Here is a 527,314-nt window from a genome sequence, read left to right on the forward strand (position 1 = left end):
TGCAACTCTACCAAAGGAACAAAGGTCTGGAAAAAAAGTCGAAACATTAGGAAGCTTAAAACTGTAATGTCCACTCGCATAAATAACTTTGATTAGAAGACATTGATGGTTGGTAAAACCCTTTTACTAAAAGGCAGTACAGTTGGTGACTCCAGCAGTTAAGAAATACATTGCAGTCCCCACAAGAGTGCATGGAACAGTAAGGTAAGCACCACTTGGAGCTAGTGTGAGTGGGGAAGTGAGAAAGGATCAGGATGAAGTTTGTGGTCCTACATGTCGGATTGTCTGCTGGCATTCATCAGACTTCCTCCAAGCCCTACTTGCCTTTCGGAATGAGAGCGGTTTCAGCAGAGTTCCCGAGTTTCCTTTGGACTGGTCAGCTTTTGGTCAACAGGTAAGTGAGGTCCACATACAAATTATTTGTGCATCGTTTTAATTGTGTGAAGGGGTGTTATGCACAGGTGAATTCACTCATCTCTGTGGTTCAAAATAGCAGCACAGTCATGCAAATTGCCTTGTTGCTTGCTCTCATTCTCATTCACATTATCATTGATAGGAGTATTCAGGATGGTATGAAACAAACCAGCCAATTAGAAGATAAGGGGGCAGCACAATTAATCAGCAGGGAACAATCATAGGAAGTTCTATGTAGGGATTTCAGGTCTGCCACAATAATCCTTTGGTGACTAGGTTAAATCATGGCGAAACCATCTGTAGGTTGTGCAGATAAAAAAGCAATAGAAGATGGCGGCTCGATTGACAGCTCTACCAATTATGGAGAAGACAAACCTTCAACAAAATTGTGCAGCAAGACAATGCTTCAGTAAGACACTGCAAATGGGGCTAAAGAAGCTACTGTGGATAAGGTAAAATACTAATGTAGCGAGGGTGCATGTAAGGCTCTAGTAATTTACTGACTGAACTAAAAGCTGAAATAATTTGCTGTTGATGGGGATAGAGGTTCTAAAACATATTGCACGATGCCTATCTTTGAACTCCAATAAAAAATTATGACAAAAAAAACAAAACATATTGCACGATGGCCGTGGCCCCAGTAACATACTTTGGGTACCAGTAAAACAATATTGAACTGGGGGCATGGCGATGCTCCAAAACACTTTGGGTGACCGGGAATAAAGAACTATGGAGGGCAATAAAGAATAATGTATTGTTGTTGGAAACAAACAAGATTAACTTAAGCGTGTGTGTCTAGTGTTATAATTAAAACTAGCATCAAGATGGGGAGGAAGGGCAGCACAAAGCAAAGCTTTTCTACAAAATACAGCAGAACAAGGGTGAAGAGGTAGCAGCAGCGGTTGCGCCTCTCCAGCTCATTGAGGCGCTCAATGAAGCACAGAGGGTACCGCAGGCAGGGGATGCAGCTGAAGGTGCGGCTAGTACGGAAACGCTGCTGGAAGTTGTACTCCAAGGCTCCCCAGAGCCCGGGTCTCCTCTGGGCCACAGCGAGCGAAGCCCGGACTGTCTGCAGGCGGGTACAGTCCTGCTCCAGCATCGTCTCCTGTAGCTTGAGAATTTCCCACTTCATCATTGGGGTCTTCTGGCGGCAAATGGGGCACTTTACGCGGCCTATATCTGCCTGGCCGCTCTGATCCATGATGGCCTTCACGCAGCTGTCGCACACCACATGCTGGCAGTTCAGCAGTGCCTGGCGACACCGGCCTGTGTCATACTGTTCAGTGCAGATGGGACACTCCTCCTGGTGCTCAGCATCCTCATCTTCCACAGAGAGGATGGAGGCCTCTGCCATTTGCTGGTCTGATGACACGTCCATGCACTCTGGCACAAAGGTACTGGTTGTAGGACAGGCTTCTTTGTGATGCAAAGGATACAAGTGTCCATCGGGGGGCCTTTGCTCTTCAGGATAAGGGCACTGGTCTCCAATGGGAACCCTTGCTTCCATAGATGGGTCTAGCACAGTTGGCAGTGTTCTTTGTTGGAGAGTTAAGCACGGCACAGAAAATGGTTCCGATTCAGCATATGCATGTAGTAGAGTTGCATTTGTCCCCAAGTTGGAAGATAAACCCAGTGCTGGAGATGATGCTTTTTCTCCCATGGGTGGACACATAACAGCTGGAGGCACCCTTTGTTCCAGAGGGGAGCGCATTATTCTAGAGGATGCTCTTTCTTCTAGACCGTGGTACTCCCTGGATACAGGTAGCACACAAGATGGTGAACTTTTCTCCATAGATTGAAACAGTGAACGATACATTGCACCTTGCTCCGGAGATAGAGACAGATTACCTGAGGGTTCTCCACTTTCCTGATGGGGACATGTTACACTAGAGAGTGTGCTTTCATCCACAACCTGGGACGATGCATCACGTGATCTCAGGTCAAGAAGGGGGCACAGTTCCACGGGGGGCTGCGTTGGATCCAGTGTAGCCTTGCTGCTGCTCTTCCTATCACTGAAACAAATATCAGCGATATCAGACCAGTTCATCAGCTCAACTCCGACCTTATGCCTCTCCTCCAATGGCAGGTGCCCGTCTCCAGGTTCTGAAGAGCAGTTCCCTGTTGATGACACACACTTCTCCCAACAAAGGTTCTGCGGCTTCATCCTGTTCATTGTTGCCCTCAACTACAAAACGGCTGCTATCTCCTGAGGAAAGGGAAAGAGTGGTAGCATCTCGGAGCCCTGCTCCAAATGGGGTTGTTCTACAACATTTGGCGGGTGCTTTCCTAGGACTTGTGTCTTGGAAATCTTGAACACCTGCAGCGATCTTCCAAGACGGTGGATCCATATCCGCTCCTTTTCCTGCAGAGCCACAGAGATCCACCACTTCCCCAGCTTGCTCCAGCATCTTCTTGCCTGGATCTGCCACTACTTTCTCCTTCGCCTCTGCAGCTCACAACAGCCCACATGTGGCTTAGGAACAGAGTGCACCGGTGCAGTTAGTGCACGACTCCCATCCACGTGCCAGCATCTGCACCCAGTCCAGACGAACACGGTCCTCCTTTGTTAATAGAACTTAATTTTAAAAAGCTGTCTCATTGAATGTCAGCAACCACGCGCACACACACACACAGAGCGAGCGGCTCCAATGTAAAGTCTCGTGGCACCAGTGCAAGCTCGATCACAATTTACAAATCTCTTTCCGGATCTTCGCGGCTCCACGTTAAGGGCGTTCGTTTTAGCACATGTGCCGCGATTACTGGGGTGTGCCAGTTCGGATTAAGACCAGGGAAGTATAACATTCCGAAATGCAAGCCAGGAGTACTTGCCTTCTGATGTCCAGCCCGGTGTCTCTCGTGACGTCTTTCTCTGACGGATACGTCGCCAGGGCTCCAGTGACGCTTACCTTTGGCTCTGCAGAGAAAAAAGACGCGTTTGGAGTCACCTGAGGCGCAGATCCCAAGATTCGGCCCCACACCAGCCGGCGCTGGTCTTCACTGGTTTATTTGTCAGTTCCGCTGCCCCGGATGCTCTGCTCTCACGGTTGTGCCTACTCACGCATTCATGACAGAAAGAAGTCGAGGCGCAGAGCAGAGACGCAACTGAAAAAGTCATTCAATGTGAAGAGGTCCGGCCGCTCTCGTCTTCCTGAACCGGCCCAGCCACCGAGTCCTGCCAAATCCGCCCTCTCCCAATCAGCGCACCTGGCTGGAGGGCGAGGCTGGGCTCGCGCAGGTGTTTCCCAGAGACCGGTTGGCTCCAGTTAATGCTAATAGGCTGCTGCACTGAATGCGCCCGTGCCCGGCTTATCTCAGCAGACCTGTTTGCAACACAAACAGCATTCCATGCAGTCATATTTACAATGAGCAGATATCCAGGTTTACCGCGTTCCCAGTCGTTAATTATCCCTTAACAAAGCCATGGATTCTGGGAGATGTAAGCTTTAGTCCATTGCGCCAAGAAGGCTAAAATAGTAGAGAACAACCATGTTTTGGGGAAAAAGGCCAGGTTGGGAACCTGGTGTCTCCTTGAAAGGAGGTGCGGGAGAGGGTGGATCTGCACTCATGTTCACAGCACATGCAAACTGAATTCTGTATTGCTGGTCATTGGCTAATAATGAAAAATTTAATAATAACAAAAATGCAGCCCTAAAACTACATCTATTCCCACACTTGCCTCAAAACCTTTATTCATCTCTGTCTCCAACCCAACCACCCCCCTCAATCCCTGCCACTATCTCACTCTCTGCAGCTACACAAACCTTTTTCTCTACACCCACCTCTATCTGAACACCTAGATCTATGCATACGTTTGTGTACAGCTGCACCTGTCTCTTCCAATACACCTACTGCTAGCCATACCTACCTATATTTGTATATTTACACCTGCAACAGCCTCCAATCCTACATGTAAAACTAGCTCTATACACCTACCTTAATCTTTACATCTATCCCTATCTAAACATCTACATCTACACACACTTTTATGGTAAGGCGTTATTGACATGTCTCTTCCAATGCACCTACCGCTATTTCTACACCTACCCCTATTTCTATATTTACGCCTGTAACTACCGCCATTCCTACATGTAAACCTATCTTCATACACCCACCTCTATCACACCCCTATCTCTTCACCTACCTCTACACATACCTTTATCTCTACATCTACCTCTATTTGAACACCTACATCTACACACTTTTATGTGTTCAGCTATATCTATACACCTCTTCCTATACAGCCTCTACCTCCATTGCTACCTCTATTTCTATATTTACACCTGTAACTGCCTCCATTCCTACATGTAAACCTACCTCTATGAATACTTCAATGCTATGATCACATCAAACATCTACCCTACCATATGGAAAAAGACAGTAATTAAGCCTTTACTCAAAAAAGCACATTAGATCCTTCCAAGGTCACGAGATACAGACCGATATCATGTATTCCTTATCCATCGAAGATAATTGAAAAAATTATGAATATCCAATTATCTGAATACATAGATACTAACAACTGCCTAGACACTTCCCAATTCGGATCCAGGAAGGGGGCATTAACAAAAGCTTCAGATGAGATAAGAATGATCCTCGATAAAGGAGGTGCCGCAGTGCTCATATTACTTGATCTTTCAGCGGAATTTGACACAGTTGATCATTCTATTCTGATCGACCGTGTCGGAAAAGCCGGAGTCTCTTCAAGTGCTGTCTCACTCCTTGCCTCCTTCTTGACAGATCGAGAGCAATCGGTTTCCATGGGCGCATTCTCCTCTGACTCCTTCTCACTACCTTGTGGAGTCCCCCAGGGATCCTCGCTGAGTCCAACACTTTTTAACATTTATGTGGCGGACTTAGCGAGGGTCATTAAAGCTTATCGTCTAGCAGTAACATCGTACGCGGACGATACACAGCTTGTCCTGGCCATTAACAACAATGGAATGGAAGTTGCTGATAATTTCCAAAAAGGAATGCTTGCCATATGTAATTGGATGAATTCAAACTATCTGAAACTTAATTCGGAGAAAACCGAAGGGATGGTGTTTGGAAAACTCATTGCTGCATGGTCTCCCACCTGGTGGCCTCAAGATCTTGGCCCCCCACCTAACCCGGTCACCAAGGTTAGAAACTTGGGTGTAATTTTTGACAATAGACTTTCATACATTCATCAAGCCAACTCTATAGTTTCTGCCTCCTTTTTCACACTTAAAATGATTAAAAAACTTCAACCGTACCTTGCTTTAAACACCATAAATACTTTTATTTCAACTCTATTGATGTCTCGAGTCGACTACTGTAATGCTCTTTTGCTTAATGCTCAAGAACAAGTAGTCAATAAACTTCAGCTTGTCCAAAATGCAGCTGCAAGACCCGTTACTGGTACACCCAAATTTAAACCCACTTCAAACATCATTCGCAAACTGCATTGGTTACCGATCAGGCAGCGAATTAAATTCAAAGCCCTGCGTATTGCTTTGAAAAGCATTCATGGAAAATCTCCTTCTTTTCTTAAATATGCCCTCTGTCCCTATCAACCATCACGCACTCTCAGATCTGCTAATGCTAACCTTATGAAGCTAGCCAAAACCAATAAGGCCACTTGGGGAGACAGATCTTTTGCAGTGGCCACGGCTAAATTATGGAACACCTTGCCAGGTGATCTTAAGAACATCCCTACATTAATAGCATTTAGAAAGCAGTTGAAGACCTGGTTATTTAATTATTAGAGTACATCATTCTTGGGTATAACCTTCAATTTTTTCTGTCAAGCGCCAAGTCACCCTTGGGTAATCGTGCGCTCAACAAATTGCATAAAATAAAATAAATAAATATACCTCCACGTACCTCTACACCTATCTTTATCCCTATATCCACCTCTATCTGAAGACCTAGATCTACCAAAACCTTTATGCGTCATCTCCTTTTTTGGTATATTCTTTGTAAACAAGTAATCATCACACAACAAAACAAACAACAAGGCATTGACAAATAACAATCACTGCATGCAGTGTAAATATTAAGTATTGCCACCACTGGATGAGGAAAGGGCACTAGCAAAATCTCCAACACGGAGTCGTGTACGCATTCATGGAGACAATAATAAAAATAATAATACAGCCATTTGTAAAGCGCAAACAGCTACCTCCCAAAGGAGGTGTCCCGGCGAGTAACAACAAGTGACAGTGAAATAAATGGTCAAACACCAGCCATCCACCGGAATTAATCCAAGTTAAAAAAAAGCCAAGTCTTAACTGCCTTCCTGAATAGAAATTCTGATTCGATCTGCCGCAAAGCAGGCGGCAAAGAATTCCATAGCTTGGCCACTCTCACCGCAAAGGATCTGCCGCCCATCGCGCTTTCCTAACTCGTGGGATGTCAAGCAGATTCTGATTAAATGACCGCAATAGGCGAGTCTGTTTGTAGGCACATAATCGTTGTTTCAGATATCTGGGGCAGAGTCCATGGAATGACCGAAAACCTAAGGTTAAGGCCTTAAATTTAATTCTGTTGGTCACCGGTAGCCAGTGAAGGTCCTTAATATGCGGAGAGATATGTTGACGCATAGGTACGCATCTAATCAATCTCGCAGCTGCATTTTGGACCATTTGTAGTCTCTTAACCATGTAAGCAGGTAGGCCCAAATAGATGCCATTCGCATAGTCCAGTCTAGACGTCACCGTTGCATGAACTACGGTTCACCAACAGTTTTCTGGTAACAAATGTAAAAATGTCCTCATGTACCTCAATTTTCCAAAGCAGGAGGATGTTACTTGCTGGTTTTGAGAGGAAAAGGGCAGATCTGCCTCCAATTGTACGCCTAGACTTTTAACAGTGCCCGCTTGGGTAGGTGGTAACCCCATTTCTTGTGGCCACCAGACAATGTGCCACTAGACCGTGTCAATGTATCCTTGGGAAGAGGAAGCAAACAGTGAATGAGCAAGGCTGGTGGCTAACAAAAGTTAGTTTATTGTGTCCTGTCGGGTAAGTGATTTGGTAGAGGTATTCGGGCGTAATTAAGTTTGGCAGGGTTTCGTTAGCAGCGACGATGGAGTCTACACAAAGAGCGCGTGAAGAGGGAAGACGCTTGGAATGGTCCCCTATGTGAGGTTTGAGCCCAGTATAAATGTAGGAGTAAAGCAGGAGAGGTCACCATCTTATAAGGTTATTCAAGTCTGGACAGCCTACTCATTGATTGCCAAGAAAATGACCAGTTGGTGCCTACAGGGCCATGGTGTCATCCTTTTGGCACCTCCATAAAGCTAAGCCATATCACATTCCATACCCTGGCAATAGTGCATCTTCTGCAGAACCCTGGCCTGCTCTCAGTGCATGGCTTTACTCTCCGCGTGTGCCTAAATCAAGCTCAACATCTTACTTTACCACTACTTCTACACTCATCAGTACATCTATAGCAGCCTCTACACTTCCACTTTCCTCCCCATCTACCGTTATAATAAGGTCTATACCCACCTCTATTGCAACACCTACCTGTACATCAAAACCTACATCTGCTTCTACCACTTCTTATACACCTACCTCCACATCAACTCCTATACTTTCTTCTAGCTCTGCACCTAGCTCTGCACCTACTTCTACTGCTATACTTCACCACCACCTCTACACTGGACTGCATTCACAAGTGTATCTTTCTTTTTGATTATTGTTATTTTTTTAAATGTAGAAAATCCACATTGTTCACTGTTCTCTACTTTTTCATTATGACCCCTTCCCTTCAAAACATTATGTTTTTTCACATTTCTTAAATATGATTAGTTATTGTAGCATTCCCTTGTTATTGTTTCTTTTTTACACTGAAGGCTGTCTGTTTAGCTCATACATCTTTGCACTGTAGCATCTGTAGTTCTCCACTGGTCAAAAGGGGTGTAATACAAGCAGTAACAATGCAAACTGATTTGAGCTGAGAAGCCACGTAGCGTGAACATCTCACATATAACGAGCTGCAGCCTGAGTCCTCCGTTGAGATACAACACCAGACAATGACTTACACGTAAAATGGCAGAATGGAGGGATTGGCATAGGTGACTACATTTTTTCCCAATGAGAAGCCACCCCAAGGATTAGGTGTGCCACTTAGTGCGGTTGATGGGTCAGCGTTCTTTTTTTATACAACCACAACAATACACAGGAGTAACATTAAGCGCTAACCGGTATCATCGTTCTGCGAGATGAAGGGGTTCCACGTCTCTAGAGGAGGACTGCGTTGCCAGGTAGTACACACATGCAATGCAGTATTGAGTTAGCTATGCCCATACCATTGTTATGCCTGTTACAGTAGCTCCAGGACCTTTGAAAGCCCACCTAGGAACTCTTTTTTTTTTTTTTTCTTGACATGAACTTGTTGGGTCTCTTTGACTGGTCACCAAGGCAAGGTGTCTCATATCTAATGGATGAACTTACTGATGTGCATGGCTGCAAAGTGACACCACATCATGTAGGACACTTTCAGCCAGTCCTGGCTTTTTAGCTAATGCATGTTACACTTGGTGACTTGTACTTTCGCTTTTAACATTGCAAGTGAGGGCTACAAGCAATAGAAAGGCAAGTTTCTGAAAAGCCAGGAGTGGCTGAAGGTCTCATGCATGACAGGGGTCCACATGGCAGCTACAATACAGTGTTTGTAGTTTTCCATTATATATCCCTCCAATGAAGCAAGGGCCAGTTGACTGTGTCAGATGAAGTCACAGTGCCAGGGTTGCCAAGTGCAGGCATGTTAGGTTTTACATCTTCATCCAGTCCTGGTTTTTTAACCAAAATAACTTTGCGTTGTAGATGGAAAGAGCTGTTAGCTAAGACAACCAAATTGGCTGACAGTGCCAGACACATAACATTTACCTATTTGAAATATATGCCAATTTAGGATATACTGGTCGATAGTAAAATGGGAGGCTGCCCAAATGACGAGTGCCTCTATAAGGATGACGGGGCTTGGGTCAGGTTATTACTTTTACTCCAGATCACCATAGACTAATCAGGTTTCCAGACCTATGTGTGTCACTGAGAAATGATTTGTATCAGGTACCATCATTTGGTAGGAAAGTGTTTGTGTGAAAAGGGAAGCTACTACACAGTGCCCAGTGCATGTGCTCAGACCACTAAAACATGGAAACAGAATGGCAGGCCACAATCGACTCGCGTAACTGTTAAGTAAGGCCACAGTACAATGGTGCAGAATTAGCACCAGTGGCATAGCAGTTGGTTGTCACATGTAAGCGGGAGTGTAGATTTACCCTACCCACTAAAGTGACGTTAAAAGTATGTCTTCAGCATTGTCATTGCAGCTAGTTACTGCTTTCAACAAGGCTACAGCACCACATGCCAAAGGAAACCATTTCCGACGTGTATTAAAGCCTGTTTACTTTAGCTAAGTCACTTATAAATACTAGCAGGCTGCCAATAGGCTCTGTTACAGAGATCATCCACACACAGTTATATTAATAATCAAAAATCGTATTCAGTACTAAATCTATTGAAAATGTGTTTTTTATAAAAGCTGGTTTCTCCCTGCGGGAAAGCCTGGACATCATTTAAGTTAGTTCTGCTAGGTTCACATTACTCTCTAGTGGTAGTAATTCAGACCTTAATTCAGTGTGAAAACCTCTTCCTGGAAGAGGACTGTGTACCTCAGGCTGCTAGCAGGAAGGATGGGAGGAGTCATTCCTGGCTGTGTATCTTAAAATGTGAGAGAGGGGAGTGAGCAGGAACAACAGATGACCCTGACAAAGACCTTGCTACAACTTTATTGTACTAAGGCTATTCTGCTTGTCTTAAGGCCATTCTATCTATTCAAGCCTCCCTAGTCCCAGACAACCAGTCAACTAAGGGGAGCCTAGATGAAGAACCACCCACAGCTGGATTTCAGGAGCTGTTCCCTCATTTGAACAAGACCACCCTTTGCATGGAATAAAGGAGTCCCAGACACTGACACAGACGACCTGTCACCTTTGAAGGTCCTCCAGTGCAAGGCTATCTGGGATAGATTGTAGCAAGGAAGAAGTGTTGCAAACGAGGGCAGCCTGGGCTGTAGGCACACTTTTAGGATTAGATTAGTAGTTCTCGCCAATCAATAGGTAATGTGCATTGAAAAAATGTCTTTGCAACTCCTCAGAACACAATCGATTTTTTTTTTAAACCTTTATTGCAGCATTCATAAGATACAAGTATGGGCCTACAACCACGGGGGCCGGCCGCTAAAGAGAAGTAAAACCTGATTTATCAGAATTTAACACAGCTCCTCAGCCGACAACCCTGAGGTACGGCAGCGATTCAGAATGGATCTTGTACTAGAACGCATTGATACATTACAGGAGATAATAAAGGTTTCATTTTATATTATTTAAATGAGCAGATCAGGTGCCGAACAATAGGACACGGGGGACAGGCTAAAAAAACAGGATATGCAGATAAAAGAACCATTCATGGGACTCTGGCGTTAAGACATACGATTCAGAAAACACAATAGTGCAATATACCTTTCCATAGACGCCAGTACTCAGGGCCTGCCCACCCAAGGTTCGACCGAACGTAAATCAAGGGCACTAAATACCAGATCTCGATAAGTCAAAATAAAGCACAAACCATACTGATCCAAAGGAATAAAGGGAAGGGAGAAAAGAAAGGCCATAGAAAATAAGAAAGGCAAAATAAAAAAAAAACCTTCAACCCCCCACCCTGCACCCCTGACGATGGCTGTAGCCTTACCCCACTAGCAGCGTGCCTGTCGCCCACTAACTTAAACCCTAAAAGACGGGAAAAGAAGAAGAGTGGAGGAGGGCATATTCATACGATGTTTCCGACCCCTTGGTCCCCCCGCCCATCACAGATCCCCCCTGTAGCAAAGGACGGATATCGAGCTACTCCTACAAAGGACCACAGGGGGTACCGTGATATACCGCCCAGCCTCATTAATCAAACAGTTCCAAATCATCCCAATGTAATGAACTTAACCCTGACCCCTCCGAACCAGCACACGGACAATCCCCAGCGAGACTCATGAGCACACATACATGTCATAAGGGAGACGGAAGCCATCGAAAGTCAAGCCATTGCCACTTGTAGCTGATAACTCTACGAAAAGTTCAAGCACTGACAGTGTCCTTCCCCGCACTGGACCGCCTCGATGTTTCTCATCCCGGGATCGTAGAATATCCAAAGGTGGAAGAGACCACCACACGATGAGGGGAGAGTCTATGGCACAGGTCTCCGGGGGGGAAACGCCACACGATACGTCCAAAGTCAATGACGATGTAAGGTACAGTGACACACTCACGGCCTCAGGGACACAATCTTCCAGAGCGCCATCCGTTGGTTCTAATATTCGCTTCTCTACTCGTTCCCTCATGGGGTCCTCACACAAAGGCAAAATGGCCGCTGCTTGAACAGCTGTAGATTGCTGATTCAACCGTAGGGCAGGGTCCGGGACCTCGAGCAGAATCCCAGTTAGGCATGCATCCATTTTAGTCAAGGACACATTCATTTGCGAGTGAAACGCCCACAGTTCCGACAGTATCGATCTTAACGTTAGCCCTGATGTCGTTTGATCCATTTTATCAAGTTCGGTACCAGTCTCGATCAGCTCCCCGGGTGAAAACTGGCAGTTCCAGGAGGGGCGAACAGGATCACGAGAGGGCAGGCGTAAACGGTGACCAGCCCTTATCCACAGCCGCGGTGACTCGGCAGAACACCGTGGGCCGGGGTCCCGACTCACCGAGACCCCGCAAAAATCTATGCCGGGTCCGCGGGACGGGGATCCCCACCTTCAGTCAGCAAGCAGGTCACCTCTCTCTCGATGCTGGGATAGGAAAACAATTGCCGCCAAATTCGGGCATAGATGAAGTTTCCACTGCGATCGACCAGATCCTGCCAAGGTCCCCAGCCGATGTTGCTGCACTGCAGCCCGGCCTTGCAGATACTCGAGGCCCCGGCTTCACAGTCGGAACAGGCCACAATCTTCAACACGGTGTAAGTTCGTTAAATTAGCAGATAAAAACGTCAGGATTTTGCCATCGGAGTGAGGGACACTTCATACTAGCAGAGGCTGGGCGTAAGGTCAGGATATTATACAGGATCTTGCGGCGGAATATGGAGATCGGCGGAGCCGGGAACCTAAGCAGCCATCTTGTTTGCCGTCGTAGCTCCTCCCACAATCGAATTTTGAAGACACCAGAAGGAACACGAGTCTCTACTGCAGTCCGGTTGGGACAGGTCTGATGCTGGAACTACGTCTCTTTGTACTCTTGATTTGAAAGTTCTCCCATGGGTCACACCAGATAGCTTTCTCTTTGTCTATGGCCCGTGAAGGCTTAAGAAGATTTAGCCAAGCATTTGGAAATAGACTTGACTGTCGTTTACTGAAACCCAGCACAGAGATAGTGGCTGAGCCTAGCTCCCACAGCTTGCCTAGGACATAGATCCTAGAAGAGTCTCCCAGGTTTTTGGGAGATTTAGGAGGGAATAATAGGACATTACTAGCACCGGGAAAAAGGGTGGACCTGGTCATTTTTGGACTTCTGGGGGAGCTGGACAAGATGCAGAGCTTATCTATGATGGTGAACTTATCCAGCATTGTGGAGGCCTGCCTGCCTGCAGCATTCTGTATTGCCCAAGATGGAGAAGTGGGATGACTAGAAAGGTATGTAAGTCTGAAGGTAAAACTTGTGACCAGGACAAGGCAGCAAGTTTACCCAAGTGGCAGAATGACCTTAGTGGTTACAGTTTCCCATTTGTTCCTGCTCTGCCCTTCTAGTACTAAAACTGAAGACTTCTGTGGGATCCTAGATTCAAAGTATCCAACTATGGGGGTTTTTATTACTAGCTACAGCAACATACTTCACCCTACTGTAGGATTTGGGCTTCCAGAAAGAAGACTAAGGGCCTGATTTAGAGTTGGTGGATGGGTTACTTCATCACAAACGTCACATGCCGCTGGTCAATGGAGGACTTTAATTTAGTTCACCGATGCAGGTCCCAACTGGTTACATACGAAAATCACTTTTTGGCCTCCCACAATGGCAATCAGATATGGGATGATAGTAACAAAGTCGATCCCAGCAGATCTCTGATCCATGTCTTCCTCCAACCTATACCAGCTCAGGAACATAAACTTTAACCCTTTTGGTGCGTCCCACGGCCCCTGGCCGTCCGATGTCACGGTGGGCGTGTGCGGAGGACGGCCGGGGGGCGTCTGAACCATCGACCACCCTTTATTTCACCCGCACCGTGGCAGAATTCGAGCAGCGGTCAGCAGGTTAAACCAAATATCTCAGAATGGACAATCCAGTGCAGTAACCTGCTAAGTAGACTATGAACATAATGATTACAGTCAGCTTACTGAAAACCATAAATTATGTGCCTGTCTCTCACTTCCACATTCATAAAACTACTAAGTGATGTGTCCCATAATACAATATCAGTATCTTGATGGTCCTCACGCACTACATGGAAACACATAGGATCAAAACAAAGACAACATCCTCCCAACCGTACACCCTTCACAGTGTAGTATGCTATCCATTTAAGCAAGCACTTAAGCAACCCACAACGGGATAGTATGCGCTATATAACTGTTGCAATACAAAACCACACACAATCAATTCAGCCTTCCGTGTCATTGTGATCTCGGGGAAAAATGCTACTGCTCCCTTGGCCTACGGCCACTGTTTGCTGAATTAGTTTACTGTGTCTGTGTTGGTTCTCATCACTTCTGCTGCAAAAGTCACGCCCAAAAGTCAATTTTTTAAAAAAAGGTCCTTTCATTGTAAAATCTGACTGACAGTTGAATATGCTGTGTTTTGAGGTTTTTGAGTTATTTCTACAACATTTTACTCATATCAAAAAGATGAATTAGAGACAATATTTTGGGACGCCCCCTTCACCTTGCTCTCCCTGTCAAACGTTACACCATTTTGGCATTAATTGAGAATGTCAAAGGAATATATTGATTGAGCCTCGCCACAGTTGTAAGCTAAGAACTATGCCCTCATACCACAACAGTTGTTTTTTACTAGTCGTGTTTATTTGGCCACTAACAGTACATTCGAGGAGGTTGTGGGATTTTGCTTAGAACAGGGAAAATAAAAAGAAGCCCCAGTGGGTTTACTTAGTGATGGTAATAGAAGGGAACACCTCGTGGCTTGGGGAGAGACGACAAGTTTGTGTGGTATATGAGATAAAGCGTAATTTTCTCCATTACGCATTCATGTATGTTTTAGGCCAGTGTTTCCCAAACTGTGGTCCGCGGACCCCTAGGGGTCCGTGACACATTCCCAGGGGGTCCTCAGGCAGTAATTTTAAAATCACAACAAAGTTCCTTGCAGAATTAGCAGTTTCCAGTAACAATAAAAGTGTCAAGATAACATTGGTGATTAATGTACCTGCTGGAGAGAGTTGAGAGATTTTTCAAGTTGCAGTTTTGACTGATCTAATGTTGCACAGAGGGTTAATATACCTACTGCAAAGAACGTGTACCATGCATTTTAAAAAACAGGTTTCTTTATGTGCATAGGTTAGTGGGTTACTGCTTTTGTCACAGAGATTCTTTTGTTACTGTGCAGTTCATAAGCGACAATCGTAATGTAGCATAGTGACCTATAAAATGCAGGGCCGGACTGGGAACCAGAACCGGCCCTGGCAAAGTGCTCGGCCGGCCCCCCTCCCCCCTCCGTGAGGAGAGGGGAGGGGGGAGAGGTGCGACCGCGCTCTGTGACAGGGCCGGTTTTCGGCCGTTTTTGTTACAGGGCCGTTTTTGCAGCATAACGGCCCTGTAACAAAAACGGCCCCAGGGGCCCAAAACCGGCCCCCAACCATGCGGCCCACCGGGGAATTGCCCGGTGCCCTCAACGGCCAGTCCGGGCCTGATAAAATGTCATCAAAGAGCTGCTTGCAAACTGCATGGTATAAGCTAGAAACATATATTTTTTCCAAGTCTGTCATTATCCTGAGGCTGCTAAAAAGGTTTATTTGGGTGGAAATACATTTTTATTGTTAACCTCATAGGAGCGTCGAACGTTCAGCGCCCAGTGCTGAACTTTCGAAGAACGAATGCTGGCCCGTCGGCCAACGGTCGTGCGCAGCACTGACAATGTAGTGCTCGCGACGACCGTTGGCCGACGGCAGCACTTAAGGGGCTAAAGTCAATGCTAACCACTGTGTTATGGTCTATAACCTGAGTTTGTGCTTCTCCTGACCAAGCACTCTTTAAAAATGCCTACCAGTATGAATCACATGTGAATCCTACACCTTGTAGTCGCATTTGCCTTATGTAACATTTTCTATAAACTGATTTACACGTATAAATCATTGTCTCTATGGGGCAGATTTACAAGGAAAGTGACTCAGTGTGTGCCGCAAGCCATTTGGCTGCACTACACTGAGTCACTTTCAAAGCACAGGGATGCGACATATTTACAACAATATGTCGCATCTCTGTGCTTCCCCCTGCGCTGGCGCACAAACTGCTGCCATGCGCCTGCACAGGCATATTTGCACCATGGTGCAAGGATGCCTCCGTAATGGGGAGATTGTTTATATGCAGGAAGGGTTCCCTTCCTGAACATAAACAATAAGAAATGGCGTTTTTCAACTTCTAAGTGTGCTGCATTAGCACACATAGAATCTGCAAAACGGCATTGTTTTACTGATTGTTTATGTGCAGGAAGGGACACATTCCTGTACATAAAACATCACCAGAGGTGATATCCTCTTTCTATGAGTGCTGCAGAAGCAACACACATAGAAAGAGGAAAGAAACAAGGAGAAATTAATACATTTCTCTTCGTTGCGCCTCCCTACGCCTTCCCTGGGGAGGCATAGCATTCAGAGACATTTCGAGATATACGATTTCTAGTAAATCTGAAAATGTGTCTGGTTTCATGGCTGTTGCGTGGGAACAACCCTTTCACGCAAAGTGCTGTGTGCAAATGGGCCTTATTTACAAGACCAGGAAAAGTCACGCAGGGTGGCTTTTCCTGCCTTGGAAATATGGGGCACTAAAATACACCACCGGTACGTCACTTTTTGCGATGCACTCGTGGCGCCAGGGGCTTGTAAATCTGCTCCTATATGTGTGTGATGTCAAGTGCTTTGACATCCTTCAATGGTATGAGAGATGTTATAAAACAAATGAAATACATGTGACAGAGGGGCTATGGAGAGATGAGAGTCACTGTTGGTGGGTGATAATAAGGGAATCATTGAAGAACCCCAACAAAGATTGTCGTATCCTGGTGCATAGTAAGGCCATCATTTACTATTCTTTAAAAGCTGATACAATTCAATATATAATGATACATTTGTTGCTGAATGCACCATTGTTTCCTACATTTTCTTGGGGGGAGAGCCTCCCACAGCCCCCTTTGTAGTGTTCAGGCTTACTCACTGCACTTGGTGTGCACTGTATGGGGACTGGTCTGAAAACATTTGCCAGCGCTGCTTTGGGTTTCCAGTCCAGCCCTAGCAGGAGCCTCATACTGCGCAATAAAACCAATCATTTAAAAGTTAGTCACGGAGATGCAGCACTAACCTTCCTGTTATTGGCAAATTCTTCCAATGTAAAATACTAAATCCTTAGTAATTCGAGTATTTGTTTTGTGTGCACACGTGTGTTTATTGTTTTCGGATGACTGTTTTAATGTTTGAGATTTAAATCATACAAATTGCTTCGGGATCCCCAGCTTCCAGTGGTGACTCAATGGGGGACCTCAGGAGTCAAAAGTTTGGGAACCACTGTTCTAGGCTCTTGTATAGCTCGGAGTACAGCGTGTGCTGCAAAGAATCCTGTTTAACCTGCAGGTACCTCTAGAAAGAATCTGGACTGTGGAACTTTGATATCATTTGAGGGCAGCAACTCGGCTGCGTGGAGTGGAATCAACCCTCAAGTCTTTATCTGGTTTATGCTCAAGAGCACGGCGCTTGCAGCCAGCCCGTGGCCCGTGACATTGTGCTTACCTCAGCAGCCTACACTGCTGGCTCTGTATGTTGACAGGTGTCCAGTCGATGCCAGGGAATGTGTGATACGCTGTGTGACATTTATTTCCGTGACTGTATGGCTATATCTGTCACGAGGTGTGTCTGCCGTTGGCGATGCACTTTACCTGGTATATATGAGAAGCTGAAAGATAGGTTAGTAGGGCTGGGGTATGCACCACTGGTAATACTGTCATGTCTCATTCCCTTAGGGGTCTTCTTCCTAAACACCACCCATTGCCCCTTTTCTAATTGCCCCGTAGAGAGCTGATTTGTACAGTTCAGCTCTGAAGAGGAGAGGCATCGGCCTGAAAGGGCTCTTTCAGTGCCAGTGCGGGGCTGGCTGTTCTTCAGGGCTGCCTTTGGCATGGGTGACCAGGACCCTGGCCCAGGGCAGCAATCTTCAGAGGGGCAAAAAAAAAACCTGTCTACATAAGTGTCCTTCTCATCGTTTTTAATGTGCTGCAGTCTCTGTATTTAGCACTCAATTAGCCCCTACATTGCCCTCCCTTCTACCTCTTGCCCCATGCCGCCCCACATCAATACTCACTCTCCAACAAACAACTTAGAACCAGATTGACAGAGCTAACTTGTTGGTCATTCAGGGGAAGTGCAGTGAGTGTTCAGAGGCAAGGGGCTGCTGCCTCATTTTATACACCAGCAATAACGAGGAGGGGCACATTTCTTTTTACCCAGGGCACTATTGGCACCCTTTGTGACCTATGAACTCTGCCAAGATGAGGTTGCAGAGCTACAACAGATGAGGAAAGAGGTGGCCTTGAGAGGATGACTTTGACGTTCATTAGGAGTTTCATCCCCATGTGGCGTAGCCTCAGCATCAGTTGCCCTGCCCTCCTTGTCTACAATAATTGCAGAGCAGTTCAGGGCTGTGTAAATCATGTTTTTGTGTTGTGTTATTCAAACTATTGGCCATTGGGGTCAATCTGTAAGATCAAGGCCTGATTCATCTCTGTGCCCACAATTATACCATAACGGTGTTGATCTAATTTGAATATTGGAATTCCTGGGGGGGGGAGGAGGGGTAAGTCCTAAACTCCAAAGCTACTAGATTCTCAGCAGTTCTTTGATGACCAAACACGATCTCAATACAGTCTGTTGCAGATCCAGGCATGGAGAGTCTCTTAATATTGATCATGTCTTTCCTAATGACTGACCTGCACCCTCTAACGTGGCGAAGCCAATGAATGGCCTTGTTGCGTAGAGAATCAGTGTTCTCATAGTTACTGGTAGCCTCCAGCTTAGTAACCCCAGTCATGTAGACAGTGCCCCTGGGAAATGTTGTCACTCTGTTCCCAGAGAATAGTCTATCCCTATCTCCATAGTGGGTGGCGTGCCCCTGCAGCTCCCTACGTTGTAGTGTTAGATCTTTCTGTTTTGCTACTATTGAAAATAAATAAAATAAACTTAAACTACTATGGGGTTTCGGCCTGTGGTGTTGTTCCTATCTATGGATTTAGCAGGGGATGATTGTGCTGTGTGCATAGTGCGTAAATCCCCTACGATTTTGCCAACTGACAGTGGAACAGTTCGTGGTATGCGATTAGATGATGTCCTCTCAGCAATCTTGGGTAATGGAGTCAATCGTGGAGTGGGAGCTTTAACAAGGTTAGGAGCTAGCACTGGGTGTGGGGAGATTTCTTTTTGTGGAGCCTTACATTTTATTAAGTCCATCATCATTTCCTTAATTTGGGCTATATCCCTTTCCAGGCCTTTTACCTTAGCATTAAAACCTCACCTATTTCCCTTGACTCCCCTTCCAGGACCGCAAATCGATTGGTACAAATAATATCCACTTCCTTTTCTATGCAGCACAGGGGGCTGTCTGCATTCACATTTGGCATTTCTTTGATAGCATTAACATTTACCCCTTTATCTGCTTCGATGACATTTACCTCTATGGGGTTAGGGGAGTCGGTGTGAGTATTATCCAGTAAAGACTAGGATTTTACATTTTTAGTGAAAATAGCAGGGATAACTTTACTCTTCCTGAGCAATAAACTTTCCACCTCTGGATCAGCTTTATCCACATTACTTGAGGCCGTAGCGGTCACACAGTCTGCAACAATGTTTTCTATATTTGACATTACACAATTGACAGCAGCATGTGATACTTTCTTAGACTTCTTCCTTTTTTTCACTGTAGTAACAGCGACTCCCACCCCTCCATAGATTTTCTCTTCCCCATGCTGCTATGACGATGTTTTAATATAGGAGAGACTAATGATGCACTCACGAGGAAGGACCAGTAATGAGGTATACACCTATGAGTTGTTCACAGTACCTTAATGTGCCCTGATGTATGTTATTCCACATACTTAATGCCTTTCTTAAAGCTGGCTCCATGGAAGTAGTTGATTGATTTTTTTGTATCATTAAGGTTCACTAAGGTAATTCCTTCACAACCAACTAGTTATACCTACAACCACATAAACAATAAAAGATTACATTGATAAAACAACACTGAGCATGGACTATCATAAAGTATACCCTAACAAATTTGAAAATGAAAGTGTAATAGATGGGTGTCTGTTCCAATCCTCTGTGCTCACAAATATGCTGTGCTGTGGTGAAATGGGTAAGATATATTGAATGGAAGAGCTAGCCTGCGTCAGTTCTCATTACTTTATTTTTAGCTGTCCACTGCCCAGTGCATATGCTTTAAACCTTAAAACATTGGTTAATCCTATACAGCCACAGTGTATAGTGTAGAAACTGAAGCCATGGCACAGAAAGTTAAATGATACAAGTAGACGGCTGCACTTCTTGTACCATTCACTAGTGTGACAAGGAAAACACGGCTTCAGGCCCAGCATTGTAGCCTGACTGTTGTAGTTCACACCGGCAGTAGGACCTATTAAAATAACACTTTTTCAACAGCTAAAAAATACCCTTTTAAATATATGTAAGTTATCCCTATGTAGTCCTTGTAACCAACATGGTAGGGTGCATGGTATTTGAAAGTAGGGCATGAAGTAATTATTAACTATGGCAGGCCTAGCTGTGCTGTGGAGAAAATAAAACTACATATTCAAATACTAAAACTGTAGTTCAGGAATGGAACCAAATAGAAAAATAATCAAAGAATATTTTAAATAGTTATTGAAAATTTAATTTAACGGTGAAGTCGTATTTTTAAATAATATTAAGGAAACATAACTTTTTAAAAGTTATCTTTTCCCTGCCTGAAGTTCCTGGAGGTTAATTTGAATTAACTCTTCAGCTTCTCCCAGTCTGATCTTTACCTTGATAAGGTGTAAAGAAAGGGTGAAACTCCTCCTTGAAGCTACACAATAGGTCCCTGTGATTGACAGATTGATCTGAAAGGGCAGAGATGACTCCTGAACTCAATAGAATATGTATTGTAGGGGCTGGGGGCATTCTGTTGACATCACAGTATCAAATCCTGCCTGACCGGTCTGTTGAAGCACATGTAACACATAGCACACTTGAAAGGGAGAGAACAGGATGCCAGTACATTTCTTGCGTATCGCTTGTCTTGCTGCTGAAGGATCCTCTTTTTGCCCTATCAGACTTCTGTATCTGGATTTGTTGTGGGTACAGCACCTCCTTTAAAGTGGATTTTGATGTTAGTGGTGGGTGGACATTGGTGATTACCATAGTCCACTCCCCTACAAAACCCCAGCCTTCAGTGCCCAACTTTAGTGTGGCAGAAGACCGCCATCTTGGATGTGCCCTGGCAGCATTCACCTACCTCGAGTCCGTTAGAAGAGGTAATAATGTGTGATTATGTTGTGAAATGTTCTCTTTTTTCCTGGTTACTGGTTTTCTGGCTAGCTGTAATGCCATAGTATATATTTTGTGTCAACTGACAGGCAATTGACTCTGATGAACCTAGAACCTGACACTTTTACATTAGAGCTCCTTGTAGTATGGAGAGGTTCTGTGTTTTGCAAATGTTACTTCTTTTCAAACAAACCTGGTTGTAAATCCGAACCATAGACTTCCATCTCAGTGTGAAATCACTTCTTTCTTGAAGTACCTTTCTTAATTTTGTAAATGTGCGATATGTATACGAAATGCTTTGCTTTACGGATCTGTCGATTGCTCATGTTGTGCACAGTTAGTTTTTGTGATGTACCTTTTTTTGAAAATTCAAAAAAAGACAACAGTTAAAAAATTGCTAGTGGCCAGCTTGAATTAAGTTTTTTTAAAAATCTGCATCAGTGGCATTATATGCACCCACATAAGATAATGGAATATCTGTATGTTCTCCTAACTCCTCCAATTATAAGACACCTGGTTAGCCATAGCTAGGAATAATAAAACAAAAGGGCGCCAGTGATAGTATGTGACTGTATGGAAGTTTGGCAAATCTACTTTGTCTACTTTTGAATGTAAAGTACCCTTATAAATCAACAACTATTTTCTATCATTGTACATTCAAGTGCTCCCCTCTTTAAAAACCATTACCACAAGATGGTTAACACAGGTAAGGTGAAAGAAAAACACCAGAAGTGCTGTAAGGCGAAGTGTGTTTTGCTGCACTTTTTAATTTCAAATTCCACAAGACCGGATTGTTGGGAAATGCAGCAACATTAAGATATTTTTAAAAAGTTCAACATAGGAAGCTGTGTGAGGCTTCACTTGAGCTGATCTCTCAATCTGCCCATGCGCATGGTGTCAGTAGTTGTAGTTTGTAGCATAAAAGAAATTACTTTGTGTTTAAAACTAAAAAAGTACTTGAAATCACGAATGTCATACCAAAGTGCATTCCCATTCTCTTACAGGAATCAGTAGCACATATGGGGGCAACCAGTAAAAATATCAGATAGCTGTCTTCTGAAATCAATTAATCAAAAATCAGTACCCAAATAAATTAAGTTTAACAAAATAGTGCAGAAAATGTACTGTATTAGAACCAATACAGAGTGTAAATAAAAAAATGTGAAGAAAAGAACAAGGTGGAGGGAAAGACAGTGAAAGAGAAATGGGAGAAGAGACATGGCCAACTGTGGAAAAAAATCTTGATTAAAAAAGGAAAATTGCCTAACACTAAGTCCTAATTCTGTTTTCAGTGGCAGAAGGGACAGAGAAAGGGAGGGAAAAAGTGGGTGATAGAGGCTAGGGCAACTGATTCGGCACCAGTAAGACAACCGGAAAATACAGAGACTAGATAAAAACAGGTGATGCCACAAAAACAGACAACATGAGAGAATGGGCATGAAAGGGGGAGGAGTGATAGGATGGTTGGCAGAACATCTCCCCACTACGGAGGGAATTTAAGTCACTAGCGGCAATCAAGAAAAGCACCAGAGGGAACAACTGGGGGTTGACTGTAATTGAACACACCGGTTTCCAACCAACGATTCTCCAAAAACCAAAGCAAAATATATAAATCATACTTTTTTACTTAAGCACAAGCCAACTGACAGCCACTACTGCTAACAGCAAAGGATATATCCCAAATTCCCATAGCCCACATGGTATGATCGCTTAAGAGTAGTAATCTACATGTGAGAGTTGACCGAAGATTGACAGCAGAGAAAGGCAAGGACTGCAGTTTATGAAGTTTGTAATGCGACCCCACAAATGGTAGAAATGGGCTATGTAAACGCAAGTAACAGAGGATCAGGCTCATCAAAAAAAGCAAGAAAAGGGGCAACTGGGGTATTTCTGTATATTCTCACTAAACTCCCCGGTGCCCACTTACGTTACCAGGTGGGAAGTAGAAGACTGACTATAAAAAGTAAGGATACTCCTCCACGCCCAATGCTATGTTCAGCATTATTCATGAACCAAGCTGGAAACAATGAGGCAAATATATCCGCGCCTTTATCCCACTGTTTTTAAATCGGGACTGAATGTATTATACGGTTACAATTTTGCACCATATGGCTCGGTATCCAATGGGATGATGTAGTGACTGAATCACAATACACGTACAGCAAACCAAAGGCAGCCTATGCACAAAGAGATTCAGAAAAGGGGGTGGTGATGAACAGAGTGTCTGAATTAAGCAGACCACTCTTACCCAGTCCAAAGATCAGGGCTTGATCCATCACCGTTTTTTAGCTCACTGCACCATCCCAGCTCAGAACTTGGCTATATGCAAATTAGTCTGACCCTGGCCCAGTGCATCTTGGGAACAGGGCAGACCAAACTACTAAGCATATTCTTATACTGGGAAGGAAACAAGCTACCGGGGACCGGTTTCTGGCATTTCAGCCGTCTTCGGGCCGGCTTGCTTGAATCCCGATGGTGCAATGAGCTAGGGACTCACATCTGAGTATACCCTTCCACGCTTATGGTGGACAAAAATGATTCAGAAAAGGGGGTGGTGATGAACAGAGTGTCTGAATTAAGCAGACCACTCTTACCCAGTCCAAAGATCAGGGCTTGATCCATCACCGTTTTTTAGCTCACTGCACCATCCCAGCTCAGAACTTGGCTATATGCAAATTAGTCTGACCCTGGCCCAGTGCATCTTGGGAACAGGGCAGACCAAACTACTAAGCCAATTCTTATACTGGGAAGGAAACAAGCTACCGGGGACCGGTTTCTGGCATTTCAGCCGTCTTCGGCCCGGCTTGCTTGAATCCCGATGGTGCAATGAGCTAGGGACTCACATCTGAGTATACCCTTCCACGCTTATGGTGGACAAAAATTATTCAGAAAAGGGGGTGGTGATGAACAGAGTGTCTGAATTGAGCAGACCACTCTTACCCAGTCCAAAGATCAGGGCTTGATCCATCACTGTTTTTAGCTCACTGCACCATCCCAGCTCAGAACTTGGCTATATGCAAATTAGTCTGACCCTGGCCCAGTGCATCTTGGGAACAGGGCAGACCAAACTACTAAGCCAATTCTTATACTGGGAAGGAAACAAGCTACCGGGGACCGGTTTCTGGCATTTCAGCCGTCTTCGGCCCGGCTTGCTTGAATCCCGATGGTGCAATGAGCTAGGGACTCACATCTGAGTATACCCTTCCACGCTTATGGTGGACAAAAATGATTCAGAAAAGGGGGTGGTGATGAACAGAGTGTCTGAATTAAGCAGACCACTCTTACCCAGTCCAAAGATCAGGGCTTGATCCATCACCGTTTTTTAGCTCACTGCACCATCCCAGCTCAGAACTTGGCTATATGCAAATTAGTCTGACCCTGGCCCAGTGCATCTTGGGAACAGGGCAGACTAAACTACTGACACTCTGTTCATCACCACCCCTTCTGAATCGTTTTTGGCCACTATAGGTGTGGCAGGGTATACTCAGACATGAGTCCCTTTCTCACTGCACCATCAGGATTCAAGCAAGCCGGGCCGAAGACGGCTGAAATGCCAGAAACCGGTCCCCGGTAGCTTGTCTCCTTCCTGGTAAAGAATTGGCTGGGTAGTTTAGTCTGCCCTGTTCCCATGATGCACTGGGCCAGGGACAGACTGATTTGCATATAGCCAGGTTCTGAGCTGGGATGGTGCAGTGAGATAAATAACGGTGATGGATCAAGCCCAGATCTTTGGACTGGGTAAGAGTGGTCTACTTAATTCAGACACTCTGTTCATCACCACCCCCTTTTCTGAATCGTTTTTGGCCACTATAGGTGTGGCAGGGTATACTCAGACATGAGTCCCTTTCTCACTGCACCATCAGGATTCAAGCAAGCCGGGCCGAAGACGGCTGAAATGCCAGAAACCGGTCCCCGGTAGCTTGTCTCCTTTCTGGTAAAGAATTGGCTTGGTAGTTTAGTCTGCCCTGTTCCCATGATGCACTGGGCCAGGGACAGACTGATTTGCATATAGCCAGGTTCTGAGCTGGGATGGTGCAGTGAGATAAATAACGGTGATGGATCAAGCCCTGATCTTTGGACTGGGTAAGAGTGGTCTGCTTAATTCAGACACTCTGTTCATCACCACCCCCTTTTCTGAATCGTTTTTGGCCACTATAGGTGTGGCAGGGTTTTCTCAGACATGAGTCCCTTTCTCACTGCTCCATCAGGATTCAAGCAAGCCGGGCCGAAGACGGCTGAAATGCCAGAACCCGGTCCCCGGTAGCTTGTCTCCTTTCTGGTAAAGAATTGGCTTGGTAGTTTAGTCTGCCCTGTTCCCATGATGCACTGGGCCAGGGACAGACTGATTTGCATATAGCCAGGTTCTGAGCTGGGATGGTGCAGTGAGATAAATAACGGTGATGGATCAAGCCCTGATCTTTGGACTGGGTAAGAGTGGTCTGCTTAATTCAGCCACTCTGTTCATCACCACCCCCTTTTCTGAATCGTTTTTGGCCACTATAGGTGTGGCAGGGTATACTCAGACATGAGTCCCTTTCTCACTGCACCATCAGGATTCAAGCAAGCCGGGCCGAAGACGGCTGAAATGCCAGAAACCGGTCCCCGGTAGCTTGTCTCCTTTCTGGTAAAGAATTGGCTTGGTAGTTTAGTCTGCCCTGTTCCCATGATGCACTGGGCCAGGGACAGACTGATTTGCATATAGCCAGGTTCTGAGCTGGGATGGGGCAGTGAGATAAATAACGATGATGGATCAAGCCCTGATCTTTGGACTGGGTAAGAGTGGTCTGCTTAATTCAGACACTCTGTTCATCACCACCCCCTTTTCTGAATCGTTTTTGGCCACTATAGGTGTGGCAGGGTATACTCAGACATGAGTCCCTTTCTCACTGCACCATCAGGATTCAAGCAAGCCGGGCCGAAGACGGCTGAAATGCCAGAAACCGGTCCCCGGTAGCTCGTCTCCTTTCTGGTAAAGAATTGGCTTGGTAGTTTAGTCTGCCCTGTTCCCATGATGCACTGGGCCAGGGACAGACTGATTTGCATATAGCCAGGTTCTGAGCTGGGATGGTGCAGTGAGATAAATAACGGTGATGGATCAAGCCCTGATCTTTGGACTGGGTAAGAGTGGTCTGCTTAATTCAGACACTCTGTTCATCACCACCCCCTTTTCTGAATCGTTTTTGGCCACTATAGGTGTGGCAGGGTATACTCAGACATGAGTCCCTTTCTCACTGCACCATCAGGATTCAAGCAAGCCGGGCCGAAGACGGCTGAAATGCCAGAAACCGGTCCCCGGTAGCTTGTCTCCTTTCTGGTAAAGAATTGGCTTGGTAGTTTAGTCTGCCCTGTTCCCATGATGCACTGGGCCAGGGACAGACTGATTTGCATATAGCCAGGTTCTGAGCTGGGATGGTGCAGTGAGATAAATAACGGTGATGGATCAAGCCCTGATCTTTGGACTGGGTAAGAGTGGTCTGCTTAATTCAGACACTCTGTTCATCACCACCCCCTTTTCTGAATCGTTTTTGGCCACTATAGGTGTGGCAGGGTATACTCAGACATGAGCCCCTTTCTCACTGCACCATCAGGATTCAAGCAAGCCGGGCCGAAGACGGCTGAAATGCCAGAAACCGGTCCCCGGTAGCTCGTCTCCTTTCTGGTAAAGATTTGGCTTGGTAGTTTAGTCTGCCCTGTTCCCATGATGCACTGGGCCAGGGACAGACTGATTTGCATATAGCCAGGTTCTGAGCTGGGATGGTGCAGTGAGATAAATAACGGTGATGGATCAAGCCCTGATCTTTGGACTAGGTAAGAGTGGTCTGCTTAATTCAGACACTCTGTTCATCACCACCCCCTTTTCTGAATCGTTTTTGGCCACTATAGGTGTGGCAGGGTATACTCAGACATGAGTCCCTTTCTCACTGCACCATCAGGATTCAAGCAAGCCGGGCCGAAGACGGCTGAAATGCCAGAAACCGGTCCCCGGTAGCTTGTCTCCTTTATGGTAAAGAACTGGCTTGGTAGTTTAGTCTGCCCTGTTCCCATGATGCACTGGGCCAGGGACAGACTGATTTGCATATAGCCAGGTTCTGAGCTGGGATGGTGCAGTGAGATAAATAACGGTGATGGATCAAGCCCTGATCTTTGGACTGGGTAAGAGTGGTCTGCTTAATTCAGACACTCTGTTCATCACCACCCCCTTTTCTGAATCGTTTTTGGCCACTATAGGTGTGGCAGGGTATACTCAGACATGAGTCCCTTTCTCACTGCACCATCAGGATTCAAGCAAGCCGGGCCAAAGACGGCTGAAATGCCAGAAACCGGTTCCCGGTAGCTTGTCTCCTTTCTGGTAAAGAATTGGCTTGGTAGTTTAGTCTGCCCTGTTCCCATGATGCACTGGGCCAGGGACAGACTGATTTGCATATAGCCAGGTTCTGAGCTGGGATGGTGCAGTGAGATAAATAACGGTGATGGATCAAGCCCTGATCTTTGGACTGGGTAAGAGTGGTATGCTTAATTCAGACACTCTGTTCATCACCACCCCCTTTTCTGAATCGTTTTTGGCCACTATAGGTGTGGCAGGGTATACTCAGACATGAGTCCCTTTCTCACTGCACCATCAGGATTCAAGCAAGCCGGGCCGAAGACGGCTGAAATGCCAGAAACCGGTCTCCGGTAGCTTGTCTCCTTTCTGGTAAAGAACTAGCTTGGTAGTTTAGTCTGCCCTGTTCCCATGATGCACTGGGCCAGGGACAGACTGATTTGCATATAGCCAGGTTCTGAGCTGGGATGGTGCAGTGAGATAAATAACGGTGATGGATCAAGCCCTGATCTTTGGACTGGGTAAGAGTGGTCTGCTTAATTCAGACACTCTGTTCATCACCACCCCCTTTTCTGAATCGTTTTTGGCCACTATAGGTGTGGCAGGGTATACTCAGACAAGAGTCCCTTTCTCACTGCACCATCAGGATTCAAGCAAGCCGGGCCGAAGACGGCTGAAATGCCAGAAACCGGTCCCCGGTAGCTTGTCTCCTTTCTGGTAAAGAATTGGCTTGGTAGTTTAGTCTGCCCTGTTCCCATGATGCACTGGGCCAGGGACAGACTGATTTGCATATAGCCAGGTTCTGAGCTGGGATGGTGTAGTGAGATAAATAACGGTGATGGATCAAGCCCTGATCTTTGGACTGGGTAAGAGTGGTCTGCTTAATTCAGACACTCTGTTCATCACCACCCCCTTTTCTGAATCGTTTTTGGCCACTATAGGTGTGGCAGGGTATACTCAGACATGAGTCCCTTTCTCACTGCACCATCAGGATTCAAGCAAGCCGGGCCGAAGACGGCTGAAATGCCAGAAACCGGTCCCCGGTAGCTTGTCTCCTTTCTGGTAAAGATTTGGCTTGGTAGTTTAGTCTGCCCTGTTCCCATGATGCACTGGGCCAGGGACAGACTGATTTGCATATAGCCAGGTTCTGAGCTGGGATGGTGCAGTGAGATAAATAACGGTGATGGATCAAGCCCTGATCTTTGGACTGGGTAAGAGTGGTCTGCTTAATTCAGACACTCTGTTCATCACCACCCCCTTTTCTGAATCGTTTTTGGCCACTATAGGTGTGGCAGGGTATACTCAGACATGAGTCCCTTTCTCACTGCACCATCAGGATTCAAGCAAGCCGGGCCGAAGACGGCTGAAATGCCAGAAACCGGTCCCCGGTAGCTTGTCTCCTTTCTGGTAAAGAATTGGCTTGGTAGTTTAGTCTGCCCTGTTCCCATGATGCACTGGGCCAGGGACAGACTGATTTGCATATAGCCAGGTTCTGAGCTGGGATAGTGCAGTGAGATAAATAACGGTGATGGATCAAGCCCTGATCTTTGGACTGGGTAAGAGTGGTCTGCTTAATTCAGACACTCTGTTCATCACCACCCCCTTTTATGCACAAAGAGAGTCAGTTTGTGGCCATCTGTTACCTGGGTTGATGGGTCAAGAAAGCTAGAAGTTTGAAATCCTCTATAAAATAAGAAGGTGGGGAGGGGGGTGACCTCTGTTGCTTTGCAAACAGATGGGAGAGCTGTCTGCAACTTTGCGAAAGGGGACAGTTAGGAATCGCTGAAGTATAGGTGATGGCTAGCCTTGTATCAGGACTATTTGGCAAAGTGATGGGAGAAACTATTCTTAAGGAAGATTCTGTGAACCATAGTAGGAGCTTTGTAGAGGACTCTTGACATGATCGCTGTCCCAGGGGGTGTTATCAGCAGTTCTCTCCTGGACTGACCTGGTTTCTCAGGAGTTAAATATAAAGGTGGTTCTGTTGGGTAATGAGAAATTACTTGAAAAAAGTAATTTCTCATCACCCAACAGAACCACCTTTGTATTTAACCACGCCTACCCAGGTTCTGAGGGACACAGGGTCACCCCTTTTTATGTAAACCCCAGGTTTCTCATGAGGCCAGACCCAGCCTGCCCACCAATCGATAGTTTGCAGTGTTTTCATGGAAACCCTCCGTAAGTTACTTTAGTGTAACTGAACACAGAGCCTTTTATGAAAGGGAAATGTCATACGTTGTCTTGACTCCGAATACATTGAACAGATCATAGTGACATATCTAGTAATCTGAGGCTGAAACACCCTGTGGTTGCAGAGAGAGATATTTTGGGAAGCGATAGGTCATCGGACTTGGCATTCACTTACTAGGTAACAAAGTGTGGAGGCAACATTCCCATCAATACCTTGTGCCTTATAAACACGTTATAGCTGTATGGCTTAAAATTCCTTTGCAGGTGGGTTTCTTATGATTCCCCACAGTTTTAGCTCACGGCAGAAACACAAATGATGGTCAGTCATTAGAATACAGCCTACCACAAACAGGAACATGCATTATTTCTTTCCTCAAATAAAGACATCAGCCTCCAGAAGCGGCCCGTGTTTGGGACGAGGGGCGGGCTAGTGGGGTTGATGTTGGCATAGAGGTCAAGAAGGGAGGGAGGAGAATAAAAAAGAATAATGGAAAAAATAAAACTTCAGCTGGCCGCGTCTCGCTTCTCTGCTTCAGGCTCAGGCTCCCAAAATGCCCTGCAGCCAATCCTGAAGCTGCCCCAGGACAGACTGTGAGTTTGTGCCTCCTCTCTCCAGCCCCAGCAATGCAGCAGGGGTTGTAGATAGGTTCACTGCGCATGATGGTTTGGCCGGCCTGAGACGACCGGCCAAACGATCATGCACAGTGAAGGGAGTGCACTATCACTCCCCTCAGTGCTATCATTCCCCCGTGTTTGGACAAGTGGCGGGAGGGGATGAGGTTGGCATAGGGGTCAAGAAGGAAGGGGGGGAATAAAAAATAATTAACAAAATAAATAAAACTTACCTTCAGCTGGCCGCATCCCTCTCCTCTGCTTCAGGCACAGGCTCCCAAGAATGACCTGCCGCCAATCCTGAAGTTGCTCTCACATGAGAGCAGCTTCAGTATTGTCCTGATTGTCCTCGATCAATGCTCCAGGACAGACTGGAAGTCTGTGCCTCCTCTCTCCAGCCCCAGCAATGCAGCAGGGGTTGTAGATAGGTTCCCTATGCATGATGGTTTGGCCGGCCAAACCATCATGCACAGTGAAGGGAGTGCACTACCACTCCCCTCAGTGCTATCATCCCACAGGCCCCGCCCCCAAGACTCATCAGCAAAGAAGAAATAAAACGAAAGTGGATTTTCTTCTTTTTTCCTGACATTTTTGGGGAGCGACGCTCCTCAGCCATAGCAGCTCTGGGGCGCACAGCGTTTAGGGCCAGATGTACGACCATTGACTTTTGCGACTCGCAAATTGCGACAAATTAGGACCTGCAATTTTTGAAAAGTCAATGTACAACAGTGTCTGAGACACTGTTTGCAATTTCCAATGGGGTCACAAATTGCATAACACACAGGATGATGGATGGAATGTTGCACAATGGCAAGACATTCACCCCCAGTCACAGATCTGGGTTTAATCCATCGTTATTTTGCTCAGCAAGCCACCCCAGTTCAGACATGGCCATATGTAAATCAGTCTTGACCCTGTGCCTCATGGGAACCGTCCAGACCGAACTGCCAAGCCATGTCTTCCCTGGACCAGAATCAAGCATCCTAGGACCGGTTTCTGGCTATCAGCCATCTTCAGCCAGGATAGCTTGAGAAATTGCATGCCTCATGAATATTAATGAAGCTGTTTCAATTTGCGCCCCCATTGGGAATGGCTGGCACTCCCAGGGATGGTGTCCTGCTGTGATCAGCAGACCTCCATGTCTGGGACTGCTTTTAAATAAGCAGTTTTTTTTTAAATGCAGCTGGTTATCTTAAAGGAAAACGGGATGCATTTAAAAAATAAACACGTGACTTTTCATAAAAAATTTTTAAGGACCTGCGTTCCCAATGGGGAAGGGGTCCTCTGGGGACCCCTTCCAGTTTGCGAGAGCTTTACCACCCTTCTGAGAAGGGTGGTAAACTGCGAGTGCTTTGTGACCACAATTGCCATCGTAAAACATTCTTACATAGCCTTTGGGGGTCACTATTAGGAAGGGAACACCCTTCCTAATAGCGAGTCGCTAAACACTATTTTGCGAGTCGCAAATTGCGAGTCGCAAAATAGGGTTAGTACGTGGCCCACAGGTTTTTTGCATGCGCAAACGGGTCTAAAACCCATTTTGCATGTAAAAATCCATCATACATCTGACCCATAGGGCCAAATGTATCAAAGGGTTTTACCCATTCTGTGTCTATAGGAAAATGTGTTCATACAAATGGCCTTTAGTCTTTTAATATGGCCACGTAAGGTTGTAAGATGTGCAGAACAGAGATCTTACTATGTCTCACTGAGATAAACAAGTGAGATATTGTCAATATTTTATGATGGGTCAGAAATTGGTATGGCCACTTAAAACACCAGAATATCTAATACTGTAAGCAAATATGTTTTACCATGTTAAAAAAAGTTACTTACTTTTGGTAACACCTTAGTCTGACATCTGGGGATAAATCTAAGGTAAGGAATCTGTGGCTAGAAGTCTCTATCAGATAAAGACGATCTGATACCACAGAAAAATCCATGGAAAAACGCAATGTTGACTGCTGATTAAGTGAAATGTTGCAAACATGGACTTGATATAGTTCGGTACATCGATGAGTAAATGGCCTCTTTACTGTTATGTTCCGTCATGTCTGAATTATCTGGTGGGGGTGGAAAATGCATGCATGTGTTTTCCTTGAAGGAGAATCCACCACTCAACCTTCGGGTGAATGGTGATGAGTTTTTGAATATCGGAACAACCATTTTAGATTTTATTTAGAAAGTGTCTCTAATATACTGCATGATCTATACAATTGACTGAATACAATATTTTCATATAAAACAGTCTGTCTATTGTTTTTCAACTGATGGGTTATTGGAGTCTTATTGAGAATTAAGCAACAATAACACTACGTGTTCATATGAGACCAAAAAAGATTCAGAATCTATTCATACTGTAAAATTCCTTTTAAGAATACAGACCACAGTGAAACATGTTTAAACATTGAATGCGCTCAACCTAAAATATAAATAATTTATGTCGATAGGTGTGTAAGAAAGAGATACTTGCCCTATAAGGCAGCCGCATGGTACTCTATGCACTACACAGCTCCTCGACTAGTGTGTTGCCCATGACAATATAACCTTTCCAAGTAAATAGGTTCCACTAATACCAAAATGTATGAGATATCATTAATTTGATATTTTACGCACTACATGTCTGTTGTTAAATTAATGTTCTAAATTATTAGCTCTTCACTAACATGGACAAGGGTTCAGGATTTATGTGCCTGGACGGGCCTCTTTAGCTCCATCCACGAAAATGAGTTGAAATTAATTGCAGATCATCCTAATTTAGGTGTAGCAAATATATATTATACACCAGTACTCATGGTCTCCGTCAGTGTCGGTGTAGAGGGGCTGGGAATGTGAGGAGGATATATTTTCTGCCTGCATGCACTGTGCCTTATCCTGCTTGCACTGCCCTTATTCCAGAGAGCAGAGGAGGAACTCTAGAGGTACACTAGCCTTTAAACAGTTCTATGTTGCACAAAGTCATTAAAATAATGGCAAATATAGTTCACACTGCAGTACTGAGGGAACAAAGATCTAGCTCTAAAACTCACAACAAGTGGAAACAAACCTAGAGTAACTATTCCAAGTGGGAAGTGTTTCATAGTTATAAGTGGGCAATTCTTGGATGTCCAAAATTCAAGGTATAATTCTGATCATTTTTGAGAATGCTAGCTTGACATCTTTTTGGTGCACTGGAGTATCCGTACTTGTACAAAAATGCAGACACGCTTTAACTTCCTTTACAGACAATGTGGGAGCGCACTCCAGAGGAAATGTCAGCTGCTCATATTAGTACAAGTGAGGCACTAAACACCAACACGGTTCTTACCTGCCTAACTCCACACGCAGTGCATAGGTTCTGCCCTGACAGGTGCTCGCTGTATTTTATCACTCGGGGAATGTTTGTTTGGAGAGATGCGATTTCTCAAATTCTGCATGTCTTTCAGGATTGCTCTTTTATGAGGTTTATAGATATGTGTAATTGTATTTATGTTCTCTTCTATTTCAGTTAAACAAATCTTGAAAGCTGCATTCTGGGAGGATTTGAAGGATCTCTTGGTGACCTGACTTCTGTCCAAAAAGGGGGTGGTATCCTTGTACTGTCTAAGGGTGAGCCAATCTGGTCCTCTGGTATTAGGAAAAGTGGTGGATTGAGGTGCATTGGACTTTTAGACGAAACAAAAGCTAGAGGCTTGGATTGTTCTTTATGGTAGTGTGGGATCTACTGAAACCCTGGTTTGTCCTTCGAGAGTTGGGCGGGTGTAATATGTCATCTCTGGTTACTGATGACTGTTTTGGGATGACTGAGTTAAAGGGGTCACCAATGAAGAGATAACGTTTATGCGGATGATGATGGACAATAAAATGCTCCAAATAATTCAACTGCAACCTGTTCAGGGAAAGGGTTCCGATGCTCATGCCACCTGCAAACTGATTGTCCATTAAAAGTTTTCGTTTAATATAAAGTGTTAAAGCACAAAACGAGAAAAAGTATAACTCTTACTTGGCACTAAAAAAAAGACACTAAAAATAGTTGCACTAATGTTTACTGATTTTTGGCACCTGTAAAGTAGGTCTCCAGGTCTCCCATCTCTTCAATCCACCGTTGAGCGGGCCCTTGTACACCGGTGCTGACAATACTCTAAACCATTGGAATACAATAACAAAGTGTTTTTGTGATTATCCTCTTTGATTATGTTCATTTTCAGGGGTAGAGTGGTTGCACTTGAGGATAGGATTAAGGATTACAACTTCTATGCCCTTAAAAATGGAGTATGGGGTTCTTTTTTCTGAATCCCTGGGGGGTGGCAATCCTGGCCGTGACATGTTTCACAGCTGGGCTCCAGCACTAGGGGGAACTGTAGGTGTTGTTCCAATATTCCGTTACCTAGCTCCCCAGTCTACGGATAATTGTGACTTTTTACACTGGATGATTTGGGTAATTGTAGATGAGGCCCATGTTATCAGTGTCAGCTCTTTTTCCTGCTTGCCTCGTCTTCAGAAGAATAGTAAGGACTCTATTTTTTGTGTTCTGATGTGTTCCTGGTCTGGAATGGAGCAAAGTTAGGATGTTGCCTCTATTTAAGATGTCTTGGAGATCTTTCGATTTTTATTCAGGCTAAAAGTAAAGTTGTGTACTTTGGATCTTTGGTGTTTGGGCTGTTGAGTGGTTAAGCGTGGTTGTTTCTTTGACAATACCACCAGGTATTTTGTCCCATTGTGCTAGCAGGTTTTAAGTAGCGAGTGCTGGTGGGCTTGGTGGTGCAAATTTCTGGGTACCAGGTGGACAGGGTTGCGGGGCTACGTGTTGCTCTTCTCCTGGACTACCTGCCATAAGAATGGGGGCCTGCCATACTAAGAGGTCTGCTTGTGACACCTCTTGACATACATCAAAGCATAGAACAGGATGAGTTGGGTGCGCCTCTTCTCTTGCTGCCTCTGGCCACCTTGTGCAGGTGCTGCAGACTGTTATATTAGTTTACCACTCACCCATGGGTTCTGAGCATTTGTTTTTATCCTGTGCCTCCAGAAGTTCCTGTGGGAGGGTTAAAGTGATTTGAGGGTGCCTCTGAGGTGCCAGATGTAGCTGTCTGTCTGTTAAACCCTAGGGCAGGATTGCAGATTTTTTTTAGGGGTAAATATGGAGAAAGGTTTGTATTATATCGTAAGGTTTACATTTATATCCTTCTTGCACATCTGCTGCGTCTGTCCTCTTCTTTCCTCTTGATAAGCGCCGGGACGCCCCTTCGCTGGGGCAGCTGCGCGCTATATAAAAAAGTATAACATAACATAACATATGTAAATCAGCCTAGGTCCTCCTAGCTGCTCAGTCAGAGTGAGAGATGGTGACGGAATGTTGGTGTGCCTGTGATGAATGGAATGCCTGGGTGCTTGTGTGGATGAGTGGTGACAGTTGGACATGGGCTGAGCAGCTAGGCAGGCTGCTCCTGGTGGGGATGGTGTAGGAGCTGGTACATGGCTGATCCTGGATTAATACCTGAACTAAAGACTTAATAAAGAAGACTTAGAAACTTACAACATGGCTACCAGTGCCTTCATGTACAGACCACAACATACTTTTGGCGACGAGGATGGGATCTGGACCCAAGCGTACATATGGATTGAACAGAAACCCAGAGACTACAAAGAAACCATTGTAACCAGCGCAACTACAAAGAAAAAAGAAAGAAAAATACAAGTAGCAGAATGGAGTAAAAGGCAAACCAGCCCCACCAGTGTCCCGTCATCGGACGGCCCTCCCACCAGCTTGAACTTGCTCCATGGACTTGACCAAAGTTATGGTCTGTATGTTAGGGTATGAATGGACTGTACTTCTTCCTACCACTTCCTTTTGTCCACCGTATGGATGTATCTACAGCTTAAAGGTATCGTGGCTATACAAAGGCGAGTTAAAAGACTAACTCTGTGAATATATTCACTTGTACTACACAGAAGCGGTGTGGTTATGCCAAGCTCGATGTCTTAGTTCCGCATGGCAAGCTCTAATTGCATGTGACTTCTGAGCAATACCACTTGAACTTATGAAATCAGCAAGCGCAATGTCAGAGGTGGCCCTATGTTATCTGTGCTTTGGAAGTTGTCTGTCAGAGAAGTTATGTACTTCACTACAGGTCTGTTACTCAAATAGTCCTGTGAAGTCTCAGTGTTGGGACAGATGTGATCGTTTTGCGGTATGAGCAAGGTTTCCCATTTCTACACTTGGGCATAAGAAGAGAGATGTTGTGTTACGCTCAAGAAGAGAAGTGTTATTTTACGCATAAGAAGAGAGGTCTTTTGTTACATCTCTGTGTGTTCCTCTGTGGTGGCATATTTGGACACTTGTAAATGGATCTGGAGTTATCAAGAACAGTTTTACAGTCTGCACGTGAGCCTTTTTGAGGTCAGCTGGGAGATTTACCTACACGGTGTGTTGTTTGCCAGGCTTAGTCTGCAGTTTCAATCAAGTGCAAAACATTGTTAATGAGGCCTCCTCGCACAGATGACCGTTTAACTGCCTTCCATTTTTTTGAAAACCGGCACGAGCCATGTAACTCGCATGCCTACCTTCTACCTGCTGATGGGTTGCGTGCGATCTCTCCTGCGAAGTGCCATGCGTCATCTTCATTCTGACGTGCAGGGCTGCTTCGGATCAGGCGCTGCTTATTGACAGAAAGGATCCGGTGGTTTTGTGTTAGGAATTAATACTATTTTTCAGTTTAGTTTGTAGTGATGCCACAGTTTTTATGCTGTTTTATGGTTGGGACGTCATAGTCTTCTGGTGGGTGGACATCACAGGTTATCTCTTGCATGAGGGTGGGTCTGGTCTTGGTGTGTGGTTCCCATCTTCTTGTGTTGTGTTGGTAAGTCGCCTTGCGCTGCACATCTTATATGTTTGTATGTGTGTAAGTCGCCCTGTGCCTCACATGCTGTCCTGTGTAGTCGCCCTGCGCTTCAGATGTTGTTGTGTGTAAGTCGCCCTCCGCCTCATGTGTTGTCCTGTGTAAGTCGTCCCGCGCTTCAGGTGTTGTGGTGTGTAAGTCGCCCTGTGCGTCCCATGTTGTACTGTGTAAGTCGGCCCGCCCTTCAGATGTTGTTGTGTGTAAGTCGCCCTGCGCCTCACTGTCTGTACCGTCTATGTGGTCCATATTTTGGTACACGTGTATTTGTAGTGTTGGTTCACCCTTCTTGTCTGTTTTTGGCCTAGTTTTTTTGTCGTGGGGTGTGTGCACCCTTCACTACATTATTTGTGTTTTTGGGAAAGGATGGGGTTATTGCTAGTTTGAAATGTAATATTGCTTGACAGTATTTTTTCTTTCAGTTTAGCCACTTGCAATCCCTTTGGCCATTGGTTTAGTTTCAAGAGCTTGTTTCTGCTTTTGAACTTCTTATCCTTTGCCTCTTATTGAGGGGTCTATTGTCCCTGCTAATGGGCATATTGTCTCTGGAGGGAGGGCGGATATTACTTGTCTTAAAGTGATCTTTTTTGATAAAGAGACCGAGTCAGTTACACCGGCTGCTTCCTCCCCGACGCTGTGAACTGTCTTTGCTTTAATCAATTTTAAGGTACTGTCCTTTGTGGGTCTGCTTGACTCCGGGCCCGATGCTGCGCACTTCGCAGTCGACCGTACTTTTTGGATTTCCACCGGTCACGACATCGTTATAACTCCATGTGGAGTTATTTGACGCTACAAGCTTAATTTGAATGAATAACCCATTTTTGAAGATAACCTGATAACTGTACTGTGGATTTTTGTCATTTGGTCTTGTTTTGGTATAGATAAAGATTATTTATTTTTCTAAAGTGGTGTGGTGTCCATTTGTAGTGTTTTCACTGTATTACTGTATGTGTTCACAAATCCTTTACACACTTCCTCTGAGATAAGCCTGTCTGTTCGTGCCAAGCTACCAAGGGGGTGAGCAGGGGTTATTTTAGGAGTGTATCCCCCTTACCCTAACTAGAAGCAAGGGCCCCTATTTGTACAAAGGTACCTACTTCTGCCAACTAGAGACCCACATTTCTAACACCTGCTATAAAAGCGACATAGGCTTTGAGTTCAGTGCCAGTATTACCTGAGTCATACAAGAGGGAAGTTTGCTTAGTTTGTCCATAATGGGAGAGCAGCTGAAATTTTTTTAAAACCTGCATCAGCCTGAGCTCTTGTTACTAGACTGTTCAAAGCCTCCAGTTTTGCATCAATGCCAGACACAAATACAGCTAAAATATTCAGGAGGTCAACTTGGTGCTCTACTTTCAAAGAGTGACAAGTGGGAGCACGTAACAACTTCTTGTATAGCGTGAAGTAGGGCCACCCAGCAGCCACTTTGATCCGTGGCTTGCATGTTAAGTAACCAGCTCACTGCCTACTGACCCACCCTCATCTGTGTCTGAAACGGAGGTTGAGGTAGCACATCGCCCGAGCTCAAGCCCAGCATCTGCTTAGAATAAAGCACAACAGCCGTTCATCCTGAAGCTTCACAGGAAATGCACAACCTCAAATCCCCCCAATCAGGCAGCGACTTTGGCCAACAATCAGGCTATTATTGAGGCTGTCAGAGTATTCCAAGGACACTTTGCTTATCCAGCTCATCTCTCTTCCATGAGAGGGCTACACGAGTGCCTTCAGGATGTAAAAAGCGTAAGTCCTACAGCGCCAAGTGCTAGCTGGCGTCAACCCATCAAGATCGAAATACCAATGACACCGTGCAAGGCGGCACTTCTATATAATTTGTCGGAAAAGCACCTTCTAGTAAGGACCCTCAAAATGTTTCAAAGAACACTGGCATTCACTGTTGCATTATCCCAGATAACCTGCTCTGGATTTCATGAGGGCAGATCAAAGTTAAGGCAAAGTAGTCAAGCAAGACAATGATAAAATCACAGTACAAGAACAAAAGCGACAAGCAGGGAACCAGTAATGGAAAGAAAAAACAATCAAAGTATTCCTCCAAAAAAACTCAAGCTGGACACAGGCACAACGTACTGAATAAGGGAGCTGTGTATCTAGTGGATGGGGAAGGGGTGGTGTTGCAGGCTATGTGATCTTCCTTCGGTCCAGTTAATTAAACAAAATGGACAATTTCCAGAAGTTTGGATACGCATTGATAGACCTCAAGAGTATCAAATGAATGAGACACCAAAATGATGACTGTCTGAGGAACACTCCATCTTATATAATTCTCACAGCATCCAAGAACAATTATGTGCACAATTTCAGCTGGAGGCAGTATTGCATTCGGTCATTATATTGTTGAAAAATGAGATTGAAGTCCAAAACAAAATGACAAGACCCAACTCGAGAATACTGTCCAGTCCAATACCCCACCTAACGAAGCATAGCAAGACTGGTTCACACTGGAGTTTTATGTTCGTTAAAAGACCCGCTATAGATTCATCAGATGCAGATGCTTCTGGCTCCCTTCTGCTTCTCTTCCTCTGCTTAGGAACAAACTCTTTGAGTCCTGCGCCAGTTTTAAACATGACTCAAGTGACTAGCCTCTTTATATATATGAAGTCATCCGATTTGATCCAAGATTGTGATTTTTACATTTCCCTTTAAGAGATTTGGAAAACTTTTCAGATTAATATCTATCAGCAAAGACATCTTCCAAGTTTGCCTCGTGATTGAGCAGATACTTGCTCACTTCTGCTAAACATCTCTTGCCATATGCCACACTTTCACTCTCCCCCGACCAATGTTTGTTCGAACCACATACGTCCTACTGGTTACCATTAATAGCATGCCTATGATTTATGTAGCCCTTGAGGTATAGTGTTCCTATTTCCAATCTTTGATCACACCCTATGTCTTTCACTGCTTGTTACCATTAACCATGCAGGAGTTAGGGCTATGATTTATAGGCTAAGAGGTGCAGCAAGCCATCTCCCATCTCTGGTGACAGCCTGGTCCTACCGTTTAAGAATAATGACACATGACTATGATTCATGTTGACACTGAGGGATAGGAGGCCCTGTCCCACATCTTAGCTATGGTCTCTGTGTCTCACAGGATCCCAATAATGACACATGACTGTGATTCATGTAAGCCCTGAGGTACAGAAAGCCCTCTTCCATCTCTGATGACACTCTGTGTCCCACCACTTAAGAATGATGACATATGCCTTTATATTGGAACTGAGGGATAGGATGCCTCGTCCCCCATCTCAGATCATGGCCACAGTGTCCCACCAGTTCCCATTATTGACACATGGCTAGGAATCAGGCAGGCCTGAGGTTCAGTGTGCTCTGCTCCCCATCTTTGGTCATGGACTGCGTGTCCCACTGGATAGATTTAATGACGCATGGCGGTGAATCATGAATGCCCTGAGGAATGGCATGCCGCGTTCCTCATCTTTAGCATGTCCTTGGTGCCCACTGGTTCACATTGACGAGGCCTGATTCCAGTAGGCTCTGAGGTACTGCAGACACATTATTGTTCTCCCAAGTGTTAGGACCAGGTTTCAGTCTGGAACCGCCGCGACTGCTCGAGCGCTGTCAGGTACTGGTCAGCTTCTGACGCGGACATCCCACCTTCAGACTCAAATACGGACTTCAGCGCATCGGCCACGGCTGCTGGCATTAGTTCGGCGTTTCTGGAAAGAAGTAGAAAAAAACAAATCTAAAACAAGGCCTGACTTATTTACAAGACTTTGTGTGCCATCTCACGAATACATCCTGTCAACAGAGATTTGAAGTCAGTAAGGCGAGAGTGCTGTTTATAAATATTTCTTTCTTTCCACAGCCCTCAACTCTGTCTAGAACATTTAAGAAGCAGTAAGAGGGAGATGGCGTAAGCATGGTGAGGGTGCTTCAATGCATATTACATGCAGTGCACATTGCAGAGTTATGATGCAGTAGCAGCAACCGTCAAGAAAGTCCCTTCGATAAGCAAACTGCTTCCCGATACGTAACTACTAGGAGACGTTGGTTCTCTAGCTGAGCACAGTGTATGCTTCCTTTGCCTTCAGTTAATAGTGCTCGCAGAGAAGAGCGTGTCCCAATTATCAAAAACAGACAATGAAAGGGCCCTTCACGCCCTAGGGTTGGTGGAGCAACAGATGGCTACAACTCCCAGCGAAAGTAAGTATGAACTGTGAAAGTACCTAGTATAAAACTGCAAGAGGCAGCCTACGTTGGGATCCTAGCTCTGCCCTGGGAGTTACCACACGCATCGGTGCCCACGGAACACACCAGGGTTATCTCTGATCACGCACACTAACCTATGAAGAAAGGTTTCAGAGAACACAAGAACAGACAGTATCTTTACAGTGGGTAGTATCTTTGAGAAAGACTGTAGAAATCTCAGGGTTTGCACAGCTACCTAAAACTTATACACCCTGACACATCCTACTGTCAGCATTATAGATCACTGGGAATTCTATCTCAAACCTATCCCAAAGCCGAAAACGATAACATGGAAAACAGCCAATCGCCTGAATTCAAACAATTAAAAACACAGCATATCCATGTATAACCTGATCCACAGCACCCACTCATCCCCATCCTAGAAATGAGGCTGCCTCCCTGGCAGCATACCTGCTGACATTCTGGGACTGGGACTAAAAAGAGGTAGGAATTTTTAGGTGTCTGAAAGCACTAATTGGCATACTGAAGACAAAATCATGGATGACAGTACTCACACACAGGGGGAGACTCAAGAATAACTAGGGACCTGGGGGAGTTAAATGAGAGACTGAACAGTGGTCTCTAATAAAAGAAAAAGTCGAATATTAATTGCCACAAAGTGTTAATTTTAACAAAGACATGTTAAAAATAAACGACAGGGTGAATGGCAGTGAAAAACTTGTTCAGTGCTCTCTTGAAGCGTGATACATGTGTGAATAAAGTGACCAGTGTGCATATCATATAATCAAGACAAGCATGGCCTGTATAGTTAAAATAAGAAATATTTCAGCGCCATGGCACAAGTGATACGCACACTGATCACTATTCACATGTTTTAAGAGAGCGCTGAGCCCTTTTTTCCACTAGCGCTCACTTTGTAGCTTATTTTTTATTAAAACTATCTTTTCACTGCAATTATTATTGTACATTTTTATATCAGGGCCCACTATTCACCACCATAAATGACTACACAAGACCGACAAGAGTTGTGTCACTTTCACTTATGGGAAGGGCTGCAATTGTGAACTTGGGCATCAGAGGCACACATGAGGGCTCCCAGAGATTCTGCAGTTTCAAATCTGGACAGAACGGGTAAACTGTCTGTGGCCAACACTAAGGCATCACTAGTGTCACCCCAAAGGTTTTCACCAAACAACAGCCAAAACTATTAACTTTCCAAGCTACTTTTTTTTTATGCACCTATTCTGAACGATAAAAATGACGTTTTTGTTAGCCAAAGGATGTTTCCTCTGTTGTAAATTGGATTCATATTCAATGAAATGGCTGTAGCCAAACTCAATAACATTCTGTAAGCAGTCTCTTGTAAAGTAGAAAACACACCACAATACAATTGGAAAGGTTCCACTGGTGTGATTTGAGGCTTGCCGGAATCAAAATGATATTCTTCTTTAAGCAATAACGAAATGGTGCAAAGACATGTAAAAATGTCTCGAGACATAATACAAAAAAACACCGAAAAGCCAGCCTTTCACCCTCCACTCTCTCATAAGATCCTCAAAGAATAATATAAGGAGGCACACCAAATTCAGACAAATTCCCTTTGCAACATATATCCCCTGAAACTTGCAGGCTGCAGCAACCAAATTCAAATGAATACAAAACCATCCACATTGTCAGTAAACCGATCAGACAGCTGCTCATGCATGTTAGCATCAGAGAACGCCCGATATCATGAGCCTCTCATCAGACTTAAAAAATGTCCCCTTCAAACCAAGCATGCTCTCTGATCAGCTAAAGGGGCCAGGGTCATCTCATCACTAAAAAGCTCTCACTGGCCCCTCTAAATCTCTCCAACTCCTGTCTCATCTCTAACACGTTATTGTTTCTCAGAAATGTGCAGTCATCTGGCAACAAGAATATCACCTGGACCATAACTACCTCAAAGGCAAGTGAAACACAGACTTCTACCCAGACAGGGGGACAAACACAGCACCCTCGACAATGCTGCATCTGACAACTATACTGATCCTCCTCCAAACTCATGAGATTAGTGCCACTTTTTGAAAACTAGAACATACATGCAAATAAATAAATGTTTTCCGTGTCTGTGGCTCATGAACATTTAATTCTGCAATCATCATTTGGTTTCATATCACCAAGAAACATCACGGTGAAAAAAATCTGACGGAACAAACTATATGTCACCCAAGTAAAATGCAAGTTGAAGCCATTTTTTCCATTTGGTGAGCTATCAATCGTCAGTTGGTCTATGGCGCCATCATGTGGTAGACACTTACAGTGCGGTGAAATTTGCCTACAGTGAGTTCCAATACCAAAGTTTGTTTTTTTTGCACGATCACTTCTGCGACCAAATTTTAATGCGTGTCAATTTAACACGCTCACAGTCTGGTTCTTGCTTTATCGACTATTGTCTTTTGCAAAGCACTCGAGCTGTCCTACTCTTGCTGATTATAACCAGCTGAATGGTCGGTGACAGGACTATCTTCAAGAATGTCTTTTATTTAGTCGAGTTGTTGAATGAATTTACAAGGCGTTTTGAATAGCAATAACCGTTGCATTTAAAGCACTGTACTTTTGTCCTGGTTTTGTGCTACACTGATTAGTGCGCGTCTCCCTTGAAACTGGGGCTCCCTTCGGCGCCCTTTTGAAGACCTGACTTCGCGAGACTTGTTTCGACTCGAGTCTAAACGGAGACCTTCAGCCTCGATTTATAGGAATACGCGTAGACTGTGTACTTGCTACTAAAGTTAACTTGTCTAAACGGCACTAAAGCGAGAATTACCACTTGCTGAGTGGAATAAATGTTCATGCTTTTCTTTAACATGTGTAGGGAAAACAGTTATGCACGTGATGTAAAAGCCACATTTGCAGTGCAGTGTAGAGTTAGCATTCTAGTGCCCAGATCGGCGTGATGACGTAGCACGCCAATCTGCCATTTTAGGTTAAGCGCGCGTAGATTCATTTCGGGTGCCGGAGCCGGAGAAGCCACAGGCTCGGCGCTCTCTGTTGTGATAGTTACAATAAAAGCTTTATAAGTGACGGAGCTGTCCTGTCATCAATAGAGGGGAAGATAACATTACAATGGCGACGAGGACCGGAAAAAAAATAAAAAATAAAAAAAACGAGGCCACACAAGAACCCATAACCGAACCCTTGTGCAGGTGACACGGACCGGGCAGAGTCAACCATCCACAGCGCACGCTGAAAAGGACAACTGGCGACGTCCAGGACAACAGAGAGCGCGGCAGGGCCGTGGGTGGACCCCCAGTGCTGCAGAGTGCAAGGATTCAGAATTACTGAGCTGCTGCTGCCATTCGAATTCTTGCTGTTTTACATTGTTGGAGTCGTGCTCCTTTTTAAAATTTGTTTATTGTAATTTGGAAATTTTCGAATCCTTGTCATAGTATTATTTTGTGACCCCACACTCACCCAATTGATCGCATTGCTCGCACCATAATAATTACTTGAAGCACATCTCACCATTTCGGTGATTCCCTCGCCGCCTCACGCCCGTCCGCCATCTTGGGTGTGGGCTAGAGACGCTGACACAACGTTTGGGGGTTAGCGGTCTAGTCTTTGCGAGTGCCCTTAGGCAAAGACTATTTAGGAGACCACTCGGCTACCGCGCCGATTAGATTCAGAATTACTGAGCTGCTGCTGCCATTCGAATTCTTGCTGTTTTACATTGTTGGAGTCGTGCTCCTTTTTAAAATTTGTTTATTGTAATTTGGAAATTTTAGAATCCTTGTCATAGTATTATTTTGTGACCCCCACACTCACCCAATTGATCGCATTGCTCGCACCATAATAATTACTTGAAGCACATCTCACCATTTCGGTGATTCCCTCGCCGCCTCACGCCCGTCCGTCATCTTGGATGTGGGCTAGAGATGCTGACACGACGTTTTGGGGGTTAGCGGTCTAGTCTTTGCGAGTACCCGCAGCCACATACTACTTAAATCTACTAGTATGCAAGCGGCAGCGATCACGCGCAGCGGCGCGCCGGAGGAGCGCCAGAGGAAAGCCCGTCTGTGCCCGTCCGGGCCATGACGGGCCTAGGGGCCACTAACTCTGCTCGACCACGTACCTATTCGCCGGACAGCCTTCGGGCCCTAAAGACAGGCTCCACTGGGCTAGATGAGGTAACGCTGGCGGCCAAAATATACAGGCTGAGGCCCTGGTGCAGACAGAGGGCGCATGCCCCCAGATTAACCCTACAATCATTTCCCGTCAGTCTCATGGCCTAACAATAGCGACACTCAATACGCGCTCATCGCATAAGCATCATTTAGAGGTCTTTTCCTTACTAGCTGATGGTGAAATAGATATCCTAGCCCTCTCAGAGACATGGCTCGGTACGGCATCAATGCCGGACATTCTGGCCGCTCTACCTCCTGAGTATGACGCGCTGTGGCATAACCGCCCCAATGACTTTAGAGGGGGGGTATTGCCATTTTGTTTAAAAAAAGTCTTACAGTAACACAGATCATAGCACAAAAATGTGCCTGCGCGGAGCTGCTGGGGATAAAAATCTCACTTAAATCCTCATGCATTGCGATGCTGGCAGTATATCGCCCGCCGCAGAGCTCACCGGATTTTAATGATATCTTTCTAGAGCTTCTGACGTGTTTGGCCTCCAGATACAAGTCCCTTTTGGTGGTAGGTGATTTCAACTACCACTGGGACAAGGTACCTAGAGAGCCTACTGAGACAGAGTTTGAAGCCAATCTTTCGGCGCTCAACCTGCAACAGCTAGTAGTGGGTCCTACCCATGTGAAGGGCCACACACTGGACCTTGTCTGTTCCTCGCTGCCTAAGACAGAAATAATTGAGGTCAGTCCTCGCATTTGGTGGGACCACTTCATGATTAAGTGCTGGGTTCCGAGTGACCCCGTACTGGCTGTCCCAAATCAGTTGTGGAGGAAAGTTCGGCCCTGGAAGAAGATTGAGGCTAACTCTCTAATCGCGGCCCTGCTCTCCTCCGCCCCCCCTAAAACGAGTGGCATAAACTTGGATCAGGATGCTACTGTGTTAAAGACCTGGATGATCGCCGCTCTAGATAAACTAGCCCCTGAGCGGATGGAGAGGACTAGATCTAAAGGGAAGGGAGCACCATGGTTTGATGCTTCACTGAAAGAGAAGAAGCGAGCCCTCTGCAAGGCAGGGAGTAGGTGGAGACTCAATTACTGTCAAGCAGAGGCTGAAACCTTTAAAACTCTACTCTCAAAATATAAGGCGGACATCTTGGAGAGAAAGTCAGCTTTCTATGAGGGAAGAATTAGAGAGGCGACTAACATACAACGAGAGACCTTTGTGATACTAAGGGAACTCACGCAGCTGGGTGGAAAAATCGCTGTGAGCGACCAACCAGACTGTGACACTTTCCAAAGTTACTTTCTCCAGAAAGTACAGGATATTATTACTGATATCAATGCACGTCCAGTCACAACTATGCTGTCCAGTCCGGTGGTTCAGGCGCCGTCAAGGACTATGAACAGTTTCCCATCCATCGACGACAAGCGCTTAGTAGAGCTTGTTGGACACATTAAATCTGGCTCTAACACTGATCCTTGCCCCCCGAGAATCTTTAAGATGTCCTTGCCAGGCATCCAGCCCCAGGTGCTGAGCCTACTGAACAACTCACTGGAAGCAGGTTATCTCCCAACCCAGTTGAAGGAAGCTAGGGTCTCCCCACTTTTAAAGAAAGCAGGAACTTACACAAAGGCTCAAAAAAACTATAGGCCTATCTCGCAGCTGCCATTCTTGGGTAAGATTCTAGAAAAACACGTCCTGGGCACATTAGCCGGTCATCTGGAGGAACACCATCTACTTCATGCCAGGCAGGCTGGCTTTCGGCCCCAACACAGCACAGAACTAGTTATGGCCTCGGTCGCCGACGAGCTGAGAGTCAGAGCAGACAATAAACAGCCATGCGCCCTGATTCTCTTAGACTTGTCGGCGGCTTTTGATACGGTCAGCCATACCATCCTGCTGGAGCGTATCGCGAAGCTGGGGATCACAGGCCATGCGCTTAAGTGGCTGGAATCCTTCCTGTCAGGACGAACTCAGAGGGTGCAGCTGGGAGACCAGTTGTCTGGGATTAGTGACGTGACATGGGGTGTGCCCCAGGGGTCGGCACTATCCCCGTTGCTCTTTAACATTTATTTACAACCGCTGGTGGAGGAGCTTATGCGTAGGAACTGCGAAATCTTTAATTACGCAGACGATACCCAGCTATTGGTTCAGCTGGAAAACACTAAGGACGCTCAGGAATCAGTGAGAAACATGCTCAGTTTCACGGTCAACTGGATGACCAACAATCTGTTGAAAGTGAATGCTGAGAAAACGGAGGTGCTGGTGATCACCAATCGAGGGAATCCCTGGTGTGACCTGTACTGGCCCCCAGACCTAGGAACAACCCCTACCCCTGGGATGGTGGTAAAAAGTCTGGGACTAAAGATCGATGCAGACCTCTCACTGGCCCCTCAAGTCTCAGCTGTGGTTGGCTCTTGCACGGGTGTGCTGAGGCAACTACGAAAGCTGGTCCCCATCTTATCAACCTCCACCCTGCAATCGATCGTATCTGCCACAGTTATCACAAGACTAGACTATGGCAATGCCTTATATCTCGGCCTGTCGCAGAAGCTGTTGAGGAAGCTGCAGGTGGTACAGAACGACGCAGCAAGGCTGATTTATTCCGTGCCCAGAAATTCGCACGCAACCCCTCTGCTCCAGAAGCTGCACTGGCTACCTGTGAAATACAGAGTTCAGTTTAAGTGTCTCTGTGTGGCCCATAAAGCACTCTTTGGGAAAGCCCCAGAGTACATTATGCAACGTCTGAAGAGATATGTTCCTGGTAGATCCCTGCGCTCAGGTAAAACTTCCAATCTGATCCAACCCAGATTTAAACTAAAAACCAGAGGGGGCAGGGCCCTGTCCGTGATTCTCCCGCAACTGTGGAATGAGCTTCCGGCCACTCTGAAGGAAGAATCACAGCTACTACCCTTCAGGAAAAAACTGAAAACTCACCTATTCAGAAAGGCAATGATTCCGGCTTAATTGGGGGACAGCTGAGGGCTCGGGGTAACAGTTATGCTATGTTCTTCTGTTAAGCGCTTAGAGACCGGCGGTGATAGGCGCTATACAAATAATCTATAACATAACATAACATAACAATACAGACAAAGACACTAGGTACGAGCGCCTTGTACACAGGCAACCCCATGCACGCAGGGTGAAGGGGGCAGAACCTAAGGGGCCACAACAGTGGGGCGGCTGGAGCATATGGCGGCACGGCCAGTAGTGGACCGCAGAGCAGTGACGCAGGACCACCGCGTCCAGCCACAGACCGGCTGGGCATAGCACTGGCGACTTCAGGGGGCAGCAGCGGCGGTGAGGCCCAAAGCACTCCACTGAGCCCGAAAAGAGAAGGGGCGGATAACGCTCCAGGGAGCCCCAAGGGACAAGGCGAGACGATACCGGCAGAGAAGCGCGAAATCATGTGCGCACAAGCGTCCTCCACGACGGCACCCATACCGGTCCTACCAAAACCAGGCGAACCCCTAATGAAGTGGGAGGACTGGAGGGACTACATCTCCAACTATATTGAGGTGCTAGAGGATGAGAACGAAGAACCATTCACTAGCAAGAGGAGAAGGAGGATACTGCTTCACAACTTAGGCCCGGAGGGGTTGAGGGTGTTAAAGAATCTGGTACCTAAACAGAGACAGGATACGGACGATGACGTATATACCGATGCGATAGAAGAACTAAATGAACATTACAGACCGGCCGTCTGCGTCTCAATTGACCGATACAACTTCCAACAACGCAAGCAGGAAGTAGGGGAATCGATTGAGGAATATGTAGCGGCACTCAGAAAAGTAGCGCCCACGTGCAGGTATGCGAATTTCCACAACGAGTTTATAAAGGATCAGGTAGTGATGCACACGACGAGTAAAGCGGCACAGGAAAAGTTGTGGGCGAATGGAGACTCCTCTCTGAAGGAGGTAATGGCTATTGTACAAAAAGCAGAATTGGCGAGGCGATGCGCAGAGGCCGCAAGAAAGGAAACACTGGCCAGACCCATAGTAAATAGAATTGAAGAGGAGGCACCTAGGAGAGATAACAGGATCAAGGGAACACCACAGAAGGGCCCGAACAAATGGCAAGGTAACCCAGGACCACCTGGAAACTAAGCGAAGGGCACCAGGAACCCATGTGATCGGTGTGGCAGCACATCTCACAAAGCGCATGACAGGAAGTGCCCGGCATTTCGCGCCAAATGTCTGTTCTGCGGGATCGTGGGGCACTATGAGAAGGTGCGTCGGAGGAAGACGGCGAAGAGTGTAGTGAAATTCGTGGACCGCGGTCGAGAGGACCGAGAGGACAGCGATCACGAAGAGGACGACATGGTCCTGTGCATCTACGGCCAGGTGATGTGTGTGGACACCAAGAGATCAAGCAAACCTGTGCTGGACATGCACATTGGCGGAGTACCAATCAGCATAGTGGCGGATTCGGGATCACCCTACAAAATAGTGCAACGAGCAGTATGGGATGAAAAATTTAGGCCGCACCTGGGGCTAGAGCTGGAGCGGTTGGACATACGACCAGTATCGTACAATGGTGACCGAATACCCATGGCGGGTTTCAGACCACTAAAATTTGAATTCAAAGGACGATGTGCATACTGCAAACTGTATGTATCGGAGAAAGGACCGTCGGTGCTGGGGTGGATGGACCTGGGTGACCTTGGCATCAAGTTGGACCCGGGAGGTGCCGTGCAAGTCTTACTAACGGAACCGGAGCAATGGCCGAACTTGAAGAAATGGAAGAAAGACTACCCCAGAGTGTTCGGCGGGAGAGTAGGGAAACTGGAGAGGTTCGCACATAAAATCATCCTGAAAGCAGAAGCCAAGCCGGTAGCACACAGAGTAAGGAATGTGCCTTTGGCAGTGAAAGAAGCAGTGCAAGTAGAACTCCAGGAGTTGGAGAAGAAGGGCATAATCGAGCCTTTCACGTGCGCAGAGTGGCTAGCGCCATTGGTGGTGGTGATGAAACAGAGTGGCAAGGTCAGGCTCTGTGTGGACCTGCGCGAACTAAACAAGAACATTGTGTTGGAGAAGTTCCCGCTGCCACTCATTGAAGAGATGTTGGCAAAGACCAGAGGAATCAAGTGGTACTCCACCATCGACTTAACCTCTGCCTACCACCAAATAGCACTGCATCCAGAGAGCAGGAAACTTATTATTTATTTTATTTGCGTGTTTATAAAGCGCTATGAATAAACTCCCAAAGGAGTATCTCCGCGCTGTTGACACCTAGCATTAGAAACTGAGAAGAAAGCTACAGGGAATATGATTTATATCAGGAAAATTGATATGAGCCAGCAGATAGATGTTAAAATGAACTAAACAAAAAAGTTTTCAGAGATTTTCTGAATTTAAGGTGATTCCTACATTGCTTTAAAGAAAGCGGGAGGGAATTCCAGAAACTGGGACCTACCACAGACAGAGCCCTACCTCCTTGCCTAGATTTGGTTATTTTAGGAATGTTTAGCAGGAGCTGTTCACTAGACCTAAGGGTACGGGTGGGAGCATATGGAACAAATTTAGTAGCCAGATACTCTGGTCCCAATTCATTAAGGCCTTTATGGATAATACAGCAGGTCTTAAACTTCACTCGTTGCCGTATTGGTTCATCACACCCTTACCTGGTTCATCACACCCTTTGGGTGTTACCAGTTCTGTAGGATGCCGTTTGGATTGGCGTCAGCGGCTGCAGTATTTCAAAAATTGATGCACCAACTCTTCAAGAACATGGAAGGCATCCAGTACTTCCAGGACGACATCCTGGTTATGGGCAAGGACAGAATGGATCATGATGCCAAGCTATCTAAGGTACTGAGAGTATTGGAAGAGAGAGGATTAACAGCGGAATGGGAGAAATGCCGGCTAGGAATGGAGAAGGTGACCTATCTTGGACACGAGATTGGGGTACAAGGGATCACCCCGAAGACAGAAAACGTGAGGACCATTTGTGAGGCACCACCACTGGCCAACAAGGAAGAGGTCAGGTCGTTCCTGGGTATGGCCGAATATTATAGCAAATTTGTCCCCCACTTCGCAACAAAGGCCCACCACATGAGACAGTTAACAAGGGAGAAAACGATGTTCAGATGGACGGAGGAAACCCAAGAAGAGTTTGAGAGCATCAAGAGAAACGTGTTGCAGGCGATACCGTTACAGGGATATGATCCGCAAGGGAGAACAATCCTCACTACTGACGCCAGCGACAAAGGACTGGGCGCAGTCCTGATGCAAGACAGGGGGCAAGGAGTGGTAGAGACCCTGAGCTTCGCATCCCGAGTGCTGAGTGAGACAGAAAAGAAATTCAGCGTCATAGAAAAAGAGATGCTAGCCGTGGTGTGGGCTATGACCAGATACAGACAATTTCTATGGGGAACAAGGTTCCAATTGAAAACAGACCACAAGCCCCTGGTAAAGGTACTCACGTCCAGTGGCCATGCCAGCGCCACTCCCAGGATCGCAAAGATGACCTTGAAGCTTCTAGAATATAGATATGATGTCGAATACATCCCTGGCAACAGGAACAAAGTGGCAGACTATTTGAGCTGGGCAGCTTCGATGGAAATGGGAGAAGAGGATCAGGAGGCCATTGAAGAAATGGTAGCGCTGATGGAGGACCAGGAAAGGGTCATCAGCAGCCAAGAATGGGAGGAGGCCTACAGGGAAGACCAGGATTTAAAGGAGGTAATGGAATGCATATTGAAGGGATGGCCGGAGAAGAGACATCTGAGTGGACACCTACGGAAGTACTATGAGGTGAGAGAGAGGAACTCTCCGTGGACGACAAATGGGTGTTCATATACAGAGGAGACAAGGTGATACCGCCGAGAAAAATCATTCCCAGACTACTCACGCTGCTACATGAAGGACATTTGGGAATAGGAAAGACGAAACTGAGGTCTAAGGAAGGGTACTGGTGGCCGGGCATGGACATACAAGCAGAAAAACATGTCAGGGAGAGTACCCAATGCCAGCAAGACCCTAAAACCACTGAGGCCAGCCTTGGGGAAGTTCGATACCCCCGTGAACCCATGGAAAGAACTGTCGATTGACATTCTAGGTCCTATTCGCGATGGACAAGGGACACAGAAATATGTATGTGTACTCATCGACAGGTACTTCAAATGGTCAGATTTGAGGGTGGAGGAGGAAATGAACACAGAAACAGTACTAAAATTCCTAACTGACACTTTCCTGAGGGAAGGGATCCCCAAGCTTATACTAAGTGACAATGGACCACAGTTCACCTCAGATAAGTGGACCAAATTCATGGAAAGGAACGGCATAGTCGCTAAGCACACATCCATATACCACCCAGCGGGAAACGGGCTGGTGGAACGGTTCAATCGTGTACTGATGGGATCCATACAGGCAGCAATAATGAGAGACAAGGACTGGGAGAGAGAGATATGGCAAATGATCTGGGCGTACCGCATCACTCCGACGAGCACGGGGTATAGCCCATTCCAGATATTGAGGGGCCGAGATCCATTAACGAAGGACAACAGGGCGTGGAAGGAGAAAACGGTAACCAGTAAATGGTCGCCAGCCGTGGTCCGGGCGACATTGGAAAAGGCTCAAGCAGTGTACACGAAACACTATAACTCTAGAAGGAATTTGAGAGACACTGTATTGGAAGAAGGAGAATGGGTGAGAGTTAAGTTGGCGGTGCTGCAAAGGAAGGGGGACAGCAAGTACAGCAAACCTCTCCAAGTCAAGGAGGTGTACGACAGAGCTGCCCTGCTTAGCGATGGGAATGTCTGGTCTCAGGACTGTATGGCAAGATGCAACAAAATACTACAATGGGACATGGGCGAACAAGATCTGGAAGAGATGGAGAGAAGCGGGGTGGAGCACGAACAGACCATGGAGGAAGAAGGGACTGAGAGAAGGGACATAAGGGGCGAGCAAGGGGCAGTGAGACCGCCCGGCGGAGAGACGCCTTGGCAAGGACACAGGACCCAGGAGAGCCCGAAAGCAGGAAGCAGCCGAGAAGAGGGGGGAGATACCCCGGGGAGATCCAGTGAGAGAGAAGTGACCTCCACTCCGGTAAGGTGCACCAGAGGGGGCAGAGCAGTGATGAGGCCAGCCAGATTTCGGGACTATGACATGAGTGATGGACAATAACTCCACAGTGTATTGAATGTATATAAAAGGGGAAGATATGCAGAGTTAGCATTCTAGTGTCCGGATCGGCGTGATGACGTAGCACGCCGATCCGCCATTTTATGTTAAGCTCGCGTAGATTAATTTCGGGTGCCGGAGCCGGAGAAGCCACAGGCTCGGCGCTCTCTGTTGTGATAGTTACAATAAAAGCTTTATAAGTGACGGAGCTATCCTGTCATCAATAGAGGGGAAGATAACATTACATGCAGCACTTGGATTACACGAGTCCAGTCCAGGGCCACTGCATTTTATCAGAAATATGAATTTGCCACATCCACAACATACTCCACCATCTTTTACATAATTTGCGTCTTTAAATTCCTGAGTACTGTATTGAGGCTAGGGAAGGGCGTTTTATCTCGAGAAGGGCACAAACCAGTGTATTAATGCAATTCAAGCGTGGAGAAAATGACTGCACTGCTGTCTTGAGAATGTTTTGTTTCCGGGACAGGGTACTTCCCAACACTAGCCCGTGGACTTGCTTTATAGTAAACCTGCCCTCCGCTTGTGCTTCCCATGTACCAACACTGAGCACAGGTACTTACCCTGCGATGTAAATGTGGGCATGTTTATTGCTAATTAGATCCCAAAGAAGTGGCCCATTTTCTCCAATCCGATGCTGAACATACACTTTATCTTCCTGGAACAAAGGAAATAAAAAGACAGAATAAAATGGCACCAGTTGCTTTATTTGAGATTTTTATAATAGCACCAATTTTCAAACTTTGTTTCGATTGAAAGATTAAACTTTTTACATGTCACACAAGACACTGTTTTTATAAATGAGCTAGAAACTTGACATTATGGGAACTGTTGAACTGACTCGAACTAACACCTTTTAGTAAAGAGACCTATAGTTTACATGGCTATACACTCTGCATTTTGTGCAAATGTAGCAGGAAGAAAAAAAATCCCAAGTTAGTTAACAATGAACGCGATCAAACAGGTTTTTATGTATTTTTGGTGTTGGTAATAGTGGTCAAGATTTGTGGTTTTGACCTATTTCCTAAAAAAGCAAAATATGGCAAGTGCGAGGGTTCTTTCAAAAAAGTTCGCGAAAAAGCACATGTTCTGTCAATATGAATTTTAAAAAACTTTATATATTCTAATTATGCCTAGTGACGCCAAGACATACCTCACTAGATGAAGAACATTCCAGGCACTCCCTGGTCTTCAGAAATACACTCAGAATCAGAGGATTTGCAACAAAAGCATCCAGAAACAAGTTTTGTCCAATGAACATTAGGCCATTCCCTAGGACAAATGGCCCCTGCCCTTCTAGGAGGAGAATTGATTGCATCTAGTTTTGAAATGAGTGCCATATGCATCTATGTATGCACACCCAGCATCAAAGATAGGGTAAAACAGGTATTGAAGTATTTCTGACTCATGTAGACTGAAAAGGCCTGTTCAGGCGGGCCCTCTATGTTGCTGACACTTTCAACAGGAAGAACCTTGGGTGCTTCCTGTCTTCTGAGGCATTGGTCAAGCTCTAGACCTTCAGATGGGGCAAGCAGAAAGTGCATCTCAGACAGAGTTAGGCGCATGTGTCCACCAGCTCAGAAATAGGCATAATGAACTTGGAAAGGCTTAGACTGATCATCCCACAGTTGTTCCCTGTCTTCCGCCATATTTAACTGCAGAGAACAAATTTAAAGCTTATTATATGATCACCACCCTGTCCACAAAGTCGGTTGTATCAGTCACGATGTCACTGGTCAAGAAGTAGTCCACTACCTGACTAATGGGCATAGCTAACCCCAGAAGAGGGAAGGCTTTTACCAGGCTGTATTTAATGACAGCCCCAAAAATCTGAACCCTTTTGGATGGTACCAAGGTAGTTTAATTGAGAACTTCTCAAATCCCTTTTCTTTACATGGAAATAATAGGAATCACTTCCCAGCCAACCTTCCAGGATGGGAAATGGCCCTATGTCTCATAGAACACATGCCCGCTCTAATTGCTGCAGATGCACTTGGGATGCAAACTGTGGCAAAGCTGGTCTGGATGGGAGGATGCCGTGGGAGCTGCAGAGAATAGTTTGACCTCACCACTGAAAGGACTCATGGATTGGTGCTTATCTGGGCCAGGTGGTGGTAGAGTAGAGAAGGTTTTCTCCTTAGTTAAGTGTTATAGGCCTACACACCCTCAGCAAACTCATTGGAACTTCTTGACCTTGGTGGAAGCCGCAGGAGTGAGCTTATTCTTCCTCCTTAAATGTCTGATCTTGAGTTGCTGGATGTCTGAAAAAACAAAGATTCAGCCAGACACTTGAAACAAAGGAACCCCTCACCTTAAAAGATTGAAAGGTTTTTGCTAGCTGGATGATGAAAGGTGGTTTTGGCAGTCATGTCTTGGCGAGCATACTTTGATTTAACTGAGACCGTAGCTTTCTTGTACAGATACAGCACCTCATTCATCAAAGGATTGGTCAGGTTTGTCCTATTGCATGGGTTTATCCCGGCTTAAGGTACAAGGGATTTAACCACAATTGTCAAGGTATGGACAAACCAGAGTTCATGGTCTTTCAACATTTAACAATGAGGTTCTGAATTGAAACCTTTTGTGCTACGACTTCTTTGCCTATTTTCTGCATCCACTTGCATTCTTCCCAAGCATGGTCTTTGTTAAATTAGCATGAGCATCTGTCAAATTCCTGCCACAAGTGGAGCCATAGTTCGCCATAATGGAGTTGGTATTTGCCTGTGTAAGGGAGAGACATAATGACTGGAAGATTATTTTTCTGCATGCCTCATGACACTTGGCATCCTTTTCTATGTGAGAGGACACTTAGCTCTTCAGGCAAGTGGCAATCCCATCACCACAATAATAAACTACTAGATTAGTGTGAACATTTGAGGAACCCAAATGACCACAGGAATAACTTATCTTTCTTGGCTGGTCGAGAGCGATGGCCCTGATTATGGACTGTAGAACAGAATAAGGGTTTACGGTTGCATACTGCTCATTAAACCCAGATCTTTTTGGTTTTTGCCAGTGCTTGTTTGATTTTCTGCTCGTGAAGAAGACAGTAATCTTTCATCTACTACAGGCGGGAAAACCACATCTTCAAGAGTAGGTGTGACTTGTGGATCCTCTTCGTTCTATGTCAGAACTCCAATGCAGTGGTCTGTAAGATTTGGTTACTACCATGTGAGTGCGTGTCAGACAATTACCACAAGCTTCTACTCAGACTACAATATTTCAGGATATGCAACAATACCCTAAAATGGGTTGCCTCCTACCTCAAAGATAAACTAAATGGTTTTCCTGCCACTTTACAAAGCAGCCACTCACATTCTGCACTGCAGCATCCCACAGGAATCCATCATCTATCTATTGAATAACTACCCAACTCTCTTGCTGGACCTCATTAAATCCTTCAAATTGACAAACTACAACTATGCAAACGACACACACACATCAACCTATCGAGCTTTGGCAAAGCCAATAGATTTCGCCTATGCAAATTCTATTGACTTTTTCAATGTTTTATTTACTTGTTGCAACCCATAAGCAACTAGACTGGCTCCACATCTCAAGCCAGCATCACCTTCAAGACTAGTGGACTCAAAGTCAAGGCCATCAGAAACGGCACCACTCCTGACTGAGAAAACATACATTTCAGGCAGATAGCGTCATCCCAGATATCAGGATTAATTAAGAAAGAAAGAAATAAGAGAAAAACAGAACAAAGGACCTCTCCATCTATTCTGATTCAGAGTTCGGCGGACAGGTTACTCCGTCACAAACGTAACAGATTTCCCGTCTACCGTTATCTAAGTGCCATTGGATATAATGCACTTGTAATATCCCGGATGGGATATCCGTCATGTTTGTGACAGAGTAATCCATCCACCAAATTCAAAATCAGGCCTTAGTCTACAAATAACAGGAATCACCACCCATAAATATTCAGCCTCATCGTAAACTATTCTATATCAACATCCAGGGCTGATGTCCACTTTCAAAAGCTCTACTACTCTCTACCTAGATTTGGGTTATCACATACATACATTTTATCACTGAAGCTATACTAACCTGGTCCCTGGAGAAGGCTGTGAAAAGTGCCAAAAATTGCCTTTCAATCAAATCTTGCCATTCTGATTGGCAGTAGAAGTCTTTTGTCTTCTGTCGACATCCGAAAAAGAGAACATTGTCTGGCAGGGAAATGAACAAACAGCTTGTTAAAATTAGACTAAAGACCTCAAGTTTGATACTAAATGAATACATTAAACTCATTTCCCCGTAGGATTCATTCAACAGAATTCAAAAGATAGGCAGACCAGAAAACTCCTCAGAATTGAAGCATAGTTTCAATTAGGCTTAGAAAAATAAAAAGACCCCATTTTCATTCAAAATAACACATAGCAACATGGAGCTCTGCCATACCAAATAAATATGTAAAGAAACGGATACATTTGAAATTGTTGAAAGTCCACATAGGCTTTTCTGAATATCAAAATATGATGCATTTTTAGATAAGTTGTGATATACTGCAGTTGTGAGTGCTGTAAATAGCAAGAGATAGCAATAGCAACCAATTCAATGTCACTCAAGTTATCAGTTTCAGAAGGATGAAGAACTGGTTTCATACAGATTTTTGAACAGCGTGATTTAGCCGTGAAAAATTTATCTTGATAGTCTAATGTCTCAAAATTGTGGACTGGAGGGATGAACACCAATTGGACTCGCCTACGCATCTGACCTGAGAGTAAATATGTAGTTTGTAACAGATCTGCTACAGGGAATTGTAGGACTGCTACACTGATCTGAATGCTCCTGCTACTACAAAGGACGAACACAACCAAAGGAAGTGTCAGAAGAAGCCCATGTGTGCCAGGGAGGGGTGGTAGTTATACATGCTCTCTCATCTGACATTCAGGAGATGGCGAGAAGAGCTCATGCAAGGTTCTCTCTGTTATAGTCTAGGTCTCTTCCTTCTTCACCCGCTGATGCGTTCTTGCAATATAGTCAGAAGCTTAGGGGGGCCAAAGGAAGACTTCATAAAGTGCATACAGTTTTAGAGCCTTGCTTTCATTGTATGACGTAACTTGAGGACTCTCCTTTCAACACAGATTCTTAACAAAAAAGCCAGTGTGCACTGTATATATATGTTTCACTGCCTGAATTGTTATCATTGGATGTGAACAGTTGTAGTAATAAAAGGTGAAGATAAACAATACATTGGACATATCAGGACAATGCACAACTCTGTCTGAAAGTCTCCTCTGCTTCAAATATCCAACATCTCAAACACTGCCTGCACCTAATCAAGACCTGGATATTGAGCACCTACTGGAAGCTCAACTTAACAAGACAGAATTCCAGTTATTTGTCAAGTACAAGTAAGAAATATTACAAACTTGGCTCGATTACATGAACCTTGATAGATTTGAATCCCAACTTTCACCAAAAGCAAGATCACTTAGATTGTTTCTGGACACCAATATCACCTTCAAAGAACACATTGCCAAAATAAGAGAGACACCCTTGTACCAGCTAACTTTTCTAATGGAAGTGAAACAATTTCTTCCAGAACGTGCCCTCAAGCTGTTCAAGCACTCGTACTCTTGCATCTTAATGGTGGTTATGCCCGGCTTTATGGCCTCCCAGACTCCACATTGGCCGCACTTAATTGGCATCCCACACACTGAAGTAAGTCTCAACCAGGGCCTGAAGAAAGACGATTGCATGACCTCCATCCTGATGGAACTCCACTGGCTCTCCTTGCCCTGCCGCACCACATTCATATTGCTACTACATAAGTTATAAAACTATCACAACCAACGTCCCCCCCTTATCCTGAAAACAAACTCATCGTCTTTGGTGGCTCTCGTCACACCTGCAGCCGGGATAACATCAGGCTGGAGACTAGGAAGTGTGGAAAGAACATTCTTAAGATGTTGACCTGCACCAGTCGTCTACATCTTCATCTCACTGCACCACAAATCGGGCCAATTTGAATGCACAACATTATCTACCTAGATAAGGTCATTTTCTACAATGATTTTCATTTTCTGCTACCTATATAGCTAATTAAAACCCGACCATCCACACAGAAGTCCTTCATCCGGTCCATATAAAAACGCACTGCTTTTTTTAGATCCAGCCTTTGCAGTTTCTCCTCATCTTTTGTAGGGTGAGGCAGGGGAAAGAGGATGACATGGTAATAAAGCGACCCAGATGTAAAGGGGTTACCATTCTGGGGAGGAAAGCAGCTGTGGTTCTCAGCACTAACTTGTCGGTATAAAAAAGATGAAGTGTGACTTCATGCTTGGTGCTTGCAGCTCACTGACAAGAACGGCCACTAGGAAAGCCGTTTTAATGTTAAAAAAAAAAACTTGTAGAAAAGTGGTGGAGGAGCTTAAACAGATGGGATGGTCAACAAGTCAACGCCGTCTCGTCATCCTGTTTCAACACTCTGCGCATGCTCCGAAAGATCTTTCAATGGATCCCCACCGAAACCAGGAAGACGGTCACCCAGGCACTCGTCACCAGCCGACTGGACTACGGGAACACCCTCTACGCAGGAACCACAGCCAAACTACTGAAAAGACTCCAGCGCATTCAGAACATCTCCGCACGACTCGTCCTGGACATCACCCCGCCACAATCACATCTCCGCCCACCTGAGAGACCTGCACTGGCTCCCCGTCAGCAAGAGGATCACGTTCAGACTCCTTACCCACGCACACAAGGCTCTCCACGACCTGGGCCCCAAGGATCTCAACAACCGCCTCACTTTCTACACGCCCACCCGCCAGCTGCGATCGACAGCCTCGCCCTCGCCACCGTACCAAGCATACGCAGAGCCACCACCGGAGGAAGATCCTTCTCCTTCCTGGCGGCCAAGACATGGAGCTCCCTCCCCATCCACCTACGGCTGACCCAGGACCATCTCTCCTTCAGGAAGCAACTCAAGACCTGGCTTTTCGAGCAGTAACGGACCCCTCCCCCCCAGCGCCTTGAGACCCTAGCGGGCGAGTAGCGCACTATTGTCTGATTGATTGGTTGATTGATGGTTGGTCGGGGAGGCAAAGGAAAGCCGACAAAGTGGCCAGATTGATAAGTTACTTACCTCCGCTAATGCCTTATCTGGTAGAGAGTCTACTTAACCGCAGATTCCTTATCCTAGAAATTGTTCCATGATCAGTACCTCTTGTGTGCCAGTAGGTGGCATCGACTGGCTCCGCGTGGTGTAATCAGTGCCGGGTGTGCGCGGGGCCTATATAGGCGCCACTCCAGTGTGCGGACATCAGAAATGTTTGGCAACTTTCCACCCCAGGAGCGCAGAGCCACAAAGAATACTGACCTCTGGTGTGCAAAACTCGGGTCCTGAAAGGGGGAAGTCCTGCCCCTTTTCAATGAGCAGTGAGGATGGGTGGGTCGGTAAGGAACCGGAGGCTAGACAGAGTCTCTACCAGATAAAGCGTTACTGAAGATAAGTAACTTGTCCATCTGATTGAGACTTTTAGCAGCAGATTCCTTACATTGGAATAGATACCTTAGCAATACTTCCCCGGAGCTGGGTCGGCAAAACAATTCCCTACCAAAAAGTCCTGGCAGTCCAGGCAGTTGTGTTTTGTGAACATGTGCAAGGAAGTCCATATTGCTTCCTGCTAGATGTCCAGGACAGGGACTCCACATGCTAACGCAGTGGTTGCAGCCTTGGATCTAGTGGAATGAGCACCCAAACCCTGAGGGAGTTGCTTCTTAGCCATTGCATGGCAGATTTTAATGCAGAGCACGATTAAGCAGGAGATGGTCCTACTTCTGCACAGCCTTTCCCTTTTTTGATTTAACATACCCCATGAAGAGTTGGTTGTCCCCCAGAACTCTTTTATGCAGTCACGGTAGAACGGCAACGCTTTATTTGGGCCCCCAACGGTGAAGTTGCTTCTCTTTCTTAGAGGGATGTGGCGGACCTTAGAAAGTAGGCACAGTGATGGATTGGCCTACATGAAAGTGACAACTTTCAGTAGAAAGGAAGCTTTAGTTCTTAGAGGCAGCTTGTCTGGGTAATGTTAAGGTATAGAGGCTTGGATGACAAAGCTTGAAGGTCACTGACCCTCCGAATAGAAGTTAATGCCACCAGAAAGGCAGTCTTGATAGTAAGGAGCCTGAGAGGACAGTTGTACAAGGGCTTAAAGAGAGCACACATTAGGAATGTCAGGGCGAGATTAAGGTTCCACTCAGGCATTATAAAAGGAGAAGGTGGAATCATGTTGTAAAACTTTCAAGAACCTATGTAAAATAGGGGATTTGAAGAGGGATGGCTGGCCAGCCAACCTTAGAAAGGCTGAAATAGCAGATAGATAACCCTTTAAGGTGCCCAGAGCAGAGCCCTGCTGGGCAAGGGAAAGGATAAAGAGAAGAACCTGAGAAAGAGGAGCAGAAAAATGGTCAACCTGCTTTTCTGCATACCATAGCATAAACTTGACCAAATGGCAGGAGTATACAGTTTAGGTAGGTCGAAGGCTATCAACTGTTGCTGCTCAATCTGCACACAGGAATGCAGTGTTGACAGGTTCGTGTGGAGAACCCTTCCCTTCTGCTGCAACAGAGATCCTCTCGGAGAGGCAGCCTGATCAGAGGACAGATGGCCATGCTCAACAGCTCGGGATTCCAAACTCCCCAAGCACAGTCTGAAGCCACAATGATGACTTAAGCCTGGTCACTCCTGATGTTCTTGAGAACTCTGGGCAGGAGTGGTAGGGGCAGAAAGCCATACAGGAGGTCTGAGCTCCACTCAAGGCAAAAGGCGTCTCAGAGCTAGAGCTGCCTTGGAAACGCCAGGCACAGAATTGCTGACATTGTGCGTTCTCGGGTTGGGCAACCAGATCTAAACAAGGCTCGCCCCACTGCTGCACAAGACCTTACACCACCTCTGGAAGAAGATGCCATTTGTGATCCGCTAGGCCACTTCAGCTGAGAGCCTGCTAGGGGTTGAACCACCAGGGAAATGCCCTGCTGTTCCAGCCATATCCAGACACGGAGTACCTCCTCAAAAAGGGTCCATGACGCCACCCCGCCCTGCTTGTTACAGGATCACATGGCAGTGGTGTTGTCCGTGAACTCCTGCACTAGCCATTTCTTGATGGAGGGTAAAAGGCTTTTAATGCCAGCCAGATTGCACGGAGCTCCATAAGGTTGATGTTGAGTCTGGATTCTGCCGGAGAGCAGAGGTCTCTGATCTCCACCTCTCCCCTGTGGTTGCCACATCCCAGGAGTGATGCATCTGTCACTGCTGTCAAATCTGGTTGGGGAAGGGAGAGAGGTCTGCCACTGACCCAATTGCAGTTAATTAACCACCACTGCAGATGTTGTGCTGTTCCCTTTGACATCTGGACCACATCGGAGAGATTTCCTGATGCTGCACGCCCTGGAACTTCAGGTCCCACTGCAGAGCCTGCATATGCCAGCGGGCATGTGTCACATGCAGGAGGCCATGAGGCCCATCAGCCTCAGAGTCAGTCTCACTGAAATTTAGAATAGATGCTGAAACATCAGTATCATGGCTTGAATAACCTGGACGCACCGTTTGGGAGGATAGGCCCAAAATTGCACCATATCCAGAACAGCTGCGGTGAATGGAAGCATCTGAGAAGTTCGCTGAAGTCTAGAGGTGGAGAGGACAGCCTGGGGCGTTCCGCCTTCGACAGCCAGTCATCAAGATAGAGGAAGACGGGCACTGCTGACCTCTGCGGGTGAGCTGTAAACACTTCCATCACCTTGGTGAACACCTGGGGGTCGCTGGTGAAGCCAAAAGAAGCACAGCGAACAGAAAGTGCTTGTGGCTCGCCGTGAACCGCAAGTAATACCAGTCAGTAGGCAGGACGGGAATGTGGAAATATGCACCCTACATAGCCAAAGCTACCATCCAGTCTCCCGGGTCCAGGGCAAACAAGACTTGGGTGAGCGTGAGCATTTTGAGCTTCTACTTCTTGAGGAAGAAATTAAGAGAGCCCAGGTCTGGGTTAGGACAAAGGCCTCCATCCTTCTAGGGCACCGAAAAGTAGTGGGAATAGCAACCACGGCCTACCTATAACAACAGCACTCTATGTCCCCCTTGGCCAAGAGAGCAGTCACGTCCTGACGGAGCAGAGAAAGATGTTCCTCGGTCAGCCAGTCAAAAGCAGGTGGCATGGGTGGAAGGGTAGTTTTAAAGGGGCAGGAGCAGTCCCTCTGGACAATCTGTAAAACCCATTGGTCTAATGTGCTAGACCGTCAGTGGTGCAGGTGATGGTGGATCCTGCTGCACACTGGGTGCCCATGATGATAAAGGGCTTAGAGGCTGCGGCTCCCGCAAGGGTGGTGGGTGCCACGTCCTCGGGAGCGCAGAGGTTATGAAGCTTACATGCTGTAGTAGCTGGGTGGGTACAGACATGGCTGTATGCTCCTTCCGTGGCCACAAAAGGAGGGAAAGTCAAGTTGGGGTTCACAAGGGGCCATGCAACGGCCCAAGGACCTGCCCGTAGCTCTGTTATCCTTAAAGCGATACAGCGCTGAATCCGCCTTGTCTCCGAAAAGATGGGAACCATCAAAGGGCATGTCCATAATCAATGCGTGGACATCCCCAGAAAAGCCAGTCGTCTTGTTACGTCTTCAACTGGGCATGGCACTGTAAGGCCACTGTCGATTAAATCACTCTACCCAGTGAGTCAGTGGTGTCCAGTCCACAACATATGATGAACTTGGCTGCATCTCTCCCGCCAACAGCCTGGGACAGGACAACCCAGCCTCGTCTGGCTCTGTCGGCAGCGCTTGCGCAATCGTGTCCCACAGAGCGTGGGAGTATTGCCCCAAAAGGTACCTGGTGTTCACCGAACACAGTGCCAGGCTGGTGAAAGAAAACATCTTTTTCGCTATAGTGTCCAGCCTCTTGGATTGCATATCCAAGGTGCGGAAGGTAAAGCACCATGGGAGGTGGAGGCTTGGACCACCAAGCTCTCTGGGGTAGGGTGTTGCGCGAGGAATCTGGGGTCCCCTGGAATGGGATGGTGACGGTGGCCGATTGTCCTGTTCACAGGAGCAACAGGTCCTAATAAGGATGTTAGTAAGGGTTTCATTAAAGGGGAGAAGAGGTTCTGAGGGGGACACTTCCGGCTGAAGCACCTCAGTCAAGACGTTACTCTTGCCTGCCACAGAAGCAGGTTAAGGTTCAGGACATAGGCTGCCCTCCTCACTAGTATTGTGAAGACCACTCCCTCCTATGTAGCCACAGTAGGGGGAGGAAGCATGCCAGTACCTGGAGAAGTGTACAGGCCACTGGCTTCTGCCAAATCCTCACACCAGTCCACATTAGGGTCAACTGGCTCATATTCTTCAGGGCTCAGCGACCTTTTCCCAATGCTCCGCAAGTCCTAGCCCATAAGAAAAGGGATCAGGCTCCGGCCTGGAAGGCATGGCTCCAGTCAGCACCAGAGTCAGCGACGGGCGACATCCATCTGGCACTGTGTCAGAGTCAGGGATTAGAATGGAGATGGCGCCGCCACCGGCGTGGGTAGCATCAGCATCGGGACCAGCATTGGGGAAGGTAGAGGTGGCACGACAGGCGCCAGTCTGTATCCATCTGTGGATCCAAGGGGCACCACTGACACCACAGCCAGAGTTGAAGGCAGGGATCCAGCAGAGGCCCCTCCCAAACCTGCACGGACTGAAGGCGCACAAGCAGGAGCAGGCCATTGAAATATGAGCCACATGGCCTCATAAAACTCTTGAAGCTGAGCGGGGGTCGCATCAGCTCCCGGAAACTCGGGAAGTGCAGAGCTGACCCAGGCGCTGGCTCAATCGTAGAGCCATCCCTCGAATTCTGATACTGCTTCGACTCGTTGGCTGATGGATGAGGTGAAGTCGAAGACCTCTTCAAATTCTTGGTCTTCTTCTTCTGATGGGACTTACCAGAGTGGCACAAACACTTTGAGTGCGATAAAGATTTCAGGCTTCGTGACTGCTCTCGGGACTTTCCTTTTAACCAGGAACGAGAATGTTGGTACTGCACTGTTGGGTGAGTATATATACACAGATGATTAGGCTGGTACCCAGATCATTTGGGGCACTGCTGTTAATGGTAGGAATAAAAATGAGCTCAGCCTTCCTTCCCTGGTTAATGCATCAGCTGCTGGAGACTGTGTGCAGTCCTGGTGTGACAAGAACGTATTGCTCTTTCTTGGGAGGCAGGGTTTAGTACCTGGATAGCACAATTTCCTCGGCCCTCAGGATAAGTCAAGATCATGTGGCAGCTGCAATTAGTGCAGCCATTCTAAATTAAGTGTGGCTGAATCTGTCAAGGGGCATTCTGCACAATAACTTTCAGGGATATTTATTGCTTTTGCAGCTTATCAAGACCTTAAAATTCTACCACTGGCACACATTACATGTTAAATGGTTTGGAAGTACATAAGAAAAATCACTGGATTTCAGTTTCTCAGAAACAAATTAAACACTCCTGGATCAGCAGAGTAAACTACTGTTCACAGTCTCCAATTACTTGCCAATTTGACTTCATTTAAACTATGAGGATTTGCAGATGCATTGTTACCGCGCCTTGGAGTGAAGCCAGTTTTCTAACACTCTTACAAGTGGTTTGAGCTCCTCAGCTTAGTCTATTCAACTTGGGTTCACTGCTAAATATACATATAAATGACATTAGCAGGTACATTATCATGAATTAGCTAATCTTACTTTTCTTGTGCTGTGCTGTTCTTTCCTGTATTGCTGCTCTGAATGGGGCCACTCCAGTTCCAGGCCCCACCATTATCACTGGGGTGTTAGCATCTTCAGGGAATGTCATTCCTCCTTTCTTAACCCAGAGGGGCACTTTGACTTCACCTGTGTAGGAAATGGCATTCGTAAATATATGCATACTACAAGTAAGATCAGCAATAATAGCATCAAACGTCGAACCATCCAGTGGAAAAAAAACGTCTTCACCACCGCTGAACATCATGCATGCCAAACAGGTGGGTGAACAAAGAACACTCGGGTCTACAGGGTAAAACAATCTGCCTTCAGTCTAAATCGCAAACATGGAAATATTACTTACTATCATAAAGGTTCTCCAGTCTATGCGGTCATTTAATTTGTATCAGATTGGAATTTGCCAACCACTCTGACCTGTCTCTCGCTTTTAAATTCACATTGCCTCCACCAATGCTGCTCTCTGACGTGTTTGTGGATATTATGTATCACCAGCTGATAGAGGGAGAAATGTGTTAAGTGAAAAGTGCTTGCTTGGTGTGTCTGTCGGCACAAAGCAAGTATGACCATTAAGTGCATAAGCCTATGTATATAAATGCACCTTTTGCATGCACCTAACTTTGTGGAATCTGTTCAGTTACATCAAGTATGTTTGATAGTTCATAAAGCACTCTCATGTCATTGCTGTTGCTAAGAAAGAAGACTAAAATAGCAATGAAATCTAGCAGACTTAAAATAAACACACAAAAGTCTTAAGACTTTCTAAGAAAATGTGATGATTCTCATTGGGCTGCAAACTCGAGAAAGAGATACAGTACTTCTGAAAGTTCACCTAATTGCAACCTACAGGTCAGAGGCTGGAAGCCTATGGGGTAGACTCAGCCTTTCATCTGTATGATGTAAATTAAATGAGTAGTTTAAGTTACAACTGTGATTTCATGAGTTATGAAAATGCACTCCTGCCTCTTTCATCTACCAAGTCTATCATTTTTTTTAGCAATAATGATTAAATAAAATATACATTTCAAATTCGAATTCTGAATTATAAAGAAAAACAAGGTGCCACATTACCATTTTGTGGACACAGGGATGACAGCCAAGTGGAGCAGAGGCCAAGACGTGGCTTACTCAGGCGTGTCTTGTACTTGACAACTGCCAGGAGAATCTGGATTTTGTCTGGATGAACCTGAAATACCAAAATCCAAGTTATGATTCAAACACAACAAAATTAAAAAATACGCATAGAAATAATTGAAGCATTTGTCATTTTGACTATACAGTGAAAAACAAAATATGATTGTCATTTCCTTGATCAAACCAATATATTGTTTGTCAGGTAATTTGTTACTGTTAAAACTGAAGGCAACAGGCATCTTTAATTTTTATATATTGTTACAAAAAAGAGGGAGGCTCACAGAGTGAGAAACGAATTAAAATGTATTTGGTTTTCACTCTTTACAAAACAATTATTCAAACCATATCAGATATAGGTACATCTCATTTTCATCAGCTCTAGTACTGCAATTTAGCTGTGTTTTGCCAAACAATAAAAAAGATATAAAGCTGCTCTGGTGTCTTTCATCATCAATCTCCGGAAACCTGTTCATGGTCTGAGAAGCATATCAAGACCCACTTATGAGTACTTCGTTATATTTCGACACGTGCGTAAACCGCTGTTTATGCCCGGGTAACAATTACAATTTAAAAGTTGTAAACGCATCTGATAATTATCGGATGCATTAAATACCTCAAACTTCGATAAGTTTCGGCAGGTCAAACCCGCCAAAATTTAACAGAAGAAATGTGTATGGTGCGTACTGTACCATGCGGATTTTGATGCATTAAATACCAGAATATGCATGTTAGGGGTCTCAAGGCGCTTGGGGGGGGGGGGGGGGGGTGCTGCTACTGCTCGAACCTCCAGGTCTTGAGTTTCTTCCTGAAGGAGAGGTGGTCTTGGGTCAGGCGAAGGTCGGGAGGGAGGGTGTTCCAGGTCTTGGCGGCCAGGTAGGAGAAGGACCTTCCTCCTGTTGTCTCTCTTCGGATGCGGGGGACGGCGGCGAGGGCGTGGATGGTCGATCGGAGGTGGCGTTTGGAAGCGTAGAAGTTGAGGCGGTTGTTGAGGTAGCTCGGGCCTTGGTCGTGTAGGGCTTTGTGTGCGTGGGTGAGGAGACGGAAGGTGATTCTCTTGTTGACGGGGAGCCAGTGCAGGTCTCTCAGGTGTCCGGAGATGTGGCTGCTCCGGGGGATGTCGAGGATGAGTCTGGCTGAGGCGTTCTGGATCCGCTGGAGTCTCTTCTGGAGCTTGGCGGTGGTTCCGGCGTAGAGGGCGTTGCCGTAGTCCAGTCGGCTGGTGACGAGGGCCTGGGTGACAGTCTTCCTGGTCTCGGTGGGTATCCACCGGAAGATCTTCCGTAGCATGCGCAGGATGTTAAAACAGGACGCGGAGACGGTGTTGACTTGTCTGGTCATGGAGAGGGAGGAGTCCAGGGTGAAGCCCAGGTTGCGTGCGTGGTCTGTCGGTTTGGGTGCGGTGCCCAGGGCGGGGGGCCACCAGGAGTCGTCCCATGCTGAGGGCGAGGAGCCCAGGATGAGGACTTCCGTCTTGTCTGAGTTCAGTTTCAGGCGGCTGGTCGTCATCCACTCGGCTACGTCTTTCATCCCTTCGTGGAGATTGGTTCTGGCGGCGGCGGGGTCGTTGCTCAGGGAGAGGATCAGCTGGGTGTCGTCGGCGTAGGAGATGATGTTGAGGTTGTGTTGGCGTGCGATGGCCGCAAGGGGGCTCATGTAGACGTTGAAAAGGGTGGGGCTGAGCGAGGAGCCCTGAGGAACGCCGCAGATGACTTCCGTGGCTGCATATCTGAACGGAGGTAGGCGGACTCTCTGTGTCCTTCCAGCGAGGAAGGAGATGATCCACTCCAGTGCCTTCTCCTGGATTCCGGTGTTGCTGAGGCGCTGCACTAGGGTGCGGTGGCAGACAGTGTCGAACGCCGCGGAGAGGTCTAGGAGGATGAGGGCCGCTGTTTCACCGTTGTCCAGCAGGGCTCGGATGTCATCGGTGGCAGCGATGAGGGCGGTCTCGGTGCTGTGGTTGGCTCGGAAGCCAGACTGTGAGGGGTCGAGGGATCCATTCGTCTCGAGGAAGGCGGCCAGCTGCTTGTTGACGGTCTTCTCGATGACTTTGGCTGGGAACGGGAGGAGCGAGATGGGGCGGTAATTCTTGAGTTCGGTGGGGTCCGCTGTTGGTTTCTTTAGTAGAGCGCTGAGTTCGGCGTGCTTCCAGCTCTCAGGGAAGGTGGCGGTGCCGAAGGAGGAGTTGATGATGTCCCGCAGGTGGGGTGCAATTACAGCGTCGGCCTTGTTGAAGACGTGGTGGGGGCACGGGTCGGTCGGGGATCCGGAGTGGATAGAGTTCATCGTGCGGATGGTGTCTTCTGTGTTGATCTGGGTCCAGGCGCTGAGGGTGGTGGTGGGGGGCGTTGGTGCGGTCGTTGGGAGCGTTGTTTGTGGGCTGAAGCTGTTGTGTATGTCCGCGATCTTGTTGTGGAAGTAGGAGGCGAGGGAGTTGCAGAGGTCTTGCGACGGGGTGATGTCGTTGTTTCCGGCGTTGGGATTGGAGAGCTCTTTCACGATGTTGAAAAGTTCCTTGCAGTTGTGTGCGTTGTTGTCCAGCCGGTCCTTGAATGCTGTTTTCTTGGTGGCGCGGATCAGTTGATGGTGCTTCCGGGTGGCGAGCTTGAGGGTGGTCATGTTGTCCGGTGTTGGCTCCCTTCTCCAGGCTTTCTCGAGGGCTCGGCAGTTCTTCTTGGAGCTCTTGAGTTCGTCGGTGAACCATGGGGCCTTCTTGCTGCCGGGTCTGCTAGGCGGGGTCCTCAGTGGGGCGAGGTCGTCTGCGCAGTTGCTGATCCACTTTGTGAGGTTGTCGGCGGCCTGGCTGGGGTTCGCTGAGCTGGTGGGAGGGTGCTGGCTCAGGGAAGCGGCGAGCTGGTCTGCTGTGATCTTGTTCCAGTTTCTTCGAGCAACCTGTTGCTGTTGGTGGTGGATCGTGGATCTTCTGAAAGTGAAGTGGACGCAGCTGTGGTCCGTCCAGTGGAGTCCGGTGGCGTGGCTGAAGACGATGTCCTTGCTGGATGAGAAGGCAGCGTCGAGTGTGTGTCCGGCGAGGTGGGTGGGGGTGGTCACCAGCTGCTTGAGTCCGAGGTTGGCGAGGTTGTCAAGCAGGGTGGTGGTGTTGCGATCGTTGTTGTTCTCCAGGTGGAAGTTGATGTCCCGCCAGGAGGATGTAGTCAGCGGATGGAAGGGAGTGCGGGCTGATGAAGTCGGCGATGTCTTCGCTGAATTGTGTGCGTGGTCCCGGGGGTCGGTAGATGAGGGTGCCTCTGAGGGTGGTTCTGGGGTCCGTGTGGATCTGGAACTGGCCATCTGACTGTGACTGGCCTTTTCAATGAGCGCAAAGTGGTCCTGTTATTTGATAATCTGTGGGTCAAGTCATGACTTTCATCAGTGTTGCTAATGTAGTCCAGCCATTATATTATCATTGCTTTTCTGAAGGCCATTACATTTTATAAGGCAATATTCAAATGTTTGAGTCAATATTAGAGCTTTATGTGCCTAGTGCATATTGCTCTTTAATGTGTCAGTAACGTTTCTGGCATTTAAATAATTTAAAAGTGCAAATAATTTGCAGTGTGACCCAAAAGCTCAATCTTTGAAATCTAAGACCAGATTTGAATTTTTTTTAGAGATCCGAATTTCTTAATGCAATTTAACATTTCCCAAGTCCAGTTCATTATACTTAGAAAATGTGTCAATTTGTATACATATAAATACATTGCGCTACATCAGAGTTCCAGCCAAAACGTGTAGCACAACCCTCTGTAACTTTTTCAGGGCTGCATGGAAAATGATCGACAAAAGAAGAAAAATCACAATGTTAAAGTATCTCAATAAGAAACATAAAAATATTTGCAGTCACAATCCTCAATGTGAATTTTTATAGAAAAGAGTTTTTAAATTCTGGCAAAGCAAAATGGTAATAACCATAAGGCTGTTTTGTAAGGCAATAAAGGTTGTAAAACAGAGTATAAGGGACAAAAGATGACCAAGCCATGAATGCATATATGTTGCATTATTACTACTCCTAACCGTATTCATAAAAAACATACCTACCCGACTACAAAACGAGTGCTGGATGTAACACTGATGTAGCAAAAATACTTTAATTTATATGTATATTGAACTGAAACTGGGTAATGTCAAACTGTATGAATAAATTAAGATCTCATTAAGAACTGCAAATCCGGTCTTAAGTGTGAAAAATAGGGCTCTTGGGTGTCTCAACAAATTAATTAAAACAGATCAGCAGTTTACCATTGGACCAATGTGTGGTCCTGCACAACAGGTACCTTACACCCAGACTATATTCAGTTCCCACTTCAATAATATACTCAGCGGTATAGTAGGTAAACTCGGTAGATCCTACAGATACTTATTTTCTAATGTATTTTTAAGCAAGTGATTCTGAATGGACTACGAGGATTGAGAAGAAAAGTTATTTCCTTCTAACAATAGTCAATAGTTCTCTCCAGAAAGAGGTTGTGTATATCCTGAAACGGTCCTCGCTACCTCTCCTTTTGAGAATGAGATTCTTTATATTAGGTTCTTGCTCCAAAACAAAAGTTAGATGATGCCTATACTAGTATCTTCCAATGGACAGAAAGGTATGCTATGAGGTGGTATTTTTTTTCAAATACTCTGCGTCAAGACTTGTGCTTCTTTAGTGATGAGAGGATTTGTCCAATTGTGAATGTATCACGAAAGATGCACTGTGTGAGGAAGCACTAGACTAGGTTCAAGAGGGAAGTGAGCAGTGCTTAATTTGAGCTGGAGGCTGCCGATGGAAGCCCTTGGCACTCAATTTTGGGGACCAGAACTTATTTTTCCTCTTCAGCAGTGGCGGTTTTACCATATGGGTGATGGGGCGTTGGCCTACTAATAATTATTGGGGACAATTTAGCACACAAGTTTCTATCTATATTATTAAAATAATTTAAACTGCGCGATCGCACTGCGGTGCCACGTCATCAAATCACGTGGTGACAGCCTGCAATGCATTGACTGCCTCTGACTCACTGTCGGTTGCACCACTGCGCATGTGGTGTTTGATCGGCTGCCTTTCTTCAGCTACTGAAGCCTGTGGCATTTGAAAAGCAAGCACCGCTGAGTACAGTGTTTGCCTACTGCCACAGACCCCAGTGGTTGAAAAAGGAGCAACGTTTTTTTCATGCTCAATCCAATCCTGACGCTGCTCTCTTTAGAGAGCAGCTCTCCTCTGAAGAGAGCAGCGTCAGGATTGGCTAGGTACTGCTGCAGCATCATCATGTAGTACTAGTGCTGAGTTCTTGTGGTTGCCAGCAGTCTAGTGTTGCTCCGCGGGGTGGGAGCATCCAACGTGCCAATGCCCAATCACAGAAATGGCTTAGTGTTAAGCCATTCAGTGATTGGACATTCTGCAGTTGCTGGGCAAATCGGGCCGGCCCACGTCCAGTCACCCTTCAGCATCCCCCCATCTCTGCACAAGAGCACGTGTGGTGTGCAGTTGACTCGAGGACGAGGACACTGTGTAATCGTTCGTTGGAGATCAGACAACATCGAGAGTCTGGCTAGTAGTGAGTGACTGTGTGACCACTACACTGTGACGAGTCGACGCTTGGTAGCCTGGTAGGTGTGTCTACAATGTCTGTAGACTAAGTAAAGTTTAGACTATCTATCTGTAAGTATGCGGTTGCGGAATTAAAGTTTAGTTCTGCCTAATAATTTCTAGTGCTACATGAATCAGATTTATGCCTAATAAGATTTATAGCGCAGCGCTACATTTTCATTTTCATTGATGGACAAATAAGGACAACGGTGGCACAGTGCGATCGCTTGTAATTTCCCCGATAGCTAATTTCCATTATCGCACCTCGGGTAATCATTTATTTAATATCGTAACCAAGCCCCATTATTTATTAATTCTTTTCCATTTAATGCAAATGTAAATAGTTAATTCCCTAATTTGCACATGAAGTTGATAGTGGACTGGGGAAAACCGGACCGTAACTGGCATCTGGGGGGCGACCTGGCATCCCATGAACCCAGCATCATGGGGTTGCGCTTGCGCACCCCCCAAACTTGGGGAGCATTTTCTCCTTTCTAAGGGTCTTCATTCCAAAGGACACTTGAACAGCAGCTCTCTTGGGGGCCTCCACGGGCGTCAGAAGTCTGGGGGGGTGTGTTAGGGTGCAAGAGACATGGGGGACGAAAAAACCCCTCCTGCGCACTTCCACTGTTCGCAGGGCCATTGGAGCATTAAAGCGCTCCCTAAGGCTGCCCTGCTTTTGACCCGCTAACTTACCTTCAGTCAGGGTGGGGTTTAGAAGGTGGAACACATTCCTGAGTCAAGTGGAGGCCGTTTTTTTCAGGTTTGGGCCTGACAGGCTCCCCACTTAGCACGTATTGTTGGCCAGCCATTGTCACTGTCCAAGCGCCTGTTAGCACGGCCAGGAGCACGTGGACACGGCATAACCCCCTAACAAGCGCTTATGACTAATTGGAAAGAATGCCCGAGGCTGATGGTGTCAATGGACGTTGCTTTTTTTGATGTAAACATTCAACATTTGCATCTCTGGCGCCGGTTCTTTGTGATTCCGTTCACACTTCTGCCTCTGCAGTTGTAAAACAAGGGGAATGTACCCAAGCAGGTATTTGTGTGTGCACATGTGTGTGATCTTCTCTGGGTCTGCATGTGAGCTGCACATGAGCGTCTGTGTATGTGTTTGTGTGCACGAGTGTGTGTGTGTGTAGGTGTGACCTTTGGTCTGTGTGTGCGTGGCGGCATCATTGCATGTGTGCGTGTTTGTCTGTGTATGTGTGTGTTCCTGTCTGTGCGTGTTTGTGGTTGTGTCTGGGTGTTACTGTACTCATTAGTTTTTGTATGATTGTTGGTGGCTTGTGGGTCTGACAATAAACATCATTGTACATAAACGGAGGTGTCATGTGTACCCCCAAAGCACAGAATGCTGAATGCTGATGGCCCTGGTTGCACTGGGAGCGCCTACGAGCAAGAGTAGGTAGTGCTGTCAACCAGGCTTTCAGCTCTGAACTGAAGAGTAGTCATTCCCAGCACAGTGGGCCCTTGTAAATAGTTAATCCCAGCAGCTACCTATGTTATATGACACCACTTTATTAATGTAATAACTGCACTTTCACAATTGCTTTATTAACCTTCTTGCTTTCTCAAATTTGCTTGAAAATGCACCATTTGTCCACTCTTTCTTCAAATTTTTCTCGGGGGGAAATCCCCCCAAACCCTCCTTAGGGGGTTCGGCCTCGCTCGCTCGCTACGGTGCAGTATGATGATCATTTTACGCCTCACCACTTTCAAATGTCACCAGCCGCCACTGCTCTTCAGACATTGGCTGAAAGCAAAAGAGGGAAAAGACAGATGGAAAAGTAGGCGGAAGAGAAAGACAGAAAAACCATGACAAAGGGAGAAAGCATGGACCTACAAGACTGAGATAAAGGGCCACAGAATGTCTGGCAGTGAATTAAAGAGCCCTGAGGTGGTTTTAAGACTACATGGATTTGGTATTCGACACACTGACATTTAACAGCACCAGCCACAGGCTTCTGAGCAGAACTTTGGACACTGGTACTCTTTGGATGTATGGGCTTCTCTGGTGAGGATCATCACTACTATATACAAGAGGATTTCATCTTCATGGGTGGTGCAGACCCTTTTCCCTTACAGAGAAAGGGGTTGCAACCAAATTTGTCCGTACACCCCGCCCTGCGAATGTCCACAGCCACATTCACAGAATACAACTGTCCTTCACGGACCTCCGATCTGAAAATAGATACCATTCCCACTCAGGAGCCTGTATCCAATCAATAGTCAGCAGCAGCAAAAGCAGACGCAACCCACTGATACATCTCATTGCAACTCACTTCGAGATCTCATTTTACTTCTCCTTTTTCTAACCAATCACAATGTGCTGCAAGGGAAATATTGTCAATTGTAAGTAAGGCTCCCAGTTTTCCATTTTTACTGATTTTTACAGATAAATACAGACAGAAAGCAATGCGTTTCCTGTCTGTATTTATTTTTAAAAGCGGAAAAATAATGAAAATTGTATTCTTCTGAGAGACTGTCCATGCTGCGTTTCATGAATTACAGGCAAAAGCTGAGCAGATTGACAGCATAGGGAGTTAAAAAAAGAGGATGAGATTTCTTTAAATACAGGCATATGTTAACATATATTTGTAGTATAACTCTAAAATTTACCAGTGGGTGTGGTGTTTTGTTATATGTGACTTCACAATGTGCTAAAACGTGACAAGCATCCATGCATGAGTGCACGCTTAAGAGTAAAATAAGTGTGGAAATATACAACTTTTTTACACTATTTATTATCAAAACACAAAATAAATATGGATAAATACCAATAAGATGGCCCAATAATAAATATGGATAAACACGGAAGCAAATGTTTCAAAAAATCAATACCATAAAACTGGGAGCCCTAGTTGTAAGACATTTGCAACTCCAAAGGCATCATTATTACAATGTGTCTTTGAGTTCTTGAGGTCTACAGTTTTGTGGTTTGCAGCCTTTACAAAAGCAAAAACCTTTTAGTCCATCAAGCCCCATATTTTTTAGATATTACTTTAGAACCAAACAACCAAGGATCCCAGTGAGTTTGAAGTTATAAATAGGTTCTACATACAGAGCCTAGCTACCCAAACAAATGCATGAAGAAATTCCATGTGAAAATCATTTTTGTAAGCTACCAGCTACCATTATTGTAAGCTAACTGGTCTTGAGGGTCTTCGTGAAGGTGTTCAGGGAGAAGGGCTCATTTGATATCTGCCAGTAGGTCATTCCATGTCTTGGCTGCAACGTGGGAGAAGGATCTCCCATCTGCTCTGTTGATGCTCGGGGTTTCAGCCAGTGCGAGGTTGGAAGATCGTAGGTTTCTTTTAGGTACGTGGAAGTTGATTCTGTTGTTGAGGTATTTGGGTCCATTGTTGTGTAGGCACTTGTAGGCTTGAGTGAGGATTTTGAATGTGACTCTCTTCTCCAGAGGGAGCCAGTGCAGTCTACATAGGTGCTGGGTGATGTTTTTGTGCTGGGGGATGCCGAGGACGAGTCTGGCGGTGGTGTTCTGAATAGTCTGGAGTAGGGACTTGTTGATGCCGGCGTAGAGTGCATTTCCGTAGCCCAGTCTGTTGGTGATGAGTGAGTGGGTGACTGTTTTCCCTGACTCGTGGGGGATCCACTTGAAGGTCTTGAGGAGGATGCAGGTGATGTTGAAGCAGCTGGATGTGACTGCGCTGACCTGGTGGTTCATGGTGAGTCGAGTATGATGTCGATGTTCGTAGCGTGGTCTGAGGGGGTAGGTGGGTTTCCGAGAGCTGTCGGCCACCATGTGTTGTCCCATGCTGAAGGGGTGGTACCGAGGCCGAGGACTTCCGTTTTTTCAGCGTTGATCTTCAGGCAGCTGTTGGTCATCTAGACTACGACGTCTTGCATTCCTTCTTGGAAGGTAAGTTTGGCGGTGGTAGGTTCTTTAGTGAGGGAGAGGATGAGTTGGGTGCCGATAGCGTAAGATACAATGTTGAGGTTGTGTTCTCGGACGATGGCTGCGAGGGGAGCCATGTAGATGTTGAAGAGTCTCGGCCTCAGTGATGATCCCTGTGGGACTCCGCAGGTGATTGTCATTGGGTCGGAGAGGAAGGGTGGTAGTCTGATCCTTTGGCTTCTTCCGGTGAGGAATGATCACATCCAGTACAGGGCTGTTTCTTTTATGCCTGCGTCGTGTAGTCTGCTGACTAGTGTGCAGGGGGAGACGTGTTGAAGGCCGCTGATAGGTCAAGTAGGATGAGGGCTGCAGAATGGCCTTGGTCCAGGAGAGTGCGGATGTCGTCTGTGGCGGCAAGTAAGGCGGCCTCTGTGCTATGGTTGCTTCCTAGTCCGGATTGGGACTGGTCGAGGGCAACGTTCTCTTCGATGAAGCGTGTCAATTCCCTGTTGACTGTTTTCTCTGCGACTTTGGCTGCGAAGGAGAGGGGCGAGATGGGCCGATAGTTCGTGAGGTCGGCAGGGTCAGCTGTGGGCTTCTTGAGCAGGGGTCTGACTTCTGCGCACTTCCAGTCGTCTAGGAAGGTTCCTATTTTGAAGGTGGTATTGATGGTGCGTTGTAGTTCAGGTGCGATGGTGGCCGTGGCTCTGTGGTAGATGTGAGGGGGCAGGGGTCGGTGGGGGTTCCCGAGTGTATGTCTTTCATGGTCGAGGCGGTGTCTTAGCCATGATCGGTATCCAGTTGGAGATGGTGGGCCGGCTGGAGTCTCTTGGGGGTAGAGGGCCGTCTGTGGCGCCTGGCGGGTGGTCGAAAAAGTTATTGTAGTGTTTTTTTATTTTGAGGTGGAGGTAGGTTTCAAGCTTGTCGTAGAGGTCTTGGGATGGGGTGATGTCTGTGGCATGGCTGTGTGGGTTGGTGAATTCTTGAATGACGCTGAAAAGTTCCTTGGAGTTGGTGAGGATTTTGTTGTGGATGAAGTTCCTCTTGGTGGCTCTGATTTGGTCGTGGTAGTCCTTCATGGCGTCCTTGTAGGTGGTGTGGTTTTTGGGTGTCTTGGTGTTTCTCCAGTTCTTCTCCAGGCGTCTGCAGGTGTGCCTGGTTTCTTGGAGAGTGGTGGTGAACCAGGCGGCTTTCCTGGGGCGTTGTATGTTGAGGTTGTGCAGCTGAGCAAGCTTGTTTGCTCAGTCGGAGATCCAGGTGTGTAGTTCTCTGGCTGCTTTGTTTGCGTCGGGTGCCCAGGTGCGGTTGTGTCGGGTGAGGGTGGAGTCCAGTTGTTCGTTGGTAACCTTGCTCCAGTTCCTTCATGATGAGTGTGGGGCTGGTTTCGGTATCTTGGGTTTGCCGACTGCGAAGTGTTCGCAGTGGTGGTCGTCCATGGTGGTTGCGTTGTGTGGCTGAAATGGACGTTGTTTCCTGCCGCGAAGATGGGGTCGAGGGTGTGTCCTGCTCTGTGTGTTGGTGTGTTGACGAGTTGTTTCAGTCCGATGCTGGCGATGTAGTCACGAAGGATGGTGGAGTTGGGGTCACAGGGGTCGTCGCGGTGGAAGTCCAGGTCTACAATGAGTATGTAAAAACTCAAAACAGATGGCCCCTTTTATTGGCCATGGTGTCATTAGGTTTGTTAATCAATCATTAAGCTACAGGATAGTACCTGATGACATTAAAAAAAATCTGTCATCACCTCACTATTGAAAAAAAGTGTCATTAGACTCTGAGAATTCAAAAAGTTAGTAGCCCATAACTGGATTATCGTGGCTTTCTAAATGTTCGGAGATAGCTGTAGTATCCAAATTCTTGATAATTTCTTGCCAATTTTCGAATACTAATCAGTGACCAGTCGTTGCTACTGTCCACAGCAGGGAACCAGCAGATATGGGACAATGTCTGTCCTCAAATGCACTGATCTTAATCCGCATTCAATGCTGCTGATCCTGTGGGAGAGAGTGACCCTAAAATCTGACACCTCAAAATATACCTCAATAGAACGTCCATGGGTGGATGGATCAGAGATGGTGTTAAACCTCAATTAATTGAGGCAATGTGTCCTAAAATAAGGTGCAAAACAGTATATCAAAAATAATGTCAATTAATAAAGTATAGACTCAATAAGTAGTTTATTACACATATTCAAAGGGTACAATACAGAAATTGTACAGCGCACGTGCAAAACGTCTTTGCCATAAAGACTCTCAGTAATAAAGCAATACAGAATTATTGGAAAAAAAAGTAATATTTTAAGCCCCAAATCAGCAGCAAAATTAATAAGAAATCAGACTGCATCCTTAGTAGCACCCAAAAGATTCTGGCTCACCTCCTAACTTGAGCCTAACATAGAACGTGCAGATTCATCATGGTGTGAACAAAACAATATATTTACAGCAAAGCAAAACACAGAATTTAAAAGCGTCATACAGAGGTAAGACAGTAAGTACTAACTCAATACTGAATATTAGTTCAGCCCCCCTCTACGCCAATTTCATCCAGAGATGTCTGAATTAACTAGTTGAAAAACAACAGTGAACCATTGTGAATGAATGAAATACAGCAAGCAGGTGGAATAAACCTTGAGGAAAATTACATCACTGAGCCCATGCTAGAAATTCTTTATTTGGAAATAAATAAACATGACTTGCTAGACTACGTGCAGCAGAAATAAAAAACAGTGAATGTAACGCAATGAGACATCCATTTTGAACAAGATAGCGTTGCGGCTAGCTAAGGTCTACTTAGCAAAAGCCGAGAAAATGCACCTTAACAGGTGATATCAAAATTGTTTCAAAGGCAATATCATCATATAGGTGTACACATGTAAATTATATGTAGATCACTGTTCTACATGTTGTTAACAATGAACAATTCCATTAATGCAGGAAAACTCAACCACCATATCCATCCAGAAGAATTCACGGTTTCAATTTTGGCTTGCTTGGTTTAAAATGATCGCCACTACCCATATAGTTCACGAATCCTGTCTTCAAAATCCTTATCGCAAAGATCTTACTAGATCACTCAAATGTGACAGACACACAAAGTTATGTCCATGTCAATGAATTTCATGATGATTTTGGAGTGCCAAAGTCTGGACTAGGATAAATTCCCATTTAGATGAACAACAGTAGTAAGAAATTCGACTTGTGCCAAGACTGAAGTATTCTTGATGGGCATAATATCTACATAAAGAAGATTGAGACTCTTCTGCATCTCCTGAATTGTTGGACCTTCCATTAGATTTTTTCAAACAGGCAAAAACCATGGGGTTATACTGGATCCAGATTTAATGAGTGCCAACTTTGGCTCTGTGCTTCAATCAAATTATTTTCTGTTTGAAACAGCGTAAGTTATCAATCACTTTCAAGGACATGATTCACCTGCTGTAAGTGTTGTGGCACTTACAAACTATACGCCTGATTATCCAATACTCTTTTAGGAGGCATATCCCTATATCAAACTGCTCACTCTTACGGTGTGCAGAATGTTGCTGCTCATCTGGTTCTAGGTTCCAAGAATTTCAAGAGCATCTCGAGAGGATTAAAATTGTGACATCAGTTACCGGTCCATAAATGGATCATATTAAACACCATCTGTTTTTAACTTAAAAATATATGAAGTAACATGCCTCTTCCTACCTCAGGATGCACTGTCCTGTCCGATCAGTGAGATTATCAAAGATGGAGATCTTAATGGTCCTAAATACTCACTCACGTTGGAAGGGAATTGATATGTTACCGGCATGGAATGTCTTGTCATCCAAAGAAAAAAGGAAACCCACCCTTATGAGCTTTACAAAAGCAGTAAGCAGCCTCTTTAGTCCTTGGCTATTATGGCACCTAGAGACCGTTGAATGCGTAGAGCGTGCTATAAAATTGTACTAAATAAATAAAATCCATAAAGAAAATAAAGAAACATTTGTATTTCGGAGTAATTCCTTAGAAGATTAAAGACATCTGGGATCTGTACAGATTGCATCTACAATATGATCAGATTAGGCTCTTGTGATTAGTATACATTCTTTGCAACAGCAAAGCTGAAGAGACTGTTAGTGGCAAGGGTTTTCTTGGCATTGAAGGAAATAGGGGGAAGTCAGAGCTAATGGCATGTGGGAGAACAACATTGGTGCCTCTGATATCTATGTCAAGGATTTCAACACATGATTTCTCTGCATTAATGGTGTTACTAAAGGCTTCGGCATCAAGACCTATAAAAGATATTTCAATTTGTTTCCAATGGCATTAAGGGACTGATTTAGAGTATGGCGGCCGGGTACTCACAAGCAAACTTCCGCCCGATAACAAATGCCATTTTTATATAATGCACTTGTAATAAGGGGGACGGGATATCAGTCACGTTTGTAAGGAGCAACCCATCCACCAATTTCTAAATCAAGTCCAAAGACTGATTTTTTTGAAGCAGCTAATGTACAGAACATCCCATCTTGCAAATGCTTTTTCATGAGTACCTGTTTTGATGTAAGTAAAGTGTAATACACTGAATAAATAGGCAACCACATAAACAAATAAAATACTAATGCCTACTAATGCCTAGTACTAAATAGGAGATAGCACAAACATTTTTTCAAAAGGGAGAAAAATGTTTAAAGTGCAAATACTGGACGTCCAAAAAACTAACATTATACCACAATAGTTGGAAAAAGTTATTCCAAAAGGAAATCTGTGGGCCTCAAAAAAATGGAAGCGTCTTGAGATGATGGATAAAAAAAGTACGAAATCCACTTATGCCTAGGGTAGAAGATTAATAAACTTGGCATTTTCAAATTAATTATTCTGATCAGTGATCCTTGTTTGCAGAATACCCACTAAAGAAAATCAAAAAATGTCTATGGATAAAGAAAACAGTAAATGAATAACCTAACAGAATTTGACTCTGTACAAGAACTGTGTACAGGAACCCTGTCATTATTTCATTAAGAAGGAAAAAGTTTTACAGGCCTTTCCATTTCGTCTGGAAAAGGGACAGACTCAAAAAGGCCTACTACTGACTTAAATGTCAGACTGATGTAAACACATTGATTCATCAGCAGTAACAGTACCTTCCAGAACTCTTACCAGTAAAGAGGAAGCAATAGAAAATGAGCGTGGCCGGATCCGTGGAATCAGGTCCAATAGGTAATCTGGAGGAATGCAGCACGTGGTGTGAGGAAAATCGAGAAGGACCTAGGAAAAACAGAAATACAAATCAAAGAGAGATTATTTTTGTCACCTCGTCTGAATGTGTATACCCCATTTGTATTTATGTGATAGAGTTTTGCCATAAGTGGACGGCACAGGAAATTAAGCCAATGGGATTAAGCAGTGAGGTTATGCATGCGCATGACATCCTACCAAAATTTCCAGGCTCTGCTCATTCCTAACAATATACAACCTGGACTACGACTCAGGCATGTGTGAATGTATGCATGTGTTGGTATTCATAGAGCGCAAACCTAGCTTGAGAGCAACAAAGCACTGAACAGCAGGCAGGGGCAGACTGAGGCTACTGGACCAGGCTACTGGAGCTGGGGATGTTGGCCTCTCGGGCCCTACGCTCCATCCTATTATAGTTCTGCAAACTGGGCTAAGTACATCCTTCCCACACTTGCCACTAGGGTGAACAATAAAAGGCTTTTCAGGGAGGTCATGTGGTACCCCCCTTCTTTAGGCAATTACAATTTGGAACTGGAAGAAAGTGGGGTGGTTTGGATCCCACTTTTATATTTATTTACCAGACAAGGGATGAGGATCCACTGTCTTAGGTTTTAGAACCAGTGTGGGCAGTTCTCTTTCAAATGTCAGTTTCTAGCAGTAGGCCAGACACAGTATTTGTGCAAGGTGATGGCTCTCACAGGAGGTAGCAAAGAAGCTGGCTCAAAACAGGAGTACCCAAATGAAGGACACAATAACGTGTGAGATCTCGGCATCTGAATGACATAAGCCTTTCTCAAGCACTAATCGGGGACAGACTAAAGGCAGGCCTGCTAAGAAAACGTTCTCACTATGAACAAAATAAATGGCTATCCCACCCCTAATCGATGCCATCTACCAAATGGATGTGCTCCAGAAGACCTAATCAGCACCCTTTTGCTAACAAGGACCTTTTTTAATTTCTAAGGGTAGCCCTGTTTCCGTACTTCTCAATTCGGTGTCTGGATCAATCACCTATGTTCCCTGTAAGTTGTGCGCATGTGCACCATTCTTTCTCCAAGTGCCCAAAATCATTTTGGGAGCACGCAGGCCGATCTAAAACTATGAAAGAAACGTAAGTATTAAAACTAGTGTTCCTCATGCTGCGTTGCATTGCTCGGAAAAGCACTGAACTCAACATGACAAGGAGACAGAGACGGGCTTGTAATCAGAGTCACTCAGGGGGATTTGCGAGAGTTGAAAGCAGGGGGTTCTTTTCAGCGCCATCTGCTTCACACTTAGTCTCAGAAGTATGGGGCCAATAAGTGAACTGTGCAAGGACTGGAACAGCCAGCAAATGCTCCCTGCTCTGCAGTTTGTTTGTAGAAAAAACTCTTACTTTTCAGTTGATAAGAGCTGATGAGAACCATGATGACTAGCTAACTGGCTGCTTTATGGAAAAGTAAGAAATTCAATGTTGGAAACTTAACGTCACGGAAAAGAGTGGCTCTCAACTTTACTTACACCCAAACGGTAGGTGGTGAGGCCAGCAGGACACATGAACCCAGGCTGAGTCTTTTTCAGACATCCTGCTGCACTGCATAAATAGTGCAGCTACTGTGTTTAGGTTTCGCTGGGGGGCGGAGCCGTTAGGCTCCTCCTCCAGAGAAATCTATTGAGTACAGTAAGCACTCTGGAACACGCCCCCCGTCCCATTTGCTAGCTCCATAAATGGAGCCTAGCCATTGGACGAGGGGCCTGTCCATCAATGCCGGACCAGACACGGGGGCGTTCCCGAGATTCTTTGGCTTTGGCGACGTCACGCGACGCCGGGAACGCCCCCGAGTCTGGTCCGGCCGGGCCGTGCTTGCTGCTGTCCTGCCTTGTGTCCCTCCTCCCGCTGTCCCCACGTTTCCCGCCTCCCTCCCGACGTCCGTGTCCTTTCCCGCCCCCCTCGTCCTCTCCCGCCCGCCCCCCTCGTCCTCTCCCGCCCCCCCCGTGTCCTCACAAATAGTGGTATCCCGTCCCGCCCGGGGGTCAACCGGCAGCTGCTCGGCACCTTGGCCGAGGCACGAAGGGGCTGCGACCGCATTGGTGGCTTTTCGGAGGCTCGTCGGCAGAGGCGCGCTCTGATTGGCCGCTGCAGTGGGCCTGTCCCCGTGAGCTGCGCCGCCGTTGGTTGGAGCCTCGCCGCGTCATCAGGATCTGCCCCGGGAGCCGCGCTGTGAGTGGCTGACTCCGGGGGAACCCTCGACGTCAGCGGAGGCCAGTGGGAGCTGCGACGGGGGCCGTGCCTGCGAGGGTGAGTCTTCGGCCCAGAAGCTGGGGGAGATCGCCTTCCACCCCGCACCCGCTGAAGAGATAGGGCTAATTTTCTCACGTGGGCCATGTGACCATTTACCAACAGGTAGACCACTCGGGAAGGTGTGGCCTATCTGCCTTTTTAAATCGGCAGTTCACTATCGGCGTATCTCTTTGTGAGAAGACGGGGCTAGGCTAGAGCTAGCACAATCTGCATTCGTTTGTACTCGCCCCCGTAACACCCCTTGTGTCCTCTCCCGCCCCCTCCCGCCGTCCGCCACTGCTTTAAATCAGCCCCCGCCTGCCTGCCTAAGGAGAAGGGCCGCTGCGCTGCCCGCAGCGACCCGCTTCGGTGCCCACCCAGGCATTTGCCCGATAACATCAGCCCCCGCCTGCCTGCCTAAGGAGAAGGGCCGCTGCGCTGCCCGCAGCGACCCGGAAGTGGTTGGCCGGAAGTGCCCGCCCCCGCAGCCCGGGGGGAAGAAAGAAGAAGCCTGGCAGCCGGTTTGCAGGGCTCCCCTGCCGCGCCCACACACCATCCCTCTGGAGGCAGGCCCCGGGCAGGGTGTCATGGAGCGGCTTGCTCCTGAGAACGCCTGCTTCACTGTTTGCACCCCACCCCAGCCTCGCCCTCCGTTTGCACCTGTCGTGCCAACACTCCGCACCATGGCACCCGACAACAGTCCCGGCCTCCTGATGGAATGCCTCTTGGCGCAGGGTTGCGCCTGTCCCTGACGCCCAGCGTGTCCCTGGAGCCAGGGCGTCGGGAGCCTGTCAGCTGCCTGGCACCAACCAGTGGAGGCCGAGACAGGTAAGAGCCGATACCTCCAGCGCCGACAGAGCGGGCATCGCTCCGGATATATTCATATTTTAAATGGCGCCCACCGCAGGCTGAATGTTGATATGCTGCTCCCTTTATCGTGGGTGCTACTATCAAGCAAATAAGATCCGCTATTGGTTGAAACGTGACTGACAGATCTCTGCACCCTGCACTGTACCCACCAGGCTATCTCGCCTGCTTCACTGTTTGCACCCCACCCCAGCCTCGCCCTCCGTTTGCACCTGTCGTGCCAACACTCCGCACCATGGCACCCGACAACAGTCCCGGCCTCCTGATGGAATGCCTCTTGGCGCAGGGCTGCGCCTGTCCCTGACGCCCAGCGTGTCCCTGGAGCCAGGGCGTCGGGAGCCTGTCAGCTGCCTGGCACCAACCAGTGGAGGCCGAGACAGGTAAGAGCCGATACCTCCAGCGCCGACAGAGCGGGCATCGCTCCGGATATATTCATATTTTAAATGGCGCCCACCGCAGGCTGAATGTTGATATGCTGCTCCCTTTATCGTGGGTGCTACTATCAAGCAAATAAGATCCGCTATTGGTTGAAACGTGACTGACAGATCTCTGCACCCTGCACTGTACCCACCAGGCTATCTCTCTGCGTTGATTTTGGCCGAGAGATATGCTTGTTTCTGATTCATTAAGTCATGCAGTGTTGCTCATAAAATGCTTCTGGTGAGCGATATCTGGAAATGTCTGTCGAAGTTGCACCGTGACGCAGGTATTTTAAGTACTTTGGTCTCGGAGGAATGTTGGTTTGCCCTCAGGGGGCAATTTCGTAAAACCTCAAAGTACTAATGGCTCGGATCTCGAGCTCATATCGGTGCTATTAAGCATCGCATCCTTTCACCTGACAACAGAGAGGCCGGTTGGCTTTTTGTGTAAATAACGAAGCTGCATAATGGATCATGGCTAGAAAGTTGTGTTAATTTTGCCTTGAAAGATGGACACTGAAACACGACTTCGTCCACACCAGCGACGCACACCGAACCGGCCTTGAGGTGGAGTCAGACTCCGCGCTCTTTCAATCGTTGCCCTCTCTGCTGAGACTGCAGCAAGGGTGCCACTGTGGAACAGTTGCCATTGTTTTTTTTTTGTAAAAATAGGACACCGTTCTGTATTGTACTGTGGCATCTGTCCAGTGCTCGCCACACTCCTAAATCAGGCCAAGGGACTGTCTGAGACAGAAACTTGCTGTACATTGTACAGTGAGCATATGTTGGCAGGCGCACTACGTTCAACCCCCCCCCCCCCCATCGTGTGCGCCAGCCCCGGCTGACTCAGCTTCCCGGGCACACACACAGCTGCACTGCACCCGAGTACTTCACAGGTCTTTAAAAGACCATTTGCTTGTTCATTAGGCTGTGTTGTTTTTTCACCCCTTCTTAGAGCCCCTGTATCTCTTCTCTACCTACTGCTGGAAGAATTACACCCTCCCCCCGATTATTTTCTTACCCCCCGACCCCCCCCCCCCCAAATTTGGCTCTAGTTGCGCCTCTGGATGTTGGCAACGTGAGGTGAAAAGTGCAATGTTCTCCGCTAGTCAGCCGAGACACAAAGCAGACACCCAATTTTAGCAACTTCTTTTTAATCCCCGGTTCTTGTTGTGCGTCTAAAATTCTGGAAAAGCTGGAGGATTTCCAAAGCAATGCAAGCCTTTCACTGGCGCACGCTGGAGGCTGTGTTACAGGTGAAAAACCATGGCACCCTTCCGTGGTTGGCCGGAAGTGCCCGCCCCCGCAGCCCGGGGGGAAGAAAGAAGAAGCCTGGCAGCCGGTTTGCAGGGCTCCCGTGATGCGAGGGAGCCCTGCTGCATCTAGGAGAGCCCAGGAGGAGAGGAACCCCGCCCGCGGCCCCAAAACGACCGCCGGAGGAGTGCTGCAGGGAGCAAGGCTCCCGTGTGAGGAGGTTAGCCCCGCCCGCCAGAAGACAGCCGGTGAGTGCGGGTGCTTTCAAAGAGAGGGGGGGGGGGGCTGTACTTGTAAATGCTTGTTTATTCCTGCCCCCAAATCCACCCACTTGCCCTCCCCACATCCGCCGTTCAATAGCAGCCGCCACTATCAGTACCCTATACACATATCAGGCTACGAGTAAAGAATCATTATGTTCGTTTTGTATTTAGAGCATCCTTCAAAGACAGCGGACTTTAAAAATCTTGTGCAGTATCAGAACACATGTTGAATCAGTGCAGACAGGTAACTAGTCCCGCGTGGGAAGATGGGTTCCTTGACTTAAACGTATTCCTCTGTGATGCAACCACAGGAACATGCTCTTTAATTGGGTGAAATAATACAGAGTTTGAGCCCCTGCTGCACCCTGTGTGTTTGGGACTGACAGATGTATGGACCCATCAAGGGGAAGAAGAGATATTCACAATAAACCAGTCCACATTCTACCCTGTCCTGCTGACGTGCATAGCTAACCACGGCGACTGCCATTGATTGCGACACAGATGTGCACGTCTAAGTAAACTGTGATGTCTCACTGGCCCTTGGCATTGTCTGCTTTCTCAACACTAGAATGCACAGGTGTGCATGTAACAAAAGGTACATTTGACACGTGCTGGATGTATCCAGTGAGCGCATAGACTTATTTTGTTTCTTTCTGTTTATTGCGCATTTTCTAGTATTTTTCTTGCATTTGTTTTACGAAGCCTTGGAGTTGTCACTGGTGTACTGTGGACGATGTTAAATGATACCATTTTTGTTTCAATTTCACTGTTGGTTAAATTTCTTTTTGTGTAATTAATGTTTGTAAGCGAAGGAGGCAAAAGACCATGCAGAATATTGTACCTCTACCTTTAAAAAAAATGTTTCATGCTGCCTGGTGAAGAGATACAGTGGAAGATATGGAAGAATGTATTTGTGCACTATGCGCCTGTGTGTGGTACTGCTCTTTCTGTTGAACAGAAGAATTCCCTTCTTTTACATTGGCTAGGCCCAGAAGGGCAAGAGATCTTTTAATACTTGCCTACCCTGACAGCGGATCAAGCAGGGGAGTTGAATGATTTTGAGATATGTTTTAAAAAACATGATCTGCATTCTTTGCCCAAGACTTCAACGTTTCTCGAAAGATATTATTTTGGCGGGAGCATGCAGAGAAAAAGGGGAGAATGTTGAAGAGTAGATAACTGTTTTGAGAAAACTTGCTTCTATGTGTAATTTGGAGTGGAATTGAGATGAGCATTTGAGGGACCAATTTATGTTGGGATGCAGCATTGAAAAAGCAAAAGAGGTTTGCTGGCAGAAGGGCAATCCTTCTTTGTCAGAGGCTCTAACAATTGCTAAAACATGCAAATATAGTCGGAGGAACTTAAAAAGGGAGATGTTTGAAGTAGCAAAGATGAGGAGGTACATGTTGGGCAAACCTATAAGAAAGGGAAGGAAAGTGACTTACAACAGAGCAAAGGCTAATAAGCTTAAGGGTGATTAGAAATTCTAGGGAACATATAGATGCGGCGAGTATGGTCATGTGGCCATTAACAAAGATTGTATTGGGTGGAAGGCCAAGTGCAAAAAGTGTGGACAGAAGGGTCATGTATCGAAATGTTGTAGAAGTGGCAATATTAAAAAATAGGTCTAGGAAGCTCTGTACAATGCAGAGAGTGATGATGGCAAAGAGGACAACATTGTTTTACAAGGTATGGATGTTGAGGATGATGGTCCTTTCGAGTCAGTTTGCATAGATTGAGCAGTCATTTGCAGTCTCTGTGACACAGGAGCCAAGATTACCCTTATCCCGACTGAAGTATTTCTTAGGAGTTTGAAAGATCAGGTGGTGCTACACAAACCTGACATTTGCCAAATAGGTTATGGGGCTGTGAGAGCTGTGTGGGCTGTGTGGGCTGTGTGGGCTGTGTGGGCTGTGTGGGCTGTGTGGGCTGTGTGGGCTGTGAGAGCTGTGTGGGCTGTGAGAGCTGTGTGGGCTGTGAGAGCTGTGAGAGCTGTGTGGGCTGTGAGAGCTGTGTGGGCTGTGAGGGCTGTGAGAGCTGTGTGGGCTGTGAGAGCTGTGTGGGCTGTGAGAGCTGTGTGGGCTGTGAGAGCTGTGTGGGCTGTGAGAGCTGTGAGAGCTGTGTGGGCTGTGAGAGCTGTGAGGGCTGTGAGAGCTGTGAGGGCTGTGAGAGCTGTGAGAGCTGTGTGGGCTGTGAGGGCTGTGTGGGCTGTGTGGGCTGTGTGGGCTGTGAGGGCTGAGAGGGCTGTGAGGGCTGAGAGAGCTGTGTGGGCTGAGAGAGCTGTGTGGGCTGTGAGAGCTGTTGGCAATGTAAATAACAATGCCATTTATTTATAAGTAAAAAAAAAAAAAGAAATGTCATGAGCAATGCCAATAACTCTAACTTTTCCAAAGGCGAAACCATTGCATTGTAAATGCTTGTTTTATAGACTCCTATTACTGAAGAGGTGGGGAGCTTGGGCATCGCGAACCCTCCCCGCCCCTTTGCTTTTGCAGCTACAGTGGGGAAGGAAAGCCAACATTTCATAATTAGGGTAAGGAGGAACAAGCATTGAAAATGCAATAGGTCTCGCCTTTGGTTAAGGTAAAGCCATTTGCTTTGCTAATGGTATTGTATAGCAAAGCAAATGGCTTTAACTTATTAAAAGGCGAGAACTATTGCATTTTTAATGCTTGTTTATTTCGATGGGAGAGTACCAGCACTCTTCTGAAACAAGCAGGTACTCTGGTACAGGGTATCTGCACTTCTATTTTTCCATTTCAAGCACTTGGATCAGGGGTTCTAAGTCCCCCATGAATTAACCCTCTTACACTGTGTCCCCCTTTAATGTGGCGTGCAGCCCTCGTATGAATGAATATATCAATGCAGCTTCCATGCTTCCCTACTGAGGTTGCTAAACTAGACAGGATTCCTGGGGGTGCTGTGGGCTCGCCTTCCCAATCCCCTTCAACCTGACCCACTGTTGTAAATAAAATGGTGATAGATGACAGGATACTTCTAGTTGATTACATGTAGATTTATTCCAAGACACAGCCGAGTACACACCTCGCCAGCTGGCCAGACCTTCAACTGACACAGGTAGAACACTCTGATAAAAGTTAGAACACTCGCAGGTATTCTGGGAGACTGAGAAGGTGAAAACACTAAGGAAGGGCTAATGACTACTGTCAGCCATATTACAAGAAGAATCAATATACAACAAATCTTCCTCCTTTACAGAAAAGAAATTAAACAAACATAAAAAAATAAAGCTTAATGCATGGGAGACAACCACAGTAACATTAAAGACAGATAGGAGGCCTAAGACGACTTGAACTAAGTTTAGTTCATGAAGGCAAAAGAGCATTTTGGGGCAAAGAGTGTAAAAGTGAAGTGTGGGGCGTGGCCAAGATGGCGGTGTGATCGGACGCGCTTTCCTGGAGCTCCTGCCGACAGCGATCATTAGCACGGGCCCTCGGCCGGTATAGCGCCTGACGGTGCCCGGCGGTGGTGGCCCTGACCCAAGGGAGCATCCGGGGGGGGACAACTTTCGCCTCGGAATTGGAGGCGGCGAAAGGCAGCTGGGTGACCGCGGCCGAGCGGACGGGGCGGCCGCTGAAGTGGAGCGCGGCGAGGGGGCTGAGCCGAGAGGACGGTGAGGACCGGCCCTGTTAGAGCGGAACCCCCGAAGAGGCACCGGAGGGGACCTCCCACAAACAGACAACAGAGCGAGGGCCGGGGCTCCGGCTCGCAGGAGAAAGGACGGAGGCGGCGCTCCGGCGGCCCACCATTTTACGGAGCATCAGTGGCGGCGGCCTGCTGAAATACTGGCCTGTGCCGAGTGCTGAGCGGCCCACACACGGGTGAGACAGGCCCTCAGAGAGCTCGGCGGGGAACCGGACGGCCGGGCACAGCATCGGATAGGGTGGACTCCTGGCTGATCGACGGGGGAGACGAGTCGAACCGCCATTTTGTGTATTTGCCTGGTGCCTTGGCAGCAGTGATCAGTCTAAGAGGCGCATGGTGGAGGGCCCCGGCTGCTCCCGCGGAAGGGGCAGGCATGCATTGGGACTGTGAAGGAGCACCCCAGGCAGTAGACGGGGGTGCTGGTCTCGAGCCTCCCACCACATATCGCCCTACGCGGGACCTGGGCCCTGTGGAGTTGTGTTGGACAGGCAGAAGGGAGCCTGGAGAGACCTAAGACTGGAAGCCGGCCCTGCTATTGGGGTGTGGACCCACAGGTGGAGGAGGTAGCGGAGACGGCACGTGGCGCTGGCACCTGGTTCTGCCCAGGGACACTGGGGTTCGGACCCTGGAGCTCATCGCAGGTGCTTGGACAGTCCGGAGGAGAGTGGTCATTCGCCGAATCATCGGAGGAGCAGGTGGCGCCTGAAGTGCAGCAGGGAGCAGCAGTGGTGATTGCCAGGGTTAGTGAGACCCTCCGCTGGCGACAGGACGGATGGCTGCGGGTGTCGGGGGGGGGTCGCAGTGACGACTCCCGGAGAGACTGGAGGCCACGGAGAGGTCCGGCGGGTCGACGATGTCTGCTGCCAGAAACAGGAAGGAGAGAACGGTCAAGGACCATTTTGCGTCGACCCAGGTGAAACCCCCGGCCAAGGATATGGCGGCTGAATCCCCAAAGCCCGCGGTGGAGACATCGGAAGGCAAAGACTTGATTACGAAGGCCTTCCTGGAGTCCCTCTTCTCCGCCTTGCGCAAGGACATCCAATCCCTGAAGAAAGAATTTACGGATGAGATTAAGGAGGCCCGTAGAGACATGGACGGTAACGGGGAAAGAGTTGCGGACCTCCAAACTAAAAGCGACTCCAGGGACTTGGAGATAGAGGGGCTGCACCAAGAAGTAGGCCGCCTTCACGACCAGCACGTGGACCTCCAAGCTTATATGGAGGACCTTGAGAATCGTTCCCGGCGCCATAATGTACGCATTCGGGGAGTGATCATGGCGGAGGACACCAAGGATCTTTTGGGCTTCACCAACGGTATCTTTAATCACATTTTGGGACGCTCGCCGGAGGAAGAGATACGTATTGATCGTGTACACAGAGTGGGCCCGCCGCGCTCCCCTAAGGCGCCCCCGCCCGATATCCTGGCATGTGTACAAGACTTCTGCACTAAAGAGGAGAGTCTCCAAAAGGCCAGGCAGCTACACCCTCTTTCCTACCGGGGACAGGCACCAGTCTTGTATCAAGACCTGTCCGCCATCACCTTGCAGAAGCGACAGCTCTTCAAGCCGGTTACGGCCTTTCTACAGCAGCACAAAATTCCCTATAGCTGGGGTCACCCCTCCCAACTAATGTTAAAAAAAGACAACAAACTGTTCCAATTGAGATCCCTGACAGAGGCCTGCAGATTGTTGGGGATAGATCCGCAGGAGGAGACGGATGGAGAAGCGGACCCCACGCCGGACAGAGACGATGGAAGGCCCAGATGGCAGCTGCAGCGCAGAAGACGACGAGTCAACAAGACTTCGGCAGCGGCGATTGAGGAGGGGCACCGTGCAGCCGTGGCGGCGGTGTCCTCCACTCCGGAGGGGGCCCAGCCCAGCTGAGGGCAAACTCATGCCCTACATTGGTAGGGCGGGTTTGGTAGTAAAGGACCTGCTGTCAGCGGGAGACCGGGACTCGTGAGTGAGGTGCAGTCGATCTTCCCCGAGGTGACACTTTACCATTCAACCTGGGATGATGGACATTGACTTTGGGGGTACGGGGGGGGGATAGTTGTAATGGTTTTACTTCAATCTTGGGCGGGTAGTTTTGGCGGGATGGGGGGGTTTCGGATCCGAGTATGGCTGGGGGTGTGTGAGAGTACTAGGGTGTGCGTCGATGTGGAGCTGCTGGGGCAGAGAGGTTGCAGGTGGTCAGAACAACTGCGGGACAGGCGGAGGCCGGCGAGTGGGCCAATGGTCAGGGTGCTGGAGCGAGTGAGGGGAATGCTTCCTTATGCCTGCGACTGAATTGTGCGTCCTCACGCTGAATGTACGCAGGCTTAATAACCCCGTGAAACGCCGGGCGGTGTTGTCCCTGTTGGAGCATTCCAAAGCAGATATCTGTCTTCTCCAGGAGACGCACTTGCTTTCCAAAGATTGCCACAGGCTCAGGTCCCGTCACTTCCCAATACAATACTTTTCTTCGGCACCCACAAGGACGGCAGGAGTGGCGATTCTGGTGTCCCAGCGGTTTAAGGGGATGGTGTTATGCAAGGGAGCCGAGCTTAAGGGGCGCTTGTTGTCCTGCAGATTTTCACTAGGAACAGACACTTTCACGATTATTTCAGTATATGCTCCAAATGAGGGACAAAAGAGGTTTTTCCAGCAGGTGCTGAACGAGGCAGCCTCTGCACCTGACAGACACATTCTTGTGGGGGGGGGGGGCTTAACCTAGTATTCGATAACCTCCTTGATAGATCAGCGCAGCGGTCCACGCAGGCAGGCACCCTTTCAGAGGGGGGACGAAGAAGAATGGAAGAACTAGGACTGACTGACTTGTGGCGAAGCTTGCACCCGGGAGTCCGGGACTACACGTACTACTCTAACGCCCACAAGCCCAATGCGCGCCTTGACTATTTCATAGCATCCGCCTCGCTGCGAGCGGTAGCATCTAAAGTAGAGATAGGAGCAGCGGCGCTCTCTGATCGCGCACCCCTTTCTGTTGTGTTCACCTTCCCACCTCTTTGGCGCAGCGCGCGTAGTTGGAGGTTGCGCGACACATTACTACATAGAAAAGATGTGGTAACCAAAATTAAGGGAGCCATAACTGACTATTTACTACACAACCGGCCGTCGGACACCTCCCTTGCGACCCACTGTGCAGCTCTCAAGGCGGTCCTACGGGGAGAGTTCATAGCGATCACGGCGGCAGAATATGCGGACCGGGCGCGTAAGAGGGAGGAGCTCTCCTCCTGCACGAAGGAATTGGAACAGATACACCAGCGGACTGGGGCGCCGCGGGTATGGAGACAGCTGCGCCTAGTGCGTCAACAGTTGGCGGCATTAGACCAGGACCGAGCGGAATACGCAGCTTTGAGAGTACGACACGTGTATTATACAGGGGGTGACGGGTGCGGGACACTGTTGGGGCGCGCTCTTTGTGAGCAACAGCAGCGACACACAGTGCAGGAGATCCATACACAGGGAGGAGAGAAAGTGACCGAAGACGGGGCCATAGCAAAGGCCTTTAGCGACTTTTACACTACTTTATACGCAGGGGCGCACCTTGACCCCGCAGATAGCACGGCTTTTTTGGACTCGGTGTCCCTCCCATCCTTGACGGCAGAGCAGTCGGAACTACTGGAGAGGGCGATCCGTCCCGAAGAGGTTATATCGGCGATCTCACGCCTCAAGCTGGCCAAGGCGCCTGGTCCGGACGGCTTCTCTGTCGTCTTTTATAAGACTTTTTGTTCCCAGATTGCCCCAATATTGACCGCCCTTTTTAATTCCTTTTCCGATACCGGTGCTATCCCTAGGGATCTGATGAGTGCCACGATATCAGTTATCCCCAAACCAGGGAAGGACCGAACGCAATGTGGAGCCTACCAGCCCATATCACTCCTTAATGTAGATCTCAAACTTTATACTAGCATATTGGCGGCGCGGCTAGGTCCACTAATGCAAGGTTTGATCGACCCGGATCAAGCTGGCTTTATCCCAGAACAACAGACAGTTGATAACACGAAAAGGGCGCTCCATTTGGTTGAACGGGCCACTAGGTTGCCAGGCGAATTCATGATGCTGGCAATAGACGCAGAGAAGGCATTTGACCGTGTTCATTGGCCGTACCTGGAGCAGGTGCTTGCCAGGGCGGGGTTGGGTATTAAATTTCGCACATGGGTCTTGTAATGCTACACCTTCCCCACAGCATCGGTGCGAGTTAATGGCTGCTCGTCACCCACATTCCCCATTGAGCGTGGAACGCGGCAGTGGTGTCCGCTTTCCCCCCTCCTCTTCGCGCTGTACATGGAACCCCTTGCACAGGCTATGCGAACGGATCCAAAGGTGCGAGGGATTAAATTTGGGGCATACATTCACACGATTAGCTTATACGCCGACGATGTCCTTCTCTTCTTTGATTCCCCTGCAGCTTCATTACCGGCCGTCGTAGCGGTCTTGGAGGCGTTTGCAAAGGCTTCCGGCTTCAAAGTAAATATGGCAAAATCACTGGCCCTTGATCTCTCCTTGGAAGCGCAGACACGTGCCTCGTTGGAGGCTCAGTTCCCTTTCCGCTGGGCGGATGGCGCCGTCCCCTATTTGGGGATACAGCTGGCGGCCACGCTGCAGGATACGGTGCACATCAATTACGCCAATCTCAGTCGCACTATTCGCTCGGAATTGGGACGGTGGCGGCACCTCCCGCTTTCCTGGCTGGGTCGGGTGGCAGCGGTGAAGATGACGATCCTCCCGCAGATTCTGTACGTCTTCCGGGCTATCCAGCTTCGCCCCACTGAGGGCTGGATCCGCCGTACGCAATCGGAGCTGGCGCAGTTTGTATGGAACGGGAAACGGCCTAGGAATAATCTGCGGCTGGCGATGCTCCCCAGGAGAGGGGTGGGAGATTTACAGTTCTATTTTCAAGCGACCCAACTCCGGACCCTTGTAGAATGGAGTAAATGGGAATCGGAACAACACTGGCTTTTCCAGGATCAGGCGGTGGCGGGGCGTCCGTTGCAAGAGGTGCCCTTCCTTCGACGACACCATTGACCCCCGACCTGTGCGCCTCGTTTATCACAAGAGTCCCGCTTGAGGTTTGGGATCAAACCTGTACCCGACATGGCCTGACGACGGTTCCGTCGCCTCTCACCCCCATGTTAGAGAACCCTAATTTCAACCCTGGTAGAGACGTTCGAGCTTTCGCACGCTGGCGCCCGGCGGGTTGCAGATGCCTTTTTCACATGTATTCGGGCAACGGCGTGATACCCTTCGAGGATTTCCGGAAGACCTATGACTTACTGGAAATAGAACGCCTTCGGTATTTTCAGGTGCGGCATTGGTCGCTCCACCCCCTGATCAGTGGAGAAGCGAATCACAAGCATAGTAAATACGAATATTGGCTTCTTTCGCGCACTGCAGATAAACGTCTTATCTCAGACATCTCTCGATTACTCTTGGACAGGCATTCACACGTTTATAATGCTGGACGGGAGAGGTGGGAGAGGGAGCTAGGGCGGAACTTGAGTAATAAAGAATGGGACGACATTTACTACTGCGCCCGACATTCGACCTACCACATGGGGTTGATGGACACCTTTACCAAACTAGTGACCTACTGGTACTATACGCATGAGATGGACCACACCAGAGATGCTTCCTGCTGGCGGGGCTGTGGGGAGAGGGGCACTCTGGCACACCTTCTGTGGGACTGCAGGCACATCAGGGACTACTGGGGGGAGATACTGGACAAGGTGGACACTCACTTCGAGACGGAGATCCCACGATTTCCGGCCTATGTCCTGTTGGGGCTTCCCAATGCCCTTACCTTCCCTTTGAGAGCACGCAGGGGCCAATAGCGCTGGGTTTGGCCGTTCAGGCTTTACTGGCTCTGTGGCGCACTACGCAGATCCCCACTTTCCAGGGTTGGTTGGGGAGGCTCTGTTCTGTTCTTGGTATGGAGAAACTATCCCTGGTGAGAGCGGGGGAGGGGGCTAAATATGCGGAGCTGTGGCAGCCCTTCCTGTCCCTATTGGCCACTGAATTTCGAGAGGTAACTTGCCCAAGATATTTACGATTACTCTGCTTATCACACATGGATGACTGAATGGTTCAAGTGCGTATAGTGGTATGTTTGGTGCGAGATGTTAGATTCGGGACGAGGGAGGGGGTGGGTAGGTTGGGGAGGAGTTGTGGGGGGAGTGGGTTGAGGGTGGGATTGTTTCTGGTTGTGACTCTGTGGACATTGGGTCGGTCCCACCTGATAGGCCTGCGACCTTCAAGGACTGTTGGACGATGTGGAGGTACCCTATGGTGGTGTTTCGTTAATATTACCATGATAATTGGTAGCTTGACACTTGTTTTGTAGAACAAAACCTCTCTGTGTTGTGGAAGAGCCTTTCATTTTGCAATAAAAAGATTTAATACTAAAAGTGAAGGGTGAGGTGAGACGCAACACTTAAAACAACTAATAGGCATCACCACTACCTACTCCCCTTAGACTGACAAAACAGGAAGAGACAGTCCACTCTCTCAAATCTGTTTCCTTCCACCAACACTTTACGCTCTGAGTTGAAGATAGACAATTCAACGTACGCCTTTGTGCTTCACAAATACCACAGTCTTAGATAAAATTTGAGAATTCCATACATAGGTACTCTTCAAGATTACTAACTGCAGTATCACATGCGATGTAAAGAGATTCAAATTTTGGCTTGAAGCTTTCACTTCAAAAGATGAATACATAGTCCTAGATGTGACTAGCTTAGACGCAATCTGGACCATTGTCCATCCTCGGTGTTAATCCTGGAACCTTTGTCCCAAATTAAGGCCTTCCGACCTTTGCCTCCATCTTGGAACCTTTGTCCCAAATTAAGGCTTTCCGACCTTTGGCTCCGTTGTGGACTTACTGTCCAGACTCTGACCTGGGACATTTGTCCCCGTTGTGCACTTACTGTCCAGAATGACATGAAAAGCGGATACACATGCTGCCAAAATGAGGAAATCACAAGCATTAAACGGACACACGCTGCTTTGAAGAAAATAAGAACAAACCGACCGCAGCAACAACAAAAAACATAGCAAGAGGACCAACTTAACTGCTCAGGTGAGAAATCCCACCCTCCTTGCCAAAATGTTGTAAATAAAATGGTGATAGATGACAGGATACTTCTAGTTGATTACATGTAGATTTATTCCTAGACACAGCTGAGTACACACCTCGCCAGCTGACCAGACCTTCAACTGACACAGGTAGAACACTCTGGTACAAGTTACAACACTCACAGGTATTCTGGGAGACTGAGAAGTTGAAAACATTAAGGAAGGGCTAATGACTACTGTCAGCCATATTACAAGAAGAATCAATATACAACACCCACATCTTCACCTGTACAGTCAGCAAAGGAATGGGGGGGCCCTGGGGACGGCTGGGAGTAGTAGCGCTGCTGCAGCAGGAATGCGCGAGCTAATAACAGGAAGTTCAGCGACGATGGGGCCAAGTTTACTTCAGAGCACGTCGAGAGTGCGTGCAGATGTGCGAAGCGCCAGCGGCAGCACAGCCCCACTCCGGTGCCGCGCCAGGCGCAATCCGACAAGGCACTGTTTGCAGCGCCTAGAAACAGCCGAAACACATGTCTAGCGCCGCCAGACCCTCGACGCCGGGACGTGCCGGACAAGGGCGGCTGCTGGCATAGTAAGCTAGAACTGGTGGATCCCCGCAGCAGGTGAGGGCTATCTAATGGCGCAAGTGGCGGTGCGGGGCATTTCTAGGGGCTTGGAAGACTGCGCAGAGCCCGCTCCACAGCCTTGGCACCCCGAAGCTAAGGATGGTCGAGACTGACGAGGCTTCCAGGCAGGCGCGAGATTTGCACTTTTCAAGGGTGCAAGAGATTCCAAAAAGGGTCGATGCAAGTGTCCCTGACTGGGGCATTTAGGGACAGGGAGTGTTCGCATTCCGTCGTGGAGGGAAACAGGTGTATGTGTGATCAGGATGCTGCGCACTGCACAGTCTCTCTGTGCTGCACAAATCCCTGCGCCAAGCAGGTTGTGCTCTGTACAGTGTGATCACAGTACTGTCCGTACCACACGTTACCAGCACCCCACAATTTGTGGGAACTGCACGCGGTGTGATCCTTTGCATAGTGCGCAATGCTTGTGCGACCATTTGTAAAGGGTGCGCACTGCGTAGGACTGTGCGTGTGAATATTTGTATAAAGGCACGCTGCAATCCTGTATCAGTACACACTGCATAGGACTGTGCGGTGTGATCATTTGTCTAAAGGCACGCGGCGATCCTGTATCAGTACGCACTGCTGCCTTTTAAAGTATATGTGGCACATTTTCTGTACTGCTTAGTGAACTTCGATACAGTGCGCAGTTGCATGCTGATTGCGCGGCTCAAGTGTAGCCTGGGATTGAAAACAAATCACAGTAGCCCCACTTTGGAAGGGTCAGATGTCACGTGTATTTCCGAAAGGTGTGGAGTTTCAGACTAAGTGGGTCTCTGAGATGGGGGCAGGCTTCTGTGTGCCAGGAACAATGCTGCAAACAGGAGCGCGTGGGGTGTGGGCCAGAAATAACAAACAGAGGGTAGGGGCCATGGTGGGGCCCATAGAGATCAAAATACCCCAGCACCCGCCATTCCCATAGTGGGAAACGCACCCAGGCGTGGCGGGAAATGGAAATCCTTCTTTATTCCGGGAGCACTGACTGGGAATGGAGTCGCGAGGGGCGGAGTCAATTACAATTATCCTTTGTATTATCTGTTCTTCGAGCTCTGACCCCCACAAAAAATGGCTTCGTGTTAAAAACATTACAATAAAACCTTGTCTGGCTTACATAATTGGTTATAAACATATTACAGTTTAAGCTAGGGGTGGGGGTAAGTGAACAGCTGCAGAGACAGGCCTGTGGAGCCAACAAGTTTTGCACATAATGATAAACTAACTCTACAGGTTAATGCATTTGCTGGGGTGATTTGTGTGAATAATACAATCAGGCTTGAAACATAAACAAGGCTGTGCTAATACCATGTATGCAGGGAGCACGCTTTCCAAAGATCTCTGAATATTTTAAAACCAATGACCAGCTCGATTTATAAGTCCGACAGAGAGGGGGCGGTAGAGGCGCCCAGTCCTCTGGGGGTTAGGAATATAACATGGAAATAACCTTGTGCAGGCAACCTCTGCATAGTGCCTTGGGGTTATGCACCAAGTAAAATGACAGAACGGCACTCTATACCGAAAATGACAACAAGCGCTTGCCAGGCAGCCCAGCACCCGCGCTTTACTTATAACATTTTAAAAGTAAAGCGCGGGTGCCGCGATTATACTAAAATGAAAGAAATAGATGTTTTTTCTATTTCTTAACTTTTGGTATAATCACGGAACCCGCACTTTAGTAAAGTTCGGGTGCCGCGGTTATACGAAAAGTAAAGAAATAGAAAAAACATCTATTTCTTTCATTTTGGTATAATTGCGGCACCGCCACGATATAGACTTTCCTCTTTTTGCCATCCCACTTGGACGGGCTTGGCTGGACTACCTGCTGGCGTGAAAGGTTTATTACCTTCTTTATGGACCTGTTCGGACCCATAAAGAAGATAACAAACCTTTTACGCCATCAGGAAGTCAGGGGAGCCAGTCCAAGTGGGATGGCTCTAAAAGAGAAAAGTGTACATCACTGGAACCTCTTTTCCAATGGCTGGCCACCGTTTAGCATGAACGGTGGCACCAGCCAATGGAAAAGAGGGGCGGGGCTTAAAGCCCTCTAGTGAATCTCCCCAATATCTCTAAATCTCACCAGCGAGACTGCTCACGTGCGCAGTCTTACGCTAGAATTTGACCTAAAAAAGGATTGGGAGAAAAACTAAAGGTAGGGTGAAAGGCTGAAAGTAAGTAGGGGTAAAGGAAGAGTGATAGCAAGTAAGGATGCAAAAGAAGGTAGATAAATGTGTATGGATGAGTGGGTGGATACATGGCTTGGTGAATAGCTAAGTGAATTCACAGGGGAATGGATGGCAAGGTAACAAGAAATCTGGATGAATAGACCAAATGGATGAAAGGCTTCATTCATGGATGTGTAAGTCAAAGTATGGATGTATGGGTAGATGGATATATGTATGCATTCATGCATAGATGGATGATTGAGTGGATGGATCGAATTGCCAGTGGATTGATGGATTAGTGAAAGATTGAACAAAAGAATGAATGGATGACCGAATGGAATGGCGAAATGGTGGCTATAAGCGAATGTATGGATGGAATGACCAGATGGATGGAATGGTGAAATACCGAATGGCAGATGAAAGAATAAATTGATGGTAATGTAAAGTTGAAATAGTGGATATCAGCAGTTGGAGGGGTGGGCGAAAGGATAAATGGATACATGGTTGGATGGAAGAGACAAAGAAGCTCTTCCAGGGAGGGTGGGGATCACTAGCTTCACATGTTTGGTGCCATCAGAGCTTCGGTTCAAAGTGGTGGGTATTTTAATTTTCTGGCTACTCCTTGGTAGTATGTGCTTTGTACTGCGCCACAACCACCGACTGCAAGAAAGAGCTGGATGCCAGTCAACAACTCTTTTCTGTTTTTTCCTTGATTCTAATCTTTCTCTGACGTTTGACTATCAGAAATAGATGTCAACACTGGAGGAAGTCAATCTCCCACTTTGTGTTTACTTTTTGTCTTTATGTGCAACTAATGGGACCTGCCAGCTTAAGTACCCCGTCCCATGGGAAAAAAATTGTTTGGAGTCTTTATTCCTCTTTATTTGGTTTGTGATCGCAGCTATTGTTGAAGACTTTATTTTCAATGGAAAACTGTAGGAATTAATCTGAATGTCAGAACACTCAATTTTACGGCGAAATATGCACATCCATTATTCTTCTCAAACACACAAAGCAGGAGATTATTTAAAACATTTCACTGTCAATCACCACATTGTGAAGATGATTATCAGCCATTCTTGCTTTTTAAGCCAACAGCACTAGTCATCCTGCAACTTGTAGGTCAATATTATAATTGGAAAAATCAAATTGCAAGTTGCGTCATAAATAGAGCTGTTGGGTGAAAAATAAGGCCTGGTTAAGAAAACCATCAAATGTGCTCGTTAACCATGTTACCTTTTCCTTTCTATTTCCCTGCATCCTAAATCATTTTGGGAGAAACGTGTGCATGGAATTCATTATCTTAAAGCACATTGTCTTATTTAAACATGAACTAAGTGCATCAGCGGAGTTCAGCCACACATAATATTATGAACTACACTTCAATTAACATTTTGTGAACGCAATTAATACTTAAAAATGTGAGTCACTGCATTGTTTTTGTAGACTATAAATGCACATAACGTACTATAACATGGAGAAGACAAATAAAAATCTGCCTTCTGCTTTAAGGTTGTGCCTAAAGACAACCTTAGTGTTTTGCAAGTCTCATGTAATCAACAAAGTTCACGATTAAAAAACATTTAAATACATTCAATGCAGTGCTTTGTGTCAGCTATTCTCATCTATTAGTCTGCTCATCTGTCATTCACATTTTACTTTTGCCCACCACAGCATGTGGTCAGTCCACTTGAGCCACTAACTCTTACACTATAACAACCTTTTACCCAATTGCCTGTGTAGAGCCACCTAAAAAGAAGTGCACTTCATTGCAAGTGCTGGTGGGTCAATATTTGATCTAAAAAGAATCATATTTTCGTGTGATATGCATTAAAACTGAAAGGAATTCCATAACTATTCTAAACATGTGCGCCTACGAGGAAACATCCATACTTTTCCATTAAATTGCACAAGATGGTTATTTTGTTTCATGCAATTTTTTGTATTGTAAGCCACTAGCCATCATGTTTAGGAAGAGGCATGTTTTCTTTCTTTTTTGTCTTCAAGAAGGCGGTCATGGGGAATTACCAGTTGCTAGCCAGATTGAGGAGACCCTTTGTGGCACCACAGCCATAGCCAATATTTTGAGGCATATTTTGACCTCTTCTTGGAATGTCAAAAGGAGTTTAGGTACTGGCTTAGTGAGGTCGCATGGTGAGAGTGGTAGTAGACAACCAAAATGAGGTGAATATTCCAGAAAGCCCAAAAGCCAGAGGTCTTAGTTTAGATGGTAGTATGGTAGTATGGACCATACATAAACCTTTAACTGAATGTGCTGCAGGCTCAGAAGTCAGTAGAGCAACAATGCAACATGTTCAAAAATGTCAAGGTACAGAAAGCCCTCATGTTTAAGATTTAAAAATACGTTGATAGGTGCTTTAAGGTCGTTAAAAATATAATTTATGCAGTAATGCCTAAAAGCAACTTAGTCATTCTAAGGGGCAAAATGAGAAAAAACCTAACAAACGACAGAATTCAATGCAAAAGAGAGAGTGAGGAGACCAGAGTCAACAAAGACTACAAACGTCCTGACTGCCAGACAGATGTAAGATAGGTTTCCAAAGATTTGGGCCAGAGTTTGGCATCCTGCAAAGGGAATCTGCTCAAGTCTAAAGGATTTCACATATGTAGGGATTAAACGTTAACAGGTTAGTAGATATGTACCTAGGTACTGCAGTTGGGAGAGATTTACCTGATTGCTACCTGTTTATGGTCATGTAAAGATGTGATTAGAACAGAAAGTAGTTGCGTTGATCTACATGCCAGTGTGTGAGACTTTGAATGTTTAGAGAAATGTTGGCGATAATACAGTTCCAGAGTCTTTTGGCAAGATATGCATGGTGTCACAAGAAGTGTTAAAAGTGCTTGCTAGTGGGTGCCTTGGCATGCCAGAACCTAATCCGTTCTGGAGTTTAAGGGTATACATTAGGAGTGAGGCAGTCACATGTGATGCTCAGATGTTAAAGGGCTGGGTATAGTGTTCTAGTGTTTCCTGCACAGTAGTTTGCACATGTAGGCTCTCTGGGAAGAGTAGTCTGGGACATACTAGTGCAGTGTATCCTGCCACATATGAGAGCTGAGGAAAACCAGTTGAAGCATCTTGCTTGTTTTATATTTGCATATAAAGAATGTTTGATGTAACTAGTTGCACTACTAGTGACCTTTCCTCACTGGCCTGCAGAGTGTGCAGAGTGTGCAGCGGGGCGTTTCCGCGGTGAGGCGCGCCGCAATTTAATGTCCAAAACACCAGGTTGGCCTGCTCAGGTTGCCCTGCATGGAAACGCCAAACACAGATGGAAATTCTCCTTCATTTATTGTGGGCACAATGGTATTTAGTCCACACAGCTGTCGGGAACTTTGAGCACAAAGCCAGTGATCAAGGGCATGGAGCCCGAAACCGGTATGGCGCTTCTGTTGGAGGAGTATATACGCTGTACTTGCTGCCCACAATAAATGAAGGAGAATTTCCATCTGTGTTTGGCGTTTCCATGCAGGGCAACCTGAGCAGGGCAACCTGGTGTTTTGGACATTAAATTGCGGCGCGCCCTCGCCACGGAAACGCCCCGCCGCACACTCTGCAGGCTGCAGCGCCCAGGAAATACGGTCGCTATGAGGAGATGGAAAGCCGGTATTGTGGGAATGAACATTGGCAAGTACCTTGATGTTTCCCCTCCACAGTACCCACTATGGGGAAAACAGTTTTTTAGCACAAAGCCCCGTAAAGCACCCACTTTGGAAATGTTACGGACTACCTGTCCCAGAAAGCACTTTTGCATGAAGTCCCACAAGGGTGGGGCACAATGGTATTTAGTCCACACAGCTGTCAGAACTTTGAGCACACAGCCAGTGATCAAGGTCATGGAGCCCGAAACCGGTATGGCGCTTCTTCTGTTGGAGGAGTAAATACGCTGTACTTGCTGCCCACAATAAATGAAGGAGAATTTCCATCTGTGTTTGGCGTTTCCATGCAGGGCAACCTGGTGTTATAACGGCAAAAGCAAGTTTTAAGAGAGGAGTCCATACGGTGAGGAAGCGAGGAGAGTATATATATATATTTTTTTTTCCCCAAACACAACCGTTACACACGATCCTGATGCCAGATACCGACACTACAGTTGTGATCAAGGGTAGTTCCTACCCGAAACGCGTCATGCCAGAGAGAAACAGAAAGTGATAATAAACTGACCTTTTAAACTGGGAAAGCTGTGTGGTGGTCTTTGTGTCCTGCATGCCGAACTGGGAGAAGCAGGAAGGATGGATAGATAGATAGATAGATAGATAGATAGATAGATAGATAGATAGATAGATAGATAGATAGATAGATAGATAGATAGATAGATAGATAGATAGATATATATATATATATATATATATCCAAACACAACCGTTACACACGATCCTGATGCCAGATACCGACACTACAGTTCCAGTATTCCAGTAAGTTTTATTATTTGTTTACAGGGCTGTAACGCATTTCGGCAGGATTCCCTGCTTGTTCACACAGTGAGCCATAATACTGCAATTGTTTTTATATTCACAAAAAATGATCACATGTTATCAGACATAGACAACATACTTCAAAAGGCACAAACACCCAATTGGTATCGGTTACATCAGTTTGTAAACTTATCTCTTATTTACTTAATTTCAATACATACATTGATCTTTTTAGAACATTTCGATTTTTTCTATATGTGTTTTACTCTATTGTTTCTTTACTTGATATATTTCAATTTCATTATTTATTTTATATTTCCAATTTATTATTTTGTATTTATATTTTCATTTTTTCAAAATTCTAACAATGTGCACATGAATTGAGTGTCACTACAACCAAAACCACCTGAGCAAAAAAAGATTATCTTTTATGTTCCACGGTTTTAAGCCCCTTAAAGTATAGTCCTCTCATAGTCTCTCCTTCATATAGCTTTAGATTTGTATAGAGCCAGCCAATGAGGTTCTCATGTCTTCACTCCAACCTGGTTAGGAGTAGTCTCCAATGTAGTGTAGACAATATATCTTCAAAGATTAATGAACAGTTCAGCCTGTTCAATCTTGGCAATAAGGTGCGAGTGCAATTACCTCGTACCGTATATATAAAGTGCAAGTGCTCTGGCTGCCATCTAAAGTTGGAGAATCCACGTTATGAAAGTCAGCAGCCCTACATGCCAAGAACAGATGCATACTGGTAAGTAGCATATTCCGTTCGAGGCATGTGGGCTGCTGAATTCATATCTGTGCATAGAATGTATAGCAGTCTCCCCCTTAGCGGTGGTTGCCCATGTCAGCTGCAGCAGTCTGAAATAGAGTCTTGAGTACAGCTTGTCCTACAGCTGCTTGCTGTTTGGAGTGTACATCTACACAGTAGTGTTTGGTAAATGTATGTATGGTAGAACATGTGGCTGCTCTACATATTTCTTCTAGAGGAATGTTTCCTAGGAAAGCCATGGATGATCCTAACTTGCGTGTTGAATGCGCTCTTGGGGGAACTGTTAATGTGCGTTTAGCTTTCTGATAACAAATCTGTATGCACTTAACAATCCATCTGGCTACACCTGATTTGGAAATGGGGTTGCCTTTGTGCTGTGGTGAAAAGGCAACAAACAGTTGCTTAGTTTTCCTGAAATGTTTTGTCCTGTCTATATAGTACAGGAGAGCTCTCTTAACGTCTAGTGTATGTAGAGCTCTTTCCGCCACTGAATCTGGATTTGGGAAGAACACTGGCAGTTCTATTGTTTGATTGATGTGAAACTGGGATACCACCTTTGGCATAAATTTAGGGTTTGTACGTAGCACTACCCTATTTGCATGAATTTGGATGAATGGCTCCTGAATAGTTAGGGCTTGCAGCTCACTAACTCTTCTAAGTGATGTAATTGCCACTAAAAAAGCCACTTTCCACGTTAGGAATTGTATTTCACACGAGTGTAGGGGTTCAAAAGGTGGTCCCATCAGTCTGGTTAGAACCACGTTCAGGTTCCAGACAGGTGAAGACGGGTGTCTTGGAGGAATCACTCGTTTGAGTTCCTCAATGAAAGCTTTAATACCAGGTACTCTGAAGAGTGAAAGGTGCTACCTGTTCTGAAGATAAGCTGCCACCGCAGCTAAATGTATACGTATGGAACTGTAGGCTAGATTGCATCTGTGTAAATGTAACAGATAACATATGATGTTTTGAGTTGATGCATCTAGCGGATTTATGTCATTATTGTTACAATAGATGACAAATTGTTTCCACTTTGCCGCATAGCATGCTCGGGTCGTAGGTCTTCTTGCCTCTTTGATAATATTCATACAGTCAGGAGGCAAGTTTAGGTAACCAAACTCTATGACTTCAGGAGCCAGATCGCAAGGTTCAACTGTTGCGGATCTGGGTGCTGAATGTCTCCATGGCTCTGCGTTAAAAGACTGGGTGTTAATCGCAGCCTTTGATGAGGCACCACGGAAAGTTCTAGGAACGTGGTGTACCACGGTTGCCTCGCCCACGTTGGAGCAACTAGGATGAGTGTCATTGAGTGTTGTCGCAGTTTGCGTGCCACTAGTGGTATGAGCGGGGCTGGGGGAAAAGCGTACGCAAACCTGCCTGACCAGTTCATCCATATTGCATTGCCCTGAGACTGCGGATGTGGAAACCTGGCAGCGAAGCTTTGGCATTTTGCGTTTTCCCTTGTGGCGAACAGGTCTATCTCTGGGTGTCCCCACTGCTGGAAGTACGGTTGTAGCACCGAGGGATGTATCTCCCACTCGTGCATCTGGTGGCTGTGTCTACTGAGCAGATACGCCATCTGGTTGTCCCTGCCTGGGAGGTGTTCCGCCATGAGGAATATGTTTCTCTGAATGGCCCACTTCCACATACTTTGCGCTAGATGTGACAACTGTGGAGAGTGTGTCCCTCCCTGCTTCTGTATGTAGTACATGGCAGTCATGTTGTCCGTCCGGATCAACACGACTTTGTTGCACAAATGTACTTTGAACGATTGCCATAAAGATTGCCATCAGTTCCAGCAGGTTGATGTGCATCTTCTTTTGCTGTGTCGTCCATAGTCCCTGCACTGTGTAATGGAGGACATGCGCTCCCCATCCCAGTAGAGATGCGTCCGTCGTAAGCACTATTTGTGGTACAGGCTCTTGGAACGGTCGTCCCCTGCAAAGGTTTTGTGGGTTCCACCAATGCAGAGAGTTGTATGCGCGACCGGTCACCAACACTAGGTCTTTTAATTGTCCTTGAGCCTGGTTCCACTGCCGTGCTAAGCACTCCTGAAGTGGACGCATGTGTAGTCTCACGTGAGGGACTATGAAGATGCAGGAGGCCATCATGCCTATCAACTGCATAAAAACCCGTGCTGTGAACGAGTGTTGGGGTCCGAATTTCTGAATCAGTAATTGAATGCTGTTGATTCTTGCTGAGTTTGGCTGTGCGTTTGCTGCCAGAGTGTCTATTGTCGCTCCTAGGTACTGTTGTATGTGGGCGGGTTGAAGATGAGACTTCGGGTAGTTTCATGAGAATCCGAGGCTGTGTAGGACGTGAATAGTGCGGGACATGTGGCTGGCACATTGCTGGGCTGAATTTGCTTGGATAAGCCAGTCGTCCAGATAGGGGTAGACATGAATATGCTGTCTCCGTAGGTGCGCAGCTATTTTCGCTAGGCACTTGGTAAAAACCCTGGGGGCTGTTGTCACCCCGAAAGGCAGGACCTTGAACTGGTAGTGCTGATTCTGTATGGTAAACCTGAGATATTTCCTGTGTGCCGGATGTATCGGTATGTGGAAATATGCGTCTTTTAGGTCTAGTGTTGCGAGGAAATCTCCCTGACTGAGTAATGGTAGAACCTGCTGTAATGTGAGCATGTGAAAATGTTCGGACAAGATGTATTGGTTTAGGGGCCTGAGGTCCAGTATTGGCCTGAGAGACCCGTCTTTTGTGGGAATTAAGAAGTACAGCAAGTATACCCCTGTACCCTGTTGTTCTATAGGTACGAGTTCTATGGCCCCTTTTTGCAGCATGCTGATGACCTCTTCCTGCAATAAGTGTATGTGCTCTGCGGACATAGGACGGTGTCTTGGGGGTATGTTGGGTGGAGTGGAGGTTAGCTCTAGACAATAGTCGTATTGGATAAGTTGTCTCACCCACCTGTCTGTGGTAATGCTTTCCCAGACTGTCAGGAACTGCTGTAATCGTCCCCCGACCGGTGTTACATGGTCTGAGGGCTGCGACAAGACGTCACTTTATTTATTTTTATTTATAGTGTTTTATATAGCGCGTACAAGACCCGTAGGTATCAGAGCGCTGAACAGGAAAGAATAACAAATAGACATTATAGTAGCAATAATAATAATAACATATATATGAGGTAGAAGGCAATATAATGAATGGACGTGATTAGATATATAAGTTCTTAACGTCTGTGCAATTAGCATTGGTCTCAAACCAAGCTCGGTGAGGTAGAGTTATATTGTATTCCAGTGCATATTAAGATAGTGTGGATAAATAGATAGGTGAGGTAGAGGTTATATAGTTTTGTCAGTGAGATATAGTTATAGGATCATAAGTAAATGAGGTAGCAGTATGTGTCTAGCCTCGGCTTGTACATGGGCACAGACAGATGTCAGGTATTGATCTTCCAACATTCCTGAAGTGGACAATCCTCTGGTAGCATAACTGATCGTCTCAGTAGTCCGTAGGTATCTCTAAGTAGGGTATTTACTCATCAAGTGGCTCTTAAGTTCTCGTTTGAATGATAATGTACTTTGAATCTTCCTGATGCTTGGCGGGAGTGAGTTCCATATTCTGGGGGCAGCTCCAGAGAATGCTCTGTTGTAAGTTTTTTTCTTGTGGAAAAAGGCTGGTCGCAGCAGCAGCTCTTTTGCGCTTCTAGTTGTTCTGTTACCTCCTGATATCTTAAGTTTCTTGGCTAGGTATCTAGGCGTGTTGTAGTGAACCGCTTTATGTGTAATACAGGCCATCTTCATTTGAATTCTGGCTTCGTAGGGTAGCCAGTTTAGTGCTTTCAGGTGAGGAGATATATGATCAAATTTCTTCGTTCCCGTGATGAGTCTTGCCGCTGCGTTGAGGCAGGCTTTTAGTGGTGCTGTGGATGTTTTCGGTAGGCCAGCTAGTGTGGTACAGCCGTATTCGATCCTCGAGATAACTAGTGATTGGATAGCCAGTTTTAGATCGGACTCTGAGATAAAGGGTTTCAGTTTTCTTAAGTAATTTAAGTGGAAGCGGGCGCTCTTGGCCATTGAGTTAATATGGTTTTTCATATCAAGGTTTTCGTCTAAGGTGATTCCTAGTGATTTGGCTGAGTTAACTAGGGTCGGGGCGCAATTTAGCGCCGTCACCAATTTAGTCCATTCCTTAACATCCGGTTGGCTCCTTGTCGGTGAAATTAGCAGGAATTCTGTTTTCTGGGCATTTAGTTTCAGATGGTTCATTGTTAACCATTGCAGTGCTCTCTTTAGTGTCTTGTTCATTAGGTCAATGTCCTCGAGGGAGGCGATCTTTATGTATAATTGCGTGTCGTCAGCATACATGTGATAGGATATCTGTGATTGTTGAAGAATCTCGGTGAGAGGTTCTACATACAAGTTGAATAGATCTGGGGATAACGTTGAGCCTTGTGGGACCCCGATTTCATTGGGGCTTGGGGAAGAGATTGCTTGATTCACTAAGAATCGTTGAGTCCTATTTTGTAGGAAGGAGTTGAACCATTTCAACACGTTTCCGGACAATCCCATCCTGTTTTGTAGCCTAGTCATTAGCACTTCGTGGTTTACCGTGTCAAATGCTGATGACAGGTCTAGGAGGATTAGTAGGCATGTTTGATTTCAGTCTAAGGCTTGAAGTGCGTCATCGACAATATGCAGGATCGCAGTCTCAGTGCTGTGTCCTGTTCTGAATCCAGATTGGCAATCGTCTAGTAGTGAGAATTTAGCGATATGTTGACTCAGTTGGCCCTGTACGCATTTCTCAATGAGTTTGGCCAGTAGAGGGATGTTGGTCACTGGTCGATAGTTGTTAGGGTCTGTTGCATCAGCCGTCGGCTTTTTAATGATGGGCACTACCTGCCCTGTTTTTAGGCAGTCCGGGAGGGTTCCTTGTGCAAGTGAGGCATTTATTATCTCAGTCCAGATCGGAACTAGAGTGTGGCTGATTTTTCTTACACATTTTCCCGGTAGAGGATCTTGATAGTGGTTGTTCGGTCTGAGTTCCGCCAGCGTTTTGGCGATCTTTCTCTGGTCATATAATTCAAATGTATCCCATTTTGCCATATTTTTTGTTTGTAGGTCTTCTGTTGCGATATTGGCCTCATTTTTTGGTGGAGGAAGGGTCGAGAGGTTAGTTGCTGCATTTGAGAGTTCCACCTCTAGTAATTTGGATTTTTCCGTGAAAAATGAGGAGAATTCCTCGCAGCTTATGGAAGTTTTTGTATTCTCTTGAACCGTTTTGGCTAGTTTGTTTGACTGCTGTTTTAAAATCTCGAAGAGTTTTCGCGGTCTGTTTGTGGCTCTGTCCAATTCCGATCGGATAAATTCTTTTTTGGAGTTGATTATCTTTTTATTGTATTCATTTCTAGTTTTTCTGAGGGCTTTCAGCTCCGGGGAGGAGGGATGTTGTCTCCATTTCCTTTCGGCCATTCTCAGTTTGCGCCTGTCCTCGTTCAATGATTCATTAAACCACGGATTTTTTGGTTTCTCAGAGACTTTTTTCAGTTTTTGGGGCATGGTGTCATTGACGATATTATCGATCACGGTTGTATAGTGCTCCGTCAGCTCATTTACATTTTGCTTATTGTAGGGTGGTTTCAGATCTTTCTCACACCTTTCAACCAGTAGTTCTATATTAGCCTCTTTAGTGTCTCGGATCAGTTTCTTGAGCTTGTGTGGTTGCACGGTCCTACCCTTTTTCATTATCGGTATCGCGAATGTTATGACGTGATGGTCAGACCAGTCGCATGGGTCTATAGCGAGGATTGATGCCTTATCCTTTCTTGCAATAATCCAGTCTAAGGTCGCTCCTTGTGAGTGAGTGGGTTGGTTGCAAGCTTGTATAAGTTTTAGCTCACTGAGGAAGACTTTAAGCGAGTTGACCAGTTTGTCATTGTCGTCATCCCAGTGGAGGTTAAAGTCGCCTAGGAATATGTTGTTGGCATCCGAGTTAGAGTTAGTCGTTATGATCTCCATCAATTGTTCTGTGAACTTTGCATTCTCTCCTGGTGGATGATAGAATGCATGTAAGATGCAGCTTTGATTATTTGGTGTTCTTACATTGATCCCAAGGTATTCGCAGGAGTCTAAGGGGTCAGATTGGAATTGGCCGACCTCGATCTCTGAGCGGTGAATGCAAGCTATGCCACCTCCCACATTCCTTGGTCTGTCTAACCTGACGATGTTATATTGGGGTGGTATTAAGAGGTCCATGGTAGGAGATGATGATTCATTGAGCCATGTTTCCGTGAGGATGGCCAAGTCAATTTCCTTATTGATGATGAGGGCAGCTATGTCTGATGCATGTTTCGTTGCTGAACGACAGTTAAGTAGCAGACAATTCAGGGGTTTCTGAGATTTTTCGCATTTTCCATTATCATATTCGGATGCTGTTAACTGGATTTGTTGTAAATTTTGGTGAATTGCTTTCCTGTCCTTCTTTCTGGACGCTCTATTAGGGTCAATAGGTATTACTTTAATATTCTCCTCCCTACTCCGGGGAGGTTGTTCATAAGATCGGAGCAAAGCCAGAGCTTCTTCTTTTGATACAGGCTTGGTCCTGTTGGGTCTGTTGGGTCTGAGTATCAGATTCTGGATGTGTGAGACCTTGGTGTGAGTACTTATCGCCATCTCCCAGATTTTCCCAATTGTCTGTGTGATTTTCATCGAGTTTTGTGCCAGGTTATCTACGATTTTCTGGAGTTCCTTGAGTTGTTTCTGTGTTCGGGATGATTTCGTATGTGAGATAGTCCTGGCTGGATTGGTATTAGAGTTTGCTCTTCTTCGTGAATAATCTGTTCTGATTACCCCAAATCTTTTCTTAGTGTCCTTGGTTTGGTTGTGAGTTCTGATTCTATAAGAGGTTCTCTGAGAGGTGTCCTCCTTAATACTAATGTTATGGGATGTAAGTGGTGTTTTTGTGGATAGGGGTCTCTGGGGCTCAAGTCTCATCTTCGCGGGAGGATGGAGTGGGTCAATATCATCTACATTAGATCTTTCGATAACTTCGTGGAGGGACTCGCTTGGGGCTGGGGTACAATCTTCAAGCGTGACGGAGTTGTGCGTTAGCGGCAACGGCTCTTTCCTTGGGGCCTGGTTCTTCTCTTTATTTCGAGGGTTAGTGGACAGCGCTGTCCTTACTATCTCATTCTCTGGTATTACCTCCATGTTTTCGGTTGAATCTCCAGAGTTATCACTTTGGTTGTTCTGGCCTTCCGTTTGAATGGTGACTCTGGTATTAGGGTCATTATGTTCAAGAGTGACATCTGGTAATGTCAAGTTTTGTTGGTAGCTTGGTCCTTCTATGTATTTCTTTAAATTTTGGAAGGCTATCACAAATTTCTCAAGTTCTCTGTTGGTTGCTTGTATCAGCACTATTCCCGTTTTATAGATGGTAATGCATAGATCAGTATTACTTCTTTTAGTTAATGAAGCCGTTATTTTTGTGCCATATGGTATGTTTTTTATAGTTTTAGTGAACAGCATTTCTGTCAGGACGTTACGCCATTTAGCTGTTTTGTCAGTGTAGAATATGAGGTCGTTCATCATGGTGCCTTTGACTATATCAAAATATGGGTCAGAGAACAGCATGTCCGGATTTTTTCTCAAAGTATTGTGTTTGAATTTTTTGGCAGCATTTTTGGATAGAGTTGCAGGATAGTCTATGCTCTTTGCGTTGAGTCCATTCGGTCCTTGGAATCTTCCATCCATTTTCGCTTCACAATGAGGGTCTGCGGAGGCTTATTGACAGTTTTGCACTGAGTAGTTTCTAGCTAGTGTGCCCAGGGGAAACTAGAAATCAGATAACTCAGTACTATGGTTTCCAGATGTAAGGTATAGTTTCCCTTATGGTATAGTTTGTTCTTATCATTAATCCTTTGCAGGCATGTAGGGGGTGCAAGTGACTTCCAACCTACTGTTTTTTAGTGCATCCTCTGGTTATACTGGTCCTCATTAGTTGTGTTACTTTATTCTAATCAATTCTTTGAAGTTAATATTAGGGTGCAATTCATAATGTTTAATTAAATAATTAAGTTGATTGACTATCCCTAATTGTGGGAGCTAGTTGACTGGAGATAAGTAACCAGTATCAGATGGTAGCCAGGTCTATCCCTGACGATTTCCTGAGATGGGGGAGGATTTCCTCTATTTTCTCTTGAGGCTGTTTAGTCTCTTTTCCTTTCCTTGGTCCTTTCTTTCTTTCCACTCTTCTTCTGGGGATTGGTTAGTTCCTTTTAATTCCCTTGATCCTATTCTCTCTTAGTATTCCTTAATTTGATTGGTCCTTATATCAGTGTTCTGTACCCATTGGGAGGGTTTTGGTAAGTCTCCTTTCATTTGCTACTCTTGGTCTTTTCTCCGTTTTCATTACCATATGCTTTCTCTAGTTCCCAGCGTCAGTCCTATTTCTCTTTCAGTTCTAAGGGTAGTTGGTCCCTTTTCCTTGTCTGTTCGTGAGGGACAGGGCTGTCTTCTTTCCTTGGCTCACGCTGCCAGTCCTACTTCTATGTCAGTGCCTTGATGTTTATTATTGGCGAGATCCAACTGGTCGCGTGGCTTAGCTTAGTCCTGTGCGGCCGCCATCTTAGGGACAGGCGAGCCGCTTCTCGTTCTTCCTCAATTACGCTATCCCCGATTATCCTGTGCTTGTTCTTGGGGATCTGCAGTATTAGGGCGTTAGGACGTTATCTGCTGGTGGGGCCACGCTGGGGGTGCCGGCGATCCTACCTTTTCTGTCGATCCGCGCGGTCCCGTAGCTCCGCCTCCCTCGATGGTTCGTCTGAGTTTACAGGCACGGGAGTCACCACCGATTATACCTCGAAGTCCTCAGGCTCGCTTACATCCGAGGTAACGTTGGTTCTTCATGATTGCTCCGCAGTTGGTGTTCCGCATCGTGATGGGTCAGTCGTCCAGGGAGTCCGTGGAGGGGATTCAGCTTCGTCCCCTGTCCAGGTACCCGATTCTTATCAGCGTTCTTCCGTTATCTGTGTGCGTTTTGGCTAAGAATTAGCTCAGAATATTAAGCAGTCCTTCCGCTTGGTCCCAGGTCGTGCTTAGGGGTTGTTCGGGGATTTAGTCCATGCTTGGAGATCCCTAGCCCCGGAGCTCCTCATTAGGGCTCCTCTTAAGCGGCCATCTTTGGTTTGTTTAGTCACTGTTTAGTATTGGCGGAGGATCTGGTGTTGTTATTCCTTCGTCCTATGCCTTTGTTGCTGTTGCCACGGTATCCACCTCTATTGTTTTTATTATAGGTGGTCTGCGTGCTCCCTTTATTGTATGGAGTCTGCTGGGATCCCTGGCCTCGTGCAGCTCCTCTGTTGCTGGAGCGACGAAAGGAGCCTCCTCTGAATTGTTGTGACTGCAAGGCACCCATAGACTTGGCTGTCTCTGTGTCCTTTTTAATTTTCTCTAATATTGTGTCCACATCAGTACCAAATAAATAATCAGGGTTCACAGGCTGATTAATAATGTGGTTTGAATCTCAGGTTTGAACCCAGAGATGCGTAAACAAGCATGTCTCCTAAGCATGACACTTGTGATGATGGCCCTGGCTGCGGTGTCTGCTGCGTCTAGCGCACATTTAGTGGATGCGTTAGATATGAGTTTTCCCTCTTGTATCAGTGTTTCTGCTCCATCCTTGTAGACATCAGGCAAATGTTGTAGCAGTTGCTCTAGTGTGTCATAATGAGCCCTATCATATCTGGCTAATAGGGCTTGTGTATTAGAAATTCTCCATATATTAGCTGCTTGAGCAGCCACTCTTTTTCCAGAAGCTTCTAATATCTTAGACTCCTTGTCTGGAGGAGGAGCATCACCAGTGGTTTGTCAGTTGGCGAGCATTTGATTCCACCAAAGAGTCCAATGGCAGCTGTCCCTTAATATATGTAGGGTCCACAGGTGCCGGTCTGTATTTTCTTTCGATTCTGGGGTTAACAACCCTTGCTCTTGTGGTTTCCTTGAAAATGTCTTTCAACATTGGCAGTGTCTTGACTGATTTCTCTGAAGTGGAGAAAGTGTCAAATAGGAAGTCCTCTTCAATTGGGTCAGCATGCATTTCTACATCATGATTGTGTGCTGCCCTTTCTATTAATGCGTTAAACGCAGCGGTATCCTCTGTTGGCGAAGTCTTGACAGGATAAGAAGGAGTGTCAGGAATAGTCTGTGACTCCCCCGGGTCAACAGGGTCTGTCCAGGCTTGAGTGGCATAGTTTTTGTAGACAGACTGACCTTTTTCGGGCCGGCATCGTTATTGGTCCGACCGACTTTGTCTTTTTGCCAATATGTTTTTGGCCTTGCGTCGACTTAGGCGCCTGTTGCGTTGGAGGCGCGCTCTTCTGCCTCGACTCGACGTGCTCCTTCGAGCCGCTCTTGGACTTCGGCTCGAGGCCTTTGACGAACTGTGGCCTGTCGAGTCGTTGCTTCGGATCGAGAACCTTCTGAGACTCGAGTCCCTTATTTGTGTCGCTGGCCGTCGACGTCGACCTTGTCGGTTCGACGTGCTTGACTTTAGTCATGGACTTCAGCGTACCGATCTTCGGTTCGACACCCCTTATTTGTGACCCAGCAGGGTCGTCGACACTTTTCTTCTTCGTCGAATTCTTCAATCCGAAGACTGTCTCCAGCAGTTTCGGTTTCGTTTTCGACTCCATGCTTTCGGTTTCGATTTAAGTAGTGACTGGTACTGTTCGACCGATGGCTCGTGTGATATATTCTTAGCCGGGCAGAGACGCGGGGCTATAGAATGTTCGTCATGATCTTGGCTAAGGCCTTCTGGCGATGCCTCGACCTGGTACTCACTGTTGGGCCTGGTTCATCGCTCGAGTCGTCATCGACGGCTCCGATGGCTGATGCGTCGTCCCTTACCTCGACGACGTTTTCATCCTCGACGTTTTCTTCGTCGTCTTCATAATAGTTGGAGTCATGCTCCGAACCTGGATCCGACTGCTGTTCTGGATCCTCAGTCTCAACGACCTCATCATCTTCTTCATCGAAGATATTCACTGGGTCGGGTGCTGGCTTCGTCATCGTCTGCCTCGCTGCGCGTCGCAGTCTAAGCGTCTTCTTTGACCTGAATTGAGCACAAGCTAGACAGTTGGCCTCATTGTGCTCAGGAGATAGGCACTTATTACACACCGGGTGCACATCGATGTGTGGGTACTTAGAATTACAAAGGGGGCATCGTTTGAACGGGCTCCGTTCCATCGCCGATCGGGCCTCTAGTGTCGAAAAGGCCACGCGGCTCTCTTCAAAGTCCTGCTCGAAAAGAACTGGAACAAAGTACTCGGCACCGATCGAAATAACAATACCGACGACCCCGAAGGCCTTTTGGCCTTTAGAAAAGTTTCCAAACTTGAGTAAAGAAAAGTACATCCAAACCCAATGGCGGAAAAAAACAATCTGAGGATGGAGAGGATGCCCATGCGCACTGTAGTCCGGGGGAGGAGCCACCTATCTCGTGATACTTCGAATTCTCTTCCAGGACAACAATGTGCAATTATCCGGACCTAACACTAGGCGGCGATCTATGCACAGATATGAATTCAGCAGCCCACATGCCTCGAACTATCTATTCCCATTGGAAATATTTCTATCCAGGTCTTTAAATCCTCAAAATGCAAGTGCTACAATGCATTTCTTGTACATTAATAGTTTAGAAAAAAAGTGCACATGTGTCAACTTTAAAATTACTTTAAAGTATCATTAAAATATACGCAGCTGCATCCCTAAGCTTAATGCTTATTCTAGGATGGGCAGTTTTCTAGTCTCGAATATAATAATAAAGTGCAAATGCTTCCGTGCATATTGTTAGTATAAAGTGCAAGTGCAATACTGAGGAACGCGTCTGAAATTCAACACATTAAAATAACATTAAAATATACGCAGCTACTTCTCTAAGCATAATGCCTACTTTTGGATGGACACACTTCTAGTCTCGTATATAATAAAGTACAAGTGCTTCTGTGCAAATTGTTATTCTAAAGTGCAAATCCAATGCTGAAAAACACATTTGAAATGTAACATATAAGTGCAAATGCTGGAAAGAGAGATTCATTACAGCCTAGCAACAAAATATAGTCTGATCAGAGCATAACATTATCATCTTTTAAAGTAATTCAAATAGCTCAAATAACTTTACACCAGATTGTCTAATACTCTCCCTAATAGAGGAAAAGAGAACTTTGGGGCAGGTCCCTAAATTCGAGTTGTTCACATAAAAATTCACCTTAGTGAGAAAAAATCCCATAAAACATTAAAACGGTGTACTGACATAGCTAGCAAATGTCATACATAGATTACATTTTTCTGGTATTCCTTGGTCCTTGCGTGTTGATCTCATTCTAAGTGGACATACATATCCTCATCAGAGTTTAAACCTCTGGGTGTCTTACAGTTGAACATAGGTATGTATTGAGACCCTAGCTGCCTTTGTTTGCCTTCCCGATTTCCACGTCGTCTGCTTTTGGGGACAGAGTCTACTACAAAGTACTTCAACGTTTCCTGCATGGACCTCATTTATATGGTGGGCTACAGGGTATGACTTATCTCTGTTTTTCACTGCCCTTAAGTGCTGTAAGATCCTGACATGCACCATGTGGATTGTACCTCCCACATAGTACTTGGGACAAGTGCACTGAAGGACATATACCACATGGTCGCTCTTACAATTAAAAAACTTTAGAATTTTTTTAAGTTTGCTAATCAAAGTTAGTTGGATTTCCTTCTTATTAATTCCATGTTTGCACGCCTTGCACTTAAAACATCTAGTAAAACCTGGGTTTGCCTTGAGCCAACTCTCTGTTTCTATTACTTCTGGGCTGTTCTTCACCAATTGTTGCCTCATGGATTTAGCTCGTCTAAAGTAGATGAGGGGTTTACGTGTGACCAAGGTACTTAACATAGGGTCCCCTTTCACCAGATACCAATGCCTATTCATGCAGTCTCTTACCTTTGCATGGTAGGCATTGTATCTGGTTATCATCCTCACTTCCTGTGCTCTGTCTCCTATGGACGTCTTAACTCTTTTTTCTCTGAAGAGGATGTCTTCTCTAGGTATCCCATCCACTTTCCGTAGTGCTTGGTTCAGTACTTGCGGAGTATAGCCTCTCCCTTTAAATCTTGCTGTTAAATCACTTTATGCTTGCTTAAGAGAGCTGGCCACACTGCAGTTTCTCTTCATGCGGATATGTTCCGCAAATGGGATACTCGGTTTCAACTTTTGAGGGTGAAAGCTACTTGAGTGCAGAACGGAGTTCCCAGCAGTGGGTTTTCTAAAAGTGCATGTGTGCAATTTACCTTCTCGGACAAAAACTTCCAAATCTAGAAAGTGCACTTGTGTTTCACTGATGGTGCTTGTGAAGGTTAGGCGTAATTCATTGTTATTCAAAGCTGCAATAAAAACTCTCGCCCTTTCAGGTCACCTCATTTTCCAGGCCCTGTACTATGTAACCAGAAAATAAAATTATCTTTTTATAGCAATGTGACCGGCTATAATGTATTAATAAGGTGTTGCACTAACCACATAGATGAAGAGGAGAAGCAATATATTATCTCAAAATAAACATGTTTTCTGAAGCTTTTCTAAAAGAAACATGAACAAAAAAAACCTTTATTTTATATATAACCTGAAACTAAGTTGTGTTTTTATATAATACATTAAAATAAGAGAAGCAATGAGTTGGAACAGGACAATGATGTTTAAGCTGCAAAGCTAGATTCAATCTTGTAATCAGTGATGTCATTTGAGATGTCATCAGTGATGTCACTAACCATGTCATGAATGATCTAATATGTGACATCATCAGCAGTGCATTGCGGGTGTGCGAAATATAGTTAGTACAACTAACTATATAGGAGCAATTTCAATGGTTTTGTATGAGTGAAATGTCCAGTTAACTATAACACCCCTAAAACTGTTTTTGAGTGAATTTCAAAGGTTTTTTAAAAGCTAATTCCTAACTATGTAAGGCCTGAAACCTATGGTTTTTTCAGTGAATTTCAACGGTTTTTAAATGCTAATTCTTAACTATATAAGGCCTGAAACCTATGGTTTTTTCAGTGAATTTGCAAGGTTTTTTTAATGCTAATTCCTAACTATATAAGGCCTGAAACCTATGGTTTTTTAAAGTGAATTTGCAAGGTTTTTTAAATGCTAATTCCTAACTATATAAGGCCTGAAACCTATGGGTTTTCCAGTAAATTTCAAAGGTTTTTTATATGCTAATTCCTAACTATATAAGGCCTGAACACTATGGTTTTTTCAGTGAATTTGCAAGGTTTTTTAATGCTAATTCCTAAGTATATAAGGCCTGAAACCTATGGTTTTTTCAGTGAATTCTCAAGGTTTTTTAAATGCTAATTCTATTAGCGGATAACGTTTAAATATGTTAATATCCTTGTGGGACCACCTGAGCAGCCCTAGGGGGCCAGGTTGTTTCTACCCTGCCCCCTTTTTGCATTCTACACGTTTGTTTTTCTGCTTCTTTTGTGCCTCGGTCTACCTAGCACAAGATGAATGCCAACACTTCCTGGTTAGAAGTGTTGACAGCCAATGAGCATGCTGCTTTCCTGGGAAAGGTATGCTGATTGGCTGCCACTGTCTTTCAACACTCCAAACCAGGAAGTGTTGGCAGCCATCTTGTGCGTCGGTAGAACCAAGGCTCAAGAAAGCAGTGAAACAAAGGTGCAAAACACGCAAAGGGGGCAGGGTAGAAGCACCCTGACCCCCTAGGCCTGCTCAGGAGGTCCCACAGGGTACGCGTACATAGCATCGCACCCAGCGCGTACTCCGCGAACTTAAAAAAAAATATATATAGTTGTTTTGACCTTTGGTGTCCTCCTAGGCCCCCCTGATAAAACCTAGGGGGTCAGGGGGTCTCTAGCCTGCCCCCTTTTATAGTTTTCCCCTTTTGTTTTTCACCTCTTGTGTCTCGGTTCTACCGAGACACAAGATGGCGGACTTTCCGGACTGTTTGGAATGTTCACAGACACCCGAGAGCCAATCAGCTTTCCGCTCGCGCACTTCCGTGTTGCGCTGGGTGCGCTCCCCGGTACGCGTACCTGTAAGCGCTCGAAGCGCGCATATAGATATATATGTGTTTTTTAACCTAATTTTCGGAAAAACCACTGGAGCAATTTTCACTAAATATAGAAAAGGCACTTCTGCGTACCAGTCCCTACAATTTTGCAAAGTTTGGTGTAATTTCGTTCAGCGGTTTGGGCTGTAGCCTTGTCTATTCGTCCTATGGAAATTAACATGGGGAAAACACGTTTTGGGACCCCCCTTTTTTCTCGGCCCCCGCTTGACGAATCCCCCCAAAACTTCCAGGGAAGGAGCGGAGCGGAGCTGGCCTAAATTTTGGAAAATTACACGCAAATTCCTCAACCCGGCGCCAAATTTATTCCCAATAGAATGTTGCAGATTTCCTATGGTAGCTAGGTCCTAACTATATATACCTACTGGCTATCGCCAGTAGGTAATATGTATGTATGTATATATATACACATACATATATATAAATGCATATGCATATATATAAATATATCTATATATATATATATCTATATATATATATATATATATATCTATATATATCTATATATATATATATATATATATATATATATATATATATATATATATATATATATATATATTATGTGCATACGTGTGCGGGTAGAGAGTAGGGAGTAGTAGAGAGAGAGGTAGTGAGAGAGGTAGAGCGAGAGGTTGAGAGGTAAGAGTGAGAGAGTGAGTAGTAGAGAGTGCGTAGTAGAGAGTGAGTAGAGAGTAGTAGAGTGAGTAGTAGAGTGAGAAGTAGAGAGTAGTAGACAGTGGTAGAGAGTGAGTAGAAGAGAGTGAGTAGTAGTGAGTAGTAGAGAATGAGTAGAGAGTGAGTAGAGTAGTAGAGTGAGTACTAGAGAGTGAGTAGTAGGGAGTATTAGAGAGTGAGTAGTAGAGTGAGTAGAGAGTAGTAGAGCGTGAGTAGTAGAGAGTGGTAGAGTGAGAAGAGTGTAGTAGAGTGAAGTAGAAATACACACGGGGGCTCACAAGCACAGGACAGGGCCATACTCACAGGAGGGGCGTCACACGCACAGGAGGGGCGTCACACACACAAAAATGGTCGCATCTGCACAGGAGATGCTTATATGCACATGATGAGTCATATGGAGGAGGAGGAGCTCATGAGCACAGGAGGGGGACATGCCCCATCTCCTACTTCATCCCAGCAATAGGTGCCACATTGTGAATTCTGTGGAGGGTGCGTGTGGGGGGTCACACACAGGATGGAGTTAGAACACACAGAATGGGGGACATGTGTACACCTCCTACCTGATCCCACCAGTAGGTGTCAGATTGTGAACCCTGCAGGTTACAAGTTGGAATCCTCACAATGTTAACTCATTCTTTCATCCCTGCATTAAATACCATTACGTTAGGTAATAGTACCTCCTATTATTTCCAGCACTTTTAAATCACAAAACTCTAAAGAAAGTTATTATTACTCGTGTTACCCAAAAGGTGCATCGCTGCTTGAACTACTAACAATAACCAGCACTGGAGTCCTCTTTCACCTTCCACCACTGCTGCGGATTCACGTTACTTTCCTGCTTACCTAGTTTGTTGTCTCACCAGCTTAAAAGATGGGAACGCGTCTCTCTGCAGGCCTTGATCAGCGGTCTTCAGCTAGCCTCGCACTGGCCACCACTTGGGGAAGTTGCACTCAACCGGACTGGTCCTTTTATCCGCCAATTTCTACTCTGTTGCAAAGGCTTATTTACCTGTAGGGGTGGCCGTGCACTATCTTCCTTCCTGTGGTAGGAGTAGAAGCTTTCCGGGCACTTGGGGTGTGACGGCTTCTGGTCCCAGTTAGGTCCGAACCCCAGTGTGTGTTTTTAATTTGTCAATTAGTCTGCACCAGTATAGGGTTTGTAAGTGCTTCTTTAGGGTTTTCACCCTATTTTGTTCGTCTTTTTTGTTTCTTTTTCAAGCCCAGATGGATAATGCTCCAAGTTAGCCCCTTTTGAAGCACTTTTTAGAGTTAGGAGTTTGTCCAAGTGCTTACGGGACATATGCTCCGTTCAAAAAAATGTAAGAACTCATGACACCTTTTGTTTATATAAAGTAGTAAGTCAGTAAGTAAATTTATTATGCATGATTAATTAAAACCGTTGCATTCAGAAAATTAAAAGTACATTTAAAAGAAAATATTGAATTAAAACAATTTAAGATAGAATACTAGGTTAAAAATGCTTTGGTATTGTGTTTAAAAGACGTAAATATTGTTTACAACTGTATTAGCACTGCTGGTACAGACATGAAGGCCTGTGTAAGGTCAATTATGGAAACTTTCTTGGTTGACCGGTGTTGTGGTCCAGTTCTACATCTTTAAATCTCTGTAATGGGTCTTAACTGTTGACAACAGGTTTTTTCAATCTCAGTGCTGTTAGATCGAAGAATTTTGTGAGGTGGCAGTTTAGCTGCACTAAGGTAGGGTTAAAGCACAGCATCACTGCCTGCCTGCAGGACCTCACTCCATACTTGTTAAATATTGGTTTTAACAGTCCTTCCGAATTTCCTCTAGTTTCTTGCATATGCATATGATATGGATCAGAGACTCAGTGTCTTTCGCACACAGACGGCAGATCTGATCGCTCCCTCTACCTTCCCACGGTGGCAAAAGCGGACTGATCGGTCCGACTCCCAACCGAAGCCTTAGGAATGTTTCTTTGGTCACAAGCTTGGATCCGACCTTGAGGTAGGGCTGGGGATTAAGAGCTACATAATTGTTAAGCACGACCCAACCATGAGCACGCTTGGATACCGCTTCCTTATCCTCTATTACCGATATGAGTCTTGTAGTTTTTGCGACTAGTCTTTTGAAAACCAAGTGGGCCATTGGGTTGTTCCAGGCTTCTGTGAGACCAAGAGCCCTGAAGGATTACTGAAGGTAGTCATTAACTGACAGCTTTCCGGTACAGGTCAGCTCTTGCCAGAGCTGATAGTTCAGGGACCCTGTGTCGGCAGCTCTGATTTTGTGCCAGCTCTTTAAAAAGGCGCCCTGCCTTTCTACTTCCTGTTTTTGAAGACCGAATTCCAGTCTTATTAGGGCAGGTGAAACAAATTTGGGGAGTTGGAAAATCGCACGATAGGAGGTTGCAATTGTGCAATCTAGGATAGCAGCGTCTCTTCCTGTCGTGGATTCACTCCCATAGGTGACTGTTGGTTGAAGCTTCGCTCGCAGGACTTTTAAAAAAGGGTCGAGTGTTAAGTCCGGAAGCAGTTTCTTCAGGGGTTTTAATGCCAAGCAAGTCATTACTCCCTTCCTTTTTAAGGATTCTAGCTGTGGTTTAAAAGAATTATTTTTGTCTAAAAGCACTCCTAAGTATTTGTAGGTTGTTACCTGATCCAGACATTTGCCGTCCAGGTGCCAGCGAGGATTTGACTTCTTGCTGTGGTGTACGGCTATAACTTTTGATTTTTGGAAATGTATTTTTAAGGCGTTCCGGTGTGAAAAATTTTGGGTGGCATCTAGAAGGTGCTGGAGACCTATCGGGGTTCAACTGATCAGCACTAGGTCGTCAGCATAGAGTAGATTTGTCAGTATCGTGCCACCTAGCTTTGGGGCATGTGAGGAGCAAGCATCCAGTTCTGCCGGAAGGTCGGCCAGAAAGAGGCTAAAAAGCAGTGGAGCGAGAACGCATCCTTGCTTTAACCCCTTTGTGGTCATGATTTTGTATAAAGTAGTGGACTACAAAACACAATAACATGCTCTTTGGACTGCTTCTGAAGGCCTTACTGAGTAACACAGTATATAAAAATGCCAGTAATCGAAATCAGCAAGCTGTTTCCTTTGTTGGATTAAGCTCAGATGTTTGCTGCACTATCTTGCCCCATCTCAACTGGATTGCACTTTGTCTTCGCTATCTTTAAAATTCATCTAACTGCAGGGATGGTTATTTACTGCAGACGTTTTCTGTAAAAGTTTCATTCTCTTAAGATTTCTGCATAAGCTTAGACTTTAATTTTCATGGCAAATAAAGTCAACTCTGAGGTATTGAGAAAAAGTAGTTTCCTAATTTGTTTTAAAAATATTTGACATCGTAATACGTTTGCTGAGGTCGAGAAAGCATTTTGCCTTTTATTAGGTTGCCCAAAAGATGCTGCTTGCCTACTTAGGTTCAAAAACATCAAATTAACTGTTTAAGCTGACAAAGGGCAAATATCGATTTCAGCAAACGAGGCGATATTATCGGAGTGCCTGGCTTGTCTGGCAGCTGCTTCTGGCCAACACTTATAATGAAAAGAGTGCATACAATTAAAGCGTTTGAAGTGTGCAGTTCAGCTTTGGGAAGCGGAAAGACGTGCTCCATCGCTCTCCAGCGGCAGGAGCCGCTCTCCTGGCGCCCGGATGCTTTTGTATTCATAAATCAGCGCCTTCTGCAGGGCCAGGCTGGTCGCGGAGCAGCAGCACCACCAAGAGATTAGGCCTCTCAGCCAGCAACCCGAGTGAACAAGCATTTACAATGCAATAGGTCTCGCATTATTAAAGTTTGCGCTATTGGCATTGTAAATGGCAATGCCTTTTATTCACTTGTTTTTAAAACCTGCAATCGGTGCATAAACACGCACTTTGAACGTTTAGTCCTTGCTTACGATGAGCAAGGCTGGCAGTAAAAGAGACTGCCAGCCTTGCTTCTCATAAGCATGGACTATAAGTACAAAGTGCTTGTTCACGCACCGATGCAAATGAATAAAAGGCATTGACATTTACAATGTGGCAGTTTATTTAGCTTCAGGTGTCTTTTAAACTATGTTTAATTGCAGAATACATATGATCTGACAAGGGGCCACCGAGTTTCTGTTCAGCAACCATACTGAATGACAGCACAAACTGGTTAAATGTATAGACTGACCAAGTCCAGGGCAGGCCTTTAGCATGGGCGAGCTGGACCCAGGGCACACATTTTTTTTAGGGCTGCATAGAGCTTTGTGCATAAAGGTTATGCCAACAGCAGGGTCCTTCTCATCCTGCCCCAGCTTTGCCGGCCCGTTTCTGTCGGATATGCCAGTTTAAAGTAGTTTTTGTATTTCATTATCACACAGCGGGCAATGTTTTTCACATCCTTTAGCCCCCTTCCTTGCCCCCCTCCACCCTTCACCCTCTGACCTCAGCTGGCACAAACAAAGCCATCATCTGCGAGAGGCTGCTCATCCAGGGACTGTCCATGGAACACAAAAGGGACCCCCTGCTGCCTCATGTAATTCAGTTCAATCAGCAAGGGCGCCAAATTTCTCTCTGCCCACGCCCAGGGCGCTATCTTAGCAGAGACCATCTCTGAGCACAATACTCCGGGCAGGAGGCATCAACCCCGCTCTGGCTAGTTACAAGCGTGGTGAAGAGGACACAGGAGAGGCTCGTCACCCGAGATTACGCCAGAGCTGCCCTTGCTCTATACTATTGTTTCCTATATTACCTTCCTATGTCCACACACTACATCTACGTCAGTATCTGAAATTCAATCACCCCTACACAATGGTTGCCCTGAATAGGTCGTTAAAAAGTTATTGCACCAAATGCCATCTTAGACCGGTATAGTAACAGTAGTGTCAATGAACAGGCCCTTCCTTCCAGGAGTCATTAACATTGATAAAAAAAATTGTATCATTTGGTACACTAATCCCTAAACATCTAGGGTCCTTTGAAACTAAACCGGAGAACGCATCTGTAACCCACGCAACGGGGTGAATTCTTATAGTATCGACAAGGCTGTGCTGCTTCGGTACCAGAATGTCCCTCTGGGGTTCTGCAGACAGCAGGAGGACCGCTTCACCAGGAGAGACACAAAGTAAACTCATCAGCCTCCACGGGTGCACAGGCAGACTGCCGACACACTGGGCACTTCAGCCGGTAATTAATACCCGGGGACCCAGACAGCATTCACACAGGTTGCCACATCCAAGCATCGCAAGTCCAGGCAGCTGGGCGGCCCTGATGGCGCTGCGCGCTGGCAGACGGCTGTGCTGCCCTCTGCACGGACTGCCACCATGACACAGGGAAAGGCCGCAAAGCAAATCCTCCCTCCCAAAACCTTTCTCGCTGAATCAGGGTGAAAAAGATCACAAACCACTCCCCCTGCCAGCAGCCGGCCCCTTTCGTCCATTTGAAGCCCGGGCTGCTGGCTCCGAGGCCTGGCGGTGGAGGAGGAAGCGGGAGGGAGCGCAGGGGATTTCGGAGGGCCTCAGCCCGAGAAGCCCCACTCACCCGCAGCAGCACCACCGACGTGAAACGCCCCCCTACCTGAGCCAACACATCGCCGGGTCCACGGAGCACCCGCGGGGCGCCAAACAGGAGGCTCCCGGACGGCGGCAGGCTCCGACAGCCTCCATGGAGCCCGCCGTCCCAGACTGGCACGGACGCCCGCATCGGGGCACGGAGAAGGGCTAAAAATAGAGTAGTGAGCATGGGCCGCAGCACGAGGCACAGTTTAGCAGAAAACAGTTTCCACCACGCTTACCTTCTGGATCACGAAGCGGGCGCGCGACTGGAGCCAGCGCTGAGCTGCCTCAGTGCCGCTTCTGCCTCTTCACCTTTCTGACCTGCTGGGACCTGACTGCCAGCCGGCCCCTGCTGATTCCTGGTGAGTGGTGCTACTGTGGTGGCAGGAAGGGGACCAAAGGGGAGTGGGGAGGGAGGAGAAGGCTATCGCGAAACTGAAAGTGATCGCCTTTGTGAACAACAAATCCACCAGTGGTGCGTGCACGCCCATATGCTTTCAATTATCGCGCCCATGTCTGGGCACGATAATTGAAACCATATGGCAGGAAGTGCGCGTAATAGACACCAAAAGGCCAGGGGCAGAGCTATGCGCCCGCCTCTGGCCTATTGGTGTCTTATCTTACAAAACAGCCAGCAGTGAAAGGCCAATAGCAGGCCGCAAATTGAAAATCACATGCACGAGCGTGTGAAATTTAATGGTCCATTTACAAAATTCTACCAAAAGGACTCTCGCAGTGTATCGCTAGGCGCGAGACCTAAAAATTAGCCCAATCGATGGGGTTGTGGAGAGTACCGGATTTCTGCCCAGAAAAATCAGCAAATTGAATAGCAATGAGAGAGTGTGAATAAGTGTCCTGTCAAGTAGACCTGGCACTGATGGATGGGAAGGGTCTGCGCCTACTCTTTCAAGACTGCGCCGAAGGTGTGTTTTAACAGACCCCGAAAGAGAAAGTTGTGTAACAGAACAAGGCGGAGAGTCGGAGGGTGTCTACTGGCATGCCTGCACCCGAACAGTAAACAGAGGCTCCGGTTACCCTGGCAGGCTTTTTCGGAGGAGAGTTTATTGATGGTGCAGTGCTTTACCATAGCTGCCTAGTTTCCCAGGCCAAATGCCCCTTGGTTCGGCCCCCCACTCCCCAGGGGGAGGGGGATAGTGGCTGGACCGGGGGCCTCAATGGAGAGCTACACGGACGGACGAGGAACAGGAGGTCTGTGGGGTGAGGTGCGCGTTCTTTCATTTTAGCTAGTGACCCACCAGGAGATTGGGGTCGGGTTGTGGGTCACAATAAGTGGTGTTGAGGGAACGCAGGGGTTTGGGCCCCAGATGGTGGCAGTGACCAGTGGAGGGGTAGGGGCCGCGCAAGTGGGGCATCGCTGGGAGGGTTGCATCTCTGCTTTTTTGACCGAGTGTGGAGACGGGAGTCAGGATAGAGGATTCTAATTGGGGTTTGGACGGAGGAAGAGGCGCGCCAGGGGGAGCGGTGGGGGGAGGGTGGGGGACAGTGGTTTTAGCAGCTAAGGAAGAGGTGGCGAGGGACTGGTTCTAGGGTTAAATGGGGCAATGCCGTCCAAGGGAGAAATTAAAAAATTCTAGATGGGAGAACAGGGTGGGTGCTGGCTATGGTTCAGTGGGCGGTACCTCGAGTGGGTGCGGTGCGGGACCATTCTGACAATACACTGAGTACTTTGAGGTTACAAGCATAAGCAGAATACAGTCTGGATGTGGACATAGCTGCCGGGGTTTTTTTGGTTTGCTAGCTGTGACAGGTTCGGTGGGGTGGTGAGTGAGGTTTTGGGCTGCCGGGAGTGCCGCTGTCCGGGGGGGCAGTGAGGAGAAGCACTCATAGGTGTCGGAGGTTGCACCCATTTGGGCGGCGGGGGGCTCTGAGGGAGACAGGGAGCTGCTGCAGGTCACCGGAGATGGAGGGCTTCTGGCCTGGGGATTGTGGACGGGTTGTGGTTTTGGGAGTGTGCGGGGCATCATTGGACAGTCGTGTGCTTTCAACAGAAGGGTTGCCCCCCCGGTGAAGGATTGCTGGGGGAGCGGGTATTTGTTGGCGCCATGGGTCTGGCGAGGTCGCAGCACAACTGGGGTGGGAGGGAGAAGGGGCGTGCAAGCGGGAGCGGTGGGGGGGCACTGGCTTGGGCGCCTAGGGAAGAGGCAGCGTTTGGTTTGGTCACGGGGTGAGAGGAGGGAAGGGGCCATCCGAGGAAGGGAATTTCTCAGATGGGGAGAGCAGGGAGGGCCAGCAATGTCCTATGGGGCTGTCGGGCGAGTTGGGTCGGTGCGGGGTGGGCGGGGGCTGCTCCGTCAGGCACTGCAGGGGGCGCAGAATATGTGTGACTTATGGTGGTATGGGGAGAGGGGCAACAGGAGGAGTGGGTAAAGTTGGGCAAGGGTGGCATGCAGTTCCGCGATGGGGTGCTGCTGGGACTGAGTGTCGCTTTTCGGACCATGCATCGGAGAGCATGGAGGATTGCTAGCAAGGATGATTGCGCCCCCCCCTCCTGTGTTTGCTGGGGTTAAGTGGTGTGACGGGTATCAATGGAGACAAGGATACAAATATTTCCAAAACAGTTCTGTAGTTGCGAAGTAGAATTGTGGATTAGTTGTTTGCCAACTAATGTCTTTCGACTGTGTTGACGATCCAGGTCCTCACATCGGCGTCAGGAGCCTCAAGAGAGGACAGAGTCACAGGGGAGTTAAGAGTTGACAGTCTACTGCACGGTGACCGGGATAGGCCGTTTTATTATACCACATCTGCGGTCGGCATCGGGGTGTGTGGAAATCAGCATTTAAGATACAAGAGAACAGACATGAAATGACCCAAGCATTCTTATCAACAAGGGCTCGCTGTGACATATAGTTTTCTCTTTTACAGACGGCCCACTTGATGGGCTTGTCTGCCTTCCTTCTGCTGCAACATGTTTGTTATCTTTATGGGGCCATGTGTTTGGCCCATAAAGATAAAAAAAAACATTTGCAGCAGAAGGAAGGCAGAAAAGCCCATCCAAGTGGGCCGTCTGTAAAAGAGAAAAGTGTACGTCACGAACACCTCTTTCCCAATGGCCTGCCACCGTTTAACATGAACGGTGACGCCGGTCAATGGGAAAGAGGGGACGGGCTTAAAGCCCGCTAGTCAAACATCCTCAAACTCATTATATCTCGCCAGCGAGACTGCGCATACGCAGCCATCGCAGGCGAAACCTAAAAACACATGACCAGTGGTTGGATTCTGTCCTTTCATCTTGCAAAACACATTCCCATATTTTTGTGCAGCACTTATTACGGCTGACAGTGTTGCTGTTCACCTTCACAGTTTCCTTTAGTTAACCTGTATATGCCCAAATACATGACAGATTTTCTCTGCATCCATTGCACACTGCTATACCGACCGCAGTACAGCTGTCAAAGCTGCGCTGAGATTCACAGTGTTAGAAAACTGGATATTACATTTCTCTAGTAAAAAAGACAGCACACATTACAAAACCTGCAACTGGTAATCACAACACGGTCACTCGTCCAAGCCATTTATTAACTTGGCAACTACATGAAAAAGTGTGACTTAGGTCTTCAATGACTAAAGATGAGCATTGGTGACAACATCAAATCTCGTTCCATTTGTGTTTTTTGCATTTAAATGGATGTAATCACACTTAAAACTATTGCCGGATTTTGAGAGAGCATATGGGGTTGTTAGGAATTCCACTACATGGCATAGATGGTAAAAAGGAGGTACAAATCTACACCTACGTTTGTTAGTATTCAGAAACCTTTACTAGCTTGTTTGCACCCTGATTTGACTGATCAATGTAATGAATGAAGAGGAGAATTTCACAACTACAAATCTAAGCATGGTTTACGAAGGTTAATTGATAAGGGTGCTTGAAGAGCAGAGCAACCTCTACATCAATTGCATGTGGTTTCTGTGGGGTCTGAGAGTTCAAAAGGAATAGGGTGGGCATGAAAAGCCATTAAGAAAAGTTTCTATTATAATACGAATGCCAAAGATTCAATAGGTCCTATTTACTATTTTGTACTAACAATAACCAACTCTCTTCTACATTAGTTGTCTCTCCACCCCAAGTACATACTCATACTGAACAGCATCTGCCTCAGACAATCGAAAATAATGATCTTCCTTCTACGTCCAAATTCCGAGTATAATGATGCATTGGTCTATGGTCTGTAAACTTTTACTTTTTTACAACAAGTCCATCACATCTTTTTCTTTGTGCCTTGTCACCATTCCCATTTTTGCCCACTTTGGCGGGTGGAGTACCACACCACATGATAACAATTGGCTGGCTGTTCCTGGGCCATGTTTTACCAGGTGCACTGGACCCAATTTTAGTACTGTCTCGCAATTCCGCATGAGATTTTGACTGTAACAGCAGTCAAGCCACTAAAGCAAAATTTCATCCCCCAGTTCCTGCCAAGCCTTTTTCTGAGCCCCACAACAAAAAATATTCTTTCCTTTCTCTCCACCAACCTCTCAGACCCCAGCACTCCACCTCCAACCATATGGGATCCACTCCTCCCATTTATCACCTGCTCAAGCAGATGGCAAATGGGAACATTAATTAAACCTCTCGAATTGGGAATACAATGCAGAAGTCTGCACAGTAATTTCCTATCTGCACAGGTATTCTGCATTCTAAAAGGTTTAACTAGTCATAGGTGGAATCCTATGCGGGCATACAGGCTGATAATGATAATTTCGGATACTTGGAATCTCCTCATGGAATTGGACTAGATATGATCCTCTACCATGAATGTTATACGCTCCTCGATTAATCTCAGACTGTATGAAACTCACCTTCATTCCCTTTCTTTCATAGATCTAAGTGTCATTTTTTCGTAATTTTAAAGTAACTGATTTTAGACTGTACAAGCATTTTAATTTAGTACCATGCAACCATTTTAACTTTTATTTGCAGTATACCATTTTTTAGAATGTTTTAATGCAAACACTGATAAAAAGAAATAATATTAAAGAATTCCAAGTGTCCCTTAGACTGTCGTTATTGCCTTTAATGCTGTATCTGTAATTTCTGCACAACTGTATAAAAAGTGCACTAGTTGTACTTTTTTTTTCTTCAAATCTATTTATTCAGTTTCATAGGTAAAACAAATACCCATATCATTGTACACAATATTGCTCCGGGTCAGAGGAATGAAATCAGGTACAGCTCCATGTCACAATATGTGTAGTACAGTAACCAACCAACAAAATCAATAAGGTGCCCTAGTTGTACTTAATATGTATCGAATTTCAAAGTTAAACCAGTTGTGCAATTAGAAACACATTACAAGAAACTATTACAAATAATAATTACTTCTATAATGGAGAATAATTTGGCATCAAACACTAAAATAGCGATCTGTGTTGGAAACCGAGGAAGGGGACGATTTTTACATAAATCGATAGTTGGCTCTAGGAACTTGAGAAGGGGTTTTGTAGTGCAAATCCTTACAACACAAACATTCCCATGAGAAAATGTGACTGCAAATCAACTGTGACAGTCTGCAAGGATATTATACACTCATACCACATACAGCGTAATATGCAAACTCAATATATATCCCCAATGAAAGGTAACCACTGCTGCATACGACTGAGGAATGTTGTGAAATGGCATACATGTGTGGTTTGAGTACTTTAACATGCATCTCAAACCGGCTCCTATTCCTGGAAAAGTGTGTTGACAGTAGTTACATTCCCAGCATCGTTCTGCAACACCACCACGCACTTAAGATTTAGTATAATTTGGTACTACATTTTTTCCAATTTCTCCATTTGTTATTTATTGTAACTTAACTTCTTTTGTCTGCTTGTACTTACTGTTCATTAGTACATCAGCAGATACAATATCTATAGTTGATTGTCAGCTGCAACAGCTTTCCTAGCCCTATAACCTTACAGTTTTTATAAAAATGGTGTTACCTCTAGTGTAGTCCTGCGAGGTCGGTTACAGTAGCTGTAGAGTTCTTCCTGGCCTTGAGCTGAACTGAATTCCATCAACTTTTCCCTTTCCAACTCATTGGTGGAGAAGTAAGATAAAAGTTCGAAGAAGGAGCGGCGAGGTACACAGCCAATATCCAAATAACGTTCAACAAGGTACTGGATCGTACAAGGTTGAGGCAGGTAAATTGGAAGAGATGTGCCTAATAAAGAAACAAGTTAACCAGCAAATATATATTTAGGTATGCTGCCCTTCACTAAATTATGTTTAACAAGACAGGGTGACTACAGCAAATGCATATATCTATCCATAGCATTTTTGTTTCCCCATTTCTAGAGGAGCAATTGGCTAGTCTTTGAGGTTGTAAAACTGTACATAGAGATTATATTCATAAATGTGGTTTTCTGAGAGACAATTGAAAAAAACCTAAATGTAATCACTGCTTTGAAATTTGAGCGGTTTTTATATTTGCAAATGTACATGTTAAAACTAGTCGATCACTAGTACTCTGCAATTAGGTCCTCAATATACATATACTTAATATGTAGAATACTCAAGGTAAAAACACATGTTACGCTGGAGTATAAAGAATAACCACATATGTGCTGTTCTCAAAAGATCCCCACAAAAAGAAGACAATGGGCATGTTTCCTAGTAGGAATGGATCAGCCCTTGTCTTTGCTGCTGCTCTTGCATAGGAGTTTGAAGATGTGTAACCTACATATTCTTAATATGCTGTTGTGAGTGGGATCATTATGTAGCCCCCCCTAAACAATCTTTGCACATCTCTGGTTTCACTCCAATATGATGGTCTGAGCAGCAAGGTGTGTATCCAAATCAGGCAGACAGTGAGAAGTAGGACTCAAACTTTCCTAGTACCCACTACTCTGGACCTTTGACAACGTTAAGGTCCTCAATAACAAATAAAGACTTCAAGTCCAAAGTGGTATTTTGAGGTTTTCTTTATTATTTATTTATTTAAAACACTTGTATAGCGCATCTGTCACCTGGCAGGTATCCTGGCGCTGAGAGCTTACTCCTAAAATGGAAAGAGACGGGAGACTGTTTAGGGATTAGAGGTGAGGGGATTAGGGGAAGAGCCAAGTTTTAATCTTGCTTTCTGAATGGAAGGAGTTGCAGAATTTGGCGGATGTCGACCGGCAAACTGTTCCAAAGTTTAGCAGCGGCCACTCTGAAGGATCTTCCCCCGGTCCTTACCTTGTTAAATCTGGGTACCAACACAAGGCAGGCTGAGGTGGATCGGAGAGTTCTGGTGGGGGTGTACCAGGAAAACATTTTTTGTAGGGATCTGGGGCCCATTCCGTGTAGTGCTTTGAAGACAAGGCAGAGTGCTTTAAAAGCTATTCGCTGCTTCAAAGGGAGCCAATGTAGCTCGGCTAAGGATGCTGTGGCCGAGGATCTCCTGGTCCAACCGAGGGCCAGTTTGGCTGCGGCCGACTGGACTCTTTGGAGTCTGTCCAGTAGAACAGCTGGGGACTCGAGCAGAAGAGCATTACAATAGTCAAGGCGACTAAGGATAGTGCACCTGACTATTAGTGCTCGGGCCTGAGCAGGGAGTAGTGGCATGATTTTGCGTAAAGAACGCAGTAGGGCCGAGCAGGTGGAGACTGTTTTGGTTACCTGCGTTTCCATGCTGAGGTTGTTGTTTAGCATAACCCCCAGATTGCGGACACTAGTGACCGGCTGTGGTTTTTCTGGGTTTTCCGGGGGCCAGAATTCCGTAGGAAATAGGCGAGGAATCCGGCTCCCAGAACAGAACATGACCTCGGTCTTGGAGGAATTGAATTGCAAGGAATTCATGTGCAGCCAGCCGGCTGTGTCTCTTAAGCAGTCATGGAACGATTCCATGGGGATTGAGTCTTCCCCCTCCCAGGAGAGGACAAGCTGGGTGTCGTCCGCGTAGTTTATAGTTTTCAGTCTGTGGGAGTTAATTAGATTGACCAGGGGTTTTAGATAAACGTTAAAAAGGATCGGGCTGATGGACGAGCCCTGGGATACCCCGTAAGGTACTGGGGAAAAGGCGGATTGAAAAGGGGGGAGGGACACAGCCTGTTTCCTATCTCTCAGGTATGAGTGGAACCAGAGCAAGGCGGTGCCGTCGACCCCTGCCTCTCTGAGCCTCTTTAGCAGAATCAGGTTCAGGTTTTAATGTCTTTATTTCGATGATAAAATCATAAAAGACAATTTAGACAAAGTATTTAAAAACAGTTTCAAAGTCTCCACATTATACAAAATCATACTAGAAAGATAATGTCAATATGTTATCAAATATACAGTCAATCTAAAAACCACAATTAAAAAGTTATTAAACCGTTATTGAAACGAAACAAGACATTGGATGTAGCTGATCATAAAAGTTGATTAGACATATACAGGTAAACACTATGCACATTGCACTTTGTGATCAAGAGGCAGTTAAGTTCCTTCTAGCTCTGATTGCCCATGCCCAGCCTAAGTACTTAGCCAAGCATATCACGATAAAATCAGAGGTGTTTGTTTTTAGAGCCCAAATAGCGTCCGAGGATTTTTTACATATCATGCGTTTAAAAATGGGTTTTAACCATTTTAAACGGGGTTCTCTGTATTGAGGACAGGCGAACAAAAAGTGACCCTCAGTTTCCTTACATCCGGGGCAACGACTGCAAAGGTTGGTGGAGCTATTGCCCCAAGATGAGGTAAAGGAATTTAGGGGTAGTGAGCCCACCCGGAATTGGTGGTATAGTTTTTTATCCATTGGCCTGGAGATAAGGTCCCAGTATGCCTCCCGGGCCGGATCCAATTTAAAACTTAAAAAACGCCCCGTCAAGTTTTCAGAACTAGAGGCATGTGCCAAGGGAAGGCGAGTTGAGGCCCAGAATAAACCCTTAAATTCCTTTTTCGAGGGAAAGTTGTTCGTACCTGGCGAGACCCACAGATGGCTCAAGCCCATATCATGCAGGCTCCTTTTCACCGAGCGAAGCCATGGGATTCGCTCCGAACCCCCCATAGCCTTTACCTCGGTTAGCTCCTTTGCAAAGAGAGCCAAATCCTCCGAAGTCCATATGCGCCTCCAAGTGGACACTACTCTGTATCTTGCCATGTCCGATATTGGAAGGCAACCCATGTCGTGGCAAAGTGGGATCTGTGGGGTTGATTGGGGCAGCCCTACCAGATTACGAAGAAACCTACACTGGATCCTATACAAACTCGAGAGGTCCATAAAACCCCATAACTCTGCCCCATAAAGTGTTGCAGCATTAATTTTAACATCATAGATTTGTAGGGCGGGGACAACCCTTTTAGTGATTGATTTCTTTGGCTCACGCAAGAGACAACCAGTCAGTTGGGCAAGTTTTAGCTGTTGGGTCTCTATTTGTGGTTTCCAAGACAGTCGGCAATCCAGAGTGACCCCCAGGTACGTCATCGTATCAACTTGTTCCAGGTTAACCCTGTTAAGTTGTACACTACTACGTATTGGTTTTTTCCTGGAGAAAACCATAAACTTGGTTTTCCCCACATTTATCTGAAGGTCATTCTGTTTACAATATTCCTCAAAGTGATTTAAAGCCAACTGTAAGCCTCCCCTAGTCTTTGAAAGGAGGAGGGTGTCGTCCGCAAAGATCAACATTGGGAATTTAGTCCCCGCCAAGGACGGTGCGTCAGTATTAGTAGACCCGAAGAATTTCACTACCTGATCTATAAAGAGTAAGAAGAGGGTGGGGGCGAGAACGCACCCCTGACGGACTCCCCGTGAAACCGGAAATGAGTCAGTATATTGCCCTTGTAACCCCCATCTTACCCTGGCAAAGTTATCTTCGTGTAGTCTAATAATCATCTCCACCAATTCTCCCGGCATTCCTAGGTCCCTTAGTACATGCCATAATTTTCCCCTCGGCACCAAATCAAAAGCTGATTTCAAATCTATGAAAGCAGCAAAGATGGTGCCACCCCCCAGTATAACGACCTTCCAAAAGATCATGCAGAACCTCAGAACCTGGTCAATGGTACTTATACCAGATCTAAAGCCCGCCTGTAGCGGGGACAGTATTCCTTCTAGTTCAATCCACCCTTGGACCCTCGCCAGGATCATGCGGGCAAAAACTTTCTAAAAGCAGTCAATTAGGCTGATAGGGCGATAGTTCCCTGGGTTTGATCTATCACCCTTTTTGTGTATAGGGAGGATCTCTGCCCCCTTCCAAGTCTTGGGTATATGGGCACCTCTCGCTATAGTGTTAGATATGCTAGTTAAATAGGGTACCCAAAGGCCTAAGTTTAGCTTAAATAGGTCTGCTGGAATTTGATCTAACCCAGGGGCTTTCCCTCTCTTGGTTAGGCCTAATGCAAGCTCCGTTTCCGCTTCTGTAAAGGACATAGTCACGTTGCCAGGGGGTATTGCAGGTAGCAGATTAGATGCAGACGTAGGGTCAACAACTACTGTGCAAAATTGGGAGGAGTAATGATTTATCCAGACTTCCGGGGATACGTTGTTAGACGGGGTACGGAATTCACCGTCTTTTCCGCATTTAACAATGTCCCAGAATTTGGTCTGGTTGTTGGATTTGCTAGCGTCCAAAAGGTCTGCCCAAAAATCATCTTCCCATTCCCTCTTTGCCTCCCATTGAACTCTTTTATACATTTGTCTGGCCTCTTTTACTGCACTTAGGTCTCTGGTTTTAACTTTCTCTATTAGGTGACTATGGGCCTCTCTACATTCTCTATTATACCATTTTGCTCTTGGAGCATTCTGGTGCCCGTTGTTAGACTTACATGGTTTTGAGAGAATAGTTTTAAGCTCAGAGAAGCATTTGTCATGAATGCCCATGATCTTATCTAAATCACCCTGACCCCTCTCAACAACAGCAGACCTCACTTTGTTCAAAGCATTAGTCACCACATTTTCAATGTTGGCCTGTATCATTACATCATTTGATATGATTGACCATTTCAGTCTCCTCCGGTCATTTGATACGGTTACAACCCCTTGCCCCCTTGGATCTGGTTCCGCTAGTCTTTTCATGCCATACATTTTGAGTTTCAGGGACAATGGGTTATGGTCACTTTCCGGACGCATTACAATTTCCATATCAACAATTAGGCTCCAATATTCCATTTTTATGAAGATGTAGTCAATACGACTTTTCCTCGCACCATTGTCAAAAGTGGGATTGGCTCCAATGTCCGATTTGGTGCGTCCGTTTGCGGCCCTTAATCCCCAAGTGAGGCAAAAAGCAGTCCAATTCAGGGCAGCCTCCGTTGCTTTAACTGGTATTTTGTTGGAAAGTTCGGGGATTTTCCAGGTCGCATCTTCTTCAAACCCCCAATTGTCTTCCGGCAAGTACAGTGGTTCAATTGTGCAATTAATATCACCCGCTATTATAATAAATGAGCCTTTATTCCAGCCCGTTAGTAATGTATCTAGGGCACCTATCAGGTTGGGGCAACGGCCGCCAGGGAGGCCTCTAGAGTATATGTTAATAATAAGCATTTCCTGCCCCCCTGCTTCCCTCAGCCTTATAGCCAATATGTCGGGATTATCCACATACAGTTCGGAAACTGAAAAACACCAGGCCTGTTTTACCCAAATGGTCAGTCCCCCTGACGCCCGCCCTTTAGTACCTTTTATAGCTGGTTTGAAAAAATTTGAGAATCCAACCATGTAAGACAGAGATGTGGCCCATGTTTCTTGCAGGAGAACAACCTCATGTTTACCTATGAAGTCCAACCAATCCTCAGAAATCATGCGGGTCTTGACTCCGGCAACATTCCAAGATACCATATGTGAAATTAATGAATTTACCTCTACATGGTTATTGCTAACAATGGGAGGGGAATGGGAGCTCGGTAAGATGACATTTGTTAAACTGGTCACATCTATATTGGAAGTGGAAGCCTCTTCCTCACTTTGCCCCCTCAGCATACTAATGTTGTTATGGAAAAGGGACTGTTGCTCCTTTACTAATTCCGAGGTAGGGTTGAATGGGATGTGCGCTCCCTCCCCCTTCCCTATAGCTGTGTTCGATGACTGGGTCGGTGCACATAGTCAGTCAACCCATTCTAGGTCTGACAGTGCCTCGAAATGGTTGAAGAGAGGAGGGTAGTATTGGGGGTGATGGATTGTGGGCTCCCGGGGCATTCCCCCTTTGAGTTTCCAATGATTGAGGCCCATTTGATTAATTGGGTACGTGTGGGGGTAAAAGTAACCAAGGTGTAAGGTCTGTACATCACCCAAACGGGCAAATCTAGCTTTCCTTTGGATTCTTTCCACCACCCAGGGGTCTCTAAATGAAATTAAAATACAGTCACCTTCCAGATCTTTTTCGCCCTTACCTACCCATTCTACTCTCCTTACATAGAGGATTTCAGTGGGAGATGACGGGGGGAGAGGGCGATGTTTGTTTAGCCAGAAGATGACCTTATTCCGCAGATCCCCTTGTGATTCTTTAATACCCTCTCTTAGGGGGGCCACTCCGGTTAGAACGATGGTATATTGAGACGCTTCAGGAGGTAAGTTAACTCTGGGAGGGTGTCGTGAATTTCTGTTATCTGTCCTCGGATTCCTATCTTGGAGAGTGGTTTTCCTCTCCCTACCCATTATAGATGTCTGTGCTGGAGTGTTATTTGGTTGGTTTACTGCACCATTTGCTGGAGGTTTTTTCCCCTGCGTGTTGTTAGTTGCCACTGGGCGTTTAGCCTTTGGTGTTTCTTTAGTAGGGGCTCTACTTGCAGTAGTCAATGTGGCAGCTGTAGTTTTTGCTCCTATTAGTGGTTTTTTATTAATAATGGTAGAAGATGTCCCTGAAGGACTGGGCTATTTAGAACCCAGCGGTGCCAGGGCACAACACCTGAAACCTTCGTGGGTAACCTGCTCCGGCGTACGAATCACAGAGACACGGGACACTTCCTTGGGCGTCAAAGATTCAAGGTTTATTTACTGCAGGGAACACAGAAGTCACGACAAGCAACACACGTGCAACTTGGGGAGACTGCTTCAAATTGGTTCTGTGGATCGCTCCTTTTATACATAGTTTTCCCATAGATTTACATTGAACACAAAAGTTTATGACCCGGTTCCCACAATCATCCCCCAGAGGGGTCGTTTTGGTCGCTTTCATACACATAAGGTCCGGAACATAAGTGCGGAAACATTTGGCGTTTCCCAACTGTAAAAACCCATCTTCCCATCATTAGTGCATTCCAATCAGCAGTAAAACAGATCGAAGTAGGAACAAGAACAGGTGTAAGGGAAGACGGAGACAGTGGAGAGATCAGAAAGGGTGTAAAAGGGGAGGTATCAGGAAACACGAGATACAGGCATCAAAGGGACGTGCCTAATGAGATGCACGGCTGCAACAATAAGTCCGTGCGGTAAGATGAGCCTCGAGCGGCGCCATCTGCTTTACAGTAGCATCCCCCTCATCATAAAGACACTTACAAAGGACATGTGTCTTCCACAAATATCTTGGGAGTCCCAGGGTCGCGAAGCGGACATCGTCCGTTCGCTGGCTACTTGAGGGCAAGAGACAAAATGGATGCCGTATCTAAGATGGAACCCGTGGGCACAGATAGAAATACCCACGTAACAAACAAACGGCTTAGTTCAGTACAGCGAAACTGCGTACACCCAGTAAACTCGTCATTTGCGGTTCATAGATACCAGACTCGACCATATTCGTGCGAGTCGAAAACATCACTTACAATTGTCACGGAACCTCATCCCTACGGGGATAGTTGTGGTTGACCCCCCTTTTTGGTTAGCACCCCCTATGGGGTTAGGGCCCCTTGTCTTGAAACTAGTAGTCGTTAAGTTTTGCAAGAGGTCCATATTAATATTGACCGCTGCTTCCAGGACATCTATTTTAGCGGACATTATCCTGGTACTTTCTAAGACCGGAAGCAATAAGGTTTTAATCATTGCTTCCATTTTTGCCAACAGGACATCGTCACTACTAAAACATGTTGGGCAAGGATTAGAAGACCCTGAGTGGACCAATGAAGGACAGTACACTATTGGGGGTTCTTGTATGGTCTGGGAATGAGAGGGGCTATTAACATGATCTATTTTAGGTTGTTTTTGTACATTTTCTCCCTGTGGGCTTGAAGCAGGCTTTCTTTTCCGTGAAACCTGGTTGGTAACATGATTGGTAATTACTGGAGGCAAAACGGGCATACTGGGTAAGGTGGGAGCGTATAATTGTGGGGTTCTGGACAAGCTACTCTCAACGTCCTCCGTGTTTTGACTATCCGCTTCTAAACAGGTCAGGTTGTTATCAGATTTCAGTTCCATGTTATCATTGGACGTGGATGTTGGATCTCCGCCCCCATCTACATGAACTATCACTTCGGTCTCTGAAGTAGAGATACAATTAAATGCAGCATTAGTTAAAGGGCTTTTAACACGGGCCAGGGCACCAATAGATGAGCGTTTCCCAGTAACTAAGTCCAGGGACAATCTGTGCTCAACTAGTTCAATTTCTTTTTCTAGTATCCCTGTGGCTCGGGTGATAAAAGCATCGAGGGGGCCTGAGACAACACCCTTAGAGGTTTGAATATGCACTAGGCGCTGTTTGCCCGATCTTAGGGCCATAATTGGAAATTAATAATGGTGCCACAATATAACGCAAAATGTAGTATACAATGTAGCAAGATGATAAAATGTACGGAGAACCAAGGCTCTAAGCCCAACCCAACCTCGTCCGACCCCGGACGGCCACAGACGGTCCCGCCCTTGTCCCGGGCTTCTCCCGGCGCCCTCCCGCGCAGCGGGAATGTTGCCTTTACTTTATGGGAGATCTAAGGACCCCAAGGGGGCGGGGCCGGCAGGGAGAGGAGCCCAGCTGGTAACGGGCGCGCGGGGACTCCTGGTCCGTGGAGTCCTCCGCTCTACCCTCGCAGCCCTGCCGGTCGGAAGAAGCCCTTTGAAGTGTTGCAGCCGCTGTGTTTCCGCGAAGCAGGACCCGCGAAGCGGGTCCGGCGAGGAGGGGCGGTACACAGCGGTCGGAATCAGCGGTAGCAGTGGTAGCAGTTACAGGTTGCCCAGCATTGATCGAAGGAATCCACCTGAGGTAAGGCTCAGCTGCCTTTTGACTTTACCAGCGTTTGGGGGCGGGGCCGGCAGGGAGAGGAGCCCAGTTGGTAACGGGCGTGCGGGGACTCCTGGTCCGTGGAGTCCTCCGCTCTACCCTCGCAGCCCTGCCGGTCGGAAGAAGCCCTTTGAAGTGTTGCAGCCGCTGTGTTTCCGCGAAGCAGGACCCGCGAAGCGGGTCCGGCGAGGAGGGGCGGTACACAGCGGTCGGAATCAGCGGTAGCAGTGGTAGCAGTTACAGGTTGCCCAGCATTGATAGCAGAATCACATGGTTGACCGTATCGAATGCGGCAGACAGGTCCAGTAAGATCAAGGCCACTGCGTGGCCCCTGTCTGCACTATTCGGAAAGTCACAGTCCAGAAGTGACTTTAAACCAGCATCGAACCAGGCACTCTGCCATCAGCTTTAGTGCTAATTCTCAGCAATTCCCATCCCACCTCACTGCTAAAATGTATTTTATGTTTGAATATAAAAAGCTACTTAAAATTAACAAAATATTGAAAATACTGCGCATGAAAATGCAGCAACAACTTTCCAGAATTCCAGCATTAAGATAATAAAAATCACAGCTCTCTTTTCATTTCACTGAGAGATGTTTACTCAGGGTCTACCCTGGTCCAACACTGGACCAAATCACTTCAATGAACATCAGAAGGAGTTCTCACCTCCATGCACTAGGAATATATGTAGGCTTTCACTCTTCTGAACCATTTCGAAGCCTTTAATACCACTGGCTACCAAAACGTTATTTACACATCTTTGGAAGTTTGACACAGCGTCTAGACCATTTCAGAGCATCAGGTGAAATAAAAACACAGAAGATGAACTAAAGAAGCTGAATTTAGGAAATCCAAGTACTTCTGGATGCACAGGAAGGGTATGGATCTACCAACCTCCAATCATTCTTATTCCAGGTTAGGCCTTTATCTGAAAGCAAGACTGAAACATTCAGCCAAGAAGTAAGGCATTCCATAGCCTTGGACTATAGATCCAGAAAGATCTTCTTCTGTGCTTTAGTCTCTCAAAAGGGGTCATGTTTGATCAATTGCAAAGACTGCAGTGTTCCTAAATGGGGCCAGTGGTAAGCTATTATCCAAATGTATACCAAACCTTTGACTCAGTATGTTTTATGCACAATACAAAGAATGTTGAAATCGATCCTGCCAATTAGGGAAGAGGTGTGGCGTAGCGGCCAGGGCGACTGACGCCAGGCGCTGGGGATCACAGTTCGATCCCCGGCACCGGCGGCAGGTCAGCTCGCACCATGCGACTCTGGGCAATAGCTCGCTTAGTCTTCCCGACGTCCCCCAGCGCCGGGATGCCTACGGGTAGCTGTGCACTTTCCAAATACTGGATTTATTTATCCATAGATAGTGGGAAGTTTCAGGAGTTGCTTAGTACGGTTTTGCTGTACAGGTGCAGGCCAATTTCGGTCTGGATTTGCACTCTTTGCAATCTGGTGGTGAGTTTTCTTTGTTTTTTGGAAGGCAGATGTAAACTTCTTCATGTCTATGATGGATGAGGCTGGTGTGCAATGGTTCACATTGCACTGGTTAATTATACTCACTAGGAAAAACGAATCTCATTCTTTTTTCCCCCATCACTACCATTCTGCTGTTTGGTTCAGCCTTATTGACCGTATTTGACATACATGTGGCACCTCTTGCAATAATTCTTGAAGGCTAAACCCTCTATAATATATGAGATGACTGTTAATCAGAGCAAGTGGTGGCGTGCTGCCCTCACGCCCTTAAAAGGTGCAAATAAATCGGCTTTATCTCAATGCCTCTCCTTCTCTACTGTTCCAACGACTACATTACTTCCTCTTCTGAGAAATTCCATTGTTTAATGGTGGAACTTTGGGCTTATATTCAATGCAGCCCTCTATTTGGAGATATCACAAAATGCTGCCTTATTTTAACTCCATTACCCTTTGTTCATCAGACTGGGCTGGGGCACTACAATAATGAGAAATACTATGGAGTTTATAGTGCTCATATCTCTTCCACAAAAAGGTGCAGAGTGAACTCTGAGCACTTATTAAGCAAAGAAAAAAATAGATTTTTCTAACAGTTATTTAGGCCTCTAAGACGAGTTCTTCTGGCATTATCTGTTTACAACAATGCAGGCAAATAACATTCATTGATCATGGTTCCTTTTATTAAGTAATTTGGACTCCTTGAAAGTGGCCCCTACAACTCCATTATCAAAATATAAAAAGGCTGATGTATTAAAATTGTCATACTGTTAAATCTACCTTTTTTAGACTACCGTTAAGTAATTGCTATACATTCAGTGTCTGGTTTATATTGAGACCTAGACTTTCTTAACCCAGATAAATCTCGTTAGGGCCATAGCAGCCTTTAATAAGATTAATTATCAAATACTTATTTACAGAGTTTATAAAGTATTGCATGTTGTAAGGCTTTTGATAAAGTAAATGCTCGAGACAGCTGGTCTGGAAGGGAGAAAGAAGCTGACAGGGCTATGATATATCCCTTGCTGGTGGCCACCAGACAGCCCTGATGCGTCAGCAAGAGCACACAACAAAATATCTCAGATAGGCAAGCCCATGAATGATCCGCACACCAAACGGCAAATCTATTCCACCTTCCAGAGTGGACCCTTTTGTGGAGTAGAGATGAACAGAGAGAATCCCATCGACCACCTCCAGTGATAGCTAGAGGCAGCTCAGGTTCCCTTGCTGAAAAGCCAAGCACGAAAGTGGAGGCTCTGGAGGTTCGATACTGAAGCTTCCACCAACTCCCCTTTACGTGCACCCCCTCGAAGGGGAAATAAGACATCAACTCGGACCATAAACCCGGGTGTTCAGAGAGCTAGCCAGATGATTGGCAACTAGCCAAATCCCATGCCGACACCTAGAACCTACAGCAGACTAGAAACAAATCCTCTAAAGGGCATTACAACACAACTAGGTCAGTAATTGATAGATGGAATGGTGTGAAATATGTCTGATTACAGATTTGGAATGTAAATAAATTTTTAACCCCTTCGATGCTGATGACGAGCTCAGCTCGTCATCAGCCACGGGGGGCGTGTGCGGATGACGAGCTTTTTCTAAAAGCCGCGTAGGGGAAAAATAACCGCCGCAGCGATGCGGTTAAACCCATTCCCATCGCACCATGTATTTATATGCTACCTAAGATACATAAGCCTGCCCCTTTCCCAGCTAGGACCCTGAGGCGGAAGCCGGGGTGTCTAGTCTGCTACTGAAACGCTGTTGTTTTTAAATACTTGCTCATTTGCACATTAGAATTTCATTTTAAAACTCGATCTTTGTTGATTGTTAAAACGCACTAAACAGCGCCTGAAAGGGGAAGACCTCTGTCCCTTTCAGCGCCGCTGCATCACGTGACACGGGGCCACGCCCACCCTCGTAGCCACGCCCACTCCAGGAAGCTCAAAAGCGCTGTGCTTGCCAGAAGCCGGTGTTGACCAGCTAGGACCCTGAGGCGGAAGCCGGGGTGTCTAGTCTGCTACTGAAACGCTGTTGTTTTTAAATACTTGCTCATTTGCACATTAGAATTTCATTTTAAAACTCGATCTTTGTTGATTGTTAAAACGCACTAAACAGCGCCTGAAAGGGGAAGACCTCTGTCCCTTTCAGCGCCGCTGCATCACGTGACACGGGGCCACGCCCACCCTCGTAGCCACGCCCACTCCAGGAAGCTCAAAAGCGCTGTGCTTGCCAGAAGCCGGTGTTGACCAGCTAGGACCCTGAGGCGGAAGCCGGGGTGTCTAGTCTGCTACTGAAACGCTGTTGTTTTTAAATACCTGCTCATTTGCACATTAGAATTTCATTTTAAAACTCGATCTTTGTTGATTGTTAAAACGCACTAATCAGCGCCTGAAAGGGGAAGACCTCTGTCCCTTTCAGCGCCGCTGCATCACGTGACACGGGGCCACGCCCACCCTCGTAGCCACGCCCACTCCTCTCATCTCCTTTTACTATGCTCAGGACCCGACAGCGCAGCGGTCGAGCGCAGCGGGCACACCTTCAGCACGCCGAAGACACGCCAAAGACTAGCCCGTCTGTGCCCGTCCGTGTCAGGACGGGGCACGAGGGCGAGGCTCTCTCTCCAACTGCACCCTCCCGATTGGTAAGAACGTCCTCCGCTTTGAGAGCGCTGCGCCCTACCCCTAAACCGAACTGCTCTCTGTCCAACCTTCACATAGTCGGAACCCATGTGTGCTCCGAGTGTAAACTATCCACTGACGTCCGCAAACCCTACACTGACCCACCTAGGAGACGCAGGAAATGTAAAATCCCACGTAATAATGTTCAGCCAACATACGTATTTTACAGTACAAACTGCAGATCATTGCCCAAGCACAAGCATGAAATATTTAATCTCCTCACTGAAGAATGTCCTAGTGCCATCTTCCTAACCGAGACATGGTTACATGACAGCGCTGGCCCAGACGTTGCTATTGCCCTCCCTGACAATTACGCCATTGCCAGACTCGATAGGGAAAAACAGGTTGGGGGCGGGATAGCCATCATTTTTAACAGAGAATACAAATGTACTTTGGAACCTGTTCTAATTCCAGATTGTGAAGCGGGTCTTTTTAAAATTACCTTGAACCCCAATTTCACTATGTCAGGCCTTCTGATATATCGCCCACCAGGTAACCCCTCTCAATGGGTATCAAACTTCGCAAATCTTATTACCCCCTACTATATGTCATCTAGCAATTTCTCTCTGCTAGGTGACCTTAATCTACACCTGGAAGATCCCACCATCCCCTCATGCTATAATTTTCTGGAAGATCTAGCTGCACTGAATTTATCTATTATCAACTCCAGCCCCACTCATACAGCTGGCCATTTGTTGGACCCCATAATAACTAACGTCAGTGAACTCACGTACATCGCCACCGTACCTTCTGGCTGGTCCGACCATCACCTCATCAGCTTTAGCATCTCTTTTCCACCCTCCCCTAGAGCGAAACAAAATACTACTGCCACTAATCGAAGGAATTGGAAGTCAGTCGACATAGACGCCTTAAATGAGGCACTCAAACTAAACCCTCCTAGCCCAAACTCCAACATGGACCACGTAGCAATTGAGACACAAAATTGGCTAACAAATGCCGCTAATAGCTGTCTGCCTTCTACTCACACCAAAGGGAGTAGACATCGTCCCCCGGCTCCATGGTTTAACGACACCCTTAAAACCGAAAAGTCAAGATGTAAAGTATTAGAACGTAAATGGCGTAAAAAGTACGACCCTTATGCCAAAAAATGCTATCATGAAGCCAGAAACCACTATCACGCGGCATGTACAAAGGCAAGAGCGGCCTTCGTCTCAAAAGCAATCACCGAAGCAACTAACATGCCCAAAACTCTTTTTGCTAAAGTTAAGGAATTGGCGGGCGCACATACTACAGCCGCTGCACCCCCCTTAAGCGCTCAACAATGTCAGGCATTAGCTTGCTTCTTTACTGAGAAAATCGACAAAATTATCTCAGACATCAATACTAAAATATCTAATGCTGATCCTCCCCCTCCGTCTAACCCCAGCCTACCTCAACCCACTGCTGTTGACAAAAACCTGCTGGAAGCCTGGCCGAATCTCTCATTAGAGAATCTCAAAGGAATCCTAAAAACTGTCAAATCCGGTTCCCCTAGGGACCCCATCCCTATTAAAATTATAAAACAATTAGATGACCAGTCCCTGAATATCATTGCCAACCTCTTAAACTTGTCCCTCGACCTCGCCACTGTCCCAGCCTTATGGAAGCACGCCATGGTGACACCCCTCTTGAAAAAGCCTAATGCTAACCCAGAAATACTGGCCAACTATAGGCCTATATCTCTGCTTCCTGCTTTTTCTAAGTGCCTCGAGAGACACGTACATTCCACGCTAGCCACTTTTGCAGAAGAAAACCTCTTACTCCACCCTTCGCAATCTGGTTTCAGGGCTGGATTCTCGACGGAGACCGCCCTGTTAGGTGTCACTGAAAATATCCGACAACGTCTTGACCAAGGCCAAACGGTAGCACTTGTGCTGTTGGATCTAAGTGCGGCGTTCGATACCATCTCCCACGAAACGCTCCTTAGAGAACTACACACAAATGGCATAAGAGGAAAGGCTCTGGAATGGATCAAATCCTTTCTGGCAAACAGAACCTTTCAGATCGCATCAGAACAGGCCGAATCAGACACCTTACCCGCAGCTCATGGAGTGCCACAGGGGTCCATTCTGAGCCCTCTGTTTTTTAATATCTACCTCAGACCACTGGTAGAACTTGTTGAGAAGCTAGGGCTCACGCTCATGAACTACGCTGACGACACCCAAATCATTTTTTCCTTGTCTAATTCTTGTCCCCACTCCCCGTCACTACTCAAGGAAGGATTACTAAAAATACTGAACTGGATGACAGCAAACCAGTTAAAACTGAACGGGGACAAGACGGAAATTCTGATTTTGGGAAAAGACAAAGATCTCTGGAACCCCGCGCATTGGCCAGAACAGATGGGTATTCTTCCTACCCCGGTGTCCCATGCTCGAAATCTGGGTTTTGTACTCGACAACGCCTTATCCATGGATAAGCAGGCCAGCAAAGTTACTGGATTGTGTCTCACCATAACCAGATGGTTGAGGAAAATCCTATGGATGTTGCCTATGTCAACTCAAAAGACCGTAGTCAATGCCCTTATCACATCAAGGCTTGACTACGGCAACATCCTATACTTAGGCGCAAATAAATCTGTCATTGGACGACTACAAGTGGCGCAAAACGCTGCGGTCAGACTCCTGTGTAAGATTCCTAGGAACGCTGGAGTCTCGAACCATCGCCGAGACCTTCACTGGCTCAGGATTGAGAACAGAGTTCGCTTCAAGGCCTTGAACTACATGTTCAAAATAAAAACAGGAGGAGCCCCAAAATACCTCCAATCCCTTGCTTGCCTTTACACACCTAAGAGAAACATCCGGTCCCAGACAGCAGCATGGTTCTGTGTACCAAGGTTCAAACGTGTAAGATCAGGGGGCAGATCTTTTGCCTATCTTGGACCCTCCCTGTGGAACACGCTTCCTCCAAGCATTCGGAAGGAAGATAATTACCATAGCTTTAGAAAGCTTGTAAAGACCTGGCTGTACGAACAATAATCCCTCATAATTTCCCTCCGTTTCTGTCTTTTCGCTTCTAGCTGTGTCTAGGCGCCGGGAAACCCTTCTTGGGTAGCTGTTGCGCCCTATAAATTGACAAAATAAAATAAATAAATAAATAAATTTCCCACCACGCATACCTATTATTTCAGGCATAGGCTCCCCCATGGAACATATATCGAAATACACAGACTCGTTCCTCCAACCGACACAAAAGACCTCTTCAATAAACTTAGGTATATACAGTGTTATGAAGACTTTACTTTTGTCACTTTATATGTGTTTTTATAAACATGTATACCAAAGAGAAATAAGTTTGGAGGCTATTAAACATTTTCTATTTTTCAGGGATGCCAACAATATATGAACATTCTAGCATATTATTAGAAATGGTCAACTATGTGCTTGACAATAATGTCTTTATCCATAATGGGCGGTGCTGACAATAGGACCCCTGGATCCAAAATTTAAAACAAACCCAGGGTGCAAGTCACTACTACATGTATCGAGGTCACATCCCAGATCAATGATTCACGTCATGCTGATTGGGGAACATACTCTTCAGAAAACTTGCAGTGATGACCTAATCTTTAATAAGGAATACAAAATACTAGAGAAAGGATTTTAGCTAGGGGCTATATCAGGGCAGTCTTGGAATATGCTCAAAGGATGCAACCACTATATGTTCTTTACTACGGACTAAACCTAAGAGAATTGATAAGATTACATTTCCTTCTTTCATCACTCCTTACAGCTCAAAGAGTTCGACTTCCCCCATTCATCTCAGAGGCCACTGAAGTCATCTGTGGCGTACCACAAGGATCTTCACTCAGTCCCACCCTCTTCAACGTTTACATGAGCCCTCTCGCCTCCATCGCGCGTCAATACAACCTCAACATCATCTCGTACGCCGACGACACCCAGTTAATCCTTTCCCTCACCAAAGACCCCAACACCGCCAAAACCAATCTTCACGAAGGCATGAAAGAAGTAGCCGATTGGATGAAACATAGCCGCCTAAAACTCAACTCAGACAAACCGAGGTGCTCATCCTAGGATCTTCCCCCTCTGCCTGGGACGACTCATGGTGGCCCTCTGCACTGGGCACAACACCCACCCCCACAGACCATGCACGCAACCTTGGCTTCATCCTAGACTCCTCTCTCTCGATGTCCAGACAAGTCAACGCAGTTTCATCCTCCTGCTTCAACGTACTTCGCATTCTCAAAAAAATCTTCCGCTGGATCCCCCTCGAGACAAGAAAGACTGTCACCCACGCACTGATCACGAGTCGACTGGATTATGGAAACACCCTCTACGCCGGAATCACAGCAAAATTACAGAAAAAACTCCAACGCATCCAAAACGCATCAGCGAGACTCATATTAGACATCCCTCGCCAAAATAACATCACCGGCCACCTAAAAGACCTTCACTGGCTTCCCGTCAACAAAAGAATCACTTTCCGCCTTCTCACCCACGCACACAAATCCCTCTACAATCTAGGATCCGATTGCCTCAACACTCGACTGTCCTTCTACAAACCCACCCGCCAACTAAGATCATCCAATCAAGCCCTCGCCGCAGTCCCGCACATCCGAAAATCTACCATGGGTGGCAAATCATTCTCCTTCCTTGCTGCTAGGACCTGGAACTCACTCCCCACTCACCTCCGCCTTACTCAAAACCACATCTCCTTCAGAAAAGAACTCAAAACCTGGCTATTCGACAAATTATAAACCCCCTCCCCAAGCGCCTTGAGACCCTCTGGGTGAGTAGCGCGCTATATAAATGCTCGAACTTGAACTTGAACTAGCCTAGAATTCAGGTATACATTATTCTCAGTAAGCACTGGTACTAACTGGTTACACACAATACTCTCAAAAAGTATTAGAAAATCACACATTATGACGCCCATGAGGAGCAGAACCTTAAGGGACTTAGTCTCCCACAGTTATCTGTACATGCACGAAACAGAGCAAACTCAATCTTGGTTAGCAAAACTAGACAGGGTTCATTAAGTGTGGCCACTGCAATGTTTACCATTATGCTCAGGACAAAATGATATCATTTCAATACAATACTAGTAAAATGTACTACATTTTAAATCATACAAATTGATTAGGGGTCCCCGGTTTCCAGTGGTAACTCATTGGGGGTCCTCTGGAGTCAAACGTTTGGGGACCACTGTACTACATAGATGATTTCATGAATTGCAATATGAAATACGTTGTCTACATAATTATACACTCCTCTAACCTTATCTCTGTGGGTATTACCATCCGTCAGCTTTAAGAAAGAATATACAAAACAGTGCTATCATCAATATGGACTTGAACTATCCTTCATCCAAACACTTTTAAGCATGCCAGTTCCACAAGTGAAATTCCATGCCATTGACTGTGCGAGACCTCACCCAAAAGAAGGTAACTGTACCTTATGACTGAGCAAACTGGAGGCATCCGTATTACTAAATTGAGGGCTGTTGATAGCGGATTAACCATGACACAGAACTGCATTAATTTCTAACTGACTAAGGACTCCCTGTCAAAAAACACAGACTGTAATCATGATCTATATTTATTTTTCCTGTTTCATTACTCTGTAAGACGCATGATATTAGTGCATATTATATCTACTTTGTTAGGTTGAATCTTACACTATTTGTAGTGATAGTCTTAGTATTTGCATTTTATTCAATTAAATATTTTTTAATATACAGTGTCTTCATACCCCAGTTACTTCCATCTTTATTTTCACATGTGCCTAACATCACTGATCACTACAATTAAATCCAATTACTAACATACAATATTTTCTCATACCCTTTCCCTCTGGCTTTTCAAAGTGTAGGTTCCGTCACTACACAACCACACATCTACACACTCCACTCCTCTTACTATGGTCATGTCGGTTTCTATTTGTGTCTACCAATGCACAGGCTATGCACAACGTTTTGAATTCCAGCTCAGCTGACTCCTAATCTCATGGACAGTTGACCCGAAGCAGGTCTGAATTTATTACAGCTTGCTTCTTACTCATTAGGTCAGAGTAAACCTTGTTATTGGTTTTGGGAATGCAATTACCTCGCAAATCTTGTTTTTCAAGTTTTTAGGGATTTTAGGCCTATCAGGGCTTTGATTCCACCTTCTTCCCTATTACTAACGTGGAGAGTAGGTCAGAGAAGAAGTCCCATTACTTGGGCATTACTGTTTCAGATTGTCTATTCATTTTGCAGGATGGCATGCAGGGCCGGCTCCTCCACTAAGGTGGAGGAGCGTCGCCCCACTGCCTTGAAGCAGTAAAAAAAGGAAAAAATGTAATGATAATAACATAATGTTATTATCATTTTATTTTGTCCTCCTGCTGCAGCAGCTTTGCGTGATTCGGGCCGCCCAAAACAGTCATGCACACTTTCCCTGTTCTCCATGCAGGTTGCATTACAGTCTGCATGGAGAACATGGCCAGAACTCCAGTCTATGGCTGTGCGCCGAACAACGGCACTCAGACCACTCACAACAATGCATTGCAACGTTGTGATTGGTCAGGGGAGCCTGGGTGCTTACCAATCACAATCAGACCCTCCAGCATTTCGCGATTCACAAATTTTCTTTTTTTTTTTTAACTCAAAATTTGCTAGCTAGCGCAATGGCTGCGAAATGTACTAATCCAGCCGCAAAACAAGGGTCTACCGGCACACATAAAAAATGGTGGCTTCTTATTAGCTTTACTCAAACACATTACTACATGTCTCTGTACAGCTGTAAAATAGTTGCTTCCTCCAGCCATACTGCGACAAGCAGTGTCAACGCAACCAGACTCTGGCGTGCGTGTGGGACGCTTGTTCATCAATTAGCCGACAGGAAATGTTTTAGGCACGTCGCTTAAGTGGCCTATGAAATCTCAGGCCCCCTCTTATCCTCTGCTCCCTTTCTGAGGGGCATGAAAGCTCAGCCGCCCCTGCAGCGCCTTACTACTACTGCGCGCGATTTAAGTATATAACATATTTAAATCCAGACAATATTATTTACACAGTTGTCTTCAAAAGCTCCTCGTCACAAGCCACTATAATATGATGTCTGTGTATTGACAATACTTAAAGGGGAAGTCCGACATGTTGTTTTACATAAGTTAGTGCAACCTTGCCAGGACACTCTTTATTAATTTTTTATTAGCCCAGTTGAGAGAGGAAAAAGCAACACACTCAAAACACAAATATAATAAACCACGTATAGATACATTTCCACTTCTAGAGCTCGAAACAGCTCAAGTATGATCTTGAAAACATCATTACATAACACATGATGGTATTCCTAACTTTTATCTATCCTTTTCGATAACGCGACCACACCAAAGAAGCTTCCAAAGGCATGTGCTAAGACGGTCAATCAATCCTTGATACGTGATTGCTGCTTGACTGCCATAGTAAGTGGACGACTTTCAAAAAAAAGGTCACGACCAACGTGAGAGGCATAAAAGTCTTATTTTCTAGAACATAATGAGAAAGGAAAATGTCACGTACGTTTAACAATCGGTGGCAGCTTGTAGTGCTGTCAATCTGTACAGATGCACAGAATTGGAGGTCTGTGTAATAGCAAAATAATTAACAGATAAAGGCAGGTGGAATCAAACCTGAATTTACCAATTCTTTGATAATTATACTGGCCCCTATTTTCTCCATCCCTGAAGTAAACAGTACTCTGGGTATTAGAAGTGTGACAGCCACTGAAAACCGAGCTTATACCTGGCTTTGACTCAGTCCGCGGTCCTCCTGGACCCTCAAGCCCGAAACAAGCCAAACGTTCTTGTGGCTTCTGCCTGCCACTCAGGCTGTAATCATATGGGCAAGAATTCAATTACAGAGAAAGCAGTGTCCTTTCATGTAAAACCGATCTAGTGGCTGAATTGCACACTGTGAAACCAGAAATCTGGGCTTTCCCCTTTGAACAAATTGTGTGCTCCTAGGTATGTATTTTATTTCAATGGGCCTCCTTCAAATAAGTGCATTGTACAAAAACCTCCTGTGTTTTGTTTAATACACTATACAGACCCTCCAGCATTTTGCGATTTTCGCGACCAACGCGCTAGTCAACAGATTTTGTGGGTTTTTTTTGTGAATCGTGAAATCGCAAAACTGCTAGAGGGTTTGTATACAAATAATATTAAAGCAAATAGGCATGTGTGTCCCACTATGTTCCGGTAGGTCAGGCCGCCGGTTTTTAACATATGCTCTTGAGTACCGTCATATGTAGTAGTGGACTAGTTATCTCCATACACAAAATGAGGGGGATCTGTATGTCTAATTACACAACAATTTAAAAAGCAATTATAAATTAATCTTTTTAATATAATTATTTTATAGCGCTATTTCTAATGCGGGACGTTAGAGTGATTTGCATCACACCCACCTATTAAACATAGACAATAAATCATACATGTGTGACTCAAATGTCTATGACTTTACATATAAAAAAAGAGTTGCAAGGTGTAAGAGTCCCCTATCATTCATACTAGAAGGCTGTATTAGAAAGGTTGCAAGGTAAAAACTGTAAGTAACAAAAAGATCTCTGTGCCAAATGCCTGGGGAGGGGGGTAGCTCGCAGAGGAGTTGTCGTGGGAATAGCCTCATATTTAGGATGTAGACTGCACACACAGCACCTGTAATCACATTGAGGCAGGGGCTGTATTGTAAAAGGGCTTACACCCACCCCCATGCCACTGATCTGCGTAGAGCAATATTTAACATGCTTACATTAGCCATGGCAACGCACTCCCACCCACTACGATCCTATGACCTAGGGCGCCTGAGGAAGAGGTTTCATGCCTCATGGGTCCAGGAAGCAGCGGTGCCCAGCAGGAGTGATACATGGGTGCTAGAACATCCCAGGGAGAAATAGGACCCCCTCTCTAAAGGTTAGGATTGGAGCTGTGCTTCCAAAGAGCTGCAGACCCTTTAAACATGCCTATTTCAAAGTGGAATATCTGCTAAAACAGTTTTAGTTGATTTAAGGCTAAAATGAATGATTATGAAGAAAATAAAGTGCTGCAAAAATGAAGCTAAATTTCCAAATGTGTGCCGCTAAATTTGCTAATCCATGCCGCAATATCCTGGGGGGTGCTTCTTGGAGTCTGAGACGGAGGAGAGCAGGAGCAGAGATGCGGGACCCCGCCGGCAAGGTAAGTGTACTTGTTTTTTAATTTTACACTGTGCACCACGCCCCCACTACAGCCTCCACCCCCCCACCCCCACCACCCATGGTGGCCGCCACAGGTGGTGTGTAACATTTCACTACTGGATAGTAAATAATATTGTTACATTGAAATTTTATTACCTCCAAAACTGTATTTTTCACAGTAATCTAACATACTTATCCAGGATACACCTAGTACTTTCAACTACTGCTACTATTTATCACCCCCATTTCGTGGACATCAGCAGTTCCACTATTTAATGCTCTCTTTGGTTACTATTGCTGCTCTCACCAGGTGATTAACAAACATCTATGCAGTATCACATATTTTGAACATACTAGATTTTCTTACAAGAGCTTTTGATTCATTACTTTTGTACTCCAATTTTCAGACTCATGTGTTTATCTACCAACCGTGTTTTTGGAACTAGAAGCATTTGGTATGTTTGTCATGCCTATTGACTAATTCCGCTTGTTGCGCATAGCACCTTAACATATGTCATTTGCAGTTATTAACTTCTGGCACATAACTGGCTTTACAGCACTGGGCACCAATCACTCTCAGCAGTGCCCAGTCACAAATAACTAAGTTAGGCAATCTCACCTTCGCATCTGTGCTATAGTTAACATCACTATTGGAAAATCATTCTTAACTTTCATTATTAAGTTAAGTTTAAATAAGTTTTATTCGTTTCATTTAATAGACCTTAGTGCAATAGTGACAGGCACATAATACAAATTATAAATGATGTGTACTACATATACAGTAATTTGCTTTCAAAAGGAACACAGATAATTATACCAAATAGATTAAAATATAGATTAAAAAGGAGAAATAGCCAAATAACTATAATTTAAAGATTAAAAGTGATAATCAAGATATCTCATAAGACATGCATCAACAAGCATTCAAGCATATTTTAACTAGTGTAAATTTCATACTTATCTTAGGTCTACAAAAATGAGTACAATAAAACTATACACCAATCCCCCCACCCACAGTTACTTACCCCTAATCAAGTAAAGCAGTTATACATAAAGTGTCAAAATTTTCCACATGGACAAGTATATCACAGTAGTACCCATTATGACTCAATATATCAGTATTAAACTAGATTTCTCTTCTTTCACCCGCAAGGATTCAAGGGGTTATTCGACATATCTGTGTCTGCTTTCAGGGCAAACAAACTCTCCACCAAAGTTCCCATGCTTTCACTCTTTCAATTTTCCCTCATCCTCTTTTATCTGACAAAACAACACAGCACTCTTCAAACTTACCAATTTAACCATTTCTTTACTGCATCTAGCAATTAGAGGTCCATGCACTGATTTCCAGTGCACCATCAGGTTTGATTTTGGCAAATTGAGAATTAAGTCCTTAAATCTATAAGTAGTTTTCTTACTTTTACGGCAAGACTATTACCCTAGAAGGCAAACCAAGGGTGTACAAGAGCTATCCCGCAAGGTTATTCCATTAATATATTCTATTACTTTCTTCCAGAACACCGCTAACGAAGGGCAGGACCATAACATATGGATCATTTCTGCCCCCAGCTCCCCATATCTAGGGCATTTTGCAGCAGCAGTCACATAGAACTTGTTCATCCTGCCAGGTGTAAGATAAGCTCTATGCAAGATATAGCAATTAATTAATTTGAACCTACCATTTCTAGAAACGGCTGGTATATGCACTACAATCCTATCCCAGACTAAATAATTATTTTGGAACTTTAAGTCTCATTTTATTTTATTTTCAACACCACAAGAGGCGACAGAATATTTGCATGTATCGCATGATATAGATAGGAGATCGCTCTTACACCCCTGCTGTTGTACAGAGCTGTTGACACACCAGATGTGTGGCAGGTTCAGCATCTCCATTTCCCCAATAATTTCTTATTGTTGCAACCAATGCATGAGTACTAAAAATTGTCCTTTAGGTATATTAAATTCTTCAGTAAAATCTTCAAACCTAAGCAATCCACCATCCCAATATAGGTCCACAACACAGTTAACCTCAAACATAGTCCATCTTTTAATCCTGGGCCACTATGTTCATCCATTTGAATGGCATATCAGGCAAATAGGGTACCTGGACCTTGTTTTTGGTGCAGGCAACGTCGCCAGCACTGCTGTATCACTAGCAGCTCTTGAGAAATTGCAGGCAGTCTCCACCGATGAGTCAAGAAGACTTTCAACAAGTCCTGTAAATCAGACAGTGAGCCAATAATACCCTCCTCATGGGTCATTTGTAAACCCACTTATTTCAACATAAAAGTTGAGCCGCCCGATAATAAATCTTGCTGGCTATAATATATTTTTCCACCTAAATATTCTAGGTAGGTAGGGCTCTAATTGAGCCCATGTAAATTCAGGGGCTGCGCAGCATCTCAACAAAGTGGAAACAAGTGAGATTTTTGCCAATTATTTTGTAGACCAGATACTATACTGAAGCGGTTTAATAAGTCTATACAACCAGTCAAATCCATTCCAACATCTCGGAGAAAGAGCAGCATATCATCAGCATATAATGCTGCAAAATGGATTTGCCCACGGACCTCCATCACTTGATAAAAGTACCCTGTGCTGGCAAAACTGGCCAGAGGCTCCATTGCAACAGCAAATAATAGTGGGGACATTGAACACCCCTGTCTAGTCCCGCATCCCACATCATAAGGTTCAGATACCACTCTGCCAGCACACACTCTTCTGCACCTGTGTAGAGAAGTTTGCTCCAGGTAATAAATCTTGTGCCCAAACCCAATCAACCTATTACAGAATATAGGAACTCCCAGCTTAAACTGTCGAAGGTCTTCTCAATGTTTATTGCCATGACAGCTGCCCTCTCCTTATCCACAAAATCATCATTCAAGAGAGAGATGAACCACTGAATATTATACACCATATTACACCCAGGAATAAATCCCCATTGATCACTCTGGATTGAAAAGGGCATGAATATGTGGTAAGAGTTTGATCACCTGAATATGACGTAGAATGTTATAATCTACATTAAGCATAGGCAATGGCCTAGAAGATATAACATCCATTGAAGGGCAACCAGGTTTCCAAAGTGGAATGACCAGGGCCTCACATGAAGACACTGGCAAGATATAGAATAAAGTTCCACCAATCTCGGAGCCAATACATTCTTGTATGCAGCAAAGAACTCTAGAGGTAAGCCATCTGCTCCAGAAACACTACCACTCATTTTTTTATGACAGTTCTAATGTCTTGCATAGTTATATCCGCCCCCAACCCTCCCCCCAAATCATCTGCATCCTCAAGCGAGAGGACCCGCAGTTGGCATATTGATTACAAATCCTCAATATCCCGAGGTGGTGCTCTAGGCGCTGGGGCATATAGATAAGTGTAATATTCACAAAAGCGAGCATTAATAGCAGCTTGATTAGATAATGCTTCACTTATTCACCCAGATCACTGTCTGAAGCAATTTGAAAAGACCACCCCGACGGAATTCTCACCACAATGACCTCTATAAAGTCAGGATTGGCTAATGACCCTCGCCCACCGGACGCACTTTTTCCTGTTGCTGAGCAGGTGGCAGCTGCTTTAGCCAACATTTTCAATGTTATGTTTGCTTCTGGTACCTATCCCACCATCTGGAAAAAGACTATTCTAAAACCCCTTAAAAAAAAAAACAATCTGGACCCAGTCAAAACAAAAAACTACAGGCCAATAGCCAGTCTACCCTTCCCAGCCAAAGTCGTAGAAAAACCTATGAACATCCAACTTTCTAAGTACATAGAAGACTACCATCTCTTAGACTGCACTCAATTCGGATTCCGCAAAGGCCATGGAACAGAGACCACCTTAATTAAGGCATCAGAGGACATTAGAATTATCCTGGACCAGGGAGGAACAGCAATACTCATCCGGCTGGACCTCTCAGCAGCCTTTGGCACGGTCGATCATGCCGTACTGATCGACCGTGTCACTAAAATGGGGATCCAACACAAGGTCAAAGAACTGTTGCAATCCTTTCTCACCAACCGCACCCAGTAGTTTAATTTAGGCAATTTCCACTCTGCCCAATTAGCCCTCCCATGTGGGGTCCCCCAAGGCTCATCCCCGAGTCCGACACTTTTCAACATTTATGTATCGGACCTAGCCAAAGTCATCAAGGCACATGGGATGGGCCTTACCTCTTACGCCGACGACACCCAACTGGTGTTGGCAGTAAACATCAATGGAGATAAGGTTGCAGCTGATTTTCAGAAGGGCTTGCTTGCCATCAGTAGCTGGATGGCCAGCAATTGCCTCAAATTAAATTCGGAAAAAACGGAGGTCATGATCTTTGTTAAATTACATCCTTGCTGGTCACAAACCTGGTGGCCCCCCTCCATGGGCCCGCCACCTACTCCAGTTACCAAGGTCAATAATCTGGGCGTCACATTTGACGATAAACTTAACTTTGTCTCCCATGCCAACTCAGTGGCATCTGCATCATTCCACAAATTAAGCATGATCAGAAAACTTCTCCCATTTCTCCCTTTGAACGCTGGAAAAACTTTAGTCAGCACTTTGGTTATGTCCTCCATAGACTACTGCAATGGATTGTTTGCAAACGCCCAACAGCGGGTTATTCAAAAGCTGCAAACAGTTAAGAACGCAGCAGCTAGAATTTTATCAGGTACACCAAAGTTTAAACCCATTTCCCATGTTGTCAAGAATTATCATTGGTTGTCAGTTATAAACCGGATAAAGTTCAAGAAACTTTGCATTGCCTTTAAAGCATCTTGCAACAATGGTCCCAAATTCCTAATCAACCACCTAAAAATTCACACTCCCAGTCGGGCACTCTGCTCATTCACTGCCCTTCTGCTAATGGTGCCACGCACTAAAACAGCCTCTTGGGGTGACAGAAGGTTCGTGGTCACCACGGTTAAACGCTGGAACACGGTCCCGCTGGAGATCAGATCCTGCCAATCTCTTCTCACATTTAGAAGAATGCTAAAAACCTGGTTGTTCAATCAATAAGCTCTCTATCAGGATCCACCTACTGCAGTCCGAAGCGCCGAGACACCCCCGGGTATTTGTGCGCTCTACAAATCGCAAAAATAAATAAATAAACTTGCAGCAGAGTCAAGCTCTAGAATCAAAGATTCCTGCATTTTTGGATTAATAAGCAATTTCAAAAGGAATCCAGTTTTATCACATTCAGCATGAGTCAAATATTCCTTATAAGCAAAACAAGGTGAGTTTTCAATTTGGGCTGCCAGTAATTCCTTTGCCTGAAGCTAGGGGTATTTAAGAGAAGGATTACCTGGCCTATGTTGCTCAAGGCTTCTAAGTACCCCTTCCTGAGTTTCCACCTCACCAACCAAAGTTGTACGCACCCCAACCACCTTTGCGATGCATGGACTCCTGATCACTGTCTTAAATGCATCCCACTTAACTTTCCCTTTTAAAATGGGTCACTTTGAATCCTTATCACTATAGATGTGGTGCATGGAGTTCACTACTCTAGCTATCAATCACTTGTCTAAAGCATTATCACAGCTACCTAATGTAACTAGTATTACATTGTATTCAATTGCAGCCATGAAAAAGTCCAATGGGATGAAACACATGTTGGCTGTATTGACAATTTGTTCTCATCAGATTATTGGATGTATTAACGTTTTGTTCTCATCAGCTTATTCAAGACAATCCAATGTATGTTTCATCAAGAAAACTTTGCACACTTCTATTTGAGTGTTCCAATGCAAACCATTTTTGTCAAATCCCATGCTGGTGCGTCCACGCCAGGATCCTCACTGTTTCTCAACAAAGAATGCAAAACCCACTCTTTCCTGCCTGTTGACATACCATATCAACAGTCATGTTGTCCATTAAGATCTGAATGGTCTGACTGGAATTCAAGCACCTTCCGGAAACATCAGAATCATATCTCGGATCCTCTGGAGAAGAGAAAAGGTGCGAACCCATTTTGTGTCCAGTATTGCCTCTATGAACAGTAGGTGCTGCACCTTGATGGAATGGCCTAAGTCAACAGAAGCAAAGCTTTTTTCTGCAGGTGATGCAACACATCTGTAGCAAATTGGCTTTTAGCAGCCAGTCGTCCAAGTACAGGAATACAGAGATCACCAACCTCCTGAGGATGGTCACACCCACTGCCATCATCTTTGTGGAGACTTCAGGTGTCGATGTTAGTCGGAAGGACTACCCACTGGTATTGTACGGATCTTATCACGAAGCTCAGGTACCTCCTGTGGGACTACAACAGGATATCACATTTAAGTGATATATGCGAAGGGAATGCTATAAAGTCCTTTGCAGCACTATCAAAGAAATATGATATGCATAAACCACAATTCTTTAGGTACCTCCAGTTGAGGCACACCCAAGGAATGTAACACTCCCAATTGTTTGAACTGCCAAATATAGCCTATCTGAATCTCGTGTGACACTAGAGCATATAGGAAAAGGTGAAATCCCCAAACTATATTGCTCATTGGTCACTAACTCTCTCCACAAAATATCTACCATCATGGTAAAATGGGAGGAAGATGTGGGCTCATTGTACCTCACAAAATGGTGATTTTGGCTAAACTAGGTTTGACACTGTTTAAATCTTTATACGGAACATATTTCAAGTCCCATCCACTATGGAAGATGAGCATGTCCCAGTCTCCAAAAGTGCAATATTTCTTTATATGTTATGGTCCCGGCTCTGAAATTGTAGAATTCTGATTTAGGTTACTCACACATTGTCACAGGATTTTGTAGGCCTATTCGCATGGAATCTAAAATGATGCTACTATAGATAACTGATGGAATCAGGCCTAAGACGAGAAAAAATCTTATTGTGAATGGGCTCACTCCTGGCTAGAAGGGACATTACTAGGCCCTCGAAATCGGTGTTGGCCCCTGAACTGGCAATCTGGTTGAGGGGTATTGACTGGCGTGCCAAGTTGAAGGAACAAATATACTAATCCAATGAGTGCCCTAACTAACTTAAGAAAATATGGGGCCTTAAAGGGGCCATTTTCAATTGTCTTTTGGATGATACCTGCTATACTAATGCACTGCCATTAGAAGGATATGATGATGCTGTAATTTACTTTTGGAAGGCACTTCAAAAAACCTTATAACCGGCTATTACACTGTGTATTTTCAGCTTTTTGTTTCATTGTTGATTATGTTTGTATGATTAACGCAAATAATGATAAAAAATAACAATAAAAGAGTGAATGTGTCATGGAGTGCAGTCCCCAGATTTCTAGGCTTTGAGCCAGTATCTTTGAGGTGTCCTACCCTACCAGGATAGTGTGTTTAGTGTCAATCAACACTAATATTATAAAGATATTAAACTTACTGCTCATATGTGTCACTTTAGGAAGCCGGGGAGGGCAGCATATAGAGACCTGTCCTGACCGTATACTCCCCCATGGGCTAGGATTTCAACAGGAGGCACTAGCACATCCTACATTTTCTAGGGGACCCTTTTATAAATGTCTGTGGGAATTTCAGACTGTGATCAAGCCACTGTCAAGGCATTAACATTGACCCTTCCAAATAATGGAAAGACGACCAATCGTTCCATCACACTTGTACATTTGTGAGATGACTAGCCTAAGGGAAATGTTAGAGGCTCCTCTTTTATTACGTGATTGGTTATACTACATTAGTTGATTTATATGGCGCTTACATTATGTAAGAGAATTTGTACAAATTAAACTGGATTTCATATTTAGCAGCAGACCTTTTTCCTCATTTTCTCTTGACGATTCTCACAATCCGGTTAAGTAACCTTTTAAAGCACAGCAGAGAAAGGACCCGAGTAACAGTGAGAGATGACTACAGAAAAGGTTAATGAGAAGCAAGCTCTGCCCTAATCACAGAAGGGAAAGAGATCTGCCCAAGGGGCTTTATTTAAACAGCCTATAAAATGTCTCCTCAATCCCCTTGGTATTGTTGGATGAAATGTCGCTGGCATTTGGGTCCCTGCCCAGATCGGTGGACAATGCTACAACCTTTCAAGGTGAATGCACGAGCAAAAAGGGATGGCAAAATACTTGAACGGTGAGGTATACGTTTCCCCAATTCCGAGCTGACAAAAGAACTAAAGTGAAGCGCTCTAAATAAAAATAAGTAGCGCGGTCTAAATTATTGCCAGGGAATTGATCTGTTTTGAGTTTCCATTGCTAATATCGCTTCCCCTTGGCAGCTTATCTGTTCCACTCGAGCCTAAGGAGCTTGGTACAACACAACATAAAGATTAGGTCCAGCAGTACCACACTTAAAGGCCATAACCGCTGCTGTCAATTTGAGCCCTAAAGATGATCTTTTAAAAAGAGAACTAAAGAAAACCAGTGCACAGCAAATGGCTCAGCATACACATTTTGTTTGAAAAATATTAATATGTGCTCTAAAAAAAAAAAATCCTTTTAACCCAATTGACATTTCTATACAAATCTTAGGATACAATTTAATCCAACTGTGTTGTTCTCTCCAGCGGACCATACCAAACCAAACAAATGACCTCTCAAGTCCCATTGCAAATCAATTAAGTAAAGACACACTGAAAATAAGAAATAGTCTCTAAGGCATTGGGAAAGACCCGGGGTAAAAGAAAACAAATATTGTATATCTCTCATTGTCACCTCTCAACCAGATACAGAGACCACAGTACACAAAGGACTCTCCAAGATCGGACACCTGCTATGGATCTCTTTCAAGACAGAATACAGACGCTACACACTTTAGAGCGACAGCCATGAACCACAGCAATGAACCACAATTCTACAGGACACATTCAGCACAATCAAACACACCTGTAGATTACCATTTGAAACACCCTTGTAGTTCACCCAACTCAGAGGGCTGATCAGTCACTATGAAGCAGAGAGATGGTTTTAGGTTATTATACAGCACTCATGCTACTCTGAGGTGACTTCAGAACTTATGTTTGACCAGAAACACAATGTAAGAATGGCTTATGAGAGCACCATTGAACACAATGTGTTTGTTTTGACTAGGAGCAAGACTTTGCACAACAGTAAGGCTTTTACAATTTCTGAAAGCTTAGGAGGTGTTGTTCTTCTTGGATAATTCAATTAGAGAAATGAATAACTCAGGACATTAACCCCTTCGCTGCTGATGACGAGCTCAGCTCGTCATCAGCCACGGGTGGCGTGTGCTGATGACGAGCTGAGCTCGTCATGTAACGCGGTAATTAGAAAATAGCCGCACAGCGCAAAAATAACCGCAGCAGCGATGCGGTTAAAAGAGCATCTTCTACCAAAGAGGTCATACATCACGGGTCATGCAACAACCTCCTATCGCAAAGAGAACCAAATAGTAATTAATAAGCAGAAAGGGGCACTGGACTAGTAAAGGAATGCTATAAGGAGGTTTCCTACGTGTTCACAGAGTTCATAGTTGCCAACAAGTGTGAGTTTGACTATTTAAGCCTTTGTGGCCTGGACTGGGAGACTTAGGTCTTTTTAACCTTGAAGGCAGGAAGTGATAACTTTTTTACTAAAGGTCTTCAGACAGCCTGTAGAAGCCTGGGGGAAGAAAGGCACAACTTTTTTCAGTTAGGCTGGGGCTTGCCTGGGAGGAGAAAGGCACAACTTTATTCAGTTAGGCTGGGGCGTATTTATGTATGCATCTGAATGACTAATCAGAGTTTGAATCAAAGTATATTTTTAAAAAGGAGGTCAAGAACACGAATTAGACACATGTTCAGGTTAGAAGCCTAAAAGCAAGATGGAGTGTTGCTTTCTGGGCCACTTGCAATCAACAGGTGTGATGAGTATGGAGCTAGCATTATAAATTGTAATGCTTCAGGTGTGCCTGGACAGCAGCAATAAAAAGGAAAGTCTAACTTTTCTCTGATAAATAGTAGCAGGTGAAGCAAGAGGATGGATATTTGGGCTTAGGGTGTATTAGCAGAATAGCTATCCAGCTGGGTAGGTGAAGTAAATCACTTAGAAATGAGGGAGTAAACAGACGGTTTTTGGGTGGGGTCAGAAAGGGTGATTCAGACATAAAGAGGCTTTCAGATGGGTAACTGTGTTATTTTCTAAATCAGTGGCCTGGGGACGCCTGGGGGTCTGCGATCCCTTCTCAGGGGGTCTGCAATTGTTTAGCAAATTAATTAATATGAACAGCTTAATGAAATGTACGTAAATAAAGAAGCCCAATGTAAAATTGACATTTTTTAAAACGTTCTGCAAATGTGAAAGAATTTTAAAGAATTTTAAATTGAAGGCCAAAAATTAAGTTGGCATCCTCAGAATGATTCGTGGGTGCATCAAACAGAAGACAGTATTGCTGATGGGTGGCTTCGATTAAATTTGGAAAAGCTCTAAACTTCCCATAATTATTTTTCTATTTTGTATTTGTATTACATAAAATATTTTATAATTTGTGTATTTGTTTGATAAATACTTATTTCTGTATTTTTGTGTATTGTTTTGGGTTCAAATCATCGACATTGCATAGGGGGCGGTCCCCGGATCCCAAAAAGGATTCTTTTGGGGGTCTCCGCATTCCAATGGTTAAGTGGATGGACCACAGAAGTCAAAACGTTTAGAACCACTGCTCAAAGGCTAATGTTTGTCAATAATTATTTTCAATGGGGCAGCTTTATTATTAATTATAGATAAAACTGTGAAAACAATTAAATGATTTGTGGCGCAAAAGAGTAAACTATTTAGAATTTTGGAAGAAAAATGTTAGCGTGTTTAGATAAATCTGGCCTAACTTCGGCAAAGACACATCACTAAAATCTCTTCTACCAAACAAATTACCAAAAACAGTTCTTGTTTGCCATAAAATACTTCCCAAATGATTTTTCTGCAGAGAAACATTGCTGTCATGAATGTGAACGAATTAAAGAGGGTCTGGCAAAAAGGCTTATAATTTCAGTGCTAATGGACGAATTCTACTAAATGGACGCGGTTTACAGCAAGTTTTCCCCACATCTTAAAATCCCTGACAAATCAGGTTTGCACACATTTGTCACACCTGTACATACATCTCAATTTAAAATGACAGTATGTCTCTCTCAACAAACCCAAACACTCACATGCTGATCTGATGCACCGCAACCAAGAAAGAAAGGCAAAATAATCTAAATGTTGATAAAATACTTGCCTGCATCATTTGGCTTCAACAGAAATTTCCTATTTGGATCAAGACGAAGAAGTCTGCAAAACTGTTCAACATCTCCTGGAGGGTTCTGGGGCTGAATCATCACAACGTCCCCTGCTGAAAACCTGAACACCAACAAATAAGTTTCACTAGCATCACTAAACTAGTTGCAATGCAACTTCAATCCTTAAAAATGGTCTGTCTCTGAAAAGAAAAATAATTTCAAAATTGCAATGAATAGTCTATTAAATAAATGTTCCTAATTAACAGGCTAATGTACAGTACCATCAAAAATATCTGTTAAACTTGAACATCTTGTGAAATAAAGCGTTTTTCATAAAAACAGAGTGCACAAAGACGACAATACAAAGATTGTTATTGCCACCTATTAGGCCACCTCCTAAGTTCTCACATCGTACTACAATAACAAAAAAATCTTAGACACTGTCAGAAAATGTAAACACAGGGAGAAAATGAAATAGTATGACAGTTAAATTTTCAAAATGAAATCCTCTAAGAGCAATTTAATGCAAGAATTGGGAACAAGACCAAGTAGGTAAAGAAGCTGACAACCACTCGTAAACATTTTGGAGACCAGCCAAGATAAGTGGCCTTAACTTCAACTTCAAAGGACTAACAAAGATAACAAAGTCTGATTATCTTTGTTAGTCATTTAAAGTTGAAGCTTCAATAAAAGAAAAGAGAATTCTGAGGATTGTGCTACAATACTTTGCCACATTTGCGCTGTAGCTCTTCAAGTCTATATACTCCCCCCCCCCACCCCCCCCCCCCACTGATCACCTGTTGAAGTAATTCCATTGTAGTATGGTCCTGAAGAAGGTGGCTGGACAAAATTCGTTCCCACCATGAAATGTGCGTTCACCGCTTTTAAGAGTGACTCCAGCTCACAACACTACAATGTCTAAAATCAAAACTGTTACCCCGTTGTATTCTGTTGTTGTGTATGAGTAGAGTGGCTGGGTCGGTGTATGATAAGTGGTGATTCTGGATGTGTCTTTTGGGGATAGCTTCAATTTTAATATATTTAATGTAATCAATATTTTGGATGTATATGTTTCATCATATCAACTCATAGAACAACATGTTAAAATTGGTGATATCAAATAAGATAAATAATAAGAAGTAAAGAACAAACTATGTTTGACAAATAAGTGTGCATTTTGAGTAGAAGTATATGTTTGGGGAATCAGAACCATAAGCACAGATTAGGCATTTAGGAAGAAATACAGGTCAAGTGGGAGTTTGCTTATTGTTCATTGGGGTTTTCTCCTTTTCACCTTTTTTCTCAAGTTCATTGTATCCCATAATCGCGCTATGGGAGTTTCTTGGTATCACTTGTCTCCAGAAAGACCTCGATTGCATCCTTTATCTCATTGACTATCGCTGCATAGGTTAGATATTTAAGACTGAGGCACCAGGAGCGGCGCTGGGGAGTGAGGCCAGGCAAATGCATTGTGACGACGATTTGGAGCCAAAACAATTATCACATTTTGCCACAATCCCGCAGGATTGAAAAACAAAACAAAAAATGGCTGCCCAGGGCCGTATTGTTTGTTCAAGGGGAAGCAGCATGGCCCCCCTCCTTGAGCGGTATTCAGCCCCAGGGACCCGATCCCCCAGGGCCCGATTCATAAATATGGGGAGGAAGGGCCACGCCCTCCCTCTCTTAGCATTTGAAAATGCCCAGGGACCCTATCCCCCAGGGCCGCTACTTTTAAAAACAAGCACTGGCATAGCCTATAGGTCTTGCCTTTGGGACCATATAAGTGGCTAGCCATGCAGCATAGAAGCTGTGAGTTTATAAATATTACAAAGAACTCTCTGCGTATTGCTAGGCGCGAGCAGGCATGAGAGGGTGGTGTGTGGAACGAGTAGGGGTGGCGGGGGTGCGAGGGGGAGGGCAGGGGAAGGAGTAGGAGAAGATGGGGGAGATAGGAAGGGAAATATATTGATACAGAGGAGGGGGAGGGAAAGAGAAGAACGAGGAGAGAGGAAGTGGGGAAAGAGTGTCAGAAAATGAAGGTGCGCAGCAGGGAGCTGAGAGGACGGGGGCAGAGAGAGAAGGGAGTGTGTATGGGGGTGGGGTAGTGGTGAAATTGGTGTAATCCTGCAGATATTTCTAGCTGATGTCTCGCGGGTCACATGGGGGCTCCATGGTGATAGCCACCATTAATATCCCGAGGGCAACAGCCCAACCTCCCTGGCCCCTCCGACTGGTGTTTGCCATCTCGGAATAGTAAACGAATAATAAAGTTTAAACAAATGACACCGCCACCTTAGAATGCATTTTCTTAAAGCACACGAAAAGGCATTCAAAGATGAATGTAGCAGATTCATCAGAAAAATCCATTTCCCCCAGATAACTGCTGCATTGCATATTGAGGATCTAAGTGAAACAAGATGAGCAGCGGAGCTCCTCCCACTCTCTCTCCCCACAAATCCAATGACTTCACTAACAGTAGAAACAAACCAGGAGGTGAGGATTGGGTAGGAATGGACTAGATCTGACTTCAGTGATATTAAGGTAGTAGATGTCATGCACATACATTCACTGAACCCTCCACATAAAAAAATACTCAAGCCGGCGGTGGGATCTATGTGTGAGGGTGGAGAACACCGAGCAGTGCCTGTTCTTGCGGCTGAGTGCTTTCTCCCCTGGTATTTCAGGGCCAATCTCATTCTCCCTTGATATGCCTCGCTTTTATTTCACAGAATGTGTGTGCTCCCAGCGTGAAGCACCGCACTGAAATACTAAACGCTTCAACACCGTGATCAATAACAGAACAATTTGATGTCACTTAAATTACCAATGACCAATTAGCAATAATTGCCTGAAAGCGTTTGGACCTCAATAGCTGACAGGCTGCTATTACAGAGCCTTTTGTTTCCACACAGCAATTTGTTCAGCCGATCAAAGCTCAGCAAAGCCACATAAGAGGCCGGACAGTGACTGCCTACCCATCAAATCTCTTATATGAACAAGGCCCTGGACAAGGGGCACATTTGTCCATACTCGTGCACACTTTGGATTGAAGGTGTGATGAGGCACACTGTGAGGGGAAGGGTCTGGGGAGTGTAACAGCTGGAAGCTCTCTGAAGGGGAGGCAGAAGTTTGGTGCATGAGAAATGGATAGATCTTATGAAATCTCTGAAACATTCAGAGGTGGTGCTGAAAGTTCGGCGTCGGATGGAGTACTTGTTACACATTGGAAATGTGGGGGCGCAGCCCTGCTATTAAATTAACAGTCTCTAGAGATGGAACTAAGATTGATACGATGAGTGGGTGAAATTGATGATTTTCTCTTTGGAAATTGCATGAAAGTTTTGATAAATTGAGCTTTTGTTCGAGGAATGTGGTTTGCGGTATCTCATTTCGCTTGTTTTACCCAAGCTCGCACTTTCCTATAAATATGTCTTATGAGATACTATTAGGAGACTGATTTTGGTAGAAAACATATCCCAGTTTGACATTTTCTGTATGGAACAGTCTCCTGCTGTTCACATGCAATAATTTTTTACACTGCTTGGGGAGCAAGCAAGCGAGTGCACGATAATTGAAAACAGATGTGGCCTGTGCGGGTAACCGCAAGCAATAGGCCGTGGGCGGAGCAAAGGCAGGACATGCACCCTCCTTTGCCCAATTGCGTGCTGTCTTTCTTAGAAAGACGCACGCAAAGCCCAATAGCCTGTGAGAAAAAACAAAAACACACGCACGAGCCTGTGGTGAGCTTTCTGAAGCCCCTTACTAAATGTCTCGCAGAGCAGCGCATGCGCGCTGCTCTAGGCTCGACCCAAAAAGGGAGGGGGACCAATTGGCTACATCCCTGAGCCATTAATGTCCTCGGGAACCCCAACCCCCAGGGACGGCTCGCTTGCAGTCTCCCCTGGGGCACAGCAGTTTCCCTGCCCAGCTTCGGGCAAGGAAACTTGTTTGCTTCCACCTGGAGGGAGAGCATTTGAAACTCCCTCCAAACGGGAGCAAACACAAAGTCTGCTCCCAGCTGACAAGAGCTTTAAAAACGCTCCAACCTGTTGGGAGTAGACTTTTGATCTGTTTCCCTGCCCACACTGATGCTGGTAATGAAATAAATCAAGATATTGCTCCTGCCCCAAACTGAGCAACATAAATAGCTGCTCCCTGTGGGCCGGAGCAATGCTGGCACCTGCAGCATGCGGCCATGGGGTTCCCCCCATGGGCCCGAACGTCTTGGACCAAAATAGGCTCCCCTTAAAAAAAAGATGGGCCTCGCGGCATGCAGCCCTCTCCCCTTTAAAATACTTAACACCCTGGGGGACGGGGTCCAAAGGGTCTAATGATGCTTGGGAAGGGGGGCCAATGATGTCATCTGAGATGTCATAAATGATGTCATGGAACAAGTCATGAGTGATGTAATATGCGAAGTCATAAGCAGTGCATGACGGATGCTCAAGTGACAGATAGCTCTGCTAACGATAACCGGTGAATTTTTGTGTTTTTTAAAGTTCAAACCGTTAATGTTGTCACTGACGATGTCACCTAACTGTGACATTACTTTAACCTTTGATTTTCTCAGTGCATTTTTAAGGTCTATTTATTTTTTTAAACAATAGCATATCTTGTTATCACACTTATCTATCAAATTACTTTAACTTTTGGTTTATTCAGTGAAAAAAAAAATATATATATATATATATATATATATATATATACAAACACATACAAAGATCCATCTGTTTGAGTCACTATATATCTTCAAAAGAAATCCACAGGCACTCCCAGAGTACAAATTCATTGATTTTTAATCACTCTAACAAACGCAGTGCGGCTAAGTGCCTTTCTCAATGTTTGCAATGCAAGTAAAGTGGACACTATTTCAATACAGTTCAAGTGTTCTTATCGGAGGATGACAATCACAATCGCTCAACATTAAAAGAGGACTACATCATCGACTATTTTCACGGAGGCCAAATTGGATTCCTCAAATGCATTCACCGATTTCTATGCATCTTGACCATATTTTGTCTTACTTCATGTTTGCACACCAAATTTGGCAGAAAGCTGATTTTGGTCTAGAAAGTATGCTTTTTGTGATTTGGTGTAGTCGTTCGGTTGTTTTGGAGAAATGAAGGCTCAAACTTTAGTGTATTTCACACAGCGGAGGATATGCAGGCCCACATACTCAAGATAACATCTGATTGGCTGCCACCACATCAACTTCGATGTGGCGGCAGTCATCTTTAGGACTTCTCATCCTGAAAAAAGTTACAAATTATAAGAGGGAAGGAGTAGGTATACCTTGCCCCCTAGGCCTGGAGAGGGGAGGTCCAAGAATCTGTAGTAATTTATTTTTAAAGCACTTACCCTCACACTTTAGATTACAAAAAACTCAGAGGTGGGCCCCTGGGACCTATATTTAAGTAAAGAGATGGGGGGTGGAGCGTGGCAGCACACCTCCCCGAACCACATCTTCCATGGTGAACTGAATTGTTTAATGTTTAAAAATGTACACAACACCTTAAAATTATTTTAACTCACGCACCTCAATACACAAGTGTATTCAACTCAGTCGCCACATTACATTAACTACACCTGTCCACTCTACCATGCACTGTGTCCTCACAAAAGATTTGATTTGCAATGTCATAACTGTTCTTGTAAATGCTATTATTTTACTTTGCATAAGTGAGGTAGTATAAATCATTATAAAACAGTATAATGAGTGCTTAGAGAAAGTGTAAGTTATAGTTAATGTAGTGGGCTACTGGGTTGAATACACTGTGTATGGAGATGAAGAATTTCTAAAGTTTGTGTATTTTAAGTTATGTTTTTATAGAAAGAAAAAACAACACTTTCCTAACTATAACAAAGGTTTAACCTTTGAGTGTGTGTGTGTATGTATGTATGTATGTATGTATGTATGTATGTATGTATGTATGTATGTATATATATATATATATATATATATATATATATATATATATATATATATATATATATATATATATACACACATACACACAAACAAAGTCCTGTGAGTTTGGCTCACCACGCCATCCTCCTCCTCGGGAATATATATATTTTCCCAATCCTGGCTTAGGTTCCAATCTTTGTCTTAAAAAGGAACAAATTGTATGAGACATTTTGGTGCGCTCCACCACTGAACCAAAAACAAACAGAACCATCATTAATGCTTGGTCTACTGCAAGTGAAGATGGGCATCATACATCTATAGCATTTATACTGCCTGCAGTAGCACCTTAGAGGGCATTGAAATCACGTACAAGGGTATAACAACCATGTCTGTGAATTTAAAACCTTAAGTAATATGTGTACAAAATTGAAAGTATTGATAAAAAAAGAAATCATACACAAAAGACGACATTAATAGAAGAAGACAGACAATGCAATTCCACCATAGGAAGACTACTTTTGAGTCTTAACTAATCCCAGCAGAGACAACTGAAGAAAAAAAAGTTCACTGAGTGTTTGCTACAGTCAGTGCCCACTGGACTTGTATTTAAGAACAATGAAGGGTTTTGAAAAGTAAAACTTCAACAAAAAAAAATACTCACTGAATCCCAGAGCCGGTAATGTCAAACTCAATGAGACGCACGTCTTGGAAATGAGACTCGTCTGTCACCCTGGTGTTTGAGATCATCCGAGCAGAGAAGGGCTGCAGTTCTGAAGGGGGGGCTCCTGCTCGGTCAGTGAACAGAGCGCTGCTATCATGAACCGTTTGAAAGTTCAAGGAGGCTTCGTCCAAGTACTGAAAAGTATACTTTGGAGGCAACCTATATATCAAAAAAGGAACTAGCTACAATCAGTTTTACTCTTTACAAAGATTAGAATTAGGAGAAAAATTATTCTGATTATCAAATACGTTTTTTAAAAACAGTGTTGAGATGGGGCATTTTTTCTGATGTTAAACTTCAAAAAAAGAAATACACTGGTTGCATTTGCATCAAAAGCTTTTCTTTTATGCTATACCAAAGTAAAGTATAATATGCACATAGTCCAGGGAGTCCCAGAGGTATAGCAGAGGCTAAATTAGGTGAGTACTAACAGCTCTCTCTGTGGTAGTGTGGGCGAGCAGTTAGGCTTATCCAGAGGGTGTTAAGCATTTATTATATTCACTCACTCAAGGACGGATCTCACACTAAGTAAGACTTTTCTTGGTTCAACATATACTGTTTCCTCCATTCAAACAGCAGTTCAACATAAAACATTTTAGGAACCAGGGGCCATATGTATCAAGCCAATTTTCATTCGCAAACGCTGCGAATCGCAAAAAACAGTGTTTGCGAATGAAAATTCACTATTTCGAATGTATGATGCAAAAGTGCCTCGAAAAATGAGAATTCGCAAAAAAAAAGCGATTCCTTATTTTGCGAGCACCAAAAATCTGCGAATTTCCTAGCGATTTCTCATTTTGCGATTTCTTCGTGTGCGAAATTCGCAAACGTGACATCGCAAATCAAGAAATCGCAATGGAATGTATGAAAAAATCGCAAATTCCGGAAATTCGCAATTTACAGAATCGCAATTTCCACCAAGTAGGAGCAGGTGGTATCCAGGTGCAAACTATTTAAGGAGTCTCAGAATGCAACAGACTTTTTTCCACAATGGCTGGGCTGTACGTGATAGCCAGGAGGATGCGACTCAAAGCTGCTGCACAAAGGAGGAGACGCCTGGACAGGATATTCCGTGCGTGCATTACAATCTTCCTGCGCACTGAGGAGGACATCTACACACACTACAGACTGGATGATGACAGTATCCATGATTTAATTGAAGAACTCAAACCCTTCCTAGAACACCCTACACGCCGGACACATTCCATCCCCACTCACATCCAGGTCTTGTGCCCACTACAGCTCTTGGCATCAGGTAGTTTTCAGGGGGTGATAGCCTCAGCAGGAGGGGTGTCACAAAGTGCACTATCGCGCTTTTTCCACGCGTTCCTTGATGCCATGGTACAGAGGATGCAACACCACATTTACTTCCCAAGCACCCCACAGGCACTAGACCAGACCAAACAGGACTTTTATCAAATAGCCCAATTTCCCCACGTCATCAGATGTATAGATGGGACACACGTTGCAATATCCCCCCTCCCAGAATGAGTACGTGTTCAGGAACCGCAAATGCTACCATTCACTGAACATACAGGTGGTGTGTGATGCCAAACACATCATCACGGACATTGTTGCCAAATACCCTGGCAGCACGCGCGACTCTTACATCTTCCGCCACAGTGGTATACACCGTAGACCAGAGCTTTCCAAACTGTGTGTCTAGACACAGTACTGTGTCGCCTGCAAATTGTGGGTGTGTCACGGGCACTTAGCATATAACTGCTGCAAATTAAGAGAGGCATTCCTAGACACTCTACTCTGTGGGGGCCTGGTGATTCACAACAAGCCTCATTAACAAGTAAGGAAAATGCTACTTACCGGTATGCATCTGTTCTTGGCATGTAGGGCTGCTGACATTCATATCTTAGCATGTATCGCCGCCTAGTGTTGGGTCTGGATGATTGCACCTTGTTGTCCTGGAGTCTTCGAAGTATCACGAGATAGGTGACTACTCCCCTGGACTACAGTGCGCATGGGCATCTTCTCCATCCTCAGATTGTTTTTCCCCATTGTGGCAAAGATGGAGTATAGTAAAGTAAGAGATGGCCATGCATAAGAGAATCCTGCAGCTGCAACAGGCCCCGGGGAGGAGGGTGGGCGATAAGAATGTCAGCAGCCCTACATGCCAAGAACAGATGCATACTGGTAAGTAGCATTTTCCGTTCGAGGCATGTGGGCTGCTGAATTCATATCTTAGCAAAGACTGTATAGCAGTATCTCCTCTAGCGGTGGTCACCTGTACCAGCTGCAGCAGTCTGAAAAAGAGTTTTAAGGACAGCCTGGCCTACAGCAGCTTGCTGCTTTGTCTGCATGCGTACACAATAGTGTTTAGTGAAAGTGTGTATGGTAGACCATGAAGCTGCCCTACATATGTCTTCAAGTGGAATTTTCCCTAGGAAAGCCATGGATGCCCCCATTTTACGCGTAGAGTGTGCTTTTGGGGGAACTGTTAGAGTGCGTTCAGCTTTTTGATAACATATTTGAATGCATTTAACTATCCATCTGGCTATTCCTGATTTTGAGATGGGATTACCTTTATGTTGTGGTGAAAAAGCAACAAACAGTTGCTTTGTTTTCCTAAATGATTTAGTCCTTTCCAATTAATATAGCACAGCTCTCCTTACATCTAGTGTGTGTAGGGTTCTTTCAGCTACTGACTGTGGGTTTTGGAAGAAAACTGGCAATTCTATTGATTGATTGATATGGAAAGTGGATATGACTTTTGGCATAAACTTTGGGTTGGTCCGAAGTACTACCTTATTTGCATGAAGGGTTCTTGAAAAGTTAGTGCCTGTAGCTCACTTACTCGCCTGAGGGAGGTAATGGCAATTAAGAATACCACCTTCCATGTTAGGAATTGCAATTCACATGAATGGAGTGGTTCGAAAGGAGGTCCCACAAGTCCGGTAAGTACCACATTTAAGGAGGGATTATCCTTTTAAGACCTTCCATAAAAGCTTTGATTGGTGGTACCTTATACAGGGAAAGGTGTTGTCTGTTTTGGAGATACAGTGGAGTAGTGTGGCTCACTGGTTAGAGGGGGAGACCCAGAAGCAGAGGTCGGCCCGGGACCAGGGTTCAAATCCCGACACGGCAGGGTGTTGGGCCAATGTCAGCGGGCTCGATAAATCTCGCCTTCGGTGCCACTCTAAATATGGGTCCCACTCAGCAACTCTGGGCAACAGCTTGCTTAATCTCCACAAACGGCCCCATCAACGCCGGGGATGCCTGGCTTCACCTTGGGGGTGCCCAATAGGGGCCATCTCACAGGGAAAGCCAGGATGGGTTCCACAGCGTTATACAGCGCCAGGAAACCTACGGGTAACAGTGCGCTTTACAAGCTCAAATACATTTACATTTACATTTACATGCTGCTATAGCAGCAAGATGCAGCCTTATAGAAGAGTATGCCAGATTGCATCTGTGACAACGGATGTGGGAACCTGGCGGCTAAGTACTGGCATTTTGAGTTTTCGTTTGTGGCAAACAGATCTATCTCTGGATGCCCCCATTTTTGGAAGAATGGTTGGAGAACTTGAGGGTGAATTTCCCATTCGTGTAGCTGTTGGCTGTGTCTGCTTAACAGATCCGCTATTTGATTGTCTTTCCCTGGCAGTTGTTCTGCTAGGAGAAAAATGTTTCTTGGAATTGTCCACCTCCATATGCTCAGTGCTAAGTGGGACAGCTGTGGAGAGTGTGTTCCTCCTTGTTTCTGGATGTAGTACATGGCTGTCATGTTGTCCGTCCGGATAAACACAGCCTTGTTGTACAAGTATTTCTGGAATGCTTTTAGTGCCAGAAACAAAGTTCCCTCTAACTGTTTTCCTCTGTGTGCGGCAGTGGAGGGTCTCTGTGCGCTGCAACCATGGCTATGTGCGCCAGTAACCAAACCGGGCGTGTCTGCGGCGCCAAATGGCACACAAAAAGTTTACTTTAAAAAGTGAAAAGATGGTGCATTTTCACACATTGAGCCAAAATAAGGGTCTTAAAGGCAGTTTGCAAATTTATTGTACTGCCTGTACTTTCATTGTTGTGTCTCTGACTGCTGTTGTCTGGCTTCCCCGCTGCCTGTACGTGGTCTGTGCCCCTTTTTCTTCCCTCTGTTCCCCTGGCTGTCCCTGTGCTCTCTCTGCCCGGTCTTTCCTTCTGTACCCCTCGCTGCCCGTGTCTCTGCCCAGTTTTCCCTTCTGTTCCCCTCGCCTCGCTGCCCCGTGCCTCTCTGCCCGTTCTGCCTTCTGTTCTTAGCTGCCCCTATATTTCTGTATTCTGTATTTTGCCTCTGCGCCATTAGTTTTTTGTGCCCGTCTGCCCTCTGTGCCACTCTTTTTTGTGACCTTCTGCCCTCTGTCCCACTCGTTTTTGTGCCCTTCTGCCCTCTGTCCCACTCGTTTTTGTGCCTTTCTGCCATCTGTCCCACTCGTTTTTGTGCCTTTCTGACATCTGTCCCACTCGTTTTTGTTTTGTGTCTTTCTGCCATCAGTCCCGCTCGTTTTTGTGCCCTTCTGCCCTCTGTCCCACTCGTTTTTGTGCCTTTCTGCCCTCTGTCGCACTCGTTTTTGTGCCCTTCTGCCCTCTGTCCCACTCGTTTTTGTGCCTTTCTGCCATCTGCCCCACTCGTTTTTGTGCCCTTCTGCCCCCTGCCCCACTCGTTTTTGTGCTGCCCTCTGTCCCACTCGTTTTTGTGCCGTTCTGCCATCTGTCCCACTCGTTTTTGTGCCCTTCTGCCCTCTGTCCCTCGTTTTTGTGCCCTTCTACCATCTATCCCACTCATTTTTGTGCCCTTCTGCCCTCTGTTCCACTTGTTTTTCCGCCCTTCTGCTCTCTGTCCCACTCGTTTTGTGCCCTTCTGCCCTAGAGGAAACAGTGGCCAGAAATATTGCTAGCAATTCTAATTGGTTGATATGCAGTTTCTTTTGTTTGACTGTCCAGAGCCCTTGGACTGTGTATTGAAGTAAGTGGGCTCCCCAACCTGTCAGTGATGCGTTTGCTGTTAGTACTCCTTGTGGAACAGTCACCCCTTTGAAAGGTTTTGTGTGTTCCACAACTGCAGAGAGTTGTACGCGCGACTGTCCACCAACACTAGGTCCTTTAGTTGTTGTCCTTGAGTTTGGTTCCAGTGCCGTGCTAGGCATTCTTGCAGTGGACGCATTTGAAATCGTGCATGAGGCTGTAGACACCCAGGGCTTTCTCGACCTCCTTTCAAAATCGCGTCCTCCCCTCACGCCTGATCTCAGCACTGGCAAGCTGGCCAATGACATTTCCCACTGGCTGTTATCAGCCAGCGATGTCTTGGCCCCTTTAACTAAATTCCCTCGGTCCCGGCACAGTCACTCCCACAAGTGGTATAATTCTAGCTTGAAACAGCAACATCTTGAACTCCGCCAACTCGAGCGCAGGTGGAGAAGAGACTATTGCACCATGAGCAGGGATACCTACTTGATTGCGCGCAAGAAGTACAAGAAAGCTATTATTGCGGCCAAATCCGCACATATCACTGACAGAATTCTCTCTGCACCTATTAAATCAAAAGAGATTTTTAGAGTTATGGGGGAACTTACCACTGACACCAGGACTCTTCCCTCCCAGGCCCCCACTCAGGAATCCTGTAACATCCTCAGTTCCTTCTTTGTGGATAAAATCGTTATGATCAAGGATTCCATCTCTGCCCCTCTTCCTGACGCTGACACCACTCCCGTCCCTCACAATACTTCCTCATTCTCACATTTTCCTATCCTTGACTCCGCCACTCTAGCGAAACTTGCCACCCGGGTCAAGTCTGGCTCTCCGGACGATTGTTGTCCCCCTTCCATGTTACGTAACATCTGCTTGTCCCTCCCCGAATGTATCCTTCCTTTGTTGAACTCCTCTCTTTCCTCGGGTACGGTGCCTGGCTCTTTCAAGGAGGCCGTTCTTGTGCCCCTATTGAAGAAGCCTGGGGCTGATCCTTCGGTCCCAGCTAACTACCGACCCATTTCCCTCCTCCCCTACGTCTCCAAGATTCTGGAAGCCCATGTCACTGCTAGCCTCTCACAGTTTGTCGAAAGCTCGAACTTCCTGGAGGGTAATCAGGCCGGTTTCAGGCCCGGCCACTCCACGGAGGCAGTCATCTTGGCCGTGCTCGACACTCTGAGAGGCAACGCGGACAAGGGCACCCCCCAGGCCCTTGTACTGTTAGATCTGTCGGCCGCGTTCGACACGGTGGATCACAACATCCTCATCCGCCGTGTCGAACAAGCCGGCCTCCAGGGCCCGGCGTTGGCCTGGGTCCACTCCTTTCTGTCCGGCAGGTCTCAGTCGGTCAGTCTGGGCACCTTCCGTGGACCCAAAGTACCTTCCACCTGCGGTGTCCCTCAAGGCTCTTCTCTGTCCCCTCTTCTTTTCAATCTTTATCTTCGCCCTCTTCTTTTTTCTCTGAGGCAGTGGGACGTCACCGTCTTCAACTACGCTGACGACCTACAACTCATCTTTCCTCTCTCTACTCCCTCCGCTGTCTCCAACTTTCATGCTGTCATGTCTTACATTCTCCTCTGGATGAGTCAAAATCAGCTCAAACTGAATCCTGGAAAGACGGAGCTCCTTCTTCCAGGCAAGAGCTCCATCCATTGGGGTCCTCACTTCTGGCCCACAGGGCTTGGCCCCCCTCCCGCCCCTGTGGCATCTGTAAAGAGTCTGGGAGTTATTATTGACTCCGAACTCTCACTTAAAGCCCAGGTGGGAGCGGTGGTCTCCTCCTGTATGCATCAGCTTCGCAGGATCAGGAAGGTTGCTTATCTCCTGTCCCCCGAAGTTCTGCTCCAAGTCACCCTGGCCTTGGTCCTTTCCCGCTTGGACTTCTCAAACTCTTTATATCATGGTCTGCCCAAAACCCTGCTCTATAGGCTGCAGATCACTCAGAACCAAGCGGCACGACTGGTCTTCAGGACTCCAAAATGGCAGTCGGCCAAGCCTCTCCTTGCCAAACTGCACTGGCTCCCGGTCAATCTCAGGGCAGCCTTTAAGATCGGCTGCATAGTATTTAAATCCCTGACCGGCCCCTCTCCTAGGTTCCTGAAATCCCTCATCACTCCATATCGCCCCTCTCGCAATCTCAGATCTTCCCATCTTCATCTCCTTGCCACCCCCTCCTTCAAACTCGCGAGGGTTGGAGGTCGGAGTTTCTCACACCTTGCTCCCACACTCTGGAACTCTTTTCCTCTCTCTCTTAAATCTGCTAACTCTCTCACTCTTTTTCGTAAATCTCTCAAAACTTGGCTTTTCCCCCAATCTGGCTAATCTCTATCTGCTATCTCACTGAAATCCCAATCAGCGCCAGGAAACTCACGGTGTCAGTGCGCTCTAAAAGAACCCCCCTAACATAACATAACATGAGGGACAATGAATATGCAGGAGGCCATCATGCCTATGAGCTGCATGAACACTAGAGCTGGCAAAGAGTGTTGTGGTTGAAATTTTTGAATGAGAGTCTGCATGTTGGCTATCCTGGCTGGATTTGGATATGCTTTTGCTACTGAGGTATCTATTGTAGCCCCCAGATATTGCTGTATGCGGGAAGGCTATAGATGTGATTGTGGATAATTTATGGAAAAACCCAGGCTGTGTAGCAGCTTGAGTGTTTGAGACGTATGGCTTGCACACTGCGCGTACGAGTTGGCTTTTATGAGCCAATCGTCCAGGTATGGAAACACGTGAATGTGTTGCCTTCTGAGGTGTGCTGCTACTACTGCTAAGCACTTTGTGAAAACTCTTGGTGCTGTAGTTACTCCGAAGGGGAGAACTTTGAACTGATAATGTTGACCTTCTATTGTGAACCTGAGGTATTTCCTGTGAGCTGGATGTATAGGTATGTGAAAAAAAGCATCTTTGAGGTATAATGTAGCAAGAAAGTCGCCTTGCTGGAGTAACAGGAGTACTTGTTGTAGAGTAATCATATGTAAGTGCTCTGAGAGTATGTATTGGTTCAGAGGTCTGAGGTCCAATATTGGTCTGAGGGACCAGTCCTTTTTGGGAATAAGGAAGTATAGTGAGTACACTCCTGTTCCTTGGTGTTGAAAAGAGACTGGCTCTATGGCTCCCTTTTCTAGCATAGATGTTACCTCTTGTTGTAACAGCGTGATGTGTTCTTTGGACATAGGACGGTGTTTGGGTGGTATGTTGGGTGGAGTAGAAGTGAATTCCAGGCAATAACCATACTGGATAATTTGTCTCACCCACCTGTCTGTGGTAATTGCGTTCCAGACTGGTAGGAATTGTTTGAATCTGCCTTCGACTGGTGTTAGATGGTCTGGAGAGAGTATGAGGAAGTCACTGTTTGGCGGCAGTGGAGGCTCTGTGGTTATTGCCGCCACGTCCTCTGCCTTTGTTATTGTTGCCCCTATAACCTCCTCTGTTGGAGCCTTTGTTAAAGGAACTTTGGGTGTTGCTTTTGTATGTAGAGGAAGTCTGTGATGTGTTGCCTTGTGCGGTACCTCTGTAGGAGGAGCGACCAAAGGAACCTCTATGTTGTTGAAACTGCAGTGCGCCCATAGATTTTGCAGTTTCAATATCTTTTTTCATTTTGTCTAAAATGGTATCTACTGCGGGCCAAACAGGAAGTCTTGGTTAACTGGTTGGTTGAGGATGGTGGATTGCACCTCGTTCTTAAAACCAGAGATGCGTAGCCATGCGTGTCTGCGTAGTAATACGCTAGTATTAATGGACCTGGCTGATGTGTCAGCAGCGTCAAGCGCACATTTAATGGAAGCATTGGTTATAAATTTGCCTTCCTGTATGAGGTTGTTAGCCTGAGCTTTGAAAGGTTCTGGCAGGTGTTGCAGTAAGCCTTCAAGTTGGTCGTACTGTGCTCTATCGTAGCGAGCTAGCAGAGCCTGTCTCTTTGCAATCCTCCATGATTTAGCAGCCTGTGAGGCAACTCTTTTGCCTGAGGCTTCCAATATTTTAGACTCTTTGTCAGGAGGGGGAGCATCTCCTGTTGTTTGTGATTTAGCTCTTTTGCGAGCGTTTGCTACTACCAGTGAGTCTAAAGGCAACTGGCATTTAATATAAGAAGGGTCTGCAGGGGCCGCCTTATATTTCTTCTCAATCCTGGGATTGAGTACACGTGCTCTGGCTGGATCTTTGAATATGTCTGGCGCGTGTTTTAGTACCTCTTTCAGCATAGGAAGTGTCCTGACATTTTTCTCAGAGGTAGGAAAAGTGTCAAATAGAAAATCTTCTTCTATTGGGTCAGTGTGCATGTCGACCTTGTGGTATTTTGCTGCCCTATCTAGCAGTTGGTTAAAAACAATGATGTCGTCGGTAGGAGACGGCTTTGTAGGGTATGGGGAGGTGAGGTGTCTGGGATGGGTTGTGTGTCATATGGATCATTCTGGTCCTCCCATGTGTCATCCTGTGCATGTGGATCCTCTGGTTCATTAAAATCATCCTGAGGATCTTCCCCCATGTTATCCTCATCATTATAATCTAAATGTGTAGGAGAGTAGGGCACAAAAAGGCATATTAGGATAGAAAGGAGGAGGAGTAAAAGGCCTAGAGGCAGATGTTCCGAAGTCCTTTTTCTTTGGAGGAACAGGGGAAGGAGTGTCCGTGTCCAATGGTCTCTTTTTCCGGTAATAAACTGTAACTTTTCCAGTTTCAGGGTGTATATACAGTTTAGATTGTTCCTCAGATTCTGGATCAGGATGGAAGAGTTCTTCCTCAACTGTCCGTGGCGTTGGTGCCGATGTTTTTGGCTTACTGACTTGTTAGTGACCTTTTGGCTCGAGGGCCTTTGGTTGTGTAGTTTTTTTCGGCTCGACTGTTGCTTTGGGGTCGGTAACCTTTTTTGGTTCGATGTCCCTTGTTGGTTTCACAGTCTTTTTCGGTTCGGCGACTTTGTTTGGATCGACGACCTGTTTCGGATCGACCGGTCTTTTGGTTCGATACGTTTTTTATGCTCAACAGCTTTTTTAGGCTCAATGTTTTTGGTCGAGTCGATGACTTTTTTTGGTTCGACCGGCTTTGTGTTGTGATCCTGCTTTTGTTGATCAACACTCTTTCTAGGATCAACGGCTTTTTTTTGGGTCGGGTGTTCTTTTTGGATCGACGACCCGTTTTGGTTCGAGGCTCTTCTTCGGCTCGATAGCTTTTGACTTGATAACCTTTTTGGGTTGGGCGACCTTCTTTGGTTCGACCACCTTTTTCGGCTCCACGACCTTTGGCTTGACAACCTTTTTCGGTTCAACGACCTTTGGTTCGACAGCCTTCTTCAGTTCAACGACCTTCGGTTCGACAACCCTCTTGGGTTCGACAACCTTCTGGGGGAGGATGTTACTTGGTCTTGGGCTATCGAAAGGCTTGGATTTGGGCTTCGGAGCCAAGCCGGAAGGCGGGGCTTCTGAAGGAGCTTGTCGATCTCGGCTAAGACTTTTAGGCGATGCTTCGACCGGAGCCTTCGATTTTGGGATAAGCGGTGATGGGGGCTGTGTACTCACTGTTTGCCCCAGCGGAATCTGGTCATCGGAGTCCGACTGGTCCTCAACGATGACGATTTCTAGATCCTAGTCCGCCGGAGGTCGTGTTCATCATCGAAGATGTACTCCGGTGCCTGCCGCTGCATCTCTTGCCTAGCGGCCCGTCGAATCCGGATGGTCTTCTTCGAACGGAATTGGGCACACGCTGGGCAATTTTCTTCGTTGTGCTCCGGTGATAAGCACTTGTTGCATACTGTATGTTTGTCAGTATGCAGGAATTTGGAGTGGCATTGTGGGTACCTTTTGAACAGGCTCCTTTCCATCGACAGCAGGCCCACGTGGCATTGAAAGGCCCAACGGCCCGCGTCGACGGCCGGATCAAGATGGAAAGTTTGGTCGAGTCAAGAAGTACCGAACGAGAACAATACAGTCGAAGTCGAAGGCCTTTTAATGTAGTTTAGTTTTGGTTTCGAAGTTGGAGTAGAGGAATAACATCTGAACCCAATGGCGGAAAAAAACAATCTGAGGATGGAGAAGATGCCCATGCGCACTGTAGTCCAGGGGAGGAGTCACCTATCTCGTGATACTTCGAAGACTCTTCCAGGACAACAAGGTGCAATCATCCGGACCCAACACTAGGCGACGATCTATGCTAAGATATGAATTCAGCAGCCCACATGCCTCGAACATGGTCTTTTAAAGAACTGTGAAGTGCTCGGGTGAGGCAATGTGTGTGTGTGCCCGGGAAGCTGGAGTGAGGTGACAGAGTGTGACAGACAGAGGGCGACGGAGATAGGAAGACAGAGGGAGGGAGGGAGACAGAGAGAGAGAGAGAGAGAGAGAGGGCGACAGACAGAGGGAGACAGACAGAGGGAGGAGGGAGACCGACAGAAGGTGGAGTGAGACAGAGGGAGGGAGGGAGACAGAGGGAGGGATGGAGACAGACAGAGGGAGGGAGGGAGGGAGACAGACAGAGGGAGGGAGACAGACAGAGGGAGGGAGACAGACAGAGGGAGGGAGGGAGGGAGACAGACTAGGGAGGGAGACAGACTAGGGAGGAAGACAGACGGAGACAGACAGAGAGAGGGAGACAGAGGGAGGGAGACATACAAGAGGGAGACAAACGGAGGGAGGAGGAAGACAGAGGGATGAGACAGAGGGATGGAGACAGAGGGAGGGAGACAGAGGGAGGGAAGGAAACAAACAGAGACAAACAAAGGGAGGGAGACATACAAGAGGGAGACAGACGGAGACAGAGGGAGGGAGACATACAAGAGGGAGACAGACGGAGACAGAGGGAGAGAGAGAGAGGGAGATAGAAAGTGAGTGAGACAGAGGGAGGGAGGGAGGGAGAGAGAGGGAGATAGAGAGATGGAGGGAGACAGAGAGAGATGGGAGACAGAGAGAGAAAGAGGGAGACAGAGAGAGAGGGAGGGAGACAGAGAGGGAGGAAGACAGAGAGGGAGGGAGACAGAGAGGGAGGAAGACAGAGAGGGAGGGAGACAGAGAGAGACAGAGAGAGGGAGAGAGACAGATAGAGGCAGAGACAGGGACTAGTGGCAGAGAGACAGAGACAGAGAGGGGAACAAAGGGAGGGAGACAGGGACAGACAGAGACAGGGAGAGACAGACAGAGGCAGGGACAATGACAGACAGATAGTTGCTGAGGCAGAGGCAGAGAGACAGAGAGGGAGAGGAAGATGGAGGGTGACAGAGAGAGAGGGAGACGGAGGGTGACAGAGAGAGAGGGAGACAGAGGGTGACAGAAGGAGGGAGAGAAAGGGAGGCAGAGAGAGGGAGGCAGAGAAAGGGAGGCAGAGAGAGGGAGACAGAGAGAGGGAGACAGAGGGAAGGAGATAGAGGGAGACACACAAGAGGGAGAGACAGACAAGAGGGGTAGACAGACAAGCGGGAGACAGACAAGAGGGAGGGAGACAAGAGGGAGGGGGACAAGGGGCAGGGAGACAGAGGGAGAAAGACAGAGGGAGGGAGACAGAGGGGGAGGGAGACAGAGGGGGAGGGAGACAGAGAGAGAGGGAGAGAGAGGGAGGAAGGGAGAGACAGAGACAGAGGGAGACAGACAAGAGGGAGACAGACAAGAGGGAGACAGACGAGAGGGAGAGAGAGAGGAAGGGGGAGAGAGGGGGAGAGGGAGAGGGAGAGAGGAAGAGAGGGGGAGGAAGAGAGGGGGAGACAGAGAGGGGGAGACAGAGAGAGAGGGAGAGAGAGGGAGGAAGGGAGAGACAGAGAGGGAGGTAGAGGGATGGAGACAGAGAGAGGGAGACAGAGAGAGGGAGACAGACAAGAGGGAGACAGACGAGAGGGAGAGAGAGGGAGAGCGAGAGAGAGAGGGAGAGGGAGAGAGGGGGAGACAGAGAGAGAGAGGGAGAGAGACAGGGGACGGGAGAGACAGAGAGGGAGGTAGACGGAGGGAGAGGGAGACAGAGAGAGGAAGGGAGACAGACAGAGACAGAGACAGGGACAGGGGCAGACAGATAGAGGCAGGGACAGACAGATAGAGGAAGGGGCAGAGAGAGGGAGACGGGGAGACTGAGGGAGAGGGAGAGAGAGGGAGACGGAGGGAGAGGGAGAGAGAGGGAGGGAGACAGAGAGAGAGGGAGGTAGACAGAAGGAGGGAGAGAGGGAGGAAGAACATTTTCTTCTGGGGAGAACCCCCCTCCGAACTCTCCTTCGGTGGTTTAGGCTCGCTCGCTATGCTCGCTCGTTACACTGACTTAATGTGTTCCAAAATGATGCATCTCCAAAAAGTGTGACACTAACATGAAAAGTTTGGAAAGCTGTGCCGTAGACTCACAAGAGGGAAGTTTGGCGAGGGATATCTACTAGGTAAATGCATTTGAACAGAGGCCACAATTGTTAAGGATAGCATGTGCAGGACAGTGTTTAACCATAACCATCCTACCCCACCGGTGACAGTGCATATGCTGTACGGGATTTCATACTGACGCCCTACCTGTATCCTGCCAATGCTGGGGAGCGGTGATACAACAGAGCACACATAGCAACCAGAGGCACCATTGAACGTACATTTGGGATACTGAAGAGCAGATTCAGATGCCTCCACAAGAGCGGAGGGGCACTACAATACAGCCCCCAGACCTGTAGTGGTAGCATGTGCCATACCGCACAATATCTCCACCAGGAAAGGCACACCAGTGGAGGTCAGTGAATCGGATTCCTCAGACGTGGAGGGGTCTGGCCCAGGACGTATGCCAGTTGGTGTAGCTGGTTCAGCAGCTGGACGCCAGAGGCGAGATGAGATTACACGCAACTATTTCTAGGTAAGAAAATATGACACAATGCCAGATCTCATGTGTGCGACTGTGTTTAATTCCTTAACTGCAGGATCAATTTTGTCACACAGCCTGAATGCCAACCAATCACACTCCATATTTCCTGCACATGTTAAAGTTACAGTGCAAGTCTGTAAACAGGAGGTAGTGTACAAGTCATGTGGCTAGCTGCACCCTTCCAGTGGTCACAAACTTTGCACCTCACATGCGGTGCTGGTGAGATGAACCCCCTGTTGGTGGTTGCACAGTGTCCACCTCATTAGGCATGGTATGCTGACTGTTTCGGCCACTACGGCGCCTCTCCATGATGGGTGGGGGGGTGGTGCTGCTCCACCCTGACAGTGCGTCCTCTTCAGTGGGAGTTAGGACTCCTGGCCCAGTTGTACGCATTGCCCGCAGCTCGTCTACAGCAGCTGTAACCTGCACCAGTGCCCTAGCTACGTCCTGGCTACCGTATGCCAACTCGCGCTGCATGAGTATGCTGCGCCTGGAGAGGACATTGGTGGCAGAGGCCAGGCAGTTCATGGCCCGTGTGTAGAGGTCCATGCGCTGCAAATCTCGGCCCCTTGCAGCACGGTCTGCTCTTAGTTCTTCACAGAGTGCCTGCAGGGCACCCGTCAGTCCACCCGTCATGCCCCTGAAGCCTGCTCTCACTTCTCTCCTTAAAGATTTTATGTTTTTTGCTTGCAAGCGCTGCACCTGCAACATATGCATCACCAGGCCGGCAAAGACTGTTCCCTCCCCCGGATCTGCAGCACTGCTGGGTGTGCGAGGTCTGGTTGTGCTTTGTGGGAGTTGCTCTGCACGTGCACGGACTTGTTGCTGTGGCTGTGTTGGCTCTGGGTGCACATTGACGTCGCTGTCCTCGGCCTCGCCCTCCAATGGGGGTAGTGGTCTGACTACATGTCTCCTGCGTTGCTTCGGAGGGATGACGGGGCTGCCCTCCCCATCTGTGTTCTCCTCATGCCCAGCATCTGCTAAGTTTGGACTTTCGGCCAGTGTCCCACTGCCTGTAGGCTGAGTTCCAGATGGTGCTGTGGATGTAAATGCATACATTCATTAACTGTTCTCACTTGCACTTGGCAATTAATACATTTCACTGTTTGGGGTTACAAGTGACATGTACTTTCCTTTCCTGACGTTCACATGCAATTGGGGACTGGCTGGGTGACAAGGCACCACTTCACAGTTCATGTTACTACATCTACCATAATGCATTGCTGTGTGTGCCTGTGTACCTGCTCTGGACTACAAATTTACTCCTGCCCCTAGGTCGATGCTGGGGGGTGTTTGGGGGGTGTCAGGGGTGGGATGGCATGCTTCTTACCTGGTCCTGGTACTTGTTGCTCGGAGCTGTCGAGATCAGCCACGCCCATGACACTTTCTGGTTGCAGTGTCCCCTCCACCAGTTCCTCCAGAGGTGTAGAGTCAGAGACTGTTGAGGTCCCTCCACCGGTGTTCCTGGACTGCTCCAGCCTGGCAGCCAACTTCTCCTTCGAGTGCTGGCGCAGATCGTACCATCGCTTTCTCAGTTCATCGACACTCCTGTGTGTCACCCCCACTGCATTGACTTTCAGCTGGATTTCAGCCCAAATGCGCCTCTTGCGAGTTTCCGGCACCCTCAATGATTTTTTTCCAAATAGTAGCTCAAGGCTGAGCACCATTTCCTGGATTAATACCTCCAACTCTGAAAATTTCTGCTTTCTCTTCCTTGCACCTTCACTCTGCTGCTGCTGCTGAGTTTCCTGGCTGGCCATGTCTCCAGTTTCAGCCATTCTGTAGAAAACTGCACAGTTGCCTCTCCACCACTCCTTCTCTCTGACTGTGACTCAGCAACTCAGGTACAGCATGGGTAGTCACACTTCCTGGTTGTGATGTCATCAAGCTGCACCCAAGTTTCCGATTGGCAGATTTGCGAAATTCGCAAAATTGCGATTTTTTCCGTTAAGAAATCGCAAAATTGCGATTTTTTCCGTTAAGGAATCGCTATTGGGAATCTCGCAATTAAATAGCGATTTTTACCGAATCGCTATTTAATTGCGATTTATACATACATACCAATTTGCGATTCTGAGTTTGCGATTCGCTAAAAATCGCTAATTCAGAATCGCAAATGGGTACCTTCATACATATGGCCCAAAATTTTATAACATGGGCTTCTAAGGGAGAAAAATGGTTATTGGTTTTACAGGTAAGTAATGGACTTACGAGTGGGAGTTTTGGGTTTTAGAATCAAGGTTCCCCAAGGTCTAGGTAGACACTCAAATTGCACTACCAGCAGAATTGGGGAAGCCGGGTGCAGAGTCCAGGGGACAAATATTAGCTAAAGGGGCTATGGGGACCTTCGGTCAGGTACTGCTTACGAGCAGGCCCCTCAGGTGTGGGAGCAAAGCTCCTGGGGTTATGGTCAGCCCTGCAGGGGCCAACCATCAGAAAAGGAGATGCACCACCAACTGCACTGGGGCGGCTGGGTGCAGAGTGCAGGGGCCCAATATTAGCTAATGGAGCTAAGGGGGCCTTGGGTCAGGGACGAATTACGAGTAGGCCACCCGGGTGTGGGAGCAAACCTCCTGGGGTTATGGTCAGCATTGCAGGGGCCAAGAATCAGAACAGGAGATGCACCACCAGCTCTCGAAGCTTGAGGGAGGTCGAGGTACACCAGATCCCTGGTCAGATTCGCTGGGGAGACCTCCTCGTGGTATTTGGCCACTCAAACTCTAGCCGGGGGCGTCGGATACTGAGTGGTGCAGAATAGCAGAGCCACCTGGTTCTGGATTCTGTGGGTGAGACTTGGCTTGAGCAAATCTGGTGCTCAAGGGAGATAGAGTCGGTCAGATGAGGGCAGAGCAGGTCCTCCGGGCTCAGGGGGTTTCTGGCTGATGGACTCGTCGGGTTTCTCGCTGTAGGCAGGTTAAAGGCAGAACGGGCCAGTAGGGCTGGGGCAAAAGCAGCAGGTGTTCTCTTCTTCCTGGGTCAGCACGGCTCTTCGGTCCTTCTTCTTTCTTCCTCGAATCGGAAGAGGCAAAGTTCGGGTTTGCTCCTAAATACTAAATTTAGGAGCGTTAAAGGGGTGTGCAGATCGGGACCGATGGGTCCCTTCCTTGAGGTGGGTACAACCCTATCCATGCCAGCCTCCAATGCGCGGGGGGCATGATCCTCTCCCTAATAGATTGAGCCCCCTCATCTTCAAGATGGAGGAGACTGAGATGTGTGCTTCACCTCGCCTCCTCCACCTGAGGGGTGGGGTTGGCAAAGGTTTCCTGCTGATTCTCCTGCTCAAAGTCAGGGAGCAGAACCGGTGGGAGCAAGTTGGCGGGGACAGCAAAAGGCAGGTACAGCTTCCAAAGGTGGCAGGCCCTTGAAGCCTCCCCTTTCGTGGAACCAACTCATCCTGGGGGAGGCGGCATGACACCTCTGCCAAGGATGGGCTTTGTTTCTGGACCCAGAGAGCGGAGGCTCTCTACCCAGGGGTCCAGAAACCTGTCTGGTGGTGGGATATGGCGGTCAGCCATTCAGGAACCACACCAGGGCTGAACATTTTTCAGGGGGCAAATCTAAGATGCCCTCTGAGTGCATTTTACATTAAATCTCATACTGGGATCAATGTGGGTTTAATGTACTGAGAAGTTTGCTTCCAAACTTCCCAGTTTTTAGTAAAGTCATTATGGAGCTGTGGAGTTCGTAATGACCAACTCCCACACCATATACTGATTATGGCTTTGCTCTGCTTACAATGTCCAAGAATGGATTTAGACACTGTACGGGTACAGGGCTCATGTTACTGTAACCTCACCCGAGGGCTAGTGCACCCTGCTAGAGGGTGACTTACCTAGGCCTCAGACAGTGGGTTGCAGGCAAGGTACACAGGGATGAGTGCCATGTCGACTGTTTGCTTCTCTCTGCACCAAAACACAGAGCCTGCAATGGCAGTGTGTTGGTATGAAGGGACAGGGCCTGTAAGGGTGGCCCAATAGGTGCTTCAGCCTTTAGAGGCCTTCCCTGGTCACAGTGCCCTGGGTACCCATGGTACATTCTCTAAGGGACTTACCTGTGGACAGAGATGTGCCAATTGTGGGTACAAAGGTACAGTCTTGGGAAAGAACACAGGTTTTGGGTACCGGATTGGCAGAGACCCAGGGCACATGAAGTCAGGGTGCATCAGATGCCAGGCAAAAAGTGGGGGGTAATCGTGCAAAAAGGGGGACTTTCCTACACATGTGATACAAACACAACTAAAGCACCACCATTTAACTGATCTCAACCACATGGGATGCATGTTACAAAAGTAAGGCTCAAAAGTACCATGAAGCACTATAGCCCAGTGCATAGTCCACAATGAGCAACAAAGAACTAGCAACTCGTCTGATGAGAGTACAGCAGGAAAGTAACAGTTTGCTATCTCCACGGCTATTCTAAGAAACTTCATATGCTGTGTTTCACAGAATGTTACCACCACACGGCCTGAACCACAACAACTGCCTAGTATAGAATCTGTGCATAGGAGGGGTAATCTCTAGACGGAGCCCCATGAATGATGGAGCTTGTAACACTGCAGACTGTTTCCTCTATTTTTGCAAAGCCTCACTCTCCGTTTAAATATTGTTTTTTCTTTCATGGTGTCTCAATCCTAAGGTCATCCAACAAGGAACATAACACATCAGTTTTATCCTGAACTCCTGTTGGAATAAGAAAGAGCACTCAAATAATAGGACATATGTAATTTCATTTACGAAAGTTAAAATTTAATAATTTAAAAGTTTACTTTTTGAGAATTCTAAACTTTGTTACATCCCCCCAGCACCGTTTCAGCGGTAAAAGTAGCTTTCCCACAGCTCCCGTTCAGCCCCAAGGATAGCCAGAACAACACTGCACTCGACTCCACGGGCCAGGTAAAATTTAACTGACTGTCGTGGCTTGGTCCTGGGACCCGCATCACCTTTACCCTGTAACAGTACAATGAAACTCGAACTGCAAGTGACCGATTGTCACTAATGGTTTTTCCCACTGACCACAATGATAAACTTGCACTGTATTATTTTGCACTGATTTGATATTGCTTCAAAAATCTATAACTCCGGTTATTTGTGTGCTATTCCATTCATTCTGGTGTCTTAATTAAGATAATATGAAATGGTGTCAGATTTTTCTTGAGTCATCTCAATTACTTATAGTCCATGTTGGTTCTCTGAAATGCTTAACACAATGTTCCTCTAATAAAGCCTGACTGCTCTCTGCCACACTACTAGGACTGAGCCAAGGATTTATTAGTGTGAATCCAAGGACCATCTTTGAGATTTGTAACAGTAGTGCATGGTGAAACCTAACCAGCATCCCATAATACTCCACCTTCGTACAGATAGCATACAAAAAGCTGTCCTCGTCCTAAATTTCTCGCCCACGCCATAGGCGCTGGAAGTGGGAAAGTAAGAAGTGCTGAATAACCCCCATAATAACCATGCTAGAGTTCAGAAGTGAATGAGCAATAAACAGGCCTTTGCATTTTGTTTTTTTTCTTGTCATATTTGCTGTGCATTTAAAGACAGAAGTCAAATATTAGGCTTTCTCTTCCAATGAGGTTGGTGTCTTTCTCTGACTGCAAAGCAAGAACATTTCTGTGGCAATCTTGTTGGGTACTGGTGGGGTGGAAAGAAAAGGTTGTGGGGTGTTATTTTTTTCTAGCACATAACAACATCTAAATACCAGTGAATGAACTTTACAAATATTTCAGAATATAACAGAATTAGGAAAGCCCAAATTAAGGCATATTTTTTGAAAATCTGAAGTGTGGTGGAAACAAATATTTTAGAATGATCAAAACAAATAAATGCAGTAGGTGATGCCGATTTACACACCTTATTGTTTGTGCACTGTAAAGTTTTATGTCTGTGAAAACATAATGGTATTTTCGAATGAAAATGTGTTGTCTGTAATGGTAGTGAACTACCAGAGCATGCATACTTCACTGGACGAGACTCCACTATACTCCACTCTACTCCTTTCTATGCCACTGTACTCTATTCCACTCTATGCCCATCTACTCTATCCCACTCAACTCTATGCCACTCTACTACTACACCACTCCCCTCACCTGCCAACTACTCTACAACACTCTTTTCCACTCTGCGAAACTCTTCTCCATTCTACTGTCACTCCACTCCGCACCACTCTATACTACTCCCCTCTACACCACTCCACGCCACTTTACTCCACTCTACATCACTCCACACTTTTCGCTACTCCACTAAATGATACTCTACTTTGTTTGTATGCGGAATACTGTAAACCCTGCCTGTATCTCCAGGTGTCTTGCTCATATTGTGAGCTAGAAGTGTACAAAGGTCTATTTTATACTAATTTATAAGTCCTATTTTCCATTTTTACATATACAACCTCAAGTGTACTTTGGAAAAAACACTGAAAAAATTCTCAATTTTAAACATATAAAATATATCTTTGTGCAACATAAATAAGCTTTTCACTCCAATTATGAAGCCAGGTCTATTGTGCTTGTTAAAATAGAAATAATATACTATTTGAAGAAAGAAGCCGTAAAGACATAGGTATAGTACACACTCACGTGATGTCATTGGGTATGATGGTTAGTCCATGGGTGAGAGGGTAAAGAGAGAGGGCCTTTTGCCACAGGTCCTGAAGCCAAGGGTCTATGATTGCATCTGGTCTGTAGAAGACAACAACAGACATGAATAATGGCACTAAGTGTCTCAATATGGACAAACCTCAACATTAATTTTCTTTAAAACATTTAGAAGACAACAAACTTGTTACCACAATAAGAACCATATTCCAGATCTAAAAACTTTGAAAGACAAAGACTGTGTTGGTAATTTTCCACACTTTTTAAGTGGGATTGAGTGAATGACATATCAGAGTCTCCAAGGACATTCCTGCATCCGGTCCTTTGCTAGGACACCCTATAAGCACTCCCCAAGGTAAGATGGTGACCAGATTTGCAAGCATCACTGTGTCGTATTCATTCTTCTACACGTGTCTATGGAATAGGGTGAGCCTGGCAGGGCATCTCTCACAAGAGTGTGGTGCTATGCTAGGGGCCTTCCAGGGAAAAGAGCAACCTTGCTTAGTAGCACCTACTGATGGATAGTCACCTTGTCCCTTTCGTTGATCTCCTCTTCCATGCATGTCCCTTCCTTTGTCCTCTCACTGACATCTCCAGAGAAAACGCTGCAATCCAGTTGAGTCACCTTCTTTCCGATGTGGTTACAGGCTTTCCATGATGTTATCCTGTTGAATTCGGAAATTTCATTTGTGAGGCCTGGAGGAATTTTGGGGCCTGGGTCCCTAAAATGAGCCAGGCATGAGGTTGTCTAGTTAGATTCTCTAACTGTTTTTTTTCCTAAATTGGGCAAAGAAGTCTAAGGCAGACTGGGGAGGCTTGTCCTCCAAATTGTCGCCATTAAACAGGAGAGCCATAGGGAGGCATGATATGAGAAGTGATGTTAGAGGCCTCAGATCCTTGTTTTAGTTTTAGTCAACTTCTTGCGACCAGCTAGATTATGGATTGGGAGTTAGAAGTCATTTTGGTGCGATGAGGTCCTATTGGCTCTGGTACGATTTGTGTGTTCTATATTAGTTAGATTACACAATTCAGGGCACCAAATAATAATATATACTTTGGAAGGAAGGAATCACCTGTGAAAAATTAATTCAGGGGAATCTGCCCTTGAATCCCTTATTTGCACGCATGACAGAAAGGATCCATCAAGATGCTACTCTTTGTGTATGGAAGCCTATCAGCGAATGGTCCAAGGACCACTCCTAGGACAAGCACTTACCAAGCTCCAATCTGTCTGAACATACTGCTTCAACAACAGTACATGCCACATCTGCACCTAGGTGTTAAACTAGAAATTGCAGATATGTGCATTAGAAACGTAGCCATTTTTTATCACTGATTTTCTTTGTGGAAAAAGTAGCAATGTTAGAGAAAATTATGTCCATAGTGATTCCGGTACTTATTGCTCTGCGTTCTACTGAAATATTTGAAAAGGTCTGACCAGGCAGAACCCGAAAAATAATTCCCCCACTTTCTCTTGTTTTGTGCAAAACCTTCTTGTGGAAAACCAGCTGATCCAGTCCAGTATTAACAGTTCTATTTCTGTGGGCCGTATAATACTGGGAGAGAGACAGTGTATGCTAGACCAGACTTCAACCAAAAAAGCAGCATATACATTTCTGGCCAAAAGTTGCATCTTTACAGAACGATGTTTCCACCAACTAACGGTTACGAAAGGCATGTAGGGCCCTTTAAATCTATATAATGATAGCGTGTCTCTGGGAAGCCTTTGGCGCTGCCCGGCTCCTGTGCACTGAATGTGAAGTCTTGAATAAAATTACAAACATCTTGTGTTGCAGATTTAGATTTGCAAGAAACTAGCCATCAGACAATTGTAGCCTTTGCTGCTTATTGCCTGTTTCAGGACCTCCAAGGGTAATAAAAAGATAACCAACGTAAAAGTAGTTCTTTTTTCCTGGCATAATTTAATAACCATAGCAATGTATCGGTTCTCTATAATTGCCTCAGCAGAGGAAAAAAATAGGTCTTAGTTGGAAATTTGGAAAAATGATTTTGTTGTTCATTAGACATTCTGTAAAACGTTTGTAATAAAGATGGGACAGTTCCCAGGAACCACATTATACTTATGGAATATAAAATATGTTTTCTGGAGATGGAGATTGTGGCTCACCAACCTTTTAAGCTGAAGTCACGTCAACGAATATGGCTGATTTTCATGTCACAGGTTAAAATGGTTTATGTATGAAAAAGGCAAGGACAGAATTCAGGTCCTATTATTGATCAACATTCTTGATTAGATGGTGCAACTGGAGAAGACACTCAAAGTGATTCATGTGTAGCTTATTTTTCAAATTAAAACATTTCTATGTAAATTAAGCAATAGCTGGGATATTTTGTGTAGAAAAATTTGCTCTGATTACTAGTTGCACCAAATGTCTCAGGAATGTTTAGACCAAGATGAGAAAGGACTGCAGACAAATTAAGTTATATTTAGAAGGCCCAAAGCAATTTGCTCTTATGCCTAATCTTAGTAGGATTTTGCAAGGAAGCTCCCCAGTTCAGCAATGGTACCATGGTGTGGAAGTCTGCCGATTTAGGAGATCTTGAACCTAGGGTTCTTCTTGAAAGCTGTTGTTGAGAACACCATCTATCTTGGTAAATGGGGCTGTGAAAACAATCTCCAACTTCCTGGCATTCTTTAACATCCCTAAAAACCTATAATTCAGAGGAGTTGGGGGAAATGAAGAGCCTCTCATAGGGACTCTCTCCAACTCTCATGAGGCAAACAGGTCTTTCTGGGGAAATTGCAGGTTGCTGAAGATGGACTGAATGAATGACTGATTTGTTTGCCTTAAGTATGGATCATGTGATCATTTTTTATAGCATATGTCTGGATAAATTTTTTCCAATTTACATAGCTGACAGGTGGAAGTTTTATAGTACCAGTACCGCTGCTGAATAAAACCAATTCCCGCCGTGCTCCTTCAAACAGAAAACTGCCACTGTGGTGTCTGTCAGTATAAAGATAATCTTTCTCCATTCCAGATGTTATATTACATGTTTTAAATAGAGGGAAATGTCTTTGCATGATCACAATGGATGTTCAGATTATGGCAGCTCTCTCTACAACCATACTGAGAGAAATTTACTATTGTAAACTAACAAATTGGTGACTGAAAGAATTGACCTTTGAGTAAGTTGAATTTCTTTCATTTCCAGACAACAAAGTATAGAATCTCTTCGAATACAACTATCTTCTTTGTCTGCAGCACCAGATGTGTTTCAATGAAGAGTAAAAGTTTGCTGTAAGTCACTAATTTTCAGAAAGCCCGCTGGGCTCAGGCGGCATAAAAAATATGTCTACCCAGGTTTCTTAAGCACTGCCAGGGATCAGAGTTCCCGGTCAGTGCTTAAGAAACCTGGGTAGACGTGTAAGGACCTCCGAATTCAAGATAAATTCTGACAAATCTGAGGTTCTTAAAATGAGCTTCAGCAGGGCATCGGTTTCAAAGTTAAAAAGTCAAGTTCCAATCATGTGGGTGCAACAATCCATGAAGTATTGAGATACACAGCTAAGAAACTCACTGAATGCCATACGTAATACAAACTGGCCTAAGTTGAGGATAGAAACTGTAAAGCAAGTAGCTAAATGTAAAAACAATATGTTTCCTGGCTAGACATAATTAATGTAGTTAAAATAAATATTCTGAATGCTTGCTGTATCTTTTCCAAGCTATCCAATTTGCTATCTCTGGACAGGAAAGTGAACCATTATAGAATAAAACAGCAAATTACCTTGGGAATGGAGGTGCGGTTAAGCATGGCTCAAGGGGGTTTATCAAGCCCAAATATAATTCAGTGTTTTTTAGCATCTCATCAATGATTATAAAGACAACTGACCAGTAGGCATATCCAAATATATCCATATGGATTGGCAGGTCGAGAGCTGCGAGATCCCAGACATGAGGGCCATAATAAACTGTACTGAAGCAATGTAACTAGGGCTTTATTAGACATCTGTGATGGTTTTTCATTCTTATAAATTCATTATTAGTAGAGCGGTTTTTGACTTTAGTGAACTGACTTGCTTGGCGGAGCTGAATTTTTTTATGCTGACAAACTAAAAAAATAGATTTAAAATAAACCAAGCCAAGCTTTACTGGCCTTAAAAAAGGCAAAAAAGGCTCATGTATAAGAATCTGAAGGCTGCTTCTCAAAATGAGTTGCTAGGAATGTAGTCTGCTTCGTTAACTAATTAAGGAGCTGCATTCTCTTTTCACATTCTGCTGGTTTCCTATATAGCGTGGCTATATACTTACCCCAAATCATGCTGATCGTCTCCTAGTGCCGCAGGCAAGACAGGAGTGGCTCCTAGCTGTAGCAATCGCTTATGTAACTTTTTGGCAATGAAATTGAATCTGGTCAAAAGGGGATATACAAAAAATGTAATTCAGTTACACTTTATAGAACTCACGATCTCAGACGCAGCATTGTTAAATGAAACTATTGAACAAGTTACTTACCTTCGGTAACGATATATCTGTAAGAAACATTAGTTAGTATTAGATTCCTTACCTTAGAATATCCCCAGGCGTCAGACTGGATCCGGAAATATTTGCGTAGCAATACCCCTGCGTGTCGTTAGGCGTCGTCTCCGGCTCCGCGTCCGTCGTCGGCGTCGTCTGCACCGGGATGACGTCGTCGGAGTACTTAGACGCCGCCTATGCGCGCTGACGTCAGTTCCTAGCCACAGCTTTTCCGCGCCTGATACGCAGAGCCATGGTAGAACCAACACTGGTGCCAAGAAACTAGGGCCCTGAAAGGGGAAAACCTTAACCCTAGGTATCAGTTCGCAGAACGGGGAGGAAGGGTGGGGCGGTAAGGAATCTAATACTAACTAATGTTTCTTACAGATATATCGTTACCAAAGGTAAATAACTTGTTCATCTGAAAGAAACACGTTAGTATTAGATTCCTTACCTTAGAATAGATACCCCAGCAATACCAACCCCGGTGGTGGGACTGCGAACCAATACTCACACCAGGAAGTCCTGGAGGACTGAACGGCCAAAAAAGCCATCCCTCCGGACTTGACTGTCCAGGCAGTAGTGCCTCGCAAAGGTGTGCTGCGAGGCCCACGTTGCCGCTTGGCAAATGTCCTGCAGGGGGACCCCCCGACCCAGGGCAGTAGTAGCCGCCGTGGCCCGAGTGGAATGGGCCCTCAGCCCAACTGGAGGCTCCTTCCTAGCCAAGGAGTAGCACGCCTTGATGCATAAGACAACCCACCGAGAGATGGTCCGCTTATGCACCGCCCGTCCCTTCTTCGCACCCACGTAGCCAACAAAGAGTTGGTCGTCCACCCGGAACTGGCGTGTGCGATCCACATAGAATGAAAGCGCACGTTTTGGGTCCAGACGATGGAGCCGCTCTTCATCCTTTGAGGGATGCGGAGGCGGGAAGAAGGAGGGTAAGGTGATGGACTGCCCGATGTGGAAAGCAGAGACTACCTTGGGCAGGAAAGATGGTTTTGTACGCAACACCACTTTGTCCGGATGCACAGACAGGAAGGGAGGTTTGCAAGATAGAGCCTGGAGCTCACTCACCCTTCTGGCAGAGGTGATGGCAACCAGGAAAGCCGTCTTTAAGGTGAGAAGACGGAGAGGACAAGAGTGAAGTGGCTCAAAGGGAGCGCACATCAGGAAAGTAAGAACGAGGTTCAAGTCCCACTGAGGCATCACAAAGGGAACAGGTGGAAACATGTGAGTGATGCCTTTCAGAAAACGAGTTACTATAGGGGACTTGAACAAAGAAGGTTGATCAGGAAGCCTTAGGAAGGCTGAAAGGGCAGAAATGTAGCCCTTGAGAGTGCCCAGAGCAGAGCCCTGCTGGGCAAGAGAAAGAATGAAGAGAAGAACTTCAGAAAGAGGGGCAGAAAGGGGATCCACAGCCTTTGCTGTGCACCATGCCACAAACTTGTTCCACCGGCAGGCGTATACCGACTTAGTGGAGGAACGCCTGGCTGCCAGAATAACATCACAAACATCAGGAGGCAAGTCAAATGGCCTCAACTGCCGCCGCTCAATCTCCAAGCATGGAGGTGGAGACTGGACAGGTTCGGGTGGAGGACCGTCCCCTGCTGCTGCGACAGAAGGTCCTCCTGAAGAGGCAGACGGATCGGGAGACCTACTGACATGTTGAGTAGCTCGGGATACCAGAACCTTCGAGCCCAGTCCAGAGCCACAAGGATTACCTGGGCCCGGTCGCGCCTGATCTTCTTCAGCACTCTGCGCAGAAGTGGTATAGGCGGAAAGGCGTATAACAGACCGCAACTCCACTCGCGACAAAAAGCGTCGCCGAGCGAGTGCCGCCTTGGAAATTCCAACGCGTAGAACTGATGACATTGCGCGTTCTCTTCGGTGGCGAATAGATCTAACCAAGGCTCTCCCCAGTGCAGAAAGATGCCTTGCCACGTCCGAGTTCAGACGCCATTCGTGATCCATCGAGCACCGTCGGCTGAGTTCGTCCGCCCTGGCGTTCAGAGAACCTGCCAGGTGTTGAACCACCAGGGTCACGCCCTGATGGTCCAGCCACTGCCAGAGCCGCAGATCCTCTTGACAGAGGGTCCAGGACCCCACACCGCCCTGTTTGTTGCAGTACCACATGGCGGTGGTGTTGTCCGTGAACACCTGCACTACACTCCCCCGAACAGAGGGGAGGAGTGCTTTCAGTGCCAGACGAATCGCCCTCAGCTCCAGAAGGTTGATATGGAGCTGGGACTCCGCCGGAGACCAGAGGCCTCTGATCTCCGCCTCTCCCAAGTGGCCTCCCCAGCCCTGGAGGGACGCGTCCGTCACAACCACGTGCTCGGTTGGGGAAGGGAGAGGGATCTGCCATTGACCCAATCGCGGTCCGTGAGCCAGCACTGCAACTGTCTCGCAGTGCCATCCGAGATCAGGACATTGTCGGACAGGTTGCCCTGATGCTGGGCCCACTGAAACTTCAGGTCCCACTGCAGAGCCCGCATCCGCCACCCGGCGTGATGCACCAGAAGGATGCAGGAAGCCATCAGCCCCAGGAGCCGCAGCGTCAACCTGACCGAAACCCGGGATAGCGGCTGGAAGATGGGAATCAAAGCCTGAATATCCCGGACTCGCTGCTCGGGAGGATAAACCCGAAATTGCGCCGAGTCCAGAACAGCTCCGATGAAGAGGAGCTTCTGAGAGGGGCACAGGTGTGATTTCGGCACGTTGATGGAAAACCCCAGCTGGTGCAGGAGATCCGCCGTAATCTGGAGGTGGCTGACGACTGTCTGGGGCGAGCCCGCCTTCAACAACCAGTCGTCGAGGTAGGGGAAGAATGAAACCCCCAACCTGCGCAGATGAGCTGCGACCACCGCCATCACTTTCGTGAACACCCGTGGGGTGCTTGTGAGGCCAAATGGGAGCACAGTGAATTGAAAATGCTCGAGGCCTACCGTGAACCGCAGGTAACGTCGGTGGGCCAACAGGACGGGGATGTGAAAGTAGGCGTCCTGCAAGTCCAACGCCACCATCCAGTCTTGCGGGTCTAGGGCAGTCAAGACTTGAGCTAAAGTCAACATCTTGAACTTCTCCTTCCGGAGGAAGCCGTTGACGCTCCGTAGGTCCAAGATAGGGCGTAGGCCCCCTTTGCCCTTCTTGGGGACCAGAAAGTAGTGGGAGTAGCAACCACACCCTACTTCTGGCCCAGGAACGCGCTCGATGGCCCCCTTGGCCAAGAGGGCCGTAACTTCCTCTTGCAGAAGTTGCAAGTGGTCCCCCGACACGCGGTGGTATTGCGGTGGCATGGCTGGAGGGGTCGACTCGAAGGGGAGGGAGTAGCCCCTTCGGACGATTTGCAGCACCCACCTGTCCGATGTGACTGTGCACCAGTGGAAGAGGTGATGGCGGACCCTGCCCCCCACTGGCGTCACATGGGCCTGAAAACTCGGACTAGGAAGGTTTTGAGGCGGGAGCTGCGGGAGCGGGTGCGGACTGGCCTCGCCTGGGGCCCGACCGCCTCCCCGGCGGTTCCCACGGCCGCCACCGCGCTGGACATTCTGCTGCGGCGTGTGGCTGACGGTCCGTGTGGGGACGCCCCTTACTTGGCCACGAAAGGAGCGAAAGGCACCCATTTGCTGGTGCGGGGCCGAGAGGCCCAAGGATTTGGCCTTAGCCCTGGAATCCTTAAAGCGCTCAAGCGCGTGGTCTGCCTGGTCGCCAAATAGGCGACGGCCATCAAACGGCATGTCCAGAAGCGTGGCCTGGACATCGGCCGAAAAATTGGCGCACCGTAGCCAGGCGTGGCGTCTGACCACCACTGTCGTGGCCATCGCTCTGCCTAGCGTATCGGTGGTATCCAGTCCGCACCGGATAGAGTACCGTGCCGCATCTCGACCCTCCGCTAGGGCTTGGGTGGGTATAGCCCTGACCTCCTCAGAGCATTGTGGCAGCACGTCCGCAACCGTGTCCCACAGGGTGTGGGTGTAGCGGCCCAAGAGGCATGCGGTGTTGACTGACCGCAGTCCCAGACTAAGGGACGAGAACACCTTCTTGCCAAACTGTTCGAACCTCTTGGATTCCCTGTCGGGAGGTGCCGACAGGAATGCGGTCTGGGAGTTAGAGGCCTGGATAACCAGGCTCTCAGGGGTTGGATGGGTCGACAGGAAACTTGGGTCACCCGGAGCCGGACGGTAGCGTCTGGCCACGTTCCTTTCCACAGGCTGTCCTGAGGCGGGCTTGGACCAGGTGCCCAGCAGAACGTCACATAAGGCCTTATTGAACGGCAGCAGAGGCTCGACCGAGCTTGACTGCGGTTTGAGGACCTCGGTGAGGAGATTAGTCCTCACGGCCGCTGAGGGGAGCGTAAGGTTTAAGGCCTTAGCCGCCTGCATCAGAACTATACTATAGGCTGCCCCCTCCTCCGTAGCCACGGTTGGAGGGGAGACAAAACCAGTGTCTGGAGAGAGGTCCAGGCCACTGGCTTCCCCAAGCTCCTCTGTCCAGTCCGTTTGGTCCTGACATTCCTTTGTCAGAGGGTCCTCAGACCCCTCCCAGTCCTCTTCATCACCCAATGCCTGGTAGCCAGGATTAACAATTGGGGCCCATTCATTAAAGTAGAATGTACCCAAAGCCGTCTCGTACGGCGCCCAACGGGGCCGTGTCGACGGCTGAACGGGATTGACAGAAGAACTGGGGCCGGCGTCGACCGAAGTCGGCGCCAGTGGTGACACCCTTGGGGACGGCGCCGGTGAGGTCGTGAGGTCGACCGGCGTCGACCTGGACCCGGATCCGGAGCCGGATCCGGCCGGGGCCTGCGGCGCCGGGACCGAAGTCGCCGGCGGTGCCGAGGCCGAAGCCGTCTGCGGCGTCAGTGCCGGAGCACTCGACCCGTCAGGCCTCGGAGCCGGACCCACTGGGCCCGAAGGCGTCGTGGGGTCCGGTGGAGAAGAGAGCGACCTCATGGCCATGAGGTACCGCTCGATCTCCTCCGGCGTCGCACCCTGTTCAGGGACCCGAAGGTATGGGGCAGGATGCGGCGCTAGCGACTGCGGAGCCGTGTGGGCGGTGCCACCCAAAACCCCGGCCGCGTCGGGCGAGCATCGGGGCGGTCGGAGGAGCAATGACGCCGCTCCGACCTCTTATGCCTCTTACCTGAGGAGGAACCAGAAGACCGATGCCGACTTCCGGAGCTGCGAGGGCTCCGTCCCCGCGACCGATCCCTCAACCTCCCATGGGACCGGGACCTCGAATGGCGCGGGGCCGACTGCCGGAGCTCGAGCCGCTTGCGGTACCGCTCCCGCCTAGCCTTCGACGTCAGAGCTCGACAGTCGGAGCAGGAACGGTCGTCGTGGTCGAGGCCTAGGCACTGCAGACACCGGTGATGGGGGTCGGTACTCGACATCAGTCGACTACACCTCGAGCAGGGCTTGAACCCGGGCATCCCTACCGGCACCTGAAGAGTCGAGCGACTCGAAGAAGATCAAAAATGATCAAAAAAGTTTTAGTCAAAAAGTGACTAAGGGGTAGAGCTTCTCCGGATCTGCGCTAGATGGCGCAGAAAAAAGAACTGACGTCAGCGCGCATAGGCGGCTTCTAAGTACTCCGAGGACGTCATCCCGGCGCAGACGACGCCGACGACGGACGCGGAGCCGGAGACGACGCCTAACAACGAGCAGGGGTATTGCTACGCAAAAATTTCCGGATCCAGTCTGACGCCTGGGGATATTCTAAGGTAAGGAATCTAATACTAACGTGTTTCTTTCAGATAAATGTCGATTTGTTTTCCATACTCAGTGCACCATTTCCCATCATTGGAAAAGATAGCTGAACATAATCAGGCTGCACCTAAGTTAAACTTACAGCACCCATACAGGATCCTTTTGACCCAGCCGCAATCAGACATTGCCCTTACTGCAGTGCTCATTCCTACCTTTGCACTGATAAGTACCACTACTTCCTACCATGTGGCAATTACTTATACAAACGAAATCACCTACGGTGATTTTACATGCAGAATGGGTGCAAATACTGATCGGGTATTATTATTCATTATTTTACATCTTGTGTTAATGGGACACAATTATTTGCAACATCTGTGGGCAACATGGCTGCATCTGTGCCTACAAATTACAGCTCTGTATAAATGACCTCTATAGTGAAATACTATATTACTGTACTTATGGCTGAGAAAAAGATATGCTTAACGATAGTGGAAAATAAAATGACAACTCTGGCCGCAACGGGAACATGGCACACCTAAGTAGAGTGCAGGTCCTAATGTGGCTTAAAAAAGAAAAGTGCACAACCAGAAATGCAGTGAATAAAACAAATTAGCCCACCTTCCTCAAGGAAGAAGATTTTGAAAACACTACCTCAAATAGTGCATTTTGAAGCACAATTTAACTTAAATGTGTTAAAAAGGATAATGACTTCAGAGCCACAACCCTTCCCCTTGAAATAGCCATGTATTCCTGAATTACCGTCATTATCTGGTTAGAGTCTAGAGAAAGGGTAGTGACACATGTATATTCTACTAGCAGCCCGTACCGACGTTGTCCGGTTATTAATTGCTGCCGCCCAGTAGTATATTGTTTTGTAGGATTTCGTTTAGATAGCATTTCTTATCTGTGACAGGCCTGTGAAACGCTCCGATTCACAGTGCACTGCTGATGCACTTAAGAGTGCGCGTTCAGTAGTGTGTGAACTTGAGTTTCCCTACTTTATTTTTCCTTACAATATTATATAGCGCGAACATGACAAGATGGCATGAGCACAATTTACATTACAGAAGAACACATTCATTTGTGGTAGGCACGGGGAGACAAAGCGATTTGCCTGGAATCAAAGGATGTTGAGCTGATGCCGAGATTCAAACGTAGCTCCCCAGCTCTAAAGTTCGCAATTCTAGAACTTGTGGCGGGAGGTGTGTCTAAAAGTGTATGTCGGTGCTGACCATCAATGAGAGGGACATGGGCATTTTTCAAATCCGTGGTAAAAAAATATGAGTATGTTGCTGGAGATGTGGGCCGCCGTGCCACCAATGTACTTACCGGGGGAGGATAAACACCCATTATTCTGCAACTTTCTTTCCGCATACCATCACTCCGCATACTTTCATTACGAAAGTACCATGACTCCGCAATGCCATTATAACGCATGGCATTACATTTTATATGCTTTTACCATGCATACATTTACAACGAAATTCGTTGTAAATGCATGCATGGTAAAAGCATGTTTTTTTTAATGTTTGGATAAGGTAAGTATGGGTATAGGGGTATATGTTTTGGGGTACTGAGGTATATGTTTTGGGGTGTTTGGGTATTTTAAGGGTTCAGATATAGTTTTGGGTTATGGGGTACAGGGGTAGTTTTAGGGTTTAGGGATAGGTATGGGTTTTGGGGTACAGGGGTATTTTTAGGGTTCAGGGCTAGGTTTGGGTTTTGGGGTATAGGGGTATTTTTAGGGTTCAGGGGTAGGTTTGGGTTCTGGGGTACAGGGGTATTTTAAGGATTCAGGGCTAGGTTTGGGTTTTGGGGTACAGGGGTATTTTTAGGGTTCAAGGCTAGGTTTGGGTTTTGGGGTGCAGGGGTATTTTAGGGTTCCGGGGTAGGTTTGGGTTTTGGGGTACAGGGTTATTTTTAGGGTTCAGGGCTGGGTTTTGGTGGGGTACAGGGGTATTTTTAAGGTTCAGGGGTAGGTTTGGGTTTTGAGGTACAGGGGTATTTATAGGGTTCAGGGCTAGGTTTGGGTTTTCGGGTACAGGGGTATTTTTAGGGTTTAGGGATAGGTTTGGGTTTTGGGGTACAGGGTGTATTTATAGGGTTAAGATGGGTTAGTGTTTAAGGGTGTTAGGGTATTTTAAGGAGTAAGGGTGGGTTATGATTATGGGGTGCAGGGGTATTTAAAGGGAGCAGGGTGGGATTAGCACACGATATGAGACATGGCATGAAGGGTGGAACGTACCACACGCCCCCAGCGTTTGTCACGCCCCCAGCACAAGTCTACAGCACAACGCAGACACGCCCACAAGGGACTACTTTGCTGGCACGGTTCTTTTACCTTTTAAATGTATATGGTGGGCGTCTGCATAGCCTATGTCCTGCTGCGACTGCCCTTTCCAACGCTGTATTGGGTGTTGTGATCGGTGCTGTGGTTCCTGAGATGACTTGCCTCAAAGGTTTGGGCTCTCTCTTTATTATATTAGTATGGATATGGATATGGATAAGTGACTTCTTTGGTTTGGGTAGCAGTAACTTCACCATGCTATTTTTCTGGATCATTTGATAAATATGCAAGGGAAACCTCTTGCCTATAATTTTTTAGTGAAAAAGAAATCAGTTTTGAGCTCAGTCGAATCCTTAAAAATTTACAATTTTCTTCTGAAGTACACCTCCACAGCCTAACCACCACCCTCCTTTTGCAGCCACTCCAAAGCAGTCCCATCAAGGGGACCACCACCATTGATGTGCAGGGTCGGCCTAGGCTACGAAAAGTCCTATCGCATGCAGAGTTCAGAGATGGACTCTCTGAATGGGTGGTAAATGCACTGTTGTCTTCTTCGCATCCCCAAGTGTGGAGTAACAGTATTATAGGAAGATGACTAGTAAATACTCTAGTATCTGTGAATATCATTTGAATACTTTGGAGACAGGCAGAAGCTGTTGGTCTCCCAAAACACAGTGGACTGTGCCAGGGAGAGTAGTTTGACACAGAACCTGCCCTCAACATCGCAAGGGCCCGTGTCTCAGCAGGGATAACTAGAGAAAGTAGTAGCTGTCCATGTCTCTGTGGCCAGGCTCAGCCACCAGAATTGGGTCATGGCAAGAAGACATTAAGTGCTCAGAGTCGCCCATCAGTTAAGTTGGAGTTAGAGTGGGGGCAGGAGAATTGACATATGTTTTATGGCTTATGTTGGAGTAAGGGAGGCGGTGAAATAAAATGGAAATGTTTCATTGGGAAATCGTGTAGTGGCCATCTTTTACATCTTGTCAGTTGTATATTGCACAACACCATTACTTATGTGTATGCATTTCCACGCTGCCTTCGATACTTCTAAGGTCCTTTCTCTGGTGTTGCATGTAAGTACATGCAAATAATATTAGTGCTGTGCCTTTTATGCAACTGGTTGTCAAAGGGGGCTGGGGATAGCCACCAGATCTGTGAAAGGAAGCCAGAGTCATCTGTGCCAAGGAAGAGTCACTGAGCATGCAGACAACAGCACAGATATCGAGGAGGAAGTGGTACAGTTATACTGCTAGAAGGCACAGGTAACTGTCATTGAAAAAGAATGGACGGACAGTCCTCTGCTGAATGTAAATACAGAAGGGACATGCCTAAAGCCGCACATGTATGAGCATCCCCCTGTTGTGTTGCAAAGTGCATTTAAGTGTGTAGGCATGTTGCTGTTGACAGGTGTTGCCAGGCAAATACCTGCATCCAACAATTGTATGTGCAAATGTGCCCACATATGCAGAAGCCATGACCTCTGCCAACGGCATTGCATCATCATTTCTAGGATGTTGGCCTTCCAGAATATGTTTGAATCCTGTACACTTACCAGAAACAAAGCACACGTGTGTTATGTTATGTTATGATATTTTTATTTGTACCGCGCACAGCTGCCCCAGCAAAGGGGCGTCCTGGCGCTTTGAAAAGGTAAACACAACACAGCATTAAGAGTGGGCAGAAAGGGAAGGAGACACTTCAAAGGAACTAAACAAATAAAAAGGTCTTGATAGCCCGTCTAAACTGAAGGAGCTCATCGATGGCCCGGATTTGTGGAGGAAGAGAATTCCACCAACTTGCCGCCAGGACTCGAAAGGAGCGGCCACCAACTCTGCTCAGCTTAAAACGCGGGACCACTGCTAAGTTCTGGCCTAACGATCTAAGAGTGCGGGAGGGGACATAGGAAACCAGCAGTTTCTCCAAGATTTGTGGGGATGTACCCTTGATGATTTTAAATGCATGGCAAAGAACCTTGAATCTAATCCTCTGCTGCACAGGGAGCCAGTGGAGAGAGCGCAGGGTATTGGACACCGAACACCGCCTAGGCAGACCTGTCACCAGTCGGGCCACAGCGTTTTGAACCCGCTGCAGTCGAGAGAGTTCTAACTGGTTAACCCCCGCCAGTAGTGAGCTGGCATAGTCCAGCCTGGACAGCACTGATGCTTGGACCACCAGTTGTCTTGTGGGTGCATCAAAGAATTTGAGGATGGGTCGAAGTCCTCTGATAATGCCATAGCAAGAAGCCGCCACCTTCTTGGTATGACAGATGAAACTCAGAGAAGGATCAAACCACACCCCCAGGTTTTTTATCTCTGCCGCTGGGAGGGAGTCACACCCAAATCCGAAGGCCACCATTTGTCGCCCCACAAAGCCACCTGTTTACCAACCACCATAATCTCCGTCTTCTTGGTGTTTAACTGGAGACAGTTGGAATTCATCCAGTTAGCCACTTCCCGCAGACCCTCACAGAACCTGGGAGCCTCCAGACCTGAGTCCCCGCTCAGTGTGACCACCAGCTGTGTGTCATCTGCGTAAGAGACCATAGTCAGGCCCCACCGCTTGACGACCGCAGCCAACGGTCTCACATACAGATTAAAAAGGGTGGGACTCAGTGATGACCCATGTGTGACTCCCTGGTCTAACGGGTATGATGAGGACTTACCGGGCGGGATCGCCACCTGGAATGACCTATCCGTAAGGAAGGATCGAAACCAGCGCAAGGCGAGGCCAGAGACGCCCACCTCCTCAAGACGCCGAAGCAGAATCCCGTGCGAGACCGTGTCGAAGGCGGCACTGAGATGTAATAACAATAGTGCCGCCGTCCGACCCGAATCCAGCACGGAACGCAGATGCTCGACCATCGAGACAAGGGCCGTTTCTGTGCTGTGACCCGCACGGAACCCGCTCTGAGTAGGATCAAGAATGTTAAACCTGAATAAAATGCACGCGGACTTGCGTGCCTTCTTGTGGCTGGGGAAGCAGCCGAGAGTGGCGCTAGCCACCCTGCAGCGCCATCAGTATAGTGGGGGGATTTCGCTCCCTAACCTCGAGGCGTACTATTGGGCGGAACATCTCGCCCCGATCAATGAATGGTTGCATGCTGCAGCTGATCACCCCACATACGCCTTGGAAAGATCTAAATGGTCAGGTAAGTCCATCTTCCACTATCTCTATGGGGAGAAGATGGGACGACACTTCCTCCCGGCCACCAGGATTACGATCACAGCTTGGAATAGAGCGTCAAAAAGAATGGGGTGGGACACAAGGCCCACTAAACAGACGCCATTATGGTGCTGTAGATGGCTGGGAGAGCTACATAAGCTGAAAGGCTTCGGAAGGTGGGACGACATCGGAATCACCACAGTGGGAGACGTGATAGCAAAAGGGGACTTAAAAACCTTCCAGGCACTCCAGAACGACTTTGGCCTCCTCAATACCCAATACTTCAAATATGTCCAACTGCAACCCGAATGGAGGGCACAACGCATTACACTCTCAGACATTCCAGAATATGCTCCACTTGAGGGTAGACTGCTCCAGGAACAGATAGGGAGGGGGGCGGTGTCCCTCACGTATAAAACCCTGACCAATAACATTCTGGGGGATTTGCAGAGCTTGCGTGTCAAATGGGAGGCAGACGTGGGTTCCATGGAGGATTTGGACTGGGAGCTAGCACTCATGCACCCACGGGAAGTGGCCATCAAGTCGCGGCTGCGACTCATTCAATTCAAAGTGCTACACAGGTCATATTTTGACAGGGTGAGGCTGTTTAGGATGGGCAGGATACCGGACGCGACATGCCTTAGATGCCGCCACCAGAATGCAGATTTTCTCCATATCATCTGGGGCTGTGATGTCATTCAGGAATACTGGAGGGCGGTGCTCCGGGAACTGGGGGAGGTACTTGGGGCAGACATACCACAAGACCCTAGACTGGCGCTGCTGGGTATGACCACTGAAATAGACCTGCCCCGCCCCCTGTGTATCTTCCTGGTGTTAGCGCTTGTAGTGGCAAAACGAGACATAGCACGACGCTGGGGGGCGCCTGAAAAACCAGACTTGGAGGAATGGAGACGAGGGCTAGACCTGTACATGGCGGCGGAGAGGGTGACCTACAAAGCTAGGGGTTGTCCCAAAAAGTTTCGGAGGGTGTGGGCGAAGTGGAGACACCATCACGGACTTGAATGAGTGATTATGCCGCGAGGCCCACGGGATCCGGTTTAAGACAGACTGAATGTGGGGATGCCTTCATTGTAAATATGTACTTTACTGCCCGGTTCCTACCCAAGGAACTGGGGGACCACTTGAGTAGGGGAAGGGGAGACCAGGATGTGGGTGATGGGAGGGAGGGGGTAGAAGCCTGCTGTATGATAGTCTTAGGGGGGGGGGTTTGTTTTCTGGTCAATATGTTACTGGTTTGAAAGCAAGAGTTCTATTGAGGGGCACTATGTCTCCTGACATCAGAAAAGTTGCGTGGTTGACGGCCAGAGCGGAATGTTGACGCTCTACCGTGTGCAGATCTATTGCCTTTGTGATCCTCCTAATGCAACAATAAAAATTTATTTAAAAAAAAAAAAGAATGTTAAACCTACCAAGATGGTCTGAAAGAGTGGCATTCACATGGGCCTCTGCTATTTTCGTGGCCCAAGGAAGAAGGGAGATAGGGCAGTAGTTTTCAGGCTTAAGGGGGTCGAGGGTCGCCTTCTTCAGGATTGGCGTGACTACTGCCTGCTTCCATCTGACGGGAACCACTCCAGAAGAGAGGGACAGGTTGATCAAGGACAGCACCGGGGTGCGGCAAACCGGCGCCAGGGTCTTAAGTTGGGCCGGTTTCAGCGGGTCTGCCGGAGATCCAGACTTGATTTTGGCGCTGAAAGAGTCAAACACCTCCAAAGATAAGGGGGGTAAGATAGAAAGACACTCCCCCTCACCTAAGGTGCGACCAACCTGCTCTAGCGTCAGGGAACCCGTTGGGAAAGTGCAATAGATGGCTTGCACTTTTTCATGGAAGAAAGAGGCCAAACCCTCACAGTGTGCATCCGAGCATATTTCCACTGCAGTTGCTCTCTTCACCATCAGGTCCTTTAGAACTTTAAAAATAAGTTTCGATGGATTGGCAGGATTCTGAAACTATTGGGCATAAAAAGAGGCGCGAGTTTGACACACTGCCCTGTGGTAGATCTTGACCGTTGCCAAATAACAGATCTTCAAATCTGGGTCGTACGACTTCCTCCATAATCTTTCGGCCTGTCTACAGGTCCTCTTAAGAGATGCCAAGGTGCTGTCATACCAAGGACCCGGCTCCTTCCGATGATACTTGGACCAACACATAGGAATCAGAGAATCGAGGGCACCAGATATCCACTCACAAAAGGAGTCGTATCCACGATCAACCTCGGTGAGCAGACCTAAGGGAGCCTCCTCAAGCAGATGATAAAAATCCTCCAGTCTCAATTTGTTCCAGTGTCGTTTAAGAACAAGTCTGTCCTGTGATAGAAAAGGAGAATCAGACAAAGAGCATGCCGTTTTCAACAGCATGTGGTCTGTCCAGACCAACTGGGAGGAACCAAGAACTCTGAATCCTTCTAGATTTGTGAAGAAAGGGTCAAGAATATGACCACCTCTATGTGTGGGGAAGGTAATCATCTGCGAGAGCTGTAGAGCCTCAAGATCCGCCAGAAAGCTCCTAATAGAGGGTAAAGAGGGGCAATCCAAATGGAGATTAAGATCTCCCATAACATTAAAATGTGCACATCCTAGTGCCTCTGTACTAAACGCAGCCCGGAGGCCGATAAATTAATAAACCAGAGAAGGTAAACTGGTGACTAAACGCTATTTTAAATCGAGCACCCTCACACCCCGAAAGTTCAGCGGCTTTCCACTCGCAAGAAGTTCAGCGGCTTTCCACTCGCAAGGATAACACCGTTTGGTGGCCATCGCAATGCCTCCACCTCTAGTCGTCCGATTTAAAGTAAAAATAGCATACTCTGGGGGAAAGGCTAGGTTAATTATCGAGGAGTCAGAGTCCTGGAGCCAGGTTTCCGTCAGGAAAAGCACATCCGGTGAGCCATCAATGAGAAGATCGTAAACCTCCTGATGGTGCTTTACCACTGATCTGACGTTTAAGCTCCAGATACTCAGGTCCCGTTGTCCTGCCCTCTTTGTAACAGGAGTAGAAAGCCCCAAGGAGCGTATAAGAGAAGGGGGTTCCAATGACCAAGCACCACACCTACAATGATATGGGTCACAAAGTTCTAGAACATACCAAGTAGATTGTTAAAGGATCGTGCACTCAAGGGTTTCTGAACACACAATGCCTTTCAGTAACAGCCACAAGTGTGTAATTCCTGCGTTCTGGCCAGAATCCTTGAAGGTATGAGTTTTGCTATATAAAACTTCTTTTTGATGTACTCTTTACTGGCAAATTATACCAAAAACTTCAAAAATAAAGGGAAAATCAAGGTATAAATATAATAAAAACATTGTCCAAAGAAATTTAAAATCGGAAAATTTAGAGTAGGGCTGTCAACCCTAGGCCTAATCCTCACCATATGTTCAGAATAATCATAAAATTAACTTTAAGAGAACACGTAAAATAGTGAGTATTTGGAAAATCTGGCATGGACTTAGGGAGTAGTGGTGGGAACATGCTCGGTTACCAATATAATCCTGGGGAAAAATAAAAAATATAAGTAGATTAAGTCAAAGAAAAACACTGTTGTCTATGTACCATCTCTTACATCAACAGGAAACAGTCTGAGGTGTGCTTGTAATGTTGTCAAACAAGTGACACCCCTTCAATGAAAGAGCTAAAGCAAGCTTTTCATGTAAATTGTTTTTTGCAAAGATTACTAGGTGTAATTTGGCATGGCAACTGGAAAACTGCATTGACAGGTCATGCAGAACTTCTGTTACAAATGCCACCTACTCCATCAATTCTCAAAATAACAACGTCTCTGCTTGAAGATGGCATATGACCATAAATTAACCATCGGTATTTACATGCAATAACCCCATATTAAAAATACCCTTTGTATTAGAAAATGTTTTACATGTAGATTAGGAGGAGTAGGATGGTGTTCTTTGCAGCTGTTTTACAGGGTTTACATGATTTGTCTGAAATAGAGTGTGGAGTGGCAGTGCTAGGCAGGGCAATACACTATCTAATGTCCTATGGCCGGGATGCCCGTCACCCCCTCCCAACACAATCCCCAAGGATGGGAAGTCGAACGCAGTTCTGAACTTTTAGAAGGCGGGAGGGAGTCACCCTCCCGGCCGTATTTATTAAAATATGAAACAAAATTTAAAACATTAAATAAAAGTTTCATAATCATGTACAATTTTCATTTATTACATTTCAATGAAGCCATGTTCTTTGGCTAACCTTAACAAATCTCTAATACAAAGGTTTCCTAGCCGAGTCTAACATCCTGCAAATGCATACATTCTAGATTAAAATTGTACATCCTAGCATTAAGGGCCAACGGCAAGGTCTTAACCGGTGTCAGATCCCTACTACAAAAAACTCTCGCCCTCGCGGTGTGAGTGGAGGCCGCGCAGAGGACTGTACCCTCCTTGCCAACTCTAATTTCCCTTGTCTTGTCGGGGGCCCCCCTTTCCGCTCGACGCCATCTTAAAGGTCGTCCGAGCGCCCGTGTGAGGTATCTGTAGGAAGGACAGCGTGGACTCCCCCTCCACCCCCACACTCTCTATCACATCCGCCGTCGCGGATATCCGGGCCCCGGGAAATTCGTAGGAGGGGCATATAGCCGCCTCCTCCCCTGGAAGGGGCCTATGGCCGTCTCCCCTTAGGCGACCCATCCTTAGTGGGTGCCGCCTCCCAGTGGGAGGGGCCAATGGCCGCCTCCCCCCGGGCGCTCCCATCCATAGTGGGTGGCGCCCCCCTCTAGGGACCTTGAAATTACTGCTCACCGATCATGACCTTACCGCCCGACCAAAAAATAAATACGACATTTGTTTACCTACTAAGGGAGAAAATATCATCCTGTCTAATTGTATCCAGCTGTTTACTCCTAAAAGAAAAAACAGTATCCTACAAACAGTAAACAGATCCTCAATCTAGACATTCATTTTTCTTCTATACAGAGGGAAAAATGGGGTTATCAGAGCAAAACTTTATTGCAAAAACCAAACATTGCCATAAGGGGCTGGTGGGTGGGTCAAAATTGCTGCTTGTTCCGTCGAGGGCTCACGAGCAACGAGTGGGTGCAGCCTTCAGAGCACAGGAACAAGAGGACGCTTCTTCGGATTCCCGCTCTTTTATTCTTCTTCGGGAGGGCGTGTACCCTCCCCAGGTACGCCTACTGGGCGTGGCCATCGGTGTAGGTGTCTAGGACAACCCCTCTTGGGCGGGAAAAGGCGCGCCCCGGGTACGCCGCTTCGGGCATACCAGCCGAGACACGCCTCCCGCCCAAAATGGTTTCCCAGGAGGATCGGGGCACCCAACCATACGTTCGGGGGGGACCGAGTGGTAGCCCCTTTCCATATGGCCGGGATGCCCGTCACCCCCTCCCAACACAATCCCCAAGGATGGGAAGTCGGACGCAGTTCTGAACTTTTGGAAGGCGGGAGGGAGTCACCTTCCCGGCCGTATTTATTAAAATATGAAACAAAATTTTAAACATTAAATAAAAGTTTCATAATCATGTACAATTTTCATTTATTACATTTCGATGAAGACATGTTCTTTGGCTAACCTTAACAAATCTCTAATACAAAGGTTTCCTAGCCGAGTCTAACATCCTGCAAATGCATACATTCTAGATTAAAATTGTACATCCTAGCATTAAGGGCCAACGGCAAGGTCTTAACCGGTGTCAGATCCCTACTACAAAAAACTCTCGCCCTCGTGGTGTGAGTGGCGGCCGCGCAGAGGACTGTACCCTCCTTGCCAACTCTAATTTCCCTTGTCTTGTCGGGGGCCCCCCTTTCCGCTCGACGCCATCTTAAAGGTCGTCCGAGCGCCCGTGTGAGGTATCTGTAGGAAGGACAGCGTGGACTCCCCCCCCCCACCCCCACACTCTCTATCACATCCGCCGTCGCGGATATCCGGGCCCCGGGAAATTCGTAGGAGGGGCATATAGCCGCCTCCTCCCCTGGAAGGGGCCTATGGCCGTCTCCCCTTAGGCGACCCATCCTTAGTGGGTGCCGCCTCCCAGTGGGAGGGGCCAATGGCCGCCTCCCCCCGGGGCTCCCATCAATAGTGGGTGGCGCCCCCCTCTAGGGACCTTGAAATTACTGCTCACCGATCATGACCTTACCGCCACAGGCCGGATAGTTGACCGGCTATCCGGCCTCCCCCAAACTCCTCCTAAAGGTCATGTAAATGTGGGATACTTGTAAAGCGCACTGTTACTCTACCCGAGTGTCCTGGCGCTGTAAACCGCTGGGGAACCCGTCCTGGTTTTCCCTGTGAGATGGTCCCTTTCTGGGTATCTCCAGGGTGAAACCAGGCATCCCCGGCGTCTGTGGGGGGCCGTTGTAGAGATGAGGCAAGCTTAATGCCCAGAGTTACCGAGTGTGTTCCCTGGTTAGAGTAGGCACTGAGGCGAGAATTATCGAGTCCGTTGACCCCTGGTCCACGACCCTGCCGCGTTGGGAATTGAACCCTGGTCCCGGGCCGTTCTCTGCTTACAGGTCTGCCGCCTCTAACCAGTGAGCCACACCTCTCCACTTCCTCAAACCCCTTAGCCATGCTATGAAGTCTCCTATGAGTAAAAACATTCCCCTCCCGGGACAGGTGAACCCCATCATTCAGATACATGTGATCACCCCGAATACACCCATGAGGAATGCTATGCAACTGCGCAGAGCGAAACAATTTTGTTGTTAACCTTCTTCACCGAATGGTTCAGTGCTGACACTGAAAGGCCCCCCCGCCATACCTTTCTGGGAATCATGTGGCACCAGGCAATCGTGCACCCCGGGATTCTTTTTGCCAACCAGCTAACGGCAGACAAAACTTGCTCGAGTAATACTCGTCTACCCAGTGTCACCAAGTCATTGCCCCCCAGGTGTACTATGACTACAGATGGCGGTGACCTCTGCCGCCCTAAGAGACCCTCAACAAAAGATTCGAATTGGTCAATACAGAGCCCGCCCCTTCCGTGGAAGGCCACTCTGTACCCGTATTCCCCATCTGCGCGAGTCGCGTCACCTGCTTTGAATACGTCCCCGGCCCGCCTCACGTATGAGTGGCCCACGACCCAAACCACTCTCTCCTCAAGCGGTGATCCATGACCGCTGGTCCCCTGGTACTGGGTCGACTGCAAATTTCGCCCCGCATGACATGCTCGCGAAACTGTAAATCAAACAGAAGACAAGAAGCGTGAGTGCATGTCACTTGACTTCACAACATGTGCAATCGTACATACCTTTTGAAACAATTCGAGGACCGTCGTCCCAACTGTTTCACTTCTTCAGCACTCTGACCCCTGGCTGTAGCCTCAGTAGCAGCCCCTATCCTAAAGGAGTGGGTCCCGAAATCGCACGGGTCCATGCCCGCCGCAGCGATTGTCAGTGCTAGCACCCTCTGGAACTGAAACTTCGTCAGCGGGGTGCCATCGATGTGCCTCAGCAAACTCCCCTCCCTTGTATCCGCCCTCAGTGCCAAGTATTCCTCTATACACATTATCGGGCACGTGGGGGACCCTCGCATGCGCTGGACAACAACACTGTTTCCCATAGCTCCCTGGTCAGTTTTGGACCTAGCTATCGTGACTACCATCGAATCACCCCTGATTAGGATGTGATCCCTGCACAAGCCTCCCTCCACATCTTTCTTATTCCTTGCGACCAGTTCGCTCACCCACATCGCCCCATGGAACGCTAATGCGAAAGCTGCCCGGAACAGAACTGCTTCGAAGTGGGAGGAGCATGTCGTGAATAGTTTCCCAATGAGTAGGGACAACCTTTCTAAGCCAATCGGGCGCCTCTCGTCTTGCTTGCGACCCTCAAGGCGCTGCCAGCCGCGAAGGGCTTTTTTCGCCAAAAAGGAACCTGTTGGGTCTTTGATGCCATGCACCTGCGCCATGAATAAGATGGCCGCCCTGTGTCTATTGGCCGTTGCCGCTGATCGGCCTTCCCTGTGCAGTGCTACCAGGAACCCTAGGAAGGAATCCTCCTGACCCCAGTTCTGACTACCTGTCGGACCCAAAAATGCACAATAGGAACGAAACGCTCCATCATATGCCTTCCTTGTCCTGGGGGCTAAGCTTGCTGCCACGAGGTCTTGTAATCCGGGGCACCGATTAGCCAGAGTGCTTCGGGGAGTGGTGCCGCCGCTAGGTCCGCTGTAGGTAGATAACCCCTGAACGCCTGCATATGTGAACGAGAGAGTGCATCAGCCGCATGATTCAGTACACCCGGCACATGTTTCGCCCTGAACTGTACATTCAGTCTCATGCAAAGCAGCACAACTTCCTTCAACAATCTCAAGATCCATTTGCAGCGTGCTGCCTGATTGTTAATGCATTCGACGAGTCATATTATCGGACCAAAATACCACAGAGCGGTCTCTGAACTCGTCCGGCCATGCCATCAGAGCAACAAAAATAGGGAATGGCTCAAGGAACCCTATGTTACCTGTGAGACCGCTGGTGTGCCACCACGTCGGCCATGTTTGCGCCGACCATCGATTACCAAAGATGGCGCCAAATCCCACGCTCCCCGCCGAGTCAGTCCACAAACCCAGCTCGTCCGAAGAGGCTGGCGGCTTGTTCCATACTACTCGACCGTTGAAGTCCGCCAGAAATGCCAACCAAATGCGCATATCCTGGCGAACCTCTGCAGACAGTCTCGTGCGGTGGTGTCCTTCCTTGAGACCCACCATAGCTTGTGCAATAGAGCGTGAAAAGGGGCGGGCCATTGGTATCACTCTCAAGGCAAAGTTAAGCTGACCCACTGCTTGCTGTAACTGGTGCAGGGTCACATTCTCCTTACTAAGGCAAAGTTCCAGGGAAGCTCTAAATTTAGATACCTTCCCCACTGGCAACCGGAAACATCCCTCCACAGAATCGAGCTCAATTCCCAGAAACTCCAGTGAAGTAGATGGTCCAACCGTCTTACCTGGTGCCGATGGGACTCCAAACTCCCTCATGAGGATGCAGAAATCCTGTAGCACCTGCGCACATTTCGTGTCGCCGGCTGCTCCCAAGAACAGAAAGTCATCTAGGTAATGCATAACATGCCTATGCCCTGTGGCCTCGGTGAATGCCCACTCCAAAAAACAGCAGAATTTTTCAAAATAGGCACAAGAAATGGAGCAACCCATCGGCATGCATTTATCCATGTAATAACGTCCTTGGAACGCAAAACCTAGCAAACGCTGATCCTGTGGGTGTACCGGGAGCAACCGGAACGCTGATTCGATATCTGATTTCGCCATCAGTGCCCCGGGGCCCAGGCGATTTAACATGGTGACGGCATCATCGAATGATGCGTACCGCACCGAACAAACTTCTGGGTCAATAGCATCGTTTACAGAGAAACCCCTTGGAGCAGACAGATTATGGATCAGCCTAAATTCCCCCGGGTCCTTCTTGGGGACCACCCCTAATGGGGAACAGATGAAACCCGCCACTGGCGGGCGCTGAAAAGGCCCAGCCACCCGGCCCAGGCTCACTTCTTTAGCAATTTTCCTCTCCACCACACCTGGATTATGCTGTGCCGAAAGCTGGTTTTTACAAAAAGGTTCCCCACGAAAATCCCCCGCCGGAATGTGGAAGCCATATAAGAATCCCTTCCTCAACACCCCAGCAGAGACATAATCAGGGTATTTGTTCAACCAAGGAGTCATAGCCATGAGATCAACGGGCGTAGGCAATTGTACATAATGATCCACCTCAGTCTTGCTTGGACCCTCCTTTACCTCCCGACCCGCTATTCTTCGATCTGCATGAATTCTCCGGGTGAGAGGAGTTCCCACAACCCGCACACACATGCTTGAATCTACATGTACCTTGTGGTCTGTTACAGTTGCCTCTATTGAAGCCCCAACAGACCCCCCGCTTTCCACCATTCCCGCCGGTTTTCGGCTGGTGATCACCGCCGGTGCCTGCACGAAAGGGCACCGCGGGCTTTTGGCGGGAAACCCCCGACCCATTCCCACCTGGCGAGGATGTCCCTGCCGACCCAGGCAGGAGCTGCTTATGCCAAGAGATAGAATCGAGGCAATCCCATGTCAGAGAGGAATCATACTCTTTCGCTTTACGAAATTTCATGTCGTAACCTTTCCATTCGTCCCCCTCATACATTTCATAAAAATCCATTATACGAGCCTGATAACAAGACAGTTCGGTCAATACCTCGGGCTTACGTTCACCAATAATCGCAGTAAACATTGCAAAGGCCTTTGCCCAATTCGTTATCGTCTCCTCCACCCTGAACTCCGCCATTTTGGCGCGCCAGACGCTCGGGTGCCACAAATCTTTCTGCGTTTTAGCATACTCCATCTCGCGATGGTCAGTCAACAACGAAAACATATTGACATACTTGTCTGCCCATATCAATTCTTTCGTGGCCAACGGGATATGTTGAACCACCCTCTCCCGTCTTGAGGGTAATGAGCCCTCCCCCGCCACTGGCAAAGCGAGCTTACCCGGTTCGGTCGTTGTTCCCGCCGTTTTCTCGAGCCCAGCCGCCGGTCCTTCCGGTGTCACCTGTGGGGAAACAAGAGGGAGATTCGCCTTCGCGGCATCTCGCGACTGCCGCAACTGCTGGATTAGTAATTTGGCCTCTTCGGCCGTGTCTCCGGGCGCCGTAGCACCCCCTGCCTTTTTGTTGAGCCATGCGGCCAACTGGGTGGCCAATTCAGGAGGCATATCCTCATCGGTAGCGGGCGTAATCACAACCGGAATCGGTTGACCCGCGTCTGGGATTGGTACTGGGTCATCGGCTGGTACGGCAGGGATAACTGGGGGCACCTCAGGGACCGGAACCTCCCCTGCAACCGCCCTCCTCTTGACCCGTTTCCCTCTACCCTCGGGGACGACTCCCGGCCGGGCCTATTACCTTCTTCGGGTTACCCGGCTTGTTCATTGCGGCCAGTTGTTTCTTGATGCCCGCCATATCACGACCAAGCGCTGGGACTTGTCCGATGCTTCGTTCCATTCTCGTCATTCTGTTCACCAACATGCGAAGCACTTTGTTTGTCTCGGAACCCTTTCCTGCCTTCTTGCCAGACATCGCTTCGATAATTCGCTCCGAGTCGATCAACACGGTCCGAGATCCTTCGCTTCGAAGTCACTGAAAGAGAAACACAAAAATTACAAGTTCCCAAAATTGCTGCTTGTTCTGTCGAGGGCACACGAGCAACGAGTGGGTGCAGCCTTCAGAGCACAGGAACAAGAGGACGCTTCTTCTGATTCCCGCTCTTTTATTCTTCTTCGGGAGGGCGTGTACCCTCCCCAGGTACGCCTACTGGGCGTGGCCATCGGTGTAGGTGTCTAGGACAACCCCTCTTGGGCGGGAAAAGGCGCGCCCCGGCTACGCCGCTTCGGGCATACCAGCCGAGACACGCCTCCCGCCCAAAATGGTTTCCCGGGAGGATCGGGGCACCCAACCATACGTTCGGGGGGACCGAGTGGTCGCCCCTTTCCATTATGTCTGGCCAACCGTTTCTGCTGATCCCGGTGCAAGAATCAGCTACTCAGTGTGTGTGTAAACCTGTTTCCAAACTGCGGTAAAAAAATGAAATAAGCCAAGAGCAATTTTCCAAATTGAAGCATTCACCTTACTAAACTAACTGGAGTGTACAAGTTTCCAGTGCAAATTAAAAAGGGCATCTAGGGATCTGGTAGCCACTGCAATTTTGATTATAGTTCAGATTAAGACCAATGTAGGTCCAATTAGTCAAAGGGTTTTGGTAAGAGAAGCAAGGTGTTAGCATGGGTTAGCACTAACTATCACAATTCCTGGGCGAGCAGATCTTCAGAAGCCCATATCATAAAACTGGACACTGGCTGTCAATATGTTCTGGTTCAACTCAATGGTTCAACTAGGTTGTAATGTTTTATGGTGTGGCTGAAACCACAACTCAAAAATTGAGTATCTCAGAAACCGTAATAGCCATTGAGATGGTTTAAAGGGTTCTACCAACAGAGACACAGACCACAGTCAACAGAGCTCAAACTTATAATGTTGAGTCTCAACCTCCATGTTCCTCTGGGCCATGGAAGAAAATCAGTACGGGTCCCATGAGTGTATCTGAACAGTGCTGGATGGTGTAGACTCGCCATTATAATGCTACTTGAAAACGTCCGAAGTTGGGTGATCCTTAGTTCCTTGTTTGTGAATTTAAAGAACTGTCTACAAGCTTTTTGTATCTCCTGGGTAGCGCTTTCGACAAGCCAACCTACATGCCCAGTTACAGTCAGCTGTGCCTTCTGCATTTCCGCTTAGTCAGAGGCTTCCTCTGCAACGGGCTTTTCACCTGTGTAGGTCTCCATGCTTTCAGACTGCATAAAGCTTCCACCAGCAAATATTCGCTCTGTATTGGTTCACAGAGCCTCTTCTAATCCAGACACTGCACAGGTTCTCTTACACTGAAGGCCTTCTATTTTCTCAAGGAACACTGACTGAATATCAGAGTGAGCCAATGTGCATGCTTATTTTATATTGGGCAAGATAGATTGTTAAACATACTGTATGTTGGTCAAAAGGTGTGAAAGAATTAATTCAACAACAGTTTAAGAAAGTGCTGTATCCATACTAATATAATAAAGAGAGAGCCCAAACCTTCGAGGCGGGTAATCTCAGGAACCACAGCACCAATCACAACACCCAATACAGCGTTGGAAAGGGCAGTTGCAGGAGAAGGACATAGGCTATGCAGACGCCCTCCATATACATTTAAAAGGTAAAAGAACTGTGCCAGCAAAGTAGTCCCTTGTGGGCGTGTCTGCGTTGTGCTGTAGGCGTGTGCTGGGGCGTGTGGTACGTTCCGCCCTTCATGCCATGTCTCATATCGTGTGCTAATCCCACCCTGCTCCCTTTAAATACCCCTGCACCCCATAATCATAACCCACCCTTACTCCTTAAAATACCCCAACACCCTTAAACACTAACTCATCTTAACCCTATAAATACACCCTGTACCCCAATACCCAAACCTATCTCTAAACCCTAAAAATACCCCTGCACCCCAAAACCCAAACATAGCCCTGAACCCTATAAATACCCCTGTACCTCAAAACCCAAACCTACCCCTGAACCCTAAAAATACCCCTGTACCCCACACCTAGCCCTGAACCCTAAAAATACCACTGTACCCCAAAACCCAAACCTACCGCTGAACCCTAAAATACCCCTGTACCCCAAAACCCAAACCTAGCCCTGAACCCTTAAAATACCCCTGTACCCCAAAACCCAAACCTTCCCCCGAACCCTAAAAATACCCCTGTACCCCAAAGCCCAAACCTAGCCCTGAACCCTAAAAATAACCCTGTACCCCAAAACCCAACCTACCCCTGAACCCTAAAATACCCCTGCACCCCAAAACTCAAACCTAGCCTTGAACCCTAAAAATACCCCTGTACCCCAATACCCAAACCTAGTCCTGAACCCTTAAAATACCCCTGTACCCCAAAACCCAAACCTACCCCTGAACCCTAAAAATACCCCTAAACCCCAAAACCGAAACCTAGCCCTGAACCCTAAAAATACCCCTGTACCCCAAAACCCATACCTATCCCTAAACCCTAAAACTATCCCTGTACCCCATAACCCAAAACTATACCCTTAAAATACCCAAACACCCCAAAACATATACCTCAGTACCCCAAAATATATACCCCTATACCCATACTTACCTTATCCAAACATAAAAAAACATGCTTTTACCATTCATGCATTTACAACGAATTTCGTTGTAAATGTATGCATGGTAAAAGCATATAAAGTGTAATGCCATGCGTTATAATGGCAATGCGGAGTCATGGTACTTTCGTAATGAAAGTATGCGGAGTGATGGTATGCGGAAAGAAAGTTGCGGAATAATGGGTGTTTACCCTCCCCCGGTAAGTAAATTGGTGGCACGGCGGCCCACATCTGCAGCAACATACTCATATTTTTTCACCACCCACTTGAAAAATGCACAGGTCTCTCTCATTGATGGCCAGCACCGACATACACTTTTGGACACACCTCCCGCCACAAGTTCTAGAATTGCGAACTTTAGAGCTGGGGAGCTACGTTCGAATCTCAGCATCAGCTCAACATCCTGTGATTCCAGGCAAATTGCTTTGTCTCCCCGTGCCTACCACAAATGAATATGTTCTTCTGTAATGTAAATTGTGCTCATGCCATCTTGTCAAGTTCGCGCTATATAATATTGCAAGGAAAATTAAGTAGGGAAACTCGAGTTCATACACTACTGAACGCACACTCTTAAGTGCATCAGCAGTGCACTGTGAATCGGAGCGTTTCACAGGCCTTTCACAGATAAGAAATGCTATCTAAACAAAATCCTACAAAACAATATACTACTGGGCGGCAGCAATTAATACCCGGACAACGTCGGGACGGGCTGCTAGTTGATTTTATATAGTCCATTATTAGAGTAGAATCTCAAATTTTAACAGTACAGATATGTTCCTGGTATTCACATAGGTGGGGTTACAAGTACATTAGAGGGTATGATGGTCTCTTTATTTTCCCAGCATAAAGAGTAGAAAGTATGTATAGAGATTAATAAACATAGTCTAGCATAACACTTATTGTTTGCATAGATTTTTGGTGGATGGTAGAAGAAAGAGTGGCCAGTGAGACATTAACATTTCTGTCCAGAAAATAAAGATCATGTGCTTATTAGGGTATACAAAGAACCACAGTCTTATTTGTGAGCTTACAGTTGGCATGGTAAGGGTGGGCCCCTAAAACCACATAGCATGGCTGATCACATAACGCTTGATCCTGTGTCACTCCTCAGTGTCCCATCAGAGAACATGCTATGGCTGGTTGCGTTATACAGAACCCCTTGGGGGACCAGTCACACTAAACAGCATGGATGTTTGCATAATGCCCATTTTCATAGATGGCTTCTTGCCACTCCACTGTGTCTTCCTAAGAATATTTACTATGGATGACTGCATAATGCTGCTCCTTGGCCACCATTTGATATACACTGCTATGGGATGTTGTCTGATACTTATGGGTGGACTACTCAGAGCAAGCACAATAGCTGGCTGCATAATGTCTGTTCTTATGGCTCAACGCCACAGCTGAGTGGACCTCAGACTAAATAGCATGGCCAACAGTATAATGGTATTTCATCTGTTGCCCTGTTGTGAACCATACACTATAGCCAACTATATAAATCTATTCCTGTGGGATGTCCATAGTCACATCCGGATGGACTCCTCAGAGCATATGCTGTACTGGTTGCATGATGCCCATTCCTATTACGTCACTCCTATGTTGCAACGGTGTAGACTCTGGAGAATACATTGTAGATGGTGCACGACTGCACCCTCAAAAATGTGCATGCTTTCACCCTGGGCTCCTCCTTTGTCCATATTTAATGTGGTTTAACCTGTATGAGAAAGATAAATCAAAACTGCTAGATATCCACAATGGTTGCATCCTTAGTGGCCTTGTTTTCTCTCACGTTTATCCTTCTTATTTCCATGGTCACAGCAACATTCAAGGTGCAACACAGTTGGAGTAGTTTCTGCCATACAAGCACAACACCAAAACACTTCCCACACAGACCACACTGCACCTTCACACTTAATTATCCACCCATAATGAACATGTTAATGTGTAACCCGTTCATTGCTGCCGTCGGCCAACGGCTGTCGGGAGCACTACCTTGGTAGTGCTGCGCACGTCCGTTGGCCGACGCGGACCCGCCCTCACAATAGAACCCCCGCACTGCGGCGAAATTATCGCCGCGGTAAAGGGGTTAAGAGACCAACCTTACTCCTACAAGCTTCAAAATCATACTTAGGCCCAGGGACAAAACACAGAGAGGACAACTTTGTTCTAGATACAGAACACCAAAATTATACATATAGGCCGCGACAGACATAGGGTCGAGATAGATTTGCATATGGCTGGGTCTGCACTGGGGTGGCGAAGTGAGCTAATGAACGATGATGGATTCAACCCAGATTTGTGACTGGGTATGAGTGTATGAAAAGTTTCAGCGCTCTGTCCATCATCTCCTTGTGTTTGCTTTCTTCGCCATAAGCTGCCAGGGTATGCCCAGATGTGGGTCCCTTGCTCAGTTTACCACTGGATTCAAGCTAGCCTGGCTGACGAGGGGTGTTACGCCGAAACCGGTCCCAGGATGCTTGCTTCTGATCCAGGGAAGCCCTGGCTTGGCAGTTCGGGCTGGACTGTTCCCATGAGGCACAGGGTTAAGACTGATTTGCATATGGCTGGATCTGAACTGGGGTGGCGAAGTGAGCTAAAGAACGATGATGCATTCAACCCAGATCTGTGACTGGGGGGTAATAGTCTGAAAAGTTTCAGCGCTCCGTTCATCATCTCCTTGTGTTTGCACATTATTTCATTCCCAGCACTACCACAGAGTAGTGTGCTATCTATCTACACATTTTCTTCAGCGCCTCACAAAAAGTATGAAGCCCTATATAATGCAATGCAACTAAGGACAAGGCAATTTACTCCAGAGACTATCATGTGATGTAGAAAAAAAAAGATATTAACATGACATCCTCAAAAAAAAGGTAATGGAAACCTTTAATGGCTTGTTACCCTAAATGAGGTTGAAATAGTATGTGTTCTAAGAGAAACAGTTCTGGATTGCAGGGGTATTGAATACTGGAAATCTGAGGAAAATCATAAATGTGAGAAACACAGTTTTCCATTCCACTTCACAGATCAAAGATTTCCCTTTTTGCCATGGTAATGAGAGGAAAGATAAAATAATATATTATGAGATGTTACACAAACATTTAATCTATATATCAAATGTAAAATATAACTACTTCATAATAAAATTAGACAACATGAGGAGCAGAATAAATATTCTTACTTGGGATATGAAGAATCTCCAAGACCCAAAACGGCATACTCCAACTGACAAAGTGCATTATTGGGCAAGTTTCTGCGAAAAATGAATCTCCAGAAATTCTAAAACCAAATTCATATTCACAGTATCATTAAGTGAGAAATTCACGTACAATTCTTTTGTTTTCCTTCTATAAAATAGTTTTGCATTATTGGTACCATCTTTAGTGAGACTGTGGTATTAAATATCATTCAGCAGTTAATCAGAGCCGGAGTAACTTAAAAATCCTCCACAAGCATAGGTTAATTTTTAAAGATGGAAATTTACTGTATATTCTATACCATTCCAAACACAAACATTTGTCTAATAATTCCTTTTGAACTACTGTTTTATTTTTTTAAGAAATGTAACAATGCTCTAATTAGGGGCAGAAAGAAGAGAGAAAGAAGGACTTAAGCAGATAGATAAAATGAAAATCTATTGTCCTAGCTTAGTTCCCTTTCAACATGTGATCTTCTTTAGAGCAACATGTGCTTTAGAAATGACTAATAATAAGCAAACAGAGAAAGGTGAGCATTGACAAGACAACCTAGACAATTCACACATTAATTTTTACACAAAAGATATTATTCAATCTACATCTACCTGTAACACATATTTCAGTGACAGCTTAGTTGACTGTATTCATTAGTTTGAATTGCTCATTGCAGAATGAGTCAACCACCTGGTAGGTGCAATAAATATAAAGAGTTGCCTTGTCACATTATGGGCACCTATCACATCCAGACAATTTCTAGATAAAGTAGCACGGCAATACACAGGCTGAACCCCAGCTCTGATGGTTTTGTAATGAACACTAGGAAATAAAACACTCTGATAAAAAGTGAAAAGGAAAACAGAATGGATCAGAAAAACAGCAATACCTATATTGTTTGTCAGGAGCAAGACTTTCACTTACTCGTATTGAAGATATTAAGTCAATAAAGACAGTATGTCATGCCAGGTTTTCTAGTACAAATTTCTATATAGGTGTCAGGAATTAATTTGGGGCTCTTTGGCAGCTCTCTGACACTCTTAAACTATCATGGAAGATGCTGGCAAGTAACAGCAGTATCATGAAGAGGCAAACCATCACAGTGGCAACTTTTTGAAAGAACAGTTGGCTTTGCAATATTGCACGTCTAACTACATATCCAAGCCCCCTGCTCTGTGATGGGAAGTGGGGCATTCAGACAGGGAAAGAATTAATGGCATTGAGCTGGCTACCCAACAGGCTTCAATCAAGCTATGCAGTTTGTGAACAAATAAGCGCAGATCATAATTTGTGACTGCCAACCGAGCCACTGCTCAGAGATGCCTTCTAATTTTTCATATGTTCCCAAATCCTCACTCCGGTGGTTGTTGAATCCAGCTTAATTCCTCTTTGATTATGCTTCCTGTCCTGGACCCCAAGTGCATGGCAGTTTAAATGCAAATATTTTCCTCTGAAGGACTCACTTCTTGAAGTAATGTATGTGGCTCCTAAACGTTTGACTCCTGGGGACCTCTATTATGTCACTTCTGGAAGCAGAGGACCCTCAAGCAATTTGTACTATTTAAATTTTCAACATTAAAACAGTTATTCGCAAAAAATACACAAATATGTGCACCCTAAATGCTCAAATTACTAAATATTTTATTGTTTTATATTGAAAACATTTGCTAAAATCAAAACAATTTTAATGGGAAGGTTGATGCTGCATCTCAGTGACTAAGTTTTCTATGTTTGGTTTTATTTCGCAGTTCGCGGCTCCAGCTCCTACCAGGGCTGGGCTGGAAACACAAAGCAGACCTGGCAAATGTTGTCAGACCAGTCCCCATACGGTGCACACCAAGTGTAGTGACTGACCCTGACCACTACAAAGGGGGCTTTGGGGGGCCCTCCCAAAAAAAAATGAGGGACAAAATGGTGCATTCTACAACACATTTGTCATTATATATTTAATTGTATTAGCTTTTAAAGCATAGTAAATAATGCCCCTACTGTGCACCAGGATCCAACAATCTTTGGTGTGGTTCTTCAATGATTCCCTCACTTTTGCCCTCCGACAGTGCCTCTCATCTCTCTATAGCCCCTCTGTCACATGTATTTCATTTGTTTAATAGCACCTCTCATACCAGTGTAGGGTGTCAGAACACTTTACACAACACACATACATAGACAATGAATCATACATGTGTAAAATCAGTGTTTAGAAAATATTGCATAATCCAAAGGGGACTACAAAGTGTAGGATTCACGTCATTCATACTGGTAGGCATTTTTTAAGTGTTTGGTGTGGAGAAGCACACACTCGGAACATAAAACAGGGTTTCACGTTGACTTTAATAATAAGAATTTATTTCTACCCAAACAAAACTTTTTCAGCAGCATCAGGATAATGAAAGACTGGGGAAAAAGCACTACTCATTGTTTGGTACCATGCAGTTTTAACACAGCTCTTTGATTGCAGTTCATAGCTCACTGTGCCAGATTACAATTGTAACTTATGAACTGCACAGTAACAACATAATCTCTGTGACAAAAGCAGCAACCCACTGAGCTATGCACACAAAACACAATGTTTTAAATGCATGGTACATGTTCTTTGCAGCATGTATATTAACCATCTGCGCTAGATGAGTTAAAACTGCCACTGGACAAAACTGCCATCTCTCTCCAGCAGGTACATTAATCACCAGAGTTATCTTGACACATTTATTGTTGCCCGAAAACTGATGATTATTCAAGGCACTTTGCAGTGCTTTTAAAACTGATGACTGGGGGCCCCCTGGGAATGAGTCACAGAACCCTGGGGGTCCACGGAAAACAGTTTGGGGAACCAGGAGGTTTCTTACTGGCATCTAGAAAAAGCCCTGTTTTAACTGGAAACTGTTGTTAGTGGTTCCTTTTTAGGTCGAGCCTAGCGTTGCAGCGCATGCACTGCTCGCTCTGCAAGGCATGCTGTAGTAGGGTTAGATGTTAGAAGTGGCGCGGAGGCCCAGCGCATATTTTTCCTTGGCTGTTGTCATTGTCCATGGTAAACATTGGCTTCTGATTCAATATGAGGCTTCTTAGTCCCGCTTTGTTACCGCCCTGTCTCCTTTTGTGACCGCCCATCAGGACTGGATCTTTTACTTGCGGCGTTACACTATTTTGGCAATAGTGCCGCGTGGTCATTTTTCCATCGCGCTTTTTTCACATTGCGGTCTCCGGAGACACGAGCCACAACTGTGACTAGAGCAGCAGCGCTAGCCACTCGGAGTTCAGATAGACTGGAACACGATGGAGGAGCAGGTCGGTGACAAGGCGTGTTCAGCCCTCTGTGCTTGCAAGTCTTACTGGTAAATACTTAAGTGATTAAGCTTATTTTTATACCAGGGAATGGGGGCTGTAAATGGTGTCTTTCTTTTGTTGCATGGCGCCCGCTTCACGGACGGGTGGCGCACTTCTTTTTTTTTCTGTGCGTGTTTTACAATTGCGCAGCGGCTGTGCCGTGTCAGCTTCTCTTGAGGTCTGGTTTCTTACCTTATGTTCGCTGCAGGCGCCGGGAACTCTGGATGCAGCTTTTGGTAAAGGCCGATACGGAAACTCCCTCCCCTGGATTTATTTTTCCCTGTCATTGCTGGCTTTTAATTGTAGGATTTCAGCAGAGTGTTCAATAAACAAGTTACCCCGCTTTTTACTTAGGCACTGGAGGCGTGTAGTGGTGCATGTTTGTTGGCATAACGCGTGTGTAACTGTCTTGGTGTAAAATAAACATTTTAATAGACCCGTTGTCGACCACTTCCCTTGTCTGTTCAGTCTAATCTCAGTACCACAGACCAGTGGTGTGTAAGGGGGTTTGCGGGGGATTACATGGTGTGGGGGTCACGTGGTACATCAGTCACCGGCCAACACTCAACCGAAGCACAAAACCTCTTGCACTTATTTGAACGAACTTCCTAAGGTCTCTAAACCTTTAACTTTACTCGTCGAAAGTGAAGGAAAGCAGAGCATTTCATTCCAGTACATTTTATTTCATATAATGTTATTTTATTTTCGCCCAGCGCAGCTCTGTTCGAAGGTTTGGAACTGCAGGTGAACGTGTGAATAGTTAAACAGACTAACGCGTTTTACCTCTGGTCCTCGCTCCAGTAGCATAGATTTCTCATAACCTTTAGACATGTTTACACTTGAAACGGTTTGTGTTTGGTGTTACAGTTGGTCTATGCAGCTGATAACACGCCCTGCCACAAGTCCCACAGAGTCACTCTCAACCGCCGTTTACTCACCTCTTTTTTGGCTCTTCTTAAAACAGAGGAGCAAAATAGGCCTGCCCAGGATCACAAAGAGTGATATTTACAGAGCGGAGGATAATCTCAAACACTGGTTTAACCAAGATGACACAGAAGGTCAACTGCCCGACTAAGTTTAAACTGATGCAGGTGGAAGGGATTTGATGTGCCCCAGATTTTTATTTATCCAATTTTTTTATAGGATGGAAATTACCCAAAGGTGCCAGAGTGCTTATATTAGAATTGGATTAGTACATACTGTACAAATTTACATAATACGAAGATGTTACTACAGTAGAGTATAAGAGCCGGGCATTGCATAGGGCACCCAATTACATTGCCCGACGATGTAAGTCCATTAAAAAAGCCACACACAGGAGTACAGTGTATGTTGTAGTAGTCATGAAATGTGAGTAACAGTATTTCAACTGGTGCCAAGATGAAGTCTAACTAAATGGATTAAATGCACTGAATCTCAAGGACCTGGCTGATGTCGAGAGTTATCCAGAAAGGTGAAACCTACGGAGGAGAGGTAAGCTAAAATACCCTTGAAGGAGAAGCACTTTCAGGTGGTGCAAAGGTTCAGCAGTAAGGAGTTCCCTATTCTGGTCGCGTTTCTTGAGAAGTATTGAACCATGAGTCGTTCTTTTTAAAGGTCAGCATTTCTCAATGGTCTAGTGCCCCCAGATATCTTACGTTTGTCAGCTGGGGGCCCGTGGAGTGGATGTGTGTAGGGACTTATGAGTCATACAAGCCGTCTTGTATATGGCTCTAAAGGTCAGGTATTTTACTTTGCCAATAGCTCTGGCTAAACACTTATAAGGTGCCAAAGGCAAGACCTATTGGCTATGCCAATGCTTGTTATTTGCAGTCTTGAGGTCCTCGGCTGGCTACAAAGTATTGTAAATTGCGTGATGACCTCCATACCAGCTCAAAGCATCCCCTTTAAGATTTACATCACTATAACCACTTCCAGATGTGCCCTCTCAAAACTGCACCGCTGCTGGTAACCCTGTGTTCCTTAGAGTTGCATAGGAGAGCTCCGTCACAAAGGTTTACTCTGCCACTTAGGTTTTGGTGACATGGCCTAGCCTTTCCAATGTTCGTAAAAGTGGTAGGGTGGAGCTGGGACGGGGATTTTTTGTGAAGTTTAAAATGCAGAAATTTGAGAAAACTTCTATTTGCAGTTTACAAATATATGACACTAGCAGCCCGTCCCGACGTTGTCCGGGTATTAATTGCTGCCACCCAGTAGTATATTGTTTTGTAAAATTTCGTTTAGATAGCATTTCTTATCTGTGACAGGCCTGTGAAACGCTCCGATTCACAGTGCACTGCTGATGCACTTAAGAGTGCGCGTTCAGTAGTGTGTGAACTTGAGTTTCCCTACTTTATTTTTCCTTGCAATATTATATAGCGCAAACTTGACAAGATGGCATGAGCACAATTTACATTACAGAAGAACACATTCATTTGTGGTAGGCACAGGGAGACAAAGCGATTTGCCTGGAATCACAGGATGTCGAGCTGATGCCAAGATTCGAACGTAGCTCCCCAGCTCTAAAGTTTGCCATTCTAGAACTTGTGGCGGGAGGTGTGTCTAAAAGTGTATGTCGGTGCTGGCCATCAATGAGAGAGACCTATGCATTTTTCAAAGGGGTGGTGAAAAACTATGAGTATGTTGCTGGAGATGTGGGCCGCCGTGCCACCAATGTACTTACCGGGGGAGGGTAAACACCCATTATTCCGCAACTTTCTTTCCGCATACCATCACTCCGCATACTTTCATTACGAAAGTACTATGACTCCGCAATGCCATTATAACGCATGGCATTACATTTTATATGCTTTTACCACGCATACATTTACAACGAAATTCGTTGTAAATGCATGAATAGTAAAAGCATGTTTTTTTTAATGTTTGGATAAGGTAAGTATGGGTATAGGGGTATATGTTTTGGGGTACTGAGGTATATGTTTTGGGGTGTTTGGGTATTTTAAGGGTTCAGATATAGTTTTGGGTTATGGGGTGCAGGGGTAGTTTTAGGGTTTAGGGATAGGTAAGGGTTTTGGGGTACAGGTGTATTTTTAGGGTTCAGGGCTAGGTTTGGGTTTTGGGGTATAGGGGTATTTTTAGGGTTCAGGGGTAGGTTTTGGGGTACAGGGGTATTTTAAGGGTTCAGGGCTAGGTTTGGGTTTTGGGGTACAGGGGCATTTTTAGGGTTCAAGGCTAGGTTTGGGTTTTGGGATGCAGGGGTATTTTAGGCTTCAGGGGTAGGTTTGGGTTTTGGGGTACAGGGGTATTTTTAGGGTTCAGGGGTAGGTTTGGGTTTTGGGGTACAGGGGTATTTTTAGGGTTCAGGGGTAGGTTTGGGTTTTGAGGTACAGGGGTATTTATAGGGTTCAGGGCTAGGTTTGGGTTTTGGGGTACAGGGGTATTTTTAGGGTTTGGGGATAGGTTTGGGGTACAGGGTGTATTTATAGGGTTAAGATGGGTTAGTGTTTAAGGGTGTTGGGGTATTTTAAGGAGTACGGGTGGGTTATGATTATGGGGTGCAGGGGTATTTAAAGGGAGCAGGGTGGGATTAACACACGATATGAGACATGGCAGGAAGGGCGGAACGTACCGCACGCCCCCAGCATTTGTCACGCCCCCAGCACACGCCTACAGCACAACGCAGACACGCCCACAAGGGTCTACTTTGCTGGCACGGTTCTTTCACCTTTTAAATGTATATGGTGGGCGTCTGCATAGCCTATGTCCTCCTGCTGCAACTGCCCTTTCCAACGCTGTATTGGGTGTTGTGATTGGTGCTGTGGTTCCTGAGATTACCCGCCTCAAAGGTTTGGGTTCTCTCTTTATTATATTAGTATGGATTTAACTGCACATGAATTCTCAACATATGTACTTACTGCCATTCTATGTATACATGCATGGCGGACATTGAATTATTTTCGGGTCATTCATTTAGTGGTACAAAATTCTCAGGAACAAAAAAGAATTAAAAACAAACTGCGAACAGGTACGTTTTATGCACGGAGCAAAAGTAACGTTTTTAAATAATATGAAGAAATGCATGATGAAATGTAAGGGGATAGCTGAATTAGGGAGATCCCATGCAACTTAATTTAAACAAATAATAATCCCTTATTAACCTAGGAATTCCTAACAAAAATAGTTTAAGATGTTTGAAGGAATAAGGAAAAGGTAAGGGATTCTGCACAAGCAGGGGTTTATTAATCGTACAATATTGATCTCGAAGTACTGACCCCAAAATAACACATGGAACCACATGCATGCATGCGGTTTTTTTTAATTGCATGACGGTAGCAATAAAGCAATGTGACGCTTTCAGAGAAGAGGAATACTTACAGGAAGAGTCAAAGGGCAGTTACTGAAAGGGGAGCGGATAGGGAGTTTGAGGAGGGAAGGGAAGAGAAGAGAAGGAAGGCCGGGGGAGCAAGGCTAGTAGTGCTAGGGATGTGCTACAACCAGGGGAATTCATGGGAATGTATAGGTTGCAAAGTGTAAAAGTAAAGTTTAATTCAATATCTTTGGAGAATGAGAAGGCCAGACATCTTTTCTCCCCCTTCCTACAATTCCTTGTCACGAGTCTTGTGATGCTGCTGCTGGGCGACATGAGCTGCCCCGGGGAGGTCTTGCCATTGGAAACTATGTCAATGGAGGCCATGATGTACAGGTTCGCAGGTTATGTAGAAGGTCCTGAAGGTGATGCAGAAAGAAGTGGGAGTCTGCAGCAAAAAGCAGAGCGGGCATTTACAATAGTTGAGCTTAATCCTAAGGCTTCACTGTGTTTGCTGAATAAACTGCCCCAATCCAGCATAAGAATGTTTTAAAGGAAAAAATATGTCTTTGATTTTTAAACGTCCCTAAGTAACATCTATTCTTGGTGACAAATTCATGTTTAGATTTACATTACTTTAATATTAAAACAGCAGTCTGAGCTTTGAATGGAATTGTTACTACTAAAGGATGAAAATTCTTGGGGGCTGAATATTTGCAGTGACGAGCTCCGTTTGCAGCTTAATTCTGGACTTGCGCATTGCGGTGAAGACAGTGGAAAAGTTCTTTCATTACTGCAAGTTAACACATAGGAGGTGTAGACTATAGCCTGACCAATGAAGCTTCAGAAACCTTCTAACCTGCTGTAACTTCAGCAAAAAATGCTGATAGTTTCCAACTCCAGCTTGAGGCGGTGACACAAAAGTGGTGATTGGTGCCATATTAATAAATATTAACGTAAGATAATATAAACAGGTGAGGTATAACAAAATTCAAATTCCATCACAAAGGCACTTAAGAGACTCAGGCAGAAAGTTTAAACCAACTTATAGTAGGAACGAACAGACCTACCTTCATGTTATCTGGAGGGTCGCCTTGGCCCGTAGTTGCACAGACAAACACCACAAGTGGCTCGTTGATCAAGTTTGCCTTCAGGGAACGAGAAGAAAAAAAAAATAACCTTCATCAGAAATTTCAGATCAGCCAGAAATGGAAGACAGCCTGAGACGGACTGCAAAACAATCATTTTAGTTACAAATATGAGCTTTCAAACATTCCTAGATATACAATTAGCAAGCAATCACAGGGAGGTAAACTAGAGAGAGAAACTCACTCCTAGGCACGAAACTGTGATGCACAGTGTGTGGAAATATTCAGAAGAGGTAGATATGTGCAGAATAGATGCCGGGTTTACACCCTGCTCTGGTGATAGTAGCACATTTCTGTGCGAAGATGGAAAGTTATTGATTCGGGTATCTTTGAAAGAATTCCAGGATATTCAGAATATTCTCTACTGTTTACCGTGGATCACCGGAACTTTCTGTGCTTGTAGTCATTCAAAGTCATTATGTCTCTAAACGGTGTCTGGACGGTTTTAGTATTCAACAGCTCCCCACATTATGGCTAGAGGTTGCATGCATCTCACGACTCAACAGGAACTTCCGAATTTGCAGGACTGTAAATGTTTACTTTATTTACAATTGTTTTATGAAGTACAAACTTGAGCCTACAGAACTTCAGAACATAAAAGAAAAGACACAGTAGGGTTGCAATATGTAAACACAATATGACATGGGAATAGGGTATGATTAAATACTTCAATGTTATGTTCTTATACGGAACAAATACATATATTATGACTAAAATAAGGGAGCAATATATAAACACCTTATTGCATACAAATAGATGCAACATAGTTACAGTGAGAGCAAAGTCATAAACAGTTTAAGAAGTAAAATAACGTGAGCACATACCTTTTTAAGATATACTAATAGTGAATATTTATACATAAGGTAGTAAATACCTTCATTTTATACAACAGAGTAACAAAATAAGGAGGTGTAAACAGAAAGCATAAAGAGGAGAAAAGGCCAGAATGGGTGGCCGCTCTTTTCGGGTTATGGCCGCTAGGGAATGGAACGCTCTCCCTATGGAGATCAGACTAGCGGACTCGGAGACCGCCTTCAGGAAAAGCTTAAAAACACACCTGTTTTCCCTGTAACTCCCTACTCTGTACTTGACTCCTTTCCACAGCGCGGGGACACGCCGTGATGGCGTCACCAGGCGCTTTATAAACTCCTTTGTTTGTTTGTGTTTGTTAGGATAAACTAATTAAAAGTCGTATTTTGTTCCCCAGCATGATATCTTCTATAGATTGATGTGTTTGCTTCATTCAAATTCCAAACAGCCAGAATAAAACTGAAGAATAGCAAAGGGAAGTTAATTACCCCAAGACAACTTGGAAAACATGTAGAGAAAGATCAAACTATAAATGTGAAGAAAAGGTTTGCAAAGTTTATTATCACCGTTTTGTAGGTATCAGGAAAAAGAAATAAGCCAAAGCATCATACATACAATCACCCCCCAGGTACAAAGCCGTAGGAGCACTGAGACAGGCGTCAAGACCAGATGGGGTTGCAAATATTTCTATGGCTCTCAAATCCTTGGCTCTGGATGCTATTTAAAATGCCTTTCTTGGCAATACACTTCTTCATGTGGAGGGGATTTTGGAAGGTAGTCCAACCGAAATGCAGGGGGCAATATTATAGCATATTGTCAAGAGTTACTAGACTTTGGGAGAACAAAGGAAATTCACTGAAACCAACACTTTGAGGAGAGGAGCAAGAATGCGAAGGAGGTCCTTTTCCTGACAGATTAGAAATGGAAACAGCACGTGTTCACAAGGCGAGTAACAAAAAAAGGCATGTATTGCAGATAAATGGAAAAGATGTGTAGAGGTTTTCGAAAATCATGTCCCAGAAAGAGTGAGGACACTGTTTTAGCTGCCAAATTTGCGATTGGGGGTCACATTTTTCTTTTTGTGCCCAGGCCTATTTTTGCCCCAGTCCAACTTGGCCAATGTTAACCTATTTAGAAGTCACTTTTGTTCTAAAATTGTTACAGGTAAATTTGCCAAAATACATTTTAGAGAAATTCAAGCTGCTAACCACTATATACTGTAAGGTTGGACTATTTTGACCCATTTTGAACATGTAATACTTATGATGCAGAGCTACACTTCAGAGCAGAAATGTCACATTCTTTTCAGCAATACCTTTGCAAAAGTCTCACAAACTCTTTTGGAGCGCGACTCTTTTGTTTGAGGTCATATGCAGGAGATAATTAATCAAAGCTTCTGAAGATGACAGAAGTAAAACCCACAGTGGGCCACCTTGGTTTCACTATCTGTGACACCGCAGAGTATTTCCGTTCCTCCCTCTCATGTTAATGTCAATATCAAATGTTCTTGTTAAGCGCACATATCACTGGAGAGCTCTCATGGCGCTGTATGTGCCGGAGGAGATGAGAGCAGCTTAGGAATCAAAGTCTTCCGTCCTCTTTTCACACATATAGAAGTAAAGAAAAGGGCTGAAACACGCCATATGTAGTCAGGCCATACCAGTACACAACAGGCAACACTTTTTAGTTCTCCATTCTCTTTTAATATTATCATTGAAGTTTGTTGTATTCTTTAGATGCTTGTTAAAGCCGAACATATAAACTATGTACACTTACCACTTTGTAGACGTCCAGAGCTTCCACCCTACAAGAGAAGTGCCGGCGTCGGGCTTCTCTGCCAATCCTGTCGGCAGCATCTTCTGCAGTTCCAGTCTGACTTCCAAAAAGGATCAAAATCTTTCGTTCTGACATCTGTAAAGCAAGAAAATACAAAGGTCAGGATGGCACTCGACACTCATCAACTTAAGTTGCTCCCATAACTGTCAATCCGCAGCATTAAACATCAAAGCACTAAAATAACGATTGCAAGCTTGTTAAATATGCAGTCATACACATCAGTGTTACCTGAAGGTCTGTGGAAATTTTTCAGTTTTGTTACCCTTTTCCTAAAAATTCATAGACTCCATAACGCTAAATTATATGTTAATCTTTAACAAGGTCACACAAAAGTTGAAATATATCTTGCCTAGACCTCAAAATCCTTAAGATGGCACTGGGTGTAGAGACTGAGTCAAGGCAAAGGTCGACCGCAGGAGAGAGAAATACAATAGAGAAAGAGTAAATAGAGAGTATATTCACTTTCACAGGGGCCCCTTGGAAGGTGGGAGCCCACTTTGCCCATGCCTTATCATGCCTGAAATAGTATCTGATACCACTAAGAGGGAAACTACATGGTCATCATATGGAAGCAGCAGCAGTCATTTAGGACTGTCCACACTACCAGAACACACAGCAAGGGAGAGATACAAGAACTCCAACACTCAAAGCTCATTAGGACTCTTCCAGGAGCAACCCTTGGAGAGCTGGAGACAGACAATGGAAGGCCAACAAAATGTGTCTACAGCTAAAAAAAAAAATCAGGCTAACACGTGGCAACCCTTAGTCTCTCTTTTGGCCAAGGAATTTAACGAGCTCACCTGCCTGAAATACCTTAGGGTATTGCGACTGGCTGACGAATTCACCGGAAAAGCTGACTCCCCAGATTAGAGCTCACAGTAGCACACACACACACAGCAACGGCTAGTAGCTATATTGGCCACACCGGAGGGGGGGGACTCGGGAGGTTTTGGGGCAGGGTGGGGGTGGGGGGGAAGGGAATGTTGATGTTTGGGGTTGTTGAACGCATTGTTAGATGGCATCGTGCCCCTACCAACTCTCATGGACACATCATAATGCCCCAGAAACGGGTTTGCCTTACGTGGGATGGGAGAGAGGGCTGTGCAGGGGACGGGGGTGATTTGCAAATTTTGCATTTGCATTTGCCGACTGGTTTTGTGTGCAATGCAGCAAGAAACAATAAAAAAAAAGAATAATAATCAGGCTGGGGGGAAATGCAAAAGAATTGAACCTGTGTTGCTTAGCCATTCACCTGCCCCCTCGATACTTTCTGAACAAACTCAATCTCTCACTCAAGGCCTCAAATATTTGCATTTTTTATTAATTAGCCGGTGTCAGTTCAATCACAGCTGTCACATGAATCACTCCAATTATTTCAACTAATGCCTTAGTCTATCTCATTTCAGAAGTAATCCATTTCCCCAAAAAATGGAACAATGGACAAGACTGCAAAATAACTTTGAACCCAAAATATATATATCAAGCGGTTCACATAAGTTCATCAAAATGCATTTACAAAGGCAGGGAATGACAATTTCTCCACTCAATTCTCAGCATCTTGGGGCCTCGTGAAACTACTTAAGCGGTAACTATATTCCTGAGACTGGAGCGAAAGAATTATAATCTATTAAAATATTTGAAATTCACGGAGCAAATAATATTAGTAATTCAGTTGTGCAGTAGCACTGCGTTTGATTCAGGATTTCGCTTATCTCAAACAAGCAGCTAAGTAAGGCAAGAGGTTGCCTTCTCACTCTAAAAACACAAAGCATGGAAGTGATTCTAAAGGCACCCGAAGACTGGTCCTCAGCCTAATATATCTTTTTTTTTTCTATCTCAAAACAATTCAAATTACAGAGCACCTACAAATTATGCAAGCACAAACTCCCTTGTCCTTATCCCTCCTAAACTTAAATGTGAAAAGACCCAATCACGTGCATTCTCTGATAATGACCCTCTGATCTGAAACTCACTCCCCAAAGACCTTCGCTGCAACCCCTCTTTCCCTCTCTTCAAAAAAAGACTCAAAGTACTTCTCCTCAATAATTATTGGGGTTCTTAATGCTACTAACTTTGATCCTGCTCATTACCTCTCTGCTCTGATTCGCTCTTTCACCCAGCCTCTCTCCCCTTCCATCTCACTCACCCTCACTTCACCCCCTTCTATAGCTCTAATTTCAACTCCCCCTATCCCCTCTACTATTCCTCTTTTCCTTACCCCCATCACTCATGTAACACAATGTTTTTATCTTCTTTTTAATTTTACTGTTCATTGTCAATTATTATATTGTATCTTAATATGTTCATGTTTATCACTATGTAAAGCGCTCTGATACTCTTGGGTCCAGCAGCGCTATATAAAACCTTTTAAATAAATAAATAAGTAAGGCAAGAGGTTGCCTTCTCACTCAAAAAACACAAAGCATGGAAGTGATTCTAAAGGCACCCGAAGACTGGTCCTCAGCCTAATATATCTTTTTTTTCTGTCTCAAAACAATTCAAATTACAGAGCACCTACAAATTATGCAAGCAGTAATATTTTCCAATATATTTCAAAGAAAAAAGGCATAGATTTTTCAAGATATGTGTTTAAAGTCTGCATTTCATCTGTTCCTGCAGCACATAATGTGTATACAGTTGCACTGCTTTATTTACTTCTCAATTGGTATTCTATGGAAAAACCTTTCACGCAATGAGTTCAATAAACATTGCCTGTCCTGTGGGTTTTATCCACCAGGCCGCGCTCAGAAAGTATTTTAACATTTCCCACATTTCAGGCCATTCCATGCACCTTATGGCATATGTACACTTCTTTTGTTGTTTAGTAACATAACAAGATGGAGATTTTTCAGTAAACGAAAAACGAGGAAGATTTCATCTGCCAGGAGACCAACACCAATGATTCCTTTCACAAACGATTTTGTGGGGGTAATCTAACTACTCAAGGAAGGATTCTGCGATAGTCCAGATATTTTGCAGAGCCCTCACATTTGGGACTTAAAACTGAGTTAACTGGCACAAGTTTTCTGTTCCGGATGCCCTCTCTAACTGAAGGTCTTATGGCTAAAGCTGCCGACTTTGGAGCTGGGGAACCAGGTTCGAGTCTCGGCGTCAGCTCAACATCCTGTGATTCTGGGCAAATCACTTAATCTGCCTATGCCTACCAAAAAAATGCATGTGTCTTTGTGTAACATAACTGGTGTTCATGTAAAGTGCTCCAATACCTTTGTGACAAGTTTGCGCTACATAAATCTGCAAAAAGAAATGTGGGCGGCAAGTAAATACATTGGACATCTTTCCTGTGAATATCTGGTACACTGAAACCCTATCATTGAGTGGCTCTGCTTAGTGATTTACCAATCTGGCACCAGGGGGTGGGAACTGCACAGTGTTCCAATATGATCCCACGTAAGAATTATGATGTACTAGATAATTCAATTTTTGAATAAGGGATCCAAGTCATGCATGGGCTTGGAAACAGCCATCCAGATCACAACATTTTGTTATGTATTTAGGACCATGCTACAAATTCCTTTAACCTAAATAAATTGGATGTTAAATCCCTGAGCTTTAGATGGCACATGAACGCAGGTGCTGTTTTAGAAGGTGCAAATAAAGTAATATTTGATAAAGCAATTTCAAACTACTTTTCTGGAAACAGCCATATAGTAGTATTTTATTCACAGAAGCTTCAAAACTAACCAGCTCTTTAGGTCCCCTAGGTGTTTGCATATTTGGGCTGATTTCCAGTTAATTATGCACCACAATACTATACTAAGCATGATTTCCTACTAATGTTACACATTGTGAGGGCAGTTTCCCTTCACTATATACATTATGTTGAGGCGAACCTGGGCAGTGCATGCGCTGCTCAGTGACACATGCTGTATTCGAGCATGGACTTGAAGCCCCGCCCACTCTCCGCCCATATTTGTCATTGGCTTGTGTCACTGTCCTTCATAAATGTTGGCTTCTGATTCTTTAATAGGCTTGTTAGTCCCTCCTTAGTATCGCCTTGTCTTCATTTGTAACCTCCCAAGTGGAGTGGCTCTTTAACTTCGATTGTTACATGGTACGTCTTATTTAGTCAGTAATCACTATTTTTTTTAATGCGTTTCTCCTACCACAGGTACTACAGCGTGCCATGCGCACTTTCACTTACCAAGCAGCCCAGGACAATGGCGGCCACTTCTTTGAAATGCAAAAGGTCTCGCATTTACAAGAATTTTAGCTATTGCATTGTAAATGACAATGTCTTTTATTTGTGTTTTAATTATAAAAACAGATAAATAAAAGGCATTGTCATCTACAATGCCAATAGCTTAATCTCTCGCAAATGCGAGACCTATTGCATTGCAAATACTTGTGTTTATTTTGTCCTTGGGACAAGTAGGCCTAACCGAGTCCTGAAGCTCAAACCCTTTGGCTGCCTGTGTGCAGTAACACATTAAAGATTAGGGAAGGGGCTGGTCTGCTGCAAAGGTAATATTTGTGTCCCTGAGTTAATGCTATTCAAACTTGTATTTATAGTTCATTAATACAAAGCCTTTATTATTAGGGTGGGTGCTCAGAGGAAGTGTTGTAAGCACGGACTGAACTTCTGACAGTGATTCCACAAAAAAGTGCATACACATGCTTGCAAAGTATAACATTATGAAGTTACTTACAATGTATTCTCTATGACAAGATGCAAATATATTCAGAAGCTTGAAAGCAATATTGATAATTCTTTGAGGCACTAGGGGGCGCACAGCGGGATGGCTGCCTGAAGAGACAGCTCCGCCGGGCAGACCTTGTTTAACGTGAATTAAACCGTTAAACAGACAAGACTGTATGCGGGCGACACATCACCGATGACGGGAAGATATACTGAGCTGGAGAGGCGCACAATAATTATCTAAAAGTGCCCTAATCGAAAGAAACGGTGATCTGAATGTTACGGCAAGGCGGAGACAAGATGGCAGCCGGGATCGCGCTGTGAAGATACAGGCAATGCGGGACCAACAGAGCAATGTTGTGTACCCGAGATATGCCCTTAGGATAACAACGTAGGGCAACACACACATTGAGGACATCTCTGCGTTGTAATAAACAAGTAAGGAGTCGGAAGAGTTTTTAAACTAAAGGGGCTAGAAATACTGGATCCAAAATGGTGACGCCCATAACAAGCTACGAGGTGTAGAGACAAACGAAAGGGGGACCCTGTAACAAGAGTAACATCGCCCAAAAGGAAGTTCCTATAAACTTTATGACTCCAACTAAGAGACGGTGAGGCCCAGAGACACATTCTGTAATACCGGGGGAAAAACGCAGTAAATCGATTGTCTCTGGATGGATGGAATGTCATGAGTGCGGAGCGTGATGGTAAATGGCGGAGGCACTACGTATTTTTGCGGCTACGAGATGATCCTGAATATGAAACCGCTATGACACACTATGCGTGGAACTGTAGACCGTAACCTTTGACATGAACAAAATGTAAATTATGTGGCGGGCTGTGGCGGGAATGCAATTAACGCCGCATCGCAGCAAAACATATGAGTCGTGACGGAGGCGGCCATCTTACGCTAGACGTGATCGCCACATATGCCTGGAAAGTCTCCATGTAAGTGATACTTGGTGCCCCATATGATCGAACTTCGGCATAATACCGCATGAATTTTCATGAATATGTGAGATGGGGTGGAGGATCGTGATTAGCACATATATTGCGGCAGTACAAGATATCTGAGTGGAAGCCATATTCTCCTTGAGGTCTAGTTCGCTATATAATCACCTAAAATGGATGCATAAGCGGATACACTCAAAGACACATCAACAATTCAGATATAGCAAAGATCTAGCGTTGGTTGCTGACTACACACTGACGCCTTTTCTAGCAAGTCGTACGACGCAAATGATAGCCCCTAGCTGCTTTGCCGACACCAACACCATGCAGTGAAAGGAACACTTAACATATGAACGTCAGTGCGTTATTGGCTGGAACACTGATCCCAAAGCACATGGAGAGTGTATCTGACCGCAGTGCCTAGATGTAAGCGTGGTACAATTGATGCAGGAAGCACAGAGATGGTGTAGTCGCTTTGCCACATTGACATCAACGTTAAAGAGAGCTGAGGTGCTCTGGGCCATTAACGTAAAGGACAAGCAAGAGAACGACTGGAGCTGAGGACCACGTGTCACAGACGAAACGGCACTTGATTACAAAAAATACCAGATGATCCCTCTACTGGATAAGTACAACTAGAGTATCAGATACCACTGCACGGAGAACGTAAAGAGTCTGCCACTGAACTGTTCATTACAACGTGCTACATAATTGATCACCATGGGTAAACCAGACAAACAACAATCGAAGATCACTTTTGAAGCACGGAAAACTCCAAAAGGCCAGACTGGACCCACAAAAGACGAATTAGAGACAGAAACAACAGAAGAAAGCACTATGGAAAGTATTCTTAAAGCCATACAAACCAACCTACAAGATATCAATGGCAAACTTAACCACCTAACGGGACGGATGGATAGCATGGCTGCTAAAATGGATAAGCAAGGGAAACTAATGGAAACAGCTGAAAACCGCATATCCGCGGTGGAGGATGATTCACATTCCACAACAACCAAGTGTACAGGCATGGAAAAAGTCCTTGAGGTCATCAAAACAAAAGCGGAGGAGTTGGAGGCCCGCTCCCGCCGAAATAATGTACGTATAGCGGGCCTGCCCGAAACTACTAACACAGGGTGCATGGAAACTTACATTGAACCACTCTGCAAGGACATATTCGACGAAGACTCGATGTCATCCATTTTCATTATTGAAAGGGCGCACCGTCCCTGGCACCTAAACCTCCACCAGGCGCGGCGCCGAGACCCATAGTAGCCCATGTCTTGAATTATAGAGATTGCAACAACATCTTACGGCTAGCACGTGAAAAGGGAGAGATCCAGTACCAAGGGAATAAATTAGAGTTCTACCCGGACTACACAGTTGCAGTGCAGCAAGTGAGACGAGAGTTCACCACAGCTAAGACCAAGCTACACGAACTGCAGATACCCTACGCAATGCTCTATCCAGCTCGGCTAAAGCTAACTTGGAAGGAAAAAACGATCATTCTAACCACCCCCTAAGCTGCTCTAGATTTCATCAAAAAAGTTGCAAGCAAAGGCAAGAAGGTGAACAGAAAAGAGCGACAGACAGACTCTGACTGACGGTAAGGTATTGGAACACAGAATGTATATGTGGGATATGCTGCCACCCAGAAGTGTGGTTAACTGACAATCTACGTCACTCATGGGGACGGACGGTTGGTAGATAATGGCAAGAACAATCTGTGACTACAAATGGGACTTTGATCGTTTGTAATATATATAGATGGATTGCCACTATGACACCTCACCATGTGAGAACCGCATCATTTAGATTACATGTATTGCACTTCGTCGTGCAAAAAATGGTAGACAAACATGCTGGATTAGAATGGTCACCGTAAGAGCCGCCATGTGGGAATATGTGGACTTCACGATATGTATATTTGCGCTGAGGATTTCAAATTTTGGAATGAAATGTACAATACTAATATCTTGCAATTAGAGTTCGTATTTTTCGTCATCAACATAATGTCTGTTCAAATGTAATAGGTCAGCCCCCACCCTTTCAACTGGGTGGTGTAGTGTACCCCCGGTGGACCTCTACATGGGTAAACCCCACAAAGTTATGTTTTCTGATGAAGTTCAAAGGGGGGCATGGCTGCAGCAAAATTGGGATGCTGAAGTGGGAGGGATTGGGGAAAGTTGGGGTTTAGTTCTTATGACAGAGCCAGGGCATTTAAGATGCATTGCTGATATTCATGTTGTGATTTGGTTACAACGCAAAGTGTCAAAGGAAGTTATAAGAGTCACCATTGTCTCAACAGGTTTCATTGAGAGGTATGTTCACATATATGATACAATAGAGAAAAGGTATGTCAGGTAAAAATAGTCTAAAGCTTTTAACTTGGAATGTACGAGGATTCACGAATCCTAAAAACATAAGAAAAATATTTGCATGTTTCAACAGATATAAAATAGATATAGCACTGTTGCAAGAAACGCACATAGCTCCGACGATGTGCAGGAAAATTGGGGCGAAATGGGCGGAATCCAGTTACTCTGCTAGCTATTCCTCCTATTCAAGAGAGGGTAATGACGTTAATCAGGAAAGGTGTCAATTTCAGAATCACTCGAAAAATCTTAGATACAAATGGGAGATATGTAATTGTGTCAGGAATACTTCGGGGACAACGTGTGACATTGGCATATATATATGGTCCAAATGTAGACTCCCCTGAATTTTTTCAGGAAATATGGAATCATATGCTCGAATTCACCGACACCAACATCATATGGAGGGGAGATTTTAATGTGGCAATATATGGCTCATTGGACCGCTCTGCCACATCTTCGGAACCACGTAGGAGGGCCAGAGGGAAAGTTTGGGATATCATGGAAGAGCTATCACTTAAAGACCTCTGGAGAGTGAGATATCCGGAGGTAACTGGAGCGACACACGTTAACATGGCACACAGTCGTTGGTCCAGGATAGACTATTGGTTGGGGTTAGACAACGTCTTATTATGGACAAGCACACTGAAAACACTACCCAGAACCCTATCAGACCACAACTCGATTCTATTAACGCTACAGATACCACATTATACGCCCCCTCTTTTCAGTGGAGATTTAACGCTAAAGCACTATTGGACCCGATCTATGCAGATACCATAGCTACTGCCATTAAAGAATACTTCCAGTTTAATGTAACTACAGTTGAGGACCCAGGCACACTATGGGTAGCATTCATAGAGACCCTGAGAGGGGTATGCATGAGTACCACAGTTGGAATTCTGAGGGATATTAGAGACCAGATTACTAAATGTGAAGCCTGAATGAAAGAACTAGAAACGGAATATGAACATACAAAGAACACTGCACTATTGGGTGAACTGAGAAAGCTTTGCACTGAACATCAGACTTACACAACAGATGAACTAAAATATATAACTAAGCGTCCAATGGCTAGACAATTTGGAGAAGGTGGGAGACCAGGTAAAGTGCTGGCAACCAAAATCTGCGAAGGGAGAGGCCCCCAAACAATAACACAAATACAAGATGGGGACGGCACACTAATCACACACCCAGAGGATATACTACGCAGTTTTGTAAACAACTATAGCACGTTATACGAATCCAAACAGACAGCACCTCCAGAGGAAATATTCCGATACCTGAACGATGTAGCTATGCATGGCTATCAGACCATCAACGGGAATATTTGTCACTACCAATAACTGTGGAGGAAGTGACATAAATCATTCAAACGCTGCCTAATGGGAAGGCACCAGGCCCGGACGGGTATACCTGTGAGTTCTATAAAACGTACGTAGATATTTTGCCCCCACATTTAGTTGCAATGTATGGTAACCCATTTGATCAGGCAACACTACCTCTGTCGCTACGAGAGGCAGGAATAATAGCCCTCCTGAAACCGAATAAGGATCCTGAAATATGCGAGTTCTACAGACCCCTGTCCCTACTTAATGTAGATTCGAAAATACTGGCCAAAATGTTAGCGGTCCGCTTACAACCCCTTGTAATGAATCTGATATTACCAGATCAAGCAGGGTTCATACCTACGAGGGCCACTTCACACAATACCATAACACTTTTTGCGCTATCCCACTATTTAACACCTAACACTAAGGCTGTGGCGGTCATGCTAGATGCCGCCAAAGCATTCGATTCGATTGAATGGTCCTACTTACTAACGATCCTGCGACAAATTGGTTTTCCCTCTAGGTTTATAACCTGGATAACGCTTTTATACACGGACCCAATAGCAAGGGTTCGGGTGAATGTATATATATCAGGTCCCTTCGGTATTGCATGTGGTACGAGACAGGGGTGCGCTCTGTCACCTCTGCTATTTTCGCTCACTTTAGAGCCACTAGCATGCATTATTAGACAAACGCACAACCACTCTGCCCTACACTTCCCTGGACGCCCATTACACATATCATTATATGCAGACGACATGCTTTTATATGTCCAAGACCCAGAACAAAATTTAAACCTGTTGCTAAGGGAATACATAAAGTTTGGACGACACTCTGGCCTGCAGATTAATTGGGATAAATCCTCCATCATCCCACTCACCGACACTACTACACCACATGTCACGGACTTCCCGTTGGACTGGCAAACTGAGCCGATTAGATATTTGGGGGTGTGGTTTAGCAGAAATCCTGAAGAGGTCATACGTACAAACTATGGGAGAGTGCTTGCCAAGATAGAAGAGAAAGTTAACAGATGGATACAACTGCCACTGTCGTTGGCTGATCGCATTGCAATCGTGAAAATGAACATCCTTCCTAAGTTGCTGTACTTATTTAACAATATACCAATACCGCCTTCGAAGGCAGTGTTTAAAAACATAACATCTTTAGTCCTGAAACTAATATGGGTGGGTAAACAAGCGCGTATAGAACTACGAACATTGACACTGCCCTACGAAAAGGGTGGTTTCTGTGTTCCGGACTTCTTCTTATATTACCTATGTGCACAAACACAATATGCGGCATATTGGTTTCACACAACACCTTATTTAACGCATACGGCAGTGGAGGAAGGAGATGCTTTACCGATACCTCTAACAGCAGTAATCACGCACAAACGTCCACCCTTGCACTCGACAGATATAAACACAATTGACACCACCACACACGCGTGGAAAACACTGGGACAAATAGCACACAAAATGCCGCTTTATGCCCGGGCACTGCCATTACACCATCATCCCGAGATATCAGTAACTAGGGAAAAGGTTGGTATGGATTTCCTGAAACAAGTAGGAATTGATACATTCGGGGACCTTTATAACTAGGGTAATTTTCGCCAAATAGACGATTTGTCCTATAAAAGTAATCAAACCATGTTATTCCGATTCACCTATTATAGGCTACAGAGGGCTATCTAAGATCTCTACCCAGACTACCCGACGGACCCTCCGAGCTTAGACACACTCCAGCTAATTCGAACGTCCTCAAATACTAGAAGCCTGGTGTCCCGACGATACACAGTAGCCCAGAATGAAATCCCATATAGCTCCACTAAGGCAATGCTGCGATGGAACGAAGTATTACCAGACCCATTATCAGAGAAAGAGTGGTATAACACTTGTACGTTAATTAGACTACTCACACCAAATGGTAATTTGCGCATCCTACACCTAAAATATCTCCACCAAACATACCACACTCCGATGCGACTTCATAAATATGGACTACGGGAAGACGCTAATTGTAAAAGATGTGGGATGCAAAAGGCTGATTTCATCCATATAGCCTGGCGCTGCATGAAAATACGTGATTATTGGGGGAAAATAACTGACATGCTAAAAAACATGGTGGGTGTAGAGATTGATTGCTCTATAAAGATATGCTTACTGGGACTTTTATGAACTGTAAAGGCTGAGAAACGTAAATTCTGCGCAATCGCTCTTTTAATGGCTAAGAGGCAAGTGTCTAAATGTTGGGGAGGCAAGAAAATACCAAGCACTAAACAATGGCTGCAGGACATGACTTACTGCAAGGATAGATTAGTGACATACGAAGAGGAACTGACGGCAATGATGTAAATGCAATGTTATAAACAATGGTGTATTGCACCTCTATTCCAAAAAACCCGAAACTGATGTTCTTACTCAGATGTTTTTAAACTGTTTGACTCTATTATATATAGTATTTTTATATATTTAACATACAGAAATGTACTGGCCTTTGTTTCACTACATGGTTGTAATCTGTTTAGTTTGATGAAAATCAATAAAAATATATGTTTTTAAATATATATTGATAATTCTTTGCTTTCAAAATAAAATATTCACAAACAAATGCAACTGGGAAAAAAACGTTTTGTTAAATTACTGAAAATTGTAGGTACCCTTTCTTTGAAGCATCTGTTAGTAATATGTGCTGTATTTCCCAAAAAATATTAATAATGTAAAATCAGTGAAATAAGTTTCAACAAGATTATGGGAAACATGAAAATAAACAATCAGGCAATGTTGCTCTGCCCATGAGCTGCAGAGGGAAGACATCCTGGGTCATCTTGCATAGCCAACATTGTACCTCATATTGCTTTCAGTCAGTGCGGAGGAGTACGAATTGTGTCATGAAGGGCACCAATTTGAGGAAGGCTTTGGACAGCTAGGCTTGGATTACAGAAATGAAGAACACGTTCTGCAAAATATATGCTATGGATGAGCTCCTCAGTGCCGATGCTCAGTTTAACCAGTCTTCTTACAAACTTGTTTGCCTAAATTAGGATGGCGCAGCCTGGGCCTAAACTAATTACAACTTACTCTTTGTAATTCCACTTCCAATAGTGGACCAAAGCCCACCTTTTGTCCCAAAGAGCCAGTCCACAACCCTACTATGTGATCTTACCCTCAACCAGAATAAATGCTGGGGCCCAACGTTCTGCTCAGAAGCCTGGAGCTGGTACTATTGAAAGGCACAGTGGTGAACACTAAGGCATTGTGGTCTTGATTCCATCTCAGGACTCTTTAATACACCACCAAAGAAATCCTTGCCTCTTTATCTCACTTATGCATTGTCCTTTTTCATCTGTTTACTCCCTTTGTCACTGGTTTCCTGTCTTTCTCTTACTCTCTCTTTCTCCCTTTTGGTTTTTTCTCTCTTGCTCTCGATTAAAGTAAGTTGAGAAAAAATAAGTCTTGATCCCCCAGAAATGAGTGCCAGTGGGCCCAACCTCCATCCAGAAGCTCAAATTAGGCACCGCCCTCACATATGGATTAGCATGATAGAGTTGAATCATGGTAGATTCATTGGCTGCAAAATGAGCAGAGATCCTACACATGTGCTTACAGCGCAGCTCTCAAAAAAAGGTAACCCTTAGTGTGCAAGAGATGTCCCAGTACATTAACCTGCAGCCATAAAATTGAATGAGTCTAACAAGAAACTAGAGGGTCTCGTACAGGAGTACTTATGGTGAACATTGATTACTTCATTACATTGATTACTCGCTCTAGGGAGAAGAGAAACAGTGTTTACAAATTCTATTCAATAAGTACAAACATGTCTCATCCCCTCCACTTAAAATGTAAATATGCTAACACTGCTGGTAATGTGCACTTTCAAAACTACTAAATTCACCACTAAACATTCCCAAACAAAGCAACGGTGCATAGGAAACCAGGACACCTTAAATCAGGAGAGTATCGAAAAAAGAAATCAGTCAAGAAATCAGACTTAGGGAGTTCCCCTCTGCCTTTTAAAAAGTTGTTATTAGGATATGGTACATTCTTCAAATATGAGTCTCCAAGCAACTGTTAAGAAATAACGCAATGATTCTTACTTAAAGAAGAAGAAGCATAGGAACGAACAAAAGGGAGGGCGTGACAGGGAGCTTTAAAAGTCACACATATTCATTGTTTCTTCAGACAAAGACCTCTATTAAAAGCTATTTTAGAACAAGAATATAAATGTCAGTTTAAAAAATCACCCTCACTATTGAAATAATAACTTTAAAAATGTCAGGAGTAGTGGAGAAGGTTGCTCATCTAATCTATGACTCAATTCTGACATGATAATGGCCGTGCAATTCAGAAAAAAACCTACCTGTGTTTTTATGGTTTGAAATCTGAATTTAATTTTGAAGGTTCAGAACAAGTCATTCAACCACTTTTCAGCTCTGTCATTTATCATCACTGTTGCCCCACCAAAAATCTGCCAGCCCCATACACTTTATTCCACCTTCCAATTCCGCCCATGGTTCACTGAGATAATTGTACCAGTACTAAAAACACAAGTATCATATGGTCGTACACCGTCTGGCTCCATACATCATTTACAAGATCCCATGATGAGAGATATGTTGAGACGGTCTAAATTCAAATGTGACTGTAACGTTCTGTGTGGGTTACATAGTCGCAACCCCTTGAAGAGTAACAAAGCTGACAAAGCATCAAAATGGACATAGAGCAAAAGGAAGTGAATAAAATTTGTTTTTTCCACTAGCCAGGGAATTGTTTTTTAAGCCCCTATTTTTGTATCTTTCACACAACCTACCACTCTCACTACCAACACCACACATAGCCTATTTTCATAAAACCAAGTGCTCCCGCGTATTCGTAGGTTGAAGCACGCCCGCCTCATAGAGGGACGGGAAGACCCCTATGATGAAGCATGACACTATGGGATTCTTAGTGTGTGAGGGGTATTTTAAAAACACTTAGTGCTTTTCCTTGACATTTCCGGGATCAGCAACACTCACTTGTTTTTGAATCCTGTATAATATAAAATACAAAACATTAAACGAATATAGGGTAGAATCATATTGTTTATAAACACTCTTAAAAATATCAAGAAAATGAAACTTTTTATTCCGCCTGATGATTTTAAGATGGTAGTGCGGTCTCTTGTCCTCTCAAAACTGGATTATGGAAACACCATCCTCGCAGGACTTCCGAAAACCCACCTTGCCCCACTTACAGTTCTCAACATGGCTGCGTTGCTACTAACAGGTGTTAAATCATTTGAGCACATTTCACCGGCCCTCAAGAACCTCAATTGGCTTCCCATCGAAGGAAGATGTATATACAAGACGGCTTGCATCACCCACAAAGCCCTTAACACCCATAAACCAAATTACCTAGGTTCCAAACTTTCCAAAGAAGAAGAGCCAGAGCTCTGAGAAGCTCCAACTCACTCCTTCTCATCCCTCCCAAACTGAAAAAGAAAGCTTCTCAGATTTGCTCATTCTCTGGAAATGCTCCTAGGATCTGGAACGCACTCCCTAGAGATCTCCGATGTAACCCATCCTTGACATACGTTAAACAGGTCCTTAAATACCTTCTGTTCAACAAATACTTTAATACTCAAACAAACTAAAGCATGCTCACAATGACTCACACAACCCATTCAGATCCTTGAGGCGGGCATTTGATTTGACTGTTTAAGCTTCCTCCTTGTCACACACGCCATAATCTTGTTCTGTTACAATATCATGTACCTGCCTTTACTGCTTAACGATCTCTTAGATATGTTTATCTGGATGCACCTCTATGTTTGATCTGTATACTTATATGTATTTCTATGGAACAACCCTGCATTATATGTAAAGCGCTCTGGTACCTTCGAGTCTAGCTAGCGCTATATAAAACCTATAAAATAGAATAAACTGGTGACCCTTTAAAATCAATATACAATACACACAATACGCCTTTTATATATGTCACATTTAAATCAGTGGCTTTTGTGTACCCTTGACAGCCCAAAAGTGATTCTGCACCAGCTCCGAACCACCGTTCAACCTTCAATCACCCCATACCAAAATGGCACCCTTCGAATTGTCTAACCCAGACTGAAACTTTCTACCAAGAAAATAGTACACAGTCATAGGGCTGTTGTGGTACCAGTCAATACATAGAAGCTTTGCCAGTTATGAGCTTGCGCCTTCACCTGAAACCAATCAGTGATGCATTTGTAAAGCGCAACTACTCACCCGAAAGGGTCTGAATGCGCTGCAGGTGAAGGTGGGGATGAGGAACGCAGCTCCAGGATGTTACGGTGCTTCGTCGAAATGCCAGATCTAGAAGCCCTTCAGGAACACGGCGAGTGAAGGTGTCTGTCGGAGGTGAAGAGGGAGGGTGTTCCATGCCTTGGCAGCGAGGAGGTAGAAGGATTGCCCTCTTGTTCTGATCTTCCTGATGCGGGGAACAGTCGCAAGGGAGAGCTGAGCTGAGCGGAGGGATCTTAGGGGTGGTTGGAACGAGAGGCTGTGGTTCATGGAGGCTGTCTGGTGTTGTGGAGGGCTTTGTGTGCCTGGGTGAGGAGCTTGAAGGTGATTCTCTTCCCGACACAGAGCCAGTGTAGTGTCTGTAGGTGTTGGCTGAGGTGGCAATGGAGCGGTGGGTTGAGGACTAGTCTGGCGGCGGCGTTCTGGACATTCTAGAGTTTGCAGGTGAGGTTCTTATAGGCCTCGGCATGGAGTGCGTTGCCGTAGTGCAGTCTGCTGATGATGAGGGTGTAGGTGACGGGTTTTCTGTGTTTGAGAGGAATTCACTTGAAGGTCTTCAAGGGAAGGCGGAGGGAGCAGGAAGAGGTGACAGCGTTGATCTGGTGATCCATTTTGAGTTTGGAGTTCAGGGTGATTCCGAGGGTGCGTGCGTGGTCTGTGGGGGCTCCCAAGAGCGGGGGCCAACTTGTGTTGTTCCAGGCGTCCGGTGTGGTCCCCATGATGAGTACTTCGGTTTTGTCCATGTCGAGTTGTAGGCAGCTGTTCTTCATCCACCTCGCGACTACTCCATTCCTTCTTGAAAGTTGTGTTTGGGTTCGTCGGATAGGAAGAGGATGAGTTGGGTTTTGTTGGCGTACGATGCGATGTTGACTTTGTGTGATCTGGCGATGGATGCGAGCAGGGCCATGTAGTCGTTGGGCAGGGTGGGGCTGATAGAGGATCCTTGCGGGACTCCGCAGGTGGTCGCTGTGGGTTCAAGAGGAAAGGGGGGAGTCTGACCTGCTGTGTTCTGCTGGAGAGGAATGAGCAGATCCAGTCGAGAGCCTTGTTCTGGATTCTTGCATTGTGGAGTCTGTGGGCTAGGGTGCACTGTGAGACTGTGCGAAGGACGCGGAGAGGTCCAGGATGATGATGGCCACAGTCTATCCTCTGTCGAGGAGGGAGCGGATGTCGTTGTCGTTGCGAGAAGGGTGGTTTTGGTGCTGTGATTCTTCCTGAAGCTTGATTGGGAGGAGTTTAGTATGTTGTTTTCTTCTATGAAGGAGGCGAGTTGACTGTTGATGGCCTTTTCCACAACTTTCGCTGGGTACGGGAGTAAGGAGATCAGTCTGTAGTTTTTTAGGTCAGTGGGTCCGCCAAGGGTTTTTTCAGGATAGGATTGATCTCGGCATGTTTCCAGTTGTTGGGGAAGTAGGCGGTCTCGAAGGAGCGGTTGATGATTAGTTGAAGCTCAGGCGATGATGTCTGTGGCACTGAGGTAGATGTGGTGGGAGCAGGGGTCTGTGGGGGCCCCGGAGTGGATTGACTTCATAGTCTTCAGCGTGTCTTCGTTGCTGAGGGAGGTCCAACTGTCAAGTGTCGGCTGCGTGTGGCAGGGAATGGCGGGTGTGGGTTCGGCAGGGAGGTTGCTGTCGACGAAGTTGCCATAGGTGGTCTTGATTTTGTGATGGAAGAAGGCGCTGAGTCTGTCGCCGAGGTCCTGGGAGAGTGGGATGTTGGTAGTCTCACTGTTGGATTGGGCAAACTCTTTGATGATGCCAAAGACTTCATTGCTGTTGTTTGCGATGGTGGAGAATCTGTCCTGGAGTGCTTTCTTCCTTGAGAATCTGATGATTTTGTGGTGGGCGGGGTGGCTGCTTTGAGGAGCTGTTGAAGTCTGCTGTGGTTTTGGAGTTCCTCCATAGCTTTTGAAGGAGTCTTCAGGTTCGTCTAAATTCTCGGAGTTCGGTGGAGAACCAGCTGGATTTTTTGGTGTGAAGGTTTGACATTTTCTTGGGGGGGGGGGCGATGGTGTTGGCGCAATCGGTGATCCAGTTGTGTGGGGTGCGGGTGGCAGTGGTTGAGTCGTCGTCTGTAGCGGTGGGAGCAGAGCTGCTGAGGGAGGCGGTGAGCTGGTCGTGGGAGATCTTGTTTCAATTCCATAGCTGGAGCTGGTGAGGACGTTTGCAAGTGATGTTGGTTTTGAAGTTGAAATGGACGCAACGATGGTCCGTTCATGGGAGTTCAGAGGTGTGGTTGAAGGTGATGGAGTTTCCTGCTTTGAAGATGGGGTTGAGGGTGTGTCCTGCTGAGTGCGTTGGTTCTGGAACAATCTGTTTGAGTCCGATGTTGTGGAGGTTGTCCAGGAGGGAGATGGTGTTGGGGTCTTGGAGGTTATCAAGGTGGAAGTTGAGGACTCCCAGCAGGGTGTAGTTGGTGGCGGTGATGGATTGCGGGGTGTTGATGTCGCTGATGGAGTCGGAGAAAGGTGCGCAGGGTCCAGTGAGGTCTGTAGAGGAGATTAGTGGACGGGTTGGTCAGTATCTTGAAGTGGGGTAGTTCCATCAGGTCCGTGGGCCTGTTGGTGTAGGTGCTGAGATAAAGGTGGACTTGTGGGCGATGGCGATGCCTCCCCCGGGGCAGTTAGGGGCAGTCCTTCCAGGTGATCTTATAGCCTTCAGGGATGGTGAGCACGATGTCAGGTCCCAAAATGGCATTCGTCCAGGTTTCAGTAAAGAAAGCGATGGCAGGGTGGTACTGACGAGGAAGTCCCATATTTCCGTGGTGTCTGTGGAGGGAGCAGACGTTGACGAGGATGCAATGCATGTTTTGGGGTGCAATGGAGTTGTTGCTGGAAGGAGCAGGAGGGTCTTGGGTCTCGGCGAAGGAAAAATGTGTGTCTGCAGGAGAATGGTCCATGAGTGTTGAGGGGTGAAGAGAGCTTGCAGTTGTTGTTGTTGCCGATGTTGAGTGTGTGGACGGCCGAGGAGCTGTAGCTCTGGTGGGTCGGAGGACCAAGGTTCCTGGCGCTGGTCGCGGTCGGGCGCCGTTAATTAGGGGTCGAGGGGAGGGCGGGTCAGCATGGAGGCTGGAACAAATAGGAGGGAAAAAGGCTAGTTAAAAGGCTAATTAAAGGAATTAGGAATAGAGGGCAATTAATTAATTAAAAAAGGCTCAATAAAACGGAATGAATAATGGAAGGAAAAAAACAAAGGCAGAAAAACACAAGGCAGAAGCAGAAGCCAAGGTGCAGGCTGCAGTCGAGGACACGAACCAGGCACAGGGGCCTCGAATAGTGAGCAGCGGTGGGTGTCGAGGGCGGAGGCACTCGCGGTGGAGCGGAGTGCCGGAAGAGCAATATCCTGACTAGAAGCACTGGTTTCTCTCCTATCAACATCCTATCCAATGCTACCCATTCCAGTGAATGTGGAGGTCTTGATTCTGACCTTGGACACCACTGCAGATGGAAGCCCCTATTAAATGCAGGTCTCCGAGTAAGGTCGGAATCCGAAATGAAGGAGAGGAAATCTAACCTTTTGCAGGTACAATACAAACACTGGTTGGAGTCAGGAGGCTCTAGTACTTGCCAGCTGTGGTGAATTTGACACCATGGACACCTGCATCCTGTTTTATTTGGAGGTATGCTTGGTGCTTCTTCTTTTTTATTCTAATGTTTTTATCTTTAAAGTGTAAACACATGTGATCACAGCGATCACATGTGTTTACACTTTAAAGATAAAAACATTTTGCATAGGAGAATGCCCTCTTAATACTGGGATACAATATGCCTGATACATATGTTGGGGGTGTGGCCAGGCGCCGTCGAAAATGGCCTCCTAGAGCCCGAGCTCCGCCGGAACCGTTGTTGTCCCTTGCAAATCCGGCCAAATATCCTAGCTGGGAGGCTTTGCCCTAGATGCCCCAGCTCCCTCAGGCACAGTGCTAAATCGGCGCGTTGGAGCGGAGTCCGGAGACCCATGGGAGGCGCAACACCGAGATCGCGGTTCCCGGCGGCTGACCGGCAGCTGGTGCCTGGACCCCCGGAGCCGCCGGCCACTCAACTCGAGGCCCCGGTCTAAGACCTGCAGCGCCAAACGCGGCCTGTGTGGCGCGAAGTCGGCGGAGGGCGTGGCCACACCCACAACGCTAAAAAAGGACTGCGGCCTGGACGCTGGAGTAGCGGTGCTGGCCACAGGCGTGGACAGCTGCGGAGGGCCTGCAGACCCACCTGAACGGCCGCGATCCGACGACTTCCCAGCGAGACCGCAGGAGTGAGTGACCATCTCCCCAGGCAACCGCCGCATCAGCGCGAAGAAGGGACGGGCTGAGGTGGGTTGGCAGCTGTGACCTTGATAGCGAGACCCTGGACGCCCGGCCCGGTAGACGGCACCCAAGCACAGCAACAACGGCGGTTTGGGAATCAGAGGACCCGCTGGTGAAGCAGGGGCAAAACAACAGCAGTGAGTGGCGATCGCAGGCCCGAACACGTCCATACATACGGCTGGTACATTACGGCGAACACCGCAGGAACTCCTCTGGCGGGCCTCAGCCCCAAGTGCGATCCTGCGAGAGACAGTTGGCGCTGGCCGTTGCGGGCCGGACGGCGGGGGGAGGCCGGAGTCGGCGCGGGCCCGCGGACCTTCACAGATAAGTGCGGGCGGAGCTATATCCGGACTCAGGAGCACCCGATCCACCATGCGGCCCAAAGGGGGACTAGTGACCCAAACCAATATACTGGACAACTACGCAGTGCCCAGAACGCAGCCGCAGCCAGGTGGAGCGGCGAAGGATGGCATAGACCAGGCGGAACCCTCCCTGACCTCCATAATGGCTGCAATCCAGACCCTTGGCACCAGCCTTGAGACGAAAATGGACAAAATCACGATTGAGGTGAATCTACTCCGAGCTGACCTGGGGAAAACCACGGACAGATCCAAATCCAACGAAGTGGACATTAAAGCACTGCAGGCATCCGAAAAACGGCTCGAGGGCAGGGTGAACAAGCTCGTCCACCAACACAGGTAGATGGCCTTGCGGCTCGAGGACCAGGAAGGGAGGGCCCGGAGGAGCAACATACGGTGTATCGGAAGGACTTGAGGGGGATTGTATGGAGCTCTTCCTGGAAGATCTGATCCTCTGTCACCTAAAGCCCAAGAGACTATCAAAGATCTTCACCATTGAAAGGGCTCACCGAGCTCCGATCCCGAAACCCAAACCGGGGGCCCCACTGAGAACAATTATTGCGAAAATACTTAACTATCGGGATCGTGATGCAATCCTCCAGGCCGCTAGACAACAAGGCGATCTACAATACGAGGGGGCTACAGTTCGCTTCTTCCCGGACTTCACGCTTCAGGTCCAACAGGAGAGACGCTCATTCCAAGGGGTTAAGGCGACGCTCCGAGAACGCGGAATTCGGTACATGATGTTTTTCCCAGCGAAGCTAAAAATTATCTCTGGAGGTAAATCCCACTTCTTCACTTCGCCAGCGGCCGTACAGGAATGGCTGGACACAACAGAGCTGGAGGCCCAAGCGATGCAAGATGGCGGACAATGGCAGGAAACCGAGGCCCCCTCCCCAGGGTCTGCAATGGGAAGATCAGAAGGAGATGAGCAAAGCCAACGGTCCTGGCGTTCTAGGTCGAATAGTCCCCGCTGGGACTCAGCCAGAGACAACACAGCGAGATAAGGGCACGAACATTTGCATCAGAAGCCATCGAACAGTAATGTATACATAGAGCTTCATGTAAGACTGAGCTGCTTCAGAGGGGTAGCATACATGTCGGCCCAGGGTCTCTGAGAACTTGCTAACTGTTTTCAATTGCACTGTCGACCTGAGGGGTCTAATTTATTGGGGCACTACGGGAGGGGCGGCCAGGGACAGGGCTGGCCCACGTTGTTCCCAAGTAGAGTTTCCTTGGTTGGGGTTTCACTCCCCGGGGTAGGGTTGGGCGACAGGCGCTCTGCTAAGTGGGGTGGTGGGTAGTTTGGAACCCAGGAAGCAGGGAGGGGGGGCTTGTTTTTTGCAGAGGGGGGAAGGGATGCGGGGAGGGGAGGGGGGAGCCAATTGTTTGAAATAACGAGGAACGTCTGCATTGAATACCACTGCTGGGTGGGAACCAGGGAGGGACGGGGAGTTGGGAAGGTTTTACGGTCATGTAGAGCACGTGTTCATAGAGTCGATGATGATTCCGGGGTGCAGAGACAGGACAACTCGCAAAGCAACGGGTATGGCTAAGAGATGGGAGAAGAGTCTGAAAATTCTGAGCTGGAATGTTAACGGGTTGGGTGACAGACTTAACCGCACCATAGTCCTACAGTTCATTAAACGGCACCAGCCGGACGTAGTACTGCTGCAAGAAACGCACCTTATGGGAAATGCATGTCAGGCCCTCAATAGATGGGGCTACACTCTTGCAGCTCACTCCGGCTTCACCTCCGGCTCGAGGGGGGTGGGGATCCTGCTGCGTCGCTCACTGCCCCTTCACATAGATCGCACTGAATCTGATCCGCAGGGCCGCTTTGCTGCAATATCTGGAAGATGGGAGGGCTACACACTGAACCTACTCTCTGTCTATGTTCCGCCTGGCCTCCAAACTCGGGCCTACACAGACCTGGGAAAATTACTACTCTCCCTCCCCGACGGTCAGCTGGTTCTGGGAGGAGACTATAACGCAGTGGTGTCAGGGACCCTGGACAGATGGCCCACCAGAGAACTACCTCAAGGGCAGAAATGGCAGGCGGACTTTCTTGAGGTCTTCGGGCTTACAGACGTATGGCGCCTGCTCCATCCCACACATAGCCACTTCACCTTCTTCTCTGGGCCACATCATTCATTCTCACGCCTTGACTACATCCTTACCTTGATGCAACACGACACTACAGTACAAGAAGCAACACACCTAACTCGTGGCATATCGGACCACTCGCCGGTCTTTACGCACATAACATTCGAAACCAGACGTGAGGGCTGCGTAGCGCCAATAAACGCCTGGCATTTAAAAAACGAAGACACTAGGAGGAAGGTATCCAAATCAATTACCCAGTACTTCGATAATAACGTTGGATCAGTAGACTCCCCTGTCACCCTGTGGGAGGCCTTTAAAATAGTGATTAGGGGGGAGGCGCTATCAGCCATCTCAGGCAAACAGAAAGAAAAATGAAACCAGGTCACATCAGTTGAGGCAGATCTAGAGGAACTTCAGAGGGAGGCGCGAGACAGCTGGGCCAAGGAGGTGCGACACAAACTGCAGATTAAGATAGCAGAGTATAAAGAACTGGTTACTCAGGAAGCCCAAACGGTGGCTAGGCACAAGATGGGTAGGCTATACGATCAGGGCGACAAAGCCGGAAAACTCATAGCATGGCTCGATAAAAAGCAGCAGGCCAGGAAGGTAGTGCCGGAAATACGCACAGCATCTGGGACTGTAGTAACTGAGCCCCGAGAGATAGTGGAGGAATTTGCAAGACATTACAAACAGGTCTATAGTCGAGAGTCGGACCGTCCAGAGGAGGACTCGATAGCCCTCCTTACGGATATCCGAATGCCTTGCCTATCAGATGACGACCGGGAAGCCCTTGATAGCCCGCTTACGGATGCCGAAATACAGCGTGCTATAGCAGAACTTCATCCGGGCAAAGCCCTAGGACCCAACGGCCTCCCAATTGAGCTCTACAAGCTAAAACCAGACGTCACCAGTAAACACCTTAAACTCATGTTCGAAAGGAGCAGGGAGGCGGGATTGCTGCCGCGAGACCAACGCATAGCGACCAGTGGCGATACCTAAAGAGGGGAAACCCAAAGAATCCTGCGCCTCATATAGACCAATTTCGCTACTCAATGCGGAGCCAAAAATACTAGCAAAAACACTTGCCAATAGGCTCCAATCGGTACGGACTAAACTGGTTCACCCTGACCAATCAGCGTTCATGCCCCATCGCAACACAGCACTTAACATTTGACGATTAAATGGGGTACTGGGGCAACGCCATAGGCTGCAGGAAGACGCGGTGGTGGTCTCCCTAGACGCCACCATGGCATTCGACACCTTAGAGTGGCCCTATATGATCGCAGTCCTACGTAAATTTGGCTTTGGACCTCATTTTATAACTTGGGTCCGTCTTCTGTATACGGAACCGCTGGCACAGGTACTGGTGAACAACAAGGTCTCTGAGGTTTTCACCTTAGAGAGAGGAACTAGACAAGGCTGCCCCCTCTCTCCCCTTCTATTCGCGCTTTCCCTTGAACCGCTCGCCGCGTGGATCCGGCAGGATGTTTACTTGAAAGGTATAGCATGGACGGACGGATGGGAAGACAAAATATCCCTCTACGCCGACGACATCCTTCTGTACCTCTCCAAGCCGCGAAGGTCGATACTGGCGGCACTTGACATTTTCGCAAGCTTCGGACGTAACTCCGGCTTTCGTGTCAATTGGAGCAAATCATACCTCTACCTCCTCCATGGCGACCCCCCTAAGCTCCCCGCCACGTGCCCCATAACAGTGGCAGAGGACGGGTTTAAATACCTGGGAGTATTCATTACCACAGATAAGGCTCTGATGTATGAACGAAACCTTAAACCACCGCTCAGCCGGCTTCAAAGCGAGGCCAAATCCTGGCAGCACCTTCCATTATCACTGCTGGGCCGAGCAGCCTTATTTAAAATGATGGCGCTACCACGGTTTCTCTATGCCATACAAAATTATCCAGACCTGGTACCCAACACTTACTTTACAGCAATTGAGGCGGCGCAGCGCGACCACCTATGGGCCGGAACGCCACGAATCGTACTGAGAAAACTCACACTTGGGTGGTATGACGGTGGAATAGCCCTCCCGGACATCCGTAAATATTACTGGGCAGCCCACCTCTCAGCGATTAACCAGGGGACGTACGGTGATGGCAATGATCCCGCCTACGGGATGGACAGATGGCTGCTCACTGGGGGGGAACTATGAGGTTGCACTCTACTCTAAACCGGGCACACACCGACTCACTGGGCCTACAAAACACTCTGTACAGATATGGCATATTGCGCAAAAGAAACTCGGATGGGAGGACGTCCTCACAATGGCCACACCACTTTGGGCCTCCGAAAAACTGGGCAACTTGGGACACACTAAAGGATTCCGGAACTGGGACCTGATCGGAATCTCCCAAATCAAAGATATCTGGGGCCCTAAAGGGATCCACTCATTCGCCCACTTACAAGACACGTATGAACTGGCACAAACCGAATACTTTAGATACATGCAGGTGCGACACTCACTGCAGGCGAACATTCCACCAGAGACTAAATTACCACAAATCTCCCCACTCGAAGACCGACTACTTGAGGGACACATGACAGAACACGTATAAAAAATTAATCAATAACCCCCCAGACATGCTCCTTCCCCTAAAAGAGAAGTGGGTCGCTGACGGGTTGGAAATATATGAAGAAGAATGGTTATATGCTCTGGCCTCCACATGGGAGGTGGCGATATCAGCCCGATTACGACTAATCCAACTGAAAATATTGCATAGAATATATATTTCATGTACGAGATTACAAATGATGGGGAGGGGTGGTGAGGGACTCTGCAGGAGGGGGTGTGGTGGAACAGGTACCTTTTTTCATATACTGTGGGGTTGTCCAAAGGTGCAAAGGTATTAGAGAAGGGTGGTGCAGTGTATGCATGAGGTGTGGGAGTTGGAGATTCGCCCAGAGGCCAAGTGGTGTCTCCTGATTATTTGGGAGCCTACAGACCTGTCACCAAAGGGGAAATGTGGGTGACCCTTGGACAGATGGTGGCAAAAAGGAACATTGCTAGACTGTGGGGTAACCCTAATCCACCAAAACTGATAGACTGGCAAAGCGACATGGACTGGTGTATGCTGCAAGAAAAGACCGTGTATGTAGCAAGAGGGTGCCCTCGGAAATGGGTAGAAATATGGACAAGCTGGAATGACTTTAGGGGAAACATCTGCGAACCTCCGCATACCACGCAGACTAGCAGAGAAGATATAGAATAACTTTAACTTCTCAATGGCTCTATACACTGGGAACACGCTGTACTGTCAATGTACCACCGGGACTGCAGTAGACTCGATTGTGCTGTAACTCATGACCGTGTTAGGGGGGGTTTGTTCTTTTGTTCTGTTTCTATTTTTAAACTAAAAAAGACTTTGAAACGGAAATTATGTTTACAGATATAAAAATATAAAATCAGACCTTCACTAATCTGCCTTCTAAATTTGAACCACATGCACACGCTATTTATAACGCCGCGTACCCCCGGGTTGACGGCAAAGGGGCTGTGTACTCTAGGAAATAATGCATAACTTGAAGTAACGTTGCGGCCGGCCCGTAGGGGTGTAGGCCGGAAGCTGTGAAATGTGAAAAATATAATAAAGGTCTTAAAAAAAAAAAAACAATATATGTTGAGTATTATCTTCTTTACCATCATAGGTCAGAGAAACAGAACAGGCTACGCCCACAAAGCAAGGTGTAGCTCATACCACTTTATTTCCCTTTAGCTCATGACTAACAAACAATGCATGACCACACTAATTTAAGAATAGCGCTATGCAAGTATGAGACCTTTGTCCTCATGAATGCCTGGACCAGAGAGGGGCAGAAAAATGCTGAAAATCACCGAGGGCCTGCAAATCCCCAAGTACACTGATTTTAATTATGCGATAGGGAGGGTCTAATAAAATCCTAAAAATAGTTTGCTGCCTCTATGTATTTGTGATCTTTCTTATAGGTTGCTATACACCTCACTATAAGACAAGCATCTCTTCTTTCTCCTATTAGAGAGCTCCAAGGGGGCCTACTATGCACAATTAAAAGGTAACCACGTGAGGTGGGGCCCAATGATAAAGCATGTCACTTTGGTTATTGAGAGCCTTTGTCGTTTTTTGAGGGAAGGACCCAACTTGGGTTCTTCTTCTAGGGTATTAGCTCCTAATGAAAGAGGGACCCAGGATCAGGGTCCTTGTTATGCTGGGTACCTTTGTATGTTTGCGATCGTTGTTAGGTTTGGATAGGCGTCATCACACCTGTTGTACATTTGTGTTGGGCACAGAATGGCCTGCGAAGTACAACATGTCTTTGAAGACGGTGGGAGGTTGGGCATTGATCTCCGGTGTGTGGGATTTTGCTGGCTTGATCCTTGCTTTAAAATGGGTACATTGGGTCGCTAAGGTGAGTGATTTTGTATCATAATGATTTTCACTTTCTCTTAGCTTACCTGTAGCCTGGTGATGGTAAACAGAGACAATGTTCAGTGTGGCCTGTAGAAGGAAAGTTAGCGCTCTCTGCAGTCCCTTTATGTTTCCTCTCTGTGCATGTGCAATGAGTTGAGCTCTGGTTTCTCTTTCTCTTTGCTTGCCTTTATGCCCCCCTAGGCTTTAATCAGGGAACATGTTCAAAGTAAGATGTATTAGATATTGCTGCATTCTGCCTGTCAGTGCTTCTTTTTGCCGATTACATTAAGAAGAGGCGCTGTATGGAGAAGTCGTTTTCTTCTTCTGGGTAACCATCCTCTCCTATAAAGCATGCAAGGTGGTTGCAATCTGAAGAGGACTTTAAAGATAAAATGTGCTGGATAATATTTGATACAATGTCTGCCATGCAGTTGCCTGTCCCTCTGTCTTCCAGACCTGAGGCTCAGAGGGTCTTCTGAGTGATTTGTCTGTCTTTGATGGAGAGGAAGTTGAAGACCCTACTTGTCACGAGAGAGACAAGTACATTGACAGTGAGATGTTACACTAAAACCTAACAAAAATGTATAACAACATGGAATTTCCTTTGAAAAAATTGCCTAGCATTTTACCTGAGCCTGTATTAGGACATTGTCAGCAGGCCCTTCAATTGATCTTCCATTGCATCAACATAATTATGATGTGATCCTTAGGGAATGGAAGGATCCAGATCACATTAAAGTAACCTGGTGTATGTCAAAACTGTGTCCTATTGGTGAAACTACTCTAAAGTCAGTTTAGGTGGAATCTTTTGTGGCAAGCTTGTTCGGCCCTACTTTGAAGACTGAGGAAGCTATTTTGAACGCTCTTGCAGCTAGAAAGATTGCCTCTGCATTGAAGTAGGCTCATGCTGAGTCACATATGGTCATGAGGGCAGGAATTTATGAAGCCTATGCAGTGGTCGAAGTGGGGAATAAAAAGTAGGGGAACTGTGGGTGGAGAATCAGGGGGCGGGAATAACCGAAGATTGGATCAGTGGGCGGAGTTAGGGGTGTGGCTAGAAATCGCAAAACATACTAATTTTTAGTACGTTTAGCATTTCACTGACCAGTTACAGCTTATAACGTTATTTAATTCAAACAATGGATAAACATGTTTATTTGAGGTTTAATTCAGGAAAAAGAAATACTCATAGAGAATACAGGTGTATGTAAAGCGTGCGAAATATAAGCAGGAACAATGGCATGGGCGCAAATTCAGGATGGTGAGTGTAAAAATTCAGGACAAGGGGTCAAAATTCAGGACAGGAGGTCAAAATTCAGCACACAAATTCGGGGCAACAGGTATGCTTTGCAGACACATCAGTGAATGTCATGCAATAGTAAATAAATAAATAGGCATGGAACATAAGTACAAGTCACTTCTACCCCATCACCGCTCCTTCCCTGTCATTTCCCCCGCCCAGTCACCGCTCCTGCCCATTCACCACTCTGCTTATGCCTAATCACTGCCCCTGTCCACTCACTGCTCCCGCCTCGTCACTTCTATTGCCTCGTCACTTCTATTGCCCCGTCACTTTTCCGGCCCCGTCACTGCTCCTGCCCCGTCCACTGCTCCTGCCCCGTCCACTGCTCCTGCCCCGTCCACTGCTCCTGCCCCGTCCACTGCTCCTGCCCCGTCCACTGCTCCTGCCCCGTCCACTGCTCCTGCCCCGTCCACTGCTCCTGCCCCATCCACTGCTCCTGCCCCCTCCACTGCTCCTGCCCCGTTCACCGCTCCTGCCCCGTTCACCGCTCCTGCCCCGTTCACCGCTCCTGCCCATTCACCGCTCCTGCCCATTCACTGCTCCTGCCCATTCACCGCTCCAGCCCAATTCACCGCTCCTGCCCATTCACCGCTCCTGCCCCGTCACTTTTCCTGCACCGTCACTTTTCCTGTCACTTTTCCTGCCCCGTTCATCGCTCTGCCCAGTTCACCGCTACTGCCCAGTTCACCGCTCCTGCCCAGTTCACCGCTCCTGCCCAGTTCACCGCTCCTGCCCCGTTCACTGCTCCTGACCCGTTCACCGCTCCTGACCCGTCACTTTTTCTGCACCGTCACTTTTCCTGCACCGTCACTTTTCCTGTCACTTTTCCTGCCCCGTTCACCGCTCCTGCCCAGTTCACCGCTCCTGCCCAGTTCACCGCTCCTGACCCGTTCACCGCTCCTGACCCGTTCACCGCTCCTGACCCGTTCACCGCTCCTGACCTGTTGACCGCTCCTGTCCTTTCATTGCTCCAGCCCGGTTACCGTTCCTGCCTAATCACCGCTACAGCCCGGTCGCCGATCCTGCCCAGTCAACGCTCCTGCCCAGTCACCGCTCCTGCCCAGTCACCGCTCCTGCCCAGTCACCGCTCCTGTCCAGTCACCGCTCCTGTCCAGTCACCGCTCCTGTCCAGTCACCGCTCCTGTCCAGTCAGCACTCCTGCCCCCTCACCACTCCTGTCCCATCACTTCTCCTGCCCCTATCCATTCACTGTCCTTATCCATTCACTGTCCCTATCCATTCACTGTCCCTATCCATTCACTGTCCCTATCCATTCACTGTCCCTATCAATTCACTGTCCCTATCCATTCACTGTCCCTATCCATTCACTGTCCCTATCCATTCACTGTCCCTATGCATTCACTGTCCCTATCCATTCACTGTCCCTATCCATTCACTGTCCGTATCCATTCACTGCCCCTATCCATTCACTGCCCCTATCCATTCACTGCCCCTATCCATTCACTGCCCCTATCCATTCACTGCCCCTATCCATTCACTGCCCCTATCCATTCACTGTCCCTATCCATTCACTGTCCCTATCCATTCACTGTCCCTATCCATTCACTGTCCCTATCCATTCACTGTCCCTATCCATTCACTGTCCCTATCCATTCACTACCCCTATCCATTCACTGCCCCTATCCATTCACTGCACCTATCCATTCACTGCCCCTATCCATTAACTGCCCCTATCCATTCCAACTTCTCCTACCCCGTCACTTCTCCTGCCCCGTCACTTCTCCTTCCCCGTCACTTCTCCTTCCCCGTCACTTCTCCTTCCCCGTCACTTCTCCTTCCCCGTCACTTCTCCTTCCCCGTCACTTCTCCTTCCCCGTCACTTCTCCTGCCCCGTCACTTCTCCTTCCCCGTCACTTCTCCTTCCCCGTCACTTCTCCTTCCCCGTCACTTCTCCTGCCCCGTCACTTCGCCTGCCCCGTCACTTCGCCTGCCCCGTTACCTCTCCTGCCCCATCACCTCTCCTGCCCCGTCACCTCTCCTGCCCCGTCACCTCTCCTGCCCCGTCACCTCTCCTGCCCCGTCACCTCTCCTGCCCCGTCACCTCTCCTGCCCCGTCACCTCTCCTGCCCCGTCACCTCTACTGCCCCGTCACCTCTACTGCCCTGTCACCTCTCCTGCCCAGTCACCTCTCCTGCCCAGTCACCTCTCCTGCCCAGTCACCTCTCCTGCCCCGTCACCTCTCCATCCCTGTTGCCTCTCCTGCCCGGTCACTTTTCCTGCCCCATCACTTTTCCTGCCCCGTCACCTCTCCTGCCCCGTCACCTCTCCTGCCCCGTCACCTCTCCTGCCCCGTCACCTCTCCTGCCCCGTCACCTCTCCATCCCTGTTGCCTCTCCTGCCCGGTCACTTTTCCTGCCCCATCACTTTTCCTGCCCCGTCACCTCTCCTGCCCCGTCACCTCTCCTGCCCCGTCACCTCTCCTGCCCCGTCACCTCTCCTGCCCCGTCACCTCTCCATCCCTGTTGCCTCTCCTGCCCGGTCACCTCTCCATCCCTGTTGCCTCTCCTGCCCGGTCACCTCTCCCGCCCCATCACCTCTACTTTCCTGTCTCCTCTTCTGTCCCTTCATTGCTCCTGCCCAGTTCACTCTGTGTATAACATTGACAAATTTCACATGGTTTTTAAAAAAAATTATTTAGTGCATTTTTATAAAGCGCGTACATTACCCGAAGGTGTCACCGTGCTGTACAATAGAGCCAGTTATGTTACAAGGGAACAGTGGAAAAACAATACAACATCACAAACTAAAAATGAAGGCTACATAAATACAAAATCCAACAAAGTAGTAAGGGAGCTACTAGCTCTCAAGCCACCTGTAGCTCTCCTGTGTGCAGCCCAGCCAACCAAATTAAAGTTGAGCCTGCTAGAATAAAATATATGTATACCAAAATTGAAGTGTACGAGACGAACATTTTCAGGACTCATATTGTGGTGTACAAAAATGGTTGAATTTCCAAAATATTCAAAGCATGCGAGAAGGTGCATCTTACGGCATTGAGTTCAGTTACTATTACTGTGGCATCTGCGAGGAGTGCAGCAGCAGTAACTTAGCAGCAAAAGGCATTTCAACTTGAAAACTTAGACATTACAACTGGCAACCCTGTCTGAAGCACCAATGCATCTTGTCATGTGCGGTCACTGAGAAACCTGACTAATGGCATAGATGTTGCTATATTTCAAAGGAGAAATGTGGTATAGTGCCACCTTCTTACTCTCTGGTGGCTACAGCTGTAAGGATCGCCTAAGATTGGCTTCCACCAGCATGTTTTTAGCTGGGGCTGCTTAGTGACCCCGTTTAGGATTGTGCCAATGGTTCATCAGGGGATACATTCAGGGCGCATTTAAGCACTTGCAAAGATTAAAAACAGCCACGGTGTGGCTGAGGATCTACAGTTTCTGGCCCTGGTTGCTTCATGACATTCGCAGGAATGGACATCAAGGAGCTGGAAAAAGGAGTATCAAGTTTAAACTAGATTAGTTGCCACGGACATTAAGGCCTAAAAACACAAGTCACAATTTTTCATGCGTTTGTTTTCCTCACAAACTTCTTAAAGGACATCTTACCACCTTAACCAAAAAATAATCATGCAGGTTTCGCAGAGTTGGTGGCAAGTTCCCGACAGTCCTCTGTCTGGGGAAAGCTCCTCTGTAATCACCAACTCAGCATGATGTGCTAAAGGCAGAAGGCAGAGCATTGTCATTCGAAAGAATTAATCATCCTCAATTGGAATGACAATGGGCCGCCCTCAGTCTGTGAGAGCTCAGGGGGGGATGCTGCAGCCTCTGGAGTTCAACAGAGAAGTGCGAGCAGCCCCTGGAACACAATAGAATAATCGTTTTGTAAGTTGGACTATTCATGCCGTCCTGGGATGATTTTTTGAATGAAAGAAGTAGGGGAACGGACTGAAATCATTTTTTAAAGTAGGGGCGCGCCGTGCCCTTCCATCCCCGCCCACTTCTACCACTGAGCCTATGCCACTCAGTCTGTAATCTTGGACTTTAAAAAACGTATTAAGCCTATTCTGAAAGACTCAGAGTGATCTGTTTTTCCTTCAGGGGAAGCCAAAGGGCAACTGTTATAGCAAGTAGGACAGACACAACCCAAAAATCTCTAGCGTTATGTTTAACCTTTGAAAGTACTAAACGCTTCAAGTTAGAGGTGGAGGATAAACTTAATCTGCTCTTCAAAGAGAAGAAACATCATTCTTCTTTTAATCAGCAGTCAATTCTTTTATCATCTTCATCAGTTCGAGAATCTTCTTTCTATCAAGTATCAACCTTCCAGCAGACCTCATCCCTCGCACCAGTCTTCTAAAGGGGGAGAAAGTGGGCTGCTAGCTGTGTAAGCTTGTTGGAGATGCTAAAGGAAGAGTAAAATACTGACAAACGTGGCTAACTAGTAAGGAGCGCATGGTGAACTCATCGCCAAACCTGGCAGCCTCCCAGCCAGATGATAGGGACCAACGCACTCTAAGTGGGTAATAGTCTGCAAGTCTTTTCTAAGGCAGAGATCTCTTCTGCAGGAGATATTTGACTAAAGAGGGCCACTTGGAGTAGCGAAGCCAAGGCTGCCACCAAAGTTGACTGATGGCATTACTGCTCATTATAATCATCTCTCACTATCCAGTGACACTAAACAGTTGATGGGCATCGTTATGCAATGAGTGGCTCCTTGCTTAACCAATCAATGCTGTTTGAAACTGGCCCAGCCATGTACCAATATTCAGTGACAGAGCTGAAGCTGAACACACCCCCTAGAACTTGTGGTTGCTCCAAGTCTAATCTCTGAGCCAAGATTCACCTGTGCCACCGATATATCTGGCTATCTCCGTAACACCAACCTGTCACTCACACTTTGCTACCATGTGTCACACTATATTGGCTCACTTCACATGATCACCTGGTGAGGAGCCAATATCACACGGTGGCAGGAATGGGCTGGAAACCGCTGCAAAGAGTGAATTAAACGTTTGTCCTTCAAGAGACCCCTCCTTACACAGGGATTTTTTTTTGTTATAATTGCTTTGTCTGGGAACAACAATAATGGAAACGCTGTCAGCTCTGAGAGCTGATGTACATGATGGTGTGGTCATCTGATTTATCTGCGTTACTCTAAAGTAAGGGGTTTGACTGTTAGCAGGGCTGTTATTACTGGACCAATTTGCCATGAAATACATATTTTCAAACAAATCCTTGGAGTTGGGCCTAAGCCTCGAAGTAAAGTTATATTTTTACCTCATTTGTATTGTATTGAATCAATTATAGCACTAACTATCCGCTGAGGCACTTGCCTACATTAAGTAGCATAATACACAATGTAGGGAACGTGGTTGGAAGGATGTTGGTTTTGTTTTGATCCTATGTGGGAAGTCTTGCGTGATGACCACTGAAGAACGGTTATCACGTTATGTGTAGTAATGTGTTGGATGATGAAGTGTAAGAGAAAGACACAATTTTATGGGTTTTCAGCAAGCTGAACAGCACTGCAGGTACCATATGATACAGTGTGCTAATGTTGTTACTGCATTGGGTTGTCCAATTTGAGATTTTGTATAGGTTTGGTCCTGAGTTTCCATAGTTTAAGAATGAGAGAAGTAGAAAGATCTGTTGGAATAGGCATTTTTTTCATTACCATCCCATAGCTGAGTGTCTATGTAAGATATATAGAAGCGGATTGCGATTGCATGTGTCAAATGTAGAAATGTTCACAGCCACCAGTTTCGCTTCAGCCGAATAACAGTTTGGACCAGTGCTACTGGCATTAGTGCTTTAAAATAATTACTCGCAATATTTACAAGTTTTCTAGTAAAGGAGGTGTTATCCACAGGCCCCTTTGAAAAGTGACTTTTTTGGCCATTTAAGTTGTTACCAATATTTGTACATAATAATATTTAGAACGAACTATTTACCATAATTAACACTCAAAAAAAGAAAAATTGAGAACACCTGCTCCGTTCCCGCCCCGAGTATCTCTACTGTCGGTTCCCTTCACCCTTATTTTGATCTTTAAATGTTGACAGGTATGAGAAAGTGGCAAATCAGGAAGCACCTTTCCCACCTTACCTCCTTTAGCTGTTCGTTCTGCCGGCATTTGGCTTCTTCTGTCGCACAAAACGTGACGTCACCCAGAGTCTCAGACTAGAACGCTGTTACGATATTGACAGGCGGACAGGCGTTATTACCCAATTTACCAGAGAAGCTCATTTTCCATCACACAATTATTCTGCAAGCACGTCTTCCAGTGCTGACATGTTATGGTTATATTAGCGTTCCATGGGCAGATTTTTAAGACGGACATTACAGCAAAAAAAAAAAAGGACTACCTTGGAAATAGAATGATTCTAGCATTGTTGTGAGTCAGGACGTGGGAATGTAGACTTAAGTGTTCATTTACATACGTGCTCCTCAATGTGCAGTCAATGAGCGGGGCAATACACATTCCAAGATGGCTGCGGCGCTACACAATCCAACTTTGGCTAAGGCATCGGAAGGCGCTTAGGCTCTCTTCTACCTCTGGCTGCGCAGCAACTAGGACGTAACTGAAAGCAGCGAGGCCCGGGATGTGTAAAGTATGTGCGTTCAGGTAAGTTTAGAAGTGGGTTTGCTGTGATTCTTTATAGCTCGATGACGGGAGGGGATACTTGTTTGAGGGGCATTTGCTGGCGTTATCAGAGGGCGTCCGGGGCTGCTTAGAGAGGGCAAAGATGGTCCATCATCGGTGGTGGAGGATAAGCTGGCGAAGAGGGGTAATAAATACCGAAATGCAGGCAGCTATTTTTTCCCGGGCCGGCTACCTGATGCTCGTAAAGAACAGCGGGTAGAGCCCTCTACGTTTAGATGGTATATGAAATGGTCTAAACGAGGACCATCAGGAACGATCTTTGTATACTAGCCCTGCCGAGGCTTGGAGGAGCTTTACACCATCCTGCTCGCTAATGTGGACACCCAAGGCTAGTGGTAAATCCACTGTTGACTTCTGCTCACGAGAGAAACATTCCACACATTTACTCCAGTTTTTTTCTTTTGTTAGCAATAGGTGCAGTGCAAAAAGAAAAGTATGGGAACTGTGATCCTGGTCTTTGAGGATGGGGTCAGCAAATATGGAGGGTGGGGGCCAGGAATATGGCTAAAAAGAACAAAATACACTGTAACTATTTTTTTGGTCTTCCATCTACAGGTAACTGCATATAAAAAGTTAATGCACACACTATTGAACATGGCCCTTCTTAGGGGATTGCCCAACAGCCTGCCGTTGCTGGCTGGTGAGTGCGCAGTTGCACCTGCGGTGATTTTAACCAGCTGTGGTAGTCTAAACCTAGTAGGTCTTGCTGCTCAGCCAGAGTGGAATGTTGGTGAGTGGTTAAGTTCAAGTTTAGCATTTGTATAGCGCACTACTCACCCAGAGGGTGTCAAGGCGCTTGAGGGAGGGGGGTACTTACTTACCGAATATCCAAGTTTTTAGTTGTTTTCTGAAGGAAAGGTGGATCTGTGTAAGGCGGAGGTGGGTGGGGAGAGAATTCCAGGTTTTGGCCGCTAAGTAGGAGAAGGATCTTCCACCATGGTGGATCTATGGATGCGTGGAATTGCGGCGAGGGCTTGATTGGACGATCGTAGTTGGCGGGTGGGGGTGTAAAAGGACAGGCGCGTGTTGAGGCATTCGGGTCCAAGGTCGTAGAGGGCTTTGTGTGCGTGGGTGAGGAGACAGAAGGATATTCTTTTGTTGACGGGGAGCCAGTGGAGGTCTTTCAGGTGACCGGAAATGTGAGCTTGGCGGGGGATGTCTAGTATGAGTCCGGCTGAGGCATTTTGGATGCGTTGGAGTTTTTTCTGTAGTTTGGCTGTGGTTCCAGCTTAAAGGGTGTTTCCGTAGTCCAGTTGGCTTGTGACCAGTGCGTGGGTGACCGTCTTTCTTGTTTCGGTGGAGATCCAATGGAAGGTTTTTTTGAGCATACGTAGGATGTTGAAGCAAGATGATGAGACGGCGTTGACTTGTCTGGTCATCGAGAGGGAGGAGTCCAGGATGAAGCCTAGGTTACATGCGTGGTCCTTAGGTATGGGTGCGTTTCCCAGGGCCGGTGGCTACCATGAGTCGTCCCAGGCGGAGGGGGATGATCCTAGGATGAGGACTTCCGTTTTGTCCGAGTTCAGTTTTAAACGGCTGTTCTTCATCCATTCGGCTACTTCTATCATCCCTTCGTGTAGGTTAGTTTTGGCGGTATTTGGGTCTTTGGTGAGGGAGAGGATCAGCTGGGTGTCATCTGCGTAGGAGATAATGTTGAGGTTGTGTTGGTGCGCGATGGATGCGAGGGGACTCATGTATATGTTGAAGAGGGTGGGACTGAGTGATGATCCTTGTGGTACGCCGCAGATGACTTCGGTGGCCTCTGATCTAAAAGGGGGGAGGCGGACTCTCTGGGTTCTTCCGGCGAGGAACGAGATGATGCAGTCCAATGCTTTTCCTTGTATTCCGGCGTTGCTTAAGGGTGCTGTGACAGACTGTGTCGAAGGCTGCGGAGAGGTCAAGTAGGATGAGGGCAGCTGTTTCTCCGTTGTCTAGTAGTGTTCGAATGTCGTCTGTTGCTGCGATGAGGGCGGTCTCGGTGCTGTGTTTGGCTCGGAAGCCGGACTGTGAGGGGTCGAGGGATTTGTTGGATTCGAGGAAGACGGCGAGCTGACTGTTGACGGCTTTCTCAATGACTTTGGCAGGGAATGGGAGGAGCGAGATGGGGAGGAGCGAGATGGGGCGGTAGTTCTTGAGTTCAGTGGGGTCTGCTGTGGGTTTCTTCAGGAGGGCGCTGAGTTCGGCATGTTTCCAGCTTTCCGGGAAGGTGGCGGAGTTGAGGGAGCAGTTGATGACGTCTCGGAGATGGGGTGCGATAATGGAGTCTGCTTTGTTGAAAATGTGGTGGGGACATGGGTCGGTTGGCGATCCTGAGTGGATGGAGTTCATCAGGCGGATGGTGTCTTCAGTGGTGATTGGGTTCCAGGCGCAGAGGTTGTTGGAGGGGGGTTTTAGTTCGGAGGTGGGTGGGGTGGACTGGTCTTCGGACTGGTTTTCAAAGCTGTTATGTATGTCAGCGATTTTGTTGTGGAAGAATGAGGCTAAGGAGTCGCAGAGGTTTTGGGAGGGAGTGATGTCGTTGGTGCCGGAGGTGGGGTTGGTAAATTCTTTGACGATGTTGAATAGTTCCTTGCTGTTGTGTGCGATGTTGTAGAGTCGATCCTTGAATGCTGATTTCTTGGTGGATCGGATCAGTTGGTGGTGTTTGCGGGTGGCGTTCTTGAAGATGGCCAGGTTTTCAGTGGTTGAGTTTTTTCTCCAGACTTTCTCGAGGGTGCGACAGATCTTCTTTGATTTCTTAAGGTCATCGTTGAACCAGGGGGCTTTTTTACTACCTTGCTTGATTTGATGTTTTTTCAAGGGTGCTAATTCGTCAGCGCTGATGGTGATCCATTGTGTGAGGTTGGTGGCTGCAAGGTTTGGGTCCGATGATTTTGCAAGAGGGTTTTGGTGAAGTGATGTGAAGAGTTGGTCGTGGTAATTTTGTTCCAGTGTCTGCGGGGAATTGGTTGTGGGTGGTTGTGGGTCGTAGTCTTTTTGTAGTTGAAGTGGACGCAGCTGTGGTCTGTCCAATGGAGCGCTGTGGTGTGATTGAAGGAGATGTGCTTGCTGGAGGTGAAGATTGGGTCGAGCGTGTACCCGGCATAGTGGGTGGGGGTATCAACAAGTTGTTTGAGTCCGAGATTGGCGAGGTTGTCCAGAAGGGTGGTGGTGTTGCTGTCGTTGTTCTTTTCCAGGTGGAAGTTGAGGTCTCCCAGTAGAATGTAGTCCTCGGAGGGAAGGGCGTGTGGGCTGATGAAGTCAGTGATGTCTTCGCTGAATTGTGTGCGGGGTCCTGGTGGCCAGTAGATGAGGGTGCCTCTGAGTGTGGTCTTGGGGTCGATGTGGATCTGGAAGTGAAGGTGTTCGGCGGCTGTGAGGATGTCATCGGAGCGGGTCGTGATGCGGATGGTGTTCTTATGAACAATGGCGATGCCTCCTCCTGTTTGGTTGATGCGGTCCTTACGGATAATCTTGTAGCCGCCAGGGATGGCTATGGCAATGTCGGGCATTGATGAGGCGTTCATCCAGGTTTCTGTAAAAACCAAGTTCAATGGCGTGACTGTGGACCGAGCGGGTGTTGAGCAGGATGCACTTCAGGTGGTTAGTGTCGGAGCTCTGTTTGGAGTTTGTGGATTTGGTGTGGGTCTTGATGCAGTCGAACTTGCAGGAGTGGCAGGTGAAGGGTCCATGGGTGTGTCCTGGGGCGGCTTGGTGGCAGTCTGGAAGTCGGCCGTGGTTGAGTGCTAAGAGGGTTGCGGCGTCGTAAGTTATGCGGGCGGGGTGGATTTTGCGGGGGTCTGGCTCTGGGCGCGGTCCTCCAGGCGCGGATGGGCGTAGACTGGCTTACCTTTGGCGCACCTTAGGCGAGCATCCGCTGCGCGTAAGTATGACTGTCATAAGTGGACAGTGGGGGGGCGCGGAGCGAGGGAGGGGCAGCTGGGAGGCCGGAGCGGGGTGGAGAGGCAGTCTGGGAGGTACCACAACAAAATGGTAGCAAACCAAAAGCGAAACAGGACGAGCCGAGATTCTTGCAAATATGTGGGCAGAGGCTCCGGCACAATCAGGCTCAATTTCTAATTAACCAGCAATGCGAGGTATCTCAACTAGCGCTACTAGGTTCCACAGGCAGATACAGTGCGCGCAATGTGGGCTATGCGCTGAAAGCGCTACACAAAAACAATTAGCCAAATTGAATGCGAGCAAAATAAGTGCGAGCAGAGCACAGATGCAGTAATTACGATGGTAGCAATGAGCACAAAGCGCTACGATACCAGCTGAAGCAGGGAGCGTGGAGAGCGACCGCTTCTGAGCGAGTCAGGACGGTCACAGAGTTGGTGAGGAGAGGTCAGCCCCTAACTTCCAGTGGGAGGGAGGGGCAGCTGGAAGGCGGGAGTGGGGTGGAGAGGCGGTCTGGGAGGTATCACAACAAAATGGTAGCGAACCAAAAGCGAAACAGGACGAGCCGAGATTCTTGCAAATATGTGGGCAGAGGCTCCGGCACACTCGGGCTCAATTTCTAATTAACCAGCAATGCGAGGGATCTCAACTAGCGCTACGAGGTCCCACAGGCAGATACAGTGCGCGCAATGTGGGCTATGCGCTGAAAGCGCTACACAATAACAATTGGCCAAATTGAATGCGAGCAAAATAAGTGCGAGCAGAGCACAGATCCAGTAATTACGATGGTAGCAATGAGCACAATGCGCTACGATACGAGCTGAAGCAGGGAGCGTGGAGAGCGACCGCTTCTGAGCGAGTCAGGACGGTCAATGGATGGTTAGAATGGAGTGTTTGAATTTCTGTGCGTGAGGATCAGTTGTGAGCGGGCTGAGCAGCAAGTGGGCTGCTCCTGGTGGGGTCTCACCTGTATACTTACCATCTAACTTAATAAAGAGATCTACACCCTCTACACCTAGTCTTCTTCCAATTCATCATAGATCCTATTATTACATCTGGCGACGATCCAGAAGAACCTGTCTGTGCTGCTGCCTTAATGGATGGTTGATCTGAAAACGGAATTGTTTAAGGTAAACGTTAATCGACTTTAAGATCCTGACACGGAGACCCCACCAGTGACCTTCATCTGTCGCCTGCTGTGTCAGGAATCAAGTCTCAAGCTATATGCGGACCTGCGCTGTCATTTTCGGTTGCCTTCTCTGTAAACCACGATCGGTGGGAGAGCTACAAGGTGAATCAGCTGATATGGTTATCTGAGGCTCTAAGGAAGGTTCGACTGCAATGTAAACTGGCAGGCATCAGAGAGATTACAATGTTTTAACTGCTGAGTGGATCAGGCAAGTTTGTGAGCGAATGCATCGTTTTGGCAACTGAAAGACTCAAGTAATTATTTGCAGATCGGAAGGGAATGATGGGTTGGTTGCTGCCATCTATTGGATTCCAATGGAACTTTTATTTGCCGGAAATGAGTCCTGTCTACAAGTACGCTTAATACCCGAGGAGGAAAGCTACGTGCTTTTGGTGGCTGTGGATTTTTACCTTGGTGAGCAGTTTATGTTTTTTTTCATTGACATCGCTGTGAAACGTTTTAAGACAGTTGATCCCTGTCTCAGTTTGAATTCAGCGCGAGCCATGCTCAGAGTGCTCACGTGAGTTATTCATAGAGTGCTCGAGCACACCTACGTTTCTCCACGAGGCGTCTTTGTTTCCATGGTGACCAGAACTGCTCCTGGACGCTCCTGGGCACGGACACACTGTGAACCACCCGGGACTGCGTCAAAAAGCGTGCTGCCATCGTGGCTGTTCCAGGTTTCTCTTCAGACGGCTCTTAGAAACGCTGGTGGATATTTTACTGAGATCTCTTCTCTAAGGTATGCAGTTCCATGTGGTGGAAGGCGGCCGGTGGTTTATCTCTCAGCTCTTAAATTTGAAGGATCATCACTCCGTCTGCAACTTATTATTACACCTTATTGCGGATTTGACACTTTATCGTTCATGTGGTACAGTGCTTGTGGCCTCATCTGTAATTCGCTGAAACAAGCTTTTAAATGGTGTTCGGATACTAACAGCAGTGGATTCGAGTGAGACATCGCTCACCAGGATGGCCGGACTATATTCTGGAGCTGTTCTATGTTTTGTTATTTTTTTGGTGGTGTTCTATGTTTCATTTTGACTCATATGGCATTACTGTATCTGTACTACTAATTTAAGTTACAGTACCTGACTGCTTTTGGTGATTTTTTGCAGTTTTTATCTATTTAGTACATCGAGTCAATGTTATACACGCTATTACATACTTAACTGGTGAAATTGCTCATGTTGCAGCCACATAGCAAAATCTTTATTTATTTGTTGAGGTTCCCGATCCTGAGGGTTCTAGGCATGATTTGGTTTCTTTAGGGTATTCATTGTGTTAGAGCCGGTCTCTTCACATTCTGGTAATCTACAGTGTGGGTAGTGCACACCCTATACACTGATTCTACCCTTCTTGGTTTCTTTTGTGCCTAGCATTAACATCTTAGTCTTACCTTGTTTAGCTATATGGATGGTGGTTTGCTCGAAGTTGAGTTTCACAATGAATTTCGTTATATTGGAATTGGCGCAGTGACCATATTTTAATTAGTTAAGAGGCCTGTGTATCCATACCTTTTGAGGAATGCTCAATGGTATGTAGCCCACCTTTATTTTTAAATTACAAATGGGTTAATGCACAATGGTCTGTGTTTTGGTTTTAAGTGCGCAATGGTCTGTGTTTTGATTTCAAGTGAAAAGGTTTAATGCACAATTGGGCCGTTTTCACATTTTGTTGTAATTGGTCATGTGCAATATGTAGTGTATTCTAGTTTTCTCACACATCGGGCAGTGTACCCACATTTGTTTTGCGAATGCGCAATGGGCTGAGTACCCATCATTTTGGCCGGTGTGCCTATATTTGTTTTAAGAAATGCACAATGGGCTGAGTACCCGTATGTACTTTTATTGGGCTTGTACCCACCTTTTGTGTAATGTGCATGGGGCATTTCAACCTTCATATTTTGGAACTCTATACACTCAATTCTCCTTCTTTTTCAGGTTATGGCTGAAATAGGCTTCGGCTATGGGTCTTCCACCGGCAAGTGGATTTCTCATCTATTGATGTGTATGGTTCATAGTTTTTTTTAAAGAAAAAAACTTGTTTAGTTAAAGGGGTTGTTTTATTCATGGTATGATGGTGTTCACATTTGTGTGGACAGTTCTAAGCCTTCTGGCTTGGTGATATTCACTGAGATGTGCAGATATCACTTGTTAGATTTCTACTTCTTGCTAATTTACGTTACTGGATTTTTATTCACGGTGTGTAGAATCTACAATCTGTTTCTGAAACGTTGGACTTATTTTAAAGTTTAACAGGGTGCAATTTTCACCTGTCTTAATTTATATATTACAGCCTTTCCTTATTTTATTATGAATGGCTTCTTCTGTTCTTCTCTTTTTCCAACTTTTGCTTTTCTTTCCTTCATTTGCTCTGTTAATGGGGATCAGAATTGCTTTGCATTTTCTTTTATGAATTATAACTTGTCTTTTTCCCTTCAGATCAAATGTTAACAATTTTCAGACTTGCTATGTATTTTCTTTTATGAATTATTGCTTGTCTTTTTCCTTCTTATGTAATGTTAAGAATTTTCCCCTTGGTTGATTCATATTATTATTGTACTTGCATAATTCTTTTGTTTCTGTTCAAAAGGGGGAAGGTGATGTGGTAGTCTAAACATAGTAGGTCTTGCTGCTCAGCCAGAGTGGAATGCTGGTGAGTGGTTAGAATGGAGTGTTTGAATGTCTGTGCGTGAGGATCAGTTGTGAGCGGGCTGAGCAGCAAGTGGGCTGCTCCTGGTGGGGTCTCACCTGTATACTTACCATCTAACTTAATAAAGAGATCTACACCCTCTACACCTCGTCTTCTTCCAATTCATCATAAATCCTATTATTACATCAGCTGTCCAGCCTGCCATTGCATGCTGGTGTGTCAGCGCACTTGCACTTATGGTGGTTTTCAATATGTGTCAAGCCTTCCATTGCAAGCCGGTGTCTGTGCACTGGGACCTAGGATGTTTTTAAACATGTCAAGCCTGTCATTGTCGGCTGGTGTTTGCGCACTGATACCTATGGTGGTTTTAACTGAGTTCGGCCTGCCAATTCTGGCTGAGTTGTGCGCAATTGCACGTATCATCAGGCTGGTTGCTAAATCACTAGCCCACAGCCCATCCTGAGGGGCATTTTACTACCACTAGAGCACCCCTGGGTGAAGCAAGTTGTAGGTGAAAGGCATGGCAAGTACACATGTGTGTACCCTGCCCAGTTAGTGAAGAGTACCCATGTTTGTTTTCATTACCTATGAGGTTTGCTCTTCCCATAAGTTCACGTGGGACAATGGTGAAAATTATTTCAAACTGTAATAGTGGATTGCAGTGGAGGAGCCTCATAATGTTTTCTATCATTCGATTCACAATGACAACACATTTTCTATGGTAAAGGTGGTTTTGTCATTAATAGGTTAGAAATCACTTCTAGCAAGTGGGTACTTCTCTGCTCTAAAACTCTCTCTGTGCCTTTTGGTTTGATTTAATCCCAAACTAGAGGCTGGGAGAGCACATCTGGGCATTCCCCATCGCCAGCTATAAAACATAGGGCATGCAACTGAAATGACAGCCCTCTGCCATTTGAGAACCTGGCTCGATAGATTGGAGGAAGAGGTTTTGACACTTGGCCTCTGGACCAATCAACAAAAGACCCTGTCCACCGGACGACAACGTGTGTCAGTTACTAAAAGAATAGCACAGTCTATATGTACTCATACCTATTCTGGTACCCTACAATTATGAGGGGACACTTCACTGCACTGCGCCCAAATTCACGTGAAAAAAGGCCCATTTTACTTGACAGCTACACAGAACAACAAGTACAAGTTGTCTGACCCATCTAGGTCAATAACAAAGATCCACACCCTCAGTGTTGGACCAGGCTTCTACTTAGAAAAAATGTGCGAAAAACAAGTGACTCCTCACGGAAACACCACCAACGGGGTAACTGGTATGTGATTTCCAGACAAGCCCCTGTCTCATCATCGGTAGTCACTTGCTTCTCAAAGAAAGAAGAAGGAAAGTGTCCAAAACAAACAACCAAAAACGTGTAACAAACAGTGGAAAGCGGAAAACATCTGCTAGTGAGAAACACACAACATAAAACAAGTGACTACCGATGATGAGACAGGGGCTTGTCTGGAAATCACATACCAGTTACCCCATTGGTGGTGTTTCCGTGAGGTGTCACTTGTTTTTCGCACATTTTTTCTAAGTAGAAGCCTGGTCCAACACTGAGGGTGTGGATCTTTGTTATTGACCTAGATGGGTCAGACAACTTGTACTTGTTGTTCTGTGTAGCTGTCAAGTAAAATGGGCCTTTTTTAACGTGAATTTGGGCGCAGTGAAGTGTCCCCTCATAATTGTAGGGTACCAGAATAGGTATCAGTACATATAGACTGTGCTATTCTTTTAGTAACTGACACACGTTATCGTCCCGTGGACAGGGTCTTTTGTTGATTGGTCTAGGTTTGAGTGGAGGGCGACCCTGTCCCATTTTCCCTCTGTGCTCCCATTGAGGTTTGGACTTGGCCTCTGGAGCCAGATCATGGCCCCACTAAAGATTAAGATCTGCATTCCACAGCCTCATGGCAAATAGGACTGAAATTTAGAGGATACATCTGTGGTTCAAAGGGAGACTCTGTACCACCCCCAACTTCAAAGGTGCACTACAGTATAACTACTGGTGCCATACTTTAGCAGGGCAAATACACACTTGTGGAAGCTTAAGACCACAGAACCAGGAACAGCGTGGTACTCACTGGCAAAGGATTCTGTTGTGCACACGGAGGATTACTGACATTGAAAGGGACAGCGTGCCCTTCCTGAATAGTGGCTGGCCTGGGTCAACTGCTATGTGGCACCATGAAATGTGCTCTCCAAGGGCTTTTTGGCTTGCCCTCTTGTTCTTCGAATGTCTCATTAAAATCATAGATCTCCTTCGAAGGACCCACACACTCTACTTGTGACACCTGAAGAGCGGTGCCCTCTCAAGTGCCCACATCGTCTGCTGGATCCAAACCAAACTGGTAGTGCGGTGTGAGCTTGGAACTAAGAACTGTGCCTGGAGGGACAGAATTTACAACTCTTCGTTGTGTGGTGACCGAAACTGTGTAGTGTGACTCGGAGCAACGTACACCAGACGTTGTGCCTAATTTCCAGGAAGGTACTAAGTTGCAATTCTTCATTGTGTGGGACCAGAATTATGCTAATGCTGTTGTCTAAGCCTCATTCCATAAACTTTGAATAATTAAAAATATCCTACCGTATGTTCCTCTGAATGCGGGAAGAACCTTGGTCAGTGCACTGGTTATGTCATCTTTAGACCACTGTAACAGACTCTTTGCCAACGCACAGCACAGGGTTATTCAAAAACTGCGATCTGTTCAGAATGCGGCAGCCAGAAAGTTGTCAGGAACCCCTAAATTAAAGTCTATTTCACATGTCATCAAGAGATACCACTGGTTGCCGGTGAGGAACCAAATACATTTTAAGGCATTATGCATCGCCTATAAGGCCTCCCGTAATTTAGACCCCCAGTATTTGAAAAAATGTCTATCTACCCACATTCCCAATAGGCCACTACGATCCTCCAATGCATTTCATCCGACAGTTCCGCGTACTAAAACTGTCTCATGGGGTGAGAAAAGCTTTGTTGTCACAGTCGCCAAACTTTGGAACTCTCTCCCCCTGGAGATTAGATTTTGCCAATCCCTACTAACCTTCAGAAGAAAATAAAGACTTGGCTATTTAACCAATAACGTGCTCACTACCCTACCTTGTCCGCTGAGCCGAGACTCCCTTGGGCATTTGTGCGCTCTGTAAGTTTAAAAAATAAATAAATAATTGTCTGGTGCGGCTCGTATCACTGCGCACCAGACATAGTGCCCAGATTGCTACTGTGATTAACGTATATGCCTGACAGGCTGTCTCTTTCTTCCGAGAGACTCCCCTGCTTCATTCACCATTCATAGATTGTTCCCCTTTTGACCCTCGGTGTGGCGGACCAACTGCCCTCTCCTCAACTGGTCCGACGAAATCGTGCTGCCAGGTAGTATTTTCTGGCTCGGATATTGAGAGTGATTGACTGGGCTGAAGGAACACTCAGAAGCAGATCAAGAGGCTGCGTGACACCCCCTGTGCTTTGCAGAACTGGGCTGGTGCCGGAAGACTGCTGTGGAACACATTTGAGTGACCGACTATAGCCCTCCACCTGCTTCTCCTCCGCATCCTGTGGGTGAACTTCCAGAGTGGTGGCCAAACCCCCATTTGACGACTGATTCATAATTTGTCTTGCAGCATACCACCACCTGCTTCCTTGGAAACCTGATTAAGTGTGGCATCGGCCGCGAGCGTCCCAGTATCCGGGGGAGGGCTGTTTTTCTCCAGTATGTGGGCGTAGGGTAGTCGGTGTGAGCTGGAGTGTGGTGTGAGGCTCGGGCCACGGGGTCTGTAGTGTGCTATCAATTGACCTGCTGAGAGCAGTTTCACTGCATTACAGTGCTATGTGCAAGCGTGTTCCATATAGACATGCATGATATCCGTTGCACCGCGTATCGGTGCTGAGTGTGTGTGGGAGTGACAGTCTGCAGACCCCCTGTGATTCATAACACTGGCCTGCGGTGTGCTTTACTCGTTGATTTCTTGCAAGAACACTATGTTTGACATTGGTTTTCCCCTGTGCTGCCTCGGCCCACGGAGCGCCTAAAAACTGTTATATACCGTTCTATGTGCATATTTCTGAAATCTTCGTGACCTATAATTGTGTGGTATTGAATTATAGAAATTGCAAGTGTGGGCCTGGGGTTGACAATCTGTTGCACCGCATAAGGGTTCTGGGCGGTCGGGAGATTAGAATAGGATCTTTCCCAGGTGTGCATATCATTGATGTCATTTCAACACGTTTTTTTATGCCCAGAATTACCTGATGATCATGTTGTGTTGTTTATTGTGTGCTTGACCAGTCTCTCATAGACTAAGGGCCCTCCACTGGTTACCGGTGGACAACCGGTGGACAAAAGAATTATGTTCAAGACTTTGTGTCTGGCATATAAGCTATTCATGGCTCTGGACCTCAGTTCTCAGTTCATGGCTCTGGACCTCCGTTCTTGAGAACACACCTGAAATGGTATGTACCAACAAGAGATCTGAGATCTGCTCACGCAAAACTTCCACAAGTACCTAAGTTCAAGCAGGCTAGGTGGGGAGGGAGAAGCTTTCTGTTGAGAACAGCCAAAACATGGGCCCCCACCTTCCTAGCACAATAAAAAGTAGCCCTTCGCTTCTGTCTTTCAGAAAGGCAGTAAAAACCTGGCTCTTTCTCTACTAAGCCAGAATTTCACCTAATCAGTAATCCGAAGCGCGTTGAACATTAGCGCCAAGACACCTCCGGGCATCGCGCGCTTTATATGTATTAAAATCTGAATATAGCTGTTATTTACAATCATCACATATGAAGGCTCCTATGTGACGCTCAATGTATTTATAGAGAGTTCTGTACCAATGCTTTACACATTGCCTCTGTGATAAACCTGACTGCTCATTGCCAAGCTACCCAAAGGTGAGCACAGATTATACAGTGAGTGTAATATCCCCCCCCCCCCCCCCAACCCTGACCGGAGGGGTAGGTTTTGTTTGGCTGGGGCCTTGCCTCAGCCAAGCAGACTGAACTTGCCAGTTCTACCTCACACCTTAACCAAAAAATAAATGCAGCTTAAATGTATCCATGAGAAATGCATTTTTTCTGGTTGGTTAATGCAATCACATTAGATTCTGTGAATGTAACAAGACAGTCACTGATTTAAATTTTGGTAAGTTCACTTGGAAAATAGTAAAGTGTATTTTATATGGTAAGTGGTCCAGGCCTGAGACAGAAAGAACTGTGAATATGCAAGTCATTAGTTTAAAAATTTATTACGCAGAGTCTAAGAAAGGTTGCACACAGTATATGTAGGCTTTCACAAAAAGTGCAAAAAGATTGTGTTTAAATGTCTACAGTGCTTTCAAAAGTTAGATTTTTATTTTTTTTACAACAGATTTTATCGATTTTCTGTAGTACCAAATGGGCAGGACCCGCAAGCATCGTACATGTGAATGACAAATTGTAAAGACTTTAGGTACTGAAAAGTTTCAACCCAGGAGGTCTGCAGAGCATCGGACTGAGATCCACGCCCCATACATACCATAAAAAACAAAAGGGTTCCTGGTTCACTAGCTGCGTTAGGAGAGACAAGTCGATGCCTTGATATTTAGCCCAGATCTTCCTGTGCTTCTGTGGACATCCCTTCGCCTGAAACTCCACAATTTCAGCAGACATGGACTTATCTAAGGCCTTTTTCCAGGTCGCAATACTCGGGGAGGTAGCCTTCCTGTGTTGTGCAATGTCCCGCTTAGCCAGTGTGAGACCCAAGAACAAAAGGTGTCTCTTATATCTGTCGTCCCCCCCCCCCCCTCCCCATGTCCTCTGTGCTGTGCAGAAGTGTCAATCTAGGGTCTGCCAGGATGTCCCATGCCAATACATGCCCCATGCAAGACAATATGCCTGACAAGAAGTGTTGTAGTGCACCGCAGCTCCATACCGTATGGAGAAACAACCCTTTGTTCGAGTCACAGCGGAGACATGTGGGGGACTGAATAGCCCCTATCTTCCAGAGGTGGAGGCGTGTGTAATATATTCTGTGGAGGTATTTAAATTGGATCAGCCGGTATGTAGTGGAAACAGAGGAGTACCCAGGGCTAGCCAGTGCCTCGGCCCAATCATCGTCCGTCAGGGCAGGTAAGTCCGCCCCCCCCCATGCCGCCCGGGTCTGATGTATAGTAGTTTTGGAGTGTGTAGTGAGGGTTTGATAGATTTGATGGATTTTGTGAGCTCCCGGATCTCCCATCAACAACCTACCCTCCAATGGGTGAAATTTGGGTATAGATGTCATATCAGTGGGGACAAAGCATGGCGGAGCTGTAGGTACCTATTGAACTTTGATTTGTGGAGGTTGAACTCCTCCTGCAACCTCTGGAGGACTTAAGCATGGGCCCTGCATTATATCTCTGAGTGTAGATATCCCTATATTGTCCCATCTACGAAACCCCGCCACGGTCGAGGAAGGCATGATCCGTGCCAGAGGGGAGTAGCACTAGTCCACATGCCTCACCAACCCATAGACCTGGCCACCCGCCTCCATATCTGGATTACCGTCCTGCAGGCCGTGGATAGTGCCTCCAAGGACGAGCTGCTGTACAGAAGGTGGAGCCTTTCCACGGCATAGGCGGGGTCTGCCTGAGAGCTATACCACCATTCATTGATCACCGGGAGTTGCGAAGCCCAGTTATACACCCGAACGTCGGCTGCTGCAATCTCACCACAGTACGGAGAGTGAATACACGTCGCAAGTGCCACCCGGACCGCAACTCTTCCCCCAGCGAGGAACTTATTCAGGCGCGCATTGATTTGGAGAAACCACAACGGGGGGACAAGATACGGGTAATTCTGAAGCCTATAAAGCAAGCGTGGTCAAAAGTTAGATTTTTAGTAATATTCTGACTCTGTATAGTGCACATCTTTTTGTTATAGGTTTCTGCAAAAAGGACAAATTCCAGATTCTGCTAATTACTGTTCTGGCTCCCAGGCGGGCTTTAGATTTGCTGGATTACCTATTGCACACATTTGCGTTTCTTTAAGATGCTAGCACCCTGTAGAGAAGGCTGGTTTCTTCAGCTGCCCTCCTTTCTCTCACTTCACTGTAGAGAAGTCTCTTCTTGTCTCATTTTAATCTGTTGCATCTCAACCACGCAGGCCTGGTTGTTTTTTAAATAAAAAGTATGGGGGCTGTATTCATCAAAATATTGAAGCTTGGGAACGTTGTCCCTTGTTCCCATCCCACTTCGACTTCTGGATTGGTGTGATCATTTGTGGTGGTATGTGAGTTCATGCAAATGGTTGGTGACATTAATAGATGAGCTAGAGGAGATTAAGTATTGTTAAGTTGCAGGGCTATGACTTTTAAAGAAGGAGAATTGTGATCTTGTAATGAGGTATAGGTAATTTGCAGAAATACAATAATAGAAATCCAGTTGAGTATGCACTTTACTTAGAGTAGGCTGAGAGCATAGTGAGGCGACATACAGAGGATGGAAAGGAGTGAAACGGTCAGAGGGTTATTAGAAAGAAAAAGGAGATTCAACAATCTGACATTTTAAGTCCAGTTACGTTTTTCATGCAGTGTTTTAGGACTGTTGTGGAGTCTTTCTGAGATAGCCTGCAATCTGACGATATAAAACAATAGAAGCAAACGTTACTTTACTTACTCGTGAGATAGTGCTATATTCAGTATTCAGTGCTTATCAATGGCACTATAATCAGGCAAACAGCCTTTTTTACTGTGCTGCTGGTAGACTGCTGCTTCAGCAAGAGCATCTGATCTACTTAGGGGTGGGAGTTGTAAAATATATATATATATATATATATATATATATATATATATATATATATATATATATATATATATATATACGCTGCAGGCACTGCAGATCCCAGAATGCAGTTCATCTGTGAGGTGAGTGATGCGGGGGGAATTAGATGCTTGGTACGGTTTTCAGGGCTGTTCGCTGTCGCTTGCACAGGTGTCCCGCAAAAGACTTCAAAAGCAATGTTCCCTCAAGTCCCCTGTGCCGCAAAACCCCGGAGTGTAGGAAGAAAAATAACGGGGGCTTGTCAGGAGATCCAACTTGCCCAGCATTGGAGCATGAATGCTGCAACTCCGCTCTGCCTCTTCCCACTCCGATGGTGAGCCTGGTCGTTTCAGTAACCTGAAGAGCAATGTGCCGAAGCAGTTGCCAGTGGGTTCCAGGCCAACTTAGATGCGGAGGCCTCTGTGGCGCGATACTGGCATTCGCGCAAAATATGCAGAGCAACTCCTTCCAGACGAAAGAATATATATATATACTGAAAAAACCAAAGGTTACAGGGACTTTCTATTTGGGCTCAGGATTCACTCTTACAAAACCAGTGAAATTCGGCAATTATAGTTAGCTGCTAAGCTATCTTACAGCCCCGCAAGGCACTGCTTATGACCTTACATATTACATCACTCATGACATGGTCAGTGGCATTGCTCATGACACCTCAAATTACATCACTCATGACGACACTGATATTCATCATCCACTGACCGTGAGTGTGGGCGAGACTAGTTGTGTGAATGTCTGTCAGTCAGTTGGAGTCTAAGTGGCAGTATGAGTGTGTGAGTGGTACGTGAGTTTCTGTTTGGGTGAGTGATTGGTTGTCTGAGTACCTCTATGAGTGTCTGTGTGGTTGGGTGAGGGGCTCTGTGACTGTCTGTATGGATGAGTGAGTGGGTAAGTCAGTGGGTGAGTTAGTATGGGTTATTGTGTGTGTGTGAGAGGCTGTATGGGTGAGTGAGTGAGTGTGTGTATGGCTGTGTGGGTGGGTGAGTGGATGTGTCAGTGGTATATGGGTGAGTAACGTTATGTGAAATGCAATATGGGTGAGTGATGTGGTATATGAATGGCTGTGTAGGTGAGTGTGTGCCAGTGTCAGTGACTGTATAGGTGAGTGAGTACATGTTAGTATATGTATGAGTAAGTAGATGACTGTGTAACTGTATGGTTGAGTAATGGGCTGTGTAATTGATTGTATGAGTGAGCAATTGATTGTGTGATTAGCTCTATGGGTGGCTGAATCAGTGTGTGAGTGGCTGTATGGCTGAATATGTCTGTGGCTGTATTAGTGAGTGGGTGTATGACTGGCTGTATGGGTGAATGAATGTGTGTGTGTGTAGATCTATAAATCAGTGAGTGGGTGTGTAAGTACTAGTATGGGTCTGTGAGTGGGTTTGTGAATGGTTTTGTGGGAGTAAGTGTATGAAAGGTTCCATGGGGATGTGAGTGGATGCGTTAGGGATTTTTTGGATGATGTCATCAGTGATGTCACTGACCATGTCATGAGTGATATAGTATGTGAGGTCATATGCAGTGCAATGCTGGGGCACAAGTTATAGTTGGGTCAGCTAACTGTTACTGCTGAATTTAACTGGTTTTGTATGAATTAAACCTGAGCCTAACTATATCCTCCCTGTAACCTTTGGGGTTTTTCTGTGAATTTCTATGTTTTTTTAAGTAATAATGGCTGTTGCAGAGTTGTGGCGAAAGGGGGTAGGGGCGCTGACTAGCACTCAGGAATCCCGCTGTGTAGGACTTACAGAAAGTACCAGGAGGCTTCTTGGCTCCCTAGGGCTCAGCATCTAAGAGGACTTTATTCTTCAACCAGTAGTGTGCCAGGAGATGCATTTTTTAGAGTGGCGGAGAAAGGGGCATGGCTTCCGATGACCTCTTCTCAATCCTGCTGTGTGGGACTTTCTGAAGGTAACAGGAAGGGGTTATTCGCCCCGAAGGACCCCCAGCAGCCAAGGGGACGTCATCCCCAAACTAGTAATGCACCAGGAGGAGTGTTTGCAGAGTGGTATAGAAAGGGGGTGGGCCACAAAGACCTCTCAGCAATCCCGCAGCGTAGGACTTACTGAAGGTAACCGGAGGATATTTGGCCTACAAGGACGTCCTTGGGGGCCGTCAACTCCTCCTGTTACCTCCAGTAAGTCCCACACAGTGAATTGCTTAGAGGTTACAGCAAATGCGCCTTCTAGCGCACTGTATGGTTGGTGTCTGGTGGCTCAGTGGACTAATGCGTCCAGTGCAGGGGCTTGTGTTCGACCTCATGGTCACAGGTTCAAATCCTGGCAGGTCTACTCAGCCTTTCATCCATCTGAGGTCAATAAAATGAGTACCATTTGAGTTGGGTAACAATAAACCTCTGTTATTCAGCGCCAAGATGCCTACGGGTAAACGCGCACTTTAAAAATACATGTTATGTTATATTATAAATTCCCCTTGGCTCCAGATGGCCCTTGGGGCCCAACAAACCCTCCTGTTACCTCCAGTAAGGCCCACACAGCAGGATTGCCGAGCGGTCTTTGGAGGCCATACCCCTTTTCTCCACCACTCTGCAAACGCCTCTCCTGGCACGCTGATGCTTACTTCCTAAGGGCCTCAGGACTAAAGTGGACTGAATGGCACCGCGGTCCATGCTGACTCCCCGCATGCTCCAGGAGTCCGCATTGCTTGTGGGCCGAGGGAGCTGCTAAATATGCAGCTCCCTCTTTCCGAAAGTAATTCTGCTCCGCTATGTGCAGCAGAGAGCATTTTTTCTGCTCTCGCTTGCACAAAGCCGAGCAGAGTTTGCTATGTCTTTGCAGGTGCGGTGCTTCTGCCAAGCTATAGCAAACTGCAGTGTCCGGGGGTGGGCACCCTGAGGTATTGCTGGGGGTGGTGGTCCCCTAGGGCCATCGAGGGCTCAAGGAGGGGGGGTCTGCATTCAATATATAAAATAAAAAAGCCACGGGAAGGTGGCTGTCCCAGAGGGGTGTTGGGGGGGGAATCCCTGCTCCCCTCCATACTTATTTGTTGAATTAAAGTCCCAGGTAGGTGTGGTTTCTGGGCATAATAAGCTACAGGAGGGAGGGGCCATGCACCCCGTCCTATATTTATTTACAAATGCCCCTAGAATCTGGCCCACTCGAGGGTGATAAACAAAGCGCAGCAGTCCGCAATTAATTTTTTATTTCTTTTTTGGTGGGCCTCCCACCCAGCCCAAGAGGCCTAGGGGGCCTGGGTGTTTCTTCCCTGCCCCCTTTACTTTTGTTTTTGTTTTGTTTTTTTATTGTTTGTGGGACTTAGTTAAACAGAGTCCCAAGAAAGGCTGCCAACACTTCCTGGTTGATGTGTTGACAGCCAATCAAATTTCAGTAGGGCTTCAGTAGGCTGTTGGGCTCCCAGATGTCTATATTTTTAAACTTAAATATCTCAGCACGCTTTCTGGACCAGCATCTAGCATTCTGCCAAATTAGGTGTAATTCCGTTCAGCGGTTCGGGCTGTAAGTGTTCAAAAGTATGAAAAATCCCCATAGACATAACAAAAACGTGTTTTGGGACCCCCCTTTTTTCTCAGCCCCTGCTTGACGGATCACCCTGAAACTTTGAATACAGCAGCTGAACCAAAAAGGGGAAGTTTTGTGAAAACTTTGTGAAGATTCGTCAAGCAGTGCCAAAGTTATTGGCAAATCAAAAAACGATTTTCCTATTAAAGCTTTGGTTCCAACTATAACTACCTACTGGCAATCACCAGTAGGGGGGATATATATGCTTTGGTCTATATTGAAAGGAAGCTTTAACTTCATGTTCATACCAAGATGAGATTATACACAGTGTAAATAATGCAACATTGAAAATGAGATTTTCCAAGTGGTGGAGTGGATGTTTTATCATGTGCTTCCTTAAAGCTTGTGTTACAGTATTAATTAGAAAATGGGAGTCGGTTATGAATGCCACTGATTTAGCATGGCACAGGATGGGGGTGAGGACAGTCTCCCGAGTGAGCAGAAGTGTATTGCCAGCATTCCTGTGGCTCGAGGGTGACTAGACACTGAAGTGAGGGATAACTAAGACAAGGCTCCTCTTAGAAACTCAGTGAGGTACTTGCTAGAAGGGAATGCTGATTAGTTTTTCCTGAGCACTGTATGTTTGTTAGATGGTAAGTGTGAGCCTGCAGTGTTCATTGTTGAAGGAGTGGAAGTTTCTAGGCAGGGTTTGTCCTTCTGTGTCTCTGATTACATCTACCAGAAAGGTGGTGACAGTCAGGTGCATGGATCTCATAAGTCATTGTAATACTTATAAGATGCAAATACCCACTTTATAAAGAAAGTAATTGTCAAAATGATTTAAGAAAGGAAAAGTGAGCTTCTGGTTTAGTTTATAGAGAGATACACATAATCATTCTAGAAAACATGAGTATTTAATACATATTGTAATAAACTTCTTCCTTGCAGAAGCATCGAAGTTCTTTTTTTTTTATTTTGTTTGTTTTTTCAGCCAACAAGCGTTTTGCCTCATAAATGGCTCGCAGGTTTGGGCTTTTTCAAGACTCCTTGGGGATAGAATTCATCTATTTTGCAGGATTTCAGTGAAGACAGCTTGATATCCTGGCAATGGTATCTTTCTTCAAAATCAAAATTCTTAATCAGTAGCTCCAGTTTAATTTGTAACATCTTAACATCAAAGTATTTTAATAAAAGTTTCAAGGTGAAGTAATCCAGATAGTAACGTCGGATCAGGAAGGCATCACGTATACCTCCTATTTTACCATCTGCGAGGGGTGTAAGAAATAAGCCTGCACAGTGTCCGACACTACTTGGAGTGTAGGATCTCTGCTATGTGGCCATAGTAAGTATCTCATGCATGATGCCAACATTTGTTCTCTTAGATATTTTTGATAGATGAAGTCTCTTTAAACTTGGTATTCACATATAATTATTATAATGTTGGATTTCACTCAAAAAAAGGGCCCTGCCTAGAATAGACACACACAGATACCACACCTTTAGCCTCAGTCTTACAGTGGACTGCGGCTACTAACTGGTTAAGATTGGGTTGGGCCCTTTATTTTTGTATTCTTGCACATTATTGTGCCTGTGTTGTGGGTGCTCAAGTTTGTTAACATCCACAGTGCTGCATGGTGCGAGAAGCGTTACTATTTTGCCATGTGAACCATTTCAGGGCACTGCAACAAACTTTAAGATTGCATTGTTGATGATAGCTGCCATTGGACAAAAGCATGAAATACACACGTGCCGTGAATGTACAACATGACGGAGTGACTCTCCAGGTATAGGTATGAATGTAAAGACTGCCTCCTTCAACGAGCGCCTACTTGGATAGCTCCACTGGAGTTACTTAACATGGCTTTAGCCACATAGCAGTCCATCGGGAAGGTGATGCGGGTGTTGGGAGTTGGACAGGGCATCCAAATAAACCCACATTTTGTGAACAAAAGTGACATAGTCTCGCAAAAAACAGTGGAGCAGTTAGTACAGTTGAAATGATCAGGTGTATGAGTGTACACTTGAAGGATAGCGACATGCAGCAGCATGATTTAGTATTGGCCACTATTTTTATTGTAAATTTACCGATACACTTTTTAATTCTTTATGTAACTCACAGGTTCAATTCCCAGCAAGGGAAACTGTTCCTTACATAATTTTGACAAATACAAAATGGACACTGTTAATATGGCTGATAAAGACCATTATTTAAGTACCAGCCAAAATGTTAGTTTTACGTTTAAGAAAAATCGCTCTCGTATTTGATTTTTGCTGTGATATAAAAAAACGAAAGTAGAACTGATCTCTGCAACTGTACTGCCATAGACGGCCTCCTACCGTCCAGGATCCAGACTTTGCTATCGCTCCATGTCAGCATGTATTTTATCTTTTCAACCTGGGAGAGGCACACACTGCAGGGCTCAGAAAATCCACTTGCTATGGTGAGCCAGATTCAATCAGGATGAGCTATTTTTAGAGCCTACTCGCCTGTACTGGCAAGCTTACAACAGGTGTTCTGCTTGCTCACAAAGAGTGAATGACCAATAAAGATGCCTTTAAATCTTGTTATCTTGTCCTGCCTGCTCGGCTTTCAAAGACTGAGGTCAAAAGTCAGTTTGTCTTTCTACATTTACTTTTCTTTCTGTGAGGGAAGTTAAAGGATTTTTCAATGTGAAATGAAAGGCAGTAAAATTTCAGGCTTTTGTTTTCCAACCCAACACTGAAATATCTAATAAGTGAACTGTTGAAGCATTTCAAATAAACAACCGATCAATACATGTATTCGGCAATATGCAATCAAATTACAAGCAGTTAAAACCATAGTAAACTTGATAAATACAAATTGCATAAATACATGTATTATAAAAACCATTAAAAAAGCATTATAAAACACTAGAGGTATTCATACAGCAATTCCACAGGTCTAATTATTTACACCTCGAGTGGGACTAATTAATGGGGTTCTGTTTTATGTTAAAATGCCTGATCCTCCCTCCGCACTGCCAACAAATACTGTGAGACTGTAAACACTACACAACGGCTGGTGTCACATTTCAGAATTCTCAGCGCCACTCTGCACATCCTAAGCCCTAGGTTATGGCACAATGGGTGGATGTACAAATTCCTAGGGCAGAGATATGCCTGACAAAAGAATAAAGCTCAAGTGATTCACTCGCTGAGAGGCATGAAGCACATTCCTGGAGAGAGGGCCTCAGGTAACCCACCCCCACCTTGCTGTAAAGGAAAGTAGATGAAGAGACCCGTATCTAAATTGCATATAGGGTTTCCTTGCAGTTGCCGGCTCAATGTTATCCAAAAAGGTCTCCAAATCATAGTTAACTTTAGATTGGAGGGGGGGGGGGCGCTAGAGGGCGCCGGACGAGATGGCCGCACTCCTGTGAGGCTCCGTCTAAGACCATTCAACATTTGCTGAAATATCCTATTTCCCCAGCGCCTTTGCCCTACACCCCGGCGGAGCTTGGTCCGCTGTCCTCGGAGACTCACCGGGGCGATCAGCGAGGCGATTACAGCTGTCCTGCGGGCGCCCGGAGCTGAGCGATCCCAGGCCGGGACGTGGACGACACAGTCTCCGGCGGGCACAGAGCGGAAGCCCCGCTATGATCTAGGCCCATGCTGCAGTTACTTCCGGCGGGAGCGGAGCCCTGGTGACGGCGCTTCGTGGCAGTGGTGGCAGGGAGGCGGCGCTATCAACGAGATCCCCCGGGAAGGCTGCGACGCTTTGGACGGCCTGGACTTGGCCCTGCTGGTCCTGGTGAGTGGGGCGTGGGAGCTACGCTAGCCCGGCGCTGCGGAGGTGACGCTAGGCCGCGGTAGCCCGCGCCAGGGGGGGGGGGGGGGTCGGCTGGGAGCGGAGCGGCTGGGGGGGGTCAGGAGATCAAGCGTAGCCGCGCTTTAGGCTGCCAGCAGGAGAGCACATCGCCACGCACGGGGCACTAGGAGTCCTGCTGAGCTGGATAGGACGGGCCTATACAGCGTCCGCCATCTTGAGGCCTCCTTCCACCTGGCGGCTGTTTGATGCACACCAGCGACCGGCACTTCGCCCGCGCTGCCTCACCAGCTACCAGCACTGTCGGAGAGGAGACGCAGACCTGGGGGGCCCCTCTGTGCTGCCTTACTGTTGCCTTGGACACTGAGCTTTCCTGCTTATATCAACACTGTGGGCCTGTACGGAGATTGCCTGGTGCACCTAGCCTACTGGGGTGACGGTCCTACCTGACCCGGACTGGGGGTACACATCGGCCTGGACCTGGACATAATTCGCAGGGCGCGGCGGCTGATATCTACGCTGATAGCGTTTTGAAAGACTTACCTGTGCAAACTATCCTACATAGCTGAGTCTTGGGCCACGCTGAGTCAGATCACAGTCATGGGCAGGCCTGATAGAAACCAGCCAAAAATTACCTTTGATGCAAAAAAGACTGCGCATTCATCCTCACAGGCGCCAGCGGACACCGACCAGGGTGGGGCTGTTGGTGGTGCGCCCAATCTGGAATCCACACTGGTGGCTATGCAGAAGACTCTGCAATCTATTGAGGGCACCATGGAGTCTGTGAATCATCGTCTAGATCAGATGGCGACACAATTTGACCGTCAGAACGAACGGATGGGTGAGGTGGAACAGCGAGTTTCCGCCACGGAGGATGGTCTGGCCACGGTCTCGACCAAAGTCTTCAATATGGAAAGAGTTCTGGCGGTCATACAAGCGAAGAATGAGGAGTTAGAAGGGAGGTCCAGGCGGAACAACGTTCGCGTTACAGGCCTGCCGGAATCTACAAACATGGGGCGCATGGAGGATTTCATGGAGCGCATGATCATCGACATCTTTGGGGCTGACCAGCTATCCCGTGTCTTCATTGTGGAGCGAGCGCATCGGTCCCTGGCTAAGAAGCCTCCGCCGGGAGCACCGCCGAGGCCTATTGTGGCGAGGATCCTGAACTATAGGGACCGGGACACTATTCTACGGCTCGCGAGGGAGAAGGGCTCCATAGACTATCAAGGTAACAAACTGGAGTTTTATCCCGACTTCACCATGGCAGTACAGACGGCACGTAAGGAGTTCGCGTCGGTGAAACAATTGCTGAGGGCGGAGACCATTGCTTACGCCATGCTGTACCCTGCGCGTCTTCGGATTGGGCCTCCATCGGATAACAAGATTTTCTCTTCCCCCAAGGCAGCGCTGGACTATGCCAAAAAACTGAAGAAACGAGCTAAAGAACCGCCTGGACGTCATGAAGGGGATGATGAAAGGCTGGACGAGCAGGCCTGACTTGCATTGCACTGTTGACTGAGATGTTAGGGGAAAAGCGGGGCACTGCATAAGGTTACCTTTATTACAGAGTATGCAGTAATTGCTGAGGACGCTCTCTGGCGTTACAGCCCCTGGTACCCTTTGTGTTATTGCTCTGTATGTTGCGCGAGGGGGGGGCTATGAGGAATATTGTCCTTGCTGAAGCTGCCACCCCGCAGTAGCGGGGGCTCTTTGATAGTGGAACTCAGCTCAATGGGGCTATTGTGTAATGTGTGCTGCCGCGCTGGATGTGATTGCCTTTCTGGGACTAGGGCGATGTTATAGGGAGTAGACCGCTTTCAGGGGCGCCCAGTGCCATGTGCTGATATATGAATGCCTTCGTGTCTGATGCTTTGACCGTGGGGGTGGGTAGAGGGGTTGGGGTTGTTGTCAACGACAATGGTCTACACTCTCGTCAGTTCTGGCGGGGGTGGCGCGCCACTACGCCTCCAGACAAGGGAGATCCCCAAATGTGGCTGTTTGCATTGTTGGGGGTTGCAAAGGGGGGTGGCACGGGGAGGCTTTGGCAAGTTGGGAGTGCTGAAGTGGGCGGCGGGGTGGGGGATGGGATGTTGCAACTGGTTGGGTTGTTGATGTTTTTCCTGGTCAAGGGGATTGAGTCTGAATCATCTTTGCATTGTATGTGGGGCTGCAGTAAGTGGCTCTGGGTCTTTCCAAGCGCCAATGGGGCTACGTCTAGGAGGAAGAAGGGAGGGGGATGGTCTAGAGGGCAGAGGATGCCGAGGGTAAATGCACTACTGAGATACTTCCACCTTGGGCGATATGGATAGGGGGGGGCACCATCATGTGTGCTACTTGGAATGTGCGAGGGCTGAACAAGCCACAGAAAACTAGACAAATGCTTGCCTTCTTAAATAGACATGGGGTACAAGTGGTATTTCTACAGGAGACGCATCTCAAAGGGGCGGCGGCCGAACTGGTGGGCAAACAGTGGGCGGGTGCGAGGTGGGCCACGTCCTATTCAATCTATGCCCGTGGGGTAATGATTCTGATAAAAAAGGGTACTCCATTTGAAGTGTTACATGAGGAGGTCGATCAGGATGGAAGATATATTGTTGTGCAGGGTAAACTGTGTGGCACTTTGGTCACGCTTCTCAATGTCTATGGTCCTAATATAGATGACCCTGATTTTTTTCATTGCACTCTGGAACAAACTGTACACTCTACCACCGTCAGCTATTCTCTGTGGGGGGGACTGGAACATCACATTGGATTCTGAGTTGGATAGGAGACACGACCGACCTTGCGAACGTAAGAGAGGGACGGATGCGGTGCGCGAGGGTATGAATGGGCTGCAATTGTTGGATGTTTGGCGCTTGCAGAATCCTGGCAGGCGGGAGGGGACTTGCTACACATCTGCACACAATACGTGGTCGAGATTGGACTATTGGTTGTTGACCCGAGATGTGAGTGGATGGGTGCTGAATGTGGAACACCTGCCCCGAACACTTTCGGACCATGCCCCTGTCGCTCTGAAGCTGCGGATACCTACTCATGCTCCTGCCCCGTTTACCTGGCGACTCTCCCCTGGGGTGTTAACGGATCAGGTGTTGTGTGAGCGCCTGAGGCAGTTAATTGAGGAATTCTTCGAGACCAATGTGGGCTCTGTAGATAGTATGGTCACGGTGTGGGAGGCCTTTAAGGTCTCGGTGAGGGGTGCATGTATCGGGTTGCGGTCCGGGGTCCTCACGTCCATCAGAGACTCTATGTCCAGACTGGAGAGGGAGTTGTTGGCTTTAGAACGTCGGCTGGAGGAAGGGGACGACAGCGCATTACTAGCAGATGTTAGGACAAAGGTCACGGAATATAATGAATTAGCCGACCAGGAGGTGAAATTTCTATCCAAACGAGCTACAGCCAGATATTATGGTGAGGGAGGTAGGCCGGGCAGGGGACTAGCTGACAGAATTCGGGACCCTTGGGCTAGGCACTGCACTGTGTTGGAAATTGAGGACCAGGGAAATGTGGTGACTACGTCAGATGGCATACTTGACTGCTTCTCGAGACACTATGCGCAACTCTATGAACATAGAGAAACGGCGGACGAGGCAGAAATATCGCGGTATTTGGAGGATGTAGCGCTGGTGTGGCTCTCCAGGGGTCAACAGGAATTCCTAATGCATCATGTCACCGAGGCGGAATTCAGAGACGCGATAGCTGCCCTGCCGAATGGGAAGGCAGCTGGCACGGATGGCCTGCCCGCCGAATTTTATAAAACATATGCGGATCTACTTATTCCGCGACTAGCCATGGTCCTAGAAGAAGCTTTTGAATGCGGACAACTTCCGGGTACTATGAGAGAGGCACTCTTGGTGGCGCTTCCTAAGCCCGGAAAGCCGCTAAATAGGTGCGAATCATACCGTCCTCTATCACTAATAAACACTGATGTTAAAATAATAGCCAAAGTGTTAGCCACGAGACTGCGCCTCCTTCTGCCGGTTATGGTATTACCCGATCAGTCGGGGTTTATCCCCCTCCGATCCACCACTCACAACCTGAGAACCTTGTTCGCAGTACTACATCTCCTTAAGCCGGACCTGGCCGCGGTGGCAGTTATGCTTGATGCCGCCAAGGCTTTTGATTCAGTGGCGTGGAAGTATATGCTGGCCGTTCTGCATCGGATGGGAGTACCTTTCTTCTTCACGTCACTAATAGCCCTGTTGTATAATGCACCCACAGCGAGGGTCAGGGTTAATGGTCACGTTTCTGCCTCCTTTCCAATACAACGGGGGACAAGGCAGGGATGCCCTCTATCGCCCCTGCTGTTTGCCATAATGATGGAACCACTGGCCTGCGTCTTGCGTCAGAGGTATGCGGAGGCAGCGCTCAAATTCCCTCTCAGATCGTTGGCAGTGTCAATGTACGCTGACGACATGGTCCTATATGTCAGGGACCCGGCGCAACACCTGGAGCGCATACTCCGAGAATTCATTAAATTCGGCCGGCACTCAGGGCTGACCATTAATTGGGACAAGTCAGTAGTACTGCCCCTCACGGACATCACTCGCCAAGTTCCACTGGAATTCCCGCTGGAGTGGGCGGTGGAATCAGTTCGGTACCTGGGCGTTTGGGTGCACAGGGATTACCAAGAAGTCATACGGGCAAATTATGGCGTTGCCATTTCCAACCTGGAAGACCAGGTGGCGAGATGGACTCGACTCCCACTGACTCTGGCGGATCGTGTATCTTTGATTAAAATGGTGGTGCTACCGAAATTTCTTTACCTATTCGTCAACATTCCGGTCCCGCTACGATCACACTTCTTTGCGAGGCTGCGGTCCCTGCTGATAACTCTCACCTGGGCCGGTAAGAGGCCGCGAGTGACTTGGGAGGTACTGACCAAGCCATACGAGTTGGGTGGGTTTGCCTTGCCGGATATGAGACTTTATTATCTTTGCGCACAGGCACACTTTGCGAGCTACTGGATAAACTCTCCGCCATACACTCCGCACGTGGCATTGGAGGCAAGCGCAGTTCTGCCGTATCCACTAAGGGCTATGATAGTAAATAGGCACTCGGTATTTGAGAAAGGGGAGATCGATACGGTGCGCCTCACGGCGTCTGCTTGGACTACCCTGGGTAAACGGGCTGGCAGGTTGCCGCTCTACGCTCCGGCTATGCCACTACTTTATCACTCGGATATCTCTGTCTCGGGTGAGCCAGGTGGGCTCCAGACTCTGAGGGAGGCTGGACTGCAGACTATGGGGGACCTGTTTCCAGGGGCCTCGTTCCTCTCCTCTCGGGAGATGACCGCCCGCTCGACGAACGCTACTATGTCCACCTTTGTGTATGTCAGACTGCGTGCTGCTGTGCGTGACTTATACCCAACATATCCGGAGGAACCATTGGCCCTGGGTGCTTTGCAGTTGCTATATACGGTCATGGACAGGACTAAATTACTATCTAAATTATATAAGGCTGCGCAGGAAGATGAAGGCGGGGGGGCGACCCTGGCCAGAGCAAGGTGGGATAGGAGTCTCCCGGAACCGCTGAGTGATGAAGACTGGAATGAATGCTGTGCTATGACCGGGGGGTATGTGATCAATGGCAACTTCCGCCTTCTGCATTATAAGTTTCTACAACAGTGGTACTATACTCCGACCCAACTGGTACGATATGGGCTCAGGTCCACCGCCCAATGTGTACGCTGCGGAGCTGAGGACGCTGACTTTATACACCTGGCCTGGGGTTGCTCACGCGTATACGACTATTGGAAGGAAGTGACTGAAAGGCTAACTGTCATGGCCGCAACTGAGGTGAAATTGGATGTGCGCCTGTGTCTGTTGGGCATTGCCTCTGGGGTGGCTGCGCCGTCACGGCGGCTTGTAGTACTTGCGCTTCAACTAGCCAGAAGGAGGGTTGCTATGGTCTGGGGGGGAAGGAGAGCGCCTGAGGTGCAGATGTGGCTGAAAGATATGGCCTATTCCAGGGATCAATTGACCTGTTACTATGATGAGTTACCTGAGACATCTCGCCCAAGGGATGTCTGGGCTCCATTTACGCTCTACATGCTCTCTTTAACAGACACTGATAGCGACGAGAGTGTGACTGCTGCGTTATCTGACTGCGAGGAAGGAGCGGCTTGAGGACTTTGTGGGGCGGAGGCGTTTAATGAGCTCTGTGTATGGTGTGTATGCCTGGGCTGTGGTCACGACAATGAGAACGTGGTGAGCTGTGGGACTGGCATGGTACCCGTGGTCACTGGTCCTCGCTATGGCCTCTGGATGGCTCTGGGAGGAGGGTGAACGTTCCCTACCTGAGAAGTGCTGTTAAACATACGTTGTATTAGCTACCCAACCACATCATGCCTACTAGACTTGGACTACTCACTGAAACCAGGATGGGACGGGGGGGTGGGGTTGGGATTTGTTGTGGTTACCTTTCTTAATTAAAAACTGAAAATAGACCGAGATCACATGGGGGTGTACGACTGCACTATACGGGTGCGCTGTAAATATTACATCTGGATTGACTGTGAGTGCCTACGTGCGCTAAGACTTTTGGACTCCTGCAATTATGCCAATGACGTCCGATGTCAAGCTTATATGATAATTGAGGTGCACCGATTGCGGCCGGCCCCAACAGTGGGTTGTAGGCACTCCGCTGTGTAAATGTATAATGTGCAATAAAGGTCTGCCAAAAAAAGAAAAAAAACTTTAGATTGGAGAAAACCCGTAGTCAAGGTTCCTTAAGCCTGCGTGTGCAGCAAATTTAGCTTGTATTGCCAATAAGCAATCTTTATTTGGGCCTTGGATGTTACACTGCGCTCATAAGGGTCGTCCCAAAGGTGACAAGGCCAATGTTTAAAAGGTTTGCCCTAGTTTTCTTGAGCCACAGGATATCAATCGCTCCTGCAAACCTACCTGATAAGGAGCCAGCTCTGGGATGGACCAAAATCTAATCCAAAATTAAGTATAGGCCTTAATCCGACCACTTCTGTTAACTTTTTTTGCCCCATGTCTAGCCTTAAAAGAAACAATGGGATACTAATGGGGAGACCAATCAATTCTCGAAGGAAACGATTTTCAGCTAGTCCCAGGGTGGACACATCCGTGTGCCAACCAAAATGTTTACCTGTGCACACCCTATTTAGTGCTGTAAAAACAATGCTTACAACTATTTAACTTAGCGTGCGTGCTAACATCCGTGTGCCCCCAGAGCTCTGCTCCATAGAGAGCAGAACCAAGTGCTTGGCAGTTAAAGACTTGCAACACGGGGGAAATAGGGTGGAAAGAAGAGCTCTTTTGTAGTTTTACAATATCCCTTGAAATCTGATCTAGCCTTAGTCTGCTCCTAACTATATGCAGTTGCCAATTGAAATGATCAGTGAGTGTTACACCCAAGTACTCAAACGTACGCACACGTTCCAAGTGGGACCCTCTAAGGCATGGGTACTCACAAACTTTCTCTCGGGGGCCAAATTTACAGTGTGGTTTGTGTCCGAGGGCCGCACTGGTGGGGGCGGGGTCAGTGGGGGAGGGGGCGGAGCTAGAGCAACAAAAAAAACTGTGACCATGAGGTTGAACACAGGTCTCTGCAGCAGACGCCTTCGTCCACTGAGCTACCAGACCCGGCATACACACCTCTCTCTCTCCCTCTCCCTCCCTCTATCTCTCTCCCTCTCTGCCTCCCTCCCTCCATCCCTCTATCTCCCTCTCTCCCTCCCCGGTCTCCCTCTGTCTCACTCACTCTGACTGTATCACTCCCTCTCCCTCTCTCCTTTCCTCTACCTCCCTCTACCTCCCTCACCCTCACTCCCCTTCCCCCTATTCCCACTCCCTCCCTCCCTCACTCCCCTTCCCTCACCCTCACTCCCTCCCCTCTCTCCCTCACTCCCCTTCCCTCACTCCCCTTCCCTCCCTCACTCCCCTTCCCTCCCTCCCCTTCCCTCCCTCCCCTTCCCTCCCTCCCCTTCCCTCACTCCCCTCCCTCAATCCCCTTCCCTCACTCCCCTTCCCTCACTCCCTTCCCTCACTCCCTCCCCTCACTCCCTCCCCTCACTCCCTCCCCTCACTCCCTCCCCTCACTCCCTCCCCTCACTCCCCTCCCCTCACTCCCCTCCCCTCACTCCCCTCCCCTCACTCCCCTCCCCCCCTTCCCTCACTCCCCTTCCCTCACTCCCCTTCCCTCACTCCCCTTCCCTCACTCCCCTCACTCCCCTCCCCTCACTCCCTCCCCTCACTCCCTCCCCTCACTCCCCTTCCCTCACTCCCCTTCCCTTCCCTTCCCTCACTCCCTTTCCCTAACTCCCCTCCCCTCCCTCACTCCCCTCCCTCCCTCACTCCCCTCCCTCCCTCACTCCCCTCCCCTCACTCCCCTTCCCTCACTCCCCTTCCCTCACTCCATCTCCCTCACTCCATCTCCCTCACTCCATCTCCCTCACTCCATCTCCCTCGATCGCCCTCCTCCCTTTCTCTGTTGCCATTTCTCTGTCTCCCTTTCCCACCCTCTCCCTCTGTCTCTGTCTTCCCTCCCTTACCCTCCCTCCCTCTGTCTCTGTCCCTCTACCTCCCTCTGTCACCCTCTGTCATCTCACCCTGCCTGTGTGTCACGGGCTGAGTCAGCTTCACCAGCGCGCACAGACACACAGCCCCACCCGAGCACTTCACAGCACTTCACCGGTCATACTAACTCTGCCTTGTCCATGTTCACTCTGGCACTGAGATACCCTTTCTGGGGTGATTCAAGTGCCCTACAGCTTAAATTAACATAACATAGCCACCTCTTGATCGTTAGTGACATTGAATAGAGTGGTTTGAGCATATCATCTTGAAGGCCCACCACCATCAGTGATTGTTTTGTTTTTCTGATCAAAGCAGCATTTCTAAAGCAATAACACGCTGGGTTTGGTGTTTCCTCTGTTAATGTCCTTTATTGCTGGACTGCCCAACGTAATTCTATAGCTTTATCTGTGCATTATAATGATGTGGTTATATGATTCGGTTATGTGGGTAGTAAGTGGGCAGTGGCAGTGTCCTTACCGCTTTTTATTGAAGTGCACTAGCGTATTTTACTCGCATGCTGATTTAGCGCATGAGCGCTTTTAAAACTTTTAATTACTTTTCCTCTCACCTGGCACAGCGCCTGTAAGCCGCCTCGCACTGCGAGATTGTTGGGACTTCCGCATTTTGCTTGGCTGAGCCTCTCTAAGCGGACAGGCAGGTGCTGTTGCTTAGCAACGGAGTGCTGGACTCGCCCCTCCCTCCCGCCTCGTTCTGACGCCGGTGACTAGCACCGTTTGAGCAGAGGGCGTGGAGGGTCCGAGCCAGACACTTCCGGGAGATACCAGCAGCGCTCTAGTTGTTGGGACGCTGGGGGGGATATAAGGCGGATGTGTTGCAGGCAGCGCAGCGGACGAGCGCAGCGGGCGCGACGAAGGCGCGCCGGAGTTGCGCCTGAGTTAAGCCCGTCTGCGCCCGTCCGCGGCCGACAGCGGCCCAGGGCCAGTCCCCCTGCCCCATCTTTACATCGTACTAGCTGGAGTCGAGATGAACTTCTTCTCCTCCGCAGTGAGCTTTCTGGACCTTGCTCACATAGTATTGAGACAGGAAACAACGTGGGCTGCAGCCACTGTAATTTCACCTTTAACATAGGAAAGGCTCAAACCAGAGGCCAACACGCCCTGGTATGTGGCCTGTTGAACGTTCGCTCCCTGCGTAAACACTCTCTAGATATCCATGACCTCCTCAGTGGAAAGCAATGGGATCTGCTTTTCCTCACGGAGACTTGGCTAGACCAGGACTCCATGCCGGAGATCATTGAAGCTATCCCAGAGGGCTACTGTCTGCAAAGACTAGACAGAATACGGGGGAGAGGGGGTGGCATAGCCATAGTTGTTAAACAAGATTATCAATGTCAGCTAGAACGCTCCATGATTGATGATAGTGAAGCAGGTGCGTTCTCCATCTCAATAAATGGCTATTACACCCTGAAAGGCCTTCTGATTTATCGCCCTCCGGGCTCCACTGCAGCCTTTATTGAGAAGTTAGTGGAAGGCGTCACAGAGGCCACATTACGCACGGACAAATACCTAGTCTTAGGCGATCTTAACTTGCACCTAGATACCCCCACAGATAGGGCGGTGAGTGACTTCTGTCAATCAATGGCAGGCTTACAGTTTGAACAGAAGGTAAAGCACCCTACCCACAAGCTGGGCCACCTTCTTGACCCAGTTTTTGCAAACTGGAACCAAGTGGATGCCCAAACTCCGATCCCCATTCCATGGTCTGATCATCTCCTCATCCCTTTTACCATCGAAATGCAGGGAGCACGCCCCAGTGACCCCCCCGCTGACAAACATCCTAGGCGGAGATGGGTGGCGTTTTCCCAAGCCAAATTCAATCTGGCGCTAACTGAGAAGGGTCATCCCGGGGGTGACGGGGTAGATGAAATTAATTCTAACTTAAACCTGCGAATTACGGAGGCCTTGGACTTGGTGGCACCACTTGGTGTGGCCAAAACAGGGGGCCGAGTGCAGAGATCGGCTCCTTGGTATAACGAGGACATGCGGACGGCCAAAGCAGCATGTAAACGTGCTGAAAGGCAATGGAGGATTGCCTACTCGATCCCCGCCAAAACAGAGTACTTAGACTGTAGGCGTAACTACCACAAACTGATTAGAAAGGGCAAATCGTTGTACTATTGCAACAAGATTGAAGAAGCTGAGCAGTCCACCAAGGAACTCTTCTCAATCTATAAGTCTATTGCGGTAGGGAAACCCGTTGCGGTGCCTAAGAAACTCTGCACGATGGAGGGCTGTGACCGCATTGCTGAGTTCTTTGCGAATAAGGTTATCAACATCTATAACTCCTTTCCTCAGATTACAGATAACGGTCCTAGACACCTGGAAGCCACTAAAACCAAAGGGGAACAACGATTAACCACCTTCGCCACTCCCCCTACTGAGGAACTTCTCCGCATTTGCCCATCGATTAAAATCTGGCTCCCCAAGGGACCCGACCACTCCTAGTCGGTTGAAGGGCAGCCTACCAGTACTTGAGCCCTATGTTCGCCATTTACTGGACACCTCTTTTAAGACCCAGACTGTCCCTAATGCTTGGAAGCAAGCAGTGGTACTTCCTCTGCAGAAGAAAGCCAATGTCAGTTTTGAAAAACTCTATAACCTTCGCCCAATCTCCCTCTTGCCCTACATGGCTAAAGTGGCAGAAAAAATAGCCAATGTACAACTTATGCAGTTCGAGGAGGCAGCTTCGCTTCTCCACGACTCGCAATTTGGCTTCCGCCCCCGTCATTCGACGGAATCGGCACTTCTTGTGGCGGTTGAAGCGCTACGTCAGGGTGTGGACGAGGGCCAAACCATGGCATTGATTCTACTCGACTTAAGCGCAGCATTCGACACTGTAGCACATTCCACCTTGCTACAGTGTCTGAATGAAGGCGGGGTTACAGGAGCTGCGCTTGGCTAGATCGGATCCTTCCTGTCTGACAGGTGTTTTCAAGTCAGACTGGGTGAATGCTATTCGAGGGAGATTGAGTTGGGCCAGGGCGTGCCTCAGGGCTCGTCCCTGAGCCCAACCCTATTTAATATCTACGTCTCCCCCCTGGCGGCCATCGTGGAGGGTTACGGTCTTCGCCTGGTGTCCTACGCCGATGACACGCAGTTGGTCATCTCCCTATCGCGTGCTCCCGGTCTCGCAGCGGACATCTTCAGGAACTGCATGCAAGACCTTGCTGCCTGGATGTCCGCAAATTGTTTAAAATTGAACGGTAGCAAGACCGAGGTGCTCGTGGTGGGGGGAGGGCCGTCTGCGTGGTCGTCGGCGTGGTGGCCGCCCTGTCTGGGTGAAGTTCCTGTTCCTTGCCGTGAGGCCAGGAACCTTGGCGTGTGGCTGGACAAGGACCTTGCCTTCGGTCCCCAGGTCAGTCGGGTGGCGGGGGTTTGTTTCGGTGTCCTGAGAGCCTTAAGGAAAGTGTTAGATCTTCTTCCTATCTCTGCTCGAAGGACGCTGGTGCACGCCCTCGTCACCTCACGACTCGACTATGGGAACCTGCTCTACCTGGGGGCTTCGGGCAAGGTCATGGGCCGCCTGCAAGTCCTCCAAAACGCTGCAGCGCGGCTTGTACTCAGGCTCCCTAGGATGTCATCCACCAAACCAGCTTTGCGGACCCTCCACTGGTTTCCCATTGAGAGGAGAGTGGAGTTTAAGGCCCTTGCTACATGCCAACGCATTCTGAGCGGCAAAGCGCCTGTTCCGCTCCAGAGTCTGGTAACACACTACGAGCCCACACGTAGTCTACGGTCCTCGCAGACTGGGCTGCTAAAGGTCCCCAGAGTATCAAAGGCACGTATGGGAGGCAGATCTTTCAGATACCTTGCTCCCAGGTGCTGGAATGCTCTTCCTTTGGAACTGCGACTAGAACCATCCGAAGTCCTGTTCAGAAAAAAACTTAAAACACATCTTTTCAGCAGGTAGCCTTCTGTGAGAGGGGGAGGGGGGGCAGCTACTTCACTTATCACAGCGCGGGGACACGCCAGTGGCGTAACCAGGCGCTTTACAAATGCCCAAATAAATAAATAAATGTCACGTTGTTGAGACTACATTTTACCTCTTACTGCTGCTTTCCTTCCTTCTCCCTAGGGTAGTTATGAAGATAATAATTCGAAAGGCAGTCCACATTGTCATTGCTTAGCTGTGTAGCTCAGTGAGTTAAGCTCTCCCTGCTAACACGTGCTGTGGACTACGGGTCACTGGGCCTAATATCGTCGCTCTGAAGTCCACGAATAGATGACCTTTTATTAACAACGCAAGGAAGAAAAGGGAAAACTGTGTTAACAGGCGATATGAAAAAAATATGAAGTGTGGGGATTGTGTGTGAGCATGACTGGTGATGACAGTAGAAATAAATTAATAACCCTGCCTTCTGCAGCAAGAGGACTAATACGTGGATACACTATATTTTGGGGGAAATAACTTTTAGGTTTCGCTCGTACGTGTGGCATTATTTTTAAATATCCACCTCTATTTGGCATCCTTATTTTTCTAATGTGTCTTGAGGTGTAGGCCTCTGAGTCTGTGGCTGCACTGCAGAGGACTGCATCAGTCCCATGTTCTGTTATGTATTATGGAGGAGAGAGCAATGCAACTAGGTCGCAGGCCTCTCCGTGGTTAGGATACCCTTCCCTCACTCCATCTCCCTCGGTCGCCCTCCTCCCTTTCTCTGTCTCCATTTCTCGGTCTCCCTTTCCCTCCCTCTCCCTCTGTCTCTGTCACGGGCTGAGACAGCTTCCCCAGCACGCACAGACACACAGCCCCCACCCGAGCACTTAACAGCATTTCACAGGTCTTCAAAAAGACCCTTTGCATGTGAATTCTCCTCCTCTTAGCGCCCCTGCAGCTCCACTCTGGCCTCGCTCGATTGAATCGGCGGGCCCCCACAGAGCAGCAGAGTGTTTGCAGACACTCTTTCAAAACAGGGTAGGATGCCTCATGGTCCGCGGGCCGCCACGGAAGGCTTGCCGGGCCGCCACCGGCCTGCGGGCTGTACTATGAGTACCCGTGCTCTAAGGGCAGGATTAAGGCATGTGGTGCAGCAGGGGTTAAGTATCATAAACTGTGTTTGGTGATATTTATGTATATACCTGTAAGAGCACAAAAGGAATCCAATCTATCCAGAATCTTTTGGAGACCCATGGGGGATTTCGAAATGAACAACTCGTTGTCTGCAAACAACAGGGCCTGTATCCCTGGAGTTTGTGAGGGATGGAGCATCAGAACCACCACAGTCCACAAAAGTTGCTATGACATTTTAAAAATCGATAAGAGGGTTGGGGCAAAGACACACCCCTGTCTCACACACCATTTGACAGGAAAAGGTTCAGTCAGTTAACCCATCTGTCCACATCTTACTTAAGCAAAATTATTTCCGTGCATACACATGATCATATTCAACAGGTAATGCAGTACCGCCATATCATCCATCACCTGCCATAACTTGGGGTGGGAAACCAGATTGAAAGCTGATCTAAGATCAACAAATATTACAATGAGCCGTCCCTGCCCCAATAAGACATACTTCCAATGTAGGAGCTAAAACCGGAGGACCTAATCCAATCTGCTCACCTGTTCTCTGAACCCGGCCTGCAGGGACGATAGTATCCGGGTCGCAGTCATCCATTCTAAAAGCCAGTTCAGCACAACCCTTGCAAAGTGTTATTGAGTACAATCAGTTGGTCTGGGTGTCCTGAGTTTCCTTTTTGTAGATTTTTGCATAATTCCGGCCCCAGCCCATGTTGGGGTAATAGGAGCACCCCTCATCATAGCACTAATAACAGAGGAAAAATAGAGCCCCTACATATCGGGTCTACCTAGAAAAAGGTCTCCAGGGACCTTATCCAGCCTTGGGACCTTTTGGGGGATAATTGTGTTAATTGCCATAGTGACTTCTTTATCATTAATGTCCAGGCAGTCGGGGGGCCGGTGGGGGTCATTTATAGTAAGACGTGGGCCCGATTCAGTACAATTCTCTATAAAAGCGCTGCTGCGGAGAGTGAAGGGTTGATTAGTAGAATAAACTAGAGTCTTGGATGAATGTAAGTTAGAAAAGTGCCAAACAGGGCTCGAAAAATCCACTCGCCCTTTAGCTTTGGTGAGCCAGATTTAATCAGAACGAGCTATTTTTAGAGCCTACTTGGCTGTTCTGGCAGCTGGCAACAGGTGTTCTGCTTGCTCACAAAGAGCAAATGAGCAATAAAGATGCCTTTAAATCTTATTATCTTATCACATTTGCTCAGCTTTTAGGGACGGGTCAAAAGTCAGTTTGTCTTCTGCGTTTACTTTTCTTTCTGAAACTGCAGTTTGAGGATTTTGTAAAGTGAACTGTGTGCAATCATGCTGTGCAAAGCATGTGAAATGAAAGGCTGTAAGATTTCAGGCTTTTCTTTTCTAACACAACACTGAAATAGCTAGTAAGTGAACTGTTCAAACATTTCAAATCTATTTTACTAGTTATCAAGGGACATTTTTGTTTAAAATTTGCTCATCACAAAGTAAAGTGCCTGGTTTGTTTGGATCCTATAAAACTTAACTTTCACCGCAGAATTACAAAAATGTCTTCATAACTAGTGAAATAGATTTGAAATGTTCATTTATTAGCTATTTCAGTGTTCGAAAAAAGCCTGAAATCTTACTTATCCTTTCACATGCTTTGCACAGCGCAATTGTCACACAGTTCATTTGACATAATCCTCTAACTTCAGTCACAGAAAGAAAAGTAAATTTGGTAAGACAAACTGACTTTTGCCTCTATCTCTGAAAGCCAAGCAAATGTGACAAGATTTAAAGGCATCTTTATTGCTCATTCACTTTGTGAGCAAGCAGAACACCTGTTGTCAGTTCCCCAGAACGGGTGAGTAGGCCCTAAAAATAGCTCGTCCTGATTAAATCTGGCTCGCCATAGTGAGTGGATTTACAAGCCCTAGAAACCACTTATAGAAGGAGGGTTTGAGGGCAAGTGAAAGGACATGATTTATCACACACATTTGATGAATTCAGTACACAACATATTTACTGTTCTATGAAGAGCACTCAGAGTCAACTGTGCTACCAGACTCGATGAGTTAAATGTAGAGCTACAGAAAATACCAGGGCTTCCACAGTGTGGATGCACAACTAGTATAGTTTAACACTCTCAAAATAGTATCTCTGATGTTATAGGTCTTCCATGAAATGGATGTAATGCCTATTTAGCATGCGCACAGGAATATACAAGAATACATTTCATTTGCTAAAAACATCCCCTTCCTGAAGACCAGAATGTACCTCCCTTTTGACTTAATTAGAAAGTAAAGGGACTACAATGCATGTTCTACTGTCTGCAGGGAACTTTCTATCTGGGTCCCATCCTGCAGGAGAAGCATGAACTCCTGATGTAAGCAATAACTACAGCTTCTTGTAGAACTTTATTTCACAGTGCAAAGCAGGGTAGTTGCTGAAATATTAAAGGGTAGGTTTTGCTGATGATGTTTCTAACAGCACCTCTTTGTCCAATGTGAATTTACAGGAGTCCTTGGAATTTGGATCGTACTGAAAATTCAGCGAATGCATGTGATCTGTAATCCTTTACCATGAAAGCTGAATTTGGATTGTTGCAGCTTTTTCTGCTTGGCATTATGGTGAGTCCCTTGTTGAAACATTTGTCGAAAGTATGGTCATATTGCAATAAGGGTCTTCTGAAACAAGGCTATGATAAATATCTTCTATCCAGACTCACTCTATTCATTGTTGTGGAGGATTTAGTGATCCGTGTGAGTGTACTCGCATTGACCCATTTGCACGAGTGTCCATGCGTGGTGCTATACCCCTTCCAGGATCTTGCTGTGGGGTACCTGTGCAGGGGATTTCTGGAGGCGTGGAATTTGATGACTGAAATACTCTGATTGGCACTTGTGCCCCTCACAACAGGGTTTCCATGCCCTAGGCAAGTCAAACATCCACCACAGGTGCCCTTCAGTAAGGGAAAAGGTTACCTGTCCTGCTGTTTGACGTTTCTACCAGGTTGTGTTGGCTCGCCGTGGATTTTGACATCTTTGAGCACATTGGAGCTATTTTCCGTGCTGAACACTAGACTCTGCCAGCGAGAATGCACTTAGTGTGTCCCCAAACATAGCAGAGTATGGTTACCTCCACTTCCCCACCCCCACTTCACCTCCCCTCCCCTCCTCCCAACCCCCCTCAATTCAACAGAGAGGCTGATAGTTGGTGGCACCTGTTTGTTATGGAGTTGCTCACTGGCTTTTTACCTGTAGCGCTAGGAAAAACAATTCTACGTATGCTTGTTCAAGTCCATTCAGTTTCCCAGAAACTGGGCATCCATTCACTTGACAACGTTCCCCTTTTGGAGGCTTTATTAGTTATAGTGTCCATCAAGACCACATGTGTGTGATAGGTTCTCTGTCTAAGACATAAAATAAGTAGTACAAGATAGATTTATTTTTTAAGACATGCAGTTGTTCCCCAGGAAGTGTGTCATGAGGCATTGAAGCTGACTAATAGAAAAACATAGACAGTATACCTTCCTAATACATTCGGATTGAAATGAGCCAAGTTTTAATCTGTTTACAAAATGGGAAAGGAGACAGTTGAGTTCCTTGAGAATTACAAGAGGCAAGGAGGTTCAGCGCTTAATAGCAATGTCATTAAAAAATCTGCCCCACCCCCCACTTCTTCCGCCCCCCCCCCGACCCCCGACCCCCCCTGCCATGAACAGCTTAAAACGTGAAGCAAAAAAGTCATTTGGGAACGGCACGCCAGTGAGACCCGATCAAATAATCTATGTGAGAATGCAGACTTTGGATAAACGGAAGGCTTGCCAATTGAGCTTTAGGAAAGCCCAGGTATAAATTGTAATGAAGATTCCCTACATTAGAGGTAAGGCCTCCATGCCATCTGTGTCTTTTGTCTTTTGAGCAGCTCGTCCAGCTTGCAACTCCGACACTCCTGAATTCAGAGTTATCCAATGTGGTTCCACAGTGGTCAGACCTATAGAAGATTTTTAGGACGCTGTACACCCGGGTACAAGTGCCTAGCTAGAAAACAATTTGCACAGGCCAGGAAATAGACAACTGACCACCCTGCTCAATGAAACATGGTGAAGTCCTCTAGCACACTAATGTATACACATATGAAATACCTTTATCTGGATCAGACTTTTTCACTTTTACTTTCACTAACAAAAGCATTAGTAAAGTAGACATTGTATAAAATGTGCTAACTGAGAACAGCCATCCAAGTAAGCCTAAAATCATTCAAGATGATAACGAGCATTGGCGAAGCCAATAGGGCTCACCTTTGGGAGAGCTATTTACTTTGTCATTTTCTTTTAGCCATGTTATATAGCAGCTCGGTTGCTATGCAGCATGGCTGAAAGTTGGAAAGAAAAAATGCTGTGATGTGGCCAGTACTGACCACATGGGGCATTGATGCGTTTTCTTAGTATGGGATTATTCTCTACCTTCACAAAACAGTTTATTAATCTTGTGGCTGAACTGAAGTTCATTGTGTTGGCCCCACATGAAGTTAGCACCAAAGAAGCCATGCAGAGCAGGGGGGGAAGCGCTGCATCTTTATAGCATCTTGAAACCCGCTAGTGTAACTTTTGGGTGCTTTTTTTCTGGCGTGACTTCCAGGGGCCAAACGAAGAGGAAATGAGGTGGGAGTTGACAGGCAAGGCAAGCAACAGTGCAAGAAGGGGAAGGGAGAAAGTTGTACAAATAAAGGGGGGAAAAAGCATTTCTAAAAGGAGCGAGCAGTGCAGGCCTCTGGGCAAGGGCAGCAGTACTTGGGCCATGCTCCAGGGTAGGGACAAACACACAGGCTCAGTTGTGTAGAGGTGAAGGTTACTTGAGGGCTCAGGGGTGGGTAGAGCTAAAGGGAGGAAAGTGAGCCTGGAGGATTCGGGGTAAGGGTGTTTTTATTTTTATCAAAAAATTGGGTTCCAAACGATTGGATGTTATAAAAAAAAGATAGGGCTAAAGCTTACTTACCTCTGTTGCGACATATGGAGCAGGAGTATGGGGACATGCAAATTCCGAGTCACTTTAATCAATAGAAGATACTTTTTTTTTTAAATGAGTAGCCCTCCCTAGATGTTGTTCCTCCTTTAACTGTCACTGTGAGTTGGAAGTATCTTCTATATCTGACCAGGTTCGCCTAGCACCAATCTTGCTGTGGCATTCAATATGGAGAAGGGAATCACTTTGCCTAATTCAAGATATCATTAAAGACTGTCTTTCCCTTGACAAAGCTCAAACCATCCTATGTCCGACATATCTTTACCACCCTGAGCTTACAACATATTTTTTAGCCTCCATCTACATGTGAGTCTCTCTAAAAAAATTTATTACAAACTTTTTTTATGTGAAAGAGAAAGATATAAATGTAACCATAGTCAAGCAGCGGTTTCACTTTATTTGAATTTTCCTGTTATCCCATATGGATCAGTCTCTTATTTGTCATTTGTAACTAATTCTCAGCACCTATTTATACTGCTAAGATTCAGATTAAATCTTATACCTTGTATGTTGGGATATCTCTCTGGTATTTATCCACAGCAAGCTGTGCCTCCTTGCCCATGCAATGGAGTGGCGACTGGAACTGATCTTCACTTTTTCTGTTAATATTATACACCTTATCGGAAAACCTTTATTCTTCCAATCATGCGCAAATATAATTTTAGGCAATGTCGACCAGGCTTATATTTCCTGCATATACTCATGATCACTATGTTTGTTATTCAGTAGCATCCTTTTTATGTTTATCGCTAAAGTCAAGAAGGCTTATTAAGTAACTATGACATATACTTAATTTTATGGATTTATTTTACCTGACTCATTGCTTTTTAATGTGTATTAAAAAGATGCTGAATTTTTCAAAGTGGATTATTTTTTATTATCCCTGGGCAGAGAACTCTGCTCCGCCCGCGGATAGTGGGAGATTTGCCTTCTCTGCGGAGAAGGCAAATCTCTGAACTCTCCGCAGCAGAGCGGAGTTGCCCAGCCCCCTCTGCCCCCTCCACCTCCTCTATTAACAGGTGACCCTTGACCCTGTGGCCGGTCGCTCCACGCACCGCACGGCTCCCCGTATGTGATCAGGACTTCTGCCCCTCACCGCTGCTGCTAGGAGTTCGCCGCTGCACCACCTGCTGTAGGCCTGTGTTTTCTGAGTATTTTGTTATCTGTACCCAGTGTTGTTTTCACTTTGTGCCCTGATTGTTTCCTGATTGCCAGTGTACTTCTAAATTTCTCCGTGACTGTTACCCGCTTCTGTGCCCCCCCCCCTGCGGCCCGCCCTTTTCTCTTCTGTACCACGCCCCATCCTAATGCCCATTGGCCGCCCCGTCTGCTCCTCCCTCCCACTTCACCATTTATGGAGGACGCCGCGTGGAAGGCGCGCCAAAGTCAAGCCCGTCTGTGCCTGGACCGTGCCCAGCGCCAGAACCCCTGGCCCCCGCCGGAACCAGGACACCCGACTGAGATACGACGCCGCCGCACTCATCGCACTCCACACCGGACGACCACCCGCATGCTACCAAGCCAACCCAAACTACACCCACGGACCCTTCACCTGTCAAGCCTGCAAATTCACCTGCCCCCAACCCCGCACCCCGCCGCTAAACCAAACCGCAAAAACAACCACCTCAAGTGCATCCTCCTCAACACCCGCTCCGTTCACAAGCACGTCACCAAACTCTGGGACCTCCTCGACACATCAGCACCAGACGTCGCCTTCATTACAGAAACTTGGATGAACGCCTCCTCAGCCCCGACATCCCCATAGCCATCCCAGACGGCTACAAAATCACCCGGAGGGACCGTATCAACAAAACGGGAGAAGGAGTCGCCATCATCTACAGGAACACCATCAGCGTCACGACCAACGCCGAAGACATCATCTCCACAGCCGAACACCTACACTTCCAGATCCACACCGACCCCCAGACCACCCTCAGAGGAACGCTCATCTACAGACCCCCGGGCCCGCGCACACAATTCAGCGAAACCATCGCAGACTTCATCTGCCCGCATGCCCTAGCCTCACCAGAATACATCCTCCTAAGAGACCTGAACTTCCACCTGGAGAACACCAACGACAATGCCACCACCACCCTGCTCGACAACCTCGGACTCCAGCAACTGGTGGACACCCCCACCCACCTCTCTGGCCACACGCTTGACGCCATCTTCTCCGCCAGTAACCATGTCTCCTTCAACCACTCCACAGGACTACACTGGACCGACCACAGCTGCATACACTTCAACCAGCTTTCTTTCGACTTTTCGCTTTTCGCTGAGTCGTAGGGCCTGATTTAGGTCTAATGGTAAAACTGCTATAGCTGGAGTAATGTAGATGTCAGATGGCAAGCCAATGAAGATGACAGTCTCCCCCATCCCTTTTGCTAGAGTGCAAAGGTATGTACCAAAGGTGCCAGCGGTTCAAACTCTCTATCAAGAGAGGCGGATCTACCACCGTGTTGAGTGGAGTTACCTCCATGAAAGACTACTATGGAAAGGGTGACTGACTTTCACATAAAGCTAAATATTGTGCCCCTCATATGCTGGGTATCACTTGTAGTTCAGTAGGTTGGCCAGTTATGTAGGCACTCACAATTTATCCCTACTTATAAGTACTTTTCAAAATCACAAAGGAGAACTGTGATTTTGATACTGTTCCCACAATGGTCTGAGGTTGGCAACAGAACGTTCACCATCCAGACTGATAATGCTGACCATCTCATCTTTTGAAGCATCCACTACATTGAATACATAAGACGGAGTGCCCAAGTGAATTAATTACTGAACCTATGCAACCCTTGTAGACCACACTCTTAACCTGAGGTAACCGGGAGCCAGGTGTTCTGACATCCTGCAGCTAACGATCAAGGTGAGAAATAGCTAGGTTGTGAGATGTTTTCAGACATCTTTAAGATCAGTGATGGAGCTGTGGGCAAGAGGGAGGATGCTGCAAAGTTTTGCCACCTGGTACAAAAAGGAACCACCATCTAGCATAACTCAGTAGATTTTAAGGACTTGCGACAAGGTAAGCAAAGATGACTTCCAGGCATGTTCTGAATTTTAAGGTTGAAAACCGCTTTGAAAGAACTGAGAGCATTTTCCATTAACCATTCTATATTTCATGGGTATGGATTTTGAAGATAGTGTTTGCCAACTGGAAGCCAGTGGACATTCATGTTGTGACCTGACCCTGATGTCATGTAGAGAATAATATATGCAGCAATATTTTGAATCCTTTGGAGTAGGATATTGAAATAGTCCAGAAATTGGCAAATTACAGTTCACATCTCTGCGCTTTGACCTACTGACAGCAGGAAAAACATGACCTTTTTTGTAATGTTTTCTGCACCTTGTTGATTGGAGACACTAGAAAGAATGACCAAAAATGAAGGCCAGCTAAAAAATCTTTGAGGCAAAGACTTGGGTTATTCCAAATGCTGCACTGGCGGAATGGCTGAAAAACGATAGACTAGAATGCTTCTCGAGTGATTGCAAATGGTTGAGATGAATTCAAGCCTTTCTTCCATCACGTTTTTAGGTCTCGCCTAAGCTATCGCGTAAGCGATGCTCTGGCGAGATATTAAGTAAGGGGCTTTTGAAAGTGCTCCCAAAGGCTGCAGGCGGATCGGGTACAATGCATGTGCACCGGGCGCACGCACCATTTGTCAGCCCGCATGATCACTTTCGCTGCCGCTTTGATGTTCTCAGTGAACCGCGCGGCCACTGAGAACATCAGAGCGGCCGCAAAAGTGATCACCATTTGCCATCCGAAGGATAAGTCGCACGCAGTTCACCGTCTCGTCCTGTCTAGAGGCCCTCTCGCACTCTGTGCTCTCCTCCCATCCCCCTCTCTTCCCCTCCGTCGTTTTGTTCTGAAATCCTCTTGCTTTTTCTGCTTCCAGGCATTGCTTGGGAATAAACAACGTGCCCTTTTTTATTTATTCTGCATCTAAGCCACCATCTTGATTTCAGCTTCCAGGCTCTGTTGATTTTTATTGCATGAGTTTGCTGAACGACAGTGGATACTCTATTTACATTGTGAGCGAATTCATCACATTTTAAAAGCTTCCATTGGTAACTCGCTAACTACAACTGCAATGGAATGAGGAATTAGTAATGACCTGGCCATGGACACTCATTTGACAAACAAATCCTCCTTTAGTCCGCAGTTACCAGCTGGCAACAGGATTGATGCTTTTCATCTTGCGGTGACCCACGATCTCGAAAAAGAACATTCGAAATATAGCCAGTAGGTCTCGTTTTAAAATGTTTTATTGTTTTTAATTTCATGGATCACAGCAGTGGAACATGAGGCCCCCTCCCACCCCGTAGAAAATGGCGAGGGACCCTGTTCCTCCCATTTCTCAGATACTCATAGCCTTAAATTGACAGGGGGGCCCTTCATCTGTGCCGCCCCCCTTTTGCTGGGGGTTACGTTACGCCCCTCTGTGTCATAGTCACATCAGCCTGTTACGTTCGAGTTTCCCACCATTTTACAGACCTCTAAAGGGCACTAGCATTAAACGGCTTTTGGGACTAATGTGTTGTGGCCCAGTTAGTTTGTGTCGTGTCTTGCTTCACGGAGCAGTCTGAAAGTCATGCTTTCATTCTAAGGGCATTGAAGCCTCTTTGACAATTCTGTTTCCGACCCCTTTACCCCATATCTCACTGAAGGTGGCAGTAGGTGAGAGCCTAGGGATACCTCAAGTTGTGCGTATACTCACTCACGTTCATCACGTCCTCTATGACTTTTAAGCTCGTGTAGACAGTTGTGAGTCAAATAACTTGCACATTTGTGCATTCTTGTTCATCCCTTCAACCGTTGGAGGTGTTGGACTCATGAAGCGTGCCGCTGTCCTTGTTCGACCAGTGCAGCCCTCTTAAGCATCTTAGTCTTGCATTTCCAGTAAGCAGGCACGCTATCTGATGCCTCTGACCAGCAGTTCTATAGGCAAGGCTGAGCCGATTCACATGAAAGAACGTCTCTTCTGTTTATTTATATTTAGAGCATTCATTTATTTTGGTTTATCATGTGTATAATGAAGGTGACATGTGCTCAGCGCAGTCGAATAATTGTATTTGGGGTGTGGCCAAGATGTCGCTGGAGTGTGAGTATTTCTCTCCCACATTTCTTTTGACTGCCCCTTCATTATTCACTTTTCAACCCCCTGACCTAGGAAATGGGGAGTTGACTTGCCATCTGAAGTCTTCAAGAGCCAATTCTTTGCCCAGGAGTCACCCAGTCTTTAATTTTTCCCCCGGAGGATGCAGGCACGCCACTGCGAAACCATGGATGTGAAACATGACCGGCGGCTCCCGCAGGAGTACTGCAGTACATCATGGGAGGCCAGCGCTAGGACTTGCCGTTGATACCATGCTATCTGTGGTACAATTTTTTGGGGAACCCTGGGGTGGTCCCTCTGGGTCCCACTTCACAAGTTACTGCGATCAAGGTGTTGCTGCCCTGCCATCTTTACCATCATTTTTTTAAACAAGCATTTGCAATGAAATAGGTCTTGCAGTTGCCAGAGTTTAAGCTATTGGCTTTGTAAATGACAATGCCTTTTATTTATGTTTTAAAAACCAACACGTAAAAAAAAGGTATTGCCATTTACAATGCCAATAGCGCAAACTCTCACAACTGCGAGACCTATTGTATTGCAACTGCTTGTTGTTCGCAGAAGTGCAATGGGTGTGCCCAGACATGGGTCCTTTGCTCACTGCCACAGGTCTCCAGCTATACCTCATTAACAAGGCCTAAGTAAGTCTAAATCAGTCAAGGATTGCCCGTGTTCCCATCTGAAGGCAGTTTGTCTGGAGCAAGACTGATTTGTTTATGACTGGTCTCTGTCTATAATGTGTGAAACGTCATGGAGTAGAATGCTACTTCAAGGGAATGCTAGTGGCTTAGAATAATTCAAGCTTTCCTTCCGTCCCTTTGCTGATAGTTTGCTGATAGTTGCAGAAGGCCACCAGCAGCAGTCCATACAGAAAGGACATCTCCCAGGACTGCTACCTCTGTTTTGTCTAAGTTAAGCTTAGGAGTATTCTTAAGCATCCAGGAAGTGTTGAAACCATGTGACTAGGAAATCGGGCTGTTGCATCTCCTAGATTATCACTAAAACAAAATAGAATCTGGTTGCCATTAGCATGTGCAAAGATGATGAACACAAAGGACTGGATAACAGCAGCTAACATAAGCATAGACACAGAAGAACTTAAGAATGAGCCGTAAGAAAACAATGCTGAACTAATGTGGGTTAGATAACAGTTTGAACATAGTTCATGAAGAAGAACCTGATCCATGCAAGTATCTGTGTTCTCATTCCCATTGCCTGGACTCTGGTATCTAATCAGTTGTACCATCAATGACTGAGTGCCATGTAGTGGGCATGAGAAGTTTCAAGGAATCAGAAAGTTGTCAGTTAACTGTGTTTTTTCAATCATATCAGGCAGATAGGGAAGTGACATAATAAGAATATTGGCTAAGATCAGCACACAGTTTTTTCAAGACAGGGTCACTTATGGCCTACTTAAAGCGACTTATTCCCCAGCTGGGGGCTTCTGGGTGCTAACAAAATGCAAGATGCCCATAAAAAGTTAAAATAACTAGCTTATGGAAAAGAGCCAGGTCTTAAGGTTCTCCGAGAACCAAGCCGTGTTGCATTGAGAATTAAGTTTGGCTCCAGCAATTGTTGCAGAGGCACCTCCAAGCCACGAAGAGCAGTATCTAGGGGGAAGAATCAGGACGGCATTAGAGGGTCTTAGAGATCTTAATGGAAGCTAGACAGTAAACAACTTTTTGTAAGCTGAGAGGACTGGATTGATGAATGACCCTGTGTGTGTGAGGTGAAATTTTGAATTGGATCCTCTTATAGATAGGAAGCCTGTGAAGGTTGTTTATTGCAGAATGCTGAGAAAGAGGGGTCCCAGTAAACCAAGGAAAATTATTTACAACAAGATAAGGTCAATTATAGAGACAGCCAGGTCATTCTGCTAACATTGTTTATTATTTACAATGTAGCTGCGCCACTTATTCAGGCAACCATTATAGACAATGCATTTACAATGATACGTACAGTGCCCTGAAAAAAGGGAAAGGGGAAGTGCGGAGTGAGTGTAGGAAGGGGTAAAGTGACCTAAAAACAAAGCCAAAAAGGCTACAATTAATCAAAGATTCTTGTACTGATTTAGATTAACAAAGAACAAAGTTCGGTATTGATACTACAAAATACCATGCTTCATGAATATACTTAATAACATAATTGTGGGAATGAAGCTGAAGAACAAGAAAACAACAGTCGAGGTTTCGACCCCTAGTATGAAGGCAGGCTGAAATTGATCCCTTGCATTGGGGTCTTCATCAGGACATAGGACAGGGACACAGACCTATGTAGTACAGAAAGGGTATAGTACCATTAGGAACACACCCACACATTAGTAACAATTAAAATTAAGCACATCAACGTTGGAAATAACAAAACATACCGGGGATGTTTGTTAAACTCGGTGGAGAGGGAACCGGTACCCCCACAAAGTAAGATAAATAGGGCCACGGCTGGAGAACCACGCTCAAATATCAGATGCAACCGAAGATAAATGGCAGAAGCCTTCTCTATTGGAGGGAGAAAAAAAAAACTAAACTTAACTTGTGCCACGTAACATGTATGATAGCCACATATAATAAAGTGGATAAACTTACAGTGGGCTCCACTGTAATTCAGAGCGGATGCAGTAGCGTCAGTGACATTGACGACTAAGTAGTTATGAAGAATTCATATGATGACATCAAAAGGGAATGTCTAGAGAAATGAGGAATGGATCACTAGATATTACTACATAACACACGAGCCATTGAGAATCAGTCTAACTTATTAATAACGAATACCTTAACCGAATTAACTGTAGCCCATTTACAACATACCTATTTGTACATCCCAGCTTGAAACGTAGGACCAGGACAGTGGTCTCTAAATGTTTAATATGGTGACACGCAGGGCTGTGTAAGGATCAATCAATAGGTGAAGGGAAGATTCTGGGAAAAGAAAGTGCGGAGGTTGTCACTATATATGTGTTAAAGGACGATCCTAACACGTTTAGGGTTGGACAGTGAGTCCAACATACCGTCAGACGTTGCAGGAGGACAAAACCGAGCCTGGGTAGGGTCTAATGGTTGGAGGTCTCAGGAGGCATCTGTCACATAAAAGATATATAAAGGTCTCCATTACACCGGGACCAAAAGTAGGAAGTCAAAAAATGAGATCACTCGAGGTGCGCAGAAGTGTACCTGCATTAGTTGGAGTAAATCCATGTATCGCCGACCGCTGGGAAGTACGAACGTGAAACGGGCTCACGATTACAAACCTGAGTCCCGATCACGTGATTTGGATCGTACCAGAAATAAAGAAGGGCGTAAGTTATATTGATGGAAAGGCTCAGCGGAGCTGTCATATTGGAATGATAAATATTGTTAAAGAACGGCTTGAAAATCAAACGAACATCACAGTGTCCATATGTATAAATATCAATCAATTAGGTACATACACTGCCGAATAGATTCCGATCATATGGCGAAAATTCTAAGAAGATATAATGTGTGGAAAATGTAGAGGCTCACCGAAGCGGCCATGTTGGAGTGGTTAATATTTATGCTCCACAGGTTGAACATCGATGCACATATCACAGTGTTGGTGTGTGTCTGAATCGAAGGACTGAATATAAACACTATCGAGAACGCCTGGTGGATTATTTCGCTGATAGCTGCCTAACATAATGTATACCACTGCCCGAGGTCTTGAATCACCTAAACTTGAAAAAATGTGTAACGGATTAAGATACTTGGTAAAGTGACCCATACAGAATGGCTAGTATCTTTACAAACAGAAGTCGTAATGTGAATGTAGTTACAATAAGGGAGCATATAATGATCACATCATAGACTTAACAATTAGAAAATGAAAATGGACCAACACCAGCGTATGGCGTACCTGTCGCATGACGGTAAAGGCCAACCTGGTGTGGTCTTGAAACAAACCAGGTGCCATCATCAAACATGGAATGCTATATTACATACAATATAAATTAAGAAAACAATAAGACAATCTGAAACTTACAAAGAGGGCGTACCTGTCACAAGACGGTAAAGGCCAAACAAATAGGATGATGAAGTGTGCAATCATTAAACATAGAATGCTGTATTTTTTACAATCTGAATTGGCAGCTGTTAGCTAGTAAGAACCTCTGTAAAAGGGCGTACCTATCAGAAGATGGTAAAGGCCCATCACCCATTACTCCAAATAATGTCTTTGGTTAACACCATTCTCAGATGAAGGTTTGAATAGAACACGGAATCTGGATAGATCTTGTAAGAACCTCCCTACCGAAGTAGCGCTAGCTGGGAGAAGGAGCTGTCATATTCGTTGAGACCATTACTAATGGAATTGAAACTGAACATCCATTTAAGCTCCCTTACGTTTAAAATCTCAGCAATACTTCCACCTTTTGGGCCGAGTGTGACCTGTTCCAAAATGACCCATTTGAGACTTTCTGGGGAGTGTGTTGCAGACTTGAAATGTTGCACAAGTGGTGCACCTTGAGTTTCACAGCGAATCTTACTCATGTGCTGAAGAATGCGGACTTTAGCTTTTTGTTGGGTCTGTCCGACATAGATCAAACCACATGGACATAGAATAGCGTATATGATGTTAGTAGAATTACAGATGGTGTGTGATCTCATAGATGTTTTGATATGCTGATATTCAAATTCTTTAGTCTGTATGGTACTGTCACAAGCCTTACAGTGCCCACATCGGTAATGACCCACAATTGGTGGTAAGTTCCACATTGACGACAGAGTCGGATCTTTGGGACTCTGTAGGAAGGAACGGACAACAGAATCACGCACACTCTTGCCCTTCTTAAATGCATGGAGGGGGGGTCAGTCTGATGTAAGTCGTCGGCAACAAGTGCCCAGTGGTGATTGATGGTACGTTTTATCTCATTACTCTTTGTGGAGACGGTCGTGACGCATACAATGCGATCATCAGGAGTATTGGATTTACTCCTGGGAACAAGTAAATCTTCCCTGGGATTAAACCAAGCGCGTTTTCTGGCCTGACGAACAAGCCTTTTAGGATAACCGCGTTCCAAAAGGCGAGTTGCCAAATCTGCAGATTGAGCCATATAGTGATCTTTCAACGAGCAATTCCTTCGGACCCGAAGAAATTGCCCGCAGGGTAGGTTATCCCGGAGGGCCCGCGGACGATGGCTTGTATATTGTAACAATGAGTTACGTTCAGCGAGTTTGCGATACAAAATGGTTTTCAATGCACCGCCATCATCAAAGATCGTGATATCCAAAAAATCTGTTTTCCGTGGATCAGAATGTATAGTAAATTGTAGATGGGGAGACTGTCCATTGAGCCAGTTATGAAAAGATGTTAATAAATCAGGAGGGCCATTCCATAGGCAGAGAATATCGTCGATATATCTCATCCAGAGACCCAAATGGTCTCTGAATGGATTCAGATGGTGTAGGACAACATTCGCTTCAAAAGTCGCCATATAAAATGGCCACATCTGGAGCAAAAGGAGCCCCCATCGCGACCCCCTTGGTCTGCAAAAAGAATTGATCCTTAAAAACAAACAAAAAATTTGTCATGGCAATTCTCAGTAGAGCTATAATGAACTCTGTGGGGACTGCCAAAGGGGCAGGACGTTGGTTTAAAGCTCTAGTCATCACCGCCAATGCTTCATCCTGTGGTATACAGGTATAAAGTGAGACCACATCGCACGTTACCAAGATTTGTTTGTTGGCATCAAAGGGAAGATCTTCTACAATGCCGATGGTATGCATTGTGTCTCTTAGATAGGTGCTTGTGGTCTCCGCAATTGGTTTGAGAAAGTGATCTACATACCTACCCAATGGTTCCGGCATGGACCCACACCCCGAGACAATAGGTCTACCAGGGGGGTCAGACATGTTCTTGTGAATTTTGGGTAGTGTATATATGGTGGGGAGTCTAGGGTTCTTTTGATTAAGATAATTACATTCATGTTCGGAGAGAAAGCCCAGTTCGACTCCTTCCTTAGTTATTTCTAGGATTTCTACTGCCAAAGATGCAGATGGATCTGCGCGAAGTCGTTGATATCTGATTCCGTCATTAAGTTGGCGGAGAATTTCACTTTCATATTTGTCCACATCTTGGATGACAATGGCCCGCCTTTATCGGCGGGTTTGATGACTACTTTGCTGTTAGACGCGAGGGATTGTAGAGCCAATTTTGAGACCCTGAGAATAACTTTCTCTCATCCGATGTCCCTAACATTGATTACACTCTAAAAGATAAGATTTCCCGTCTAGAGCGTCTTCAGAGGAAACTCATAAGAACCCGTTGGCATGGCCACTTATTAACTAAATATTTGAAAGAGAATATTATCCCCATTGGTCTCCAAATTAAGATCGAACCCGCGATCTTTACCGAAGTTCCCAAATTTAGGAAAGGTTTCAGCCACGTCTCCAATAACTGTTCGCGCCATTGGATGGTGCTTGGTGTGGAGACGGCGGCTGAACAGATCAAAATAATCACAACTGAGATTGACCAACTAAAGGCTGAGATATCTGCCCATGCTAGTTTTGCCTCTGCTAAGGAGACTCTTACTAATTTGGACACTTCTCTCAAAGATTTTGAATTGACCACCCAAAACAAAAAAACTTGAAAAATTGGCACGCGATCTGCGGTTGTACGATAAGAAAAAGACCTAGCCGTACCTTGCAGACGACTATTATCGTCAGGACAATCAAGGCAGATTTGCGTACAGAGGACTAGGCTCATTCCGTGGTCGACGGAACTATTCGACTTTTTCTGACTCCTCATACAGTTCGGAGGGAGAGCAGGACCAACCAGGGTCTAGCCACTCATATCCTGGTCCAAGTAACACTTATCCATTTCAGAATTTTGGGTATTATCCACAACAATTCAGTCCTTTTTTTAGCTCAAGGCCCTGGATCGTGGCGTCCACCTCGGGGCAGAGGCAACAACTGGCCCAGAGGCCAAGATCGTGGCCAAACCCAGAACATACAATCATGGGGTACGGGCCAAGTCCAGCCAACCAAGCAGGTACAATTCCAATCAGAACAGCATGGCGAACGGACAACACGCCGGAAGACCTACCGGTGGTGAAGCCAACCGCTGTCACTAATCCAGTGGTGAATATATCCTCTTACACCTTGACTGACGATGAGCAAAAAGTGCTCACTAAAGGATTATCCTATGTTCCTACGAATCTACCTGACAGTTTCTCGGTCAAAACTGAACTGTGTAAATTTTTCAGGAAGATTCGCCTTTAATATTTCTTTAGGAACACTACGTTGTCACAACAACAATCTCAAACAGGAGTCAGGATACCATCCTCTTTTGTTCCACCAGCTTATGCTATGTCTCACAAAATTTTAGCATACGAGGAAGTAGTATGGAAAGACATCTGCCAGACTCTTGACAAAAGGACTTTTGTCAAATTTAATACCAGTAGGTCCGAAAAATTGGCTCTACAATCCCTCGCGTCTAACAGCAAAGTAGTCATCAAACCCGCCGATAAAGGCGGGGCCATTGTCATCCAAGATGTGGACAAATATGAAAGTGAAATTCTCCGCCAACTTAATGACGGAATCAGTTATCAACGACTTCACGCAGATCCATCTGCATTTTTGGCAGTAGAAATCCTAGAAATAACTAAGGAAGGAGTCGAACTGGGCTTTCTCTCTGAACATGAATTTAATTATCTTAATCAAAAGAACCCTAGACTCCCCACCATATATACACTACCCAAAATTCACAAGAACATGTCTGACCCCCCTGGTAGACCTATTGTCTCGGGGTGTGGGTCCATGCTGGAACCATTGGGTAGGTATGTAGATCACTTTCTCAAACCAATTGCGGAGACCACAAGCACCTATCTAAGAGACGGTAAACAGTCATAATATCTATTCCAAAATATAGAATGGACATAATATCGAAGTAAAAATATAGAATGGACAAAATATCGAATGGACACAATATAGTGGTTAAAAATATCGAATTTAAGGTAAGTAATATCGATTTTCAAAATATAGAAGTCAAAATATCGAAATATACAATATAGGCATTAAATATATCGATTTTTTAATATCAATTTTTTTAAAGTGTTTTGTATGTTAGTATATGTGTGAAAAGTGTATATTAATTTTTGTAATGTATGTTTAATGTATTTTAAGTAATGAATTTTATGTTATTTAATGTTTGCGTAATTTAATTCTGTAGCGGGTTGTGGGTTTATAGGGGAATAGGGTGGGAAGTAATTTAATTGTAATTAATTAAATATTTTTATTTATTTATTGGTATTCATTTTGAATTTATTGTTATTTTGTAATTGGTAATTAATTTTTATTATTGCCAATTCATTTGTATTAATTGATTAATTGTTAATTATGTTAATTTTCTAAATTTATTTTCTGTAGCGGGTTGTGGGTTTATAGGGGAATAGGGTGGGAAGTAATTTAATTGTAATAAAGTAAATATTTTTTTCATTTATTCGTATTGATTTTAAATTTATTGTTAATTAATTTTTAATTGGTAATTAATTTCTATTAATTGGCAATACATTTTTATTAATTGGTAATTATTTTGTATTAATTAAATATGATAATTATGATAATTGTATTAATGTATTTTCTGTAGTGGGATGTGGGTTTATAGGGGAATAGGGTGGGAAGTAATGTAATTGTAATTAATTACATATTAAAATACTTTTTGTGTATTGATAATTAATTTACTGTTAATTTTTAATTGGTATTAATTTTTATTATTAATTAGGTTTTGTTATTTAAAATTAATTCGTTGAATAATTATGAATAGGTTATTAATTTTTAATAACTAATATGTAGTTGTGTTTCTAATTAATTATTACATAATATTAAATTGGTTATTAATTTCAATTAATGTTTTATTGGTATTGATTATAATTTATTTTTAATAATATATTAAATCATTACTTTCCCTACTGTTAAACTCACTGGAGTGGGAATAGTAATTTTCACCCTCCCGCTATCCAACGCTTTCCCTATTGTTACACTCTCTGGAGTGGGAATAGTATTTTTTACCCCTACGCTATCCAACGCTTTCCCTACTGTTGCACTCTCTGGAGTTGGAATAGTAATTTTTACCCCTACGCTATCCAAAGCTTTCCCTACTGTTGCACTAACTGGAGTGGGAATAGTAATTTTCACACTCCCGCTATCCAACGCTTTCCCTACTGTTGCACTCTCTGGAGTGGGAATAGTATTTTTTACCCCTACGCTATCCAATGCTTTCCCTACTGATGCACTCTCTGGAGTGGGAATAGTAATTTTTACCCCTATGCTATCCAATGCTTTCCCTACTGTTGTGCTCTCTGGAGTGGAAATAGTAATTTATACCCTTCCAATATCCAACGCTTTCCCTACTGTTGCACTCTCTGGAGTGGGAATAGTAATTCTTACCCCTACGCTATCCAACGCTTTCCCTACGGTTGCACGCTCTGGAGTTGGAATAGTAATTTTTACCTTCCCGCTATCCAACGCTTTCCCTACTGTTGCACTCTCTGGAGTGGGAATATTAATTTTTACCCTTATGCTATCCAACGCTTTCCCTACTGTTGCACGCTCTGGAGTTGGAATAGTAATTTTTACCCTCCCGCTATCCAACGCTTTCCATACTGTTACACTCTCATGAGTGGGAATAGTAATTTTTACCCTTATGCTATCCAACGCTTTCCCTACTGTTGCACTCTCTGGAGTGGGAATGGTAATTTTTACCCCTATGCTATCCAACGCCTTCCCTACTGTTGCACTCTCTGGAGTGGGAATAGTATTTTTTACCCCTACGCTATCCAACGCTTTCCCTACTGTTGCACTCACTGGAGTGGGAATAGTATTTTTTACCCCTACGCTATCCAACGCTTTCCCTACTGTTGCACTCACTGGAGTGGTAATATTAAATGTTACCTGCCTGCTATCCTATGGTAAAATATTGTACATTTTTTATTAATAACTTAAATTAATTATATCTTAATTTTAAGGTTATTTGAGTATTTTTAAGTATGTTTTCGTTAATTATATTTATTATTTCATTAATTTTAAATTACTTTTAAGACATTTAAAAAAATTCGATATTTTGACTGACTATATTTTTTACAGACTATATTTTGGATTCGATATTTTTGTACTTACCTGTTTGTAGATAGGAATTCGATATTTTGGCATTCTATATTTTGGTGACTATATTTTGGTAAGTCTATATTTTGTCATTCTATATTATGTCAGTGATCCCTAAGAGACACAATACATACCATCGGCATTGTAGAAGATCTTCCCTTTGATGCCAACAAACAAATCTTGGTAACGTGCGATGTGGTCTCACTTTATACCTGTATACCACAGGATGAAGCATTGGCGATGATGACTAGAGCTTTAAACCAACGTCCTGCCCCTTTGGCAGTCCCCACAGAGTTCATTATAGCTCTACTGAGAATTGCCATGACACAATTTTTTTTGTTTTTAAGGATCAATTCTTTTTGCAGACCAAGGGGGTCGCGATGGGGGCTCCTTTTGCTCCAGATGTGGCCATTATTTATATGGGGACTTTTGAAGCGAATGTTGTCCTGCACCATCTCAATCCATTCAGAGACCATTTGGGTCTCTGGATGAGATATATCGACGATATTCTCTGCCTATGGAATGGCCCTCCTGATTTAATAACATCTTTTCATAACTGGCTCAATGGACAGTCTCCCCATCTACAATTTACTATACATTCTGATCCATGGAAAATAGATTTTTTGGATATCACGATCTTTGATGATGGCGGTGCATTGAAAACCACTTTGTATCGCAAACCCTCTGAACGTAACTCATTGTTACAATATACAAGCCATCATCCGCGGGCCCTCCGGGATAACCTACCCTTTGGGCAATTTCTTCGGGTCCGAAGGAATTGCTTGTTGAAAGATCACTATATGGCTCAATCTGCAGATTTGGCAACTCGCCTTTTGGAACGCGGTTATCCTAAAAGGCTTGTTCGTCAGGCCAGAAAACGCGCTTGGTTTAATCCCAGGGAAGATTTACTTGTTCCCAGGAGTAAATCCAATACTCCTGATGATCGCATTGTATGCGTCACGACCTTCTCCACAAAGAGTAATGAGATAAAACGTACCATCAATCACCACTGGGCACTTGTTGCCGACGACTTACATCAGACTGACCCCCCCCTCCATGCATTTAAGAAGGGCAAGAGTGTGCGTGATTCTGTTGTCCATTCCTTCCTACAGAGTCCCAAAGATCCGACTCTGTCGTCAATGTGGAACTTATCACCAATTGTGGGTCATTACCGATGTGGGCTCTGTAGGGCATGTGACAGTACCATACAGACTAAGGAATTTGAATATCAGCATATCAAAACATCTATGAGATCACACACCAACTGTAATTCTACTAACATCATATACGCTATTCTATGTCCATGTGGTTTGATCTATGTCGGACAGACCCAACAAAAAGCTAAAGTCCGCATTCTTCAGCACATGAGTAAGATTCGCTGTGAAACTCAAGGTGCACCACTTGTGCAACATTTCAAGTCTGCAACACACTCCCCAGAAAGTCTCAAATGGGTCATTTTGGAACAGGTCACACTCGGCCCAAGAGGTGGAAGTATTGTTGAGATTTTAAACGTAAGGGAGCTTAAATGGATGTTCCGTTTCAATTCCATTAGTAATGGTCTCAACGAATATGACAGCTCCTTCTCCCAGCTAGCGCTACTTCGTTAGGGAGGTTCTTACAAGATCTATCCAGATACCGTGTTCTATTCAAACCTTCATCTGACAATGGTGTTAACCAAAGACATTATTTGGAGTAATGGGCCTTTACCATCTTGTGATAGGTACGCCCTTTTACAGAGGTTCTTACTAGCTAACAGCTGCCAATTCAGATTGTAAGAAATACAGCATTCTATGTTTAATGATTGCACACTTGATCATCCTATTTGTTTGGCCTTTACCGTCATGTGACAGGTACGCCCTCTTTGTAAGATTCAGATTGTCTTATTGTTTTCTTAATTTATATTGTATGTAATATAGCATTCTATGTTTGATGATGGCACCTGGTTTGTTTCAAGACCACACCAGGTTGGCCTTTACCATCATGCGACAGGTACGCCATACGCTTGTGTTGGTCCTTTTTCATTTCCTAATTGTTAAGTCTATGGTGTGATCATTATATGTTCCCTTATTGCAACTACATTCACATTACGACTTCTGTTTGTAAAGATACTAGCCATTCTGTATGGGTCACTTTACCAAGTATATTAATCCGTTACACATGTTGTCAAGTTTAGGTGATTCAAGACCTCGGGCAGTGGTATACATTATGTTATGCAGCTATCAGCGAAATAATCCACCAGGCGTTAAATCGATAGTGTTTATATTCAGTCCTTCGATTCAGACACACACCAACACTGTGATATGTGCATCGATGTTCAACCTGTGGTGCATCAATATTAACCACTCCAACATGGCCGCTTCGGTGAGCCTCTACATTTTCCACATATTATGTCTTCTTAGAATATTCGCCATATGATCGGAATCTATTCGGCAGTGTATGTACCTAATTGGTTGATATTTATACATATGGACACTGTGATGTTCGTTTGATTTTCAAGCCGTTTTTTAACAATATTTATCATTCCAATATGGCCGCTCCGCTGAGCCTTTCCATCAGTATAACTTACGCCCTTCTTTATTTCTGGTACGATCCAAATCACGTGATCGGGACTCAGGTTTGTAATCGTGAGCCCGTTTCACGTTCGTACTTACCAGCGGTCGGCGATACATGGATTTACTCCAACTAATGCAGGTACACTTCTGCGCACCTCGAGTGATCTCATTTTTTGAGTTCCTACGTTTGGTCCCGGTGTAATGGAGACCTTTATATATCTATTATGTGACAGATGCCGCCTGAAATCTCCAACCATTAGACCCTACCCGGGCTCGGTTTTGTCCTCCTGCAACGTCTGACGGTATGTTTTACTCACTGTCCAACCCTAAACGTGTTAGGGTCGTCCTTTAACACATATATAATGACGACCTCCGCACTTTCTTTTCCCAGAATCTTTCCTTCACCTATTGATTGATCCTTACACAGCCCTGCGTGTCACCATATTAAACATTTGGAGACCACTGTCCTGGTCCTACGTTTCAAGCTGGGATGTACAAATAGGTATGTTGTAAATGGGCTACAGTTAATTTGGTTAAGGTATTCGTTATTAATAAGTTAGACTGATTCTCAATGGCTCGTGTGTTATGTAGTAATATCTAGTGATCCATTCCTCATTTCTCTAGACATTCCCTTTTGATGTCATCATATGAATTCTTCATAACTACTTAGTCGTCAATGTCACTGACGCTACTGCATCCGCTCTGAATTACAGTGGAGGCCATTGTAAGTTTATCCACTTTATTATATGTGGCTATCATACATGTTGCGTGGCACAAGTTAAGTTTAGTTTTTTTTTTCTCCCTCCAATAGAGAAGGATTCTACTATTTATCTTCGGTTGCATCTGATATTTGAGCGTGGTTCTCCAGCCTTGGCCCTATTTATCTTACTTTGTGGGGGTACTGGTTCCCTCTCCACCGAGTTTAACAAACATCCCCGGTATGTTTTGTTATTTCCAACGTTGATGTGCTTAATTTTAATTTTAATTGTTACTAATGTCTGGATGTGTTCCTAATGGTACTATACCCTTTCTGTACTAAATAGGTCTGTGTCCCTGTCCTATGTCCTGATGAAGACCCCAATGCAAGGGATCAATTTCAGCCTGCCTTCATACTAGGGGTCGAAACCTCGACTGTTGTTTTCTTGTTCTTCAGCTTCATTCCCACAATTATGTTATTAAGTATATTCATGCAGCATGGTATTTTGTAGTATCAATACCGAACTTTGTTCTTTGTTAATCTAAATCAGTACAAGAATCTTTGATTAATTGTAGCCTTTTTGGCTTTGTTTTTATGTCACTTTACCCCTTCCTACACTCACTCCGCACTTCCCCTTCCCCTTTTTTCAGGGCACTCTAAGTATCATTGTAAATGCATTGTCTATAATGGTTGCCTGAATAAGTGGCGTAGCTACATTGTAAATAATAAACAATGTTAGCAGAATGACCTGGCTGTCTCTATAATTGACCTTATCTTGTTGTAAATAATTTTCCTTGGTTTACTGGGACCCATCTTTCTCAGCAATCTATATACCCAGGTCCCAGTGACTACATTGGGTCAACCCCCCTTTTTGCAACTTGTTTATTGCAGAAGACACTGAACACTGTCTAGGAAGTAAAGCCTAAGTATAAAGCAATTGAATAATTTAGCCGGGAAGTGCTTAGTGCATGGATCACCGTCTTTCTTGCCTTAAGAGAGAGAAAGCCTAACACTTTATGCAGGAGTTTGAGTAGTCCAAAGCAGGTGGATGAGACTGATTAGACCTGTTGTTTGAAAGAAAATGGACTGTTGAATTTGACACATTCCTGACAACTTTAGCTGGGAAAGAAGGCGTACCAAATTCCTGAGGCCACCAGGTATCATTCCTGATATTTTTTCCTGCAATCTGCAATTCAGTTTTATCTGTGTTAAGCTTTAGTTGATTTTCATTCAGCCACTTTGCTACAGAAAGAAAGCATTGCTTGAAATTGTCCTAACCCAAGGCTGAGTCACCCGACAAAGACCCAATTAGTGGGGCGTCATCTGCATTGGACATTGCTTCCAAACTGAAACTGTGGATTAGTGCCTCAAAAGGATCCATATAAATATTAAAAGGGGTGGGACTCCGAGCAGATCTCTGTGGTACACCACTTTCCCATGTGCAAGTATCAGATGAAAAAGGAGGGAGACACACCACCTGTGCACGATTAGCTAAGTAATCAGGTAGCCAAGATAAAGCGTGGCTGTCAATAGCAATCTTTTGAAGATGCAACATGTGAATAGAATGTGAGATGGTGTCAAGGGTAGCAGGCAAATCTAGTAAAATGAGAGCTGAAGTAGCACCTCTGTCAGATGACAGTTTAAGTTGTTACGATATTAACAAAAAAATGGATTCTGTGCGTTTGAGGACACAAAAGTCAAATTTTGATGGATCCAGAAGCGTATTTCCTTTATATAGCAAGAAAGTAATCTATTGATATGCATCTCTTTCATTTATGTAGGAGCTACCAAAGAGATGGCCTGTAATTCGAGGAAACAGATGGGTCAGCATTGATTTATTTTTTCCAAGATTGGAGTAACATATGCTAGCTACCAAGCATTAGGTACACAAGCTGATTCAATAGATTAGTTAAGAATGGCAGAAAGTATTGGCAAAATTGACCTACTTCCCAATTTGAGATTGGAAGGAGGACATGGATCAGCAGTTGAGCTGGATTTGCCATTTAGTAACATAATCTGCATTTCCAGTGATGAAAGGGGGAAGAATCGGTGAAGTTTCTAGAACTCTCGTAACATTGGAGGTTAGAGATCAAATGGCTTACATTCTTGAACAAAGTTTGAATCTTCTAAGTGTTATTCTTAAAATAGCCCGCAATGGAATAGAAGGCTGATTGAGAAGTGATATTTGCTGATCAAGGGAAGCAGGGTGTGCCATAAATTTAACAATTGAAAAGTAGTCCTTGGAGGAGTGTTTGGCTGCATCTATCTGTTCTGCGTTGTAAATAGATTTGACTATGTAATCTCCTTATTATATAATCTGCTTGCTTGGCGATATCTCATTTTATCTGTCGGATTTCTCTAAATTCACCATTTCCTCTCTAGTTGACGAGATTTTCATTTGAAGTCACTGAGGACTTGTTTAAACCAGCAGCAGTTCTCCCTTTTCTGTGAAAATGTTTTCCAATGTATAGCAGTAGTTAGCCGCTTCTGATATGATTGAAAGTCTGAGTCTGTATCGCCGGTTAATTCTGGGTGGTTGGCCATCAAGGCCTCCTTAAGTCTGGATTCCGTGACCTGCTTCCACAATCTAAAATATACCAGGGGAAGCCAAGTGCTTACTAATCGAGGGAGCAGTCAGATGGAAAGGGATAGACTAGTGGTCGCAAGCCTAATTAGCGAGACCGATTTGAAATGCAAATATTTGTAAAAATAAGATCTAAAGTGTATCCTGCTGAGTGGATAGCCCCCGTTACCTTCTGTGAAAGATTTAAAGCAGATATTCTCTCGAGGAATGAGCCAAACGACCCTGATTATCTTCGGCATGATAGTTAAAATCACCAAGTATAGTCAAATTAGAGGCTTTTATCAAGTAAGGGGTCAAGAGTTTGGCAATAATTTTAGGGAAGGCACCATCCAAACCTGGGGGTCTGTAGACAAGTGCTCCTGAAGTGGTTTAATTAGAGGTGAGTTGCAAAGAGAAAACTGAGGCTTCCGCTTTGGGAGAGTCCTGGAGCAGGGTAAGTGAGCCAACAAAGGATTGTTTAAAAAGTAAAGCTAAGCTGCCACCCATCTTCTCTTCCTGCTTTAGATAACGGATAGAGAAGTCAGTTGGAACGGCTTCAGCTATGTATGGGGCAGAATAGTCTGAGACAAGTTTCTGTTAAGAAAATTGTGCCTGGATTCTGGTAGTTTATGAACTTCCTGAGCTCATGCTTACGTTTAGGCAAAGACCTGACATTAATGAAATACAAAATAAAGCTCGTATCCTTGTGAGGTGTCAATGGGGAGTCATTGCTCAGAGCTAAGGGATAATCACACCCAAATTGACCAGACAAACAAGTAATTTGCTTAGAATCCAAAATATCAGTCAAAGGTTTAAATTTACCCTTGGGGCGATGAGGGATGGTGGGTTCTATACCTTTCCCAATCTATCTGGCATACAGGGAACTAGAGGAGAGGCAGATTCAATTGTACAAACACTTAAGAAAGCTGAAGAAACTCTAAGACCTGGAAAGCAGTGAGAATTGAAATTGCGGGCAGTGATAAAATCAGGAGTAGTGTGCCATAAGTAATTATGATGAGTGAAAAAAGATCTAATTATTACACTTTAAGTATAGAAGCAGTGCCTGTTCTCACAAAGAAAGAGGTCACGAAGGCAGTTTGAGATGCGACTATATCCACTTTCTGCATTCCGTGAGGAATTGTTACCTTTTTCGTCTCTGCTTTAACATGGATATGGTTTTGGTTTATCAGTTGTATGGTGGCGTTGACTGGAGAATCTGTCTGTGGTTCTTAAGACTTAGGACCTTATTTAATACACTGTCACAAACGTAACTAATGTCCCATTCACAGAATTACAAGTGCATTATAGCCTATGTCACTTGCAATACATTGAAAGGAATTTTCAGCTCATTTCAACAGAGTATATCCTGCTCTGAACACAAAATAATGCCCTTAAAGTTTTTGTCTTTATTTTTTTTTGTCTTTTTCTTTTTTTCTTTCAAAAAGAGTTTTGACTTGTTCCGTGACTGGTAAATCATACAGGAAGGTGGGAATCTAGGTAAGTGTTGGTCAGACCTGGAGATGGCATCAACTACAGGGATTTACCTCTTTGCAGATGGTATGGGGTAGCAGGGGTGTTCTGGGTAAGGTAGGGTGCACATGTCTTGAAGGCTGCAGCGTATACGTGTATTGCAGAAATGACTTAAAAGTTGGCCATGAATATAGTGTATTTCACTGTATTCTTTTCTTACATCAGTTTGTCTGCCACGTCTTCACAACTTTTTTCTATTTTCGAAAATGAGCACCTAAACTTTTGCCATACATAATAAACATATGTTTTTTTCTAATTGCTATTACTGTATGACTTGCATGCAAAAATAGTTTTGTCACTTCCAAAGTCCATTAAACTATTTTCTTTTCCATTTCAGGCCATTACCTTTCAGCCTGTAGATGACCACGTGGCATTTGGCATGTGTTAAGTCGGGAACCTTGGATTCTGTATTGGTTAGATTCAGGACCTGTTTCAGGACCTTGTGAGAAAATGCTGTTTTCCCTTCGAGAGCTTGTGCAGTGGCTTGGCTTTGCCCACTTTGAGATCTTTCTTCACGTTTTTGCCGTTCTTATCTTCTCTGTCCTTCTGATGTTGAAAGTGGATGGGTTTGTTACTGGCATTAGCTGGTGGAATGTCTTCATCCCCTTTTTCGCAGCCGACGGGCTAAGTACTTATTTTACCACCATCGTGTCTGTGCGGCTGTTCCAAGATGGCGATAAGAGATTGGCCATACTCCGTCTTTTCTGGATTCTCACTATACTCAGCCTGAAGTTTGTTTTTGAGATGCTGCTGTGTCAGAAATTGGTGGAACAGTCGCGAGATCTCTGGTATGGACTGATTATGTCACCTATGTTTATTCTACTTCAACTCCTAATGATCCGCGCATGCAGAGTGAACTAGTGCTGGAGCACAAGCAGTAACAGCATGCAGTAGGTAACAATACATGAACCTCCAGTTTTTTTGGCATCCATTGCAGTAAAACATGTTTTGTAATCTTTGGTGGCTAAACTGAAGCAGTTCCGCGTGCTAGTAAAACGGTCCTTATTTATTTATTTTTTCCTTTTCATCTGGTCTTGGATAGCAAAAATGTATCATATGCCCTTAAATGTAATCTGTAATTAATGTTGTAATTTTTTTAATAAATGTATATTTGAATATGAATCTTCATTGGATTTACAAAGTAAAGACGCCAATATGTGGTGGGACGAGAGGGATTTCCTTCCTGTGTGAGGAGCTTGCAGTGGTGGAAGTATTAACTAAAAGCAGTCTGATCTTTTTTTTTTTTTCGACCCACTGTGATCCAGACATGTGTCCAGCAATCATTTTAAGTGACCAAGAGCACTATTAACCAGGATGATTAGGGAGTGAAATTAAATACAGGACTGAAAACATGGTGTCCCTGGACATACAGTGCAATCTGATGACCCAAAGTGCACTGTAGTTTAGCATTTGTACAGAAGCAACTTTAGGATTTTGCCCATCGAGGGACATGGTGATGTAGTGGCTTATCCACGGACCCCAATGAAGAAATATAAATCTTTAGAGAACCACATACCCTATTTCATGAAACCACCCGACGTTCAGCTTATGGTTTATGATGTCACCACTACGCCTCCATGCTATCATGAATAATAGAATTCAATAAATCTAGTTATCTACATTCTGTTTGTCCTTGTGTCTCATTGAAACAGGCCAATTACAAGAAAACCTAAAGAAAGCCAGTTTAAATTGTAATAATATTTAAAAGGGTCAATAGAATCTGAACTTTGGATGAATTTATGATTACATTTTCTTTTCTATTGCATTGGCCTGTGTTATGTGACGTGTTAGAGTGCTGCAAAGTAAATATATTTCTGTTTACTTGTAAGAATTATCTTTGAAGGATGCTGTGTTTCTCATTGTTTTGTTTCCGTCATATTTTTCTGAATGCTTATTTTCTTTGAATCCGGTTTGTTCTTAGGCATTGTGTGGTTCAATGTAAAGCAATGGGATTTGCTAGCGAATTTATTTTTTCCTAATGTCACTAATGGATGATGAAATACATTTGCATTGGCATCACAGTGCATGTATTTATTTTGTTAAACTTTTTTGTAATTCACAGCGCTTGCAATTCCTTGGCCTCAGTTGAGGCGTTTGTTTCCACATATGTCGAAACAATATATTATGCATGTCCCTGTCCACAGATATTGTATGTCTTGTTCATTCTCTTCTCTCTCTCTCCCACATATGGTCCATGGTAAATATAGTGATATGTGATGGAGTAATTTTGAACAATTTCATTTCTTCCGTGGAGTATTCGAAGCTTTATGTAGAAAAGGTTCTTATAAACTAATTTTGTATTTTCACCTTATTTTTTCCCCAAAGAAATCCTAATAAAAAATTGTGTGTTTGTTTGTTTTTCTCATTTTCTTTTTTCATTTAGCCCTCTTCATCCATTGGTCTGTTCAGTTGTCATTCACATTTTGCTTCAGCCCACTACAGCATGAAGCAGTGGATCAACCCGCCTCAACCATTGACTCTCTTCACTTTGAGTGACATTTGCTTGCGTATTTCTACATCTGCCTAAAATGGAGCCCACTTCAAGGCTGCTTTTGTTTCAGCTTTCATTTTCATGTTTTTACTTATTGAAAAGAAATGTGCATACTTATGCATTTTATGTTTAAAGATGGTAGCATGGCAGCATTTTTACATTGTATTACCTTTGCACTGTTAATGCTTATTGCATGTTACCAATTTAAACAAATTCAGCCTCACCTATTTGATTTGCCAGTGCTTGTTTGAACGTGCCTAAAATTCAAAATATAGTCTTTGATTTGGTTTCTTTCTCTGCAATAACAAGGACCGATTCAAAGTCATTCATGTTACTTTGTGCCTCCAGAAAAAAAAACAAATACAGTAGATTACTTTGTACTGATGACATGGACTGGGCCTATAAGGCCATGAATCAGCATTTTGCCTCACAGCCATAAATGTGGTAAATCTTGGGTTTCCCACAAATTTCTAAATGTCCCAAAGTATATAGATGTATTGCTAACAATCTTCATTTTTATCTTTAGGAATTCGGATGGACAATATACCAGGTCATGTAATAGAAACGGAAGCTTTAGTAATATGGCTTTTATTTAATTTGTCAAATGGTAGATTTTGATTTCAGACAAGTCCTTTGGAGACCATTGCGTGAACTTCCATCATGTCCTAAAAGGGAGACCATTATTTAAATTGTTCTTCTTGGAGAAGGTAGCATACTAAGGCACAAAAGTCATTGCACACTCACCAAGCTTGTGGTTTCTGTTGGGTTTCTAAAAATGATCAACCAATTATTTTCTTCAACAAGTAGGCCTCTTCATCACCTCTAAAATAGTAGTGCTCAGTTCGCTTGATGGAGCATCTTCAGTGAGAACACTTCTCTCATGCAGATTATTGTTTATAAAGTAAAGCTTATCGGGTGTTTAGTGTATTGGCTGTGATTACTTCATCTTCGTTCCAAATTTACTAATCCGATATATCGCATGTGTGGGGTGCAATACTTATAATATTCAAATAATTCTCAGAAATGTAACATGACTAGCCTTCTATCGACCAGTCCGCTCCTTGCGCTCGGAATCCCTTTACAAAGAGGTGGTCCCTCGGGTGAGGAAGGCCCGCACGGGAGGGCGCTCTTTCAGCTGCAAAGCCCCACAGCTGTGGAACTCGCTTCCTCTTTCGCTGCGCAGCACTGTCAATTTGTTCCAGTTCAGGAAGAGCCTGAAGACCTGGCTTTTTAATCTTTAGGCTGTTCTTATTGCTTCAGTTTCAGTTCTTTTTCTCATTCTTTTGCTGTGTTGTGTTATTTTTATTCTGAGATGCAGGTGGAAAGCGCCGGGACACTCTTTTCGAGTAGCCGTGCGCTATAAAAGAACGCTGTAACATAACATAACATAACAAAGTCTATATATGTTCTTTTTATAATTGCATCAGACAACTGTCCACTTGAATTGTGGTGGTGCAGCATGTTATGCCAGTTGTGGAAGGGAGAAAAGTTGCAGAACCACCTTGATTTATTGTAAAGGAATGTTGTGAGATTAGGGTAGAGACAGGGAGGTTCATAATGAGTCGAGAACAATGCCATCATAAGAATGTTTGGTGCCCGTGGCAACAAATGAATGGGGCCCCAGTTCGAAACAACTTTGAATTTAATACTCCTTTGTAGTAAATCAAACCCTTGTAAAGAAAAATAGATTGAATTATATGTTAAACTTTCACAAATTAGGGGGCACTAAAACACTAAAGCTCACGCTACCCCGCATGCCCCAGCCAATTATTTTCAAAAGAAAGCTCGAACACACATTAAGAAAGCCCTATATCTTTCTTTCTGTTTCCAAATTTTTTTGTCTTCAAAGTAACAATATTTTATATGGAAATCGAGGTTTAACTAGACTTTTCCTACCATTGTAGGTAAGACGTTAAGGGTGACTTGAGGAATGTTTATTGGACCAGAGTATAATGTTAGAATAATACAAATGGCTCTTGTAATAGCACCTTTAATTGCCAAATATTCTTAATCGCAAATAAATGTGCCTTCTTACCTGACATTCTCACTGCACCAGTGATTTCAAAGTGCTGCTGAGGATTTCTGTTGGAACCTGTTAATTTTTCCCTTAACTTTCTCTCTTCCCTACCTTATCCATCCTCTGTGTACACTTCTCCAGCTAGCTACTGTCCTCTGACTCGGTTAGTTAAGAGAAAGTAAGTAAGGGAGGCAGGAGTCCAGAAGGAGGACAGAGGTAAAGAGAATGGTATAGTGAGAGATGAAGTAGCAGGTGAAGGAAAGCAGAGGTAGAGAGCAAGTAGAGATGGGTGAGGTTGGTAGAGACCTGAGGTACAGCGAAAGTAGTGAGATAGAAAGATACAATGTGGTACAAAGAAGAAGAATGTTCTAGTTGAATAGATAAAGATTAGAGTGAGGTATAGAGAGGTAGAGATTGAGGGAAGTAAACATAGAGAAGTGGAGTAGGTTGTCACATCAAAGGGAGAGACCAAGTAAAGAAGTAAGATAGGAAGTGATGAGATTAGAGAAAAGTGGAGGTTAGGCAGATCGAGAGGTACAATGGGATGCAGACAGAAGGGCAAAATGAGACGAGGCATTGAAAGTCAGTCCAGGTAAAGAGAACAGTGGATTCAATGGTTGTTATGTGTGGCACACTGTGTTTATTCTTGCTTGCCAATTCAATTATCAATTGTTATTGGGTCCTTTATGAGTTGTTTGGGTGCTGATGGGTGACTCCCTCTGACCTAGGGGAGTTGAATTTGAACACAATCTGAAAGCACTGTTAAGACAGTAACAGTGTACCCAAACCACACTCCTTTGTGAGACTGACGACTTCTGTTCGTTTTTCCAATGTATCTCAAGTAATCCAAATCACCACATTCAACTCTATTTTTCACTTGATTTCTCTTGTTTTTAATCTCAACAAAATTATTTCATTTCCATTGTTATATCACAATATTCATGGATTGGTTCATGCATTTTCATGTGTTTCTGATGAACGCGTCACAGTTTCCAAAATTGGTATGTTTAGGTTATTCCCTATGCGTTTCGGGCCTCTGCCCTTCGTCAGGGGAAATGCATTCAATCTATGAAGAAAACAAATGAATCTGTCTATAAGATACGGAGGTAGAGAAATGTCATTTAAATAATGTGTGTTGTTGCAAAGTCACCTATATTTGTGCAGGACTGTCATGCTAGTTATGTACGAAAACAAAACATGAAAAGTGATTTAACTCGCCCAGTGAAATAGTGAGAGAAAATAAAAGCGGGTGCTCACGGTGCGATTGCAATGTAAATGATACTCTTATTAACTTCAAGTGCTCGTGAGTTTAGGTCGCGTAAAAAAAGTGCCGGACCTAGATCTATGCAAAACGTCAATCTCACCGTGCTCTCAAAGGAGATCTTACCAGTTGTCTGTTCGGCGAGTCAACGCTGTTACACAAACCGCGACAAATCTTCCGGGAATGGTGTAACTGCTAGTAAACGCGACGCATGCGTATTAAACCAGTGGAGTAACGAGACAAATGGCGGACTGTGGCTGCCATCTTGGAAAGGTGTGCTTGAACGAGATAGCGTGTAGATATAATAGTGCAACAATTTAAAACCCAAAAGTTCATGCAATAACTGGCATAAAATAACTCTTAGTGTGAAACCAGATATACACGAAGTGCATGAGGTACTCTGAGAACGGTTGAGCTCCAGCATTTATCGTGGGTCATGAGTACACCACGTTCTAAATAAAACATAAAAGTAAACAAAATCATAAGAAGCAACTATACTCCATACGTTCATTCAACCCCTTTGGGCTGCAGGAATCCAGTTTCTTGATCCAGTGCATCTCTCGTTGTAGTAATTTCCTTCTGTTATCAGTACCTGATTTTGCAGAAACAACCTCCAAGACCATGAATCTTATCTGACTGATGTTGTGATTATTGGAAGTGAAATGTGCGGCTACCGGTGCCTTCATAACTTTGTATCTGATTCTACTTTTGTGTTCAGTCATACGGACCTTGATCTTTCTTTCAGTTTTGCCAACGTATGGGAGTCCGCATGGACATTTCAGAAGGTAGATTAAATTCTTTGGATCACAAGTGGCATTAGTGAAAAGTTTAATGGTTCTGCCGGTAGTTGGATGGTTAAGTGTGTTACCACGTATTATGTTGTTGCAGTGTCCACAATTCAAGCATGGGATCGTGCCTGTATATGTGATGTTTTTGTCAGTGGGTTTGGTTTCAAGCATGTCTTTCACATTTTTTGATCGTTGGTACTCAAATAACGGTTTTGAAAAAATACCATTAATATCAGATTCATTTTCAATCATGTGCCAATTTTTCAATACAATTTTTTGATTAGGTTACTCATGCTGGAAAATTTATACACAAATACTGGCCTGTTGGTGGTAGTTTCCCTTGTTCGTTTTGATAACAACTCAGACCTATTGATTGCTCTTACTCTCCCCTTAGCGTTGTTCAAAACCATTTCAGGAAACTTCCTCTCTCTAAATTTGATTAATGTTTCGGTTTCATTTTTCATGTATGTGTTGGTATCAGAAGAAATCCTTTTGATTCTTAACAGTTGGGAATACGGCAAATGACTTTTCAAAGACATAGGATGACAGCTGTCCAAAAGCAGTGAGTTATTTCTATCTGTATTCTTAGTGTATACATCGGTCTTGATCGTGTTATCCTTGTATATCACCATAACATCCAGGAATGGAATTTTTTCTGTGCTGACTGTGTGTGTGAATTGTATATGATCATCTATGTTGTTGATAAACATTATAAATGTATTGATTTCATCAGGAGTTCTTTCCATACCAGAAAAATGTCGTCTGTTTAACGCCAAAATTTCAAAATCTTGTCATTCCATCTAGGATTGGTCAGGATGATATCCAGTTCCAGGCGGTGCATGAACACATTCGCATAGCTGGGGGCCGCACAATTCCCCATTGATGTTCCAGCTATTTGTTCCATGTAAAGTAACTGTGGTATAGAGTGTATTGAAGTAGTTCTAGAAGAAAAACCTTTAATTCCTGTTTGAAGTGGTTAATTAAAAATGATTCAATGGCTTCAATGCCCCTCTTGTCTGGAATAGATGTATAGAGCGTGCATACATCAATTGTACATAAAGTGATGGTCATAGTTGGATCCATGGTCATGTCATTCAATTTTATCAAAAAGTCTGTAGTGTCACGTAAGTAGGTGGTCATTTGTTTCACTAATGGCTGTAGGTGTTTGTCCAAATATTTCCCTGCGGGTTCATGAATAGATCCCCTCGTAGACACTATTGGGCGAAATGGCGGTTTTATAGGATCCTTGTGGATCTTCGGTAAACTGTGTAGACTGGGGCTCCTGGGATATTCTTGAATGAGAAACTTCCTGTCCTTTTCTATGATCGCACCCATGTCAAAAGCATTATCCACAATGATTTTCAATAATTATTATTATTATTATTATTATTAAGGGAGTTTTATAAAGCGCCTGGTTACGCTCGGATGGCGTGTCCCCGCGCTATGGCAAGTGGAGTAGGCAAAGCTGGGCTGCAAGGTCTGGTGGTTTACCTTGTGTACAGGTGGGTTTTAAGCTTCTTCCTGAAGCCAAGTTCAGATGGCTCCAGGCGAAGGTCCAAAGGTAAGGCATTCCAGCTTTTTGCCGCCAGGTAACGGAAAGATCTACCTCCCATGCAAGCCTTTCTTATCCTGGGTACCTTTAATAGGCCCCCATAGGAGGAGTGCAGGGCGCGCGTTGGCGCGTATCGGGTGACCAGACTCTGAAGCGGTGCTGGTGCCTTCCCAGTAAGGGTGCGATGGCAGGTGCAAAGGGCCTTAAACTCGACCCTACTCCTTACTGGGAGCCAGTGAAGGGTCTGAAGGGCTGCTTTGGAGGCAGATCTCTTGGGAAATTTCAGAATCAGGTGGGCTGCCACATTCTGCAACACCTGGAGGCGATTGATTGCCTTAAGAGATAACCCTATTCATTAGAACAAAAAGAAACGTGTTCTTGAAATGTGTAACGTAACTGATTCTATGTAAAGTGCCTTGATAACATGTATCGGAACTGGTGCTATGTAAAGCGCTTGGATAACCTAATCGGTAACTGATTCTATGTAAACTGCTGTGATAACATGTAACGGAACTGGTGCTATGTAAAGCGCTCTGATAACCTAATCGGTTCAAGTTCGCGCTATAGAAAACTCTAAAAATAAATAAATAAATACTGGTGGCTCCCAGGTACAGCAGATTGCCGTAGTCCAGGCGCGATGTGACGAGGGCATGCACCAGCGTCCTACGGGCCGACGTAGGAAGGAGATCTAAAACCTTCCGCAGACTTTTTAGGACGCTGAAGCAGATACCCACCACACGGCCTATCTGAGGACCGAAGGACAGGTCCGTGTCAAGCCAAACTCCAAGGTTCCTGGCTTCCTGACAGGGTGTTGGAACTTCGCCTAAGCATGAGGGCCACCACGGCGACGACCAAACAGATGGGCTCCCTCCCACCTAGAGCACCTCGGTCTTGCTGCCGTTTAGCTTGAGACAGTTGGTGGACATCCAGGTTGCAAGTTCTTGCATGCAAGCTCTGAATCTGTCCACCGCAAGACCGGGCGCGCGTGAAAGGGAGATAACCAACTGCATGTCGTCCGCATAGGACACTATGCGCGGGCCATGGCTTTCGACGATAGGTGCCACCGGGGAGACATATAGATTAAATAGGGTGGGGCTCAGGGACGAGCCCTGGGTCACGCCCTGTCCCAAACCGATTTCCCTAGAATAACATTCTCCCTGGCGAACCTGAAAGCCTCTCCCTGTCAGGAAGGATTGGATCCATTCGAGTGCGGCGCCAGATATCCCGCCACTGTTCAGACACTGTAGCAAGGTGGTATGAGCTACAGTGTCGAACGCTGCACTCCGGTCCAATAGGATGAGGGCCATGGTCTGACCCTCATCCACCCCCTGGCGTAAGGTCTCCACAGCCATCAGAAGCGCTGATTCAGTTGAGTGGCGGGGACGGAAACCAAACTGGGTGTTGTGTAGGAGGGCAGCCTCCTCCACGAAATCCATCAGTTGCATGTTTACCGTTTTTTCCGCCACTTTGGCCACGTAGGGCAGAAGGGAGATGGGCCGGAGGTTCTCCAACTTTTCGAAGCTGATGTTGGGCTTCTTCCTAAGAGGTAGAACCACCGCCTGTTTCCAGTCTCTGGGCACGGTCCTAGTATGAAATGACACGTCCAGCAGGTGTCTGATGTAGGGTTCTAGCACTGGCAACCTATCAGCTAGCCGTTTCGGCGTGGTGGGGTCCCGTGGGGAGCCGGACTTGACGGACCTACAGATCTTTAAGAGGGCCTCCGGGGACGGGGTGGCAAAGTTGGTTAGTGTATGTTTATCCCCCCATTCTCTCGGGACTTCCACAAACTCCGACCCTGCGATGGGGTGACTGGGGAACACTGAGTAAATTTTTCGCTACTTTCTCGGCAAAAAAGTCTGCAATCCTATCACAGGATTCCACCGAGCAATCATCAGGGGCGATGGCTGGTTTCCCACCCGAGAGAGTTTTATAGAGCAAAAACAATTCCTTCGTGGAATTCCCAGCTTCACTAATCCTGGTGGCATAGTATGCCGCTTTGGACTTCCTGATTAGCCCATTATAGGCTCGTCTCTCAGTTAGGTAGATCTCCTTAGCATCTGCGGCAAAAGCCCCTCGCCACTGCCTTTCACCTCGCTTCAGTGCTGCTTTCGCAACTCGAAGCTCATCACTATAACACGGGGATGTTTTTTGTGTACGGCCACCCGATTTAGCGTGGGAGAGTGGGGCCGTTCAATCGAGCGCCTCGGTGATGCGTTTACAGAGGTTGGTGTTTGCAGTATCCGCATCATCTCCCCCAGGGCTCCCCCCTCTGGTTAGTGCCGCACAGAATTTAGCCTGGGAGAGGGTGGCCCATCTCCGCCTAGGGTGGTACAATGGTGCAGGCTCTGGCGATCTTGCCCCTGGGATGCGTATGGAGAATGGTACCAGATGATGATCCGACCAGGGAATAGGAATGGGAGTCATGGCTTCTACTTCCCCCCCAGGTGACAAATATGGGATCTAGCAAGTGGCCCAGCTGATGAGTGGGACCACCTACTATCTGGTTCAGCTGGAGGGCTCCCAGCGTCTGGCAGAAGTCCCTGGCAGTGTTGTCCATGGAGTCATTCAGATGTAAGTTAAGATCCCCTAATACCAGGAACTTGTCTCTGCGCAGCACAGCCTCCATAATGCCTTCTACCAGACTCTCCCCAAACCTGGCCATAAGGCCAGGTCGTCTATAGATCAGAAGACCCTTCAGCGTGCATCCCTCCTTAACTTTAATGGTGAAGCTCCCTGCCTCACTGTCCAGGATGGGGGAGTAGTCTAACTGGCACCGTAGGCTTTGCTTGGCTACAATAGCGATGCCCCCTCCTCTACCAGTAGGTCTATCTTGTCTAAGCATTATGTAGCCCTCTGGTAGCGCCTCTAATGCATCAGGGGTGGAGCATTCATCTAACCACGTCTCTGTGAGAAACACAAGATCCCACTGTTTCTCAGTGAGTAGATCATAGAGAACTAGTTTGTTTCCGCAAGGAACATACGTTGAGCAGGCCACAGGCCAGGTTGTGGTCTCTAGAAGCCACCTCCCTGCCAGAGTCATATGAGAAGTGGCAATGCTCACATACCATGTTGTCCTCCACTCGCATGTTATGCGAACAGGAGTTGGAAATGGTGCTGCGGAGAGCCATCAGCTCCTGCCTGCTCCACCGTATGTGCCCTGCCCGTTGGACATAGGGTCTGGCCCTGGCCCGCAGACGGGCTTGACTTAAGCGTGCCTTCGTCGCGCCCGCTGCGCTCCCGGGAAGGCATCCGCCTTAAGTATCCCGCAGCCCCTCAGCGTGCAAAACACTAGACCGCTGATCGGCCTCCCGCGCACCGGAAGTGGCTGTCTTTACCTTCCGCGCCCTCCGCACAAAGGTGCTAACCACCGCGTCGGACCGGGGCTGGAAGGAAGGATGACAGATCAGCCCCCCAGTGTTCGTCCTATGTCAGGTAGGTCTTCTGGACTCTGTGCTAAAGGGGTGCCTGGACGTGAAGCCTAACTCGCTAACCCACCGTCTGCACCAGCACAAGTACAATTAAAAGAGTTTTTAAAAAACAGAATTGCAAACAGTTCAAACGAAAGCGTGCTGGCGCTAACACAAGCAGCAATGTGCTCTGCCACAACCCACTCACCACCTTGGCAAATTCACTTGTAGGATCCTGGGTCAATTTCATATATATTTCTCCATTATGCACATGTTCACTAACGCTCTCTGAATAGTACTCTGAATTCATATCACCAGTGCACCGCCTTTATCAGCCTTACAACAGACTATGTTGTGGTTGTTGATGATTTGGTTGATGGCTTGTGATTCTCTGGCAGTAAAGTTTGTTTTCTTTGCCACTGGTTTCCTGAACAAGTCTTTGACCTCATCCATGGTGATAGTCTCAAATGAATCCAAAATCTTGTGACTGACTAGTGCTATGAAAGAACTTTTATTTCTTAATCCCAATAGGGTGTCCTCTGTGTCTTCCATGGGCTCTGGGACCACATTGGTGAAAAAGTGTTTCAACCTGAGGTTCCTCATGAATTTGAAGACGCTGACTTCAGTTTCAAGCTCGTTTGATTGGTATGTAGGTACAAATGATGTGCCACGTTGTAGTGTGGCTAATTGGCATTTGGTCAACGTTTCTGTCGATATGTTGATAATTAAGTCCTTTTGCTGCGAGTTGACTGGTCGATCGATGAGCTCGGCTCTTTCTGAGCCTCTGCCCCTCCGGGTTCGATGTTTGAGCTCTGGCCTCTTCCTAAAAAAGAAACCTCTTGTGTGGAATCAGTTGATGTACTTGCTGTATCTCCTCTGTTTGTTGGTAAATTTCCCCTTTGTTTACCATTCCTGGGTCCGCCTCTTAGTGTAGAGTCATATGATGTTGTACTCCCTTCATCTGAAGAGAGATTGTTGTATGGTCTCTGTTGTCTATGTTGAGCGTAGACCTACGCCCAATTATAAACCTCTCCCAGCTTATAATCAATAGTATCCCGCTTGTATTTCCTGATTTTCCTGTAATTGATCTCTCTAGTGTATTTATCTAATTGAATATTGATATCATTCAACGCTCGATCCAATTTGTCTTTTGATAAATTGCTGCTCATATTTGATTGAATCTTTTTGATGTCTTTATGTAGATCTTCTATCGCTTTTGAAAGTTCTTCCACAATAAGTAAAATTAAATCGAGCGAGCATTTGTTTAAAAGAGCAGTGGAACAAAGAGAAGGTTTGGAGAGGAAATAGGTGACTTAGAAAGTCATACGAGATACAGAAAACGAGTTATGGTTGATACTAATGTAATGAGAAAGAGAGGGCAAAGTTAGGGAAATGTTACTAAGTGGTAAGGTAGAGTGCACTGCAATAGAATAAGATAGATGGAGTGGAGAGCTCAGGTAGTGAGTAAATGATAAGGTATGTTGAGAGTTTTGGCAAGCAGAAAATCGAGATGTAGTAAGAGCAACGCAGCAAAGCGATGTAATGTAGAGAATGTTACAGTAGAGAAAGGTGTAGTGTAGTCTTCAAGAGAGTGGTGAAGTAGTTGGAGGCGAGATATAGAAAAGTGAGGTCAAAACAGAAGGTGTAGAGAAAGGCGTAAGGTCGAGAGAAAGTTGAGGTAGGCATAGTGATGGAGGTGAAGTCTTGTGTGGGACAAGTGGATAATTTTGTGGTCAAGAGTGGTCTGAGAAGTGAGGAGATATAAGTGATGTAGAGAGTTAAAGAAAGAGGAGTGAAATCAAGAGAACTATGAATAGAGATATGCAGAAAGACTGCTAATTTAAGTGCACTAACTACGTGGGAGCGTTAGGCTGAAACAGGAACTTAAAACTGCAGTAAAATCTTATAAGAAACTCATTGTTATGGCAAAATCCGAGTATTATGCCATGATCATTCTTAAAGCACTGAATGCGACAAAAAATATTTTCCAGAGCTTTGGCTCTTTAGTGGTCTCATTTCAAGCCTTATGTAATCATTCTTTAATGACAGGTAAAGGCCCTGCCGACTGGAAAAGAACAAAGGTAGTCCTGTTGCTTGAAGAAAAGAACAAGCAGCAGACGCGAAATCTTGAGTAATTTCAGGCCTATTTCCTCCTCTTAAACTTCCTAGTGCAAAGTGTTGAGTAATCTATTAACACACTTCTCTCAGATTTCTTGGAAGGTTCTGGTTTATTGTACCTGGCTCAATCTGGGTTCTAGAGTGTTCACAGCACCAAGTCTAATTTAGTGGCAGTGTTGGACGATCTCAGAATGGCAACGGACAAGGGTCAATTTATAGCATTGATATTGCTTGATCTCCCCGGTGCCTTTGATGCTGTGAATCATAACATCTTGATTTCAAGACTACTAGAAATTGGAATTCAGGGTGTAGTGCTTGATTGGTGTGGCTCTTGGTTGGTGTGGCTCTTATCTGGAAGCCAGCATGCAAACTGTCTCCCGCCATTCTAGTCCACAGCTAGACTGTTGAGGCAAGGGGTTCCCTGGGGCTCTTCTTTAAGCCCAACATTATTTAATATCTATTTGAGACTTTTTCATAACTGATAAGTCATTGAATCAATTTAATGGACTGCACTGCTGATTGACTAATCATTTTAGCAGTTAATCACTTTGCCTCCCGAGGTTTTCCACTGCTCCATGTGTGATATCTCCTTATGGCTGGGTTGTGACTCCTTAAAATTCAATGGCGAGACAGAAATCCATTGATGCTGCTTAGATAGTCCACACTTCTCACTATCCTCTGATTTCTTGCCACCACCTACCAATGCTATTCCTGTTGCCTCTCCTACCATTCAGAACCTTGGAATACATGTGGATGAAAACCTCTTGCTTGCTACACATGTTAAACAGCTGTCCTCTTCTTGTTTTCATTTGATGCTACTTCTCCGCAAAATCCTGCCACTTATTCCATTTCATTTTCGTTCTCGGGTAGTCCAATCTTCCATTATAGGTTGCTTAGCCTATTGCAACTCGTTGCACCAGACTACCAGAGCATATGGCTTTGTCATATTCAAACAGCCCTTGCAACTTAGATTTGTTTTGACTCTTGCTACGCTTCATCCTCTGATGCGCTGAACATTCTGCGCAAGCTTCCGGTGCCTAAAGGAATGAAATGTAAATCCCTGTGTATGGTTCACAAAACTATCCATCCGTTTAGGTCGCATTTTAGTCGGAGAAGATTTTCAAGCTATAGGCCTAAGCGCCTATTGCATTCTGCCTGTGCTAATCTTCGCTCTGTACCTAAATTTAAGAATGCCTGGGTGGGCAGACATGCCTTCTCACTCCAAGCAGCTGTGTTGTGCAACTCTCTTCTCTCTGTGCTCTATGGACAATCTCCTGATGTTTAGGAAAGCACTCAAAAGTAGACTCTATACTTCTTAGAAGTTGTCCATTTGATTTATATCCCTTCCAGATGGTAAATTTGTTCACAAAGGCTTTCTCGACTCCAGGGCACCGTTGAAGGTAGCAGTACGCCGGTGGTTGCAGATGAGGTTCATCTGGACTTATTTTTGGGGCGCCACTGATTTTTTTTCTCAACAGACTTTGATCTAGAGCAAAGTGAGTGTGTGGTGATGGATTAAAAAGGTAAGAGGTGGAATCAACACTGCGCAATGTTGGTATTCTGCACTTTGTCTTCGGTTGTGCTGGCCACGGGTATCTGAGCAAAACTTTGGGTCTGGAACTTATTCTTTTACAAATTAGGCACTGGCTGTGGAAAATTTCCCATTTTGCCCATGCCTTTAAACTGCTCTGCTTCAGAATGCCAGTGCCCTTTGGCATGCCTGCCCACTCCGCACAACCAGGCCCGGATTGGTGGATTAGCCAGGTGCTTTCGTAGGATGGGGACTGGTTTTGTTTCTGATCGCAAGACCGGCCACACCTGCCTGCAGTGCTTTGGTGTATAACAAATTAACAAGGCAAAACAGGTAGTTTTAAAGTGTGCTGTTGAGACCACATTTGCGCCGAATCTGTCTGTTTTTGTATTTGGTTGGTTCCTGTTTCCTGCAGGGTCGTCACATGCAGTACTGTCCTTTAGGGCGTTAGGATGAGGGGTCTGCTGTTTTTCAGAGTCTAGTGTATATAAGATAAAGACTCTTCAAAATAGTATATGTCTTTATGATGTGACTTGTAGTGTATTGTATATTAAATTACACCACTGTAGTGGATTAAAATTGTTACAAGTGAGTCTAATGATAAACATTGGAACTTTCATGCCCACATTACTCTGACTACAAAGCAATTAGTGAACCAAGAGGAAAGTCCGTTGTCTTTTGATATGTGGCCTAGGATGTTTCTATAGGTAGAGTAACAGGAGTAACATCAGTCCTTTTTTTTGTTTTTTGTTTTTGTGCGGCCCATACCCTCGACTGATTTTGCTCAAGGTGCTATCATGTGATGATGAAAGAAAAGAAGGCCCTGTGAAAAAGACAATTGCCTTCGATCACACAATGTGGTCAAGTGGGAGGCGGAGCAGATGCAAGGTTTCCTGGATTCATATTGTGCACTATGACAGCTTCGTGGTTCTCTTTCTTTCTCACATTATAGATCAAAGTTGAATGATTTGTGTTTAATTCTTTGAGGCACTAAATCGCAGCACTGTCTTAAATACACCTGGGCGATTCATGTTTTACAAGGAATGGTGGTGGTAGTTTTTGGAGAGGGTGATACTTAATGCAGCAGCTAAAACCAGAGCAACCACCATTGCTCAATGTATTGAGACCACATAGCAAAAAAGTATTTTTTCATTGTCCGCAATTCTTGAATTATTTCATCCACCCACTCCTCACTCGTCCAACAATTCAAAATTTGCAAACATTCGTTACAAGAATTTTCAATTCTATTAAGGACTAGGAGGCGAGGATTATGCTAGTCTCATTTCTTTATTGAAATGCCCAGCAGCCAAGTAAAAAAACACATTACCCAGAAACACTTGGGTGATAACCATAGAGTCTTGTAGTATAAATAAGCATACAGACAATTCCACTTCCTCTTTCTTTGGTGAGGAGAATCCAGGAAACAGCAAACAGTTCAGAACAGTCAATGTAACCGCAAAGTTCAGTCCATGGAAGACGACAAAAGGTACATATCCCAAACAGCCGAAGGCAGAAAACAGGAACCATCTTCAGAGAAGAGAACAGGCACTCCTACGTTGAACCGGAGATACATCACTTGGGATCAGAGCCTGAAAAGAGACACAAAGCCGTAATACACGTCCGGTAAAAACAGGAACATGTCGAAATAAGGGTGGGTAAAAAGACAAAGCAATAGAGACTGTTGGAACAGAATAATGCATCAACAATTGTCAGTAGTCACAATGTACAATCCATGGGTGGGATAATCCTCGCCTCCTAGTCCTTAATAGAATTGAAAATTCTTGTCACGAATGTTTGCAAATTTTGAATTCTATTGCAGGACAGGAGGCTCCGATTATGCTTATTCAAAGCTCATCCAACACCACAGAAGCAACCGTAGGAACAGGTTTAAAGTAAAAAGTCTTAAACACAGAATCTGTCGACCAATCAGCAGCTTTCATAATGTCCCCCAAGGTGACTCCCAATGAAAAGGCCTTAGAGGCCATGGCCCCATGAGCCGAATGAGCACCAAAAACAGAAACATCAATACCTGCCTCTCCCATAAGCCACCGTACCCAGCGAGCCAATGTAGCAGGAGTAACGGGGCGGAAGGGCTTCAGCAATGCAATCAACAACTGACCTTGCATATCAGAACGAAGAAGCGAAGTACTCACCTCATAAGCCTTAAGGCATTGGACCACACAAAGGTTGGGACGAGCCGGAAAAGAAGGGTAAGAGATAATCTCTGTATTAGTTTTGGTGCGCCTGGAAAGGCGAAATGTAACCCCTTCAGGAGTAAAACTCTGCCCAGCAAGATCCAATGCGTGAACATCCGAAATCCGTTTGCAAGAAAGCAAACACAGTAACATGGTAAGCTTGGCCGAAAGTTGTTTGCGTGATAGCAGGGAATTGACCGGCCAGGCCTCCAAAAAACGCAAAACAACCGAAACGTCCCATAAAGCCACATATTTGGGACGCGGAGGAACAGCCATACGAACACCTTTAAGGATTTTGGACACCAGAGGATGCTCCCCCACAGGTTTTCCATCAATAGGAAGATGGCCCGCTGAAATAGCAGAGCGGAAATTGTTGATAGTACGGTACGCCAAACCAGAAGCCGAATACAGGGAAGCCAAAAAATTGACAATTAAAGAGACATCAGCTGATGTCGGATCAACTTGCCGTTGAGCACACCAATCACTCCAACGTTTCCAGGAACCACTGTAACGTTTGTGGGTAGTCTGGTAGCGTCCGTCGAAAGGCCTGACACCGCCCAACGTTCCCCGAAATCCGCCACGCCAGGAGAAGGAGAGAGCCTGACTGAACTAGGGGATGCGGATTCTGAAGCGGATCTAACAGGAGATTCCGCTTCTGAGGCAGAAGAAATGGCAATGCGCAAGTAATTTCCAGGAGAACAGGGAACCACGGTTGAGCCCGCCACAGAGGAGTGATTAGAATCAGCTCCACTTGAAAACGTGTCACATAGGCCTGAACCCTGGGGAGCATCATAAACGGGGGAAACGCATAACAGAGGGAGGTCGGCCACGGTTGAAGGAAAGCATCCGTTGCCAGAGCCTCCGGGTCCGGTCTCCAGCTGAAGAACCGGGGAAGTTGGGCGTTGTGCCGGGACGCAAAGAGATCGATCTGACAAGGGCCCCAAATCCGTAGAAGTCGAAACACCCGCGGATGGAGTCTCCAGTCGCTGAAATCCCTCAGGTATCTGGAGTTCCAATCCGCCACAACATTGCGACAACCCGGAAGGTATTCCGCAATAACTGTGATCTTGTTGTGTAGACAGTAATAATAATAATAATAATAATAATCTTTATTCGGTTTTTTAGCATTGCAAAACCATAAAAGATATCGTAGCATACAAAAATTCACAATAAAATTTGTTTAAAAAGTACAGTTGAATATACAGTTAAAAAGTGAAGATGCAGACGGTTAGATGATATACAAATTAGTCCTCTGTTTTACAGGTTATTTCTGTGCCTCATGATACACTTTAGAAAATTCAGTACATGGTAAACAGTACCTTCGGAGTCCAAAGTTTGAAGTGCCAGCATGGCTGGACGGCATTGTCTGTGGCCCCATTTTTTTAGTAAAGGGATTAGCCAGATTTTTCGGTGGGTGTGGAAAAACTTGCAAAACAATATTGTGTGCATGGTGGACTGTTGGGAAAGATCATCGCATGGGCACGGGTCCATCTGAGTATTCCAGTTATTTTTTTCAGGAAATGTCACTAGCCTGAAGAAGAGATTCATTCTGAACCTTGTTAGGAGCATCTTTTCATATGCTGTGATCTCCAAAGTCAGATATGACTGAATTTTCAGGGACTGCTGTATCATAATTGCGTGAGTAACAGATTTTTTCGCAATCAGTGAAGTCAGTCTCAGGGATTCCAAATGGCTCAGCGCAACTAGTTTCAGTTCTTTTTTAGATATTTCTTTCAGCTTTTCTGGCGTGTGGTAATATTTTTGTAGACCCAGGTCGGAAAAAAAATGTCTTACATAGGAAAGCCAGGCTATTTTGTGAGTGTGATCCAAATCCATAGTGTCCTGTAGAATGCTTTTAGTCAGGCTATTTTTTTCCGACAACCAAACTCGCCTCCAGAGTAAAAGAGGTTGGATTTTCATTAAATCTTCGATGTATGGGATTCCCAGTTCCATGTGTGAGGCATAGGTGGAGGTGCCTCTTGGAGTTGATAAAAGGAATCTTATGAAGATATTATCCTCTTTTTGTATAGAGCCAGTGGGTGTATGTCCCCAGATCCCTGCACCGTATAGTGCGATGGCTTGGCATTTCGCGGCATAAATCTGTAGCAGTTCTACTGGTGGTCGTTTTCCAAGTTTATTGGAGAATTTCATTAACGCCATGACCGCTCGTTTGAAGAGATGTCTCCTGGCCTCAACCGCCGCTTTCCAGTTTAGGGCGTCATCGATCATAATGCCTAAGTAGGGATATTGTGAGGTCTTTTCAATTTTTTGATCTTTCAGAAAGATGGACTTAGTTGCTTTTCTTAATCTACCGGCTACCATGACAAAAGTTTTTTTGACGTTAATGTGCAAGTCCAAGGCACCCATGAAATCTGCGTATTTAGATAAAGATTTCTGCAGTTCGATGGGGGTACGTGCTAAAATGACTGCATCGTCCGCGTAAAGCAGCGCGGGGATCAAGCGATCTTTTGCTCTAGGGAGGTCCCTCCCCCCTCTCAACATAGTCTCTTCTAGGCCATTGGTGTACAAAGAGAAGAGGAAGGGGGCCAGGACACAGCCTTGCCTCACTCCCCGCTCTACCCTAAATGGTGCCGTCAGTTCTCCTTTTGTCCCGTACCTCACTCTCGCCGTGGCTTCACTGTATAGCTCCCTCAGAAAGTCCAAAAGAGGAGGGTCTACCCCCATTGCTCTCAGCAGTGACCAGAGCTTCGCGTGTGAAACACAGTCGAATGCGGAGGACAAATCGACATATACCATGTAGATGGAACCAGGTTTGATGATGTTAGCAAGCTTAGATTCAGGGCCTGTTCAACAGTTCCAAAGCCCTCCCTGAACCCAAACTGTAAGTCCGAGAGGATGTTTTTGTCTTCTACCCATTGCTGTAGCTTTTCAAGAAGGACTCTGCCAACTACTTTGCCCAAGGAGTCGAGGAGCGAAATTGGTCGGTAACACTTAGTGTCATGTCGGTCCCCCTTCTTGAAGATTGGGACCATGATGGAAGATGACCATGACTCTAACAGGCCGAGTTTCGTTGTTGCTATGCAAACTCTTGTGAGTATTGGTACCCAGAGGTCAGGAAGATGTTTAAATAAGTCGACTGGGACCCCGTCAGGGCCGGGAGCTTTCCCACTCTTGCTTAAAGATAGCGCCATTTCGAAATCCTGCAGATCGACATCCATTGATATTGGATAAACTACTGGGTAGATGTTAGGATGGTGTTCTTCACTAGTAGATGTCAATTTGAAGATTTTTGAAAAGTGGTTCACCCACGAATCCTCGTCGATGGCCACGTCTATTTTTGGGCCGTTGGAGTCCGTTAGCAAGGGGGATTTAACTATTTTCCAAAATGCCTGGCTGTCTTTCAGAAGTGCACTCTTGTGCAGAGCGTTCCACAAAGATTGTTTCAATTCTTTTTTCCTTGCTTTTCTAGCAGTGTTATACTCCCGTCGAAGAGCTTGAATGGTTGTTTTGTCTCTATTTGGGTTTCCGAGAGCTTTCCTCAGTTTGGTCTGGGCCTTGGTACAGTCTCGGTTAAACCAACCTATGGAGCTTGTTTTATTTTGATTAGGTGTTTTGGTTAGTAGTTTTTTGACGTGCTCTATTATTGTGTTGAAGTTTTCCAGGATTTGGTTCGGCTCCGCATGAGGATCGAGACAGATCAAAATGTTATTATAGGCAGATTCTACTAGCCGTTTTGTGAGAATATTGGGATCCACTTTTTCCCATTTTATGGTATATCCGTTATTTTTGCCCAGTTCTAGCCTGTTCTGTGTTAGAGTATTTGCTATAGTTGCCATCAGTGTTCTTGGTTGATTTGTTTGAACGTTTAGGCTTAGAGCAGAATGGTCACTGAGATTGTTTTCCAAAATTTTTAAATTATTAATTTGGTCTTTAAGGCCTTCTGAGACTATTACGTAGTCAACGATGGTCTCGTGGCCCCTTCCTCTGTAGGTGGGTTCTAGTTTGTTATTTGAGTGTTGGATGGGGTTTATAATTTGCAGATCCAGATCGGAAAGTATTTTGTTCATGGCTAGCCCCACTCCTGAATGGATAAAGTGGACTAGGGAGTTCTCATATTCGTCCACCATTCCGCAGGTGTCGTTGTTGGGGCAGGAATGTAGATTGAAGTCTCCTCCCCAAATTATATGGGCGTTTTCCATTTTCTGTTTGGGGTGCCGATGTTCGGTTATTTTTTCTTGAATTAGGGAAAGAACGCTCAAAAAGTTGTCATCCTCTAGGTTGTTATATAAGTTGATTATTGTGATGAGGAGTTTTTTCCCAATTATGAAGGTGAGGATCTGGAAATTTGGTAATAGGTCTACCTTGATGATCTTTATGTTAGAAATTGTATTTGCTAGGTAGATTACCAATCCCCCTTTAGGTCTACCTGAAATGCTAGGAAGGGCGGGGGATGTAAATGTCCTGTATCCCTCAAGGTGTAGGGGCGTCGTTGCCCAGGTTTCTTGTAGGCAAATGATTTGGGCGTCCTTCAAGAAACCAGCGGCCGAACCGTCCTCTATTTTGTTTCGGAGACCCGCCACGTTCCAAAAGATCACAGGAAGCTGTGAGGGTATGTTATCTAAGGCTGAGATTTTCGTTTGTGGAGGGGCTGGAATGGAGGTGGGTGGGGCGAAGGTTGTTTGTGGGGACTCTGGGGTTTTAATTATTGGTCAATCGACCATTTCCAGGCCGCTAAACCGGTTCATAGTCGGTATACCTGACCAGTTTTGCCCGTTGATGGGATCTCTATAGTTTGGACCGTATAGTTGGTGGGGTGGTCTCTCCCACTGCTCCCAGTTTCTAGGTCTATTTTGTGGGCCCATAATCTGCCACAGGACTTCTCTTTGCTGGTGATTCTGATTTACTGACCACCAGGAGTTATCGGGGTCACTATGTCGCGGCAGTAGTTTTGGACCAGCGACATCTAGCTCCCACGGCTGTGGGATTGGTTTCCGCCAGATGTTATCAGTGTCACGTGTGTAATTGTTGTTATTATATTTTTTGGGGTAGAAGTATGACAAGGATCTTGTGGCGATCCCCCCTGTGGTGTTATTATATTCCCAGGAGCAGATGTACTCAGCTATACTGGGGTCCTCAAACGTAATTACAACGCAGTCTCCCCGGATAGTTTTTTTCCTATGGCCCACCCACGATGTCCTGCAGACTGATGCTATTCTGCTTTTCCAGGGTGGCGGGACGGGGCGGTTTGTATTCAGCCAGTACTGGACTTTGTTCTTCAATGACCAGTTGGGTTCTGTCCCTTCACCTGTAAGTTCGGGGACCCCCGTCATGACTACCACGTATGGACATGCTTCAGGTGGCATGTTTAAGGTAGGTCTTTGATCAGTCGTCCCTTTCGGGGCTCCTTTTGTTTTTGGTGGATTTGTGTTTGTTGTGGCAGGGGTTTTAGGGGCAGGTGTGTTTATGATTGGGGTATTTACTATTGGTGTAGATTGGGAATTAGTTTGTGAGGGAATGGTCAGGGGCTTGGGGATCGGTTTTTGTGCAGTGGGAGGGTTTGGTACTGTAGAGAGTTTTACTGTGGATTGTTTTTTGGTCGGCGGAGGAGGTAGGGTTGCAGGGTTCTTAAGTATAGGAAGTGTGGTCGTGGGATTTGAGGCTGGTTTTGGAAGGGGTTGTGGGGGTATAGGTTTAAGAGAACCTGAAATTTTTGTTAATTGGTTCTCAATGTTACTGAGTCTAGTTTCTAAAGGGCGAATATAGGAATTTAGGAGGGAAGCTATCTCCTTGACTAGTCTCGCTGATTCTCTTTCTTTGCCTAATTGTTGTGGGCTTGGGGGATTTGGAATAGAGCTATCTTGGAGGTCATGTGGTAGCTGGTGTATTATTACTACATTGTTAGTTGGGGGGGCAGAGTGATGGGGTAATACTGCTGGGTTTGTATCACCAACCAAAACTATGTGCTCAGTCGTTTTAATATTTTCAGTGTGGTTTAGGTTTTTCCTAGCTTTCCTTTTTTTTATGGCTCCCTCCCGCCTCCCTCTCATTTGCCTTACTTCTTCAGGGGTTGGATCAGGGAAGATATCTGGGGTTTTTTCTAGGTCACTTTCTGTGAAAGTTACAGAGAGTTGGGAGGCTGAAAGGTCTACATTGTTTGGGAGGCTAAGTCTGTTTACAGCCGCCGAGGTTTGGGTTGGCGCTGACTGTATATCTGGGGTTCTTGCGGTTGCTAGTAGTCCCATTGAGGATCGACGTGCGATTGCAAGTTCGGTTGAAACTCTCCCCTCAATTAGACTTATACTTTGGTCAATGAATGTGTTTGCTTTGGCGAGAAAATCGTCCATTGGGCCTAGCAGTTTTTCTCCTATCCCGTTTTTTAAAAGTTTTTTTTGCTTGCTAGATCTCGTATTCATTTTCCAATAAGTAATTATAGGGAGAGCTTTATGTGACGACTGTTGGCTTGCAGAAGAGGTCAGAGAAGTGATAGATACCTGTATTTGGATGTCCAAAATATAGAGCTTAGGGGGGTGGGCCGGACCGGACTCTCACGTTCTCGAACGGCCTCAAACGGCCTGCTCTTTGCCCGGTCTTCGCCCCGGGCTGCGTCCCGCGATGCGCGTTCCAAGGATCGCTTTTAAGATGTGATGGGTTGTAGGGGCGTGGCACTGTGAGGGGGCGCGGCTCTCGCGGGAAGAGGACCAGCTGGAGCTGTTGTATGCTGGTCCTCGCAGTCCCGGGGCCAGCGCCTCACCCTCCTCTGCGGCCACGCGGTGTTTACCGGCGTCCTAGCCGATCCAGCAACGCAGGGTGAAGGTGGTTCTGCTACTCCTGTAGCGTAGGCGGCAATTCAAAGCTCCAAAACAGCAAAGGCAACAGAGTCAATTACGAGTGGCACCCGCGAAGCGGGTGCCGCGAGATGTTAAAGGGCTTGGCTGGGGGCGTGGCACTGTGAGGGGGCACGGCTCTCGCGGGAAGAGGACCAGCTGGAGCTGTTGTATGCTGGTCCTCGCAGTCCCGGGGCCAGCGCCTCACCCTCCTCTGCGGCCACGCGGTGTTTACCGGCGTCCTAGCCGATCCAGCAACGCAGGGTGAAGGTGGTTCTGCTACTCCTGTAGCGTAGGCGGCAATTCAAAGCTCCAAAACAGCAAAGGCAACAGAGTCAATTACGAGTGGCACCCGCGAAGCGGGTGCCGCGAGATGTTAAAGGGCTTGGCTGGGGGCGTGGCACTGTGAGGGGGCGCGGCTCTCGCGGGAAGAGGACCAGCTGGAGCTGTTGTATGCTGGTCCTCGCAGTCCCGGGGCCAGCGCCTCACCCTCCTCTGCGGCCACGCTGTGTTTACCGGCGTCCTAGCCGATCCAGCAACGCAGGGTGAAGGTGGTTCTGCTACTCCTGTAGCGTAGGCGGCAATTCAAAGCTCCAAAACAGCAAAGGCAACAGAGTCAATTACGAGTGGCACCCGCAAAGCAGGTGCCGCGAGATGTTAAAGGGCTTGGCTGGGGGCGTGGCACTGTGAGGGGGCGCGGCTCTCGCGGGAAGAGGACCAGCTGGAGCTGTTGTATGCTGGTCCTCGCAGTCCCGGGGCCAGCGCCTCACCCTCCTCTGCGGCCACGCGGTGTTTACCGGCGTCCTAGCCGATCCAGCAACGCAGGGTGAAGGTGGTTCTGCTACTCCTGTAGCGTAGGCGGCAATTCAAAGCTCCAAAACAGCAAAGGCAACAGAGTCAATTACGAGTGGCACCCGCGAAGCGGGTGCCGCGAGATGTTAAAGGGCTTGGCTGGGGGCGTGGCACTGTGAGGGGGCACGGCTCTCGCAGGAAGAGGACCAGCTGGAGCTGTTGTATGCTGGTCCTCGCAGTCCCGGGGCCAGCGCCTCACCCTCCTCTGCGGCCACGCGGTGTTTACCGGCGTCCTAGCCGATCCAGCAACGCAGGGTGAAGGTGGTTCTGCTACTCCTGTAGCGTAGGCGGCAATTCAAAGCTCCAAAACAGCAAAGGCAACAGAGTCAATTACGAGTAGACAGTAATGCCAAAACTCCTTGGCGATCTCCGCCAACAATCTCGAACGAGTCCCCCCGAGCTTGGTGATATAACGGACTGCCGATACATTGTCCATTCGGAGAAGTATACAGCAGCGGGACTGAAGCGGAGACAGACATTTGATCGCGAACGATCCCGCCAGTAACTCCAAACAATTGATGTGGAGAGAAAGTTCCTGGGGGGACCACCGTCCCCCCATCGTGACCGAGCCGCAGCGGGCTCCCCAGCCCCACTGACTGGCATCCGACTCGATCACAATCTCCGGAGAAGATCCGAAGAGGGCTCTGCCGTTCCAGGCCTCCATGTGAGTCAACCACCATGTCATTTCCGACTTCGCCTCCTCCGACAGAGGAATGTGGTCGGAGTAGCGAAGGCCCCTCTGAAGATGTTGAATCTTCAAACGCTGCAACGCTCGGTAATGCAGCGGAGCCGGAAATATCGCTTGCAGAGAAGACGCTAAAAGACCGACAACTTGTGCTAATGATCTCAATGTCACCGTCGGACTCGAGACAACAGACCTCAATTCCCGCTTGATGTATCGAATCTTCTGACGAGGTAGCAGAAGTTGACAAGAGAGGGAATTGATTTGGAACCCCAAGAAATCTATCACCTGAGTAGGTTGAAGTACAGACTTGGGAACATTCACTAAAAACCCCAGAGACTGGAGAAGGTCGACGGTCCACGTCAGATGAGTCATAAGCTTGACTGGACAATCCGCCAACAGGAGGATGTCGTCCAAATAGATGATCAAGCGAACTCCGCGACCGCGGAGAGACTCCACGACCGGACGCAACAGTTTCGTGAAGCACCACGGTGCTGACGAAAGGCCGAAAGGTAGAACCTGATATTGATACCAAATCCCCTGCCACTGGAACTGAAGAAAACGGCAATGGGGCGGAAAAATCGGAACAGAGAGATATGCATCCTTGAGGTCCAGACGGACCATCCAATCTCGTTCCCTCAGGAGATCCCTCAATAGATGGATGCCCTCCATCTTGAAGTGGCGATAAACCACTCCCGCATTGAAGTCCTTCAGATTGAGGACCAACCACGATCCTCCTCCCTTCTTCTCCACCAGGAAGATTGAGCTGGCAAAGCCCCGAGGATGGCGCACTGTCGGCACAATCGCCCCTTTCTGCTCCAGAGACCTGAGTTCCTCTGTGATGAACTCTTGACTTTGCCTTGAGAAACGGAGAGGAAAGGGAGGATGGAACTGACGAACAGGCTGATAAAACTCTAGTTTGAAGCCCTGAACTGTCTCCAGCACCCATGCATCGCTGGAGATTGATCGCCAGTTCTCTAGGAAAAGGCGAATCCTGCCCCCCAGAACAACACTGCATGCAGGAAGAACTCTCACCTGAAGTGGAGGAATCGTGATAGCCGCCGGAGGAACCACCAGCACGTCCTTTTTTAAACTGGCCACGGCCTTTTCTTGAGGGATAGAAGGTTGAGCGTTGGGTATATCCCGAATCCTGCTGACCTCCTCGCTGGGACTGGTACCCCCTCTGGGAGGGCTGCTGTTGACCACGGCCGGAGGAACGTCCCCTACTTCTTCCGGCCCTGTTGAAAACCGGACGAAAGGTCCGGCGCAGAGATGCCTGTGCCTTATCCAGGCCACTGAAGGTATTTACGAAGTTGGTCAGTTCTTTTAGAAATGGATGCCCGAAAAACAGACCCTGAGCCGCAGGGCCCGACTCTGAAGTTGCCAATTCTGCCAGCTTAGGGTCTAATTTCAGTAAGATGGAACGGCGCCGCTCGCTAGAGATCGCACAGTTGGCATTACCCAACTGGCAAATGGCGCGTTGAGCCCAATTTATTAGCTCATCAGGATCAACCATCCTATTTGTACTCTTCGCCAGAAAACCAAGGTCCAACATTTTGGTGAGGGGCCCCAACAGATCTAAAACCTTGTCTTGGCAAGCCCGCCAAGACCTATCAAGACCCTTCTTGGGATCTTTCTCAAATTTGCGCAAATATGTTGTCATGGTGGGATCCACTTCAGGGGTCTCCGCCAGGTGGTCAGCCAAATCAGGGCGAGGACATTCGGAACGGAGGCAGGCACGTACCTCCTTTTCGAAGGGCTGACGAATGTGTTGCTGGACGTACTCCGTCACAGCCGGGGAAGGAAGCCAAGCCGTGGACTGGGGGTGGACAATGTCCGCCGGCTCAAAAGTAAGGACAGGTGGATGCGACAACGCATCGACAAAATGTTCTTTACACTTCTTTTTCTTGGGAGGGGGAGGAGCGGGGTCCGAGGACGAAGAGGACTGCAGGTCATCACTCTCGTCATCCTCCACAATAGTGGCAGGTGTGGCAGAAGACAAGGACTGGCCCAACTTTTTGAAGTCTGAAGCATGTGGATTAGCAGGCGAAGAGGAAGAGGTCTTCTTAGCCGCAGGGATCCAACCCTGCTGTCTGGCATACTTTGTCAAGTGCCGCTTGAGAGGCGTGATAGCACGCACAAGAGCTTTATTCATTGAGTGCTGGACACCCCGGTCTAAAGCCTCCACAAGATGTTGCTCCATGGTGTCCGGAGCCTCCTCATCAAACTCCTCATCTTCCTCATAGTAATATTCACTCATGTTTCACATGGGTTGTGAAAAATATGCCCACAAATGAGGAAGGAAAATATGCAAAAGCCAAAGGTCAATGTAAAGGGGGGTGAAAAAACCCTCACAGTAAGCCAAACTGCAGAAAACTACAGACCAAATGATTTAAAGAGTGGAGGGAGGGCTTACTGTCACGAAAAAAAAAAAAACGTCACCCTAGGCAAAGCCTATGCCAATTATTACAGCCAGAGTCTTTTCCCTAGAAACTGGCGTCTACAGGGTCAATCCCGGAGGCTGTGGGCGTTAACGCCGCAGGGGACGTCCTTCAGAGAGCTCCGGTGAGGGAAGGAACACGGAGCGCCGGAAATATCAAAACGCGCATGCGCGTTGTACCGGCCGCCTACCAGGAAGGAGAGCAGCTCGCGCGAACAGCGCGAGGCTGCTCCGACCCAAAAGTCCACTCCACAACAAAAGGAGAGCACGGGCACAAAGCGCCCGATCTCAGGGTGGAGATGCCTCGCACCCAGCCGCGCCGCCACGAGAAAACGGGACAACCAAACGGAACGCGGCAATGAAAGCGCAAGCAGCGCGAGTAAGCGCAGAAAACAATGCAGCAAGTAAATAACAAATACAAGCAGTGCAAGCTATATGAAGCGCAATATGAGAACAATAGTATGGGGGGCGAAAGGGGGCTTTCGGCCAAAATACCATCTCGGAATGGCCTTAAACAAGGCTGCTTATTGGCACCCCTTTTGTTCTCCCTATATACGGCTGACCTCCCTGCTGCCGTGTCTGCCAGTGAGGGGATTGCACCGATGATAGGAGGGACCCCAATATCCTGCCTGATGTATGCCGACGATGTTCTGATTCTTGACTTGACTCCAACTGGTCTTGCAAATCGGCTACAGGCTCTGCAGGCCTTCGCTGGTGAGCATTTCATGAAGATCAATATTACTAAAAGTAAAGTGATGTGTATAGCTGGGAAGAAGAAGTGCCGCTCGACAAATTATGGTTGGGCTATTGGAGGGCATAGATTGGAGGTCGTAACTTCCTATACCTTCTTGGGAAAAATATTTTCGTCCAATATGAGTGAGAAACTCCATATAGAGCACTGCTCCCGCAAAGCTCTCGCCCATGGCAATGGGTTAAAGTCCCTATACCAGGCAACGGGGAAAAGACATTTTTCTAGTCTTCTAGAAGTTTTTAGAGCAAAAATCCCCGCAACTATCTTGTATGGTATTGAATTAATAGAGGTGAAAAACTGGGATTTCTGCCATAAGGTTGAGGGGAAACTCTTAAGATCCCTCTCGACTCTTAACAATGCTTGCCCACTGGCCGCCTGTAGGCTGGACTTTGGACTCAGGAGTTCCTGGGTTCAGGGTCTATGCGCCCTAATAAGATGGGTGGCCAGTTTGGCTAGAGCGGGAGATGGCACCCTGCGAGTTCTCCTCAAAAACGAACTATTGGGCAATTTTAAGGAGTTCTCTAAACTCGTAAGCAACTTTAGAAGGGCTGTGAAGATACTTAAACTTGATGAAAGTGCTCTTTTCTCTTACTCCCCCACGCAGTTAAAACATGTCCTTAAGGAGGCCTCGTGGGAGTTTTGTTTCCTTTCCGATAAAAAATCAGTTGGTGATAAAAGGAACGTGGAGCCTCTCATCTCCTCCTATAGGTTGAAACAGCCACAACCCTATGCCCTATGGAATCTACCACATGGGATACGTAGGTTTTGGTTTTTATTACGCTATGATTTAATTCCACTTAATCTACTGCTATCCAAATGGTATGGCACTTCTGCTTTGTGCAATTTATGTAAACTGAACAAACAGGACTGTATGCATGTATTATTGATTTGTCCTATGTTACGTAATTTGCGCAATCGATGGCTAAAAGTAATCTGTCGCCGCCTTAGCATTGTCACTTTAAAGGATTTTCTTCATGCACTTTATTGCCCTCCGAACGAAATGTTTTGTTTTTATATTTTTAACTTTTTTAAAGGATTTTTAGCTATTAATATCACTGGAGAAACTTCGTCTGGCCAGCCTTGTTAGATTGATTGTCTGCGGTATAGCTATTGCGGATCGAATTTTGTCTCTTTTAAACTCTTGTATTTTCTGTGTTTGTGTTGCAGTGTATTGTATATGTTTATGTGGCCCTCTTTGAGAGCCAAAACATAATAAATAAAATTTGAAATTTGAGAACAATAGTAAGGTAAGAAGCACTTAACTGGCTGCGGAGCAGCAAAGAAAGAGGAAGTGGGGTTGTCTGTATGCTTATTTATACTACAAGACTCTATGGTTATCACCCAAGTGTTTCTGGGTAATGTGTTTTTTTACTTGGCTGCTGGGCATTTCAATAAAGAAATGAGACTAGCATAATCGGAGCCTCCTGTCCTGCAATAGAATTCATTCATTGATTGAGCCATGCATCCATGTCTCCGAGTTCAGTGATTGAACAAAATTCCACAGTAAAAAAATGTTGTAAAAAAAGCACCAATTGCTTTAGAAACTAATACTTCTTGGGGCGAGAAACCCCACGGACTTGCAGTGCCCAATCTCGCTCGTTACGTGCAGCATGAGAGATCTTCTGACAAAATGTACTGAGCTGCTTTTGTGTCCCAGTCCGGCCCTGCTCACAACATAAAAGTGTTAACTCCTTACTGGTGTGAAAAACAAAAAGTTTGTAGAGTTCGGTATCTGGTCATTTAAAAGTTTTGAAACGAATCTGGGTTCATCTCTGAAAATGTTTACATTTGTGCTTAAAAGACCCTCGGGCATGATATGGCAGCCGGATGTTTCACTCTGTAAGAGTCCCCAGGCAGTGCAATATAAGGAGGCGAATGGTTTCGCTGTCAGGAAGCGCGTAGTGTTTCATAAAGCGGCGCTCTAGGCGCTCAGTGGTGTAGCCGTCGTCATAGCGCGCAATTGTGCACGTTTGCATACAATTGGGAACTGGTATCTTCCCGGCTCTTTGCTGCAAACCCCACGCCCTTTCTCATAAAACTGGAACAAGGCACAAGAGGGTGACACTCGGCGTTATCTGTTGAAGTTGCGGCAGCTAAGAGGGGCTAACAACATCTGACTGTCACCCATTGTTATCCCTTGGGGAGAAGGAAGACTGGAGGAGAGGGAGGTACCAAGCGCACGGGAGGGGTGTGCACACTGGAAGCCCTTGGGTAGCCCCTTTACGTCACATTCAGAGGTTTTGTTTCCGGCGCATTGTCTGGGATCTCACGCTTCACTACAGGTGCTTATCGGCGGAAAGGCCGCTCCAAGCAGCGAGGAGGGCTCTTTTGTCAGCCGCGGCCTTATTTCCCTGGACTGGTAGCTTTAAATTACAGTTGGAGACAATTGCACGAGGAAGTATGCGAGCAGAAGGGTATCTTGTATCACAAAAGGGAAACACCTCTGCGGAGCCTTGCGGACATCTGTCAGGGCGAACGCCAGAGTTCAGACGGACGGACGCGATTTTACAGGGGCAGCCGCCGATAGACGCGTTCGACTTTAACAATTATCTAAATTTATTACAGTCATGTTGGTTATTTTCAGTGTTCCCGAGCCTCGACAGGTTAGCTTTCATTGTTTCCATGGAAGCACTGACACTCTACATAAGAGAGAAACTGACATATCTTAGGAAAAAGGTACACTTCCGTTTTTTCAAAATATCGCGCCAGGTGCATGAAATGAAATATACCACCGGTTTACAATGTCTCTAGTGGTCGCAAAGAGTTGAAACCTGATCAGTGTTATGAGGGGGACTCGTAATTACCTTATGCAAAACGATTCTGACAGGTATAGCACGGACGCCAATGCATTCAGACTGCTCGTTGTGTAGATTCGACCTTTCTGGTTATGCATAGCGAGCCTCTTTTTCTTTATGGCTCATCCGCATCTTGCTTGTTGCATATGAGAGCTGGTTCACTAACATAAAGCGTGCAACAGCAGTTCTGCCTGCAAAATGACGACTGTCCTTCAGGGCTCGAAAACTCAACTGGTCCCCTTTCAATGGCAAGCCAGATGTAATCGGGGTGAGCTATTTTTAGGGCCTACTCGCCTGTTCTGGCTAGCTGACAACAGGTGTTCTGCTTGCTCACAAAGTGAATGAGCAATATGCCTTTAAATCTTGTTATCTTGTCACAGTTGCTCCACTTTCAGAAACAGAGGTTAAAAGTCACTTTGTCTTATTCCATTTACTTTTCTTTCTGTGATGAAGTTAGAGGATTTTGTCAAGTGAGCAGTGTGGCAATCACACTGCGCAAAGGGTGTGAAATGAAAGGCTGTAAGATTTCAGGCTTTTTTTCTAACACAATACTGAAATAGCTTATAAGTGAACTGCTCAAACATTTTAAATATGTTTCAATAATTATAAAACACATTTCCAAAATTCTGTGATGAAGAAAAGATTTTTATAGGATCCAAACAAATCTGAACACTTTCTTGATGTGCACATTTTCAATATTTTTGCTGAAACCCAAATTCCAAACATTGTTTATACTCTATATAGTTTAATCAGTTAAATGACATAGTAGTGGGAAAGTTTTGTGGCCATTTCAATGGAAAATGTGCTATCTAAAAATGACAGTGTGCTACCACATCCTGCTTTTGTAATATATTTATGAAAAGTTATTTTTAAACTAGTGTCCCGCAATTACCGCTTCAAAATCATACAATTGCATATACTCCACCACGCCCACCTCACCCCCAAAAAGCTCCAGCAATATTTCCCAGATGGGTCCTTCACCTGCCCCAGATTTCCAGAACCCAGCGCTTCCTTTTAACACATGTCCTGGGACTGCCCAGCGCTCCCCATCTACTGGACCACAATCCGCGCCGCCCTCCTCACATTCATGGGGCTCCCGGACATCCACACATGGTAGGCCTGCGCAGTGGGTACTAAAAAATGGCGCAAGAATATGAAAGTCGAGGCGCGCTTCGCGTCCCTGGCACTCCTTTTAGCTAATCGGTGCATAGCAATGCATTGGAAGGCACCGGGGGGGGGGGGGGGGGGGGAGGGGTCCTTCGTTAGCGGCAAGGGTGGGGGCAGTCAAAAATGGGGCGCGGCGGAGGAAGAGATACTTCGATCTGAAGAAGTCAACGGAACCCGTAAGCATCCTATATCTATGCTGTGGGCTATGCTACTCCACTCCTTCACACAAGAAACATCAGATGAGTCGGGGTCCCAGGCTACCCACTCCCCCGTAGCCTATGCAGGCCCCACGGCAACTCAAGGCAGCCCTCTTATGGATTAGGCATTGGGTGGGTCTAGGCTAGAGGCCAAGAATGGACAATATGCCATCACCCTTCACGTGACCACCCATCCCCCCCCTCTCTGCGCATGCACAACCCGAGACCTAGCCAGAAGGCCATATTTAGACAGCCCCTACCACGTGGGTAACATGAGACACAGTGTACCCCAGTTATATCTCCCAAGTTTAGATCATTAGCTGGCAAATAGCACTAACTACAGCGTAAGGCTGGCAAAAAGAGCAAATCCTAGTACAGCTCATAGCCTACCTTACATGGACACAGTACTCACCTCACCCATCTATTCTTGTCAACACCACCACTACCAGTGTTCAGTGGGGCTTATACTGTGATGTAATTCTACTCCATGAAAAGATGTATAATTGATGACATATATGTTCAAATCGAAATTGCTACTGTTTTACTGTACTTATAAAAATGGCAATAAAAAAATGATTTTAAAATAAGTGAGTTTTTAAACATGAACTTGGAAATATTCCTGCTCTTGCCCAAATGACAATGCTATTACTGAACTTGGAGACAAGCCAGGGATCATGTTCACCTTACAAGTGGGCTTGATTCTTGTTATACATAGAGCAAACGTTTAGTCTAGAAAATAAAGTTTATTTGTGCAGCAGAAATAGTCTACTTGAATATTTGAAGGTGCTGTCATATGATAATGAAGAACAAGGTGGCTCCATAACACAAAATATTTGCCTAGGATCACTCAATTTGAAGCCAGTTCTAGGGTAAAGTACATTATAGTTAGGTCAAGTAGATTATTCAAGTTACTAGACCTGCAGGACTAGTAACTTTTTTATGATTTTTCGAGCCCTTCCTTTAAAGAAGGGAATGTGCCCAAAGCATAGGACTCTGCATTGTGAGCAGGCCAATTTCCAACTTTCTGTTAATTTGTCAGCAAGGGGAACACCCTCAGTAGCCATCATGGTCTCGCTCATGATATAGGGAAAGAGATTGCCTTTGAATTCTGTTTCAAATTCAACATAGGTTGAATCTTGGACCAACGTTGAAGGCTTGTATTGTCCTCAAGGTACTAGCTCTGATGGAATTAATGGCTTTGTCATCCCTCACATGCAGGGTCAGAATAACCGCATCAAATGATATCCTTCAGTTGGAAACGTCAGGTTAACCGGAGCTGTGTTGCCACCTCATAGGGCCATTCTTTCATAGTGTAATCACCTCTTGCTACAATCTCCATCTTGTCTTCCTAGAAGTATTCCTTTGTCTATCTCTGAGGTAGAAGTGGGAGTTGTACATGTTCTCAGCAGATTAGGAAAGAAGGTGGGACTGTTCTGCTCCTGGCTCTGGGAAGTGCTTGACCACTAAAATAAGTATCTTGGTTGCGACTCGCATAATTGGCTGTACTGTAATGCAGAATTACTCAAGGAGCATAACCCAGCATGTAGCACAATTTTCTTAGCACAAAATGCACTCTTGTGTCCAAAGTGAATGCTGGAAAGTCATTGTGTAACAGAAGACAAATTTGTTCTGTGGACTGTGGTGTCAGGTCTGTGGGGCCCAGTGCACTTCAGGGTGTGGTGCAGGGGGCAGCACTTTCCCATGCCGTTCTGAACCAGGTAACGAATGGGTCATATAAACTGTGCACTGAATTTATTATTGATGATTGCGGTAACATGTTTATCAACTGCCTTGTTGTATATTAAGTTGGCAAGTGTTTACATAAAATGTTTATATGTGTAGTTTCTATGGTGTAACATGCTTTGCATACATAAACTGAAATAATACTTCATAGCATTTATTGTACTGCTGAAGGAGGTACACATGAGTGTCCTTTCTGGGTTTGTAAGCATTTATATCAGACCATGGGGTGATGTACACAACAGCTTTCACAATGATGTCAAAGTCAAATGGTAATTACGGACATTGGGATATGCTTTAATGTCACTGTTTGACTGTTGCTCCTAAAGGGATGTCAACAAGCACTGGGATTGCTTTTTGCAGTAAGGCAAGTATCTACCACCTCTTGAAAGGAAAAGTGTCTCTAGAAAGGCTGGTAAAAGCCACATTCAGTACAATTTAAAATATTTTTCTTCCTTTCAAGTTTACACCCACTGGCTGCATGCTATGAAAAAACCTCCCTGCTATGTTCCTAAAACTCTGCATGAAAAAACTATCTTGACCTTAACTTAACATTTTTCCATCCCATATGTATTTTGAATGTTCATCTCTTTCCCTTCTACCTGACTCCTACATATATAGACTACTCAAAATCACCCGCCTATCTTGATCTTTCTTTCTTGAAAACCATAGTCCTGCAATCTAACAATATCTATTTATTTCATCAGTCAATTGCTTCTCACGTACCCCATCTAATCAGTTTCGGCTGCTCCCGCAAATCAGGAGTAGCGAGGGGAGAGAAAATGCATAAATAGAAAAACAACTTACCTGGCGGCCGGCCATCTGGCCAGCCGCCGCTTCTCTTCGTTGTCTTTCTGGGTTCTGTTGGAGTAGGCAGCAGGATAGGCTCCCCCTAAACCAATCACAATGCTGTAACACAGCATTGTGATTGACAATGGAGAGCCTGGGTGCTTACCAATCACAACACTGCAATGCAGCATTGTGATTGGTTTGATGGCCGTGATTCGGCGCTTAGAAGGGGAATGGAAGCCTGGGCATGTTCTCCACCCAGGCTGTAATGCAGCCTGCGTGGAGAACAGCGAAAGTACGCTTGAATGTACAGTCATTGCACACTTACGAGGGTGCTACCACTACTTCCCCCTCTGTAGCATAGCCCCGCCCCACAATTCAATTCAATATATTTATTACAGATTTGGAACCCCTAGGAGGTCCACATAAAATTCATACATATTATTACAACTAAAAGAGAAACACATAACAAGCACAATCCACAAACCACCATAACATTATCAAAAGCCTGCCTTACATTAGCTACATTTCTTGTAAGTAGAAACAAACAATATTTTCAGAGAGCCCCGATCATAAAGTACATAAGATTTTCCACATTTCAACTCCTAAGATGTACATAGGACATTAAAAAGCTGACAGTTCATTTAAAAAGTCCTAAAATTCAATTTCAGCTAGAAAATCAATATAGAATTGGAGGCAAGATAAAACATGGGCATGTCCAGACCTGTGCAAAAGGCAATTCAGTAGCAGCCGGCTCATAAGCAAAATACCTCCTGAATCCCACTAAAATAAACAACAGAACATAGTGGGAAGCAGACGCAACCTAACCCTAATTTAAGAAAGAAGAGCAGTTAATAGCTGCCTATCAATGTGCAAAATACAAATTAATAAAAACTAGAATACTGATGCTTTGCAAATGGAGAGGCTAGCTAAGAGGATAGCTGCCCGTTTAAAAAGTGTGCTAAAAAGAAAAAAATTAAATATGTACATAAACTCCAAAAGAAATTAAAAGGTTTTAGTCACACTGCTTCGTTTTTTGTTCAAAAGTGATAGTAATGGGTTGATACTACATTTTTAACACAATCTTGTAAGAACACTGGTACAAGTTTAAAAAATATACATGAGTTCCCTAAAAAAATTAGTTTTACACACACTGCTTCGTTTTTAGGACAAAAGAGATAATCTTGGGCTGATGCTACAAAACTGCCCCAGCATAGAAAAAGAAAATTATAATATCTTGGTATTATCATTTATTTTTTCCTTTTTTACCGTGCTTTAAGGCAGTGGGATGACGCTCCTCCACCTTAGCTGAGGATCCACCCCTGCCTCTAAAATTCACACCTAAGTCAGTAACATATAACAAGGAAACTGGTGTAAATGCACAGATTTGTTTCTTTGAGAGCATAACACTAATTCCAATAAGCAATGGATTGACCACCACATTTGGGTCCCAAGTAGTGTGCAACTCTCCGTAAAGTGTGTGCCTTATAAGGGATGGTAACTGTAGGGAGCCGGCTCTGTATATGATATTACCACTAAGTGGTAATATCGTGCACCGAGACCAGGGGTTCTCCCAAAAGTGTACATTTCTCAATGTAAAACCGAAAGTGCTCTATTAGTGGTAGTGTCGGCGAGCAGCCTTAGGCCTAACACAGAGGAGTGTAAGACATTATTGAACAACAGTGATCTATAATGGACACACGACTCAAGAAGGAGATCCAGATCAATTTTATAAAATTATACTTTGTACTTTATTTTAGGACCAAGGTCTTTATAATATGGTAAGTATGTTTTTAATTAAAAGTACTTTTCACTTAGAAAAATCAACACTTAGAAACTTTTTCACACTGTCCAATGTTATCCTGTGGGGAAAACTATATTGAGGTTAAACAGGTAAGTATTTAGCTTACAATTTCAGTCTTCGGAGCCAAAAGTCAGCAAGGGTCAGGTAGGTACCAAAACTGCGGCACAGGGGTGGTTGGGTGCAGAGGTCAAAATTGAAGTCTGACCCAATGCTTTCCAATGGAGACAGGGGGTGCCTGGAGCCACACTGCTTGCAGGTAAGTACATAGGTAGCAGGGGCCAATGTTTGGGGGTTAGCACAAGCACAGGGGGCCACGAAGCCGGATCAAACATACACAACCAGCAGCCAGGGAGGCCAGGTGCATGTTGCAAATTCAACGTAAGACACCCAATGCTTTTCAATGAGGATCTTCCTGACCTTAAAGAGGCTGCAGGCGTGGCACCGGAGGTTGCAGGATGAAGACCAACAGCAGCAGAGGTAAGTTGGGATGTAGGTGGTCGTAGGGCTCACCAAGCCCAGGGGCTTCAGTGCAGGGGTGCCTTTCGATGTTGGAGTCTTCTTACCGGAGCTGGTCGTGTCTGGGTGATCCTCTGGATTCACACTGGAGGCGCTGTTGTGGCAGGCAGGAGAGGTCAGCCAATGCTGAACATGAGGTCAGGATCACTGGGGAGAGTTCCCTGCACAGGTGAGCCACTCCGACTCGGGCCGTGGGGGTCGGTGCAGAGTGGGCTGGAGACGTGGATCTCCCTATATCGGGAGTCTTTTCAGTCTGTTTCTTCTGGACATGCCCACTGACCACAGGCAAATGGAGTCTTTTTCGAAGGCTACAATTCTCCCAGGGGTGTCAGAGGTTGCTGTTGCAAGACCGGTCGCAGGGTCTTCGAAACTGGTTAGAGGCTGGGGCTAAGGCAGTTGTCATCTTCTGGCTTCTCCTGCAGGGTTTCTTCTTAGGTCATCGCAGATCTACTTTCTAGGTGTGAGGGAGCCACTTAAATACTAAATTTAGGGGATGTTTTAGGGGAGTAGTAGGTAGATGCTAATGGGCATCTTACCTGCGGTGACTATACCCACTATTGTGTCACTCTCATGTGGGAGGGGGCAGAAACCTAGCCCTGATTGGAGGGGTCCCCTCATCTTCAAGATGGAGGGGACTGAAAAGTGTGCTTAACTTTGACTCCTCTACTAGTGTGGTGGATTTGGCAACGGCGGGTACACCTCCTAGCCGTTCTAAGTTTTCCCACCGGTTTTCCCACCAAAGTGCGGGTGTAAACCAGGGGCAGCAATCTGCAGCTTACAGCAGAGGCGGCCGGTCGTATTACAAAGGCCTTTGAAGCTTCCCCTTCAAGCACTGGCCCATCCAGAGGGAGGAGGTTTGACACCTCTGCCCAGGATGGGCATTGTTTCTGGACCCAGAGAGGAGAGGCTTTCCAACCAGGGTTCCCGAAACATGTATGTATGTGTGTGGTAGTCTGCCTAGAGCCAGTCAGTGCACACACCATGGTAGGTAGATTTTCAGGGGCACCTCTGAGGTGCCCTCTGAGTACATGTTTTAATAAATCTCACACTGGCATCAGTGTCGATTTATTACAAGGAGCTGTTTGGTACCAAACACTCATGGGTTCAGTGAAGCCACCATGGTGCTGTGGAACGAGAGTTGTCAAGTTCCCAGCCCATGTACTCTCTATGGCTTCCGTCCATACTTTTCCTCCAGGCCACAATAGAGGGAGCGGTAGTGGAACTCTAGTTTTTGGCTATCTCCCTTTTGACCTGCATTATACCTATCACCACCACTGTCCTATCCCCTCGAATCTTCCAAAGTCCACTAGAAATTCCAATATATAGTGAGGCTGTGGTTTACTTCAATATGCAATCCCACCACCCTGGAAAGTGTGTAGAGTATGCATGACCAATAGTGTTGTATGACAGGGCAGGCCGTGTGGTACAATTCCACTCTGCGCTCAGGGCATCTAAGGCATGTAGGTGATGGATATACACAGGCCTTTCAGAGACAGTGAGGTGTTAGCTAAACTTGGTGGAGATATTTAAACTGAATGAGCCTGAGCCCTGCAGAAATTGCCACAGTGCTGAGCGCCATACATGCGTCCCACCAGTCCATCTCATCCAGGGGCCTACCCACTCCTCCGATTTTGCTGTCAGGTTTCCCATCTGGTTAGGCTAGTGTGTAACCAAGGTCTTATAGATTTGTGAACTCCCACCTTTACCCGAGGGACCCATAAGTACCCGCAGCTCGAGCAGGCTGTACACAGGACTTCCCCAAGTTTTTATTGATATTCAAAAAGGGCGTGTCTGAGTTGTACGTATTTAAAAAAATTGTGATTTCTGAATGTGGAACTCAGTCTGAAGATCTTGAAAGGATCTAATGTGGTCCCTGTCCCATACATCTCCCAGACGCGAGATTCCGATACGGTTCACCCTCAGAATCCTTCAAGGTTTACCACTCGAACCATCTGGCAACCCATTCACAGGGGAGTCTCCAGTGTAAGCCTCTGGTATAAAACGGTCCAACGCAGCACTGTTAGCCATGCCCAGAACACCTCCTAGGTGGGTTCCAGGAGAAGTTCTGGGACCTGTGCCTCATATAGAATGCTTGTTATGTTCTACATACCAATTATAGCATGCAGTATACTCCCTGCCCCTGTGTAACCAGTCATTCACTGTAAGGATGTGTGCTGCCCAATAATACAGACAAATATCTGCAATGGCAAGTCCTCCATTATAGGTTGCATGGCCACATTTACCAAAGTCGACTCTGGGGGGCTCATTTGCTTACAGTAACCACTTTACGAGCGATGTCAGGGTATTAAATCTGGTCTGCGGAATGTGGAGGGGGGAGTTTTGAAGGTCATAGAGCACCAGAGGGGGGATCATCATCTTAAATAGGGCAATGTCGCCCATGTGATTAAGGGGCAGCTTGTTCCATTGGTTCATGTCTTCCATGGCCCTACATAGCAAGGGATGGAGATTTACAGCCCAGGTGAGTTCTAGTTCCCAGGATATGTGCACTCCCAGGTATAGAATGTACATATGGGGATCCCTTGGTGCCAGGTCTAATCTGATTGATCACCCCGCAGGGGGGCCAAGAGGTATTTATCCCAGTTGACCCATAGTCTGGAGACCAAGCTGAAGGTATTCAGGATGAGGATCATTCGAGGCCCCATTATGGTGGCTGAGAGAGGAACAGGAGGACATCGTCCGCAATATAGGGTGATCTGACCCTCCATCGCCAGCCCACAATCAAAGCCCCACACTTGAGCATCACTGTGCATGCAGTCCACCTGGGCTTTATAGGCAACGCAAATACGAAGGTGAACAGGGGTCCGCCCTGCCTGGTGCCCCATGGGATGGGAAATTTGTGGGGTAAAACTCCATCTCACTTGAGCCTGTGGGGCTCACGGTAATATTCCACTAGAAATCCATATCTCACTCACTCACGTTCCCTCCTTATCACGGGCACTGTGTGTTTTATTTAACTTCCACAATGGTAACACTTTTATTATCTAACTTACATATGGGTGGATTTGTCAAGTTTAGCAATCTCTTTTATCGAAATAATACAAAGCTCAGCAACAAAGCCAGTGTTTGCAGCTAAATCTGCACAGTGTGGTGTTCAGCATAGGTGCCTGACATCTGCTGCCAGCATTGTGTGAAACCCTGATTGTTTCTGTTGCCTATGGTTCCCTCCATCTGCCTTCAAAGTCATGTCTGAAGACTACATTCCATCTATGCCCTCTTCTATTCATTGCAACCACTGGTGAGAAGAGAAAGGAGGGAGCTGATGGCCCTTCAGAGGCAGTTGGACACATAGGGGCAGATTTACAAGCCCCTTGTGACACTTTTACGTTACCGTTGTGTCACTTTTGTGATGCTCGATTTACAAAAGGGGGTGGTGATGAACAGAGTGTCTGAATTGAGCAGACCACTCTTACCCAGTCCAAAGATCAAGGCTTGATCCATCACCGTTATTTATCTCACTGCCCCATCCCAGCTCAGAACCTGGCTATATGCAAATCAGTCTGTCCCTGGCCCAGTGCATCATGGGAACAGGGCAGACTAAACTACCAAGCCAATTCTTTACCAGAAAGGAGACAAGCTACCGGGGACCGGTTTCTGGCATTTCAGCCGTCTTCGGCCCGGCTTGCTTGAATCCTGATGGAGCAGTGAGAAAGGGACTCATGTCTGAGTATACCCTGCCACACCTATAGTGGCCAAAATCGATTTACAAAAGGGGGTGGTGATGAACAGAGTGTCTGAATTGAGCAGACCACTCTTACCCAGTCCAAAGATCAGGGCTTGATCCATCACCGTTATTTATCTCACTGCCCCACCCCAGCTCAGAACCTGGCTATATGCAAATCAGTCTGTCCCTGGCCCAGTGCATCATGGGAACAGGGCAGACTAAACTACCAAGCCAATTCTTTACCAGAAAGGAGACAAGCTACCGGGGACTTTTGTGACGCAGCGGCGTCGTAAACAATGCTCCACATTGTGACACATTTACAACTTGACGCATCTAGGAAGATGTGCCATGTTGTAAAGCCCTGCGCTACATTATACCTGCATCAGGTATAATGTAGGCAGGGTGGGCGTTCTGACGTAAGAAAGCCTCATAAAAGTGACGCCGTGAAATCAACAAGATTTCACTGCGTCACTTCTACGACACCACTGCGCAAGCAGGTGTAAGGAGTGATGCAGCATAATAGAAATAGACATTCCTGAGCATTGCTGGAGTTGCTTTGTGCTTGCGACACGACTCCAGCAATGTGTAGCCTTTACGCCAACAGATGCATCACGAATCTGTCAATCCTTGTGCCATGGTGCCCCGCATTGTAAATGTGACGCAAGGTTTTTTTTGTGTGTTGCGCAAGTTAACTGACGCATTTCTGCTCTGCTGATATGCAGAGATGCATCAGTTCTTGTAAATATGCCCCTAAGTCTGCACCCTCAATCTAGACTACTTGTGCCTCATCCCACATTGTCTTGTGTTGAAGTCCTTTGTTCATATTTTGCCTGATTGTTCCACCCACAGTGTTCCTTACTGATTTAGAATGTTGTTGTTTATATGTGAAGTGGATTCAGTTTTAGACCTGAGTGCAGGGAAAGGACACATATACACCAGGACAAAAATAAATAGTTGAAGTTACTTTTGTTCCCGTGTACTTACTACATTACTACACAGAGCCAGTGTGGAAGATTTTAATGCATTTTATGCATTTATATTTTTGTGAATCATTAATAATTGTTGAAGACTGTATTTTTACATCCAATTACACATATACCCATCTGTATAATACTCTTACATTAAAAACACATTCTCAATGTTGTGTAAAAAATTGTTTTTTCGACATGTGTTACCTTAGCCTCAGTTTAGTACAAACACCACCTTTTCCAAGATGGAAATCGCCCTTGTCATACTCTATGTAAATGTAAATGTATTGGCATTTATATAGCGCACTACTTACCCGTAGGGTCCCAAGGCGCTTCGACCGCTGCGAAACCCTTCCTGGCTTCCCTGAGAGATGGTCCCTTAATGGGTATCTCCAGGGTGAGACCAGGCATCCCCGGCGGTCTGGTGGGGCCGTTAGTGAAGATGAGGCAAGCTAATGCCCAGAGTTGCCGAGTGTGATCGCTGATCAGAGTGGGCACCGAGGCGAGAGAATTATCAAGTCCGCTGACCCTGGTCCAGAAACCTGCCGCGCCGGGAATCGAACCCTGGTCCCGGGCCGTCCTCTGCTCTCGGGTCTGCCGCCTCTAACCAGTGAGCCACACTACTTCACTGTTTGTTCACTCTAGTTTCCTTTCCCTGCTGATGTCTTTCCTATTCAATTCTGCAGCACACAGTCAAACTGAAATATACTTGTTTATTTCCATTGTAATTGTTTATGAAAGGTCCTTCCACTGGTTCACTGTTCCCTATTAATTCATTTAACACTTTATTGCCTAATGTATCTTGTTTATTCCAGCAGCTCCGGGCAACATTAGGACAGAGGAGGTAGACTTTTTATTCATGTAGTGGGATAGTGCTTAGGTGTTAAGGCAATATGACATTTATTTTTCCTATGCTCTGATTTGCTGATGAGATCATACAGTTGGTCATATCATAGCGGTTCTGTAGTTTCTGTAATTTCATATGTGTAAATAATGTATAAAAACAAATTGATTTTAGGGGTGACCCAGAAGACTTTCCTGTTCTACTGGGGGTGATGTCTGTTATTCTCCAAATGTTGCTGCCCACTTTGGACTTAAAATAATTTCAGATTTTTGCTTTTTTCTGTATTGCATCACTTTTGAATTTTAGAATAAAACCTTTAACTTTTCTTTGTTCTAGAACTCAATTATTGAGCGGCCCCATTTACTTAATTAATTGATTTCCTTATGCTGTGGGAGTTGCCTCATGAAATTGCGGTTTAACACTGCCCCCGATAAAGTATAGATGTGCATTCTGATTACAGTAAATTTTGGGGTGTCTAAAATTTCAGGGTACTCCAGACCCCCACCATATGGACAAAGGAGACCAAGACTGAAGCCCCCTGTAGGCACATTTCATACAATCCGAGATCAGGATAATGAGAGAAAAAAACAAGTTGGAACGAATACCTATTTGGGAATACCAAATCCAGGAGTCCGCTTGACCCCATAGACTTCTGCTTCAAGGGAGACACATACAGGAGGAATTGTGGGATGCAAACACGTATTATCCCAGCCCCAGGTTGAAAGGAGATGAGTACAAATCTAATTAAGTTGATTTACTTTAGATAGCAAGGTGGGTGAAGGTGGCAAATAGTCTTTATGGGAATCCATTGCATCCTTAATATAGCTTAACATTTACCTTTACAACTTTCACTGCTTTCTTTATTCCAACTAAAATGGACCCCTGATCAACACACAACTTCTTCATAGGACCCTCACTGGGGGGGAGGGAGGGAGGGACTGAGAGACTGAGTGTGTCTGTGTGTGTGTGTGTCTGTCATTGTGTCTGTGTCTTATGATAATGAATACATCCATACACAATGAAGCTGCTAGTCAGGGACCTCCTTCAGGTTAATGCGGCTGGTTGGACCTGTACTGCCCTGACCGGAACATAGAAACAACTAAACATATATCACATACTCATGCATTAACACCTGAGAGAGTACCTGTAATGCACTCAGGATGTAGTCTTGAATCTATAGCGCCTGGAAGCCATCTATCCAATGAGCTACTGAGCTGGCTCTGACTAAGGAAAAGTAGCTTTGAACCTCATCCAAATAACAATACCTCTTCCAGGAAAATTGCCAGTGCAGAGAATTACATTTTGGCTCCCAGCACGGCCATTCCAGGAACAACAGGGATCAGCTGAGAAATCAGCAAGTTCCCATGGTGTAAGACATCAACTAAATAAGTGCAATTATGTAATGTAAATATGTTGTAATGTAAACAATTACACAGCCAACTAGTGTGCTTTCTAGTACTGTCTTTATTACTTATCTCTACCTACCGCCCCCCATCATGTCCAGGTTTCCAGGGTCACTAGTTTCCGGTCATAGACAACATACTGTTTAATGTGCGGCATCTCATGCTCAAGAAGCGCTTCCTACAATAAAAATGCTCTCCGTAAACCATTGTGCTGCTCTTTGGAGGTAGGTTTGTGCTTTTTATGATGTTGCTTAGTATTTATAGAGGACATTGCTGCTCTAGCTACAGCCTTATAGTGCTAAAAGCTTTCTAGGTAGTGGCATTATTATAGGAAGCTGGGAATATTGTAGTCTCAGAAATGTCGTCCGTGCAGTGGAGTGGTTGTCAATGGTTTACTTGTCGGTTCTGGTCTTTGTTGGTTATTCTTGTGTCCCCTAATGTACAAGTTCTACGGTGGATATGCTCCCTGAATATTGAACCAACAATATTGAGGACAGAATGTCAAAAATAAAATCTCAACAGCTAAGGGGCATATTATCAAGAACAGCGTTAAAAATTATTGCCGCTTTAGCGGCAGAAAACTGCAGCTAAAGCGGCAATAATGGGCTTGATAATATGCCCTTGTGAATTCCAATAGAAGTCCTTGGTCTGGTGTGAACCTGGGCTTCTATTGGAATTCTCCAGGGCATATTACCAAGCCCATTATCGTCGCTTTAGCAGCAGTTTTCTGCCGCTAAAGCGGCGATAATTTTAACGCCGTTCTTGATAATATACCCCTGAGTAAGTCTTGATTTCCTGTATCGTACTCCACATATATGTACCTATGCGGTACATACATCTTCACAGTACATAGAAGTGAAGTTAGGAATAGTGAATCTATGCTTGCCTATATGCACTTACCTTTCCATATTTTGTCCCTCAGTATTCTGTCGATATTAGTATGCCACAATATTAGTATGTCATGATATTGTTGGTATCAATTTTCAGTAGTACAATCCTTACAGTGTAATTGTCTCCACAAAACACTCTGTGTGTCCCTGTTATTGTGTTATACTGCGTTGTGTCCTTGGTATGTGTATAGGTATTGTAGTATCAAGGGCTGCCAGGAGGTGGTTTTTCACAAAGGATGCTCTGCACTGTTTTTCAGGATGTGCAAGGGAAAAAGCTCAATTTGCAATGTACTAAAGTGAGATTGCGTTTTACGGTTTTTGTTGATAACTCACAATATCTTCATTGCAATTCATAGTGAACTGCAAGGAAAAGAGGGTGGCAAAGTGATGCCCCCACTTTCTTTTGATTCTCAAAAAAAGGTATCAATGGTTTGCAAACGACGATGCTGTTGGAAACCCTAAAAAAAACATTGATTGCGATAGCAGTTGGGAGTCCATTCACAAGGTGGAAGCTGAACATGAGGAAGAGCTTACAAAGTGGGAATGCCAGCCGCAGGTGTGAGAAGAATCAAACATCAACTATTGGGGCTGCTGCATGCTCTCTCCGCCTTCTCCCCAATCTCCTTATCCCATGTCACTTTGTATTATGACACATTTTTGTCTGTGCAGTCCCTTTCCTTTCATAGACAGAGGCTCTCATAAATTCAATTTGCAATTTAGATTACAGTGGATGGAACTATGCGGTCCCTTGCAGGCCTCCATCTCTTCATTCATCGGGATAAGGAACTCATGTCTCATAACTACCAATGAGGCAGATTTTGATTTAATACCTTTGAAACAAAATCGGGTTGCATAGCAAATGCTGTCCAAACGCTGCATACGAAATTTGACCCAAGCCTTTGTACATCAGGTCCATTTTCAGTAGTTTGTGACAGTGTCTCACTGTCTCAGAGCAGGATTCAGTGTGTTAAAAGTCTTGCAGCCATGAGAATCAGCAACAGTGACCCCCCCCCCTGATGCAGTACCTCATGCCTTTGTCCCATCTTATGTATTTATATAAAAAGTTTTATATAGCGCTGGCTAGACCCGGAGGTATCAGAGCGATTTACATGAGGAAGGACAATTGTTTCAAAGCATAGTTACAAAGTTACATCAGTTTCTGGAGCGTAGTTGCATGAGATACATGACCTACAGAAGCAATTCTCAATCCTCCGCTATGTGAGACTCCCTTATCGCTGTGGACTCTCCCAGAGGGGTCGCTGAGACTCCAGGTTATAAATGCTAGATCCCTCCCCAACAAGAGGAGATGGAGTGCTTTGGCAAGGGGCACATTCATGGAGGCCATTTTAGGGACAGTCGGGCTGGTAGAGAAAAGACTTTCACTGTAGATTGATGGAATTGAATTGAGAGCCTGGGAGGCTGCTGCCCCAATGCAGACTATGGAGGCCGCAGTAACATTGGAAATAAATGTTGGGGTGAGAAAAGAAAAGATGCGGACCGGGGGAAATTTTGCACGCCATTTTGAGGTGTTTTACAAGAGTATTGGTAAGAAACAAGTTACAGAGGTTAAATACAATGTTGCACAGTAAGAACCATGGCATTAAAACATGAGGATACTCAAGGGAGGTAGGTATGATTCAACGTAATGGGTTCAGGGGCATCCGTAATATTCAAAAACGAGGAGCAGATCCGAAAGGCCGCCCAGTCCTGCCTCCGGTCCCGGCGGGACCGGAGGTACGGATCAAGGACGATAAGATGGCGGATAGGACAAGAATGTCTTTAGGAGATGGTCCAAAAGTGGCGGGGGGCTTATGAATTCAAAAGAGTAGTTCTTACCTCCACTCAAATCAAAATAAAATGAATAAACCTGCAAATAGTCCCAGACGTCATACGGGAGGCAAGGCAGGCAGGCTAAAAGTAGGGAAAAGCAGCAGCAGTCAGGTCCAGAGGTGGGGGGAGGGTCAGGGGGAGAGAACCTCAGTTCGGCTCCTCTGCGGCAATCCCTGACAATACAGAGGCATCTGCAGCATTGCGACGGGATCCGCCGAACACTGAATGCCAGGGAAATTCGGTAAAAAGGCGGGCAGGAGGAAGTCCTGGATGCAGAACTGTGGCAGACAGAAGCAGTGCCCGAGACATCAAAATGGCGCCGGACGGCAAATCGTCCCGGTAGACATTGCCTCCTTGCAGAAATTGGGTGAGACGACAATCCTCCAGGGGAGGAGGGCCCACCCTTTGGGCGTGGTCGCAGGGGCTGCTGTCGGCTCCTCCTGGATGTCGATCGGTGGAAGCAGACAGGGTCTCGCTGATGAGCACCTCTGGCTAGCAGGAAGGACCTGTACACAGTGTCCCCGCTGGAGCCTGGAGACCTCAAAACTCCAGAAAACCCACCATTCAGGTTCAGGTCATCGGGGCTCCAGTCGGGTCTTCTTGGGCCTGGGACGATGGGAGCAGGCAGGGTCCTGTCGCAGAGTCTCCTCTGACTAGCCGGAGAGAATCCCAAGGGCTCCTGCACACGGGGTCCCCACTGGCGTCCAGGGAGCTCTATCATCAGTTTTCAAGAGGCCGGCACGAGATCGGAGAGCCCATAGCGACAAATCCCACAGGCTTGTCGAAATGGACAACTGCCCCCCAGTAGCAGACTGGCCGCGCAGCGGGAGGACAGCCGAGCGGCGCGGGTGGTGTGGGTGCAGCGGTAGTCTATTCAGCAGGTAAGCTGAATGTTTTTGTGAATGTGTCCCTATCAGACCCTGATTGGGGCTGCAATGGGGCAAGCAGGGACGACTGGCCCCAGCTGATGGGGCTGGGATCATTTGCCTTTGATGTCTTTCGGTCCATCCTACTATGGCCCTGCAACACTCTTCAGCACTTGGATCTCAGTGGTAAAGATGGTGAGCAGTCACAGGCCTCTCAGGGAGGTAGTGTGGGGGTGCAAAATCACCCAGCAGCACAATTGCTGATTCTCCAGCCTAGTGTGATTTACTTTGCTAAAGAAAATTACTTTATATATATGTAAAATGGAATACTATGCATAATAGGCTACGTGCACAAGTACTTTCTGTCACTTGTGTCCTGCGCCCGGTTCCTGGTTCCCCCAATGCTCACCTTCTTCTGGGTGTCCCTATTTGTTGGTACTAAGCAGGTTTCCCATTTGGGTTTAAGTTTGAGGGCAGGTATCAAGGCTCAGGTGAACATTACCCCTAGTCATAGTTAGTGCGCTCAATTATTTTAAAATAATCCCTGTTTCTTTTTTCTCACCACAGCAGCCGTCAACAGACAACTGACCAGCTTCCTCGAGGAGAACAGCATCCTGGACCCGTCCCAGTCCGGGTTCCGCAGCAACCACAGCACCAAAACCGCCCTCATCGCCGCCACCGACGACATCAGGACCCTGCTAGACAATGGAGAAACCGCAGCCCTCATCCTCCTGGACATGCCAGCTGCCTTCGGCATGGTCTGCCACTGCACACTACGTACACGCCTCTACAATGCCGGAATCCAAGAAAAGGCCCTGGACTGGACCTCCTCCTTCCTCTCTGGCAGAACACAGAGCGTCCTTCTCCCCCCCTTCCGCTCCTAAACCACCGGGATCATCTGCGGCATACCCCAAGGCTCATCCCTCAGCCCAACATTGTTCAATGTCTACATGGCACCGCTCGCCCATGTCGCACGATGGCACAACCTCAACATCATCTCCTACGCCGACGACACCCAGCAGATCCTCTCCCTCACCAAAGACCCCCACACCGCCAAAAACAACCTACACAAAGGAATGAAGGCCGTCGCCGACTGGATGAGGAACAGCCTACTGAAGCTGACCTCGGACAAGATGGAGGTCCTCATCCTCGGACCCACCCCCTCGTCCTGGGACGACTCCCAGTGGCCGACTGCACTAGGATTGCCCCCAACACCCACCGACCACGCACACAACCTAGGGGTCATCCTCGACTCTACCCTCTCCATGACAAAGCAGGTCAGCGCCGTCTCCTCATCTTACTTCAACACCCTCCGCATGCATCGCAGGATCATCAAGTGGATCCCTACTGAAACTAGGACGGTCACCCAGGCCCTCGTCAGCAGTAGACTGGACTACGGAAATGCACTCTACGCAGGAGCCCCGGCCAAACTCCTGAAAACGTGTCCAATGCATCCAGAACACCTCCGCGCTCCTGAACCTCAACACCCCTCACCGCAGCCACATCTCACCCCACCTGAGAGAGCTGCACTGGCTCCCTGTCAACAAGAGGATAACCTTCAAACTCCTCACCCACGCACACAAGGCACTCCACAACACCAGACCAGCATACCTCAACAGCTGACTCAGCCTCTACACCCCCACCCACCAGCTACGCTCCGCAGACCGCGCCCTCGCCACTGTCCCCCGCATCCGAAGAGTTACTGCCGGCAGAAGATCTTTCTCCCACCTCGCCGCCAAGACATGGAACACTCTCCCCATCCGCCTACGGCAGACCAAAGAGCTTCTGACCTTCAGGAGACTTCTCAAGACCTGGCTCTTCGAGCAGTAGCAGCTCCCCCCTCGCCCCCCCAGCGCCTTGAGACCCTCACAGGTATGTAGTGCACTTTACAAATGCTATGATTGATTGACTACCTAAGTCCTTGTTTAGTTGTCAGCAGGGACCCATAGCATGTCTCTTTCGATTTCCCACTTACGGTACGAGACACGCCAGGTGGAGGTTCCTCTCACATTCAGCAGGGCTGCGGTAGACCCAGTCACAGTGGGGGTCACCACTCAGAGTCCTCGAAGGCGCTTGTGACTCAGGCGATGATGCAGTTGATGCAGTGCTCTGGTTGATGACTAACCCACTTCTGGACTTCAGTGCCTTGGGATTGGGCTGCGAGGTCACAGTCAGGTTCGGCACAGTCCTTGCAGTGATGTACCCTCACCTCGAACACTGTATTTGAAATGGAGCAGCATGGTCCACTCAGGCCCACTTCTTTTGTTGTAGAGGCAAAGTCTGTTCGGACACTCTTCTTTGAAGTAGCAGCAAAGTCCTCATTGCCATGCTTCACTGGTGTAGCAACACAGTCTGCTTGTGCATGATGTTCCTGTGTAGCAGCATAGTTTTCTTGGATATGCTTTTTGATATGGTTCAAGTCTGGAACGGTACAGGTGGAGAGGCTGCCCTCCATGATTCTCTGGTACTGTAGATATCACTTCTCAGTCTTTTTTCAGCCAGCAGAACCACACCACTGAGGGTCAAACTGCTCTGGCACGTCAGATCTGTCACACCTCTGCAAGGTCGGCAGGCTCATTCCCTCTCTCGGCAGCAGGTTGGCTTCAAGGCACTTTAGGTCAGAGGATCAATTCCTTCTAGCAAGACTGCAAGAGATGTTCCTTAGCCTGTGGAGAGCTGCCCATCAGGCAGACAGCAACTGTGGTTGCACAGCAGTCCTCTAAGTACTCTGCAGAGCACTATCTTCCCTGGTCAATAAGGCCTCAGAGCTATAACTATAGGTGGGTCTGCATCTCCCACCTATGTACTGTCAAAGCAGACAGGTATGTGGATTCTCTGTTTGCACTTTCAGAACTGGGTCAGTTGTCTTTTCATCTGTCCTGTCTGGGCTGTCCTCCAGACACAGCCTTTGTGTGGAGCGATGCTCCTCACAGCCGGATAGTCTTCAGCCTGGTATATCCACAACCAAGGCACAAAGAGGTGTGAGATTTCTACAGCTGGCTATCAACACCCATAATTAGCACTGATCGAGTAAAAGACAAAAGGCTGGCAGCACCTAAAGGACCCTTCTCTACTTTAGCAACAGATACTGTAGACTACTCAGCTCTCACCCCCACCATCTATAAAAGGGTATGGCTCAGGAAATCAAACACCGTACGCTGTCACCACCTCTCACATGCTAAACCAATGACAGGGACAACAGTCCACTGTCAGACAGATGAGCGCATGTTTGGGGCATTCCTCCAGGACCTTACTCGTGTAAAGGGACAGGCCTAAGTCTCTGCACACACTCTAGAGCAGCGTGAGGCTAAGGACAAAACAAGAATCCAGGATACCAGATGTTCACAGCTGGGTAATCAGCACAGGGGAAACTGACTGTGCACCACACAGGGGACATTCCCGCCTCCATTGTCCCCCTAACCAATTATTGTCCATGTATGTTTGTTTGCCCCAGTGTGAGTCAATATAGGCCAGAAGTACTAAGAATCGAGTTGTCAGTGTAAATCTAGAGAACTAAAAAGTATAATGTACAAAAAAGAAAGGTGAAAGCAGAGAGGCGCGACAACTTGCAAAACAATAAGGTTACCTGTTAGCAAACTCCAATGATTTACAGCTAGGGAATGGCTTGTCGTCCTGATCTGATGGACTGTCTGACCCAACGTGGGAGTCACAAACAGACCAGTACCTGCTTATTCACATCATTGACAGGGCCAAGTTAATATATACCTACCGATCCAACGTAAACTGAATAAAATGAGGAGAGATAATGAAGAAGTAATCTCCCTACAAAGGGCACAAAGTGAAAGTGCCTCATGAAAAAACATGTCAGTTACTTCTTCCTTCCTGTCGAGCAGGCTTCTCCGCAGCGTCTGGGTATTCCAAACAAATTTCTTCATGGAGGCATGAACGCATACATACCAATACACCCGATTCAGTCGGGAGACTACTGATTTCTTAAGCAAAAAAATTGCTCTATTTGAGGTGTCTCCTGCCTAAAATGATCTCTGCCTCAATATAAGTCAAGGAGCAAATTACATCTCCCCATTTTTTTTATCACAATTGCCCACTTCGCTGTCTAAAATTGTTGGCATGTTTGTGGACGCCACAGAAGGAAGGGGCGTGCTCCCCTTCAAATACGAACCAAAATTCTCTCACAGGGGCGTTGTTATTACACCATGCAAGCAGCTCTTGCGGTTCAGGCGGGCTCCCACCCGTCAGACCCCACACCCAATTTCAGTCTAAGGCCGGTGGATGTCTGTGACATATGCAGGGCTGGCTTTAGCGCTGGTGGCGCCCTGTGCGAGAATCCTTTTTACCGCCACCACACCCTATGACCGCCTCCTCTGATTCTATTACTACCACCAGGAAAAAGTGCCCCTCATCTCTCCAATCATACCTTATTAATAAATACAGCGCCCCTTCTAAGATCAGCGCCCCCATCCACAGGTCAGAGCCCGGTGCGGCTGCACCAGTCGCACTGCCCTAAAGCTGGCCCTGGACATATGGGAGTCTCGGACCCTCAACTTCTGTTGGGAGGGACAAGAAAGGGCCATCAATTTGCCTTACGCAAATTCTCCCTCAAGCTCGTGCACAACTATCTCTCACTCACCGTATACATAAGTGGAACTAAATAGACGCACAAGCAGTGTTTGCCAATCAAGCACAACACGAAAATGCTCACCTTCTAAGCTGCACTGCTGACCTAGCCCTCTCTACCAAAATAGAGTCATTCCTTGTAAGCTTAGGTAACCGACTACTCACAGAGCTTTGATTGTTTACAAGCCAAGGCTCAGGAAAATATAACATGATAAAATCACATCTAGAGTTATTGCGCCTGACACCCTAACACCTCCTTTATAGACCACGCTGCAAGCCAATAATATATGCAACTCTGATACCACAACAGTGCAACACAGCTACGCAGCCACACAGAGTAAACACACCTACCATTATAATCAAAGAGCCACTTCAGGTCAGTGGAAGTAATGACGCCCCATGTGACTGGTCTGACCACCACGCCATTTCCTTTCTTTTACCCAGGACCCACAAGACAAAATCACCGCAACCGGTGATCCCCAAACCCTGGATCAGAGACACTAAGAACCTTGACCACAGGAAACTGGAAACTCGTTGTAAATCTGACCCCCCCTCGCATATATCTTAGGTCAGTGACCTCAATGATCACTACTCAGCGACTATATCAGACATCCTCGATGACCTTGCCCCGCTAAAACTAAAAAGAACACAAATCAAAGACAGAAATCCCTGGTTCACTGGATCCCTCAAAATGTAGAGGCGAACCCTCCAGCAATCAGAAAGAATTTGGGGATGGCACCCCTCTGCGGCAAATCTAAAACTACTCAGCCAGGCGAGAAAAGCCTTCAACAAGAACATCTTCAATTCAAAAAAAGAATACTTCAGATCGGAACTGGGGAATGCCAAAAATAGACCCCGCAAGCTCTTTGAAATGGTCAAACACCAATCAAATAAACTAGCTAAAACAGCAAAAGAAACTCCTAAGTCCTTAATATCATCTGAGGAGTTCTCCTCTTTCTTCGCTGACAAAATCACAGCCTTAGGAAATGAACTCAGTGCTGCTACATATTCTCAACCCTTTCCTGACCTGCCTCCTCTGTCTGGGCCACCCATACTGCTCCCACCCAAAAATCAAGCACGCTGGACCGACTTCAAGTACTATGACGAAGACTCCATCTCTAAAATCCTCTCCACCTTAAACCCGAATAATCACTTTAATGACCCCTTACCTTCCAACTGCCTCGCTGCTGCCCCTCAATCCATTGTTCCTAGCTAAACTGCAATAATCAATGCCTCTCTCCAACAGGGATCGATTCCAGACTCCTTGAAAGCTGGCCAAGTCCTTCCCATTTTAAAAAAAACATTGCTGGATCCTGCCTCCCCTGACAACTTTAAACCTATCTCCAATATCCCTCTGCTAGCCAAAGTGTTAGAGAAGTGTGTTCAACAGCAACTAAGTCAACAAATCAACAACTTTTACCTACTCGATGACTTCCAATCTGGATTCGTGCCTGGGCACAGCACTGAAACGACCGTGCTCCACATCGTGGACGACGCCCTCCAAGCACTAGACCAAGGCAAAAGCTGCCTTCTAATCTTCCTTGACCTATCCTCGGCCTTCAACACGGTCAACCATGAAAAACGTATCGAACGCCTCAAACTGAGGATGGGCTAGGATGGCTTTGTTCAAGGATGGTTCAGGTCCTTCCTCCACAAACGGTCACAGAGATTCCTAATTAACGGCAACCTATCGGCTCCCTCCCCGGTCACGGTTGGAGTCCCTCAAGGATCAACCCTGTCCCCCACCCTCTTTAATCTCTATTTAGAGCTGCTCACCGCCAACATCTCCTACCACATGTACGCGGAGGACACCCAAATATACATTAAAATTTCATCACTCGAGGAGATCCTATCACTGAATGAGGCCCTCAAACTGACCGTCTAATGGCTCGCCTCTAACCAACTCAAACTCAACGCAAAGAAAACCAAAGTACTCCTAATCGCCCCTACAAAAGCCAACCCAGAGATTCAGACGTGGATCAAGGCTATTACAGCCTTAAACTGCCCACCGACTATCGTGGACTCGGCCAAATCTCTGGGAATAATCCTCGACTGCAACCTGAACATGCGGGACCACATTAACTCGATGGCTAATTCGGCCATGTTCCACTTGAGCTACCTATGGAAGCTGAAACCCTTCATCGATACCCCTGACCTAAAAATGGCAGTCCAAGCACTAGTCATCTCTAGGCTGGAATATGGCTGTTCTACCCTCTCGGGTTTACCTGGTGGAGAAGTGTGGCTCAATGGTTAGAGGAGGCAGACCTGGAAGCAGAGGTCAGCCCGGGACCAGGGTTCAATTCCCGGCTCGGTGGGCTCTTGAGTCCTAAAATGTCCACGGACTCGACAATTCTCCCTCCGGTGCCTACTCGATTCACGGGCTCACACTCTGCAACTCTGGGAAATAGCTTGCTTAATCTCCACAGCGGCCCCTCGCGGCGGGATGCCTGGCTTTCACCTTGCGGATACCCTGCCGGGGTTATCTCACAGAGGAATACCAGGACGGGTTCCCTAAGCAAGAGCTTAGATACCGGGTCGGTGATTTGCGCTATATAAATACATGTGCATTTACATTTACATTTACCCAAGATCTCCCTTGCACCTTTAAAAGCCTGCCTCAACGCGTCCGCCAGACTACTTACCGGCACTAGGAAATTCGACCATATCTCTCCACATCTAAAAGCTTTGAACTGGCTCCCCTTAGAGGCTAGAATACAGCTGAAACTGGCTTGCATTACACACAAAGCTCTATACGCGAACTCCCCTGCTTATCTTGCTCAGAAACTAGTGTTATCTGGAGGAAGCAGAAACTCCTGTTCCACCATTGACCTCTTGCTCCAATCTGCCCGTTTTCAAAAGAAAAAACCTACAATCGAGCTTTCTCAGGGGCCGCACCAAGAATTTGGAACTCTTTCCCACCCGCCATCACAAAAATACCTTCTCTGGCGCGCTTCAAAAAGGAGGCTAAAACTTTCCTCATGGGAAAATTCCTCTCCTAATCTCTACCTTCAACCATCAGTGAGAGCCTGACTATGCTAAGACCATTGCCTGGTCCTCAGATCGCCTACTCCCCCCACCAAGAAACTGAGGGGTTCTATACTGTTTAACTGCATCTGTAGCAACACATACGTGTCCCTTTTTCCCCTATGTACCCAGCTCCCCTGCCCTTTCCTATTGTTTCGTATACTTCTGTATGTCTATGCCTTTTTGTTCACATCTGTAAACGCTATTTTCTGTAAACCTTGTAAAGCGCTCTGATACCCTCACGGGTCAAGTTTGCGCTCTATAAAACACTAAAAATAAAATAAATACATTCAGACAGGTGGTCACTTCCCTTTCTTTGCCCTTAGACATGCTCCTCTAAAACATGTGCTCCACCCACACAGGGTGCTAGCTGGGACCTTCTGCTTCTTTGGGACACAAACGACCCTACCCCCAAGCACTAGGACCTTCCATCCTTTGTTGACATCCATAAGATTGGCCTGACAACGGTTGATATTGGAGTGAAAGAACCTATTGCATAAACGACTCACGTACATTGAACATTTATAACATGGAACTTAAGGTGCCATCATGTGTGTCAAGGACGCCAAGGCAAATATAAATATGTGATTCACAACCCCTGTTTCAGAAATTGATTTGGAGGCGAGCTAAAACAAATTCCTGTGCGGTTCTATTAGCCTACAGAAAGTTCAGGGGTCATGACCCAGTTTGACGCACCACGCACGCTCTACGCTGCTCAGGGGAAGAGGAAGTGGTCAGCCGCTTCCTCTGAGCCTTATTATACAAGTAAGCACTGCATGTGGGCTGGAGGTAGATACCAACCTTCTAGAGATATATAGTTGACCAGAGAAAGAGTAACACAACGAATTGGGGTATGAAAGGCAACATCATTTTGCAACAGAAAACAGAAGAAACATTCGATTAGGACACATGTCGGCTGTTTAGAGCAAAGGAGACATCAGGTAGGTGTTGTTAAGTGTTTTGGGACCCGATTACATAGATTGTCTTTATGCTTTCTAATTTTGCTCACATGCTTTTTTGCACCTATTAACCTGTACATAAACTGCCCTTGCATTAATCAGTCAGTGGAAAATGACATTTTAAATAAATAATTATCAAGCTCAAACCTTCTGGAATGCATTGCATGTTGACACATGGCTCATGTACGAACATAAATAGAGCACGTGTAAAGAAGGTGATGGGTGGGTCATGTTTGCACAATAAAGTAAACCCAGCACTGGTTCACCTTCTCTGATCGCCGCCATGACACCGCCTCAGGAGTGACTAATGCAAAGACCTCTGCAGAGGGCACGATTGAACTGTAAAGTCAATATGTACAAACTCCTGCCTGTTAGAGTTCTTGTGAACTGATACCAGTGCGGATAAAGGCGGAAGAAACTAGAGCGCGGGCCACGCATCTCAGAACAGCACTGACGAGACACCCTCGCAGCCCCTTCCGCGGCCTACTCACTCTCTGTGAAAAATGTACTGAGAAGCCAGCCTTGATTTACAGTAAACAAACTCCGATGGAAAACTCATTTCAGCGCACATAGTCGTCAGTGGGGCATGCGGGTCACCGAACAAAGCCCTTTGTTACTAAAGGACGAAACGCTCGCCTCCATTCAGCGACTCTCTTCATAATACCTGGTCTTAAAAGGGTGATAGCTTTGATATGAATAACTGAATATTTCTCATCAGTACCATCCAGGTTACAATATGATGAAAGCAATGTTATAGGTGCAATACGGTGGGAGCTTTATATAATACACAGATTCCTTGTATGCAAATACCTGCATTACTTGTATACAAACCTCTCTTATGGTCTTACTCTTATTACAGTCTAGTCGAGGAATCACTAATCACTTGAAAGAAGAAAATGGCAACTGTAATAATCTATTACACTTGAGTTGTGACATCACAATGCCTTCTGCTAGAGTCAGCAGACAGCATGAAAGGCAGGCTATGGGGCAGAATTTCAGCAGCTGTTCAAACAATGAAAATGAGAACTAGCTGTTTAGCTCTTCAGACTTGCTTCCCCGCAATAAAATAACAAGCATAAAGGAGGTATGTATGGCAACGTCAACATCAGGACCCTCCCTGCAAGTTCCCGCGCATTCTGAGCTGTTTTAAAAAGTGACTGGCATTAAAATTCCAATACTACGTTTTTACATCAAATGGTTACCTTCATAGTTGTGTTTTATTTCACACCACCGTTTCTCCATTTATTCTACATATCTGCAGCCATACTCTTTCATATAACGGAACACAAGAACAATGATCTAAGCTTTTGGGGAGTAGGGTAATGGTGTGACCACATATTATAAGGAATAAAATACCATCTGCTCTACTGTTAACATTTGTCACGTCAGTTCAGCTTTGCATTCGCTTATAAAGGAGCTTGGCCTTCAGCCTCATTCTTTTATATGGTCATAAAACTCCTCAATAGCTTGCAATATCCTTATACTGTAGAGCATAGAGTACTTTATCTCAAATATAGCTCATGGGTAATCATAGTAATAGCGTCACAATAGAAGCACAAGGCAACGCTATAAAAGTTTCTTTACATTAGCAAAAAAACAAAATATGTACAATGTACAAATATGAGGTGCAGAATGAATTTCGTTGTTAAAATAATTTCATATTAACCATAATTATTTTGTCTCCTTTTGCATCTTATATCGAACTATAAAAGTCCAGCTCTAAATCACACTGTATCTAACACTATGTTCCTTATCAGCTCTATTCAATCGATTGTATGCAGAAAGTGCATAATGCGTAGAGAAATGTAACAGTCAGAATTATTTGGTTTGGTTAGTAATACCCTAAAAAGCACATTATTTTATAAGATCGATTAAATGTATCATTATTATTGTTAAAAACCAATTATATTGTAATACAGTGTAAAATGAATATAATTCACAGCCAATAAAACATGATGTAAACTAAAAGCACTAGAATTTTTATCCTCTCTTTTTCCGTAAATAGCTCACGGCGAGTAGAAATATACTAATGTCAAATAGAAATATTCGTGAGCTATCAGTTTTCAATATTCTTAGGGCTTCCAATTATTTCCTGGTCATCAACGTCAAACACAACGGTTTTATCCATTTTCTTCTAAAGCTGGCATATTCTGGGCAAAAGAATAAATTATGTGCAATATCTTCTTCCGTTTCTAACTGGCATAAAGTGCATTTAAATTCCTTCCCTATTGCTACTTCGGGTGACCGCTTAAATATTAAAGAATTGATCTGAAGAGTCTCATATAGAAATAAATAAAAAGAGTTTTAGCTATTTGAGGTTGAATTTCATCCAGAAAAATAAAAAACTTGGGGTCATCTTAAAAGAAATGCACAGTGAGTCTTCCCATTGTGGAATCGGATGTCACCTTGTGCAAGAAAAAATTCCAATAAGTACTCTTTAGCTCCTTTTTTGAGTCCCTTGTTTGTATATTTTTAACTCTTCTGGGACGCAAATTCTGATCCAATATAGAAGGCGTCTCAGTATGGTTAGTTGCTCAAGCCACTTGGTGCCAATATCTTAATACATAGGAAGCAAAGGAGTATTCTGGGATAGAGATGTGAAAATCCGCATCATTTTGTTTTCTCACAAAACTTGTGGATTCAAGTTTCCCGCCCCATAACTCAGAACCATAAAGGACTGTTGTTTGGGATTTATATCTATAGACCTCAAGAGCCGGGGAGATTGCCTTGGTCTCAGTGGCTTGCTGTTTCTTGACAATTGTCATGGTATTTTGTATTAGGGCTGTCTTGGCCTTATTTATATGTGGATTCCATGATAATTTTGAGTCAATTGTCATGCCAAAGTAGGTGAAATTGGTTACGAGCTCTAGAGGTATATGGTCTAATATATTTCGTTTTGGAAGTATTTGTTTGGTCTGATGGCCATGTAATCGGTAATCAGAGATGTCTGTTTTTATGTTGGTGCCTAGTATGCAGCCTGGAAAACTTACTTCAGCCATGCTGCTCTTTTTGTTCACATGAGCGCACTTCAGACCTCTATCAGATCACTTTCTTTCTGGCAGACGAAAACAGCTACCTGAATGTGATGTGATGGACATTGACTCATGCAATCCTCCTATCCTGGAACTGTTGTGGAGGAAGATAATGCCTAGGTTCCATAAAGTGATTTAGTGAAACGTACAGAAAAAACACCAGGTAAAAGGGCATCAAGTAAACCATGTTTCCTCGACCATTAAATCAGGCTGGAGAAACGAAAGTTGTGTGGAAAGGACATTTTTCAATTTTTGACAGATGTCGTGATACAGCCCACCTCTAATTGAGGCTTCATAGGAATGGTTGGTCTTGAAACTGCAATTCTCTTCTCTCAGAGACTTCAAAACTGACCGAAGACCTAGGCAGATGTATGTGTTCCATGTTGTAGTGTCATTTAATTGTTTTATTTATTTGTTTAGCAGTTTGGTACAATGCTGGCAAGACCAAATGGATGACAAGGTATTTTATCTAGGAATAGTTTTGCACGGCCAACAGACAGTAATAGCATATGCAATAATATCACTAATACAAGTATTGAGTAAACACTGTAATATATATTAAAATTTGATTGTAAGATCTGTTGAATCAAGATGAAGCCGTTGATTGGTTTCAATTAAACAAGGCAACTGATTTAAGCTGTGTTTAGCTCAGTAAGAGGGAGGTGCTGGTGGGTGTTAGGAGGAATTGTGTTAAGTGGGTTAAGCTTTAGGTTTCAATGGGCCATCCAGGATTGAATGACCTCAAGGACATTCTTTTCAAATAAAGTTGAAAGCAATCAGCACAGATGTATATGTTAGTGTGATTTAGGATAGAAGTTAATGGCTCCATGGAAAGGTGGAAACGGGTAGGAGAGAGTGAAGAGAACCTTGGCTCCTTTTGGATTGAGACAGGGTTAGAGAAGTTGTTGTTGGTTTTTATGTATTGATACTGTTTTTTAGTCATAATACGAAACAGCTGAACAATGCACCATTGACCCCCCGTACTGTGTTTGACGACTTGCACAAGAGTGCCATGATTCACCGTTTCATAGGCAGCTGATGGGTCAAGAAGGATAAAGAGGCAAGAGTCACCCATATCTACAATACAGAGAACATTGCCTACTATGTTTATAGATGTAGTCACCGTTCAAGATTCTGATTGGAATTCACTTTGAAGCTAGTTTTCATAAAAAATGTAATCCAGCAGTCCACACCACTTTCAAGTACTTTTGACAGGAAAGAAAGACTGAACATTATTCAAGTGAGTGGGGTCTGTTCCCATTTTTTTCTTTAGTAAAGGTGACACCTGACCAAGTAATAAATTAATCAAAGCAGTATTATTCATTGGAATATGGAGTTATTATTCATGGTGTTTCTGTATGGAATTATACATGGGCTAATTTCCTTTAGAATTGTTGTGGGAAAGCATTCAGTGAGAAAAAAAGCAGTGACTCGTTAGGGCGATTGTGTTGTGCAATTCAATTGTGGTGGCTTCTCTGAAAGAGGATGAAGCGCACTAGCTTTTTGGGGGTGGCTTTACAGTGCTGCAATTCAAAGGGTTGTGGCAAGGATAATTCTATCTTTTCCACCTCTTAATGAAAAATTAGCATTGAATGGGGCGGGCCCTGCGCAGCGAGGAGTTGGCCACAGGGAACACATCCACCAGGGCCATTTTTTATAGGGGAGGGGACCATTTAGCCACCCTCCCCAAGCCTTGTTATTCCCAGGAGGCCCCATCCCCAGGTCCACTCCTTTAAATAAAATAAAGGGGCAGGGGCTGTGTGGCACCCCTCCCCGAGTCTCTTTAGTCCCTGGCAACCCCATCCCCCAGGGCCATTTTTAAAAGTTAATGGGGGGTATGCAGCCTGAGGGGCCTATTCCCTAGGGCCTGACATGATTTTTAGGGGAAAGAGGGCATGCAGCCCACCTCTCCAGGCTGTTTTTACCACTGGGGACCCCATTCCCTTGGGCACTCACACATAAAGGTGGGTGCCGTGGTGCACCCATCATACTCTTGTTGGGTGCTATGGAGGGAGGCCAAGGCCCCTGCAGCCCCAGCAGGCTTCCAGCATGCAGCGTGAGACAGCATTCCTCCCATACGGGGGAGCAGCTACTAATGCTGTTCCCTCTTGGTAGGAGTAATACTTTGATCTGTTTCCCTGCCCCCCTCAGTTCAGGCAAGGAAACAGATCTATAGTCTGCTCCCCACGGGCGGGACCATTTTGAAAGCTCCTGCTCACTGGGAGCTGACTTGATGTTTGCTCCAGCCTGGTGGGAGTTTTGAAATTAGTTTCGCCAAGTGAGAGCAAAGACAGGTTTCTCAGCCTGCACCAGTGTGTGCAGGGAAAACAATATGTCCCAGGGTGGGCACCCTGGGACATAGGTTGTGAATCGGCCCCTGGGGATGCGGTCCCTGGCGTCATTAATGGCTCAGAGAGGGGGTCTGTAGTATCCGTACACAAGAAACAGGAATATGTGGATAAAGTAAAATAAACTTGTATCTTTATTCCGCAAGTACAAGGATGCATACACCAACTCACCGCACTCCAGGTCCCAACCGACTCCTGTTCTACTACAGTTCTTTTACAATGCTGGCAACATGGAATCTCAAGCATGAGGGACACTCATATTGAGATTCCATGTTAAAGGAAGCCTGTGCATAAATACAACACATTATAATATACACCCCCTTCTTAAACAACTTACATAAAATGCTAACATCCCCCTTTAAACACAAAACACCACCCCCCTAAATCAAAACCTCACCCTTGAGGTAAGCATCCACCCATTCTTCCTTCCTTATGCACGAAGAACTGCTTTTATAAAAAATGCATGCAACAGAACAATCACACCACGGGTCTTGTTCAACTTCTTTAAGTGACAGAGACATTCTGCTGAGAAAATCTGCAGTAACATTTTTGACACCAGGAAAATACTGGACATCATAAACAAAATCAAGTAATCTCATGGAGAAACGAGCAATTCTAGCCGATGCTCTAGATAAACCCTCTGTAGTCAATAGTTCAGTCAGAGGTTTATGATCTGAACGTAAAGTGAATTTCCTGCCCCAAACAAACTTTCGGAAATGCTCCATAGCCCCTACACAAGCTAGTGTCAAACGATGTGAACAACGGTAAGAGCTCGCGCCAAGCGAAATTTAGGCAGGGCTTGCTGGCACTTACTTGGCACATGTAGAATATCCAGCACTGATAATTGTTAAAAAGTAGGTACGGACACAGAGGAAGGATAATATCATTTATTGATAAGTATATAATGGAAAGGCCCACAGGGGACAGCTGGGACAAAGGCGGGCACGGGAACAGAGGAAGGGGGAAAATCGCAGGGACACCGGGTGATGTCACATAAATAACAATCCTAGCATTCCAAAATGGAATGCGTGACGTAGGGTTAACGCTATCAATAACAGTGCAAGATAAGAAAGGTGGACGATAAGGACCAACATTGGCAAGTTACAACATCTCCCTCCTTTACACCTTAACAAAACATAGTTAGTTTCGAACAAAATCTTCATAACGTTTGGGCATTCTAATTTGCCTTCCACTTCTAGTCTGAACACCTATCCCCCACAGTCTCGGGCCGGTAACAGGGGCACTGTCTGTTTCTTCCCTGCATTGACTACTGTCAAGGATGCTGCTTTTGGCCGTAGTTCCTACATTGGACGAGTTGCCCATCTCCTCTTCTACTGTAGAGTACTGGCTATCAGATACATCATCCCACTCTAGGATGCTGTCATCAGCGCTTTCCTCTTCCACTCTTTTCCCGTTCATTATGATACTTTCCTGTCCACGTTTCAACTTGACTACATCGTCCTTGCTTCGCCAGCCCTTTTTGCCTAGATACACTGCACCTCTGGCGGATTCTTGCACTTGCACAGGACTACTGTAAGTTGATTCTCCTTTGGCCACCAAGCCTGGTTTCTTCGTTATAACTCACTCTCCACGTTCTATTTCCTTCACCTTAGCTTTGTTGGCTTGATCAGAATATTTTTTTGTCTTTTCCTGTTTGCGCATGATACTCTCTCTGACATGTAGCTCATTGTCTTTTATTTGTTCAGTTTCTTCTTCGCTCCTATACCAATTGTTAAATTTAGGTGTTAGTGTGTCCTTACACTCTCTCCCCCTCATTAGGAAAAACGGAGTGAATTTGGTTGTTTCATTTGGGGTGTTGTTATAAGTGTTTATTTTTTCCTGTATGCTGTCCTTTACATTTAACTGAGATGCGATGGCCAATTGGATTCCTTCTTTAATGAACTTATTCACTCTGTCGACTTGGCCGTTACTCTTTGGGCTATATAGCGGTGTCTTTTCTTGCTTGATGCCTGCCTTCTTGAAAATCTCTACCATTTGTGTAGATATCAGCTGTGTTCTGTTGTCCGAGACTATGATTTTGGGTTGTCCCTCTGTAGCGAATATTTTCTTGAAGAACTTGATTACTCTTTCAGTTGTGATTGAGTGTACAAACTTGTAATGCACCCATTTGGAATAGTAATCTGTTATGACTATAATGTATTTGTTGTCTTCTGGCAGTCTTTGGAACGGGCCGGCGAAATCAACGGCAATTTTTTGCCACTGTCCACTGGGTATCTCCACTATCTGTAACTACCCCTTGCTTATCTTCCAATGTTTGTCTGCCTTGAGACATGACTTGCAGTTGTCGATTAAGTTGTTCACTTCCTGATATATTCCTGGCCACCAGTAATGTTTCTTGATAATGTTCTTTGTTGCACTACTGCCAGGGTGTCCTTTGTGAGCCAGTTTTATTATCTTCCCCCTCAATGCTGCCGGAGGAATGAACTGTTCGCATTTCATTAGTAGACCATTTTCTATAGTTAGCTCCTCACTTATCTGTTGATAGCTTTTGAATTCGTTTTTTAGATTCCTAATTGGAGGCCATTTTGACTTTACGTAATTTATTACCTTACTTATTATCCAGTCTTTCTCGATTCCTTCTTTCCATTCCGCTTCAGTTATGGACCCATACTCGGCTTCCAATGCATCAATACAGGCTACTACACATTCCACATAATCTAATGACTCATTTTCCTGGTTTTCCACAGGCATCCGCGATAGGCAGTCGGCTCTGCAGTTCTGGCCTCCTTTGATGTGCTTGATGTACTCCTGGAGCTTAGATAAAAGCCTTATAAGTCTTGAGCTTGCTCTTGCGCTTCCACGTCCTTCTCCGTCCAACATATGTACTAACGGCTTAAGGTCTGTTACAATTTCGAATTTCTTTCCCCATAAGTAGTTCTTTAGCTTTTGCACAGCCCAAACACACGCTAGTGCTTCTCGCTCAATCGTGCTATAGTGCTTCTCTGTGTCATTTAGTCTCCTTGAAATGAATGCGATGGTGTTTTCTTTGCCTTCTTTTGCCTGACTAAATACTACCCCTATGCCTTTGGCACTGGCATCAACAGTGACTATGTTCTCCAGCTTGGGATCGTAAGCTTTCAGAGCGGGTGCCTCTGCTATATCTTCCTTTATTTTTTGAAATGCCTGCTCCTGTTCAGTTGTCCATACGTAGCTTGTGTTTTTCCTTAACACTTTTCTCAGGGGTTCCACCTTGTCTGCGTATCCTTTCACAAATTTAGCGTAATACTCGCTGAGTCCCAAGAAAGACTTCAGGGTTTCTTTGTCCTTCGGTTCCGGTGCCTCTCAGATTGCCTGGACTAGGTCATCTTTTGGAGTTATTCCCTCTGACGATGGTACATGTCCTAGGTATTCTATCTTCCTTCTCATAAATTTACACTTTTCTTTCGATACCGTCATCCCTCTGTTTCCTAGGATGTTTAATACTTTGCTAAGCACTTGCAGATGTTCATGCTCTGGTTCAGTGTGTATCAGGATGTCGTCTTGGAACGCTTTTACTCCTTTGATTTCGCCAAACAGCATATCCATTAACTTCTGAACACCCCTGAGGAGGAGGCCAGGCCGAAGGGTAACCTGTAAGCGCCGAAGGGCGTTAGGAACGTCGTGAGGTTTTTGGATTCCTCTGTCAACGTGACCTGATGATATGCGGCTTTTAAGTCGATCAGGGTGAAGAACTTTGATCCCGCCACAGATTGTAGGACGTCCTGGATCAATGGGAGCGGGTGGCAGTTTACTAGAATGTTTTTATTTAGGGCCTGAAGTCCACACATAGTCCTATTTCACCCGTTTTCCTTTTCTATGAAACCACTATTGCAGACACCCACTCAGACGCATCCGTTTCCTCTATTACACCTTCATTGCATAGTTTGGCTAGCACTTCTTTCAGTTCTTCTCTTACTGACAGTGGAATTGCTCTCACTTTGTGTTTGATGGGCTCTGCACCATCCTTCAATTTGATCTCATGTGTGAATCCTCGTACACAGTCAATGATGTCTTTAAAAACTTCTCTGTACTTTTCCGTTACTTCTTTCACATTCCCTTGATTTTCTACCATGCATATGTCGTTCATGAGCTCTTCCTTAAATATGATTGGTTCCTTAGCTCCTGGTTGGAGGATCACGCCTAGCTTCGCTAAGTCTTTCCACCCTATTAAGATCCTGCCTTTCACCGCCACATATACCTTCGTGTTTATTTTCCTACCTCTGAATGTGATTGAGTCATTGAAATACCCTTTAATTTCAATATCCTTTTCCCCGAAAGCCTTGGGGTTCACATCCGTTTCATTTAATGATACATCTGGCCATTTTCCCTCAAACATTAGGTCTGATATGATTGTTATAGGCGACCCAGAATCTGTAGTAAATTGTAGTTCTATGTTTCCAGTTTTTGCTTCACCAATGGGTCCCTTTATCCTTCCATCTTCCATGTCTACATACAATACTATTTTTTCACACATTTCCTCGTCAAAATCTCCCACAGTATTCCCCTTCACATTTTCCATTGGTCTAGTCTAGTTTTACACACAGTTGTATAGTGGCCAAACCTTCTACATTTCGCGCATCTTTTGCTGATCGCTGGGCACGACTTATAATCTGCAAGATGTTCGTGCGAACCGCATCTGAAGCAACTCAAATTTTTACCTCCTGGTCTCTTGTCTCCCCAATTTTTCTCGGGTCCTTTGTGCTCGCTTTTCTTTTTGTCTTGTATGTAACACACACTGGTATGACTACTACTGGTTGACAATATTTTTGTGGTAACCAACGACCTTTCAATGTCTTTAGCTATGTCTGTTACATCCTGCAGAGTGGGGTTCCTGCACGTCAACAATCTCTCTTGCACCTTCTTTGAGTGACAATAGAACACCACCTGATCTCTTATGTAGATATCAGTCATCTCATTAAACTCACAATCTTTTGCCAGCACTCTCAAGCATGCTATATACTCTTCTATAGTTTCACCTTCTTCCTGTTTCCTGAGCGCCAACTTATGCCTTCCCACCATTATGTTACTCTCTTCATCGTACAGTTTCTCAAGCCTTTTTATGGCTTCTTCATACTCATTGAGTGGTATGAATACTCCTGGTGGATTTTCGTATTCAGGCAAACTATCAAACAACTCCTGGCCTGCTTTCCCTAACAATCCAAACAGGAGGGATAACTTCCTCTCTGCATCGTATTTCTTGCCATCGATCGACACAATATAATTTTCAAAGGCTCTCAGCCATTTTTTCCACTTCATAATGGGTTTTCCAGGTTCCTCTAGAAATAGTGGTGGGACACAGATATTGTTACTCTGGGCCATAATTCCTATTCACTTCATTTCACAGTTTTTGTGTCTTATTTTCTCTTGTTGCTGTGTTTTACCTTCTGTTCAATTTATTTTTTATGGATTACACTTTCTCTTGTTTCCGTCCACACGTATTATTACAGTGTTGGTAACTTCTTTAGAATACATTGACTGTTTATTTTATTTTATTTTTTTATTACTTTTACCACTCTTCCATAATAGCCCTTGTTAAATTCACTTCGCTGGTATTCACTTCGCACAGCTTATTTCCCAGTGCACAGTACTTGTGTGCTGGCAGCAACTCTTTACGTTATTTGAAAATGCGCACAGCGGTTTTATTTTATTTTCGAGTCAGTTAAACTGACAGGATTCCTTAGGGGTATCGCTAAAATGGCCGCCCCTATGACGTCAATCACAGTGCACCAATGGGCTTGCAATATCGGCGTGACACTAGAGCATTGCCGTGATGCTTCACGTGTGCGTCGATTTCGCCGAGCCCTCGTCAAAAGTCTCTCAGCGGACAATTTATTTTCCAATTCACTTACTTCATTTGTAGCATTTCACGGATTCCCGCTACCTTCATTTTTATTATTGCCTGTTCGTCCTGCTTGCTTTCCTCGCCGTGGTTACTCGCGCAGCATAGATGGTCAACGGGTATAAGGTGAAACAGTCCCAGTCGTCACCAAATTCTGTGTACTATCCGTACACAAGAAAAATTAACACGTGGATAAAGTAGAATAAACTTGTATCTTTATTCCGCAAGTACAAGGATGCATACACTAACTCCACCGCACTCCAGGTCCCTGATTCCTGAAGTTCTACTGCAGTTCTTTTACAATGCTGGCAACATGGAATCTCAAGCACGAGCAACCCTTGTATTGAGATTCCATGTTAAAGGAAACCTGCACATAAATACAACACTTGTTATACTACAGGGTCCATGTGTCCCCCCTCCCTTTCAGTTTGCTTTCATGAGGATGGGGTCCCCAGGGCCACTAGAGGCTCGTAGAGGCAGGGCTCAGAGAGGAGAGGCCTTCACGTCCCCCTCCCCTTAAAAAAATACGATGGGTCCCTGTGACCAAAAGTGGCCCAGGAAGGGGAGGCATGTGGGGGCAGGTATACGCAGCCCTCCCCCCAGAAAATAAACCCATCTTCCCCTCTAGGCCCTGGCCCACCCCAGGGGATTTATCAAAAACAAGAGCAGAAGCCTGCACATTTTTTTTAACTTTGCCACAGATTTGTGTATTTGCTCCAACATTAAAAAAAAGTTTTGGCCCCTGGTGGGGTTCCTCTGAGACCCGACCACCAGACCTAGGGGGCTAGGGTATCCCTACTGTGCCCCCATATGTTTTTAAAACTTTTTTAGGACTCTGGACTGAGTCCCGAGTCCTAAAATGGCTGCTACCACTTCCTGGTTGAAGTGGTGTAAGCCCATCAGATCTCAGCTTGAAAACTACTGAACAGATTTACACCAAAACACAAAAAGCTCTCTTTCTGGAGCAAGATCTAGCTTTCTGACAAATTTGCTGTAAATCGGTTCAGCAGTTTAGTCTGTAGCTGTGTCTAAATTTCCTAGGGGAAAATGAACATAGAAAATGCATTTTGGGACACCCCTTTTTTCTCGCCTCCCACTAGACAAACCACCCAGAAACATTCCAGACACATACTCGGCAAAAAAGAGCACATTTTGAAAAGTCTTGTGGAGATTTGTCAAACGGCACCAATCTTATTAGCAACACAAAAATATGTGTGTGTGTGTGTGTATGTATATATATATATATATATATATATGTGGAGAATCCTTTTCAGCGAAAAAGAACAGAGGCCGCAAGGGGGAAACAGGGTGGACACAACTTTATTTCTTAAAGTTCCAGCTCTGGCGGATGCATTTCGGCGGTTTGGCCTTCTTCAGCGCCTTCAGCTGTTAAGATCGTGTCCCTGGTGCTCTCATCCTGTTTCAAATAATCACCGGCACTTATATCCCTCCTCCTTACGCAATCTGCGCACCTATCAGAGTTCATGTGTAATGTCTGCGAAACTCCAACTCCCAGCATGCCTCATTGTGGTATCCCGAGCTGGTGGTGTGGAGGAGTGAATGTCAATGTGGACAGTGCAGGTTTCAGGTGAGTCGGGTGGGTCATGGAGCCGCTGAAATAAGATGGGTCCTTGCTGTGTCCCCTTGTGTACTGTAGCTGCCAGATGCGCTCGGTCGATACATGAGAAGGGGCCGTCAAATGCGAGACGAGTCGCCCTCCTGAAGTGAAATACTTCGATCCTATATATATATATATATACATATATATATATATATATATATCGTTTTAATGTAAAAGCACACATTGCACCAGTAGTGCCTGGCACTGGAGGGGGTACTTATAGTGTGGATGCGGCCGTTGTGCCATGCTGACTTCGAGGTTTGTTGTAACACCACACTTTAGTACTGCTCCTGGATTACCCCTATAGCCCGGAGAGTAAGTAAACAACTTCTTACAAAGTCCCGGACATCGCAGGTGTCGGAACGTGCATATGCCAGGATACAAAAGGCCACCAAGACAAGCAACAGTTTCTCTTCCATTTCTGGACCACTAGCCACAGCGTAGGCCTGTACGTGCAGCTGGCTGATGCCCCTCTCTGGCAAGGCTTACAGAGGCAACAATACACATTCATCTAAGTGGCCACACTCTGCAGACTTTGCTTTATTGTTGACTTAGATCAAGGAGCCTAAGATTATGTTGTCTAGTCAGATGCCTGGAAGTCGGGCCACTGACTGTTTGTGTTGTTTATGCCAACAGAGTGGTGCCTGTTTCTGATTATCTCTTGTTATACCTTCAATCTCTTGGGTTGTCAAGTTGAGTTCTTTCTCCTTTTGTTTACTGATCAGTAGATGTTCAGCTAATAGCACACCCTATACAAAAGCCACCAGTTCACAAAGGTATTGACAGATGTAAATGTATGTTTATAGCTCAAAATACCTTCAGTTATCCCATTTACACCTGCTTGGAATTCATGAAAGAATTCCGGGCAGGCGTAAATGGATTCACCACATTGGGTTTCACCACAACGGGGGCAGAGAACAGAGAAAATACCAGTTATAAGTTGCATTAAAGCGTGGGGAGTGGGCTTTCAAGGCGTAGCCTGCCTTATATGTTTGTCAACTCCCCACACACATGTATGTGTGTAAGAAGTCACCAAATGAAATCCGGACCTTTTCCCAGCTGGAAATGGTCAGAAAGTTATTGGCTGCAGTAACTATCTTCCATGATACGAAGGAGAATGGATTATCCCAGTTGTGCTAGGGGTGTAGAGGAAGAAGTTTCTCAATGGGGACAAATGTTTTTCCCTGCAAAGAAGATGTTCTTTCACACATTTGCCTGTCTTTTGCAGAGGCCGCCGCACCCGCCCGAAGGGTGGGGGAGGCTCGAAGGCCGGCGCCATAACCCTCGTGGTGCCACCAGCGGGAGTAAACTGGTTCTGGGCGCTTCGATGCGCACAGGAACCAGCGGAAGCGGGGTGTGCACCAGCCACCCGACCGGAAGTGACCTGTTGACCTGAGCGCCCCCAAAGGGCGCCCAATGGGCAACCTGGCTTTGTTTGAACCCCCAATCAGGGGGACTCACCTGAGACCTGCATGGAGGGCTCAGGAGGATTTAAGGACGCTGCCCTCCCAGCAGAAGCACATCGCATTCGAGGAGCTGGGAGAACGGCGCGACAGCAACAACGACTGAAGAGGAAGAGAGGCGACGCGGCGAAGGACGAAGAGGAAGACGGCAAGGCTCCAGTTGTAGGTCAAGGTCGTCATCACCGAGGACGCCTTACGGAGCGCGGCGCGCCGTGCCAGCTCCCCCGAAGCATCAGCAGGTAAAAGCCGCAGCAAGCTCAGAGCCCGGGATAAGCACACGCAGCTAGCTGTGCCCCCAGCTGACGGCCTGACGCAGACGCGGGAAACCAAGAAGCCACACACAAGTGCGCAGGGACTCACGACATGTCGGAAGGCCAGCCGAACGAGATGGCAGAGGTGCTGTTGAAGATCCGAGAGTTATCGGCCATCCACGGCGACGACTGGCTTCACCCCCACCTGGGCAGAGGGAAAGAGAACAGACCGGTAGAACAGGTGGACGAAGAGCCAGGGCCTTCTGCACCCAAGAAGTTGAAAAACGCGCCGATGAAGAGAACATCGAAGAGGAACCCTCCGAGGAAAGTGCGGCAGAAACCCCTCGCGCCGAGACCAGAGGGCGGCGACCAGAGCGAGACCACCGACCAAAAGAAAAAGGGTGAGCATATTAGCAACATCGTAAGGGAATGTTTAAAATCGCTGGCGCCGGGGCTACTTAATGGCACAGGGCAGGGGGTACCAGGGCCTAGGGAGCAGCGCGCGGAGGAAGCGGCAGGTCTCACGTGGCATATGGTCGACCCGGGGTGGGCCCGTCAGACAAGAGTGCAAGAACAGGTAAGCTTGTCCACCCAGGGGGAACAAATCTCCCCACTACCCGGTTGGGGTTACGGCCCCGTTTCTGGAAGCCCGCCTCCGAGTGGGGTAGTCAACGATCATTACATCAGGCCATCCCCCGGTCCGGCGTCCCTGACTACGAAAGCCACCGGCTTGGCATGTCTCATCCCCCTAGCGGTGAAAGAGAGGATATGGCGCAAAGAATTCATTGACATATTTTCGCTGCTCGAAATACAGCTAGAGGGACTTGATCTAACCACGTGCAACAGGAAGGAAGAGGACAGGAGAGAAAGGCGTGGGGCCAGAAAGGAGCGCAGTTTCGACAATTGGTTAGATGCCTTTAGAATCATGGCGTGCATTATAGTGGAAAGGTTCCCCCATTGCGCGGCTGACTTGTGGCTTTACGAGGCCAATATCCACCTAGCACAGAGGCAGTTCCCGGGGGATGCCTGGTTAGAGTACGATAAAAGGTTTAGATTAAAAATGCAGAGGCACCCCGAGATGGAGTGGAATGAGGAGGATGTCTCGGGTTTCATCCACAAGATGCTCACAGCCAAAGATGTTAGGGCCTGGGCGGGAAAAGGCGACCAGCCCTTTCGGAGCTCCTACCAAAAGGGGAAGAGCGGTTCTTATCAAAGGCGGTCGAACGGGAGATCGTACTCCCCAACCGCAACCAAGGCGATCTGTTGGAGATACGAGGCGGGGGACTGCTCATGGGGCTCGTCTTGTAAGTTTCAACACGCATGCGCGAGCTGCGGGGGCAAGCACGCCACCGTTGCGTGCAAAGGTTCCAAGCACGAAGCGAAAAGAGAGAAGAGAGAAAAGAGCAAGACGCGTTAGCCCCAACGCAGGGGAAAGGAGGGGACTGGTGGACATTTGTAGGCGCCAGCTGGCCAGATCCCCCATTGTTACGCAACAGCTGCGCAGATTAACAAACAAATACCCGAACAAAGCAGAGGCCAGATCACTGGTAGAGGGCTTCGAACAAGGCTTTGTTATTCCATTCCAGGGCCCGCTCCCCTCGGCGGGAGCGAGTAACCTGAAGTCGGCAAGCCAACACCCCGAAGTGGTTAGCGCCAAGATAGAGAAAGAATTAAAACTGGGTAGAGTTGAGGGCCCCCTCCCAAAGGAATTGCATGAAGGCATAGTCATCTCCCCGCTAGGCGTGGTCCCCAAGAAGGAACAAGGTCAATTCAGGCTGATACACCACCTATCGTTTCCGGAAGGTTCCTCCGTGAACGACGGTATCGACCCCGAAGCTTGCTCAGTGAGCTATGCGTCAGTCGACGACGCTATCGAGCTGGTTAAGGCGACAGGCAGAGGAGCCCTTATGGCGAAGGCCGATATTGAATCTGCGTTCCGACTATTGCCGGTCCACCCCTCCAGCTTCCATTTATTGGGTTTCCAATGGGGCGAGGACGTGTTTATTGACAAAGCCATGCCCATGGGATGCGCAATTTCATGCGCATACTTTGAGCAGTTCGCCACTTTCTTAGAATGGGCGCTGCATGACCGGCACCAGGAAGGTGGAAAGCTGCACTACCTAGACGACTTCCTGTTCACAGGCCCGGCAGGGTCCTCAGTGTGCGCAAGCTCATTGGCAGCCTTCGAGGAGCTATCTAGGTCCCTAGGGGTCCCCCTCGCAAAAGAAAAAACTACAGGCCCGACCACAAGTCTCACATTCCTGGGCATAATATTGGACTCTATAGCGGGAACGGCCAGGCTGCCTCCCGACAAGGTGAAAGAATTTCGCGAGGAAGTATCGAAGCTACGGGGTCGGAGCAAGGCCATCCTGAGGGAAATCCAACGAGTGATAGGGAGACTTAACTTCGCGGCTCGGGTAATCCCTCCCGCCAGGGTATTCTCAAGACGCCTAACAGGGCTAACGGCCGGCGTCACCCACAAGCACCACCACATCAGGCTGAGCGCAGGCGTGAAACAGGACCTGCAGGTGTGGGACGAGTTCCTACAAGATTTCAACGGGGTGCTGATTTGGAGGGCAGGTTGGGTAACGGCCGAACAGATAGCTCTTTACACAGACGCGGCCGGAAGCCGTGGCTTCGGCGCGGTCCTGGGAAACAGTTGGTGCGCCAGCCAGTGGCCGGATGAATGGCATGCGCAGGGGCTCACCAGGAACATCACGTTTCTCGAGCTGTTCCCGATCATTGTGGCTCTGACCATTTGGAGCGAGAAAATAAAAAACCTGAAACTCACGCTTTGGTCAGATAACATGGGAGTAGTACAGGCCATTAACAGAGGCGCAGCGAGATGCCCGGACATGCTGAGGCTAATGCGACGGTTAATTAAATTGCAGCTGGAAGGGAACCTGGAGCTGAAAGCACGCCATGTGCCAGGAGCAGAGAACTCAGCAGCAGACGCGCTCTCACGGGCCCAAATGAAACGTTTCAGAGAACTGGTGCCTGGGGCGGACAAGGAGATGACCCCCTTTCCATCATCCCTTTGGGACCTGGGGGAGTAGACTTATCATGGCTAATAGGGCAGTCACTTACCGCAGAGGCTAACAGAAGGTACAAGACATACGCGGGCACGGTAATGAGAGTGGGGGGCCTAAGATCGCTGGAAGACAGGGCAAAAACTCGCACAGCAGTCGAGAAATTCGTGCAATGGGCATTCGAGTCGGGAAAAACGAGATCGTGGGCCCAGGCGCATTTATCCGCCATCGCCCATTTTGCCAGGCTCTACACAGGCGAGGACCCCACTACCTCGGCCTATCTAAAGACGGCCTTAAAAGGCTGGAGGAGGGTTGAAGGTAGAAAGAAGGACGACAGGCGTCCCATCGATTTTGCCAAACTGGGCCAGCTCCTTGGAGCCCTCACGGGCTTAATATCGGATAAATATGAGCTGCTGCTGTTTGGGGCGGCTTTCACGACGGCCTTCTTCGGAGCATTCCGTATCAGCGAACTGGTAGCCCCCAGCAAATTGGGCCCAGCGCAGCAATGCCTGCAGGCAAGAGACATTAAACCAATGGAGAGGGCAGTCGAATTAACTCTGAGACAGTCCAAAACGGACAGGGCAAGGAGGGGGACGACGATACGTCTCCATTGCATCCCAGAGTCGGGGCTCTGTGCGGTATGCTGGTTATTTAAGTACATGGGGGCTCGGCCAGCTGGTGAGGGCCCTCTCTTCATACATAAGGACGGGAGGAACCTGAGTAAGTTCCAGTTTACAGCCATAATGCGCCAAGGCTTGGGTAAAGCCGGGTATTGCGCGGCATCGTTTGCCTCTCACTCCTTCAGGATCGGCGCAGCGACCTCGGCAGCGCAGCATGGCATGCCAGAGGACAGGATTCAGGCAGTGGGCAGATGGCGCTCCAGGGCGTACAAGTCGTACATACGCCCTCACCTCATATAAAAAAAAAAAAAAAAGAGAAAAGAGAGAGAGAGCCACGGGGGGGGAGGGAACGAGAGGGATTCGCCTTGGGATGCCGAACGGCAGGGTGACAGCACCCCCCCCCCTCCCTCTCCTAAGATGCACACGGTGCGCAGATAAGCCACCTAACAGAATGCTTTCTCTCGACAGGGGGACGCCCGCAGCTGGTCTGGGTGGTGGGGCACTCATTCGTGTCCCGGATGGAGTCTTGGTGGCGGCAGGCGGGCCGCACCATAGACAGGCCCAAAGCGACGTACATCCGGTGGATAGGGCAGCCAGGTATGAGATGGGAGCAGCTACTGCCGACGCTGGACGGCCTCATGGCAGATTCGGCCTGGTTGCCTGACGTCCTGATCATCCACCTTGGGGGCAATGACCTGACCCGGCTAGGGCGAAAAGCAGTCGGGCAAGCAATCCAAAGGGATCTCACCAAGACAGCAGCGTGGCTGGGGCCCACGACGGTAGTCTGGTCCGAAATGATCAGCAGGAAACATTGGAGAGGGGCCGATTCCAACAAGGCCGTCGACAACGCAAGAAGGAAACTAAATGTGGCAATGCACAAGTTTTGCCTCGCCAATGGCCTGGAATCAATTCGGCACGGCCTCATCCACACGGGCCGCCCGGAGCTCTATGGGCAAGACGGGGTACACCTATCCGAGAAGGGGATGAAGGTTTTTTGGGATAACTTGTGGGGTGCAATGTCACTCGCAGGTTGCATATAAAAAAAAAAAAAAAAAAGGAAAAGATATGGCGAAAGGTGGGAGCCACGAACCAAGTGCAGGGGGGGAGCCACAGTGAGACGTGGGCCTCCCTGCGGCGTGGCGGAAATCCTACACTGGTTGGCTAAGAAAACACACCGGCGGGCGGTGTGTAAGAGGATGGCCACTCACTTTTGAATGCCGCACGGCAGGGTGACGTGGCGGCATAAAGGAGGGGAGTAACAGGAGGAGACGGCACTCGCGGCCCAGACCCGGCCGGACGGCAGGGCGCAATTTGGTAGCGAGCTGGGGACCTAACTCCCGACTGGAAAGCTCCCCTCCGCAACACGCAAAGGGCGTGGTCAACCAACCACTGGACCACCAATAGACTGGCAACAAACTGGTTTGGGTACAAGCCCCATTTTCGAACTAAGGAGGGCACAAAGAGACTGACACCCGCTATCACAAGAGGGTGTCATAATGTGTAATATGCCAATTATGATTGATAATTATGATTGATGAGTAATGTTCGCAAAATGGAAGATTGCTTGAAACCAGTTTGTGTTATTAATATGTCTTTGGTTATTAATAAACTGCGGCCAACAATGACCACTAACGATACCAGGTTTTGTTGGCTGATATTATTTCCCACCTTTGGCAACAGCAGAATGCGGGGGCCGGTAAGTATGGAGACTGGGGGTCTCCGCTGAATAGGCACATGCGAGGGTTATTGCAGAGGCCGGCGCACCCGCCCGAAGGGTGGGGGAGGCTCGAAGGCCGGCGCCATAACCCTCGTGGTGCCACCAGCGGGGGTAAACTGGTTCTGGGCGCTTTGATGCGCACAGGAACCAGCGGAAGCGGGGTGCGCACCAGCCACCCGACCGGAAGTGACCTGTTGACCTGAGCGCCCCCAAGGGCGCCCAATGGGCAACCTGGCTTTGTTTGAACCCCCCAATCAGGGGGACTCACCTGAGACCTGCATGGAGGGCTCAGGAGGATTTAAGGACGCCGCCCTCCCAGCAGAAGCACATCGCATTCGAGGAGCTGGGAGAACGGCGCGACAGCAACAACGACTGAAGCCCACCCACCCACACCTAAGGAACAGCAAAAGTCACAGTGATGGATAAGGGAAAGGGTGTTAGCGGAAATCCTACACTGGTTGGCTAAGAAAACACACCGGCGGGCGGTGTGTAAGAGGATGGCCACTCACTTTTGAATGCCGCACGGCAGGGTGACGTGGCAGCATAAAGGAGGGGAGTAACAGGAGGAGACGGCACTCGCGGCCCAGACCCGGCCGGACGGCAGGGCGCAATTTGGTAGCGAGCTGGGGACCTAACTCCCGACTGGAAAGCTCCCCTCCGCAACACGCAAAGGGCGTGGTCAACCAACCACTGGAGCACCAATAGACTGGCAACAAACTGGTTTGGGTACAAGCCCCATTTTCGAACTAAGGAGGGCACAAAGAGACTGACACCCGCTATCACAAGAGGGTGTCATAATGTGTAATATGCCAATTATGATTGATAATTATGATTGATGAGTAATGTTAGCAAAATGGAAGATTGCTTGAAACCAGTTTGTGTTATTAATATGTCTTTGGTTATTAATAAACTGCGGCCAACAACGACCACTAACGATACCAGGTTTTGTTGGCTGATATTATTTCCCACCTTTGGCAACAGCAGAATGCGGGGGCCGGTAAGTATGGAGACTGGGGGTCTCCGCTGAATAGGCACATGCGAGGGTTATTGCACAACGCTGAATTGTACGAAAAATGAAGTCTTAAAAAAGCAAGATGGCGTGGGGTTTCAGGATACACTATTACATCTGTTTTGTGAATGGTGAAAAAGGGTGAAAAGTATGTTATGACAGAGTCTTAGGACTTCGTCGCCGTTCCTTTACACTTTTCTAAATGTATTTGCTGTTCTGCTTTTCTGCTAGCGCTATAAAAAACTCTCAAATACATGAATAGTTCCTCAAGGTTGCTCTTGGTGTCCATCTTGCAGCTTTTGAATTGTGATGATTCCCAGTTTGACAGTGTTACAGTCCAGTAAATCAGATACTTGCTAGAGCCCGGCCTTTTTGTATGGCGATGCATTTGTCCTCCTGTTAGTAATGCACACTGTTTGCATTAATGTAAAGCTTAATTGAGGTTTGTATGTGTTTTTTCTAAAGATGTCACGATGAAACACCTGAACATGCAGGACTTAAGTGAAGACACAAAAAAGACTGAACCCTTCAATGACCTGCAGGTAGAGAAAGGACAAAACACCTGTGATGTCTACAAATAATACACCCCAGACCTGCTCTCTAGCCCATTCCAAATACCTTCAGTTTACTACACCTGCCCGTTTGTGACATATTCGAAACGAGGGCGCCCTTTAGGAGCTTGGATATTAATAATATTGTGATGGGAGTGGGGATATGATAGATGCTGGAAAGTAAATAGTCATAAACGGCGAATGATGAACTGGTGTGGAGTTCAGTGGTAATGAGTTCAAAGGGGAGTCTAATACAAAAAGTCACCCCCACCCTTTTTTGTCAATTACTGTTGATGTTGCATAAAACACCACAGACTTTACTAGCAGGATAAACACCATTTAGTGAGCAGACCAGCACAGGTGTCATAATTATATGAAAAGACAGGAGGGCGTGTTGCTGTCTCACCTGGGCTCGAGGACTGTTCCATAGCTGAGGCCCCAGAGCATGCCTCCATTCTCCCATCGACTTGAACTTTGTGCTGGAGGCAAGGCCCACCTTTGTTGACCTTATGAATGTGGTTGGTCATTGCCCATATATGACGCGCCCATGCCATGCAGACACTTAAAAACCAAAGTCAGAATCTTGATGCTTACTCGTGCTCTTAGGAAGGGCGGTGCATTGGCTTCCACGCATGGGCAACATTGTGAATGAAAGTAAGGGCCTGCTGCTTTTAGGATGTGTCATCCATTTGCGGGAAGAGAGCAAGCATTTTCTATTTACTGTTTTGTATCACTCAATGCAAGTTCAACTTTATTCGGTTTCAGGAATTTAAAACCATAAAAGTTATCACTACTTAACAATTACCATAAAATCGACACAGTCCATCACAGTTAAGATGCATTTCCCAGGAAACCAAAAAACTGTCTGCGATTAAGTGCAGTATACAGGTACAAACAATCATGATTCGTTGTTCTTTTACACGAAAGTATGCTTCTGTTGCATATCGTGCATATTATTCATAAACATTGTTTGTGGCAGCACTGGATGTGGACACCATTCTGCCGTCACCAACATAAGCATTGGAAATGTAATGAATTAATATTCATGAAGGGGTAATGTGATACCAGATATTTGCTGACACTTTTTTTGTCTGAATGACTGCCTACGATGACGTTAGCAAAGTACAACGGGCCTTATTTATGAAGGCCTTGCGTCAGTTTTGCGCCGCTAGTGCGTCACTTTTTGTGACGCACCAACGGTGTAAAAAATGCGCCTTGTTGCGCCATATTTAAAAAGTGACGCATCTAGGTAGATGCGTCACTTTTTAAACCCCTGCGCCACATTATACCTGCGTCAGGTATAATGTATGCAGAGGGGGCGTTCCCCCGCAAAAAGCCTCGTAATAGTGACGCAGTGAAATCTATGAGATTTCACTGCGTCACTTTTAGGACGCTGTTGCGTCAAAATCTTGCGCCTGCCTCACAGCAGGCGTAAGACTGACGCAAGCCCTTTCACATGGGGCTCTCCCCATGTGAAAGGACGCATTGCTGGAGTTGCGTCACTTTTGTGACACACTCCAGCAATGCGTCACTTTTGCGCTTACAGATACGTCAGAAATACTGACGTATCTGTAACTCCTTGCGACATGATGCGTCATACATTAAATATGACGCATCAGGAATGTCGCAAGGAGTGCGCAGGGAAAAGTGACGCATCGCTGTTTTCATGCAGCGATGCATCACTTTTCATAAATGAGGCCCCACCTTTCTAATGTGTTTTCAGATGAGTTGTGTTATCACACCCATGTTGGGATTCACAAAAAGTTTTCCTTGGCAGAACCAGTAGACGTCCTTCATTTGTTGCCACTTGTCTAGTTTATGGAGCAAATATAAAGGTGATGCATAAATCACACAAGAGTTTGCTGGGTCGATCCAGTTGATTTTAACAGTGCTCAGGTAAGTTACATGGTAGTTTCTAGAGAACACCCAGCATGGTGATGGGGAGTAAAGACTAGCTAGCTAGCATTTTGCCTTGTCTGTTTGAAAGAAGTTTTTTGTTTAGTGCAGCCTTAAAAGTGTTTGGACCTCTGTCTGGGGATTGCATTGTATTGGAGTTGTATAACAAGTAAGAGGGGGTCGAAACAGCAGGAGATAGGGGCGAGTAATTGGAAAGCACCAGAGGGATCTGATAAATACATCTTTATGTAGATTTCTCATCTTATCTACATCTTATAAAAATTCTTCAGGTGCCAGACTGGGAGCAGAAACTTTTTTGTGCCAGCAGTAGCTCTCTCGTGTTCCAGATGGTTTCATTTCACATCAGCCATGGCTCTTCCCACAGATGTGAGATTACATTGGAGTGTATTAGGAGCTACCTGACATGCTGGCGTCAGTTCCTATGTTTCTGCAGCACAACTACTTGGGTCAGGAATTTGTGTTTCACAAATTAAATTCCTCCGCTTATTAAATTGTCGAGATCAAACGTTTCCTCCCAAGATCGCAGGATTTACATCCTGTTGGAAATGCTGCAACATAATGTCTGTTGACATGTACAGCTTTCAGCCCATCCCTCCTTTGCACATTCCTCTTTGACACCCTGCCTACCATTTGACCCTTGATTCTGTATAGCCCTCCGATGTATTGCTCTCATGTGATAACCGTCTTTTCTGTATTACTCTATGAACCTATAAAGCGCTCTGATACCCTCACGGGTCAATTTCGCGCTCTATAAAACATTAAAATAAATAAAAAATAAAAAAATACATTAAAACCCCCAACAAAATTGATAGCTGTATGTGTTTCTAAAGTGGGCTTAAACCCGTGACTGTTTTGTATGTCACTCCAGCACAATTAAGATATTTTTGCTTAATCTACGATGGATGGAGATTTAATGAATCTTAACAGAATTCTTGAGGTATCATACCAGACGTGCTCACCTTGACTCACACGTTTTGAGGAAAATACCTGACTTTTCGGGAGTTCCTTCACAGATCTGTGAATACTCGTCTACAGCTGCAGCTCTTGCAGCTTCCCTTGACCTCTCACATTTATACACTCAGAAGTAAGTGTGCGCAGATTTCTGCTTGCAGAAATATTCTAAGGTTCATTTGCACCGTGTTATCCTTTCTTTTTGTTTATCCAAGGGTAGGAATTGTTTCTCTTGGGAGAAACCCTTGCCCTGAAACCCCATAAATTAGGACACGTTTCCTCCCCACTATCACCCGAAAAGGAGAAGTAAAGCTATGAAAAATTTTGAAGTGGGAAACTACCTGTTAAATTTGTGTCAGCGCCCACAAATATTCAAATTTGTTGGTGTCATCCATTATTCCCCCCAAAAATGAACCTTTAGGCAGAATTTCCTTGTGGAAAAAAAATCCTTTAACTTGGGCAAAGCGGAATTTTACCCTTATATATACACCATTGAGGTTCTTTTTTAGAAATTGCATTTCTTTCATTACATTCAACACTTGAGACTAATATTGCGACTGGAACACGTATTAATTATTGCAAAGACTTTGGAAAGGCTGAGCCATCACAGATTGGTTACACATCAGCACTGTTCTTCTGTTATGAATGCAAGGCATAGCCAGGGACACATACAATATCTTCAAATGGCTGAAATAGAACAGAAAAAGAGTCCCTGTATATGAGGTTGCACTCACTGAACTGGCAACACCAGCGATAGCAGAAATGTTGTAACTTAGATACAAAGGAAAAATGCTGAACTAGTGGGCCTCACAACTTGCAGAAAAATGGTAACTAGAAAAGAAAGTGTTTCTATCTGTATACTGAAATCTGGTTTTAGAACAATAGCCTACGCTGAACAAATGAATCCACAGTCTCTGGCCGAGTTTATCAAGTAAAATAAAAGTTGCAAACTCCAGATGCGGAGAGCAAAAATAGCAGATATAACCTTTTCAAAGTTACCATGTCACAGTATTAGATGTTAGTGATCTTGAGAATTCCACACGTTTGTCCTTGGGCACTGCGGGTGACCTAAACACGTTTATACAAGCCCTTGATTGCCAATAAGTTGCACAAGTGTTGGTTCTGTGGAGCTACCCAACTCTTTGATGACTCTGCAGAAATGTTTTTCTAATTCTTTTGTTTTTTGTCGAAGTTTGTGGAAACAACGGTTCTGAGTTGATAAAGACTGCAATTGATCTGTGGCACTGACAGTTTAGGTCCAAGATGAATAAATCTGACTTTAAGTGGGATCCTGAGAAACCACTCAAGGCTGCTATTAGGGTTGGATGGTAGTGGTGCCCTCTTAGCCTGTAACCTTGTCCAGTGAGCAATCTACTCCCTTTCATCCGCAGATGGGTAAACAAAAGGGACTGATAGCCAATATATGAGCCAGAAAAGAGCTAGGCTTCACAGCCCAGGTGCCTCTTGTAGTGGCCTGAAAAACAAGCTCGCTGTTAAACCAGCCTGCAGCTTATGGGCAGATATGAACTCGAGTTCTTTGCCATTCTTTCTTTGGCACAAACAGGTTTAATTGCAAATTATTGTTAGCATTACAGATGCTGTTCTCAAAGCAAACGTTATTTCAAGGGTATGTGTGATACGTTGATTCATAAAGTACCTCCAGTAGTAATACGTACATAATACACATATAGGGTCTCATTATGAGTTTGGCAGTCTTGGGACCGCTGAACACGTGGTTGTCCACCCGCAGTATTACTAGTGCAACCAGCCAGGTACAACACCACCTGCAGGATCCTGGCTCCTGTGGCAGTGTGTAAAGTGGTAAGGAATGGAGGTGGTGCCGATCCCGGCACTGGCGTCCATATTACGAGTTGCCTTTCCGACAGCCTTTTCTTGGTGCCCTGAACAGGGCCCAAAACAGGGCCCCCAGGCGTTGTAGCCCATTGGAAAGTGTGGCTGGGGGCGTGCCCCCATATGCCTGCACTGACGTGCAAACACTATGTGCCATGTGTGACATGGTGAATGGCAACAATGCGCGCACAACAGTGCAGGAGCCGCAGTGCAGCGACATTGGCTTCAGGCTTACTCAGTGAGCTGAAGCATGCCGCCACAGCAAGATCGTCACCACCACACACTCGCGGCCAATCGGTCAACTCGTAAACCAGTGATCAGAATCTCGTATTCAGGCCCTTAGTGTCCAATTGTGCTCTACAAGACAGTACCTGGATAGAGGGAGGGAGAGAGAGAGAGGGGGGTCAAAAGCATTAGCTGTTGTTGAACAACATATTTACTAGAATCTGCTGAACATGTTCAATTTTATTTCGTTAGTTCCTCATCTATTTTCTGTCCCTCCCCCCACTTCCCCCTCCTCAATTGTATGACTGTGTGTCAGAATGTCAAACCAGCTTCACGGGGCCACTGAATGTACTGCTTATTCTGCATAACTTTGCATTAAGGCTGAAATCAGAGCCAACGTGACAGTATCAGGCCTAACCCTGCATTAGTTTCTCATCACCATAGGAATCACTTTCAGTGCTCTCTGCAACACCCTTGTGCGGTCCAAGGCACGGGGCCTATTTTTCTGCAATCACAACCCAGGATCTGCTATCAGAGGAGCTATCTCTGATATAACATGGCTTCCTTGCTGTTCTTCACTTTTCAAAATACATGGAGTAGAACTTCCTCTTTACAAAATGCAACCTCTGGAGCACCCTAAGAAGTATAATAATCATTTAGAACGTAGAAAGGCAATAAAACCCTGACTTTTTCCTAAACCACAATTCCATCCAGGTGCAATTTATCCAAACTACTCTTATAAAAAAAAAAAAAGCAATCTGTAGTTCTATCGCTAACATCTGCTCAGACCAGTTCTTAGCCTGTATATCCAATGTTAGCGATAATGCATGAATATCGCTGGATTTACAGTGATATTCACACATTTCGCCGCTATCGCCGGAAATGTTATCGCTTCAGAGATAAACGTTGCTAATAGCACGTTATCTGTGCGATAAAATCCGGCGATGCTCAGTGATAAAAAAATGTCGCTAAGCCTATTTAGTGATAAATATCGCTAGTTGTTGATAATATGCCCCTTAGTTTCCACGACGGCCCCAAGCGCCTTGAGACCAGTAAGGGTGAGTAGTTTGCGCTTTACAAATACGGATTTACATTTACCTCCTAATACCCCATCTACATGTTTAGGTTCTGTCAGGTGTATCCCACTATTCAACTGCCTAATTGAAGAAACTGTATAACTGTTGAGAAAAACAGGGAAAGGGTTATTAGCATTAGCTGCTCAAGTGCTTAAGGAGGTGAAGGTCTGTCTCTGTGCTGTGATATCGCTATTTTTGTTGTTTTGCATGATACACGTGCGTTAGACACCAAGTAGGTTTGCAGACATATTTTTCTTCCCACTGTATTACAACATATCATAGTATATCACACCATATTTCACTGCACCGCATAATATAATACCATCCAGAGCTAAACCAGCACTGAGCAATTAACAGCACACAATCCCACACCGTACTTTGCCATTTCACATAATCCCCCACCATCCCACAGCACATCATACCAGATCACAGTTTCCCACGATACATCAAACTTAACCAGGTCAGATAACACTTCAGTTTGTCTTAGCAAACCAAACCACATCGCAAACACCATTCCACAAACCCAACACCATAAGATAACATTCAGCATAGCATCACACGGCTCTAAACAACACCACACTGCATCATGCCTCACTCATCACACTACAGTACCTTATCTCATCATGCAAGTAACCAAACTACATATTGATTATCGCCATGTCCAATGTCACACCAAATAACACCACATAACATCAGATAACATTCTACAACAAACCACCCACATGATTGCATAATTCTCTGCACAAGACGAGTTCTCTTTAACCCTCATTGTATCACTCATCATACGAACTATCCCATGACACGCTAGCCCAATCAAATGCATGCCCTTTACCATAACACCATTCCACATAATGCAAAAATATTTCATTCTACACATAGGAATGTATATCATTACATTGTAACATGACATACAAGACAACAGTATACCCCCTACATCACCCATACAACACACCACACATGCACCACATGTCACTACATCCGACACAACCAAATACACTGCATCTCACCTTACAGCTAAACAACCTCACACCATCCAACATAAAATCCTCTATGCGAAAGGCACACAAAAAAAGAAAAAAGAAACTTTTGAAAAGCCAGTGTCAGTTTTTCCTTTTCATAACACCGTTTAAAAAGTTTAATTTTGTTTGCCTAAATTTTTGAAACAACCCTTGTTCTGTCCCGAGGTGAGCTTTTTGTTTTTTTCAATGTGTAGATTCCTACTTGACTTTTGTTTCTCTCACGCTCTCTTTGTACTTTTATTACAGTTGTATGATGGAGTCTGCGCCTGCATTCCAGTCCTCAGCTATGCTGATGTATTGACCCAATCAGCTTAGCACGGTCATGTGATCAGGGTTTCTCCTGTCTAAGACCCTTCAACTTCACTAGTGAATAACACCTTCCACACCACTTAAGTCCTTCTGTAAGGGTGGTAACCCCAAAAGTCCAGCTACAGGGCAGCACGGTTAAAGGTGTCTTCCTATGGCACCTTACCTGTTTGGATCTGTTAGTGCGAGGTAGGGCCTAAAGCCAAAAACCCTGCCCTACTGCCCCGCTCCCCACCTCTTCCATATCTCCCTCCTACCAAACCCCTTCATTATCCTTCTAGACACTACTTTTAAACAGGATTATCACATATGCATGTTGATTTCACTAGTTGCACACACTCCTGTAACTGAAGACTTTGCCACCTTCAGAGTGGACCCCATAGACAACATTACCATCTTGTCTGTTGACTTTTATCGCGCTCCCTATACTCAACCAATGGATTGCCCTGGCTGCTTGTGGGAGGATTACAATACATAAAGCCTTCAGTGGGTTACTGTGTCAAGGAACATGGGCTTACATATGTTATCACAAAAATTAAGGCAGCAAAAAGTCTGATCCATTCAATCATGCTTTAAATTCCGTTCCACACAGTGGCGTAGCTAGCCTTATGGCCACCCGTGGCGGTCCCAGGTTTTGCCTCCCTGCGGCGGCCCCATTGAAGAGCGGGGAGGAGGGGCTGACGAGATTCAGCTGCAATTGCTGCCCCGCGATTGCCGATATGTAGGGCAGGGGATAGGAGATTGCCACTCCCAAGACGGCAGGAAGGCGTGGAGAGAGCTGACGCCCCCAAAACACGTGCCGCCGGGGGCAGACCGCCCCCCCTTCCTATGCCACTGATTCCACATCACACTCTCAATGCCTCTACCCTACGCGAACCAGAAGCTTGGATATAGTGCAGAATTTGCCTTTGGCTGCTGGCCCTTCAGAGGTTATAGGAGGGGATTACTGATGGCACACTTTGAGAGCAGGGTAATCAGAGCCAGCACTAAAGGGAGATTGCTTAGAAAATCTTTGCCTGGTAACTGTTCGTAAATTGCTTCCAGTTTCTCACTCTTGTGAGTTTATCACCCAGTTTTGCATATTGTGCGCCTTTGTATTTAAATGGGGTTCTGTTACAGTAACCCCCCCCTTCCTGCAAAGAAGCGCTGTTCCTGTGTTGTTGCTGTCTGGCCACTTCGCCACGCCTCGCAGGCCCCCGCTTCGCGGGTGCCGCTCGTAGGCTTAGACTCTCTCTGGGGAACATCCTTCCTGCCTCCCTTCACGTGCTTTGAGCACCAACGCGCCCCTTGCAAGCTGTCATCTGGTCAACAGGGGTAGAGGCGGGACTGCGAGGACCAGCATTCCTAGCGGCGTGGATCGGCCGCAGCTGGTCCTCTTCCCGCCCCTTCCTCTTGTTTTTCCTTCATAGCTTGTGTGGACAACGCGCGCGGGGCAACGGCCGGGGCGAAGACCGGGCTAAGAGCGGGCCGTTTGAGGCCGTTCGAGGACGGCAGAGGACTGCCCTGGCCCACCCCCCTTATTGCTCCTAACCTGCTTGTTATTGTATCATCGTGCTGAGACAGGTTAGCTTAAACTGAAGCTCCCTAGTTAGTAAGTCGAGTGACGACCCTGATCTCATCGTAAGCACCATGAGTACTAGGATGACACGTAGCAAAGCCTCCAAAGGTGGTTCACAAATCTGTGGCCCTATGGACGACTTCATCACCCGCACAAATATAGCTATCGATGAAGAAATATCTAAACTTCAAACCCGGGTATCTCTAGAATTGATAGCTGCACGTAGGCTGTCTGAGGTAATTGCCCTCTCGAAAAAATCATCCCTAGGACATATAGCCTCTGCTGTCACTCCAGCACGCCCTGCCCGCCCAAATAGTATTACCACCCAGGTTGATTTACACCAGCCCCCGATTACTTCCACCCTCACTCCGCCCTTAGAACAATCACGCATTACAGAAGAGCTAAGTTTCGCTGCACCTTCTCACGCCCAGACCCCCACCCTTAATCCCCTTTCCCAAGTATTCCCAACTACTTCCCGTGTTAGTGGTGCACAACCCAAAAGAAAACGCCAATCACGCTCAGCCTATTCTCGTAAAAAGGCAAAGGTGGCAGTCTCCCACCAGCTCACAATGACCAACACTCAGGCATGTAATGCTTTACCTGAGGGTTCCTCGAGCACACAGTCAGTATGCCAAAGTATGGGAGAGGGTCCAGCCAACACCACCCCAGAAGACGAGGGGGCGCAGGTACAAGACCAGGGAAGGAATGATAAGGAATTTATAGATCAAGTCTGGGAAACATTAAAAAAACTTCTCTCACCACTCGACTTAAGATTGTCTAGGATAGAAAACAATCTACTCGAGATGGAGAAGAGCATTATTGCTCTGGCCACTCTTGGCCTGAGAAGTCTCGAAAACCAGGGCATGTCCTTATCTGACCCACTTTCGCCAGCCCCTGTTTTGCAAGCTGAGCAGCACCCCCCACCAGTACCTGTTGCTGTAAGGCCTGTTCCTAAGCCGAGGACTGTGGCTGTGGATCAAGTTTCCATAACCGCTAAACCTCAGGCTACCAAACCGCAGATTCCCACACGGAACTCTAAGCCTGGAAAAGTAAATCCAAACCTGGTAGCATCCGCCAGACCCCAGCCTGCCGAAACCCAGGGCCCTCGTCCAAAAGAAAATTTTAGAGGAGGCTATATAGACCTTCCACCAGAGGCCAATGACTATGTGGTCGTGTTGACAGGCGTCCCTGTGATCGGCACTGACCAACACGAAAACCACTGGTCATTGAAAAATAAAACGATGCACTGGCTTAACGTCAACAGACCGATTCCCAATGGCAAAAGAAGCCGAGTAATGATGGTCCGTAGAATACCCTGGGTGGGCCCAACCAAGAAATCTAAACAAGGGGACTGTGTAGTTGTAACTTTTGAAGACCCACATACGGCGCACCATATCTGTTCCTGGCCAACTAGTGAAGATTCTTTAGTCATACCAAGGCCGCTATCCTATTTTTATCCCCCACGCCAAGTGCATACCCAAGCGGATAACTGGTCCTTGGTGCAGCACCACCCATGGAACACCCATCCCATGAGGCAAAAGAATACTCTTTTACACTGGAATGGCCTTTCAACCTACAATAGATTTGGATGCCTGGAGGAGGTCGATTGACTTTCTATGTTCCCAGCATGCCCACAACTAGAAAAAGCATCGTCTCCACATGTTACAGTCATAATTGGAAATCCAACCAACGGCCCTCCAACTAGCCAAGCCGGGCTTCTGACTCTCTTGCCCCGGGCCATGGAACCGATCAAAATGGCCATTTTAGATTGTAAAAGAGTAGAAACGAGGCCAGACAGCCCCTGTCCGATCCCCCCTCCTCCAGTACAATCTAATCCAATGGAGATCGACCTGCCTGATAGAGTTGCCTCCCCAGGCGATTCTTCACTGAGGGTCTTAAGCTGGAATGTGGCTGGCCTTGCACGTAACTTTGATAACCCGGAATGGAACACCTTCCTGGCACCCTATGACATTTGCTTGCTACAGGAAACATGGTGCCAGGAACCTAGACATAGAGTGGGGTTTTCGACCTTCTATGTTCCGGCTGTATGTCACCAAGGTTCTAAAGGACGCCCATCCGGCGGTCTTCTTATCTGGATCAACATAGCACTAGACCTCAGTGTTTCTCAAAGGACCACCGAAACACCTGACCTTCAATGGTTAACAGTGCACTACAAAGGGGGAAGGAAACTAGAACTATTTAATCTCTACTTAAGGGGCAATAGGAACGGAGGATCTCTAAACTCTTTAGGCTTAAGTAACTACCTGTCTGCCTGTGACGCCGACTCTCTCGTCCTGCTGGCAGGCGATTTTAATTGCTGTTTTGAGCCTTTAGCCAAAGAAGATATTCTGGATACCAACGATGAGGATAACAGGAGGGGCATCCCTATTTTGAACCTCGAACCGATCCCTAAATGGACACAAAAGGCGATCGATATAAATGTTCTTTGCATGGAGTATAACTTGAGAGCAACGAATGGGCGTTCTAAATCAGATCCCATGGGTGCCCATACATACAATAGGACGGGCCACTCATCCAGAATTGACTTTGTTATGCTCAACTATAACCTCTGGCCATATCATCAAGACATGGAGGTTATAGAGACCTGTGACAGCGACCACAACCCTCTCGCTTTAACCATTTCTGTCCCCTGGCAAACTGGGTCTCAAGAAACCACTAATCAGTTATGGAAAGCTTCACATGAGATTCTTCCCTCAAACTGTGGCAGACGTCTTAAATGAGCAAGAGTCTCAGCGGATGAGGCTAGGATGTCACAAGCTGAAACCATCTTACTAGAGGCTGAATCTAGGCTTGATAGCACTAATAGCGATAGCAAGATGTTTTTATCGTTATTTACGGAGACTGTAACGGCACTAAGTGGGCTGTTCATCATTCCCAAACCCAGCTCCAGAACTGCTTCAAAGGGGGCCCTGAGAACAAGTGAAAAGTGGTTCACAGCCAAGTGTCGACTTGCTAAGGGTGATCTTGTTGCTGCAGTAAAAGGAAAAGACCAAGCTACCATCAGGTCTGCAAGGAAACTTTATAGGAAAACTATGACTGAGGCCAAGCGGACATATGATTTCAACTTTTGGCGTGACCTAACGGAGGCGAGCACAAGGAAAGATGCTAAGGGGTTTTGGGACTTGCTAAGATCAAGAGACAAGCCCATTGATCAACAACTGACTTGTAATATCCCTGGTGTTGCCTGGTTTGCCCATTTTTCGAAATTGTATTCGGCTCAGACAGGGCCTCCGCAACCAGACCCGCTTCCAAGGCTCAGTTCCACAGATCTCCCACCAAATGAAGTCCTATTTACCACCTTGGAAGTAGAGAAGGCAATCAGGTGTACTGTTTCTAACAAAGCGGCAGGACCTGATGGGATCCCGGGCGACCTGATAAAAAATAATCCCCCATTTTGGAGCAGATTAATTGCTGCTCTTCTTAATGAGGTTATGTTGGGGGGTCTTTCCCTGACTCTTGGAGGGGCGCTGAAGTAGTCCCCATTTTCAAGAAGGGTAGCAGGGAAGACCCAGCCAATTACCGCCCCATCAGTTTGCTGGATTCGACGCAAAAGGTAGCGGGGAAAGTGGTATTGGGCAGGATTCTGGAGTGGGTGGATGAAAATCAGATATTGTCTGATTTCCAAGCGGGTTTTAGATCAGGGACAGGCACCGTCGAGCAGACATTCCGCCTTTTAATGCTCTATTGGAAGGTAGTGGTGCTAGGAGGGGGCAGCTTATACTTAGTCTTCATAGACTTAAAAACAGCCTTCGACCTGGTTCCAAGAGCATTATTGTGGAAGGTCCTTAACGAGTTAGGTCTACCTCCCTATTTGTTGGCCTTGCTGATAAAATTCCACGAAAACAACTTTGCCCAGATCAGATGGGGTGCCCAGGGAGAAAAAACCCCGTGTATTCCAGTAGACAGGGGCGTCCGCCAGGGGTGTGTGCTTGCCCCCACTCTGTTTTCGCTTTACGTCAATGGAGTGGTGGAGCACCTTCTTCAACATCCTGCAGATGCACCATCCCTGGCTGGAAGGAAAATCCCGACGCTCCTGTTTGCGGACGACACCCTCCTGATTTCGAAATCACCTGCAGGCATACAGTCACTACTTTCCAGCTTCAAGGCCTTCTGTGACACCAAGGGACTGGCCATAAATATTGGCAAGACCAAATTTCTTGTCCTCAACCCCCCTAAGAAATCTGTTAAACCCCCCACTCTAGACTCTGTCACATTAGAACGGGTCAAAGAATTTGACTATCTAGGCATACGTCTTTGTGATAGTATGAGCTGGAAGGCCCATCACCAAAAAGTGTTTCTAACCCATAAGAGGGTTGTTGGTGCTTTACTTAAAGAGCAGCGTGCTTCCTCCATAAAACCTATTGGGGCACTTCTTGATATTTATAGGGGTAGGGTTGTGAGTGCAGCACTGTATGGCGCAGAACTTTGGGGTACCCAGAGAGTGGATACTTTGGCCCACCTAGAAAATAAATTTCACAAAGATCTAATGAGGCTACCCCAGAGTACCCCCACAATCCCCCTCTTGCTGGACGCAGGTACTCGTCCAATCTGCGAGCAAGCTAAATTACGCCCCTTACTACTATGGTCTAGAATTTGGAACGTCCCCGAACTCCACAGCTATGCAGACGCCCTAAAAGATATACTGTCCTTACTTGGCTGGCATAAGATCGCCTGGCTCAGAGAGGTTAAGAGGGCATTGTACAAGCTCGGTCTAGGAGCTGCGTGGGAAAATAAAACAGCACCTCCTAAACAAGAACTGAAGAAGGCTTACTGGTCTTGGGTGGATAACGAGAGACTTGGTAAATCAAATCACCCAAGATCTGTTGCCAACTTCTTGATGGTTAAAGATATCCCCTCCAGAGAACCATATTTGGACTTGATTCACAGTTCACATGATAGGGCATTATATTTTAAATTCAGGGTTGGGGTCTTACCTTTATGTCAGTTTACCTCTACCTGGAAACCACCACTGCAAACTGTACCCTATTGCCCATTCTGCGAGCTAAAAATTGAATCTGTCGCACACTTTCTATTTGAGTGTCGAGTCTATATGGCCCCTAGACGGAGGTGGTTGAAGCCTCTTTGTAGGAGCCTGGGAACTCGCTCACATCTGGAAGCTATAAGAATACTGCTCTCAGATACAAGACCCTTTTTTGCCATTTGTTTGGCTAAATTCCTAGGCTGGGCTTGGCGCATAAGATCTGCTAAACAACTGACGATACAGTAAAGTGTCCCTTTTTCATTTTTCATAAATGTTAAGATTATCTCGTGTAAATATGAAATGTTTTTAATGGTAATATGAATTGTAAATTGCTTTGTTTCAACCATTGTTTTTATGCTGTCATGTTTTGCTTTTATGATATGTTTCTATATCGAAATAAAGCTTTACTACTACTACTACTAGTAACACCCCCCCCACTTTTCGCCTGACAGTTGATGTACTTTGACTTGATGTTTCCTAGGTCCTGCCAATCATGTTCCCAAGGCCTGTGTTCTTTCCCAAACCTGTACCTTTGTACCCACAATTTGCACGTCTCTGGCCACAGGTAAGCCCCCAGTAAAAGGTACCATGTGTACCATGGGCACTGTGACCAGGGAAAGCCTCTATTGGCTGCAAAACCTAATGTGTCACCCTTAGAGGCCCTGCACCTTCACACCGACACACCGCTATTGAAGGCTGTGTGTTTTGGTCCAGAGAAGAGTGAAGAGTCGACATGGCACACATCCCTGTGTGAGCAACATCTGGTGGAATCACCACTAGTATACCAAACGCACTACTGTTGTAAAGTATATAACATGACAAACACTGTAAACCGTGCTTAAATCAGGGTATCCATGAATCAATTGAGTATTGGAAAAAAAATTTAAGAACCAATGTACACTTGTTTTATATATAAAATTGTCAATTCATTTTATATATTCATATACTTTGAATATATTCAACAAACATTGATGAATGCACTATTAGTTCATACAAAAGTAACTGAAAGTAGAACAATTCTCATGAAACTAATTGACACTATCACAATTCAACAGAACAGCCCAATGCATTTCGGGAAGACTCCCTCCCTTCTTCAGGGGACCTGCAGAAAAAACAATATAGAAACATTATGGTGACAATCTGTATTCTAGACTAACAGTGTTAAACATATGCTAAATGCTATCATAGATACGAGTACATTTTTAGGATTTACTCAAAAAACAGTTCTGGATGGAATAAACAAGGAATACATAGTAAAATGCCATGATGGACTTATTAGTAGGTCAAATGTAAAATTGGAATATTAATGTGATAGCCACAATAAAGGAGCCATTCTCCTAATTAGAGGCATTTGTTCTTCTGCAGGTCGTACCAGACTCATATTACGTACTCACAGACACTATCTAGGACGTTTTCGTCCTGGCAAGAGACACAACATTTTTAGAAGTAAGTGTACACAGAAAACATTTGGCATTCATATTCTCATTTTCTACTCGCACTAATGGTAATAATGTCTCTTTCACAATTCCAATTTTACATATATTCTCACAATTAGGTTTTTCTTTGGTGAAGGTTTCTATCACAGGTTTTTCTCTTCCACAGAGGTTACTTATTGCGATTTAGTTTGACCTACTAATAAGTCCATCATGGCATTTTACTATGTATTCCTTGTTTATTCCATCCAGAATAGTTTTTTTGAGTAAATCCTAAAAATTTACTCGTATCTATGATAGCATTTAGCATATGTTTAACTGGCGAAATCGGCAGGAGAAAGCAAGGGCATGTTGGCAGGTTGGGTACGCCCACTTTGCATGTCATTAGCGATAAATATCGCTGACATGCAAAGCGGGCCCCAAACCGGTCGCTATCGCCTACAAGATGTCGCTAACTGCTGTTAGCGACAGCTTGCTAATAAGGCGATAAAATTATCGCCGCTTTAGCGGGAAAAAGTCCTGCTAAAGCGTTGATAATGCCCTTGATAATATGCCCCTGCTTTCTCCTGCTGATTTCGCCAGTTAGTGCTACCTGCATCATACAACCTTTAACTTTGCTCTCTGAAGCCAGCTAACAATGAAATAAACTAACGAACGTATCTAACTATAAACATTGCAGGCTCACCAGTGAATACATGCCACAAGAATCTTCAAATGCATTATGTTATGTTATGTTATGCTGTTTTGTAACCCGCTCAATTACTGCCGGAGTATCCTGGCGCGAAGATGAAGAAACAGATTAAACAGCCACACTACAAAGAAGAGAAAACTTGAAGGCCTGCCGAAACAGATGGGTTTTCAACACTTTTTTAAAAGAACCAAAATTCAAGGTAGTCGCAGGGATAGAGGAAGCTCATTCCAGGCCAAAGCGGCCTTCACCGCCACTGATTGCCCTCCCAGCCGGGTGAGCCGGAAGCGCGGAACCTGCAGCAGATGTTGAGCGGCAGAGCGCAGGAGTCCATTGGGAGAGTAGCGACTAAATCGTTTCATCAAGTAGGCGGGTCCTTGTCCATTGATAGCTTTGTGAGCCAGTGTCAAAATTTAAAAAATAATCCTTTGAGAAACTGGCTACCAGTGCAGACTCTGCAGGTGATTCCTTACGCTAACCCGGCTGGAAATATTACCCAACAGTCTGGCGGTCGCGTTTTGGATCACCTGGAGACGCCTCACCATGTCTTACTATCCAGAGTGAACATTGGGTAATTCCTATCATCTGGAGCATTCTCCAGAAACATCTTGCTTCTGTGTCATTCTAAAAAAGCAATAACTTCACCAGTCTGCCCAGCAAAATATAGGCAAATATCCAAATTCCTAGGTAAGCTTCTTGAAAAGGCAGCTTTCTCCCAGATATTTACTTTTCTTGAACATAGCGGCCACCTCTACCAACCTGTAAGAGATACAGATCTGCACTGATCACCATCTATGACATCCTCAAATACACCACTGAGTCAAAAGGAGTCACTGCTCTAACCCTACTCCACATCTCTTTAGCTTTTGATACTGTTGACCACCAACAGTTATTTTAAAGACTAAGGGCCCAATTTAGATCTTGGTGGAGAGGGAACTCCTTAGCAACAGTGTGGAGACCACCCCCTGCAAAGACTAGGGTCCGCCCACCTGATTTAAATGCAGGCAGCTCATAGTTTGACAACAGCGGAGACTACTCCCTGTCTGCTGTGAACAAACTTGCCTGACGGAGTAAAGGCTGTCAGAGCTTTGGCTATGCATCAGCCCACCTAATTTAGATGGGGGGACATGTCACTGTTTTTCAATGCCCATCACGGCCAGGAAATACCTAATGGCAAGGGGCACTGAAAAGTGCTCAATGCCTGCTCGTCATGGGAGCAAACTTATATGGAGCGGGGGGGGCATTGTTTTTTTAATCTTCTAAAAGAAAATCCTGCTTAGGGGTGTTCTTTTTGAGAATAACATTGGGATTGTTCTGGTGATGAAGGTGATCACAAAACACATAAAATTAAGAACTAACATGCAGAATGTGTGCAAATGCAGTTTATTGAAATTGTGGGGCCAGTGGACCACTGGTCCCATCCTTGTATGCACACTTTATTTCCTCTACCAAAACAGAGGATTCACACTTTTTTTGTACTGGTTAGATAAATTGTTTATTCATCAAGGTTTCCATAATTTATCTCCACATTAAATCAATGATATTGGTTTTTTAGTTCGTTTTCACCACATGACACAATCCTTTAAATACATCCAATGCATTTCGGGGTTATTGTGCACCCCTTCATCAGGGAAAGAACACTATAATCAAAAAACAAAAGTAAACAACCTGTCAGTCAAATCGTGGGGATGCTTGCTGGGTGGGGAAGGGTAGGGGTGTGCTGGTGGACGTGGTACAGTGATTTTAAGTGTCGTTTAGCGGGGTCACCTTAACAGAACCAAAAGCCCGTGAAAATATCAGCCGTGTTGAAACAGTTCTTACGTGTATAACGTTTTTCCGTATCACCTTGCTCTGCAGGTATAAAATTATAAAGGACGTGTTACCACGGTTACGTGTGTAAAAAAATAAGTTAGCTCCTAGAGTGAGTACCGAGGTACTAAGATTGTTGGACTAACCTGAAGGGTAGTGGCGAGGTTCTTGCCGATCCGTTCGTGTACGCGGGTCTGGACGAAGACGCCTCTGACCGCGTTTTATTGAAGGGGTGCACAATAACCCCGAAATGCATTGGATGTATTTAAAGGATTGTGTCATGTGGTGAAAACGAACTAAAAAACCACTATTATTGATTTAATGTGGAGATAAATTATGGAAACCTTGATGAATAAACAATTTATCTAACCAGTACAAAAAAAGTGTGAATCCTCTGTTTTGGTAGAGGAAATAAAGTGTGCATACAAGGATGGGACCAGTGTTCCACTGGCCCCACAATTTCAATACATTGTAACCAACGTCGAGGGACGCCTGACGTTACTTGCATAGCACCTCAAACGGAGAAATTTCTTTTAAATTCAGCTGTGCATCAGCCCTATCAGTATCAAATGCAGTTTATGCCATAACAATGCATTTTAGGACATACAAATATAACTCAGGTGCAGAATTTTTAGTTTAATATAGCTCAGTCCAGAATTCTGAGATTAAGTTATCCGCAAAAATCAGATGAGATAACTCAACCACACAATCCCTGAATGTGGCATATTCTTGCTGAGTTTTGCACCCAATATAAAGCTTTGCAAAAAATGGGGGATAATGCCCTTGAGCGGTATTTGTTTCCTTTTTCACTGTTATTTCAGTATTTTCTTCATGTTTTATTGCCTTTTGTGGTCAATTAAAAGATGATGGAAATTGTGAGGGCTAAATCTGGGCAAGCACAATGTGGCTCAGCTTTAAAACAGCACCAAAGCAACAAGTATTGGCAAAGCTAATGCATCTCACCTGCCGCTACACTTATTGGCAATGCTTTATTTGCTCCAGCTGGTTTAAGGAACATGCGCACTTGTGCTGTGGTCATATTGAAATGTTTTGTGTTATACTTGTGAACCAATTTACTAAGCCCGTTCCCATGCATGAATGCGCTGCAGCCATTATCCAGTCAAAAATAATGTAAAGAATAAATGATGCATGCCTGTCACTATAATGTAAAGAATAAATACTCTACGACTGTGACAAACGCAGGAAGAGATAGGAAAATCATCAATTAAGAAGCAGGAAAGAGAAATAGACAAGAAAACTATCCAATCATGAGTTATGGGTTAACTCACAGCCCCTCTGTATTGTTTTATAAACAATAGGTCTCAGAAAAGGGTAATAGATTTTACTCCAGTAGCTGGGCTTACATGCCCCCTTTAACTTACCCCTTAGTGATGCACTTTCCCGATAACTAAGTAATGCACATACTGGTTAACATTTAGTTTATTGACAGTGAATTGTTCAACCAAGACCTTTACACTTAAAACCAAAATGCAAACACTAGAAGCTACACCAGCCATAAAACCATAAACAGTCAAAAAAAAACATTAGTCACAATGTCACTCCCACAGTTTCATTACAAGCACCCAGCCCCAACCCTCTTAAGCAAATAGCCAGAAACAGTATTGGCATCTTGAAGAATTTTTATCACCTTATCATACATTTTTTGCACAGTCTGTCCTGCAGGATTTTTTTCTTGGTGGAAATGGGTGTTTCCAGAGAATGTCTGTAACACAGACATAGACAAGTAATTTCTCCTGTATCTGGTGTTGAGATCGATTAAATTGAGCACAGCTTCCTTTTCCTACAGATCATGCAGAGCAATTAAAGATGGCTTCCTTCTCCTAGGTTTGGAGCATTACCTCTATGTCTCTTGTCTTTGCACCAGTCCTTGCTTATGAGGTCAACCCCAACTATTTGAGATAGGAAAACTTAGGGCATTATGCATGAAAACCAGCCTCGCCCATCCTTACTGGGACCCATAAGAAGGGGCTGGATTCCCAGCATGCTCCTGGATCTCCCTGCCTCTGACAGAGACAAGAACATAGGAAGTAAGAATTTCAAGTTGAGTGAGTCTTTGCTGTGCTCAACCTTACATATTATGGATTATGTTTGTCTAAATATTTCCCTGCTGGGTTTGTGGAGTAGAACACTTTGCTAAATAAGATTAAAAAAAATGTTTTATCCTCATTTTGCGCATGTATGTGGAAGGAGTATAACGGGAGACTGTGATTTCCACGATTGTGCCTTCACTCTCTCAAGTTTACTGATCCGGCAACAGAGAGTTTACCTTTGTTGGAATAACTCGGTCTTAGATCCCCTGCATTCTTTACCATAATCAATAATTCTTTATAAAAGGGGGGAGAGCCAGCCTTCCCGGCCACTCGGCGAGAATGATTCCCGTCTGAATTATTGTCACCGCTTTAATCATTGGATTTGTTTATTCTAGTTCCTGAGTTGCCTTACATAGTATGTGCATGATAATTTTCCCAGATTTCCCAGAATTTGGATTTTTTAGTAGGCTTTCCTTTCCTATCCATCTTATGTGTTTTATTATAGAATTCAGCCAATCCCCATGTACTGGTGGTACTGGTTTAACCCAGTTTAAGCATATCTCTCTTCTTGCAAGTAGTATCAACACAAACAAGATTTTCCTGCTTTCTTGTTAAATTATCCTTACTTATGTCAACCTTGGTGTCAATCCCGAAAAGATTTGTACTTACTTCTAGATGTTTTCCCAATACCCGGCTTATTGTCTTACCGACTTCCTGCCAAAAGGAGCCAAGGAGGGGGCAGAATTGGAACATGTGTAGATCGTTCGCCCTTTCCAGCCCGCATGTGGGGCAAGACTTTACGCTGGCTCCTTTGAATTTTGACAGCCTTTTGGGGGTCCAGTATGCCCTTTGTATTGTAAATAAGTGGTTTCTCTTCAAGCGGGCTGGTTTGATGGTTGACCAACATTTTCTAGTGACCACTGCCATAAGTTTTGAAGGTCCAGCTCTGTTATGTCTTTCATCCAGACTGATTCTAGAATCAGGGAATGTTCTTCTCCTGCAGCGATTAGAGCCCAATACCATCTTGATGTTTCCTTCTTTATTGGGGTGGTCTTCATCATTTCGCTCTCTAGGTCCACTCTTCCCGTTTTTTTATCCGTGAGCGTGCTGGCCCAACTTTTGAGTTGGTAATATTTAAATATAGACACCGATGAATTAGTAGTTTCTACTAGGTGATCCCATGATTTTATTGAGTTCTCTGTCATCAGCTGGCCCCATTCGTTGATTCCTGCTGCTTTTAGTGGCAAAGCCAGGGAGTCTTTTAGGCATTCTGGTGTGCCCGGGGAGTCCCATATCGGAGCCATAGAACTGTAGTAAGGAATGTTCAATGAACTTCTGACTTGATACCACAATTTTGCTATGTTGGTTAGGATCTTTAGTTTTATTATTTTTTTTAATTTTGGGTGTCCGAATTCAAAAAAAAAATTGTCTGTTTTGTTTGTCAGTGTTTGAAGGAATTCAGGATAAAGCTTGTGTTTTTTAATAGGGGTCTCGCGTTTTTAAACTGGAAAGCCCTGTAATATTCAACGAGATCCGGGCTGGCTATTCCACCTTGTTCTTTTTTCCTCCTTATTTTGTCCCAGGCGATTCTTGTCCCTTTAGATGCCCATATGAAACTCGCAAATTCTCCCTGAATCTTCTTCAAAGTGTCTCTTTTAAATTCCAGTGGGATGACATTAAAGAGGTAAGTAAATTTGGGTAGTACGGACATTTTTATCATGTTAGCTCTTCCCAGGAAGCTTAGTGGCAACCCGTCCCATACTTTAACCCCTTCACTGCGGCGGCTATTCCGCCGCAGTGCTAAGGGGGAGGCGGGGCCCCGCGGCGGTCCCGTGCTCGCTTCAGAACGTCAGCGCAGGTGCGGAATTCGCGCCGCGCAGGCGCGGCGAGCGGGCCGTGACGGAACCGTTCCATCACCAGCCCAGCCCACCCGAGGCTCGTGACGGAACGGTTCCGTCACGAGCATGGGAGGGGTTAAGGAGTTTTTTGGTCTCAATAGCAATCCTATTGAGGTTTAACTGGGGTACTTTTTCTAGATCCTTGACCAAAGTTATCCCCAAGTATTTTATTTTATCTTTAGAATATGGGATATTCTGATGTACATTCCAGCTCATAGATTCAATTTTAGCTTGATTAGTCAAGTACCCAGACACCATGCCAAAATTCGAAATTGTCTTATCTATTGCTGCAGAGGAGTTTTGGAAGTTGTCTGTAAAAATCATTAGGTCATCTGCGTATAACGCCACCTTTTTGGTCCATTTGCGGTATCTAAACGGGGTTATTGATCCGTGGTTCCTAAGAGAATTTGCAAGTGGCTCGATGTAAAGATTGAATAACAACGGTGACAAGGGGCACCCTTGCCTCATTCCTCTTTGTATTTCAATGTTATTGGTAAGGCCCCGTTAACTAGAATCTTAGCTCTTGGTTTTTTGTAAGTCTCAGACACCAAATGACTAAAGCATTGCCCTAGGTTCAATTTGGTAATGACTTTATTCAGAAAAGACCAATTGACTCTGTCAAATGCTTTAGCAGCATCAAAAGTAATTATGGTCAGGGGAATCTTTTCGCAGGTCGCTAAATCTATTGCGGCAAAGAGCTCATGGGTTATCGTGTATTTGTCTTCCCTTTATGAAACCCTTTTGGTCCGGGTGGATCAGTTTTGGCATTACATAGGACAGTCTCCTTGCTATGATCTGCATAAAGATTTTATAGTCGCAGTTTAGCAACGAGATGGGTCTGTAAGATTCACAGATTGCACAGTTTTTTCCTGGCTTTAAAATGATGCTGACTGTTGTGTCGTTCCATGAGTCTGGGATTTTACCCTGTTCCTTGTATATTGTGTTTAATAGTCTTGTTAACGGCGGGGCCAAAGTTTCTCTCAGGGCAGAATAAAGCTTGTTTGGTAGTGCATCAGCAGTTTTCCCTATTTTCAGACCTTTTAGTATCGTTTTTATTTCCTCAATCATTTTTCGGCATTTAGCCCCTCTTTTTCCTCTTCTGATAGTTCGGAGAGTATTAGGGGGTCTAGGTATTTTCCAATTTTTTCTTCTGGTGAGTTGGAGTCTCCCTTGTATAGATTGGAGAAGAAGTTTTCGAATTCTTGCATGATTACAGAGTCTTCAAAAGTTAGACCGCTTTGATTATTCTGCTGTATGCTAGCTATTTTATTTCTGGTTTGGTCGGTCTTTGTTTTCCATGCCAGCAGTTTTCCGCATCCCTCACCATACTCGTGGTTGGATAGTTTGCTAGCTTCCCATTTCATCTTCACTCTGTTTTCTAGGAAGTCCGCCAGTTTTTCTTTTAGTTCCCTCCTTTCCTGTCTTTTTTACCTACATTGTTCTCCGAAATTATCTGTGCGTCAATTAAGTTTATGTTTTTTTCCATAACCCCAATCTCTTGTTTAACGAGTTTTGATCTGTGGGCTCCTATGCTAATTAGTTTCCCCCTGATAACTGCCTTATATGTATCCCATGTGATTTGGTCTGACATGCCTACCCTATTGACCTCAAAGAAGTTGGCTGTGGTTGTCCCTAGCTCTTCCAATAGCTTAGGTTCTAGTAGTATGGTACGATCAACTGTCCACCTGGGTTGTGTTTTATTTATTGTAGTTTGTAGGGGGAGTTGTACTGCCGAATGATCAGACAGATGTGCTGGTAAATGCTCTATATCTTTAACGTTGCTATGCAGGTTTTTGTTTATCAAGAAATAATCAATTCTGGATCTGTGACCTAGTTTTTTGTTATGAAGAGTAAAAGGATTTCTTTTGTTGCCTTTATCCTTCCACATATCTATCAGGCCTAGGTCTTTTTTGTAGTTACCCAGCCATTCTCTCATTTTGGGTAAATTAGCTTGTCTTCCTGGAGGGGATCTGTCTAATTTAGGATCCAAAATAATGTTGTAATCGCCTCCCAGTAATATCGGTGCAGTCGTTGATATTAGTTCTGCGTATAGCTTTGGAGGGGGTTTGGGTCGTCAGTATTTGGACCATAGTATCCTGCTATGGAAAAGGTATTGTCATGTATTCTTACTTTGGCTAAGGCCCATCTGCCTTTGCTATATACTACCTGTTGTTCAATTTTTGCATTAAGTGATTTTTTGAAGAGTATTGCAATGCCTTTAACATTGCAGTCCTGAGTAGTACATACAAAGGCATCCACCCAGCTAAGGTTTTTCACTATTTGTTCCCATTCCGCCTTTAAGAGGCGTGTTTCTTGTAGTATGATTACTTCATTGTCCACTTCCTTTAGGTATTCGAGTATCCTTCTCCGTCTGCTCGCTGTTCTGAGTCCAACGACATTCCATGAGAGAATTTTGACTTCTTTAGTTGTTGTCATCACGCTTTTTTTTTTTTTTTTTTTTTTTGTGGCTACTTAAGCTTATTTCATCTTTACAGGCCTGTGAACTCCTACTTTAAATGCTGAGGACATTTTTTCTCTTTTTTTCCCTATTTTGCTCCCACCCGTGATGTCTTTTTGGTTTGTATTTGTATTTTTTTGTAATGTTCATCAGTGCCCACCCCGAGGAAGCCTCCTATCTTCTTTTTGGGCGGTATTGTTTGCCCTTTTTGAGCTCCGTGTCGCCTAATATACATATTCTCACCTTTCTTAACTTTCTTAACTTACTGTCGTGGTCCGCAGCTGCACTTTCATTTGTTCCAAGAAAGTTTCTACCTCGCTGGGCTCCCTGATGTTGTACATTTTGTTTCTCCACATGATCCTCAGCGCAGCGGGGAATTTCATCTGAACTGTGGCTCCGAGGGACTTTAGCTCTTGCATAAATTGCCCTAGCTCCCACTGTCTGTCCTGGGTGGCTTTAGACATGTCAGAGCGAATCCTGAAGGACCAATCGTCTTTATTTAGGGAGCCAATCTTTAGACCCTCACTTAAGATTCTTTCTTTCAGTGTATATGTTTTGAAGTTTATTAAGATCTTTCTTGGGGTCTTTCTTTCTTTGCTTTTCCCAAAGGGGTCCCGGTGTACCCTCTGTATGTCGTCAGCCAGGTTTGCCTCTTTGGCCCAGGGGAAGGGTTCTTCAAGGAGTGAGATAGTGAATTTCTTAATGCCAGACCCTTCCAGGTTTTCAGGTACGTTTAAAATTCTCAGGTTGTTTTTTCTTGCTTGATTTTCTAGCGACTCAAGTTTTTCCTTTATACTTCTGTCGGAGTCTTTTAGCTTTCTGATCTCCCTCTGGTTAGTGTCCACCTTTTTGCTAAGAGTCTCCACCACTGACTCAACTGCTGACACTCTGTCGCCCAGAGCATTCAGCTTTTGATCCAGGGTTTTGCATACCTCCTGAATCTTGGCTTGATTGTTCTCTGACACTGTAAACTTTTCTCTTATCTCCCCCAGTTTTTCTCCATGAAGCTTTCCAGGAGTTTTTCCGTCTGCTTCAGGATGGGGTGAGGAAGGGGGATTCCTGAGCTGTCTGTCTGGGGCTCGTTTGTATCTGTCAGTGAGGGGTCTTCTGGTGCCTCCATTTATGGACCTGTGTGGGTAAAGCTCTCTTTGCTCATTCTCTGCGTGTTCTTACTTGTATCTTCGGCACGCGGCAGCACCCTTGAGAGGAGATCATACTCTGGGGTACAGGTTATGCTTAGAGGTGTTGGGGGAGTTACCTCTCGCTTGTGCCGGTTGCTGAACTTTAAAGAAGGTTCTCAGTGAGGGGGTAATTTTTATTTTTTGTTCTGTTTGCACCCCTCCTTTCTCAGGTCTAGGTTTAGACTGTCGGTCTAGATTAGCGGTGCCTCTAGGTTTTCTTTTTGTGCTCCTTGGCAGGACCACTTGTTTGGTGGGGGGGACGAAACTTTGCTTAGGAAACTGCCTGTTCCTGAGGCAGTAGCTGGATCTTGTCCCGACCCCCTCTTTAAGCTCTATTCTGAATTGAGGATGCCCCTTTTCATCTGTCTTTGTGCGCGTTTGTGGGATTTGAACTGCTGAGATCGCTCTCCCCGCACACTCAGCGCTCCCAGCCCCCTCAGCACCCACTCCTCCTCCTTCCTTTCTTAGTGAAACCCCTGGTTGCCTCCCAAGCCCCCCGCAATCAGGTTGAGTGTAATGGCCCTCTGTTCGCTCTTCTCCCCGCGTACCTTGCTCATGGGGTTGGGATTGTAGAGATTCCTCCGTTCGTCTGTCCGGTGTACCTGCAGCCGATTCTTTGGGTCTGCTCCTCCTGTCTCTTCGGTGAATTTTCCAGTTTGCTTCCCCCCTGTCCGAATGTCACTGGCGTTATAGGGGTGTTTGCTCCTCCTTCCTGCTGCCTCGACTCCTCGAGTGTCTCTGACTCCGGCTCCGGCAGCACTGCCTTTCGTGCCCCGGAAGCGGCAGCGTTCTTGCTGCTCCGATGCGTTGGTGCCTCCGCTGCTGCTGCCGCTTTTGCCCCGGAAGAGGAATCCGACTCTTCCGAGCGCTCTCCGGTACTCCCTGTGTGCTCCAGACGCTGCTGCCCAGAAACCCAGGGGAGACAGTGGAACGCTGCTGCTGCTGATGATTACTTGCGGGTAGAAGTGCCGCATCCCCGGAGGTCGCTCCGTCGACTTCGCTGAGTTTTCTGATCCTCGCGACCCCTTGTGGAGCTCCAGTCAGAGGTAGTCTTTCTATTACCGATTATCCGCTACTTTGTCATTGCGGCTGCGGTAGTGTTGTGTAGTCTTTTTTTGCTAGGAACAGCGGCGAGCATGGAGCTCCCGACCGGACCCTCTAGCCGGCCGCCATCTTCCTCGCTAAATAAGATAATAATTGTCATAGGTGATGAGTTCCTGTTGAGCTGGAACTCATGAACCTATTTTAATAAGGTGCGTTATTGTGCTTTCCCTAATGAGCACAGCGAGTACTATATGCCTGAAATAGTTTTTCAAAATATAGAAAAAAAGCCTGTTTTATTTCCCTTGAAGCTGTTTGGGATGAGGAAAGGGCGGTAAAGGATTGTGGCATGATTGGGGAACCTTGTCAAGATGGCCAAATGGTAAACCACAAAACCACAGCTTCAGCATTGCATGATCCCACGTAGCAATTCATTCGCAAACCAGAATAATTCACATCAACAATATTATAGGTTAAAAAATTTCCCTTTTGGAGAAAACATCCTGCTTTTCTGTCACAGTCATTCAGAGTTGTTCAAACTAATATGAAACATTCAGGCAATGAACCTTAACTCTAATGAATAAGACTAAGCTCAGCTATCGAACTACAGCAGAGGGGCCTTGGAAAAAAAATTACAGTTAGGAACACCTGAAAGTCAGAGCAGAACAGGAAAATTACATAAACGTGTCTTTGTTCTGCATAGTTGGGGGGAGAGAAGGTTTGCAGAGCAACCTGATGGAAGGGGGAATATAGGAGTGAAAACAGAGACCAGAGCAGCATCCATTTTTTTCCAAAATGGGGTTTTCACCAAAACGTGGTATTGCTAAATCATGTTAATAAACACACTTCTACGCGTGGTATTAAACTTGTTTCAATTCTATTCATATTAATTCAGCATTTACGTATTGGATCCAACATAAACAAGCATTTGCAATGCAATAGGTCTCGCATTATGAAAGTTTGATCTATTGGTATTGTAAATGACAGTTTTTTTATTTATGTGTTGGTTTTGAAAATAGCTAAATTAATAGCTTTCTCATTTACAATGCCAATAGTTATAACCTTCGCAAATGTGACACCTATAACATTTGTAATGCAACATGTTTTGTATTTACGTGACTTAGATGTATTGATAATACAAGTAACAATGGCTTTTAATTTTTTTAAATAATTAATACTGAAATAAAAGTGATTCTAAATTATAATGGCAATAGCTTAAACTTTTGTAAATAACTTTTGTGAAGATTATGTTCAGTGTATTTTATTGTGATGAAAATCCAAGAACAGAAGTGAAATATTAACATCTTTTTGTGACATTTGTAATAAAGCTTGAAACATTGAGAGAACATATTTGAACCAGTTGTTGTTGAATGGTTGCAGAGATTGATGCTGTGATGGCGCGGAGTGATGCTGGGGTTGCGCTGAGTGACGCAGGGGTTACGCTGAGTGACGCAGGGGTTGCGCTGAGTGACGCAGGGGTTGCGCTGAGTGATGCAGGAGTTGCGCTGAGTGATGCAGGGGTTGCGCTGAGTGATGCTGGGGTTGCGCTGAGTGATGAAGGGGTGGCGCGGAGTGATGCTGGGGTTGCGCTGAGTGACGCTGGGGTTGCGCTGAGTGATGCAGGGGTTGCGCTGAGTGATGCTGGGGTTGCGCTGAGTGATGCTGGGGTTGCGCTGAAGGATGCAGGGGTTGCACTGAGTGATGCAGAGGTTGCACTGAGTGTTGCTGGGGTTGCACTGAGTGTTGCTGGGGTTGCGCTGAGTGATGCTGGGGTTGCGCTGAGTGATGCTGGGGTTGCGCTGAGTGATGGTTGCGCTGAGTGATGCAGGGGTTGCGCTGAGTGATGCAGGGGTTGCGCTGAGTGATGCTGGGGTTGCGCTGAGTGATGCTGGGGTAGCAAGAGGGAACCAAAACGAGTCTAACAGAGGGCAGAAGGGCACAAAAAGCGAGTCTAACAGAGGGCAGAAGGGCAGAAAAACAAGGGAAAAACGAGTCTAACAAAGGGCAGAAGGGCACAAAAACGAGTCTAACAGAGGGCAGAATGGCAGAAAAACAAGGGAAAAACGAGTCTAACAGGGGGCAGAAGGGCACAAAAAACGAGTCTAACAGGGGCAGATGGGCACAAAAAACGAGTCTAACAGGGACAGAAGGGCACAAAAACGAGTCTAACAAAGGGCAGAAAAACAAGGGAAAAATGAGTCTAACAGGGGCAGAAGGGCAGAAAAACAAGCTTAACCATCGGGCGATTCCATGCAGTGCCCGTGAACAGCGCGTGCACATCAAAGCCACCAGCCTCCCTCCCAGAGGCATCTGAACCTTCCCCCCAGCGTGCGCTCTGCCTCAGGCATTTCTCCTCCCCTAACTATTCACTGCCCACGGCCTGCCCGCCGAACTTTCACTTTTACGGCCACCAGGCCGTGACTCGCGTTTATTGTCATGTCTGTATATTACTCATACATAAGTTCATTTGATGTCACAAAGCATGTCCTTTTACCTTTATTTTGTTTGGTTTTTAATGATACGCTGCAATCGCACGAGAGTACTTTCTTTAATACATGAGAATAATACATCCACACTACTGACACTCCGCAATCTACTGCATCGCTCAGATTCACTAGCACTATCCGGCACAGGTCACAGAAGGGCAGAAAAACAAGGGAAAAACGAGTCTAACAGAGGGCAGAAGGGCACAAAAACGAGTCTAACAGAGGCAGCCGCGTAGCTAGGGGGGGCGAGGGGGGCGGTCCGCCCCAGGCGGCACTCGTTAGTGGGCGGCAGCTGCCCGGCCCCGGCACTTGTGGCCCGTGGCGGCGGCCGTTATAATTTATTTGGGAACACTGACTCACTGACACTACTGTCAGTCAGTCAGTGTCTCCAAATAAATTATAAAGGCCGCCGGAACGGGACGCCCCGTGTTGAAGTGCAGTCACAGCGCTAACGTGTAGCACAAGTTTCATGAACTTGTTTCTGGTAAAAGGCTCGTTAGTTTGAGTTTTCAGAGCCCAATACGGTCTCAAAACTAGCTGGGCATCAAAATACGACAGATCAGTTTTGCACTCGAGGACGGTGCTGTCACCCGTCCATAATACTGTCACAACCTGTGACAATAACGCCCACATTATGAACGACGAACCAGTGCCCCTAGCAGGATACCGACCCCCCGCCCCCCCAATACTTTAAGTCCTCGGGTGTTACCGAAACCGCGACTGCTGGGTCTGGGCTGCAGGTCAGACATGCGGATTTTCACCCGTCATTTCCAGGCCCGCATAGTTATTGTCTATTTATGGGACTCTGGCTCGTAAACGTCTGATGCCCGATGACCCGGTCAACTCCTGATAAGCACATTAAAAGAAAATAGAAAAATCACACATCTGACTACTTGTAGGATGGTCAACATCTGCAACAAACGTGCATTTTTACACATTTTCAGATCGTATCACCAGCAAGGCCAGCGCATGCACCTGCTTGTACAGGCTGCCTGCAGTGACGTGGTGCGATGCTCAACATACCGTGTTTGTGGGTCCCGTTATGTCCCAGGGCCGTCAATCTTGTAGAGCGCGAAAGCGCTACCAATGACGGCCCTGGGTTTAATGTTTGGCCAGCCCTCGCCCTGAAAATAAAATTCAGCAGTGACGCATCACACAGCGTGCCACTTTGAAGGTGCCACTTTCAAGTCTGAACTCGCAGCGCTTGTCACTCGCTCCAGAAAGACTGCAGTTCAAAGGCATACAGAGAAATGCTGGGAGGTAGGAGTCCTGGGAATGGGTTGAAAATAGCCATATATGCAACCATTTGTTGCTGGAAAAACTGTGAAAAACTCTTTGTTAGGCGTGAGCGCCTAGACAGGATGCTATTGAAATGTAGGCGTGTTATATTATACAGTAACTGGATCAGGGCTTTAAACGTCCGGCATGTGACATTCCCTGTATATCTCTGGAGGTACATACACTATGACTTGTTTTCACTCGAGTCACATTTTACAGCACGCCTGTGTGCATAGGTTTTTTGTATAAATATATACATAGCTGCCAAGGTTTCAGATTGCTACATGTGACATTTTTATAATTTCAGTGTAATTATGACCGACATTTCCACAACAATGAGTGACGCTTTCTCTTCAGCATAATCATGCAATGAAGACGAGGGAAACACAAATATCAGAAATTGGCTATGCAACCCGTAAAACTGGTTACCATTAGGAATATAATTGTTTTCTGTTTTCACTGATTGTTCTTTCAGGTTTATTTCGTTCTACAGAAAAGGTTTATATTGTAAAGACGCAATACTCAGGAAGCAAGTTGAAAGAGGTTTATTAACCCAACAGGGAGGCAAGTCATCCACATCTAGGACCTGGAGAACAACTGACACATATAAAGAATTCCAGAGTGACATGCCTGCATTCTCCAGAGAGAATGCACAAACTTAAAGGGATAGATACAACACATCTCCCTTATAATAATAACGAAAATGGAACGGAGGGAAAAATGGAAAGGGGAAAAAAGGCGAAAAACAAAGGACCTGAAAAGGAAGAAATTAATCAGTACAATAATCTTGGAGATACAAAGGTGGTCTCCTGGATCTAGGGCTCATCCCACGAGACGAAGCACACACATCTCGAGAAGATGATGGGCAAGTCCCACGAGACGAAGCACACGCATCTTGAGAGGATGATGGGCAAACTTGTTCCATACCAACACACTTACGAGGAGTAGGAATCACAGGAGCAGCAGCAGGTTCCATAACACCATCACCCCCCTCCACACACCTCGACAAACGTGACATGCTCCAAACATCTCCCCCCGCAAGCATAACCACGTTCTTCATGACTTTCGCAATGCGCCTAGGCCCAAAAAACTTAGACTCTCCCTTTGGGGACCAAAGACCCCTTTTGATAAAAACAAGATCGCCTACTTTCCAAAAAGGATCTTTCGCACCCTTCAATGCATCATACCTGCGCTTGTATCCATCCTGGTAATTGCTTAACCTAGGATTTTTGACTACAGCACCTCTATCTTTAATAGACAACCACAAGGGATTGAGTTTTGAACCAGCAACACGGCCCATGAGTTTCTCGAAAGGTGAAATACCAGTCACACTATTGGGAGCATTCCTGTGCGCCCACAACTTTTCTCTAAGAATGGGTTTTAGAGGAAGTCCTCTCTCCAAGGCGCTCTGGGCACACGCTCTAATCAATCTATTCATACTTTCCACCAAACCATTCGCCTGTGGAGAATAGAGGGCAGACTTATGATGGGTTATGGAGAGGTCTTTCAGAAAATCAGACATTTCCTGAGAGGTGAACTGGACACCATTATCGGAAACCAAAATGTCCGGTACCCCTTCACAGGTAAAAGCATCCTTAAGAAATTCAATGATATTTCTGCTCAAAACGGTTCCCATGCAGGCAGCAGACAACCACTTAGAAGTGTAATCAACAAGGACAACAACAAATCTCTCAGAGAGTCCGAGGTTCACAAATGGTCCAACTATATCAATGGCCACCTTGGACCAAGGTCGTTCAGGAATGGCAACAGGAGAAAGAGGTGGAGTACACACCTTCCTCGATTTATCGTTACCGGCACAAATGTGACAGTCTTTGACAACGGTTTCAACTTCCCGGTCTAACTCGGGCCACCAATAGGATTCTCTCACCCTTGCTTTGGTGAGGCTACGACCTAAATGTCCCTCATGGGCCAGGTTGATTATCTTTTCTCTCATACCGGAAGGGGGAATTAGTCTGTCACCCCTAAATAATTCACCCTGAACGATATTCAACTCGTCCTTTACATTCCAAAAACCTTTGGCAGAGTCAGGAACTTCTTTCAAGGCAGGCCAACCATTGACCGTAGCTTCCAAGATAAAATCCCTAGCTGGATCGCTAGGAAAACAGCCTTTCCACTCTACTTCATTTAAGGCAGACTCTCTCACCCATGAAACAGTAGGAGCATCAGGATCATACGTGGCCAACTTATCAACAGGCAACCTGGAAAGAAAATCAGCAGGAACATTCTTTGGGCCAGGTAAATACTCAACATAAAAATTGTACTCCATGAGACCTTCAACCCATCTCTTAATTCTGGGGGTAGTACATTTGACATTCCTACACGAGAACAACTGCACCAGAGGTTTGTGGTCAGATCTTACTACAAATGGTAGGCCCCACAGATAGAATCTGAAATGATTGATGGCCCAGAAACAGCCTAAAGCTTCGCGCTCAATGACCAAATAACGCTCCTCTGCACCCTTCAAAGAATGCGAGGCGAAACCAATAACCTTTTCCGAACCATCCACAAGCTGAGCCAACACTGCCCCCAAACCACGTAAGCTGGCATCAGTGGATAAAATGGTCTTTTTGCGCACATCAAAATGCCCCAAAGTAGGCATCTTAGCAATTTCCGACTTGACTGTCTCAAAAGCAATAGAACATTCTTTATTCCAATCGAAAACCGCACCCTTCTTAAGGAGAAGTCTGATAGGTTGCATAACGGTAGCAAAATTTGGAATAAACTTGGAGTAATACTCCGATAACCCATTAAAAGACTTTACATGATCCTTATTAGAAGGAGGTTGAGCTTGAAGAATGGCCTCAGCAAGATCAATCTTAGGACTGATGCCCTCCCCAGATATGTTGTGCCCCAAATAAGACACAGACCTAACCCTGAATTTGCATTTCTCACGTTTAAGAGTCAGGCCGGCATCCTTAAGTCTAGACAAAACAGCAAAAAGGGTAACATCATGTCTGCTGACGTCAACACCGTGGACCAAAATGTCATCCTGAAAAAAGAGGACACAGTCAATGGCAGAAAGAACATTTTTCATGATTCTCTGAAAACAAGCAGCAGCGCTGGCTAAGCCAAAAGGCATCCTAATGAACCTATATGCGATGGGAGTAACAAAAGAAGTCAAATGTCTTGACTCCTCATGTAACAGAACCTGGTGGTAAGCTGCTGACAGATTCATGACACTAAACAGAGTAGCACCACCTAACTTGGTCAAAAACTCATTGATATTAGGCAAAGGCTGCCTGTCCACCCAAATAGCACTGTTTAGACTCCTGAGGTCCACACACATCCTAATTTTGGTTCCCTTGTCCTTGGGTGCCAAAACAATCGGCGCAAGCCATTCTGAGGATTCTATCTCCTCGACAACACCAAGTTTCAATAACCTGTCAATCTCGACTTGCAGGGGTTGCAACATGAGGTTGGGCACCTTCCTAACCTTATGCACTACAGGCTTAGCACTGCCTTTCAAAATTATCCTGTGTTTGAACCCTTTGAGTAATCCTAGATCATCAGTAAAAACTTCAGGGAATTTCCCAAGAACATCAGAAAAATCACCCATAACAGATACTAACATAACCTGCTCGGGTGCATTGGGATTCAACGTGATCCCGAGATTTCTTTGGTGACGCCAACCAAGGAGATTGTCTCCCCTCTTAGCAATGTAAACCTTACCAACAGTTTCCCTGCCTTTAAATGCAATGGTTTGGATGGAATATCCCAATACCTCAATCTTCTGTTTAGCATATCCCACCGGATTGATATCAGAGGCTATAAGTTTAATCTTGTCTCCGTCAAAATTTGCAAACCAAAACTTATCACTGATAAGGGTGAACAAGGAACCAGAGTCAGCTAACACGGGAACAACTTTGTTGGCAATTTGAATGTCACAAGAGGGCATGACAACTATATCATCATCAACTTGATTCACACCATTTATAACATCATCCGTAATGCAATGAATAGAATCCTGGGAATAAGCTTCATCTTCATCAATACAATTGACTTTGTTACTTTTGCCCATCCTTGCATAGTGACCCTTCCTCCCACAATTTCTACAAACAGTACTTTTAGCAAAACAATTTGGACAATTCGGTCCATGTTTTTCACTACCACATCTGGGGCATCTAAATTTGTTCTCTCTATTAAAACTATTACTGCCAAAGTTTTGCTTAGGTTTTTCTGTTTTAGCTGTGGTTTTTTCTTGTTTGGAGGAAGTTTTTCTAACAACAGCAACATTGCACTCAGGTTGGAGAGTTTGTCGGTGCTCATGACCAACACTGGAAACCGAATCATTTTGCGAAGGACCCTTCCTGATCTCTTTGACCCAAGTAGAGGTATGCTGAACACTCTCAACAATGAGTATAGCCTCTTTTAAATTTGGATTTTTGGACAACAATTTCTCTTGGATTTTAAGATCATTTGTGCAACGGACTAGTTGATCACGAATGAGAGAATCAGTTAAGAGTTCAAAATCGCAGGTCTGCGCGAGGGATTTGAGTGCAGCAACGTAATTTCCAACTCTCTCACTTTTAGCTTGAACACGCATGAAAAACTTGTGTCTCTCCATGACAACGTTAATGCGTGCACCAAAATGATTTTTGAGTAGAAGAACACTCATTTCAAATACATCCGACGGTTCACCAGCACCTCTGCCAATGGGTATCGGATCTAAACTGTCATAAATGTTTCTACCCTCAATTCCAAGGTTGTTTAGCAAGACAGCCTGTTTCCTGACAGCGGAAAACTTCTCTCCGCCAATTGCAAGTAAATAAGAGTCGAAAATAGGTTTCCATTTCTTCCACGGTAAGATAGGTTCACCCTGTTCACTTAAAAACTGGGGAGGTTGATTCATTCCACTCGTAGAAGATGACATGCTGAAAGAAAACAACTAAACAAACTAAAATAACAAGTTAACTAAATAAGCTAACACAACAATCAAAAATAATAACTCAAAATAAAGAGTTAAAATAACAAAGGAATTCCGCACTTTCACTAGTGTGCCATGCCTGTTTCGCTACTCCAGAAAACTTCTTTTGTTTTCTTCACTGCAGTTGTTGCACACTGCGTACTGCCATTTTCATTTGAATATTAAAACTTGAATTAACAACGGTAAGTTCAACAATAGAGACTGATGTTCCACTGATATACACATCAAAGGTCATCAAAAAGGTCAAAAGTAATCAGTCTTGATCACAATAATCAGTCTGATAAATACATCCAAGGTCAAACTGTAGCAACAAAAAAAAAATTATGACTTGCCTCAATTCGTAGGTGTATGACTAGGAATGAAATCGTGCCCATGTAGTACTTGGTGAACAAAAACAAATCTTCAGCGCGTAAAAAAAAATCTACAGCGCGTTTAACAAATGACCGAGGAACAAAAACGTTGCACTGGCAGACACGCGGTTGCTAGGTGACAGAAATGTGCGTATGGAACAAGAGCGCGTTTGTTTGTTTCTCACCTAGGCAACACGTTGCGTGTGACGTGTGGCTTGAAGGGCGCCAGGCACGTTGCGTGTGACGTGACACTTGAGGAGTTCGCATAGAGAAGAAGAAGCGGAGAGACAATGGCAAGCACGCTCCAGGCAGGCACACTCCAATGGAACAGAACAGCTCGTGCAGATCACGCTCCAGGCAGGCACGCTCCAATGGACTTGAACGGCTCGTGTCGGATTTTTAAAAAAATGCCGAGCAACGGAGGTAGGGATACCTCGTCAAAACAAATCCAATTTCAGTCTAAAATCACAAAAATGTACCTTCCGCCGGGTGCCGGTGCCGCCAATCAGATACTCTTCATTAAATCACGTAGGGCACAATGTAGAGCAGGAAAACGATGGTTTTTCTTTTGGTTGAAAGAAAAACGGAAATCTAATAAAAGAAGGTCTTCATAGCGCTGGGTTCATAATCACCTGCTGGGTTCATCGTCGCCAGTATTGTAAAGACGCAATACTCAGGAAGCAAGTTGAAAGAGGTTTATTAACCCAACAGGGAGGCAAGTCATCCACATCTAGGACCTGGAGAACAACTGACACATATAAAGAATTCCAGAGTGACATGCCTGCATTCTCCAGAGAGAATGCACAAACTCAAAGGGATAGATACAACAGTTTATTCCGAGAGTCTGTGTAAGGCAACACAGCAACCTAGAGCTTGAGCCCGTGAAGGAAATAAGAGCAGTTACTTATAGTGTCTGGTCCTGGAGTCTGGACCCCTATGGGTGTGACTGGACAGCAACAGCTTCTGTTGTTGGGAAATAACGGCGCTGATGTGGAGGCCCTGCAATCTGTTCCCAGCAACGAGTGCACCGTCATTTAGTGGGTAGGTGATGCTGCCGTGCGTGGTCCTGTGACACTTTCCTGTGCTTCTGAGAGATACTTCCAAGATTCATGCACAACTCTCTGGGCCAGGCTTTATTAGCGCTGGCGCATTCACCAAAGGAAGTGGGGGGTGCAATCAGCTGTGCAGATGATCACCCTTCACATTCAAAATGAGTTTTGCGCTAGAAGTTAATAAAAGTGAAATCTCAATAGTTCATGAAAGTGGGCATAAAAGGCTGATAGTGCAAAACTGTAGGAAACCACACAAAGTCAGATCCGTGTGATGCAAAGCAGCACGTCATAGCTTAGTTTGATAGCACAGAAGCAAATGAAAACAAATGCAAACAGTGGACAGTCAGGGGTAGTTGCGACTAATTTTCCTGCTCGTAATTTGAGAATATATATTCCATGAACGGCGTAGTGTTTGCCTACACCAAACAAAAGTATGTCTAAGCGCTAACAAACAAAGGGCGGAAAGTGAGTTCAGTTGTGTTCACTCACTGTCATCCAGCAGACTCGGAATTTTGCCTGACAGCCAGACCGCGTCCTCATCTGCAGCATTAAGCAGCATCTAGAGTCGCATGTTAAGTGTGCCACTCTAGCTGACCCAGGCGCCGCAAGGAAATCCATACATGCTGCCTCAAGCGCCAATCAGACAACATCACGGTCATATAACGGGTGGCCCCTTGCCAGAAAACACCAGGCAAGTCGCCACCCCCGGATTCACTAAACGTAGTCACTGCCGGGTCCTCGTTGCATTTGTTAACATTACAAAGCGGATCTGAATGAGATGAGGTGGTATTGGCCCACAACAGCAAAAACTAAACACCTCTGTGTTGAATGTTGTCATGGTACATTTGTAATTGAAAAAAGGTGCATGCCTGCATGGAGTGCCCTCCATGCAGGCAGGCAAAATGGAGGGCACTCAAGCCGTATGGCGTACTCAAGCCGTGTGGCGTTTCCTGCTTGAATGTAGCTCTTTGTCCAGCGCTCCTCGCATACGTAGTCGGGGATTCAAAATTTGAGTCAAGACTTTACCGCACACAATCACAGGACTGCGGATGCAAGGGGCGGCAATCTGAGGGATAGCCCCGGGCGCCACAAGCTCTAGCTACGCCCCTGAACAGAGGGCAGAAGGGCATAAAAACAAGGGAAAAACAAGTCTAACAGGGGGCAGAAGGGCACAAAAAACGAGTCTAACAGGGGCAGAAGGGCACAAAAAACGAGTCTAACAGGGGCAGAAGGGCACAAAAACGAGTCTAACAAAGGGCAGAAGGGCAGAAAAACAAGGGAAAAACGAGTCTAACAGGGGCAGAAGGGCAGAAAAACAAGGGAAACAAGCATTTGCAATGCAATAGGTCTCGCATTAGGAAAGTTTGAGCTATTGGTCTTGTAAATGACAATTTTTTTATTTATGTGTGGTTTTTGAAAATAGCCAAATTAATAGCTTTGTCATTTACAATGCCAATAGTTATAACTTTCGCAAATGTGACACCTATAGCATTTGTAATGCAACATGTTTTGTATTTACGTGACTTAGATGTATTGATATTACAAATAACAATGGCTTTTAATTTTTAAAAATAATTAATACTTAACCCCTTCGCTGCTCATGACGAGCTCAGCTCGTCATGCAGTACACTGGTCGTGTGCTTATGACGAGCTGAGCTCGTCATGAATAATGGGAAATTAGAGAATGCAGCGCCGCAGGGGAAAACCTCTAGCAGCCAAGGTGTTAAATAAAAATTACTGTAATTTATAATGGCAATAGCTTAAACTTTTGTAAATAACTTTTGTGAAGATTATGTTCAGTTTATTTTATTGTGACGAAAAATCCAAGAACAGAAGTGAAATATTAACATCTTTTTGTGACATTTGTAATAAAGCTTGAAACATTGAGAAAACATATTTGAACCAGTGATGCTGTGGTGGTGCTGAGTGATGCTGTGGTTGCGCTGAGTGATGCTGTGGTTGTGCTGAGTGATGCTGTGGTTGCACTGAGTGATGCTGTGGTTGCGCTGAGTGATGCTGTGGTTGCGCTGAGTGATGCTGTGGTTGTGCTGAGTGATGCTGTGGTTGCGCTGAGTGAGGCTGTGGTTGTGCTGAGTGATGCTGTGGTTGTGCTGAGTGATCCTGTGGTTGCACTGAATGATACTGTCGTGGTGCAGAGTGGTGCTGTGGTGGTGCTGAGTGATAATGTGGTGGTGCTGAGTGATAATGGGGTGGTGCTGAGTGATAATGTGGTGGTGCTGAGTGATAATGTGGTGGTGCTGAGTGATAATGTGGTGGTGCTGAGTGGTGCTGCTGAGTGATGTTGTGGTGTTGCTGAGTGGTGCTGGGTGGTGCTGTGGTAGTGCTGAGTGATAATGTGGTGATGCTGTGGTTGCGCTGAGTGATGGTGTGGTTGTGCTGAGTGATGCTGTGGTTACGCTGAGTGATGCTGTGGTTACGCTGAGTAATGCTGTGGTTGTGCTGAGTGATGCCGTGGTTGCGCTGAATGATGCTGTGGTGGTGCAGAGTGGTGCTGTGGTGGTGCTGAGTGAGAATGTGGTGGTGCTGAGTGATAATGTGGTGGTGCTGAGTGATAATGTGGTGGTGCTGAGTGGTGCTGCTGAGTGATGTTGTGGTGGTGCTGAGTGGTGCTTGGTGGTGCTGTGGTGGTGCTGAGTGATAATGTGGTGGTGCTGAGTGATAATGTGGTGGTTCTGAGTGATGCTGGGGTAGCGCTGAGTGGTGATGCAGAGGGCAGAAAGGCACAACCAACGAGTCAAACAGAAAAACAAGGAAAAAACGAGTCTAGCAGACGGCAGAAGGGCACAAATACGAGTCTAACAGGGTGCAGAAAGGCACAACAAGGTATCAGCGGGAGACACAAATAGAATGAATTAGTGCAAGAGTACATATTGGTGGAGATCTCCAGATATGAATACTGTGGTACAGGGGCTGCAAGTGTGTCCGGAGCGTTTTAACGTGACAAGAAAAGTAAACCGTGCGCATGGAGTGCTGGTGCAACCAATGTCAATAAACTTCCTGTGCGATAAATGTGCCGGAAAAAAGTGTAACAACTAGTGAAACAAGTACTGGTGTGCGTCCTGGATTTATTGGACTGTGTGATATAGATGAAGAGAAAAGAATGATGGTGCACTACGGGTGTTGGGTGCGACAAGTATAAACGAGTGATTGAGGAACCATAAAACCACAAGATTGATCATGTCATGCGGAAGTATGATCGGTAATCATACCATTCAAGTGGGTAAAAAAACGCGCCAAGCGGAGTGATCAAAGGTGACGACGTGACAAATGTGGAACCGGGTAAATAGATGAGTAAATACTCACGTATGCTGTACGTGAATTACAAAATTTCTGTTTCTGTGAAAGAGACAAAGATACTGTTACCACGAGCGGATAATGGCATGCTGTAAGCATAATGGCGTGCGACAGTTAATTTGAACTTGAAAACGGTGTGTTCAATGCGTTCCTGTAAACGGTGTCTGGAAATGTCGATGGCCCGATGGTGATCTCGGAAAGGAATGTAGACGAACCGGAAGTGACGAGCGTATCCCGGATGTGATTCTGGAGCGTTCAACTAAAATGAACTACGTGAAAGAAAGACTTGTAGTTCTGTGACCTGTGCCGGATAGTGCTAGTGAATCTGAGCGATGCAGTAGATTGCGGAGTGTCAGTAGTGTGGATGTATTATTCTCATGTATTAAAGAAAGTACTCTCGTGCGATTGCAGCGTATCATTAAAAAACTAACAAAATAAAGGTAAAAGGACATGCTTTGTGACATCAAATGAACTTATGTATGAGTAATCTACAGACATGACAATAAACGCGAGTCACGGCCTGGCGGCCGTGAAAGTGAAAGTACGCCGGCAGGCCGTGGGCAGTGAATAATTAGGGGAGGAGAAATGCCTGAGGCAGAGCGCACGCTGTGGGGAAGCTTCAGATGCCTGCGGGAGGGAGGCTGGTGGCTTTGATGTGCACGCGCTTTTCACGGGCACTGCATGGAATCGCCCGATGGTTAAGCTCTGGTTAAGCCCCAATATCTCGCGCAAGCGCATTGGCAGGCTCGACCTAAAAACGAGTCTAATAGGAGCAGAAGGGCAGAAAAACAATGGAAAAAACGAGTCTAATAGGGACAGAAAGGCACAAAAAACGAGTCTAACAGGGGCAGAAGGGCACAAAAAACGAGTCTAACAAAGGGCAGAAGGGCAGAAAAACAAGGGAAAAACGAGTCTAACAGAGGGCAGAAAGGCACAAAAAACGAGTCTAACAGGGGCAGAAGGGCAGAAAAACAAGGGAAACAAGCTTCGGGTAGAAGGCATTAGTGCAGTCTGATTTAAGAGTAGATTGAAGTATCCTCATGAGGGCAGGAAGAGGCAGCCTGAGAACAGGGTGCTCTGCGAGTAGGATAGTTATGAAGCGTTTAAGTCGGCACGAGGCGCATTTCAGAAAAAAAACGCGGGAGAGCGCGGGAACATTTCTGAGGTGAAAGTGGGTGGTTAATGGAGGCAAGAGCTTCGTACATGCTACGGGTAAATGCTCCTTGAACAACATGAAACGAAAATGCATTCATAACGTAGACAGACTACAATGCTAGAAATGACAGCTTTAAAACTTCAACACACCAACCTCTGCTCAAATAACGGCTAAATTAGTTTATTACAGGAAAACGAACCATAGAGAAACGGAAACGCGTGTATAGGCATTGATGTGGACAGTTGAAAGCAAGAAAACTGTACTTGGATGGAAAAAGGTCACAGTAAAACAACAAACAAAAAACAGCAGCAAAGACTGCTGACAAAGGTAAAACAAGTACGGGAACTGCAAGCGGCCGGGAAATGCTAGTGCTGGGAAATGCGCTTTCCTTTGTAGTGAAGCAGGGGGCGGGGGAGCGGATCCCTTTGAAATAGCTGCACGGCCTCGCGGCCATGAAAGTGAAAGCAATTAGGGGGGAGGAGAAGTGAGGTCGAGGCTTTGATGTGGACGCGCGTTCCGCACTAGTAATCAACACGCACTGTCCAAAATCCGCAATGGTTTCAGAGCTTGGATTGCCTACTATAATTCTCGACAACAAGCATTGCTAAAAGCAATGCTTTAAGTCGAGACCTAAAAATCATTATTATTTGATTTTATTTGTTGCACAAAATTATAAGCTTTTAAAAACACTTTAACAGTTCCATGGCAGAGGAGTGAATTCTTAAGGATTCTACAGAATACAAAATAGATCCCTTGTTGAAAAAAATGTACAGTGGCTCAAATCTGGCTAGGGATTTATGGTGGCTATGAAGAACCGGATTAACCCACTTACTGGGTCTCGGCAGCGGGGGACCCGCCCAAGCCTTCCATACCCTTCATACATAGTAAAAGGAGACAAAGGATCCTTCGTCTGCAGGAGGAACCCAGATTTATTCAAATAGCCCGGGCTATGGAACAGAGTCCCAAGCTCGTCAGAAACAAGACAGAGGAGGCTGCTGCTTTACTCTGCAGCTTACAGGCCTTTTATAATTTTTCATCTCAGTCTTTTGGCTGTTAGTTCATTGTTCAATCAGGGCAGTGTTTGCAGTTGATAACCAGATCCAGACGACGTTTGTAGATGGTGACCTGGTCAAGGCTTGGTACACAAATAATTGTTCACTCGGCTTGATCAAGGCTCAGTCTTTCAGGTCATTGTTTAATCACCTTGATCAAAGCTTAGTCTTTCAGGTCATTGTTTAATCACCCTGATCAAGGCCCAGCAGTCAGACCATTGTCCAGATAACCTGATCACGGTGTCAAGGATGTTTACCAGGCTGGGAGCAGGAGATGGAAAACAAATCATTTACACATGTCTCATGGCTTTCTGTTGAACTGCAAGAACAGGGGGGGGGTTGGGTGTGGACAGTTCCTGGGCCGAAATGCAGGCTGCAAGATGGCTGTTGTCGTGTTAGTTAGATTTTCCTCAGGCATCAGCAGAAACGACCAGGTGGGTCTTGTGGAAGTGATTGACATGAGATGGCAATGAAAAAGCAATGGAGTCTCGGTACAAATGATGCCGATCAGAAGAACACTTTTCCTCAGACTCCCCTTTTGCCATTGAGTGGCAAATACTTTAAGAAATGTCAATGTTCATAAGGCCATCGGTTTCTTGTAGACAAACAGCGTCACCACAGTGGCCATGAAGCATTTACTATGTCGGAGACTGGATGGGGCGTGGCTTGGCCGTGTAGCGGAACGGCTGCTTGCTAACGCAGCTCCGCTGGCTGAGCTCATCAATCTGTCACTATCCGAGCCCCACACGCCGTACAAGGGGCAAACTTCATAGACTCGGATAAGGGGACGATCCTGCGTACATCGGTGCACTCCCGAAGTCTGGGCTGGCATGAGTGCGAAGCGCTAGCTGCGGGCGTCTCGGGCCCAGAGTGAGGCCTGAGCGGCTGGCGGCAGCCGGGGACTTGCGTGGCCGGCTGACTGGAGACGTGTGGCACCAGTCTCTGGCGAAGAGTGGCGGACCCCCGTACCAGCGGTGGGACCTACACAGAGAGCGTGTAGGAGAGGAGCGCGGCGCCTGGGGACTGCAGCGAGAGCCCTAGAAGCGGAGGACGGCGACGCTCTGTAGGCCCCCTGCCCAACGCATAACAACGGGCCGGGAGCGCGCAGACTGGAGAGCTGCGGAGCACTCGAGATCCGGTAAGCTCCTTCGTGTGCGGAGCAGCCGGCGAGCTCGCGCGATGAAGGACCCAACATTTTACAGACCACTAAGGCGTGAGCTTGAAGGGGGCAATTTTCTTACAACGGTGGCCGCCAGGAACACACGATTGGACAACCGCCATTTTATGAACTGTGGCCGACACTGGAGAAGCGCCTGGGCCGCGACTAAAATTGCACATTATAGGCCCCCTGGGGCGGACTGCCATGAAATAGTGTACACCTGCAACAGAGCACCATACAGCACGCGGGCAGCAATGAAAACAGTGTCTGGGGCTTGCAAGGCAGAAGTTAACGTGCCAACTGAGAGACATTGCTGGTAAGAGATCGCCTGCCATGAAGCTAAGGAGAGGGCCCCTAAGAGTGGGATCTGTAAGGACCTCAGTTTTGCTCCCATTGCATGCAGAGAATGTCCTGGTAGCGCGAGATCGCGGGGAGCATTGCCAAGGTTGCCGGTTTCCCTTTTCGGCTGCTTGCTAGCAGCACTGGGCTACGGGAATATATTGCAGTGTTGAGAAGACGGCGGATTGTGGAGTACAGGCACACACCTTATGTCGGCCTTCCTGAGACACGGGTAGCTGCACTGTGGTACGGATGGAGGTGACGCGGCAGAGGTATGCCCTGGGGGATCTTGCTGCTGGTGAGACAGTGAGTTACAGGAGGCAACCTGAACTTGGATGCTGGCGACTTGTAACTGGCGGCGAGCCTGGCTAGCTTGACTTGGGGAACCTGAGGTCAATAAATCCATCGCCTGAGCAAGGTCAGCGTGTGAGCACCCTGTGGGCACATCAGGACGACGGCTGGCATAGACCACACCAGACGTAGATGGATGCATTGTGGCCGCGGTAGGTCCAACCTAGTAATGTGGAAGCCGGACACGAGGCAACCGCGACTCAATTTCGATAAGAAATCAAACAAGTCTACTGAAACTCAGACACCCGATAGCGAATCGACGGACGCTGGAGCAACGGCCCAATTGCCGGCGGACGACGTCCGATCAATGTTTCAGGAACTGAAAACCTCCCTTTTCAACGCATCGACTCCAAGATGGACACTTTGGCTGAACGTATGGATAGAATCACACAACAAATGGACAAGCACGATGGCCGAGTGAGCGTCCTTGAGACAAGAGTGACGGAAACGGAGGAAGACCAAACTGACATGGAGAAGAAACTGAAGGGAATGGATAAGGTACTGGCTCTAATTCAACAGAAGAATGAGGATTTGGAGGCGAGATCGAGAAGGAACAACATACGGATCACAGGAATTGCTGAATCGACGGACATTCAAAACATGGAGCAGTACGTGAAACAATGATGAAAGACTTGTTTGGTCTGAATCTGTCTCCAATGTTTCTTATAGAAAGAGCACACAGATCTTTAGGGCCTAGGCCGAGACCTGGCGCACCGGCAAGGCCAATTTTGGCACGGGTGCTTAACTACAGAGACCGTGGTTTGATACTACCCCTTGCCAGGGAGAAGGGAGCTATCCACTACCATGGAAATTATGTGGCTATGTATCCAGACTTTACCCTGCAGGTGCAAGCTGCCCGTAGAGAATTCATCCCTACAAAGAAAATTTTTCAACAACTGGTCACAAAATATGCATTAATCTACCCAGCCAAGCTGCGCGTTCAAGGCCCTGGCAGGCCCACCTTTTTTACGGACACTAAAGCGGCGCTCACCTATGCAAAGCAGATGGCGAAAGATCACAAGCACCAAAAGACTTCGGAAGGGGACCAGACAGAGGGCAGATTGAGCAACAATGAGTGAAAAACGGGTGTCTGTGGAGAACTCACGGACACTGATTGTATATAATGAGTGCTGAAAACAGCAGATTGACTACCGATTGGTAAGGTGTATTTGCTTTGTCCTTTGAGGGTTCCATGTTGATCTAAATCTTGGGGATCTCCCTACTGACTGTTATGGACTATTGTAATAAGTTAAGCTCTGGGTGTTTGTGCGTGGTATCTGCAGCACGGCCACCCTGTCATAAGTACAGGGTTAGATGCCGGAGACACTACGCACCCCATGGGATGATTGCCCTAGATCGGACGATCTGTCTGATATGGTTGTTGACATGGGACATGGGGGGGGGGGAGGGGATTGCACAACCTGATTGGGAGGTTGATGTGGGTGGAGGGGGGACTGTTGTGGGTTTTAGTTTTTTCAAGTTGTTTGGGATGGCAGGGTTCTGTGCACGCGTGACTGGTCTCTTGTGTCCGATATCCCCTTTTGAGTTGAGGAAAAGCTTACATTTTTTTTAACTGTATATGTACGCTGCAATGGCACTTCGAAGTCCCAAGTACGGACATGGTGGATGCTTGGAATGGATGAGCGGTAATGGCACAATTACGTAAAGAGAACACTTTGACATGCCTTACGTGGAATGTCCGGGGATTAAACGATCGTAGGAAAATGAGACTGACTCATTCCTATCTCACGAGACACAGGGTAGATATATGCTTCCTAGAGGAAACGCACCTAACGAGCGCCTCAGCGGGGACACTAAGGAATAATCCCTGGAAGGTGTTTGTAGAGGCTGGATATTCCATTTATTCTAGGGGAGTCGCGATCCTTATGCCCAGGGGGCTACAGTGGCGCACTCACAGCACGATTATAGACCGTGAGGGACGATACCTCATTTTGCAGGGAGAACTATGTCACACACCAATAGCACTAATCAACAATATGGTCCGAATACGGACAGCCCGGAGTTTTTTCAGGACCTATGGCACAAAATACAGACACTGAGGTACGACACGATTCTGTGGGGAGGCGACTTCAATGTGGTCCTGTCAATGGTGTTGGACCGACAGGGTTCACCACGCGCACACCACGCGAAAGCAGCTGAAACACTACATAATATCAAAGAAGATCTACACCTAATAGACTCCTGGAGGGCCCTGCATCCTACAACGAGAGAGGGCACATGCATCACGCACCATTGCAACGCATGGTCGCGCCTAGACTACTGGCTAGTATCAAAGGACTTACACACTTGGCTGGCTGAGGCCACGCATCACCCCCGCACGTTATCAGATCACGCCCCGGCTCAGATAAGTTTACGCCTACCCCTATATATGCCCAGCCATTTGCCTGAACATTTCCATCAAAGGCGCTGCTGGACTTGGTCTTCCGAGAAGAGCTACGCAATAAAATGATAGAGTACTTCACTTTAAACGAAGGTGCAGTTGATTCGCCAGACGTTCTCTGGGAGGCCTTTAAGGCAGTCACAAGAGGAAACTGCATAGCGCTGAAATCAGGCGTATTAGGCGACATACGCAACACACTAGGTCGTCTGGAGCGGAAAATAAAGGCGCTAGAACGCTCTCAAATGCAAACCCCTTCCTCGGATACCGTATCAGCTATTAGGGCCAAACTGACGGAATTTCAGGATGAGCCTGAGAGGGAAGCAGTGTAACTCTATAAACATGCCCAGGCAAGACAGTATGGCGAGAGCGACAGACCGGGAAAAACGCTAGCTGGCTTGTTGAAAACTCCCAGAGGCTCGGCTTATATCACGGAACTACACACAGATAGCGGTGAGGCAGTTCGAACACCGCCTGACATACTGGGCGTGATGTCCAAATACTACTCTAACTTATAAATCTCTCAAACACGCCCGACGCATATGGACATAACTGACTACCTGGATGATATAGGGCTGACCTGGTTTAATGACGGGGCTAGGAAATAGATGGAACTGCCCATCACCCTAGAAGATGTTAAACAAGTAATAAGCGGAATGCTTAGTGACAAAGCTCCAGGGGCGGACGGCCTAACGGCAGCATTCTATAAAGAATATACAGATATCCTAGCCCCCAGGCTGTTACACGTATATCAGGAGGCAATGGAGACCGGAACGCTTCCCCCGACACGTCGGGAGGCCACTATAATAACCATCCTAAAACCAGACAAAGACCCGACATCGCCGGACTCGTATCGCCCGCTATCCCTTATAAACTTAGACGCTAAAATATACGCAAAGTTACTTGCTAACAAATTGCAGCATATGCTGCCACAAATAACCCTACCTGATCAGTCTGGTTTCATACCGGGCCGCTCTACTGCTCACAACTTAAGGACAATTTTGGTGTACTTCATTACCTGGACCCCCAGGTAAAGGCCGCTGCCGCGCTGTTGGACGCCACTAAAGCGTTTGACTCTCTTGAATGGGAATTTCTTTTTACTGTGCTGGCGCGCCTGGGCTTTAGCCTGCAATTTATAAGGCAAATCCAAGTTATATATACAAACCCGACAGCCAGATTAAAGATAAATGGTCAGATGTCTGAGCCTTTTAACATTACTAAAGGGACGCGACAGGGATGCCTACTGTCGCCATTGTTGTTCGCTATAGCAATGAGACCCCTGGCGGCAAGACTCCGGCAATTCCACACACAGAAGAGTATTGGATTTAAGACCAGGGGTATTTTGATATCCATGTTATGCAGATGACATGATCATATACTTGACGAACCCTGGTGACACTTTAGATGTATTAATGAGGGAGTTTATTCGATACGGAGGTCTGGCGGGAATACAGATAAATTGGAAGAAATCAGTGATACTGCCACTAACAGACACTGCTGCCCCTTTTGTATCGGAGTTCCCGATCCAGTGGGCAGAGGGAGAAATTAAATACTTAGGCATCCATATGAGTAGGTCTTTGCAAGAAATATGGGCGGCCAATTATGGCAGAGCGATGGACTGGCTAGAAGGCAAGCTACCGAGGTGGAAGAAACTACTGCTGTCTTTAACGGGACGCATAGCCATCGCTAAGATGGTAATTATGCCCAAATTCTTATACCTCTTTGTTAATATCCCTATGCCATTGAATGTCCACTTCTTTAAGAGGCTCCGCTCTAACGTACTGGAGTTGGTGTGGGCGGGCAGACGACCCCGAATATCATGGAACACACTCACACTACCTTTCACACAAGGTGGGCTGGCAGCCCCAGATTTCGAGCTATATTCCTATAGCGCACAGGCGCAATTTTTACATTTTTGGCACCATCCCACACCGTTTCAATTGCATGTGGCAGTAGAGATAGACAGAATTGCGCCACTCCCACTGAACACGGCGATATTCCAGCCTTATAAACGTCCGCAACAGGAGATCGACACAGTAGAGGCGGTGAGGTGGGCATGGAATAATATAGCGAAGAGAGCAAAGCTGGAGGTACTAAACGCGCCGTCTATGCCCCTAGAGGCCAACCTCCTAATTGGTCCTTTATTGGATAAGGCAACTGGGCTGCAGGCAAGAGCACATAACCTAGAAAAAGGGAGCGACCTATTTCCTGATGGAGAGTTTTTAACACTATCACATATGTGCACTTCTCAGAAGCCTACGGGATCTGACACGTTATTGTACTATCAGATCAGGGCGGCTTGCAGAACTAGATATAAACAATTTCCGAGTGAACCACCGACCCTGCCTGCACTGGAGAATGTCATATTGAATCCATCACCTAAGAAACTCATTACACGCATATACAGCGTCATGCAAAGTGAATCTCCGATCACGCACACTAGCTCTAAAACAGAAGGGGAAGAAGAAGCAAGACTGGTTATCTCTGACAAGCGGTGGCAGCTTTGTTGCACACAGTTAGAACACCTTTCACCAAACTATAGACTCTGATTAATCCACTTTAATTTCCTGCATAGACTGTATTGCACACCGTCACATCTTCTACACATGGGCTTACTTCAGGATGCGAGATGTTGGAGATGTGTCTGTCCGATTGAGAGCAGCGCAAGAATACGCAAGCGCCACTAACCTTACTCTGATGGCCAGCAGAGACGATAGACGATAGTCCTTCCGACTCCGCACCACACAAACCCCAACAATTTGAGCCTGTACGGATAGGGGCCGGGAGGTAGATTGGCATCGGGGGAAAGGTACTTCTGGTATCGTCTGGTCGCTACACCATGAGGTTACTGGTACTGGGACACTGCAGGTAGAGGAGGAGACAGAGAGCAAGAGATTAGTACCGCAGAGGTAACTATGTGAACCAAGAATTCCCCCCTTGGATTCTACACTCACCAGCTTATCCACCCCATGTATCCTTGAAGGAAATCCAAGCATACGCAAAGCACACTAATGAAAAGATTACCAGAAGTACGGAGAAGTTAACTTCACTCCTCTACCTACCGCTTAGTAGGCACAAAGTAGATCTGTAGGACTACGAAATACAAGCGTTAAAAGCGCCACGCTTTCAAGAACCACAATACTCCTTGTGGAACTGTGTAGACCAAGTATCAGGTAAAGTCAGCAACCACTGACAGAGAACACGGAACTTCCCCGCAATGTAAACAAGAAATGGCGGCAGGCTTGGTACCGCTTCAAACAGAAAAAGTATACAATAGAACAGGAGGCGAGCCCGCACTCCTCAGGGATACTTGCACGAATGAATATGACTTGGAACAGAGACTCTCCAGGATACTTGACCATGCTGGCTATTCATCGGCGTTGATTGTTCCAACGTCGATTGACCACGCTGGCTCTTCCTCGGCGACGTGCAGATCAGAGTAATGACCACGCTGGCTCTTCCTCGGCGACGTGCAGAACAGGAGACTACTGACCACGCAGGCTTTTCCTCAGCGTCGTCCTCAGGAATACTACTCGAAGAGAGATGGCTCATCTGCTATGAGCAATGACAGAACACGATTGACAAGCCCTGTTGTGTTCCGGAGGTGGAGCTTATATAAGGTCCTCCCATTGAGCAAACCCCCAGCGCCGGATGGCCTTCTGGGACTTGTAGTACTTCCGCAAGGGACTGTCAATACGGAATCTTTTACATTTGGCCTTGTCGATGCTGGTAGCGATCGCTACAGTGGCGCACAGAGCGCCACATTCACCCACCTGGCCTGGGATTGTACACCTGTGTTTCAATAGTGGGCGGATATTTTTAAGCACATAGAACGCATAACAAATGTCACACTACAGATTACACCTTTGGTAGCACTATTAGGATATGTTCAGGAAATACCCAGCGAGCACCGCAAACTTGTGGCTATATTGCTGCTGTTAGCAAAACGACAAGTAGCTATTCCTTGGAAGAAACAAGGACCACCCACGGTGGCTGACTGGGTCAAGTCGGTGATGTATTGCAGGGCTCAGCTGTCCGTATTTTGGGAATTAATGCTGAGCAGGTCCAGACCGACTGACATTTGGGAACCATTCTCTGCTTGGTTGCGATCGGGGGGGGGGGGCTGACATCCAGTGGGAATGACTGCCTGTGCGGAATCCCAGGGGTTCTGTAACGAGATAACACGTTCAGGGCAGAGTGCAAGAGTGTTATAGTGCATTGTTTAGGAGAATAGGGGACAATAGCTGAGTGCCTGGATGATACAAGGGACAGGGCGCGCGAGACTAGGGTGGATGTTTTATGAAGTGCGCTTCCTGCTGTTAAGGGGTCGGTAATTGAGGGGGGGGGGGCTTGTTGTACGATTTACTTGGGATTATGTTGGGGACTACCTTCACTTGCATTGTGAACTACATAATATGTTGAATTACATGCTGTTTATACCTCGCTGCCTGCCCTTCGGGATGTTGGCTGATATAGCTGTGTATTACGGTCCATATAATTAGCCGCCGGCCCCAGCGTTGTAGGCAAAAGGCAGTGTACATTGGAAACACGTAATAAATAGTTTTAAAACCCCCCCCAAAAAAATTCTATGTCAGAGACTGACATCTTGTTTTTGGATTCGGGTGCTTTGGACGGCTGCCATTGTGCTAAGCCAGGGACCTCTAGTGGCTGTCTGTGATTGGTGGTTGCTTCACTGGGCGCAGGTGCCAAGGGCCCTATGGCGTATCTTAGTCTGACACACCAGCACTACTCTCAGCCGGGGAAGATCACAGCCCTACAGCCTTTAGGTACTTGGCGAAGTCAAGGGCAAGCCTTCCCTTGGGGGCGCAAATTGGATCGGTCGGAAGTAGGGACAGTATGGTCGGGAAACAATTGTTCTTGGTGTTGAGCAGAGTTAAGGGAGGGCTCCACCCTTCCTTTCAGTATGCTGTCACTCTCTGCTTCCGTGGATGTAGAATGCAGTCTGGCATCGCTGAATGGGACAAACGTCGGGACTGTTTCTGTTTCTGAGTCTCCTTGTCCTTCCTTCACCCACTGATCATAGGGGAGGGGCAGAGGCACACGCCTGCAGTGCGACGAATGCACTCAATTCTTACGACCTTCTACTTTCACTGCGGTGACGGATGGCCAGAACACCTGACGGGGATATGTCCAGCGGGGCTCGAGGCTCTTAGTCCGTTGAACATTTTTCACCAAGACCGAATCCCCAGGTTGGATGACATGTCCTGGGCCCTCTCTTTTGTCAGGTATGGCCTCATGCACCTGGTGATAAAGAGTACGAAAGGTATTAGTCAGACTGTACAGATAATCAGTTAATACAGGGTATTCAACGTCAGACAGTTTCTTAGGCCGCGGGACACCCCATACATTGGCAGGCCTCCCGAACACAATTTCATGGGGGGATAGCCCTATTCTGGTGTGGGCCGTTGTTCTTGTGGACAGTAGGGCTAATGGCAGAGCATCAACCCAAGTGACACCTGTCTCTGCTACTATTTTAGCTATTTTAGTTTTTAGGATGCCATTGTACACCTCCACTAGAAATGCTGACTGGGGGTGGTTAGCTGCATGAAATTTTTGTTTTATACCCAATGCTGTACAGACATATTCCATAATTTGAGCCATAAAGTGGGTCCCGTTGTCACTCCAGACCAAGCGGGGCAAACTGAATCGTGGGAGGTACTCTTTTAATAGCACTTTGTCGATAGTGATAGCGGTGCAGTCTTTGACGGGGTAGGCCTCTACCCATCAGCTGAAGGTACAGTTCACCACTAGGACATATTTCAAATTGTTACATCGGCCATCTGGATGTAATTCATTTGGAGGACTTCAAAAGGGAAGGTAGGAGGAGAGAATCCTCCCTTAGGAGTAACTGTGCCTTTTCCTGGGTTACACATTAGGCAAATCATGCATGTTTTAACCAGCTTGTCAGCATATGCTGATATCTTAGAGTTGTACCATGTAGGTTCCAACAGTTTACATATCCCTTTTGCACTGATGTGAGCAGGACCATGGGCCATCGTAACAACTGGTAGCACGTGACTGTCAGGTAATATCCATTGTCTTTCCATAGTCGTGCGGACCCAACAACCATCAATTCCCTCCTTTGCTAATTGCTCCTTCCACACCCTTAGTTCATCAGGAGTAGTATGGGACTGAATATCAATCACACTCTGTACGGTGTTTTCAACCATGCCCTCGTCTGCCACCCACCTAGCGGGACCTCCTGCATACATTCCTTTCCTTTTCCTAAGAGCTGTTTGTCTGGCCGTCTGATCAGCCAGGGCATTGCCTTTCCCAACATCATCTGTCACTTTTTTATGGGCCTTACATTTTATAATGGCCACCTTTCTAGGGAGTGTCAGGGAGTCTAACAATCGGTGAATTAGGGGGCCATGTTGAATCTTGGTCCCATGGGAAGTAAGAAAATTCCTTTCTTTCCATAACCTTCCAAAGTTGTGGGCCACCCCGAAGGAATATTGGCTGTCAGTATAAATATTTACTGTCATCCCTTTGCTTAACTCCCAGGCTCTAGTGAGGGCCACTAATTCTTCTGCTTGAGCAGAGCACTGCGGAATCTGAGCTGTTTCTACTATTTGCCCTAATGTCGTGAGGGCGTAGGCAGCTGAGGTGTTACCATCTGACCCTCTGAGACATGATCCGTCGCCATCCAGTGTACCTTCTGGTTCTGCTATTGGGGTATCTTGTAAGTCAACCCGTCCCTTCGTCTCCTCCTCTGCCCTTAATATGCAGTCATGTGGATCTAAGCGTGCATCCTGAGTATCCAGTGGGAGTAAGGTGGCGCGGATTAGTACAGTGCATCTTTTGATGTTAATGTGACTGGAAAAGAGTGTCAGTTCATATCCTGTGAGTCGTGCGCTAGTGAGGTACTGTGTCTTGGTATTATTAAGGAGGGTATCTACAGAAGGGGGGACCATCAGAGTCAGGGGGGAGTTCATGATGATCCCCGCACTCTGACGGACCATGAGGGCGGCCGCAGCGGTCACCCGTAGGCATCCTGGGAGAGCCCTTGCAACAGGATTTAAGGTGGCTGAAAAATAGGCACATGACCGATGGTGACCTCCGAACATCTGGGTCAAGACAGCGCATGCACATCCGTCTATCTCATGTACAAAAAGAAAAAATTGTTTGTTATAATCAGGAATACCGAGGACTGGAGCAGTACACAAAGCCTTTTTTAAATCTTGGAAGGCCTGTGCATACTCTCTAGTCGATGGAAAGGAACTGTCTGATATGTCTTTAGTGGTGAGGGCAAGAAGAGGTTTGACCATGGCCGAAAAATTGGAAATCCACTGTCTACAGTATGAGGTTAGGCCTATGAAGGCTCGCACCTGCTTTTTTGTTCGTGGGGCGGTCATAGCATTGATAATGCCTACACGATCAGCGGTGAGCTGCCTTCCCTCCTTCGAGAGGAGATGACCTAAATAGGTTACTTTCTCTTGACAAAACTGAAGCTTTTTTAAAGAGACGTTGTGACTATGGAGGGTAAGGTGGCGTAACAAACAAAGGAAAGATATTAGGACGTAGGTAGCAGGATTAGGTCAAACAGGTCTCTATACACTCAGGTTTAACAGTGGGGGGTCAATTGAGTAGGCTTGCATGCACGATAGGTGTCTAGTCTAATTGCAGCGCACTCTGCCTCACTGGAGGGTGCTGTACAGTCACAGGTCCTGATCCCTCCACTCGCCACCAAATGTAGGAACTGGGTTCAAGTTCAAGTTCAAGTTCCAAAATTTGTATAGTGCACTACTCACCCAGAGGGTCTCAAGGCGCTTGAGGGAGGGTGCTGATTTACTTATCGAATATCCAGGTTTTTAGTTGCTTTCTGAAAGAGAGGTGGTTCTGAGTGAGGCGGAGGTGGGTGGGGAGAGAATTCCAGGTTTTAGCCGCTAAGTAGGAGAAGGATCTTCCCCCCATGGTGGATCTGTGGATGCGCGGAATAGCGGCGAGGGCTTGATTGGACGATCGTAGTTGACGGGAGGGGGTGTAGAAGGATAGACGCGTGTTGAGGCATTCGGGTCCCAGGTCGTAGAGGGCTTTGTGTGCGTGGGTGAGGAGACGGAACGTTATTCTCTTGTTGACAGGGAGCCAATGGAGGTCTTTCAGGTGGTCGGAAATGTGAGCTTGCCGAGGGATGTCTAAAATGAGTCTGGCAGAGGCGTTTTGGATGCCTTGGAGTTTTTTCTGTAGTTTGGCTGTGGTTCCGGCGTAAAGGGTGTTGCCGTAATCCAATCGGCTTGTGATCAGTGCGTGGATGACTGTCTTTCTTGTTTCGGTGGGGATCCAACTGAAGATTTTTTTGAGCATTCGTAGGATGTTGAAGCAGGATGATGAGACGGCGTTGACTTGTCTGGTCATCGAGAGGGAGGAGTCCAGGATGAAGCCCAGGTTACGTGCGTGGTCCGTAGGTGTGGGTGCGGTTCCGAGGGCCGGTGGCCACCATGAGTCGTCTCAGGCAGAGGGGGGAAGATCCTAAGATGAGGACTTCTGTTTTGTCTGAGTTTAGTTTTAAACGGCTGTTCTTCATCCACTCGGCTACTTCTTTCATTCCTTCGTGTAAGTTGGTTTTGGCGGTGTTTGGGTCTTTGGTGAGGGAGAGGATCAGCTGGGTGTCGTCTGCGTAGGAGATGATGTTGAGGTTGTGTTGGCGTGCGATGGATGCGAGGGGACTCATGTATACGTTGAAGAGGGTGGGGCTGAGTGATGATCCTTGTGGTACGCCGCAGATTACTTCGGTGGCCTCTGATTTGAAAGGAGGGAGGCGGACTCTCTGGGTCCTTCCGGTAAGGAACGATATGATCCAGTCCAATGCCTTTCCTTGTACACCGATGTTGCTGAGGCGTTGTATGAGGGTGCTATGACAGACTGTGTCGAAGGCTGCGGAGAGGTCAAGTAAGATGAGAGCAACTGTTTCTCCGTTGTCCAGTAGTGTTCGGATGTCGTCTGTAGCTGCGATGAGGGCGGTTTCGGTGCTGTGTTTGGCTCGGAAGCCTGATTGAGAGGAGTCGAGGGATTTGTTGGATTCGAGGAAGGTGGCGAGCTGACTGTTAACGGCTTTCTCAATGACTTTGGCGGGGAAAGGGAGGAGCGAGATGGGACGGTAGTTCTTAAGTTCGGTTGGGTCAGCCGTGGGTTTCTTCAGAAGGGCGCTGAGTTCGGCATGTTTCCACTTTTCCGGGAAGGTGGCGGAGTTGAGGGAGCAGTTGATGACGTCTCGGAGATGGGGTGCGATGATGGAGTCTGCTTTGTTGAAGATGTGGTGGGGACAATGGTCGGTTGGCGATCCTGAGTGGATGAAATTCATCAGGCGGATGGTGTCTTCAGTGGTGATTGGGTTCCAGGTGCAAAGGTTGTTAGAGGGGAGTTTTGGTTCGGAGGTGGGTGGAGTGGGTTGGTCTTCGGACTGGTTTTGAAAGCTGTTATGTATTTCGGCGATTTTGTTGTGGAAGAATGATGATAGAGAGTCGCAGAGGTCTTGGGAGGGGGTGATGTTGTTAGTGCCTGCGGAGGGGTTAGTGAATTCTTTGACGATGTTGAATAGTTCCTTGCTGTTTTGGGCGTTGTTGTCAAGTCGATCCTTAAATGCTGATTTCTTGGTGGATCGGATGAGTTGGTGGTGTTTGCGGGTGGCGTTCTTGAAGGAGGCCAGGTTGTCAGTGGTAGGGTTTTTTCTCCAGGTTTTCTCGAGAGTCCGACAGAGCTTCTTGGATTTCTTAAGGTCATCGTTGAACCAGAGGGATTTTTTGTTACCTTGCTTGATTAGATGGTTTTTCAAGGGTGCTGGTTCGTCTGCGCTGTGGGTGATCCATTGTGTGAGGTTGGTGGCTGCTTGGTTAGGGTCCGATGAATTGGCAGGGGGGTTTTGTTGAAGCGACGAGAAGAGCTGGTCGGTGGTGATTTTGGTTCAGTTTCTTCGGGGAATTGGTTCTGGGGGGTTATGGGTCGTGGATTTTTTGTAATGGAAGTGAACGCAGCTGTGGTCCGTCCAATGGAGAGCTGTGGTGTGATTGAAGGAGATGTACTTGCTGGAGGTGAAGATAGGGTCAAGGGTGTGTCCGGCAGAGTGGGTGGGGGTGTCAACGAGTTGTTTGAGTCCGAGATTGGCCAGGTTGTCCAGAAGGGTGGTGGTGTTGATGTCGTTTTTCTTGTCCTGGTGGAAGTTGAGGTCTCCCAGTAGAATGTAGTTCTCGGATGGGAGGGCATGTGGGCTGATGAAGTCGGCGATGTCTTCACTGAATTGTGAGCGTGGGGCCAACTACCCCCGAGGGGTAGTTGGCCTGAGCGGGTAGGCACCCGAAGCTTAGGTGTTAAGTGACTGCCCAGCACACGCATCCACTGAGACAACAAATGCACGCAAAGACTGAGACCACACCAGTATGTTTGATTCAAAAAAATAAGTTTTATCTAAGAGCAAGATCAGGGCAAACAAAAACCACAGTAGTGATAACTCATTACCTCTTCTTAAAAGCGCATATTCTGCATTGCTCAGCCATAAATACATAAATAGATAAATATTAAATAGTAAAAAAACTGTAGGCCTGGCATCAGCCTTGCTCCCTGTCAGCACCTGCAAGGAATTCCTTATAGAGACATTCGAAGAAAATTTCTTTACTCAGCAATAATCATTTCATCACAGGAGCAACCTAGGAGATAACTGTGGCTATTCATGAAACATTGTAGTAGGCCAGAATAACCATTTCAGTAGGTGAACAGACCATGCATTAGGCAGGACTAACCATCGCATCAGGCATGAGTAAACCACCTATCCGGCCTAAAAGGAGCAGATTAGATCTCCAGAATGGGCCACTCATAAAGCCACAAGGTCCGGTGTTCAAATTTACCCCAGGCAGGGGCTAACTTAACTAGCCCCGGATCCAGGGGCCTACCAGAGTCTTGGCCAAGTTCAGGGGGCTCTCTTTGGGCTAACAAGGGCCAACGGGGCCCAACAACAATGTGCTCCAGGGGAGGGGTGAACTCGGGGCCTCCTTTGGCCTTATGCCCGCCTCCCCAGGGGTTACCTAGTCGGCTCCCACAGGAGCCCTTGCGTTGATTCCCTCCGGTGGGCCTTCCGGTGGTTTCCAGGCCCTCCGGCGGCCTGAGCTGGTAGGTGGGGGCTCTCGGGCTCCTCCGGAGCGTTCGTGCCGGCTCCTCTCCCGGTCCCGGGCCTCCAGTGGCTTCCTCGGGCCCAGGACCAATCAGGCGGCGACAGGGAGGAGGTGCGCCCGCAGCCACCAATAGCAGTGCGGCCTGCAGGTGCGCGTCGTAAGCGTCCAATAGGAGCGCGGCGGGCGGAGTCTCTTCCGACGCCCCCGTCACGTGAGGCAGGTCGACAGAAGCTTCAGGCCTAGCGAGGCCTGACTGAAATACGCAACGGCCTTCCTCAAGCTCCGGAGGCCGCCGCGGGATCCCTTCACAATCGGGCTGGGCCGCGGTGATAGGCAGCAAGCGCTCGAGCCACAGCCCTCGGGAAAACAAAAAGAGGCGGCTCTTCAAAGGACCCTCAGGGGAGCCCGGGCAGCAGCAGTTAGTCAGGGGATGCCGCGCGACAGAGTCACAGCGCTGAGGAGGCATGGCACCGGGGCACAGGGCAGCACAGCGCTTGAGGGACAGTAGCGCTTTAGGGATCACAGCGCTCGGGGGGAAGCAGGCTAGTCCCACGCAGCCCAGCGCTTTTCGGGCACAGCCGTTCTTGAACAGTCTAGCGCTTGGAGGCAGATCACAGCGCTTACAAAGGGGCACAGTAGAGGGGCGCTGGGTCGGCAGGGCAAGCAGCACCACATGGGAGATAATGTCGGACAGCAAAGGGGGTTAGGCAGGTCAGCGCAGGCCCAGATGAGGGGCGCAGAAAGGACACAGTCCAGTACCTGTTTAATCCCCAGTAGTCCTGGCAGTTGGATTTGTTCTTGGCGCTTGGTGGTTCCTGCGCCCTTGGTAGGTTACAGTCCCTTGGTTTCTTGAGGAGGGGTTGAGTTGAAGGCTTTCCTCAGCAGGTCACTTCAGCTGGTCCCTGGGTTCCCCTCCCGCTGGGCCAGATCAGTGGGCTAGTTCAGTGTTCCTTACTCAGCTTGGTGGGCATCGCCTAAACCCTGTCACCCCCAGTGGTATAGGTTCCTGACTAGGCCCTACCGCCTAAGTCTCCTGCGTAGGGTCCCCCAGGTCAGTGATGCCCCAACTGACTAGAAAGTTTCCCTCCCTTTTCTTTTATAGTGGCAGTTGGCAGTTGGTGACCACTCCCCTATTCTGGAAGGTTCCAGGAGCTCCCTCACTCTAGCTATGGGCAGGTAGGCAGGCTGGCATTGCTACAATGTTTAGGGGTTCCAGCCAGCTTCTGGCTACTAGAGTGTGTCTAACAAGACCATGCGGCGGTAGCAGGGGTCAGTGGCAGCCATGTTGGGGGAAGAGAGCACCTGCACCTTAGCATTGATTAGCAATGGGAAGGTGCCCAGAGACCTAAGGCCAACAAAAAGAAGGTGGGAAAAATGAGGCAAGGGCGAAAAAAAACAGGGAAAGACCACCCTAGGGCTGACAGGTCTAACATGCGCCCCCCCAGCTGAAAGTGGGGAGAGCTACCCAACCTCTAGGGAGTTCTCGTCACTAAGGCGGAAAAACCGGGAGAGACCGTCAGCATCGGCGTGGTCAACTCCGGGCCAATGTTCCACCCTAAAGTCCATCCCCTGTAGGGAAATGGACCACCTTAGCAACTTGGGGTTTTCGCCTCTCATCTGCATGAGCCAGCGAAGGGGTCGGTGGTCGGTTTGAATTAGGAAGTGAGAGCCAAAAAGGTATGGCCTCAACTTCTTCAAGGCCCAGACCGCAGCGAAGGCTTCTCGCTCGATGGTACTCCATCGCCGTTCCAGAGGGAGGAGTCTTATGGAGATGAAGGCCAGAGGTTGGTCTTGGCCATCGTTGTTGAGTTGCGAAAGCACAGCGCCTATGCCGTGCTCAGAGGCATCTGTCTGCACGATGAACTCTTTCGAAAAGTCAGGTGTTGCAAGCACCGGAGCGGTGCACATCGCGTGCTTCAGTGTTTCGAATGCCTCTTGGCAAGCAGCCGTCCAGATCACTTTTCGTGGCTGCTTCTTGGACGTCAACTCAGTCAAGGGGGCTACGATGGTACCATTTCCCTTGACGAAGCGGCGGTAATAGCCAGTGAGGCCGAGGAAAGCTCGGACATCAGTCTGGGTTTTGGGGGGCTCCCAGGCCAAGATGGTCTCAATTTTGGCCTGGAGGGGTTGCACCTTACCCCCGCCCACCAGGTGTCCCAGGTAGACGACAGATCCCTGTCCAATCAGGCACTTGCTAGCCTTGATGGTCAGGCCAGCACGTTGCAAAGCCTGCAGCACCTCCTGGAGATGCTGCAGATGGTCCTCCCAGGAGCTACTGAAGACAGCTATGTCATCCAGGTACGCCGCTGAGAAGGACTCCAGGCCAGACAGCACCTGGTTCACCAACCGCTGGAAGGTGTCCGGATCATTCTTGAGCCCGAAGGGCATCTCTCTAAATTGAAAGTGGCCCTCAGGGGTGGAGAACGTGGTTTTCTCCTTTGCTCCATCGGCCATGGCAATCTGCCAGTACCCTGATGTTAGATCAATGGTGCTGAGGTACCGGGCTGCCCCCAGCCGGTCAATCAGCTCATCTGCCCGTGGGATCGGGTGAGCATCTGTCTTGCTGACAGAGTTCAATCCCCGATAGTCCACACAGAACCGAAGTTCTGGTGTGGTGCCCGGTGGGGCAGCTTTCGGCACCAACACAACTGGACTAGCCCAAGGGCTGCTGCAAGGTTCGATCACCCCCAGCTCCAGCATTTTGGCCACCTCACCCTGGATGCTGTTCTTAACTTTATCGGACAGCCGGTAAGACTTGGTTTTTACAGGCGGACTGTCCCCTGTGTCCACATCATTGGTACACAGATGTGTAATTCCAGGCGTGAGGGAGAACAACGAGGCGTACTGCTCCATCACCTGGCAGCAGTCCCTCTGTTGCTCTGTGGTAAAGGATGGGGAGAGGACAACTCCCTCCACTGAACCATCCTTCTCCTGGGCCGCCAGAAGGTCAGTAAGAGGCTCACTCTCCTCCTCCTCGCTCCCATCCGTCACCATGAGGAGAGCAAGCTCAGATCGCTCATGGTGAGGCTTCAGGCGGTTGACGTGGAGCACTCGATGGGGCTGTCGGGGGGTCTTCAAATCAATGACATAGGTGGTCTGGCCTTGACGCTCCACAATCTTGTACGGACCAGTCCACCGGTCATGGAGGGCACTAAGGTCCCCAGGCCAGGCTCCATGACCCACACCTTCTGTCCAGCGTCCAACTCCACCATCCGAGCGTTGCGGTCATACCACTCCTTCATGACGGCTTGGCTAGCCTCCAAGTTGTCTGAGGCTTCCTTCCACAGCTTGGCCATCTGTCTGCGGAACGCCAGCATGTAGCTGACGACATCACGGGGAAGCTTCTTCGAAGTCTTCTCCCAACCCTCCTTGACAAGGCTGAGGGGCCCCCTAACGGGATGGCCATAGAGCAGCTCAAAGGGGCTGAACCCGACTCCCTTCTGTAGTACCTTGCGGTATGAAAACAGCAGGCAAGGGGGGAGGATGTCCCACTTCCGCCTCAAGTCCTCTGGCAGGCTCCGGATCATCCCCTTCAAGGTCTTGTTGAAGCGCTCTACGAGCCCGTTAGTCTGGGGATGGTAAGGAGTGGAGAACCGGTAGGTCACTCCGCACTCCTTCCATATGGCCTGCATGTAGAACGACATGAAGTTTGTGCCCCTATCTGACACCACGACCTTGGGGAATCCCACTCTGGTAAATATCCCTATCAGGGCCCGCGCCACCACCGGTGTAGTGACGGTCCTCAGAGGAATAGCCTCCGGGTACCGAGTGGCGTGGTCCACTAACACCAAGATGAACCGGTGACCCGAAGAGGTTGGAGAGTCCAACGGCCCAACAATGTCAATTCCGACCCGCTCAAAAGGGGTCCTGACCACCGGAAGCGGTTCCAAAGGGACCTTCACTTTTGTCCCAGTCTTGCCACTTGCCTGGCAAGTCTTGCAGGTCTTGCAGTAGGTGTCAGAGGCAACTCTCATCCTGGGCCAATAAAAATGTGGGAACAGCCTCGCAAAGGTCTTGTCCTGGCCCAGGTGTCCAGCCAAAGGTATTTCATGCGCCAGTTCCAATAAAAAGGCCCGGTAGCATTGGGGGACCACTAAGGCCCTCGAGGATCCATGCACCGGAACCTTAGGCTCACTGTAGAGGAGACCATCCTCCCAATACACATGGTAACTGCTGGTCTCTTGGTTGACTGCTTGGGCTTCGGCCTGTCGCTGCATGCCTTCAAGCGTGGGGCACTCCTTCTGTGCCCGACAGAATTCCTCCCGGGTACGCCCTCCTTCCACATGCCACTCGGCAAGGGTCGGCAAGTCCCCCACGGGAACAACATCCACCTCCACAGACTCCGGGGGTACCTTCACAGGCTCCCCATCCATCACACGGGGTGCGTCCTTCACAAAATTCTCCTCTTCAGGACCAGCATTGGGTTGGGCCGTATTTTCAGGCTCCAACCCAGGTTGAGTCTCTTGCCGGGCAGCCATGGACCTCATGACCACGCAAGTCCACCCTGGTAACCCCAGAATCTCAGTGTGGGCCTTAAACTCCACTTCCTTACAGGCAGTATGTTCCAGGTCGTTTCCTAGCAGACAGTCCACAGGCAAGGCAGGGCTTATCGCAACTCTCAATGGGCCTTTCACCCCTCCCTACTCGAAGGGAACGTGAGCCACGGGATAGTAGCTCAGACTGCCGTCAGCCAACACGGCCGGATGGAACACATCGGGTACTACTTGCTCAGGGAACACCAGCCACCTCACTACAGTGGTCATGCTGGCACCTGTGTCCCTCAGAGCCTCCACCTCCTCCCCATTAACCTTCACCCTCTGCTGGTACTTAGCAGTGTTCGATGGTAAGGACGTCACTGGGACCAACTCTCTGTCCCCGAGTGAAACCAGGGTCAGGCCTGTCCACTCCCCTTCCCTATCTAGGGGCAGCTCCACCCAAGCGGTACACTAGCCACCCCGGGACTCTTGCCACCTGTGGGGGCTGGGGGTCTCTTGCGACACTGGTGATCCCCCTTTTGTGTCCAACCTCCCCGCATTCATAGCACCGGACAATTCTTGGCTGCTGACTCTTGTCAGGGTGAGTGGGCTTTGGGGAACTGGACTGAGGTGGGGTACCTACTCCTCTCCCAAACTGTCTAGTTTGTGGGCCTCGTGAGAACTCCTTTTTATCTCCCCCCTCTTTCTTCTGGGGGACGCCCTGTCCACCTTTCGGGCCATCTCCCCCGGGGCCCTTGTGTGACACCCGGGTGCTAACCCAAGTATCCGCCTCCTCCGCAAGCTCACAGGGATCAGTTAGCTTGCGGTCCACCAGATGTTGCCGCAGCTCCGGAAAACACTTATCCAAGAGGTGCTCTCTCAAAAAAAGATTGTACAGGCCCTCATAATCTTGCACCTCGCTGCCAAGCACCCACCCATCCAGAGCCTTTCGGGCATAATCAAAAAAATCCACCCAATTCTGCGTGGACAGCTTATGGCTGCCATGGAACTTTTGGCGATACCTTTCGGAGTTGGGGCCAAACTTTTTAAGAAGCATCTCCTTCATGGGGGAATACCTGAACTGATCAGCCTTATCCAAGTACAGGAGGCTGTCCCTGACATTGGGAGGTATGTAACGATACCGGCCACCTCCCCAGTGTTTCTCGGGCACCCCATGGGCTGTCAAGGCCACTTCATACGCCTCCAACCATTTGGCGATGTCATCCCCCTGAGTATAGCTCGCTATCACCTCCTTGGGTAACCAAAATCTAGGCTTGTGTTGAGCCCCTGGTACGCTGCCACCATTGGGACTTGCTGGCGCACTCAATTGCAAGGCTCTCAGCTCCAACTCCTTGAGCTGAAGCTTGTGCGCCAACTTCCTTTCTTCCAATCCAAACTCTTTATCTTCCCTCCCTCTCTCTCTCCCTCTCTTGCTCTAACTTTGCAAGCTCCCACTTCAATTGCCTCTCCTCCCTCCTGTCCTCATACTCCTGCGACAACGCATTCCCCCTAAATACACTACTCCCTGCCCCGGAACGTCTTCCTGGCAACACATTGTCAGACACATCAATGTTGAGTAGGCCTGGGTATTCTGGAGTGCCCGCCTCCCCTGGTGCAACCTGCCCCTCCTGTCCCCCATCCCCTCTCCCCTCTGGGTGGGCTCCTACCCATACCCTCAAGGCGGTACGGAGTTCCTCCTTTGCGGGTCTCCGCCCAACCGGCACCCCCATCCCCTGACAAAATTCCCTATACTGCACCACCGTATACTCCTCAAGGTTGGCCAGCTGGAACTCCATTCTGACAGGTGGGGACCCAGATAAATAAAGGAACGATATTAGGCCGTAGGTAGCAGGATTAGGTCAAACAGGTCTCTATACACTCAGGTTTGTCAGTGGGGGGTCAATTGAGTAGGCTTGCATGCACAATAGGTGTCTAGTCTGATTGCAGCGCACTCTGCTGTACAGTAACAGGTCCTGATCCCACCGCTCGCCACTAAATGTAGGAACTGGGTTCACCAGCTCCCCGAGGGGTAGCTTGGCCCGAGCGGGTAGGCACCCGAAGCTTAGGTGTTAAGTGACTGCCCAGCACACACATCCACTGAGACAACAAATGCACGCAAAGACTGAGACCACACCAGTATGTTTGATTCAAATAAATAAGTTTTATCTAAGAGCAAGATCAGGGCAATCAAAAACCACAGTAATGATAACTCATTACCTCTTCTTAAAAGCGCATATTCTGCATTGCTCAGCCATAAATACATAAATAAATAACTATTAAATAGTAAAAAAAAACTGTAGGCCTGGCATCAGCCTTGTTCCCAGTCAGCACCTGCAAGGAATTCCTTATAGAGACATTCGAAGAACATTTCTTTACTGAGCAATAATCATTTCATCACAGGAGCAACCTAGGAGATAACTGTGGCCATTCATGAAACATTGTAGTAGGCCAGAATAACCATTTCAGTAGGTGAGCAGACCATGAATTAGGCAGGAATAACCATTGCATCAGGCATTAGTAAACCACCTATCCGGCCTAAAAGGAGCAGATTAGATCTCCAGAATGGACCACTCATAAAGCCACAAGGTCCGGTGTTCAACTTTACCCCAGGCAGGGGTTAACTTAACTAGCCCCGGATCCAGGGGCCTACCAGAGTCTTGGCCAAGTTCAGGGGGCTCTCTTTGGGGTAGCATGGGCCAACGGGGCCCAACAACAATGTGCCCCAGGGGAGGGGCGAACTCGGGCCTCCTTTGGCCTTACGCCCGCCTGCCCAGGGGTTACCTGGTCTCTTCGGCTCCCACAGGAGCCCTTGCGTTGATTCTGGCAGGAAGGGAGGGCCCCCTGCCCTCTGGTGGGCCTTCCGGTGGTTTCCAGGCCCTCCGGGGGCCTGAGCTGGTAGGTGGGGGCTCTCGGGCTCCTCCGGATCGTTCGTGCCGGCTCCTCTCCCGGTCCCGGGCCTCCAGAGGCTTCCTCGGGCCCAGGACCAATCAGGCGGCGACAGGGAGGAGGTGCGCCCGCAGCCGCCAATAGCAGTGCGGCTTGCGGGGCGCGACGTTAGCGTCCAATAGGAGCGTGGCGGGGCGGAGTCTCTTCCAGTGCCCCCGTCACGTGAGGCAGGTCGACAGAAGCTTCAGGCCTAGCGAGGCCTGACTGAAATACGCGGCGGCCTTCCTCAAGCTCCGGAGGCCGCCGCAGGATCCCTTCACAATCGGGCTGGTCCGCGGTGATCAGCAGCAAGCGCTCGAGCCACAGCGCTCGGGAAAACAAAAAGAGGCGGCTCTTCAAAGGACCCTCAGGGGAGCCCGGCTGCAGCGGTTAGTCAGGGGATGCCGCGCGACAGAGTCACAGCGCTGAGGAGGCAAGGCACCACAGCACAGGGCAGCACAGCGCTTGAGGGACAGTAGCGCTTGAGGGATCACAGCGCTCGGGGGGAAGCAGGCAAGTCCCATGCAGAACATCGCTTTTCAGGCACAGCCGTTCTTGAACAGTCTAGTGCTTGGAGGCAGATCACAGCGCTTTCAAAGGGGCACAGTAGAGGGGCGCTGGGTAGGCAGGACAAGCAGCACCACATGGGAGATGATGTCGGGCAGCAAAGGGGGTTAGGCAGGTCAGCGCAGGCCCAGATGAGGGACGCAGAAAGAACACAGTCCAGTACCTGTTTGATCCCCAGTAGTCCTGGCAGTTGGATTTGTTCTTGGCGCTTGGTGGTTCCTGTGCCCTTGGTAGGTTACAGTCCCTTGGTTTCTTGAGGAGGGGTTGAGTTGAAGGCTTTCCTCAGCAGGTCACTTCAGGTGGTCCCTGGGTTCCCCTCCCACCGGGCCAGATCAGTGGGCTAGTTCAGTGTTCCTTACTCAGCTTGGTGGGCAGCGCCTAAACCCTGTCACCCCCAGTGGTATAGGTTCCTGACTAGGCCCTACCGCCTAAGTCTCCTGCGTAGGGTCCCCCAGGTCAGTGATGCCCCAACTGACTAGAAAGTTTCCCTCCCTTTTCTTTTATAGTGGCAGTTGGCAGTTGGTGACCACTCCCCTATTCTGGAAGGTTCCAGGAGCTCCCTCACTCTAGCTATGGGCAGGTAGGCAGGCTGGCATTGCTACAATGTTTAGCGGTTCCAGCCAGCTCCTGGCTACTAGAGTGCGTCTAACAAGACCACGCTGCTGTAGCAGGAGTCAGTGGCAGCCATGTTGGGGGAAGAGAGCACCTGCACCTTAGCATTGATTAGCAAAAAAACCAGGGAAAGACCACCCTAGGGCTGACAGGTCTAACACGGTCATATCACGGTAAGCCATTAAAGCAGACATAGTGCCAAACATCCCCTCTCCCTGAATATCGCCTTTTTTTATTTGTGACCTAGGGTCCATTAATCCGGTGGGTATCTGCATAAGCGCATTCTCAAATCTTTGCATGACCAGGGTACACATGTATTCAGTCCAGGTGGTCTGTTCCATAATCGTCCACTGGGAAAAGGTGGACCATTTTTCTTTAAAGGCATCAATATCACCGTTACTTATCCAACATTCAAACTGTTGCCTTTGTAGGTCATTTTCTCGAAGGGACGAAAAGCTGACTGCAGAGCGCAAGGAGGCCAGTCAGGGGGAATTCAACGATTTATATTAATCCTGCTTATCTGCAGACCACGGGAAGTAGGAAAAGGGCAATTAGGGGTAAAGCCGCAAGGGTTGGGCGGAGGGAGACTTGTTGTCATTCCCGTAGCGAGGACAGGATTAGCGGGCATGGTCGGTGTCATAAGAAAAATTGGGAGGGTTGGTGTGACAGGGAGAACAGTAAGAGGTGCAGTAGGGGCAGGAGTGGGCTGTGGTGGGGGACATGCGGGGTGTGAGGCATCAGGGCAGGGTACATTGGGGCATATGCAGGAGGGCTTTCTAACATGGTATCAAGCAAGGAATAACATTCTTCTCCCCCTTCCATATGGCCCTTTCCTTTCTCCTCACGAGCTGAATAACATTTTTGTACCGGACCCCATGCTCCCTATCGGCTATTTCAACTGATTTTATCATTTGATTTTGTAAATTTTCTCTGGCGTGGTCGGCCATTGACATACGGTCTTGTTTTCTTTCTTGAGCCTCCTGCTTTCTAGCTCTCTGCTCTATCTCTTTCCTCCAAAATCGGACAGACTCAAACATAGACGGGCGCATTTTTCTTTTCATTAATTGTTCCTCTAAGTTGGCGAGAACTTGGGAATTAAAGGAGCCATAAAGTGACCACTGTAATTCCGCATTACTTTGTTTCGTATATTTTACCCTGAATGAGGAAAACATTATGGCAGATGGGCCATGTTTAACATCCATCGTATGGCCAGGGGTTCCTTCTGGAGGAAGCAGACAAGCCGCCTCCAGCTGGGAGTCCTGTGTACACATACAACAACATAATCTCTTGAACTTACTACTGACTGGCATGCTTGAAAACAGATAACAGACACCAGCAGGTTTTAAACTCACCTCGCTTTCTTGGCTTTTGCAAAAGTCAATAACAGCAGAATCATACAGAACAGACACCAGCAGGTTTTTGAAAAACTCACCTCGCTTGCTTGGCTTTTGCAAAAGTCAATAACAGCTTGGCTTTTGCAGAAGTCAATAACAGAATCATACAGACTTGGTGGGTGATCAGTACACCCTTACACTACAGGGGTAGTTCTCTTCTGCAGACATAGGGCTGTGTCCTGCTCCAGAAATTATTTGCTAGGGGACTGCAGCGAGAACATGGTCATGTGGCCCAGACCGGGTGGGGAGGAACAGCGGGCGAGTCGTTCGGCTTACCGGATTGCAAGAATCCCTCGGGTAGGGTACCTCCGTCGGAGTCTCTCCATGCACCTCTCACATCCACCGGGCCTGACCTTCGTGCTCGTGGAGTTCCTATTCGGGCGCCATTTGAAGAACCGGATTAACCCACTTACTGGGTCTAAGCGGCGGGGCAACCGCCCAAGCCTTCCATACCCTTCATACGTAGTAAAAGGAGACACAAGAGCCTTCATCTGCAGGAGGAACCCAGATTTATTCAAATAGCTCGGGCTATGGAACAGAGTCCCAAGCTCGTCAGAAACAAGACAGAGGAGGCTGCTGCTTTACTCCGCACCTTACAAGCCTTTTATACTTTTTCATCTCAGTCTTTTGGCTGTTAGTTCATTGTTCAATCAGGGAAGTATTTGCAGTTGATAACCAGATCCAGACGACGTTTGTAGATGGTGACCTGGTCAAGGCTTGGTACAAAAATCATTGTTCACTCGGCTTGATCAAGGCTCAGTCTTTCAGGTCATTGTTTAATCACCCTGATCAAGGCCCAGCAGTCAGACCATTGTCCAGATAACCTGATCACGGTGTCAAGGATGTTTACCAGACTGGGAGCAGGAGATGGAAAACAAATCATTTACACAGGGTGTGAGTTTCTCATGGCTTTCTGTTGAACTGCAAGAACAGGGGGGGTTTGGGTGTGCGACAGTTCCTGGGTAGAAATGCAGGCTGCAAGATGGCTGTTGTCGTGTTAGTTAGATTTTCCTCAGGCATCAGCAGAAATGACCAGGTGGGTCGTGTGGAAGTGTTTGACATGAGATGGCAATGAAAAAGCAATGGAGTCTCGGTACAAATGATGCCGATCAGAAGAACACTTTTCCTCAGCTAGACAGCCCAATAATTGATCTATAATTTAAGGAACAATATAAAGTTGTAGAGACTGGTTCTGAGTGTTAGTTTTTGCCTGAAATGACAGAAAAGCAAATCCAGTTCCTGTCAGATGTTCTTTCAATCAGATTAAAGCCTTAGCACTTGCTAACAGAGCCACTATAGCAGCAAGGGGAAATCTGTTACTAAAAGAGAGGCATACTGATTCGGTACCAAATGGCTACAGAATGCCTTTGGTACAGAGCTGGAAGAAAAATAACATTCATTATCTTTTCGACAGCAACGGAAGACGTCACATGAAAAGAAGTTTTTTCGACAGACTTCATGGAGACATAAATCCTCATCTCAATCAAAGAAGTGAAAAGGGAAGACTCTCTCAGATGAAGGATTTTAAAGACAGAAAGTGGGATCCCCAGGAAAGTAGACGTCTGGCGTCTGGACAGTTCTGGAAAGGGAGGCGAATTTCCAGTAGGAGGCCGCATTTGCCACTTTGTAAAACTTTGGGAGAAATCTATATCAGGTGAATGGATCCTTCAAGTGGTGAAGAGTAAGTATGCCATAGAGTTTTAGATGTGTCATCTGCAGAGGTCAGGAGTGGCCATTGAAGAGACAAGCCCTAAGAGAGACCATTTAATTTTAAATCGAGAAATCAGAAATAATTTATTTTCCAAAGGCACAAAAAGCTCTGCAATTCTAGTCAGCTGTGTTTCTAGTCCCAGTGGTATCTGGGTATTTCAGAATAGTGACAGAACTGAAGAGGCCGAACCAGTGGATTATAACTAGAAAAACAAGATGGAGGCACCACACCGAATATTTTCAGTGATCAATCTGGGAGACTTTATGGTTACAATGTATTTACAAGATATATGCTTTCAGATTCTACTAGCAATATTACATCATCAATAGCTCTGATCTGGCACGCATTACATCCATTATCAGTTTCAGGTTCTGGCATTTGGTCTAAAATAGGCCTGCAGAATGTTCACAGAGATGGTGGTCTTTCTGGAAGGACCCCTTCACCTGCATGGATGGAATTATACGACTATCACAGTAGTAGCCGTGGCTATGTCCTGTGGCACATTCAAAGCATATCATAGTATGGTAAAATTGAAAAGGTGCAAGAAATACAGGTCTGTGTAGCTTCAAAGTATGGTGCTTCCCCACTACGTCAACTCAGCAAAGAATTCACAAATTCAGCAGAAAATTTCATTAAGATCACTGTTTTCTTATGGTTTAATGCATCACTCATTCTTGATACTGATCAACAGCCATGTACAAAAATAATCTTTGGGTACAGCAACACAGCCATAGAAAGAGTGATGCATTAAACCACAAGAAAACAGTGATCTTCATGAACTCTTCTGTTGAATTTGTGAATACTTTGGTGACTTACAATTTACATCATGTGCTCCAATAGCATGCATTTCTGACTTTCATTAAGGCTACAAGTATATCTAAGGACCTGCAATAGGCAACAATGGTGCTCTGTGAAATAAAATGATCACACAGTGCAAGTGGGTCCAAGCCCTGTAATAGACCACTTTATTTTCTATTACCCTTTTTACGATCACCTTTTTATGCTCCTTTGTGTTTATGGAAATACTCTATGAAGGAAGTGCAGCCTGGGGGTACAGAAAGTATCATTTGCAATAACAGCAGCGCCTCCCGGCATTCCGCATTCATAAACAGTTAGGGGGTTTGTAGGGTCCAGCGTCACCACAGAGCGCCAAGCGGCGCATATAAACCACATCAACCCGGTCGAGTGGGCGACCCGTTTTGCAGGAGTAAAGCAGCACCCTAACAGACCAAGAAGAATTGCCAGGGACCGAGGGAATAGCTCCACGCAGCCTGGACGCGCCCGCCTGTCTCCAGCCGCCGTCCGCCTGTGAGCCAACGAAGAGCAGGGCCGCCTGGAGGAGACCGGCGAGGGGCTGAGGACTACATCACCCAGCAGCCCTTACTGGGGTCCAGCGTCACCACAGAGCGCCAAGCGGCGCATATAAATCACATCAACCCGGTCGAGTGGGCGACCCGTTTTGCAGGAGTAAAGCAGCACCCTAACAGACCAAGAAGAATTGCCAGGGACCGAGGGAATAGCTCCACGCAGCCTGGACCCGCCCGCCTGTCTCCAGCCGCCGTCCGCCTGTGAGCCAACGAAGAGCGGGGCCGCCTGGAGGAGACCGGCGAGGGGCTGAGGACTACATCACCCAGCAGCCCTTACTGGGGTCCAGTGTCACCACAGAGCGCCAAGCGGCGCATATAAACCACATCAACCCCGTCTCGCGGGACGTGAGCGGGACGCCCGGGGCTAAGCCCGGGCAAAGGGCGGGCCCTCTGTGGCCCTCCGGGGACCGAGGAGTCCGGGACGGGGCCACTCCCCTGACATCCTGCCTAGCTGTCATCTACTAAGGTAAACGCCCAATGCTAAATTAATTCATCTGTACTCGCAAGCTATCACCTCTTTTATCAGCAATATTGCCTACAGTTGAAAACAACTTTGCGAGGATGAGTAAAAGTCGAAATACCCCCGTGACCACAAGATCAGCCACCAGACTGAAAGATGTTATCAACAGTCCTCTTCCCACAATAACCGCCATAGACTTAATGCTACAAAAAACGATCAATGTCGTGGCGGATGCAATTCAGGACTCCGAAAGACGCCTTTCACTTACCCCAGATTTATGTTTCCCCGACCTCTCTTTACACACCACAGATAACATAAACATTCTGGACAATACTATAAATTCTGAGGAGTCTATTCTAGCGTTGTCATTTACAGGGCTTCCTAGTCCCCAAACAAGAGACAACACGCAAACGCCCTTGCTTATCTCACCCTTAGGCAATAGTAGGAACAACAGTCTTGCACCTACCGGTGAAAACAGCAGTAGCACCCATATGTCACCTATAGCTCACCTACACTCAGTAGCTCCTTCCTCGGGTGGTTTTACATCTACAATGTCGAAATCGGTTATTAAAGTCAGCCGCTTGATAAAGAGCAAAACCAGGACTATTGGCACACGAGGCAAACCCAAGTCATCTATTGTAAAAAAACAAAAATCTCAACCCAAGGCCAAACACCTCAGTTCAGCTAAAGACATCTGGTCTACATTTAGACTGGCTAAACCTGCCCCAGAGAAGGCGACCTTATGTCCTTTCATAAGCAGTCAAGACCCAGACCTGTCCCTGAATAAAGAGACGACAGTACCCATAAATACGTCTATACACACCACAGCCAGGGCTGATTATACAACGATAAATACAAAATCACTTCTGAATGACCTCGAAAGCTTGATTAAGTCCCTTCTGTTACCTATCAGTGAGAGAGTTCTTAACATTGAGAATGCCTTAGGGAAGTTTGAAAGGGCTCAAAATGACGCAACATCCACCTTGCTTAAAACATTGAAGGTATCACAACCAATCTCTACCTTCACACCAGCCAGCAATTCCCTTACTTTGATTAGCAAGAAAAACCTCAGGGTAAAAAAAGCCATAGCTACCCCTACCCCTGCCAGTAAGCAAAATCAGCCAAAGACTCCTCTAACCACTCCAGCGACAACACAAGATAGAGGTACCATCATATCTCACCCAGTGGCAGCCATACCAAGTAGCCCTCAAATCTTACATGATGCAGAGACAGAAGATTGTGAATGGGCCGCTGAAAGTTCCCCAATCAAAGTAGCAACTACCCAGGTAGAACAAACGAGACCAACTAAAAACCCCAAACAGGGCATATCTTCAAAACAATCAGGTGCTACCACGACAAAATCGGTGGTAGTAAAGAGTCCAATTCATGTTAACCTCCCGCCTGAATCTAGCCCGTACACCATTGTAATGATTGGTGTACCTAAATTAACGGGGGACAGGGTAGAATCACATGGGGAATTAAAAAATAAGGTGAGCCATTGGCTCACAACTCATAGACCGATCCCTAAACATATTAATGGTCATATTGCACAGGTAAGAAGAGTAGACTGGGTGGGAAACAGATTTAAATCGACTGAGGGTGATTGTATAGTGGTAACCCTTGGGGATAGTCGTGCTGCCAGTTTTATAAGCAGCTGGAAAAGCGGTGTAACAAACAGCTTGATCCGTACCATGGCCTTAAGTTACTTTTATCCAAATAACCATGGTTATCGTCGTACACAAGTGCAGTCAACCTACGGACAGGAGGGGCTGCTTGAGCCAATAGCTGATAATCAATCAGGGGCCTATACACTGCCTATTGGTCCATATACCCGAACAAATCATATCGACTATAGGCATGAACAGCCATGGCAGAGCAGACCTAGCAACCATCCCACTAGATATCAGGAGAGAAGCGAGCTTTTTATTCGTCCCCAGCAGCAGCTTTTCTCACATCCCCAATACTTAGACACACAATATGGGGTACCTACTTCTAATAGGTTTGATGCCTTTTATAATATCGATTACCTAGATGAGATCGATTGACAAATCGTATCTCTATCCTCCCACTCCATTCCTGTTGAGCCCCCAACTAAGGTAGCTCCCCTTTATAGAGTACCAAGCACCTGTCCAGAGTGCATAAGTGTTTCCTCCCCGGAGGCCAGTGAGGCGTCTAGGGCAGCTCCCTCAATACAACTCCAAGAAAACACATCGAACGTGAGTGGGCGCAGCCACTCAGGTTCCACCAACTTAACCCAATGCATAGTGTCCAGTGGAGTAAAAAACCCTCTAACCATTAGTAATGTATCGCAAGAACACTCAATAATGGATCATGGGGTTCAAGCAATCTCTCCTCCCGCACATCAGGCCCAGACAGCAGGCTTGGGCATCACTGAACAACGCCCCATACATCTTCTATCTTGGAACATAGCCGGCCTAGCTGTTAAGGTTAATGATCCAGTGTGGTTAGCCTATGTAAAAAATTATACCATTCTATGTTTTCAAGAAACCTGGCTAGCAGATGAAAATGTACACATTGAGGGCTTTCAAAGTTTCTTCCTACCAGCAACCCCATCAAATAGCGGAAGATCCAAAGGGGGCCTGGTAACTTATATAAGCCTTGCACTCAGCTGCCAGGTCACAAACAGAGCATCGGACAACAAACATATTCAAATCTTAGTGCTCAGGAATGGTAAAAAGGCACTGACACTTATTAATTTCTACAATGCCGTGTTATCAAATAAGGAGTGTAACATTCTCAAATTACAAAACCTTTTAGAAACAAAAGTGGATAGCCTACCCCGAAATATCATTATCGCCGGAGACTTTAACGCTTACCCCTGTGGCAATCCTGAAACGACACCTATTGGCCTCTTAGGCTGCAACAGGAGGTCTGGCTTTCATTTTGACCACTCGCCCCGAGGCACCTGTATCAATAACTTAACAGATGGTAGGAATCTAACCGTCGCAATGATCACACGGGAGGACTCACACCAGTTTAACGTCCCCACGTACAAAGGCCACGGTAAAGGCTCCTACATAGACCACATATTCCTTTCAAGAGATCTAGTTGATTCAGCCACTGACTTTGAAATCCTACCAAGCATCTTCAGCGACCATAATCCTTTGTCGATCAGGATTGGAGGTGACCTTTTTGATCACAGGAAGCCTCGACCTGATCACGGTGTTTTAAAACCCATCAACGGAAATCGTCGCCTGAAGTGGTCAAAGGTTAACAGCGATTCCTTGTATGACTCAATTACTACCAGCTGTGGTAATGACCTAGATCTTTGTGTTTCTCCATCTACTTTGCCCGAAGCGACTTTGAGTGCCTTTGCTGCTGTTGTTGAGAAAATTGGCCAAATGTTGTCAGTACCAATAAAGGGACATCATGAACACCAACCAGGGTGGTTCGATCAAGCCTGCTCAAAGGCCGGACGAGACTTAAAAAAAGCACTTAAGGCTACCCCAAGAGACCCTGTCCTTATTAAGTCACTGCGATCTAGTTACAAGACAGTCCTGGCAGCCCGGAAAAAAGAAGTAAAAGCCGGTGTTTGGGAGAAGCTATGTGATCCTGCAATTCTGGGCAATAGCTCCAAGTTCTGGAGCATTGTAAACAAACCTCTGTTTGACGTCCCCCTAAATTCTAATGTCGGGACCAATATACCTGAGGAAGAGTGGATGTCCCATTACAGCACAATTTTTAAAAGTGACAATTCGCAAGCAGACTTTGTTTTTAAATCTCCTGATGAAAATGTGTTGTGTTTCACAGTGGGGGAGGTAGAAAAGGGGATACAAGGATTAACCTGTAACAAAGCACCTGGCCCCGATGGTATACCACCCGACCTATTCAAATCAAACATTCTCTTATGGGCACCAGTCATCACCGCAGTTGTAAATGCAGGAATTTTGGCTGGTTGCCCAAAAGCCTGGGGGTCCTCCACCATTGTCCCTGTTTTTAAGAAGGGTGATCGTGGTAGTGTTACATGTTACAGACCCATATCCCTGATTAATTCAGTCACAAAGGTGGTGGGGGGTATTATTCTAAACAGATTAACAGCCTGGGCCAACGATAATAACATACTGTCTCCAATACAATATGGGTTCAGACCAGGCCACTCCACGATAACCCAATGTCTGAACCTATATTTAATAAACTGCAAATACACCCTAGCAAGAAAAGGGACGATCCATATGGCCTTTATGGATTTATCGTCCGCGTTTGACTGTGTAGACAGAGGCAGGCTATGGGAAGTGTTGTTAAAAATGGGGGTGGAACAAAACCTGGTCAACCTTCTTGTTGACCTCAACTCGGACACAAGAGCTAATGTCCGTTACACCCATGACTTGAAGGTAACCAGAGATTTTAGAATAACCCGAGGTGTCAGACAAGGGTGCATCCTTGCCCCTTTTCTTTTTAATCTCTATATTAATGAGCTGGAGGAGCACTTATTAAAAACTGGTACAGACTTTCCTTACATTGGCAAGAAGGGCATACCGGTCCTATTATATGCGGACGACGCCGTTTTAATATCCAGAACGGCGCTCGGTCTCCAAATCTTGCTAGATTCTTTTAATGACTTCATGAACTCCCGTGGCCTGAGCATTAATAACTCGAAATCCTTTACAATTCTGACAGGCGTATCCCCCAAAAAAATATATCCTCACTTTGTGAATGGAGATAAAATACCCACTACAAAGACCTTCTCGTACCTTGGTGTTCTTTTTGATCACAAATTAACTTGGGCACCAGCAATACAAAAGAAAAAGGGCGAGGTAGTGCGGGCCAACGCGGCAATACTGGACTTCACAAGAAAAATGGGCAATAGTCCGGTGGCTGCTGTCTTGAAGTTATATCAAGCCAAAAGCACCGCAATTGCATCTTATGGAAGTGAAATGTGCCCTTGAAGTTACTGAGAATAATTTCTTAAAACAGGTCCTAAGGTTACCCAGGGGGACGGCCAACTTCCCGGTACACGAGGAACTTGGCATCCCACATCTAAGTGATAAGCTGGCCGTGAATCCTTTGTTATGCTGGCTGAATAGCTGGCTAAACACAGCCATACCTCTTACCAGAAACATTCTTCAAGAGGCACTACAGTGGGATGGTAGACTTAAGATCCCATGGTTAAAATACGTAAGAATGTGGCTTTTTGAATTAGGCCGCCCAGATTTATTTTTATCCCCTGAAACAATAACCAAAACTGATGTAACCTTTGTCAGGAACACTTTTATGCTGTCCAGGTGCATGACACGGGAGGAAAATGAATACAAGAAAAGCAGTGTGAGACAGTATGCCTTAACCAAAACCTGTTTATATATGGAACCCTACCTGTCCTGGCCTATGTCCGGTTATGACCGTTTTTTATTAACAAGGTTCCGTTTTAACATGTTCCATTTTTTATTAGCTGTACCAAGTGGAGCGCATAGAGGACAAGTGTTGCCAGCTTGCGGCTGCGACAATAAGTCTCCGCAAGATCTGGCACACTTTTTATTTTTCTGTCAGTTTTATACGCTCCCCCGTAACCTGTTTTTAAAACCTTTACTTAAGCACCTGAATTTTGTACAATTCAGACCTGCACTGTGTCACCTTCAAATGCTAAATAGTGAATGTACCATGTTTGTATGTAGTTTCCTAAAACTCGCAGTTAAACATAGAAAAAGCATGGAAGGGTAACTAACTCTGCTGCGGATTGTACTCCTACCTCTAATGTATTTTATCTTTTTTAACCTTATTATTGTGTATATGCTTGTGAATGTCTTGTTGTAATACTACTCTCCCTATTTTATTATTACTGTATGGATTTAACTTGTATGAAATGCTCTTTTATGATTGTCATATTTAAACAATCGAATAAAGATATTCTATTCTATTCTTATGCTCCTTTTATCACTGCACGCACTTGCACTGTGTGATCACTTTATTTCACAGTGCACCGTTGTTGCTTATTGTTGATCTTTTTGTTTCTGTACAAAAATGATTAATGTAATGCATTCAGGTGTCTGAATATTATTGGAAATGTTGATTTGCCTTTGATTGGAATAACTGACAGATTTGGATGTATTGTTTGAGGTGGCGGTCGAAAGGACCTAGGGGCTGAGTGCAAAAGAACAGTTGAGTATGCATACCAGGAACCACCTCAGGTGGCATGGAAGAATGCCCCTTCCCCTATTGTTTAAACAAAATATGATAAAGTCATATAAACCCCTAAAGACGAAGGTTCCCCAAAAAAAGCTGAATTGGTCTAAGATTTTCCGAAGGAGTCTGTACTGTGAGAGATTGATACAGGTGTATTGGGAGCACAGCAGGATAAATGACCCACTAGGAGATAACATGGGAGGGTTTCTTGTGTCCTGTGTATATGGACTTTGGCCAGAAATTAGCAATTAAATCACCCAGGATGTCCTTTGTTGGCAGAGCAAACCTGTTAATGAGATCTTACAATATTTGAAATATTGCAGTGACTTGCTGGAAGCAAAACGAAAGGGACTTAAGGAGAAGTACATGATACATGATAGTCCAAACCCACTTGATACAGAATGGAGAGGGTAAGCGGGTTAAGGTTCCACTCCAAGACTCGAGTTAGACTCCAGTTTGGAATGGAAATGCAGGGAGTCTCCTGGAACTACATTGGGACAGCAACAGGAGTACAGAGAGATCGAAGTAATGTGGCAGGGACCAGTATAAGTGCCCTAAAGAAAGTTACCCAATGTCACATTTATAACTGGGTGGGGCATTGGAAGAGAAAATGATTTTAAATTCCAGGCCTAATTGTGATGGACGTTCAAGGGGTAAGTGCAGCAGGCCAAGGAGAGTTTCCTCCCAGTACCGAAACCCCCTTTGGCCATCCCAAAAGTCTGTAAATCCGGGTTTTTGCCAAATTCCTTCAACCCAATGCAGACGCAGGTAGGTATCCCCCCATCTTCATCCAAATCACAGAGTACGCCAAAATCTGATGATGTCACAAACAGGGCCAGTCCCCATAATGTTCAAAACTTTAATAGATTTCAAACAGGACCAATGACGATACCTTAGTTGGGAGGAGGCGGGTGTACTTGGTGTAGTCCTAGAAGTGGATCAGATTGGACTGTACGTAGATGGAGAGATAATGGACATCCTGTATCTTTCCTAATAGACACACTTGTTCAATGGTTAAAACTGTGGAAGTCCTTAACCTACCCCTCTTTGGAAACAAAGTCCAATCAAATTACTGCCCCAGTGCTGGTAAAATTAGGAGACATCAGAGATCAACATCAGTTTGTGATTTGTGATTCTAGCCCCGAAAATTTGCTAGGATGAGATTGTCTCTGCAAACTCAACTGCATCATTTTTTGCACAAAAGATGAGGTCAGAATTGAAAAGCAGGCAGCGGGCGCTGAGTTTAAATTGCAGTCCCCAGAGCCTATTGTCAGGTTATACCTGGTCATCACCACAGAGGGTTTGCCAGTTGATTTGAGAGAAACAGTTAAGTAAGAGGTCTGGGATTTTGCAGGAAGAGAGATTGGGTTGATTAAATGTGCCAAGCCCCATAAGATCACTCCCCAACCCAATGCTGTTTTTTCACAGTCTTGTTCATATAAAATGACTGCAGAATCTATCCCAAGGATCAACCCTGTCATCGAGAGCATGATAGAACAATGCATCTTGAAGGAAGTTATCGGGAGTCCTGAACCCTGCCGTGACCCTGTTCCAAATTCTACCAGAGGCTGAGTGGTTTACGGTCATTGACCTTTGTCAAGCCTTCATCTCTGTCCCATTACACAAAGAGAGCCAGTTCCTCTTCATGTTCCAAGAGAATGTCCTCATGTGGTGTTGTGTCTCACAAGGCTACACAGAAAGTCCATCCTATTTCAATCAGATACTCAAAAAGAACCTAGAGACTCTGCAGCTACCATTTAGTTCGACATTAATACAATACATCGACAATCTTTTGATCGCCTCAATTACTTCAGAAGCTTGCAAACAAGACACTTTTGCCTTGCTCAACCACTTGGCTGAGAACGGGCATAAGGTCTCACTCGATCAGTTGCAATACTGCATGGGGGAAGTCATGTACTTGGGACATCAGATAGAGAAAAGAGATAGGTGAGTGTCCCATGAGCAAATAGAGACAGCCCTTAAAATGAAGTTTCCAACCACTCAGAGCAGTACGGATGTTTTTGGGCATGGTTGGCTACTGCCAACATTGTTTCCCAAACCTTTCCTGTTTGGCCAAGCCTTTGATAAGGCTGACACATACTGATGCCAATGGCACGGTACCGAGGGATGATAAAAGCATGGAACCCTTACAGGAGCTCGAAAATCTGCTTTTAACACGCACGCTTTTGGAATGCCAGACTATATGAAATAATTTGTCCTCTTTTGTCACAAAAGAGATGGGTGTGCTCTGTCTGAATTAACACAAGCCCATGGGGAGACTAAGCGCCCCATTGGATACTTCTCAGCTACTCCTGATCCTGTGGCAGCAGCCCTGCCCGGTTGTCTCAAGGCGGTTGCAGCTGTAAGCCTTTGTATTCAGCAAACTGAGGGGATAGTGATGAGTTTGCCCTTAATTGTAATGGTATCCCACTCCATTGAGATCCTCAGAACTCAACATCTGACAAATAGCTGCCTAACTAACTTTGGACTATAACAAACAACACACTTGCCAGTGCTGGGAAACTTATTTTCACAACCTGTTTGAATCTGTAGTGTACAAGACTATGGCATGGACACTTGCTTTATAAATTGCAAATTTTTATTTTACACTTGTATGCCTTTTTTAGTTTTGCTTCATTATGATTTTGTGCATGGGAATACAAAAAATTCTATGTACATGTTATATACAAACACAAAATACAAATAAACACACACTATGGTATGTACAATAAATTCTCAACTTACATACAACGCATTCTTGGCCATCCATTCATACAACACATGCAACACATACACAATGGTCCCAGTGTCAAAATAAACTTTTTTGGTTCAACAAATGAATAGTCCGTTCTTTGACCTATCTGACACTTAATTGTAATACTTGTAATGGAAGCAAAAAAGTCTTTCCACGTGTTCCCCAAGAAATTACAGGCAAATCAGAGAAATGACACGGGACCTGGTCGGTCGACGCGTTTCGAGCCCTGTGACTGGCAGGGTTCTCCTCAGGACCAAACAATAACTATAAAGAAAAAAGGAAAACAATCATGACTCAAATATACTAACGATTTAGAAAAGGGGGTGGTGATGAACAGAGTGTCTGAGTTGAGCAGACCACTCTTACCCAGTCCAAAGATCAGGGCTTGATCCATCACCGTTATTTATCTCACTGCCCCATCCCAGCTTAGAACCTGGCTATATGCAAATCAGTCTGTCCCTGGCCCAGTGCATCATGGGAACAGGGCAGACTAAACTACCAAGCCAATTCTTCACCAGAAAGGATACAAGCTACCGGGGACCGGTTTCTGGCATTTCAGCCTTCTTCGGCCCGGCTTGCTTGAATCCTGATGGAGCAGTGAGAAAGGGACTCATGTCTGAGTATACCCTGCCACACCTATAGTGGCCAAAAAGATTTAGAAAAGGGGGTGGTGATGAACAGAGTGTCTGAGTTGAGCAGACCACTCTTACCCAGTCCAAAGATCAGGGCTTGATCCATCACCGTTATTTATCTCACTGCCCCATCCCAGCTTAGAACCTGGCTATATGCAAATCAGTCTGTCCCTGGCCCAGTGCATCATGGGAACAGGGCAGACTAAACTACCAAGCCAATTCTTCACCAGAAAGGATACAAGCTACCGGGGACCGGTTTCTGGCATTTCAGCCTTCATCGGCCCGGCTTGCTTGAATCCTGATGGAGCAGTGAGAAAGGGACTCATGTCTGAGTATACCCTGCCACACCTATAGTGGCCAAAAACGATTTAGAAAAGGGGGTGGTGATATACTAAGTGATCAACACCTGATCTGCAACCTAACCACCGGCAGCCTACCTCTAACGTTGGGTCGTGGCTCCAACAAACAATTGTATTCCAAAGTAGAAATATTTTGAAGGGTGTGCTGAAACAAGTTAGGAAAAAAGGAAGAACGATAAGTGCTCTGCATTTAGGCATCCACACTCGTCATGTTTGCTGTCTTGTGTGTGCGCCTACCTGAACTAAAACTGATGGTTGGCTAGGGAAGAATGATCCGGGGTTCTGGTTCTTAAGCTGATAATGTCGTTTCCATATCTGCCGAGACAAACACAGTGGAAAGCATTTGTAAGCGCTAATGTGACATTTAACTGAGGAATAGACTGGCGCGTCTTCCCGGTAGGATTCTTACCGTTTCAGGGTTCGTGCTGTATGGACGTATTGTTTGGACGTATGAACCGCCGGTGCCGATGGGGAATAATCGCCCGTGGGTGCCGCTCCTACACGCTACGTTTATCTCAATCTGCTGAGACAGAAGGGTGAAAGCGTGTGTGATTGTTTGCTGTCCCGCATTTGTCGGTCGATTTTTGGTGAGAAAGGGTCATGAACCCGGCCGGGTCCTGTCTTACCTTTCGTGAAGCTTCACGCTAGTACACAGAGTGCAAGGGTTCCATCGCTGGTCGCAGCGTTCGCTCCTTCCCCTTTGGTCTATTGCCGCTAACTGAGAACGCTCACTGTTCCTAGTTGTGGGAGTGGTTCTGACTCAAAGGATTGTGGGAAATGTAGTCCCATGGATATAAATAGAGACCAAAGCGCTAAGTTACGTGATGGATCTGTAAATTTCTGACAATTCGTTGAGGCCAGTGACTGCTGTGTTAAATTTCATTATAAGCATTGCCTCTCTCTGATTTAGCCTTGCTTCAATGTTACCCCCTCTCGGGTCGGTTTCAATTTTGGACATAACTGTCCACTTAAGTTTAGTTTTGTCATGTTTCTTGGTGGCCCAGTGATGGACTAGCGGTGCATTATCCACATCTCGACGTATTCTCGATTTATGCTGAGTGATACGCTGTCTCACTTCTTGGGTTGTTCTTCCTATGTACAACATAGGGCATGGACATATTATAGCGTACACTACGTTTCTAGTCTTGCAATTTGTGAATGTGTCGTGTTTCCAATAGATGTTATTAAAGGAAAAGACTGACTCTTCTATTGTATCCTCGCAGCATATACATGTTCCACATTTGTGGTGACCTGTAGTCGGTGGGAAGCCGAATAGGCTTCTTATTGTCGGGGCTTTTTCAATAGGCATTGCGGCTCTGACAATGTGGTTGGCCACACTCTTTTCTTTTTGTGGGCAAATAAGGGTGGTGTTCTGAAGACCTCATGCAGATCTTTTATTAAATGCCAGTTGGATGTGATCAATTTCTTTAATTGGTTTGTAGCTGGGCAGAACGTGGATACACACACGACTCGTTTCTGTTCCTCTTTAGGCTTTTTCTGCAAAAGGGATTCACGCGGTGTCCACCACGCTCTTTTCAATGAGTTTTTTAGTAATTTGTTGGGATATCCTCGTAGGAGGAGCCTCTCTTTGAGTTGGTTTGCATGTTCAAAGTAGTCCTCTTTGCGTGAACAATTCCTACGTACCCTTAGGAATTGGCCGAAGGGTAGGTTTTGTCTTAGGCTGCGTGGGTGGTTACTTGAGTACAGCAATGCCTTATTCCTATCTGTTGCTTTCCGAAAAAGGGTGGTGGCAAGGCCTCCCTCAAATGGTTCAATTTTGACATCCAAAAATGTAATGGATGTATTGGATGATGTGCAGCTGAATTTTATGTCATTACTTCTTGTGTTCAACCAGTCAACAAATTCATTTAAGGTTCCAGAGCTTCCGGTCCATATGAGAAATACATCATCGATGTATCTCATGTAGTGGGAGATTTGTATTTTGAAAGGATTGTCATTTTCGATGAATTTTTGTTCATAGAGGCCCATAAACATCACTGCTAATTCCGGGGCAAATGGACACCCCATTGCTACTCCTTTTATTTGTAAATAAAATTCGGAGTCGAATGTAAAAAAATTCTTCTGTAGAGCCAAAGTTGCCAGTTCTAATATAAATTCCGTAGGTACCTGGATCAGTCTATCACGTTTGTCCAAGAAAAAGGACAATGTCTCCAGGGCTTGGTCTTGGGGGATCTGGGTGTAAAGTGAGACCACGTCTAATGTGACCATTAGTTGTTGGTTTTGATCAAATTGTACTGTTTCAATCTTTTGGAGAAAAGCGGTCGTATCTTTAAGGTGAGCTGGAATCGTGTCGATGAATGGTTTTAAAAAGAAGTCTATGTACTTGGCTACTGGTTCGAAAAGGGATTTACATCCAGAAACTATTGGACGCCCAGGGGGATTGTTTTCGTTTTTGTGAATTTTAGGCAGAACATAAAACACTGGGGTTCTGGGATTTTTATTCTGCAGAAACGCCAACTCCTTTGGACCTACGAAGCCTTGATCGAATCCTTTTTGAATGATTTGAAAAAGTTGATTTTGGAATTCAATAGTTGGATTTTTTGGGATACGTCTGTAGCATGTGACATCGTCCAGTTGTCGGTGTACTTCTGTTTTATATTTGTTGACATCCCAGACAACCACTGCCCCTCCCTTGTCCGCTTGTTTTATGACGACTGATCTATCATTTTTCAATGTGAATAGTGCCTCCTTTTCTGTCTTTGGTAGGTTGTATTTTACATAGCTTCTTTTATTCTCTAGAGATGAAATCCCGGATAGAATGGTACGTTCGAACGTGATGACTTCTTTTGGAATTTTAGACCCTGCAGGACAAAAACTGGATTTTTTCTTTAGACCTGACACCTCAGGTTGGTGATCTTCAATGGTGTCTGAAAAGAATGTTTTAAGCCTGATTTTACGGCAAAATTCTAAAGCTTCTAGATTCATTCTGACGTAATCTGTGGGCCTAGATGGTACAAAGGCTAATCCTTTTGTCAAAATAGATGTCTCTGCTTCAGTTAAACATTTGTCAGATAAATTGAATATGGGGGGAAGGTTTAGTTCTTGTAAAATCGGGACCGTGTCCTCATTTCCCATGGTTGCACTGGTCGTGTGCGCCCTCTCCCTTTCTGTTGGCCGTGTCCTAAAAAAGGAATCTGATTTTGTTGCTGTCTTTGTTGTTGGTCTTGTTGGTTACTCTGTCTATTCTGGTAAGGTCTGTTTGTATTATTTGATTCACTCCCTGAGGAGGATGTATCTGAGAATGTGACGAACTTGCGGCGTGATCGCCCTTGGTTGTCCTGTAAAAATCTTCTTGATTCAGTATTCGAGTAAAAATCTTTCCTGAGGTAAGGATAGACGGAATCCAGGGAGAAATTCTTCTTATCCAATTCAAACTTATTGCTCTTTTGGGCTACTGTGAAGTCCTTAAATTCTCCGATTTCTTTTTCCACTTTTTCCAGCAGTCCTTTAGAGTCCGTTATTAGTTGATTGTCTTTGATTTTTGAAGGAAATCAAAGACAATCAACTAATAACGGACTCTAAAGGACTGCTGGAAAAAGTGGAAAAAGAAATCGGAGAATTTAAGGACTTCACAGTAGCCCAAAAGAGCAATAAGTTTGAATTGGATAAGAAGAATTTCTCCCTGGATTCCGTCTATCCTTACCTCAGGAAAGATTTTTACTCGAATACTGAATCAAGAAGATTTTTACAGGACAACCAAGGGCGATCACGCCGCAAGTTCGTCACATTCTCAGATACATCCTCCTCAGGGAGTGAATAAAAATAATACAAACAGACCTTACCAGAATAGACAGAGTAACCAACAAGACCAACAACAAAGACAGCAACAAAATCAGATTCCTTTTTTAGGACAGGGCCAACAGAAAGGGAGAGGGCGCACACGACCAGTGCAACCATGGGAAATGAGGACACGGTCCCGATTTTACAAGAACTAAACCTTCCCCCCATATTCAATTTATCTGACAAATGTTTAACTGAAGCAGAGACATCTATTTTGACAAAAGGATTAGCCTTTGTACCATCTAGGCCCACAGATTACGTCAGAATGAAGCTAGAAGCTTTAGAATTTTGCCGTAAAATCAGGCTTAAAACATTCTTTTCAGACACCATTGAAGATCACCAACCTGAGGTGTCAGGTCTAAAGAAAAATCCAGTTTTTGTCCTGCAGGGTCTAAAATTCCAAAAGAAGTCATCACGTTCGAACGTACCATTCTATCCGGGATTTCATCTCTAGAGAATAAAAGAAGCTATGTAAAATACAACCTACCAAAGACAGAAAAGGAGGCACTATTCACATTGAAAAATGATAGATCAGTCGTCATAAAACAAGCGGACAAGGGAGGGGCAGTGGTTGTCTGGGATGTCAACAAATATAAAACAGAAGTACACCGACAACTGGACGATGTCACATGCTACAGACGTATCCCAAAAAATCCAACTATTGAATTCCAAAATCAACTTTTTCAAATCATTCAAAAAGGATTCGATCAAGGCTTCGTAGGTCCAAAGGAGTTGGCGTTTCTGCAGAATAAAAATCCCAGAACCCCAGTGTTTTATGTTCTGCCTAAAATTCACAAAAATGAAAACAATCCCCCTGGGCGTCCAATAGTTTCTGGATGTGAATCCCTTTTCGAACCAGTAGCCAAGTACATAGACTTCTTTTTAAAACCATTCATCGACACGATTCCAGCTCACCTTAAAGATACGACCGCTTTTCTCCAAAAGATTGAAACAGTACAATTTGATCAAAACCAACAACTAATGGTCACATTAGACGTGGTCTCACTTTACACCCAGATCCCCCAAGACCAAGCCCTGGAGACATTGTCCTTTTTCTTGGACAAACGTGATAGACCGATCCAGGTACCTACGGAATTTATATTAGAACTGGCAACTTTGGCTCTACAGAAGAATTTTTTTACATTCGACTCCGAATTTTATTTACAAATAAAAGGAGTAGCAATGGGGTGTCCATTTGCCCCGGAATTAGCAGTGATGTTTATGGGCCTCTATGAACAAAAATTCATCGAAAATGACAATCCTTTCAAAATACAAATCTCCCACTACATGAGATACATCGATGATGTATTTCTCATATGGACCGGAAGCTCTGGAACCTTAAATGAATTTGTTGACTGGTTGAACACAAGAAGTAATGACATAAAATTCAGCTGCACATCATCCAATACATCCATTACATTTTTGGATGTCAAAATTGAACCATTTGAGGGAGGCCTTGCCACCACCCTTTTTCGGAAAGCAACAGATAGGAATAAGGCATTGCTGTACTCAAGTAACCACCCACGCAGCCTAAGACAAAACCTACCCTTCGGCCAATTCCTAAGGGTACGTAGGAATTGTTCACGCAAAGAGGACTACTTTGAACATGCAAACCAACTCAAAGAGAGGCTCCTCCTACGAGGATATCCCAACAAATTACTAAAAAACTCATTGAAAAGAGCGTGGTGGACACCGCGTGAATCCCTTTTGCAGAAAAAGCCTAAAGAGGAACAGAAACGAGTCGTGTGTGTATCCACGTTCTGCCCAGCTACAAACCAATTGAAGAAATTGATCACATCCAACTGGCATTTAATAAAAGATCTGCATGAGGACTTCAGAACACCACCCTTATTTGCCCACAAAAAAGAAAAGAGTGTGGCCAACCACATTGTCAGAGCCGCAATGCCTATTGAAAAAGCCCCGACAATAAGAAGCCTATTCGGCTTCCCACCGACTACAGGTCACCACAAATGATACAATAGAAGAGTCAGTCTTTTCCTTTAATAACATCTGTTGGAAACACGACACATTCACAAATTGCAAGACTAGAAACGTAGTGTACGCTATAATATGTCCATGCCCTATGTTGTACATAGGAAGAACAACCCAAGAAGTGAGACAGCGTATCACTCAGCATAAATCGAGAATACGCCGAGATGTGGAAAATGCACCGCTAGTCCATCACTGGGCCACCAAGAAACATGACAAAACTAAACTTAAGTGGACAGTTATGTCCAAAATTGAAACCGACCCGAGAGGGGGTAACATTGAAGCAAGGCTAAATCAGAGAGAGGCAATGCTTATAATGAAATTTAACACAGCAGTCACTGGCCTCAACGAATTGTCAGAAATTTACAGATCCATCACGTAACTTAGCCCTTTGGTTTCTATTTATATCCATGGGACTACATTTCCCACAATCCTTTGAGTCAGAACTACTCCCACAACTAGGAACAGTGAGCGTTCTCAGTTAGCGGCAATAGACCAAAGGGGAAGGAGCGAACGCTGCGACCAGCGATGGAACCCTTGCACTCTGTGTACTAGCGTGAAGCTTCACGAAAGGTAAGACAGGACCCGGCCGGGTTCATGACCCTTTCTCACCAAAAATCGACCGACAAATGCGGGACAGCAAACAATCACACACGCTTTCACCCTTCTGTCTCAGCAGATTGAGATAAACGTAGCGTGTAGGAGCGGCACCCACGGGCGATTATTCCCCATCGGCACCGGCGGTTCATACGTCCAAACAATACGTCCATACAGCATGAACCCTGAAACAGTAAGAATCCTACCGGGGAGACGCGCCAGTCTATTCCTCAGTTAAATGTCACATTAGCGCTTACAAACGCTTTCCACTGTGTTTGTCTCGGCAGATATGGAAACGACATTATCAGCTTAAGAACCAGAACCCCGGATCATTCTTCCCTAGCCAACCATCAGTTTTAGTTCAGGTAGGCGCACACACAAGACAGCAAACATGACGAGTGTGGATGCCTAAATGCAGAGCACTTATCGTTCTTCCTTTTTTCCTAACTTGCTCAGCACACCCTTCAAAATATTTCTACTTTGGAATACAATTGTTTGTTGGAGCCACGACCCAACGTTAGAGGTAGGCTGCCGGTGGTTAGGTTGCAGATCAGGTGTTGATCACTTAGTATATTTGAGTCATGATTGTTTTCCTTTTTTCTTTATAGTTATTGTTTGGTCCTGAGGAGAACCCTGCCAGTCACAGGGCTCGAAACGCGTCGACCCACCAGGTCCCGTGTCATTTCTCTGATTTGCCTGTAATTTCTTGGGGAACACGTGGAAAGACTTTTTTGCTTCCATTACAAGTATTACAATTAAGTGTCAGATAGGTCAAAGAACGGACTATTCATTTGTTGAACCAAAAAAGTTTATTTTGACACTGGGACCATTGTGTATGTGTTGCATGTGTTGTATGAATGGATGGCCAAGAATGCGTTGTATGTAAGTTGAGAATTTATTGTACATACCATAGTGTGTGTTTATTTGTATTTTGTGTTTGTATATAACATGTACATAGAATTTTTTGTATTCCCATGCACAAAATCATAATGATGCAAAACTAAAAAAGGCATACAAGTGTAAAATAAAAATTTGCAATTTATAAAGCAAGTGTCCATGCCATAGTCTTGTACACTACAGATTCAAACAGGTTGTGAAAATAAGTTTCCCAGCACTGGTAAGTGTGTTGTTTGTTATAGTTCATATTGGCTTAGCCTTGCTGAGTTTAGGAGCCAAGACCCTTTGTGTTTCTTTAACTAACTTTGGGGCATATTACCTAGCAGCAGCGATAATTATCGCTGGCCGCCCTCAGCGTCAAAATGTTTGTCGCCGGCTATCGCTGATAATTACAGGCATGCTAGAGCTGTATTAACAACGCATACCGCAATGGCGATAATTATCCCAGCCATAGCGATGTTTTCCATGGAACATCGCTGGTTTCTCAGCGATGTTCCATTGAAAACGGCGATAACCTTGCTGATACTACCCTGTAGTTGTATCAACATGATCCGCCCCCAATTGTAAGCATAGCTAAGTCAGCATCTTAGCAGACGTTCGTATTTGGTGAAAACCGCGGTTTTTGCCAAAAAACTAACGTCTGCTAAATCCCTGAGGGCCATCTTGTAAATATCGCAATGTGTATTTAGCGATAATTTAGAAGGTAGTCCGTCAGGGGTACGCCCAGTGACACCCACTTTGCATCTCATGATAGATGTAAAGCGATGCATCCGGAAAATGGGTGCTAACATGCTCTAATGCATGTTAGCGCCACCTTGTAAATAGGGCGATAAAAATATCGCCGCTTTAGCGGCAAAAAGTGCCTCTATAGCAGTCATACCGCCCTTGTTAATATGCCCCTATGAGAGTATCATTTTGGCAGCAGAAAATGTTTCCATTCAAAGATGTAACACACTAAACCCTGCTACTCTGTTGCCAATTCCAGAGGGAGACGATGAGGGTGCATTTGACCACCATTGTGTTAGTGTTACCGAGTTGTGCACAAAAATATTACCTGACATACTGGATAAACCCCTTCCTGAGTCTGACCACACCCTTTTTGTTGATGTGTGTTAGACTTGGCATCTTTTGCCGTATTTCCCCTGAGTTTTTGCTTTCTGACCTCCCAGTTTTGACTTTGTTTTTGCTGGCGCAGTGTTTCTGCGCTCTTTTCTCACTGCTGATCAGTGGTAAAGTGCAAGTGCTCCTGTGGTAAATTGTGTTATGTATGGGTGTTTCCATGATTGGATATTTGATTTACTTGTTGGTCCCTAGTAAAGTACACTGAGTGTGCCTGGGCCTATGAATAAAATGCTACTAGTGGGCCTGCAGCACTGATTGTGCCACCCACGTGAGTAGCCCTAAAAAGGTAACTCCGACCCGCCATTGCGGAGTCTGCGCGCAGTATGTAACTGCCATGTCGGCTTGGCCAGTGCATACACTTGCCAGTCCCTCACCTTCCCTTTTCTTACATGTCAGCCACCCCTAAGGTAGGCCTAAGGTACCCCTGTGGGTTGGGTGCAGTGTATGTGAAAGGTAGGACATGCCTTGGTGTGTGTTGCATGTCCTAATAGCGAATTACGGCCAATTTAATTTTTCACTATTACAAGGCTACCTGTTCTCCATGGAACAGAATGGGGAGTTTGCTTATAACATCCTGTCCTGTGTAGTCCCCCCGGGTTCTGCTTTGTCTCCACTTCTCTTTAATATCTATCTGCAGCCCTTGGTGGAGGCTCTCACAGGCAGAGATTGCCAGGTCTTTAACTACGCTGATGACACCCAACTCCTGGTCCGTCTTGATGACACCAGTCAGGCACAAGAATCAGTGAAAAATCTTCTCAGGTTTACTGTTAACTGGATGGCAGCCAATTCATTAAAAATCAACCCGGATAAAACCGTTCCAGCTCAAAACAACCCTTGGTGTGAACTTTTCTGGCATTCAAAATTAGGTGTGGCGCTAATCCCAGTGCCAGTAGTAAAGAGCCTGGGCTTGAAAATCGATTTGGATCAGTCTATGTCTGGCCAGTTGTCAGCGGTGGTAGGCATCTGTATGGGCCTTCTTAGGCAATTATGGAGACTTGTCCCTCTACTCTCCACCTCTGTCTTACACTCAATTGTCCCAGCCACGGTCATCTCCCAACTGGACTATGGGAATGCCCTTTATTTAGGCATCCCACAGAAGCTTCTGAGGAGATTGCAGGTTGTACAAAATGATGCAGCCAGGTTAATTTTTAGTCTCCCTAGGCACACGCGAGCCCCCCACCCTACTTCAAAAATTGCACTGGCTGCCTTTCGAACAGCGGGTGCACTTTAAGAGCTTGTGTATAGGCCATAAGGCAGTGTATGGGGATGCACCAAAATATATAAAAGACAGAGTGCAAAAGTATGTGCCTGGACGGGTTTTGCGTTCTTTGGAGACCTGTAGGCTAGCCTCCTTCAGATACAATCTTAAGACCAAAGGGGGCAGAGCGTTCTCGGTCCTCCTGCCACGGATCTGGAATGATTTACCAGAGAACCTGCGAAAAGAATCAGCCCTGCTCCCCTTTAGAAAGCTGTTAAAGACCCACCTGTTTAGAGAGACATTAATATCTGTCTAATCCTCCGCCCTGCATCCATGCAGTGCCCTGAAGCGCTTAGAGACCAGTGGTGATTTACGCTATATAAAAATAAAATAACATAACATAACATCTTATAAACATAACTGGCCCAGGGAAGTAGGTAGGGAAATACGTTTTAGTGTGCCTGAACTCAGAATCTAAAGATGCATCGTTTAGTGAAGGTGATTTTTACATTCTGTGTTTGCAAATACTACTTTTAGAAAGTCAGTATTTTCTTGCTCTGTCATCCCGTGTGCCTCTGCTGGAATGTGGATTGCCTGTCTGGGTTTTCGATGACAGAAGGCTGGGGAGCATGAGTGGCTCCAGATAGTTTAGGTGGGTCAGGAAAGGGCTGAATAGGCCTGGGCTGCAATTGGGGAATGGGGGGGGGGATTTCCTTGCACCTCAAAAGGCCTGGTCTGCCTCTGACCATGCCATCTCCACCTCCTGCCAGGAAGTCACACCAGAGAAGGAAGAACTGGTTCTGGCTGGGCACAGACACTCTCTGCCTAAGAGATCAAAGGATTTGGGGATATAAATATTGGGGCCCAGAGCCCTGAACTTAGAACTCTTTTGGACCAAGAATACTGCCAAGAAGAAGAGCTGGAGAAGCTGTGAGGAGGAACTACCACATTGCTGTGTGCTTTGCTGTGTTGGTCTGCAGTGGCTGCTTCTGTCTTGGGCAGTAAAAGGACTGAACTTAACTTTCTGCAATCTATTTTTGTGAGTTTCTCCAAGGACTTGAGGTATAGCTTGCACCCTGTTCAAGAAGTCTCAGGAACAGCAAAGACTTCAAGCTCTTCTGCTCTCAGCACTGGGGACTGTATGTTTTGTGCTGCAACAGAAGAAAAGGCAACCCAACGCTGTCTACGACGCTGTTGCCAACTCCGTGTCCTGAAGACACCAGAGAGGGCACCACCGCACCACGACCCTGGTCTTACCGACAACGCCTGCTGACGCCGCTACCGAGCAGCTGCTCACACCGCTACCTGTGAGTCCCGCACTCCGCACTGCCTCACTTCACAATGACGCCTTGGCATCCCCGACAATGCTGCTCCATGCCGAAATCAACACCGTTGCTTGCACCGTGGTTTGAGGGCACCGCTTGTAAGGTTACACGGCGCACCGCCCTGATGTCGCAGTGCAACCTTGGCCTACCGACGCCGGCGTCATCGACTCCAGTTCGTCAGCCAACGACAGTGCTTCAGCAACGATGACGACACTGCTTGCGCCGTGACCTGCCAGCACCTCGATGAGCACGGCGACCCTGGTCTCACTGACGACGCATATGATGCCAACACCGAGCCGCTGCTCGCACCGTGACCTGAGGGCACCGCACGCCGCACGGCTGCACTTCGCAGCCCAGCACCCGACGCCTGCTAATGCTAGTGCTCCTGACTTTAAGAGAGAGGAGTTCGGTCTGTAACACGTGTGACTTCAGGGGGTCCGACCACTCCTGCACCGAACTCCGCAACCAATGCCTGCGGACGCCGTGCTTTTGGAAGCTCCACGAGAGGTCGCTGATGTCCTGCATTTCTAAAAGGTACTGTTTGCGGGTCTTCTCGAAACTGTAGCTGGCCCGCGAAGCCGCGGTCAGCCAGAACTGTTTGGATTTGTTTGCTCATGACGCCGTGATAGCCGCGGATGGAGCTGTCAACATAGAGGAACTGTATTTCATGCATATTTTGATAACTGAAGATTTTTAAGTACTTTATTGTAGATTTTTATCGTGTTTGGTCTTGTCCTAAGTATATAAAAATATTGGATATTTTTCTAAACTGGTGTTGTGTCCCTTTTTTAGTGCTTACACTGTATTACTGTTGGTTATGTGCAAATGCTTTACACACTGTCTCTAAGATAAGCCTGACTGCTCATGCCAAGCTACCAAGTGGGTGAGCAGGAGTTATTTTAGGAGTGTAACTTCCTTATCCTGACTAGAGTGGTGGATTCTGCCTGGCTTTGGCACATGCCCTAGGCTACCAAAAATCCCTTTTCTAACAATGGGTCTTGTCTGAGGGGCCGACGCTGCATTTTAAAAGACACTTAAGCTATATGTATGGTGAGCAGAGTTGTAGCTGCGTCTTACTTGTGCCATGCAACATCTGCACAAGTAGCTGAACTAATTGCCCTTATTAGGGCCTGCTGTACCTCAGAAGGCTCACAAGTCACTATTTACACTGACGGCAAGTATGGCTTTGGAGTTGTGTATGATTTTGGCCACTTATAGTCAACGCGAGGATTCTTAAAATCAGCCTGCACCCCTATCCGGAATGGGCTGTATGTTTCAAATTTTTTAGATGCTTTGCAAATGGCAAAAGAAATTGCTGTGATGAAGAGTGCTGCACACGAGCGGTAGTGATTTTGTCACCAAAGGCAACTGTTATGCCTACGTGATTGCCCAATACTGCTGTCATCCTTGCTCAGATCCTGGCCGGGTCTGTGGCAGGAGCCGGGCACTCTCAGCATAAAGCCAGCCTTCTCGAGCGGAAGATTGATTTGCGTTCTAGTTGTCACACATGCAATCTTCTGCCCTCGGCTGACTCACCTTTCCACGTTTGACGTCTCCCTCAGGTCGCAGTTCGTCAGCTGCTTTTCCGAGTTACTCGGCGTCCTCCTTTGCTCCTGATCTGCTCCAGCTCAGGTTTCCTGAAATCCACCGAAGAAAATGAGATAACCTGTTTTGCTCCTCAAACCTTTACTTTCTCTTTCTAATTCATAAATTGTATACCCTTCCTGCGTATGCAGTCACTTACTTAAGTTACGGAAGAGGGGACTGTTATAGGAACTTCGATACATATTCATGGATATAGGCTCATTGTCGTTAGCACTCTTGTTTGATACATATAGAGATTGACACATAAATGGATGTCCCTGTTCTCTTTTTTAATATACAGGGGACACATAGAGACTCCCTGGGCACAAACACACCTTCCTGTGCTGACTCCGTGGGACCTGTGTTTTTTCTCTTCCCTTCCTCTCTTCCCCATTTCACCCTGACTAGCTTTGACTTTCCTGGGCAGCATTGGTGATGGAAGGATGTTGGGACCTTGCAGCCCTGTCTTCCTATCGCTCCTATGGAAATACAGGTGAGAACTGACAACTGCGCTCTTGGGTCCAGCATCTTCCATTTAGATTAACCATGTAACGCAGAGGGAGATACTGTATCCAACAGGTTACTGAACTCTGTACATTCTTTTCAGTGAATTGAGAGAACTGCAACATGCTGCCCCAGACTTAGAGAAAGGCACATGGGAAGGAATGGGATGTGTGAGTGATGCCAGTGATATTTGAGTGTTCAGCGAGGGGAAAAATGTTTCTTCCTGATTCCCTTCTGCCTGTGATAGTGCAACACATGTATGGTCCAACCCATGTGGGCAAAGACTAAATGCTGTCTACATTCTCATTGTATAATTTCAGATCAATGGCAAAAAAGGTTTGTCAATGCTGTGCTACCTGTCAATAACAAAATGTGGGCAAAAGAATTGCTGTGACCATGAACCACATTGAAAATTCTGATGGTCCCTTCACTAGTTTCCAAATGGACTTTGTGGCGATGTCCTGATGCAACCAATTAAGGTATATCCTTGCCATCCTGTGTCTGTTCTCACTATGGGTTGAGGCATACCCTACCTGGAGGTGTGACAGCTTAACAGTTGCTAAACAATAGCTGCAGGAGTTGATACAGTGAATCGAGATGCCAGTTTGTCTTGAATCAGATAAAGAAACTCACTTCAAGAGTAAGATAATGCATTTAAGATGTACAGCTATAGGGATTGGCCAGAGATTCAATTGTAGCTACAGGCCTGAAGCATCAGGGGATTTAGAGAGACTAAATAGAACAATCAAAGCTAATCTTGCTAAAGCCCGCACCTCCACTTCACTCAAATAGACTGATGCTCTTCCTTTGGTACTGATGAGTAGTCAAAGGAGTTGAAGGGGAGACCAATGTGAATACCCTCTGTCCCAGCAGCTGTCGTTGTGAATATCACAGATGACCTGGTCCTCGAGTGTGGGAAGGGATTGTCTGCCGTGGTGCATTCTAGCTTTCATCAGATCGGTGCTGCTACTCCAGCTGTCGGAGGGTCCTTAGGGCATGACCTGAACCCTGGTGATTGGATTCACATCTAGAAATACGTTTGCATGTCCTGTTTGGAGTAGTGCGGGAGAGGGCCCTACCAGATGATCATGTTCGCCAACACGGCTGTCAAGTGTGCTGGTCTGCAGAACTAAATACATGCTTCCTCTACCAACAGGGCAAGCCACAAAGAAGGGGAACTAACCTCCACTAATTCCTCGAGTCACCCCAGGTTTGAGGTGTTCGAGGCTTCGGAAGAAGAGGAAGACCAGGCTGAGGTCCACAGTCTCCATTGGACAAGCATCACTCAAATCAAGAGGATGATGAGAGTGCTGTTGTCCCGGCGACCACTATGGTACCGACCACCAGATTGAGAATTCACATCGACTGGAACAGTGAAAATTTCTTGAAAGGCTGAAACTAATCTGCCACAGCAAACATCGCAAGGAATAGAGGTGGAACAACAAAGCTCCTCATCTGCCAGTGTGCCAGCCTTATCAGAGCCAAAGATCTCAAGCACTTCCAAGGGTCGAGGTACAGCCGAAGATGGTTGGCTGTTGAGACCAGAGAATATTAGGGAAGACAGTGAGACAGGAAACAGGTTGACCGGATTGACATTGTGGATGATTCCTGGACTTGATCAGTTCTAAACCACTCAAAAGGGAGAGAACAATCAATTGGAAGTATCCAGGTCCAGACTGAACCTACTTAGCCAAAATCAAGTTTGACTATGATGACTGTCTGACTGACAGACTGACTGACTTTGTCCTGAGACAAAGTGATGTCACAACGGATGCCTATTCACAACGACTACTGAATGAGTTGAAAGAACGGTCATAGAGTTAAGGTACTGGTCAGAGGACATTAGCTACTTTAGGCCTCCGGTCGACACAGAATAAAAATCCTGATAGCTTTTGATGCAGAATAAAAATCCCGGGAGCTTTTGAGATAGGGTAGAGAAGATACAATAATACGTAGCAGACTAACATTTGTATCTGGAGTTTCCTTGATCAGATTTAGGTTAACATGATGCAGCAACACTGCAAAATTTTGCTTGTAAGTCTATCAGTTGCCATTTCTATTTCCATGATTGGGTGGCTGTTAGAGGGTTATTTGTTGAAAGGAGATATCCCTCATATGTCAATCAACTCTGCATTTGAACCTGTAGTTAGACCTTCCCCACCAAAGAGTAAGGTGCCACATATTCCCCAGCATGAGAGTGTGCATAGTTACAATGAATAATATCAAATGTTAGCTGAATACCTGAAAGTCATGAAAGTGGAAGATTGCTTTGTTTGCTTTTGCAGCAGAAGGGAGGAGCATACTTTCACTTACCTTTGATCTACTCCTTCTCCTGTTCCATTTTTTCCTAAAGTTTTTCTGGCATCAGGATTATATCAAACTGTTTTATTCTGACTTTGATGATTGTGAGAGGGACGGGCGGAAAAAAAAGCTAGGAGGTCTTATGCGGGGATCTATTTTTGCCGTATTTATTTAAAGTTCTATACACAAAACAAAGTTAGTAAAACAAAATTGGGTCTTCTTGGGGTTGAACTTCCACAATGGGATGGGTTTTCCTCTGGCGACGTCTTCTTCTCCCCCAGGTGGGTATTGGTGCTGTTCCCCCGGATAGCGTGGAGAGAGAAGAAACAGAGGTGGTAAGTATATTTGTCCCGGTCTATTTAAGGAATACCATCACCAAGGTGTTTAAGGAAATCCCGAGTGTGCTTTGAGAGGGGGCTGGTAAGGAGGTAGGAATAATAGGAAACTCAATAGATAAGCAGTATGCAGTTTAAAGTTTTTAATTTGTCCTTACTTCAGGTTACAAGCTACTAGGGCAGGTGCAACGAAATGAGGCTAGAATACGGACCTCTTTAGTACCCGACATGTGTTAGGAAACAAAATGAGGCTAGTATACCGGCTTCTCTAGTACCCGTCAGACACAGTAAATCATCACTGGCGCAAGGCTAATTACATGCTGGTCTTTGTTCTGGCAGCCCACGATCACAGACACTAGTCGAGACCTATGTAGGCATACCAGCGGTCATAAGTATGGAACCCCGGGTACGCCCGCTCCTCTACTAGAAACGGAATAAGAAAGAAAGGCAGAGAAAAGACCTCAAACCCCAACACAAACCCTGCAATGCCAACTTCCTCCCTCCAACCCGCTTCACCGATTCACGCACCGTGGCAGCCGTAACTCTCCAGAGTTACGGCGGCACTATGGGCGTCCTCCGGGGGTATCCACCAATCCCCGAACCAGGTCTCGGCCTTGTCGTTGGCAGCGTCGTCTCCGTCCCAATGACCCAGGCCGTGTCCAGGGGCGGATTGGCAATGTGGGCATTCGGGCATTGGGCGAAGGGCCGGTGTCTACATGCCCTCTGTGGGCCATTTTTTTCTCCCCTTTCCCAGCCGCACAGTGAAGTTGCATTCATTTCTCTGTCTCTGTCTCCGTGCCCTCTGTGGACTAGGAAAGGGGAAGAAAAGAGAACAACCCACAGAGGGCACGGAGACAGAAACAGAGAAATTAATGTAACTTCACTGTGCGGCCGCAGTGATTATCCGCTGTGGCCTCTCCTTCACACCCTGCCCTGCAAAGCAATCACACTGAGGGTGGCTGGGGAGGGGGTGATTGTTTGAAAAAATTGGCCTCCCTGGGGGCCAGGGGTTGCGCAGGCCTTTGAGCCATTTTCACCTCGGCCCCCGTGGGGCCCACTCAGCACAAAAACAGTGTTAGTTTTAACACCTCGCCCACAGCCCTTCGCATTCAGGGCATAGTGGGCGAGGGAGAATGGGTCTCACTGTGGGGCCAGGTGATCTTTGCAACTTGCACTATCTTCACCTCAGCCTCCCCCTGGCTACCATGGATGACCCAGCAGCTGTGTTTTGTGCTCCCCTGCCAGGACATTGCCTGAGGCCTGGAGGGCTGAGGAGGGCTGATTAATTTACTAATTGCATGGGCCTTACTGCTATTCATGTGCTCCTGAGCTGAAGGTCTGGGGAGGGCTGAGTAGGTTAGTAATAGCAGGGGCTTCGCTGCTTATTAGGTGCTCCTTCCATGGAGGGCTCGAATAATTTTGTGACTGAAAGGGGCCTTGCTGTTTTTTTAGTTGCTCAGCATGGCACCATTGTCACCTTAGCCCTGTGTCCTGTGCAAAAACAGTATCCTCTCACTTTCCTTCCTTGTCTGTGCCAAACAACTTAAGGATTTTGGGGGCCCTGGGCCAAACATATTTTTGGGCCCCTGTTTGGAACAGATTTGAATTTATAATCCAATTTCTTCTCTTTGATGCCCTCTTTCAGCTGGTCACTGGACAGTGCACGCACTACCATACTTGTCCAAATTCTTAATGTATTTACATCTAATATTGAAGGACATTGACGTGTGTAACCAAATGGTGTTTCATGAAAGGGCACGCCCCTTGAATGTGGGCCACGCCCCTTAATTGTGGGCCACGCCCCTTGAATGTGGACCACTTTTTTCATCAGTGCCCGGGCCAAATTGTGATCCCAATCCGACCCTGGCCGTGTCCCATTGGTTGGTGCTCTCCCCTGGGCGTTCCTGTAGGGGAGAGGATTCCGGGTTAGTTAACCCTCTTGTGTCTGCGCCGAGGGATGGCGGTTCCTTTGAAAAGCTCGGGTGGGGGCTGATCACCGGGGTTAAAGCGGGCTCCTCCTCACAATGATCCATTAGAAGATGTGTCAATTTTCAGTGGTGAAAATGTGAATTTCTGAGCTACTAAACTTGTTTCTCGCTCTTACAAAAATGTTCAAATCAAGGCATCAACTTGAATATATGATAAAATTCTTTACCCCTGTGACTAACGTGCGCATTACTAATCAGAGCATGTATGATGTACCCTGCAAAATTAACTAAAATGAGAGGGTATTTATAGAGGAATTAAATGAGAGGAAAAGAATAAATGAAGAGAGGGGGGGAAGGAAAGACCAGTGCAGAACACATCTTTGGGAAAGGTGAAGAAACTCTAAAGGAACCACCCCCTAGATTAAGCATTGAGGTCACCAAGAAGGGATCTTTATGCGTCATACTGCAACAAGAGGGAAACCAGACTGTTGCGATATTAGGATGGAGTGAATGCGAGCACAACTATTTAGTTTTGGGAAAAAGCTTTTCAACCCTATTCGGGAGTATAAAATGGATCTATTATATATGTGGTAAATAAGATTATTTCCAGCTAGCACTAGATTTACTCATTGCAAAGGAAAGCAGAGTTTGCATGGTTTAACATCTACGTGACCCCACTTGCCAAGTTGGTTAGATCTTTTGGGATGGAGGTAGTCTCCTATGCCGATGACACGCAGATCTTGGTGTCCCTCTCTCACCCTGATGGCTCGTCCCCGTGCAACTTTAGGAACTGCATGGAAGCAGTGTCACAATGGATGATTTACAATTCATTAAAGTTGAACGGCGAGAAAACGGAGATCTTGGTGTTCGGCCCCAACAATAACATCTGGTCACCTGAATGGTGGCCGCCCTCGCTGGGGTCTTGTCCCACTCCCACGGAGTCAGCGCGAAATTTGGGAGTAATGATTGAACCGGCCCTCTCCATGACTTTGCAGGTAAATAGAACTGTCGCTACCTGCTGGGGGATCATCAAAATACTTAGGAAAATAAAACATTGCCTGTCCCCTCAGGCGCGGAAGCAAGTGGTGGTAGCACTTGTCTCTTCGCGACTCGACTACTGTAATGCCCTATACATCGGTATGAATAAGAGCCTAACAAAGCGTCTTCAGACCGCCCAAAATGTGGCTGCCAAATTCGTTCTGGACGCTCCCAGACTAGCGTCATCAACAGCTGCTAGGAAAGCCTTACATTGGCTTACTATTGAAGCGAGGATCACCTTTAAGGTGCTCTGCCTGACTCATAGTGCACTTTCTGGCAATGGTCCTGGAGGGGTCAAGAATCTGCTGGCCCCCTACGTCTCGGGCAGACTCCTACGTTCTTCCTCAAAGAATCTGCTTGTGGTACCTCCCTTCCGCAAGAGCAGATGGGACGGTAGGGCCTTTTCTACAATCGCCCCAAAGCTATGGAACATTCTTCCAGGTGAAATTAAAACTCAGCCCTCTGTTCTGCGTTTCCGAAAAGCACTAAAAACCTGGCTGTTTCCAAGGGCGTACTTGTAGTCATTTTCTATTTGTTTTTTTGGATTTTTCTGTTAGGGGCCTTGATGCCTTCGGGCTAAGTCGCGCGTTATAAGATTCTTTTCATTTCATTTCATTCAATAACACGTGGGAATGCTGCACCTCAATCAATCAATCAATCAATCAATCTATACACCTATATACCGAGTAGAGATAAGCAGCTTGACCACTACAATATGAACATAATGCATGAATTAACTGAGTTGGAAGAGTCAGGTGCTTGGGAAAGGTTAAGATCTAATATTAGGATCAATTGGAAAGGGGTTTGCTAAGATAGGGAAATGACCTGGTAGCGTAGCTGGAGTAATTCTGAAATTGGTTCTAACCCATCTTTTGCTTACATTAATTGGCATTGTATGTGTGCTTATTTCCTTGAAATTTTGCAAAGGAATTTTCTAACAAATTAGTATGGAATGTGGGTATAAGAAGCTGTCAGCAATGAGAGGAAGAAAAAGAAAGGGGTTTGATGTAAAGGTTGAATAAATGCAAAGTGAACTTTGCATTTATGACACCCTGGAGGACCTAGGAGAATCCAAAAAGAAGAACACAAAGTCAATGAATTATATTCTGTAATAAAGAATTGAATTGATGATTTAATAATCATCGGGGCTTGTGAGTTGATTTTCTTTCTGCATATTAAATACATCATAATTTGAGCTTACGCTAACTTAGGTTGTGTTTACACTGTCCTCCATCTTGCACTGATGTTGCAAAATATCACGTGTTGACTATTGCTGTTCTTCTTGTTCTAAATAAAGAATTGTGAGACTCACACTAATAAACAGAGAATGTTCCCAGAGATTTCCCCTCACTGTACTTAACCAAGGACATGTAACTGTCCCAGGCTATAATTATACAATGTATCAATTTGGATAATTGCGTAAACTGTGAGAATGCCTGCAAACTCAATGTATTCTTACCATGAGAGAAACTTTGAATGTATACTGTAGCAAAATAGTTTTTATTATACTTGTTCCCTGTTGGTGCATATCAAGAGAACCATGTACTCTTCTAAGAATGTATGAATGTCTCTGTCTAAAGTCCTACAAAAGGATGTGAAGATTTCTATGTAGAGGAGACCCTTTTCCACATCTTTATAAGACGAATCAATATCGGATTTCACTTAGAACTGTACTGGGTTCTCTGAACTTATGATTTGTTTGCTTGTTGTTGAATGTACTAATGGCATGTTCTATGTAAACTGTCTATTAATTATTTATATAACTCTTTGAAACCGCAACCCTTGTCTGCCATCCTTACAAGAATGTTTATGATGCAGAGTTTGCTGGGCCCACTTACCTTACCTTATATTGTTCAACAATGGATCTTTCTCAAACACACTGAGATGTGAGAGAGTTAGTATGTCATCAGTCAATACCAATTAACAGTGTAACCCATTTCGTCACACAATAAGAACCAGGAATTGGTAACTAGAGTTAAGGTGGTTTATTACAGATTAATGATCTAGTTCAGGTACACAATTCTTAACACCATACTATAAAGGTACAGAATAACAACAAGTAAGCTCAACCTCCGAAAGAAATTAAGGCGGACCAATTTTAGGCAAACAAGCAGTTCAGTCACAGCAATACAAAAGACCAATACAAGGAGTTGATGCTTAGAGAAAGGCCAAGCTAAGAGGATGGTTCTGTACCCGAAAGCATTTCCAAAATCAGTAAATTTACATAAAGAAAATTAGAACAGAGAAGGGAAAATTGAGTAGGAAGGCAACAGCATCTCAGAAGCTTGGTCAAGAGCCTTCTATGGGTAAGAGATTAAACGTTAGGCTAAGCTACACTTGGGGAAGAATCAAAGGTAAGCATAGAGGTCTGAACCTCTCAATATCCATAGGAAGTGTTCTAAGCATACAAGGAAAGGTTTCTGAAGGCATGTCAAAAAGAATCTGATCTCCAATGGTATGAACACTAAGATACAACACACAAGAGTCCCCTGGGTAGCACCTCTTTGTACATAGCCTTAAGGGTTAATTGTTCTCATCCATTTCTCATGCTAAAGACTGCAACATCATGGAAAGATTTCACACTAGACATGGGAACAACATCTTTTTCTCATGTACAGGTTAGATCGCAACATTGTTGATTAGGCCTTTCAGTTGATGCTATGGCTCCTCATGTTCTTTCGTTAAGGTCTTCGTCTAAGGCTCTCGTCGCTATCACTAGTACAGTAATGTATCTATTCTCAAACTAACAATGCAAGTGAATACCTGCAAAAATGTCATGTTAGCAAAGGATAGAAAACAGAATGTATGCTGTATGGTGAAATACAGGCCTAGTCAGGACACCCATATATTCAAAAAGTGTATCCAAATCTTTACATACAACTTTTGATATTTTTACAAACCAATCAACCTGTCTGTATCATTCCACTGGGTTCTCTCTAAATTTTGGAAAATCATTTGAGAATGATGCAAGATAAGTCCTGCTCCATGGTATCTGGACATACCCTCCACCAGGCACTTCTCTCGTGGAAAGCATTTGAATATCCTCATCTTCCTCCTCTGTTTCAGAGGCATTTGCAACCTGAATTTCTTTGGTTCTTTTTTTTTTTACCATCTACCTTCCTATGTGTCTAACTCACTCCACTTTCTAACATATGCAATAAATTCCTTGATCTGTAATTTCATTGCTGGCTGTCGCATGTTTGTGAGATCTCTGTCACTAAAGCTTAACCTGTAACTCCTATGTAAGGCTTTGGATTTCTGCAAATCAATTCCATGTCTGTGAGCCAATTGAGATAATACTTCATAAGCCTGTCCTACACTTTTAGTAATAGCTTTGCACAGGAACAATAATTTGTCTTTCTGATAAGTATTTACTTGAGACAAATCAAGAGTTCCAATTATGATTTCTTCTAATTCTACCTTCAATCTAGTCACATCCACGACCATTTCTCTCTATGGGACCTGAGCAATCAATCCACTTTATCCAGGATTTCAACTACCTGTCGGGTTGTCTCTCCCTTGAACCAATCATCAAGTACTCAGGCATTAAGACCTGGTCATTCTGCTGGGGTAAGAAGAATTATTTCTCTGCTATAAGTACCACTACTTGCACCAGGTGGTGAGTTCAAAAGAGACATGTCAGAAGTTGGCGTTCCCATAGGTACCTCTGCCCTAGGAGGACTGTAATTCACATTTGAAGGTACATTTGTGTTGGCCATGAAAAAGGGTGATGATCTCTGAGGAAATCTCCTTGTAAGGTCAAACCCTGTCTGATTTAACATAGGGTCTGCACGCGTGGCACATGGGGTATTCCCTTGTGTCAGAGCCATAGGAGATGAGGGATGGGTCTCATTGTCGAGTCCACTGAATTGCTAGCTAAAACATTCATTCCAGAAGGAACATCCAAACTATGTGTAGAATTTCCTGCTACTCCAGGTTTATACAAAGGAACAACAGGACCAATTGTGAATGGAATGGCCAAGGCTTCTGGGCATTTAAAGCCTATAAAATCAAAGTGTCTGTTATTCCTATATTCTCTCCCACTAGATTAGGATTCATTTTTTGGTGTCAAAGGCACATCAAAAGTCACACTCATAGATACATTATTCACTCCACCAGTCTGGTTGACATTGTATGGAGGTGGACAGTTTAACAGTAATTCATTCAAAGATTCCTCATTTAAGTCGCTGTCACTGTCCTCAGCAGTGTTCTCTGTGCCACCTGTCTCTCTCTTCTTTTTTTTATCATTACCTTTACCTTTCCCTTCTTCTGCACATGTTAGTGCAGGATATAATCTAGCTCCTTCGATCATGTTGATTCTCCAGGATTTCTGCTCTGCATCCCATCTAGCATCTGCACAAGTGTATATGGCTTTTTGACACTTCCTTGAAATCTGTTTGTCTAAAATGGGCTGTTGGTTCCCAAGCATTAAGCGCTTCATATTGTGTATGTTTATTATGGGGTATCATTTCATACTGCATCTTCCTAAAATGTTCAATGAGTCTCAAATTAAATGTCCCATTATGAGGAAATGTCAATGCACCATCCTTCTCAGTAATCTTATGCCATTATGCGAACTAGACACATGTGAAGACCAAAGTCAATCGCCATAATATGACCTGGTGTACCTTCGGGTGGTGCCTCTTCCCCCTTTCTAACAGGCACAGTCAAATCTCCCTTCACTAGGCTGTACAATGCTTTAAAGAATTTAATTTCATTTTCAATCCACAATATGCAGTAGTTACAAATTACCCTTCGTTGAAACCAGGAAATAATTTTAACCCACAATTCTCAGTTCCGCGATCACAACCAGTCACCAGCACTGCTTCACACCAACCAACCTATACCAGTGAGGCACACTGGGACGTCAATCTCGCTCCTTACAGCAGCTCACTCTCCTTTACAATTTTCACCAGTGCGTTCTCTAAGCCCTTAACGCAATACAAATGCAAGCAATTTCAACTACTAACTTTGTCTGCTCCTCTAAGGAAATTACAGATTTCCTCACGCACAAGAAACAGTTTGGAACAACACTTTCCGACCTATCCTGACATTCACTACAAGTGAAACCTTGACTAGCTGGATCTCACTTGGATTGGTTCAGTTATTCCCCTGTGCACTGAGATAAACTACACCAACCACATCTCACAATCACACAAAGATAAAGTCCCTATTGGAATAATGCTGTTGATGACATCTTAAGACCAGCACCACAACACAGCTGAAAACTACACCTAGTGTCTCCTACACTGAAACTTGACTTGTAGTCCCTTATGCCGGTATCTTAGGCCACCACGGACCCAATTACCACTTTCACTCCTCTGGATTAAGTGCCACATTCACATTTCAACTTAAATCATCTCTGCAGAACACCTCACAGCCACTGTACAATATCCTAATTTGTGCATGAGCAATTGCAATGCTCAAACCTATTAATACTCACACTCCTCAGCTGCTACTATTCATTTCAGAAATGATGTTCCTGAGCTAGCGTTCCAGCGATTTTACATCAAATCTTCAATCGAACCAGTGGCTTTTGTGGTATGGACTAGGCTTGGGCAATTTCTAAATAGGACACCCTCACGTCAGAGGTTAAACAATTCGACGTTCTACCAGATTGATCCAGTGTTTCCTGGGCCCACTTTTCTTCCATATATCTTCCTCAGATGGATCCTTCTTAGATGCACTGAGGGGTCAGAGAGTTAGTATGTCATCTGCCAATACCAATTAATTGTGGAAACCATTTGGCCACAAAATAAGGACCAGGAATCAGTAAGTATAGTTAAGAAGGTTTGTTACAGATTACTAATCAAGCTTAGATACACAACTCTTAACACCGTACTATAAAGGTACAGAAGAACAACAGGTAAGCCCAACCTCTGAAAGAAATTAAGGCGGACTAATTTTAGACAGACAAGCAGTTCAATCGCAGCAATATAAAAGACCAATACAAAGATTTGATGCTCAGAGTAAAGTCTAAAGTTCTCTCATTTACACACTGAGTAATCTAAATCTCCAAAATCAGAGTCCAATCTATGAGGATGGTTCTGTACCCTAAAGGATCTCCAAAATCTAGGAATGTTCATAAAGGAAATTAGAGCACAGCAGGGAAAATTAAGTAGGAAGCGCCAGCCTTTCAGAAGCTCAGTCAAAACTCCTCTGCGGGTCAGAGAATAAGCATTAGCCTAAGCCACACTTAGCAGAGAATCAAAGGTAAGCATTGAGGTGTGAACCTCTCGAAGTCCAAAGAAAGTGTTCTATTCATTCAGGGAAAAGTCTCTGAAGGGTTGTCAAAAAGAATCTGATCACCAACAGTATTAACACTAAGTTATAACACACGAGTCCCCTGGATAACCCCCCTTTTTACGTATCATTCGGGGTCCATTGTTCTCATTCATTTATTATGTTGTAGACTGCAACATTAGGGATAAATCTCGCACTAGACATGGGAATGGAATCTTCTCATGCACAGGTTGGATCACAACATTGCTGAATAAGCCTTTCAACTGATGCTTTGGCTTCTCATATTCTTTCATCAATGTATTCTTCTCAGGCTCTCTCGTCTGTCACTAGTACAGCAGTGTATCTATTTTCATATTAACAATGTATGTGGAAACCTGCAAAAATTTCACTTTAGCAGAAAATGGAAAACCGTATTTATGCAGCAAGATGAAATACAGGCCTAGTCAGGACAAGTTTAAAGCATTAACTCAATGGTGCACATCTAATATGAGTGTCTAAATGAAAACACAAATGAATATAAATTTCAAGTGTATTAGATACACATTATACATAGCATACAGTAAATCGTTAAGGTAATCATGTGTAAGTGTGATTAAGAACGACATTTAGTTTAACATTAGCGCACACCTTACATAAAGTGTTTGTCGTTTCAAGAGAAATCACATCCTATATATGAGGAGGGTTTCGATTTAGTTTGCTAATCAATAAATGTTATCCAAGTATGAAAGCACGCATTATGAAAGTCAAATTTCATAGTTATAGTAAGTACATTACTGCATAAGGACAGTACATTTTGTAGTAGCGCGCACTAGTGTGCGCAAGTCACGTAAGCCACGTGACGTGCCGCGCCCGCGCAGGGCTACGCGGCTGCGTAGCAGGTTGGCGCGGAAGACCGTTAGATCAGTTGAGGCGCGGCGCTCTTCAGAGGTAGACGTGTTCAAATAAAGACTGTTAACTATACCTGATTGCAGCGTCATCATTGCTGGGTACAACACGACATTACAATGGCGACGAGGGTGGGATCAGCTATCCCTACCCCGCAGTGAACCGACGACAACCAAGCAACCACCCTGGAGAGCGCGGCAGGGCCGAACAACTACAACCTCCTCCAGAGCCCAGAACAGGGGAACGAGGAAGACACGTGCAGCAGCTAGCCACGAGGTATCGTCCATCAATCAAGGAACGAGCTGGATACCTTGGTAAAGATCGAGGGGGCTGACACAGGTGGTCCCCAGAACCACGCGAACAAAGCAGAACGTGATAGTGCCCCGGGAAGCCCCAAAGGACAAACAAGCCATCAGCCCACGATCAAGAGTGAAAGAATGAGCATCCAAACTGGATACGCGATGGCGCCGGTGCAATTCCTGCCCAGGCCAGGAGAGCCGCTAATGAAGTGGGATGACTGGAGGGAGTACATCGACAACTTCATTGGCGTGCTAGAGGACGAGAGCGAAGAGACGTTCAAACCAGCAAGGAAAAAACATATCCTGCTGTTGAACCTAGGCCCGGAAGGATTGAGGGTGTACAAAAGTCTGGTGCCGAAGCAAAGGGACGACACGGATGACGATGTATACGCCCAGGCAATTGAGGACCTAAATGAACATTTCAAACCGGCGGTGTGTGTATCGGTGGACAGGTTCAACTTTCAGCAAAGAAAACAGTGGCCAGGAGAGACGGTAGAGGAGTACGTGGCGGCGCTGAAACGGCTGGCAGCCGCATGCAAGTACAACAACTGGGAGGAGGAATTCATAAAGGACCAAGTGATTATGCACACCACGTGCGTTTCCGTGCAGGACAAGTTGTGGGCCAGCGGAGAAACCACCCTGAAGGATGTAATGGTCATTGTCAAAAGAGCGGAGCTGGCGAGGAGATGTGCGGATGCAACTAAGAAAGAGACGGCAACCAGTACTATGGTGAACAAGATTGACGAAGACACGACCCGTAAGGACCAATCGACAAAAAAGTCCACGGAAAGGAATGGCGCCAAATGGAACAGCAATGGCGGGCCTTCAGGAAGGCACGTGGGCGCCAACCGGAAACCATGCTACAGGTGCGGTAACTGGACGCACGAGGCGCATGATAGGAAATGTCCGGCGTTCCGGGCCAAGTGCATGTACTGTGGTATAATTGGACACTTCGAGAAGGTGTGCAGAAAGAAAGCCTCCAAGAACACGGTGAGACTCGTCGGCCAGGATAGTGACACGCAGGAAGACACACCGGAAGAGGACGTAACCACGGTACTGGGCATATACGATCAGGTACTGGGAGCAGATGTGCAAGTCATGAGTGTGGATGGAAAAAGGTCTATGAAGCCGGTGCTGGAGATGGCTGTAGGAGGAGTCACGATCAGTGTAATAGCGGACACCGGTTCGCCGTATACCATCGTCCAGAGGGCTGTGTGGGAGGAGCAATTTGCACCACGACTAGACCCGGAACTGGAGAAGCTAGATATACGCCCGGTCACGTACAACGGGGACCGCATACCCATGGTGGGGTTCCGACCACTGAAGTTCGAATTCCGAGGCCGATCGGCCCACTGCAAGCTCTACATAGCGGAAAAGGGACCATCAGTGTTGGGATGGCTGGACCAGGGTGACCTGGGCATCAAGTTGGATCCAGGGGGAGTGGAACAGATCTTATTAACGTAACATGAAGAGTGGCCTGACCAAGACAGGTGGAGGAAGACATTCCCCAAAGTGTTCGGAGGCACAGTGGGGAAGCTGGAGAAGTTCGCACATAGGATCATCTTGAAGGACAGGGCAGTACCTGTGGCCCACCGAGTCAGAAACATCCCCATAGCAGTACGCGAGGCTGTGCGAGAGGAGCTCCAAGAGCTGGAGAGGAAGGGGATCATTCAACCCATCACATGTGCGGAATGGCTATTGCCATTGGTGGTGGTCAAGAAGCCCAACGGGAAGGTCCGGCTGTGCGTGGACCTCAGGGAGTTGAACAAGAATATAGTTGTGGAAAGATTCCCCCTGCCAAGGATAGAAGAGATGCTGGCCAACACCCGAGGCATCAAATGGTATTCCACCATCGACCTGACTTCCGCCTACCACCAAATAGCTCTGCATCCAGAAAGCCGCCGGCTCACGTCCTTTATCACCCCGTTCGGGTGTTACCAGTTTCTCCGCATGCCATTCGGTCTGGCGTCTGCAGCGGCAGTGTTCCAAAAAACTGATGCACCAGCTATTCCATAAGAGCACGGACGTCCAGTACTTTCAAAACGACATCTTGATAATGGGCCGAGACAAGCTGGATCATGATGCAAAACTAGGGAACGTGCTGCGGATTTTGGAAGGAAAGGGTCTCACCGCGGAATGGTCAAAGTGCCGCATCGGAATGTCGTCAGTGACATATCTGGGACATGAAATAGGCTTGGATGGAGTGACCCCCAAGACGGAAAATGTCAAGGCGATCCGCGAAGCACCTCCTCCAATCAGCAAGGAGGAAATAAGATCATTTCTCGGCATGGCCAAGTACTATGGAAAATTCATGCAACACTTCGCCTCCAGAACCCATCACATGAGGCAACTCACGAAGGAAAACACTGAGTTCCGGTGGTCAGCAGAGACACAAAGGGAGTTCGATGACATCAAGAAAGCGATCACAGAAGCCGTTCCCCTTCAAGGGTATGACCCCCAAGGCAGAACGGTCCTAACTACGGATGCCAGTGATAAAGGCTTGGGAGCAGTCCTGATGCAGGACAGAGGGCAAGGACAGATGGAAACTATAAGCGTTGCCTCGCGCACGCTGTCGGACACAGAGAAACGATACAGCGTAATAGAGAAAGAGATGCTGGCAGTAGTGTGGGCCACCGCGAGGTTCCGGCAATTTCTGTGGGGCATACGGTTCCTATTGAGAACAGACCATAAACCTCTGCTCAAGGTGCTGACGTCAATTGGGCACGCTGAAGCCACACCAAGAATATCAAAAATGTCATTGAAACTACTAGAGTTCCGGTACGACGTGGAACATGTACCCGGGAACCGGAATCGTGTAGTAGACTACCTAAGCAGAGCTGCTGCGATGGAATCCAGTGATGGAGATACGGCAGGATCAGAGGAATGGGTGGCACTCACCGAGGACCAAGAAAATTCTATCAGCCTCACAGAATGGAGAAAGGCATACGACGAGGACGCGGTGCTGCTGGAAGTGAAGCAGTTTGTGACACAAGGCTTGCCTGAGAAGAGAGCGCTGGTGAGGGAACTCAGACCCTACTATGAAGTTAGGGAGGAACTATCGATAGGAGACGAAGGAACATTTGTGCACAGGGGGGAGAGAGTGATACCACCCGCCGACCTCATAGACCGGTTACTGGACACACTTCACGAGGGACACCTTGGGATCTGCAAGTTGAGGCTGAGGACCAGGCAAAATTACTGGTGGCCGGGAATGGACTTGAAAGCAGAAAGGCATGTCAGGAACTGCACCAGGTGTCAAGGAGCAGATAAAACCTTGAAACTTCTCCGACCTGAGATGGGGAAGTTTGAAATACCAAAGAACCCTTGGGAAGAACTGAGCGTGGACATACTGGGCCCGGTGCTGGACATACAAGGAGTACAAAAGTACGTGTGTGTCATGGTGGACAGGTATTCGAAATGGCCTGAGATTATGATAAGAGAGACCATGGACACAGATGCAATTATCAAGTTCCTAGCAGACACGCTTGTGAGAGAAGGCATCCCCAAGGTGGTACTTAGTGACAATGGGCCCCAGTTTAAATCTGAGAAGTGGAACAGATTCATGGAAAGGAATGGCATAGGTGCCAGGCACACGGCTATTTACCACCCAGCCGGCAACGGTTTGGTGGAACGCTTTAACAGAGTGGTGATGGGGTCAATCCAAGCTGCCATAGCCGATGACAAAGACTGGGAGGCGGAGATTTGGCACATGATCTGGGCGTACAGGTTAACACCTACCAGTACAGGATACAGCCCGTTCCAAATACTCCGAGGCAGAGAACCCTTCACACAGGACAATCGAGTGTGGAAAGAAAAGACAATCACCAGTGAATGGTCGACCGCGTGGTGCGAGCAAATCTTGAGAAAGCCCAAGCAACTTACACTGAACACTATGATCGCAGACGGAATGTACGAGACACTGGATTAGAGAAAGGAGAGTGGGTGCGAGTGAGGTTGGCTAATGTGCAGAGGAAGGGAGCGAGTAAATACAGCAAGCCTATGCAAGTGAGAGAAGTAAGAGGCAGAGCGGCCCTTCATGAATGATGGCAACGTCTGGTCACAAGACCGCATGGCAAGATGTAACAAGGTTTTGAACTGGAATCAGAGAACCACGGACTGGGAGGATGAAGGAACAGAGTTGGCAGAGCAGGAGGCTCCGGAAGGAGTGCTTGAGGAGGAAGGAGTAGACGCACACGATCTAGAGACAAGAGAGCACGAGTTGGAGTGGATGGCCCGAGGAAGTAGCAGAGAAGGAGAAGCAGGCGCGGCCGCGCAAGAGTCAGAAGGAAGCAACGAATGTGAGAACACCAGCACCCCGGTAAGACTGACCCGAAGCGGAAGGGTGGTGGTTAAACCTGCAAGATACAAAGACTATGAGTTGAACAGTGGACAATGAGGGACTATCTCCATGTTGGGAAAAAGGGGGAGATATGAGATATGTAGTAGCGCGCACTAGTGTACGCACGTCACGTAAGCCACGTGGCGTGCCGCGCCCGCGCAGGGCTACGCGGCTGCGTAGCAGGTTGGCGCGGAAGACCGTTAGATCAGTTGAGGCGCGGCGCTCTTCAGAGGTAGACGTGTTCAAATAAAGACTGTTAACTATACCTGATTGCAGCGTCATCATTGCTGGGTACAACACGACATTACACATTTCAACAAGACTTCAAATATTATATCAGTCAGTTATGGTAAAACACGCCATATGGGTATTCTCTAATTCTACAGTGAATACACTCTTTAATAATGATGTGAAGTGCAACACTTACATTAATCATTAAACCACACCATGTGCTTGATGCAAGTTCATGTTGTGTATAATATTAAGTATTAGTGACATATTTGTGATGTATAAAGAGTAAGCAACCTTGCGCTGCAGCATTTATCACCTGCTACTGAGTTTAATTGATTAGACAGAAGTGACGGCTCCAGTCAGGGAACACCAAAGTCCTTATTGGGCAGATCACCTGCTGTCAGGACATTTGGCAGAGCAAGCCTGCCAGGCCCGGATGTATGACCTGAGGCCTGAATACGCTGTTGGTGCTCTGGACCTGCCAGGGCCTCGCTATGGGTGCTGGAGCCAGGTGGGAGACCTAACATTATGGCACGGATCCGCCTGCCCTTGTCGTCCTCTCCCTTCCCACAGCGGGAGCCCAGCACAAATTCAAGATCAACTCTGGATTCAGCATGCTGCCCCACCCAGCCTTCTACCCCTATGGCCATCATCGGCTCGGGGAACCCTCCAGGCCCAAGATCATCGCCTGTGAGTGCAACAGCACCCTGAAAGCCTGGCTGAACTGCAAGACGTTTATGACCAACAAATATGTAATATATAATTGTCCAACCCTAACGCATCTTTAAATGTAATCTTGAGTGAATTAGCAACTTGTATATTTTTAACTCTGACCACTAATATCTGTTGCAGATTTTTGCACTTGCTACCATTCTTATGTGAGTTTAGAGTTTATCTGTTTGTATCTGTTATGTTATACATGTACTCTGAAGTACTTATGTAATGTAACTGGTACTTTGGTAAAGATTCTTACAACTTCGGATAAAGTTCGCGCTATAAAAAAATGTATAACTAAATAAATAAATAAGAGAACTATAAGTACCACATTGCAAATTGAGTGTTCCTTAGTGCTGTTTGAACCAATTTCAATAGCTTTAAAAAAAATTGAAATACGAGATGCTATAGTCACTCGTATATTGACGGCGATATACTTTAATTTATTAACTTAAAAGCGGCCCGTTTGTCCATCTTTCTGACCTGCTCATAATACACTTCTATATACAGACTTCCGCTCAAACATGGCGACCATATTTATCATTGGGC

The 527,314-nt window shown here is 46.2% G+C and overlaps 4 protein-coding genes across 4 annotated transcripts; 1 reads left to right on the forward strand and 3 right to left on the reverse strand.

Annotated features, from left to right (window-relative positions):
- Window positions 1-107: 107 nt before the first annotated feature.
- LOC147710570 (ring finger protein-like) lies at window positions 108-3,541 on the reverse strand. Its single transcript, XM_086921239.1, has one exon. It carries the CDS (start codon window positions 2,585-2,587, stop codon window positions 1,196-1,198), a length of 1,392 nt encoding a protein of 463 aa, XP_086777365.1. The 5' UTR covers window positions 2,588-3,541; the 3' UTR covers window positions 108-1,195.
- Window positions 3,542-39,405: 35,864 nt separating this feature from the next.
- NDOR1 (NADPH dependent diflavin oxidoreductase 1) lies at window positions 39,406-271,775 on the reverse strand. The gene is made up of 15 exons (XM_086921240.1): window positions 271,665-271,775; window positions 237,473-237,607; window positions 234,809-234,886; window positions 226,162-226,259; window positions 197,937-198,035; window positions 193,642-193,743; window positions 173,241-173,459; window positions 166,671-166,792; window positions 133,112-133,332; window positions 82,011-82,118; window positions 67,397-67,511; window positions 66,311-66,457; window positions 57,665-57,783; window positions 54,169-54,263; window positions 39,406-40,852 (listed from the first exon to the last, which is right to left on the reverse strand). Exons 2-15 carry the CDS (start codon window positions 237,605-237,607, stop codon window positions 40,708-40,710), a joined length of 1,803 nt encoding a protein of 600 aa, XP_086777366.1. The 5' UTR covers window positions 271,665-271,775; the 3' UTR covers window positions 39,406-40,707.
- LOC147710572 (uncharacterized) lies at window positions 187,085-188,839 on the reverse strand. The gene is made up of 2 exons (XM_086920029.1): window positions 188,392-188,839; window positions 187,085-188,098 (listed from the first exon to the last, which is right to left on the reverse strand). The coding sequence occupies exons 1-2, from the start codon at window positions 188,837-188,839 to the stop codon at window positions 187,266-187,268; spliced, it is 1,281 nt and encodes a 426-aa protein (XP_086776155.1). The 3' UTR covers window positions 187,085-187,265.
- A 304-nt stretch (window positions 271,776-272,079) lies between the features above and the next one.
- On the forward strand, window positions 272,080-337,151 carry TMEM203 (transmembrane protein 203). Its single transcript, XM_086921241.1, has 3 exons — window positions 272,080-272,184; window positions 311,073-311,184; window positions 336,490-337,151. Exon 3 carries the CDS (start codon window positions 336,603-336,605, stop codon window positions 337,011-337,013), a length of 411 nt encoding a protein of 136 aa, XP_086777367.1. The 5' UTR covers window positions 272,080-272,184; window positions 311,073-311,184; window positions 336,490-336,602; the 3' UTR covers window positions 337,014-337,151.
- Window positions 337,152-527,314: the final 190,163 nt, after the last annotated feature.

Source organism: Lissotriton vulgaris, chromosome 5 (genome assembly GCF_964263255.1).
Source record: "Lissotriton vulgaris chromosome 5, aLisVul1.2, whole genome shotgun sequence".
NCBI classification, from domain to species: Eukaryota; Metazoa; Chordata; class Amphibia; order Caudata; family Salamandridae; genus Lissotriton; species Lissotriton vulgaris.

Coding starts and splice junctions, on each gene's coding strand:
- NDOR1 (XM_086921240.1), bottom strand. CDS start 237,607: ATGTCAGAACGAAAGATTTTGATCCTTTTTGGAAGTCAGACTGGAACT. Junction 193,744..197,936: donor GACGATCAGCATGATTTGGG/GTAAGTATATAG, acceptor TGTCTTCTACAG/ACCAGATGCAATCATAGACC. Junction 67,512..82,010: donor CTATTGCTTCCTCTTTACTG/GTAAGAGTTCTG, acceptor TTGGTATTTCAG/GTTCATCCAGACAAAATCCA.
- LOC147710570 (XM_086921239.1), bottom strand. CDS start 2,587: ATGAACAGGATGAAGCCGCAGAACCTTTGTTGGGAGAAGTGTGTGTCA.
- TMEM203 (XM_086921241.1), top strand. CDS start 336,603: ATGCTGTTTTCCCTTCGAGAGCTTGTGCAGTGGCTTGGCTTTGCCCAC.
- LOC147710572 (XM_086920029.1), bottom strand. CDS start 188,839: ATGGCTGAAACTGGAGACATGGCCAGCCAGGAAACTCAGCAGCAGCAG. Junction 188,099..188,391: donor GCAACAAGTACCAGGACCAG/GTAAGAAGCATG, acceptor TTACATCCACAG/CACCATCTGGAACTCAGCCT.